The 415458-nt window shown below is 38.4% G+C and overlaps 8 protein-coding genes across 17 annotated transcripts; 3 read left to right on the forward strand and 5 right to left on the reverse strand.

Moving 5' to 3' along the window:
- Positions 1–5354: 5354 nt before the first annotated feature.
- FAM81A (family with sequence similarity 81 member A) lies at positions 5355–17993 on the reverse strand. Its single transcript, XM_068410824.1, has 8 exons — positions 17947–17993; positions 16430–16703; positions 15532–15650; positions 9097–9226; positions 7774–7880; positions 6488–6623; positions 5906–6101; positions 5355–5494 (listed from the first exon to the last, which is right to left on the reverse strand). Exons 1-8 carry the CDS (start codon positions 17991–17993, stop codon positions 5355–5357), a joined length of 1149 nt encoding a protein of 382 aa, XP_068266925.1.
- A 10570-nt stretch (positions 17994–28563) lies between these two features.
- Positions 28564–119342, forward strand: MYO1E (myosin IE). Of its 2 annotated transcripts, none has more exons than XR_011048953.1 (28): positions 28564–28652; positions 62544–62687; positions 65602–65691; positions 66607–66701; positions 73451–73538; positions 75196–75285; positions 76259–76390; positions 77827–77961; positions 79173–79305; positions 82819–83015; positions 84067–84147; positions 84521–84607; positions 85885–85971; positions 87131–87298; positions 88068–88153; positions 88738–88819; positions 89665–89771; positions 93682–93780; positions 97596–97740; positions 101684–101798; positions 102504–102673; positions 103135–103280; positions 107006–107152; positions 108751–108908; positions 109751–109843; positions 112723–112927; positions 117100–117309; positions 117556–117637. XR_011048953.1 is itself a non-coding variant. In XM_068410155.1 (28 exons), exons 1-28 carry the CDS (start codon positions 28650–28652, stop codon positions 118325–118327), a joined length of 3330 nt encoding a protein of 1109 aa, XP_068266256.1. In that variant the 5' UTR covers positions 28564–28649; the 3' UTR covers positions 118328–119342. The 2 variants fall into 2 exon arrangements, 1 of the variants encoding a protein (XP_068266256.1); XM_068410155.1 differs by lacking the exon at positions 117100–117309 and adding an exon at positions 118251–119342 and having other exon boundaries at positions 117556–117725.
- A 1566-nt stretch (positions 119343–120908) lies between these two features.
- CCNB2 (cyclin B2) lies at positions 120909–126137 on the reverse strand. Its single transcript, XM_068410574.1, has 9 exons — positions 126083–126137; positions 124773–124901; positions 124566–124691; positions 123996–124166; positions 123764–123922; positions 123188–123424; positions 122196–122336; positions 121486–121596; positions 120909–121163 (listed from the first exon to the last, which is right to left on the reverse strand). The coding sequence occupies exons 1-9, from the start codon at positions 126110–126112 to the stop codon at positions 121062–121064; spliced, it is 1206 nt and encodes a 401-aa protein (XP_068266675.1). The 5' UTR covers positions 126113–126137; the 3' UTR covers positions 120909–121061.
- A 1192-nt stretch (positions 126138–127329) lies between these two features.
- RNF111 (ring finger protein 111) lies at positions 127330–194038 on the reverse strand. 5 transcript variants are annotated; one of them, XM_068410424.1, is made up of 15 exons: positions 184454–184543; positions 183918–184194; positions 171799–172694; positions 161554–161680; positions 155337–155500; positions 152382–152579; positions 151187–151506; positions 150113–150368; positions 149075–149432; positions 147043–147168; positions 146168–146294; positions 133422–133514; positions 132387–132482; positions 131387–131514; positions 127330–130825 (listed from the first exon to the last, which is right to left on the reverse strand). In XM_068410424.1, exons 3-15 carry the CDS (start codon positions 172673–172675, stop codon positions 130708–130710), a joined length of 2988 nt encoding a protein of 995 aa, XP_068266525.1. In that variant the 5' UTR covers positions 172676–172694; positions 183918–184194; positions 184454–184543; the 3' UTR covers positions 127330–130707. The 5 variants fall into 5 exon arrangements, with proteins under 5 accessions (XP_068266525.1, XP_068266526.1, XP_068266524.1 ...); XM_068410425.1 differs by lacking the exons at positions 183918–184194; positions 184454–184543 and adding an exon at positions 193933–194038 and having other exon boundaries at positions 131387–131490; XM_068410423.1 differs by lacking the exons at positions 183918–184194; positions 184454–184543 and adding an exon at positions 193933–194038.
- A 123-nt stretch (positions 194039–194161) lies between these two features.
- SLTM (SAFB like transcription modulator) lies at positions 194162–220394 on the forward strand. 5 transcript variants are annotated; one of them, XM_068410418.1, is made up of 21 exons: positions 194162–194427; positions 195176–195263; positions 203805–203878; positions 204174–204359; positions 204796–204843; positions 205857–205884; positions 207246–207714; positions 208284–208333; positions 210303–210421; positions 212051–212200; positions 212291–212400; positions 212486–212646; positions 212974–213065; positions 213289–213452; positions 214512–214686; positions 215294–215418; positions 216513–216683; positions 217550–217864; positions 218314–218464; positions 219219–219376; positions 219749–220394. In XM_068410418.1, the coding sequence occupies exons 1-21, from the start codon at positions 194233–194235 to the stop codon at positions 219855–219857; spliced, it is 3138 nt and encodes a 1045-aa protein (XP_068266519.1). In that variant the 5' UTR covers positions 194162–194232; the 3' UTR covers positions 219858–220394. The 5 variants fall into 5 exon arrangements, with proteins under 5 accessions (XP_068266519.1, XP_068266521.1, XP_068266523.1 ...); XM_068410420.1 differs by having other exon boundaries at positions 194163–194427; positions 218326–218464; XM_068410422.1 differs by having other exon boundaries at positions 194163–194427; positions 212486–212565.
- Positions 220395–228627: 8233 nt separating this feature from the next.
- On the reverse strand, positions 228628–258908 carry MINDY2 (MINDY lysine 48 deubiquitinase 2). The gene is made up of 9 exons (XM_068410429.1): positions 257825–258908; positions 251051–251108; positions 249315–249379; positions 244904–245062; positions 243902–244004; positions 243165–243307; positions 234490–234663; positions 231192–231365; positions 228628–229777 (listed from the first exon to the last, which is right to left on the reverse strand). The coding sequence occupies exons 1-9, from the start codon at positions 258497–258499 to the stop codon at positions 229658–229660; spliced, it is 1671 nt and encodes a 556-aa protein (XP_068266530.1). The 5' UTR covers positions 258500–258908; the 3' UTR covers positions 228628–229657.
- A 1415-nt stretch (positions 258909–260323) lies between these two features.
- ADAM10 (ADAM metallopeptidase domain 10) lies at positions 260324–307266 on the forward strand. The gene is given in 17 exon segments (XM_068410117.1): positions 260324–260583; positions 271666–271816; positions 277825–277943; positions 279923–280081; positions 289924–290027; positions 291464–291613; positions 292769–292861; positions 293476–293659; positions 295830–295993; positions 297197–297380; positions 298348–298498; positions 300874–301057; positions 302219–302327; positions 302622–302842; positions 304398–304524; positions 305006–305089; positions 305092–307266. Coding segments are annotated over 17 exon segments (2277 nt in total). The 5' UTR covers positions 260324–260528; the 3' UTR covers positions 305130–307266.
- Positions 307267–311789: 4523 nt separating this feature from the next.
- LIPC (lipase C, hepatic type) lies at positions 311790–395947 on the reverse strand. Its single transcript, XM_068410746.1, has 10 exons — positions 395935–395947; positions 367554–367676; positions 327309–327496; positions 325512–325691; positions 322955–323072; positions 321301–321534; positions 319638–319880; positions 315942–316062; positions 315006–315224; positions 311790–311987 (listed from the first exon to the last, which is right to left on the reverse strand). The coding sequence occupies exons 1-10, from the start codon at positions 395945–395947 to the stop codon at positions 311882–311884; spliced, it is 1545 nt and encodes a 514-aa protein (XP_068266847.1). The 3' UTR covers positions 311790–311881.
- Between the last annotated feature and the right edge of the window lie 19511 nt (positions 395948–415458).

Raw genomic sequence — 415458 nt, forward strand, 5'->3', positions numbered from 1 at the left:
AAGAAGAGGTTCACAGTCGTCCTTAAATGTTTGAGGTTCTTTGGTCTCTGCTTGGGCTTAGATCTTGTGTGTCAGACAACTATCTCCTTATTTATTTTTTTCCTACTTTATTATGCTTTACTGGGAACCAAGCTGTAGCAGTTCAGGTGGAGGAGCGCTTTTTCCCCTGATGTGGTGTTTGGCACATGGAGTTCCTGCTGGTTTGTGTGCACGCAGGGGTCAGGCAGCCCCAGCCTATCCCCCACAGACCCCAAGGAGACTCACACTTAACTGAATTGCTATTTTTTCCTTGGTTAATGGATTTGTCATAATGACTGCTGTCCATAAGGCATGATCTTTTCACTTATCGCAATAACTTCTATGACTTCCCTATGTGCTTCTTACCTGCCGAAATCCTTTCCAGAGCTGTCAGTTCTTGCAGACACACAGCCTGACTGCCTGCCTTTACCTGACAAGAACAGTGACATCAGATGGCAGTGGGGCCTCAGGGACAGAATAATACTCAATTCCTTCCTCATTTCTTCCTCATTGTTTTTTCAATTTAATGTGGTGTGAGACTTCCTACAGCCAGGGCAACCTAATGAATGTAAATAATCAATTTACTGCTAGATAAGTTAGTGAAATAAAGGGCATAAAGCTATAGACAACGGCCCCCAACTAGCCCAAAATGAACCAGGAGATCTAGTATCTTACCACTGTGCTGTCTCCTGGTATCAGTATTATTTGGATTGTCCTAGTCTCCCCTCATTCTGGATAATGGAGATACAGTACTACAAATAAACAGTGATAATATTACATTATTCATTTTTTGTCTCATTAGTCCACAACTGGAAACCCAAAATGTTAAGTAATGCTTGAGATTTTGCTATTAATGTGGCAAGATACCAGGAGATGATACCAGAGACCAGCAATCCCTTTTGTTTTTCAACATAAAACATCTTACATGCAAAGAGGTAAGCAAGCAGTTTACTATGCGCTGTGAGCTGCCACGTTCATTTTAGGGAGATTAGTCTTGCAAAGGCAAACATATGTGGAATTGGGTCACAGCGCTTCACATACTCAAACTTGTGTAAGATACAGTGATCCATCCCTGTAAGATCTTCGTAAAGTAAATAAGGTTTATTATTTACAGTAGTAAACAGGCTAGCATTTGTCTTTTCAAAGCATGGCAGTAGCATATGTTTTAATTTCTATTGTTTTCAGTTATTTGCATTTTAAAAGCTTTACTTTGAGTTGTTATACCTTCCTAGAATTTCATGGGTGATACAATATAAGATACTTGCAATGTACTGAAATTACAGTTCTCAAAGCTAGTGAAAAAGAAAAGAGCATGGCACAACATGGAAATTCAGTCATATATACAGATGTATACGTATTCTCATATGCAATTATTGAACTCTTTAAGTTATTCCTAAGGGAGATAGCAAGATCACAAAGACCACCTAGCAAAGGGGGTGCCTACCTCGCAGTCCTGATATCATCAGGAAATGGTAGCACAAGAATGAGACAGCAAAGTCAGCAAAATTCATCTTCATTTATAGTCTGTTTCAACTTGAGTTGCATAGAACAGAAGCCTGCTTACTGCAATGGCATTTGAAAATAACCCTTAGCAGAAACTGAAGTCAGGTTTAATGAGAGTAACTGTTTGGGGTATGTGCAGCAGTGCATGGTGGATGTTATTTTCCTTCCTGTTGCTCTACAAGAAGCAAATCTCCTTTCTTCTCTTTCACCAGCAATTCCTACTCATCCTCTCACACAGTTCAGGCTTTTTGTATTATGACAATTACTACTTCAGTTTTCTTCTTAAACTAGATCCTGGTTTGGTACGCATCACTGATGCTCTGCTGAGCTCAAAACATTTTTGCACTGATATATGCCAGCAAAAGTTATGGCTCTCCCACATATTTTGCAATGTTTTAGGCTATTCCACTGTATTATTTATCGAGATAATCCTTGCATGGATTGAGAGCAGCTTTTTGTGCTAGGCCCAGAGCTTCATCTGGTAGTAACTGTTCATATTACCCTGTGGTCTTTCAGCCAAAGTTAGTCTTGGAGGGGAGGCAGTGCTGGGAGAGGATCCTCTTTGGCGTGTCTGCAGCAGCTCCTGCAACAGCCCGTGTGTGAGATGCATGTTGCTCTTTGAGCTTTACTTGATTTAAGATCTTCTGCTTTAGAAGATCTGCCTCTGAATTTTTTCTGGGTTTGGGAGTTTGTTTTTTTTTTATGCTTTGTATCGACAAAAGTTCTGCTGACAGAAAAGGTAGCGGAGAGCTTTGGTCTCCACTCAGCATTCCTTGCACATTGTCTAAAGGACCATCACAATCGCACTCGGAGAATTTTGCTTAACTAAACATCTGCCTTTATTGAGATTTTATAGACTGATGTCTTTAGAATGTTCTTTTTATTTTTTTCTTTTGTCAAAATGCATAATAATAATACTAATAGTTAAATACTTCCAGACCCGCCTCAGTGGTATTGCAGCATTTCTGGATCACACAGCTATACTGAGCATCTTCCCTTCCTTGCCAAGAGCAGCAGTGACACCCTGTGGCTAATTTCCAGTGGTGTTACTCGCCTCTGAATTTCGTACACCGCGAGGAGCATCACGGAGGAATCCCCCCTCTAGACACAGGAGGGCTTCATCGATTTGTCATGTGTCTCTCATTGGAATACACGTCGAGTAGGCACTTTAATTCTGAGACACGAAGAACACTCTCTGACCCTGATGGCTAAATACTTGATAAGGTAGAGCAGGAAACATTGAAATTGAGAAAACATTACATTTCAGTTTAAATTGCTGTTACAGGAGTGTACTGCTGTTCATTATCTCTCATACTGTTTTTCTCTAACGTGGAAACTGTCTGCTGAACTATATTGGTATATAATGATAAAATATCCACAATATAAAACTGTGCTACATAAACAACTAGATGTTGAAGTTAGGATCATCCTTTTAACTTCTTACTTGCATCATTACTTTGGTTTGCTTAATGACATAATTCTGTTTGTGCATATTCAGTATTATACTTTCTGAAATACACTGAGTGTTTTATGGGATCTCTGCAGGTCAGTTTTCAGGATCAGTTTCTGCTTTGCAAAATCAAGCTTTCATAGACCATCGTGTCTGTAATACTGTCCTCCTGGCTTCATATTTATTCCTCTGGGGGCATGCTGTTTCTGAGGAGAGGATTTTGCCATACAACTTTAAGATGATTGAAAGATACAGGGACTCTAATTGTCCCTTGAAGAACTCAGCTGTTCCTTATTGGAGATGAGCACTCCCTGACAGACTATGCAGACAAGACATTGTTGACCTATTCTGTGCAGAAAACTTTTTTTTTTTTTTTAAAAAAAAAGAAAACAAAACAAAAACCAACAAAAAACAAAACCAACAAAACAAACCCCCAAAACAAAAATTGTTGGGCTTTTGTTCAGTCTCCTTTTCCTTCTTTCTTTGTTCTTTTATTTTTTTTTTTGTAAAACACCAGTGATAAATCTTTAGCCATGTGCAATGGAAAAGCTAAGAATAGGTAAGAATACAGACATGAATAAAGAATGAATTTTTAACACGATTCTTAAGAAATATCTGCAAGCATTTCGCTATCTTCCTTTAGTGAACTGGGCTTTCCCCTTAGCTGCCATTGTAAATATATTTCACAGCACATGGATGATACAGAACAGGAGTAACAGAGGCAGTTTTTTTTATCAGAGAGCATTGGAAGCCAGAGTTGCAAAAAACTTCATCAATCTTTGATACTTTAAATTACTTTCAACTATATAGGAAGTGAATATAAACTTAGGTGCTAATCTGGTAAAGATGTATGGATTTCCTTGATTTTTACACACTACACTGTCCTACTGAAGTTAATGAGTTTAAGGTTTTGGAGTAATTTTTTTTTTTTTTTTAATATGGTGACTCTGTGGGCCAAACCTTCTTTCATGAAAATGATGAGATATTGGCTACTGATCTTCCAAATAGGAATGTGGTTTTGCAATACTGTCCGAAAGAAAGGTCCATTAAAGACAGTGGAGAGACATCCTATTAATTTATTTATGTTAACAGTAATGCTTGTGTAAATTAATAGTATTTTTGTATATGAATTACTATTAGTAGTATAAATTAATAGGATACTGAAGTAATTTATTCTTCATGAGTGCTTAATCCTGCATGATTTACAAACATGAGGGGCAATATCAGGCTATGAATGAAGAGACAAAATCAACATACATATGTGTGGGGTTTTTTTACCTGTCTAAATTAATGTGCCATATGGGTGCTGATTTTCATTACATAATCTGTTCTGGGAATGGAAATAAGCACCATTATTATTTGGAAATACTGTGAATGCAGTTAACAATTTGAATCTACTAAATTGTTAAAGTCTACTTAAATTTGAAGAATCACTTGTTTTTCTTCAATAAAAATTTCTGAGCAGATCATAAACTGCATTTTATTTTACATTATATTCTCCAGACTATGTTAGATTATCACCTTCTCTTTTGTTTTCGAACCTTTCAAAGTTTTTACCGACATAATGAAACACATCATAGGAACACATGCCCAGTTATAAAATACTTTATATACATCTTTTACCTTGTCTCAGCTCCACTTGGTTATTAATTTAAAAAGGTCACAATACTTAAGACCACATGAGTTAAGTTTCTTACATTGTTCATGAATCATCTTAGTCTACAACTACATTATATAACACTACTTAGTTTACACACACACACACAGAGGATATTTGCAAAACTAAAGGAAGATTTTCTGATGGTATCGAGGTTTTGAAAATTGGTCTGTTTAGTTTCAATTCTGTCTGCCCAGGAAGTCAGTAGTAGAGAAAGTCACTGTAAAAATGTCCATTGACTTCAATTATTGAAGTAATTTGTATCAAGGTGGAGAACCTTGCCAAACTGCTATTAAACAAATGATATCAACTTGGTGTGTTTTTTTTTAAAAAAAAAGGAGGGTGTGTGCAGGTGCTTATCTTTTTATATATATATATATAAAAGGATATACCTGCCTGATCAAGGCTATGAAACTGGGGAGCACTGAAATGCCTTTAGCAAATTAGGTGCCAGCTTCACCAATATATTACTCCAGTTTTACGCAGTGGTTAATCTCCTGAGAGCAACTAGAGTAGTGCAGTGGCAAATAAGCACCTCAGCCCATAAAAGCTTGTCATCAGTTGATCTATGAAGCGCTTGCATTTACCGCTTTAAGTGAACATACAGACCTCTGCAACAGAGGTCTGTCACTTGGTACATGCATTTAATTTGGAGTACAGACTGGAACAAGATTATAGTCTGCCTACTTAGCCAGGTAAACATTAATCTCAGACAAAATCTTACAGTCATGGTCCGGCCTCTCCCCATGTTGGAACCTCCTGCTTCATTTGGTGGATCTGCTTCTGTAGTTCATCTCTGTCCAGCTTCATTTTCGCTTCTAGAACTTGACGTAGAGACCCAATGCTCTCATAGATAGCTGCAAATCCTAATTGTAGGTGAAAATTAAATTAGTTCATAATCAAAAGCAAGAGTATCGCATAATTGCTATCGGAATGTGCTTCCTACCATAATGCTCTGCTTTACGCTAAGAAGATAGCAAAAGTTCTGAAAAAAACTACTGTAATTTTGTGCTGATGGCAAGAATGCCCCCGATCACAGCCAAGCTATGCCTGTGTATACTCTGGGAGAGCACTTCTAAGCTAATAAGATATCACCTCTTGTTGCTATGAATTTCACACTTAGTGAAAATCCTTTTTAATGCCACAGGTGCAGCCATGACATCTGGCCCAGAAGTCTTTAAACTACTTCAATACAAGCAAAGGCATTTTGCGTATTATCACAGGTCAATCATTGTTACTGCAATTCGGAATAAAGAACTTGATAACTATGGTCCTACCAGCATTAACTTCAGCTTTCATTTCTTTTATATCTTCATTAATCTCATTCTGAAGTTTGCCAATGCGAATAGTTATCTTTTCTTCAGTCTCTTTTGCTTCCTGTGCTTCCATGGTTATCTTCTGTATTTCTTCTATTTTATCAATTTTCTCTGCCATTTGGTTGAATTTCACCTCTGTAGCTCTTCCACTCATTTCCTGGAGCCAGGAAAAAGAATTTTAATGATTTACTCTGCATATGAAATTACAGTGGTCTTTCCCAAATATGCAATAGATATTGATTAATCATCTTTTATGTGGAATTCAAAGGTGTAAGAAATTATAATTTCTTTTTATAAAATGGTTTAAACTGACTGGATTACTGTAGGCTAAAATACTGATCTATTTAGAAGCGATCAGATTTATTTGAAGACTCTCAGGCTTTGAGGATGTTATACTTTACATCAATGAAAACAGTTATACAAATATTGAGGAGATCTGAAAAATCTCACTCAAATAATATCTCAATCACATCATCTTAGTTATTAATAATGCTTTCGAATACTTCCTGAGAAGTATTATTAGGACATTTTAATGAAACTTACAGTGTTTTCCTTAAAAGTCAATGAGAGTTGGTCAATTTTTTGCACAAGTTCTTTTTCAATCCTTTCATGTTCCTGTTCCAACCAGCTACGTGCAGACAAAATCTGGCTGCTGAGTTCCTCAATAGCATTTTTTAATCTAAAAGCATAATGGAAATTAGCAGATACAAAAGAGCAGAACTTTTGTTATTCAGCAGTGACTTTTTTATGGTCATGTTCATAAAGAAATTAATGACAATTTAATACATTCTTCACACCATATTAAGGTGAATCTTTGAACTTTAAATCTACTAAACTGGATAAGGTAATGTTGTTTTAGAAAGTAAAGATGAAAGAGCACAACAAAATAGCAGTTATTTATACGAAACATCACATTTTGAGGCATAGTCAATGCAAGTTCTTTGCAGCATTGAAAACAGAATATGGTCATCCTTCACATTATAATCCTCATGTCCATAGGTCTTATATCTGAACAAAGACTTGGTACCCATTTATTTTAGTGGCAATTCCAGTTCATATATCCCCACTTACGTTGCCTATACCCACCTCAAGTTTACATCAACCAATTGTGGCAGTGATACTGTTTCTTTAGACAGTCTTTTTTTTCCAGTGAATATTTGAAATCTGGATCTATTCTTTCATCTGATTTGCAAATAGTTTTACTGACATAACTAATGGGGTTGCATGAGGATGGCAATACGCAGTAGGGATGTGGATGGCTTAAGCCAGGACTGCCACTGAGTGAAATGCCTGGAGAGGAGTTAATATCTGAATTGAATATATCCCTATATAATGTCTAGTAGTAGCACAGTAGCTTATCATTAATAAATTTTGTATTTGAGTTATATGTTCATATTTGAAGCCAATTTAAAGCAATAACACTTCGTGAATGCTGTGCCTTGCTTCCTGGTTGCTTGAGTTGAACTTTTTGCCCCATTCTTGACAGCCACCTTCAGCATTCATTGCTTCCTACATTTCTTGCAAAAATGTAGCAGGCCACTCTTACAAAAATCCTTAGTTATGTTCTTTAATACAAGTTCTGCCTGAATACTTAACTAGGGACTTAATGGGCTTTTCAAAATTGCCTAACCACATTAGGGGAAGAATAATTGTTGAAAGCGAGTCCCACTTGACAGACCATTGTGCTTTCATAATATCTGTTGAGCACACATACATATTTAAACGGGTTCGTGTTTTTGTAGACCTGAAGATTACAACAGTCAAACTTGGGAACCTGAGGCCCTGTCTCCCAAGCCACATGCCAGCAGTAGGGTTTTCTGGGCACTCACTTCATATCCAGGAGGTGGAGCTGTTGGTTGCTATCTTTGTAGGCAATCTTCAGCTTTGCTTCTTGTTGCATTATTGATTGCTCTACTCTGCTCAGAAGATGAGAAATCTGAAATAAAACTCAGAATTTACTATTTTTCAACAGCATTTCATCACAGTCTCATCTGGGACATTTTCATAACAGTAGATGAGATCTTAAAGAAGGGCCATTTTTGCTGACATTTCAAAAACTACTGAATTTACACATTTTTACTTTGTAAAGAAAAATATACTGTCTCACAAGATGAAAGTGTCAACATTGTGAAAACTGTAATTTTTCAGCCATAAATAATTTGAACAGTCTTGCCTTGAAAGCGTCTGTCTGCTCCCCCCCCTTGAGACAGCTGAATTTACAGGATCCATGTGTCTCCATGTTGTCACATAAGCAGACTAAATGAATGGCAAAGCACTCCACCAATACTGAGTGATATTCTTCATCACTTCATGTATAATGGCTACTGCAGTGACAAAAGTGCTGGATTTAACTGGGGATAGGTCATTACTAACATAATCATCCCAGTTTTACAAAACATACTGTTCTGTTTTACACGATTCATGACAATATGCTCCTAGCATGCTGGCATGCTAATATACTATACTGAATCTTCTGAGAAAAGGTAAAGTGGATTTTAACCATTTACCTACCACAAAATGAAGATGTAAAATACTTCTGTTGCCCAAGAAAATGTGAAGGCCTTGAGATGGAGATAGATAGGAAGAATCCTTTTCCTTAATCTCATGTCTCTGCTTGTATCTAGTGCTCACTTCCATTCTCATACCCAATGGAAGAGAAACCTGACGGACAGATTAATGGATTCACAGAACCCAAAACCAGTTTTGTTTTGCAGACCTTCAAAAATTGTGTTCAAATATATAAAAAATCATCCTGGGAAGACCAAAACATACAGAGAGAGACACTGATGCTTGCATTGTTGTGGTAGTTTTGTAGAGCATCCGTGTCATGTTCACATTCCAACCCCAAGAAGCCCTTCAGGCCAGTAATCACTGACTTTTGTTCATTCCTGGAGTCTTTTCAGGTGCCGTTAAGTACTAGCCCCTTCTACGCAGAATGCTGAAGGCAGCAAACTAAGGACCTTTTTTCAGTTAGACCAGTGCAGTAATGCAGCTAGGTACCAATATTCAATCTAATAAGGACTGTGAGAAGATACACCTCTCCATCTGTAAATCTGTGACCTCCCAGGATAGTAATTAACAGTAGTGGAGTCTGTGTGAATTAGACTATAACTCTTACCCATACATGGATCACTTTGGTCCAGATACCATACCTGTATTTCTGCCTCTTTGATTTTAGATTCTAAGATCAGCTTGGAGGTGTGTTGGTCTTTACTTAGGCTCTGAAGTCTTTCATATGTAATTTTATGCTCTGCAGACAGTCTGGCTAACCCAGCATCACACCTGTTTAAATAAATACCAAAGCAACAGCTGAATAGAATATAAGGTCCAAGCATTTTAAACTACCCATTTTAGACTGGGCATTTCTGTGAAATTGCTGGCTATCTAGTGAAACAATGTCTTATGAGGCTGTAAAAATGGTGATACATCTCATAGTATTCGGCAAACTGCTCCCAAATGGGACTAGAAGTCAAGTAGTCTGACACATGCATTCCTGTTTTCTTGGCACTGACATAATAGTTGTAGACTGTGTTGTTATCAGTCAGGGAAATCTCATTAGAAATGCAAAGATGCAGAATTTCCATACCTCGTATTTTTGTCATACTCCAAAAGACATCTGTTACGGTGTATATGATTTTGCCTACGTGATTAGAAGCCTAAATAGTTGAGGACTATTTTTTCGTTATTGTAGCTGTGTTCCTCTGAGTTTTATGTACTTATTTTTATTTATGAAATAGTAGTATACAATTAATATGCATAGTAAACAACATAGGGCAAATTTTACAGGTATTAATCTTTATTTAGGTAAAACTGTCATTGAAAGCAATGACAATTTTGTCTTACAAAAGACTATGAAATGCAGTTCTGGAACATAATAATTATTGTTTCCTTTCTTCACATTGGAACATTTCTTGATGCTGTAGGATAAATGTGCTACAGAATATGTGCATTTTTCCACCACATTTCAAAAATACTTTGGTCAGGTGGATTTCATCTACAGGAATACAATAAGGATGTTAACTGAGCTGTAAAAATATAAGTACTGTAATTTCAGGAGTAAGACCTCTGTGAAGTATGAGTCATGTATATTTTTTTGCTAAGGGAAATATGTACTCAGCAATGTTACCAGATTTGATCTACGAAACTGACAGCAAACAGATAGCAGTTACCATTTGAGGGAGAAAAAAGCAGTAAAATGGAACAAGCTAAGGCACGCTAAGTCATTACCTAAAGCAATGACACATTTTACCCTCTTTTAGTCACATTTCAGCTGGAAGGCTTTCATTTCAATGTGCATTTTCATCACCTCGGTTACTGTAACTACCATTATCATTAAACGTGAAGGGAAAGTAACAGCTAAAATGACAAAGAGCATCTGCTTAGTATTACAGTACAATTTCAATATGAAATAATCAGTAATGCAAAATAACACATAGAAATTATAAAACTTGTGGAAATTAATTTATAGTTCATCAGCTCGGCATTGTGAGACCAATTAGTAATATCTGTAGGAAGACCAGCTAAGGTTTACACAGCAGTGAACTGTACTTGTAAGTCTTACAATCAGGCAGTTTCTTTAGAAAGGTGAGAGAAGCCAAATCTCTCCACGTTGTTATGATCGGGGAGAATCGGAGGAATGAAATCATCTTGCATCTAGTCACCAAAAGCCTATGGGCTCAAAAAAATGGTTAGTTTTGTTTCTCTGAGGCATGACAGAAAATATAAAAAGCAACAGCTTTGAAACTACTGTAGCAAATGTAAACAGCAGGCATCCATAATTGTTTTTAAGGCAACTTAGTGTTTTGGGTTTAATCACAGTGCACCTCTCTTCTTTGTGGAACTTGGTTACATGATCAAAGAGGTCATATAGTTGCACAGTAACTGAAGCATTGAAATTCCGACTATGTTAACTTAGTGTCAGCCCGGTATGTAGTAATCAGATTTTGTTTTTCTACAGGTATACTGTAATTGGCACCCTTTTAAACAAAGCTGGAATAAAGTTTAAATTCCATTGTCTGTAGTTATGGAATGTTTATCCTCCTATGTTGTTTTTTTTTTAAAAAACAACTATTTGGTATATTGAAGTAGTCAAAGAGAAGTCTCTTTGCTATATATATTGTACACACTTACAAACACCTGATTAGTTTTGACCTGGAAGAAAATGTTAGTGTGTTGCAGACAAAGAATGAGATTCTGGTATTAGTTATGTGAATATACATTTTGAGTTAAAAACTTACAATAATAAGATAACTTTAGTCTATGCTTCCACTAGCTTTCAGATGGGGGGGAGGCAATAATAAGATGAACATATGGAGAACCATGGGCTTTCTAACACTTTTGAATCAGGTTTCTACTGCATGATGAGTCGGAAGAAAATCAGCAATCTAAATGAAAGGGCACATTATAGTTTGGAATTTTCCTGTTTTTTTAAAAAAAAAAAAGAATAAGAGGGAAAAAAAAGGCACACTACAATCCCCTCTGAATTTCCCATACCTCTGAAAGTTCTGCTGTGATACTTCTTTATAGATTCATGTTAAAATGACAATAGAATTCTTCTTAAAAATAGAACTAAATGTTTGTGAACACTGAATTTAAGTTCCTGGGTAATTTATTCAGACTGTCTATATAAATGAAGCTAGCAGACTACGGATATAAAGACAGAAGTTGAAAACAACTTTTGAGGTTTGGTCATCTTAAAAGCACAAGGAAAAAAATGAGAAGTAGATTAAGGTTTCTAGGAAGAATGATAGTTTAAAAATGTAAGAGCTGTATATAAAACCATTTTGTACAAAGAAATGCGCAATAAATAATTCTGTCTTCACCTCTGAAGTGCTGAAGCTGGCCATACAAACAATCCAGTGCGGTTTTTTGTGTGCAGTTGCACACATGCACTGCTGAAATTTGGGCCAAAGATGCACTCAAATGTGTTTGTTTTACTACTGTTTGATTTTGGAGGACATCTTCTGAAAGTTCTGATTGCCAAGCTGTGTACTTATGTGGAATTAGTAAACGAAGAATAAATGGAGAAATTTCATAATGCTAAGTATTATTCTCAGTTTCAGAATACAGTATAATTTTAGAAGCCAGTAATGTTTAATATAAACAGTGAAATTATCAAACAACTGCCTTCCAAGTAAGCAAAAGCAGTAGTTATTTTTCTGGCACACTGAAGAGTATTTTTGTTGTCTTCGATCTCTAAGAAATTGAAACACAATGGTTGCTCTATTCACTATCACCAAGGACCACATAAAGCTGAGAACTACACCGATACTCTGCAACAGGATGCTATACAAACATGCTATGATGGTACACACAGATTTTTAATTTTCCTGTTTTGTTATAATAGGAGATGTTTCAATTAAAATACCAGTGTTTTAGTGAAAAGTAGCTGATGAACAAGTAGTAAAAAGCAATTTGATACATCCAGGAGATCCACTAGGCAAGAACAGCAGAGTTGGTAGATTCTGACCAGCCTGGGTCAGGGAGCCCAGATCAGTCCTCATGGGGGCATCTCATAAGCAGCGAGCAGCTGGAGTGCAGCAGCTTTATCTGCTGCATCCCAGATGAATCCCAGATGCATCAGACTCATTTTCTGTGCAGTGTAGGAAAATCTGCCTACATGTAATGAGTCCAGGGTGTCTGAAATGAATCAGATCTATAATGTATATAAAAAATCATCTATATATGCAAAGTAGGCCCAATTTGAACATGCATAGTTGCCATTTCTCTGGATGTTTCAGCTATCAGGAAGCTTCTAGAGACAGCTACTGCTATGGTTCTGACCAGGCTGCTGCATTTAAACTTTCCAGACAAATGATCATAGTCCATAAATTATTATGTAAATAAATTATAAGGCACTACTCATGAGTTTTATGATCTAATATCACTAGAAATAGAATTAGTAAATCTGTGTTATATAAAATCGCCAACATCAGGGACAGGAGGCTGGAGTAATGGATCTATTGGCATCTATCTAACTTTCTGCAGAACATTTCAAGGACTTTAATAGAGGTAATATTTTTCTTAAAGTTCATGCTGAGTCTTAGGAAAATGTACAGCATCATTCATGGTGAACACTGCTTTACAAATTCATCAATAAATTATGCTTAATGAGAAATGGCCCAGAGACATGAGCTGTACTGAGTATTCAGTTGTCTTCTGCTAGGGATATTAGTTGATTCTGTGGTGCAGGTGAGGTCAACTGTGAGGTCTGCCTGAATTTCACTCCTCCAGAGCTGTGCGTAGCGTGGTTTTGGAGCTGTGCTTCAGAACTGTATGTGCATGTAGGGATCCCTGTTCTCACCATTAAAAGCAGCACCCCTCAAGAAATGAGACAGTTGTTTGATGATATATTGACATGTTACAGAACAGTTTGTGTTAGGAAATAAACACCACTTTCTCCAATATTGAAGTTGAATAGGATGTTCAGTATGCCTGTAATTACTGGAACTGAAATTGGGCCAGAATCCTGGGACTGACACTAAAATTATTACAGGACCAAAAGGCTCAGAACTAGGTGATTTACTATTACACAGCATATATAAACTGATTCACACTGATGGTCCCTCTGCACACTTCTAGCCTAGAGCAAATGTGATGTACTTGGAGATAGATTAGCCACTGTCACTACAGCCTGAGCCATACATAGGGCCTAGACTGTGGCTGAGAGCTATTGCGCAGTGAGTTGGTAACCCACAGTAACTTGATCATGTTTCTAAGGTTTCACTCTTTGAACTCACCTGAAGCTAGCAGGACTAGACGTACAAGTAAAATTACATTAGGCGAGTTCAGCTTATTTTGTACAAGGAGCATTGGCTAGAGTAATCAGAAAGTGTTTATCACAGGGCAAGTCTCTGCTAAGTATCTGTATAGTGCCAACAGCATAACAAACTGCCATCTTGACCACGATCTCCAGATATTATTAGAATTATTATTCACAGAACACTAATTTTCAAAGTAGAATAAGTCTGTAAATAAAGGCAAATAGCTTTCTCCCATGGAACACTGCTTTAACTTGATGTCTAATAAAGGGAGGCCTATTTTCTTCCCTTTTCAGGGAAAATTTTTATGTAGAGACCATAATGATGAATAGAAGGTAACAGTTAAAAGGCAATACACTGATTCTCTTATAGTGATGAATACAAATATCCAACATTCATTGCACAGTCTGACATAAGGCAGATTGGTATAATCTCATACAATTACCAGATAAATTGCAACCCAGGCGCAGTGCAAGGGCGTTGCCCTAAGTAAATAAAGGAAGAAATCCTGGTACCGGCTGTGCTAGTCCACCACCGATCCCCACGCCAAGTACTCGGGACAGGCTGGGCCCCGTTGTGAAGTTCATGCTGACATGTGTTTATTCACTTGAGTTCTGTTATTGAAAGCAAAGGCACTGTATTTTGCTTCACAAGGTGTCAGTAACTGTGTTGCTCCAAATACGTACCTCTCTCAGGATGTAGTGTGATCTCAAAGTGGACTTTTATATAAAGAAGCAAGAAGATCTAAGTATGTAAATTTTTCAGGGATTTCTTGGTGAGATAGAAATATATCTGTGTATATATATCTCTCTTTCTGTTTCAATCAATTTTCTCATTTGACAAAATAAACTTGTCTAGTTCATTCCTGTTTACTAAAGGATAGTGCATAACTTTAAAAAAAATCAAAAATGAGTATGTAAAACCTCCCTAAAGTATTCTTTACAAAATAGGCTATGAAAGTTACAGTGGGAGATTCAAACAATCAAATAATTTATGAGAAAACTTTAGTTCAAGGAAAATCCCTCCCTGATTATTTTTGTAGGCAGTTGAAGGTTATCACTAAATCAGTCAGAGTACAAAAAAGAAAAATTATCTGTACAATACAGACAGTAGGTCAAATTCAGGACAAGTATAATTCCATGGAAGTTATTAGCCAAGCTACTTTTAGGCAAGATTTGATCCTTTTTCTATAGCTGTACGTATCCTCCGTCTTTTGTGTTCAACTTTACAGACACTTAAGCAAATGTTGTTGTACTGGGGTTTGTAAATGTGTCATTGATGACACAACCTGAAGTCTGTGTAGTTGCACAATTGTAACCTGGAGTTTCAAGTAGCCTGTAAAACCTCTATTATTTTATAGTTTTCTGTTCCTTATGTGTCAGGTAGCCTACGTAGTTTTTAATATGGCTAACCAATAACTGAATCCACAGATTTTTACTTCTAAAATATATGCAAAAATGTGCAACTATTCTGTTCTTTACAAGTGCAGATTGTTCCATGCTGCCTTTATAATTGTGCTAATTAATTTGTTTCAAAGACAGACCAGTCTAACCATAGTACTTTTTAAAGCTGAACCAAATCCAAATTCCTAAGAAATTTGTGGTAATTTATTAAAAACTAATTTCAGGAATTAAGGGTGATGTTTTTAAATTTAATATGTAATACTGGAACGCAAAGAATTATTACTCATTTTCTTGAAAACGCAGAGCAAAATTATTCTGGGAATTTTGCCAAAGTTGAATTCAGCCCATTATCATTAACATTCATACTTCAAGATTAAAACAACATTAGCTAGTTCCCAAAATATACTTCCGTGTTGACTTTTACCTTGCAACTCTTCCCCGAAGATCTCCTAAACCAGAAAGCTGCCGCATTTCCAGACTCTTCAGGGTAGAATTTGTTCCATAGCTGAGATTGTCTCTGACACGTATCTGTTCCTGCAGCATCTACAAAGCATTCATATGCAAATACAAACTCAGTATGTCCCATTTAATGTACACTTAAAATGTCACTCATTATTTTTCAGTATTTCAGTAACATCAGATACTATTTCATTATTACTTTATTAAAAGCTTTGTCTTGTATCGTACTAAACCAGATACCTTTTAGGTCATTTATTATTTCTTATTCTTAGTGTCCAATCTGGACATAAATACCATAATATGTATAAAATATAACTTGACAATGGAATGTAGACTTAAGTATTAATTTTTATCCTTTCATTTTCCCCACCACACCCCTGTTGCTCATTGCAGCAGAGGTCAGACATGAAGTCACGTGTCTGTGTATGATTAGGTCATAAAAATGAGCAGTTGGGTTTGGCTACTTGGTGTCATCAGTAAGTCAGAAGTGAAAGTAAGTTTATTACAGAGCTAAGGCATTTCCTAGTGTTTATACAGCACAGCCTTTGGACTGAAGTTGAGCTGGGTATTAGTGTCGCATTAATTCATTTTTTCAGGGTTTTCCAGTGCAGCTTTTGAAAGCAAGCTTATTAGTACCACAAAGGTTTCTGTGTTTATATGCTAATATCCTGTGGTATTTTCATAGGCACTGAAAGAATTATGTAATTTGCAAACAGTTTTTCAAGTTATAAAAACAATTTATAAGCTTACAGGATCTTCAGACCTTGTCTGACCTTTACTTATCCTGTGGAAAACTTTCTTATTAAATTAGAAGGAATAAGTAGCTGAGACGGCATTAGTCCTGTGAAGAATTCTTAACATACCTCGATGTCCCGATTAAGCTGCCTCACTATTGCCGTTATGTTTCGGATATGTTCTTCCAAGAGTTGCCTAGCCAACCGGTCACCCCCCCCTTTGTTGTGCATTCTGTGCAGAGTGGAAACAATGTCCTCCTTAATGCGAAAAGCGTGTTCCACAAGAGCTGCCGTTGTTTTCTCATGGCTTAGGATTCTGTCTTCCAGCTGATCCACCAAGCTCGCAGATGCCAATGGGACCGCTGTCAACGCCTGGCTATGCAGCGCTATGTTTCGAACCCGTCTAGTGAAGAAGAATATCCAGATATTAAGTTCTCACACAAAACTCTGCAGTGTCTTTCCACTGGAGATAGTGTGATACTATCTTAGTAGCAATACTGGGGAGAAGCACCAAAATACTCGCAGAGAGCGGGCCTACTGCTACAAATAAGTGGGTACTGTGTTGGCTACTGTGCATATCTTGTACACAGGCAGGTCAGGCTCTTTTTCCTACTCTTTAAGGAAGCTTACAAAAGCATAGGATCTTAAGAACACGACATTAGCATTATAAAAGTAGTTACAATTCAGAACTAGAATTTGATTAAGAATCCAAATTCAAAACCCTTTTATTGAGTTTCAAAAGTAATGCTATTTGTCTCTACAGTTTTCAGGCTTAATCGAAGCAGTAACTGTGGAAGGTAGATATTGCAAATTAAATGGAAACAAGCCAAGACTGAAAAGGAGTAGCTTGCGTCCGTTCCTTTTTTCAGTCTCTGTGGCTATCCTGTAATACCATACAGAAGCTTGTTCCCCCATGAGCTGGACAAGAGCATAGAAACTGAGGACAGACCAAAATTATGACAAGCTTCTCATAGTCTTAGAAGTCAAATTTTCCGCCAAAATAGCTTACATTTGGGTACCTTGTATAATTGTCTAGGCTTTTCAAGAGAGCTCTGCACTGCATAGCTTCCATGGAAAGCAATGGAGCTCACAGGTGCTCCAAGTAAAAAAATTAGGCTGCTAATGCATGCAATCTTTTCCTGCTGCTATATTCTGTAAAAAATAAAAAAAACTTTCAGAAGCATAAGTGGAAGATGCAAGTTCAACCCCACTTTGATAGAGATCTTTTCATGGAACTGTTATTTGCTGTGTATTCTCCATGTTGTTTCCTGTTAATAAGCCAAATTAACAGTTTAGTTTCACCGTGATGATATTGATAGAGATATATGAGGACTCCAACAAAGGTCAGTTCTAGCTCTGAGTTTTCACACTTACTCCATGCTATTAGAAGACTGGCTAAAGTATAGTATTTGAGGACTTCTACTCAGTTACAGTTTAAGCTATTTCATTTCTTTGGGAAAGGGTTAAGTAAAAGCTGAGTAAGGAATTGTGATTTGGGCCATGATTTGGATAAGTCTACAGTATTTCACTTTGCTTTGTATACTAATGCCGAAGTCCCAAGTCACAGCATTACTATATAGAGAGAATTGACAGACACATAATACTCTGCAATAGGAAGATTGTATTTTTTACATTCCAAACTGTACCTTTCAGAAGGGGCAAGAGTTGGGAAGATTGGGCTTCGCTGGGCCATTTTCTGGTCAATAATTTATGTCTGTTGAAAAAGTATACACTGAATTATTTAATAGTTTATATCTGGCACTGAAATGACTTATGCTTCTGCTTTAAGTGAACCTTTAAGTAAAGTTTAAGATTGTGCTGACAGCTCTGATCTTGGAGTTCAAATATTGCTTATGGAATAAATGCAAATACAAATTGATACAAAAGAACAAAAGAATGAAAACTGGAAACTGCTGAAAAGCTTTTTATAGTGAAAACAATACTCTTGAAAAAGGCAAGGTTGACAGCCTTGAGACTGAAATCTGCTGTTGACCCACAGAACTGGTTTGGCAGGACAGAGGCAAACAAATTTCTTGTCCCCAATCTGTCTGCTGGTCTCAGGCATCATTAATCAATGAATAAAAAAGTAAGATCTACAGCATTTTCATAAAGCTTAAGAAAGTATTGGCTAGAGAATGAAATAAAAATATTTCATCACAGCAGATTACTAGGGGTAAGGTGTTTTTCAGGTAAAAGCATTGGCAGTCAGAAACCTAAATAAAAGGTGTTAGACATCAGCATAGTTTAGCAAAACCAAGTCTTTTATTAATTTGTCTTCAAATCTAAATGCCCACACTTTACGTTGTAAGTAAATTCTTCTGTGGTAAGAATATAGATTCTGTTTTTAATTTTTAGACATAGCCAGCCAGACTGTGACAGACGTTGTGGCAGGGGAGGTCTGTTAAATAGCTTCAGAAAGACATTTTAAATATCTTACTGTAAGTGAGACCAGTACCTGGCTCAGTAGCTTTGTTCACTGACAGAAATTATATTAATGAAAAAGATGGTAGCCTCAATCAAATCCAACTATTCCACTCTATATAAAACAAATAAACATTTTTAACTATAAAGATAATGAGCATGGCCCTAGGAACCTAAAATCCTCACTGAAAGCTAAAGCCTGATTATGAACAGAATTTTGCAATTGCTGATGAAATCTGATGCAAAACGCTGTACAAACAGAAAGAGAAAAATGGGGTTATTGAAACAAAATAGGCAAATATCGATTGTAAAAAAGTGACAGGACTATCCTCTGAGATCTCAAAATGCAAAGCATGTTTGTGCTTTAGAAATGTATGAAAGCATTGCCTAAAAGCAGAGAGCAAACATTGCCACAGTATGTGTGTTCTATTTATAGCATGGTGCTTCAGAAACTACAAATTAGAAAAAAAAAAAGTTTTAAGAGAAGCTGGGTTGCTGAGCAGCAAGGACATTAGACTGGAATTCAGAAGGTCTGATTTTAATTCGTTGCTCAATCTTTGATCGTGATGACTTTGGACAAGTTATTTCCATGTTAATGACTCAGATTCCCTATGTGGAAGACAGAGAATGATACCTACCTCCTTGTTTAAGTTCTTACATGCCTATAAGTAAAAAGCGCAGTGTAAGAACTGGGTATCATTATGATGACTTTGCATTCAAAATCCTGCGCAGACACCGAATGTCCAGTTCTGCAATGTGTTCCTCACACTCGTAGTTTCCCAGTTGTTTTTTTAAACAATGCCACTGCTCTGCGGGGCGTCCCTCGTAGCTGCACCGCGAGGTTATACAGTAACCGGGCACCCAGTTCTCAGGAGATCCAAGCTCGTTTACTCTTAGTCCTCTGGGCCATAACACTTTTTAATGATCTTGATGCAGTGAAGCATTTAAACACAATTTAACTATAAACACAGGAATATCCCACCAATTTAAGAAGAGCTATGCGTATCACAGCAGCAAAGCACTGGATGCTACCTAGAAAAATGAAGAACGAGTATTAAAGTCTGTACATCTAGCAATATCTTAGTGATATACACCTTATAAAAACCAGCCAAACAGAAAAATCCTCAACTTGAGTGTTTTAATCTTACAGCCTTCAGTATCCATTTATTATCGATCGAAAAAAATGTTTGCAGCAGGGTAAGCATAGGATTGCCTGAAGTTTTTACTTTTTCTGCCAGACTACCATTAGACATGCAGCTAAATGCAAATGTCAGGATAAATTGTGTGCACAAAACAAAAGTTACACAGATGGACTTCTCAATCGTTTGTTATTGCTAACTTCAATATTCAGCACAGTGAAATATCTCATCAATTATCAGATATCTTGATTTGATCCAACATCCAGAAATGATATGTTAAGATCTTGTTCAGCAGTTGTACAAAACTTTTCTGCAGTTTGGAGGTATTTGCAGTAAACAATAACAGGTGTCAGAACTAATGACAAATTTCCTCTCTATGAGTGTGTATAATACCAATTTAGACTAATAAATATAAAATAAAAGAAAAAATAAGATGTTCTGATGCCTAGATTCAGAGGAGTGTAATTTCACATAGCTCCAGTTTTAATGGCAGTAAACGGGGATCAGCTTAGATACCAGTTGAAATACTGGCTTCAGGTGCTTTTTTTTTTTTTTTTTTTAATGATGTTGTCTTCTGCTTGATACTGCTATAGCAATTTAAATAATGATATATTAACCCAGTAAATTCTGGTTGATTGATTTAATTTACTGAATATTCCTATTCCAAATATACTTGTCACATGGACAAGAGATTTTTCCCAGTTGTAAACGGTATGCCTGATTGCCAAAAATAACAGTTCACTTGATATGTGAGGTAGCTTCTCCATGCAAACATGGGATACTTGTTTATCATTATTAAGTCACTGACATCAGACATGTAAAAGCTTGGAAAAAAATCATACATGTGACAGGCTGAAGAAACACTTTTAGCAATGCAAAGTTCACTCCTTGCTGTTTGTACTGTGGCATCCCTTCCCCCCTTCAGCAGACTGCCTTGCATGATTATTTTCTGCGGGTTCTTCATTTCTCCTGTTTTGAAGGATAATCACATCTGTAGTGTTCAGTTTTCCATCTTCCATTATAACCTATGTCTAACACTTTCTGTAACGTCTGTGCACCTCAGGGTGTTTTTCACATTCATTCTCGCAATATGCCTGTGGGGTAGGAAAGCATTATTATCCCTGAAAACGTTATTTTCCTTATGTTGCTGGTAGGGAAGTGGAGCATGGGGCAGGCTCTGTGACTTGCCACAAGTCACACAGGAATGAAAGCAGGCTGAAATACCTGCCTAGGCAAACACTTTAATCACTCCTTTCTTCTTAAAATAGAAACCGCTTTGGTTGCTATACAGGGAGCATATGACAGCAGCACCCCAGAAGCCGCACGATCCTGGTGTCACTCTGAAGCACTTAGGGGCAACGTTTTGGAGTAAGTGAAAAAGTCCCTGTGTCGCAACTCAGTGAAAAGATAGGTCAAAACCTCACTCTATCAGTGAGTCGCATGAAACTAACCCTCGCAACCCCCCTCTGCACTGCTGTGACATTTTGTGAACACGTAGGCGGTGTGCGATGCAGGGACAGAGGTAACCGTGCCGGCGGGGCTCTGAGCGCAGGCCGAGGGTCCTCTGGAGAAATAGTCTGTCAGCTCCGGTGCTTGATCGTGCTGATGCAGCTATGCAGCGTTTGGGCTCCGAGCTGGGATCCGTGCCTGTGCCGTGCCGTGCCGTGCCGTGGGGGTGCGCGGACTCAGCCTGCGCCCTCCCTGGCCTGCGGCTCCGCCGCGCAGGCGGGCCCTGGAGCCCGAGGGGCCGCCGCACTCCTCGGCGGAAGGGTCATCGGTAAATGGGTGTGGAAACACGGCGTATGCAACAGCTGACAGGACATCACAGCGCAGACACCACTCTACGGCCATGCAACACGGAGGGACGGAGCTGGGACAGCCTGTCCGGCGGGCGCCGGGCGCCGCGCTCACTCACCAGTGCTGGACCGGGGCAGGACAGGGCTGCCCGCCGCTCCCCGGCGTCCCCGCGGCCGCCTGAGCCCCGCTCCCTCAGCGCTGCCACCGCTACAGCAGCCCTTTGCGAAGCGTCGTGACTGCCTCCGCGCCGCCGGGCCGTCCGTGCGTGGCGTGGGGCCCTGCGCCCGCCCGTTGCGCGGAGCGGAGCGGGGCCGCCCGCGGGCCGGGAGCGGAGCGGTTGCCAGGACGCCGTCGCCATGGGAACGCGCTCACGGGGAGCAGCGCCGCGCCGGCAGCGCTGGGCTGGGGGGGCTGTTATTTCGTAGGGTTTGCATCGCATTGCGCTGCTGTTCCATAGCAGTGGCCGCTCCTCGGGAAGGAGGGAGGGGAAGGACCCCGCAAGGAGCCGCTGCGTTCCCTGCGGCACAGGGGATGAGCGGTGGAGACGCGGAGCAGGGGGCCATGCCTGCGGCTCCCGCACCAGCAAATGTCGGCCTCCAGAAAGTTTGGTGATAGCGAAACAGCAGTTTCTCTGAATTTCTAATGGTGCAAAAGAGCTGAGAATGTGACTGAAAGTACGGATTTTTCCAGAGCATATAACAAATCCTGGCAGAATACAAGCTTCTTAAAATCAATGGCGAATAATTGTTTTGTTCATAAGATTTCCAGGTTATATTTTCAAATGAGATCAAACATGTAGCTTCAGTGAAATTTCATATGTTCTGTCTGCACAGCAGAGGTGTGTGAGCTAAGAGAAAGTATTACTGGAAAAACAAAGTCCATAAAGGGTGTGTCTGTCTTCACTTTTGTTTCCTGCTTTTGTCATTCTTTGGACTTTGGTACAACCACCTTGGGTAAACAAAGGGTAAGTGAAATCGGAGACTAACTTACTGCATCAGTTCACTCTGAAATAGCAGATTTGGATTAAAATATATACAACAGATCCCATACTGTTGTATAGGCAAACCATTGCAGGACTGGGTATCTGGCAGATGCAAAGGATTAAAGTGCTGTAGGGTGCACGTGACATTGTAAAAAGCAAGGCGGGGTCTGAATCCACACTCTGATTGACCTATCTATTTTAAAGTAATTCCCACATCAAAGGATCGGGCCAGAAACACAATGTGCCATAGGTGCTTTCAAAATGGGATAGTAACCAAGTGGGAGTCATAGGATTGTGGGATAATTCAGGTTAGAATGGACCTCAGGAGGACACTTGGCCAACCTCCTGCTCCAAGTGAGGTCATTGATGAGGCCAAATGCAGTTGTTCAGAGTTTTACCCAGCCTGCTCATGGAAACTTCCAAGGAGGGAGACTGCCCAGCCTCTCTGGGCAGCCTGCTCCCATGCTTGATTGGCTGCTGGGGGAAGAACATTTTCCTTATACCTAGTCTGAACCTCTCTTGTTTGCATTTATGTTGTTGTCTTCCCACCAGGCGCCACTGTGAAGAGTCCGGCTTTGCCGTCTTGATGACTTCCTCATAGGTACTAGGGGCTCCTGTTAGGTCCCCCAAAGTCTGCTTTCATCAGGCTGAGCAAGCCCTGCTCCCCCAGCCTCTCCTCAGAGGCCTGGGCTCCAGCCCCCAACCATCTCACCAGCCTCTGCTGAACTTTCTCTAGTCTATTGATGTATACAGCTGTATTCTCTGACCTGGCAAATATCTAGATGAACTTCATGCGCCTGTGTAGTTTTTGTGCACCTGTCTCGTGATTTTTCTTGCTACAGGACTGCTCGGATACTCAGTGTTTTCTTGAGTATATTTGTCTACAGGAGTGGGGCTTGAAAGCAAATTGTTATTTGAAGCAAATTGATTAAAGTTATTTTAATTTAAAAACATGTCAACATTTGTACCTCCTACTGCGGTCTTAACATTAGCATTAAAAGGTACCTCCATACTAGCTCTCAGTCTGCTTTCTCCCTCTAGCCCTTGTCTGGCAACAGCGTTCAGCATGGTGGGGGCCGAGGGATGGGGAGGTGACATGTAAATGCTTCTCTGTTCTTACGCTCTTCCCTAGGCATCCATACTGGCCACAGTCCGACACCGGGTATTGCGGTGAATGATCTTTGGTTTGACCCACACAGATATTCCTTTCATCCTGTGTTATCAGAGATTATTATTTTTGTACTTATATCACTTCCTTGAGGTTTTTAACTAAAGCAGTACTAAACTGTTGTATTTTATATAATTACATCGTCAGTGTAATCAATAACGAACAGGTAGATTTCTTTTCTTAAAGGCAAAGTCAGATCACTTTCCTTATCAAGGCACAACATCAACAATGATAGTTTATTCTGGAGCGTTCAACTGTCTCACTCATGAATGGAGCCCCATTTTAAAATATCGTAGAATTACAGAGTGGAACAATTTAGGCTGGAAGGGAGCTCAGAAGGGAATCTGGTCCAACTCCCCACACAAAGCAGGGCTACTGTTGATGTTAGATCAGGATGCTCATCATAACATAAACTTTTGATCTTAAAAGCTTGTGTAATATTTTAAAAAAATCTCCATCTGAGGAAAAAAAATACAATCCTTGTACTTTTGTGGATGTGAACCTACATAGCCTAGCAGAAGTCAGTCACAGGAACTCAGGAGGCAAAACTCCTCGGTTACCAAGTCCTTGTGGACTGCTTCCAGATTTATACCAGCTTTGCAAATAACAACATTATTCATACGTTTGCAGTTGGAGAAAAAATCAGCTCCATGAATTCTGAGTATCTCTTGCATCTGAGGCTTCTCTTAATCAGATCCAGAGTAAAAAAGCCACATGCTATTTTTCCTCAAAAAAACCAACAGTGGGTGAAAAAGGGCTGTTGCCTTTGTTACTGTACTTTTTACTCTACTGGTATTTTAGCTGGACATGTTGAACATGTTAATAAGCATGTTTTCTGAACAGGTATGCTTCTCTAATTCAAGGCCAATAAAAGAGAGGAAAGGGGGAAGATACTGTGTTAGGTACAGGGAAAGGGAGTGAAAGCGAGCTAAAATTATTATACTGTTTTCTAACATGGAAATGTGTCCTAATCATTGAAGTGATTTCATGACATTTTAGGTTACAAACTTCTGCCCTTGTTTTATACATGTCGTTTTGTTTCTGCCTACATTTCACAAGAAGAAATTCCTGAATCCATTTTTTATTTTCTGTAAGTAGAATTCTACATTCGCCGAGTGTAACTGAAGGCAGAATGTAACCATCTGCATTTTAGCAGAAAATGTTAAGATTATAAAGTGTCTGTTTGTTCTTTGGAAAGCAGATACAGGAAAAATTGCATTGAATTTTTAAAGTTTCCTTAATTTGATACAATTTGTTTTTCTATGACACAAATCCTTCATTTTTCTAAGAAATACCGGATTGTGTGGCTTTCTAACTAAAACTATGATGTCTTATTAAGGGTATTAAGCCTTATTTTAGTGGCTTTCAGGCATTAATTAAATTATTACTGAAATGATTCTGATCAACAGAAGACAAATATGGGGCTCATAAAACATATTCTAAATATATTTTGTAAGTAAGAGAAAAGCAGTAATGACTTTTTTTTCTTTGCTGTCAGTTTTAACCAATTAGAAAGCAGTCAGGGCAGTGCCTATTGCATTAAAATTTCTCATCGTTTCCAGATTCACTGACTTCTCGTAAGAGTTATTTCTTTTTGAAGCCACAATAATGTTTTCAGAATGGAGGGCAGGGGAAAGCTGTATTGTGTGGCATTTCCAGAGGTAAGGACCATGTTCTTTTTTCAGTTTAGTCGTTTTACATTTCAGCATCAGACTGGTTCCTGTTCGGTGCTGGCACACGGTGTCACTCGGGCAGCGGGTATGTGGACACACACATGTGAGTTACCAGCCCCACTATGGAGGCAACAACTTCTCTCTTGTGGCACTGCCCGGTGTGGTGTGGGATGCAAATCGGGTGATGGCAAAGAGTCTGTAGTCACTCCTGTCAGCACGGAGCCTGTGCCCACCCCTGAAATGAGTCCCAAATGTTAAGTCAATAAACCTCCTCAGGCACTGAAGTGAAGCTTGTCAAATGTTTTCCTGAAGCTTAGCACTAGTGATCAATATCAGGAGGATCAAGTGCTGCAACTGCTTGCAGCCAGAAAATATCCTCAAAATAATTCTTGATGTTAGCACTTCTGTGCATGAGCTGGTAGGTGTTACTGACCAAACACAACACTGTCAGACAATACACACACTGAAAAAACTGCTGAAAGTTCTTGATGCAGGGAATTTTTCTTAAATCTTTTCAAGCTAGGTCTTTCAAAGGTAACCTGTCCATATGAATTTTATAACAGAAATGCCACCACTTCTAAGTGCATCATTTAAAAGTACAGAGATTCCTTTTTACTCTGCTGGAGCTCCTCAAGACAAAAACAGGGGTTCTGCCTTTCTCAGAGATGACTATTACACGTTATTGGCTGGAGGAGCCCGGGCATGCAGATGGTTCAGGCACACCACCGCTGACATTTGAAGGGAAATGCCTTCCCCTGCTTCTGAGCATGGGTGTTGAATAAGTATTATTCACTTCATATAGTCAGCTTGGGAATTAGATGCTTATCATTAAAATAAGCAGAATTAAATGACTATGTTTTAAAGCATGAAAAGAGTTCATTGTGAATTAGACTGTGCTTCGTACACAGTGCTTAGCAAAGGTCTGTGCAGATGCAAAGCACTGATGCCTTTGGCCCTAAAATTTTCGTTGAAAGTCATCTTCTAGTCCATCTAGAGTAGATGGACCCCAGTAGCACACGTAAAAAGCAGTGACCTCGGGACTAGTTTCTCAATTAGCTATCCGGTGTGGATGCACTTCTTTACTCTTCTTCCACAGCCTAGTTTCTCTACTTTTTTCAAAACTTGTTATAAAGATGTTTGTACGTATGTAAACACACATAAGTACAAATACATATGTTTTAAGAAAGTGAACCTAGACATTAAAAAAGCAAATAGAAAAACCTACAAAACCTATATAGCTTCTCTTTCTTTTGTCAGCCCTATATACACTCTCAGGATTCTTACAAGTTTTTTTTCACCGCTTATCATCACAGTCTCATAACTTTATGTAACATTTCCCCGTTCAAATGAAATACTAGGCAAACTATTCTTGTCCTATTTCCATAAAACTGCTGTTGCCTTCTGTTGGGAATCGAAGCATGAAACTCATCTCTTGTGAAGTTCTGCTCACTTTTAGCACTATCAGATATGGTTTTGCTTTAATAGCTATTGGAGCTCATATTTATGACCCAGCTACTTTCTCAATGAAAATATTTCCTACCCCTCGTATCGATGTCCGTTAACATCCCAGCAGCCCGCTATGGAAATCCCAAGCTTCACGTGATCAGTAATCATACAGTGTAAACCCAGCTGAGCTGAGGAAGTGTTTTGGTATTCTTCAAAACCAAGGATGAAACGTGCCCAAGCAGCTGCTGTGTTTCATCCAAACCACCAAAGTTTGTGGCACCTAAGAGGGGGCCAGATAAATAGTTTGTTTTGTCCCATTTGTGTATTGAGCGCGTCAGGGTGGTTTGAATTTGTAAGGTTTTGTCAGCCATGTTTAATGTTTGCAAACCAGGGCGCTGATCCTGCAGTCAGGTCCATGAGGACAAGCTCCTGTGCCTGTGCTGAGCGGCACAGCTCTTCCTCTGCACAGACAGATGTGGCTGCAGAACCAGCACCTGCCTTGGAGCAGCCAGAGCAGCGCTCTCCTCCGAACAGCTGGCAGTGGATCCGCTTATGCCTAATCTCTAAATTAGCGTGGAAGCGACTCTTTATTTTGTTTATAAAAACAAACAATAGAAATTGAATAGATATATTCTGTATAAACTACTCCCTATTTTTTCCAATGACCGCGCTTCTTTTTAATCAGAGATAAACTAAAAACCAGTAATGTCTAGTGATGAAAAGCAGGAACTGTACCTATTGAGAGTGCTTTTCAAGGCAGTTTGGAAGCAGTATTAACATGTGACTCAGGGTCTGGCTGTTGTGATGATTGTTAGATTATGTTGTTTCCATTTTATTTATATTCTATTTTAGAAATCTGTTAACGGTAACAACAGGGCTTCAAGCCTGAGGAGAAGCATTTGTTAGCAGGACTACAGTCCTCAACTGTGGATGGCTTTACTTATTTTGGTCCCTTAGAAAACACAGTCCCTAGAAGCTATATTGGTTGTATTCTGGTCAAAATGGCTTGAGCAACACAGAGCAGATGCCAACTGCCAGGCAAACACCTGGTTTTTGTTTTTGCATATGTGGGCTACACCTAGGGCTTGTTTCAGTGTCCATTTGGTATCAAGATGCTTTGTACTTTCCAGTATTTCCAGGGATTAGAAGCATCTTAGTTCTGTGGGTACTTTACACGGGAGGAGGGAAGGGCTGGGACCGTGTGAAGCACCAGCGCGCTGGCCGGGGGTGGGACTGTTTTGCTTAAAACACGCAAACCCCCGCGGCCCCAAGGCCGGGCTTGGTGCTGGGGCGCCTGTCCCTGCCCGGAGCGCGCGCCAGAGGTGCTGGCGGCAGGTGGGGGCCGTCGGTGAACGCCGCCCGCACCAGCGGCAGCCCCGAAGCGCTTGGCCGCGCAGGCCGCGCGCGCCGGGATTCCCTCAGGGAATGACGTCCCGGCGGCGCGCGGCGATTGGCTGCGCCGCGGCGAGTTCTCCATTTATGGACACATCGCCCGCACGGCCGGCACGGGGCAGCCGTTCCCGCCGCCGCGTTCCTTTATCCTGCCCCCCGCCGCCCCGAGCCCCAGCGCTCGCGGGGCCGCCCCGCCCGCTCGGGGCCGCCGCCCCGCCCCGGCGGCGTGCTGCGCGCGCGGGGAGGGCGGGCTCCCTCGCTCCCTCCCTCCGTCCCGGGGCGCCGGCGTGTCTGGGCAGAGCCGCGGGCAGCGGAGCGCGGAGGAGCCGCGATGGTAGGCGCGGGGCTCGGCGCGGCCGTGGGAGGCTCTCGGGGGGCTGAGCTGGGGGCACCGGAGGCGGGGGGGAGCTGCCCGGCGGCGGCTTGCGGCGAGGAGAGCGTGGCTGCCTCGGCGCCTCAGTTGTGTTTCCTCATGCTCTGTCGGGACGGGGCTGCGGGCAGCGCTCTCCGCCCCGGGCAGCGCTCCCGGGGCCGCGGCGAGGCGGCGGGTGTGTTGCCGGTGCCGGCGTATGGGAAGCGGGGACGTGCCAGGCACTTGCTGGGCGCAGCCGGCCGGGAGGTGGGGGCTGCTGGCCCCGCGGACCCCGGGTAGGTGCCGCCGCCGGGTCGCGGCCCGGGGCCCTCCGTTCGGGCAGGGCCTGCGCCCCGTCTGCGGAGCACAAGCCTCGTCTCCCGTCGTCTCTCGCCGTTCGGGAGCTAAAGAGGTTTTGACGTCGGTGTCTTCACGCAGGAAAAATCCTGTGGGGAGGTGACGCGATGGCGTTGTTGAACAACAGGTGACGCGTCTCCGCTTCGGGGGGTGGGTGCTGCTTGAGGGGCTTCTGCGTGGGGACCGCTGCCCCGAGCTGGGGTCTTCTGGCACCCGTGTCCGAGTATCAGCATCTGCTCCGGTCCGCTTGCGAGCGGATGGCCTGGAGACGGGCAGCAAGGAAACCTCGTGTGTGCGGCAAATGCAACTCCCGGAGCCACGATATTTGGGCACTGCAACTGCTGGGTCTGTTAGATGTCAGGGGTGATAAGGGGATGGGGTATCAGTAAAACACCTCAGTGCTAGGCTGAGGAAAAACTGAGGCTCAGCAGCTGAACCTGGTTTATCTTTAGTAATTGACTCCTGATGATTGATAATAGCTTTCATGCTGAAGTAATCCAAATAATGATTACACCTACCTGTTACACAAGAGCTGAGAGTAAGTAGTGAAAAGTCCTATGTGGTAATAAACTAGGCTAAAATCCATAACCTTTAAACAAGTAATTTATTAAAAACTGTTCTAAAGTGGAATACTGAAGATCTGAGAGTTAAGATACTTGGAAAACTTTTGCATTAATCCTGCTAAAGCTTGGCTACGGTTAAGTTTTACAGACTGAGCAACCTAGTCCTTGTGCATTCAGAGCTTTACTGACTTATGTGGAGTGTTAGCTTGGGCCCTTTGCTCCCGATATCTTTTAAAGGATGTCTCTCTTATTATTAGTGCCTGTGCTTTGACTTCCTGAGGCAAGTACAGTTGTGCCTGCTTACACCTATGTTGAGCACAAGTCTCTGCTTTAAATAAAGCATTGCAGAGGTTAGGAAGCTAAAATTTCTGTCACAGTCAGGGATAGTGATACCACCAGCTCTTACTGTCCTATTATTGGTAAGGAGCTTTCAATAAGATAGGTACATGTGTTCCCTGTGAGTTGATTGTTTAGCCAGGTGGTTCAAATTGACTCTTTAACCATAACCTTTGCTTCTTAGTACTTACTAGGTCACAGACACCTGTGGCACTTACGGACTTCCTGGTGGAGATTCTGTATCATTGCCCAGGCTGCTGACATGTTAAATAGGGTTGGAAGTCCTTGGTGCAGGTCCTTCAGAGGTGTCTACTTGTTAACAATAATACTTTGAGATCCGTGAGTCTGTTAGTTGACCTGCAGTTGACTCCATTAATTCCTTTTTAATGAAAGATTTTAATCAAAATGTAGTTCTTGTAAATACATGTAACTATTTGGTAACATACTGGATGAGCTTTACTTTATCAAAGTGAGAGAACTAGTTTCTTTTACAAGATATCCTTTTCAAGGAAGTATTCAGGCAGTTATTCTCCAGTTTTTAATTTGATGCTGAAGTCTTGAATTAATCTTTTCACTGTGAGATCTCAAGCTAATGTGAACTGCTTTTTTTAAGATTGTCCATAAGTAACGATTACAACAAAACCAGAAAAGATTGTTTTTAAAAGTACTGCTTTTTCTGAGAATTATGCCCAAATAATTGTTTGATAATCATTAGAGGGTAGTACTTTGTAACTTAGCTGGCAGGATTGCCTGGCCGGACTTACAATGGCTGCTTACGAACATGAATCACGCTAATATCCTGAAACTTTATACTCATCCTCTGTGCTGTATAGAAAATTCACATTATTTCCCTTGGTTTTGTCTTGACAATTCTGATTTCTGTGGAGAGGGCAAAAAGCAGAATGTCAAAGGAGTGCTTTGTGTTCTCTAAATTAAGTATTTTCTGCCATATTGTCTCTCTAGACCTTAGGGTGAACTTTTCCTGTTCTGACAGGGTCTGCAGTGCAGGGTGCTGAGTTACCACTGACATCAGCTGTAGTTGGTTCATGCTTCTAAGGCAGTCCAGTACAGCAGAGCATGCAAAGGTGACACTGGTGTAAGTGTGCCACCTTCTCCAGCCCCTGTGCCATGGTGCGTTGCCCTGCGCGGGTCTGCTGGCAAGATTGTGTGGCACTGTGCAACTTAGCAATACGTATGCACTTTTTTACTGGTTTATTTTTAATCCAGATCAGTATCTATATGCAGTTAACATTGTGGTTTCAGGAGGAGATTGGCAGACATGGAATGGGTGAGCTGTTGCATGGCTGTACGCTGCAATACAAGATGGGAATGAGCAACAGTGGGGCAAAACTGCATTAAAGCTAATAGTTTTAAGGAACATGTGGCAACTGTTGAAATTTTTCTCTTGTAATGCATCCAGTTTGTTAACTTTGTGTTTTGAATTTTTAAATTCAAAATAAACTATAGCCTCTAACAGTTTAGCTGCAACTTGTAAGTCTTAAAAAAATGTGTATTATGTAAGTGTAAAGTAGTCCCACTCCAGTGAAGGACTGGATCCTTAACATTCAGGAAGCCTCTCAGCAAAACTAAGCTGAAACTTGCTTGAAGTGAAACATAAGATCAGGTGAACTGTATGCAACTTTGGCTTTTATATTGTGAGTTTGGGCCTTCATAGTGTCATTAGGTAGTTCATGGAGATGCATTGGAGGATCTTATCTTGGAGTTGGACAGGGAATCTATCATGTTACAAAACTAATCTTGTCACATTAATGTGACAGTGTGATCTTGAACCTTTCATTTAAAGTAGCTCTGTAGTCTTCAGGGAAGGATTGTTCCCCTGAGTACTGTCAGCTGGCTTTGACTCTCTTAAGGATATACCATTGAATGTTAATCAGCAAACATAATGTTTCTAAGGCATAAACTGCACCATATTTATAAAAAAAAAAAAACAACCCACACAAAACCAACTAAACACCCCAACAACAACCCATCAGTGATCAACTTTGCCTGCCTTTGCATAATCTCTGTTCTAGATTACTTCTGCTGAAGTTTTATACCACTTTGGGAGAGTGAGAAGGGAAGGCTCCAAGAGAAAGCAAGTTTAGCAGTATCTGAAGTAACTCACTAGTTGTCAAGGAAGCCAGGGTTGTCTAATTCACTTATTTAAAAAAAAAAAGTGTTCATTAAAAAAAAAAAAGTGTTCATATGTTGCCTTTAAGAAGCATTTCAATGCTAAGCATTTTTATGTAGCACTGCAGTCAGTATGTGCATTTTATCTGGGCATATTTGGTGTCTTCCTGTTTACACCTCTTCAACAAAGATGGAATGTTGTTGATTCTTAAAAAGCAACCTTTTTTTATAGGAGTTCAATATAGCTTGACATCAGTAGAGGTCAGATATTTATAACCCAGTCCAGCAAGATGCTGGGGATGTCTTGATTACATGTAGTACCTATGAAGGTCTGCAGAAATGGAGATGATTCAATTAGTCTGAAAGAACTTGCTAGTTTTTAGGATTTGGTCCTAAAATAGCTAATGTGTGATGTGAGCTGGGACTTATACTATCTTAAGTCAAAGAAAGTCACAAGCGAGACACTGATGCTTCTGTATTTGAAGGGTGCTTTTCTGTTTGGTGTTGCAGACAGTAGCATAAGCTCAAACCTTGCTCTCTGGCAAATGTGGAATAGTAGAGAGGGTAACAGCATGTGCTTTGCATTATGTCTAGAGGTGCATTAATGGAAAAATCTTCCAGCTATATGGTGTTTCTGTCTGGCCGGTGTATAAAAAATAATAAAACACAATAGTGTGTTCAGTAGCAAAGCTAGTGAATCATACTTATGTTTTGTTTAGGTTTACGTTGTGTGCATGCTTGTCTTTTGTTTGTTTCTAGTTCAGACCTCTAGAATGGTTTACAGATATATTGTGTATGTTAGAGCATTTTTTCAGAAAACACTAATGTGTGCAGAATGTTACTCAAATGCAGCTTGTGCAGATGAATACTGAACATGTGATTGTGTATGTGTGTACATCTTAGGCATTTTTCTCATAATTTCTTTTGCCTACCAGAATTGCTTTTTTCCCCCCTCCATATGTAACTGGCTTGTTGTGAAGGGAATGGGGTGATGATGCTGTTAGTAGTTTAACTAAACTATTTGCAGCCACTTTTACCTCAGTTGAAGGGATGACTTGCCCCGGTCTTACTGCTTAGTCTTAAAGCATTGCTGCATATGTGCCTTGGGGGAAGTTAAAACAAGCGTTTTAGAACCTTTGTGGTAGCTAGCCAGTGAAATGTTGTCAAGCTTTTACTGAGTTCTCAGTAAAATCTTAGTAATATTCTCATCTTAACATGAAAAGTATGTTTCCTCGCTTGAAACACTAAGAAGTTGCCCATCTTTTTAGAGAAGTCTTCTCGGCTCCTTTTGTAATAATTTTAAATATTTTTCCTTCATAATTACCAGTTTAATCTCTTCCCAGTTTTAGGAGTTAGTGTAGAAGTGACATTGATCTAAATGGTTACACACTGCTCTGTCCAAGAATAAAGGCTTTTGTACTTTTCCCAATTCCAGCATAAGGAATCGGAAATGCCTGCATGTTTAGATTTGTCTTCTAATATAGTATGCATGTATTAGTAATGTATAGATAGAGAACATGTAAGCAACTATCTTCAGAGCTGCAGAAAAATCGTTTATATCAATAAAACCTAATTAGTTTTAGTTGCTGCATCTGATGAGGAAGAGAGCAAAAAGGTAAGAGGTAATCTTTCCTCCTAGGCTCCTAGCTCTTGCGCTTACTTTGCCAGGGACCCTGGGCCACCCTAGGAGTGAGCTTACTGTTGTTATATGAAGAGTTTTGCCACAGATTGTTGTAGTTCTGCTGATAAAAACTAGCCTGGGATCTGGCTTCCTGTTTTGGCCTGGAAGATGTCAGGTTTTTGCTTACCATTTGGTTCTGGTTGTTGCCACAATACATGGCTTATAAATGACAAATTGATCTGCTTTCCTTTTCAGTTACCTGAAATGCTATTGTAATGCAATACTTCAGTCTGCTTTTTTTAGGAAGCTGGATTCCAGATCTAGATGGTGTGTGGCTACTGGAAAGCATTAAGAGCTGTGTTAGAAAGGGATTTTGCACCTAATTAAAACAGGTTTTGTTCTGGAAGACTAAAAGGAGTAAAATCAAAGAAGCAGTTCTCAGAACTGGGGAAGAGTGTGTGTGTGTGTGTATGTGTTTGTTTTACAAAAGTAAGGATTTGGAAAATAGTTCGGTCCCTCTGCAAACACGGAAATCACCAGGCATAGGCTTTGGCAAGAAAGGGTTGGCTTGCACTATTGTGAACTTTTTGAATGAAGCCACTTTGTAATATCTGAAGTCTCGCCTTGAATATGAGCAACAAAGGTTTACATCAGGGTAAAAGGCTAAACCTTTTGGGGAAGACCATATAAAGGTTCTCTTACACATTTTCTTATCTGTTGGAGGTCATTCATTTCCTTACTATCCTGTTTTCTGCCAAGGAGCTTTTCTGGTTGATGCTGCTCACTAGCAAATGACCAGCATTCCCGTTACTCCTGTGGAAGTGCCTTTTTTTTACTGCTTGTGTATGGAGAAGTACGACAGGTGTATGGGCTGCTTCCTAATTTGTGAAACTGCTGTAGCCAAAGGACTCAGCTGTTGTACGTTGTTTAGCTTTTATTATTTCTACTACGTGGATGTAAAAGTATTTACAAGTACCAGAGAAACATGGCAGATAGTAAAGAAGAATTTTCTCCATACCCGAACATCAGAACTGAGAGCTGTCTTTTACTCTGACAAGTTGTTTAGACATTCACCTCACCTAGTCTTTAGGCCTCTTGTGCAGTCAGCCTTCTGTCGTGCTCCTGGGTGTGAGGAGCTGTATTTCAGTCAGACCTTCCTGGGCTCAGTTCAGTCTTTCCCATCTTCTGCTCCCTTCCCCCACGTTCCTGAGATGCCGATCACTGTCCTGCCCAGGAAGTATGGCTATCGCTCATCTCCTGACTCATCTTCACCTTCTATCTTTCCTGTCCTCCACCTACTGATTTCCTCCCCTTCTCCTACCCTCACCTCTTTAAAAATGCAAATACCCCTTGGGGAGACTGGGTGTGCAGTCATGTCCTGGCAGTGCATGGGATCTGTTCTCTCTGCTTGACTAAGTCATTACTGTGGTAGGAAAAGGTATATTAGTCTAAAGCATTTCCACACACTGAACCTTATAGGTGTCTTCTGCCTATTTTATTAAATATTCTTCATACAAATGTGTAAATGGCTTTGTTTGCTTCATGTAGAACAGCAAGTACATCTAAGTTCAAGATTATTTAATATGAATAGCCTAGGAAGGGAATGTGGTCAAGGATCTTTTTCCAAAGATATAGCGGCATTTAATTGGCAATGAAACCATTGGTGGATTGTGTTAATAAACTGTAAAGTGTATTCCTAAAAAAAATTTCTGAATTGAAATTTTATTAATTGAAACTGAAAATGCTTTTTTAAATGAAGCCGACGGGAAAGCCGACAAGGAAAGCAGTATTGGTAATTGGAGCAGAGTCAGAGTTATTATCAGAAGTGATGCTTATTGGGAAGCATACTTCAGAGGTGCTTTTAAGTACAAAGAATTACCCACTAACATAACTTACTAAATTCAACAACTAAATGTGAACTTTAAAGTTCAAGCCAGACATTAGCAGATCTTGAGCATGCTTCACGATCAACACCATTCTGGAAGTGTAAAAAGGACTATAAAACAGGTCTGGTGCTCTCCTCTCCTATCATCTGGGTGATTCTCCAGCTGCCAGAAGTGTCTGTGGTGAAAGCTGCTTCTGGCTGTCAGGGGAACAATGTGAAAGGCAACAGCTTTTCACAACTCGTGGGGTGGGATGGTGATAGATCTCTTTCTTTAGCCTACTTCATCAAAAAAAGAAACAAATGGTTTATGCAAAAGCATGTGCTTCTAGAAGCTATTTTGATGCTTTGTTCAGCAATCCAAGGTCTAAATGAGAGGGTTTTGTTGGCATCCTTCAAACAGGACTAGCAGTCTTGTAGGGACTAGCTGCACTTGTCCCTGTACAGGAAGTGTGAGGGGTTTTTTTCCTTGCCAGCTCAGAACCGCTCACTGAATCACCTTTGTCAGCTGAGCCTGAGTCTGTAACCGGTTCTTGGTCAGCCTTGTCTAATTTAAGTGTTGAAGTCATATTCAAGTCTGAACAAATGCAGCCTGATATCCGTTATAAAACATGTCAAATGTTCTTAATGCTAAGGATTTTAGATCTTTCATAGTTGTGTCCTATGAAATTGTATGCTGCCAGATGTTTGCTCTGCGCATAGGAAAGTCTTCTGTTTTCAATCTGACATTCCACAACATTTGTGAGGCTTTATGTTCTAGGCAGTTTACCAGTGCATGCTGTTGGCTTTTGCAGTGATTTATGTTGTATGTTGCTAATAGCAGTAATAGAGAAAGATGGAAGTTGGGACCTCTTGTCAGAAATATATTTGCAGTGCCAAGCAGTAGTCAGGAATTTGTCTCATCTTGTTTTGCTGTGTTTTTTGTTTTTTTTTTTTTTCCTGCTTTGAAGGATACAAGTCTGCACAAATACCTAAGTGATTCCAAATTTGCTTTTGCAGTAACTCTTAACCCTATGTTATTCCCAACTTTGTAAAGAAGTATGCTGATACAAAGTGTATTTGAATTTCTTTTAACAAATGCTGCCAACACATTTAAAGTTGTTTGGGTTGTGACCCCTGTACACTCTGATACCTCATTTGGTATGAAAGTACTACTGGTCTGGGCGGTTAGTAGGGAGATTCCAAGGACAAAAGTTTACCTAGGTATTGTAAACATGTATATGTATGGCATTAGCATTCTGTTAGATGTTGGGCTTTGAGCTGTTGTGTTTCTTCTGGCATGTACTGAACACCTTTTGATCGCTCAGGTTTTGGACTATTTTATTGCAGATGTTTTGGTATATGAATTGGAAGATAACTTCATTTGCTAAGTGAAAGCAGTGTTCTTGAGGCATATTGAAGGAGTGCTTTCATTAAACCTAATCTTAGAGGCCATTTCATGGTACTCAAAAGCAAGTGCATACTTCTGAGTTTGAGTATTTGTTTTTTCTTTAAGTGTTTGAGAAGAATTTGATTTTTCTATCAGTCATGAAAGAATTTGTTTTCCTATACTGCATCTCTGACTGTAACCAGTGCATACCTAAAGAAAGGGAAATGTGCAAAAGTATTTATAACAGTAATTGAAAACAGTCATACTTGTAGTACAGATATACTTCACTTAAATGGGGGATTTCAAATTTGGTGAGATTCATTCGAGAAAGGATATAAAGCTATAAAACCACCCATCCTTGCTTTCTGAGCACAGAGGTACTAGCTGTCTACATAGTCTGAATTAATAATTCATTCTACAGTATCTTCTGGTAAGGCCAATGAAACATGGATTTTTCATAATTATTTCTGTTGTCTTGGTATTGGCACTTATAAATTGCTATCTAAATATAGGTCATGTTTTTGAAGGAACTAGTGATAGGATATGATCATCTAGGGGGGAAAAAACTAATTAGTCACAGGAATCCATCTTTGTATTAGATTCTTGTATCATATTTAGTTCTGTAATTTTTGTTGATTCTTGATAGTACAGTTTTTATGGAAGCAAGTTAGACTGACACAGTACTCCTGTCAGGAAACTTCTGATATCTTTCCTACCATAATTTGAATTAAAAATTTGGATACTGTGGAAACCGATGTATTACAAAGCATGATTTTACTACATATAGCTTCTATACCATATAATATCCTCCTGACACTGTTCTTGTGTAAACTTGATTAGTTCCTGAATTGCTTTAATCCATGAAAACAAGTATTTGACTTTACCAATTAACATACAGTAGTCCCACTAAGAACAGAATTACTTCAGCTACGTGGTTTTTTTTTTCCTCCAGTTAAAAACTGTGCTTTATGCACAGTCATGTTTCTAGGACTTGATGCTGTATTGCTGGTAGTCTCCAAAGCCTTTTTCAGTGCTTCCCCTCAACTTTAAATATATGCTGGGAACTACTATATTGGTCAATAATTGCTAGATTCGGCAAACCAATGATTCCTACAAAAACATTCTGGTCTTTGCAGTGGAAAAGTCAAAATAACTTCTTAGGGTAGGGCAATTCGGATGTTTTCAGTTTTTGAGGGTATCGTGGCAGTTCTTTGTAACCTGCAAGACTTGAATAGACTGGAGTAAGGTGATGGTTTGGGATTGATTGCCCCTGGTGGAAGGGGAGGTATAAGCCTACTGCTACAGGGTAGCAGCTTAAACCTGCTGAGATGTCTGTGACAAAAGAGCTAAAAATGCATAAGTCTGTCCTGAACTGTATCCAGACTGTTAGCCATTTAATTGCTCTGCAGTGGCCGTTGGCTTTGCAAAGCATCTCTCCCCGCTCTCTCCTGGGGTAGCCAAGAGTTCTTAATTACAGATGCTTAAAGCCCACATTTGCTGGTTGCACTAGTAAGGGATGGCATTAGCACACTGTGCTTGTGTGGGGAGAAACATTTTCCTTCCAGCTAGAGTGACAGGACTCAGAAGGCCCCTCAGGGTTTGTATTCGATGGCCAGTGTCACATTCTACTTACCAACAGTTGAAGGCAAGGTCCCTGCAGGAACAATGCTTCAGAGCCCTGTAAGGACCCAAGTCCCATTCTGTAGGTGAATCCTAGGTTGTAGGAATAGACTATCAGCAAATAGACTTTGCTCTTAAAGTTGGAGTTGCAGTAACTCCTGCAGACTATGCTATTTGTTGTGGGTTTTTAAGACTAATTAGGCTTGAAAGAGGGGGAGAAAGTGAACTCGAATGTTGTTTGTAACAAATGGAGGTCCTGTTATGACACTGCTTATGTCTATGGAGGTCTGATTTGAGATGTGGCCTTTAATGAGCAAAAACTTGAGTTCCATTTAAAGTAGAGTTGTGTGAGGCCAAGAGAGAATGACCTCATTGTAGGAGAGGCCACTGCTTTTGCTGTTTTGCTGTTTCATTTGTTTTTTGTTTCAGTGTTGGGTTGCAACCACAGAGTTCAAGGCATAGTCATTTTCAGATGAGAGGGTAGGGATAGGTCTTCAGCAGAGCAAGTCAGATCAGAAGTATACCTAACCAAGTGAAAGAGGACTTGACAGTGCCTGAGTATTCAGTGTGTGGAACTTGACATATATGTTGAGTACCTGTTTCTAGCAAATGAGTCTAGTTTCTTAAGCAGCTTAAGATATTTGTCTATAACTGTCACTCTTGTCTTACAGCACTATGTAATAATGTATATCTGCATGGCAGTAAAGGACTAGATCCAATGTACTAGACAAAACAATTTGTCTGGTTTGATACTTGCTTTAAATAACAATTAAATCAGTATATATGATGCTATGTGGTCAACAAAACTTACATTTGATACAACTGAAATGGGTTCTGTTGTGGTTTAAAAAAGTACATACAGTAATGGAGATTAATCTGTTCTAGCTTAAAGCTGTCTTCAAACAAGCAGAACATGTATTCTGTACAGAACTTACTACAGTCTCCACTGCCCTTGGCCTCAGTCTCAGGAATATGTTTAACAAAGTGTGTGAGCCTCTTGCGAGGCTACAAAGTGGTTAAACTTTACTAGCACACAGTAGTAGAGGATGGATTATTTCATGTAGATGGTACTATTGTTAACTGACAGTTTTAATATTGAAAGGATTGCTTAGTCAGTTACCAGCTGACTTCTCCAGAAGTCTTAAAGCTGGTCCATGAGTACTACTCTTCAAAGCTGTTCTAGTGGGAAATAAGAATTCTGGTTCCAGGGCTCTTAATGCCTGAAATACCAGCACACCCAGTCCACAGAGACCTGATCTCAATATGCAGAATAAGTTCATGACCAGCAGTGGTTTCTTCCTGTAGTTTGTGTTTTTATTCTTGGTTCATTCTAGGAACACTTGAGAGGAAACAGAAGAACAGTGGCTACTTATTCCCATATTTGGTATTGTTCTAGACAAAATGACCATCCTTCTTCACTGAAAGAGAGTAGTGATACAGTATTTCTGGACAATCTAACCCTCCTCAAACTATGGGTTAATCTTGGCAGGGTCATATTGGGTCTGTTTTCTTTGTAGCTGTGTACAGTGTAGTTTTCTACATGGAGTTCTAGTGATGTTAAGCAGTTAGGTGGCACTAGTGGGAGGATGAATTAAGATAAGTGGGCCTGCATCTTCACAACACTAAAAGCTTTTCTTTACATAGCTACAAGTCCTTGTTCCACAGCAGAGCTTCCATTGGTCTGTACATTAGTAGTGGTGTATTTAAAATTACAAAGAATTGGAATTAGTGGAGGTTGCAAAGTACTTTTAGTGAAATCAGCACTCAGCCTTTATTTGCTGATAGTGGAAGAGGAAAGAATAATTAGAATGTCAATGTCAGTTGCACCTTCTAACTTGCTCCTTGTTTTTTTTGTTTTTTTTTTTTGTTTTTTTTCTTGAGACCTGTACTTGGATGGGCTCATGTTGTATTCTGTATTCCCAGTATAGATCTGGGGGGGGAACCCCAAGACCTAAACCTGGTTTCTTAAACAGTCACTAATAAAGCCATATTGAGAAAGAAGCAAATACAATATACTTCAGCAAAGCATTGTAATCCCTAGAAATGTACTCCCTGCTTCCTGCTGAAATAGCTAGCTGCCTTACCTGCTCCCACGCAACTCACCAGTAAAAATACAAATGAATTCTGTGACAGCAGATTTTGATCTTTAGTTTAGGAGTCCTGAGCTTGACCTCTTCTTGTTCTTAAGTATTACAATCTGTACTTAAACTCAGACTAAATAATGTTCAACTGCATGTGTCAGACTGCCCAAAATTAAGCTATTCTGGGTGCAGTCCTGACAGAACTAAAAACTTCCAATTCTGGATAAGAAAGGAATGTCTGAAACCCACCCGGAAGAGCAGAACACAATACAAAATTCTAAATCCCTGTTTCAATGACATAGGATAAGTTTATAGACTTAAACAACATTTTTTCCAGTCCTGAAAGTTTTTTTTGTGGAAAGAAATTTAAGAGCTTTTTATTCTGAAAACGGTCTTAGCTGTGTGAAAGACTAAAAGTGCTGAAGCAAGTATATTTGGGCTGTATTGACAGTCCAGCCTGTACTCTTAGCGTATAGGCAGATACTTCATAAACCTTTTGCCATCACTGAGGATGTTCTGATGAATCTGTTCTGAAGGTAGTAGTTTGAATGTAATGGAGAAACATGTTGTTACTACAATTAATGCATTAGTCATGAACAGCTATTTAGTCTGACACACCTCGAGAGTGTTCACCTACTGAAATCAGGTTTTCTTTTGTTCAGATAATTTCTTAAAGATACAGGTGTTTTTGCACCTGAGGCCATTAGGCAACTTTTTCACTTGACTTGTCCAGTACATGGGTCTGTTCTCAGACCAGAATACATTTAAAATTGAACAAGCAGTTAGCAGGCTTATCCTGCTGCTGTATGGTAGGATTTTTCTTTGTGCTGAGTGTGGCTAGAGTCCAGCCTGGGACTGCAAGGGACAAAGCAAGCTGAATTGTTCCCATCAGTTTGATTGTAAACTGCCTGTTGTGGTTTATACTGGATCTCTGATACTCAAGAACAGTTAAATAGCTCATAACTTAGTATAGGGAAAAGATACTTCAATCAAAAATACCAGTGGTAACTTTCTAGTGTTCTAGAATGCACTTAAGACTTACGGATGTTCTTTGTAGTCTGCACTTCAAAATATGTAGCTGGAGAGTCAGTAATTGGGATGTTAACTACCTGTTGTGAGGTAGCTGCGGTTGTGAATTTTACATCTGAAGCAGACAGTATTTTGGAAGAATATCCATTTTTATTTCAAAATTACTTTACCTGGGGACTACAATTACATCTTAAAGTTAGAAGTCAAGGTTATTGTTCTTTTTTCCCCAGGGCTTTGAAAGTATTTTGTCATTCTGCTCTTTACAGATGTAGAGTAGTAGGTTAACTATAAAATACTAATCCTGTTGCTGTTTGCTCATTGAGTGTGCAGGTGTACAAACAGGAAAAGAAAAAACAAAGGGGAAGTTAATATCATCTGATTGCCAAAACAAAAAAAGCACTAATTCAGTAGCTAAAATTATGTTTAAGCTGGTAACAGGATACAGTGAACAATAAAGAATGATTTTTACGTTCTGTAGCTAAATGTGTCCTTTTAGGGCTTGTTTTGCAATTACTCTTGATCAATTGAAACTCTTGAGGCGGGTAGAAGTCTACCGCATTTAAATGAACCCACTTGTTTTGGCATGATATCTCAATGAGATGCCTAGTCACTTATTTTTCATTCTTGGTATTTTTTAAGACTTGAGGGTATACTCAAGAACTAAAAAAAACTACTCAGTTTTTTAAAGGTTTTTTTTAAGTTAGTTATGGCAGGTCAGGACATCTAAGTATTAGAACTGGCAGGTGGGGGAGTACTTTCTGTTGTTCTATCCATTTGCTACTGTAGCTGTAATAAAACTTACTGTTTTCCCATTTATTCCTGTTCCTGTCTTCCAGTCTCTAATGTGACAGTGTGTGAGAACCTCACTGAAGTATCAAAGCTGTGCAGAGCCTCTGTGATCACTCTGGTGTTGTTTTGTTCTGGTGCTATTTTAATAAGGAAATACTGGGGAATATATGTAAGGGGCATATTCCTAGCAGCTGCCATGGTATTTGTGTTGTGGAGCTGTCCTAGGAGCCTTAATAATCTATAGTGTGTAAGAGGGCTGGAGTCCTCTGCTGGTTTTGACAAACTGTATCCAAGCCACATTGTGCCCTCTGTGATGGAAGTATGACTTGGACTGCAATAGGCTGAGTGACAGATCCTACTTTCTCAAGTAGGAAAGAGAATAAGGGGAATAAATCTAAGACTGAATGGTGGAATGGTCTGGGTTGGTGAGATGGTGGGAGCCTAGTCTGATCCAGGCAAGCTGCTTCCAATTTCGCTGTGAAGTTCTGCTCCTTCAGTTCCACCTTAGTACTCTTTCCATCTGTTTTTAAGCCTTCAATATTGCTGATGAAACCGGTTCAGTCTAACATGCTAAAGGGAAACCTGCAGTGACACACTTTGTATAAAGGCAAGGAAGTTCTAGTTTGTGCTTTGCAATAAGGTGATGGAGATGAAAGTGGATGTACAAATGTTATCTCCGTTCATGAACCTGGTTATATGAATAAGTCATGTTATTACTTAAGTGCCTGTATATGAAACATGTGACTTTAACAGTTAATTTTTAATCAATTTTTATCTTTGTAGTATTCCTTACAGTTACTGCTACAGGGTGTTGGAGAATTTCTAAGAGTGTAATAAAATATATACACTACTCCACTGGTGCATTAGCACTAAATTGGCAAAACGCCACTGGGGATAAATGTCTAATAGGAATCTATGGAATAGTTGGTGTTAGATACTGCCTGTATACCACAGACCATGATACAGGAAAGCCCTTCCGTCATGCTAGTTATTACTGTACGATTTAATATGCAGAGTATTTTTTTGAAGCTGCTGTCAACGCTACCTGAAAGCAATACAACTACTCTAGAACTGGACTCCAGAGTAAAATAAAGCTATTCTTGCAAAATGTTCCATGGCTCCTTTAATCGCTACAAATAACTGCAACCTCTTTGACACTTTATTTGAAAGGTTCTGTCCCTTTTGATAGCCCTTATGCTGAACTAGTGGGCCATTGCTGACTCATCGACAACTAAATTACTAGTGTTGCTCTCTTTAGAAACTTGGGCTTTACCTGATGCTCTCCCAGGCAAATACTATGTAAATCAATCCTTGCTGCATATTGAGATTTGACAGGAGCAAACTCCAAAGCAAGATAGCTGCAGGCTGCCTCCTGTTCTTTCTTTTTGTGTTAGGGTGGAAACAAAATGATTCTGGCAGTCAGACATTGCACAAGGAATATGCAGAAGCACATCTGCTTATCTAATGGTCTGATTCTTTAATCTGCAGATTTTAAGAGGTGCTTTCATTAACTGCATGAGGCATACTTAGCTGCACAACATGGTTTTTCATACAGTTGTTCAGACTAACATTTTGTAGGGGAAAGAAAAAGGCACAGGCAGAGGGCTGGGATGGTTAAAGATCACATGCCTGATGTGTGATGTATTTTTCCACTATTGCTTCACTAGATGATACATAAAACTGTGCCTGTTAAAGCAACCTTGTAGAAAACAAGCTTTTCTCAGTTACCGTATTTCAAATAAACCACAGCATGTAACGGCATCAGTGGGGGTTTTGAGAGTGGGAGTGTGAATCCCAAATCTACATCGCTAAATGATCAACCTTATAACTTCCCATCCCACCTCATTTGCTGAAATGGTTAAAGCATTCCATGCCTTGTGCCTTTGTCCCTTTTTCCATCACATGCTTTAAGTCGATGGGGGTGAACGGCCCTTATGCTACTGGGTATAGTACTGGTGTTCATTAGAAGTAGTAGGAGATGACATGGCTGTGAACTGCGTACTCTCACCTAACTTCTCTCCTGGTCTACAGCTACTTCTAAATGCTACAGTAATGTGAGGAAATGTTGCATGTTAAAACAGTTTTTCACTAAATTAAATTGAAGTGAAATCAAGAGACATCTGAAATGATAGAATGAGATTTTATGGGACTGCATATAAAACTTAAAGATTTAATAGGAAACTACAAAGTGGGTTATTCATATTTAAAAGCTTAACTGGATGAGGCATTCTAGTGAGCACAGGCTTTTACATGCATGTTTCTGCATTTAAGTGCAATGCAACCTAGAGGAGAGGCATTTTGTATTGCTTATATTATAAACAATTTACAAATTTTACTGAAGCACAGTTTCTACTAGTGTTCTTTTTATTTTGAAAAACCTAAAGAAAAAACCCTGAGGCTTTCCTTAATTAACATAGGTGATTGTAATAGCTTTCATTAACTGGATGTATTAACAACAGAGTGAGTCTGAAATACTAAAAATTGTGTTCTCAATAGCAAAATAGCAAAGACTTGCAGATTTGTTCAGGTGCTGGCAGACTTTATACCTTGCTCGTTTAAAAAAAAAAAATCTGTGTAATGAATTACTATGGTCTTGTTGAGTTTGGTCTTATTGGACTTAGTTTTGTTGATATTCTTTTGTGTGTGTTTGTGAAAGGTTACTTTGGAGGATGTTTGAAGCTCCAATTCCATAAGCAATGAAACAAATGTCCTTCATTTCAGTGTGGCAGATCAGGTGGCATCTGTAACTTAAGGTTTCATCTAGTCTTCTGAAATCTGAAGTGTGCTGACAAGGTGAAAAACTTAAGATGTGTGGGTTATGTCCTCTTTTTTTTTAAAATTTAAAGAAAGGATGCTATTTATAAAAAGGGATAGGCTACCTCAGAACTGTCTTTCCTTGCAGTCCTGCAGGGACAAACATAATTGGCCTGGATACGTTCTTCAGAAGCAAGGGGAGAATGGTTTTCTTTTCAACAAAACCTAACTAGGCATAAATAAAACTGGCAGAATAGGTTGGCAAGTTATTACAAATACCTAGATATTTTATGGTTCTTTGTTCTTGTTTAATTATGTGTTCATAATTAGAAGAATTTTGTTTTTGAAAGCCTCAATGAATTTCAGTAAGCTTCGTTTACACGTTGTTTATGGCACCAAAGAACCTCAAGCAACTGATTAAAAAGAATACCACATTCCTTTATTCACAATTATCCTCTGGTTAATAAAAACATTTAGACACAACTATCTTGGCAAAATCTTAGCTATATTTACATAAAGACCGGTACTATGCCGAGCCTCAGCATTGCATTATAAGGGCTGCCCAAATATTTTTCCATTCCTGTATTTTTTTTTTAATTCCATGGAAAACTGCTCCAACACAATTTGTTTCCAGTTTGGCTTTTTCTTTTTTGTAAGGACCTTTTTCTTTATTTTCAGGTTTGTGTGGATGCTATGGCCAAGTACCAGCAGCTTGACTACAAAATGAACTGTGCTGGAGTGCTTTATTAGGTTTATTAATAGAGATTAACATGATGCTTGTCTTTGTCCTTAAGAAACTTTCTGAGCACTGACTTCTTCAGACTGTGCTGGAGTGATGGTTCGTGGTAGTATCAAGGAATAGCTCTTTTCTGTAAATAGTTATCAAATCTGGTAACTGACAGTAGTCACAAGGAATTGTCTGGGATCACATTGAGAAAAAAAGCTTACCTGAAATCACTTGGAAGAACTTGCCTGTAAGTTCATATCTAAATCTTTTTTTCAAAGGAAGAAAATACATTTTTGTGAAAATAGTCTCATAAATGTAGAAACATGAACTGCATCAGTGCGTTGGCATAATCTCATGTGTATTCAAACATTATAGGTCAATGCTTCAAAAGTTTATGGCATTGACTTAAATTCGTGGTCGTGTAAGAATCTCACGTAATCATATTGTCATGAAATTTAGGGAAAACACCAAATATGCAGTAGTAAAGAAAGGACAGTAGTTGTGTTCTGCAGACAATGGCACTGTCTTTATTGCTGCATGGATCTGTCTTTCTGAAGTAGCACAAGGTTGAGAGTCTGGCCTGCTGCTTAGCCAGGACTTGGAGCTGCCTGTTCTGAACCATTCTCAAGAACCAGCTTGAGCCATGGACATCTGCTGCTTCAGAAACCAAAGGTCAGCTGAGACAGGAATGGGTATTGCTCACAGGAAAAAGGGACAAAACCAGGCAGCTGTGTAGTAGCAGAATTAGAGATTGATTTCAAACAGTGTGAAAATGGAATAAAGCTCTTTGACCCTTCCAGCAACTGCAGTGAAAGCCCTAAACATTGACCTGCAGGTTTAGGATTATCCAAAGGCTGATACAGCATGTTGAACCCTTAGTTGCCACCAGGGAAGTCTGTAGAAAGTGTCAATATTTCTTTCCTAAGGAGCTGTTTTTTGGTATTGCTCCTGGAATGCTCCTGACAATTTTTTTCCTTCTTGTTCTCAATCTTAACTTACAGGTGCCTTAGTGTTTCTAGGTCAGGTGTGAGGAGGGCCAAAGCAACTGGTCTGGAAGGAGAAATATACTGGAAGGGTTGGTCAAAGTTCATGACAGCCCTGTGTGGAGTAATTGGAAATAATGCTAAGTTGAACTCTTAATGGGTACCTGTTCACCAAATATGCCTGTCCATCTGCATGCCTCACTTGTGATGCTGGTGCATAGCAAAGGGGTGTGTGGCAGAATGCACTCTTACTGACCTGGTACAGGCTAAAGGTATAGCTACTGGTATTGCATTTGGGTCGCATTTTTAGCACTCCACTTTAAATTGTGTGTGTTTTCAGAGGCAAAGGCAGCATTTATAGCACATCTGAAAGACCTTGAGCTGCTCCTGTGGTCCTCATGGGGTCATAAGAATATGTTGCTTAGCAAGCTGATGTGTAAGCTTAGAGGAAAGCTACTTGAGTGCAAGTTGGGTTTTGAGCCAGAACTTTTATTTTTAGAGGACCACAAATCTTGGCTTTGATGTGGAGTGTAGAAGAAGGTAAAGCTACCTCTAAGGGCTTCAACAGTGTAATGAACTGCAGCAGCTAAAAGTTGAAGGATATTGATAATCTGAGCATCTGGTTTGTATCCAGGTTGTTCAGGGGTGGAGGGAAAGAAACAGTATTCACCTAACAGCTGTCTTTTCTGCATCAGAATTGTATGCTTAGATGAAAAGTCATTCAGCTGGTTTTAGTTTACATTTAAAATTACTTTTTTTTAATTCATGTGTGTTTGACTCAGCTCAGAGTTTGAATGAACCCAGAAGTTGAAAGCACGGTACATCACAAGCATTTAAGTTTAATGTGGTTTTGTGTTGAAGCCCTGCAAGCCAGAGTCTTCAGCCATAGTTTAATATCTGAGACCTAAGTTGTTTTCTTGATTTCCAACTCCCCAATTTTGAAACATTGTGATTTAGCTTAAATTCCACCTGTTCTGAGTGTTCATTATGAAGTTTAGCATTTTGCTTAAGATGGTGAAAGCTAGCTAGCCTTCTGTTTTGGAGGTAAGATGCCAAACTGTTTTACTGTTAGAGAACATAAACAAGTAGCTGGATTAATTGTGTTTAAAGTTATCTAACAGAAGTTCTTTGAAGACTTAAATGAGATCTGCAAGTTGGTAGGGATACAGAAGATGGTGATGAAAGGAACCTAATGTAGAAGGTAAAATCATGCATCAGTACAAACGGAGAGAATAACACTTACTTGGATTGGGCTTCTATTTTTGGATGCTTTGCATCTCTTCACTGTACTTGAGTGTTCAAATGAAAAAGACCTTTAGTTAAATGAGGTGTCTTCAACTGAGAAAATGTTAATAATTTTCTGACAGGAAGCCAGGGTCAGACACAGAAATGGATAATTAAAAAAGAAAGAAAATGCAGCATCACACTGCACCACCGCAGAGATTCTTTTAAATAAAATTAGGGTGACTTATCTGCAGTGATATACAGCAGTTTTTCTACAAAGCTGATAACTTAGCTTTTCACTTGGTTTCCCTTTAACAGAAGTAGTTTGAAACCTATGTATATTTATGATGCTGATACTGAATTACAGGGTGTAACAGACATTTAAATTTGTTCTTTTGCATAATTCTGCAAAATCAGTGATAAGAGTTATGGGTTGTATGAAACAGCAGCAATAAGCCTACTGGAGTAGATTCTGAGCATCCTTGGCTGGCATATCTTCTCAAAGCATAATTATGCCAATACAACATCTGTGAGACTGAATCTAATATATATCCTGATAGTATCAGTTTCTTATAGCAAATGTATGAAGAATGCTAGTTTGCAGATGACCTCACTTGTTCACGCATCTGGTAAAAGCTTACAGTTATGAAGATAGCTAGATATCTAAATCAGTTTTCAGTTAGCTTTCTTGTTCCAGTAATAATTTGAATGGTAGATATTAACATTAAACATTCTAACATATTTTTAAAAAATGGGGGCAAAAATAGCTGTTTCTGTGCTAAAACCTGTCTTTTGTAGACCAATAGGAACTATCATTTCATCTATTAGTGAACTATTGCCCGTAGTTTATAAAACAAAGATACTGCAGATGCAGGGATCATACACATGCATTGGTGCAGCCTATATAACAACCATAAAGGCCCAGTCTCCTGGCTGTTGAAGGTTGTATGAAAAATGTTGGGCCAGACACTTCCCTTACATAATTCAACTAATACCCATGGTGGTGTGCTAGAGTAGAATGAACTCTTCATATTCCCAGTGCATTTCTATGCTTCCATCTTTTTGGGGCATCAGCTTCATTGGCAGAATGCGGTGAGCTACTTAGCCAGTGGAGATCACGTATATTAATTTTTAGTTTTATTTTGTTGAGTGTCTTATGAATTATTATGGAAATATCAAAGTCTACAGAGCCAGGATAGAAGCTTAATACAAATTAGAGTAAATAATTTGAAGCATGGGATCTGACATGAAGATATGACAGCCTTATGAAATCTTAAGCAGGTTGGGTTATTCAGAAAAACGTTCAAAGAATAGCATTCTCATCATATTGACTGGGAAGATACTGTAACAAAAGCCAGTGAAGTAAAACTAACATCTTCATTAAATGAAAATAAGCCAGTTAATTCTATACAACCAAAGTATTACGTGCTGTATTTTTAATGTATTTTTCTTCTCAAAGCTGCCCTGGACTGAATAATCAAAACTGTGTAAGGAAATTAGTGCAATGGTAAATGTTAACTTTATTCGTAATGTGCATATGGAGGATAATCTGCTTATGAGAATATCTCTGTTATGGACACTCGATGGGACCTGCTTGCCCTGGTGTAGTGTAATTATGGGTTAAAGTAAAAATCAAACACTGATGAAGAATGAACAAACTTGTGCATGAAATTGTTCCCTGTTAAGCACTTTCATTATCCATTCACTGAGTTCCCACTTTTGAATGTTTACTTTGAGTAGCTTGACTTTTTCTGCTGTCACTGTGTACTTTGCAGAAGAAAGATGTCTTTGCCCCAGGATGTTTAGGTTTGGTCCTTACATGCATAACTGAAAACCTGGAGTGATCTGCAAAGTTTTGTGTATTGGATCTTAACATCCTTGCTGTAGGGTGAGGGGAGGAATCGGACTGTCAAGAGTGGCAGCGGAATGTGCTTTCCCATGGGCCTCCTCTGAGCTCTAGAAGCATGTGCTCCTCAGCTACAGTGTAGTTGTGTAGCCATCCTCAACCCTTACGCTGGAAGCAGATAGTAAGCACTTAGCCCATCAGGCCAGAGACCAATGTACAGCTGAGAAAGTGAAACAGTATCTGTTTGAGTCTCCTGCACAGTGCATGAGATTTGTCGGGTCTGATGTGTACTGCTTTTCCCAAGATTTTGCTTCCTGTTGCTTTTTGATTAATAGCAGCCTTTTGGGGGCTGATGCAAACTTGCAGATTTGGTCTGTTGGAAAGATGTGTAAATAATTCCTGAGGTGGAATGCTCAAAGCAATTCTTGTTTGTGTTTATGTAATAATTAAACAAGGAAGCATTTGTATCTGCATGCACTGAAATAAATATTAAGGTTGGATTCTTTTAAAGAGTGAAATTAAAGGTTGAATCAATGTATCGAATAGTCTATCTACCACAATGTCTGAAGTAAAATCTGATTTCTTGCATGAATAGCAAAACATGAAATCTAATAAAAAAGAATTTGTGGGTTGAGCCACATGCGTCTTACCACCTGGGTGTCAGCTCTGCCCTAGCTGAGTGATCACTCCTCCCTGAGCCTTTCCCCATTGCTCTGCGTCAGCACTGCTGAGGTAAACAGGAAGCTGCTGTAGTCCTGCAGCTTTTACTCTGTTTACTCAGCACTCTGTGAAATTAAAATAAACATAGAAAGCAATTTTTACATTAGAACCTCCCCCACTGTGGAGCTCCTCTTGGCGCCCCCAAACGAGCTCCTCCAGTCACTGTCACCAGTGAGAGGAGGTGACAGCTCACATGTGAAATGGGGATGTTGGTGTGGGGGGAGCACTCCTGCTTCTCCCTGAGTGAGCAAGAAAAGCTGTTCAGCTCTTCACTGCATATCCCACCTCCCGAGGCCACACAGCTGTCCAGCACCATGGGACAGCAGTTCCTAGGGCTCTCCTTGTTCAGGTGGTCTTCCCAATACAGTGACCTTTGTAGAAATCAAGTCACCTGAGCTCTACATCTGAACACAGTCCAAGGACAGATTATGCAGCTCTTTAATTGAACATGAAAGTAGATGTTCTTGAAGCCACATATTTGGGAAAATCCCAGATAAACCTGACAGTATACCTTGAAATTCTGCAAGCAGGACTTTGGCAAACGAACTCTCTATCGTGGGGCACCGCACTTGTACAACACAGCAGTGACTATCTTGTACTACCCTCCTCGTCCCAGTTGAAGCAACACGACGCGTACAGGAGGGCAGGTCCTAGTTATAACGGTTGGGAAGATCAAAGCAAATGTCTCAAAAATAGGTTAATTTGAAACCAGTGACCCTTCCAGTGCCCATGCTAAGAAAGGAGCAGTTGACTGAATGTCTTGTTTTTGGCATCTGAGCAGTTAAATGTTATAATTCTGAGCAGTGCATTACACTAATAAAGTTTTGTGGTGTCAGCACAAAGGTGCTTTTTGGTACATACTGTTGAAAAACTAATCTTGGCCACAGTTATCTGCTGTGTTGCAGCTTTTGCTGCTTTATTATGCCTATTACAATAAAGAGTGTTTTTCTTCAGTCTGAACTGCCACAGGCATGTGACTACATGACAATCTCCACTTAAAAAAGTTTATATTCCCTCTGGTTTGTAATAAGTTTAGAAAATGGCTGCATTTATACCTAAAAGGGGAAAAAAGAAAAGAAACCAAAGACACTCAACTGTGGTTTTTCAAAATTATTTTAAATTCAGATGTGATTCAGGGGGATGGTTTAGCTAATGTGCTTATTTTAGAAATCAGTCTTTCAATTTTTGTGGAAATTGCTGCATACTTTTACTCAACTAGATGAAGCTGTTGGCATAAAAACCTCTAGTTTTATATTCTTAAAAACAAGAGTAATAAAACAAGGTCCATGCCAATTTCTATAATCTGCCCAACCTGTTGTATTCTTACAATCCATTAGCAATTGATGAGATGAGGACAAATACACCCAACAAAACTATAGTTGTTCAATAATTTATTGAGAAGAAAACAATATAGTTTCATGTGTAAAATATATTCCTTATTGTTGCTGGAGTGTGTTGGTGCATGACATTAGAATTAAATTGGTTTGTATCCAGAGGTCTTGTGAATATGTGCTAAGCAAATGAAAAAGAAAAAAAAAAAGTAGGTTTGGGGTGATAGGCAAGTAAGAGTGTCTCCATAGGTAGTGTATTATTAAGTTAATGAAATGGGTATGTTGGGGCATAGATGTTTTTATTCTTTAATTAAATCTCTAAGCCAACCAAAAATAATCCCTTTGTTGAGATTGTTTCAGTTTCTTTACACATTTGGGAACGATAGTTTAGCTCTTTTAAAAATAATACCATTTTAAAATATTCATTCTGCCATCTGTGTCTGAGAGCTGGTACGTTGTATTAAAACTGTATTTTTAAAGAGCTTTCTGTACTGGACTGTTCAGGCAGTAAAAATGGTGTTTGCAGATCATCGTTCAATACCCAAGAACCTTAGAAAAGGCATATTGAGGTAAAATTTTAGAATGCATAAAAAGGATAAAAAACACTGAAGTTGTTATGCTGCAGTTACGGTTCATCCTTCTCTAGGACATACACTGGGCATGGTCTTAAAAGCAGGATAGACAGAAGCAAGCTCGGGCTAAGCAGTGAAGGTCATCGCAGGGTTAGAGAGGCTGTCATAAATAGTTATTTGGTGGCATTTGGGAGTGTTACTCATGCAGACCTCCTCCCCAGCTGAGAAAAACTGAATTGCAGCCGCCGAGCTGCCGGTGCAGCTTGTGCGGCGGGGCCAGGAGCCCTCCCCGGGCTCCGGCCGCTCCGGAGTCTGCATGAGCCGCTCTGCTGTTAATTAGCCAGGTAACAGAAAATTACTTTTCTTCATCTTCTAAAAGTAGCAGACTACAGGTTGAAAACAAATTACTAGATTTTGATTATTCTGATTTCATTAAGCTTTTTCAGTGATTTAATATTTTGAATGGAAAAAACAGCACTATCTTGTGTGTGTACTGATGCAGAATAGAAAAAAAAAACCCTGAAAGCCTTAGCAGTCTGGGAAAATAGGTTATGACCCAAGTTTAACACATCTAGTTTATTAAAATGTGTAGAAAGATATTATAGTCTTAATGAAAAAATCAAAGCAAAAGTCTTACTGGTAGACATATAGTTCTTAATCCAAATAATACTTCTGTGCAGTACAATACACTATTTAAGATGTTTACTATCATTTTGTTATGTAAAAGTTTCCAGTAGCAATGTTATTTCAACAAAAGCAGTTGCTGAAAAGTAAATATTTTATGGCAAGAGGATAATGTTACAGTTAACTGTTTTGTAGTAAATTCAAGGAAAGAGTCAAAACTGTAATAGTTTGGCATCTCCTCTCTTTTTGTCATGCTTCATGATTACTGGTGGTATTGCTATTGAGCATGTTTTTCAAAGATAAGTCACAGCTTATTGGGGTGTAACTAAAAATATGAGCCGTAAGTATTTTCTTTTAGAGTATAGTGTCTTCCTGCTTATAATTAAAACATTGAACCGATGATGTAAACATTTGTTGTTGGAAGGAGATCTTTTCAGTCATTCGAAGGCGCTAGTGACGCACTTGGAAGTTGATTTGGTAGATGCAGACAGAGCGGATTTGTTGTAACTGATACTCTTCCATTACAGTGGAGTAGTAACTAAACAGTGTTTTAACAGGAGCGGTTTTATTCCCTGGAAATTCTACAAATACTGTAATGATTTCTACATCTTTAATACTTAAAAAAATGTATTGATTTATCCTTTCATCCTTCAGTGTTGTCTTGTTGACTTATCAATGTAAATACTAAGTTAATGAATTCAGAAATATTGCAATCCTCTTCATTTTCTATTCTGCATAGATAAAAAGAAGCAAAACCTGCAGCTAAAAATAAGATTATAATAATTATTTTTCTTCTCTTGATATTTTCTGGTACACCTGAATCTGGTAGTAATTTGTGGGAGGGCTGCGTGTCTACAGAAAGGGAAACCATGACAGAAGGAACAGGTAGCATTAAAATCCAGTCAAAGACCAGATCTTCCAGAAGGCATAGTACCAAGTATTTGGTCCTTTCGTGTAGATAACAAACAAAATTGTATAATTCAGTTTAAGACTACTGAGCTTTCCCCCAGATCCCTACCCTCCGCAGCAATTTTGTATACATTAGTGAAATAGCAAAGGCAGATCCTCAGGTGCCCAAACGAGTGAGTGACAGCAGTTATCTGCTGCTTGTGCTACTAAATGCACACTTGTATGCCAAGTGGTTAGATCTGAGGAGATGCTGTAGCCATCCTCTCATTAAGACCACTGTCTCTTTGTGGAAAATAGAGTGGTGTGATACAGGGAGGTGATACGTGGAGAGTCTGGGCTAACCAGCCATTAAACTGCTTTCACCAGCTAACTGGTGAATCGATGTGCCCTTAGTCTGCTGATGGGAACAGCCACCCTTGAATTGTTGTTGTAAAAGGGTAATGGGAGGCTCCAAGAGTAGGCAGGCTGCACAGAGGAATAGTTTTCTAATACAACCCTCTGTCACAAAGTCATCAGCCAGGGGTACTGCTGGGGACAGACTTTGGCCTTAAACCCTGAGGTTAATGTCTTAGCAGTATCAGTCTGATGAGGGAACAAATACCTTAATTTTACCATGAAACAAAAGGGTCAGTAGAAGCGGGGGCAAGGAAGAGCCACTTCCGACTGCTGTTCATGTGCAGCCACACAAAGAGGGCAGTGACTGAGCAGAAAGGAATTCACTGGGGTGATGGTGGCCTGCGAGCATGGTTTGGTGCTAAAGCCTGAGATTCCAAAAGCTGGGAGACGGGCAGGGTAGTGGGCACTGACATCAGCAGGAACAGGACATGGCTGGATGGCATTATTGTAATACGCCACTGTTTTTTCTCCAAAAACTTCAACTGGCACCAATATAACGTGTACCATGCGGCATCAAAATGCTGTCCTCTAGCAGTGCGTATGTGAGACACTGGTCCATGCGTAGAGCTTCTGAGTCATGCTGTTCTGAGATTCCTCTCTCTGGAAACCAGATGGTAAGCTCCCAGTTGACTTCAATTTCTTATTTAGTTTCAGGATGATGAAGGAAAAACATTTTCAGTCTGGTGCTATAGGAGAGGCAGTGACATTTTGTCTGAATTTACTGATTGAGTTTTCAAACTACATCTTTCAATTAAAGACCATAATAATATACTTTGTAAACATGACACACAGGAAGACTCAGAGTAAATTCATCATAGGCAAATTGTTTTCAAACAAACCAAGCAAACAAAAAAAAATAAAGAAAAAAAAAAATATAATGTTCTTGTTCCCAAAGGGGTGGCGGAGACTTTGGGGGCATAGCAGCTGTGGAAAATCTTGTGATCTTTGGCCTTGAAGATCCCAGTTGCTATGTAGCATTTTGGCAGAGGTGGTATGCAAATAATATCAGAGCATCCCTTTTTCAGGGAGATATCAGGAGGAGGAACCAGCACCCATATTTTTTTTGTACTGACGATGAAGGAGGGAAGAAAAAGTTCACATACACATATATGCCCCTATATTGTACAGGTGCCAAGATGAATTTTAATACTCTATGGAACTGTGGTAGTAAGTTTGGGTTAAAATGTACAGTATTTTGTAGTATTACGTGTAAGATGTATAATTGCACAAACCCCTTGGAAACCTGTTTTTAATGGCAAGAGTGACAGATATAAAAGCTTTATTATGCATTAAGGATTGATACAGCCAAGGTAAAACTTGTTTGTTTTAATTGCCCTCTTGCGTTTCCTTAACTTGCACAGTGAGTATATACAGATGCAAACTGCATATACAATTGACAGATCTAGAGTTAGTGTGCATAGATGCTACTCAGTGAAATGATTGGAAGGGGCGGGGGGGGGAGGTGTATATGTATGTACGTGCTATTTGACTGAATATTGCTATTGCAAGGCCTATCCTTAATCCACCACAGTCACAGGAAATTTTGCTACTCATGCTGCGAGGAACAAGTCAAACTTAGAACAGCTCTGGAGACTGCTTAGTAAGTCAAGTAAGGCAGTTAATGTCTAAGAGCAAGTCAACCATATTAAGTAGTTGACAGCATTGCATTTCCTTGAGAAGATTATTTCTTGGAACATAAAGCCACAGCCACCCAAAAAGCTGTGGGGTAAGCAAACATGAATTTACAGTTCATTAACTACTTTCTGGTATCTGCCCACTGTCTCCATAAATTGTGTCAAAGACTTACGCACGTTAGCATGATTTGCTCTTAAGGTCATTCCCATCCTTATTTTGTTCTGTCGAGTAGCTGTGCCTTTTTAAAAATAGACTTTTAAAAATATTAGTGAAAATTAATACTGATGCAATACATGATCCTCAGAGTCAAACACTGACATAACTTTTATTTTGCCAATGTTCTGTTATTTATTTTACAAGAATGCTGCTGTCTTTCCTGACTCCTGAAAATGAGCATAATGTGTCTACCCTGTAGACATCTCACCTTCCCATAGCTTGTATTGTGTTACCAGCATGCGTTTGCTATGCAGGTAAGCAGACTCTGGTTCCTGTCCCTTCTCCTCCTCTCCCTGGCTCCAGAGCTCAGAGCGGGAGGTGATGATGGGGAGCTGCCCCGGGGCCAGGCCCTGCTGCGGCAGGCAGCACCCGCACAGGAGCTAGTGGGAGCAACTGGGATGTACCACAGCCTGTGTCCAGCTCTGGAGTCAGTCCTTCTAGTCACACTGGGCTGAATCCACTCCGGTCTGAGAGCAAACAGTGAGAACTGGTGACTTTTCCCCACAGAAATCTTTTTCTCAGTATTTTATTTCCCTAGCTGTGGTTTTTGGGATATTAACCTGCTAGTAGTTTCCATTCCTTAATGCATTTTTGGTATTTTTAGTTCTCTGTATAAAATGCCTATCCTGCTGCTAGATGCTCAATATTTTTGCTTTGCTATTTCCTCAAATCTTAAAGCACTGCTTTTTGTCTCCCTTAATATTTCCCTCATGTTAAATTTAAATAATTTGCCTTTTATCTTTGTCCATCTAGCTGCTTCTGCTGTCTTCCTTTAATTTCCTTTCTGAAACATGGTCACATCATTGCTGCCAGTATCTCTATTTTTTCTAACATTAGCTATACAAGAGCTATTTTGGAGCACTTTTGTCTGCTATGGCTTTTCAGTTTTGATTATCCCAGTTGAGGACCAAAATTCACATTAAGTATTTCTGCAGTATTCTCTACTGAGAACAGCAGACTCTTTCCCTTTATAGAGATATGTGAAAGATTCCTGTAAGTGGATTATAAAAGTTTGTTATTTTGATGGATGCTAGCACTGCAAAAAGTTGTGTTTCTTTTTTTTTTCTTATTAGATGGAAAAACTGTACAAATTATGCATGTATGAGACTAGTGATATGCCTCCATTGGTAGAGGCATTGATGTCAGGTGTAGAGTAAATGGTGTGCAGCTTTTTCAGTTCTGTGACGTCTTTGGGTAAGATGATGATGGCTGTGTATCATTTAGTATTGTATGCGTAACGCTCATCTGAGTAGACAGACACGTGCCTCCAAAACTACAAGGTTTTTATGCAATAGTACTCTGTCATAGCTGAAAAGGGAAAGAAAAGGTCGTGCTTGTGATCTTTTGACGCTTACTCCCTCGTGGAGGCTGAGAAACCCTTCTGCACTGTGATGGAGGATGGATGTTTGCTACTGAGACAAGCTGTCAGAGATTCAGGATGGCAATTTTTCCCTTTGCGGGAACCAAGAATGATTATTTATGACATGTAGATTGTTGTAGATTAGACAGAGTTCTGATGGAGAGAGAGAAATGAGGCTCTTTCTCAGGGGCAGAATATATAGTCTCTTCTGATCCCTTGTTTTTAGTGCTTTATTTTTAGACGTACTATTTTTAAACAGCTTGAAATTCAAAAATATTTGCTTTTTTTTCCAGTTAAAAGACAACCCTGTTGTAACACAGCATGACTCAATCTTTTTATAGCCACATCAAACAACGTGTTGCTTAGGATAATGTAAAAATACACAAACAATAATAAAAGCAAAAATAAGAAACCAGCAGTTGCTATTGTAACACAAGGTGGAGGACAGCAAAAAAAATGTTCTGTAAATAAATCTCATCAATATTTATTTTGCATTCCAAACAAAACAATAATATGCTTTAACCATATCATACCAAAAGTAGTACAGAAAGTACAGACAGTATTTAGTACATAGAAAGTATTTTACATCTTCTCTCTTGGTATTTATGGAGCAATTGTCTTAATCTGTTAATGAGCGGGTGTTAAGGGAGATGTACAAAGTGAGAGTAGAGTTAATTTTTTAAGTTCTTTAGAGTCTTGATTGTTTTGCTGCTGAGGATAATGGAGTTGTTGGGGTGGAGAGGGCAGTGCTGCCTAGTCTCTAGCCAGGTGGTAACTGTACGCACTCCTGAAGCGGTATGGCTTGGAAGCAGTAGGCTCCTAGCTTACAGGGTCATCTTCTGACTCATAAATATTATTCTTGTCAGTGCTAAACAGATCTGATTTGGAGCCTAAAACAGCAACCAAGTGAATAATAACAGCTGACAGCAATGCAGTACATGCCTTTAATTCCAGCTTTGCCAGCCCAGCTCCATTCCCTGCGTAGCGCCAGGTGCTGGGTTTGAAGCTCGGGGAGAGCCTGACGCAGGCCTGGCAGCCGGGTGGTTCAGCACTCGTGTTTCCACTTCTGCGGCTTTTAGCAGGCTGTTGATGTGTTTTGGGTTTTTTGTGTATTTTTTGTAATCTGCCAAGCTCATCTTTTTTCAGCTGCTTAGGCGTTGTTAGTGCTGACAAAAGACTTTCATTTCCTTATTTATTGTACAGTTAGATCACATCTTTCGCTGAGAAAACCTAAGAGAAGCCAAGTTGCTATTTGCTGACATCTGAACTGCACGGCCAGGCTCAGGGATGGACCGCAAGCTCTGAGCCTCTCTGTTCACTCAGATCTGGCCATGCCACAAGGGAGCTCTGTTCGGGTTCCTGAGTCCTGACTGTGGCTAGGGCTGACACAGGGGTGTGGGGCATCTCTGCCGGCCCTTGTTCTGCTGGCTCTGAAGTTCCTGGTCAGTCCCGGGAGACCCAGCCGGTCCCTGGAGCAGGTGGAGAGGGGTGAAGGACAACAGAGGACAATTAGCAGCTGAGTGAATTAGTCAGAGTCCTCCCTGCAAAGCAGGTTCAAGTTAAGGTGGACACCAGGTAACTAGCTCAGGTGTGAATTTTCTCCAGATTAAGAGTACTACATTTTTATGTGGATAGTAGAAAGCTCTAGCTAAAATAAAGGTTAAATTCTCAAGAAATATGCAATAAGAACAAATCCTTAGTGTTTGCAATGTGGGCAATTGAAAAGTGTTGTAATTTTTAAGTGTATATCCTTGACCTTTAGGAGGTACGCAGCCTGGTGAAATATAGAGTTGCTTTGGCAACTGATATGATGTGGAATTTTTTTTCAGAAGATTTATGAAAGATTTTTTTTTTTAATTTCAAAACTATATAAAAACCAGTTAACTGTTAGCTGAACATGGTTATAGTACCAGTTGGAAGTGACTGAAGTTGATAAATTCAGGTTAGACTCTGTAGTCGTCACTTATGCTTGGAAGAGCAAGAACTTGGGGGTAGGTGGTGTCCTATAGGAACAGCACTCCCTGTGTTGTTGCCCAGACCGAGAAGGTGCTAGCCACTGCACATGGCCATTCTGCTGGTGTTAGGGTCCTGGAGAAGGGAGAGTGAGACCAAAACTTAACCACAGATGTGGTTAGGCACTACTGAAGCTTGGGTTTATTTCTAGATCCTAGGGAGAAGTCTGAATATAATCTGGTGATGATCTACTGCTTCTCTGTATATTTGCATGTAAGGCCATGCTTTTCGGGAAAAAAAGCAGTCCCAAACTACTGATAGAAACTGCCATTTAAAATGTGATACAAGATTGATGTGAACTACTTAGGGCTACCACTCTCAGCTGTCTTCCATGCTATCGCGTTCTTGGGTATTTAGGCTGCTGCCTTTTTATTAAGTCTCTCTGCATCCTTTTCCATTTGACTGTGATACTGTAGTGCTCAGATCTGATTGATTACAGCTGCACGTTAAAGCAGTGTGTAAGTGCTGGGGAGCTGCTCTCAGGGCAAGCTGAGCCTTCCTGGTGCTGCCCCTATTGCTTGCGTTCGCGTTGCTTTTGGGAAGGAGCCCTTTGGCCTGGTAGTGTGTGTGGCTTAATCACAGTCAACAACAGTCGCTGGCTTTTTTAAAGCCTGCTGTTTTGCAGACTGTGTGCACATTTTCCATGTATCCCGTGGCTTTGTGAGCTTTGTCCTCGTCTCATTGAATTTACTGGCTCTGGTACCATAGCTTCCAATGGGAAGCTTGATTGTTTTCCCACTCTAATTTCTTACACATTTTCTGTAGCTTACTCTGTTATCTGATACTAAACCACATTCTGTATAGCTTTGTTAAGAATGTAATTCTCTGTATTTATTTTGATACCGTACCTTTTTGTCTGTCCTGCCAGTTCCTTTTTCCAAGTGTAATATCACAGATAGCTAATGAGTACACTGAAGGAAATTATGCTTCTCTGTTGGACTTCTGTTTTCTCCAATAACCCAACCTTCGACTGATTTTTTTTCAGTCACATGTTTTATAACAATTTCCAGGAATTAATTGGTTCCTTCATTTTCTCAGTGCTTCCAGGTTGCTGCTTCCATTGTGCAAATATAAAATTGACAAGGTTCATGCAAACTAAGCTAGTTTAAGATTATTATTTTATTGAAGCTTGTGTAAGGCTGTAGATGTTCAAGAAAATTGCCGAGATTGTGTGTTTTCAGACATATTTACCTCTGCTGTACTGTATTTAAAAGCATTCTTTGGATTCAAGTTTGCAGCTATTCTTCAGTGTTGTTAGCAGTGGTGGAGCTGCATCAGTGGTAGCCATGGCTGGACACTTAATGGAAAACACACATAAAGCCCACAAGTTCTGTGCTGTCTGCAGTAGTAAAATGGGTCTGTTTTTAGTTCAAGTTAATTTAGCTTGAGATAAAAATCCAGTTGGTCCTTGGTTTTTACATCAGTCAAGTTGAGATGAGGCTAACCTATAGGCCTGACTCCATTTGCTAATATACATTATGCATTAAATCTGTGTCTTTTTTAGTTTTTTTTTGGGTTTTCTCCCTAATAGATGCAGTGAAGTTTGTGGAAAAACGTGGTCTGAGACTAGTTTAATGAACACTTTTAGCCAACCCAGCTTAAAATAAGAACCTTGGCTCCTCTGTCTCCATTTGTAGTTCCCACTCCTGGGCCTGGTGTTAGTACAAGTGCTTGACTATTGACATGAGGAAGCAAATCGGCCAGTGCAGTTCTGTGTTAGTACAGTTGCATAGGTCATTTGCTAGTGTGTGTACACAAAAATTACACCTCTGTAAATTGCTAATAGACAGAATTGCCATTTTGTTGGCCACACCTTCCTGGACAGCATACCCAGTAACTTCCGAGTGTAAAATGTGTTAATTCCAGCATCACTGATTTCAGTATTGTGTAAGCAAAAATTAAACTATAAAGGCAAGAGGGCAGAAGTCCATTAGCATTATCTGCCAGGCTGCAGAAAATAGGTTTGGATTTGGAGAGTGGATTTATAGCTGAACTAATAGCATTGCTCTAGTATGGATTTAAATTTGTCTGTGGGTGTATCCATAGAACCTAACTGCTGTTCAAATCAGCTGGAAAAAAAACAGATTTTGATTTCAAGTGGCACAGCTTGAAATGTCACAAGTTTTCGGTAGCATCCTGAAATAGTAGTCTCTAAGTGTGGGGAGAGAATATCTATTTAGATGTCAGTTAAGCATGGTGACTAACAGATCAAAAGGGACTGTTAAGACACGCAGCCAACAAGCCACGTAACATCATCTGCAGAACATCACTGCATACTTACTGCGTTGGGCTCACAGCTTCCATTTGAGTAACGGCATATGTGCAGGTTTGACTTAAAAGACTGTAAAGGATGGGGAATCCACCCTACCCAATTTAATAGTTCAGGTGGTAATTATCCTCACTACTAATAGTTGCACTGTAGGAGCGTAATTTCTGCGTCCAGTAACTGCATCTCAGTTGGAATAATTGGTTTTTTTTCTGCTAGGTTTAGACATGTCTGCCATCTGAAATCCCTTCTGTGTGTAGACATTCACAAAACCCCATGGAATTGCCTTCTAATTTTTGAGGGCAGTGCAATTAAAGAATTGCACTGAGGCAAGTTCAGAGGCAAGTTCAATAGTTCAGAGGCAAGTCAGTTGGACTCCGTTTATGTATGCTTTATATAATGCCTGGATCAAGGAAGGAAAAATATTTTGGAAGCTGGAATTGGAATAGATTGGTTTTGGTTGTTTAACGCTAATAAGAAACAAGGTAACCTTTTTGATGCTTATTGTGCTTTTCTGCAGGGCAGCAAAGGACACTACAGATACCACTGGCAGAGCCACAATGTCAAGCAGAGTGGAGTGGATGATATGGTCCTTCTTTCCAAAATCACAGAGGATTCCATAGTGGAGAACCTAAAGAAACGATACATGGATGATTATATTTTTGTATCCTTTATAGTGTTGTTTTTAGCAGGGCCCTGTGGACTTGCTGAGCCAATGTGAAACTAATTATATGTATGTATTCTGTTTAAGTAGATTACTCAAAGATGCTGAGCATTTTACGTGACAGTTCACCTGAGATTACACAAAATGCTTTCTAAACTGAGCTAGTTATGAGGGTTGAAATTAAGATCTGAAAAATTATTTTAAGGTATTTTTTTTGATATTTTGAATTGTTCTTGTAATTGCTGAAGATAGGCCTGTAGCTCCATATATTTATATATGCACGTGACCCCTAAAGCTACTGCAGTAATGCTACTTCTAAGAGCAAGAATTAGTAAGTTTAAGATGTATATACGTGTCTTGATACTGTGTTATCTTCTATATCTCCTGAATTCTAATGCTTTAAAAATAGCATTTTTGCTGTGACATAATCCCATTTGCAACTTATTCTGGAACCGTTAATACTGTGAACCGTGGGCTGATGGGAACAGGTGAACATGTGAACATCTGTAAATCTACAGTGTTCACACTTGAAAATTTTTTTCCTATGATTAATGAAAACATGGAAGATTTAAATACCTGAACATATAACCTGACAAGAAAAAGATTTCAGCACCAAAGGTTTGCTTTTTGTTTGAAATTTAATATGAAAGGAATTCCTTGAAATAAGAATAGTCACTGTTCCATTTTTAGCTTTCACAATGTAACATAAGCTGCAATAATGAATTTGGTGAACACTAGTCAATATAATTATGTGCTAGAAAGTGATATTGTTTATCACAGAATATCACAGAATGTTAGGGATTGGAAGGGACCTCGAAAGATCATCTAGTCCAATCCCCCTGCCGGGGCAGGATTGCCTAGACCATATCACACAGGAACGCGTCCAGGCGGGTTTTGAATGTCTCCAGAGAAGGAGACTCCACAACCTCTCTGGGCAGCCTGTTCCAGTGTTCAGTCACCCTTACAGTTTCTTTCTTCTTCTACTGTAGCCAGTTTTTCATACTTTGTATCTGGAGAATAGTTTCCTTGAAGAGTTTAACTTTTTTTAGCAGAAAGGGAAGGAAATATAACATCTCCTGGCTCTTTCCATATGTTCAGATTTTAAGAGCTAAGTAGCAGCTCACAAGGACTGATAGAGGAAAATTGATGTTGCAGTTGTGCTGACATTTCCATCCCAAACTGCAGAGGTTTTTAATATGTGTATGCACATGGGTTTGGATCCTCTGTTCAATGAAGTACTACACCATTATTAAACTTGCCTTATAGAAACGTGATAAAGTTGCACAATATTTGTCAAACTATAGTATTGGAGCAAACTATAGCGCTCTTCCTATTAGTATAATGAGTGCTTTTGTCCCTGTGGAACACTGCGTCTTCCATGCAGGACATTCACAAAGTCTTCACTGCTCAGTGCTGAAGAAACGGTTTTATGCTTTTTTTTTTTCCTTATAAAAATAAGTGAGATTAACATGGAGATGGTCCTTCTACTGAAGCAGGAATAAGTATGTTTTCCAAGGGGACTTGTGGTCACATGAGGGATCAGAGGCTTCTTTTAAAGCATTGTAATTCCTTTGTGTAGGGAGAAAAGACTCTTTTTGCAGTTCTGCGAAGGCTTTTCATTCTAAAATGGAGATCATATCTGAATCTTTCAATTGTTTGTATGTCCACCCCTGAATGAACATTTCTCTGTGCTACGTTGCATAGAGATTACCAAATCATCCCAGAAAATGCTGGTATTGTTTACCAACAGAAAACTGCCACTTCAGATGTTTATACTGACACAATGAATGCTTGATTTATTACATTCAAGACCCAGATGTTGTCAGTCTTCTCTGAATTGAATTTAAAAATGTATGAAGAAAGCATTGCAAATCAACAATACAGAAATTATGTTCGCTGAGTTATACTTCTCCTCTAACATGTTACCATTTTGTGCTGTGAAGCCTCAATAATAGATTCTTACATGGGATAATCCAGCAGGATAAATCTGTTAATTTTCCTACTTTGTACAGAAAGCTTAGATAGTAAGTTTGCCTATGAACAATTCCAGATTGTTAAATAAAACCTGCAGGACAACACTTTGGACTCATTGACACGGGTACACTGCTAACTCCCAGCTCAATGAACCAGTCCTGCCTGTAAGTAGTAGTATCAGTTGCTTCATGTATGTATACTGCAATTCTAATTCCAAAGGTTTCTGAAGTATTTTGTAAATATACGTGCACGTGCAGCTGAATGCAGAACAGTGAAATACTAACATTCAAAATGTTGCAAAAAAGCTTTCTGGGACTAATAATAGCTTCAAACTGAGTGTCTTATAGGGCAGCCTGCAGGATGAGACTTCTAGGGACTGTTAATAGTTACACTCATAAAATAACACCACATACTGAATTACCTAATTCCCTTAGCTCCCCTGCTAGTACATGCAGCTGAGTAATTGTCCGATTTAGCTCAGTTAGTGGCTGTTTCCATCCGACTGTGCATGCTCAGCGCTATCTCTGTGAGATCAGAATGTGTCACTGTACTGTATTCTGCAAAGGTCAAACCAATCTTTTCTAATACTGACAATACAACCTCCTCAGTTACAAAGGAGTAAAACGGTTTAAATGTTTTTTTTTTTCTGTATTTGTATTCAAGGTGCGTCATGTTTGGGCCCCTAATACATGTTTCTGTACTTAGCTTGTCCTAAAATAAATATCTTGATAATATGAAAGTATCCCATTGAATGATATGTTTATATTCTTGTAAGCCTGCTAATTTCATTTTTATTAACAATTGTTGTAAGCTGTGGGTTTTTTACTATTATTTGAAGCTGTGGTTTGTTATGTAATAGATGGAAAAGTTATTTGGCAGTCACTAGTGGTAAGACAATACTTTATGAAATTCTGGTTACCTTAACTTCTTTTGAATACAGACATATATTGGCTCTGTATTAATCTCTGTGAATCCTTTCAAGCAAATGCCATACTTTGGGGAAAAGGAAATTGAAATGTACCAAGGAGCAGTAAGTAAAGCAGTGTAAAATGTACTGCAGTATTCAAGGGCATGTAAATATTATTCTACGTGGTTGAACTCTTGGCAGCATTTGTTTCTGGGTTTTGGTAGCGTTTTACTATCCTGGGAGATCTTAGTTGATATCCTTTACCATCTATTGAGTCTTCACATTGAATTCCCTGGAACGTAGGTTTAGTATTTCAGTAAAATACTGGTATTGATTAACTCTATTCTGTATCAGCAAGGACATGTCCTTCCTTCTGCAAAGGCAGTTTTTAAGCTATTGTGTGCTTAAAGTGTGGTGCACAATACAAAATGGCTGTTAGTGGATTTGGAGACTATGACTTGAGAACTCTCAAACTGGACAAGAAAATAAAAAAATTGAGATGCCAAAATTAGATGCCACTTGTGAAAACATAGCTTGAAGAGTGAGTCAGTACAAGGACATTAGGGACTGAAAATTCAGTTTCCCAGTCTGCTCGAGTTGGGCATGTCCATAGATTCGGGAAATCATTTGGTTTGGATGGATTCAGCGGATGAAAATGAGACATACAGCAGCAGGCTCTGTGTAGCGGTTTAGGTAGTTTATTGTTAGCATATGACCATTGGTGGAATAGGCTTAAATTATGTGAGTTTCTCTTGGACAAGTAATATATTTCAAGCACAGACCATTTTTAGAACAGGGTGTTTACAACAGTTTAGGAGAAAATTATGGATGAGAGAAAGATCGGTAACAAAACCCAGAGACTTTGGTTTGTTTTTATTAAATGAACAAAAAAATTCCTGGGGAAAATTCAGTATAAAGTGGGATTCAGGATTGTTTTTCCAGGAAAATAATTCTTCCAATTTAAATAAAAAATGTATATTGCTCTTTCTGTGTTGTTTGATGCTGTGTTGAAAAATTATTCTCTATTTCCCCTCCTAGGCACAATATGAAAACCCGCCACATATTTATGCTCTTGCAGACAGCATGTACAGAAATATGATTATTGACAGAGAAAATCAGTGTGTCATTATTAGGTAAGAAAAAGATCTGTAAAAAAGTATTTTATCATCATCTTTTGGTGTTTTAATTTCAAGAAGCAGAAAAGTTTATTTTTTATTGTATCAATTAAAATCTTCTGTGTCCTTGACCATGGAACATTTTGGGGTTTTCTAGGACAGCTCAGTACTTTCTGACCCTCCCTTTTGTTTTCCAGTGAAATCCTGTTGATAGCTTAACCCCAAGAAATCTCCTTCTCACATAGCCAGCTTCATGCCCAATACCAAAACTACAGTAGCTTGAATGACTACATGAGAGAGATGGGTTAACAGCTATAGCAGCCACGGATACTGTTAAATCCAACATTCTCACATTGACTGCATTTGCCATACTCTGGTTTTAGTACTATTTCTTTTTTTTTTCCCCTGTTAAAAATAAATGTACTTTTGTTCCTTTTGGAATTTTGCTTGCATTCAATCAGAAACAGAAGGAGGAGAGAGATACTGGAAAATTAATTTTGTCTTCACTATTAATCTGTTTTAATTATTAGGCTGAGGGAATTCACTGTAGAATTATTACTGGACTTTTGGTAAAAGAAAGTGTGCAGACAGCAAGAACTGCAGGATATTTGAGCTGGTACGCTATACCTCTTCTGACTTTCCTTCTTACGTAGAAAACTTCAGAGGTTCATTGTGGTGCACCTGGAACTGCAGTTTACCTGTGGAAGGGGTCTCCAAAGTGGGGTGCATGCATCAGGCTGTGCAGTGAAATCCGCTGGGATGCGGGAAGAAAATATTAGACCTTCGGTAGTAGATGTATGCCAATAGATAAATTATTACATACATTGCGAGTGTGTGCTCAGACATTTTTTTAATGACAGTGTGTATGATCAAAAGCGTTTGGAGACCACTGGCCTATGAGACTTTCCCAAGAACTAGGGAAAAGAAAGAGGAAAAAAAGAAAAAATAATTTGAAAGGAAACTGACATTATTTTCTTAATAACAGCTTTTTGTAAGCTTTCTGTTATTTCTCTGTGGAACATGCTGAGAGGCAGCACTACGAATTCAACTGCTGTTGAATTTAACAAAAGAGAGATTTCAGGAGTGAATGTTTTTTTGTCCAGGGGCCCCTCTCTGGCCTTCTCCCTGGGGTGGCTGTGTGCCCTGCAATGTCACAGCTCCAAGGGGGCAGATGTCAGTGGTGACCAGATCAGATGTCGAGTAACTTAGTGCGCTCAATCCCTTAGGCTGGAACCTGCCAGGAAATGGTGGAAGGTCACTCATGTTTAAGCTTAAATGCCCTTGCTCCAGCCACTTACTAATTTACTGTTGTCACAGGAGTATTATAAAGGACTGGGCTTAGTATGTGGCTCTTATGTGTGGAGATGCTCTATGTGCAAGTGTTCCTGTACCCTACTGAATGATCCAGTGTGAAAACAGATCTCATATTAATATATCTCACTGATGAGCTCCGTGAAAGCTTGTGAGGAATAATTGTTTGAAAGTTATATTCACTGTTTTATTTCTTTGAATCTATGCGTGGGGGTCATCCAGGCAGAGCTTTCCTGGGTGACATGTTACAGTGGAAAAGTGCACAGGTGTGTCCCTCTTAGTATCAGCTAAGTGTATATAGGTCTGTGGAAACTGTTGATTTTACATGTAGGAAGGTCAGCCAGGGATTAACAGTTTGCTACACTGAGCTGTACTCCTATAAGGGCCTGCCTGTTCTTGGGCCCCTGGCTACAGCATGTTGCCGTATGAAACAAAATGCCCAGAGCTCATATTCCTGTCTCTCCTGTATCTGAATTGTTCCCTAAGCTCGCTCAGTCTTCCTTTTTGGAAAACTGATGCATGTTGCCATGCTGAAGTTACAAGTCCCACTTAGTCAAATTCAGACCTGTTAGGAATGGGTAAGGTTGGGATTTATTTTGCTTTTTGACCAAAGTAACATCCCAGAGCCTGGGATGTTTCACATAAAGCTAAATTTATACTGAAAACCTTTAAACTGTGGTGAACTGTGATTAAAAAGCATATTTTTTGATCCATTGTTAATGCCCCAAAGTGCAATGCATTCAGAGGGTCACGTTTTCAGAGAGCTGAGATTCAGACTTACCGGTTTAAATTCACGTGAGAATAATTCTTGTGCTTGAATGATGGATGACACACTCTTTGGAGTGTCTGCATTTTGTATGTGCAGAGTGAATGTTCTCTCAGTGTGTGCATGGCCTATTCAAAATCTGCTGGAGTTAACTGAAATCACCGCAAAACTGAAACAAGAAAAAACACGTTCGCCAAGGACGTTTCAGAGTGTTCCCCTTCCTTTCTACACATTTATTTTTCCTATGATTATTCTTATTACAGGCACTGTAAAAACTGCGGACTAGACTTACGGATAGTTTTCATGATGGTATTTGATTTTTTTGGGACACTTAGAAATTATTTTTATGAAATCGAGTAACTCACCCATTCACAAAATTGATTTTGTTTGGTTGATATTTTAATCCTTTTGACCACATTTCATTTAAACTATTTAGATACATCCTGTATTTTCTGATTTTAATGTCATCACTATTTCTAATGACTAGAGCTGGCTTAAGAATGAAGTTTCTTGAAGTTTGGAATTTGTTTGCTTAGATTTTATTTCATAGACTAGAAGGCACCAAAATTGCTGGCAGACTAGAAGCTCTCAAAATGCTGCATCTCTTGAGTGAAATGAATGTTCTAGCTAGTTTCATGTCTACTACCATCGATTTCACTTAGTAGCTGCCAAGGACTTTACCATTTCTGCCCCTAAACTGGTGATTCTCAAAAAATTGAGATACAATTCTGTCTGTCTGTCTTCAGTTCCACAGAGGTCTGCCAAACCTAAGCAGTTTCAAATGAACCTTAGTGTTTCAGTGAACCTTAGTTTTTGCCATAAAAATTTGTCCTGTGGGAAATGAGTGATGATAACAATATGGTTATTATGAGGTGGCTGTTTGCTTCTCTACTTCACAACTAGACTGAATTTGGATGGCTTCACTGAAAATCCCTGGTGGAACAGAAGGAACAGAGCGAGCTAGTACAGAAAAAAAACCAGGTTTTTCCTTCTTCCCCCCCTCCCCCCAAGATGGCAGATTTCCCCCCTAAAGAAAGTTTTACAAAGAGAAGGTGAGAAACAAGATGTGGACTGGGCTGATTCACAGTCAGATCAAAAAGGCTACATCTGGCTTATGGTGCACATGGAGTTTCAGGAATGGAGACACAAGGATGATGGGGAAGGGGTTGGTGCACACCTGTGTTCCTACAGCATGTAGTTCGGGCACCTGTGGCATCTACCTCTGGACCTGGGAGGGGACATGCATTCCTAGAGACTAGACATAGATTTCCAGGCAGATGAAGGAAGGTCCCTGCAGCGTCCTGCTGTAGTCAGGGCCCTGTGTGTGTGTTTTACCAGGACATTTAATTCCAGATTTCCAAATAATGCATTTAGGCACTGATAGAAAAAACTCATCCTCTTCAAAAAGTCAGTGAGTGAACTAGGAAGGCAGATCCAAAAGAAAATACAGTTCTCTGCAAGGCTGAGGAGATAGCAACCAAAAATAATCTTTTTATGTGATAACACTAATTTAAAAAGAGAAACTGTTACCAAACAACCTTTCCAGGGCCAAGGAAGCCTGTTTCATAAAGAGTAGTTGCAGCATATATGTGTATGTATTAAGAAAATTACATGTACGCATGTCTAATTGTAGCTGAGGAGCCATGAGCTATTTTGAATGGCTGTTAACAGGGTAAACAATGAGGTTATTCATGGGCTGGATTCTGGCTGGGCTGAATGCAGGTGCAGAGTGTGTGCTTGGGTGGGCAGAGGGAGCAGTACCCGCAGTCATCTGCAGTCCTCTTCACTCGTTTTGTATGCACCGGTCAGAATTACAAAGGAAGTTTACTCATATGAGTAATGCAGTTATGCTGGAGTTTGATTTCTCATTAAGTTAATGTTTTACTGAAGCATGATATTTAACTTAAACCTCTCTTGAACCAAGCTCATAAATGTCTCCTACAGGAGACTGTTTGCATTTCTTCCTCGCTTGGGATGGCAGCCCTTCCAAACTATCAACAAGGAGTTGTCCAATCAAGATTTTAATTACTTAGGATTGTCTGTTGTGGCTTTTGTGATGTAGATAAGTATTACTTGTGTTGTTCTACAGCCAGGGATACTATATTAAATGTCACTCAGAAAGTTAATTTTAGAGAGAAGGATGAGGCTGTGTATCAGATCTTGCTTCTCTAATCACTGATTATAATTCTTCTGGGAATGAAGGAAGAAGCAAAAAATTTTCCCTCTGCGTTTGTAATCTTATTCTGATTTCAGCTAAGCATTAATTGACTTTGCTGAACAAAATGTCACTTTTCTGAAGTAGCAAATAGTACTAGAAGAAACAATACATCTTTCAAAGCGTTCTTTTTTGTTAGTGATTAAGACTATGTAATGTTTTTATTTTTAGTAAGAAAAGTCTCTGAGAAAATTGCCAGTACCACCATCTACTTACTTGAAGCCATTATAATAATTTTTTCAACCTTTAAAAACCTTCATACTTCCAACATGCTTAAAACTGCCAAGCTAGAAAATGATTCTTACATCTTAAAATAGTTTTAATAGCAGCAGAGCAGTAAGATATATGTGAAAAAGCTTCTGTATGAGAATCGTTTGGCAGGAATGCCACAATTTCCCTGTTACAGTTGGCTACCTGAGCTTTACTGGGGGCAAGATACTATTCCATCAGATAAAGTTACTTTAGTTCATAAATAATGCATCATCCTGTTTTATTCTAGTTTAATTGGAGCAATTTACTGATCTCTGATCAATAAAAGCATAAAACTGAAAAAAAAAGTGTATGCATACATAAATCTAAAGCAAACTCTGAAAGGCAATCTTTCAGACAAATTAATTTAATATAAAGGACCATGGATATAGAAACAGAGACTAACAATAAAATGGAACTATATTCCTCCAGGTCAATTTCCATGGCAGACACTATGGAATGAAAAATATAAGCCACACTTAATTTGAACGAAGAGGAGAAGGATAATTTATGCATCAAAGAAAATCTTACAAAAATGTGCTACATATTTACTGCATGATAAATAATACCTGATCAAATTCATTCACTGTTTGGCCTCGGATCCTCCTGTGTGCAGTTGAAAACTGCATCTATAAACTCAAGAGCATCATTTGGTTTAGATTGGTTTGTCTGTCTTGTTTTACAACAGGATGAGCAAATTTACTGCGAGCAAATTTTGAAGAAATGTTATTTTAATTATCGAACTATTGCTGATTTGAACTTCTAAATACAGTTTGCCACCCAGCAAACTCTGTGCGTCCCTGTGAATGTAGTAGATAGCAATAATACAGGCTTTCTTCTTGATGATCAAGGAAAGGATGACTTGGAATAATAAAAATCATGGTCCGCATTTCACAGATGAGGTGATCAAGGAGTATTTTTTCACCTTTTCAAGTTTCCTGTTTGATCTGAAAAACTGCAGTCAGGAGAAGACAAAAGCATGAAAACATTTCTGGGGAAAAAAAAAATCCTTTCAGTAGTTCTGTACTGTTTGGAAGCTTTAAAGTTGTAAAATGATATTTGCAGCTTGGCAGTTTGGGGAGCTTTTTCAGAATTAAACCTTTGGAAATATCTCCATTATTCATGCTGATAAGGAGCTATGAGTTGACATTCTCAGCAAGTCCTTTTCCTGTGCAGGACATGCTGATGTTTCTCTGGCAGACGCAGCTAAATGTTGTGCAGAAGACGTGCATTTGATCCATATCCAGGAACAAGTAGGCACAGGATAGAAGAGTCGACAACATTCACTGAAATTATTCAGGAGCTTAAAGATAGCAGATTTTCACACAAGAAAAAAAGTGTTTCAGATATATTTATGACGTTGAACCAACATCTGTGTGTTATTTTTTTGTATTAGTATAGTTGTCCAGGTCAGGGTAAATTCATTAAGGTCAAAGCTGACTTGCACCAAGATTTATATAAGTCTGGAGGAAATCTGTTGAAATGAAGTTAGCTTTAAGGTATGAAATAAAGCATGAGGTCGGATTGTCTGGCATGCCAATCTGCTTTCCCTCTTGAGAAGCTTACTAATCGCGAGAAGGCAAATCTACTGACGTTGTAAACATTATTCACCATTGAAGTGAAATATTGTAACAGAAGGAAGGAATTGTGAAAGCTAGCATGGAATATTAAGACTTCTTGTACCCTGTGTCAAGAGGCATAGGAAGAGGAAGGTAGTTCTTCCGTCATTCAGGATGTGATTAATAATGTCTCATTATTTCATTCAGGAACACCTAAAACAAAAGACTGCTGAAATGGAGTAGGTATCTGGCATGGCATTCAAAGCTTGGATTTTCGAATGAGTTTATGTGTTAAGATCTGAAATCCCACTAAATTTAGATGGGAACTGAGTTCTTAACACACTTGTTCTCTTTTGGGCATCTTAGTTTAAGTATATTTATTTCTCAATTTACATAATTTTCTGACTTTGAAGTCCCATAGAGATTCTGGTGTCATGCAAGATGATGTATTTGAAATTATTTATTCACAAACATATCCAAGTACGATGCTACAATATTATCTCACAGTCTATATATTACCATCTTACCCAATGTAAATATGGTGTATATTTATTATTATTCATTGTTAAGGTACCTAGTCTTGGTTGAACAAGATAAACCTCAAATTACTGCATTCTAGAGTTATTTAAAAACTAACAGGTACATTTTTGTGTTCCTTTTTTTGTAGCGGGGAAAGTGGTGCTGGAAAGACCGTTGCTGCTAAATATATCATGAGTTACATCTCCAAAATTTCAGGAGGTGGCCCTAAAGTACAGGTGAGTTGATATAGAGTAATACTGAAGCATAAGCGTAGTCTTAAGATTTACTTCAGAGGTAGAATGCAAAGCTCTGTCTTGGCTGACACTGGCAGCCAAGAGGCACTCTGCCAAAGAAGCTTGTGGGTGAGCAGGTAGAAATACGTACAGGCCCTCAACAGCAGAGAGACAACAGAAGCGGGTAGTGAACTGCTTGCTTGCAGATTGCTGGGCTGCCTGTGTGATGGGAGCCATGTGAGGGAAATCCACAGACCCAGAATCATCTCTGCTAGAAGTTTTGTAGCTCTCATGCTGAATTATGTCTACAAGTATTTTTTTTTAGTTAAGGGGTAAAAGGTACTTTAATTATTGTTCTTAACCAGATTAAGAACAACAACCAATCTCCTTTTCTTAGATGTGGATTTTTTTGCTCTCCTGCGTTGGCATTCTGCTGAAAACTGAACTGGCTTTTTTGGGTTTTTATTACTTCCATTAAATCTCTGATTTGTATCTATATGTCAGAGAGCCAACGGCAGGAACATCATCTTGTTTTGTGAGGTTATCTGGTCAAAATTAGAGTATCTGAAAGCTAGCTGAAACAACAAATAGTTGCTTTTGTTAATAACTATACTATCAATGTCTGCTCTGTCTATCAAAACCTATTAACCAAAGCTAATTGAGTGAATTAGCCGTAAAAATTCCCTTAATGATGTTACAATGTCATTCATTGACTGATAGGCAGTGGTAGGTAGGTAGTAGCTGCTTTTACCAGTCCACTCTTTTTGAGCGCTTACTGTTATTTTTTGCTTTATTGCAGTCTTTGATGTTGAGTATGTTCTTTCTGCTTAGTTTTGCGCAACAGTGATGCTGGGAACACAGCAGAGAATAATTCAGTAACCAAGAGAATGATCCAGAGAAAGTATACATTGTGTTATTTTTGGAATAAATATAATCATACTGTAGAAGTAGTTTTATTTAAAAGATTCCAGCTTTTTGTACAAAACTAAAAAATATTCTTAGTGATTACAGAGTAACAGCTGATGAAGTTGGTAAGTTGCTGTGAGCATTTCTTTTGAAATAAAATTCAATCTTCTCTTCACAACCCAGCATGCATTGGGTTTGTTTCAAAGCTAGTATCTTGTCCATACTTCCAACTCCTAGGATCAGATAAAGAGACAATAGTAGTACACTGTATTGCTTTCTAAGACAGCTAGAGAGTAGCATCATTGATCCTGAAACAGATTGCTGGAGCACTTGCAGATTCCTAAATTTCATGCTGCTCTGACTTCATTGGTTGTGGTTCCAGACCCCGAAAAAGATTTAAATGCTTCTGTGCAGGAAGGAAATTGTTTAAAATCAAGATGGTGAAAAAAACAGATCAGTTTATTGGCTGTGTTGCTCGGCAGAACAGTGAACAGAGGGACCAGTTTTTAGCCTCAGGCATTTTGTTCAATTTTGTAAGATTTTCTTCAAAAAATAGGACCTAGAAGCTCTGAAAAAAAAAAAGACGACTGTAAGATTCTGTTCCTTATCTGATCAAGAGGATTTCTTACAGATGCAGGCTTTCTTGCTTTTTTTAATATATAATTTAGAAGTCATGGTTTTCTAGAAAAATCTGTAAGAGCTTTAAAAATGTCTATTTCTGAATCTCTGTTTCTTTTGTTTCCTAAAACTGTAGCACGTTAAAGATATTATTCTACAGTCCAACCCTTTACTGGAGGCCTTTGGGAATGCAAAAACCGTACGGAACAACAACTCCAGCAGATTTGTAAGTCCCTGTGCCTTAGAGATTACTTTATTCTTCCAACTTCTGTGCTGTTACAGAGACAGTATTCAGGAGTTTAATATAAATTGACTACAAATGAGGTAAATCTAAAAAAAAAAATATAAAGTGTGTTTTAAAACATAAAGTATATGTTGAGAGGCCTCTATTTCATTCTGTATAGGTTGCACATTTGTTTCTCTTAAAATATGTACTGATCACAATTTATCTATAAAATGTTCAGTCTGCAAGCAAATAACTTATCAGCAGCAAAGTGGCCAGTTTTCCAGATCAGTAAAATAAACACAGCAATATATATTTAAAAAAAAATAAAAATTAATAGCCTTTTTAAAAATAGATGAAACCATCCTTAGAGTTGTTTGATGGGAAGTGCCTTTACTAATATATACAGAAGGTAGGCAGGAAATATTTTCCGTCTGTCATTATAAAATACTTAATATTGTGAAATGGCTGTTTGGTAGATAACATACTGTAGGTTCCATTTTTTAAAGTTACACATAGGCTTTACAAATTTGAGATTTGTTCCTTGGCCAATGTGAGTGTTAATGCGATTAATGTCTCCCTGAAAGAAAAAGATAATTGCTTTACCTTGCTTCCAAGCAGAACGCAATGTTTGCTGTTGGTTGTAAATCTGTTAAATTTACTTCCTCTATAGGTGAGCCTTATGGTTTCCTTTACACTAAGCAAGAGTCTCAGCAGTGAAAAGAAGCCACTGACTTCCTCTCTGCATTTGCATTAACACATGACATTATCCCGCGTCTAGCACTGTGTAAATGCAGGAAGAAAAATAGATATGTGATAGTTCAAGAATCTAAGCTTAGGTTATACCTTGAGGCACCTGTGTTACTGCATCCGTAAAGATTAAATATCCTAGTAACCTTCCTTGAGGTACGGTACAAGTGGATGATTTCAGTTTTGTATTTACTAGTCATTCAACAGCTTTAATTATTTTTTTCAGGGGAAATACTTTGAGATCCAGTTTAGCCCTGGTGGAGAACCAGATGGAGGGAAAATCTCCAACTTCCTACTGGAAAAATCTCGAGTTGTAATGAGGAATCCTGGAGAGAGGAGTTTTCACATTTTTTACCAGGTCAGAAGTGTATAGGTCCTTTCTGAGTTATTTAAAATAACTAGGACCAGTTTTTCCTTTTGATTGAAAAGTCGTTCTCAACACAGTGAGATCACTGAATGCGTACTCAAGAAGGTAATGTGGCTGTCACTGGGAAGCTTGATAGCATGTTAAGACACCGTCTAACATAGACCTCCCTAGCTGCCTTTCAGCTCCAGAGCAAAAGTACTTCAGTATTAAGGTCTTGCTTGGAAATTCACTGTGAACTCCCATATGGAAAAGCCCAGTAGAATATAATAGAAAATGAGAACTTTCCAACAGGGTTCTTTTTAAACTGTCCTGTATAATTATACCTTCTGCTCTGGAATTCCATAGCACAGCTGTGATTCTCAGTTAAGTTTTATAGGACACTTAGGATAATATCTATTTGTTGAATCCTCCAAGCATCCTCACTTGTATTGTGTTTCAAAAGGCTTTTCTGGCCTTCCCTGGTCTTTGACATGCGAGTTCCTTATCTGCTGAAGTGCCATGGATCAAGCTCTACAAAACTAGAGTAAAGACAGTGCATTGTAAGTGACTGTAAGCAGTTTCACATAGAGTTGAAGTGCCATTGCCAGGACGGAAAGCTGAGTTGGAGCTGGAGTTGCTCCAGGAGCTGTGCATTCTCCTCTTCCGAGGTATATGAACAATTTGCACTGTCCTGCTGATTTTCCTCTGTGGCTTGGAGAGGCTTTTTGACACAGGAGTTAAAAGGCTGTGGGGTTTTGACTATTCTCTTCTGAGGTTAGTTTGTTCATTCCTTCCTATTTCAGCCATGTCTGTGCACAACGACGTAGACTTTACATAGGTCTGAGGAGCCTCTGCTCTGGCATCACAGAGAGTACAGCAACCCTTTTTAATTACTCTGTTATTTCTTCTTGCCCCTGTTGGTTTAAATGATGCAAAGAGGTGTGACTTGAGCCATGCTTCAAATCAACATAGTATTGGAGCAGTTCAGAACTTGCTTAACGTATATGCTATAGTGGGCATACAGGATACTTGGCCTCACAATTAGAGTCACAAATAATGCTTTCTTAGTATGTTCTTTCAACTCTGCCTACCTTTCAGTAGGCATCGGAAATGCATCGCTCCTGAGGATTTAGATAATACATTGCAGACTGGAAAATCCGCTTTGCCTTATCTTTGTGACGTGAGGATAATGGAAGACATTCAAGTCAGTCACAGTTTTTGCTTTTTATTAGATGTGGAAGTTAGAACTAAACCATTCATGGGAATGGGAATGAGAATCTTGGTCTTTTGGTTTAAACAAGTAACAAAAACATAGGAAGGATACATACCTGGCACAGCACTAGCCATATCTCTCCCAGTAATTTCAGGCTCAGTCACCTGTTTCCAACTGCCTCATCTCTGCACAAGGTCATTGTATGATACCTCATCTGGGGATTTTTATTCTGCAGCTAATTGAAGGGGCCTCCTCGGAACAAAAAAGCAGTCTTGGCATTACCAGTATGGACTACTATTACTATCTCAGTCTCTCTGGGTCCTACAAAGTCGATGACATCAATGACAAATCAGATTTCCAAGAAACACTGGTGAGTTTTTTATGCCATGATTTGCATGGTGGTGGGTGTATGTTCATTTTACTGTCCATTTGTAGCAAAGACATTGATGTATTAATGTGGGAATGAGAAATTAATGTAGATGTAATTTATTTTAATTATATTTTACCCTGAGGATGTTACCCTGAAGAGGTTCTATGTTACAGCTTAACAATCCTGAGAAGATAGATGCTTTTTATAGAAAGGCGTTTTGTTTTCTGTGTGTTCTTTTTCAGAAGGGTACAAATTTAATGAAATTTAATTGAGTGCAGATAATCTGCAGTATGAAAAATGTGAAAATGCAAACAGTGAGGAACTTCTGTTAGAGAAAATGTAAAAGAGTGCCCTGTTTTAGCTGAATTCTTAGTGGTGGTTGATCTTCCATGTCTGTTTAAAACAGTGCAACTGAAAGGCTGGAGAAAGGGACTTGGAAAGCCTGGGTCAGGGATCTTTATCCAGTGCTGTTGCGAATTCATTGTGTAACATTTATGCAAGTCATGTCAACTTGCTGGTCTCCTGTTATTAGAAATTTACCATTTAAAATAACCATATTAACACATCATCTTTTTTATATATGTAGCATCTTTAAAGGCCTAAAAAAACTTGTTACTGTTCTATTCTAGCTAATTTGGTATTTTAGAAAAATAGTCAGTTGAGAAGACATTCTGTAAGTTACCATGTACTCTAGACTCCAAAACTCAATGTTGTTGTGGATTATTTTCTAGTAAGTGGCTGAAATTCACAGCCTAAGCCAGACAGGCTGTGCTGCTTTTTAGAGTAATTCAGTATAGCTTCACAGTTCTTATTCTCAGTGGATAAACTGTCTGTGTAGAAGGAATAAAATAATTGTCTCTCAAGTTCATTGTTTCCCATTTTGCAATGAAACTATTTATTTTTAGGATGACACTTAAGAGCAGGTGCTTGGTTTTTAGTAACTTGAAGGTTTCCAGAATTTATTTCGCTAACACATCTTCTAAATTGTGTAGATGCTTCTGTATTTAATTTTAAAAAATTAAAAAATGCTGAAGTAGGACATCTGGTACCTTTTGAAACTTCAGTGCAGGCTGTAATGAAATTTGGTTGCCTTAGGTATTTGAACTGTTTTGAAAACCTCAAATTTTTAACATCAAAATTTTAAAATGACTTCTATGACAAGAGTCATTGAACAGATTCTTTGAGTGATTCAATTTTTTTTTTCTTCTCAGCATGCAATGAATGTGATTGGGATCTTTGCAGAGGAACAGGCATTGGTGCTGCAGATAGTGGCAGGAATACTGCATTTGGGAAACATCAGCTTCAAAGAAGTTGGCAACTATGCAGGAGTGGAGAGTGAGGAGTGTAAGTACCTCTGAAAACTGTTATAGAATTAGCAATGGGCTGAAACCCAGATGGCATAAGGTGAACTGCAATCTTGGAACTGCTTATCCAAACACAGTGCATCATTTCATATAGTGCAAGGCTGCTAATTTAGATTCTCTTCCAAAACCAATGGTACTGAGGCCCCTCTTTTGTCTTGTACAATGACTTAATAGGAGTGCAGTTTTGCACTTTGAATTTCAGAAATCCTTTTCCAGCCTGAATTAAATAATAGAAATTGTGAGAAGTGCTTTCAGGCAAACGTGAACTCTGCTCCTTTTGATGCATCAGCATGCATTCATAAACACACCTGTTTCTTACGTGGTTTGTCTGACCTCGTTGCCCTGTGAAAGCAGCGACCACCTTGTGGAGTATCCCCAGTCTCAGGTACACACTCAGCGCTCAGGCAGAGAGATATATATGTACTTGCATCCAGAAGAGCTGCCTGGAAAATAGAAATTCAGAATTGAATTGAAATGCAGAATTTACATACTGTAGTTGTGTTCCCTGTCTTGGATTTCTCCACCCGTACCTCATTATTAGGTACATCTACTGTGTAACTATTTCCTTATTATTTCCTTATCCACAATGCACTGTCCTTCCGTTCTTCACCTCTTGCTGCTGTTTTATATCAGCTAGGCCCACATCAGCAAGATACTGAAAGATAAATGGATCTTGAGTTTTAAACATTTTTGTCATGATTTATACCTTGCATCTAATGTTGATTTTATACTACCTTGATAGTTTAAGGACAGAATGGATAAGCACAACATATGTTATAAGCACATATAAGCACAACATAGCTTATACGTATCTATCTGTTCTCTTATTTCAGAATGGTCCTTATGTTTAGGAAAACTGCATTTGTTTAGTTTTATGTAAGTTAAATATGAATGAAGTGTCTTGTGCAGTCAGCTTCCCCTCAACTATATTAATAGTCTCCTGCTATTTATTTTAAGAAATTGGGAAATAAAAATTGCTAATTTGTAACCTTAATTTCTTCATTTGATAGAATAGTAGGTGAACACAAAGAAAAACATTTTGTGGCATTTTATACATCCAAAGAAAAGGGTAGGATTTTTTATACAACTTATGATTCTGAATGAGCTACTGTGCTTCTATTTAAATCACAGTATTAAATCTTTCAAGGAAATAAAGACATTTAATAGCCAGACGAGATAGATACAGGGTGTGTTGCATCAAAAACTAACGAACGGAAAAGATAGGAGTTGAAAATAAGTTGGTAAATGTGAATGTGTTTCTGTGATGAGCCATGTACACCATGTTTCTCTTCCTCACTGGGATATAAATGCAGAAGTTGTGTATGAATAATACATTGAAAAAATTAGCAGATAGAATGAATACAAAACTTATTCATAAACATACTGCATTTTAAAGAAGCCAAAGAAGAAATAGCAATGTCTAGTGCAATTTCTGCATTATGAAGTTGAAAGTTGGGTTCATTTCTCTTTCTGTTAATCTTCCCCCCAGTTTACTGTTTGTCCTAGCCAACTAAATCGTAAAGCCTGGATAGCCACAAAAGATAAAGCACAATGAAAGACCACTGATAAGTCATGCTTTGCGTGGCTGAAGTAATAAAAAGTTTAAGAATTTGGTCAGTAGTGCTCTTTTTTTTATATAGCAAATTGCAGAAGAACATGCAAAGGCCGTTCTTCAAGACACCAAAAATTCTAGTCTTACTCTGAGTCAGAATCAAATCTATACAGACCATTCTTGACAGCATTTAGACAAATACTTCTTTACAACTGCCAGTGATTACTATGTTACAGTGCTTAATTATATTAATAGTTGAAAAAAAAATTATCATTATTTATTCTAAATCTTCCATGTTGCAAATCATGCCAAATACTACTTATTCTCTCCTTCATGCAGAAAACTATTTAAACCATCCCTCTTTACACTTGCATTGTATTGAAAGACTTGGTTTACACTTTCTGAAAACCGATGAAGTGAACCTCGTCCTTTTCAGCTTTTCTTCACAGATTGTGTTTAAAACTATTCCACAGAATGCTATTGATTACTCTTTGAGGATAATTTTTTCAGTTACATGCATATCCTGCTTTATAGTAATTTCTAGGCAGTAACTCTATGGTCCCTAACTAGGGAAAATAATCAGGTATCTTAAGAATGTGAAGTTATATCAAGTCATGTCCAGCTGTTCTTCCTTTGCAGTAAAACATTAGCACTCTGAAGGAAGAGCTTCTGAGGTATGCATGGTGGTTCTTACCATTTTACTATCTTCATAAATTCTTTACAGTAGTATTGGCTAAATACTTATTCTGGCATCTTTACAGTATGCGTGAGCATATTTGGTCTATAATTACTTGCATTCTTTCCCATTTTAAAGCATATGATGTTTGACCTTTACATGTGCTCTTCAACCTGAGTTATCAGTGAGTTACCAGAGATGTTGCCAGTGACTCAGTTTGGTTAGCTGTGTGGTTCCTTGTACTCTAGGGTAAATTTAATCAGCTTGCTGATGGTAATAAATCAGATTTCAGAAAGCTGGCGGTTATTTGCAGTTTTAAAAATAATTTTGGATTAACATACTGAAGGGTTTAGTGAAATCATGCTGTGATGTTACAGATGTGTAAAGCACAAGTGGCTGCTGCCTTAGACATTATTTTACATCCTTATCACACCAGTAAAGTAGCTCTGAAAGCAATGGAACATGGAGGAAACACTGTTAGAGGATTATGTGGTTTAGTGGAGGTGCAATACCAACTCCAAGAGCTGCCCTTGGGAGCTATTTCCATATGCTTTCAAGCCGTTTCTCTTTTTCCATTCCTTAAGGTGTGTGGCACCTGCAGCTAACATGTGCACCATGTGCTAAGAATGCAAAGAATACTAGATTTGTGGCTGCCTATTGCACAGATGGGTTTTTCTGCTATACTTTTACACAAGGGAAACCAGAATTTGCACAGTACTTCCAGAATAAGGGATTAAAAAACCAAGACCAAATAAATGGCAAGGCAATTGAAAACTTTTTGCAATATCCTAACTTAGAAGAAGAAAGGGAGAGACTATTAAGAAGCAGATAGCATATTCTTTATTATGTTTTAAACATTTTGTGTTTTTACAAAGACTTTTCAATGGTGTCAATTTTATTTAATCTGTGAGCTCTGTTTTATTTCCATCTGCTCCAAGAGTGATTTGTTTGAACCACATAGTTCAAAACTATGACCTAAGCCATCTTACATGTTTGAAGGACTGAAGGTACAGAAATTGCTGACTATTTTACATCAAGGTGGTTTATCTTAATTGAAATTCATGTAAGTAAAGAGTTGAAAATGTCCTTGGGGAGTTTAGGGAAATTTTAAAGACATAAATCCTTCCTCTTTTTCTTTTTAAGCTGCATGCCCCTTGAGGTTTATTACTGCTGATTGTTATTAGAGAATCAGCTTTTTTTTTTCCTTCATTCTGTATTGCTTTAGTCTGTAAGTCATAATCCAGCAACCCTGATCTTTCTTGCAGTTTTGGCTTTCCCTGCTTTTCTCCTGGGAATTAACCAGGACCGCCTGAAGGAAAAACTAACCAGCAGACAGATGGACAGCAAGTGGGGAGGCAAATCTGAGTCCATTAATGTAACACTAAATGTGGAACAAGCCTGCTACACCAGGGATGCGCTGGCCAAGGCCCTTCATTCCCGTGTTTTTGATTACCTGGTGGATGTAAGTTGGATTTGCTTGATTCTACTGAAGTATCAAAACAAGTACAAGTACACTAGGAATGTTCCTTGCAGTGCTTTTCTTGTCTGTCATTTCTCTCACCCAGTATGTTTCTTTGCCTAAATCCTAGCAGCAGCACTGAGCAGTGCAGTGGGAGCATGACCACAGATACTAAATACCAGGTGCTGGTTATATGACAAATGCTACACTTTCTTCGAAGCAAACAAGCTGTGTTTTCAGCACTGTATTTGCTCAGTCTCCTGCCACAACTGTCCTATATGATATTCTGATATCTCCTTCCTCTCAGCATCCGTACTTCTCTTGAGTCTTACTTTCTGCTACGTAGTTGAGCATTTTCAGATGAGCAGAATTAGTGGGTTATGGTCCCCTGCTCTCTTACCCCACTCTTCTGCAAAGAACCCCTTCAGCATCCTGATGTCGTGGCATTTGAGCAAATGGTCAAATTCCATTCTCCATGCTGAAGTACCCTCTTGTTCAGAATGAGACCCTGGGCTGTACGGGTGGGGGAGAAGCCTTACCTTTGGCCACAGATGCTGGCTAGATGAAACAGAAGTCTCCTCTGTGGTGGCACTGCTAGTGTCTCAGTGGAAATTACAGAGCTGTCATGATGGGGAGGCTCCTATGTGCCTGTACCAGCACTGACGCTGCAAAGTAGGGTCATACAGAAATAGGTGAAAAGATTCATAGTACAATCTGCAAAATGCATCAAATATCAGACTTAAAGCTGTTCTTTTTGTGTTGGCTCCTTTCCTTTAACTGAGCCAGTTAGGCCAAAGGGGAAAGATTTTTACAAGCAGTAGATGCAAAGGCTCACTAACCTGCAGAAGAGGATAGTATACTCTTCATTTCCTAGCTGTCAATAACACTTCATTAAACTGTGAAAGTAAAATACCCTGTTGCGTATATTTGTATTGCATTCAAGTATGTTCTTTTTGAAGAAACCCAATATTTTTATATAAAGATTTAAGGTTATGCATATATCTTTAAATATATAAACTACAATTTGTTTTACATTTTGTTTCTGTTTTATTAGTCTATTAATAAGGCTATGGAGAAGGACCATGAAGAATATAACATTGGTGTCCTTGATATTTATGGCTTTGAAATATTCCAGGTAAGCCAATGCAATACTCGGGGTTTGAGCTGATCTGACCTGGGAGAGTTTTTTGTTATTTGGAGGGGAGAAAATCCAAAACAAAAAAAACCCCAACAAATCCTGGGGCCAGAATAAAAGAAAAAAAAAACCCAGCCCAGCTTCCTGGATATTGAGTTCTCACTGGTAATGTCTCACTTAATAAACACAAAGTATTGAAGAAACTTCAAAGAAACTAGGTCATTGATCTTAAAAGAAAGATCTGAGATTACACAGACTGTCTATAAAGTCAGCAACCCATCCATCATTGACAGTGTTTCTTTGAAGCTAATTGCCAGTGTAAGAACTAAGAATTATTTAGAGACTAATTTTTAAATTGTTTCCTTTTCTATAGAAAAATGGTTTTGAACAGTTCTGCATCAACTTCGTTAATGAAAAACTGCAGCAGATTTTTATTGAACTGACACTGAAGGCAGAACAGGTAACAAGACATTATTTTTGAATTCATAAATCATAAGAGTCATGAGCTATTGCTTTTTCAATTGGTGGAAAAATTGAGGTTTCGTCGTCTGCTAACAATAAAATTTGCCTTGTTAAGCAAGACAAAAAAAAACCCCTTTGTTGTTGGCTAACCCTAAAACTGTAAACCACATCAGCTACAGACATTTATTCTCTTAATACTGTGGTACAGAAGTGAGTCCATCATACGGTGTACGAATACAGTCATATGACTCTGCCCAGACTGGCTGCATACTCTGACTCACTGACAGGAATGGAAAACTGCAGCTTGGTTCCATTCCTGTGCTTTCGTTGGACGTGACACACAGTTAAATGGGAATACTTTTCTTAATTTCCTCCACACCCTTTCTTTTTTTTAATATATATATATATGTGAATGAAATAAACTACTGAGACAAATGCAAAAATACTTCTGAAAGTATTTGCAGTTCTCTGCTCAGTGTCTTACTGCAAAATCTCACTTTACATGAATGTGAGCTTCTGCATGGGAGGGCAGACAGAATGCAGCTGAGACAGAAGCATTGTGTGCTGTATGAGCTCAGGCCTGGCACGGACTTTAGGACAGTGTTTTCAAGAATGCACATACACAATTGCCTTTGTATAAAAGTAACTGATCATTGCAGTTGAGCACACAAATGACCTGCTAAGTGTCTAGCTGAACTCATATGTGTGCAACTGAGTGGGTTAATTTAATCAAATTTTAGTATGAATTTTTCCCCACTCAGTCTCTAGCTGTCTTTATGGTTACAGTAATTGCGTACAGAAATAAAAAGTAGAGCTGTGTCTCCATTTCATATGGATTTCTAAATGTGGTGTTTTGGGGATCTGATCCTTGATATGCCTGTCACAATCTTAATTTTAAAAATAGATTAGATTAGGATATGCATGCTTAGGTGCACTGTCAAGATACTGAAAAACTCACTTTGTTACTATTTGCAAGGTGCTTTAACAATAAATGCACTAATGAAATATTCCTGCTCTTCTCAGTGACTACTCAAGGTCTGTGAATGACAAAAAAATGTGTGGGGAGAACAGAGGATTCAGATTCATCTCTTAGTTAAATCCAGCTCTCTGCTGCCTGTCATTAGGGTCATTTCTCCCACCTCCCCCCAGTCATACATTTGGCAAGTCTTCCTGAACATGAGTAGCGCAGAGTTTGTGTATATGTAGTGTATTGTAAATCCTAGTGCTACATCCATGGTGCAAAGGAATATTTGCATCTTTCTTTTTACTTAACAGGAAGAATATGTGCAAGAAGGAATTAGATGGACACCAATAGATTACTTTAACAACAAAATAGTGTGTGATCTTATAGAGAACAAAGTGGTAAGTATTTAGAACAAACAGATGGAAAAAACAAGATTTTACTCTAAAATATTTGGGCAACTGCTTTGCTCTCAAGAACATTCATAGGAAAAATGTAAATACTGTTGTTCAGTTACTGAGTCATACTAAGCCTATATATAAATCTTACATAAGATGTCTCTAAGATATGTCATCTAAGATATATGTTATCTAAGATTGACCAAAAAGAGAACCATAAGATAGCATGATTGATGTGTGACTAAAAAATGTAATGATGGAAAATAAAATTTTATCCACCTAAATTTATCATGACCTTCATGACATATTCTGCTGTACATCAGATAAGGCTGTCTGTGTCCCTGGGAGAAGTTTCAGTTTGGGGAAGCTACAATACCAGCTTCCTTTGAGGTACTGTTGCAAATTAAGCAGAAACAAGTGAAGAGGAAGTATTAGGAAGTGTTGTAGATAAACGAAATTTTGTGTCTTTGATCCACAGAATGTTTTGCAGTTTAAAGTCTTTATGTTCTGATTTGGAGCGACAACAAATGTTGAGTCATCCTTTAGGACAGAAGTAGGTTGTTTTTCAGCTAATTCTTTGTCCTCATGTAAGCCAGATAATTTTAACAGTAGTTCAGGTACTATAGTGACTTGCACTTAAATGCACATCAGATTTTGCCCATCTCCTATGTGTATAACTAGGAAGAGGATGGGATTTCTGTCACAGTCTTAAGATATTTAGCTCTAAGTTTGTCAAACTACAGCATGTGAGTTTAAACACCTTTCCTCAGACATGGGTTTATTTTCTTGCTGGAATGAGAAAGAAGATTGCTTTGTGAAGGAATTAAAAACTAAAACAAATGTTGGGTGCTTTGGGGTTTTTGTTTTGTTGTGTGTTTTTTTTGTTTTTAACAGCAATCTTTGTTTTCCCCATCATTTCCCCCTGTCACTATCATTACACAAAGTGGCATCTTTCCTTAAACTACTTGCATGCTTATGTACAAACTCATCCCTACTGTGAACTCTACTGACTGGGGGGGAATTCTTCCTGCTGTGACTTTGTTCTAGTGTTTTTGTAGCAAAGATAATTTTCTGTTGGGGGGGTGGAGGGAGGAAACTGGTGTTGTAATTTTTTTTTCCTCACTTCTTTTACTGTTTTTGTTATTCTTCTCCAATGCATTAGAATCCCCCAGGGATTATGAGCATTTTAGATGATGTGTGTGCCACAATGCATGCAGTGGGAGAAGGAGCTGACCAAACACTGCTTCAAAAGCTCCAGATGCAGATTGGGACTCATGAACATTTCAACAGCTGGAACCAGGGATTTATCATTCATCATTATGCTGGAAAGGTAGTGTGGAAAGTCATCACTGAATTCTGTGTAATGTATTTATAAAGAAAAAGGACAGTAATGAAGGGAGGGGAAAGCCCTGTAGAGGGCTGTTTTGATTTTGAATAGCCAGATTATCTCAGGAGACAGTGTCCTTCTTTCACAATGCAGGGAGCTTAGAACAGATATGCCCCTAAAATATGTCCCTTACTTAGGGGAGATGAGCCTGAGCCTTGCTGCTATCAAACATACTAACCAGAACTTAATATTAAATGTAATAAATAAATACCCCATGTCTGTTATTAATTATAGTCTTCATTGTTGGCTATAATAGCAGTAAATTTAAAGAATTCCGCTATAAAAACGATCTTTGGGTGATGATATACCAATAAAACTGGGAATACAATGTACAGTTCTGTCTTCTTTGGGTATATTTCTCAGACTATTCATGATTTCCTGCAGTTATAGTTAATAACAGTAAACCCTTATTATGCAAAAAATTTTCTTCAATAAAATTCATTATTAAATTGACTTGTGTTGTATTCCATTCACTAGCTCCATAACAGTCTTTTTCACTGAATTTAAATATATGGATCAAATTCCTTTTTGTTTATTGTGAAAGAGTTAACTAATAACATGTGCAAGGATTTAGTGATCATTGTAGTATCTTTAAGTTAAACCAGACTAACCAAAAAGTTCAGAACAGCTACTGATGAGGATAGAATTTAAATTTTCTTTAATTATTGGGTTCTCAACTTACCACATACAATCAATTTCCACCTTGGCCCAGGTATCTTATGATATGGATGGATTCTGCGAGAGAAATCGGGATGTTCTTTTCATGGACTTGATTGAACTCATGCAGAGCAGTGATTTGTACGTAAGCAAAACTTACTTAAAGCTAGGAATAACATGTTAGTTCAGATGGATGCAGAGGGCCTGACTTCTCTACTTCACAACTTGTGAACTACTTTGTGTAAAAGTGGAAATGAAACATCACTGCAGTAGAACAGTATCACTTGCATTATATTGACCTTCATTTTTTGCAAATCTGAGTAAGGAAGATACTGCAGTGTCAGAATCAAATGGTGTAATGACAGCCATTTGTTTTGGCCTCAAACAAGGCCATCAGTGGCATTCTCTCAGAACAGGCACTGTTCTAACATATAAAGTAATTTTCTTTTGTTATGTATTTTAATTAATTGATGCTTAGTTTTTAAGAAGTGCGCGTTTCTTTGAGTCTGGAAGTCTCGTATAGTGTCACTAAAATAGCAAGGGATCTCTATGAGGAATGAAGCTCATGGAAAATACTAATCTTAAAATAGATTTGATATAACTCCAGATTAATAGAAATAGCTATTTATATTCTGCTCAACTATCAACTTTTACAGCATGTTCCTTGACATTCCTGCATTGAATTGTCTTTCTCTGCCAACACTATTTTATTCATTCTTTCCTAGGCCTTTTATAAAGGCTCTGTTTCCTGAAAATCTTCAAGTGGACAAGAAGGGCCGTCCTACCACTGCAGGGAGTAAAATCAAAGTATGTCTAGTTTTGCTGTGTTAGGATGTGCATATATGGGTGTGTGTTTGTGTAAGGATACCTAAATTTTTAAAAAAAAAAAAAGTAGTCTCTGCTGGTTTTTACTGTCCAGACATTTTTAGAGATAGACATCAGGAGTATCTTGACTGCAAAGTGATGCATTGTTTCAGCTGTTAGAATCATGTTTTGCCCAGCGTCACTGTTCATTAAACGGTTTGTTCAGCTGCATTCTACAGCAGTGAATTTTCCAAACGAGCAGTTGATGGTAGCGATAATAGTACTTGCATGTGCATAATGAATGAGCCCCTTCACTCAGCCACTTGATGTCCTACAATTAACTACAGATAACTGGTCTCTTTATAGTGCAGAAATGCAGCGGGGCCTGATCCAAGCCCACTGAACTCAAAAGAAGTATTCTACTGACCATAATGTGTATTGAATAAGACAGCAAGTGTTAGAAGGCAAGCATCTTTTTGGAGACTGCTTGTAAAATATATGTTTAGATTACATGCTTGCAGACTTTGGAAGTCAATATTTTATCAACCTCCTTCCTCGTATTTCACCATGACAATCTAAGTTCACCTGATGCATTTCTTGTCACTCTATATTTTTGTATAATAGCTTAAATATATTACATAGCTGGAGATAATGGTGCCTTCTGTTTACTGATAAATTTTTCATGAGGTGCATATTATCCCAAGAGACTTTGGTTGTTCTGGAGAAAGACCAAAGTCAATTGGATCCAGTCAACTGAATCATCAGCAGATGGTTGATAATTTTTAGAGTTCTCTCACAGGATTTACCCTGTTCAGCTCAGATCCTGTCGTTTTCCCTCAATTTTACAGAAACAAGCAAATGACCTTGTTGGCACCCTGATGAAGTGTACACCCCATTACATTCGCTGCATCAAACCAAATGAAACAAAGAAGTCTCGAGACTGGGAGGAAAGCAGGTATGGATAAGCAGAGTATGTGATGAGAAACAGTGCTAATAGTCAAAAAAAGGCCACAAAAATTTATAATTTGTAATCATACAGCCTACAGACAAACAGAACCAGATACTCTAAAACCTTCAGAAATGAAATCTGGCATGACCTCTCCTAAACTTTGAAGATAAGCTGTGGTCATTTGGTCTAAATCAGCAGTTAGTATATGCAGTTCTTAGCTTTTCTCATATCAGTTATGAATAATCGACATTTGCATAACAGTAACACAGTTGGGATATTAAAGACTCAGTTTTCCACATAGAATTTGCACACCAAATGCATCATACATCAATTCTAACTTCTGCTTTATGCTTTGAAAACAGCTTGTATTAGGTAGCTAAAAAGCCAGCAGGATGTCTGTATCTGCTTTTATGTCTCAAACTTACCAAAAAGTCTCTATAGCCAAGAATGCAGAAGGTTCCTTTTTTACTTCTTGACTTTTAAGTTTCATTAGCCACCTCTTTAAAGAGAAGTCACTAGAATATCATGTTGGGTGGTTATATAGACATTAAATAGATGTGTAAATCATCAGTTTGGTTTATTGCATCTGTTTTAAGGCATCTTTAACTATATGATGCTTTATAGCATCTTCCTATCCTCTGAAAAAAGATACTCTTCTTTTTTGCACTGAGGTAGGTGAGCAGTATGATATGTATACTATGTGAGCTCCTAATATAGATAACATTTATTGCTATATTATACCAAGTACTTTTGGTATTGGTAAAAGTGCTGATAAAGCAAGTGGTTATTTTTATCACAGTGAAACAAATGGCAAAGTCTGATAAAAAGTATTCTTGACCATATTGACAACACACCAGAATTCACTCCCTGTCCTTTGGCATGCAGACTAGCACAATTGCATGCAGATGTAGAGGACTTACAGAAGCCACAGTTGGGACTGCACTTGAAAGTGTCATTTAGGTCTTGGCAGTAAATGCAGACCCTCTTTCTCTAGCTTTTCCACCCCTGAACATCCTACTATGCAGCACCTAATTTTCCACTGACACTGGAGACCAAAGGAGGAAAGTAAGTGATCCTGGGAAAAGTATGTCTAAAACTTTGAACTGTAAGTTGAGGGGCTTTTAAAATCAATCATTTACATATTGGAAAACAGGCCTGTTATTGTGGAAGGTGTTGCTAGGAAACCAGTGAAACAAACAAAAAAAAAAAAACCTCCTCCTGAGAAAAGGCCAGCTTTCAGGAAACCCCTTTTGGAGCAAAAATGGGCAGGATTTCTTCTTCTTTTCCCATAATGAGGATGATACTTGGCAAATGCAGCAGCTACTGATAACAAATGAAATACAAAGGATTGTGTACTATCAAACTTGAACATAAATGGAAGTGGTTCTTATAATGGTAATCCTTCATCCCTGTTTAAAAATCCTAACATTCTTTCCCATTTCAAACTACGATTTCCCATATATTATACTAGGACCTCACATAGGATACATGTGCTGTAGCAGTTAGTGGCATGTCTGGGGAAGAGAAATTTATACGCATGACAACTCAAGTTTAATGTTGTGGTTCCATGATTTTACTGTGAGAAGGTTCTGTGTTGAGGGAAATACAAAACATAACTGGGTTTATGTGATATTTTGCTGAATGTTGGCTTAGTGTGTTTTTTTTTTATTTTCTTCCGTGTTCACATAATGGTGTATCATACACATGCTTCACAGTCAGTGTGATGGGAGTAGTATATCTAATCTGCTTATTAGTAGTGTGGTACTAGATGGTGAAAATGTTACTGAAAAAGGAAAAAAAACCTTCGCAAAGCCTGTCTTACTTCATGCTTGCTGAAGCCATGTCACTCCAGCTTTGTACTGCTGTTGAATAATTCCAGAATATTTAGCACTGAAACATAGACCTCGTGTAATATCTGAACCTTGTATAATACCTTAGTTATTTAAAAAAACTGGTGTGTTCTTGAAATGTGTTTTTGTTCAGGTCCTGGCACAGCCACTTGGACTTGTATTCAAAATTGCTGCATTAGCTGAATTCCCAGACCCTGACCTGCTTGAGGTTGATGCCTGGAAGAAGATTTTCAATGTGCCTTTTCTCAGAAAGAAAAGGAAAAACAAAAATGTCTCAGATCCTCTGTTGCTGGACACTAATACTGGCAGGACAGTAAGAAAATGAGAGTAATACAGTGCATTATTCCAGATGTGAACAGGAGGGAAAGCTATAAACAGGAAAATGTATTTTTGTCCACGAACTTTCTACTGTACCAGAATTCTTGGAGTGGGTACAAAATATACTTTATTCCTTGAACACAGCAGGATTAAAATGTGCAGTGTTCTTTATTACAAGCTAAAAGAGCAGTATCACTCATCATTTAGTAAAATACTTCTCATAAGTGTTCTTTAAAAAGAAGAAATAACTGAAGGGCTTTTGCCATTTGTAGCATGAGATTTCAAAAGTTTTTTCCCTTTATACTATGAGTCATGTGAAAAGAATGTCTCAACCAAAAAAAGGAAAAAAATCAATGGGCAATACACTTTATGTTGAAAATTAACATTTCAAAATAGCTAGAGAAATAGCATTGAATTAACCAAGAGGTTTTCAGGATTTGAAAAATCTTTTGTAAAATCAGAGAAATAGTAAGCAGAACAAAATTACATGGCTCCTTATAGGCTTACTTTTTTTGATTATATGTAAAGAAGTGCTCTTTTATATACTGTTTGTTAAACTTGCAGGACTAAAATCTTAACAACTTGTATATTTCTGACTGAAAGCTAAAGCTTCTAGAATTTACCCTATAAAAGAACAGCAACAGAAGCCCCTGAACACCACATTTCAGAGTTGAAAACTGACATTGCCTCTTCCAGCCACATGACTTAGGTGAGGAAATTTAAGGAAATGCGAAGGAAAACTGCAAGAGTTATACATTGTTAAGGAAGCTAACTGGAATTCTTTAAATCAAATCTCCAAGCATTAAATAATAGAATAGCAGGGTATGTAAGGAGGATCATAAAATAATGTAGCACAGCTCCAGAAAGAGGAAAAGGTGCCAAAAGGAAGCTTTCTTTTCTTTTGCTGTTTTTCTGCTTTGAGATTCACAGGGGCATATTTGTTCTGTGTTTAGAACCTAAATGAATGTGTTTTGCATGAGGGAACTGCAGTGGTGTTGGGATAATGATGTTTCAGTTCACATGTGCAGCAGAGTCCCTCCACAGCCATTAACAGTTTCTGTGGGACTGGTACCAGATGAATTGTTGTTTGTAATTAAAGTATGCCATGAACCAGCCTGCCAGGCATGCTTTGGCCAGTCTTGTGCCTATCCTCAAATCCTTCCTTTGCAGCATGGTAAAACTGGGAGGAATGCTAGCTTTTCATTAATGTGCTGGCCTGGCTTTCTTCTTTCTCGTTCTTTGTGTAATTAAAGTGTGGCATCTGGTGCTTTCTCCAGCCATCAGATTTTGGTCCTTTCTCCAGAACAACCAAAAAAGAGCTACTGTGTGCTACTGTTGATGTTTGAGCTATGTAAAACATAGGTGAAACCTACAATAAAGAACACAAAACAATTTCCCACTCTCTTGAATACCAGCTATGTAGTTGTATAGGTAGTTACCTGGCCTTTTATGGGTAGTAATATTAGTTAAGAAATTTATACATAAATTAGGAGATGGAAAGTTAAACTCAAAAAAAAAATGCTAAGGTAAACTTGCTACACGTATTTCAGTAATGTAGTCTACCTGCCTTGAATATTCTTTCTACCATGCAGTGTGCATGGTAATGTGCAAAAATAGATTCATATGCCTGTGCATGAATTTTAGAAGTCAATAGTCTTTAAACATGATACAGACTTTTAAGAATACCTCAATCCACAAATATGCTGAAATAAAATGGATTGTAAGTCTTGCATTGTTTTTATCCACAGGGTAAAACATCAGGTGGAATACCTAGGTCTGAAAGAAAATATTCGAGTAAGAAGAGCTGGCTATGCCTACAGGCGGGTTTTCAAGAAGTTTTTGCAGAGGTAGAGTAATATTCATTTTGAAGTATTACAGCACAGTTGTTTACATGGTGAGGAGGAAAAAAAGAAGTTGCAAGTTTTGAAAGCTTCTCATTTCCCACTTACCCTTTCCTATTTCCCCATTTACCTTGCTCATGATCTAGGTTACACAGAGATTTGAAAGTGTCTTAAAGACTGGCTTTGTGTCTTTGAAAGTCTTTTCATTTCTCTGTAAACTTGCCTAAGACCTCACTTCTTTTTGTAGTGCTATGAGAAGGTTCCTCAAAGCTAAAAAGAGTTAAGGGAACTTAGAGTTACGAGCTGCAGAGCCTGCAATCTGAGTGTCTAGCCGCTAGCCTTTAAAATGTTACTGCTCTAGCTCTATCCAACTCTTCTTTCCCAATGACAGAAGATATACAGAGAAATACATGCCTGCCATTCCAGTGTGAAGAGTAAGCTTAGCTTAAATTGCTCCTTATATCCTTCCACTGGTGCTCAAACAGCTGGGAATGGTTACAACTCAAACCACTGCAGCTGCTCACTGAATGAAAGCAAGTCAGAGCTCTGTTAAGACCAGCCCTTTTTTCAGTGTCTTAGGACCAGCTGTTAAGATGATTAACTACCTCCACTAGCTAATGAAATCCTCTTAAAAGCAATTTCAAGATTTATAACATTTAGCTTCTGTTTTTTAGAAAATTGAGACATACAGCTAATAAATGCCCAAACTTGGGCATTACATGACAGATCAGCTTTTGTTGGAAGTCTTTGTGTTACATTTGAGAATATAAAACAAAAAACCCAATCAGTTGTTGCAACGAATGCAGTATAATTAATAAGATGGCACAGAACAAAGCCACTGATAATATTTCATGATAATACAGAAAATGTTCTAATCATCTAGTAAGAGACAGACCTAACATATCTTAAAGTATGGACTCAATTTTCATTATGGAACAATTTTAAATCCTCTTTTTTTTTCTTCCCGATCTTCAAACTCCAACATACAAACATTAGTATGTTTCAGGTTGCATTAGTTAACACAGACTGTCGCTGAGATAGAATAACAGATTAATAACGTGTATTAAATCTATCCTCCACAGTTGTTGAACACTGTGATTGTGAGGGCTGTGCAGGTCTAGAAATCTGCCTGAGAGGTCTGCACAAAAGAAAGCTACGTGGTACTTCTAGAAGGTGAATAGATTTCTGTACTTCACTTGATAGGTAGGGACCCACAGGCAACTGAAACCATTCTTTATGGAATTCGTCCATTCGTTTCAAATTTAACATTTTGTTATGAGTAAAACTCTTCCTGCAACCTTTCCATTCACAGTTCCCTAGCATCCAGAACAAGCTCTGTTCTGACACCCTGAGTCAGTGTGAGTAAATGTGGGCTGAGGCATGGGATGGACAGGAAATGCATGCTTGTACACTTGTTTTCACTGGGAGTTCCTTGGCAGCTCCATAGAAGTGGAGATTTCTGGGCTGAATAGACTTTTATGTACAAAATTTACATTTGCATGCAAAGAGCCACAGTCACTGAAAAGGCCTATGTGTTTCAAAGCATAACCAATCTGAAAGCTGAGCTCCGTACTCCTGTGTTTAGACATAAGACCTAACTGCTTACTGTGAATTTATAACAGATAATTTTTTGGGGGGCAGTTGTAATTTGAAATTGTTTCAGACGCATTTTAAGAACACACTTAGTACTTGTACCAAAACCCCCTGTGTAAGATCAAGTTACACAAGCTTGAAAAACTTAGATACATGGATAGTGACAGGACCGGCTAATGGGAGGCATGCACAAGTACGTTAGAGGAAAGCGTTATTTCTGAACAGCAGTGAACAACGATAGAATTGTCACGTTATAAAATTCTGAAATGCTTAATTGGTGCATGTTATAGAATAATCTGTTTCTTCTGCCCTGTAGGCTTGTCACACCAGTAAAATGTATGAAGTTAAACTGAGTTTATGAAAAAGGAGAATTTCAAATGTATTCTTATTTTGTACCCGAGAGCTTTACTGCTATTAAAAGATCTTAAGTCATGTTTTTCCCTGTGCCCTCCTTTACAGCTCCAAAGGTGTAGGAAAGAATTTGTAACATGCTGAAATGTAGTGTCATATTCTGTTGTGTGGAAGGTAGCAGTTTCAAATGCCTTTATTAACACCAGCACCTTTAAATTCAGACTTGCTTAGACCCACCTATACAACTATACTGTTGGCAGAACGTGATGAACCTGCAAAAGAGTCTGTTAATTAAATAAGCAGGGAGTTACTGTAACTTACAACTCACTAGGTTGCATCTGTTTATCCCCTAATACTGATCATTACATAAATATATAAGTGTACACATAAGACGGTACAAGAGCTACTTTGCTACACCATCATGCAGAGTACCTGAGCATTTGTTAACTAAGAATAGGTTTGAACATGATAACATCAGTAGACCCTTTTGAATCCTACTGAATTATTCATTAAGTTAGCTTTCTCTTTTCATATGCTTGCTATTCAGGTGTTTGGTTTTTGTCATACATTCCTTTTTAACTGTTTGCTATTTTTCTTTGTGTGGTATTATTATTTAAATTGCATGACACTTCCTGCCTGGATAACATTTTGGATATGACAAGAATGAGTAACGAACATTCACTTAATGAATTTTCTAACGATTCCTTGTGTGATTTTTTGAGAACATTTTATTAGGAGATGCCTAAATCTTCTTAAGAAACAAGAACTTCAGAATTACAACAAACTGAACTCCATACTTTATCACTTTTTTCATTAGTTGAATAGTTTTACTAATAAGCATGATTTAGTTTATGTAGCTCAAGTACACTTAAGGCATTAAAAAAAATTGTCAAGGGTAAAGAACAGAAAAGATTTGGGGGAGAAATTTGTCACAACCTATTTAGCTGTTTTCCAGTCTCATTGTCAAAGGAGTCTAAACTGCTGCTGCTAGAGAAGTTACTTATCCATAGACATGCTGAGGCAGCTAAAGCCCATCAGTGCTCCTTGATGGGCAGTGGAACAAGGCAGCTTTGTAACTCCAGCCTGGCAGTTCCAAAAGCCCAAATTAAGCCTGGAAAATGTGGGCAGTTTAAAAGGGGCTGCAACCTGGCATCCACCTCATTTTCAAGGCTTAAAGAGAATACGATGAGACAGAAGACTACTCACCTCTTCCTAGGAAAGACATGGTATTACAGTACTTCCCTGCCTCCTTCCCTAGCCCTTGTGTGGTCAGTTCCCAGTGTTCCCTCCAGGTAGCACCAGCATCACTATATCTTCCTTCTTGTACCAGAGGCCAAGCCAAAGGCTTTCTGGGATAAAGCCAAGAATGGCTCCTTGCTGAATGCAGACCAGCTGTTGAACAGGTGGGTTAGGAGCATGAGCTGGCCACTTGCTTAGAACCACAAAAGGCCTTTGTAAGACGAGAGACAGAGAAGGCTTGAGTGGGAAATTGGCCACATGCTTGGGAATGAATCTAGAATACCAAGGGTGTAGGTACTTAAATCCGGACCATAACTCATTGCTTATATAAATAACCTTGCCCTGGACTTAAGGCCATCACAGCAGAACTTTCTGTAATTAACTACTGCAGTTACCAAATAGGCACTTAGCGTCTGGAAATAGGAGACTCCTGGACACCGTTGCCCTTCTCATTGCAGTTGTTTGGTCTTGCTAAACAAGTTGCATCTTAATGCTGTGCATCTTCCCACACTCCAGGCTTCTGTAGGTCCTGCCAAAATTGTCAACCCTCCCTCCAGGGTGATATTGACTAAGAGTCAGTGGTACTCTGCTGCTGCTGTTTGATGTCAGGTTTTAATCTCTCCTCCTTGGTGGTTAAGGTACGCCATTCTGACCAAAGCAACCTGGCCTTCCTGGAAAGGAGAAGAGAAACAAGGAGTTCTCCACCTGCTTCAGTCAGTCAACATGGATCCTGACCAATACCAGCTTGGGAAATCCAAAGTCTTCATCAAAGCTCCAGAGTCCGTAAGTGTGGCAGAACATGAGTCTTGAAATATTGAAACTGTTTTGCTGAAATAAAAGGCCTGCCCACTCAGAAGTTAACCATGATATCTGCTCAAGGCGTGAGAAGCATAAGAATGTAAGTCGAGCTGGGCAGATCTATCACAGGTGCCTCAAGGCTGTACAGGGATTCTAGGCACTTTTGTAATGGGCACAGTACATAAGGACCCTGCGTGATTTTGACACTGATACAAGGAGCAATAAATGCATCAAGAAGAGATGGGATACAAAGATGCTTTGGTGTCAGGTTGCACATGGTGACATTCCATCAGAGAATCTGTCATAGGAAGGAATATCATGGCATGAAAACATATCTATGACCATTAGCCCAAGAAAATAGGTCCTCTTCTCAGTACAAGACCTACTGTTGGAAGTGGAATAGCCTCCAGTTATAGTAAGGATATGTTACACAACATTGAGTAAATCAATGTTCCAGAATGTCTGCAACTTGAAATCCCATTCAAAGAGGCATCATAAGGCTGTTTTTGTCCTGTGGCTGCTGAATTGCACAAAATCTGTTGGAAAAAAGTTTTCTTACATTGCTATTCAGGAAAGTTGTCAAGGAAAAAACTCACCATCATGTATTCCTTATTTATCAGAAACAATTGTGCCTAGTTTGCATAGCATACCTTGCAGTTGAGCAAGTTGTGTTGGTGGTTTCTTGGTGCTTTACCTGAAGTTACATGTCAAAACAAAAGCAGAACGCATCTATTGATGTCATTTTCTTGTCCAGAAACATATTTTTTTTGCTCTGTAGAGCAACAGTAATTCAGGCAATGACACTGCTGTGCCCAGTCACATGGGAAGATCTCTGTTAAAGGGAAAAAGATAGTACTTCTCCAAGTTGTAATAGAAATTGTGGTGTTTCTACCATAAATAGGGTGAGATAGTGTCATCTCTGCTCAGGAATAATGGGACTTTACATTCCTGCCATCTGACACATGTTTATATAGTAAAGCATATAGCATTCAAGATGTAGGTTATTAGAATACTTAGGTGCCTGTTGGCAGAGCAGGAAGTTCTAGTATAGGATTAATCCTCCTTAGTCATTGCAAGCAACGCCTTCGCCAGTTATGAGGAAGTGGGAGCTTTATCTGCCTTCCTCTGTAGCACAGACCATGATTCATTTCCCAAGATTATTAGGGAGTTTTGTCTTACAAAGTCGGTGCGATAGCCTTGGACTTTAGTGGATGTCTTTGATATCTCTTCTTGTGACATTACAGTTGTGACTTTTAGTCCTTCACTGATGACCTCAAGCTTATTATAGGGTAGTGGCGAGTACACATGCTGGTCAAGTATCTGTCTGAATTAATACAGACAACTTAGTTGCTTGTAATTACAAGGGACCAGAATTAGTAATTTAAGCAACATCTTCCAGTCCTGTGTTCATCATCTTAACACTGTAGCAAACCAGATTTTCTTGTTTTTACTGTGAAATTATTTTGCATCCATGCCATTCATTGCAGTTAGTTACAAACCAAATACAGTCTCAGTTTGGGAGATAAACAATTAAGGGAAGAAACCAAAATAATTTTTGCGTGATGGCTGTTTTCTCAACATTATGCTATTTCATGGATAAATCAATCCAAAATTTAGAAGTATTTTTGTTTTCAGTTTTATGTAATAAATCACATAAGGAACTATCTTCCTTTCCTGGCTGCAGAAACACCCTAAGCTTGGTATGTTTGCCCCTGTAAGAGCACAGATTTTCAGCAGCCATATCTTCACAAATGGGGTGGGTCTTATTCCTATTTTTTTCAAAGAAAGAAATGAAATCATTTGCTGATGTCTGTCTTCTGTTTCATAGCCAAGTGGCAAGTGCTCACATGGGATTGATGGATCTAGTTCCCCTTCACTCTGAAGCGGCCAAAACATTAATACTCTGTACCCCAACATCATATGCTATTAGGTTGTTTCCAAGAGGAAGAAATTGTTTTCCAGTGGATGCATCTTCCCATTGTAATGCATTTTTGTAATATTAAGTCCTGATTGGATGTATATGCCTTTTAATGGCATAACTTGAGTTTTACTGAAGGGCAGTTCTGCAGGTTAAGACATGAGGTTGACTGAGAATAGCAGAACTTTTTTGTGTTGCATTTTGATTTTAATTTAAATGAATGCTTTCAATTACTGTATACATTTTCTTTAAAAATTTATTTTTGAAAAGCCATGAAATCCATTTTTAAACAAGTACTAAAAATAGGCTGTGCCTTTTTCATTTTAAGTTGAAAAATTTTCTATGAGGTGAATATTCTAAAGCTTGATTTATATCTTTCAGTATCAAAGACAATCATCTCTCATCTTACATTACTGAAGTATTGGCTAGGGTTATTTTACTTTGGAGAAAAATAATCTTTTAGATGGTAAACTAAAATTTTTCTTTCTACCACCAAAGAGAGCACATGTTGTGGTTAATCAGATGAAAAATACGTGATTTGCTCAGGAGTGTGAGGGGAGGCTTTTAGGAAAGAATTTATGCAGTATTTTTATTTTATAACTTACGAACCATATTTTAACTCAGTGTTTCATTGAACAACTTTAAGTGTGACCTTCAACTGCAGGTGACAGACTATTTTGCAATTAGCATTATTGTTAGAGAAATAAAGTGTTCATGAGAGAGTACATCAGTATTGTTACTGTAACCTGAATTGCACAAGGGCTTGACCATGCCCCTGCTGAAGCTGAAGTTTTTGCGTCAGGAGCACTCATGCCTGTGTGCTGAAACCCTATCTAGTGCTTGTGTGTTTTGTTTTTTTTTAAGTTTGCTGTAGATGGAGAGTCGCCAACTGTGAAATAAGGTTTTATGGGTGGCAGAAAGGAGGCTTCATATTTACATTTCCATCAAACACCTGAATAAATAACCGTACAAAAGCAAGTCAGGTTCTGCAGAAATAGTTTGCACTAGATCAAGTTTCCTTTTTAAGATCAATATGGACAACAGTATTTTTCTAGATTTGCATGGCTTAGGGCAGCAAATTAAAAAAAAAAAGATCCTAAACCCATGTTTGTTTCTTGAGATGCCTGTTTTTACTAATTTTATCTCTTTTGAAAGCTAGAAGAGAAGTCCTTGTGAATCTTTAACACACAGCAGAGGGAAACAATAAGCAACAGTCATGTCAGTAGACTGATTTAGTACTGTAATTGTTAGCCAAATGCTTGTGCTTCTGATGAGACAAGAAAACATTTAACTAAACTTAAAGTATGTAAAAGGCTATAGTGAAATATGCTGTATCCTACAATAATTATGAGGTTTTTCTAATGCATTAAATTTACACATAGCTTAGTGGGACCTGGGAAATTCTGAAAAAAAAAGGGATGCACCTTCCATTTGTTGATAAATCGGCATCTCTTCTTGAATTCTGACATTTTAGACCCAAAAATCTTATTATGTCATGCTGAAATACAAGATCAATAGTTGTAAATCATGCAGCCAGCCAACACACTGCTGGGAAAGAATGGAGCCAATGGCCTGAGAGTATGAAATTCAGACAGGGAAGAAAGTTGCATGTGAATACAGTGCGTTATGTTACACATTGCACCGATCCCCATAGACATGGTAACTTTCTGACAAGAGAAACATGCATTTTGGAGAATGTGAAGATGGAGGCTGGATGGATGGTCAGTGGAGAACCTTCAGTTGCACCAGTAGAATATTTCAGGGAGAATCCGTATTCCTCTTCCTTCCTCATTGGGTATCAAGATTAATGGGTAGACTGGTAGAGCCAGAACTACTCAAGCATCAGAGATTTCTTCCAGAAAAGGTTACCTTAACATTCTGATCTCAGATCCCATAGTTGTAGAGGCACCAGCTTGGATCTAGAGTGAAATGCACTGGAAGTTGTTGAAAGTAAAATATGGCTTTTTCTCAAACTTTTCATGTAAAATGTTTGACTATCTCTTTGTACAGCTATTTTTGTTAGAAGAGATGAGAGAGAGGAAGTATGATGGGTATGCCAGGGCCATCCAGAAGGCATGGAGGAAGTATGTGGCCCGGAAAAAATACGTGCAGATGAGAGAAGAAGGTAGGTCATAACTTCTGATGACAGATATTTCACACATGGTTCTAGGAACAGAAAGAGTGCCACAAGAGATTAAGGAAATATCTCCCTCTCTATAGAGCAAACCATTGCATTGCAAATGACTGTGTAGGAATGACTGCAAATTGTTAGACCCCTTAAATACTGCTGATGAGGTTGGCTGCTGTGTGTGCATGGATTTCTTGGACTACCTAGTGTTTAGCTCTCAAAAGAAAGCCAGACTGAGTAGGACAGAGTTCAGGGATGTTGCAGAGGAAGTGAAAAAGGAAAAGCTTCCCACAGTTATACAGGACTTAGATGGTCTGTAGATGATAAAAATCAGTTGAAGGACTGTAATGCTTAGTTGCATGTGTGACCTGGGTTATGTGAATGAACAACATTCTGGGTTTGAAAGAGTTTATCTTTAATTTCCAGCAGTGAGTGAGAAATTCCTTAGTTCCGTAAGTGCTCCTGATTCATCAGAACTGCTGAGCTTGCCAACGGTGTATTTCATTAGGAATGGATTTAATAATCACATGGATCCTTACATAAAGGATTAGTAGCAGTGCTTCACTATTTTTTCTGTATTATAAACAATTCGGTTATCACTTCTTCCCAAAAATTTCTGCTTGAAACAGTTAGCTCTTTCAGATAATGAGTTTAGAAAATTTAGTAAATTCTCTTAATCAATGTTTATTTTTGGTATTTAAGCGTCAGATCTATTGCTGAACAAGAAGGAGAGAAGACGGAACAGCATTAACAGGAATTTTGTGGGAGATTATATAGGCATGGAGGACCATCCAGAGCTACGCCAGTTCGTGGGCAAACGGGAGAAGATTGATTTTGCAGACACTGTAACTAAATACGATAGACGGTTTAAGGTAGGTGTTTAAGAGCAACATCCACTAATGATTAGTTCTTCTAGGGACTTACAGATGTCTTTACCATCCTTTAACAAAACTGCACCAAGTTAGTGTCATACCATCTAGGATACCAGCTTGAAAAAAGTGTCTTTGACCAAAAAGACACATAGGGAAGCAGTTACACCCTTGTGATAGGAACATTGCTGTTGTCAAACCTGTTGTCCCAGGGTGAAGGCTGTATGAGACTTGCTGGGCAGAAAGCTCCATTAGTTAGGAAGTGGGGAACAAAGCTACTTTTCTGTCCTGTGCAATCTGACTGAGGTCATGTGATCAATCACATCAGTATTTTTTCCCTTGAACCGAAGACTAACAGTATTGCCCCAAATCATAGTACATTATATATCTTTGGAACAGCATCACAACATTAGAGCATTGGTCTCTGCATAACTATGTGTTTTCAAAACAATTTTGTGTTTCAGAGCGTGAAGCGAGATCTTGTCCTCACTCCAAAGTGCATATACCTGATTGGGCGTGAAAAGATAAAGCAGGGTCCAGAGAAAGGCCAAGTGAAGGAAGTCTTAAAGCGAAGGATGGAAGTGGAGAGAATTCTTTCTGTTTCTCTAAGGTCAGTACCTTGAAAATACCTTTCCGTTGACAGAGAAATTTGTGTAGGACAGGGGGAAGTAAGTTGATTGATGGAGGGTGAATTGCGTAAGCTGTATTAATTGAATCTTTTAAACAAAGAAAGCTGAAGCCTGATGTTCACTCCCAGCCCTAGTAAGTGTGTTATAGCAATAGATGTTTATGCTTATAGCCAACACACAAACATTTTCTGACTAGTTGTTAAAACGGTTCACTTACACTGGGTCTCACCTATCTGGTGTATCCCCCCAAAGTGTATTCTGTGAAGGACGTATTCACAATGCACAAGCAGGTTCTAGTAAGTTTTGGCTCAAGCTTGGATCTCAGAAAGAATTCTTACTTTTAGAAATACACCTTGTACATGTCCACTGCTTCCTAAAGGGGTTCTCTCTCTGGTGAGCTACTAAAACCTTTATTTCTAGTTGGATTTCACATTACTTCTGTTGACTGAATGTGAAGCCAATCCCAGATTGCAGGAAATATCTGAGGTGTCCACACAGAATGAGAAACCCAGTTAGGTGAGCAAAAACAGGAGGAAACTGCCTATGAGACCAGCGGACTTGTGCCTATATCATTTCATCCCTTTGAAGATGAGCAAACAAAGTCTCTGGATTTGTTATTGCAGCTTATCAGAGCTGGTAGACAAGTGTAATTTAAAACAAAAGAATACTGATCCAGGGCAACAAGTGTACTTTGAATATTAAAATAAAATCACTATTTTAATGGAATTCAGGTCTACACTTGAGTACTGTGTATTGATAGCTACTGCAAAGGTTTTTTAGTATATGCTTATAAAACGTTCCCATTAGATAGCCAGAAATCTTCTCACAGACATTATCCAGTACTTAAAATCAGCAGATTTCACATTCTTGCAGAATTTTTCACAGCTATTTCAAGATTAGGGAAAGGTCTGCAAGATGGGTCTGCTCACAGTACCGTTTCCAAAACCTGTGGTTTATCATACATCTTTATAACGAAAGTTGAACAAAGTAACTGTAGCAGATCTAGGTTAAAGATGAGAGTGGAACCTGTCTTTTTAGTGCTCCAAGTTTGGACTGTGTGCGGGGCAAACCTTGAACAGATTGCAGCCAGACGCTTGAACTGGGCCTGTAGCATTCTGAAGGCACAGGCACATTGAGTCAGCTGCAAGGACAGCTGCCTGCCAAGTTACTGAAAGCTGTTACGCTCCTCTCACATGTAAATAACAGTTCCACAGAACCTTCTGAAGCAAAACCAAACGTGCTTAGTTCAGAGGAAATATGTATGTTACATTATGTCTAATAATGTTTTGAACTTAGCTTATTTATTTAATTTTGTTGTAAAAAAACATTGGGGCTTATATATGCTAAAAGTAGATTCAGAATTACAAGCTGTCAAACTGTCCAGGTATTCCTCCAAAACCAAACCCTTAAAAACCTATGGGGGCAAGAGGGCTTTTCCCTGTTATCACATTAGTATGGCCCGAGTTCAAAATGGGTCTTAATCAAAGGATCTCTTAACTCGGTATTGAAGTGGCTTAGTAGTAATACAATGCTCTGGCTGCAGAGGCTGTGAAAGTTACTGCTTTTCTTAAATCTCAGATAATCTTGTCTCAGTGACAAGAGTTAGTGCTATAATGTTTAAGTCTCCAATTAGTAAAACTAGAGTGAAACCTTTATTTAGTACATGTATTATCTACTATGTATATTTTGGAAAAAAAAACCCCACCAAACAAAACCCCCCCCAAAACAGTTTTTCAGACATCAGGCTTGAAGCAAAAATTGTGTTAGCTCTAACTTGCATTCTCTCACATGTTTTCAGAACTCCAGTTTGTTGTCCCTATAGTTGACATTTTCTACACTCTTAAGGTAATTGATTTCTGACTGGTTTAGAAGTGAATCTCAAACCTCTGTGCTGGAAGAGAATAGCAATAACATTCTTCATGAGCTTATCCAGAATGGATTTAGCTCTATTCTGTATTGTAGCCTCCAAGTTTTATAAGCTTCAATTCTTATTTGTCCTATTTTTCATGCAATATTAAATTTTAACTAAATCAATACAAAATGAAATGTGTTTTAAATGGAAGGGGGAGAGAGGCTAACTGGACTCTTGCATTGCTATCTAAACAATATCTCTCAAGAAATCTATGCCCAATATATTGATGTAAGCTCGTATCAATACACTTATACACAATAAAGGCGGAATAATCAGCACTATTGACATGTATTAAGAGCAATTAACATTACATAACAATTTAAATTACTAAAGGAGTTGCAGTTTAAAGTGCAAATGCCCAACTTGGAATTTGTTAAGGGTACTGAGAATGACAACCCATACTCTCATGGAAACGTTCTTGTATTTTTAGTAACAATAAATAAATAAGCTTTATAATTCACATGATAAGGAGTAACACAGGACATCCTAACAGTATTGTGAAGCCAGACTCTGCCAAATCAAAAATAGGACCACTGGCTGGATAATGTAACATTTACTGTAGGTCTTGGGCTTTTCTTACATGTCTTGTTCAGAACCTTGTTGAGGCTCTAGATTTGCTTGATGATAGGAAAGGAAGTCGTGCTCTTACTCTATAGATTACTTATTGCTCTTTTGAATACTAATTAGGTAAGTTTGTAGTTTCATACACCCTTTTCCAAACTATGGGGAAGATTTCAGAATTTGAAAGGAGATTAGGGCATGCACAGGTGGCAGGTAGATTTTTAGAAAAACAGGCAATGATACAAGTCATCCTTTACTTAATGTCTCAGGAGGGTTAGAATTATATTTTCATATCTGACAGTCAAGAGCACCGCTAGCAGCACTATGAAGCTATTTTTAATTCTGCATAAAAAAGTACTCACAGTCTGTAGGAGGGAGTCATAGTCCTCGGTAACCAGATGAAGAGTGAGGGTCAGAAAGCTATGCCTGCTACCCCCTTTCAGTTTTATAGTCAGCAATCAGGCAAGCCAGCTGGCAGAGGAAAAGGGAGGAGCATGCTCAAAGTGGAAAGCTGTTGATTGCTAGGTAATTAGCATCAGAAAACAGTGATGAGGGCAAATAGACCTGATTTTGTCTCTGATTGATAGAAGGTGGAGGCTTTTTCTTTCTGAGCTGAATGTTCTTTGAGTTCCCTATGTGCTGTAATTAAATTTACTTTTGGAGTTACTCTGAAATGTTGAAGCAATACATATGTAGATTTAGGCAAGATATCAGCACCTTCTTTCTGTGATTTATTACTCTGCAAACAATTGAAAGAAGCTGTGGCAATGGAACCCAGCATGGGTGGGTTTTATACTGTGCTAAACCAGTCCAAGCTAAAGCCAGTGGCAAGTTGAAAGCTTTCATTCCAAATTTGCTTGCTTTGGGTTTGTCTTACATTAGTAACCTTCAAGTTTCCAACTCACCTCTAATCACAAGTTTGGTCATTATTGAAGAGATGGACTTTAACTGTAATTTTAATAGCATGTGTTCTTTTGATAAAGTAATTACTGTAAAATGACTAAGTAGTATTCCTGTTTCTCAAAAAGAATGGTTTCAGGTATACTATTACCAACTCCTGAAAAAAAAAACTAAACCTGTTCTCAGAAAGCAAAGCTCTATAATTAATGCTGGTTGGACTTTCTTATGTTTTTAAAAATTTAAGATGAGTACTCTGCAAATGTCGTTGTAATGCTGGCTATATTTGCTGATGAAATTTTCATCTGAGTGATATATGCTCTGATTTCTTTTCAGCACAATGCAGGATGACATTTTCATTCTACATGAGCAAGAATATGATAGTTTGCTCGAATCGGTCTTCAAAACGGAGTTTTTAAGCCTCTTATCAAAACGATACGAAGAGAAAACACAAAGAAAACTACCTCTGAAATTTAGCAATACGTGAGTTGTGTTTTTTCAATGGGCTTTTAAGAATAAATGATCTTTGTTCTTGCTGCCAAGGCAAATGAGTGAGTGCTAGTTGTTGAGCTCCTGACACTATGCTTTGTTTTAAAACAAGAGGCAGCACAGTATAAAAATCTATATGTGCAAGGAGACCAGACTTTCTAATTAGCTTGTCAGAGTAATAGGTTTCTACCTGGGCCCACTTTCCAGTGCCTGTGTGCACAGAAGAGATGCCTTCATTCTACTGAACATCAGGCTCAAGGGTCTGCATCTTTGTGTGCTACAGGGCAGCTTTGTGCCAGTAGAGCTGTGGCCCTACAGCAAGGGCCGGGCCAGTCACTGCACAATTACTGTGCAGCCATAGCGCAAGCTCTCCATCTCTGTGCTGGCTGCTGTTTCCTATCATGAGAAGGGAGCACCCTCTTCCGACTCCTTAACCTTGACCTAGGAGTGGAAACATTATGATGAAGAGTTTGAAGAACAATTCCAGAGACAGAATGTAACAATCTGAAATTCTGAAGTTTGTTGTGGGGACAGAGCACTGCAGGGTGAGAGGATAATTCTCAAGGAGCTTCATTGAGTAAGTGATAGAGGGAACATTTTTAAGAAACAAGGCTGAAAAACTACAGAATGTTTGATGTGTATTTTAGCTGTAAGGACATGCTGGAAATAATCCCAGCAAACATGTGCTTTTGTTCATACTCCTACTCGTTAGGCAGATTAGCAACAGGAGGCCTTGCATTTGTATGTTTATTTTATTTCCTTCAAAAAAGTAGAAGAATTCTAAAAGGTAACAGGAGATTATTATTTTAATTTGAAAAGGTGTAGGAGGACAATTGGAAGTGTGGAATTTTCCTGTAGTGTACACTCTACACTTTGGGAATCCAAAGCCAGTACCAGGAGTAAATTTTTTTATTCGTGTAAGATGTAATGTATTGTACTTCTGGGGTCTTGCCCAAAACCAAACCATAACTTCCTTAGCTCATATCTCATTACAGTTCAGAGCAGATGGATAGTGGGGAAATGCTTGGAAAGAATATGTGTGTGTGTGTGTGTGCATGTATAAAAAAAAATAAACTGGAAAGACTGAAGTGTATGAGTGCAAAAATGTTTACTCCTAGAACATGCACAAGGTCCACTCTTAAAGCGTATATTGGCATATACATGCCAGTATATATATACATATATATATACACATCTAATGGTATACACAGAAGAATGTTTAGCAATGGAGCACTCTAGCTTGTTTCAGTAGAGTCTGCTGCAGAGGCAGTGATGTTTGATGGCAGATATATCTCTTACAAAGACCTTTGCACATTTTTCCTCAAAGCTCCCTGTACTCTCCATGCTCTCCAGGGCATCCTAAACTTCCTTTGAGTAGCTCTACCAGGAAAGTTAAAAAATCAATTAAGAAGAACATTTTAAAAAAAGCATGAACAAGAGATGTAATTAGGTGGTTTATTATCCCTAAGGCACTCAGGGAATACAGATTCTCAGTCTAAGCTTTTTATATTTCTAAGTTATCTGCTGCCAAGTGATTGTCATGATTTGACATAGAAATTGTTTGGTTTTTTTCATTCATGTGCTTGTATTAGACTTGAAGTGAAGCTGAAAAAGGAGAGTTGGGGGCCGTGGAGCAGTGGTGGTTCTCGACAAGTGCAATTTATGCAAGGCCAAGGAGATATAGCTATTCTCAAGCCAAGTAATAAAGTGCTGCAGATCAGCATTGGACCAGGGCTACCAAAGAATTCCCGTAAGTATGAATTTCATTTAGAAATTAGTTGAATGGTTTAGAAATTTAGAGAATTGGTCCACTCTTTCTCTCCTTGCTTGCCTCTAGCCTCAGCATGTTCTTTATTACTTCTCTGTAACACTTAAAAGATCCAAGTTACAGATCCTAATGATGCAGCAGAATTCCCTGCTGCTCTACAGTTGTGCTGCAGTTTTGTTACTTTCACTATATACCAGTTGTTTCTGAAATGTCTGAAATTCTTTGCCCTGCAGAAAAAGAAATGAAGGCATTTAATCATGTGGCATAGTACAAATGGCACAATTAGCCAGACATTTTGGGGAAGAAGTCTTTCACTCTGTGCTGAGCTCCTGCAGGTCCTACAGTCTTGCTGATGAAAGGTCTGCATCAGGACAGGTTGTGATAAGAGGAAAGGTAACCTCTGTACATCACCAAAGAGTGAGCTGCAAATATACCAGCCTCTCAGGTTTCCTGTCCTACCTTTTCCTCATACTAATTGCTGATCAGAAACAGTATAGTCAAAAGTACTGCTGTGCCAGCTATCCATGGTTTATAAACAAGTTCATAAAGCTAACAGTCTTTTGGGCCTCATTTACTCTAGCCTTGAGGCAACTTTATCTCCTGTGGCTGAACTGGATCACAAAAGGGAGAATATGCCTAAATTGTCATCCTTGTTGCACCTAAAGCTTTAGCACAACACAACCTGGCCAACACTGCATGAGTCAGATTCATTATTCCTGAAGATCAGCTCTTTCTGATCACAGAGTAGGGGTCTGGCAGCCAGAAGGACTTACCTAATTAATGTAATTGTGAAAGGGTAACAAAATGTTTCTGGTTTCTTTTAGGTCCTACTAGACAGAACCTTACCCAAAATAGAGGGTATTCCAACAGGTCTCAAAGTCAGACTTATCCTATGAGAGCCGCACCACCTCCTCCTGGTAAGTCCTCAGCCTCAGGCAAAACCAAAATTCCAAATTCAGGCTTTCGCTTTACTCTTGTCATTAAAAATCATAGTAAATGTTTAAAATCCTCTTTAAAAGATCCGGTCTGGAAAACATACATTGTAGGCATTTTATGAAGTGTATTGTTGGAGTCTGCAGACAATCAAACTGGTATTCCACCAGAGATACCCCGGTTGTCGTGGACACTGCACATTCAGCCACTTAGTATAAGACACCGAATCTAAAACTAACCCCGTAGCCTTCTCTGCTTTCCTGTCTAGGGTAAAAGCTATACACTTACCAAGCCATAGACAATGCTTTGCAATGAAACTGCTTTCAGTGCCAACAAACAATAGAATGCAATTTATGTCTCTTTGTCCTGCCCTGTTACGTAACAACTCTTGTGTGCGCTGAATGCTGAGGCGCAGCAGGTGTGCCAGTAAGCAGCACGGCTTTTTCTGCATGGCATTGATGTCATTAGGGCGTTTCGCATCTGCGCTTGAGAGATAGGATTAATTTAGCCTGTGAACTCAGAGGAGAGAACAATATTCCATTGACCCAACATTTCCCAAGTGGTTTGTTTGGTTTTTTTTTTTTACTTACCCTCCCAGAGTATTTTTTTTTAACAAAGGGTTCTCTTTCAGTCAGCTGCTGTTTATTGAGAAGCACAATGATAATGGTGGAAGCTGGGCATGCAACCAGCCTTGGTCACCAAATTAACTAGACAATTCCAAATCCTAGTAAAAAAAAAAAAAAACCACCTCATAGCCGTATGAATCAAACTAAGACTGCATGATCTACTTGTAGTAAAGTGGGAGATTACTGTAGTTAGTTAAAGGAGTTACCCTGTCTGCAAACACAGATAGTAAATATTCATACAGGATGAGTTAAAGCAAGGAAAGTCTGCTTTTAATATTTCCAAAAACTCTTTCAGCAGTTTTTTTAGCTATATGAGAAAGACAAAAAAAATTGGTTGAAGCAGCCTTGTGCCTGCAGACCAAGCCCAAACTTGCCTCATGTAGGTAAGGTAGTTTGGATGTAGATTTGCACACAAGTCCAAGGCACCAGCGGATGCCCATTCCTGCAGTGTGGCCTTTTGAAATCATATATCCCACTGCTTCTAACAGCTCCTGAACAGACAGGGCAGCAGAGTCCTAATTAGAAGACCCTGCCTCTGTGTGCAGCAAGACAGTGGGCTAACTTTCTGCATGGGATTGATATCATCAGGGTGTTTCACCTCTGCCTGAGAGAGAAAAAAATTAATTTATCTGATGAACTCCAAGGATAGAACAATGTTCTACTGACCCACCATTTCCCATGTGTTCAACTGTGGAATTGAACTAGATGTTCATGGACCAGTGAAACCACACTGTAGTGTCCAGGCAGCATAAAGCATAACTGCTGAAATTAAATGCGGTGTTGACCCTTATGCCTTAGGATATCATCATGTTTAAAGGGGGAGTAGAAGTCTTTTGTACAGACCTCAAATAATTGTTGTAACATTTTTGGGGTTTTTTGTTTTGTTTTGTTGTTTTTTGGGTTTTTTTTTAAACTCTTTTGTAAAGTAGCCACTTATAGCTGGAAAAATAAGATTGAAGACAGCTGTTACAAAAGAGTTCCCATTAGATTGTCCAGACTTTGAAGGCATCCGAGGCAATTGCATCCTTTGGGCACATTCCTCCTTGAAAGTCACAAACAATTCCCTCCCTCCTGTGCTCAACAATGTGGGCAAGTAACACAGTGGGCCATCATCTTTCACCATTTGAAATGTGTTCTCCTCATTTCACATCTGTTTTGAAATTAATGGTCAAGTAGCTGAGCACCATTATGTATATGTTCAGAATAAACCAAACCTTTATTTATATAACCATAAAATATGTGCCATCCTAGCTTGTGTCCCAGAGTGAGTTTTATGTATGAGTTGATGACTGCTTAAGCTCTGCCATAGTATCAAGAGAATATCAGAAGCGGAGACCAGCTGTTGAATGCAATAAGGTTTTTCCAAGCATCATGATTATGAATTCTCCCCTCTGCACAGCTCTTAATTCTGCTAATTTTCAACAGGCATAATCACAAGGGAAAAAGGAGAGGATCACCCACAGCATTAACCAATCTGAATTTTAATATAAGTATAGCTCCCATTTTATTCAGTGGGGGTTTTAAGAATGTAAAGCATGCAGAATTGAGCTCCTTAGGTCCTGATCATGCAAGTAGCTCAGACATGGGTGGGTTTAAATTCAAGTTAGAGGCATAATTATTTAAAGGCATTTACCCTTGTCATCACCTAGAGAATTCGAACTACTTTGGAGCTATCAAAGTAGCAGCAAGGCTTTAACTAAAAAAAAAAAAAAATAAACCCACACAAAAAAACCCCCTTGCTCGTTAAAATAGACAAATATTTATAGCAACTTAAAAACCAGTCTGCCGCGTATTCAGGGAGTTGGATGGAGTTTGAACTTTAAAAGAAAGAGACCCCCAGCAATTCTAGCTAGCTTTAGATCAACCTGTACCTGGATAAAATTTTATGCAGTGTTTTAAATAGAGGTGTGGTGGTTACATGCTAGCTAACATTAATGAGGTTGAATTCAGCTGAGAGCTAATACTCTTGCTTGCTTGTAACATTCAAGGCACATGTCTCAAACTTGAGCACAAGTCCATGAAGACACGAACCCAAAAGAGATTGCCAGCAGACCTGAAACTGTGTATAAATCACACTTTAGGATTTCAACATTATTTTGCTTTCAAGGTCCTTATAGCCGAGTCTTGCTGACAGCTGAATCTAACTTACTGACAGCTGAGCCGTTGACACAAGGAAAAGGTTACCTTTATTGAGCTGTAGCTTGGACTGGATGTGTTCACACTTTATTTACTTCTAGGTCAGCAGCAAAATGGAGTAATAAATCCTGCACAGTTTGTACCACTTCCACATGTCTCAGGAAATCAACGGGCCAATCAGAAAAACCTTTATACAAATATGACACGACCAACTTTACCACGGCAGCTGTCAGGAGGATCAGGCAAGGTTTCACAGCAACCAGAAAGCTTGGATTTCCTGAAAGTACCTGACCAAGGAGCAGCCGGGTAAGATTTTACATTAAATCTGAGAAAAAAAAAGTGTCAATTTTTGTAAATAGCTTCACACACTGAAACTGTTCATGACTGATAAACTTACATTGCGTACATAGATGACCAGATTGCGCTATTGAGCTGTACTCAAAGGTATCATTGTATTCCATCGTAGGCCTTTAGGAATGAAGGTGAACCAGTTCTAGTTTAATAACTTAAATTTTCATGGTACTTTCCACTTAAGGATATTAAGACACTTGGCAGAGTTTAGAGTAGGCCACCCTTCCCTTCTGGTTTACAGATCATAAACAGTAGATGGGGTATTCTATGGTAATTGTCATGCCCAGAAGTGCTGGCAAGTCCTTTTGTTTCAGCTTTGACTCCCAACTAGTATACCAGACTTTTTAGGAGGAAGGCTTGGCAGCATGACATTCAAGATTTATTTCAGCATCATTTGGACTTCTAAGGTGTAGCCTTCTAGAATATGTTACTATGACAATCCTAGAAGATTTGGGAGTGGGCAGGTCTTATAGTTGTAACTGGGTGTTTCCCAATAGCCAAAAGCATCAAAACAATCACCAGCAGTAGCAGAAAGACAGAACCAAGAAATCAGGGGCTTAGTAGAGGGAAGCAGAACAATTTGTTCTCAACTCTGAAACCAGCTGCTCCAGATCTTGACTGAAAATCCAGAAGCAGGCAAAACCTCTGATTTTCTGGAAATCATGAAGACAGAAGTCTTCTGTCAAATATTTATGGGACCTTAGTGCTCCAGAATGTTAAAGGCTCTACAAAATTTTAAGTTTTTCAGTGACTGAACAGTTTCTACTTTAACTCAACCCTTACATTCCACTCCCTTGTAGAACATTAGCAGAGCTTTACTATAGTGGGAATTTGAGTGCCACTTAATTGTCAGAGACTGCTGCCTATTCAGCTATTCTAGCAAAAAAAAAAAAAAAAAATCTGGTTTTGAATAAGCAGTTTGTGTTTCTCCTTGCTGATGACTTCCTATTTATGTGATTTAATTCTGATGTATAGCCAAGTCTAAGAGAAATTACTGTAAGTAACAGCTGGTTGTCCAAAAGCATATTAAATCAACAAGGAAAGCAGATTACATTAGCAGATAGAATAAAAATCCACTGTGGTAAGGTGTAATAACTTTGCATAGTAATGGTTAGTGCAGACACAATTCTATAGGTCACAGCTCTTCGAGTAAATGTACATTAAATACCTCCTTGTTTAGTAGTAAAGCCCTGTGTATGTTGAACAAGCCATCATTCTCACATCTCTGTCCAAATATTGAGAGGAAAAACAAGAGGAAATTTGGCCTTTTCCTGCTGAGCTCTGTATTTGCAAGTTCTTAGTAAATTACAGTTCAACGTCCTCCTCAGCCTCTCTTCCTCCAAATGGCCTCTTTCCCTCTCTTCCAACAGATTTTTAGCTCCCTCTGTAGTGAGATAGCCTCTATAGCCCAGCCTCCAACAGACAGCTGGCTGACAGCAGTTAGCTTTATGTTGCACCAGTGCCCTGACTGACTCATTGCGGAGTTTGAGCCTTTGCTTACCACAACAGCTAGAGCACCATATATCCCCTGCAGGTGATGTAAAAGTTTGAAGTAAAACCAGAGACACTGCTGTAGTAAGAATTTTGCCAAAGTGCTCAAGTATAATCTCCCATGATCGCATTCTAATATTGCATTCTTTCACCCTTATTGTATGTTGTCCACTGTAGTAATGTAGCAGTGACATGCCACATTCAAGGATTTTTGTTGTTGCTCACTAACAATTAAGCAGTCATGATGTTATTACTCTGAGCTGTCAGTTGTGACCCAGGCTCCTAGCCCTGACAGCAAATCATTTTACCGAATATGGAAGAGCTTGCACTTGGGGTAATCTACAAGAAATCAAGTTCAACTTTCACCAAGTTCCCAACTGACCTTCTGCAGCCTCTTAACGCATTTGCCCTCAGCACCAGAATATTCTGAGGGATTAGACAGAACAGCTCAGTCCCCTTCTCCGGTGATACACATGAATGGCGGTTCTTAGAGCCAGCAGAAAATTATTTTTAAGCATATCAAGAGCAACTTTTTGTACCAACAGACCCTTCTCAGCTCCTTAGCTGAAGTTCTGCACTAAATTCTCCTGTTGGCTTAAGCATTCTTTTTGTGTGTGATCCAACTGGCTACAGTACTGATTTAGCATATTACTTAAAATGTTGCTTCTAGTGAGCATTAGACACCTCAGAGAAAACAAATAAATAGTAAGTATACACAGAATTGATAGATTTTCAGTACCAAATGAAGTGCACAGGTTTCCTAAGTAGGGGCTTTCCAGTTCCTAGACACAGAGTAGAGGTGGTCAGCCCTCCAGCAAAATGAGGCATGTACAGAGTGTCTTTTCAGTTGTACTAATGGCAGTCATTTTTCCCCACTATGCACCGTTAGCCATAAGATATTGTAAGCATATTTAGAGCATTTTTCTGTTTGAGATTGGTCTTCAAATAAGAAGGAAATAAGAAACAAGTGGCCACTACTACTTAAACAAAACTGTCAGCACATGCTAACACTTCCAGACACATTTCTATCTTTGTAAACTAGTAACTTCCGTGCCTTTAAGTGGTGGAATTTTCTCATCGCATGTCAGGAGTGATTTCTGTCAGACAACTGTGACTGACACAATGCATTACTGTAAAATGTAGCAGCCACCAGGTACATAAAGAGATAGGAACTATCATGTTGGATTAAAAAGATCAGCGGCATCATACCACAGTTCCTAAAGCCATGGGTACACACCAACAACCCCATCTGTTTCAATCTTATTGAGTTCACAAGGCTAATTAGCACATATTAAAGCTTCTGTTAATTAGTTACCATTTTCAATGGCAATTATGATCTGTGTAGTCCAAGGGGAGAAAAAAAAAAACCCAAAAAACCCAACAAAACACTGTGTTAGAATGACATCTTCACTGTCTGCCCCAGTTTTCACTGATAACACTGTATGCTCAAGAGTGGTAGAAAAAAAAAACCCACCACAGCCACAGCAGTAACTGCAACCAGAACTAGTAGGGAACAGGCATCCATCGCTCCCCTCTGACCATAGGTCAGGCTTTAATTTGCGTAGTATTAGTATTTAGTATTAATACTTCACCATGCAGTACCACCAGCAAAGCAAGTCGTGTTCCTTTTCATTACCTTACTTGTCACTACCTGCAAACTGTTGTCACCCTTAGCCACCGCAAGTATTAGGGACCCAAGTGGACCAAACACTAATCTAGCCAAGTTAACAGATCATTCTTCAATTAGATCAGTTCCCAAAGCCAGTCCAGAACAGAGTCAGGCTCACAAAGGAGCCGAGGAGGCAGGTATGTCATAGACCTGAGGGGTTCTGCCTGTTCTTCCTTCTCATTTTTGCCATTTAGTACTATTCCCAGCATTGCTAGCTACAAGTTTCTACCACACATTCACCGCTATGAAAAAAATAAACATCCTCAAGGAGTTTTACAGCAGTAACAGACTAAAGGAAATATACAAAAGTGGTATTTGCAAAACTGTCTTCCTGAGCATTATGAGCACCTTTAATAACCCACTAAAAAAAAGAAACAATATTACTACATCCAGCAGTAGGTTTCAGGTAAGTTTTTCTCTGTTCAAAAGGGAAAGCTCTAGCGTTCCCTGTACACCAGGAATGAGCTAGAAGAGTTGTGAATTTAGTATTTCAAACCCACAGCCATTATAGATACAGCAAAAAGTCTCATTTAAGATGTTCTTGTTCTACTGTGGTTGCAGAAAAGCTGAGCTGCTTTTCTAAGACTTGCTCTGAATTCTTTTATTTCCCATACCTAGGTCTAGGGTTCACAACATATAGTATCCCAAGCAAAGCCAATACATGCTGAACAAAAGAAAATCCTCTCCTAACAGATAAATTTAGAACTGAAATGCTGTTAACCCATACTTCAAAGCTCATTTTCAGGTGCAGTTCGCTACACAAACTTAGAACTAGAAATGTACTGACAAAAATTAATTTTAGGACTTCGTGTAAGTAACTATAAACCTTTTCTGCAAGAACTGTGTAATGTTAATCATGGCATCACATGACATGACCACAGTTCAGTCTCCTTCACATCACTGCAACATTTATTTATCATTTATTTTAAGCTGACATTTTGCATCTAATACCTGTTCTCTCTTCCAGCCTTTATTAGCTGATGAGCTGGCAAAATGCATTTCTTCCCTCTTTCCCCTTCCTAATCTTTGGAGTGGTCACAGCTGTGACAAAGAGTTTGTGCAGCATCTCCCCTGCTGCTTCAGAGTTGACTATAACAGACCAAGTCCATAGACGGCCCTGGAATCTGAGGCAACTTAAAAGAGATGCAGTCTCTCTTACAGCTTAGTCACCAGAATGGTAAAGTAGCAAGCCTGTGAGCTTTGTTTTTAATAACAGAAACTAAATCCCTGGTGAAGTTGGGGCATGGGAAGAGTCAGACTAAGCTGTGTAGATGCAAAGATATGCATGAACTGCATGTGCACATTTATTTACATTCCAGCCTGAGCACTAAAATGTCTTCTATCATTAGGACGGGGGGGGTTGATAAAAGTTTAGGCTAAAGTCGTAAGCTTTGAAGCATGTTAACATTTTTTCTCCCATTAGTGTTCGCAGGCAGACAACAAACCGACCCCCACCAGCTGGAGGAAGGCCTAAACCACAGCCAAAACCTAAACCTCAGGTACCACAGTGCAGGGCACTGTATGCATATGATGCTCAGGACACAGATGAACTTAGCTTTAATGCCAACGACGTGATTGATATAATTAAAGAAGGTACGTAGAGGTCAAAGGTTTTGTTACTTAAGTACTAATCTTCAAGGTACACTGTCATAAGTAATTAAGACATGACTTTTTGAGCCATGTCTTCCCTCATCAGGCTTGCAGATTTCTATGATAGCTCAGGGAACAGAAGTCTCCACACCTACACCAATCAAACCTGTTCAATTAAAAGCATGTCAGACAGATGAATGATGTATGCATTATTTAGTACTGCAAATCTGTAGATTTATTTAGAGACTAATTCTGTCACAGGGTCTGGCAGAAAATTAGCCTAAACCACAGCTATAGCACAAGAACTAGGAAGTAATAAAGCAGTTCCAGCTCTTTGGGGCTCCAAAGCAACCTCATAAGGCATAGTGATGAGGCCAAAGGATTAGCAAGCTCAGGTTCTCCAAATCATTTCTCCTCAGTCCTTCACAAGGCAGCTTTCACTATGTGGAATAGCTTTGCAAGGCTGCCTCAAAAAGAATACAAAAAGGTTTACAGAACCTCGCTACTTACTTGCTTTCTTTGTCGTAGATCCTTCTGGCTGGTGGACAGGAAGACTACGAGGGAAACAAGGTCTGTTTCCCAACAATTATGTCACCAAGATATAAAAGACTGTCAGACAAAAAATTGGCATGAAGTTACCCGTGCTTGAAGATGCTTTCCCTTCCCTTCAGGACACTGTTCTTCTGAGATCCGCCCTTCTCAGCAGTATTTTCACCAGTACAGTTGTATATGAGCAGGAAGAAAAATCACCTACATCACAGACTTTTGTCTCAGAAGCATACAGCAATGGACATACTGAACAATTATTTATTGATATTTAAAACCTGGTTTTAACACCTAGTAAGTGAAGAATGCTCAAACCTACCATCTTCCTGAAACAGAAAGGTGCTTTGCAGTCTGGGACCCAGGGACTTCAAAATGGGTGTATTTAATAAGTGCCTTCAGCTAAATATCAGTAACCTTTTAAATTATCTACTGAAGATGATGTTAAATGAACATTTCCTGTAACGCAGATAATTCTGGAGAACATGTTAAGTATGCTGCTACATGTCACGAGGATTTAGGCTCATTTGGGATACTACCATCTAAAAACCTACCGTGATGGTGTATTTAAGTAATTCTGTACAGAGTTGTAATGGAACTGGTTTGTGTTTGCTGATGTGTTTAGGGACTCCAACAGGCACTATAAGGAGTTAAGACAGAAAACCATATAGTACTGTATGCTAAACAATGTTGCCTTCTTCAAGATTTATATTATAATATGGCTGGCCCATGTTGGATTTATGTTTAATGCTGTACCTGTTATAAGAAGTGTCTTTATGCAGAGCTGTACATTTATAGAAACAGATCATATACTGTATATAAAAACTGAATATGATAGAAACATGTATGAATGTATAATGTAGTATTTCACTGTTCTTATTCATGAACTAGTTCTTCTAGAGTTTTTATGCCAGGTACTTACAGATATGCACTACTCCTTTTAAATGGCAAAAGCAGAAGTGTTACTGCTTGTCTGATTGCCTCCCACACCAGAGTGGCTGTTGCTTGCCATACAGTTATCAGCATTCATGCTTTGCCTTCTGAACCTCCATAAAATAAAAGAAGCAGTTAGCTGAACAGGTCTGTTCTCTGCGTAGTTTGTTTTCAGTTACGTATACAAATGGATCCCTTCACAATGTCTGTTGGATTTTACTGCACTGATTTCTAAAGAAAAAAAATCCCTTTCCTTTGCTCCGAAGCAAACCATTTTCACTATGCTCAGCTTAATTGCTGCACATTACATTTCTTCTTTTTTTAAAAGCAGTTTAAAAAAAACCTGCATACGTTGATAAGTTGCATAAGCTTTAAGATACAGCTAAATCTCTTTAATCCCCTCCCTCCTAAACCTTTGCCTAAGCCTAATTCAGGCACACTTAAAACTCCATCTCTATTAAGAAATGAGTGACTGTAGAAACTGTTTCTGGAAACTAGGGCCTTAGTCCAGAGGGGAATCATATACACACAAGGGATCAAGCACATTTTTCAAAAGACCGTTTGCAGTAAGTGCTAGGCTTACTTTGATGGCAGAGAGAGGTCTCCTGCTTGAGAAGATTAAAAACCAGTAGCTTCAACATCCTTCCCACAGGGGGAGCACTGAGGTCTACACCTGTTTTGTAGTATTGGGTTCTTGCCTTCTACATCAGAGCCAGCACACTTCTCATGAAGAGGAGACACGGGGAGAAGGGAGGTAATGAGTTCAGTATAACCAAGACAATACCTAAGGGTCTGTAATTTAAAACTACTTATATAGGACTAAGTTAACAAATAGGCTTAAATGAGGTATTGAGGCAGAAAAGTTGCATTACTTACATGCTTGTATTCCTTGACCGTACAGATACTGATGTTTATTAGAAACAAAGACAAGCAAAATATTAAGTGATAAGGAAGAATCTGCTTAGGGTGGGTTTGACTGTATTCTCCCAGTATAGAGGTTTATTGGGGAGGGGGTGGAAATAGGTGGGGGGGGTGGTGGTGGTGGTGAGTGTACAGGCAATGAAAAGCTGTGGGGGTGGGGGAGCAGGGGGGCATTTGTCCAAGTGGAGCAGGTATTAAGAGCTGAACTGGTTCAAAAGGTCTCATCCCTACAGTTCCACACCTACAGCCCCTGCACACAGTGATTAGCATCACAGGAGACATACTTTCCTTCCTCAGCTCCCTTGGTTTAGGTACAAAGATAGAGAACAAGTGGTCTTATGTTCACCTAAACACTAAGATTTACAAGGCTAGTATCTGTTACAGACAGCCTATTTCTTTCCCCAAACTTGAAGGCAACAAACTACAAAAAAAAATAAATTCCTGTATACGTCGTCTTTGGGACGAGGCACTGAAATAAAGTACATATTTAGTATCCTTTAAGGTACACCAAGAAAAGGTGAACTGTCTGCCTGCTCTTTCTTACCTTAAGAGTGAAAACAACAAGTTACTAAATATAACCCACTATAAAGCCTGGAGATTCTCACTGAAGACAACCACTGAGAATAATCATCCACATCTAACAGCGAGTTTTATCAAGGACCTATTTAGTCAAACATCCTCCTCGGACATTAGATTGCAGACATGTCTAGTTAGTGCCTTAAAGACTCACAGTCATAATAATTTTTTTTTTTTTTAAAAGAGAGGAGCTTTATTTCTAGGTAGAGAGTTGTATTACAAAGCAAGTTTAAAATTTCACCCTCCAAGTGAGTCTGAAATGTCTGTGGTAAGGCTGGAATGCTATGTACAAAGAACAGTAGTTTTGCCTCAACAGGCAAGTAAGAACAAAGTGCATTACCATCAGGACTTGGGTGCCTAGGCTTATCATAAGAGTGACAAAGCCAGATCCTTGATCATCTTGCTGCTCAGTTGAGGGATTGTGCTGATCGTCAGTAGTTTGCTACTTGCATACTTGTTCTTTATAGCCTGCAGAGGTAGAACAACAGTATTACAAAAGATTTACACATACAGTACTTCTGTTCAGGCAAATAATTTTGGGTTAATTACCCTAACTGCTTAGAAAACAAACAAACAAACAAGGTTAGAAGTGAACTAGCTTGCGAAGCAGCAAGAGCACTGTTTGTCTAAAATGTTTTGAAGTTAGCAATCACGCAACATCATCTCACAGGCTTGTCAGAATAGCATATGCTTTAAGCTAACATACAGAACATCTACCTAAGGAGCCACAATATGCAGCAAAGTTATTTCTAAAACATTAAAAAAAGAAGATTTAAGTAGTTATACTTACAGAGTATTTTGTTAACTTCTCATTTACTTTGACCACATTCTTGGCCATATGTTTCATAGTCATCACAAGACTGTCTTCTGTATACCCAGTGTAGTACTGCTGCTTTGTACCCTGCAGCGTAACAGTAAGAAATTTGAGTTATGAAGTGGGGATTGCTGCTCAAGGCACGATCACTTCAGGCAGCAAATACCCTAAGCTTCACATGCTAGCCTTGAGTGCTAGGAACGGTAGTACTGGCAGTTTAGGCGACAGAACCAGAATAACTTCTGGTGTGCAGGAGAAGTCTGGACACACCAATGCCAAGAACCACATTTCTACACTGCACAGAGGATAAAAAGCAGCAACCCTTGCAATCACTAGCTGAATTACAGTTCACTATTCATGGTCTGTGATTTCGTTATTCTACATGTACTGAGAGAATTATTAAAATCTACCTTTATTTACAGTGTGACCTTCTGTAACTCAGTACTTTGAAGAGAAAAATCCTTTCATACCACAGTGTTCTCATAGAAAAAGATAGCCATTTTTTAGTGGTATATTCCTTTTTCTACCTGCAACTACGCGTCAGGCTCTCCAACCGTTATTTAATCACGAGCATTATTACTGACCTAAATGCAATTTTTCTGAAGTAGTTGTTTTAATGGTTCAATTCAATCAACTGAAGAAAAAAAACCAAACCTCCTAACAACGAGTTTGGTTGAAATACTTACCCATTTGTTATGTCCCAGAAGCTTTTGGGACAAGCATAACGCAGCAGCTGCAATCTCTGAAGGGCGATAGTGAACCATGTCATAGTCTATCAGTGTCAGCTCCATAAGGTATTTTGCTAGAGTATGTTGCTTTGCATCAGCCTACAAGATTGAGAGCTTGTTAATCCACAAAGTTTCACTTCACCTTAGCATAATAATTCAAGACCGTTTATTGTATTCATTAACTGACAAAACAAAAATAGTCAACAAAATCTTTATTAAGGTCTAGGGACCATATTCTCTTAATTGGCCATCATCTCAAAATTGAGACCGGAGTCTAGCAGCCATTTAGAATTTAGACATAAAGTCAAGTGAGGAATTTTAACAGAAAACTGCAGTATCGGGCACTGCTGTGCCCAACCAAGGATACAAGTGCTCCCTAAGTAACATGCTAAGGGCTGGGGGAGGAAGTATAAAATGACTTAAGGAAAACCTTATTAAAGCAGGTAACTTCAAGAGTTACCTACTAGTCTCTTGAGGTAATTGAAGCCCACTTCAAGTGTGGGCAGTTCACTTGAGTGTAACAGGTGGGAAAAAAGGGTCAGGTCAAACAGAAAGCTTATCTTTTGATTCTTAAATAATACAATATTTGCATCCAAAAATTATGAAGAACTGCAATGCTGTTCCCCTTTTACTAGTGAATACCCTGATCACTAGACAAAAGATTACTCTAAAAGCCAGGGTTCTGCTCTAGGTATGTTTGGTTTACTCTTAACAGTAAAATTACTGCCACTACAACTGAACACAGGCCCCAGTAAATACAAATGTGAACCGCTACTGGCTGCAACAGTGGTGTTCTCATGTTACTCCACATGGTGGAGTTTCATAGCTGAGTATTTCTTGTTCCAGCGTGTAAGCAGAAAGCAAATAAGATCACAATAAAAATACTAGAAGCAATCCTCATAGACTTTACACATATAGGAAAGTTCTAGATAATGAGGACAAGTACCCACCTCCCCAGCTTTTGATGCTCTTCTTAAGAAGTGAATTGGAAGAGGTCGTCCCAAATCAAAGTTTAACTCTTTAAGAATCACAATCTCCATTTCTCTAACTTCATTACTGGTGTAGGCATTATCAGTAATGTAAACAAAGTCTGCTATGTCAGGAGATAACATCTCTTCATACTTTGAGGCTAGAAGCAGTGCTGTTACACCCACCAGCTGAAGCCTCTTACGAGCTACTGGATGACTCTGCAATATAGGAATTTAAAAAGCAGGCCCCAAAATGTCAAACTAGACAAACAGATTCTAATTTATCAGTTTAAAACAGCAGTATGACAGTGCTCATTCTTAGAACGTAAATGAGATTTTCTCATTTCTCATCTGTGAGTCAGAAGCGTCCCTATAATGACAGGCTCAAACAGGACTGCTGCCTCAGAGTTAAGATGCTATGTTATACCAAGCTCTTACACAACGAGCGGATTTCGTAGGTTCTTAGACTTATAAAAGATAAATCCTGAACTCCTTTAAAAGCACAGACATTGAACAAGCCTCCTAATCCAAACATGAGTTGAAAAATATCTTTCTTACCTGTAAGAAGCGATCCATAACTGCAACACACATATACAGTGTTTCCTGCAAAAGCTGGAATCTTGAGTGGACCTGGACAAGCCAGTCAACTAAAATTGCACGCATACGCCCATTGATCGTCTTCCCGTCAAGGTATTGCGGGCGGATCGATTGCTGCAGCTGTTGGAGAAAGAGCTGTGTGAGCAACAAGATTAACAATATGCTGCAGAAGCGCAGACTCGGTATGTCATACCTCAAGCTCTCTCATATACAGATAGATATCTTTTACGTAGTCACTACACAGCTGGGGATTCTCACAGTCCTCAGCATCAATGTCTTCTATGTTGTGGAGCAACGCATCAGAGAAGGCTTGGCACAGATTCTCCTCTTGCGTAGATACATCCATAGGGACAGGAGACAGAACCTAAGGAACAGATGATAGTGCTTAGGTATCTGCTGTTTAAGCTGCAACGTTCCTTCGTTTCCATATTTTTCCAGTTACTAATACAATTTCTTAAGACAAAAGAAGTTGAACTAAGCTTGCATTTTAACATGGCAAGCTTTCACCAAGATGCTGTACAGACACAATCAGAAGACCTAGTAATTGCCAGTCAAAGCAAAAATATCATCCTGTACTTCAACAGCTACTTCTGCCACTTTTATGTTAGCCTTGAAGCACAACATGCATTAAACCAAAACCTCAGTACAGAGACTTTGCTTTTTCAGCAGGGAAATGAGATACATCTACAGATAGAGCTCTGACTTCAGAATAGTTTAAGTTGCAAATCAGATTAAGAATCAGAACAGTATCATTACTTCCTACCTTTGGAACGACAGTTTCTTTCAATGCTCGATTCACAGCAGCTGGAGGTTTAGGCAGTACAGTTACATTTGTGATCTTACTAGGCCCTTCCGTAGGCTTTATGGATGCTTTGGAGCATTCTGTTTTCTGTAGTGAAAACAATTACTATTAGTACAGAGCTAGTAACTCATCTTTTCCTTATAGATAAGATTTCAAACGTTTCTTTACCTTAGCTATATGTGATCCTCTTGTTGCAACTTTATTTCCTATTTCTTCCAAAGCAGCCCTTCTGCCAGTAACGTTAGTTTTGGCTTTACTTTTAAGTTCAGACACAGCATTCTCCTCCTCTCTAGTGACCTAAAACAATAAAATTGCAGCTTAAGAGTCACAGATCAACTTTATTTAATTTTCAGATGCTTAACTCCATTATATACTTACCACCACTGTACCAGTGTACCTCTGTACATGCCATCCATTACTCAACCGGTTTTATTTCCTACCCATTCACACATGCTCAGAGGAAGAAGTCTCCTCTGTATAGGTTTCAGAGAGTACTGTACTCTCTGAAACCGTGTTGCCAGATTAAAGCAATGCACCCTACATGATTATTCCTCACAGACAACATTAAGAGTGCTTACCTGCTACTTAGCTATTCATTGTATTTACACATGTGGTACCTACAGCAGTATTGCCATGAAGATGAACAAAGCAATTTCTTTGTTCCATACATACCACATAAATTAAGAAGTTATGTTATCATACAAAAATAAACATCCTTTGTTACACACAGCAAAGAAACTAACAGGTTTCAAGAGTTCCTCGTGGAGTTTAGTTTAAACCATTAGAAAGTCACCATAGAAAAGAGGTTCTTATATTCCCTCCCTGCACCTTCCCATGAAGTAGGTTTAATTTTCTTCCTTTGTCCCACGCACCCTCCCCTCACCCGGAGGGGGAGGAGCAGGCGGCCAAGGCCAGGTGCCAGCCGAGAGCAGCACCAGGCGAAGCGCCCGTGTCCTCCAGGCCAGGGGGAGGCGGGCAGCGCGCGCCCCCCACAGCTGAGCCTGCCTTCAGGCTCCTTCCCCCGCCCCCGCAGCCCGGCCGCAGCCCCCGCTCCGCTGCGGCCGCTGCCCGGACCCGCAAAAGCACAGGGGCCTCCCGGCCACACAAAGCGCTGAGAGCCATCGCCCCCCGCCCCCCGCGCAGGGCAGAGCCCTCTCCGGCCCGCACGCGCCGCGGCCCCGGCGTCCGGCTGCCTGAGGGGAAAGAGCGGCAGGGCCGGCGGGCGGCTCGGGCCCCCCTCGCCCGCTCCCCCCTACCCTCGGCCCCTCGCTCGCCCTTCCCTTCCCCGCCTCGGCCCCTCGCCTCCCGCCGCCTCGCCTCCTCACTCGCCCGCTCCCTCCATCGCCCCCTCGCTCGCCCGCTCCCTCCCTTCCCCCCTCCATCGCCCCCTCGTTCGTTCGCTCGCCCGCCCGCTCTCCCCCTCGCCCCTTCCGCCGGACCGACTCCCGTCCCCGACCCGCGGCTCAGGCAGTACTCACAGCAGCGCGGCGCGACGCTGGCAGCGCCATGGGCACGGAGATAACGGGAGGCCGCGGTCACTGGCGCCTCTTCTCAGGTGGGCTTCGGTCTTCAGTGCAACCAGTAACTGCCGCTTCGCTCTGCCGCGGCTCCCGTTTAAACACCCTTCCGCTCTCCTATTGGAGAGCTTCGTACAATGCACGTACTCGATTGGTCCACCTTCTCAGGCCCCTCCCAAACAGGAAACGGCTTGAACAACTTCCGGCAAGCCAGGCCCTGTGAGAGGGGCGGCGCGTGCCCTCGAGGGAGGAGGGGCCGCGGCGCAGCAGCTTCATCTCGTGTTTAGAGAGACACAAGGTCACAAACAGGGGATTTTACCTTGAAAAGTGCCTACAGCTGTGACTCTGTCGCGAAAAACACTTGATGGCGAGCGCCTGGGCTGGCGCCGTTCTGCAGCTGGCACGGCGCTCGCAGCTGTTGTGAGGCGATGAGCAAAGGAGGCACCTGGGGGGGGGGGGCGCGGCAGGCGCCCACCTCCTCACCGCGTTCCCTGATGGCAGCTGGCTGGAAGCGTGGCCGCCTCCAGCAGCCGCTGTGCTCCGTGAACCAAACCTCAGCAACGCTGGCTTAAATACTACAGAACCCGTCAAACAGTACCTGGGGAGGTGGCTCACCTCATGCGAAAGAGCAACCCGCTACTCTGGGGAACTAATCCAAACAGATGCATGTTACAGCTTGTCTTTAAATGTCACGTAGGACTTGAGGAAGGCATGTCAGTCAGCTAGTAACAAGCTAGTAACGGTCAGTTTAATAACTGGTCCTGAGATTCAGGCACTTCAACTCTACAGCAGTTGCCTAAACTGACATAAAAGTCTAATTACAACTATTCTGCAATCTCAAAAAATTGGCGTTATATGTTTACTCACATATGCACAAGTTCATATTTTTATATCCTTCATAAGGGCAGTTCTCCTGAATTCCTAGTTCCAGATGGTTCCGTTTATCAACATACTTAACTGTGGCTAAATGTGACCCTTCACTGAGAGAATTTTTTCTTAGGCAGTACCGGTAAGAACACATGTATGCAAAAGTTTTTACAGATAGAGACTTACAAAGGCAAAACAACGCAAAAGGGAAAAAAACCCCACACTTGCGTAAGAAACAGATTTTGAATTATATCAGTCTAACATTTTATTTATTGCGTACAAAAGGATTCCTTTTGACAATGGAATTTTATATGAAAAGTAATTTGATGCATACGGTTGAGAATCTTCAAAGTCAAAGATGCTGCAGAAACTTAAGGCAATGCATCTAAGCATATAAAGCACAGTAAGTGGTGGAAATTTTCAGAATCAAAAGCCTATTCTTTTTCCTTCCCTTAAATTATGGTTAAGTCACAACTGTCTGGAATAGAAGTAGGCTGCAGCTTTACTACCCCCTGCAATAGCATGTAAGATCAGAACACTGTGATTCCTGGCAAATACCTAAGTGTTCAACATCACATTACAATATTATGCATACATTTAAAAGCAAGACAATATCAGTAGCAGTTATAAAACAAGTCAGTTCATGGACCACTAAAATACCTCTAGTACCAGGCACCCAAATCAGGTGCATAAAAGATTTTCTAAGAAAAAAAAATATCCCCCAAACCTGTGCTTCTTTGTCCTGTCAGGAAGCAAAAAAAGATTCTATCACATACCTGGGGTCTCAATTGTTTTCAGAGGCCCCATTTTTTTTTTTTGTCCTATGTCTCTCAAGCACCTTCTTGGAAACTTTTAAAAGTGAGTATCATCAGACTTGAAGCATCAATGGTCAACTAACTTCCCTCCTTTTCAACAGTCACTGAAGAACAGAAAGCATCTGTTCAGATCTTCCAGTTACTTCTACTCATTTTTACCAATGCAGCTCCAACTCATACTCACTTTCAGTTTCCTACAGCCATACATGTTCAAGAAGCTTTAGCATAAAACCATGTCAGGTTTTGAAACAGTCAAATCATGTGTTGCCTCTTTCCCATATCCCCCATTGTACAAGCATAAAGTTTTTAGCTCAGTTTTTAGCAATGCAATTAAGCTTGAAAATGTCCATTTACCACACATGCTGGAATAAAATTTCTCTCCACTTAAAGCCTCAGTGCCAGAGATGTTAAGTTTGTTGCCAGCAATAGACACTGCGCTGGCAAATGCTACTCCAAACAGATTAATAAAATAATAATAAAAGGGAAGCAGCTTTAACCAGACAAAAACAGGCATCAAATTAGATACGGTAATATTTATAAGTGGATCACTTTTTTTTAGTGTAAACATAACAGTTCATCTTCTAGGTTTACTGTAAACCATTTTACACTTAATCTGATTATGAAAGACAAAGACAAGAGAAACTGAAGGTATTTATTATTCAATCCACTTACAAAGCAGGTGGTTTAATGCAAGCTTATTGACATGTTCATATATGATCCCCAAGGAACATCTTTTCCAAAGTGACAGTAATACTGTCTCAATGTTTTTGCGCATTTGCATTTTGCAATGTTGAGCACATTTAAATAAACTATAATCTATCATATGTGAAAGAATGTTGATGAGCAACTTGAATCCTGATGTGGATTAAAACCTCCTCCAAAGGCAAAATGTTAGTACATAATAACTTAGTTCTATATACTATATTATGCAGCAAATCTTAACTATAGAAAATAGTTCAGTGATGGACTGTTGGTAATTTATAAAGAAGGAATCCATGATCAAGGCAAAAACTAGGCAAACACATAATTTGTGTCTCAGTTTCTACAGAAATTTACAGGCTTTCAATTTACTAATTAAAAATAAAACAAGAGACAAGTGGATTTAGCTAACTTTATTAACTTTAAAACTAATAAAAATCCCAAAACAAGCCTGGAATCATAGAATCATAGAAGTGTTAAGGTTGGAAAAGACCTAAAAGATCATTAAGTCCAACCATCGACCCAATGCCACCAGGCCCGCCAAACTATGTCCTGAAGCGCCACATCTAGACGTTTTTTGAACACCTCCAGGGATGGTGACTCCACCACCTCCCTGGGCAGCCTGTTCCAATGCCTAATGACTCTTTCAGTGAAGAAATTCGTCCTAAGATCCAACCTGAACCTCCCCTGGCATAACTTGAGGCCATTTCCTCTTGTCCTATCGCTTACCTGGGAAAAGAGACTGACCCCCACCTCACCACAACCTCCTATCAGGTAGTTGTAGAGGGTGATAAGGTCTCCCCTCAGCCTCCTTTTCTGCAAACTAAAATACCCCAGTTCCCTCAGCTGATCCTCATAAGACTTGTGTTCCAGACCTTCACCAGCTTTGTTGCCCTTCTTTGGACTCACTCCAGCAGCTCAATGTCCTTCTTGCAGTGAGGGACCCAGAACTGGACACAGTATTCGAGGTGCGGCCTCACCAGTGCTGAGTACAGGGGAACAATCACTTCCCTCGTCCTGCTGGCCACACTATTTCTGATACAAGCCAGGATGCCGTCGGCCTTCTTGGCCGCCTGGGCACACTGCTGGCTCATACTGAGCCAGCTAATCCTTAGAAGTTCTATGAATGCATGTATATCTGCTGGAAAAAAACAAAACAAAACACCAAAAAAACCAAAACCCCTGCAGCTCTAAGTCCTTGTTGAATGGTTTTATATTTAAAAAAAACACCAAACAAAAAATAAACCAAAAAACCCCCTCAATGTGCGCAGATACTTCAACTTAAGTTAGCAGAAGACCAAACAGATTCTAAGCCATTTTTCCATTTCCCTCATAATTCTTTCAATCTGCAAGTATCTACAATCCAGCTAACTGAAATCAACATTTAGTGTTCACTAGAGCTGTTTCACAGCAGCAAATATTTAAGTTAGGGATTCAAATTTCTAGACACAGGAAGAAAACGATAAATACAATCTGAACAGCAGTCTAAATGTTTAATATTGACATTCAAATATATCTGCATTGTGCTGAAATTATAAAAACCAACACAAAAATCTGATCAGACAAAAACTCGGGTGATGAGTATGCTATATGTATCAGTCAAACTGAATATAGTTCATATTCTGTTCCCAGTATTAAAGATGTTGTTTGACTCAGAACTGATATCGTAAATATACAGCAGCCATTTTTTCCTAATTAAGGAATGTCTCAATACATAATATTATCCTTTTCTAGATGATCTTTATACATTTAAACTAAAATACATGATCGATTAAATTAAGGAATCCGAGGTTAGTAATGAGTGAAATCATACTTTCAAAGCTTGATACTATGTAAAACAAACCAAAAAAAAAAAAGAGACCACACAATTCTACTTACTCAAGCAGCTAATCTTGCCTGCAAGTTTGGGGTCACAAAGCCCATAATATGTGCAAACAAATGCAATACAAGGAACCATGCAAAAATACAGTAATGAATTAAAAGAAAAAATGTAAAACCTAAAAAAAAATTTATAAATACACTGAAAATCAACTGTCTTCTACATAAACTGTAGGTCTAGCATTAGTTGTACCATATAGCAGAGCCAGCACTCTAGGTTCAATGCTTCCAAATCTGTGCAGGTAAGTCATGCCATCTTTGGTTGACTGCAGTACCAGGAAGGATGAGAGGGAGTGAGAAGGAGGACAAGAGTTCTGGAAAGCAGTGTCAACTTTCACTAGGCAGTTGAGCCTCAATGTCCACTCTGCAAATGGGGCACTTCTTGTTAGTAATCAACCACTGATCTACACATACTTGGTGGAAAAGGTGCATACATGGAAGGCGCCTTTCATGAAAACAGAAAAACATTAGTGTTAATAAAGCATTTCCATATCAACATATCCACTGGAAAAACGGCAATGTGGGTTTTGCTATTGAGGTGTCTATTCTTGTGCATGTGTGTGTTTTTCCAGAAGTTTCACTAGCCTTTCCAGTTAAACCTGCATTTTGTCTAGTTCCAAGAAGAAATGGATATGGGCAATAAAGTCAAGCACCAGCTAGCTTCTGCTGTATTACACTGACTTAAACCTGTTATAGCTTAAGTAGCATTACTCCAGAAAAACTAAAATTGACAGTCCTGATTCATTCAGGGTATCAGCTTGGGCTCATGTTGTAAGACAGACAGTCAGCTTATGGAAGACCATAAGAAAATATCCTATGTTCTACCCAAAGACAATACAGACTAACAATGTGTGTTTTCAATTGCAACTTGTCTTTTTTATTGGTTCAATGTCTTTAATTGTAACTGCCAACCTAGGGAGTATTGCAGAGTAATGTACCATATTCAAGTATGGTCTCAAAGCCAGAACATTAACATTATATTCTGATATTCAGTGGTACTATTTACCTGACATCTTCACCTTCCTCCAATATAGACAAACAGATGGTACACTTTTCCTCTGTGTCTTCTTCTGTTCCTTCCTCCCCATCTTGTTTACAGTGTAGTTTCCTCTGTGAGAACCAATCAGTTGTTACCTTGTTAGTAGAGATGACATTATTGACAAACTGAGTAAAATTTGTTTTTAATACACATTCAACACATACTTCTTTGAAAACATTTCATAATTTTTATTCAAATGTATTTGAACCAAAATGAACCAAGAACTAGCACTTGGAGCAAAATCACAGGACATTTCAGATTTATTTAACTATTGTTAATTACAAAAGTCTACTGGACTGTGAATATATGAATTTCTTATTGTTGCAACTAGTCCTTTTACTTGTGATCTATCTATAAATGTCTTCAGTTCATTCATGAAGAGGCAAAAAGAAAATTCTTTCAAACCTAGTATCTTAAGTCACTATTCATCAAGTGTTAAAGAACACTATGTAAAATGAGGATGGGATTCTATATTATGGTATAATAAACTGCAACTGAGAGACAAGTTGCCAAAATTCTGTACCAGATTCAAAACTTCCTAGTATCCCAGAGTCTTCCTAAGGTGATCAGAGTAAAGGTTAAAATGATTCATACCGGGGAGGTAAGCACCATGAACAATTTATTGCAAAAATGAAGTCTTACTTTATTTGATATGTTCTCACCAGTCTGCTGACAATTTAGCTACTACCAATAGTTATTTCATTGTTCACAAGGTTATTCATAATTGTTGGACAAGTTATGAAATCATATCAGAACACTTTTGTTTATCACATTACAGTAGCTCTTTAGGGACCAAATTTTTCATCTTCTTTGTGAAAGAAGTGGCATTGTGAGCTTTGCTTACAATCCTTGAAATTGCAAGATACAGAAAACACACACTCTTTGAAGCCAACATTTTTGCAGATTTAAGCGAAACATAAATGTCAAAGAAATATTACAGACAGGCCACAATTTGAGAAATCCTCACCTTTTTGTATTTATGTGGATATGTGCATCTTTCTATAGTTCCCTGTGTTGCTCCACGATTAACATTGCCTAATCGTTCCTCCAAGTGAATCAGCTCCTAAAAAAATATCAAGGAACGAACAGTGTAAGAACTGTTATTTCAACTACCTTGAGTAAATATTAATTTTATTCTAACCCATTTGCAGAATGACAAACTCTCAATTCCCAATTTATTCCAATACAGGTAAAGCAAAAAAAAAAAAAAAGAGTATGTTGTGTGGGAAAAGGATGGGTTTCTGTAGAAAAACCCACACAACACTGCCCAGTATTTTAAGTTATAGGGAAACACTTTTACTACTAAAAACATCAGAAATTGTTTGTCAGCTAGGAATGGTTATCAGTATGTTCACACGTATTTGAGCGTCTAATGAGGAAAATGCCATTAAAATGCACTATGTAAACATTTGCTAACAGTTAAGGCTTAGAAGGAAAAAAAAAGTTGCTTACGTTGAAATACAACGACTGATTTATTTTTCTCCAGCAATGAGTTTATTAGAACCATGAGATGTCACTGAAGATGTTTTCAGTGGACTAGGTCATTAACTCTCTGCATCTGATACCTTTTATTTTCTCTTTTTTTTTTTTTTTTCCCCTTCCCTCAGTTTTAGTTCCTGCACTACATAAACAGGACAGCACTGTTAGAGTTGCCAAGTTTCACCCTCGCTGGGAGGATCCTGGCACTATTATTCAGACACACCACTACCTTCTACCAACATATCATGTGAATACTACATCCTTCTAACTGGGCTGGTGGGCAGAGCAAAATGTACTGTCAGTTAATAACCACCTAAGCCTACATTGCCCAGGAGACCTTTTATCAACTGATGTTTCAATATGCTTTTATCCCAGTTCACAATAGTGAGGCCATTCTGTAAATAAAGGGTATTTTCTTTATAATTCTTTTACATCTATATATAGAACTAGCCCTACCATACACCCTCCCCATATTCCCTCATGACACATTTTGACATATATCTAGTTTTATTCTATTACAAACCTCAAAATTGCCCCTGAAAGGGCCTCTGAATGATGTTCCATCCAATCCCGATGAAATGTAACGGATGTGAGGGTAGCCCGCCATGTCTGGTACCTATTCAAACAGCAGACGTTAAGTTAAACCTATTCAGAACAGTTTCTGCATTTTACTGTTCACTTTTTTTGTAAAATTTAAGATCCTTTTGCTTTTATTGAATCACTTATTATTTCTACTCCTCAGTGTGAGCATACAATTCCAACTGACACCACCACTTTGAGCTCTCTAAATATAACCAGAAGCAAAACAGAAGTGAGACTAGATCCTCTGTTATAATCTCTCCGCATCTGCACTATATATTGCTTTGTCTCACTTCCCAAGTCGCAAAATCTCAACTTACTTTGCATAAACTGTGGTAAGTATCTACCTGTTTTTGTAAGCAAAACACCTAAAAGCTACGCATGAAGTTACAAAAAGGACTGGCTATAGATTCTCAAATGTAAGTTTTTGGTACCACAGAAGAAACAAGACTAATACTCAGTCTGGAAAAAACAGCCAATATCCTTATCTTACCCAAAACAACTGAACATCTTCAGACACTTCAAATTTAGAGGCAGATAGAAAAAGTAAAACTCAAAACTCGCATCTAAAGTCCCAGGCAACTCTGCATACACTCCATATTCACGCATCCACTGACTTCCTTGCTTATTAAAAGATACAAGCAGTGAACAAAATACCAGTGTCCAGTGATATACCCTACAGGCACTTCAAGCACCAGCGCTTTTCATACAGGAAAGCAGAAAGGTCATTAATACACCAAGGACCACCTTCACAGCAGGGCTTCTGTGTTCCATTTTTACCGCCACAAGATGAGTGAACAATGGTAGTGACTTTTTGTGAGAAACACACCAGCAGCAATTTTTAGTGAACAGGAAAAAAAAAACAAATCACACGATCAGCAGATTCAGTTTACTTAATCATGTAGAGTGCACTGGTACAAGGACTGTAAGCAGCAGTTCATCTGGAAATAACGTTAAGTACTTAAGTACTATCTTCCTTTCTGTGCTATTGGCTGGTATTATTCATGAAGTCAGGTATTCATGTGTGACTTTTTTTATTTCCAGCAGACACTTCTAAGCTTAGCATATGTAAAGGTGTAAAACTGAATTAATGCATTGTGAGAAAGCACAGGCCTAGACAAAGTTACTCGCATAAAGTAACAGACCAATAAGCTACCTTTCTATATTTTTCAAATCCAATCTGGTAACTAAAAGCTGACAGGAATAGAAAATATTTCTCTGCCTTAAATAATTTTTTTCACAGAAGAAATCCAGAATCTGATCATTTAAAAGCAATTTACATGGTGCTTGTTAAATGATGACCACGTAGTGCCAATATAAGCCACAAATACAGCCACAATATTAGTATTATATTTTTACAAACCAAGTAATAGAAATGGAAGATTTTACTTTAAGAACATTTCCAGAATCCTAATATGGACGGTGCCTCTCTCATAAGCAGCCTAAATATCTGTTAGCCTGGTACTAATTACAGCTGGGGATGGGAAACAAGCAGGATAGGATGACTGCTGCAAACTCCAACAGTGTATCAATTTAAAGATCTAAGTTGTTACGCAATACACAGTGTATTTACAGACATTATATACTAATGCATGAATTCAATATGATTGCAAACATAGATTATCACAAGATATGTATATTCATCTGCATACCTAAACATTTCACATAAGTAGCATCTGTTGGTGTCACAGGTCTTACTGTTTGACAATATAAACTGTGGCTATAACAAAGGAATTTTGGGAGAGTGCATTAAAAATACGACAATTTCTAAAAACTACGTTGTTAAGAAATCTGTCTCAGATAATCGGTGATTTATGATCCATTCTCCATTTAAGCGTGTAATTCTGCTTTGTCTTCCAATTACAGAAAACACATTTAAAGAACTAGGTCTCTCATCCACGCTATGAACATATTTGTTGTCCCAGGTTTTTACTAGGTGTCCTGGTTTGGCCTAAACCAGGCCGATTTTCCTTTCAGTGATTTTTTGCTTTCAGCTAAGTCTCCTCTAAGTAACTGCACTTTCTGAAACTAACTGCATGTTTGCAGACAGTGTCTGCCTCTAGGACTGATAACGCCCAAAGTTTGTAGTTATCGCTGAGGCACCGGTAGGGATGTTGTGCAGTAAGGCTCTTGCTGTACTTATTCTTAGAGAAACCAAGGTCACTGCTGAATTCCTCACTGCTTACGAGTGAAGAGCCGAAGGGGGGTTGCAGCTGCAGCGGGGAGCAGACAGGGCAGGTGACCCAAAATTGACCAACGAGGGTATTCCATCCCACACACGTCATTCTCGGTATAAAGGGGGGGGATCACGAGGGTCTCGCTCTCTTTCTGCTATGGCCAGTGTCCAAGGAGGACTCCGTCTGTTTTCCTGCTGCCCCCGATCCCGATCCGTGCATCCCTGAATCCAGCTCTCGACCGTCGCTAGGCCCAGCCTGGGCCTTCCCGGAGCCTGCCCTGCAGTGCCGGTGGTGACGTGGCTGACTTCAGGGGAGCTCAATCTTGGTTTTGTATATATATTTGTATATATTTGATTATTTCTATTATTATTATTATACTCTTTTTCATTATTATAGTTTATTAAAACTGTTTTAACTTTCCAACCCGGAAGTCTCTCTCCCTTTTCCCTTTCCCTTTGGGGGGAGGGGGGGGATAACAGAGGGCATCTGCCACAGGTTTAATAGCTGGCCCAGCTTTAAACCGTGACACTAGGCATAGACCTGGTCAGCATCACTTGGAAGTTTCCATTGCCTGTTACTACATACATTGCGAATTGATTGCCTCCACTCAGAGGAAAGTGAACTCCTGACAAAACCTAACCCAAGTCACAGGAGTGACTTTCACTGCTTGTTTTTCTGATTCACCAGGATTTGAAAAGAGTCTGTTGGAAAACAATGCATCTGATGGTGCAGATACTGCATCATTACAGGAGCTGTAAAGTCACAGGTGTATTGCTGTAATGCAATAATTACAGTTCCAATTCCCTCAAAGGTCAGAGTTTACCAACTGCAGTGACATGCACCTGGACAGGTCTCCCATTTGGAACAAATTCTGCTACTGGAGACTATCTATTTAAGAAACCTACTAAATTTAAATTTTAACGCTACAAAACCAACGAAGAATTTCTCAGAGTACATACCACAATGAACTACTTAAGACAACAGCAATATTGGGTGGGACAGTACATGTTCATGATAATAAACGGGCCTTTGTATTATCCTGATGGGGAATGGCATCACACCTCTGCAAAATTATCTGAACACATATTATGTACAGGCTCTTTTATAAAATATTGTGAGAGCACAGCTTACATTTCTGGCCAAGTAAAACACTGCATTGTGAAAAACTGTCTCTCTAAGAAAAAAATAGCTCTTTTACGCCTGCAGAATAAGCAGTCTAACATCACCAGATTTTAACTAATTACATTTGTGACTACAAGCTGCAGGAAAGATGGGCAAGGGAGAACTATCAACAATGCCCAACTAAGAACAGTCTAACCAAAATCCCTTTGACAGTTACCTTCAAGCTTCAAATGCAAAGAGAAGATTTCAGCTGTCTTGAAACAGCTTCACACACAAAGCGAAGTGTGTTTCCAGTAAGTTTTCATATTGAACACAAGAAAAAAGGAAAAGCTTAAAGCTAATGAAGAAAGTAAAGAGTTAAAGGTAATGCCAGTCTGCACTAAGTGCTTGTATATATTCTTTTGGATACAGTCAGATTATAATATACACTTTAAAGCAATATACTCTGGACCTGCAAATTCCAGTACAAGTTTGCCAAGAACTGTTTGTTTCCTGTACAAGTATCATCTGATTCTGGTTTTGCACTTTCTATTAACGCTTCCCACTACCACAAAAATTTGCAGCAATTAAAAAATTCAATGCTAAGTCTGAACCATTTACAACACAAACATTCTGAGATAGTTTGAAATGGCTAACCTGCAGGAAAGATTTTCTTCCTTGTTACCTTCCTTTTAACACCTTCCATCTTTCCAGGATCTTTTTGCCTTTCAGTTGCCACAGTCAATGAAGAGATTATTCCATTGTATGGTACTACTTATCTTGTCCATCCCAACCTTTTATTCAATGATTCACACTACGTATGATCTTCATACAGATTAAAACAAATCCAAACAATAAGCTTATCCAGGTAACCACTTAGGCCCATATCAATACTCGAAAAGAAGTAAAGCTGATTATTAATAACTTAATAAACCAAATTCAAACAAGGAAAAGTTGCAGTTTTCATAGAGAGACATTATGCAAAGGAACAAGTAATGCATGCTGCATAGCTAAAACCTAACTGTATCTGTGTCTGAGTGGAACGTAAGATGAGCGCTCTTCAATAGCCTATATTCTACAAAAAACTGAAGAAGTAATTCATGTTTATATTAAGAAAAAAATAGCAGCTGCATTACAAAAGTCCATTTTCTTATTTGAAAAATGCAGTTAAGTTTGATGCAGCTAATCAAGGCTATTTAAAACCTAAAGTTCACCTTGAACTACTATAGCTACATTAAGTTACAGCTAAGCGTTCAGATATTTTACAGGAAGTTTGTTAGGTTTTTTTTTTGTACAGAACAGTTGCATCTCCTAGAGCTGTGATACCTGTATGACTACACTCTGAATAATATTATTCTGACTAGCACACATATACCATAATGTACTGGGACCTACTGGCCTATACCTCCAAATCCCTCCCAATTTTTGCAACTAAGTGTAAAGATGGCCTCAACCACTCTGAGTCATTCAACAGTTAAAGGAACAAAACAGTAAGGCTCTGAAATAGAAAAAAAAAAGTGGGGACAGCATATGAAAGCTGGATGCATAACACCTGAGAGAGGTTAAGTTACCATAAGTTCTGGGTTTTTTGTTTGTTTGTTTGTTTTAAATTATGATACAGAGATCTCCCTCTAACTGGCAAGCTGCAGTCTGGGTTCACAGATGAATTAAGGAGATGAATCTAGAGATTTATTACACCATAGCTAGTAAACAGCAAAGTCCAGATAATTCCGCCCCCCCCGAAATTCACTATCAACAAGGCACTATTCAAAAAGGCAGAAAAGCTGGAGTCGAGACTGGAACAGCATATCCCAGGAACTTCTTTGATTAACAGGCAGATGAAACAATTTGAGAGGCATGTAGATAGCCTCCATCATTTAAGATGTATTTTATAAAATAGAAACAAAAAAAAACCCCAACCAAAAAAACCCATAAAAAACCACCCATCACCAAATCTCACTACTATGAATAATATGATCTGAAAATTGTATCTATGACAGCTTTGCGTGTTGTAAAAACAACAAGCTGAATAGAATACTCTATCAGTGGCAGGTTTATTGCTAAAGTTTTAAATAGTCAAAATCCCAGATGAGTAGTAGTTACTTATTCAACTAAAACAAGAGTAAAGGTATACTAAGTTAAAAGGCACAAAGGGAACACTTCTCACTTCAGGTCTATATTCCATTTAAAATTTAGTTATCAGTGTAGAGCTGAAGAGATTTTGGTTTTCTTCTTTGATTATTAAGAGGAGAAGATGGAAGGGGGAAGAAACAAGACCTTCCAGTTTTAACCTTCCACCCCACCCTCCATTAAATGACAAAAAGGAACCAGTCCAGTTCATAAAAATAACTTTTTCTTTAACAGAGCAGATTTTAAATATCAAGCATTGATTTTTTTTTTTTGTGTCCTAGTAACAAACTCATTTACAGCAAGTTCCTGTTTCAAAACTGAACTAAATTACAGTTTCTAAATGAATGTCTGCAGACTTTTGGAACTTTATAGCAAATAATGCATTATTCTCCATTCTTCTAATACTTTCTTATTTTTTGAAGCCTGAAAAATGTTAGAAATATTCTCATCTCAACTACTTTTACAGCTAAACATAACATTCTGGTCATTCAGGTAAATCGATAACATCTGGAAAACATGAGACACAGGAGAGCCAGCAGTATAGAGAAGGGGACCATTTCAGGGTATCCTCAGGCCAAATTCAGAAACAACTCCTGGAGATTTCTTTTTGGACTTTTCCCCTTCCAGATTTCACTACAAACTAGGATGCCTTTTCTTTCCTGAAGCAACAGAAGAACAGGAGTTCTGCTTGGATATGCATTAAAGCCCTAAGTATGGTTTGCCTATTCAGAATTATGGCTGGTACACAGTTCATTATGAAAAAGTCACGTTCCTTTTAACATCCATCTCAGCCTATTAAATTATGGAAATTCCCATCCTGTCCAACCAGATGTGATAACTGGTGTTGGGCACTCTGAGTCAGAGACTTTCATGAACAGTGCCAGAAGAGCAGCCAAAGTCACTCGGAGTAAACAGAAACTGAAGTGGCATCTAACAACAAGCACCGGCATCAGACAACAGAGGAACAGATAAAGCCTCTGCCTCCTGTGTCTTTCTTGTCTGATGTTTCATTAGTTTTGCCATGCACTGATCTTTAGTTGATTCTTCCTAAAAATGTTGTTCAGGTTCGCAGAATGGATATTTGTCCAGAACGGCATTCATCGTAAAAATCACTTTGACAGAAGATCATTCCTCAGCACATACATGGCATTAAAGCAGTACCGATGGGAACACAAACTACTCTAAGCAGGATCACACTTAACAAAGTAATTGTGTTAAATCAAGGAGGGAAGTAGCTTAATCCTTGTCTACATAGATATGAAGAAAGCTCTTTTTAAGTACTTCTAGTCTAGGATTCCTCCTGAAGCAACATTTAAACAGGCAAAAGTTTCTTCAACCAAGCTAACAGAAAAGGAGATTTTGTTTCCTCCACCCTCTATTTGGACTGTCAAAGTGTTGAACACTAATTATCTTCCCCAACACATCTTTATTATTGTATCTCCCTGATGATTAAAACTGCAATCTACATTCCAGCACTGACTAGATGAAGATCAGGTTATCTGCATCCAATTAAAACCTGAAATTGACATATCAGAGTACTAGTGTCATTAAAGCCCAAATAATCCATTATGCCCTTTATGGTCTGGCAGTTGTTAGATGTTTTAGTACTCCAGAACACACAGGAAAAATGCACACTGCCTGTTGGGCAGCATGCTATTTCAGAAAGGGGATTCAACACAAATGAATTTTTTAGTTCAGCTACTGCATGAGTTACTTTAAAAGACCTCCCCACCCCCCAAATTAAAGAACATCAACATTTGATGACATCTGCATCAAGAATACAACTAATGAGCCTTGTAAATTTCTATTTAGTACCCTCTGTACTTACTGAAAGAAGAAAGCACTCCTCGTAACATTAACCATTTAGCAGAGGGACTCTAAACACAGTTCAGCCTCTCCCTCCCTGCCCCTATTCCTAAAGTTACAATGAAAAAACCCAGGTGACAGCTGCAATTAATCTGTTGCTCTAAGAAAAACTAAAATGGCACTTTTGTTTAATATCCAGTTAAGTTTGTTAGAAGAAAAACTTCACTGAGTACTTGCTCTATATTCAAAGTCAATATTGCTGACAGATCTGCTGTACTCTCACATACATGCAAATAAAGAAAACTTTGGCTTTCATTAGAGTAGAATCATCAAAAGGCATTTGTAATGCTTTGAAGTCATTGCATATGCACATATGCACAACTTCTAGTAGTGCTCTAACCTGCCTTTATGTTCTTCTAGTGCACTTCAAATTAGTTAGAGACTCAGAACACAACTTCAAAGCCATAAGACTTGATCTGATCACAGCAAGGTTCAAAACAGATCCCAAACATTTAAGTACTGCTTACAGCAGTCTATACACTGTAAAACATGCTGTCAGTACAGTGTGTACAAAAACTCAAAATACAAACAACTTCAATTCCATTTCATCCAGAGATTCATGAATTACTGTTATGAGGATTAGATATCCCTACACAAACACATGCACAAGTTTCTGTAGAGTTAAAGAACCCGATTTCATCTGACACTTTTATCAACTAGTAACAGCAGTTACTGAGCAGAAGGGCAAGACTCCCTGAAGTATTTTGTCACAAATTCAGGAAATTTTTATCACAAATTCAGGTCCCTCCTCAGAGAGGCAAGAGAAAACCTTCTCGGCCCCCCTCACCTTCCCAGTTGCCATTGTACAATAGGTATGGGGCTTTGGGACTTGACGGCCAGGGGAATGAAGATGGAGATAAGGATCCATCCAGTGAGTTGCCCATGGCTTGTCATCATCCCCACATCTTATGACTTCTTCAATTAAGAAGAAAAGGAGGGTAATTGTAGTAGGCGACTCTCTTCTGAGGGGAACAGAGGGGCCCATTTGTCGACCAGACCCATCCCACAGGGAAGTCTGCTGCCTCCCTGGGGCTCGGGTTAAGGATGTTAAAAGGAAGCTCACTGCTCTGGTGCAGCCCTCTGATTATTACTCTTTGTTAGTTATCCAGGTTGGTAATGATGAGGTTGTAGAGAGAAGTCTAAAGGCAATCAAAAAGGACTTCAAGGCACTGGGGCAACTAGTTGAAAGTTCAGGTGCGCAGGTGGTGTTTTCATCAATACCTCAAGTGGTAGGGAAAAACACTGAAAGAGGGTGGAAAACACACCTGATTAAAACATGGCTCAGAGACTGGTGCCACCGTCGGAATTTTGGGTTCTTTGATCATGAGGAAGTTTATATGGCACCTGGTCTGCTGGCGACAGATGGAGTACATCTGTCTCATAGGGGAAAAAGGATCCTCGCACAGGAGTTGGCGAGGTTCATTGAAAGGGCTTTAAACTAGGCTTGAAGGGGGAAGGGGATAAAACCAGACTCACTAGAGATGAGCCTAAGGACAGCCTTCAGACTAGTGTCCTACTCAAGGTGGATAATGGTGGTACATGGGGCAATAACAACACAGGGCTCACTAATAAGTTAGCAACCACAGAAGTGGCCAGGAATGGTCAGATAGCAAGAGTGAAAACTGGTGGCTTAAATCCCTCTCTGAAATGCTTATACACCAATGCACGGAGTATGGGAAATTAGCAGGAAGAGTTGGAGATCTGCCTTAGATTGCATGACTATGATATGGTTGCGATCACTGAAACATGGTGGGACAGCTCCCATGACTGGAATGTTGTCATGGATGGCTACGTACTATTTAGGAAAGACAGACCAACAAGGCGAGGCAGTGGTGTTGCTCTTTATGTCCAAGAGCAACTGAAATGTATTGAGTTCTATCCAGGGGGGGGAGGTAAAACAGGTTGAAAGCTTGTGGGTAAGAATTAAGGGACAGGCAAAGGGGAGTGAAACTGTTGTGGGGGTCTACTATAGACCACCAAACCAAGAAGAAGATGTTGATGAGGCCTTCTACATACAACTGGAGGTAGCCTCTAGAACACGCTCCTTGGTACTCATGGGTGACTTCAATCACCCTGATATTTGTTGGGAAGCCCACAGAGCTGGACATGTTCAGTCAAAAAGGCTCTTGCAGTGCATTGATGATAACTTCTTAATGCAGGTAGTGGAGGAACCAACAAGAAGAGGTGCACTGCTGGACCTTGCATTAACGAATAAAGAAGGACTAGTTGGGGACATTAAGGTTGGGAACAGACTTGGCAACAGTGATCACGACATGGTGGAGTTTAGTATTTTACAAGGTAGAAGTAGGGCAATAAGTAGGATTACAACCCTGGACACTTCTGCAGGGCCAACTTTGTACTCTTCAAAGATCTACTTGCAGGAATCCCATGGGCTAAGACTCTGGAGGGCAAAGGAGCCCAAGAAAGTCGGTCAATTTTTAAATACCACTTCCTCCAAGCCCAAGATAGATGTGTTCCCTTGAGTAAAAAATCGTGTAGATGTGCTAAGAGACCTGCAGGGATGAGCACGGAGCTTCTGAAGGAAATCTCGTGGAAGAAAGAAATTTACAGTTTGTGCAAGAAGGGTCTTGTCACTTGGGAGAACTATAGGGAAGTTGTCAGGACATGTACGAAGGCAACAAGAAAGGCCAAAGCCCTCTTAGAACTAAAACTGACAAAGGAAGTAAAAGAGAACAAAAAGGGCTTCTTCAAATATATCAATAGCAAAAGGAAGAACAGGGAAAGTGTGGGCCCTCTGCTGAATGAGGTGGCAGCCCTGATAACCGAGGATGCAGAGAAGGCAGAGATGCTGAATACCTTCTTTGCTTCGGTCTTTAATCCTAAGACTAGCCCTTGTGATCTCCAGACCCTGGATGTAGTAGAGGAAGCCTAGAGAAGGGAAGACTCTCCACTAGTCAGTGAAGACTGGGTTAGTGATCAGTTACGAAAATTGAATACACGCAAGTCCATGGGCCCTGATGAGATGCACCCAAGAGTGTTGAGACAACTGGCTGATGTTGTTGCTCTACCACTCTCCATCATTTTTGCAAGATCATGCAAACAGGAGAGGTGCCTGAGGACTGGAGGAAAGCCAATGTCACTCCAGTCTTCAAAAAAGGCAAGAAGGAAGATCCAGCAAACTACAGACCAGTCAGCCTCACCTCCATGCCTGGAAAAATGATGGAGCAGCTCATTCTGGAGGTCATCTCTCATCACATGGAAGAGAAGAAGGTTATTAGGAGTAGTCAGCATGGATTTACCAAGGGGAAATCATGCTTGACTAGCCTGATAGCATTCTATGATGTCGTGACTGAATGGGTAGATGCAGGGAGACCAGTGGATGTAGTCTACCTTGACCTTAGCAAGGCGTTTGACAGTTTCCTATAACATCCTCGTAAGCAAGCTCAGGAAGTGTGAGGTAGAAGAACAGACAGTGAGATGGATTAAGAACTGGCTACACAATAGAGCCCAAAGAGTGGTAATCAATGGTGCCAAGTGCAGCTGGAGACCTGTAACTAGTGGAGTCCCCCAAAGATCAGTGCTAGAGCACAGGAAGTTCAACCTCAACATGAGGAAGAACTTCTTTACTGTAAGGGTTACAGAGCACTGGAACAGGCTCCCCAGAGAGGTTGTGGAGTCTCCTCCTCTGGAGACTTTCAAGACCCATCTGGATGCGTTCCTGTGTGACCTGCCCTAGATTGGTCCTGCTCTGGCAGGGGGGTTGGACTCGATCTCCAGAGGTCCCTTCCAACCCCTAACATTCTATGATTCTATGAAATACTTACGAAGATTCTCTATCACAGCTTTCTTCCATTCTACTGCTAAAAAGATGATAAACAGTGGGGTCCCAACTACTTGCTTGTGTAACATTTTAGTTGTAGAAAAGTTAAAATACAGTTAAAAGTTTCTCATCACACTGTAATATAAGGATCAGCTGAACTCTGAAGTTTCTAGAAACTTCACAGCAATAGTGGAAATAAATGCCATAATTGGTTTCTTAGCCCTGATAGAAAATGAGATAAAATAGGCATACGTTTAACTTGCTGCCTCCTAACTGCAATCGCAGTTCCCTGAACTAATATTAGAAGGGCCCTTTCTCTTCGAGAATCTAAAGCAACTGATGTTATCCGATACAGTACAACACATGCAATAAACATGAGAGAGGCAAGCCATTTTTCATCCACTTGAAAAAACCAGACACCTATCTGAAGAAAAATGCAGAAAATCTTCATTTGAATAGATGATACACAAGAGAGAAGGTTATGCAGAAAGAATCTTGTTGGCTATGCTAAAATACCAAATTCTACAGACTGCTCTAGAAAGTCTGTGGTAAGTATGCAAGCTGTACATCAATGAATTACCAACCCTGATGTATCAGGGAAGTACTTGAGGATTATCATCATGTTTGTTGGTCAAATAGCAAGGAACAAGCAATGTAAGATCGGACTGTGAAGAGACAGCTATTACAGTATTGGTTGTAAATTTACAGTTCAATCCCTAGATGTCAATTCTGGCTATTAACAGAGGAATTTTGGATGGACAAGACTTGCAGGTTGATTTTTAATTACAATTTTAGCATTTGTTTACAGATGAGCCCACAATTTTGATTAGATTATCTAGCTTTAAGAGGGTTAAATAACATGGGTTAGCCACACAGAATACCACATAGAAATACTAAACATACTCCATTAAACTAAATTTGTCTCTATGAATTTTCATTAAACAAAATTAAGAATATTTTAAATAAACCTACAAACATTCTTCCAAAATAATACTCTGTAAAAGTTAGAGAATTATGCTGATTTTCCTTGGTTTTCTATTGTAGATTTAAAATAGTTATGTGTAACAAGGGCCTAGTTTACCCTCACACTTCCTGTTGCTTGTAACACTTCACACTACAAAATTATATACTTTATCACACAGAATTAGGTTGATGAACACCAAATATTATTTGAAAACAACCAAATCTCTAGATGGAATTCTAGCTGTGCTGTATACACATCTTAAAAATAAAGCACCAGTGCTAGTCCTCATGCACTGGGTGGAAAGTTGGTACTTTTAACAAGCCAAAACTCATTAAAGAAGAATCTGAACTTTAAAAATCAGATGCAGAGGGTCAATGCATTGCAATGCAAGTGACAATTTAATTCAAATATATTTCATTTTGCAAGAGCTGAAGTTAGAAATGTTAGTGTCCTAAACTGTTTTCTCTTATTAGACACGAGCCTGCTCTAGCTCCCCATCTGGGAGCAACACACAGAAACACTGGAGTATTTTCTTCTTCAGCTGAACCACTAACTTTTGCAGCAATGTACACGTGTCCAATTAAATACAGTAAACCTTAAAATAATTCCCCTGACAAACAAAATAATTACAATGAGCAACAATCATCATTTTTCATAAGCTATCCCCTTACCATTAGAGGAAGGGCCCCTATTTGCAAGTGATGAAGTCGAGGAGGTGCGTGGTAGTGGGCCAAGTGAGGATGCAAGGGCCCTGGAGGGTAAGTAGCTGCAGTCACACCAGCTTCAATTCCCAGTTCCCTGTCACATGAAAGAAAGTGGCATTACAGTAAAGGTACATCCTGACTCCTAGACACAATTCCACTGCTTTGGAAAGCATACAACACAGCACAGCTACCACAACAGTTTTATGTAAGAATTTTTTTTAAACTTATTTAAACTTTGCTAAAGAATCATCTTAATCCTACCACAACCAGAAGTTGTTTTTAAATAAGCTGTGAAGATTAGTATGATAAATCAGTAGAGACAAGTCCACATTTATTGTGCCCAGGAATATTATCAGTGTGGAGTCTTCTCTGTAGCTCATGCTGTGTGAACAGCAGCTGTCACACATGCACCTCTTCCCTAATGGTCAAAAGTATCTTTTTTAAATAATAAATGTATTGTGGAACTTAAATGTAACCTTCATGAGTGGGCCTGATGCAATTTTAAATAAGTTCAGACAAACAAGGAGAGAGAGAAATTAGTTTGTAACTCAAATACAAACCTCTATTCTACAAAGAACATAAATACAAGAATAGTCTTCAGCAACATTTTATTTGCCTATTTTAAAATCAATTCTTGAAATAACTACCTAGAGTCAGTAACACTTAATTCCATTTTAAAAGCAATGGATAAAACCCCCTAGAAATATCAACATCTACGAATTTTAAACTACAGGCGCATGCAGCACTTTTTGAAATCACTGCCAGCCTTATCAGCACTGTGATCAGCACATTACGGTCTTCTGTCCTGAGTCCCAAAGATTAAATAGTATCTGATTACTAACCAGGCAGATCTCTCTGGAGCTTGTCGAGGATGGGAAGACATTGTCTGAGGCACATGAATGTGATGCCCGTGACCATAATTGGGATGCATTCTGTGAGGATGCGGAGGAGGCCGTTCATGAGCACGTCTAAACAACATAAAACAGCAACAGTTAATTTCACATACTTGTTAGTATCAAGAAAGCAACATCCATAGTCAAAACGTTACAGACTGAATTACTGGAATGCATTTAAAATAAAAAAATAAAACTCCACATACAGTATTTTAATTTCAACTTTAGATATAAATTGGAAATTAATTATAATACAGATTTCATATTCAAAGACAAAGCCAGCTTCAGCTACTGTGATCTGCCCTTCACTTGGCAGAGGTGACTACAGAAGGACTGACAGTGTTTAATCCTAACCTCAACCTGCAAGTAGGAAAGCAAAGGCAACGATGGTCATGTTGAGATTCATAGTCTTACAGCTATGCTGCAGTTTATTTCTAGTAAAACTATACCAGCAAAAGTAATTAGGGGAAACTTAATACACTAATCAGAGGACATTTTCCTTGAAACATGTTTGCATCATAGCTCAAGTAATAAGAGCACATAGCTTTTTCCATGCCAGTTGGTATAGAACAACTACAGGTTTGGAAAAAATCTCCAAAAAGACCTGCTGGTTGACTTCTGTTACTTTACCACTTCACAGTTACAGAAACAAATTGATTGGTATTTTTCTTCCCATTGCTTTCAATGCAGAAAGTGTTTTGTTTTTTTAATTCAACCTAGAAACTTAGATTTTGCCAAAAGCAGTACACTGTCTTCAGATCCAGCACCACCTTGAACTACCTGACAAAGCAGACTATAGACATTTTGTAAATTTACATGTCTAGAGAAGTAAAAAGTTACTTAACAAGAAACTATTCTAATCACTGTAAATTGACACTTCTCCAGAGAAATCTGTCAACCTTGTATAAATTATGTTAGAAGTATTAGTTTTCTGTAATGGTACAGACCAACTTGGGAACTGACCTATCAGCAGAACCTACTCCTAATCTCATCTACCTTCAGTTTATCAAATAACTATGGGGAAAAATCTGGAAGAATGTATTTTCATTAAAAAAACATAGCAAAACTACCTCCATAGTTCCATAAAAAATTGAATGGCATGTAGGCCCATTTTTCCTAAAATTAGTCTTAATTTAAAAGAAACACATTTGAAATAATTTGCATGAAAGTAAAACTCCTAGGCTGTCTATCCCACAATCTTAGTATAAAGTGGGTGATCAGATTTAAAATAAACAGAAAATCCATATGTTATACAAATGCAGTGCACCCTCATACACTGCCTTTTGCACATTTTGTGGCCGATTACAAGATCCTAAGGAAGTTATAGCTGTTGTACCCACACTCAAGACATGACAGCGAGAAGAGGACTCTAACCATTCTCTACTTCCAATCCTGGACAAGCTACATCTCAACATCGGTCACATTCTTGTACAGATATTATTCAGTCTCTTCCTTTTCTTCTAAAGACATAAAGGCACAGTAAGCATAAAGGCTAGGTCAGCATCTAAGGTTAAATCTGAATTAAACCTGGTAAACTGTCTCTTATAATAAATTGTTCATTTTATTTTAAAGCATTAGTTCGATAAAAAGAATCTTAATGGCATCAACAAGGCAAAACACACTGTCAAGGAACACATTTGGAAGGAGCTTATGATGTACTTTCTAGGCTGTCCAGCTTGAAAAGAAATTCCTGCCTGTTATCTGGAGAATGAGCAATGGGCAAGAGAAACATAAGCTTCCCTTCTCTTCCATGCCCCATCTGTGCCTTACCTGGAGACACTGTTGAGAGATGTAATGGAACAGGTTCAGTCTTAATGCTCACTCGACTGTGACAGTATGTAAAGACACTTCTTACCGTGGTTTAATACTAAGAGTTCCTAACCATGCAATTAACAGTTTGAGATTCACGTGCAACATTTTACAAACCTGAGGGAAATGAATTATATGTTTAGATATTGTTCTGAGTACATTTGTGACATACGTTGGGTGTTGCATCATTCTTCTTCTCTGGACCTCCATCCTCTGGATCACTTCATGAGGATGTAGCCTCTGTGCTGGAGGTGCTGTTGCAGGAATGTGATGAGATATAGGCTGGTGTGTTGCAGGAAGATGCTGTGGTATTGGAGCAGCTGCACTGGCTAAAGGATGAGTTGGTGGTGGAGGTGGAGGTGGAACAGGATGAGAAGATGCATGAGAGGAGATAGAAGGATGGAAGGGATGCACTGGATGAGGGATAACATAATCTACTTGAGGTGGAGGTTGTGGCTGTGGAGGAGGATTTCCATGAGAGTGAGGACATGCAGAAGCTTGATGGTGAAGAGGTCTTGTCAAAGAAGCATCTGCAATGTAAACATCAGGTGCTTTTAATTTGGTCAGTAGCAGGTTTTAACTTAAATTTATTTTTAAAATTATCTTCACACAGGTGCTTCAGTATTATTATACCAGTGTAAAGAGTGGCAACATGGGAATACATGTTTATGCAGTTTTTAAATAAAAGAAAAAAAAAATCTGAGAGATGCATGCTGAAAAAGGTATATATGGTGAGAAATTTTACTTCAAGTCTGTTGTTTTAATTTTTTAAAAATTCAATCCCCCCCGGCCAAGTAGAGACAATAAAATCCAAAAGAAGAAATCACAATCAAACAAATGAGCTGACTCTCAGCTTGCTCAAGCAGAACTCACTGGGGGGATGGGACAGGGGACGAACCAAGGAAAAAGAAATAAAAAGGCATTGCTAAAATACAAAGGAGATGAAAAATATTTTCACAGTAAACACAGTTTTTGAAGTCTGAATGTTATTAAAGTCACCCAAAAGAAAATATTTTAACTTCACCTTGATCTGTTCAAATCCTCTACACAAGCTGAACTGTTTCAATACATTTGTTAATATGTGTTTTGCTCGGTCAGTTCTCAGCTCAAAGCAAGCAGATAGTAAGAGTTTTCATATATCATCAGGGAAGCTGTTTTCTTGTTTGTTGGTTTTGCCTCCCCCAGGTACCCAGTACTTATTAGTACTTACAAGGAGAATGCATATAATGCCGACAGGAAGAGAGCGATGCCTGAGGAGGAGGCTGTGGCTGTGGCTGCGCAACCATACTTGATCCATATCCGTCTATTGTTATTGATTGGCTTGGGCCAGCACCAGCCTGATGGCCATAAATTGCAGTTCGAGATGAAGAACCAGGACAGCAGGGGTCAAAAGCAGATGTCCCATGAAAAGCACCACTTCCATGACTTCTTATACCACTGCTGCTTAAGTCTACTGGCAATGCCTGCTGCATAAACAAACCATCTCTTTTCAAGCAATTCTTTAGACATTGAAAACAAAGTTACCCACAAACATAATGTGATAAAAAATAAATACTATCACAAACAACTGGGATCCAAATTTTTAACTTTTAAGGCTTGACTCTGTAACAGTCTTTAGATACAGTTAATATTTCTTATTCCTAAGTTCTTGAATCTGGTGAGAGAGACTAAATTCATTACACCAGATTGTGTAAAAAAACCAAAAACTCTTTGATGGATAAATCAGGGAATATATGGCAGCTCCATGCATAGTGTTCAGTTGTGCTGAATGTATTACACTTAAAACAGAAACCAGATTGATAGCTCTGCATGTTTGCACAGTATTGTTCTTACGTATAACGGTATTTAGAGCTGTGATTTTAATTACTTAAAAAGTCTTAAAAAACAATGCTTTTAGAAGAGCAACTCTTTTATACCTTTTATAAATGGAACATTAGACTCGATTTTTTCTTCCCTTAAAGCAGCTCTATTATTTGCATTGCAAAACTGCTATGATCAGCAGAGTTTATTTCAAGGTATTTATGTTTGGTTTGCTTAAACAGCCACTATCATCTTACAGTCATCAAGAGGATGTCAGCTGTCAATGATTACTTGTTGGATTATGACTCTGTAAAATTCCAATTTTTTGTGTCCATATATTATAGCTCAAATTTTCCTTTTAGTTCCCTTCTATAATGCCTGCTACAGAACAAAAGAATAATCCACAATTCAGCATCCTATTCTATTCTCTCATTTCTCTAACAACTTGAAATCGCAAAGGGAGAGTCACAAGAAGTAAACATGCCTGGTCATGGTAACTGGTGCCAGAACTGCTGCTTGCTCCACAAGGTGCAGGCACTGGAGGAGGCCTTTCAACAGGGCAGCTGGAGTCACTGAATGAAGGAGATAGCGGAACAGCTGGGTGAGGGTTGTGGTGGTGGTGGTGGTGATGTTGAAAGTGGTGGCCATGCTGCTGAAAGCAGCTTGTATGCGGGTGCCCCAATGCATGATGAGTCTGTGAAGGTCCTCCACAAGGAGAATGCTGAGGGCAGCATGATGGCAACCTTGGCATGGCTGGAGGGTCAGTTTCCAGTGTCGTATTAGATGCAGTTCTTCTTATATCATCTTGAAGATAAAGTTAATATTGAAGTGAAAAAAATAGTAAAGCTTATCACTGTAAAGCAGTGTCTCAAATAGAAAAAAAATACTTCACAATTAAATAATTAACCAATTGAAAAACAGATCTAGACTAAAACAAAACAAACTGGTACAAAAAAGATTTAACTATGCCTGCCAAATGAACCAAAACTGAACGATTCAGGTGGGTGTACTCATGGGAACCACTAGAGGACATGAACTGACACTTGCCTTATTCCACTAATTTAAGACATGTTACCAGTAGGGAAAGGAGGAAAGATTGTCCCTGTGGTTAGTGTAGAGACTTCAAATTCTTATGCAACTGTGGTCAGCTCAGGTTTTTTGTACCTCACCTGACTTGCAGATAGGGGCAGAGCACCCATGTTTCAGGGACATTATGAGCGTGCTACCTGTACATACAGCTCTATTACAGGTCAGTATCTATACAGATCTGTATAAATGTGCTTCCAGTGAAGTGATATACAGGGGGAGGTTCAAGGAATCTATATGCATCCCTCGCTTCCTTACAATACACATTAAAAACCCACCCCTGTAACACATTGCAATGAAAGACTTAATTCCCTGTGAACTACATTCTACCTCCTCAAAAAGCAAGGACGTGGTTCATTAGGCATAACCAAGTCATTCCAATAGGCAAAAGTAGAAGGCTTCAGCACAACTTCGTTCATATTTGGGGAAAAATCAATGATCTTTTTCAGATTCCTGTCCTCTCAAATTATTACTGTTATGTTCAGTACTAAAAGTTCACATGCCATTTAATCTAGGGAATGGCGATTAACTTCCTCTACCTCCTTTGTACTAGGAGGCAACACAACAGTTTAGAAAGCTCTCTTATTCTGTACCTCCAGCTGAAGTACCAGCAGTGCTGCCACTGGGAAGACTAGAAGTCGTCTCTGGTGCTGCAGAGGGCTGGCTGTTGGAGACGTTTGGAGCTGCATCAGAGGCCTGCTCTGAGGTAGACGTACTAGAACTGTTACCGGAAGCAGAATTCACGACCTGCGGCTCCACTCTAGCTGACGTGGTTGGCACAACTGTCGGCTCTAGCAAATCAAAAAAGCTTTCATGTTCTTTAAGCTTTAAAAGCTGCTGGGGTTTTTTATAGTTGTTACTGTTTTTTAATTATTTTACAAGAGATTCTGGTCTTGGCAGATGCTGAGAAAGTCAAAACACAAAAGCCTGACAGGTACAAAATACAAAAGTTAATTCTGTTTCACTGGTGTGTGGGAAAAAAAATTATCTTTTTTTTTAAAATCAACTCAAATTAAGAATTAATATAGAATCAATTCCCAACCAAATCTTACACATCAAGCTTTGTTTACTGAATAAAATACTACTAGAAAGGAAATTAAATTACTTTGTTACTTTATGATGAAAACACTCACTGAAATCTTTCGTAAATCCACAGGCAAACTACTGTATGATTAAGTACCATTTTTTTAATGCCCACAAATCACAGAAAAACTTTTAGGCAACTAACCAAGAATAGCATAACATCTAAACTAGCAGAACTACTTTACAAATTTCAATCATTCTAGATGCATAGTACTAAAGGCTGTAGCAAGATGAACTTGGTTTCTAGTCTCAATACACATTAAATCAGTATTTGAGACTTCTGTTAAAAGTACATACATGTTCTTTTTGCATATTGTAAAGATAATAGTCAGGAAAATATTTAATTAGATCCAGGGAAATACACCAAACACCTGACAAATCTTGTTCTTTACTACACAACTGTAAACAGGTTAAAATTTAAAAAAGATACTTGGTGGCATAATTCAAATTCAGTTTTGAAAAAGTCTGCCTTTGACTGCAAGTTTGAAATTTCTCTCTAATTACTGACAAGGCAATGACATGACTGGGAATATGAGATACCATAAAAGGGAATATAATCAGAAACAGCTCAGTTTTTTTTAGTAAAAATGCCTGCATGGATATCAGGAAAAAAAAAAAGCATCAAGACACCTCAAATACTTCTCTTACACAAAGTCTCAAAATAAAATATGACTAGTTTTCAAGATTTCTGTCTGTATCTAGAGTAGGTATATCAGCAACTCAGTGAGCAAGGGAATAAACGTTTCTCTTGCAAGTCTTCCAACTCATTACGTTAAAAGAAATGACCTGATACCTATATTTAAATTCCTTTGGACTTTAATGTGGCATTCCAATGTACTAATTTTATTTACAGGAAAACATTTTGGAAGAAATGTATTAATGTTTAACTTCAGAAAAAAATAGCAAGTATATAGGACATGTATAGCCTAACATTGATGTGTGATCACACAGTGCTCAAGACTGGATGCTAATACATTCTGAAAGCAATCCTGCAGTCAGACAATTCTCAATTCTATCAGCCTCAATCACCCTGCTAGTCTGTTACTGTTTTGACTCATCATCAGCAACACAGACAGTTCTGTTTCTCCCCCCCAAAACCAGTAAAAGGCAGCGGGCTTAGTCAATCTCAAACCACTAGCTAAGAGAAACTTAATTTCAACATGCTTCACAGACATTAATCCAGGAAGATAGATGGAGATATGATCCTCATGCTCATGGAAGTAGCTAGCAAAGTTTTAAGACCAGTATCTTTGAAGACATCAGTAAAGTCATGACAAAGTACATAGCTGCCTTGTAGCAGTGTTAATTCAGAATTTTTATCATTTTACTTTAGTTCACGTGTGAAATTTGATGCCTAAACCCAAAAATAATATCCCTGAAATCCTGGAAGACTCATCTTAGAAAGGTATTTCCTTGGGGTGGGGGAGAAACACCTAGTCTTAAATATATACATTACAGAAGTAGAAGTTCATTCAGCCATAATATTTTTTTAAATAATTTGGTTCCTGAATTTAAGACTAAACTCTGTAATTTGAGTTTAAAGAGTAAATTAAAGCAATAGATGCCTATTCCCTTTCAATGATAGAGCTGTTGGGATATTTCACAGTAAATCCATAAAGAAAAGAATCTGTAAATCAACCCATCCTCTTCCTTAAAAACCATCAAACAACCAAAACCATTTCCAAACCCTTCCAACTCTCCAACCCATCCCAAAAATCAAAACAACTTGAAGAATAAGATATCACAAGATACTAGCTTGTGATGCACTCAGGGACAGAACCACAACAGGACAAAATTTCTGTCAAACATTAAAAGTAACATGCACCCAAGAAATCCTCAAAACCACCACCAAAAAAATAAACCTGCAAAAATGTACATGAGCTTTAGTTTTTCTTTCTCTCAACTTCTGACAATACTTGAAAGTTGCTCTTATGATTTTCATCAGGAATAGACTTATTAAGTGCCAGTAGGTTTCAATGTTAGGAAAAAATGAAAGGTTACAGCTTCAGAAACCTAACATACTTTACCAGTTTGGGAGTTGCTTGTTTTTTTTTTTTCTTTTTTAAAATTCTTTTTACTCCAAGGTCTGAAGGAACAGTAACTATTCCAAAGCATAGGCAGTGATAGATTTTCCTTTTATAGTGTTTCATTGAAGTAAGTGCATATTTTTAAAGAAGTAGTTCCAACCTGTTCTGTAATTTCTGCCTCGTGAGTCAGCCCTCGGACACACACCCAAGTCAGCTGTGGAAGAAAAATTACATCTTGGAGACCCACTGGGAATGGCTAAACTTTTAATTTTAAAAGGAAGGCAGCAAGAGGATTTTCTCACAGGCTTGGAAATTAGTTTGTTTAGAATGGAGACATTTTCACAGAATGGTATAACTGATGCTATTAATTCCACTCCCCTTACACTGATCATCCTGCTTCTGAAAAAGGAAGAGATTTCTCAGATCAATGCAACTTACCATCTTCATCTACTGTAAGGTCCACTACTTCCGCTGCATTCTGTCTCAGTGGCTGTATAACTGTGGAAATCCTATTGCGATTCCGCTGTTCCTGAGGTCGTGCGGCATGAGAACTAGAGCTTTGTCCCCAGTGTGATCTTGTGTGTCCAAGTGTTGAACGAGACCTTAAAAAAAGGTAACACCTTAAGTATTGACCTAAATTTTGCCATTATTAAATTTTTCTCCTCACTGTTTGAGAAGCTATTTGAAGTATTTTTTTTTATTATTAGAAAAGCATTTTGTTATGCTGAAATACCCCACTACTCTACATTCACTAGATGTGTACCTACAAACATTACTTCAGCCTTTACTAGATAACATAATGGCAAATAACCAACAGGTCAAGTTTAAAGGTCTTTAAACCACGTTCCTATGAAATACATACACGTAACTTATAAAAAAAATCACTGTGAAACCCTACAACCACAGTCAGGCAGCAATTACATATGATGTTATGTATTAACTTTGTTAATAGTAAATGAAGAGTCTCCAAATCCTGTACTATTCCTACGCAGTCTGAAACAGCAGATCTATGAATGATAGCAGAACTGTAAAGACAATAAAAATTTGTAAACATTAAGTCCTTGTGCACATTAACTTGTGACAGAATATTTTCAGAGGATAATTTCTATACTTTAATTTAAATTTCCAAAATGTCCTAAAAGTGCAAAATCTCTGGACTTTTTCTCTTGAATATCCCCCACCCCACTCCCCTGCCGCGCTAAGAATGAACACAGCTTTGTGTAACACTCAATTAAACTTAAATGAAATGTGGCTTGAGGAGAGGAAATAGTAAGCCTGTAACCATACCTAACGAAAGGGATGGTTTTATCTCTGTGTTATAACACTTAGCACCTATTCTACTCAATGTAGCCATACAAACCCAAACACTCAAATCAATGATGCTTTGGAGTTTAAGTTAAGAGGATACTGTCTTTAATTAAGAGAAGAATATTTTTACAGTATTGTATTTACCAGTTCACTCAAAAACCTTTGACTATCCAGTATTTACATAAATCAAGTGGCTCTTATTTTCCAATTTGGAAAAACAATGTACTCAGACTTCAGAAATTCAGAAGAGGAAAATGTGAAAAGGGAATGACTTCACTAAAACCAAACAAAACCCACTGCACAAATCACCATGGAGCTCAGTCTACATTTCTGTCCTGCCTGTACTCCCTTCACCCCTATCTGTGTAACACAGTAACAAAGATCAGTGTATTTTCCTGCAGTGCAAAAAGCATGCTTGCTGCAATTTTCTCAGCTGGCTTACATTTCAATTCGACTTCAGCAGTCACTGTAATATAACAATCAGGTTGTTTCAAACTGGCACATTTTCTTTAAAGTCTGGATTTACATAATGTCCAAATTGATTTGTGTGTGTCCTACTAACACTCCAGAATGAAATATACCTCCCAAGCCCCTTTAAAAACTTTATTATTACTCTCTGGCAACCCAAGGTGCACTTTGGTAATACAAGGAGAGGTTAAGGTCTCACCTCCTACTTCATCTTCCCCTCCCCTTCAGTCAACTAAGAGTTAAGGTTCATGGGAGCACCTCGGGTTTGGTAAGAAAGGAGAGGAGAAATTAGGTGTGGAAGGGTATGCAGGATTGTCAGTGTCTCTTACAGGAAATTCCAGCTTCATATCAAAAGCAGTGCAGTACCTACTACACCCACATATTTTGTTTTTCAACGCAAGCTGTAAATTCAACAACGAGAAATTTCTTGGGATTTCTTCTTGCACAAAAGAACAAGCAGACAACATGCTAAAGCATCAAACTAGAGACAAAGAGAAATAAGACCTAGCATACAACTGTACAGTGAGCTAATAATCTTCAAGAGCTTTTGAATCAAGTATGAATTCAAGCGAAGACTGAGGTGGAAACAAAGGACTACTGAATTGAAACAGTCTTAAAGTTAGAGGTCTGGGTCTTTATTTCCTTGTTATGATTAAATAGGACATTATTCTGAATGACTAATGAACGTTAGCTATATGGTGCCGTGTATATTCAGACTGTGGCTGAGTCCATGTAATTTCAAAATTACTAGGTTAGTCCACCTCTGAAGTATGTATGACCAAATGGTTTAGTCCGTTTAATGCTAAGATGACTCTCAACCAGATCTTAATAGCATTTTCTTAATCAGAAAAGGACTGTCAACGAAGTCTTCACAGCATTTGGTAGATACGGTCTATCTCAGCCTCCTAGCTATGATTCCAGCTGCTGCACTGCTGCTTGAGACTGCAGTTTATTTTACACCAAAGATTTACTTTCTCTATGCTTTGAAAGTGGCCCTATCTTGATGAAGAAGGGAGGAGGAGGGAATAATCATCAGTATATAACAATTCCTTGATGGAATATGGCACACTGGGCAAAATGAAGGACATAGAGGAAGAAACTAACACGTGGATTTCTGTATGTAGCTTTCTCAAACCTGAGACTGTGTGCAACACAAGAAAAAGTGACAAATTTCTATACGCATGTGACCAAGTGAGGATTCAACATGCTACCAACTGCATCTCACCAGCAACCACTCAGAAAACAAGCAGAAGAGCGTTAGCATCTTGATCTTTTCCAGAGTCCACTGCCAGTTTTATCAGATCTCCTTACTTTTAGGAAAACAGCAATCATCAGAGCAGGATTTCACAAACAGAGTGGAGGAGGATGACAAGAAATAAATGCCATAAGGGAGGAGAGCACGGGAAAGAAAAAAAAAAAAAGAATTCTTAAAGCTCATACAATATTACACTTAAGAGACAGCAAAGCTTAAAAGCAAGCACAAAATTGTACTATTTGCTGTCATGACAAGCAAGGCAGAACCTGTGGAGTTACCAAAAAAGTCTGGTTGAAGGCACTGCAGAAAGAAACCCTTTCTCTTGCACAGCTCTGGCTCTCTAGAGCTTTATCTTCTCCCTATTCAGCATTACTACCTTTTGCTGTGAGAGGTTTTTCCTTCTTGGAACATTCCATTTCTATGTTCTTTATCTATCCTGCCTGCAACACATTGATAATAGTGCTCCCAGTTCTATATCACAACAGATGCTTTGCCTCAACATTTTCAACACAAAACTATTTTTTTTTGTCTCTAGCTTTTCCAAGTCTAAACACAAATTTTGAGTTTCTAAGGGATCCAGGTGTTTTGTCTGAAGAACACTGGCTTCCTTATTTCTTCCAGTAGTTTTCTTCTCTCCTACAAAAATATTTGATATGACTGAAAGGAGGATTCAGGAAGAGACAGATTAAACACTTCATGAATTTTCTTTCCTTCTTTCTGATCTTTAGTAGAAAAATGCCCAGTAAGCTTGTACGCACACTCAACCATCAACTGACCTTCAGGTATTAGCAATTTCATTCATACAAAAAGTCCCTGTGTTCAAGTGTATCAATTCCTTTCAAAGTAAGTTTCACCTGCCAATTGTTAATAAATTAAAATATTCCTATTATCTATAGATGGCCAGTTGTTTAAAAGTATTTTTAAAAAAATCATGCTTTTTATCTTCCATTTAGGAAGGCAGAGAAACCAGCTTTAACATGCTTAAATATCCCAACCATAGATTCTTACCACAGCTTAAATTTAGACCCTACTGTTAGATTCATCTTTTATTTACTAAGGTCAAGATTAACACTTCAGAATTTTAAGTTTTTTGAAATTCAGGTGTAAAGTTGCAACTTCCCTGCAGAATGCTTTGTATGAAGACAAACATCGAAAAGACAGCCTCCAGAATTTAAGTAAACTTTTTCAAATCTACCATCTTTTTCACTACTATTAATTTGCATTCTGTAAGTCCATATATTACTATGGGGATATACACTGCTACTCAACTAATAATTGAGTTTTGAAAAAAATATGAGTGTTAGTTCTAGAATATTCAATGTATGTAACAAGCATTAAAGAGCTTAGCCTCAGATTTCACAGAAAAAAGCTAGAAGTACTATGAAGTGTCAAAAGAGGTATCTTCATTTCTGCATTTCTGATTTGACTTGCTTTTTTTTTTTACTTCCATCCAAAAATACACTTTTGCCTTTTAAAAAAAATACAGTAACTTCTCTTATCTATACACAAGTTATAAAGAATAAAAGTAACCATTTAATTTGCTCTGAACAGTATTCTAAGTTTGGTAAATAACCTTCATAATGTTCATTTTGCTTACAGCATTTGTATTTATAATTTTATACTGAACTATCATTTAGATGTCTCAGAGCTGCCTTTGTTCCTTACATTGTGGTTGGCAAAATTAATATTCTTGAAAAACAGGAAAACCTGCATAGGAAATACTCTATGTTTAAAGTATAAAAGGCTAGTTTAGAAGTTCCTGATGTTTCAGGCTCAAGATTTGAATTTAAGACTCTTCATTCTCATAGCGAACTTCCTGGAATTGTTTTCTTACTGTACCTTTTTTTTTTTTTTTAGATATTGAATCATGTGTTTTTCCAATACAAAATAAAACTCAATTATTTCTTTAATCTTCTCAAAAAGTTTTCAGCTGAACATTTTCAGTGATGTCTTTTTCTCAACAGTTGAGAGCAAGTACAGTAAACAAAGAGCAAAACTTAATTTGACCATTCTGTTATTATTTTAATAAAGATAAATAATCAAATGCCTTTGAGAAATCTGCATGTTAGAAGGTCTAACAAAACAAACAGGCCAAAAATTTAAATTCACCAGAAAGTGCCCTTAGTTCAATCTCCTTCTCACTTAAGTCACCAGTAAAGACACCACTGACATCAATAAAAATGAGGGGGGGGGCAGGGTTTGCTGCTGCCATTTTGGCTGTAGCATGGCAGAATGGGAAGTAAGGGAAAAAAGTAGTAATTTTTTCAAGTCTTTTATGGCTACTACACAAAATATTTCTTACTGATGCTAGGAAGAGAGAAAGATGTTTATTTTTCAAAAGCATCTTATCTGTCTTTTTAATCAGGTTTGAATTAATGTTCTCTAAGCACAATCACTTTAATCTTGCCTACTTTTTTACCCTTTAAAGCTTTACATGCAAGTTGTAAGAGGCTAAAGCATTAACTTGATCTAGCTCAAGTCTTTTCAAGCATACGTGTTATTTCATAAGTTTTAATGACTCTTCTCAACAAATATTCATGTGGATAAATCAACTATTTCTAGAAATATGTTTCTAATCATCTCAAGACAGAGCATCTGTTGAATCTGCAGCTTGTTTTCTTTTAAACAGAAGGAAAAATAAACAAACATATTGCTGAAGAAATGAATTTTTAAAAAGTTGATTTCTCTTATCTATCCCCACTTCCTCTCTGCTCTAGATTTGGTCTGCATATTTTTGTGAGTATGACATCCTTTGCATGTCAGTTTAACAAAAATATTTGGTTAGTTCCAAGTGTTCATGAAATCTACATTATACACGCATTTGTCTTAAACATAAAATTGATTTGTTCCAATAAAAGGGATTTTTGCAGGAAATTTGACTGTTATTTTAAATTTAAAATTGCATTAGTGAAAGCACTATCTGATGACAAACAGATGGAATGTTTTCATAATTTACTGCCTATTATTCCTTTGTCATTATTTTATAAAAAATGGATAGTCATTCTTCATATTCTACAATTTTGTCTTCATGTTCACAAATATGAGAACCTACGTAATAGGCAGGCATTTCCAATAGTCGCATGCACATGACAATTTCGAGTTTTCTTCAAGGAACTCCACTTTAATAGATTTTGCAAAATCTGATGAATATGGTACAAAACTTCCAAAGAGGCATGGAAGAACAGGAAAGCATACACAGCAGTAGCTTCAAAAAAGTACGATGCTTTCCTGAGAAATGCTCAGTTAATGCCTAGATAGTCAACTGATCCTAAACTTGCTCTCTCTAGGATCTCACTGTACAGCTTTGCTTCCCCAAAATCCTGCCCATCAGTCACACTAACTACAACCACCTCAACAATTCCAGATTACTTGAATTGTCAAGCTTTGGCAAAGCTGTGGTTTGGTTTTTTTTGTTTGTTTGTTTGTGGCTTTGGTTTGGGGGGGGGGTGTTGTTGTTTGGGTTTTGTTTGGTTGTTGGTTTTTTTTTTTAAATCAAAAATGCATACTATGCAACCTGATTAGAATTTCTGTGACATTACCTTATGGGCTTTTAAAGATACAGAGCCTTGTGACAAACTTGGGGTCAAGCAAAATTGTATTAATACAAAGAGATGCAAGTCTCACCTGTAGCTTTCACCAACTGTGACAATCTCCACTTCACTGTCTGTTGAGGTAACATTTATTTCTTCATTAGCAGTGACCTGGGGAGTGGAGGATGCTTCAATCACCACAACATCTTCATCAATACTTCCTGATGAGGAAAAAGGAAGAAGAAAGTTTGTATACTTCATCTATCTTGGTTGTAATAGGAAACAATTTCTACTTCAGGAAGAATGATTAAAGTTCCAGCCTAATACTCAGACACATGGAAACACTTCTCTATACCTGTAATACTGACAGTGACAAGTCTGAGCTATCTAGAATACTTAAATTGAGCTATGGATTATTCACTACAGTAATATCACTGAGCACAAAAGAACTTCCCAAATAAATGAGCCAGATAGCTTAGAAATAGCAAACTACCATTTTGAGATGTGCAAATTTCTTCAAGAAAGTGCTTGAAGAATTTGGTCTCATTCAAGTCAATACTTACATCCTGTAGGGACTGACTGTTCTCAGCTGCTCTACCCAGTGACAAGGCGGGGCAGATTACTTCCCACCCCCCACCCCCAAGTATCAACACTTTTATATTTTGAAAAAATAAACTGCATTACTTATTTTCCAGTGCCCTTTGTTTGTTTCTAGTCATACTTATCCCAGAAAGACTGGTGCCTAAAGATGGAAAGATGCTTGTAAACACCAGTATTCACCAAACTCTCACGACTGGAAGTAATATGTGACAAAATCAATTCTCAGAACTTGCATTAAAATTTTGGGAAAAACTGAAAACGTTACAGTGTCTAAAAAACAAAGTCACATGCTAAAATTGAAAATGCAGAGAGGCCAGTTACTCAAAGAGAAAGGAAGGCAGCTAAAGTTGTGGTCACATTCAGAAGAAATGTAAACATCATGCTTTTCACATCTTGCAAATCATGAGCAAATAAGCAACAGCTTCCTGACACAAAACTGTCTTAAGCTGCTTCTCAGACAAAACCAGCTAGCCAAGCAGCTGGTGAAAGGTCAGTTAGAAAAAAAAAAACACAACTATTTTCCCCCTATCTCTGTGCTTCTAATGCACTTCTCTGAATTACCAGAAGTTTGAGAGAATTCCTGGGAGTCTACATGTCCTCAGGCTCACTATTTATTGAAATTTATAACAGGTGCAAAAGCAGGAAGATTTAGGCTTAAGTATGATCCCATTAATTCTGAAAATAAACAGCACCTCCTTGAGGACAGAATCATATGCCATGTAAGTCCAGTGTGCATCTCTACCTAAATTCTGACACAAGCTTATCTCATGAAAACCAAAGGGAATTCTCAACTGAATAACTACACAATTTAGATATTCACCTTTGTCATGGTTTGAGAGTTCATTTTACTTAATCCTTTTTTTAAGCAAATCTTTAGTCAAGATGTGATTTTACAGACTACACATGAGTCAGACTGTAGAAACCATCAGGACTGTTACTAGACAAACAGGTTTTATGACTTCTAAAATAATAAGAAAATCTTTAGGAAAATAGTCAAAGTTGCTCTAAGTAGGATATAGCATAGACATAGTTCAACTGTATGCTATTTCCTACTGCTTATGCTTTCTAAGAGCACCCTCCCAAGTCAAAAGCACGAACTGATTGGGTTTTCATCCCATGAAGTGCTTTCCTATACATGGAGCCAATAATACACACTTTCTTCAAAACGAAGCAGAAAAATAGCTCCTCTAAACTACATAAATATTTACGGGACATTTAGTAAGCTTATATTACCAGGAAAAAACTATGAATATAAATTATGATCATACACAACTTTGTACCCCCTTTTAAATAAAAAGAGCTTTCAATGAGTTCTATTAGAAGCACATCAAGGGGAAAAGTATATGTATGAGAACTTCGCTTACTTTAAGAGCATTGCAGTAGCTTGGAGAACAGAATATACAAATTAGACAATCGGCCAATACAAACCGGTTTCACCACATTTATCTGAACAATAAAAAAAAAAAAAATCAGCTGAATAGCAAAACTTCAGTAACATAAGCACCACTGAAGTAATGTTCACAATCCTCATCAAGTAGCTCTTCCATAGTCAGACACTAGTCATAGAGCTGGTAGTACTGTGGTATGAAAACCTGGTCTTTCATTGTCAACGGGATTTATTGTTTCTTCCTTGACTCTCCTCATACATTACTACAAGGAAGAGAACACAGTTTTTGAAACATCACAAACAAAAACACATCAGTTTATTCTGATTTAGACAAGCTCCTACAAAGCAGAGCAAAGGGCAGTATTAAAACAAAGAAAAGTCTCTGAAATAATCTGTCAAAGTGAGGTCTATGAGGGCAGCCTCCTTGACAAGCTGACAGGAATACAGGGTGCCTTCAGCACATGAGCAGCAACACAGCTATCAAGGAGTCAGCAAGCCCATATATAAGGGATTTATCCTAGCATTAGAGCATTTGGTTTACAAGGCAATTAAGAATTGAAACTGTATCAATACTAAAGAACTAGCAAAATTTGACTTTCTGAATGTTCTGTAGTATCAAAGCTGAAAAAAACCCCTGTAAGTTCTCTGCCAAATGCACTTAAAATTCAAGTCTGCTGGTTTAAACTACTCCAAGTCTAATCCTAGCAAAGCCATGATGTTTGCAGTTCCACATAACATAACTTCGCAGGTTAAGTTAGTGTCTGAAGATGAACTTTACTGGTATGTCAGTCGGAGTAGTTCAAGATGGTCGACTTGAATTTTAAGAGTGCACAACCCTGTAAAGCAGAAGGAAACTCTCTTTAGTGAGATGACTGACATTTAGACATAAATGGATTTTCAGAGGTTTTGCTATATTATTTCTAAAAATATTTGCTCAAGGGAATTTTGAAGCACTTGCATGCCTCAAATATTTACCACATATGTAACTCTTAGGAGCCATCTGGTGAATCCAAGGCTACACGTTAGCAGTAAACAGCTGAACCTATCTTTAAGGTGTCTACATCTTTAGATCTACATGGGAATATACTTGGTATATATATACACCTGTAAAGTCAATTTCTTAGGAAGGGCATAAAGCCAACAGAATTTGATATTTCAGTAAATCCCAGTTCTAATGTACTGCACAATTTACAAAACATACCAACAGCCAAGCAAAAAACCCACAACAAAACAAACAAAAAATCCAAATCCAGACATATACCAGATGACAAAACACTTGCACATCTTTCTCAGTATTACTTTTCACCCTGCGGTCCACTACATAGGATGTTTTTATATAGTCCACCATGACAAGGTAGACTTCATTTATTTGCTTTTATGCACGTACCCGTCACTGACCAGTCATCTGCTGTCTGGAATGAACTTCAAGCAAATTTGGTCTTACTTAAAGTATAAATATGAATACCTTACTCATCAATGTATCATCTAAATGATTGACCCTGTAGGAGAACAGCTAAATCTGTATAATGAGTGTTACTATATTAATTCTATACTCCTTGAAGGTAATCTCCCTTCCAGGAGAAGAGTCACGGGACTGTCGGCAGCAAAATAGTTATGCAGATCTATGAGAGGTATTTTGAACTACTTGCAGCATAACACCTATGGCTATAAAACAAACAGAAAATTATCCTCCTGCAGGTATACACTACTTCTCTCTGTCATCTCCTGAATAACAAAACGCAGCAAGCAAATTATACTGTAGTTGTTTGTGACTAAATTAGCCTTTGGGCTACCACTGAAAGACTCATTCTACATTTCAAATGAGCTGGTTAAAACCAAAACTTCTACTGAAAATTGCAGCAAGGATTTTATTACTTTCCATTGAATTTTGCTTTTTTCCTACTCACATCAATGAATAGTATTTCATTGTGCATGCAACACACCAATTTTAGTTCGCAAGTTTTGCATATCCCAACAGTTCAGACTCATCAACAGCAGTTAGTAATTAGGTTTTATACATGACTAATAATCAGTAACTTCTTACAGAAGCTTCTCCCTTCTCTTTTAAAAGCCTGGTTTATGATAGAAACCTAGTGCTCAGCCAGACTAGGAGAAGGGATAAATTACATCAGCTGGAATACAAATTTGAACATGCTCAAAATTATAATAATCCCTTAAAAAACAAAGCACTCCCTCCTCCAGGCCCTACCTCACAAAGACAGTAAATCTGCCAGATTAAAGTACTTTATTAAGCAGAATATAACTTTTCAAATAATATAATACCATGTAGTCCAATATTTAGATCAGTAAATGGGGATATTTTTTGCCCAGAAAGTTGTAAGATTATTTCAGAACTATAACTCCTAGGTGCATAGACTCCATGCAGTTCTGGGAAGCAAGTTATAGAATAAATACTTTAATAATCCAGAAGTTATAAGCAAGAGAGTAAGCTTTGCACCGTGTAACATGTATAATATATACAATTATACTCTGTGTATAATATATATAATTATACTATTACTTAACTCTGAAAGATCATGGCATAACTCAGAGATTAATCCATCATCACCAACACAAGTACCCCTCCAAGGACATAAATAACACTGCTATAGTATCCAAGTTTATGTTTGGCTGGTGGTTGCCCTTTCTGGAGGGTATTTTACATCTATTTTGCAATTAACATGGGGTTTATCTAGTTCTCTCTTCCAGCTGCAGCAGGCAAAACTATGCGGTCAGAGTAGAAAATCCAGGCTACAACCTTTACCTGAAACCTCTCACACCACCCAGCATCCGCAGCAATGTTACAGATGTCAGAGAGCACTTTCTTGTCTATTCATTGCTCATTGTCAGCTGTCAGTAAGTGTGACTAACCCCTCTTTGAACTTGCTGATACTACGTGCCTCTACAGCACCTTGTGCTGGTGAGTTCAAGATAATTACCTGGACAGTAATTCAGCTTGAAATGGATAAAATAATAATATCCTACTAGTGTTAATGAGTACTCCCTTCTTCAACTTCGAAACTTCTTGAACTAGGTGTGACCGGTACCCCCTGGTCCTGACCCCTGGTAACACAGTTAGCGTAACTGACGCCATTTTATGAGGCAAGCAGCCATTCTCTGTGACCAAGCAGGTCATGTATTTATTCCCTTTCCCCTCGTTCTCAGGCTTGAAGGTCCTGTGAACCAAGTAGACAAACCAAACACATTTTTTTCCCCCTCCCTATCAGCCTCATGATTCCTGGGCACCAGGATGATTACTCCCTCCCTTGCTGGCCTTGAAGGTCCCAGGCACCCGGCCAACCAGGTGTTGTTGATGACCCCGTCACAGAACAGGGAAGCACAACAGCACATAGAGCACTGTCTATAAAATCAAGCAGTTACAAGTCCTAAGTGGGAACCTGGACCAGAACTGCTGCTGGACAGTGAGACTGTGACCCCCCCCAGGTAGCCAGGGACACCCCCACCATCGTCTGCTTCCTCTGAGAACTGAGTGAGTAACTCTTATCCTTTTTTATACTTTTTGAATCTAGATAACAATTGTTATATTGATACAGCAAACCACACGTTAAGATTTGACCTGATCTGCAGAGGGTTCAGGTGATAAGAAATTGTAAGTTAAGTTGTATTATAAATTCTGTATTACACTACGTATAGATTGTACTATGTTGATTCTGCTTGTAGAAATCCTGTGCCATTCTAATAATAAATTCTGTGCTATACTAATCATAATATCCTGCTAAGAAAATAAAGCTTTAACTATGATTTAGTGCCATCACTATCCTGCTAAGGATCCCTAAAAGAACCTGCCTGTCCCCTTAGCATTGGGTGACACTAGGTTAGAAGATGACAGTTTCCCTGTACCTGAGACTTCTGAAGTATCCTTTCCAATAGCTGTGCATGATGGGAGAAATTTTCAAAAACATACAAATTGCTTAGGAGTCTGCACCCTGGTGGAAAAGACAGTCAACAACCATAATTTAGGGGATCTTGTCCCACTGTGAGCCATGCTCATATGGGCTAATCCAAAACTCTACTGACTGTTCTTAACTAAGAACCTAAATCTTAGTCCTATCAGCAAAGCTACAGCAAGCCAGTTCTAGAAGTAGCATCTTTTCAGCACAGAAAGCTGCAGCAGCTACAGGGAAGTGCTGAAGTGAATTCCACACTTTTTTATTACTGTAGCGATTTAAAGCTCCAATTTGCAAGAGAGCGCTATAGCGACAATGGTTAATGTCCACTGCTCACAAAGCCAGGTGCTTCTTTCCTCACCACGTCCCAGTTCTTCCCCAACCCCCCTCTACTAAGAGGCACAGTAGAAAGGATATGTATTCGCTTCCTTGTCCACTAATGCTATTGAGATAAAAGCTCTGAATTATGAGCTGTGTCAGTTACTGTGAGAAAAGGAGCACATGCTCTAGTTTTAGGAGGGATTAAGTAACTGAAAAATAATCAACTCTAACAACAGGCAGCTCATTTCCACTTAATACCTCTTTACCTTGAACCTGTTAAAATAATCTGAACATGAAGTGGTATATGTTTAACACTTTCACCAGCCTCTGGCTTTTAAAATATTGGATATCTATATTCAACATTTTTGGGAGACACACAACAAATGTTAGAGGAATCAAGACGACAGTAGTGAATAAACTCAGTCTTATCATTCTAAGCAGCTTTGAACAAAAACTCGAGCAGCTTCTCATCAGCATTACAGTCTAAGGAAAAAGGCAAGGCCTGTCTAGCACTACCTGCTCAAAAATATAAAGTAACATGTCAGACCCTGAAGGAATTTTACGTGCTATTATGTGAACAACTTATAACAATGCAAAATTCTACCCAGCTTTTTTTATAACAACACTTTCCCATTTCCCAGGGTTCAGCTTTATTGCCAAATCAGAGTATGTGAGGCTAAAAACTTGTTCCAATTTTAGCTTTTGCTAGAGTTCCAAAGATTGGCTGTCTCCAAATGGCACCCCCAACCCTTTAAATCCAAGCTGAAAATCAAATACCTGTACAAGCATATCAGAAAATTTGCATTACAACATTACAGAGATACAATTATAGTAAAAGTTGAAATTCTGCCACCTTTGACAAGGAAAGTCAGAAGAGGATTATCTCTATAGGTGTGTACACAGGTCCTCCAAGGGTTAGAGGAAAGTTTCTGAGCTACCTAAACAAAACACAGAATCAAAATTTGTGTTTCACAGCAAAAATGTTGCTGCTTGCAGTTGTTTTAACTGTGAGCCCAGTATTTCAATTAAAACCAACTGACCAACATTCAGATTAGAATATATACCCCTGAAAGCACTCGCAGCTTCAACTGTAACTGTATTGTTAAACTACACAATAGTTATTTTTACATTGTCCTTATGCCTCCAACTCTCCTCCATCTCCTGAATGAGCTTCATCTGGTCATCCCAGATTTAATGAGGACAACTGCCTTTTAAGGCAAACAATTGCTAAAACAATATAATCTATTCCCAGGTGTCAGGATTTCATACTTGTTCAACACTCTCCCTCTCCCAAAGCACAAAGTTCCATGAGAAGAATAGCTGAAGCCCTGATAGAAAAGGAAAACGAGGAAAAACCCTATAGAGTGTTGTTTGGGTTTTTTTTTGGTAAAGGTTTTGTAAAAGGTTTTGTTAAATAAACAAAAAACCCACACGCATCTCCATTCATATAATTTTCCAAAAATAGCTAAGTTAGTTTTATAACTACAAGAACTAACCTCCTAAACACTTATTTGGTTAAAAAGATCTGTTACTTTAATTCCATGCAATAATCAGAAAGAAACGTTTTCCAGAACAGTTATTACCATATCTTTTTAAACTGTATTTTCTTTTCTGATTATTATTATTCTCCTCCTTTCTTAAGTCTACTCTCTAGTACTTCTACAGATATGTTGCAGGCCTCATATTCTTAGCAGAAGTTCTTTGTCCTTCAGTATATTCTGTAATTTCAGCAGATGCATACATAACCTTCACATGCCAATCTAGAGCAAAAAAATTCTTCCCTAACATTAACAGGCTAGTGTAGAACTACTAGCAATACAACCCTTTCCTCATATAGAAACACCATCATGCTTGCTCACTAAACAGAGGAGTTGCATAGCTATTTTTCCAGCTGGCCCCATTTCTGTCCCAATTAACTCAATAACTAGAAATGCCTTACATAACAGCAGAAAGCTACAGAAAGTGTTAATCACACTTTTATCTTACTAAAAATAAGACATTTTTATACAGGAAGTCTGCTCAACTTCCCATTTTATCTGCAATGCAAATGAAATGCTCAAAACCTTCTCATCAACACATATTTCCACTGGAAAAAACCCCATAGTATTCACATACTCTAAGCCAGAATTACTTCTCAGCTCATTGCAAGTGTTAGTCCTGAAGTACAACCACCACAATACACATTCTTTAAAGCATACCTTATTTCAGTTACAACTGATGTCAGTACTTTAATCTAAAATTAACTGGTGCAGAGCTAATTGATTTTTCATTCATGACATGAGAATAAACACAATGTCATAAATGAATTAAGTGTGCTTTTCAAGTAGTATAAAAATTAAGCCATTGGACAACACACTTTCCCACATAACTAGATGAAGCAAATTGCAAGTTCCATTCTTCTTACCATCAAAACAACATCACACTGAATCATTGAATTTTTAGAAGTTACCTGAACAGCTTGAATATTCACTGATCATTACATCAGTTTTTAAAGAGATCTCTCTCCAAAAAGATTCTTCTGAAAACCCTATGGAAAGCCTCACTAGGGAAATCCTTGTTCTGCACTTCAAGGGAAATAAAAGCACAGAACTGGTACTAATTGAATTTGTGTTAAAAAAAGGGCAGTAGGTTTTAACAGTTCAAGCAGACCAAAAAAAATTAATTTTAAATTCTCTCTTTAAATATGTTTATCATGGTTAGAAATAGATTGTTGGCTAAGAAGCCATAACCTACATTTTCTTGTCCATATACTAGTTTCACCGTTGCATAGTGCTCTGTGTGGAAAGAGAGTTGTTAATGGTCCTACATCATTTTACAGTTACATGAAACTCCATCCTCTCTGAAAATGAGAAGAAACTATTAACTTGGAAACAAAAGTGTTAACACAGTAGTTTCCCAAATTGTTTTTTAATATGAATGTATGCATATCCCCACACGTTAATTATTTACAAATCATACCCTTCAATATGCTTGAACATGCATATCAAATGTAACTTTCTTAGGCTTAAAAAAATTACATTTCTGTCCCCGCAACTACGCATGAATATAATTAAGGCTGTGCAATAATTCTTCTGCTTCAGAATTATTTATGCAGCCCTAGCACTGCATAAGTAAGATTTTTGCCTTACAAATTTTACTTCTTGTATTTAAACAGTACATTAAAGAACAACACATAAATTATTTCTTGCTACAATGGATAACAACCAATAATTAGTCTTTAGTACTCTCGCTCTGTTCAAGCACAAATCCTGCCCTAACATGAACATACACACCTTTTTTTTTTTTTTAAAAACCTGTCCTTGTATTTTCAGTCATTTTTTCTTAGAGCAATGATCAGCACAGTCTGAGATATGGTTTCACTTTTTAAAATCACATTTGTCACTAGGCAAAACACATGGTTGCACAGATTAACACTATGCTGTGTTCTATGTATATACTTTGCCCTGCTCTCTAAAAAGCTGAAAGGATAAACAGAAGGCACAACTACAACATTGTGAATGCTGCTGGTCCCAGTCTTGGGACAGCTTTTCACTTGGCAAATTTAAGATGAAAGAAAGTCCAAAAAAATTGGTAGATGGCAAAAAAAACCCCTAACATACTCCCCAAAAAACCCCCAGTCCAAACATTCAAAGCATGCCCTCAAATACTGTGTCAAGACATACTAGAGAAACATCTATGTAAAACAACTGCAAGATTATTGCATTGAGTTTATCTAGGTAAAACATTTGGTATATATACAACAATTTGCTTTCCAGAACTTCAGGCCTTAGAATTTTCTCTTATTATTGCAATACTAAAGCTACCTTCAACTGAATCCCATTTCAGGCTCTTATCACAATATCAGATTCAGCAACCTTCCAGTACATTGTTTAGAAACCATTAACTTTACCTTTTACATTAAAGTTAAAGATTCTAGATTTGTTGTAATTTTACTGGAAGCTCTGAATGTACTTTTCCATCAAGAATTTATGGTTTCATGTTCATATTACTTACACTAAGCTATTTGTAGTATACCTTCTACAAAAACAGAGAAACAACTGCTCCAAAGCACTTATAAAAAAAAAAGCGTACTGTACATGATGAAAGCTCATTAATAAAAAGTGCCTCAGGAATTTAGTTTTACCTGAAGGAACAGTGGTACTGTTCTGATGGTTTTCACCAGGCGACACAAATAAGTCTTCCTCGCCTTCAGTAGATGAACTGGAAGAAGATTCACTACTGAGATCATTCTCACTGGAACTGCTAGAGCTGGGTAGTAAAGCATACTTTCTTCGAGCTAACACTTCCCGCTTTTTCCTCTGCATTAAAATTCGTTCTTTTTGGTTCTGTGTCCGCTGTGATGAACTTGTTTTCACAAATCTCTTCCTATATGGAAGTCTTCTTAAAGAACTGCTGTGAAAACAGGGCCTTTTCATTAATAACCCAGGTACAGAGTCTGCCTCAGTCCGAGACCACTTTTGCGACCTTGCGCTATGAGTTCTACTTGTAGTATTCAACGCTGCCTGAGGGTGTCTTACAGGAGTGTCTTTTTCTTCATCAGATGTTACTGTGTCAGAGTCTCCAAAATGTAAGCTAGATGAAGGCGAAGAGATACAGTCACTAAAAGAAGAATCATTGTCTTCACTCTGTGTTTCCAGATGCTGTCTTAATCCCAAGATTCCTTGGTTTTCTTTATCAGGACAATCTTGAGTATATGAAGGACCAGCCTGCTGGCTCTTGCGTTTTTTTCGTACCCCAATACTTTTTTCTTGGTCTGTACGGTTGCCATTCATGTCCTTCTGCTTTTGAGAATCACCACATAAGTGAGAGAAGTCATTCCCTACTTTACTGGCAATCATCTCAACTTCTGCAGTGAAGCTTTTGGCTGCCCCAATAGGCTCAGGGTTCAAGAGGATCCCCTTCAGACTCTCCTGTCTCTTTGGTGCATCAGAAGGAACTTCACTCTTCATATCCGCTTTTAGAGTATAAACTATATTACATTCAGGAGTCCATTTAGACATGGAAAGTTTTAAGAAAGGCCTAGAAATAAAAATAGATATACATGAAGAAAAAGAAGCATCAGATTTTTCGAGAGCAAAACTAATAGAGAAAAGCCATTTACTGCTAAGACTAACGCCCCAGTGGAAAAGCAAAACAGCAGTAACTGGAATACAACTGTTTCGTTATATTAAGTATACTGCTTGACAATGTCATTTTGAATTAAGACTGAACTCTTATAACTTGCATTGAAGGGAAGTTCTTATAGTCAAGTGAAAACATTATCACTTTCACAGAGCAAATATCTATGTATGTCACCTGCAAAATGTATGGTCAATGTCTCTTTTACGGATGCTTAAGCATGACGGTTTTACAGGCTACTGCTTATAGAAGTTACATAAGTTTCAGTAAATAACAACAACAGCCACCAACTAAACTGCACGCTTAAATAAGGCCTACATCTTCCCCCGTAGCTGTATATATGGATAGTAAATACCTTGAACAGAATACATGCTACAGTATGGTGACAACTAAGCTATAAAAACCAGTTACTTAGAATTCATGGTTCTTTTCTGACATGAAAAGGAACAGAACAGGAGATTTTGGAGTAAGGTAACAGAAATCCATTTATTACCTAAATTTTCTTTTAAAAAACACCACACATCAATTGTGTAGAGTAGTGTGCAAAGCTATTTTCAGTCCATGTACTTTTGACTCTATCCTGCGACAGAAATTGAGCGTATCATCACATGTACCCTTAACAGTTGGTACCAGGCAGGTTCCCCTCCCTGTCAAAATATTAGGCTGTCAACATACAACAATGCAACATTTGCCTCAAAGACTATTTCAAAGAAATACTTTTGTACTGGAAGACTACTGAGAGACAAGCAACAGTAACCTCAGTAATATATTCACCTTCAACCTGCTTCATCTGACTTCTCTGCCTTCTGTTTCAATTCCCAAAGGAAAGTGCCAAAAGAATTTGGTTCCCACTGTAGCACTCTTTACTATAACTAATATCACTTTTTTGTGCCTCAGATGAATAAGGGTATAGTAGACATTTGACACTTTTACTACTTAAGCAGTTAAGTGCTCCCTCTTTTCTCCCTCCCTCACCACTTGTTTGAAGGAACATCCCCTATGCTTACATGTTTCTGCACTGAACCAGAATGTAGAGCTGACCAGTCTGAAAAATAAATTTCTCAACCAGATCAGACACCAATCCAATTCATCACATAAGCACACAAACAGCTATACCCGGCTTACAGCAGGTTGTGCTGAACTACCAGAAGGCTGCTTAAGAAAGATAAGTGCAACTATACTTTATGTGGAAATGAGGCTCCTTAAGCAGCACAGCTGGAATATGCATGAAGCCACAAAAAAAGTCTAAGGTTGCAACAGCAAGATCTACGGCAGGTTAAGTAGCATTGCCTACTCAGGTCCATAATCTTCTGCCTGAACCTCCAAATCCTTCAAAACACTAAGGCATTCCTCCACCTGGTGCTAATATTTAAAGCTCATCTTTATTTGTCATAAAACAAATTGATACAAGATTGAGACTACAGAACAGAGTCAAATCAACATTTCTTAGACTGATTCACAGGCTGATGCTTTCAGAAGCAGTTGTGAGCTAGTTATTCCTAACAGGCCCTGAAGAATGACTTATCTCAGTTTGCAATGGGTATAAACTGATGCACTATCCCAGGCAGCCTGTGTTCTCTTCATAGCCATACACAACTAATCTAATTCTTCAAGAGATGTAAACAGGAATAAAAATTTTGCACAAGGCATATATGCTGCAGTACTAACATCTAAAGAAGCCATAAATTCACTGGATCTTTCTGGAGATCAAGAATCTTGTGGATCCTAGAACCCCAGCTGAAAAGATCCATTTCACAGATTCACAGGATCTTAGAATTGTTAAGGTTGGAAAAGACCTAAAAGATCATTAAGTCCAACCATTGACTCAATGCCACCATGCCCGCTAAACCATGTCCTGAAGCGCCACATCTAGACATTTTTTTGAACACCTCCAGGGATGGTGACTCCACCACCTCCCTGGGCAACCTGTTCCAATGTTATTTCCTCTTGTCCCATCGCTGGTTACCCAGAAGAGACCAACCCCTACCTCACCACAACCTCCTATCAGGTAGTTGTAGAGGGTGATAAGGTCTCCCCTCAGCCTCTTCTTCTGCAAACTAAAATACCCCAGCTCCCTCAGCTGCTCCTCATAAGACTTGTGTTCCAGACCCTTCACCAGCTTTTTTGCCCTTCTTTGGACTCGCTCCAGCAGCTCAATGTCCTTCTTGTAGTAAGGGGCCCAGAACTGGACACAGTATTTGAGGTGCGGCCTCACCAGTGCTGAGTACAGGGGAACAATCACTTCCCTCGTCCTGCTGGCCACACTATTTCTGATACAAGCCAGGATGCCGTCGGCCTTCTTGGCCGCCTGGACACACTGCTGGCTCATATTCAGCTGGCTGTCCACCAGCACCCCTAGGTCTTTTACTGCCAAGCAGCCTTCCAGCCACTCTGCCCCAAGCTTGTAGCGTTGCATGGGGTTGTTGTGACCAAAGTGCAGGACCCGGCACTTGGCCTTGTTGAACTTCATATAGTTAGCTTTGGCCCATCGATCCAGACTGTCCAGATCTCTCTGCAGAGCCTTCCTACCCTCAGGCAGATCAACACTCCCACCCAGCTTGGTGTCGTCTGCAAACTTACTGAGGGTGCGCTCAATCCCCTCGTCCAGATCATCAATAAAGATATTAAACAGTATTGGTCCCAAGACGGAGCCCTGGGGGACACCACTGGTCACCGGCCACCAACTAGACTTAACTCCATTCACTACCACTCTCTCGGCTCAGCTGTCCAGCCAGTTTTTTACCCAGCAAACAGTACTCTTGTCCAAGCCACGAGCTGCCAGCTTCTCCAGGAGAATGCTGTGGGATACCATGTCAAAGGCTTTACTGAAGTCTAAGCAGACCACATCCACATTCTTTCCCTCATCCACTAGGCAGGTCACCTGGTCATAGAAGGAGATCAGGTTGCTCAGGCAGGACCTGCCCTTCATGAACCCATGCTAGCTGGGCCCAATCCCATGGTTGTCCTGGACATGCCGTGTGATCACGCTCAGGATGATCTGCTCCATCACTTTCCCTGGCACCGAGGTCAGGCTGACAGGCCTGTAGTTCCTGGGATCCTCCTTCCGGCCCTTCTTGTAGATGGGCATCACACTGGCCAGCCTCCAGTCATCTGGGACCTCCCTGGTTAGCCAGGGCTGCTGGTAAGTGATGGAGAGCAGCTTGGCGAGCTCACCCGCCAGCTCCCTCAGTACCCTTGGGTAGATCCCATCCGGCCCCATAGACTTGTTCGTGTCTAGGTGGAGCGGCAGGTCGCTAACTGCTTCCTCCTGGATGATGGGGGGATTATTCTGTTCCCCATTCCTGTCATCCAGCTCAGGGGGCTTGGTGCCCTGAGGATAACTGGTCTGACTGTTAAAGACTGAGGTAAAGAAGGCATTAAGTATCTCTGCCTTTTCCTCATCCTTGGTGACAATGTTTCCCCCCACATCCAGTAAAGGGTGGAGATTCTCCTTGGTCCTCCTTTTGTTGTTAATGTATTTGTAAAAACATTTTTTGTTATCTTCTACGACAGTGGCCAGAGTGAGTTCTAGCTGGGCTTTCGCCTTTCTAATCTTCTCTCTGCATGCCCTGACAGCATCCTTGTACTCTTCCCAAGTTGCCTGTCCCTTTTTCCAAAGGTGGTAAACTCTCTTCTTATTCCTGAGTTCTAGCCAAAGCTCTCTGTTCAGCCAGGCTGGTCTTCTTCCCTGCCAGCTCGTCTTACGGCACATTGGGACAGCCTGCTCCTGTGCCTTTAAGATTACCTCCTTGAAGAATGTCCAGCCTTCCTGGACCCCTTTGCCCTTCAGGACTGTCTCCCAAGGGACCCTCCCAACCAGTGTCCTGAACAGGCCAAAGTCCGCCCTCTGGAAAGCCAAGGTAGCGGTTTTGCTGACCCCTTTCATTACCTCACCAAGAATCGAAAACTCTATGATAATTTCATGATCGCTATGCCCGAGACGGCCTCCGACCTCCACATCTCCCACCAGTCCTTCTCTGTTTGTAAACAGCAGGTCTAGGGGGGCACCTCCCCTGGTAGGCTCACTTACCAGCTGCATCAGGAAGTTATCTTCCACACACTCCAGGAACCTCCTGGACTGTTTTCTCTCTGCTGTGTTGTATTCCCAGCAGACATCTGGTAAGTTGAAGTCGCCCACGAGGACAAGTGCTAGCGATCACGAAACTTCTCCCAGGCGCTTACAGAATGCTTCATCTGCCTCTTCTTCCTGGTTGGGTGGTCTATACCAGACTCCCACCAGGATATCTCCCTTGTTAGCTTTCCCCCAATCTTTACCCATAAGCACTCGCCCTTATCATCCCCATCATTGAGCTCTATACAATCAAGTTCCAGAGCCTCGTACCTATTGTGTATGGGCACCTGGGAAGGCGAGGGAGGCCGGTAGGGGATTCGCCTGCCTCTCCGAGCAGGGACCCGTTTTTACTAGCTTGGTTTTATTCCAACAAGCAGCCTAGATACAATAGCCAGTTAACTCAGATTCAAATGTTTTGTATATTTGCACTCTTATAACCATGGAAAAGTCAGCAGTAACTCAACTAAGTAATCAAGAACTCTTCATTTTTGCTAACCGATACAGAGCCTGAAGGACTGCATACTCATGGGAGAGCTGCTGGCTTCCAATTAAAAATTACACAACAGCTTAAACCTGAGGATATTTTTGAAGTGAACAGCAGCAATCAACAATGACAAATAATCTGTTCCTTCACTATTTAGCAATGCTATTACAAACTTTCGAACAAAAGATTTGACCAAAAAAAGATAAAAGCTGGAAAAAGAGCTTACCATTTAACTAGATTCCAATCCTTTTTAAGTGTTTTCAGTGGTTAGGCATAAGAAATACCCATACTACATGTAAGTCCAGTGCTTTCACACAGAAGACAAAGTTTAAAAGAGGGACTACAAAAATATTATACAAATAATTAAGACTCATTAGAATGAGATCATCTACTGTTAAACATTTAGAAGATCCTACAAAATCTCCCTCTAATTAAAAGTAGTCCTCAGCAGCTTTTTCAAAAAGGAGCAAGACGCAGTAAGCTCCATCAGCATTAGTGTTTCTCCTTCCTAATCAAAACATTTGCCTATTAGCTTACAGAATCAAGACTTCCAGAGGAAAAATGGGGTAGTATCTTCTTTTAAGCCATTTTAAGTAAAGACTCAATGAAGAGCTGTCGAGAAAGCTACCTGAAAACTATAAATATTCTAAGTTCCCCTCTAAAGTGCATGACTCTATTCAGAATCATGAAGCGTACATTACTTTTACCCATTCATGTCACAAATTAAAGACATTTGATGTTAATCACGCCAAGACATACAGCACTGCAAGAAAATCAAGGCACTATAAAACAGTGGAATTGTTCATTACACAACATTAACTCAGATTTTTGGTGTAAACTTGGTTGATGAATACATGTAATCTAATATATCATTACTTTAAAAATGTATTTTCAGTTACATTTTAAAATATAGTCAACTCCCTTCACCATCAAGAAACAATCTCCTTTTTAGGTGTCAAAAAGCAGCACGATCAATTCTCTCAAGCTTGGCTACAGTAAATACACAGTGCTTTAACACATGACCAGCCAACCACTTTGCAGAAAATGCCCATCCTAAACACATGCTTCTTACAGAACCCCAAATTACTGGTGTCTGTCCTGTTAGTGTAACACACACCCTTAAACCCAGCTAGCCAAACAGTTTATTCAGCAAATATCTAGACTTCTAGCCAATAGTCTATTTCCTCATTTTCCCCATCTTCAATTTCCTGCTCCTCTTTCATTACACACACAGTAATTTCCCTTTGACTGATGTACTCTCCACTACTTAGACCCCCTAAACACACTTGGGTACCCAGGCAACTCAGGTACCCAGGAGGGCCGAGCCTAGAGGCCAGTGCAGACAAAAATTCTTCCCAACACAACAGCTCTCAAGACTACCAAGAGCTTGCGGAACATATTGTTGTCATAATCTCTGAAAGAACACAGCAATTCCACTTCCATAAAAATTCTGTGCTATCATAGACCATTTACGTACCCAACCCAAGTGCCCACATATAGAATGATATCAGGCAAGAGAATATTTAAGATTGTCTCAGAAAGGAAGTTTCTATCAGTTTCCTTTGTAGTTCCTTTATTCAGTCCTAACTCTTATTTTCTTTCCATATGTTCACTGAACTCACAAATAACTTTTAAAATTATTTCCTTTCCCTCATATGTGGCTTTCATCAGATTTTACTTTTAACATTATTTTTACTCTGACAAGCTAATACCAGTACTGTTATCTTGATGAGAAAGCCTCACTGTTGAGGTCTGGTATGCACAAAGAAATCTTATGTTGTGTATACCCTTCCTACCACAGTACTTTTTTTGAACTGGCAAACATGGCTACCAAAAGCTCAAAGAACGGACCAGTGAAGTATCACACAAGCTGTATTTTGGAACACCAACAGTCATTTCTTTCCTCTTATTGTAAAGATATATTTTTATTCTTTTGGCAAGGCTCTGCCATCAGATGCATCAAGACACCAAGAAACACGATAATGAAAAGGCTTATAAAATTCTTACAAGACCTTCAGCAAAAGTGAGATACCCTGAACACTACTACTTCCCTTTCTCAAGGTCAGAGAGCCAAACAAGACTGATTCATGCATGACCCTGATGCAATGGAGGTTGACAGAGGACCTGGAGCCATTTGAGAAGCTGAACCCCCAACACAATCCCATGAAGATCAAATCTCAGTGCTATCATGCCCTGAACCAACAAAAATAAAGAACTCACTGCGCAGTTCAAGAAAAAAACCCCCACTTTTTAGCCTAGAAGGGCAGTCAAGCCCATTTCATTTCTATCAAGCAGGAACAACCTGTACAATGCAGAGTAAGTAGCAAGAACACAAATATCCAATATTCAGTTCCACTATCAGCAAAACAAGTGCAATCAGATTTGAAACTTCATTGCACTGTTCTTCACTTTTGGTTGTTCATTTTCACCACTTCATGATACAAACAGTGCTCTTTTAAAGCTTGTTTTAATTACTAAATTTTAGCATACTATATATTGGTCTTCTAATCTTTGCTGGAAAATAAAGCAATTGATAGTTAAAGATCTATGCATCTTTATAAAACAGCAACCATCAGAAGGTAATCTGAAACTATATTTGCTTTGATATTATGTAGCATCAAACATCTTTATTCACAGGACAATATGAAATATCATTAGAAACCACTCTTAATTTCCTTTGCTTGCTTTAATGCAGCCACAGTGATGACAGATACTCTGATTTTTGAATGACCAAATGACCCAAGAATTCTCCGAGCAGAATACTTATATTTTGCTCTACAGAAAGGTACAGTATTTCAGAACAACATGCATAGTATTAGTTACTAACTGCATAATAATGTTCTAGAGACAGGTTCTTGCCTATGGTCTCCCAAAGACACTCCGTTACATCCAGCCCAGACAGAAGAGTTTGCCTGTGCTTTGCAGAGTGGTGCTACAGTTACACGAGCCACAGCAATGCAGGCAGGCTTACTCACTCCTTACAGCCAACTCTAGGAACCATCACTGGCTTGGAAAGTCTACTCTTAAAGTGAAACAATGTTATTTCAACTACAGTACTACTCTTACTAAACCTTTGCAAAGCCATCTCAAAGATAAGCCAGACCACAGTAACTGTACTGTAAAGTACTGTAACCAACAGTATCCATCATCTGGGCCAGCAAAATCTCCTTTATTTTTTATCTGAAAAAAATTCCTGAGACCTTCAAAGGTTTGTTTCCTCATGCATACATCAACTCAGATCAGTAAAGCAATTATCTCGCAACAGAAATGTCAGGCCACCCACAGAATAACCAGAGAATGCCTCTGTTACGCCATGTTATCATTCACCTCTGAGTCTTACCACCACTGTATTCTTACGGAGAGACTACTGAAAGTGTCTGTCTCTCACATCTTCTAACAGAATCCAGCACAGGACAGCTACAAACAGAAGAGCTCTTCCCTAAGACTGTATCTATGGCCTGGCTCCAGCTGGAATAGACAGAACATATGGAGCATGCGCAGCTGGAAGCACCTCAGCTAGATGAGTTGGCAGGCTAAGAGCAATTCTGCATAGAGTCCTACAAACAAGTTAGTTCTCCTGCAATACACTATGAATCCGTCCAAGACCATAAGGCACCCACAGGAATCCTTGCATCAATCAAGCATCAGTGAAGCATTGGCATGCACATACCCACCTGGGCAAGGAATCTGTTTAGCTTTGCACAATGGATGCAGGCAGGTGGATTTGACAAACAAGGTGTTCGCAAGCACATTCTTCAGTCTAGACATTTCTTTGCTCTGTCCTAGTCTTAAACTCAGTTAGCTACATTAACACTATGTAAATCATGGTTTTAAGACATAAGCATTATGATTTGGCAATCAGGAATGTTTTGGCTTCAGTGAACTCCAAGACAAACATAACAGCAATGAACTTGGGAATAAGGAGTTGTAGCTTTATAAAGGAATGACAAAACACACTTTTTAATTGGAGCTTAGGATCTTAACTAGGAATTCTGCTTCAACCAACTTTATGAGTATTGTTTCCAGAGACAGCTAAGGAAGTTCTCAGTTATATAGTCATCAAAAACAATTAAAAATTTTATTTCTTAGTCCCCCTGGCAGTTTTGACCTTTGAGGAATGTGTAACTGTTCGCAATGCAGTGTGATTTTGCAAACACTTCTTGATAAAGCTTTGACGAGCAAAGTAAGACATGATCTTTGCCACAACTGCTAACAAGAATCTTGCAAGCGAGAACTACGAAATTAACCATTAGGACAGTTTTATGCTGTTCTTCAGGAAACCTGTGAGAAGTAGGGGATTTTTCGGATACCAAACCAAGTAGATCTACCAGTTTAAGAGGGAAGGACAGTGCAGCAGACTTCTCCACTCTTCACCCAGTAAAGCCAAGTGGCAGTGGGTAAAAGTAAACATTTTACTTGACAGTAGCCAAGTATTAGGACTGCCTTTTATTGGAAAAAAAAATACAGAAGGAAGTCTCTTGCTAGTAAAGTCATGAACCTGCCTTCTCAGATTTTACTTGGTAAACACTTAATAATGAACACAACACTTTAATTCACAAGAGTTACTTTTCCAAATAGCATAAACTATATAAAACAGCAAAATAATCTTGTTAGCAAAATTTTGAGTTAGCGAAAGAAATGTTTTCCTTTCTTCCTTCCCCTCTACTTCATTAGGGAACTGTTAGGCCTGACATCAGCCCACCAAGAAAAACACTAACCTAAACTTAAGCCTGAAGGAAGTTCACTAGTGTAACACCGGCTGCACATACGTTTTGTGTTTCTTTTAAGAGCGCTGTAGACTTTGGAAGCAGCTGATCACTGTCACTTACACTGGCAAAACTTAAAGAGACTATGACTGGGAGTAAATATTCTATCCCTATGTTTTACATGTCCCATACGACATGACTCAAATACGTTTCTAAATCTCTTCTCAACCTCACTGACATGCAAACAACTAAAGCACTACAGATCTGGTGCTAAAACAGACCTAAATGAGGCTGCATATTAGTAAAGCTGTGGGGAAATCTTTATACAACATCTGCCTATGACAAACCCATCTCTCTATATTATCTCCATTGTTTGAATGTGAATTAAATCATTCCATTCCCCCCAGCAATTTTTTCCCCATTTATTCAACTGCCTGACATCTAAGCCTCCATAGTCCATCAGCTAGGGAGGGGGGCACTAATATCTGTATCTTCTCAAAAGACTGTCCTCACCTTTAGAGGAAATATAAACAACTGAAATGAAAGATTCTTCATCTTGGAAAAAAAAGGCAGTAACTGCTGTAAGCTAACTGTTACTGCAACATGGTCACTTCCACTGAAAGACAAAACTGTTGCAACTGATCGGTTACACAGGTCTACAAAGTTATTAATTTGAAGATAAGTGCAAGTCACAGATACATTAAGATACAATCTTACAAAAGCCATTCCTTCATAAAAAGACATATTTCTGAAAGGTCAGAATCATCCCATACAGATTTTGAAAAGACACGTGAAATATGCATGAATACTAAGAGCTGTTTTCGCCCCTGGGCTCCTAATACTAGACATTACCACAGCTGTGGCTGCCAGGGCTTCAACCATCAATAAACAGATGTTTAAATACGCGAGACTTCAAGAGTTTTAAAACAAGAAGCTTGGTGTCTTATACACTTTTATTTAACTAAAGTGAAATGCAAAACGTGCACACAGCCTCTCCTGTCTTATGAATTCAATAGGTCACTTTATACTGTGGATGACAGCATGAGACAGGTGACCAGATGTTCCCTTTATCAAATGAACCAAGATCACATCTTTCCCTATCAACCTTTGCAGATCAGCAAGGGTGCAAATCTGAATCAGTGATAATATTGGCTAACAAGTTTTTTTTGTTGTTGTTGTTGGGGTTTTTTTTCTGCCTCAGGTAGTCCCTCTATCCAACAAAACGATGAGTGAAAACATTTAAATTGGTGGAAAACTACCTGGATAGCAAGGACTAAAGGTATGTGAACTATAAAAAGCTTTAATTTCTGTTTTTAAGAGTGACAAAATATTCCAATTCTTCAAATACTAGTTTTCCTCAAAAATGTTTCTACTAAGTATCCAGAATTAATCTATCTTTGGAATTTTCTACTGGTTACAACAAAGACAATGTGTAAGGCCTTATTTCACCAACTGAAAACCTAGTTTTCCTTTATTAGTTTATAATACAGATATTCCACCACGGTAAATGCTACCTAGGTCTCCATGCCGAGCAGTCAATTCTTACCTTTCTTTGTCAAATATCTGTTTCTGAAGTAATTGCACTAAAATCAAATAAAGTTAGGCTATTACAGCAAAATCATACCACCTGCATTACATCATCTTTTGGAGAAGTACTTTAGTATCAGGAATTAAGGGTATCATTTAATCAGCTAAAGCAATCAGGACTTGCTTATGATTTCACAAAACTGTTTCAAGCCGTGGAAGAGTCGACTCAAACAAAACAAAAATTCCATGAATATATGCTCAGCCCTAATCACTTAAAAAAAGTACACAGATCCTTAACACCTGTCCATTTCAGTAAGAGTTATAAACCTACGTACCTCTGAAGATCACGGCCTACATTTCTGAATGAACGTTGCTTCCTTGTTTATCAGGCAAAACACATCTGACAATGATTTTTTTTTTTTAATACGGGTTAAGAAACAGAATACCAACTTCGCAAACAAAACAAATGACGTTATAACAAACCCTATGACACACACAAATAAAACTCATTTCCGTAAGGAAAAATTTGTGACAAATTTTCAAGGAGACAAAAGCCTAAAGAGTGCTGTGGCTTCCCGCAGTGAAGATACTGCTTTGTGCGTCAACGAGGCACTGAAAAAAAAAAAATAAAATAAAAACCAGCGTGAAGTTCCCACCCGCGTAACAGCCCCCGCGCCCCCGGCCAGCTCCGCCGGGCGCGGCGACCCGCCCCCCGCCAGCCGGCCACCGTTGCGGGGCAGGGTGGGGCGGGGCTGGGGAGAGGAGGGGAGCCCACTGTCCCCCTCCCGGCCCCGGCGGGCCCCACCCGCCACGAGATAATGACCCGCAGGCTGCGGAGCAACACCGCGGCCCCGCGCCGCACCCCCCGTACCTGAGACAGTAAGGCCAAGGGGAAGAGGCGGGTGCCGCCGGCGCCCTGCTCAGGGCCGGAGGGACCTCGCGTCGCTGCCTGGCGCGGCCCGGGAGGCCGCAGCCTCCTCCTCGCCGGCCCCGCTGCCCCCCGGCCTGTCCGCAGCCGCCCGGGCCCCGGTGACAAGCCGCGAGGCGGGCGACGTTTTGTTGTTGCGCAGCCCCCGCCGCCGCTCCCTCCTCAGACGCAGCGCGACACTCGGCGCTGCTTTACAGCAGTCCGCAAAGCGCAGTCGCGCCGGCCCGCGCCCCTCCTCCCGTCAGGCGCCGCTCGCGGGGCCGGGCCGCGCCCCCTGCTGGGCGGAAGCGGTGGCGCACGGCGGGGCCGCCCTCACCCTCCGGGGCCGCCTTCACCCTCTGCGGTCCGGGCCGTGCGCCCCCTCGGCACGGAAACGCCTTCGGCGCCTGCTTGCCCGGGAGAGGCCAGCGAAGCTCTGAGCAGACGTCGGGGAAGGCAGCTCAGGCGGTCCGGCAGCAGGCAGCCGCCACGGCCCTGGCCCCGGCCAGCCTTGCTCGGGGGCAGCGGCGCTGCTGCTGCATTTCTCCTAGATCTTGTACAAAAGCATTAGCTTTCTACCCCGAGATGCCTTTTCCTTTTCCATCGCGGTGTCTCACGGCTGCCCAGCTGTAGTTAAGCCGTGGGAGTTGAACCGTGAGCTACCCGGCCTCTGCGGCGCTGCCGGGGCTGCCATGGCCCCCGCGTTACCCCACTGCGCCGGCCCTTCACCGTCGCCAAGCCTGGTGCCCCCAGAACCGCACGAGTACTGTACCGTGCTGCCCTGCTCGGAGCCGAGCAATAGGAGATGCTGACAAATCGCATTTACTCTCTTTACAGTGCCTTCTGTACCGTGCCCAAGTCTCACACCTGCCTAACAGCACAGTAAACATCGCAACTGTGTGAAGTCTCTCATTTAGCAGAAAGCCCAAGTGTTTGTTAACTTCCTAACTGCCCAAGTATGCCAAAGGCCATGATACCTTTCTGCCAGAGACAACCTTTCATCAAAACACTTCCAGCTTAAAACACTGGTTAGAAAAGGGCTGTATACTGTCAGTAACCAACAGACACATAAATCCCAGATTTTGGAGCAGAAAGGTGCAATCTGACCTACCAGTAGTTAAAGACCTTACTCAGAAGGCACTGCCACCAGAGAGTCATCAGTATACAAGAGTTCTTGCATGTTTTGGAGGAGCTAAACTACCTTCATGCATCACTACAAAAGAAATTGTCATTGGGAAAAAAATGCATTTTGAGTCTACTAATTGAATGAGTTTCTGAATGGAATTTCCTTAAAGCAAAAGTGGATAAAACAACATTGAAGCGATTTCTCAAACAAGGACAAAAGGCTTTAAGGAAAGACTCTACTTCAATAAATGCCTACCTCCAAAGAAGACGTATTTCTAGGGTCAGGAAAAAAGATTACTAAGCAAAGGAATATCTGAGTATGTCAAAAAGTGTAGAAACAAAGTGCAAAAGGCATTAGATAACACAAATGATATGAAAATAAGTTTTTCAGCTTCATGGATAATGTGAGAGCACAGGAAAAAGTGACACCCACATACAGTGAAGGCAGGAAAAAAACAATCACAGGTGATTTCAGGTGGTTATGAAACCACATAAGAACTCATTTCAGTTTTCAATAAAGACAAAAATACAGGTCATCCAGCATTAACTTGCTACCTTTTTCTACATAGGTTTTTTTTTGATGCCAGGTTGTTTTTTATTTTTTAAATCAAGGAAATACAGTATGTCACATCCAGCCAGACTTCAGTAAACAATGACATGGGGCCACATATGAAATAACCACTGAAACTGGGGAGAATGGGGAGCAGCATAAAAATTAGAAACATGACTAAAATGCTCAACAGGAGATAGCAACAGACAGTGGAAAGAAGGTCGTACCATATTTGATGGATATGATATCAATGGCTTGATTAATGAAAAATATTAAAATTGCTTACACAATGACTAGAACCAAAGTTGAAATACATTAATAAAAATCTGCTGGGGGGGGAGGGATGTCAAGACGATACATGGGAAGAACTGAATGACCTTGAAGACCAGACTAACAGAAGCAAGGTGAAAAAAAGTAGAGTAAAATATAAAGAACGTGCACTTGAATATTAATGACTAAAAGTTTTGGTATCTATTTGTCAGGTAGAAGGCAGTGGGATGAGAACTTCAATAAACTATGTAATTAAGAAAATGACCAACAGCCAACAACATGATTAGACAAGAAATAAGCAAACATGTCTGTACAATATTTGAGTCTAAATATTTTTCAGAGAGGTTTCAATGCTATTGTAAAAATTATTCCTGATGTAGTCTTACAACTACTTTATCCAGCTTCTTTTAATATGTATTCAGGGAAGATAAACTCCAATCTTAACAGGACACTTGAGGGAACAGCATATATAATATGAGAGGAAGCTAATGAAATTTGGCTGGATTACCTTAAGAAATGACACAGAGGAGCATTCTCTATGAGCTGATTAGAGGCTAACACAAATAAAAAAAAATACACCAACTAGTTCTGTATTTACCTATTTACTTAGTAATGGATTTGAACACTCATGCCAAAGATGACAGAAAGGTAGTTCTTGGCAGAGAAAATGTATAGTCAGTCTATGCTCACCAATTGAAAGACATACAAAGATCATTTCAAAAACAAAACACAAGAGGCTATAGAGTGGCGAGAAATTTCAGTTCACAAATTAAAAAGCAATGCAGGGTAAGTGTAGATAGTCTTGATTTTCTCCCAATGCAAAGTCAGAGTGGCCAGATGATCTGTAAATGCTTTAACTTATATGATTTGGTAGACCTTTCCTCCTTGGGTAAATTAAAATAAAGGCAGAATTCCTAGGATCTCTATTAGCTATGACCTCCTAATCCCTGTTTCACTATGGGCTACCAGCTGACAATCTAGTAAACTGTGGGCCAGCCCACCCTTAAATGAAGACTTGATAGAAATTAGCTTGTCAATTATTGACTGGTCATTAACATAATTTTTAAAGAAAAGTGATGGAGAAAATGCACTTCAATGCCCAGAATTACTCACAATTATTTATTTTTTTTTTTAATTTTTGAACTTCTATCTATGCCCTTTGATACACTTATTAAAGTGACTTCTGCCATTATTTTAGGATCTCACAGAGACAGACAGGTGTCTTGAAAATATTTTATTGATTCCTTGGACAAAACCAAAAGATTCTCCTTTTCACACTTCTTTGCTACAGGAAAACAAAAGATTAAATTGATTCCTTCTAAATCAACAATGCAAATTTCAGAATAGATTTCAGGCTACAGTGTCATCAATTCATACTGAACTCCAACTTCCTCTAACTAGAGCTAAACAAAACCATTTATATGCACACTCCAGGGCCTGGCAGAACTAAAGACAGAGAGAAGAAACTATCTTATCTAAGATCAAAACATGCCAACCAGCGGGAGATTGCACTTTACATTCTGGGCAAAAAGACAAAAATCAAAGCAAACCTCTATCCTGAGGTACTTTCAGCAGCTCTGCTTCATAGTCGGACACAGTTCTGTGCAGGAGCGCTGCTTCAGTTTGCTCACTCACCAACGAAAGCTAGGCACAGCTGTTTCCAGCTTCTGGAACACAGTCCCCCTGAGCACATGGACGAGATGCAAGCTGCACATTTGCAGAAAGAGATGTCTTTGCTTAGAGCTCCGTTAACTGCAAGCCTGGTAGCATCCAGAACAGTATGAATAGTATACACTTATAAATCTCCTGCCTATACACAGGAGTATGCATCTCCTGTCACAAATACTGCTTCTGGAAGAGCTCAAAATCACTTGCAGGCAGGGTATTGATTCAGATGAAAGAGCCCATCCCTGACATTTACATCACATGTAGCTGTGTAGACTTAAAGTGGACCATACTTAAGCATATATTTAAATGTTTGTGTTAAGTCAGTTCACAATTACTACTAATATTAATAAACTGTAAAGCCTCTTGTGGTAGTATGTTGTGAGGATAATACAGGAAAAAAAAAAAAAAAATCACAAAAAATGTGGGATTGATATTCAGATGATACAAATTGTCACAGCTCCAATCAGTCCAGATGAAGATCTTGCCAGTGAAAACTGGAGAAACAGGGAAGACAAAACAATGCTGCAAGATTTGTATTATGAAAAATTGCTAGTAGGAAACAAGACAAGACTGATGCATTTGCACAGTCAAAAAGAAAACTTGACAGCTGTCTGTGCTATATATTTTATGATGATAAATACAGGAAATTTTCTAATGTGATTGATTTAAGAGCTTTCAAAAGCTCTGGAAAAATAACACGCACCACTCAGGTAACTGCATATTTTTAAGATATATGGAAGAACAAAATACCTTACATTACAATAAAACATAGATATAGAAATGACCCACTAGTCACTCATTTAATTTCATATTGTACAGCCTGATAAGGTTTTGAAAGGTTAGAAACAGCATTTTCACAACACATTACTTCAGAAATTATGCAGATTCCTACTAAGGTCTCAAGCAGTTAGATATTCTAAGAAAGATATTTTAAGTATTTAAATTATCCTATAATTAAGAAGGTGTGGTATATATAATTACTTAGAAATAGCTACTTTGTCGATGGTATTTTTAATGGGTCTTTTTCTTATCAAAAAACAAATACGCCACCAACCTGTTAATAGAAAGATCACATGAGATTTTGCTTTATACTCTTTCAGTGTTTGCACAATAATAGGCTCAAATATATTTTTGCATTTTAATGATGAATCAGCATCTATTTTTAGGGCAACTAGGTTTAAAACAAACAAAAGCATCCTGCATTTAATGATCTGATTTTACACTAAGAAATTCAATAGCCATTTCCTAGCATGTGCATATACTTTCAGTAGTAAAATAAAGGAAAATATTTGTGCTTGCTTTACAAGTAGATTATGTTCTTCTCCTTGCTGTTCTGTAGAAGAATTATAATGAGAGCTACTTAGATATCAGAAACTCATTTCTACAACCTTCTGACTGCTCATCATACAGTATATCAATAATACATCAAAAAGAAAACTATACATTTGGAATGGAAAAAGCTATTTTTTGTAGCAATGATGCATATTAAATTAGCAGTGATTCTTAATCTCAAAACGTATCTATTGTCAGGCATTCACTGAAAATGTCTCAAATGGTATTATTCATTCTTGCTTTGTCTGCAGAGGAGAGAAACAGTGCAGCCAACATACCAGCTATAATATTTAAACATAATCTTGGTCAGAGGTTTGACTACAGTCAGACTGATATCAGGAATTACTAAAAGTAAAGTTTGAAATTGTAGTAACCAGGCAATGTAACATGAGAACTGGGACAAGACTCAGTGCCTTTCAAAGCAAAAGGACTCTTCCTGTTGACTTCAGTTAATCTAGCACCAGCCCAGTGTCTCATTCCTTTTAAAAAAGGGTTAGGTCCAAAAAGGAACTGAGTCGTTGCATCATTTACTGCTGTAATAACTAGCTTTGATGTAGTCAGCACCCAAAGTAGACTCCAGAATACTAAATTAGAAATATGGATTTCTGAAGCAAACAAAAAGCCTAAGGTTAGAGTAAAAACATACATTGCAAAAATCAGTTTTTGAACAACCAGCATGTTAAGCAGAGAACTGCATACAGCTTTGCTGATAAAAAGACATGGAAGAGCAATGTGTCTCAAATGAGACAGGATCCTGTTTAGTTGTAGGTACTTTATTTGGAGGTGACCTTCCAGCATCCCCAAGCCCCTCCCCTTCCCTTAAACCAACATCTCTTCTTTTTAGAAGGCTTTTTGGAAGGGGATATGGACAAACAGGTGGCTGTGTGAAGAGGAGAAAACTGGGACAGCCTGTTCAACTCTAGGTGAATGCTCTAGCCAGGAGGCTTCCTTACAAAAAAAAGGCAAGAACTACTTCTCTATGTTTTAAAAAGATTGAATCACTGCATTTTTACAGAGCCCAATCATGTTAAAACTGCAGAGAGTATACCAACTGCATTAAGCCATAAAAGAAGATGAAATAGCTAGTGTTTGGTCCTCCATTATGCTTCAGTGTGAGGTTGGCAATAGATTGGTCAGCATTGTTGAAACTGGGATAATCTTCCATGCAGAAAAAAGCAAAATTACAGAGCCCAGGGAAAAACATTAAAGATCTAAGTACATTCACAACTGTCAGGTGTCTCACATGCAAGACAGACAAAAAAGAATGTGCAGGAGCACAGTTTTGGACTTCTGTCTTTGTTGTCATTTAGATATGAATATCTGGGCTAAACATTTCTCCTCTTTGAAAGTTTATTACCATTTCCTAATCAAACTTTACCACAAATTTCAGAACCTAATGGTATAAAACAATCTTCTCTTTGCAAACTAGTAGCTGTTTCAAAAGACTACAAAAAGACAAATAGAGTATTTTTATTTAAAAAAACTCCAACAATCAAACAAACAGAAAATTAGAAACCAGCCAACTTAATTAAAATTCCTGGACAAATTCAATATATTTGTAGATACCTGGAAAATAACAAAGTGATAAATAACAACCAACATGATTTGTTCATGACAATCTATCAAACCAACCTAATTTCCATTTACGGTTCCACAGACATGAATAAACTGAAGATCTTCACTTCAGTGAGGCTTTTGACATTCTGTTCCATTGACATTTTCGTAAGGAAGATAAGGAAATTTGATCTGGACTGAAACTACATAGATCTGGTGCAAAACTGGTTGCACTCAGAGGATCACTATTAGTAGTTTACTACCAAATTGTAAGTTTTTATCAAATAAAATTCCTCATACACTTCAGTATTGTAATATCTTTGGGTAAAGGCTTAGAGACTATGCTTATGAACCCACAGCTGACACCAGGTTGAGAGGTATTACAAAGAGCAGAAGTCAAGACTAGAGTTTGAAATCATTGCAGAGGTGGGGGGGAATTCTATAAACACAAGTGTGAAGTTCTGCACTTAGCAAGAAATAATCAACTGCACAGAAAAGAGATATTGTAATAAACTTGCAGAAAAGAAACCAACAGGTAGAAAGAATCACAAGCAGAACATGTCAACAAGTTCATGACATTAAAAAAAGGCATACATTCTACCGAGATGCATAATCAGAAGCGTTGTCACCAAGACAACTTCAAGAAGTTGTGGAAAGATTGGATATGAGCTTGGGGTGCAACAATAAAAGGTCATGTGTTTCAGAACACTGATTAAAAAAGGAAATAATCCATGCTTTTAATGAAAAATAAAAGACAACAAAAACATGGTAACAGTCTTAGTTCATGTAAAAGGATGCTGCAAAAAGAAATGGAACACTGTCCTTTATGTTCACTTTGAATAAGAAGGCTAAATCGCAGCAAATGGGATTTAATCTAGACATTCGAAAAGAGATCATTAAGGACTACACTAGACTGCCTGAGGAATGAGTGGAATCATGTTTAAAGCTTTAAGAACAGGTTAGGCAAATATCCATCAAGGTTGTTTTCATAATAGCTTATTGTGCCTTGAGGCAGGAGGATGACTGAGGAGTCTTAAGGTCACTTTTAGCTCTGTTGGTTGTTTTTTATTTGGGGGGTGGGTTAGGTGTACAGCTGTGACATCTTCATGATATCAACCAACAAACAATGAGGTTTAGGTAAGTCAAGCAAGCCCTATAAAACAGTGCAAGTGTCGTACTTGTTAGCTTTCCTCATCTTCTTTCCTCAAATTGGACACAGTAAACTTGTCTTCACCAATACTAGAGCCTAACCAGCAGGTTTTATGTGTATTTGTGCAACAGTTTACCACAGTAAAACTGACAGCCCTGATGAAGACTTTGTTGCACTGCTGAATTCAAAATAATATGCAAATAAAATACATTTAGGACTTTTTCATGCACTGTTTAAGTGTTACACAAACACTCAAATAAATCTGTTTCTATAGTCTAACGTTAAGCTAAAGAGTTCATTTATTAACCTCAAAGTCAATCCTAACGTATTTGATGTTAATACAAATGTTATCGCAGAAGATAACATAAGCAAGAATATATACTAATTTCTTATTTAAGATTGTTCTTTTTATAAACTCTTGGTACCAAGTGCAACAGCAGCATTATATATCTAAAACATACATGCAATTATCAGTCCAAAGTGTACTTTCTCTTGGACTTCTCTGCATGCTTAACTTTTAAATACATGGATATTAGTCTTTGTTAACTGAAAACTAGTTAAGCAAAGTATTATCTAAATACTTCAAGTGCATTTTGAAAAGAAAGCAGAGGATATTGTTACAAATGTTTGTAGGATTCAGGACTTAATTTGCACAAAAGGTTATTTAACCAAGATTTATTAAATAAAATGAACCCTCATTCATTTTTTCATTTTTATCAATACACAATTTCTGAATGAAAAGACAGAACAAGAGGATTGTTGTGACTTAAACTGGTTTAGATGTACTTAAATTCAGATTCTGCTTCATTTGAAGATTTAATAGCAGCTGTAACACCTAATATTGACAAAATAACTTCAAGTGTTCCCTACAGAAAGTGAACGAAATAGTAACTAAGAGGTAACACCTTCCACTACCTGGTACAAATACAGCCTAATAAATCATAATAAAAGGTGCTTTATTTGTTAGCAATTTAAAACACTTGCATTGTACTTCTAGAATACTTCCAATAAAATACTGTTATACAAATAGCTTTACTCCTCACTAGACTGTTCTTCCTCTAATCTTTACAGTCATTTTAACTACTGATTAAAGGAACTACTATTTCACCTGAGTAAAACTGGTAAAATCGGCATAAATTATTTAAGCATATTTCCCACACCCTGAGAAATCAGCGGCCAGAGCATGCAAGAAGGTACAACCGAACTTGTTAATGCGAACGGAAAAGCACCAATAATATGTAAATAAATATTTTGCTTTTATTTAGGGAAAAAATAATCAAAGAATTGTTCTGACACTAATCCAATGAACGCTTCATTACAAGAGCTAACAAACGGAAACAGCAGATAAATAGATGTGCCGTGGCAAAGCTTTCGAAAGCCCACAAGAGAAATCCTGCAGCAGACTCCCGCCCTGCGCGGCCCCCACCCGCCCGTGAGCGCGGCCAGGGGCGCCGAGCGGCCGGTCCCAGCTCCGTAAGGCCCCGCTGGAACCGTACGCTGTTCGCACTCGATCAAACTGCCCACACGCTTGCGCTAGCACACGCACGCGATCACTGCACACTTATTAAACGTTATTTTTTCCTCAACGGGCCCACAGCTGCATAAAGTCTTCGAACACAAGCTCTCAAGAGAAACCAGCGAAACCCAAGCCCACACAATCACGGTTAACGTGGTGCTTCCTCGGGCCCGTCCCAGCCCAGGAGCCTGCGACACCTCCCCGCCTCAGCGCAGGCCCGCGGACCCACGCCTCCCGCCAGGCCCGTCCCCGCCGCCGCCCGCACCGCCCCAGGGCACCTCATGGCTCTCGGCGCCGCTCCCTGCAGAAGCAAGAGCCCAGCCCCGAGCCGTGCCAAGCCGAGCCCCGGCTCGTCCTTCCTGGGCGGGCTCCGCGGGGCCGAAGCGCAGCCCAGTACCCCCCTCCCGCCCGGCCCGCCCGCCGCCAACCTCTCGCGGGGAGGTCCCGGGGCCAGGTGAGCCGCAGCGCGCCTGCGCCGCGCCTCCAGGTCGGCTGCGGCCTCCATCCGGGTACTGGGCGGCCCGGCCGGGCGGGGGGGTTTCATTGTGCGTGCAGCTGCCGCGCTCAGTCGCTCTAAAATGGCCGCCGCCGCCTCGTCTCCTGCCGCCGCGGGGGCTCCCGCGGCACCCAGCGCCTCGGCGGCGGTGGCGCTGCCCCCCACTGAGAGCAGGAAGATCACGGACCTGCGGGTCATCGACCTCAAGTCGGAACTAAAGCGGCGCAACCTGGACATCACCGGGGTGAAGACCGTGCTCATCTCCCGGCTCAAGCAGGTGAGAGGCCGGCGCAGGCCGCGGGGGCCGGCCCTGCCCGACCCGACCTGCCGGGGGGCCCGGCCAGCCGCCGCTGGCTGCCAGGCTGCGGGGGCGGGGCGGTCGCGGCCCCGCCGGCTGCCCCCGGTGTGGGGGGCGGGACCTCTCTGTGTGCCGCCGCTGGTGTCGGTGGAGGGGCGAGGGTCTGCCGTGAGCGGGCAGCCCTGGCGGCGGCGGGCAGGGGGGCACGCCCCTCTCGGCCGCCGGGCTGGGGGGCGGTGGCCGGGCCGGGCCGGGCTCGGTGTCCCGGCCGGCGGAGCCAGGGCCGGCTGGCGGAGCTCGCCCCGCGGCCTTGCGGCCCGCCCGCCGCCCCGGGCGCTGGAGCTTGTCGGGCGGCCGCCGTGGTGAGCCCTGGGGCTGGTTGTTGCTGCAGGGTTTCCGTGCTTCTTTCCTCCTGTTCCTGTGCTGCCCTTAATGTCATCGCGGGTGTCGTAGTGGCCTTCTAGTGTTATGTTTCCAAAGAGAAATGTGCTGATCCTTGATAAGCTGTCCTTTGAAAATGCCATTTTAACAGTCTAAACCCTTGCCATTATCGTTAGCGTTTCCTTCTTCTCCTTCAGCTTTAAGTGAAAGGTTTAGCACAAAGTGTTTTACAAAATACTCTTGAGATGGAAAAAAATAATAGTTTGGCTCACTGACTTCTGCTGAAGTCACATTGTCTAGCTTCCCACTGAAATCCATTAAAAATTTTATTTTTTGTCTTATTTAGGCTATTGAAGAGGAAGGAGGTGATCCAGATAATATTGAAATAACTGTTTCTGCTGACACACCCACCAAGAAACCAACTAAAGGCAAAGGTTAGGATCTGTTGATGTACATTACATTCTCAAGTAGTTTTTGTTGCACGTATCACCTTCGAGAAAGAGCATGGTACTGTGGCCTGTAGTTTGGATACAGTTGTCACTTTACTGTTTATGACTTGTGTCATGTAAGACATCTTTTGCCTTACTGATCTGTTTTCAGTCACTGTGTATAGGCAACGTACAGGAGTGCTGGATATCTATGGAAAACGGGTGGGTTAAGAGATGTGTTATGAGGTAGTGGCTGTACTGCCTGCAGATCCTGGAGACTTGTGCTGTGTGTGCTGAGGCTGTGTAGATGAACTGTGAGATTTTTGGAATATACTGTGTTAACAGAGATCCTGAACATGGAGTGTTAGAGGTGCAGAGCGGGTGTAGGAACTGCTGTGTGGCTCTGATGCTGGGGATGGATATCTCTGTAGTGTCAGAGAGTATCTGTGCAATAGCGAAGGAAGAACTAAGAGGTTGTTTAGCCATGAGAAGGTGCTGGACCTAGGCTAGTGATGACTGTATGAGAATATGTGGTAGGGGGTCACTGCCTGAGGAGGACTGTGTTGTGTGGGTTTATCAGCATACTTTTTACTGAAGACAGGATTTATAAATATGAATTTCCTGAATGGGCTCTGAAGGCTCACTGTGAAATGTCTAATTAAGAGATTGTAGTTTTTCTGTTCTGAAAAATCATTACTTAGATTCTAAACCAATCTGTTTGGCAGTGATTGTGTTGTCTCTGTTTTCTTTTTCATAAGTATTTAAGTATTGTTTTGTGAGTTTGGGTTCTGGGGGATTTTTGTTTGGGTTTTTGTTTTCTGTTCTGGGAGCATCCATAATCAAGTAATACTGGGAAAGGAAATGTCTCTTTCATGCATAGCATTCTTCATTGAACATACATGCTAAGAATGTTCATACGTGTGCTGTAGGTACCTCTTTTGGAAATGATCAGTCTTACACTGCTGTCACTTGTCTTAGGCTGAATTTTGTGGTGGAAATGATTATTCACTCTTTGTCAGGTGCTGTGAATGGGGAATTTAGTAAGAAAATCTATCTGCTTAGAAAGTTTGAATAACTTATCTGTACTTTTGACACACTAGAAAAGTGAAAGGAAATAAACTGTTTCACAATGTGGTTTCATTTTCTTCTGTGGCTTTACTTTATTCCCTACTCTGGAAAGGTAACTGATGCTTAAAACTACATGGAAGCTAAATAAGGAAACGCTTCTCCAATTTTTCATATAGAGATCTAAATGGCTACTTGTTCTGATGTGATGAACACTTATCTGCTGCTTTTTGTCCTCCTATTCTCCAAACTAATATCATGATATGCATAATGTTCTTGAACTGGTTTCTTGTTTAGTTATACTATTTTGCTTCTGCAAAGGTAGTTTGCCTAGTAGGGGTGCGGCTGCCTGAGGCAGGGTTTCAGTAGCTGTTCCTTGCCACCTCTTTGGTGGAATTTAATCGTAAGGCATACGTATGACATGCATGTTCTTGGTAAACCTCAAAGTAAAATACGACCTTCATGAAGTTCTTATCTGCTCACTTTGCAGGCTCAAGAGTTTTTCCTCATTACTTTTTGGATTACAAATCTTATGAGCAAATTTTGTTCCCAAAGTATGAGAGGTTCGTGCTGTATTAATCTTCAAGTGTGGAACAAGAAAAACTCACTAATTTGTGTAGGGAAAATCTTTTTTGATCTTATTAGTTTATGTCTAACTGTAAGAAAGAATATATACTTTCTTTTTAACTATTCCTTGTGTGTGTTAGCTGCTGATTCTGATGTTATCCCCCTTTCTGGTGCTTTCTGCTGAAATACTTCCCTAGTAACCAGAAAATATCCCTCAAAACTTGGAAATCTAGCACTTAAAAAAACCCATTCCCTAACATCTCACTAAGAAACTTTCAAAGACATGTGGGAGATGCATGCCCATCGACTGAATTCAGTAGGACTGAGCTTTCGTTTAAAATTAACTGTCTTGATCCTCCCTGTGCTTGCACACCCTCTTCCTATGAGTAGTGTTGCCTCCTTCACTGATTTTGCCAACAGATTGCTCTAGGCCTTTTGCTAATGCTTGCTTCCCCTCCTTCCTGCAGCTTCAGACTAATACTAATGGGTCTTTAATTATTTTGCTGCTGTCCAGCGGTAAAATTAACACTAGCACTACTAGTCCTACAGTATTTTTTCCCATGCTGTTATTGCTGTACAAAGGAGGGTAGGAATATTAGATATTTGTTGGAGTTACGAAGGAAGTACAGCTGCAGAAAAGGCCAGGGAATGCGAGTAATGGATAAAGCTCCTCACATCACCCAGAGAGAGGTGAATGGGAGGGAGGAAGGAGGTTTCCCTTCTGAAAAATCACAAACTGTTAGATGGCTATCAGTTTTAGATCTGAATGTCTTTTGTAGCCAGTTTTACTGCAGCTCTTAAGGTCTGTGGAAAAAGTGAGATGTCTAGTTCCCTAGCACTGTCTGTTAGAAAAACTTGATCTGGAATACTGATGCAGGCTGAATTAGAGGGAGAATAGTGTGTGTGTGGGAGTGATATATTTGTTCTCCCTCTCATTTTTTTTGTGTGTATGTTGACAAAAATTGAGAAGAATAGTAATGAGGTTAAGGGTAGGGCTTACTCTCATAGAACAGGATTTTGTAATGGCCTGATAAATTGATTTATCAATTGAGTATATACTGTGGATTTTTACTGGACTGTGACAAACTTTTGACAATCATGATACAAAGCCAGCTTGCTATTAGACAGGGGAAAAAACATCTGTAAAACACTATGAGTGGAAGAATGAGGCCTTGACTAAACTGTTTTAAATGTAGACTGTGATTCTGTAGACCTTCTTTCTCTCTTAAAACAAACAGCACCTTGCCAGTGTCCCATATCAAGTTCTGCAGCAAACGATATTGTATGAGAAAGGAGTCATATTTAAAATAGGGCATTTACTGTCTTGCCCAAAAGGGAGATAACGCAGAGGGAGCCATGTGGATCTTCATTGGGAAAGTGTATAAATGGAGGGTTCTGCATCGCGACTTAAAGAATGCTTGCAGAAGGATTCTGTAATCCAACCAGAATCCTTGATCGATCCTGTATGTAAAGTTAGTAAAAATCTAACACTTTTTCCAGAAGCTAATTTAATTCAATATTTGGGGTAAAGAAGAACTGCAGAACAGTTAATCAGAAGAGCTATGCAGGTGAGATCAGTTGGTTTTGCCAATTAAAGTTTGAAAGCTTAAAGATGGAACAAATACCAAGTGGTCCATCTTTAATTGCCTCAGCTGTGCCTCTCCACCCTGGAATTTAGTAGCTATGGACAAATTTTTTCTTTTTTTTACAAAGTTGCCAGTTTTGGAAAAAGCTGTTCTTTTCAAGTCTGGACATTCTGCTGCTTATTCTGATATCTAGAGGAGGTTACTTCACTGCTGGTATGAAATATTTTTCAAACGTTTCTGATGTGAACATTCCTTTCAATTATCTGCAGTCAAAAATATTGTAGCACATTGATACATCACAACTTGGTGATTGAAAGTTAATTTTCTGCCAAGTTTTGGAACTAGTGTGGATGAAGAACAGATTTTTAGGCTAATCAATTTTAACCTCAGAGAATTAATGTGAGTAAAGATGTTTATTTGCTGCTCTTCCAAGGCTAGTTAGACACCTATTACTTTGTGTCGTAAGTACCCCTCTAGTTTCTAACTGAATTTCCAATTTGACAGTACTGTTTCTTAGATCAAATGCTGACAACTGACAGTGGCTGGCTTATACTATTGCCCGAACAATTTTGACTTCTTTGTTTAGTTACTTTAAAAAAAAAACAAACAAACCAAAAACCACTAAGTTGGACACTGTTGGCCTTCAAAAGGAGAGTGGAGTCGGGGAAATAAGCTGTCATGATGTCATCTGTCCTTCAGGAATATTAAAATATCTATTTTTAACAAACTGTCAGTTCGTTATTTCTTCTTCTGAGTTAACATCTTGATTTTAATCTTGAATAACCTGAGTTTTCAATTTTTTCTAAATAAATATTTTTCAGAATACATTTTCAAAATGAATCTTATTCCTGAGCTTTGTTGACCTTTTTAAAATTCTTCTATTTTTTTAAGGCAAGCAGGTAGCTGCTTTGTTGCTTCCTCTCAGTGGCTGGTTCTGTTGATCTGCTTTGCAGTTGCTGAATAAAATAGTAAAGATTGAAAAGTGACTTCTCCAGATGTTCTTGGTGGAGGTGTGGTGTGCCCTTGCACACAGTGCTGTTGCACTGCTAATTAGGCCTCTTAATATTGCAAGGCATTAATTGACTCACAAAGTAGGTTTGTTAATTTATTATTATTTCTAGATATCTGGCCAGTGGTGTTCAATCACTCTATATATCCCTGCAAACTTTTAAGTATTTCTGTCAAGATTAAACCAACTATTGAGACCCTACTCTTTCTCAAGTGTTTTATTCAAGATAGAGTACGTTATAAGGAAATACATTCATTCTCCTCTTTTGAGGAAAGATGCATGTAAATTATTTGTAAAGAGAACATTCCTTTTAAACTAGACTTTGTTCTTGCATGTTAATGAGTAGATGATGTGTAGAAAAGAATCTTTCTCTGCATGCAGGGAATTAGTAAGCTAAAATATCTAAACTCAGTATTGATGGTAAATTTAAGATACTGTAAGTTGTAATCAACACTTGAAAAATAACATGCAGACTGAACCTTGGAAACGCTTTGCATAGGTGGTTTCAATATGGGGAAAGTTGTTTTCATTGTTTAAGTTACAATATATCATGCCTTATTGAAGCGAGATATAAACGGTGTACAACAAACCGTAGGTAAGGCTTCCACGTGCCCTCAGATAGGAAGAAGTAATCTTGCCAAATACTTCTGAAGTAATTTCATTAAGGTGGGGGTGAGTGATATCTCTAATGAGCCGCACTGGAAAGTGTTATGAATGTTTAATCATATGATTACAAATACTGGGAAATCTTATGAGCAAGTCAGTGATTCTCTAGAGAGTACCTGACTTTGTGAAGTACATCCTTTGTAAAAACCATAAATGACTAGGAGCATTATCTTGCAGACACTGTAGAAGACTTAAATATCTTGTTACCCTTTGATACCATTTAAGAATACAGAAATGGAACAGGATAATTTACTTTTTGTTAATATTGTGGCAAATGATACTGTTCAAATTGCAGCAGACTCGTTAACTAAATAACGCTATAAAGACTTTATTCCTTTGTAAAGATGTTCTTTCCCCTTCCTCCTTTTTACCTCCTGTCCCATGTTTTTGATGAATCTTTAGCATCAGGTACAACAGAACCTTGTTGGGGGTTTCAGCAGGAATACCAGAAGAAATGCAAACACTAACTCTTCCAAAATTTTATGATGAGTGTGTTACTCTACTTCTGCATGAGATGCAGATATCTAGTTTGTTTAAGACTTGTCTAAAATAACACTCTTCTATAATTCTGTGTATGCTTAGGTAGCCTGAATTCCTCATGTAGAGGACCATGAATAGGTAGAAAAAGCTTATACTACTGTAAGGTGTGTAAATGAGATGAAAGCTAAACCTGCATAATGTTAAACCAACATTTTAAAGATGTTCTAAATCTTCTGCTTACTTCTAAGAAGAATATTCATCCTCTATGCAAATAGTCTGTTGCAATTTTATGGTGTGTAGCAATTGCCATTGCCAGAAAGGGATTGAGTGTGGTTTATAAAGGAGTGCCATCATTCCAAGGTAAATTAGTATTTGTGGTGTTAGGCACCCAGATTTGTGGTGCGTGCTGCTTACACCACTGCGTGGATAAACCTGTACATAAATTTTATCCTATGTTGACAGCTTGTATGACTTGAGACCTGCTATGTCTGTTGACTGCAGAAGGTCCAGCTGTTCCGATTGTAATTGTTAACATACCTTTTAATCCGGGTTATTTTCTTCAAAGTGATACCAGTCTTGAATAAGTTCACAGAAACAGTTTCTGAAAGGTGTTTGTTGCAATCTGACTTTAGTTATGTGAAATTATGAGCCAAGTGTGCCTTTCAGTAGCCAGTTATGGATGAGTATCAGTGTGGAAAAGTTTTGAATTTTTGTGGATGCTTTTTGGCAAGTTACTGTACCAACATCTGAAAACTATCTGTATCAGAACCTTGCAGTGCCACTTCTGAGCAATGTGACTCTAACCAGAGCAAAGTAACCTGAAACACAGAACTGAGAGGGACAGCAACTTCCTAGCACTTTCTGGCTTGAAGTGGGAAAGTGAAGGTCATTGTTCATGCCTCCTTATGCTTTGGAATACCTCTGGTACTGAAAGTAAATGGGACTTATTGCAAAGAAAAACGCACAGACTAAAGAAAGGCTGATGAATACATATATTCCTGTCTAGTTTAATCTAGCAGCAAACAAAACATATGGACAGCTTCATTACTGAAAGGTATAACTTCCTCTTGATGAAGACATGTCAAATAAAATATAGCCCTTCAGCTGCCATTACAGAATGATGGGACTAACTTGAGGTAGCTTTTGTAATTTTTTTTTTTTTTTCTGTTCTCTATAAAGTCTGGGTTGTAGTTCACCTGCCAGATGTCCTTGGACAAAATGAGTGAATTTAAATAGCTTTCTTGACAGTACATGCTAGGTAGTTGCTAAATATGTCTAGCATCTTCTGTGGATGTTTGCCTGTCTGTGTGTATGCTTAGCTGGATATGGAGTGCAAGAAAAACTCGGACTTTCAGGTTTAACAAACTGAAGAAGTGAAATGTGAGAGGGGTAAAACAGAAAACAGTTGAACGTGCGTAGAAATCCTTGCTGTCTCACTGCTTTTTACATATATTGAAAATATCTGTGGCTGTAGATTCTATCACAGGATGCTAAATAGTAATAGAAAATTTGGATGTCTTCCTTTTAGACCTCAGCTGTGATGCATATCAAAAACTATCCTTTCCAGTGTAAGTGCGCTCCTCTTTCTGAGGAAAGCAAGCTTCCCTAACTGTACCTGTGCTGCTGGCTTTTGCACCAAAATCTCACAAATCTATTGCATTACAAATATAAAACAGGAATGTTTTGTTTGTTTTAAATGAAGTAAAATCAGTGGCAAGATCTCTTTATGTATTTAGATCTGAAAGTTTAGATCTCATGTTTTGCAGTCGTAGAAATAACTTCTGCCATGTGTCTTTTCCTGGAGACTAGTGTGCGTCTGAACTCAAAACAACAATATGCTGTGTATAGTAGTACTGTCAGAGAGCTGCCTTTCAGTGAGCTGAGTGAAACCAATTGGAATCTAAGTAAAACTGAAACAATAGTTTTTCTTCTTGCCATGTAGCTGAGCAGTTTCCAGCTTTGAAATGCAGTTTAAGAACTGTGTATGAAAGACTATGGGAATTAATTGCTGACAAAAATTGACTATTCCAGTAGCAGAAATGTCTGTACTGTATCAAACTTCAGCTTATGTTTATCTTTCCTATTCTTTTTGAATATCGATAGAATTGATTTAGGCATTCATTAGAGGATGAAGGGATGAGGGAAGATGTGATGTCAAAAAAATAAAGCATTAAGTGCTGATCACGACTGCCATCTCATTTGCAGCTTGAATTAGGACACTGAGTTTCAGTAGAAGATAGTAAAGCCGCTTCCTAACAGAACTGCTTTTGTACCTTGAGCTACTGAAAACCACCACATAGGCTAATCTTTGATAGAATGAATCAGAGAGACAGAATGCTCTACAAAGGGTGTGTTTGTGTGGAGATATTTATATCTAGTGTTCTTTGGTCTTGTTTTTGCAGAAGATTAAGGAAATACAATGGGTTCCAAAGGGGAACTGTGTCTAGCCTTCATCTGCACAGAGCCATCTTTATTAGAGAAAAGTGTGTGTGTGCTGGAAGAAGAGAGTTCTTCAATGGAACATGTCTTTAGTACAGTAAAGAATATGTAGAAAACCCAAGTGCTTCACCTGACTCAATTTTTATGCTGATTGGTCCCTCTAGTGATGGAAAGCACTGAAAAAGGTGGCTTGGAGAGGCTGTGCAATTGCCATACTTGTAGATACTCAAAAACACTGCTAGATAAAACCCTGAGCAATGTAATCATACTTGGAACTTAGCTCTGCTTTTGAGCAGGAGGTTGAGTGGACTAGATGACCTTTAGAGGTCCCTTCTAACCTAAATTATTCACTGATGCTAGTTATCCAATAAAGTAAGGGCTTTCCAAAGTCTTAAGTTATAAAGTCTAATTAACTCCAGTAATTCTAGAAACGTACGCTTTAATGTTCTCCTGAATTCCATTATCACTCAAAGTAGAAGGATTGGTATTAAAATCACTGACTTGGATGTAACTGCTTGTTTATGCAAGTGTTGATTGTTCTTGCTCATTCAGCTGTCATTTTTTTTCTCCTCACCTTAAAAATCCTCAATTTTGGGAGGGTTATGTTGGAGTGAACAGTTCAGATAAACTAGAGCATATAGAGAATAATAAACTAAGGCCCAACATGTAATCAGTATTGAAAGAAAGTCTGCTCTGTGTAGCAGCTCTAGTCATTAGCACATCCTATCTTTTCAGGTAAAAAGCAAGAAGCTGATGAATTAACTGGTGATGCTTCAGTTGAAGATGATTCCTTTGTCAAGGTAATAAAAGTATGTAATTTTTTTTCCTAGTTTATATTTAAGTTCAATGTTTTGCTTTATTTACCAAAAAAAGCTTCCATTTTCATTGCACTAATTTATGTGGAAATTTGGAGCATTGTTTTTACTGCATTCACAGCTGTGATGCCTAAGGGTGTTAAGGTGTGGGTTTTTTTTTAAACATGCTATGTATTTTTATTATGGATGTGATACAGTATTTTGCAGAAACAATGATTCTAGCAGTGAATTTTTCAGAATGTAGCTAATACCCTTAGTTATGCCAAATATTTGTTGTTCACACCAAAAGGAAAGTGAATTGGAGACTCAAGATGCAAGTGATCAAGATGGAAATGATGAATTAAAGGACTTTAAAGAATCTGTTGAATATGAGAACTTGAATTCTAAAGAACTACCATCTGCAGAAAAGAAAAGATACCACAACCTGGAGCCAGCAGAGACAACAGAAGATACAGAAAAGGATTCTGAAAGTCAGGTACTTTATTGTATTTTACATGCATTTTTATCAGCAAAATGTACATTTTTCTTAGTATGCCTGTATTACCAGGCAGTCAGAACTAGTTCGTCTTGCTTGCTTATCTCAAAAAGATAATTTGGTACTTTTTTCTTTCTGTTCTCCTTGACTTGTTTTTGAATAGTCCTGAAACAAACATGTCATTGATTGATAAAATTCTACCACAGTCCATACAGAGTTCCCAAGTGGTCCTTTGCCCTGGTACTAGTAGTGACATATGTAATCTGAACACTGAACTGAAAGATGCAAGTAATGAGAACTGCTCATTAATGTTCACCTTATTGAGTATGTATCTCCTTAATGAAAATGTTTTCTGAGTTAACTGAATCTCTTGACTCTGAATGTTGAAGTGTCTTACAAATAGTTTGCTGAGCAAGTCCCTTTTATGTTCTCATAGGAAAATGAAGGTCAAGACATAGAAGATTACACTTTTCCAACTGTCCATGTAAGTTCCAAATCAGTTCTGTTAAGCTGATTTTCATGTCTATTTAGTTGGAAAAGATTGCTTTAGACTGGCTTTTTGTTCCAGCATGTATCTTAGAGAGTCAGATGATGTAATACAGTAAAGGTAAACAGTATGGGAAACTTTCATTCATGTTTTTTTATAATCACGATAATTGTGATTTCCAGATAAGGTGTCCTATTTAAATGCAAATTCCTGTCTACAACTTGGGAGTATTCAGTGCATAGACTTAGCAAGGAATATTTTTCAAACCCTCTTAAAACTTCAGAGGGCTATACCAAATGCTAACATAGTATATACAGCCTATACAGGAGTTTAGAACTCCTGTTTTAATGTAGAATTTGCCTTTGGAGAATGACGGGAGAGGGGGAGGTGTTGGTGGTTTGGGGTTTTTTGGTGGTTGTGGTTTTTTGTTAATACTAACATCTGTAACATCTGTAGGTTCAGAAATTCATTCTGAGTTACATGGAATTGGTGTCTGAAAAGGGACATCTCATACAGCATGTCTTGCTCAGTGAGGTTAATGATAAATAAGTAAATACCTCTTAAAATCACAGTTTCATTTGTAAGTACTTAGCGGAGGAAGCCTACCTAGTTTCTGACTTCTGTCCTAAGCTTTTAAAGCTAATGACAGATTGCTTGCATTTCATTGAAAGTAGTAATCAGCAGTGTGATATCCATTCTGAAGGCTTTAGCAAGACATGGGACAGTTTAGAAATGTCCTGTTGAGTTAAGGGGTTGGAACACACAGCTATTTTCTTCCCCCAGTTGCAAACTGCAAGTGTTGCAGATACGTACCGGTGAAATTTCATACAAATTTTCAGTGATTTGACAAGGGAGGTGTGCAGGCTTGGTTTTTATATCATCTTTTCTTTGGGAACAGTTTCAGTTCATTAATTTGCTTTCATACGATAGAAATTCTGTGGAAAATATGAACTGTTCTGCTTAAAGTTTTAAAATAGGAGACGTTTAGTCTTGCCTTCCTTTTCTTGCAGGATGGTGAAGATGAAGAAAATGAGAAAGGTATGTTTAAAGTTTAATAGAGTTCAGAGGTCTTTAGTCTGGTAGAGCAGGCAACTTTCTCTTCTAATATTCAGTCTCTTTACTAATATTAGGCTTGTCTCCAGTACGGAGAATCAGTTGTCTCCTTATTAAGCTCAGCACCTGGAATCATTGTAGTCAGTGCGTTTATTTCACTCCTAAGAGTTACTTTACTCTTGAGAGTTGATTACAGTACTTATCAGTTACTGTGGTGGATGTATAATATCGTTGTAATACTATGATTCTTAATTAAAAAAACATAGTATTCAAGGACTCTGATTTTAATATACGGTAAGTCTTGATGCAAAAGCTTCCAACTTGCACTGCAGTAACTGATGTTTAATTGAGTGAAATGATACACTCTTACACTGAATTTGAGCAGCCAAAAAATGTATGGACCATCATATGCTTGGCTTACTGTCACTTAGAAATACCAGTTGTATATAGGATGGTAAAACAAGTGTTTGGAAACCTGTGGAGTGGCGACTTTTTTTTTAAGCTGTGCTCATTAGTGAAACTATAGAAGGAATGTAATGCATTTGGGCAAACAGACTTCCTGGACAGAAGTCTTAAGGATTCTACGTATTGTGGACTAGAAGGGACATGGAACACCATCACTTTACACAGGATGGAATAAACACATTACTGAAGTTACAGGATAAAACTCCAGACTCCATGTTTACGAGGGACCCTATGGCTGAAGCGACTCATCTGCGCAAATCCAAGAATACGGTTGGAGATGCCTGTGTGGGACTGAGATGGAAAATCTGTCCAGTGGATGAAGACTGAGAACCGTTTGTCTACGAACTCTGGATTAAAGCTCACTCCTCCATTTTCTGCAGCAGCCTTGTACAGCTAACTTGACTGCCAAACAACTGCTTAGAAAGGAAAAGCAAAAGAGAGCATCAGCGTGGAAGACTGACTGGAATTCTCCAAGACTGTAATTCTTTCGGATTTGGGAAGGTTAGAAGCCCTAGAACCAGGAAGATTCAAAGACAGATTAAATCAAACTGTGAGCGTCCAAAGCAACTATTTTCTCTGGAACGCTAAATCCTAAACTGGAAAATGGATACTTCTTATGAAGAACGGGTAACTCCAGGATGGAATCATATTCTCCCTCCTAATGTTTTGGTATTTGTCTCTAGAAAATGTGTTTTGCCATGAAGAATAAGTGATCCTGGGTAAAGGATTTATATTTGTGTTAATACACCTTGTGTTTTTTTCTAACCTTCCATCAGTGCTAATAACTGGCTTTGTATTTTCTAGGTCCTATTCTAGCTTATGCATATGAAATTGTTTAAACTTCTTCTTTTGCCATATTTATTCCTGTTAAATCCTCTTAGATAAAGCAGGTTCTGGTGATGGTACACAAGAAGTATCTAAACCTCTTCCTTCAGAAGAAAGCCTAGCTGAGGCTGATCACACGGCTCACGAAGAGATGGAAGCTAACACCTCTGTGAAAGAAGCTGAGGATGATAACATATCGGTTACAATCCAGGCTGAAGATGCCATCACTCTGGATTTTGATGGTGATGACCTCCTAGAAACAGGTAAAAATGTGAAAATTACAGATTCTGAAGCAAGTAAGCCAAAGGATGGGCAGGATACCATTTCACAGAGCCTGGAGAAGGAAAGCAAGGACTATGAGATGACTGAGAACCATAAAGATGGTAAGAAGGAAGACTGCGTGAAGGGTGATCCTGTCAAGAAGGAAGCCAGAGAAAGTTCAAAGAAAGCAGAATCTGGAGACAAAGAAAAGGATACTTTGAAGAAAGGTCCCTCGTCTACTGGGGCCTCTGGTCAAGCAAAGAGGTTTGTTTTTCTATGTCAGTTCTTTACGATACTGAGTACCAGCATTCAATAAGATCACTCTACATTAAGGGGGTAGCAGCAAGAATCTTATAATTAATATCCTATGCTCCTGCCTATAGATTTTTTTTTTTTTGACCGCCATAAGTTACTTTTTAAAATTCAAGATCTTCGTATAGACACTATGTCCTACTGATTGCATTGTCGAATTGTCAGCATTTATTTATTTTTTTCAAATTGACGATTTTTTTAAATGTCCTTGTGATGATGGTAATGAACAGCTATCAGTTCTAAGAACACAAAATGAAGTCAAGTCCCCGTCCTGAAATCTGGAGAAGATTGCCATATATCCACTGAATAGAGTTGTCAGAAAATCTAGATCTTCAGGCATCTTGGGGAAAATCAGTGCAAGAATCCATAAGGGAATCATTTGTTCAAATACACAGTCTAGCCCTTTTTTGTTTTTATTTTTTGAAATGTTAACTTGTCTATTAGTATTAGCAGTATAAAATGCAACACTTAGAAAATTCTGTATTTTCAATTTTCTTCTGATTTTTAATTTGCTTCTCTAGCTCTACTAAGGAATCTAAAGAAAGCAAGACAACATCAAAGGATGATAAAGGTAACTATTACAAATCAGGGTAGTATTATCTTGAACTAAATGCTTTCCTATTTGAAAAGTTGCTTGCCATGTACTAAATGATTTTATATAATTGAACTCATCCACCTGTGATAAATTATGCAAGAGGTACAACAGTCATTAGCTATATGTATGTGTCTGTGTATCTTTTTTTTCTCCTTACGCTGGTTCCTTGTATGATCAAAAATACTTATTCTAAAGACTCAATGAAAATGTATTCTCCTATTCCAAAACGCTTGGGAGCAAATTCCACTTAACGTTTCCCAAATCTTTGTTTTGGTGACAAGGTGTGATTTTCAGATATGTGTACTGTAACTTAGAATGGCTTGGGTTGGTGTTATATGCAGAACAAGCAAAAAATAATTGCAAGTACTTAAACATAATGCCAATGAAATTTTTTGTCTTAGTTCTAGCTCATTTTTAAATAAAGTGAACTCTCAACTAAGTATCACAGCTGAGATGCCAGCTAGCAAAATTGCACTTGTGGCTCTTTAGTGCATTAAAGTTGGACCTATTTGTCTACCTTGGAGTTTTTCTGTTACTATAAAACCCTGTATTATGATTACAAATTCACAGAGTGGAGCTCAAGAGCACGTTAATGTCACGTGTTATACTGATGCCTAATAGTTTAACAAATGCATTAGTATAAGCTCCCGTGTCTCCTTATTTTGCCTACTAGCTCTGCCAAAAACCTTTGTAGCAGAATCTCTTGCATATCATTAATGCTGGATGGAACTCTACCTGGTAAATTAATTTCCAAGGAGAAATTTTTGTGACAGACGTAATTCAGTCTTCTGTAGATGCATGTCTGTTCATGTTGGTTATATGTTTACAATGAAATTAAATGAAGATACAGCAAATCTGCTTTCATGTAGTGTATAACTGTAATAGTAACTATCGTAAGCCTGTCTTAAAATACATAGCTAAAGCCAATATAGTGGCTCTTTAATGCTATTCTAAGCGTATCACGGTTTATCAAGACATCTAGGATTATTAAGTTAATCCTAGTTTGACAATAACTGAGATTTGTTGCCTTTTGCTCTTAGTTCATCTTGATGCATTGAAGAAGGAAAACCACCCTTTTTCCTCAAGGTGGTTAAATTACCTTTTAAAACTGCTTACCACCAGATTTTTCCAACTGTTTAGCTGGAGATACAGTTCTGGTCTTGCCTGCATGACTGGCTACATTTTAACATACTCAAGCAGTTTGTACATTTAGCAGCAAACAACAACAAGCTGAACTAAATAATATAAGACTAAAAGATGTTGGGAATAATATTACATGAATCTCTCTGAGTTCTTAGTTCTATGTTGTGGCAAGAATGGCCAATCTATTGGGGATGGGTGGGTGTTGGTCTTTAAGGCACATAATTTTTTTCTTTAGTGTGATTGCAGGAAATCATTTTGGTGGGTTGCATCCAGTTCTACATCCAGCAGTATTTTTAAAAAGCTGCTCTGGATGGAGGGCAGATACTTCAAGAAATTGTGGAAATTGACCACGTTATTCTGGAGGCTAGGATTAACTAAGTCTCCTCTATTTACCTTTCTGCCATCTCTTTGGTACTGTGAGTAGTGTAAAGACATGATGACGAAGAACACATGTTGGGTGCTAAAAAAATTTTTCTTGAATGGAAGTTACTGATAAGAACCAGAAGTTGAAGCTAAATGTACATACCCAAATGAGGGGTAAAGCACGCCTTTAACAAAGAATTGGATGATTTTTCTAGCTCTGTCGTTTGGGTATGAGTTAGCCAAGCTGTTGGTCTCAATAAATGGGTAAATGAATGAAATCTTATGGCATATATTTTTTTTATATAGAAGTCTTTTCAAGAAAGGTAACCGGATAAACAGTTACTTAAAGGTAACAGGCTAAGTTTCTCTTTTCAGCAACAGTTTAGTTCAGTATTCATGATGCGTTTGTCTCCTTAATTTTTTGTGAAACTTGTTTCAGGAAGTGCAAGCAGTGTTAGTGGTAGCAGTGGAAGTTCAACTAGAAACCTGTGGGTTAGCGGACTGTCTTCCAACACAAAAGCTGCTGACTTGAAAAATCTCTTTGGCAAATATGGAAAGGTATTTAATGGGGTGTGATACCATGTGTGTTGTGTGTGTCTCTTCCCCCTTTTCTATTTCCAGTTACAGAAATTGAGTAATACTTGATTTAAATAAAAATCTGAGATGAAATGTCTAACCAGTATAATCTAAAAAACCTCAATGCTTTCAGCATCTAAAGTAAGAGTACATGCTTACAGGAAGAACCATATGTTAATTTTATAAGAAAATTTTCTCTCTGTTGAGGTAAGATATATGCAAAAGAAATATCACAAATATGACTGGTCAGGACTGGCTTTAAGAAATTTTTTTAAAGTTAAATAACAATGGCTATGTTCTTTTGCAGCAACTGTATTTAACTGCGAGTGTAAGATAATGTGCTAACTGGTAAAATTGTAATATAAACAGTCCTTATAGAACCTGCTGCTTTGGGAGACTGGTTTTAAAATGTGTTCTGAGGCTTATGAATGGGAAAAATAGGTTAAAAAAAGTGACAGTTAATGTCTTCTTTTAGGGACTCTTTTAATGACTTAATGATTTTTTTTACAGGCTGCTTAAACTAAGTCTGCTTTCCTGGCTTATGGTTTAATTTAACATACAAATTCCATAGGACAGTGCAGAATCCGTATAAGCTAAGCAGTCTTCTGAAAACAGTTTTTGTTGCAGTTGTTCTCATTTTCTCAAAAAGAGTTGCTAATAACTGTGAATTCATAGTGTTTGTATGAGCCTCTGCAGTTACGACATTATTGCATCTTGGGAACTAGTTAGAACCTTAGCACTGTGAATATCAAGTATGTGTACTGATTATTGGATATCTGATTTTTCTAATGAATTTAGTAGGCGATTTCATTTAATACCTTCATAGGTGTTGAAACCTGAGAGTATATTTTGTTAAAACTCACAATTCTTTGGCTGTTTGTGCTGTAAAGATGCTTGGTACCTGTATTTGTTTATCTTCCCAGTTTTAAAATAATTGGGAAATATTTAATTTCTAAATGACTGTACTGTTACAGGCTGCTAGAAAGATAAAATTGTTGCATTAGAGCATGATTACATCACGAAGACTGGCTCAAGTAGTTACAGAAATTCTAGCAAGGAGCAGGAACACGAAGCTTAATGCTTTCTCAAGAAGCAGGTGTCAAAGAGCTGGTTGTTAAAATTGCTTAATCGACACATTTACTAGATGCTTTTGAAGAATTTGCTCCCTTATTATGTTAGTACATAATACTGCTTATACCTTCCTGCCATTAATTGGCAGCTGCTGACTTTTTTGTGGTGGTTCATATGTCAGAGATGAACCATCAAAATCAGATCAGTTGTGTTCCTGTGATTGAATTTTGACAGTAACTGTCAAAAGAAGCATTTAGATAATGTGCTTGAGGTTGTGACTGGCCAAAACGGGACGTAAGCATTAATATGCCTTGATGTGAAAGTAGGGATAAAGTTCTCAAAGCTGCAACGTCCTGTGGAATTATATGCTTTTGAAAACTTGGAGTGTCAGTCTTTCTAGTGCGGTGGGTTTTTTGTTGTTGTTGAGGTGGTTTGGGTTTTTTTGGTTTTTATATGCTAGGGTAAAAATAGTACTGGAATACCATCGCTTCCTTACTAGAAATGTCTCTCCCAAAACCTAAATTTTACCTGTTTATGTAGGTGCTTGGTGCAAAGGTGGTCACAAATGCACGAAGCCCAGGGGCAAAATGTTACGGCATAGTAACAATGTCTTCTAGTACAGAAGTGGCTAGATGTATTGCACACCTTCATCGAACAGAGCTGCATGGACAACAAATTTCTGTTGAGAAAGTAGGTTTCATAAGATGAAAACTTTTCCCAAAATAGACCATTGTATGCAAAAATCTGTATTAACTTATTTGCTTTTGGGAAAAAATACAGGTGAAAGGCGATCCCTCCAAAAAGGAGCTGAAGAAGGAAAGTGATGAGAAATCTGGTTCGAGTAGAAGCACGGGAGATAAGAAGACTGCATCAAGTGATAAAGCCAGCAAGTAAGAAATTTCACTGTCTTCTGAAGATGTGAAAATCCTTTAAGTTGAATTTTCGTCATTGCATTTTTGTTTCTTTCCTAACAAGAACTCCATCAGCCAAAAAAGAAGAAAAGAAATCTGAGAAATCCGAAAAAAAAGAAAGTAAAGAAGCCAAGAAAACAGAAGGTAAAGATGAGAAGAGTGATAATGGAGCAAGTGGCCCTAATCAAGAATCCACTAAAAAAACTGAAGAAAAGAAAAGAATAAGTATGCAATATAGCCATGTTTCCTCCTGTTGAATCTGTGTCTGACTTGTTTTGGGGGCATGTTCTTGCTCTTACCTGAAACCAGACAATTAAACACCTGTTCTTATTTAGACTCCAGTAACATGTATTACTTTGGAGCTGATGTTAAAGCTTCCATATTTAATACTACTACTTAATTACAGACATGTGCTGGTATGCTTCTCCTACCAGCAACAGTTCAACTTAGAGATTTAGAAATGTCACCAAGGAAAATCTGTAATAGGCAAATAGGGATGTCTGTGTGTTTTAAACATTTATCTTTTTTTTTTTTTCCCCCCCCCTTCACTAGGTGGTAAAAGCCCAGGTCAAGTTGTAGTTTTAGACCAAACAAAAGGAGACCAAGGCCACACTAGGACAGTTAGAAGGGGAAGGTTTGATAAAGTAAGTATCTATAGATTTGATGCAATCCTTGTCTGATTTGATACTACCTTACGGTTGATATTTTCACTGAAGAGTCAATAAACTATCACAAACTGTTAAGCTTAGATAGATGCTTCGTATGCTTTGGGATAGCTGAGTAGTTAATAATACTTGAACATAGCATCCAGAAATCTCCCTAAATGAATGAGACTTCTGAAATAACCATTGTAATCTCTATCTATAGCCACAGATATTGAGGAACAAAGAGCGTATTATTCAAGATAAAGTGAAATTCAGGGAATACAGGGGTAGAAAGGATATCTTGCCTTTTGAAAAGATGAAGGAACAGAGATTGCGAGAACACATGGTTCGATTGGAAAGAATACGACGAGCTGTTGAACTCCGAAGGTAGTAATTCAACTTTTTGCTAAAGGCTATTTTATACATTAATTGATTGGATACTATATTTAGAACTCTGACTAGAATGCATTCTGTCAGGCCTTTTACTCAGATGTTAAAGTCTGGGACTCTACCTAACAGTATCTTTATATGAATTAACAGACTCTAAAATTTTTGTTTCATCTTTTACTAGCCATATATGTACACACATAGCTTAGTGTTTGTTATGGGGGGAGTGTATCTCCTAAGTGTTAACTGCACGCCAGTTTTCTTTTTGAAAAGATGAGAAGCTGGCTGGGAGAAGTGGCCAGAACTAGTGTTTGGGGTTTTTTTATTTGTTTTTAAAGAGAGAACTGTTGTATATCTAAATGACAAATAAAGCATAATACAATCTTGTCCCTTCAAATAAAAGGACTAAATGGCTACACCATTCTATTATACTCCTTTCATATGTCCAAAAGTTTGCAAAGGATAGTTAAATGACTTGTGTTGTTAGCTGGATTTCCCTAAACAAAGGAATTCCCAGCAAATATAGAACTTAAAAGGAGAAAAATACCTTTCCTGCTTCTTGTAAACTGCACTATAGGAGGTGGGAAGAAGAAAGCAAAATGAAGCTGTTGAACAAGTATACCTAACCTGTGCAAGTCAGAGTGATCATGTTATTCTGTCTTATTTTGGGGCAGAAAACAATAATTAAATTTTTTGTTAGCTTGAAGAGGGCAAGAGCTGAAATAGCAAGTATTTTTAAGATCCAAATCATATTCTTTGCTAAGCTGTTGTTATTGTCTGCAACATGAAATATGAATCCAGCATAAAATACATCAAGAATGATGATTCTTGATATAACTTTTCCTAGTATCTGTTGTCTGCTTAAATGGTTCTATAGAATACACTAAAACCAGTTTGGCTACTTGGGGCTTAAAGTAGACTTCTGATACCAGGACTTCTGTCAAGAGTTTACTCTCAAATAGTTTTTTTTAATGTCTGTGCCTAAGGTGATGTTAGTTTTGGATCAGAAAATTTTTCAGATTAGTTGTTAGTTACCTCTTTTTTTTTTTTTTTCTTTAGGCGAAGAGAAATTGCTGAGAGGGAGCGTCGTGAGAGAGAACGCATACGAATAATGCATGAACGAGAAGAATGCTTGCAGAGAGAAAGGGAACGATTAGAAATTGAAAGGCAAAAACTAGAGAGGGAAAGGATGGAACGGGAGCGTTTGGAAAGAGAGCGTGTTCGTATTGAACAGGTGCGTACGTTATATTTTGAACTGTAGTGCAATATCATTTTGGAGTATAACCCAGTTCACACTTGCAGTGAATTTTTCTCTTCGCCGTTCCACCCAGGCCATAAAAGAACCAAGCAAACATTACATAATCCACAATGTACAACAACAGTAATCTTTATCTTGTTTGCTTGACTTGTAATTTGATGGCAAATTCTTGCTGCTGGTTTATGCAGTGGCTATACATATCTGTCTCTAAAACTGAAGTACAGCAGGTCATATTGCCCATACTAGTCTTCCATAATTTTACCAGATTTTTCCTAGAAAGTGTCACTGCAAACTTAATGAGATGTGTTTCTGGGCAACAAATACAGCAGCAAAACAAGTCATTACCTGGAGATATTTCTACCTAACAGCCAATAGGTCCTCCAGATCTGTTGTCTACTTTTTTAGAGAAGTATTCCTTATGCTCCTTTATCTTAGATGCTATCCAAAGATGAATTGTATCAGATAGCCTTTAATAAAAAACTATCAAGTATTAATTCCAAATACTTGTTAACTGTTCTATAGGTATCTCTAATAAAGAGCTATTTTATTTGTTGTGTTTATTCACCCTTGCTTTTCATGGTAGGAACGTCGAAAAGAAGCAGAGCGTATTGCTCGTGAAAGGGAGGAACTTCGTCGACAACAGCAGCAACTTCGTTATGAACAGGAAAAGAGGAATTCTTTGAAACGTCCACGTGATGTAGATCACAGGTAAGCTAATTCTCAAACCATTGTTTTACAGCGCTTCGTAAAAAGAGACAGCTACCAGCCTTGTGTCAGACTTGAAAATGCATTTGTACCTGAAACAAGTCTTCACAGAAGAACTGAATTTCTGGTATTTGTTTGTTTATCGACATCAGTTTATGCTAAGCGTGAAACATACCTTATCTCTAGGAGAGAGTTTTGAAATAAGAGAAGCATCCTGTGAATTAGTTCTTATTGTATGAAAAGAGCATAACGCAATTCAGTGCATTTGCTGAGAAAAGCTGTTCTTCTGCCTTAATGGTTGAAATTTCTAGCTTCTACTTTAAGATTTCACATTTTTGGTAAATGGATGATTCGGGAAGTCAATGTGATGGCTTTTAATTTTTACTGAAGCTGATGGTATTTATCATTTGCTGTTTGAGCCACATGAATTGAACTGGCTTTGATCTTTATTTCATTGTAAGAGTAGGACTGAGAACTTAGCCATAAAATTGATGTATCAGTGGTACAATGGAAGGTAAGTGTAAGTTGTCATGGTAGATACAGTAGCAGAACGCTAATATTTCTTCACCAGAGGCATAAAGACAGGTTCATTTTTCAAGGCTACTGATTATACACTTTAGTTCTCACATTCTTATCATAGAGACTCTGTACCTGAATGTTTCTAGTGAGCAAGGCTGTGACACTTCCTACACTATTCTTTCCTGAGAAAGCTGTTCTGATTTGTGGTTTGGGTGGTGGGTTTTTTTTCCCTAGAAGGCAATATTTTTTTCCCTAGAAGGCTATTTTCAAGACAAAATTTTGCTACAGCAATGTTTTTGTTGGGATTTCATTTTGGTTTTGTTTTTTTAAACTTTATTACGTATTTTATTGATACTTTGTCTCTCTTAATTTGCACTTCAAACAGAGGGGTGCTTGGGGTTTTTTTTTTCTTCAGTGATTTTGTTCACTACTATTTAAAGAGTCTGCCTTTGTTAGTGTCTTTCCAAAGGTCAAATCAGTGTCTTTAAAACAGACAACTGACTCTTACCCATTTTCTGCATGTTAGGCTTTGATTTGGATACGTGTAACTGATGAGGGTTCCTTTCTTTTGCTTAAAGGAGAGATGACCCTTACTGGAATGAGAATAAGAAGATGGCTCTTGATACAGATGCACGTTTTAGTCATGGTTCAGATTACAGTCGCCAGCAGAACAGGTTTAATGATTTTGATCACAGAGAACGGGGACGATATCCAGAAGGTTCTTCTGTTCCATCATCTTCTTTTGATAGGTAAGTTTAGATAATAGGACAGGTATTTGCCTGTCAACATCTCTGCGGATTCCACTCGTAACTGTTCAAAATTTAAAATGGTGCTAAAGGCTTTATACTGTTCTGATGCAGTAGAATTGCAATAGCGTCCTGAAATTTCTTGTGTCTTCAGGACTGGCTGTTTATATCATGGAATCTAGTCCGCTTGTCTCTGAGGACTTGAAATTAGCTGCCTGGTGGTCTTTTTTTGGGTGACACTTTGAAAGAATTTTTGTGATTATTCCTCTTTCACATCTAGTCATAAATGGGTTCCAATGGATTAGATCTGTCTTGCTGGGTAACTCATCTCCTTAAGAAGCAAGGCTAAAAGCAACTGATTTCATGAGTTAAGAGCATTGCTTGCATGAGTCACATTTCATCAGGGTCCATGCAACTGTGCAGTAAATACTGGTTGCAGATCCCACTCATGTTTCCATTAAACATCTCCAATAACCATTAAGACCACATAATTGTAGCTTCTGGACTTCTACTTTTATGCTGCAACAAACTAGAATTATATTTTCTAACTGACTGGCGAAATCTAGTATTCCCTCTGCTTGATACCAGGCAAAAACGAGGCCCTACAGTTGTTTAAATTATACTGACCAAAATGTGAACAGATAAATGCATAAAGAAATGTTAAACAGGCTGTAAGAACTCGGGTTCAAAATTACTTGTAGAAATAAATATAATTTGGGGTGGGAAGGATCTTTGAAATATATACCACATATATAGTGAAAATATAAAGATGAATCATATTTTTATATCCTAACACATGTGCTTACATGTGCAGAGAAATGGCAAAATGGGAGACAACCAAATAACTTTTTCCTATTTTAATAACTTAGGCGAGAACGTTTTGTAAATCAAGGTGAAGCAAAAAAGACTCGCCCAACAGCACGAAGAGAAGAGCCAGGGTTTGAGAGATATCCCAAGAACTTCAGTGAGTCCAGAAGAAATGAACCACCACAACCAAGAAGTGAGCTTCGAGATACGGACAGACGAGAAGTGCGAGGAGACAGAGATGAAAGAAGAACAGTCATAATTCATGACAGACCTGAAATACCACATGGTCGACATCCAAGAGAGACTGGTTCAAATCCACCTAGGCAAACAAATTGGAAGAGTGAGGGAAGCATAAGCGCAGACAAACGGGATGGCAGGTAAATTTGCTGGCTAACCAACAAACTAGCAAAGGTACTGATTCTTGTAGAATTTATCCATAGTAGCAATTCATCAAGAACTGATGTGTAAAGAGAGAACAGACCCCCTACTAAAGAATGGCAAAGTCACTTTCCAAAAGCGTTAGAAAAAAATTGTGTGTAGGTCACCACATAACGCTAAACCTCACCTGTAAACTTGATGCTGACTTCCAGCAGTCTATTCTTAATCACGTGTAGCAACAAAGGAGGTTTTTGTGCAAGAATGCAGATGTAAACAAATAACATGTAAGCATTAATTATTTAGAGAGCCACATAGATCTAAAAGAGTGTTTCTAAGAAGCCAACTGCAAGTTGCTATGAACTGAAAAACAAAAAGGAATCTTTGAAGTCTCTGTGTTCTGTGATTTGGTACCAATTCTATTATACTGAAACCAAAATTTTGATAAAAGCAATTTTTACAGAGGCGAGAGGCCAGATCGATCAGGAAGAGAAGTGTCTGGACACGTGAGAGGTGCACCTCCTGGTAGCCGTAGCAGTGCTTCTGGGTATGGAAGCAGGGAAGGAGAACGAGGCGTGATGGGAGAAAGAGGTGGAGGACAAGTGAGTCATCTTTTTGTGTTTGTGTGCATGACTGAGACTGGAAAATGCAAAATCCCACTGGAAAAATGACCATATAGCATCACATAAATCATTTGCAAGCATTCTGGCTGTTTTCAAGTTACTTTTCTTTAGTTTAAAGGTTCTTTTTTGTTGGGTTTTTTTAATAAGCCAAGAAATTGCAGAAAACATACCCAATTGAAGAATGGTCTATGATGGTGAAAGATGGTGAAAGATGCTAGGTCTAGCATCTTTCGGGTAGATCTGAACAATACCTGAATGAGTCGCTTACACTGCCTGCTACTTCCAGTGCAGTTTGTCACTGTAATCTGTAATGTGCTACAGAGAGAAAAACCTCCTCTAAGACTTGTCTTTAAAGTCTACAGACTAAATGCTCCATGCTACTAGATCCTGTAGCGTTTTAAAAAAAAGTGTTTCTGTAGCTATATGGAACATGCTTGTCAGAGATATCATGAGATCAGGGCAGAAATGGGAGTAAAGTATGAGTTCATAGAACTTCACTTCCTGCATACCCACACAGTCATTATTGCAAATTAGTTCCTTTTTGTTACCCCAAGTTATTTTTAACAGGACTCTTGCAAGCATGCGTTAGCTGCCTCTGGACTGCAATCTTAAAAGATGCTTGACTTTTATATATTATATATAAGCTGTAAGCTTAACTTTCTCGAAAAGCTCGTTTCCTGTCGGTAACAAAATATGCCTTTCATTCTGAAAATGACTACCATTTTCTTACTAGCACTATAATGAGGACAGACACGTTGTTGAACGCCATAGTCGTGAAACTGGACCAAGAAAAGAATGGCATGGACCTAGTTCTCAAGGAAGTGGGTATCATGACACAAGGAGAATGGGAGATGGCCGTGGAGGAGGTGGCATGATGTCTCCACATACAAGGTACAAAAACTACTCCTTTCTCTCAGTTCCATACTGAGCTCTCAAAGCTTTGGTTATGCTTAGGAAGTATAATAGTCTCAGTGCACGCAGCATTACTGTCTGTGGATGGGTTGCTGCTCCACAACATACAAACCATCTTTCCATGCCACCACGTGGCTCCACAATTGTCCTGTTGCTAGGGGCAGTATTGTTCAGCTGCATAGAAGAGAGTGGCTTCTTGCAAAGTCTCTTTTCTTACATGGTTTCAAGTCTCTTTTGAGATTTACAGTTTAACAGTTGAGTAATATGAGAAGTAACAATGTTCTTACCTGTACACCAAGAGTGTAGATGCTTACCATAACTTAACACTTTTTTAAAAACCTTTGTTTCCAGTAACTCTTCACCAATTAATAGAGTTGTACAGATCACAGGCAATTCCATGCAGAGGGGAAGTGGCTCAGGATTTAAGCCATTTAAAGGTGGACCTCCACGAAGATTCTAAGATCTACAGCTGCTTGGTTTCAAGATAACTTATTGAAATCTCTTGTAAACTTTCTCTGATTAATAACAGGAAATCTTGTCTGGAAGTCCTGGTTAAATTTTTTTAATTTAACATGATTACTTTCCTCTCAATTTTGGAGGTATTTTAATAGTTACGTTGTAATTTTGGATAGTTTTTGTGTATCTTTGATAAGCATTTTCCCTGAGGCACTAGAGCTGTGTAAAACCAAATTGGAACCAAAATATTTGTTAATCCTGTATAAAAGAATAGTTTGCAGCTGTGTGCTAGTAGTTTGATTTACCAGCATTAGCTCTGTGGTGTCATATGTTAGCTACTTATCACAACATACACAACTCTAACCTCCATTTTGAAGGTTGTCCAGGCTATAATCTCTGCTTTCTAATTTGTAGAGAAATAAGATTGTTCTTTCATTACTGGGTATTATGTAACCTATTTTTGCAGAAGGTACTGTTACATTGAGTGCATTTATGTGTATTCTTGCAAATGTATTCTTTTGAAATAAACCTTCATATTCTATATAGCTTCTAGTAAGTCTTTGAAACAGTCTTTGGGGAAGGAAGACAGAATTAAGTAGACATGTTGGTATAGCAAATCAAAACATGGGTGCCATTAGCTTCCAGCTAAAGCTTCCTTAATTGTTTCCTTCACTATTACTGAATTGAAAATCTAGAAGCATGTTTGTAGCACGAGAAAGATTAGTACCAACAAATACAGGAACACTCATGGGAGGCCTCAAGAAATAATTTTACACAGTTTGCTCTTTATGTATAGCAAAGCTCTGGTAGAACTTTGCTATCACTTACTTTAAACCAGACTACCACAAGTGAACTTTGCTTACAGTGGTTGGGGAATCCTATATATGCAGTCTTGTTCAGGTACACCTACAGCCATTCCTTGATGTTGTCTCAAGCAAAAGGGATGCATCTTTTTAAACCTTTTCGTTTAACATTGAATGGCCTATGTTAAATCTTTCTTGACCAGACCCAATCAGAAATGTTAGGTAGCCAGTCCAAGGCTCATCTATCACCCAGTCAGCGTAAGTATATAGTTGCTGAAAAACAGTTTTGTAAGTGGGGGGGAAGGCAACTCTAATCCACTACAGAATAGTTACAGAAATGAACGAAGGACCTTGCTACTAGAACGTAAGAGCAGCTTGTAAAGTAGCATTTGAGTAAGAGCTGGAAGTTTTTACTGGTCTGGTTTGCCTTCTAAAGAATGATTTAAGTTAGAAATTCTAAGGCAAGAGCCACTAAGAATGTGCTAGTGTTGCACATGGATCTTTGCCACCCTCAGTTACCCCTGGTCTGTTTGCTGTGTGGAAGAACTGCTAGGTATCTACAGTGTTCCAGAGGAATTAAGTAGCAGAAAATGAATTAAACTAAATTGTTTTTGAGTGGGTGGCCTTTCAGGAAAGACAGGAGGAGAGAGAAACCTGGTATGACAGCATTTTCTATAATTAATCCTTTGTGAATATTCACAGATGACAAATATTTAAATCTAAGTAGTTAAATTTACTGAGGCTTTTTTTGGCAGGAATTTCCAAGAGAACGTACAAGTTAGCAGAGTGCATTTTTAAAAGTACATATCCGTTTCGCTGCAGTCTGTGCTTCATTAGGTGTGACAACACATACAAAATAAATATTTGCTATAAGATGACTTTGTAGTGGCTAATGGATCAAATGGGAAATGTGAAAGTTTATAACCTTAAAAGACAAAACTATAGAGAGGTACAAAAATAAAACTTGTGACTTGATATATTGCCTATAGTAAACAGGTCTAGATGCACATTCCAACTGGTAAAGGTATAAATATTTCCTAACCTTTTTTTGCTTAATTAAATGAAAATGTGATTGTGCATATGTAGATATTTCACTTAAAATATTGAAACAAACTAGGATAATGGGGGAAAAAAATCTGATTGAAAACAAACTGCCAAAAACTTCTGAATTTATAAAATATTTAGATCAACAGAAGTCTATCCTTTTATTTTCTAAAGCAAGATTTTTTCTTTTTTTTTTTTTAGGATTTCATAAAACCTTTACTATTAGGAAAGAACTTAAATAAACATTTCATTTAGGTATTTAAGTTTGCTCACTTAAATTTATTTATATACAATGAATTTCAGAAGACTGTTAACCAAAATAAATCTCAATAGGGTGAAAATCTTAAACTATAGAGAGGCTGATAACTGGAAACATTTTTAAAAAGATAACAGAATGTAACAGTTTTTCCTTTTGTGGTACACAAACAAAAAGGGGTATTAAAATACAGAACTGGACTTTGAAAATTATTGAAGTGTTCAAACTTATTTCAACAATGTACAAGGAAAATTTCCTTAGAGTCTTTAAAAACACATTAATACAATATAAACAATTAAGGCTTTTAAAATGCAAAACATTCAGTAGTTGAACATGCCATTACAATGTTGGATAATGGTGTAACGTGACGCAAAGGATTTCAATCACATACATTGGTACAAACGATAATGCATGACTAGATTTAATCATGTCATGCACTTTTAAAATACAGTTCTTAAAAATTTAACTTGTCCCCTCACTTGGTAAGTCTACAGTAGCTTGCATTAGCTTTTATTTTTGCATTTCCTTTTAAAAGCTAGCAAATCTGAAGACACAGTTAAATTCAAAACAGCTTGTTTTTTTCTCTAAAAATACACAGGATAATCTAACACTAGCTTTCCTCTTAAAAAGAAAAAGGTAGAAATAGCATAGATTAATCTTTCTTACTTGGTCTGAGATTTTTCAGAACTAGTATTGGTCATCAGCTTCCTCTACACCCTTTGGAAGTTCCAGCTAACGTTGGAAGTACAGGCTTTTATTTCAGTTGTTCTCCCAGCTCTCTGCTTGCAGAGCTGATACATGTTGGTAAATAACTGAAAAATTTTCACAAATTATGAAATTGGCGTGTGTAAGTCTACACTGAAATGTCGTGTTCCTCCTTATGACTGTATCTGGTAGTGCGAAGCTGGACTGGATAGACATTTAATAAAAAAAAGGATTTAAGACAAGTGTTAAGCATTGCAATACTGCTCCGGAAGTTTAAAAGGATCCTAAGAGGCATTCAGCCACTGCTAATTATTGTGACTCTCAGATACCCCTCAACTGTTACGTATTGCAATTCACAGGAGATTATAGTAAAAAACAAAAATGTTGCATTATTTTGTTTAGAAATAATTATTTTCCTAATATTTATTAAATCCTTTCAGTGAAATTTCTACAGCATAGGTTTGCTACTGATGAAGTAGTTTGTTAGCTCTAAAAGGTGACTGCAGCATATATAGCTAAATACAACATTCTCTTAAAAATCAAATGCTAAGCTGGGTTTGTTTTTTTTTTTTTTATAATATTATGTTCCATATAGACGTACAAGACAAGAAAAACATTGTGTCAAATCATTACAGTTCTTCAGAAACTTTCATGCATTCTTTAATTTCCTAAGGCTGAAAAAGACAGTATTCCAAAGAACATTTCAAGGTAGTTTCAAAGTCTGTTAGGAAAGCAGTCATTGAATTTTCTTTATTTCTTTCACAGAAAGTATGTGCATTTATAGAATGGGCAGAAATAATCACGCTAGCTTTATTATAGCTGGCACATATAATAAATTATAATATGGATTTAATGACAATATGTACTTGGAATTCATACATTACATGGAGAAGTGCATATTGTCATGTCCTCAGTATTAAAACTGTTAGCATTAGCTAGATAAAGATGGCATGGTTATGTCTAGTTAATCTACATCGTGTCTTCGTGAGCTGCATGATTTACAGTAAAGGAATTGGGGCACCAAATCCGACTGCCTTTCAACAGTAGCTGGGTAACACAGCCAGTCTTGTAAAACTCCTGCCTATTCAGTAGTCATTGAAATGCAACATATAACAGCACTAATATTCTCTTATATCTGATTTTATAATTTCCATTAAATTTTGTAATTTACCATTGCCAAAAAGAATATTTTGGCAATGGTAAAAAGCTTTATTTAGAGTCTTCCTTTAACTGTTCTACAGCTCTTGTATTTAAAAGCATTAGACTTGATAAGTGTAAATACTGATTTTGTCGGTGTTATTTCTGTGTCTGAAGGCAGAAATGTTACTATCTGAATGCTCGGCAGTGTTTACTAGATTACAAGCATAAACATTAACTCATCAGTTTCACAGACTGGGCCACATAAGCAAGCCTTAAGAAAAAATAGTCAATGCAAATACTAATGACTAGGTAGGGCCAGTTCATATGAAGGGGAAAAAACTGTTTTCATATTGTTATTTTGGGGTTCCCCAAAACAAGACATGATGAAACCCAAGGATGTACCCATTACTCAGCTGATTTAAGTTTACTGACACACTCATGTTTCTTCTAATTGCAATTTTGACCCTTTCCTTGGCATGTACCAGTGCACCAGAACAAGAGTCAACAGAAGGTTTCAGACAGTTATCCCAGCTTTTTCTGAAACACATTTAGAAGAAATCTAAAAAATGCTAAACTATTGCAGGTGAAATTTTCAAGACTGCTTAGCATAATCTTAACTTTGAAAAATTACAGTTTAAGTCTTACCTCAAAAAGCCTGTGCAAGTTTTACAGGCTTCCACAAGAAAAGAGAACATGAACTTCATGTTGAGACAGACTAAATATCACATTACTTCATCCAGCTCTGATGGAGAATCTAAGTTTGTATGAGCTAAAGGCATCATCTCATGAGACACTGGTAGATCACTTCCCTTATTTATCAGTCTCACAATAGATACCACCTAAGCTGGATGGGACCTAAACTGAAATTGGGTTAGCACTGAAGGACAGTTCTCAAGAGATTAATTAAAGAAATACAAAACTTACATGAGTTTTTGTCCCTGTCCATCCCCGAGATCTATATACATTTGGCTTAGTGTTTGACTATATCTTTCTCATTTCATTCACTTTTGGCCCCAGCAAGACTGTTAGCCACACCACCACCACCTGCTTCCTTAAACACGTGACTCAACTAGTGCTGAAAGCACTTGCAGTGCCTTATTTCATGTTTCATCAACAGATGCCTTCATTTTCATCATATTGTTGCAATAAATTATTTTGTAAGCATACTGTTTATACTAAGCTAGCAAACTTTTCAGCTGAGTACTGAAATTTACCTGAATTGTTCCCTGTGAATTTCCCAAACCTAACAACATTTTGCTGAAAATTTTTCTATGCTGTCAAGTAGAGCTAAACATGGGATCTCGACTCTAAAAATAATTAACTAGTTAAAGTTCTTAACCTCAAAAACCAAGGAAATGCTCATTTCAACACATGAAGCTTCTCTATGAGCACAGGTAATCATACAAACCAGAAAAGGAACTGTAAAGGCAGTAAAGAACTTTCAGGTTTCAGCAAGTTGTCTAGAGCTAACTCTCCAGGTAAAGAGAGCTTGTAGGGATAGAGCTGACATAACGACCAAAGTTGAACAGCAGACAACTGACATTTAATAAAAATATTTTGAGTTATTAGAGGGTCAGGACTTCTAGTCTTGACCTAGAAGCGTTAAGAGAGTGAAGAACAGTGTGTACAGGGATAGACACTGCCAGTCCCCTATGAAATAAGCATGCTGGTCATTACCTGGGTGAGAAGATTTGGGCACTACATGCTGTGCTACAGCATGTCTAAAATTTATGTCTAAAATAACAGCAACATTAAGGACAAATTCCTAAACAAGCTCCAGAGGTGGTGTAGAGACCTTTATGTTCCAGCCTGTCTTTTCTCCTCAGCATTTCCCTACAGCACTTCTTCCCCATCAGAGCAGATGACAGTTGAGCTTAAACACACTGCTTTTCTACTGGACAACTATAAGAACAAGCTGAGAATAAGAAGGAGATATATGGAAACACAATGGAAATTTATATCAAATAGACTTCTGTGTAAATGATTTTGTATGAGAAAGTGTCATTTATCTCACTAAATTTTCCTAATCAAAACAACACTTTTAACAGTCTATTGCTAGTTATCCTTAAAAAAAAAACTAACTGCACTGAATCACATGATAAAATGCATATGTTTAAGTTCTTACATGTGACATTTGCTGTAATTGGACTATACGAATATTTGTCAGTGTCGGATTTTTCTTGTTACCAAGGTCTTATCATCATAGCATAGATATGTGTACCCTTCCGCCAGAACATGAGCTTCAAAAAAGACGCAAATGAAGTAAATAGTCAGAAATAGACATCGTCTCTTTGGTACTCCATGAATATTTTGTAATATTGTTTTCCAAGCTCACTATTACAGATAAAACCTGTACTTCACAACCCTGGACTTCAGGAGGGCCAACTTTGGCCTTTTCAAGCAATTGCTAGGGGAAATCCCATGGGACAGGGTACTAGAAGGTAAGGGGGCCCAAGATAGTTGGTTAGCATTCAAGGACTGCTTCTTCCGAGCTCAAGATCAGAGCATCCCAGCAGGTAGGAAGTCAAGGAAGGGTACCAGGAGACCTGCATGGTTAAACAGAGAACTGCTGGGCAAACTCAAGGGGAAGAAGAAGGTGTACAGGTCATGGAGGGAGGGGCTGGCCACTTGGGAGGAATATAAGTCTGTTGTCAGAGGATGTAGGGAGGCAACTAGGAAAGCTAAGGCCTCCTTGGAATTAAACCTTGCAAGAGAGGTCAAGGACAACAGAAAGGGCTTCTTCAAATACATTGCAGGTAAAGCCAACACTAGAGGCAATGTAGGCCCACTGATGAATGAGGTGGGGGTCCTGGAGACAGAGGATAAAAAGAAGTCGGAGTTACTGAATGCCTTCTTTGCCTCTGTCTATACTGCTGGAGGCTGTCCTGAGGAGCCCTGGACCCCTGAGGCCCCAGAAGAAGTCAGGATAGAGGAGGAATCTGTCTTGGTAGATGAGGGCTGGGTCAGGGACCAATTAAGCAATCTGGACGTCCATAAATCCATGGGCCCTGATGGGATGCACCCGCGGGTGCTGAGGGAGCTGGCGGAAGTCATTGCTAGGCCACTCTCCATCATCTTTGCTAAGTGGTGGGCAACGGGAGAGGTGCCTGAGGACTGGAGGAAAGCGAATGTCACTCCAGTCTTCAAAAAGGGCAAGAAGGAGGACCCGGGTAACTATAGACCGGTCAGCCCCACCTCCATCCCCGGAAAGGTGATGGAACAACTTGTCCTTGGTGCTGTCTCTAGGCACATCAAGGATAGGGGGATCATTAGGGGCACTCAGCATGGATTCACCAAGGGGAAGTCATGCTTAACCAACTTGATAGCCTTTTATGAGGACGTAACCCAGTGGATAGATGATGGTAAAGCTGTGGATGTGGTCTATCTCGATTTCAGTAAAGCGTTTGACACGGTCTCCCACAGCATCCTCGCAGCTAAACTGAGGAAGTGTGGTCTGGATGATCGGGTAGTGAGGTGGATTGTGAACTGGCTGAAGGAAAGAAGCCAGAGAGTGGTGGTCAATGGGACAGAGTCCAGTTGGAGCCCTGTGTCTAGCGGAGTCCCTCAAGGGTCAGTACTGGGACCAGTACTATTCAATATATTCATTAATGACTTGGATGAGGGAATAGAGTGCACTGTCAGCAAGTTCGCTGATGACACAAAACTGGGAGGAGTGGCTGACACACCAGAAGGCTGCGCAGCCATTCAGAGAGACCTGGACAGGCTGGAGAGTTGGGCGGGGAGAAATTTAATGAAATATAACAAGGGCAAGTGTAGAGTCCTGCATCTGGGCAAGAACAACCAGTACAAGTTGGGGGCAGACCTGTTGGAGACCAGCATAGGGGAAAGGGACCTGGGGGTCCTAGTGGACAACAGGATGACCATGAGCCAGCAGTGTGCCCTTGTGGCCAAGAAGGCCAATGGCATCCTGGGGTGTATTAGAAGGGGTGTGGTTAGCAGGTCGAGAGACGTTCTCCTCCCCCTCTACTCTGCCCTGGTGAGGCCGCATCTGGAATATTGTGTCCAGTTCTGGGCCCCTCAGTTCAAGAAGGACAGGGAACTGCTAGAGAGAGTCCAGCGCAGAGCCACAAAGATGATTAAGGGAGTGGAACATCTCCCTTATGAGGAGAGGCTGAGGGAGCTGGGTCTCTTTAGCTTAGAGAAGAGGAGACTGAGGGGTGACCTCATTAATGTTTATAAATATGTAAAGGGCAAGTGTCATGAGGATGGAGCCAGGCTCTTCTCAGTGACATCCCTTGACAGGACAAGGGGCAATGGGTGCAAGCTGGAACACAGGAGGTTCCACATAAATATGAGGAAAAACTTCTTTACGGTGAGGGTGACCGAACACTGGAACAGGCTGCCCAGAGAGGCTGTGGAGTCTCCTCCTCTGGAGACATTCAAAACCCGCCTGGACGCGTTCCTGTGTGATATGGTCTAGGCAATCCTGCTCCGGCAGGGGGACTGGACTAGATGATCTTTCGAGGTCCCTTCCAATCCCTAACATTCTGTGATTCTGTGATAAAAGCAGTTCTGTTCAGTTTTTTTGATGATCAGATACTGTCACAGATACCAACTGTGATAGTTGCTTTTGGAATGGTTAGTCACAGTAGGGTATAAATTAAGCTTCCAGATATATTTCTTTTTGGATATTAACAGGCTCATCTGCTTATAACTTTTGCCACTAACAAGCTCAACTCATGCAGAACAATGCCCTAGACTTCAGGAATTCTTTACCTTTTTTTCCAAAGCTTCAAGACCTGTAAAGAAAAAAGGATATTAACAGAAAACTGAATAGCACGCCTGCCATCTCAAATAACCTGAAACCCTTTTACTCCTTTATTGAAAGAAAAACTGAATTATCTGGGAGTTCAGACTTCATGATGAGCATTGACATTTAACTCTTCTTCCTTTGTGACCAAAGGACACTATTACTGTAACTACAGTATATTAGGTTTCAGGAACATCTGTCTGAAACAGGAAATGTTACATGAATTCTTCTAATATAAGCAAGTATCTTAGGCAAAAAGATATACTGAATAGCCACAATTCCTGCTCCAGGTAAATTTGTTCAAAAAGGAATTTAAAGTGGCAATACTGTCACTGAAAATAATAAGATAACAAACACTTAGCTCGACATATTTATTTTTCAAGGTCAATAAATAAATGTAAATACACAAATTTGGAAAGATCTTAGTAACAGAATGTTTTTAAACAACATTCTGGCTTAAAGTCTTTGTTATTGACACTACTGGAATATTTTCTGATCTGCTTAAAGTAGGTAAGTCATGTTGGTGATCCTCCCATCACATTAATTTGTTTGAAGAAGTTAGGCTGCTGTAAAGGAAAAGGGACAGCAACCTTTGCTTCATCATAGAAAACTATCTGAGCTGCATACATTAAGTATTAAAATTACTTTTCTGGGCATGACTTTTCTAGAGAATAGAGAAATTTACAGTTTGCATATTAGAGACCTCCTACCATTCATTACTTCACTACTATAAAAGGGACATTGTAACAAAAATGGAGGAAAAAAAAAGAGAAGGCATGGAAGAAAAAAGTGATACAAACTGGCCCTTTAGTTAATAAGACATTCTTCCTTTATCCGTCTAATTTTCATTCTAGGTTCGTAACAGGTTTATGTGATGACTGGTTCCCACCACTGCAGCAAGTCTGCTTGAAATAATTTTAAAGCAGCTTTTTGGGTAACAAAAGTCACCCATCCTCTCTTGAAACATGAACAAAATCCATGGGGTAATCAGGCACAGGCGGCATGTAACGGGTTTGTCTTCCTTTTTACTCCTTGTTTTTGCTTCTGAGGACATGCACTTGGCTCTGGACTAAATCCATTTTCTATTACAAGAGAATACAGATATTTTTCTCTTTTTCTCTCTCTTTCTCTCGAGGCTCTTTACGTTTGCGTTCATTACTCCCAGATTGTCTTCCACTTGCTGGAGAAGCAGCACCTTGCACCTCCTATGTAGAAAAAAATAAAATCTTGAATAAAACAAACATTACTTTAGATGCAGTCTGAAGTATTACTCTATGTTCAAGTTCACAAACAAAAGCTTAACTATTATGCAAACAGCAGACTTCAAGAAGCATCTTTCTGTATAAATACTCCAGAACTGCCACAAAACTTCTTACGTCTAAGAAACAAAGTCAGCTGAAAATACATTTCAAGTCCCGTGTGTCCCCATATTCAGATCAATTGCTTCAATAATAAAATTTGGCTTCAAGCATCTTCTGGCATTTCTGTATTACTGTACTGGAATTTTTTCCTAGTTTCTTTTGTAAGAACACAATCCACGTTTCAGAAGTTGCAGAGTGGAAGTGTTGCTTTTGACATCTGATGTCGCAAAGCAGCAGCTTTCTGTGACTCGAAACTAGTTAAGAACTTGGCAGGGGAGCTGGTATACAAAGGCAACGTAAGTTTTGTTAATTCATCATCTATTCCAGCTGTTATCCATTCATAGCTGCAAATGAGCATGCTGTTAAGTCCTGTTAAGCAGGTTCTTCAGTTCATTCTACCTTTTTGCAGCCAGCAGTAGTGAAGCTTTGTCTTAGAAGTAGCTACCGATGATTCTATTAAAGCAATAAGCAGTGGAAATAACACAACTTTTCATTGCCAAAATTGTTTCACGCTTACAAGCACATCAGTTAATGATTCTGAATTGCTTCAGGCCAAAGATTCAGCCTTCATGCAGATTAACAGATTTGTAAATAAAAGCAGTTTTAAAAGTCTTCAGCAGTTAAGAGCTCCCTGAATCCAGAACCCCAACTTAAACATCGCCTCTTGCACACAAGATTCAGTTATACGGCAATTTTGTGTATACGTGTGCATGGATCACATTTTACATGCATTTTGAATGCAACTGCTTATGGGGATGGGGAGGGGACAGAAAGGTGTACTAGGAAAAACTGGTAATTTTCTAATTTGAAACACGATTGAATAGATTCACATGATATCATAGACTGAATCACTAAAAATGTAAAGCAACAAACTTCTGCAAGACAAAATAAAGACAAAACTTCAACTACTATCAAAAAGCTCTTACTTGAATGCTATTTTGCAAGTAATGTAAAATATTAGCTAATACAATCTTTGTAACCTTACGTTATTAACTCATGCCATCATTGCAACTTAAATAGTATGAATGAAACCCTAATGTAGAAAGTTAGGCCTGCTTTAAGTATTTAAGTGCATACTCTAACAATTAAAGCATTTATGTCTTAAGATTCCTATATTCATCTTGTCACTTGCTGTATAGAATGTAAATGGCAGTCTTATCAGTCTGAAACAGTAACAAACATAGATGTGTCTATGTAACTATTAAAAGTTAATACTCTCTAAAACCCATGATCATATTCTGTAATGATGCTTTCTTACCTGGACCTGAGCAGCTGCTTGTTCTTGTTCCTGATAGTACTGAGAAGCTCTCCTGTCCTCCTCTTCCTGGAGCTTCTTTGCTAGCTCTAGATCACTGATTCCTTCTGGGATCTGTTCCCAGTTAATCTCTTGATTTTGCTGCTCTTGTTGTAGAGACAATGCCATCAGATAGTCCTAGAGAGTAAACTTGTTTATTAATGCTCTTTCACGCAGAAAAAAGCCAAGTCATATCAAGTGAGTTTTTCAGCATGTGCAGCTACACAGTGCCATTGCTTTTCCCCCAGCCTCAACTTCAAATACATTTACCTCATGGAAACAGGAATTTGTTTCAGAACCTGTTCATAACCTGAACTGCAGAAAGGCTGAAAACAGCTACTTCACATTTCTCCTTTCGCAGTGCCTATGTCACAGTATACAAAACACAAAAGCTAATTTTAAAAAATTGCTTTCAGGTTTAAATTCCATTACCTGGGCAGCAGCAAAAGAAAGTGTCAGCTCACACCAGTTCTAGGTAGAAGTAAAGATTTTGAAGCTGTCTGTTTGTAATTTGCTATTTCTAATTAACACTCTGATTTATGCTTGATAGAGTATCTGTCCCCACTGTACTGAACAGTGTGGAGAGTACATCAGTAAGGAAAACTAACTCCTAAACAGATGAGGAAATAATCAAAAGGTAGTTTTGGATATATCCAGAGAGCAACTCAAGATTATTACTAACCCTGTAATCTCTGCCAGATTCTTTATTCTACAAGAAAGAGATGAAGTGCTTGAATTAAAAAGCATCTGCTTATTCATTTTTTTCCCCCAGTATTTAAAAACACCAATGATGATTATTATAAAGATAAACTTCTTTTGCTTGTTCAGAATGTAAGATTTCCAAGGAGCTCGATCTTGCTATGTGCTTATGCATTAACTGGTATAACTACGTCCCTGCTCAGACATGACTTCTGGAAACTATTACATATAGTTAAGAATAACGAATAACCACCATCACACACAATCTGCTATGGCTTTTGTCCTACATTCAGCAAAGTGGGCATCAGAAGGCAAAGTTCAGTTATGACAATGTTAATGAGCTGACATGAATTTGTTATAGGGGCAGAAGTTTTGCAGTGCTGTTTCTGTTTCCATGTACAAGGAAGATGTGACGTTTCACCTGAATAAATTCTTTGCAGAAGGGGATTCTGAGAGATTAAAATCGGATTTTTCCAAACTATTTATGGTTGGTCCTACTCTCCTCTCTTAAAGCGCTAATACTTCAAAGTAGCACTTTTTAGAACCCCAACCTAAGTATCAGTTAGAGCTCGATTTGTCTGCTACAGTCAAAGACAACAAAAAAAGCTTTTACAAATACATCAACAGCAAAAGGAGGGTCAAGGAGAGCCTCCACCACTTGCTGAATGAGGAGGGTAGTGTAGTGTCAGGGGATGAGGAAAAGGCAGAGGTGCTCAATGCCTTCTTTGCCTCGGTCTTTAATGTCAAGACCGGTTGTCCTCAGGAGACTCGGCCCCCAGAGCCTGAAGTTAGGGACGGGGGGCTGTATGAACCTCCCATGATCCAGGAGAAGACGGTTAGTGACCTGCTGTGCCAGTTGGACACCCACAAGGCTATGGGCCCAGATGGGATTCACCCCAGAGTAATGAAGGAACTGGCAAATGAACTTGCCAGACCACTCTCTACTATCTACCAGCAGTCCTGGTTAACTGGAGAAGTTCCAGCTGACTGGAAATTAGCAAATGTAATGTCCATCTACAAGAAGGGTCGGAAGGACGATCCAGGGAACTATAGGCCTGTCAGCCTGACCTCGGTGCCAAGCAAGGTGATGGAACAGATCATCCTGAGTGCCATTACACGGCACATGCAGGACAATCGGGGCATCGGGGCCAGCCAACATGGATTCATGAAAGGCAGGTCCTGCTTGACCAACCTGATCTCCTTCTATGACAAAGTGACCCGCTTAGTAGATGAGGGCAGGGCTGTGGATGTAGTCTATCTAGACTTCAGTAAGGCATTCGACACTGTCTCCCACAGCATCCTCCTGGACAAACTGGCTGCCCGGGGCTTGGATGGGTGGACTCTTAAATGGGTTAAAAACTGGCTGGATGGCCGAGCCCAGAGAGTGGTGGTGAATGGGGCAAAGTCCAGCTGGCGGCCGGTCACTAGCAGTGTTCCTCAGGGCTCAGTTCTGGGGCCGGTGCTGTTCAGTATCTTTAGAGATGATCTAGACGTAGGGATGGAGTGCACCCTCAGCAAATTTGCAGATGACACCAAGCTGGGTGGGAGTGTCGATCTGCTGGAGGGTAGGAAGGCCCTACAGAGGGATTTGGACAGGTTAGATAGATGGGCCGAGACCAACGGCATGAGGTTCAACAAGAACAAGTGCCGGGTCTTACACTTCGGCCACAACAACTCCATGCAGTGCTACAGGCTGGGGGAAGAGTGGTTAGAAAGCGGCCCGGTGGAAAGAGACCTGGGGGTGCTGATCGACAGCCGGCTAAACATGAGCCAGCAGTGTGCCCAGGTGGCCAAGAAGGCCAATGGCATCCTGGCCTCTATTAAGAATAGCGTAGCCAGCCGGTCTAGGGAAGTGATCGTCCCTCTCTACTCGGCACTGGTGAGGCCGCATCTTGAGTACTGTGTCCAGTTCTGGGCCCCGCACTTCAAGAAAGATGTTGAGGTGTTGGAGCGAGTCCAGAGGAGGGCGACCAAGCTGGTGAAGGGTCTGGAGGGTCTGACCTATGAGGAACGGCTGAGGGAGCTGGGGTTGTTTAGCCTGGAGAAGAGGAGGCTCCGAGGTGACCTTATTGCAGTCTACAACTACGTGAAGGGAGGTTGTAGTGAAGTGGGAGTTGGCCTCTTCTCCCGGGCAACTAGCGATAGGACAAGAGGGCACAGCGTCAAGCTTTGCCAGGGGAGGTTCAGGTTGGATATCAGGAAGAATTTCTTTACAGAAAGGGTTATTAGACATTGGAATGGGCTGCCCAGGGAGGTGGTAGAGTCACCATCTCTGGATGTGTTTAAGAAAAGCCTGGACATGGCACTTAGTGCCATGGTCTAGTTGACAGGGTGGTGTAAGGGCAACGGTTGGACTCGATGATCCCTGAGGTCTCTTCCAACCTGGTTGATTCTGTGATTCTGTGATCTAAAGATTTTTTTTTTTATAGTCCTATATATGCATGAGTACACATACATACACATCTGTGTAAGTACACATATATATGACTAAAAATAAGTAGTAATTGTTATATATAGTCACAAGCAAACAGAAAAATACAATAGAAAGGCAGAAATCCAGTACTTGATCTATTTGATCCTGCTGCCCTCTGTAGACAGTTTCAGGGTCTGATGGAGGCCGTAGGTGGAATTCAGAATCACAGAAATTTCCATCACCAACCACATTGTGTAAGCTTTCCCAAACAACTTTCTCTTCTGTAAGAAAGCCCTGGTCTGTCACTAGCAGGTAAAGCTGACCCTATGCAGAAAAATAAAGAAAACCTGTAAAACTAAAAAAATAATTTTTTACACTCTGATATAATTAGCAGAAATGATTGGCTAATACAACTGTTGCTTTCCAGTAAAATATTCGTTTAGATTTTTTTAGCAAGTTTAAAATTTAAATGAATCAGTATACAGCATTAAAACACCAGACACTAGTGTTCATTGCTAAAGTAACAGCCACATTTAATTTCTGTATTCCATCTTGTAATTTTTCATTATTAATGAAAGTTCATATTGGCTAAAAAGTAATATAAAACATTAATATATACCTTGATAACTCCTTGGAAACACATCTAAGAAGTATACCTCAAGACTGACAATGTAAATTTCAAATCTCAGGACAAATCACATTAAATTCCAAAGGCAAGATCTGGAGACAAAGATGATCTTTCCAAATAATACAAGAGGCATTACCTCAAAACAACCATATCTCAGACTTCATGTTTTATAACATGTTTTACAATGTTTTTTGATAGAATTTGACGTTTGTTTCAATTGAAAAAAACTAAATTTAAGACTCTTGCTATCACTTGACACCAATAACTGCTTTTGTTGGATTTTAGCCTCTTTACAGTTCCACAAGGCCACATTTCTCGATTTCAAACTCTGAAATTATAAAATGGGCTGGTCTAGGAGTGAAAGATACAATACTAACAAGTCCAGAAGCCAAGGTACAGGAGGATGAAATGCAAGTTTAGTTTGAAGGGATGGGAGCAGAGCTGAAATCAAAGGGAAATTATAAACACAGGTCTCGGGTAAAAGGTGATGGTGCTGCATGTTTGAGGGACAGCAAAGCAGCACAAAATTCCATGTCTAAATTTCAATTTAAATTAGATTTTAATCTTATCCTACCCTTTTTATAATGTTTTTAGAATTATACTCCAAAGCAAGAATGACCACACAGCAATACAACACATGAAGACTGAAGCTTCCATTAGTATTACTGAATGTACCAGATCAATGTATTTAATGCAAAACTTGTTGCAGTGTTTTAGCTGTAAAAATCAAAGCACTTTTTTGTGACATCCACAAAAATTTGCCATTTGTATTACAGCAGCATACAAAAGGTTCTCGAAGATCACCGTGCTAAAGATGTGCCAAACCGCCAAAACACAAGAGGCAGTTCGTGCTCTAATGATTTCATAGGCTGAACAGGCAAAAAATGAACACATCGCCCCTACTCAACAAGTACAGAACTAGTTCACTGATTTCTCTCAAGTCATTAAAAGACTGTCTATAAGAGATGATGAAATTAAAATTAGATCTCTTCAATCCTACTAAGTTTACAGCCATCCTTTCTGCGGCTGGTAGGTCATATGACACAACAAAAACATTATTTGAAGATTCACATGCAGCAATTGTTCTAATATTACCTAATACCACAAGATGCGCTTATACAAAAGGCCAAACAGAACAGATGAAAAACCCACAAAGCACACTACTATATGTTCAAGCTTTGGAATGGCACTTACCCCAGCACAGGTGGGCTTACAGACACAAATACAATCATCAGCAACAAGTATGATCACATAACATGATCTAAGAAATCATCTTTTTCTCAGAAACCTACCTAAAAACTGAATGCTACTTCTGATGCTTAAAAAAATCACCCAAAGAAAATAAAAGGAGATAATTTCATAACATTTCCAATTTGCACAGAATGCCTATTTCAAGCATCTTTTATATAAAAGTCTCTTAAAAAAATGTAAAAAAAAAAAAAAAAAAAAAAAATTCACAGAACCTTTAAGGTGAGTGTATTTGAACCTTTTAAGTTTTATTTTGACCAGTACATTGATTCAAACAAAGCCTAAAAAGGAAAAAAAGGTGGGGTAATGTTTTCCTCTATTATGCCATACATTTTGAATTACATGTTGAATTACATTTTGAATTACTTTTTAAACAGCTCATGAACAGTGTAGCTTAGTAATAATACTGAAATAGTAAAATGTTAATGCTTTCATAATCTCCCAACTATTGTAAGCTGAACTTTTCACACACAAATGTTAAAGTATATAGTTACCTTTATGGGATTAGAATCTAGTATCTGTCATTCAAAAACATTTTAAAGCTAACACTTGTTTGAAATAGAGAACTGTTTCGATCTTAAATAAAATTAATATTCTTACTTTAAGACTTCCTCTGTTGAACTATACCTGAACACTCATTTTAAAAATGTCATCTTAGAGTAAATAAAATTTTAATACAGCTCCATGATGAAAGGCAATAAACTGCATTACGTATCACCACATTACCTAAACAATACCATTCCAATTCCAATACTAACTGCATAGTTTAAAAACATGCTGCTTCACTTTAGCAAACCTAGCAAACCAACAAACACAGGCTCTCTAGCACTTGTGAAGATTCGGAGTTCCTTTTCACTTCATTGGAATGAAAGAACAATGGAAAATCACAGATCAGAGATCCAAAGTCACCTTTCCCTTTTGTTTATCAAGTGCTCTGATCTCTACTTCATATTAGTATAATTTAATAGAACTTCACAAAGCACCAAATATATTCCCAAGGACTCCCATAACATTGCTAATACTCATGTAACTTTTGGTAGTAATTGGACAGCTTTCAGTTTCATATACAAAATAAGAGGAGTCAGCTCTTTCTGTGTTAGGTGTAATGTAGCTACTCATCTCTACACAATATCAATCTTTAAGAACTTCAGTGTTTTTGTTCCTTCTACTTGCAACAAGCAAATAGAGGCTGTATCTACAAACTGGTTTTATAGGCCCTGTTTTAATGCTATGCATGTTCTCTTTCCAATCTTAAAGGCTCACAGGCCAACTCCATTGGCCACCATTCTGTAGCACTTACCAGATTGTGAGACCAGTCTAGCTGCTAAGAGATAGTGACGTACAACCAGTGTAACACTGGGATTTCTGACTTCATGTGTCCAGTAGTTTTACACCACATTTGTAGCCTACCAGAGTTTCTGCACTTCAGCTCCACTCAGTGCAACACACAAGGAGGGAAAGGGAAAGAGGGAGCACAGTGACAGAGTCAGTAACAAGTACTAAGTGTAGAAACATTTATTTACACTGAACTAAAAAAATCAGGAAGGAGGCTTTAAAAAAAGGTGGAAACCAGAATGTGTTTTCTACTTAATAGATCATGGTCCTGATTCTGCATTTGCTTTCTAGTCAGGGTTAAAACTAAAACAGGATGATCAGCAGACTAAGGTCATGCAATTCAGCTACCAAATGTACAAAAATATGCTTTTCAAGTACACCTTGCCAAGAACAATATCATACTTTACAAAATAAATGTGTTTCTACCTTCATAAAATTCTAACTGGCCATTTCTAAAGTATGACCAGCTTATTTTTGGGGTTTATTTTTAAATGTGGAGTTTTTTAATAAATACACAGTCTCATGGGTTAACACTGCCCCCAAAAATGCTAGCACATAAAATACAGCAATAATATTTACTAATAACTTGTAAATAGGGAATAAAACAATAAAAGAAAGTCTCAAGTGCATAACTGTTAATGTAAACCGTGCCTACAATAAAGTTATGAATAATTATTTATCCTAAGAATTAATATCTAGATAATGTAGACCAATGCCCAGATTTTATAGTTTCACATATAAAAAGCTTGAAATAAAGCTAACAATAAAAGCAAGATTGTTCTCCTTAAGTAAGTGCCTTGTTACTTTTCAGTAAAGAACAAAGGTTGTATTACAGTCACGTCAATGGGAAAAACGTTCCAACTGAACTAAGATGTTCTTACCAAACTGATCCCCTCTTTACAGTCCTGTTTTTCGTTGACCTAGGGAATTATCATTTGATGTATTTATAATATGTGTAATGAAAAGCAAAAGCAAAAAAAATCATATCTTTAACTGCTGAAAATGATTACTGTAAAGTCACATGAGCCAAGACTATTAATATGCAATTAAAGGCACAGGAAGTAGAATAAATGGCTACTCGGGCAAATGGACAAATAATAGTGAAAGATTAAGAATCTGATAACTGAACCGCCATTATTAACTAATACCATACCTCGACAGATGTCTAATATTGCCATATTTGCTTTTCTTTTATATGCAATAAAGATGTTTCATAAGTTTTCTATAAACATGATCCTAATACTCAAACTTTTTTCAAATCAGAAATGACAACATATGTATTATGCTAATTTCATTCAATTTTCAGAAAAGGAATAGTAAAATACGAAGTATTTAAGACTATACTAAATAATACAAACTGAGTAAACAAATTGTAATTGAACTGATGGTCTATTCTGAAATGAAGTCTGTGAATCTTCACAATTACATTGTGGTATCAACTCAGCAGCTTTAAATAAAAAAACACTGATGTCTTCAGAGGAAGATTACTTCAAAACTTTTCATAGCAATTTCTGAAAAAACTCACTGCCATCATTCTTCAACTAGTTACTTCACTCCTCAGCTTCCGTGATTTTACAGTGAATGCTGTATCTAAAATGGAAAAATTATTATTGAATGAGCCCTTTCCATTTAACTCTTACTTCTAGAGGCAGGAATTTGGAAGATAGGGAAAAATGGCACAACAGTTACCTTCCTGAAGATTAACCTTTTAGAAGTGTCCATATATTGAATTGAACTGGAATATTTCAAAACAGTAACAATTTTTTTCAAATACAGTGACAGTGAATTAAAAGTTTTCCCCCTTTGCTTTTTCTCTTGTTCATAAGTCAAATACTCTTTTAAAAATAATAAATATTTTTAAAGTGTTCTAATACAAGTTCTCACCTATTCTTGTCCAGCTCAAAGCCCAAAATATTCTCTTCATCCCCATAACTAGTGAAGAAATGCCTTTTAAATATCTGCTAGCAGAGACTGTTAATAAGCTTTTGCCTACAGTATATAACAGCATTGATACCTCCCTAATCTACACCAGGTATTAGTAATGTTGCTGTACGTTCATAACCATAACCTATTTCTGATCTTGCAAGAAGCACTTAAGAGTGAAAAACCACACCTATTTTATTATTGTTAATTTAGTAACAATTAAAAAATAGTATTAAAAAGAAAGCCAGGTTTGCAAGGAGTCACTCCAGTTCCCTTCCTTACAAATTCCTTTACTAGCCATGCAAAAAAAAAAAAAAAAAAAATCTTGGCGTTAATAGACACACTGGACACAAAGAAAGCATGAGTAGGTTAACCAGCCTAATAAACTAGTTGGGCACTAGTATGCCCAGTGTTTCCAAAGTGTTCTTGCCACTATGCAACATCCTGTAACAGCAGCCTATGAAAAAATTTTCAAAGCAAAGACATAGGAATTCCGAATACTGCACTGTTTATTCACACTTTCACGTTAACACTCATTTCAGTAAAACAGCCCTCTAAAATAAGCAATCCAAAACCAAGGTAAAGATCCTTTGATCTGACAGCAGAAAGCCACTCTAAACTTAGTATAATTGGGTAAAGTCCTGCCAGTGTTAGTAAATCTTCTATTTTTAAACTGATACTGTGTGTCAAATAATAAATACTGCAAACTCTTTTTAATAAAGCCTTAAAACCCATGAAGTTTAAATTATCTGCACAAAGGATGCTGCCAGTCTCTACCTCTCCCATTTCTGCTCTACAATATCCACAAGATTATCCCTTATTAAGGAATGACACATAAATGCATATATAATATATTTTAAAACAGAATATATCAATTATCTCTAAAACAAGCTCACCAGATGGGATGTAGAAAGAACTCTAATACAAATTAAAAAAATAAATCTTTTCAACCAAGCACCACAAATATTAAAAATGGCTCAATCACAATCATGTAATTGTTATGTGGCACCAATATAGAGCAGAATTAAGGCTATTTGGGTTCATCTGTTTCATTAGAAAAACTAGTATGTTGAACTTTAAAGTGTCCCCAATTTAGGAATTTTGCACTTTGAATTATTTCAATATCACCAAGTATTTTTTTTTCTTAAATTACTCACATTTGCTCCTCAATTCTAAAGCTAATTCTAGAAAAGATAAGCATAAGAGAACTTGGAACAAGTTTCTGCATTTCCTTTGAAAAAGCTTAGCGATCAGGTTTTTTTTCTTTCCTCCAGTAAGTGCAGTTAAGATCAACCTACATTTGACTTTCTTTGAAACATAACATACTGAAATCCAAGTCCTTTCACTAAAATATCAGCCTCAAAAAACCCCACTGAACTTAAATATCGCCAGCATACAGGTCATTGTATCAGCCATACCTGAAAGCTTCCAAATAAAAGTTTAAGTATTAGCTTCGTTAGAATAATACTTAAACAGCCTAATGTACCTAAGGGATTTTCATTATAAATTCTTGCTAATTATTCAAAGTGTAAATGTTCCTAAAAATAGACAAGTTTTATTATATGTACATAACTTTTATTATATGTATCATTCCCTTTTATTTAACTTCATAACTGTTTTGTTTGTATGTTTCCATATATTGGTTGGGAGGGGGAAGAAGGAAGGGCAATATTAGAAACAGAGAAACAAATTGCATAGTTCTTGCCCTAGAAGTTCTACATCTTCATTTTCCCTGGCATATGTTGTGCTTTCAGTTTTCCTAATTGATGGACTTTTCTCCATAATCCAGCTACTGCTCAAACCGTGAAGTAAAAGAAAGTCCAGTAAAAATCTGCAGAGCTAGCATTAAGCCTAATAAAACAAAAGAGTAAAGCAGTTGAAAAATCTCAGCTCTGAGACAGCAATGCATTTGGCACTCTGCATTCTACAAACAAAACTCTGTATTGGTAATTCACAAGGTCAAAGTGATACTCATTGACTGTATTTAATACAAAGAATGTTTTAAATTTTTAAAAGCTTTAATTATAGCACAAAAATGAATTGTTTCCAGGAAGATTTAAGCATTTTATCTGGAATATCCTTTAAACAAAGTAAAAAAGGTTTCCTGCACCTCTAGGTACCATTTGTACCCAGAAAGTACATCTGTACTTCTGCTTAGTATTTTCTTTTTAAAACCAAATTGTTTTGAGGTTGGGGGGTTTTTTCCATAATGAAAGCAACCATAAAACAATGTACAGGCTTACATGACAAACTACTACCAACTATTGCAAGAGCTAAATTTAGAAAAATGGAGAGAAGCAAAACTATACATCTTAAAATTGTGACGTAAATGAGCTTCATCAGGAAATATAGTAATTATAGTTTTGACCATAAACAAATATATTCTATAGCTTTTTTTTTTTTTTTTTTTAAACAGAGGAAGGGAGGAGAAAGGTCCTTTTACCTGTCCTACTGCTTTAAGAGAGTATCATTGTACATAAAATCTTAGAAGTGCTCTAAGAAGCTATTAGATTACAAACAGGTAACAGGTTAAGTTAATCATTATTTATCGGGACTATTCAGAGCTTTAGCTTAGCTTATGAGTAGTTATTCAAAATGCCAAAAGATAAGCACTGACAGTCAAGATTAACAGATAGAGGGAGAAAAAAGGACTAGTACTGCCAAATGGAAAAGTTACTGTCATTTACATGAGGTATATGACATTACCATAAAATAGATGGCAAAAACAGTGGTTCCTTAATGCTTTTCTACGTTACCCTCTTTTTTGCATTTACTACCATTATTCATAAATGCAAGTGTACATGAAATTAAAGTCTTATTAAATAACAGATAACCAAAATATAATTAAGAGTTCTATACAAAGGTAAAAACTCATATACATGCTTCAGAGAAATGTCTAACTCTAAGTATGATTTGACATTGCAAGCCAATGAAAAGTTTACTTCAAAATATTCACATTTATCACTGAAGAGAATGATTAAATCTTAGGAGACAATTCGACCATGCCCCTTTCTACCCAAGTCAGATACATAAAAATACACTATCATCTTAGTAAAAGCAAAGTTGTGTTAGAATGAAGATGCTCCATAAATGATTGCAAACTTGCCAATCCAGATTCTCCATTCCACAGAGGAAGGAGTCCCGGAAGTATCAACCAAGGTGTCACTTGCTTTTCGTACCTTTGAATACTCCTTTCACAATTCTCACCATTTTGCTTCCCCAGCTTCAGATTCAGAAAAATAATCTCTTCCCTAACAAAGGGAACCAATGTTGTAGCTCATCTCAACTTCTCCAAGTATTTGGTATTTTGAACACTATGATGGAGCTACTCATCTACCGGCCCAAATGTAAAGCAAAGTTTTATATCCTCAGAAACAAGAAATTAAATAAATTCATCAACCTTATCATTGCCAATCACAAACTGCAAGTAAATTTAAGCCATGTAAGAAATGTATGTCATTATACATAACTACAAAGGGAGTTAGGGAGCAAACTGAACATGAAGGGAAGAGCTACAAGAAGATTTAAAGTTATAATGGATCCTGATATCTAAAACACTGTAATCAATAATTCACAAGTAACATTTGCTACAGATCTTATATTCACCATAAGCCAAGACAGGGGAAAAACAAGTTTTGCTTCGAAATGAGAATGCAAGCCACAACAGTAAAGACAAAAATGTTGACTATACCTTGTATTTGGTCATGGTGCTAAAATGGTTGTTCCTGAAGAACACACAAAGCTCTCCCTCCTGGACAGCTGAAGTCAACTCACACAGTCCATGGTATGTCAACTGTGTAGCTGTGTTATTTAGAAATTGCTCAGCTACAAAACCTACAAAAGCAATACACACTGTTATGTGTATCTATTACATACTTTCTAATATATAAAACCCGGTTATAACTGTAATATTTTTCCCATCTTCTCCCTACTAAGATGCCCCCTTATTACCACAAATCTAAGGGAACACATTCAGAGAGGGGAAAACAAGTTGAACATTCTAAAACCTGAGCATTGTAGATAACCCTCTCATGCTCAGAAATGCTATAGCCACTTCTAATATGAATGATTTTTTCCTTGTCATCATGTAGTATATAGTTCCTGTTCTAATTATAGGAGATAATATACAGCCACGTTGAAATCTGAATGCTGCCCGTAATACCTTTTCATAAAAGAAGTTATCTCCAGCCTTTTAAAAAGTATATTTAACAGATCAAGAGAATAAGGCTGATCCTTGGTTTGGAAATTGCATCAGAGAGGTTTAGAAGACAAGCACAGTGCTGTCTGCCTGCCCGGGGAAAGAAGTTCAGCAGCCAGAATGCAGCTCTTCACACTTGTATCTTTACATACTGAGACCCACGTACAAAATATGTAACTAAGATTTGACAGGGTAGATACTTTGATAAAGCATAGAAAAAAGTTACCCACCTTCACTAACCAGTTCACTGTTGTCCGACTGTTTACAAGAAATTATCTTCTCCACTAGCTGATTGTAACTGCAGTTACCAACTGCTTTTACTATGTCAGCAACCTGGAGCAGGAAGAAAGAGCATACAAAACAGAACTTACCTTTGTGAAGAACAGAACACAACTGTAAGCCTATGGCCATTATTCATAAGAAAATAAGAAGAGTTTCAACAAAGAGAGGACGTTATCCCCCTAAAAATACTAGGCCAAAAAGTTTTAGCCCAGACTGTTACACATTTTGTGGTCTCACATCCCATTTTAAATGCTTAAATTAATGCTTAACCGCAAAAGCTGTTGATAAAGCAGATGGAAGAGAGAACGAGTTGGCTCAGTTGGGCGGGGGTAGAAGTCCAAGGGCATAAGAGAACAGCAACTTTCATGAACAAGATATGAAAAGAAGATAAAAAAAAAAAGAAGTGAAGCAGATTATTCCAGCCAAAGTCACCAGTTTCCCCCTAAGTAAACAGTACCAGTTTACTGTTTATTAAATAATATCATTAAAAAATAAATTATACGTTTGTTAAAGATGCAGTTCTCTCTCATTGGTTCTAACATCCTCAGTTCTCAAAAGCAGTGACTAGTAAATCAGAATTAAAGAAAGGAGGAAAGTAACGTTCCATTCCTTCCAAGTATCCTCTAATGACCTTTCAAAAACAATATGGGACACTGTATTTGGCAACTTCCTACCTCCCTCAGAACAATTTTCATTTACATGGTCATGAATTCAGCATAGAAGGCTTTGAAAGTTACCTTGATTATAGAGCTAGTCTCTGCAAAGCTACCACACTAAAAAACACATAAAGTCTGTATTCACTCCTCTGAAGAAAATCCAATTTTTCTGACTAGATTTAAAAAATCCATTACCATAATTGACTGCAGTTAAAATTCTGAAACATCTCCCCTCTGCCAATAAAATTCAGAATAACTTACATTCTGTTTAAACTATTGAAAAAAATAAGTTACCTGAGGGTCCACTAACCATCCATGGTACAAGGGGATATCAAGAAGATCAAACACTATGCATTCAGGTGTGTATTCAAATACTCGTACACCTGTAAACTTCACATTGACATCCAGACCCGTCTGCAACTTATGTAGAATCGCCATTGCATCACTCATATTCTGACAGCAGAAAGAGAAAAAAAAAAACAGATGACCAAATAGAGCTTAGTACACTTGGTGGTTACTCTTGTAACCCTTTATCATTTAGTACTCATCAATTCAATATTTCAAAAAAAAATTTACAAAAGGGGAAAGTAGCTAAACAACTGTTTCAATGCATATTCACATTATTCATTCTCATTGTGCCAAAAGAGATCTGCAAAATAAGAACTCTCCCTCCAGTCAGCTGCATCTGATTGTTTCTTCTTCTACCATCATAAGCTAGTTTTAGGCAGCTCCTATTTCTTTTAGTTCTATTTCCCATAGCCACAAGCCAGATGTTTGCAAGAAGAACTGGATTATAAGGGAATCTCTAAGAGACTCTCTTGAGGTTTCTTCTCCCGTTTTAAGTCCTGCCTTATGAGTCAGGCTGAAGTACTTGCCACCACATAATGCATGAACAAAGCAAACAGATCTAGACAGTTCTACTTGCCAACTCTACCATGGGGGTTCAGGACTTGAAGTGGTGAACAGCAATGAAGAATCTGATTTTTTTTTGTTTCATAAAAAAAGTTTTGCTATCTTATTGTGGCCATACCTTTAAATGGCCTGTAGATTCTACTGTGGAAACAAGTTATGAAAGTAGCACTTATTATAGTAGTGATCCCGATGGAATTCTAAGGGGAATTATCAAGTCATGAAGATCCAATCACACAAAGCAAAGATGAGCCAAAGAAAAAGTGCTTTGTGAGACAGTTGTCTTGAACCAACAGACAAAGCAGGTAAGTTTCCTGGCATGCATGAAAACGAGTTTTCCACCAAGTGAGAAGAGTCCACAAAGAGTATCATCAGAAAGTATTTGCAAAAGATTCAGGGAAACTGAGGCGCTTTTTTGTTTGTTTGGTTGGTTGGTTTTTTTTTTGTTGGGTGGTTGGTGGGGTTTCTTGCTTAAGTTTTGCAATATTCTGTTGCTTAAGAGGAATTCAGGATTGCAGCAATGACAAAAACAAGCATGACAAAAAACAAAAATACAGATTGGAAAGGAGATGGAGACAGAAGAGATTCACAGACTAAAACCACTGATTAATCAGAGACAGTTGCCTCTGTGTTGTCTTCTTTTAATGATAAGACAGTTAATGGCAAGAACCACAATTACTGGAATCAGTAAGGGAAGACAAAAAAAATGAGAATAAGGATGACTGACTGTAAAGGATGAATAACAAGAAAACTATTAAAAAGCTTGGTAAGCTAACAAGGCATAGGTGGAGTACATAGTGATGAGTTATTTTATCAAATTAAAAGCAACTTGCTGAAATGCAGGAAAAATACAAATAAATGGATCCATTAAACAATAACATAATCAATACATTAACACACATTAGTAGAGAGAGCAGAATGCCAACCCGTGTACTGTTCTATGGCAGACTTTAATGTTTTTAAGAAGTAAGTTTAAGAAATCAGTCTATGCATCTTGGTATTGCAAAGAATGTACCAATTAAAACATAAAAAACTCACTAAGTAAACATGCTAAGTGAAGTAGCTACATCATTCAATACTTCATGGTCCAATTCTAAGCACAGTTTTGCATCTGTTGGAAAGATGAATGTTACGTAGATCTTGGAAGAAGTTTCAAATATCTCTCAGCATGCAACAGAATTCTAAAGCAAAACTTATGTAAAAATTGTGTAACCAGACATATATATGTAAAATAGTCTCACCTACAGACCTTTTGCACAACACTTTACATATGCAACAGCATGGTTTCATTAAGGCACGTAGCAAAAATTTCATGTTCACCAACTTCAGCATTTTAGCTGAAGGAATTAAGCTACTCCTCTTACTGGTATGCAAGTTTAAATGTACTTTTTTTCTTAATAAAATGACAGGAGAACAATAAGCTTGTTCCTACTTTTGAGTAATTTCAATTTAGATGCAACTTCTGAAAACTCCTAAACGGACATACTTCCTTGTTACTAAGCAGATTTAAACCTGGAAAGCTCTCAGAAGAGTTGAAGCTTATAGGGAAAAACTTACAAACTACTTGATAAAGCGTAGCTATAAAACACTGTCATGGCCGTTATCCAGTATCTGCACTTGAGAGTGGTTGCTATGAATGAGAGCGTTTTATTGCTTGTAGCCTGTTAACTACAGTCTTGCATAAAGTTTCTATTACCAGGAAGGTAACAGCTCCCACTGCTTTACTATGTGTTGCTTCATCTTTTTGACAATTTTGCTATGTCACAAGATTTAGACATTAGCAAGATTTGTCAGTAATTCTCCATATCTGGCTCAGATATTTTTTTTTAAGTTTTTGTCATTATAATAGCAAACCAAGCCATCTTACTTAAGAAGTGCATTTCATTAGTAGGGACCAGATATCAAGTATAAAAACCTGTCAGAGGTGTTTTGGAAGAAATAATGCTATACTCTCTGCTAAATGAAGAGGAAGAAAGTCTATAGCAATTCAGCACTAGCCATCCACAAATTCAGATCATACATCTACAGATATGAGTTGCATTTATTTTGTAATGTTTACTTTGTAAACAAATCAGGAATACATGAAACTGTCCAAAATAGTGCAGAAGTTTCTCACTACTTGAACAGTATCATTTCCATTTTAGCTATTTCTGCACCTTCAAAGCAACAAGCTTCTAAAAAAATAAATGCAAATAAGCCAACATATAAATATACAGAATGGTTGAGCTTGGAAGGGACCTCTGGAAGTCCTCTGGTCCACCTCCCCTTCTCAAGCAGGCCCACCTAGAGCCAGTTGCCCAGTGCCATGTCCAGACAGCTTTTGAATATCTCCAAGGATGGAGACTCCACAGTCTCCCTGGGCAACCTGTTCTTAAGTTTGTGCATTAGAACTTGTGGGGTTTTTTTTTAATCCAACTTTCATTCAAATACTTAATTAAATTCCTCAAGTAGTAAAAAAGAAAGTCGCAGCTGAAATTAGTATCTTGTCATGATGTTGAAATTATACTAAAACCAAGCATTACAAATCCAGCTGTCACAAAAATTTACTTGAATTTCTTGTATAAAGAAAAAAAATATTGTTTTAGGCAAAGAGTATTAACTATGTGACAACATAAACACAAAATTATGATTAACATCAAGACTTAGTTCCAATGCTTCTGAAATGTAATCATTTTGTAAGACTCAGTTGCCTAATTAGTTTCTTTTTCCCCGCTCTCATGTGGTATCACTCATGCATCTCCAAGTGCATTTAGAACATTCCTAGAACAGGAGGTTTCTTTAAAATTGTACAGTTAAATATTTAAGGAAAAGGTTTGTGACATTTACATAGTAAACCCATATATTTGAGCACAAGAAAGCCATAGAGGTTGTACTTTAACCGGGTATATAGTTTTCATCACCCTCCTGTAAGTTGAGTATAGCTATAATATTCTACAGCACAGAATTATCTGGAAAAAATATAGCTAATTTTGTTATTACAAAAATAATTTGTATAATCTGATACAAGTTGTATTTTGGATTATTAAAAGAATCCACATTCAATCTTCACTCTAATTTCAACTATCTCAAGATACTTGATTTGGTTTTCAGCACTGAATGAGAGCAAGAAAAGACGACCTCATAATAAATAGAACTAGCTTGAAAACTAACACCTAAAATAAATTCAAATTGCTTTTCCATGAGTAATCAAAAAAAAGCTGTTACCACAGACAGAGCTTGAAAAATTTGCTCCAAGATAATATATACTACATCAATATTTTTTTTAACTAATAGCATTATCTTTAGCATAAAAAGACTTCTGTGATGACACAAAAACAGTGGTCAGTGGAAATAACATTGCCTTTCATATGGAATCAGCCTCTTTTTGTCCATCATGATTTAGAACAGAGATCTCTTTCTTGCTCAGTTTACATCCTCAGAGAAAGTCTAGCAGGGATCACAGAACAGAGCACACTGAAGGATGCATAATAGAAGACTTCAAAGAGAAACCACCCTGTTATATACTTCCATCTGTACTTCCGTGTTATAATTCCTCAATAAAAACAAAATTCTTTCGTTATACTCATTGCAGGCAAAAAAAAAAAGTCATTTCTTGTGCTAATAGATACTGAGTTTTTCTTCACTAACGAAATACTTATAAATAATACTCTACATCAAGCCTAGAGAAAAAGCAAAGACTAAATACAAACAATGGTTTGTATGCTTCTGGTTTTTACAAGATGATAAACCTTAGATGAGAAAAAAAGTTTTAGTTCCTTTAGACATAAGCAGTTGTATTTTAGGAGCAGCTCCTCACCTGCTCATAATTTAGACGCTGAATTTCAGATATCTCTTTAGGTTTTGCATCAAGAATATAGTCTCCTAAAAAAAGCAAAAATAAAATTAAATGTATTCCACACTCAAAGCTTCAACATTTCTATGAACATTTCTGACTGAACCTGACTGATCATAAATACCACTATTGACATTTTCTATCAAATTAATGAGTGCATTGTTTTATAACCCGAATTATAATTATGGAGTAAAATAAGAGTACAAAAAACATAGTAAGATCATATTAAGAAATAAAATTCAAGTGGCTAATGTTGTTGCTAAAGCAGCATTTCATAATCTCTTGGGGCATCATACCAATCTCTTAATTATTCAGAAATTTACCTCCCTCTGTGCCTCAACTTAAAAATATAAAAAGGTCAAACTGTTCACAATAAGATACGTAATCGCAGAACACAATTTAAAAATGCAACCACTTATCCTGATACTATGAATATTTTGGCATATGTTTCCATACACCAGTAATTCTGAAAGGCTTGTATTCCATCCTTGTCTACAACACAAAGGTAATTATCAGTTAATCAGCACACTGGGGTTCAAGATTTATAACATTTTTAGTGACTAGTATCCATAGGCTGCCTCTCCCAAATTTTTCAGATTTTATTTCAGTGCTTTTCATATTTATTTCTTTCCTCCATTCCTAAAAAAAATGTTTCTACTCAAAGAAAAATATCATTACAGGTTTCCTAATTTCTAATCTTTTAAGTTAAGATTGTTCAGAGTGGTTGAATGAACCATTTGGTAACTGTTGACTGAGTAGAAACCTAAATAATCTGAGAAGGTAATTGTTATTCAATTTAATTAGATAATTCCAGAAACTAAATATATGCCTTCAAGAAAATACAGACATTTAGCCAACTGTGATTATGCAGTGACTTCAGACAGTATTCTTCTATCAATACAATTAGAAGAAATGTTTAGACATAGGCAGATTTCTTAAGACTTTTTTTTTTAAATTCTGTAATTAACTTTTTACTTCCACTGAAAGATTCAGCAATATGCTTTTGAAAAGAAAAAGCTACATTCTTTACAAGCAAAAAGAAAGAAAGAAAATATAGTAAGTTTTTTTTTCGCCTGCTGCAGAAAAATCAAACTTAGTCTATTAGGCGTAAATGTTTTGTATTTGTTAGGCTACAAAGGGGAAGAACTGTGGTACATGTAGCTTAAGTACTATCGCAACTGCACTTTTAACACTTGTATCATTCTGGGCTATTGAAGTTACAAACTTGTTAGATGGAAACAGCTGCAATTTTGCTGAACACTAAATCTCATCATGGAATAATGCCTGCAAACAAGGCCCCAATCACTGTGATGACTAAATTAATTTTTCCTGTTATTTTAGTTGGGTTATACTACCAAGTATCAGAATCACTGCAGACAATTAATGGCACAGTTGACTTACTACATTCTGTCAACTATAACAAAATAACATTGTAAGAGACATGAATAAGTTTAAATCTACCAATGTGTTGGTGTACTAAGCCATACCGACTGCATCACTAGACTAACCACTTAGGAAAGCAGTACAGAAAACTTCTAAAAGCAGTTAAGGAAAAACATGAGTAACTGAATACCATAAGTAGTTTTCTTGAAGCATGTGTTCAAGTAAAGGTGAATAAAATAGTAAATAAATAAAACAGTCCTCCTATACTACTACTCACTAGTAAGTACAATTTAAAACCATTTATTGTAATTACTAACCTAAGTATTCCATCAGCTGTTCAGCCGTTATGATTTCCATCATTGGTGGCAGCTTAATCTGTGAAAGTAAAAACATATTCTCTTTAAAATGTCAAACCAATACAATTTTAGAAGTATCAATAAGGTATTTCTAGATGGAAGTCTTCTGATCAATTTGCCTCACCAATTTATAAGAGCATTAGTGTATCGGGACCAAGAACCTTCCCAGGAGGACCTCTACTAAATAACAGCTACAAGAAGAGATTAAAAAAAAGCATTTTGGTTTTCAGAGAAACCACATGCACACAGTACTTTCTCTCACTTGCAGCTCTCTGCATTGTGCTCCCTACTCCCACCAAAACATTTCACCAGCTTTTCATTATTTATGTAAAACTACTCACATCAGCTCAGCCAGCACTGCTTGGGGGTTTCTGCTCTGCACCACATTTAGGAATCTAGAAGTATGCCTACATGACAAACAGCAGTTGTAAAGCATAATTACATGGGTTACCTATATTTGAGCTCTACATACTCATGGCATAAACATATTAATGTTTCAGACTTTATGGATGGAAGGAGGTATTATTTGTATCATTGGTTAATAATCTGAATTTTCCCTCACAACTGCAACACTAAGCAATTTTTTTTTTTTACTGCAGAACCAAACCAAAGTAGTTTTACTTATATCTACAGAATCTCTTATAGTCACATACTTTAACAAGCTAAATCTCAAAATTAACTGCTTCATTAAATGTGAAACAAAGTTAATGGATTACTTCACAGCATAATTTTAGGGCTGGCATGTTTTGTGGGACCTTGATCACACCTTTAAAGTGAGCAAATGGGGTTCCAACAGAGTCATAAGTACTTCTGAACAGAGCTGATTTAAGGATATAAAGAGAACATGACATTTCCTAACTGTTCAGAGCTTCATTGCAAGCACTTAAGCTACAGGAAACATACAACAAAGAGGAAATGGGAAAGAAAAAAAAACTTTAGAGAGAGAGAAAAATAATACAGAACCAGACATTCTCCACATAAATCAACAGAAGAAAACAATGTAAGCAATAGTAGTGAAAGCTGTTGTTGTCCATAACAATCTATTATTTTGAGTGACAAGTTTTCTCAATAGGTTTCAATGCTTAGTTGCTAGATTTTACATTAATTTTACATTTTAGGAAAAACACACTTCCTCAACTCACACCCATTTCCTGTACCCCTCTATGGCAGTTTCCTGGTCTTTCTCCCTGATCTCTCTTCCTAACTCTAGATACTTTTCATTTCCCACATTCAGCAGTGGGAAACTAAATCTTTCTTACCCAACTACAATGTGAGGTACAGTTAAGCCACCTTTGAGACAAGGTTGGTAAACAAATTTTCATATTGAACAGTTTGTCTAGTACAACTTACACAGTTTCTATGCATTAGACTACGAACTGGAAAACTATATAATACTAATTTTAAATATTTTCCGCTGTATTCTCCCATTCTTCATGAGGGCTTAAAAAAAAAAAAAAAAAAAAATCGAGTCATATAGTCCTGCACAGAAGTTATCGCTTCTGAAAATACTACGCATATAGAAAGGGACCATGCAAATTTCTAATGGCTTATTATTTATAGTCTCAAAACATGTTTCTCTAAAATATGCAACTCCCCTGAATTCAGTGTTTCAGAAGAGGTAAGGGTAGCTTCAACCTGCCTTGACAAAAAACAATTAACACTGCCTGCAAATACATACATACCTCTTGCCTTGCGGGAACAGCTTCATAAACTTATCACACGATAGCCTGATGGTACGTGCTGCTACCCCATAACCTTAACATGTGCCCCCTCAACCAGGTCTCCTTCTGTCCCTCAGAGCAGGCATCCTGTCCTGGGAACCGCACAGCTACAGGCCTACTGATCTGTAAGCTCAACCCACTCCACAGATGCAGGGAGGAGAGCTGCCAAGGCCTCTGCTGAGCGTTCATCAGAAGCTCACCAGCAACCCACCTTCGGAGGCTGAGCGAGTTCATCTGAGCAATCTGTGCAAATTCTGGCCATAAGGAGGTTTAGCTCAGTAACAAGACAAAGCAGATGACATGTAAAGAGCCAATGCCAGATATCAGACCAGGCAGTACCACTCCGACAAATCAAATGGATGTCAGCGGGAGCATACTGCACTCAGCTCCTCTGAAAAAGGCCATTTTGGCGAGAACCTAAAACTAGAAATTTTTTATGCTACGTCTTTTCTGCACCTCAGTTTGGATACATCTAAGCATAAATCATTACATAACACTTACTTAATTGTTACAATCACCTAAATAACTTTTAGAACTGTGTGAATTACCTAACAAGATTTTAGTAGAACTAGGCATGTAGGAAACACAGCTCCCAAAACCTTCCATTTATTGAGAGGGCTGTGACAGAAAAAACTTTTAAAGACACTGTCAAATACACTACTGGGATTATTCTCCTACATAAAAAGCTGTAAGGACAAGATATTCCATATGCACTCATTTCTCAAGATAATATTAATGTTATTTACATTTGTATTACATTATGTTTTCCCTTAGGCTTATTTTATGTTCCAAAACAATTTGCTTCTCTGTTCCCTCGATATTTCAGACATGTAATTTCTGTGCAATGCGTTAATGTTTACAGAATTCCTCAGCTACATGACACCACATTCTAAGAAACACAGAGCAGAATTACATGGCACCCTTATTAAGCTTTCAGCATCTGATGATTGCCACGGAGTACATCCTGAGAAGGGCTACCCCCACATAAAATTACAGTGTAATGCAATGCCATAAGTTATCAGAAGGTGATGCATGAACTACACGTAACAAAGATTACAAAAAGTACTTAGATAAGCAAGCTTTGCATTGCTAAGCTTAACTACATAGGAGCCACGGGTCCGAGTTAAAACTGAGCAGTCTTCAGATTTAAACAAGCTGAAACAGTTCCTATGCTACTCTACATCAGAAGAGACAACCCATGCTTGTACATGCATTTTTTAATGTTTGTTTCAATACCCCTGCTTTCATTTCCATCACAGAGCCTAAACAGTTAGCACACTCTTTTGCAACAGTTACTTTTTCAAGTTGGTATCATACTGCTTTTGTTTTCTTTTTACTTAGAAGAAAATTTCTGTAGCACTTCTGTAAGCAGAACTCCTCGGCTCTCTCTTCTAAAGGCTAAACTGCAAGTTAAGCTTATACAGGCAGTCTGCAAAAAAAACTTCAAAAGAAAAGTGAATTCATAATTGTAACATTTAAAAGTACAGCCTCTACAATCTGCCATCTCAAAGTTGTATGTCCAGACTCCTTTGAAAGCAGTGGATAAAAGAAAGGTGGCAGTTTTATTGCAAATTTAGTTCCAAAACTTGGTACTATCAAAAAGGAATTTGAGCAGTCGCAATGGGTGCTACTATTTCAGAATTTCCAAAAACTCAAGCGTTGCCAAACCAGTATCTCACAGATAAGAACATACAGATGTAGCACTCTCAAGGAATCGATTATTTTTAAGTAGTCTTTATACCTGTATGCCTAAATAAAATCTTAACTCTAATATCAAAAATACCTCCAAAAGGCATAATAAAAACTGAGTAATGACTAGGAACAGAGAAGAATCTTGCTCCGTTAATGAACAAGAGCTTCATAACCACTAGGAAGAAATATTTTGAGTATATGGCACACTTACCTAAGGTACAGTACATCATAAGTCTTCCTGTTACTGCAATCCTTTAAGCAAATTAACAAACTACCTACAGTCTCTCTTTACTCAGTGAGGGCTATCTCAGAAAAACAGTTTTGGATGAGGGCAACTGGGACACAAAAACAGAAGGTTACAAAACTGTTAGTATATTTAAAACAATACCCTAGTGTGAGGGCAAGAAGCTTGCGTTTTGAGGAGCTGAAATACCCAAAAAGGTGAGTTCTCCTTAACATATACAAATGTTAATCTGAGTTTTTAGGCATAAATGTTTCTGTGATTATGGCCTACATACCCTCTGAAGGCTTCCCACTTATTACTAAGCAGTAAATAAAGATTTTGGTTCTAAGCAAATCGATTATGTGCCACTTGTCACAAACAATTATGTGAATTCAACTTTCACTGCTGCACAAGCACAGCTGATACATAGTGCTGGATCTCAAGGTTATTACTCCCATTCTGGAATACAGGAAGCATATAACTGGCCATGCAAAGGGAAGTGTTCATGAAAACCTGAAAACCAGTATTGCAACCATTGTTTCTCAACTTTGAACACCTGCATGTGTTATCTGAAGTTATTTGAGGCCATACCTACCTACAGGATGACCAAAACTCTCAACCTTGTCAGGATGGGTTATGAGGAGGAAAGTCGGTGGCTGATACAGAGAAGAGAGCCCAGAGCTTAACTGTTTACCTTCTTATTCTGTGTTGTAATTTTATTTCCCCTCCTCATCTCTTTCTTACTCCATGTTTCCCCGCCCCCAGCTTCTTTTCACCTAACACATACTATGGTATTGTCAATCTGCTTTTGCCTGTTTTTATCTCTTGGTCTGCTTGCTTGTTCCCAAATTATAATCACCTGACCCAATCTAGCGTCCATCTGGGTTCAGGAGAAGTGAGAAGAATGTGGATGTCCATCCTCAGCCTGGGTATGTAGCTAGCTACTGTCAGTAATGTACAGATGAGTTGCCAATAAGATTGCCACTCCAAACAATGCCAACATGGTTCTCGACTATGAACTGGGGAAAAGAAAGGCCAATTTGGAAAGGCACTAATTAGGAAAATCAATTATAAGCAGGGGCAATATACAACCAACTAACAGGAAAACCCTCAAGCACATAAATAAGCCACGTGATGGCCGGTTCACCAATTTAGCTGCCTGTCTGCAACTCATGTAAGTTCTGCTGAGGTTTTATATACACAGAGAGAATTATAGAAAATACTTCCTGTAATCCTAGCAATAAGAAATGGTAGGGCACTCCCAAGAGGCATTTTGATTTTCACCTATTTATAAAATTGGATATTACCTTAATTCTCACTATGTAATATTTGATCAAAGCAGAATGTCACTTAAAATTCTAAATGGAGGACAGCAGAAGAAAGCAATCCTATATTTAAGGAGGCAAAGGAAAAATGCTAAGGAAGAAAAGCTCCAAAAACTTGAATGCAAACAACAAGAACAGTGCTGTCCCCACTTACATGCTTTCATTAAATTAAAGGTTAAAAGGGAAAATCCTGTAAGTAGCTGTTTCTTTTAAAACACCACCACACAGAATGTTAAGGAATGATAAGTTCTCCAAGGCCCTCCACTCACCCCTAGGTGTTAAAGAGGGAGCATAGGAAGCGAGTGTTAAATACTGAAGTCTAAGACTTCATGCTCTCTGGAAGATGGCAGAACCTACATAAGGCAATACCTTAAAGTCACACACAACTTCCCTGTACTGCTTTCACAGATGGCTAAATATAGAATCACAGAATCAATGAGGTTGGAAGAGACCTCTGGGATCATCGAGTCCAACCATTGCCCTGACACCACCACGTCAACTAGACCACGGCACGAAGTGCCATGTCCAGTCTTTTCTTAAACACATCCAGAGATGGTGACTCCACCACCTCCCTGGGCAGCCCATTCCAATGTCTAATAACCCTTTCTGTGAAATATCTACATCACTGTGCCCACAGCTTTCCTCCTGATGTATGAGCTATTCTGCTCCAGACAGTGTACAGAAACTGTAACTCAAAGAAATCATTACTCTTCTAGAAAGTTACCTTCCTCTAAACAAATCTCTTCTTACAATATTATTTCCATTTTGACCTTATGCTATGTCACCTGTTACACTTGTGAATAACCTTCTACTCCTCCAATACCAAATTTCTTCCCCTTGGTACTACAACATAAAAATTATTCTCATAAAGCTTTTCTGTTCTATGACTCCATTCTATCAGCTCATCAATGTTTTGGGGTTGAATTGCCAGCATTTCTTGAGAAGTACCCCCTCCTCCTTGTTCTGCAATGCACACAACCTCATAGGTCTTCTGCAACACATAGTCCTTTCACATATAAATTTTAATAATTACATTACGCCTTACATTTTAATTGCTTAAAAGTTAAAAAGAATTATTTTAAGACTACAGGAAGTCTATATCCATAATGGCTATTAGAACATGAGAACTTCCACATCTCAAAGCTGCACCCGATCACAACCTGATTTACTCATTAATTTAAATACAATCTATGCTGTGTAACTGTACGAATGTATCCCTATTACTCAGGCAGTTACTTGTACTAGTCTGTGTTTTGTACAATTCTGTGTTTTGTACAATTCTGCATGCGCTTCATTATACAAAACTAACCTATTTTCCCAGAATACCACCTACGTTTTCAGTACTATAAATAGCAATGTTTACTTACTAGAAACCTGCACACACGTAAAAACCATATATTCCTCAGTTTAGGAAAGCATCACCTAGATTTTTATTTCTATTTTAAGGCGACAACAAAGTAAGCCTATCTATGAGAGCAGCACCTAAGCTGCAACAGACTGCAAACCATTATTTATCTTCCAAGTTCTCTACAACAGATACGCGTTTAACAGCAGAAATAAGTCTACGTCTCGATCTGCGCAAACCTCCCGCGGCGCGTTAGCGCGGTTTCGGCACAGGTGCCCCCCGAGCGCTTTCAGCACTACACGAAACGCCTCGTTAGCCCCGACGGTGCCGGCGTTTCCAGGTCACGGCGCTGCCCCAGCAGCATCGCCCGCCCGGGCCGCCCCCGCCATAGCGGCGGCAGGCGCCCCGCCGCGCCCGCACACGCCGTACCTTCCAAGCCAGGAGCAGCACGTTCATGATGGCCAGCAACGGGCAGGGTCCGTTCTCGTTCTGGGTGATGACGGGCGTGTTCTCCTCCTTCCAGCGGACCCACTTGATGTGATAGACCGACTGGCCCGGGAAGCGCTCCTTGGAGGCGGAGAGGAGCTGGGAGCCCGCCGCGGGCCTATCCCCCTCAGGCTCCGGGGCCGGGCCCCCCGAGGCGGCCGCCGCCACCACCGCCTCCTCCGCGTCGCTGTTGAGCTCGGAGCTGCTCGGGCAGCATGAGTGCAGGTTGGAGAAGGACTCCAGCGAGTCCATGCTCCGGGACTCCTCCCCCGGGGGGGTGGGAGCCCCGCTGCTCCCGGAGCCGGCCCCCGCGGCACCGTTTTCCGAGGTAGGCGCCGCTTCGAGGCTCTCCGGCACCGCCAGCCCCGCACCGTCCTCCGCCGGCGGGCTGCCCTCCGCGGCCCATGAGGGAGACACCGTCCGAGGGGCCTTGGCGGGAACGGGGGCCGGCTCGGGGGAAGGGCTGCGCCGCCCGCCGTCCTCCTCAGCCGCCGCGGGCCCGTCCGTGCAGCCGCCCTCACCTTCCGCCGCCTCTTCCAGGAGGAGCTGGCTGGCAGCGCCCCCGCCGCCCCTCTTCAGCGAGCCCGGAGGCGGCGGGGGCTGCCCCGGGCTCTCCATGGCCGGCCCGCCGGCCGCCCGGCTCCTTCGCTCTCTATTGGCACCGCAGCGGCTGATTCTTCGCCAACAGCGCCCAAGACGCCCTCACAGCAGCGACGGCTCCGCCCCGCCGGGGACGTGTGGGCGGGAGGGGGAAGCAGCCGCGGGTCACAGCGGGGCCCGGGGCGAGGCCAGAGCCCGAGGACGATTGGGGAAGGGGCGGGGGGGAAACAGGTGAGGAGCGCGCGCGCCCGTGGGCCGGGGGGAGCGTGCGAACCTCGGCGCGAGCCCGGAAGGGGCGGCAGGAGGTGCCGCAGCCGCGGGGCAGGGCAGGGCCGTGCCTGCGTGCCGGGGCCCGCTGGCAGCGCAGGGCGGCTGCTGGCCGCCTCAGGGCGCCCCTCTGAAGCGGTGCAGGGGCCGGGGGTGCCCACTCCCCCCTCCCAGGCGGGACATCCCTTCCCCGCCCCCCCCCCCCGGCCCGGTGCTCCAGGATACCGCGAACGGGAGGCAGAGCAGAGGCCCCGGCGCTGCCCCGCCAGCTCAGGGAGCTGGCGGGGGCGGGGCCGCGCCTGCGCGGGAAGGGCGGCGGGCAGCGCCCCGCCCCGGCAATTGGCCGCCCGCCCGCAGAGGCTGAGGTGAGGTGGGAGCACGCAGAGCCCGCGTTACGAGGGGTTCACTTTCTCACCAGCGAATTCAGCTTTTCTAAAGGTTTTTCAGTGCTTTTTGTTGCGGTTTGTTAGAGATCTGTATTATAAAAATATGATTGTGGCGAGTGTAATAGGTAATTTAAGAACTAACGTAGTTAGTTTAAGAACTTACTCGGGCTTCACACTATTTCCTTCTCCCACTGGAGAAGCCTTCAGCTTTTAATCACAAATTTTAAATACAGTTTTGGGAAGAATCTTCTCTTTTCTGTTCTCAGCTCATCTGAGCTCTTCGGAAACAGCTACATCAACTTCAGCAGACTTATCTGAAGTACATTCAGTGTAATTGTACTTCCTACGTACGTCTTTGCATAACAACTTTTCTCATCTGTAACTGTTAGCGGGGAAAGATTTTTTTTTTTATTCTGAAAGGAAGAAATCCCTCTTCAGTGGAGACAACTGCAATGCTTCACCTGTAGAGTATCAAGAGAAATAGGTGACCTAGAATAAAACTCGAAAAGTGAGTAAGTAAATTAGTTTCTGCAAGGAAAAATGTGTACTTAATAAGGGGCTAAAGGGAGCTAGCTAGCCCTAAGGGCTGTTTACGCAAAGGTTCAGCGAGCCGGAGGGAAGCCTGCTCAATGAGGACGAGTAAAGTTTATGTCCCGGCTCGTTCTTCCCCTCCCAGGACGTAGCTCCTTCTCACCAACGCAAGTACCGGCGCCCCTTGGCCCCGGCGGAGCCCTTCGAGGGTCCGGGAGGCGGTAGCTGCTCCGCGCCCCGCGGGCAGCCCTAGGGCGGTGGCAGGCGCTGCCCCGGCCTGCCTCAGCCGGGAAGCGGACAGCCCCGGGAAAACCCCGCTCCCGGAGGTGGGCCTGGGCGGTCCTCCCGCCGTGCCTCGGGCGGGACCCGTGGCCGGGGCCTGCCCCGATTTGCCGCCCAGGAAACACGATTGCCCCCGGCCCGGCCAGGCCTAGCGGCAGCCGCCGCAAAAGCCCCGCCCGCCGGGCCCTGGGGTGGCAGCCAATGGGCGTCAGCCCTGACGCCCGCCAGGCGGGCGGAGAGCTCGCTTGCGTCGGGCCCCGCCCCCTGCGCGCGGCGTGGGGAGGCGGGGCGGGGCGGCTCGCGCGTTCTGGGCGTGCCCTGCGGCCCCGCCCCGCCAGTGGCGTCGCGTGGGCGGGCCGGGCGGCCGGAGGAAGTCGTGGCGCGGGAGCGGAGAGGAGCGCTGCCGGGCGGGGGGCGCCGGGGCGAGCTGCCGATCCCGGCCGATCCGTGGGCGGAAACGGTCCTCCAGAGCGGTGGGGGACAAAGCGGAGGGAGGCGCGGAGCTCGCCCCTCCCCATCCCGGCGCCGACTGGGGCGGATGTGCTGTGGGTAGGCGGTGGCGGGGCCTGGGCCCGGTGAAGATGGATCTGGCGGGGACGATAATCCTGCTGTGCTCCTGTGCGGCGGGCGCCGGAGGTGAGGAGCGGCCGGGCCCGCCCGGCCCCGTGGGGCTCTGGCCTGCGGCCCTGGCTCGGGGCTGCCGGCCTTCCTCCCTTCCCCATCTCCGCCGCGCCGCGGCTCGGGGCTGGGGGCGTCGGGCCCCGGTCCCTGGGGCGCCGCGCCTCGGCGGCAGGCCTTGGCTGGGCCGCCGGCCGAGGCTCTCCTTTCCGTCGCTCGCTCCCGGGTACGGTCCCTACCGTTCTGCGTGGACCCTTTCCCCCCACCGCCTGGGGCCGGCCTGACGCCCCCAACCCTTTCTCGGGACTTTTCTCCGCCGAGGACCGAGTCAGCTGTTGTCCCCTCCTTTCTTCATCGGCCTCTCTCCCCCACCGCCCCCGGCCGTGCCTTTCCTCTGCCCAGCTCTCGGCTCCGCCTCAGTCGCTCGGGACTTTCCTCACGGTCCCAGGAACCGCTTCCCGGTTACCTTCCTCCGCCCGCGGACGGGGCTAGCCGGCGGTGGCTCCGGGGAGCGGGTGTCTGGGGAGAGCCGCCGGGCGGGCCGGGGGGCTGCGCGCCCAGTGCGCGGGGGCGGCGCGGCGCGGCTGCCCGCGCAGGTGTCCCGCTGCCCGCGGAGCGGGGCGCGCCCCCGATCCTCGCCTTCCGTGCGGCCGCTTCCCTGTCCCCGAAACCAGGAAGCACGGGTAGGCGCAAAGTTCAGCTTAAGGAAATAAAAGACGAGCCCCGGGTGTTTTTCTGAAGTGTGACCGTAGCTTCCAGGAGGGTCTCGCTCTCTCTTAGGCCAGAGAAAAACAGGCTTATGTTTATGGGGGACGTGTAACTTTGTAACGGCTCCCGGTATGAATTGTTTTTTCAGCATTAGGAAACTATTAGGGTAGTTACTTTACTGCGACTGGTAATGTTTAATCGGTCAAGTCATGGTAGGGAAATAGTTTCAAATTTTTCCAAGAATAGACGTTGGAAAAGGTGGACTTCTGAGGGTGTTTCTAGAGAAGGACGGGTGGAGCAGCTGATAAGGGCTTACTTCCTCTGTTTCGGTCGGCACCTCTCCTGTTTGTCTGGGCTCCGCGTCTGTGTGCGTCAATACGTAGGTTTATTAACAAAGAATCTAGCTCTAAACCCTGTTACCCTCAAAAAGTAACATCAAAGTATGTGAAAACTTCAGTAGTTTGTAATTGTGGCTAAGATGTGAGATAAAACACAAGGTGATTTGCATGGTCAGAAGTCATCCCGTTATTTATATGATTTGGAGTTGTATACAGAAAAGACTTCGGTGACTTTGCCCTCATAAATTCTTGTGAGCTATCAAGATATTTCAGACTTAATTATTGGCATACTTTTCAAGGCCTCTTAGTTTTCTGAACTAAACTGTGCTGGCACAGAATTCATTCGAAGTGATTCATTAACCAGTTGTGAGGGTTGTTTCCACTGTTTATTCTAGGCAGGCAAATATGCCTTAAAGTTAAAATCACAGTAAACATGTAAAGTACAGTTCTGTGAATATACAGAAGCAAGTTCATGAAATGTATTTTATTTTAGACATTCACATTAATTTTTTTCTTTGAGAGAAGAATGGGCACTTCTAACATTTCTGGCACCAGGAAGCACACCTCACTAGCAGGTAGCAGACGCACGTGTCTTTCAGTGTCTAGCAGTACAGGTAAATCTTTAAAGAAAGCTTAATAGTGCTGGATAGAAATCTAGAAATGATGTCCGATACACATCTCCAAAATATCCTGTGAACCTTTTTTGGTAAAACTCTCAATTATCAAAGATTTATCATAACTGTTGAATTAAAATTACTTTTTAATATTACAATTTTCTATTTTAATAGTGTTCATATTTCTAGAGTTTCTTAAGTATTGTAAATGTTTTTATTTACTGAAAAATAGTTTTCATTTGCTTGCTTCTCTTTTAGGTAGGCATTAATATCTGTGTGAAAAAGGGCAAGTTCATGATTCTTAATGATATTACTGTGAGAGCAGTGCAAACTGGAAACAACTGAAAAAAACCCAGCAATTTACCTGTGTTTCATTTCTGTACAGTGCATCTTGTGCTCATTGATTTAACACAAATCTTGGAGCTAAGTTATACTTATCTGTAAAGTTGTCTAGTTTTAAGCCATAGAGGTATTAAATAGTAATAATTTTGAAAATTCCATTAATCTGCGCTTTAAAAAAAAATGCTCTTCTGTGTGTTGAGTCTAAGATTGGGATATTTTTGCAGGATACCTGAGTCTGTTGAACTTTTCTTTCAGAATTACGCAAGGCTTTGTGCCCATGTACTGTATTTATACTCTATTGTGATAGTCTTTAGATATAAAGGTATATTATAGATTTACAGAACCAGTTGTAACTTTACTTCACAGTTAAGTATGAATCACAAAATCAATGTTTTAAAATATTAAGGTACAATATAACTTAGATGGTTTATTGAAGAAGGATGAATGACTTAATGCCTCATGAAATCTCTTGTTCCAATTGAAAATTTTATTTTCTTTTGTAGTTTATATTGTTCTTAAAATTATGTAAAAGGAATGCAATCAAAAGCGATCGCTAGTGTTGCTGCGCTAATGAAGTGTACTGCAATGTCGGTATTATGCTGCTTTATAGCCATCTGTATGGTTTATGGTTAAAACAGACAAGTTATCAGCAATTTGGTCTAATAGGCCCTGAAACACGTGCTTGATCAGGTTTTGGTGTTAGATTGCTTTTAGGGCTCTCTTAGAAGGTCGTCTTTCTTTGCTACCACTGAATAAGTATGACCTTCATAAAACAAGTGGTCCAGGGGGTCGGTTTGAATACAGTTTCAATAGTGTGAGAAGAAAAAGCCATGCCAATTTTTTTCTTTTTATTTTGTAATTGGGGAAAGGTAGAATTTATTCAAGTAGATACATATATCTTGGCTTCTAGTATATAGTACCTTGAATTTTAAGAATTTTTTTTTTTTTTTTAAAAAAAAAGGTGAATCTTAGCATTTCCCCCAATACCCTCAGAATTGTTTTGCTGAAGGGATCTATTCACTGGCTGGTGCTGTGAATAATTTTGACATGCATAAAGTGGAACTTAGTTTGGGCAATATTATTTGCAGCTTTTAGTAGCATGCTTTGTTGCATATGAAGTTGCATGCAGGTATATTAAACAGTACTTATTTATCTATACATAATGATGTTCTTTGAGGAATGGCAATAACTGACAGACGCTTTACTTCTACCTGAAGGTCATTTTAAAAAAAAAAGAAAAAAAGGAAAGGGGAATAGAAAATATGGAAGAGATCTAATGAGATCCCCAAAAAACTTGAATTTAACAAGAGTGATCATGCTTTGGCTAGGCTTATCAAATGCTGAACATCATTGCAGATCTATGGTAAATTGTTTGTTTGCACTGGTACAGCACACTATTTGATGTCACTAGGACATCTAAGTTGAATTTTAGTGTCTTGTGCTGCTGAATATTGAACTACCTGTTTCCCAGTAAGCATGGGAGAAATTCTGTTTTTTTCTGGACACATGGGGGAGTTGTGGGAAGGCATTTATGAGCCATCAGCATCTGAGTGATTTAGTTTGCATCCTTGCTATAAATTGAGAAGAGAATACTAGCCTTCATTAACATGATACTCAGCCTCCAGCATTTATCTGGGGTTTAAAATAAAAACATTATAAATTTTATATGGCTGAGTGAGACAGTGTCTGGTTAAGACAGCTGTCAGATGATTGTTTCAGAAATGCTGGTGGTAATTAAAAGTAAATTAAATTAGGTGTGTAGATAGTAACTTTGAAATACCATTGCCCAAAAGCCTGAGATTGTTTGTTTTTGCTTTTAAAAGGATCTAAAGGTTCAGTTGTACAGTATGGCAGAGCCATTGTATTGAATTACTGCTGTCTGGTGGTCCTGCCCTGGACATGCATTCCCACCTCTCCTCCTTTACTGCTTCTTGTGTTTGATGGCATGAGGAGCCAATTCGACCTGCTAATTTAAACAAAAGAAATTAATCATTTCCTGCCAGATGTGTAACTTCCCTTGGTTTATTGTGCAGACCCAAACCCAGTGGGGAGAAGAGCTGGGACTTGCATGGGGTGGGGAGAAGAGGGTAAAAAAAAAAAAAAAAAACAAAAAAAAACCCTACCAAAACAAAAGGACATCTGTGTACTGCTTACACTGGTGGTGCTGTAGTGTCTAACTGTGCCCTAAATGTGAGTTTTCAGTGAAGCGAAATGATCCCTACTTGACTTTTTGGTTACACATTTTTCTTTCACCAAAAACTAACTTGAGCAGAAGAGAAAGTATATATTTCAGCTGAATCAGTTTTAGTGCCGGGACAAGGGGGAAATAGAAATGGAGTGGATGAAAAAGGGGCAGCAGGACCTACCCTTCTGCTGGCAGTTATGAAACTGCAGCCTGAATAAATTCTTCAGTGAAATTCAAGTCAGGAGGTACATGGTAGGATTACTGGCTTTCAATATACTTAATCACAGAAGTGCTAAATCTGAATGCTATGTACACTCTTTAAAGTCCCATGTAAAGGGAACGTTTTTAAAGAGAAATAAATTCTACATTGAAAACAGCTTGAAGTCGTACATCTTGCTTTGATTATCTTAATTAAAAATATAATAATACTTATCTTAAAGATATTTATCATATGCTGGCATTTCAAATCTGCAGATCAGTGATGTCACTTGCAGTAAAAAAAGTTGTCCAGTAAATTAGCTTGGCTGCTGAACAATTTCTGATAGTCTATCAAGTCGTATTCTGTGGGGTTTTTTCCACTAACAAACTTGATTTGTATTTTGAACTATTTGCCTTTGTCATGCAAGTCTTAATCTGAGTAGTTTAATATAAACTTCACCTTTTAGAACGATGCATGCTTGATTTATTCTCTTATGGGAAGTTAAATGTTGTCATCCTTTACTACGATGTATATAAACTTAGTACATATTTATGTTTATATTGGTAAACTTTCAGTACTGTTTATTACCAGTCTTCCTTATGTGCATGAAGCTAGCTTCTATAAGGATTTCCTCCATAATCTTCCCAGATTCTGAGGTTAGTCTAACCAGCCTGTAGATCTCCAGGCTCTGTTCCTTGAAGGTAGGAATGACATTTGTCTTCCAGTTGTCAGGAACCCCCCTCCATCACCATAACCTTTCAAAAAGGTGATAGAAAGCCTGAAAATGGCATTAGCCAGCTCCCTCAGCACTCATGAATGCATCCCATCTGAGCTCATGGACTTCTGTATATCCAATTGGCTTATGTGTTCCCTAGCTCATTTCTTCTGTTGTGGGTACTGCTTCATTCCCACAGACTGGGAAGGGTTTGTCTAGGGGGTGGAAAAAAAGTCTTGATAGTCTTCTCTGGGAAAATAACCATGATGAATGAACTGAACAACAAGTCATTTAGCATAGACCACCAAACAATTGTTATATATAGGTGCTCAAGGTGTGCCAGGAGGCTTATAGCTAAAATCCCATGGGTGATACGTTTTACCCTTTGCATAACTTGAGTTAGAAGGTGAGAATGTGTGCCTCAGGCTCCCTACCTGTCCAGTGGGATTTGTGTCTGTTCAGAACAACTGTAGATACCTTCTTTACAACTCTCTAGGGATGCTGAACAGCTGTAGACCCTTGCACACAATAAGCTTTCACATGGACTGACACTTTGAGACATTTGCCTAAATGCTCTGCCTAATTCTGTTTAAAGTCCTTCCTTGTATTTAGTTCTAAGCCCACAAGCATAAGGATTCATTTCTGGAGGATTTTTGTCATAGGAAATGCCATATCTAGTTTAGCAAGCCTTTAGAAGACTATCCTGTCAGGTTCAAAAGCCATCCTGCTGTCACTATGAGATCTGTATACTAAAGGGTTTCTGTCCGCTAGCTTAGCGTTTAGATGAAGTATAATGTTGGCTTATTCCACTAGGTTGCCTGGAAGGGCATCATGCTGTCTTTTGTCTTTGATGTTTGGTTGATGGTAACATGATACATGAAATTTGTAGAGCAGCTCCCTTAAACTATATCTAGATGCTCATGGTTTGGCGTTCCCTACTGCAGGCTTCCTGATTGTATCCTTATTTGAAAAGATCTTTGTCTTGCAGTCTCTATTAAAAAAAAAAAAAAATACTAGTTTTTCAATGACAACAAAATAACGACATTAGTTTGTCACAAGAGTTGAGACCTCTGTGCATGCTATCGTAACGATTTCTTGGGGTGCGCTACTCTCAGATTCTGTGATAGACTTCTTCCTTTTTGATGCAGAATCTTATCGTTATGAAAACTGGAGCTAGCAGTTGTACCTGCCTCATGCACCTCAGTGAAGTCTTCTTTCCAGTTTAACGAACTTTTGCCACAGAATCCTATAAATTCTTGTGTTACCAAGGTTGAGTTACTTACTAAGCTACCTTTGTGAAGAAGATAATCACTTCTGATATGTAGCTGGTTTTATTAGAAGGAGATTGTGTATCAGTTGCAGGCTTTGAATGCTATAGCAATGTTAATGTTACACATGCTTCTGGAAGTGAAAGCAAACGTTCATTTTGAAGCCTGGATTTCAACCCTGTCTGAAGACCCTTTTTAGAAAAGCTATGAAATAGCATATTCTCTAGGTGATAAGCAGCTGCTTTGGTTTAGGAAGAGGAGAGCAGCAAGAGTGTTTATGTTAAGTGTTCACTATCCGAGTACTTAAAACATAAGGAGTTCCTTAAGTTTTGGAGAAAGGGAAAAGAAATAGCATTGTTTCCCTGTGTGATCACCGAAAGAATATACATTTTGGTTAAGAAAAAGGGGTTTTGCTTAAAACCTTCTCTGCTTTTGCTTAGCAGAGAGAACAGTTATAAGGTTTTTTTAATGTCAATAGTCTTTTGCTGTCTTGTCACGGTAGCTACGCTTAAAAACTATTCTTTGTGACTCAGTTGAGTGCAGTCTCTCAGCTTTCCACGTGGTACTGAGACCTGGATCAGGTGCAAAGTATTATTGGATCTTCAGTAAGTTGTCGTGCTTTAAAACTATTTTCTAGGTGAGTGAAGCTGTTCAAAGAGTACCTTGCAATACTGAGGAAAAAAAATGGCATTTAACAATTTAAGGAATATATTATTAGAAGTCTCCTACCACAGAAAAGTTGAAGATAATTTAACTTGTTACATAGTCTTGGGATTATGGAGCACAGAAGTTTACACATTCTGCAGTGTACTAACTCCTTAGTTTTGATAAAGTTTTTAATGTGAGCTATTAGTATCATATTCTAGATTTAGGTTCATTTTAAAATTTCAGCTAACTTTTAGCTTATATCGGTTAATTTTGAAGCTTGTTTTCTTTAATGTTGACACTTTTGCGTCATATACCTGGAATTGGAAAGCATGTACCTGTAGTCAGGCTAGTGTATATTGTGCATCAGTTTGATATAACAGGTGGACCCAGGCTAGTCTTGTTTCCTTTATAGAAGTTCTTGGGCCATAGGAGGTATTTCTCCTTCATTTTGTGTGTTTATGTTGGAAGTGATTAGAGAAACATCAGACAGGGACAACATCCTTCATCCTCAGAATTCCTCATGCTGGTTGCTGAAGCTTTAGTTTCGTCCTGTGTCTGATTTGGATTAGACTTCATGTAGACTTGCTTAAATCACACATTTTATAAATGCTTAAGACACCTAAGAGGCTTCTGGAAAGCTGGATGAGTATGGACTTGTATTTTGAGACTAAGAGTGAGAGGAAATCTCATTCTTCTGAGAATGAAGTTTCGTTATCGGACTGTATTTGCAGTCAACGATGAGTCATTTGCAGAAGTGTACGGTACTGTGAGGAAATTTGAATGTGGTTTATCTGCAGTATATAATTACTTGAATTTTAAAAAGAGATGACAGTATCATCTTGTGCACCTGGCTGCTAAATGCAAGCAATGCATTTGGAAGTATTAATTTACTTAGTCATCTTTTGTGTTGCTCATTGAGCACATTGGTGATCAGACATTCTAATCCCTTGAAAATGAACAAAGGCACTGACAAATTTGTGATATTATTTTAAAGAAGACCTCGTGACAATAAATACAGGGAAAGGTAAATTTGTATGTTTGCTTACAAAATTGTATTCTTAGTACAAGGACAGATTTTTTTTTTTCTTTCTTTGTAAAAAGCTTTGGGATACAGTTGTCTCATGGGGCCTCCCTGAACCTTGTCAATAAAGCTATCTAAAGAAAAATATTGCATGAAATCTCTGAGAATTCTCACATTTAGGTTGGTCTTGAGGTTAAACTGATTATGAGAGGTCCCGCTTTTTCTTGCAGAATTAACAATTCTGGAGAAAATTGGAGATCTGACTTTCTATTTGGTCTCTCAAATGCTGCACTTTGATGTTTCTTCAGAAAAAAAGGGTGATAGGCCAAGTCAGGTTCTTGAAAAATAAAGCATAAACTGAATAATTTGTTCCCTTCCTTAAGGAGGATGTCAAGGAAGGAGGGCTTTGAAGCTAGATGAAGAGCCAGGAACAATGGGGCAAACACTTGCATACACACAATTAAGTAAGAACAACATCCGGTGAAAAAATTGCAATTGTCCAACCTTCAGAATGTAGTAATAAGTACTATGAAATGCAGTTCCTGTGATATCGAAACAAATCTTACACTCTTCATGACGGTATGTTTGAAGATTACCGATTCAACCTGGAACTGGAAAACCAGCAGCTTGCATGTTCTGTATTCTAATTTCATATTCTTAGTGTAGGTAAGATTGTGTTTGTATACCACAGCTTTCAATAGACAATTCAGGTTTTAAGTCAGGTCTATCTCTTCATAAATGAAGTGGTTGACAGTTGAATTTCTGTGTCCTTTTTGTGAAAGATGATGTGTTACAGCTAGTGAAAATAATGATACATTTACTGCACTCAGTTTGCCTTTGTATCATCACATTGCATCTCAGGGAACTAAAAAGATAGGGCCGACTTGTTTCAATAAAAAACATATAGTTCACTGAAGCACCTTCTAAAGTTTTGGCATGTGCTTTATCAAAGGGGTCATGTAGGGAAGAACTTGTATGGAAATTTTTACTGAACATTGACAGTGCTGAAACATTCCTTCTACAACATATTTGGCAATATATTGCTGTCACAGGCTGCTTAAAAGAAAACTTGACTTTTTGCATAATAACACTGCAAGAGATGGTGCTTACCTTTGAGTGATTTGATACACAAAGTAGTTTCTGTAATGAATAGTTGATTTGTTCTTCAGAAACAGTTGCTTCTATGAAGTTACAAGAGAAAAGAATTGATTGTATGTTGTATAAAGCGTATAGAGGAATACTGCAAGGCTTTGTTTCAAACAGGGTGAATGTTTGCATGCTAGCTACTGATAAAAGTTATATATCAAAACATGCAATTACTCCTTGGAGTTCTGAAACATTATACATCATTTAATATCTTTAAATCTTTGCTGGCTTTAATGTTTAGTACATCCAGAAACATGGCATAATTTTGGTCATATATAATCTGGCTTTCAAACCAGAACCACTGAAATTCTCACTCTTGACTGCAGAGTATAGATATAGCTATGTAAATTAATTCCTTATGATTGGATATTTTAAATAGAAACTGTTTAAAAACTGTTTTTCACTATGCATGTAAAACATAGTGTGCACTACCTTCATTGCAAAGACAGCAGTTTGTTCCACAAGTTATGGGTTTTTTTCTGCTTCTCCACTTTATTTTCTACTGTTGGAACTTATATCTTTTTTGGTCTCTGATCACAGTTACTGAATCACTTCATCTTAATAATTCCTTCCACAACATCTGTGTTTACTTTTGGCAGGTAGATGAAATATTTTTCATGCGTAGTGTTCTAGTGCTGCTGTTTGATAGAAAAGTGTGGTAAGACTTGCGAAGAGTATCAGTGCTGAAAGGTGCAGAGGCAGGGGGTGGAGACCTTGGTGGTGGTCAGAATATGAAAAAATACATGCTGTACTGTCAGTTTATTGTGCATTCATTTCTATGATTGCTTGGGATATATTAACTAATAAGGTGAATCCTGGCTGGGAACTGTGTACTTATTCAGAAGTGACCAAATTCGGAATTAACCAAAGGTCTATAATACATATAGTGAGTGGCTTCTTGTCAGGAGGAAAATAATGCGATGTTAACTTCTTCACGGTTTCAGTTCTTATGATTACCAGCCTGTTGGCTGTCTGGTAGGCAAAAGTACATCTCAGCAGTATATCTGACATCTGGGCAGCACAAGGAGTTTTCTAGCCTATTGTTCACCTGCTAATGCTAACCTTGGAGTGAAAAATACTGTGTTATGGTAAGATGCCTCATGTCTAGTGTAAATACAGGGCTGATATGGTGGTCCTCTGTATGCATGTTATTGATCTATGAAGAGCTCTCAAATACTAGTGCTGCTGGTCAGTTCTACATGTCCCTTCCTCCATTGGGATGGGAGGACCAAAATTTTTGCCCGTTTTCTGTCATACACTCTTAATGTGACTTAGAAATATTACCTTAGAAGGAAGTGTCCAAAATAGACGGAACTGAATCTACGTCTTCAGAGATACATCTGTCACATTTTTAATGTGGTAGAACATTCCTTGTGATGCAAAATGTTGTGTTGCTACGTGGCGTGATTTGCTCTTAATTTTTCTGGATATTTGGCCTGTGGAATATTAACATTCTGAGCAGGTACTTTGGTGTCATGAGTGCAGACTGAAGCTTGAAATGCAGTTCTACTAGGGAACCAGAAGAAAAATGTTCAGCTGTTGCACTTTTTGTGTTTGGATCAAAGTGTGTTTCTGAAACATCTCTTGAGCATTCCTGTCTACAATTATGTAGTTTGTATTGTGGAGTAGTTTTGGAGTAAATAAACTATACTTGTTTTGATTGAAATCAAAGTGGAAGATGCCTTCCAAGGTCCACCTAATGTATTCTAACTGCAAGTGTGCATTCAGTGTGCGGGACCAGAGTAGAATTAATCTGAAGTGTACAAGGGAGAAAAAGAAAGCTAAAATGCATATAATGTGGAAGTTGGGTTCTCATCACTGACTGTTTTGTACCACAGATCTGCCATACCTGGTAGTCTGGTTGTAACCTTGGTAATTTCTCAGACATGCTAAACCTTACTTTTTTCTCTTTTCAGGCCAGTATGGAAATCCTCTAAATAAGTACATTAGACATTATGAAGGATTGTCTTACGATGTGGATTTGTTACACCAAAAACACCAGCGTGCCAAAAGAGCAGCATCGCATGAAGATCAGTTCTTGCACCTAGATTTTCATGCTCATGGAAGGTTAGTGATATTTTTAAAGGTATTTGTTTTAAATATTTTATTCATATGTGTTTTAATTATACAGTGAAATGTAAATGGTGAAATACAGTCATCAGACTAATGTTAGTTAGAATACACTAAAATGCAGTGCTTACAGTTTCTATGAAGTATTTGCTCTGACGTCCAGTATGAGTGTGAAATTGTTACTTGTAATCACTCATTTGAAGTTCTGGTAGTAACTAATAATGCACTTTGAAGCTTAAACAATTTTTTTACAAAAATTATGCCAAACTGCCTGAGGAGATTTAATTGAGGAAAAGTAAAATTTCAAATTGCTTTTGAAACTACAAAATAGGCCAAAAAAGTGTTCTGTTTCATGTGTAATGGTGTCATCTGTTTTCTGGGCTATTGTGGAATTTAGCAATTATTTGACATGGGGAAAGCATAATTGCTGTTAGAAGACTTGCTTTGCCTTGTATTTAACATGTGATTGTAAGATCCAGTACAAAAGTTAGATATTCAGTGTGAGCAACTGAAGTATAATTTGTAGGTTTCACTTAGGAAGATATTTTTCTACTTCAGAATTGCCTGCTTTTTGTATTACCAAGGAGAAACAGGAAGAACGTTAAAATATTTGTGTCTGTATCTTTGTTTCTCTGCCTCCTTTGTGGCACCACTGTCTTAATATATTTTAGGAACATGTAATGCCCTTGCTTTTCTAATAACTTCAGTTACATTTATGTAATTAGAACTTGATAAATAATTGCTAGCCATGTGTAGAAACATAGGAAGTTTGACAGAGCAAAGGTAAAACCAGATCTTCTGAACGTATGTTTGGAATATCGTTTTATGGGTAAGCACTCTGCTTCTGTGAATTCAGCTTGTAATTTCTTCAGGGAATGAGCTGTTGCTACTGGAGGTATATGGTGTAATGACTGAATTTCAGTGCCTGTTCCCAAAAGCTTACCATTAGTTGTATTTTAACTGCTGTAGAACTGCAACTCAAATCCTGAGTTTGCAGTCCTGTCCTTAAAATCACATTTTTGGGTGTGATTTTTAGTCCAGGGAATTTTGTTATTTAAAGAAGAGTCATATTGCTGCTGTCTCTGCTGTAGCTTCAGCAGAGAGAAAATCTTTGGTTTCACTATTAAATTGTTCTAATAAACAAGACTGCAGAGTGGAATGTTTCAGAGGCTCCTCATATTGTAAACCTCTCCACTTCTAAATTAAGTCTCCAGGAAGGTTGCAAGACAGTGAAGTTTTGTTTCAGTTGAATGCTGCCACTCTTAAGCTGCAGGCTGATGGTTAATTTAGGCTTACCAAAGTGTGTACTACTGCAGAGAGGAACAGGCCTGATCGCATTCCCAGCATCATCTTTGTCCTAGCACTAGTAGTCTTAAAACCATGCAAGGAATAGGATCTGGGAACTGATCCAGCTGAAAATTATTTGGCAGAAAAAAATCAGTATGTCTTGAAGTGGTGACAGAGGGAGGATGAGACCATTCTGTCTGGGAGCAGTCCACATTTCAGTCCACTTGAGCAGGTTCATCTTGTTGTTGGTAAAGATCCCGTAATACTCTTCTGTAAAATAGAGCTCTTTGCTTAGCCTGGTTATTCTGTGTTAATAAGTTGGGCTGAAAATCCTTATCATATAAAAATGTTAACCGTACTTACGATAATGAGGTCTAAAAAAGATTTCCTCTCTTACTTCATGGATCTTAGTCACACCAGACCTTAGACAACCAGGTTTATGAAGATTTTTATAACAAAATCTTTCTGCCTGGTGTGTAGCTAGGCTAGGGAATAGCTTAGTTAACGTTGATATAGGTGCTGGCACAGAGAATTCGATGCATGCTGTAGAAATGGTAATTACCAAAAGGCTTATTTGAAGCTTCTTATTTTTTGCATTGTGGCTAGTTTTAGAAACCATATTCAGGAATATAGAAAAATTTGTTGAACTTCCCTGGAGTGTCCTGTCTTTAGAAGAATTAATGAAGTTACTGGATTTAAGCAAGGAAAGAAAACTGAGATGCATTCTTGTCATAGAATCATAGAATGATTTGGATTGGAAGGGACCTTAAGGATCATCTAGTTCCAACCCCCCTGCTGTGGGCAGGGACACCTTTCCACTAGACTACGTTGTTCAAAGCCCCATCCAACCTGGCCTTGAACACTCCACATCATTTTGAGAAGGGTAGTGATTAGTTTATATTCCTGTCAAGAAAGGGGAAGAAATACTAGATTTGAAGAAATTTAGAGTAAATGTTAGGAAAACGTCTATGTTGGGTGAGATACTGAAATGGATTTTGTAGGGTCTGTGGAAGTTTTACTGAGAAATTAGGGTGTTGAACTGGATTTTTTTGGGAGCTATCCATTTATTTGAATCAGTCATGACTTGGAGTCCTCCCACCTATAAGCTGGCATCTTGTCAGTGCAGTTGATTTCAGTGACACTTGTAAGTAGTACATTAAGATGTCTCTGCATAGCCATAAAAATGGAATCTACTTTCCCTACTGTATGTTTCATGTAATATGTGGGGTTTTATGATTAGCATTGTTTGAAGTTTGGTGATTTGTTAAAGTTGTTAATTCTTGGAAGTAAAGACTAATAGATGCTTGTTTCCCACACCCCCCAAGTTGCCTCTCTTTCCCTCTCCCTTTTTTTGGTGGGGGAGAACTAAAGGAAGATTTGTCAGTTCATTTTTCACTATTAAAATGGTGAACAGTCCAGACAGATAATCCTGCTTCCACCAAGCATGTTTAAATGACCAAGAAAAGACCTGTTTAAAAATAGCTCTTAGATGATCAGGTTATCTAATAGTTTAACTAAATTAAGAAATCAAATGGTTGGAGAACTGTTATTGTGAAACACAGCTGCATTATTTTGTATTTGAAATAGTTCTCTCATCCTGAAAATAGAGCTAATTTTATTTACAAATAGATAATTGACAGCACGCGTTAGAATTTGTAGCATTAGTCATGTACCAATGTGGAAAGTAAGAAGAGGGGGGGAAATTAAAGGAGAATAAATAGAGGCTTCTTAATTTTAAAACCAGTGAAACTTTTTATTTGGTACATATAACTTCTAACGGTCCATTTTGAAGTGACAGATAGGGTAGTATTGATGGAAGAGTATCCCTCCCAGAACAAAGAATCATGCCCAGCTTCAATAGACTCTGCTGAGCTTCCCCTTACCCCTCCAAAAGCACAGTCCTGTAGTGCAGGCCATCTAAGCAAAACTCAAAACTGACCCTAAAGCACGATTAGATGATAGTCAACAATGGTAGTCCAGAAGCACGATGCTGAATGTCATGCTAATTTGTAAGGATGAGAACATAGATGACTTGGCAGCTGAGGAAAGGATAACCTGGATGGCTTCACAGTTGGGGCCTAGGGCTAGTTCATCTATCTGCTTGGTGTTATTTTAGGCTAAACTTGGTAAATTACTCACTTTCATTCTGAGAGAAAGACCATTTTTTTTCCCCATTCTGCTGACATATGTGGGAATTAGTAGATGAGAAGTCCTGCATTGTCTTACATAGTATACTTCAAAATGTTAAAGAAATTGCTGATGCAGTTGAGTGTCAGAGATAATTGCTTCTCAATTTTATTTGAAACTCACATGAATACAACCAGAAATATCTAATTTTAAAGTAACTTTTCTGCACTTCTGAGAGAAGTGCTATATAGATTGAGTTGTTTTTTCAAAGAAACTATTTTTTTTTCACCAGGAAAAAGAAATTCTATCCATAATAGGTGTTCTTGCTGGGATTAGTAGGTACTTCCGTTTGTCACACAGAAAGAATTACAGAATTACAGACTTCTTATGGTAAGAAGTCTTCTATTAAATACTAGGAAAGGGCAGAAAGCTATTCTGAAGTATCCAGGATCTCTTGTCATTTAACGTCAGTTCAGATGCACTTGAAGAGTCAAAAACTCTGGAGAACTCAGTCACAGGGAAAACTCAAACTAAAATGGAGTTCAAATCTCTATAACACCTTGAGCAGTATATTACAACCAAAGTGAGTAGAACTTCTTGAATTACTTGAATGAAAGTTTTCAAATTCTTACCAGTGCTGGTCTTAATTTTTTCTGCCTGTTAATTTCTAACTTCTGCCCAGAAGAACCACACAAGATGGCTTAAAGTATTTTTTTTCCCCCCTAGAAAAATGTATTGCGTACTCTTGTACTGTTCTGCCCTATGATGTTTTTCTGGGTTGCTCATTCTTGTTATCTCCTCATCCTCATGAACCTCTATGTTGCCAAAAGACAGTTTTACAGAGCTGGTAAAGAGACTAACTTAAAGAGGAATAATTCTTATTTTTTGTCTCTATGTGATGATATAAATACTAGCTGTCTATCATAAAACATGCCTTTATCTGGGTGTGGATAGCTACTAACTGTTAGCTGATATGTGTTCATCAGTGACTCCAATACTCAAGCGCATCTGTAGTGAACTGTTTCTACCTTCTTAACAGGATAATCTGCCCTCATAAAAGGCATCCATACTGAAACTATAATACAAGCACTGGTTGGCTTGGCTCTAAGCCCAAGAGTCACAGGGAATTGCTGAAGTTTAATCTTCCCCATCTACCAGCCACATCTGAGAATTTCATAACCTTGTAGTAGATATCTCTAATGCATCACCAGAGGAGAATACTTGCTTTGAACCTTTATTAACACTGCAGCAATAATAATAAATAAAAATAGTTTGATGGTGAAATAGTTTGCATTACAGAATAGTCAACATGAGACACTAGAGCCCTTACCAGGTTTTAAGTGTAAGCATGGCTTTTTTCTTTGATCTTGAATTTTGCGTCTTAATGTACAGTTGTTTCAAAATACTTATAACTGTAGTATCGTATTATTTAATGTGCAAGTGAAGACTGAAGCTATATTTTGCATATGCTTCAGCTATACTGAAAAGTAATTAGATTTAATCGTTTACACTGTGGCGCTTAACTGTTTTGGTTATTTTTCTGTTAGCACAAATGGAAACTAGCTTTCACTATGGAAAGTCAGCTCTATCATTAGTATACGGTGTATACTGAGAGACTGGTCACTTTTTTTTAGATGAAGACTGACACAGATGCAGTCAATGTATCAGAGTTACTTTTTGTGTGACAAATTGGTTACATAACTATAATATTCCTTCAATTTCGTGATTGTGCAGAAAGAGAAAAATATAGGAAAAAAATCAAGAGTAAAATTGGAATGACTGAAGTTTCACAAATTCACTGATTTGTATTTGCACAATGTCTTTGTACAAAATTTAAGAGAATACCAAATGAAATTCTGAAGTAAGCTAACATTTGTCACATGTATTAATTCATGTAATGTCAGGCATTTTACAACACTTGGCTTAACTGAACCAAACTTTTGTTTTTGTACAAAGAAAATGTGGTATGTTTTATACAAAGATTAGCAGTAGGATTTACATCAAAGAATGCAGTGCTGTAATTTGAACAGGATCATTCAATGAGTTGTTTACACAGTTGTGCAGATAACTCTACCAGTTTAAGCATTTGTTATTAAATGTTGCGCTCTGGGTTTGTTTTTTGAGTTTCGGTTAAAACAGTAATTAAGTCACCTACATTTCATTTACATTACTTTAAATGTTGGCAGTGCAAGTAAAATAAGCTGACAGTTGTTCTTATCTCTTCTGCTTCACAGTGCTGTGAAGTAAAATAGTTGCTTTTTCCCTTAAGCTACATTTGTGTTTCCTGGAGGAATGGGAACAAGTGCATAGTCAAAGTCAGCATTTCAGATTTATGCATTTAAGTCTAACCCTGTTTTCTGGCTTAAATCCTGTAAATTTAGCTACTTGTATCAAAAGCATCTAAATAATCTTTCTCAAGAAAATCCTTCTAAGCTATGGTCTAATTCTTGTACAGTATAAACATTTTCTATAGATAAATTTTACAGGGTCTCCAAATTATTTGCACAAAAATGTTGATTAGAAGTAGTTTGCTTAGTGCTTTTGTAATTGAAGCTCAAAGCCAATTTACCATCTTATTTTATTCACTTCAGACACTTCAACCTTCGAATGAAGAGAGATACATCTCTTTTTAGTGATGACTTTAAAGTAGAAATATCAAACAAAGTAATTGATTATGATACCTCCCATGTTTACACTGGACACATTTATGGTAAGTACAACACCTCAAAGTGGATTAAAGTGCAGTCATTTTAAACAGGAGATTTTTTTTTAATATACATGCAGAAAATTAATATCTGTATGATTAGGTTATCTTCATTAGTAAGCTTCATTGATGCATCTAAATGCGTTTAAACTCCATCTGCTTTTATTTTCATATAACAGTCACACTTAACAAATGAGTATTTTACCTAATAATTTTCATATCCATAGAACTTGAAGTTCAACTGTTTATGAACATACTCTTCATAGAAGTCTGATGCATTAAAAAAAAAAGGAAAAAGCTGTCTGCATCTAAAAAAATCAGGTACTGTTCTTAGCTTAAATGAATTTAAGGAATATAGAGCTACCATCATTAGGGGTAATATACCTGATTTCAGTAAATACAAAAGATAATTGATTAAAAATGAAGGAGAATAAGGAATTAAAAGCAGATGGAAAGAAGAGAAGGATTAAGACTTACTCTGTCCCTCTTTATACAGTCTGCTTGGTTCTGAAAGGAATCTAACTGCTTCCTGAAGATCTCTTAGTAATGTCCTATAGTCTTGAAGTGACTGTTTTAAACTCTGAAAAGAAGTATGCATGCTTAGCACTTCATATGCATCGAGGTAGACCAATTTATCCATTGACTTAAGTAGGTCAGAGGGCATTTAAGGTGTGTGGGGTCTTTTGTTGTGTTTTTTTTCTTATTTTGTAAAATCATTTCAGAAGAGCTTTTGGTTCTTATTGCTGAAGGATGAGATTAAAGAATCCACATGAGCCTACTCACTGCGCTTACTCTACGTTTTCTTTTAATCCTCTTTATTATCTTTCTTATTCAACCCAACTTTGTAGTTGTCATGAAGATCATGAACAAAGAGTTGAGTAAATAAACCATTTTGCTGTTGGTTCTTGATTTCCATTCAGTTCAAGAGTCTTCCTTCTGAGTACTCAGAAATTTCCAAAGATACATGGCTTATAAGTTCAGGATGTTAATGCGTGTGCTAATAGAATATAGTCTGAAGTAAATCTGGGATCACTTAGGAATGTCTTAAAATTAGTGTTCTACAGAGACTATTTCTGCTTTTTAGTGTTCTCTCGAGAGTTGTATGGTGTGTCTTCAAGATACTTTTTCTAAATTTCAGTACTTGAGTATGAACTTTATAAAATTCTTGATAATTGTTAATTAGAAATTAGTGCTGGTTAATTATAAGAATGAGTGCAGTTCTGATAATTTGATAGTGTGATTCTGAACCCTCCTCAATGGAGGAGTATATAAACATTTTTTTTAGTAATCTTTCATCCTTTTTATGGAAAAGGCTTGTTGGGGATGCTGAATATTGTAGCTGTTGATTAAACTTTGACAGTTGTACTTTTCCAGATTGTGACTGTTTCAAATAGAAATTCACCCTATCCCACATTTAAACTCAGGTACAGTTTTAAGAGGCTTGAAGAGAAAAATGCTTGAAGAGAAAAATGGATGTCTTGAATACAGGGAAATCTTTCTTTGAAAGCTTTCAAAGTTCAGTATACGTTTTTTTTTTTAATAATTGTATGATCAGATGTATAAGGACAGGACTTGGATATAGGATGACATGCTGTATATGTGACAGCTTTAAAGAACGGAGTTGAATTCTTCATTTTATGCTTTTTAAACATGTAATTTATACACCTGATTAGGAAGCTGTTGAACTTAGTAACTATGATTTTGGGATAACTGTATGTCTACTGTTGAATAATCTTAGTTTTAAAAACTCAGACACAAACTTTCTGCAAGAATGTCTTACTGCTGTTATCCAGAATCTTAGTACTGTATAATTCATATAGGTTTTTAGCAGTTGGGAACTGGTGCACTATCAGAATAATTATGCAAGTATCATAATTTAGCATTGTCTGCTTAACACCTTGGCTAGAGTGTATGCTTGAAGATTGCACAGGACTGAAAGCTTTTAGAAAAGTATAAAAAACCTAATGCACTTTTTCCCTTAACAGGTGAGCAGGGAAGTCTTAGCCATGGATCTGTTATTGATGGAAAATTTGAAGGATTCATTCAAACTCACAGTGGGACCTTTTATATTGAGCCAGCAGAGAGATATATTAAGGACAAAACTCTACCGTTCCACTCTGTCATTTATCATGAAGATGATATCAGTGAGTACTTCCATTTTGTGCTACAGATGAAATAATTTTTTTATTAAACGTCAAAAACTAAGCCATTTGTAAGCATCAAATGAAACTTCAGCGTGTGTATGACACTGTGAATTCTGCTGTCCTGAAGTGATTTATATACAAGTATGGTGTGAAAGAAATTTATGGCAAACCAAAGTGAGTGTTCCTTATTCCGCCATTTTAAGAAATCCTTAGCAGTCAGGTTTATGTGTATAAGCAGTGTATTTTCTACTCAGTGAATACCTGTTTCTTTTGGAAAAGTGCATTCTTAAAATGCTCTATACTGGTTGTTCTTCTCTGTGATATGCAAAATAAAGGACAACTGAAGTTCAAGTCACTATCCATTTACCTACAGCTAGTGAAGGTGGTACTTGTGGGAAATAAAAGCTTCTCCTGCATGCATAGGTCATGGATGCCTTCAGAGAGCTCTTTAGAAGATGTGGTGGCACCCAGTATGTCCCACTTTACACAGTAGCTGACGGAAGTGTACAGGGAATACTACTTGAATTTGAAGAGTGTAGCCCCAGCAGTCTAGCTTTAGTTGTAAATGCCCAGAAGGACAAGAAAGTACCATGGAATACTTTTACATCTTCAGAACTGATGCATCAGAGTTCTCCTGCACTCTACCTGCCTTTTTATGTATGATCAGTCTTCGGCTGATCATAAAATAATCAATTTTATTTGATGCTTAAGTAACTCTGCTGAACCCAAAAATACTGCAATAAAGTTGTGATTCCAACTTTCAATCCTTCCAAGTAGGTGTTGGCAGAAAATCACTTTAAGATTACGTTTTGATTAATGAAGCTAACAAGTTGTGTGTTGCTAGCTAACTTTATGTAGGACTTCAGTCTTGCTTAAAGATCAATTTAAACTATCACTTAAATTAAAAACTTGTCCCATCAGACCATTGTGCAAATCCTAGAAGACTTGAATTTGAAATCTCATTTGGAATTAGATGAAGAGTCTTGGGTTAGATCACTAGAAATGACTTGAACCACTCTCATGATGATATATGTATAAATCATTTTCAAAGTACATCATAATGGGACTATATTGTGAAAAGAAATAACAAAAAAAAGGAATACAGATGAGGAAAATATCTAGTTGTCATTTGGCTTTATGTATTATCATTTTCTCTGTGCTGTAAGCCAGTGAAAAACACAGGGTTATTGCATAATATTCTCTGGTTACTTCTTTTGCATGAATACAGTGAAGAGAAATGATCTTTCTATGCTAAAATCTCAGCAAATACTTTTATTTTTTCTAATTTAATAAAACTTCTGGAATATGGCTGTATCTTACATTCAGTGGCAGTATGTGTGCTGTCGTTTGTTCTCTGCTAGCTCACAGCAATTTTATGTTTGTCCTTCCTGTTACCCCATTCTGTAAATATTACTAACCCAAAATCAAATAGAAGTTGCATAATCTTAAAGAGCTTCTGAATGAATGCAGTTATTGAATTTCATGTACATTGTGAGCTACACTTTTTTCTGACTAAGTGCTAAGATCTTCCTGGTGCTTACAAGACCGTATTTGAGAATAAAGTAACTTTATATGATAGCATTCCATATACTGCTTTTGATTCTCAAAGAGAAGTTGCAGCATGCGTTTAATTTCACAGAATCACAGAATCAACCAGGTTGGAAGAGACCTCAGGGATCATCGAGTCCAACCGTTGCCCTGACATCACCGTGTCAACTAGACCATGGCACTAAGTGCCATGTCCAGTCTTTTCTTAAACACATCCAGAGATGATGACTCCACCACCTCCCTGGGCAGCCCATTCCAATGTCTAATAACCCTTTCTGTAAAGAAATTCTTCCTGATGTCCAACCTGAACCTCCCCTGGCGAAGCTTGAGGCTGTGTCCTCTTGTCCTATCGCTAGTTGCCCAGGAGAAGAGGCCAACTCCCACTTCACTACAACCTCCCTTCAGGTAGTTGTAGACTGCAATAAGGTCACCTTGGAGCCTCCTCTTCTCCAGGCTAAACAACCCCAGCTCCCTCAGCCGTTCCTCGTAGGTCAGACCCTCCAGAGCCTTCACCAGCTTGGTCGCCCTCCTCTGGACTCGCTCCAACACCTCAACATCTTTCTTGAAGTGCGGGGCCCAGAACTGGACACAGTATTCAAGATGCGGCCTCACCAGTGCTGAGTACAGAGGGACGATCACTTCCCTAGACCGGCTGGCTACACTATTCCTAATAGAGGCCAGGATGCCATTGGCCTTCTTGGCCACCTGGGCACACTGCTGGCTCATGTTTAGCCGGCTGTCGATCAGCACCCCTAGGTCTCTTTCTGCTGGGCCGCTTTCTAGCCACTCTTCCCCCAGCCTGTAGAGCTGCATGGGGTTGTTGTGGCCGAAGTGTAAGACCCAGCACTTGTTGAACCTCATGCCGTTGGTCTCGGCCCATCTATCTAACATGTGCAAATCCCTCTGTAGGGCCTTCCTACCCTCCAGCAGATCGACACTCCCACCCAGCTTGGTGTCATCTGCAAATTTACTGAGGGTGCACTCCATCCCTACGTCTAGATCATCTATAAAGATATTGGACAGCACCGGCCCCAGAACTGAGCCCTGAGGAACACCGCTAGTGACCGGCCGCCAGCTGGACTTTGCCCCATTCACCACCACTCTCTGGGCTCAGCCATCCAGCCAGTTTTTAACCCATTTAAGAGTCCACCCATCCAAGCCCCGGGCAGCCAGTTTGTCCAGGAGGATGCTGTGGGAGACAGTGTCGAATGCCTTACTGAAGTCTAGATAGACTACATCCACAGCCCTGCCCTCATCTACTAAGCGGGTCACTTTGTCATAGAAGGAGACCAGGTTGGTCGAGCAGGACCTGCCTTTCATGAATCCATGTTGGCTGGCCCCGATGCCCCGATTGTCCTGCATGTGCCATGTAATGGCACTCAGGATGATCTGTTCCATCACCTTGCTTGGCACCGAGGTCAGGCTGACAGGCCTATAGTTCCCTGGATTGTCTTTCCGACCCTTCTTGTAGATAGCTGTGCAGAGCATTGCAGGTGAAAGTCTGAGCAGGCAGTTTGCCTTGCTAGCTGCTGTTGGAGTATTACAGGGTTTGCTGCTGTAACAGAAGAGTAGTGGGGGAAGTAATAAAAAAATTACAAAATCCTGATGTGAAACTGTAAGATATGTCTTCTGTAACATTTCTGTGAATAACTTGCGCATAATTCTGAGTTCTTCAATGTGTTTTATGGGTCTTGCCAAACAGCTCAATTCACTGCTTGATAGTGGGAATACTGGACTACCACTTACACAGCACTTTCTGTAAATAAGTCACTGCCTGCTTTACGAAGCGTTTTATTAAGCCTGTTGTAGAAAAGAGGGGGAGGAGGAAAGTAAAGGGACATAGGGCAGTAAAGTGATTGGCCCAGTTTCCAAGGGGCGAGACAAGCAGGAAGATTGTCTCGTGTCCCAGTTCCTTATGCTGTAAATAGTAGGTGACTAAAAATACCCTCTTCACTGTTATCAACTAATGACAGAAATAGAACTGTGCCTTAAAGAAGCAGATGATTTGCTTTTATGAAAGTTAGTATTGCTGTTTTGTAGAAGTGATCTTGTTGGAGGAGTAAATGGATTGCTTGAGATCTGGAAAAAGCTGATGATGAAACTGGTTCATATTAATGTCTTATCCTGCTCCTGTTCACTTTAATATGTTTGTTTTTTTTTTTTAATTATTCCGATGATGGTATGTTGGCTTACACTGTTTTTCCTCTTGAATCTAGTGCATCAAAACCATCAGTTAGAAACAGAATCAGATTATCAGAGGGGATTGTCTAAATCTATTCCAGAGAGTCCCATTAAAGCAGCAGTACAATATGGCTTCCCAGTCGCCAAGTGAGTGAACATTGCTGCTTGCTCAGCACGGTTGAAAATAGCCCATCCTGGAGCTAAGTCTAAGCAGCACTGTTTAAAAATGTGCCACGCCTGTTGGTTCTTGTCAATGCAGAGTCTGATGTACATGCATTCTGATTGTATAGTTTAACTTTTTTCATTGGTATCCTAGATGCCTCTAGGATTCTGTGGTCTGAAATATCTGAAGTATACAACTGATTCTGTCACTTTCTGAATACTGCTTTTGAGACTAAAATTTTTTTGCCTTCCATGAGAGCTATTTTTGCATTGAACTGCAGCTCCAAAAAAAACCCAACAACAACTAAAAAAAGCTAAGCTTTACAGTAGCTTTAAAAATAAAAACAAACATGTAAATCTGTTGTTATTGCTCTAACCTAAAGCTAACTCTTGTGAAATAGTCAAACCACTAGTATCTTACACAGGACAAAAGCAACAAAAATGCTCACATTTCTAACTCAGGAGAGACTGAGGAAGAAGTCATCTGTGCTTTAATTTGCGATGTTTTTTGGTCACCCATGTTTCAGCCTTTTGAGACTACATGCTTTTCGCGCTTTTCAGAAATCACAATGCAACATATGATTAGCATCTCAATGAGTTCTTATTCAGTAGTTAAACGAAAGATTTTTTTATAAATGGTATTATATTGTCAACTTTATAAGGCAGCTTTTGTCTGTTACAGTGGATATGGTGGCCAGTGGAAGCCAGATTTCTATTCATGACTCGAAAGACATTTTGAATGATTTTATTTTCTAAACTTCAATCTTGATGAAACTGTTTCATAATTTAGTGCTAGAAAGATGCAAATTGCTATTTTCATTAAAATATTTTGGCAACTTTTATTTAAGGATTAGGATTTCATTGGAACTATGTTTACTTTATTTAAATCATATATGCTTCAAATGTATCCTTGAGTTCATAGTGTAAAATAGAAAATTGATACCGCCTCAGATCAACAGTAGACAGGAAAATCCTGTTCAGACCTTCAGGAAAATTAATGTGGTCATTTAATTGTCTTTATGGTCTTGGAAGAACTATACAACTGAGAACAGAAAGTAAGGTAGTTTGTAATTTTGCAAAGCCCTATCGGCTGAACTAACTGACCGTTGCAAACTACGTATTATTAGTGAACTATGTATTATTAGTAAACTATTGTTAGTGAACTATTCACTATTATTAGTGAACTATGTATTATTATGTACTATTAGTAATATTATAAACTATGTATTATTAGTGAGAACTTGGGTTTTTTTTCATATTGTGGTTGTCGATTTAATAATGAAGGTCTACTTGGCAGTTGTCATGGGAGCACAGTGCTTAGAATGAAATCTGTAATAAGGCTTTTTTTATATCTGCTTAAATTTGAATTTTGCTCTGACACTATTGCTTTTGCTAGTATTGGGCAAATCTCTATGGCTGTTGAAGAACTGAATTTTCATCATGTTTAATGGAAGTTTGATGTCATATCCTTGCCCCAGATGCCTAAATCCAGTATCCACTAAGTAGTTAACCGAAATGCTTAACAGATGATACTATTTATTGATAAGTAGAAGAAAAGTTCATGTGATCAGGAATCTCTTTGTGGTGGTAGTGCCTTTTTAAAAAGGATAAAAATTATTTTTTTGAGCATCTGTGGTTGCATAGATCATTAATAACGATCTGCTGCCTAGCTAGAATAAGGTATCATTGTCAGAAAGTATAAAATTACAAGATTTTTTTTTTTACGTTTATTGTTATTACTACTGTTATTGCTTACTGTTTTTTAACATTCTGTCAGGATGTACAAAAATTGAAAGTGGAAAATGGGAAACTGGACAATACAGGAAAAGAAAAATAAAGGCTTTGTTTTGCCTGAGGATTTTCTCTACTTAGAGAATTGATCCTGTAATTAAAACCTTTTATAGATCTGATGGAAAGTAGGCTTCCAGTTTTTCCTCAACTTGGCATTCACTGTAAGCAATCATTTCATGGTAAAGGCGTGTGCTTTCTCTTGATCCATTCACAGGGTTGTGGTAGGGATAGGCTAAGAAGCCTTTGACCCCAAAGAGCTGGCAGAAGGCTGTCCCTCTCAAAGCATTTAAAAGCATCACAAGAGCACGGACCAGACTTCTGTGATGTGGGTCAAAACTGTCCAAGTCATCTGACACCATGTAGTTCTTGCTTAGCTCCAGAAATGGAACTGTTGCAGGGGGTGGTGGAAATAGGAAGTCTCAAAACATGAAGAAGGAACAGTGCCTTCATGGTTTGGGGATAATGCAGCATTTATCAAAAGCAAGCTTTGTATGCAACTTTCTCTGGAAGCTAGACATGGTTCCAAAGTGAACTGTCCTTATATTACCTGCCTCCTGTGTTCAGCAGGGTAGATTCAAATCTGTCTATGGGAGATTTGTCTTTTCTAGCACGTGTAAAACCTTGGCAATTGCTGTTGCAGACTGTTTCATGTTCAATTCTTTATAATTTTAACTGTCATGCTTTTAAAGTGTTTCTTACTAGATTATTACTTTTGAAGTGAGAAATATTTGTTTGAATTGCAGGCAGTCAGTATTAAAATGTATTAAGGTATTTCCTAACCTCTTTGGGAAACAAGCTACAGAGAAAGACTGCTTATTTTGTGTAATGTACTGAGAGCATTTATTTCTAGTACTGTTCTGTCAGTGTCATAATGCCACAGAGTATGAATAGAAGTATGGTGATAGCAGAAAATGGCATTTTGTTCTGGTGCAAAATATGCTATGCAGTCATGTTTCCAGTTAATTTCTGTGGATTCCTGCAGTTACCACCTGCAGGAGTTGCTTTAAAGTTACGATGGTTTTATGTAGAAGTGTGCTGATGGTGAAGCAGTATTGTCTGTTACTCCTGCCCTAGTGTAATGTGCTTTTGTCGCAGAGATAAGCGGTCGGCAATGTGAAATCGGTTAGTGGATAATGAGAATTTTAGTTAGATTAAATACAGTAGAATTTTTTTTAATACTATGGTGGGAGGAAAAAAGGTGGTGGAGGTAGAGAAGGGAAGGATCATATCTATAATCCTTTGCTCTTAACTCCAATCTAGTGATAGTAAACAGGATCCCAAAAAGTACAGATGACCTCAGCTGTGAGTGAGTGGTGCTTTTTGTTTAATATTGGTGATAGCAAAGCCAGTGTTCCACTATATTGCTCATCGCATTGGGTGAGGTGGCTTTCAAGCAGGAGCACTTTTTTTTCCCCTCTCTTTCTCTCTTCATTCTTCTGGCACTGTGCTAGAGCTAACCATACTGGGACGAATGTGATGAGAGAGCATTTCAAAAATGGTATTTGTGTGGTGTTAGAAATTGAAATGTGGGAAACTAATACACAGAAAATCATTAAACAAACTTATAAGGTTCTAATAACAGTAATTCATGAACATTTCTGTAAAATAGCGAAGGGAAAATACTAGTTTCCTTCAGAAGGCTAGGATTTTTTCAAAAACCTAAGTGCTGCACATTCACTGTAGTTAGCTCTCAAAAGGCTTTTTTCTTTTTAATTTAAAGAAACAACCTTATTAGAATCCAAACAAGTTACCTCCCCCACAGTATCAAGATTTTGCTAACAATCTCATTGGCAAACATTACTCAAAACAGAGTAGGCATAAAGTTGACCAAAGAAAAAGTTTTGTTGTATGTTGGAGCAACTTCTCTAAAATTCATACTGGAAATGTATTTTGAAATACAATGCTGTATTTGGATACATTTACAGTAGATAAAATTAATTTGCCAGTGAGATAATAACTGTTTACACCCAGCTATAATCTTTCGATTACTCTTAGACTGAAACTTTCTTTGTCAAGAAGTATGTCTATTAAATCTGGTTCTTTCCCACTAAGTAAAGTTTACCATTGCAGTAAAATACTTTGTACCTGGAAAAGGACCCAATTTGAAAAAGATTAACTATGTTTAAATTAGCTTCATTTGTCATTCACTAGTTTTAAAAAACTGGTGATAAACATGACCTCTTTAAATACTTGTAAATATGTGTGGTTGAGAGGAGTGAAGGTTGGAAGACTCCTTTGATTTCTTGATTAGTCCTTTTAAGCTTATCAGTGGGTCCACTGAATCCGGTCTTTGGCTATTTTGGAGCATAAACTCATATTAAATGGTTTGTTTTTTTCAGAACTCAACTTCAGCGGTATGCCAAGGATATGATTTTTGCAATTCCTGTTTGCTATTTAATTTTCCTCTTGCCTTTAATGATTGAAACATGAAGTTTAGAGCTTAATGATATAGGGAGAAAATTTGAAGTAAGCTGGGCTTGTGTATTGAAATAGTTTAGCAGTATCATACAGTATGACTGCAGGAAACAGGTATAAGAATCAAAAATAAACGCAACTGTCAGATGAAACTGTACAAGAGCGCATACTCTGAGTGCATCTACTGTGCTCCAACTGCTAGCACGCTTTGACTCCATAGAACCAGACTACAGCTAGTCCAAGGTAAAATCCTCCGAAATGCATATAATATGGACGTCAGGTCCTCAATGCCAGCTCTTAGATTTTATGAATCTACTACTATGTGTCTGTTCCATTTACTCTGTGATTCTGGATCTTCACACTTTCTTTAAAAAAAACAAACAAACAAACAAACCAAACCAACCAAACAAACAAAAAACAAAAACCCCAAACAAACACAAAAAAAACACAAACAAACAAAAAACCCCAAACAAACACAAAAAAACAACCCACCAACAACTCCCAAAAAAACAACAAACCTTGGTAAAATTTACACATTTCTGACAAAACCTGCACCCTGTTGAGATGATGGTAAAACTGTGGTTTGCCTTACAGAAGCTGATTCCTTAAGTATTTACATATGTGGCTCCCATAATCTGTACTCCATTATCTCTTACTGGGGCACCAATTTATGATGAGATCCAACCTGCAGAGAAATTGAAGGGGCAAGTCCTCTTCCCTTCAGTACTTCTCATCTCCAGAGGAAGCTTCTGCAAGTACAGGTTGCTTACAAATCTCCAATAGGTACTAACAGTCAAAACCTAACCATATGTGTCTGAAGCACATTCACATGTGCTGCATTGACGAGTATTGAAAAAATTATCCTTGGTAAGCAGCTAATTGTATGACATTCTCACTGAGCTAGTTTGGATATCCAGCATGTTTAACTGATGTGTACCCGGATAGCACTACAATTTTGTTTTTAAAATTTAAACAGTCAGCTATAGTAAGGATGTGGTGAAAATGTTTCTTTTCAGTCTTGTTTTACTTTACCCATAAGTTTTAAATATATCTGTAAATTTTGTAATCTGTATTTCTGTAAGTTTTTTAAATCTACACACACTCATCTCATACACTTAATTGTATTGTTTACTTTCCCGAATGAAAATCCTGCATTTCAGCTTGTCAATGAAATTGCGAGCAAACTCAGGGATCGTTAGTTTCAGTTCTTATGCATTGGTAGTTAAGTTGCATAATGTAAAAATTTTCAAAAATTCCATGGAAAGTAAATAAAGTAATAGAATCCTCTAAGAATCTTAGCAAGGTTTCTTACTTTTAGTTTATCAAGTAGGATGAAAAACCTTTCTCTTACCCAAGCAGTCTTTAGTATACATGATCTCTAATAATTTTCCATTGTGAGTTCATTTTTTTTAAGACTGCTGTTAGTTCAAGCTAATAGGTACAGATGTGTAAATAATAGCTCTCGTTCTTATGTTAGATGTTGCTCATCATATTTTCTTTTGCTATCTATAAGAAAACAATGTTAAGAAGCAATTGTCAGTTTTGTTCTGCTTGTAAAACTAAGAATGTATCTTAGTAGAAACATTTAACAAAAAAAGACAGCTGCATAAAGCTTGAATCTTAGAATGCTTCCCTCAAACCACATGAGCAATATTGGACAGAAACTGAATAAGTTGCAGTGATACAGCTATATTTTTCACTTATACGTGGAATTTGAAAACTCAACCTGGCCTTCCTCTTTTTAGAATATCCACATAAATATGGACCACAAGGAGGTTGTGCAGATCATTCAGTATTTGAAAGAATGCAGAAGTACCAGATGACTGGTATAGAAGAGCCAACAACAGAGGTATAACACAAGATAATGGATTATGTTGATTAGAAATCAGTGTAGTAACTTCCTATTTCTTGTGTGTTGTCTCTTTTGCTCTTGGTCAATCATCTCTCCGCATTGTGAGGTACTTAAATTATTGCTAGAGGTTTCTTATTAACATGATTTTTCTAAATTCCTTTTCTCATTGCTTCTATAGCATAGATGTGCTAGCTCATAGTCTTAATGAATCCTACATGAGCTCAGCTTTTTCAACAATTGGAATCTTAGATGGGTGTGGAAATCAAGCCTGAGATGAGGAATATACTTTCCTGCAGTTGAGAACAAAGAGTTTCAAGATCCCTTGATCTCTAAGTAATATATTGGTCCTTGAAGAGTAATAACTTCTAGATTTTTGAGTTATGTTAATGTAATACACTTGTAATATCTGAGTGCTTTCAGTGGTAAATGAAGCAATATGAGCAGGAGGGTCTTGCTAGCAAGACTGGAAGATTGAAGGGGTTACAGCATGCTACAGATTGCCTGTAATAGGAGGCAAGTGGTCTATGGAAGGGACTTGTGTACCTATTTAGAGTCCTGCAGTTTGTTTGCCTTCAAGCTTGCACCACTTGTCATGAAATTGGATTTTTTTTTTCCAACACTTTTCAACAGTCAATTATTGAGTTCCTCTTAGCATAAGCTGTGTTCTGAGCTGTTTCATGTTTTGGCATCGTTTTGTGGTGTCAGTTAAGTATATGTCAACAAAACTACACAATATGGCTTGTTAAATAGCATCAGCAACTTCAACTTTATTTACATTGTGACTCCAGAAATTATCAACAGTATTAAACAATTTGGTGTTGGTAACAATAACATACTTTCCCAAAAATTTACTTGTAAAACTTCATGGAGAGAGTGGGCAATCAACGAGTGAATACCATAAGGCAAATGTGTTAGCAGATACTGCTCTGACTAATGAGCATTACTTTAACTTCATGTTTAGTATACCATTTGTTCCATGCTGAAGTGCTTAAGTATTTCTGCTTGCTGAGACAGCTAAGGTAATCACAATGTGAAATAAGCTGTGTTAGGGAGGGTGCATTTAAGTCCCACCGCACTGGTTTTTTTCTAATCTACAAACTGTTTGTTCATCTTAGAAAATAATTATGAAAAAGAAAAATTCCAAAGGTCACATGAATGAAGAAAATCTATTTCACATTGACTGCCTTTTGTAATATAAAATGAAACACACAGAAGGGTTTGACTGAGTTATCATTAAAAATAGATGGCATACTTGAAAACTGGCTATAACATCTTAGTTTAATTCAAGATTCATGGAACTTTGTGGGTTAAAGAAAAAGAATGAAAATCTATTTGTATTAGTAGAGTATGTTTAGAAAAATCCATCGCTATTTTTAGGCAATTGGTGCAGCATGTAGATCTACAAAATTAATATATTTCCTGTGCATATGTAGAAGCCTTTTGAAGAGCCTAAGAACAATGGTCCACAGCTTTTAAGAAAAAAGCGTGCCACTCAGGCTGAAAAAAATACATGTCAGCTGTATATTCAGACTGATCATCTGTTCTACAAGCACTATGGAACAAGGGAAGCTGTAATTGCACAGGTATTTCCATTCCCTTTGTTTTAAGTGATCTGCTTTTAATTTATTTGTGTATTTCTGATAAATTTCATGTAATTTATTTCTGTATATTATTGCTTATTTATTCTAGAATGTAGTTTCATTTGTTACAGTGATCTTAACACTATTGAACCAGCCTTTTTTATTTCACTAAAAATATGCTATGTATCTGTGACAGAAGTCCTGGGCACTTGTGCTTCTTTTAGTTGTTAATGGCAGCTGTGGTTTGTTTAGCACCTCTGAGCAAGATTTGCAGTCTGACTTTTTGCAATTCTTATGCAGAAAAATAATACTTCCTGAAGAGTTCTGTTCTGTTTGTCAGTCTGCCAAGCCTCTGTGTTAACACTTGCATAGCCTTCCATTTGAAATTTTAGTTCAAAACACTGAGCTAATGATGGAGAACTGTTCCTGTAGTGTCTGATATAGTGGAAGGTTAAAAATGCAGTGGCAACTAAAGGCAGGTGCTTTTCATTTGTCAATATACAATTAACTGGAAATGTTTTTTGTGGTTTTTTTTTTCTGATCATTTGCTAAAAATATAACTAATCTGTTAACATACTTCTCTCTTGAAGTCTGAAGTTTCACTGCCACTTGCAAATCTGTCAAAAGGCTTTTACTATTTATTCATCACACTGTACACATGCAATTCAATTTGAGTAATGTTTTCGAAAGCTCTGAAGTCACCTTCAAAGTCAGGTTTTCAATGTTTTAACATTTCTGTGTGCTTTTGGTAAAGGTGATCAATTTTTCCCTGCCGAAAATGAAAGAATAATACTGTAACAAGTAATTTTTTTCTCAAAAAAAAAAGTAATACAGTGCTTTGAATAGAATTTTTACTGCAGTGCTAGCTTATCATAGCAATGAAACGAATCTGAATAGTTGATAGAATTGCGTTAAAAAAAACCCAGCACACAGCAAAATACTTCGCTGTTATCTGGCATGGTGGCAATACAGATACTAGGTTATGTAGTGATTTATTTCCATTATTTGCCATTAGCATTTGATTAAAAAGGCCTGTTAGAGTTCATATGGTACCGTATCTTCTATGTAAAAGTATAGGCCTTGCAGTTATTGCTATTTAGGATTAGCTATAGCATAGTGCATAGATCTTTGAATTGTAGATTCTTTCGTTTTTGACAGATATCCAGCCATGTTAAAGCGATTGACACCATTTACCAGTCAACAGACTTCTCAGGAATCCGTAACATCAGCTTCATGGTGAAACGAATAAGAGTAAGTTGTATTGGAAATACTTTTGGCTTCACTCATATTACTTGGAGGCTGTATTTTTCAAAAGTCCTGTTGCTGCTCACTTGTAACCATTTATTGTTAGTAATTTCATAACACAAGTGTCTCTGTAGTAAGTGGTTCCCTAACCCATTTCTTTGGTTTTAGTGTTTATTGTCAACAGCTTGCTACTTCTGTTATTAAGCTGTAGTCAGTTTTTATAGGAATCAACTTGTTACGTTTCAGCAGTGTTGACAGTGTGGTGAACAGACTGTATTGCTCTCCAAAAACTTTAATACTAAAATAGATAATGGCTATCCAGGTTGAAAGTTCTTTCTAAAAATGATGATTTAAGAGGATAAACATAAACTTTTGGGTACTAATGGAAAGGAAAGAGAAAGAAATAAGAGAGTGGGGATTTACTACACAAATGCAATTATTTATTGTAGAACTTGGTTTTCCAAATATTGGGGTGGTAATTTGTCAGGGCCTATGAATCTTTAACAGCATCTTCAACTATTTAACATAAGTTATTGACAACAGTAAGCTCTTAGCTGGTATCTACAAGTTAAGTTTCGTAAATGAATCATGTCTTACAGTTTGTTTCAATTTACTTTTAGATTAACACAACTGTAGATGAAAAGGACTCTTCCAATCCCTTCAGATTTCCTAACATTGGTGTGGAAAAGTTTCTGGAACTGAACTCAGAACAGAATCATGATGATTATTGCTTGGCCTATGTGTTTACAGACCGTGATTTTGATGATGGAGTTCTTGGTCTGGCTTGGGTTGGAGCCCCTTCAGGTAATTATATGCAAACCTTCAGTGCTATGAGTTAAAGTATTGTAGGTAGGTTCAAAGAAGAAAAATAGAAGCTGTCATTTAAATTGACAGCAAATAGACAAAAATCTCATAACCAACTTTTCACAATTTTGGTTAGGTATGATTTTGGTTTTTTTAAATATAAGCAGCATATCCTGTGGCACTTCAATTAGTCTTGCTGTCTTTCTGATGAGTAAGATGTGAACAATGAAGAAAAACTTATTTCTTTTGTTAAACAAAGGTGGTGTTACTTGGATGGCTTTTTATTTTTGACATGTGTGAGTTACCAGTAAAGTGACAGCAGAAACATGTATTTCCGCTGTATATAAACAGAGCTTACAACTACATAGTTTGAATTTTGTAGTAGAACTATACTGCAGAATCCTTAGGTTTTCTAGGTAGTAGTGGAAGTTTGTTTGTTTGTTTGTTTGTTTGTTTTTAAAATAAAGTAAAATCAGTGAGATCTTGTTCCGGGAGATACCAGAATAATTATTGTGTGACTCTTCTTGAACTGCTTCTCATTAGTTTCAATCTAATTTTGGGTCTGAAGTATGTCTCTCTGTAAAAAAATCAAACAATGGTCTTCATGTGTGCAGCATCTCAAGATGTTTGTCCTGGATGTATTAGTTTTATAGGACGTATTAGTTTTATAACGTGATATATTTGAAAGTTGTTAGTCTTTAAATTTGAGTAAATACAAATTCTTTAATCATAGCTCAGCACAAATGCCAAATTGTGGAAACTTTCACAGAAATAAAAATCAGAAATCAGAAGGAACAGTCTTCCCTTGTTTCTACCCTCGAGTGATTTCTGTATAATAAGGAATTAGGCTGAAGAACAACAGGTTCTATGAGTTTTTGCAAGAGACTGGATACTTCTATGAGAGCATTATCAAGAGCTTTAACAGAATTTGAGTAATTGTGGAAGAAACATCAAACCACTCGTGAGATGTAGCTATATGTTATAACCTCACTTTGTTTACTGCTGTACTTTCCTCTAAAGCATGTGTTGGTTGTAGAGTACTGGAGCTATCTGGAAAACTGTTGTGGTATGACAGTCTCTCAGACTTTGATTTTAGGAGATTAAAATGTTCGAATAAGTACTAGTAGAGTATTTAGAGGGGTAACAGATCAGTGGACCCATGAGTGTAGTATGTATTTTGGAGACACCTGTGTGGACTAACCTTAGTGACTGTGGAAGAACCATAGGAAAAATAATACACAAGTGGCCTATGTAAATAAGAAACTGGGTCTGTGGTGACTAGTCTAGTGTATAGACTGAGCAAGTATAGGATGAATTGGAATGTGCATTCCATAAAGGCTGCTTCCAAAACTAAATTTAAAGGAGAAAAAATAAGTTGCTTTGAGAGATTTTCATCCTTAACACACATACTGACATAGGTTAAATGGGATATTTTACTAAAATGAAATTTTACTTCAGAAAGCAAGGAAATTTCTTTAGGGTGTTTTTTAGACACTATTTGTGTTAACAATAGCTGAATTTTAGAACATTGATGTACTGAGGAGTACAAACTCAAGTTATAGAAAAATTCAGTGAAATTAAAGTCACAATTTCAAGACTTTTCCAAACAGTTAAGTGTGATGCACTTGATTGTTGACCTTCTAGATACGTGTCCAATTAACCCACACGTCAAAAGCATTTTCAACTTTAGATTGTGCAGTGGAAAAATGAGTCACTTTTGCTGACAAGGATATGTAGCTAATCTTAGGCAATTTATATAAATGCTCTTGCTATGAGAGAGGATCTCCTGTGATTTTACTGTGGGGTTTTTTCACTTAGTGAAATCCAAATGGGATGTAGATTGATGCTACCTGTATTGGACATTGCACCCTACTAGTCTTGTACTACAGGTATGATGAAATCAGGGCTTGTCTGTGCAGTGACAGCCCAAAATAGCTCTTACTTAACAGCTATTCTAAAACAGCTGACTTCTTGTGTGAATGTATCCATTCTGTGCTGAGAGCATTAGCGTGGATAAATCTAATCTACTTTCAAAGTTGGGTGAATATTAATTAAACAGAAGAACTTTTAGTCCACTGAGGCAAGCTGTTTCTTGTTCTAAATGTTACTAGAAAAGTAACACAGTACTACTACTTAAATGGCTAACTGTTGTACTTTTGTCTAAATGCAGGGAGCTCTGGTGGAATATGTGAAAAGAGCAAACTGTATTCTGATGGTAAGAAGAAGTCTTTGAACACTGGAATCATCACTGTTCAGAACTATGGCTCTCATGTTCCTCCCAAGGTTTCTCACATCACTTTTGCTCATGAGGTTGGGCATAACTTTGGTTCACCTGTGAGTATTACTAGCGACCTCTTAACTCACTTTCAACCATTTTGAAGTGTGTGATTTGCGAATGGAGTTTTTACTTCTTAGAAACAAGGCAAATATGATCATGACTGTATGTGCATGCACATTGTATACAAACAAAAAACAGATTGCAGAACTAAGCCCCTTTTATGAGTATTTGACAACACTGGTGCAACAGTGTATTTTGTGAATTGTTTATTTCTACTAGTGCAATCTCTTATAAAGGGACTATATTATTATTCCCTAAAACCTTCCCTGTTTTTTTTTTTTTATTGAAAACTAGGGTCATACACATCTTAGTATCCTTGAGAGGAGGAAGAATCAATGCAAAATCAATTAAGACGACACTTCATTCAACAAGTGCAGATAGAACTGGCTCTTTATGTTCAATTATTTATACTTACAAGTTTAAGAAAATTGTGGAGAGGATTAAGATGCCAAGAACAATATTTTAGAGCAGAATTGTCTCCCAGACATTTAGGGACACGATTTGTTTGTGGCAAGCTGAAAGCATGAGGTTTTTGGTTTTGCTGGAGATGAGAAAAAGTTTTCTGGTTTGGGTTTTTTATTTTTAAACTTGCGTATATAGGCTTTCTACTGTTGGAAGTAAAGTGAAATCAAGATATGACAGGAATGATGAGTTCTTCAAAAACAGATGTTCACATGTGAATGCTTTCTTCATGTGCCTTGAGAAAAACCCTAATACCACTGCTCTGAGTGGGAACAAGCCTTCCAAGTATAACAGAAAATACGAGCACATGAAACTGAAAAACCAGTCCTATTGAGTGAAACATCTTTTGTATCAGCCTGGAAGGTGGTTCTTTTAATTTTCTTCTTAAGTTGCATTTGATCCAGGGAAATACATGAAAGTACGTCTTTGGTTCATTACCAAGAATGCAAATAAGCTAAAACTTAAAGAAATGAGATACTTGCTACTGTTGTCTAAAAAAAAAAAAAAGCAAAACGCAAAAAAACCCAACCAAACAAAAAAACAAAACAAACTGTTCTGTATACTTTTTGTATTCCAAGAAACCTTAGAGTATAAGATGGTGTTTTGTTTTTATGAACCTTTTGTTCTCACTGTGCTAAGGTTACTAAATCAGGTTACTTTTGCACATGTATAAAAAGATAGCAAGAAATTAGAGAAGCTGTCTTGATAGAAGTAGTTCTAAAATATTTGTTTTGCAGCATGATTCTGGAATGGAGTGCACTCCAGGAGAGTCCAAGAACTTGGGACAGAAAGAAAATGGCAATTATATCATGTATGCAAGAGCTACATCTGGGGACAAACTTAACAACAACAAGTTCTCTGTCTGTAGTATTCGAAATATCAGCCAAGTTCTTGAGAAAAAGAGAAATAATTGTTTTGTTGGTATGTATTTAGTCATCCTGAAAGCAGAATGGCTGAACTATTACTATTATGCTTAATTAGAAATTTATTAATTTTTATTTTACTTTTTTATCTTACTCTTTTTTTTTTTTTTAGTTTACTGAAAGATTCTGTAAGTAAAGAATTGAATTTGAGATCTGGAGTACTGTGTCAAGTTCTGGGCTCCCCAGTACAGGAAAGACATGGGCATACTGGAGTGAGTCTAGCAAGGGGTCACAAAGATTATTAAGGGATTGGAGCATCTGACATATGAGGAGAGGCTGCAAGAGCTGAGACACTTTAGTCTGGAGAAAAGGCTGGGGGTGGGGGCTGTCTGTCTTTATAAATGCCTGGTGGGTGGGAGTGAAGAAAACAGGGCCAGACTGTTCTCAGTCATGCCCAATGAAAGGATAAGAGGTAAGAAACACAAATTAAAATACAGGAAATCCTATTTAAACATTAAAAAAAAAATAAAAATTAAAAAAAAAAAAAAGATTTTGCAGGAATTTTTGTTCTGGAGTCTGTGATGTGTGAGCTCTCACAAATTTTGTGAGATTGTGCAGCGAGTAGGTTTGGGTTTTGGAGCAGCAGTAGCTCACCCCAGTAGTATTAGCTTTTGCCATAAGGTCCTCAGATTCTGTTAAAGGAGGAGGAGTGCAAGAAAGGATGCTGCTCCATTGGAAGCTTAGCAGAAAACTTCCTCTTATCACTGTTGATTTCCTGTCCACGCAAGAAACTCGTGCTGTTATCAGGAGAAACCTTTTACTCAGAGGCTTAAAACTGTATGAATTGTAGGGATGACTAAGCTGGGTGGCAAGCAAATAATGCAAGTTGACTTGAGCCCTAGTCCAAAGTCCATCTTGACCAGGCATTTTCAGTCACAATTAGCTGGATGCTGTTGCAAGTCAATGTTAACATTTATAAGTCTATTTGCATATTCTTTGTACATAAATATACTGGTATTTTTCAGAGTCCGGTCAACCCATCTGTGGCAATGGACTGGTTGAACAAGGAGAACAGTGTGATTGTGGATACAGTGACCAGTGTAAAGATGAATGCTGTTATGATGCAAACCAATCAGAAGATAAAAAATGCAAGTTAAAACCAGGCAAATACTGCAGGTATTGTGCATGTCTGTTACAGTATGCTTTTTAATTTTGGGGGTTTATTGGTAGCTATAATTGCTATTTTAGAATCTGAATATGTTTACATGCATTATTCTTGAAGTATTTATTTTGTTTAAAATGCCTTATACAGTGAGTGAGAAGTTCATAAGTACAGTTATGCTATGCAATTCTTGGTGCTAATTGTAGCTTGCTTTCCCTTAGATGACTTTTCTCTAGCTTTTGAAAAAACATAGTATGGCACTGCATTGTATCAGTGCTAACATATCATAATACTCAGTGCAAACAAATATGCATTGAAATTCTGTTATCTTTATCGGAAATGTGTTGTGCAGAAGTCTTGCAAAAACTGTATGATGAAGAAAAACACGACCACGGTGCTATTTGTACAATAGGTATAGGAAAGTATTAATTGCCCAAAGGATAATGGAGGATATTATGAAATTGGATCCTATCCTAGTGCCATTTCTACAGCATTGCCGAACTGGAAGATATAGTTGACTGAATTATTTTTTTTTAAATGCTTGTTTTATAAATTAAACTATGTTTTTAAGTCACCGTGTATCTTGGCAGTGTTGTGTACACAGTGATTTATAAGAGGAACTTTTAAAGATCATAAGACTAATAATGAAGTAAGTCAACTTCTATCTTTTAGTTCTGTGACTTAAGATACATGTTAAATTTTTACCTCATCTGAAAACTTAAGTGGATTTTTTTCACATGAAAGGTGTGAGTTTTTGTTCCTTTCTAGAGACAGACATAAATCTAACGTCTGGTTAGACTCTTAGCCAAAGATGAAGAGAAAATTACCATTATTTTTAAGTCTAAACCAGCTCAACTTTTTAATACAACATACACAATTTTGTTCTAATTTAAACTTTCCTGCCCTAAAAATGATCTTTGTCATCCTGGGAGTGAAAGTAAAGGTAGCATCTACTGTTAAAATGTATTTGACAGTGTAGATGTGGTAGAAGGACAGTCTCCTGTGAATTCATAGTTACAATAATTTTGCATGTCTTCCCCACCCCAAATTCTTATTATTTCTGCCAAAATAAAGGCCTTACATTGTCTTGTTTTATAACTGGTTTCTGAGGGTTTATGTTGCACCTATGGTGGGGAGCTGTTCCTTCTGAGTACACAAGGTGCCACGGCCACCTCCTTTCTTTGCTCTCTTGTGTTCAACTAACTGTAGTCTAGCTTTATGCCCTGCTGGAACAGTCTTAAATATGAATTGCTGCATCATTTTTGGTTTAGCCTTTTTTCCAGGTCTATTCAGATTAAAAATTTTGCTGTACAAAGAGGTTTCCAAAGACATGTAAAGCAAATCCAAGTGTAAGAAGGGATCACATAAATAACATGTTAAAATACATTTTAAGAAAACGATGGTGTCTGTCCAGCTGATTTATATGTCTTTTATTGATGTGTGACGTAAGAGTGATTTTTTTTCTTACCATGCAATAGTTTTAAAATAGAGAGATCCCGACTTGCAGGAGGTCTGTGCTATCTTCTGATGTCCACTGAATGCCAGTGAGCACACTGTGAATAGTGTTGAGATAGAGTAATTTGAGATGAGAACTCGAGACGTAGCTTTAGTCAAGTAGTTACGTACATTTTATAACCTTCACTCTTTTGCTGCTGTAGTGGCATATGTACTAAAACACAGATTCAGAAAGAGAAATGATTGTTTCCTGCTGTTTCACCAGATATACTGGTTTAATATACTGGTGTACATAGCACAAGGAGCTCAGATGCTTTGATGCCTGTGACAGAAAGGAGCCCAAGTGTTTTAGGGGAACCAGTGAAGCTATATGGCTTCTTTTACAAATCTTTCCCTGCCCCAAAATGTGTTTGTACGCTGACTATGTTTTCTGATATAAGATCTGACCTGTCTCCTTCCCTTTTCTTGTTTATTTAAACAATATAAGTGGTATGGCTGCAGAAAGAAGAAAAAAAAATTCTTATGAATGTTAATTGGTGACAGATAAATCTTGACTTATTTATTACATTGAAACTGATACTATAAAACTAATCAGTTGTTCCTGAATTAATTTTGCCAACTTGCTAATTCAATGTTTTATATATACAAATTTTGAAATGCTATTATTTTCTATATATTTTAATTTAAAATTGGCTTGTACTGTTTTTCTAATATAATGCAAATAGTTTAATTGGTTACTACAATGACTAAGAAATCTGCATTCAGTGCAGTAACCTTTTGTTACCTTAAGGGACTGAAAAAACTGTTTTCAATTCACATTTTACTTAGCACAAATCAGAAATATGTTGAGTGTTTGAGTAGGTTTCAGGATGAATAGTTCTTCTGGAATCATTCATCCTTTCTCTTTACATCCATATTTTCCGTTTCTTTCTAGCCCTAGTCAAGGCCCCTGCTGTACTGCACAGTGTAATTTCAAACTGAAGACTGATAAGTGTCGAAATGATTCTGACTGTGCAAGAGAAGGAATGTGTAACGGTGTCAGCGCTCTCTGTCCAGCATCTGAGCCTAAACCAAACTTCACAGATTGCAACAGGAACACACAAGTTTGCATAAATGGGGTATGTTCTTTTACAATCATGTGCAACTGTAGTTGTTTATTGCAAGGCACCGTATTGTGAAGTGATGTGGTTTCAATTCTTAATGGACAAGAGTGTAAGATTAATCTTTTTCAGTAAAAATGGTTGATTTATTGGTTTCAATCAAAATAACTGTGAAGTCACACCAAATATTAAGAAGCAGGTAACAAATATCAAGCTAGCTTTACTATTTCAGAAAGTTCCATTTAAAGTTTTCTATAAAAATCAGGAATATGAGCGTTTTACTTCCTAGTTCCATCTTTTCATTTTTCTTCAGTATTGGTCAAGTAATTTTGTTCCCATAGAAAATTAGATGCGCTATCAATACATGTTGAATTTGGTTTAGTGAAAATATACAGTTCTTCCACCCATGTGCATGTAACACTGATATGCAAGCATAGAGAATTGCTCTGAACTGCCATTAGTTTCCTGGCTTAAAGAGTCTGTGGCAGTGTCTATGAAATATTGATGGGAAATCTCTTATAAATTGATCTATGTTTGCTTGGAAGCAGAAACAAGCAAAAGTCATCCTCTTAAAGAGCTGTAACTTGTGTTGCTATAAGTCTGTTTTCCGCAGTGCAGGTTTGTAATCAAATGATACTGCTTGTAATAATTTTCAGCTAATTTAGAGTCATCTTAAAGATAGAGGAATTGTCTTTATATAGTAACTTGATTTTGAAACAAGATTTTAAATACACTGAATTTTTCTTAATTTGGATTTGAAGGGTCCTTCCACAGTGGAATTAAATACAGAATCTTTCCTGCCATTAATTTTTATTATTATTTTCTGAGAGAAGATATTTTTGAAGACATGCTTTTGATTTATTTTCCTAACCATGATATTAGTAATCATGTTTCAGTGTGAATTGCATTGCTGTGAGTGTTTTGCAGGGTACTCTGAAGCCCTAAAAGTAGGTACAGTGTTAAAAAATAAAATAGGTAGGGTAAATCACCTTTAAAAGATTATCAAGTAAGGCTAAGTTTTATAAACTTTAGAAGAGATTCAAGCTATTATTTCTATTGATAAGCATCTTTAGACCTACGATTATACTTTCAGCTATTAAAAATTAATATCTTTCCTAATGTCAATGTGCTTAAAAGTGAAATTGATTTTTTGTGTTCTCATGCTTTTGTCTCAAACAGCAATGTGCTGGCTCTATCTGTGAGAGGTATGGCTTGGAGGAATGTACATGTGCTAGTTCAGATGGCAAGGACGACAGAGAATTGTGTCATGTCTGCTGCATGAGAAAAAGTAAGATTTGTCTGAATTGTAAGCATAAATATAGCTGTAGGTATCTGAAGAATCTTCTCACAGTGTTTACATTTTAGTTTTTGTTAACTTGAGAGCATACTGTGGTTTTCTTCATACTTTGTTTCAGATATTGCACTGTATTTTGTAGGAAATAATATATTTTGGTTTTTTACAGATTAATAGAAACTTGAAATTTTTCAAAAGCATTTTGAACAATTGAACAGCAAGGTAATCATGCGCGTATGTTTTAATACAGTAATGGTTTGATTGTTCTAATTTGTATTCTCTTTTCAGTGGACCCAGCTACTTGTGCAAGTACAGGTTCTAAGCAGTGGGAGAAACACTTTCGTCGTAAAACTATTACTTTGCAACCTGGATCTCCTTGTAACGATTTCAAAGGCTACTGTGATGTGTTTATGAGGTGTCGGCTAGTAGATGCTGATGGCCCTCTAGCTAGATTAAAGAAAGCAATTTTTAATCCAGAGCTATATGAAAATATTGCAGAATGGATTGTAGTAAGTATTTTTTTCTTACCAGTCTAATACAAAGTTTTCTTGTTAATCAGTATTCACAGTTGATAAGTGTTCCTGTGTATATACAGTACTTCAGCATTCTTCAAAGTATAATCAGTGCTTCTTTTACTAGATTTTTCTATAAGCACCTTGAGTGCAGCAAAATAAGTTTGACAGATTGAAGGGAATGGAAACAACAACCTGGACAGGCTGGAGAGTTGGGCGGGGAGAAATTTAATGAAATATAACAAGGGCAAGTGTAGAGTCCTGCATCTGGGCAAGAACAACCCCATGTACCAGTACAAGTTGGGGGCAGACCTGTTGGAGACCAGCGTAGGGGAAAGGGAGCTGGGGGTCCTAGTGGACAGCAGGATGACCATGAGCCAGCAGTGTGCCCTTGTGGCCAAGAAGGCCAATGGCATCCTGGGGTGTATTAGAAGGGGTGTGGTCAGCAGGTCGAGAGAGGTTCTCTTCCCCCTCTACTCTGCCCTGGTGAGGCCGCATCTGGAGTATTGTGTCCAGTTCTGGGCCCCTCAGTTCAAGAAGGACAGGGAACTGCTAGAGAGAGTCCAGCGCAGAGCCACGAAGATGATTAAGGGAGTGGAACATCTCCCTTATGAGGAGAGGCTGAGGGAGCTGGGTCTCTTCAGCTTGGAGAAGAGGAGACTGAGGGGTGACCTCATTAATGTTTATAAATATGTAAAGGGCAAGTGTCATGAGGATGGAGCCAGGCTCTTCTCAGTGACATCCCTTGACAGGACAAGGGGCAATGGGTGCAAGCTGGAACACAGGAGGTTCCACATAAATAGGAGGAAAAACTTCTTTACGGTGAGGGTGACCGAACACTGGAACAGGCTGCCCAGAGAGGTTGTGGAGTCTCCTTCTCTGGAGACATGCAAAACCCGCCTGGACGCGTTCCTGTGTGATATGGTCTAGGCAATCCTGCCCCGGCAGGGGGATTGGACTAGATGATCTTTCGAGGTCCCTTCCAATCCCTAACATTCTGTGATTCTGTGAAATAACAAATAAACAAGTAAATATTTTGTGTTCATACCTCTATTCACTCCACTGTCTGTTTGGTGTTAATGTTCATCTTTTTAATTTGCTGGGTTTTCCCATTTTAACTCTTCATATTTGAATGCTCTGATTTCTTTTAAGGAACTAAATATATTGATCTCTAGCATTTCTTATTTTTATTGCACTAGATGACACTTTACTAATAACAGACTGGGAGGGGAGCTAGAATGAAACACCATTATAGAGCTGCATAGTCAGTTTTGTGTAAGCTGTTGACTGTTTTAGGCTTATAGCTCTGTTGTAGTGCATCTTATGTGAAATACTCTTCTAATAATAGAATGAATCTGAAGTATTTGGGGTTTTTTGTGTAAGAACTTTGGGGACGTTTTTCTTTAAAATGTTATGGTCTTTTAAGTGGTGTTTCAGAACAGCTTTTTTTGATGACTTCTTTTAAAACGCAAAGGAAAGTCATATTCAACGACCCCTGTCTCTTGTGTATGTGTGCCAGCCCCCCAAAAAAACTTTTTTTCAATGTTTTTAGGCTTATTGGTGGGCAGTGTTACTTATGGGGATCGCCTTGATCATGTTAATGGCTGGTTTCATTAAGATATGCAGTGTTCATACTCCAAGCAGTAATCCAAAGTTGCCTCCTCATAAACCACTTCCAGGTGAGTACACCAGGTAATTAAATTTATAGGGAAATGTTTTATCCTCAACTATTTTGTTCTAAAGGGAAGTTTCAGGTGTCCCAACCTACAGTTCTTGGTCTGGCACTGTGAAACTACAAATGGAATTCATCCAGTGAAAATTCATAAAAATGTAACTCTTGCCTTATTTTCCTATAACATAATATGCATATCAAAAAAAAAAAAAACTTTGAAGACTTTTTCTAAGTCAGAGTTCCTTCTGTTTTCTATTCCATGCTATATTTTGTAAGAATCAACCTGTTTAAGGAACTACTGTTGGGACAATAAAATGTATTCTGTAAATACTCCATGCAGTTAATCATCTATTTAAAACCTTGCAGGTCTAAATCTGAAGGCTTTCAGAAAAATAGTTATATTTAATTTGCATGGCAAGGGCAACTTTTCTGGAAATCATTTCTTTTTTAAAATTCATTTTAATAATGCATACCTTTCTTTTAAACAGGCACTTTAAAAAGGAGGAGACCACCACAAACCACTCAGCCACCACAGCGGCAAAGGCCCCGAGAGAGTTATCAGATGGGACATATGAGACGTTGACTGCAGCTTTTTGCCTTGGTTCTTCCTAGTGCCTACAATGGGAAAACTCACTCCAAAGAAAACCTAATAAGTCATTGTCCCCGGTCTAACTCTCAAAAAAATGAAGAGGGGAAAAAAAAAAAAAGCAGCATGATATGCCCTCAAAACAAGTGGAAATGGTTAATTTTTAATGAGTGAATCTTCCAGCTCAAAAAAAAGAAGAAAAGTGTTTTTCTTGCATATTTTTAATTTAGTGGCACAAAGTCCTAGATTACCATGATACTTTCCCCTTTCTGTGCTCTTCATCGCTGCATTTTCTTCACTTGCAGGCAAATATGGCTGTAGTAAAGCTTTTACTCAAGAATTGAAAAAAATATATATTTTTCAGCTGCCAGCAAGGCTAGGAAGCTAGACCACCTCAGCATTGGAGACATTACTTGTCAATGTATATACATTGTTATATGCAGACATGTATTTCTAACGTACACCCGTACTTGTGTGCAATTGTAAACAAGAGAATTGCAATATGGCTGTTTCTTTGTATTATAAAACTTTTCCGCTCTTAATGAAGACATTACTGTTTAATTGACATACTCAGGATAACAGAGGATGATGGTGTGTAATGGTCAAGGATCCTGTGATGCTTTACACAGCGATTTTGAATCAAATCAAACTTTTTTTTATCATGATCAAGTTGTTTCAAGCACTCATTTCATCTTTATCAAACAGCTGCTAAAGACATAGCATACAAGATTGAATGGTCTTTTAGAGGTATAACAGGTGTTCTGCAGAATTTGCAAATGACAGAATATTTCAAAAATGTTTTATACAAGTGTCTGATTTCTTGTAGCTCAGCATAAATGTTTTTAATTTGTCTGATTATTCAGTTAAATAATGAATAGTTAGATGAAATATTTCCATGCTTTATTAGAAAATTCTGCCTGTTACTCAATTTGTTTTAAAAATTGCAACCATTTTTTTGGGCTGTTCAGATATTCTTACAGTATGATAATGAAGTTCGTGTTCTGAGGGATGTGGAAAGAAAGAAAAGCTGTAGTTTTTTTATTTTCTTTAATTTATCAGATATGTGGATAACTTTTCAGCATGATAGTATTGATACCACTAAAGTAGAGGGATTTGCCCAGCTGCTATGGCAGAGTTAAAATTGTAGTTAGGACTACCAATTTTCCCACATTTTATAATAGTAGTAAAGTTCAACAGCACAATGTCCCATTCCAAAGTTTTTATTACGAATGTAAATAATTGGCATTTTTGAAAGAGGAAACAAAAGGTGCTTACTGCTATGCAGGAGATGAAAGGGGGCATTACAAAATGTTTAAGCTTGTGATATATTTATTGCTTGTTTTCCAAAAGCACCAAGCTAATTAGAGATGCAAATGGCTATAATTTTCCTGGCTTTGCTTAGGAGAAAATTTACTAAGGGTTGGACAGGCTTCCTTTGTTTTTTTGGTTTTGTTTTGTGTTTTAAGAGTATAAGGTTTACACTGTCATTCTCATAATGTGACGCAAGCCAGCAAGGCCAAAAATGTTACAGAATCTAATGGGATCTCTTCCTTGTAAACTTGTACAGTATGTGGTAACTTTTTCAAAATACAACTTTTTGTACATGGTTTAGAGACAAATTTTGTACATGAAACCCCAAGTCCAATAGACTATATAAATAATTCTAAATGATCTTAACTAGTTAGAAGTATATGTAGTTGCTTTTAAGTCATTTTAAATACATTTGTTTTAAGACTGTGCAAAGATTGGAAGTGGGTTTGCATTTCTAAAATGGTGACTTTTATTCAGCAAGAGTTCTTAGTAACTTCTTGAGTGTGGTAGACTTTGGAACATGTAAATTTTTTGCCTGTGATGTTATCCTGTGGTAGGATTTTGGCAGACAAATGCTGCCCTATTATTTTGAGTCTAAGTTAAATGTTTTCTGAAAACAGAAATGTGCACTGAACTCTCCACTGCAAGTCAAGATGTGGTAAAACTGAAAGAAAGTTCAAGACAATGAAATGGAATACTACTGTCGATTTCATGTCCACTGTGTTTTATACAGTATCTTTTTTGTTCACTTTGGAAATTTTTACTAAAAATGCAAAAAATAAAGTATTGTGCAAAGATATGTAAGGTTTTTTGAAACTTGAAATGCATTAATAAATAGACTTGATGAAATCATCTTCTGAAGATCCATTTACTTTTTGAACCCTGAAAGCAAAAAGGAATACACAAATTCTACTTCATTTTTGACTTTTGCTGGATGGGGCTGTCATGCCAAAAAGTAGTTCTTCTATCTTTACACTATCAAAGTGCAACTCCCAATTTTAACATCATACACTTAAATGTAAAGTGCAAATGTTTTTGTGTAACCTGTTTAAGGAAAAGTCCTAGAATTAACTTTGAGTTACTTGTATGATCACAGGAATAAAGCTTTCTCTGTTCTTATTTTCAAAATGGAAAACAGTTACTGGTGGGGTTTTCAAGCCTGGCACCATAGCTACTGAATGCTACCTTCTGAAATCTATTTTTGAAGAGGAGTACTGCAATTAACATGTAATACTTTGAAGGCACAACTGACGGATTAGACTTCTAGAAGGAGCAAATTTGCTTTTTGCAAGGTGTTTTGAAACAGCTAAGCTGGGTCTCTGTTTTCCTCTGTGTTGTATAGTTGATTTAAGTGATAAGACTGCTTTTAAAAGCCAAGTCCTGCCAGCTAGCCTTTCATTCTTAGGGCTGTTTGTTGAGAATGGCCTGCTTAGACATCTGTTTCCCTAAGTGAGCAGCATATGTTTTGATGTAATCAAAGCATATTCAGAGTTCCTTCCTCGTGGTACTTCTTTTTATTTTTTTTCCCCATTACTTTTTTAATAGAAGTGCTTCCCCTTGTAACTAAATAGCACTGTCGGGGCAAAAGGTGTTAAAAGAAGATCAGTTGGAGTAGAGCCCTTCTGCAAATCAGCATCATAGGTGCCTAATAGATTTGGTGGTGGTTGCATTTAAATTTCTGCCTAGGAATGCAAACCAGAGGGGTAGAAATAATACCCAAGCACCTAAAATACAAATTCTGTGTATGTTTTAAAACGTGTTTGGGGGAAACGAATGAGTACATAAATAGCTGTAGTTTTTCTAACTAATATTTGACCTAATAATCCCTAGTTGTAGCTATTCATTTATTCATCTTGTATTTCTTAATGTTTTAGTCATTAAATGTATACATTCACCTCTGGTCTAGAAGCATGTACAGTCAGAATGGTGTGAATGTGAGAAGGGCATCAAATTCCTCTTAAGCTATGAAACCTTATACCATACAGACTGTAAGTTAATTAAAAGGCAAACTATATAATCAATGTTCCAATATTTCTTTCAGGAAAAAACACATAAAAAGGAAGGAAGAGATTTTTACTTCTGAATATTGGAGATTCATTATTACAGAGAGGTGATTAGAAGGACAGCAGTCATTACGTTGTTCTAAGCTGTGCTTGCTCTGACAGGAGTAGCTTCTGATGGCTTTCAAGGTCTTGATTCAGTTGTTTGGAGTGAGACAGGAATAATTCCAGTGAGCACAAAGGCACCACTATAGGCACTTGCAATTGTAGGTCTGACTTCAGTATTATGTTCAGGCATTGTAAGGCTTTGAGTATGCTGCAACTTGGGCTTTATTTCATTTTTATATCAGAAATTAGTCTAACGGCTATCGAAACACAGCGACAGGATTTATTTGGACATAATCATTTGTGAAATGACATCAGAATAAATATCTTCATATCTGCAAGAGTTCGAATACTGAATGTGCTTTTCATTTTTTTTTAAGTTTTCGGATTGTGTTATCTGAGGATATACTAGCTTGTTTCAGTTGAACTGAAGAATGTTGTTTTTTTTTTCCCCCCCAGAAGTCCTCAAACTGCAGTATCCCCATTACATGAGTTTCAGCACACTGTAGACATCTCTGACCATTTTTTCCACCTGCTTTTCCTGAACTAATGCTTTCAAGCTTGTTTCTCCTAACGTTTAGATCCCTTTATCAGCCTTCTTACCAAGTAAGTGACAGTAATGTGAAAGAAATTCCAATTTTAATGTCTAAAATGTTTCTAAGCGTGTTAAGATATGTAACTACAGGAAAATCATGACTTGAACCATGAATATGTATGTTTTACACCATACAAATCTCATTAAAAGCTGTCTCACCAACTCTCTAGTGCTTTTTTTTAGGTATAGCAAAACACTAACATTGTAGTTTCTGCACTGGAGAAGCAGCACAGTCTAGCTCTTTCTAGCCTTTGTCTCTTGCTCTGTCATCCTTCAACATCTTCTGAACAAAGCCTTTTTTGAGGGGCAGGAGTAGGATTTGGTTCAGGAAGCTTACAATGTTCATAGCTTAGAAAGTTGGTAATAACCAATGTTGTAGATACAATTCCAATGACAGTATTTCAATTCTTCTATAAATAGACAAGCATTTTATAAACAAAACAACACTAAACGTAAAAGTAAGTGGCAGATCTTTAGTTTTTTTCCAGAAGCAAAAACTGAATTCGAGAAACAATCTAGGGAGATGCATAATTTGAGTTAGCCACACACACGTACTTCTGTCTGTCTCATTTTTCATTGTGTTTTGGAAAACTAAAATGGCCACATTGTCATTCGTTCCTTGTCTGTCAATCTTCAGGACACAGTCCATTTTAACTTTGTGCCCCTAAAAAATGCTGTCAGTGGGTCTCTAGCAACTGATTCTCTCCAGTGGATTTGTAACTACTACAAATGTGAAAAAGCCCAACCATCATCTAAAAAACTCTGGTGCTTACCTAACTCTTTCAGGGATACTTACTGCTGAAATTTCCTTCTTCTGTGTGTGCTCCTGATTTGACTCTTGGCTATTATATTTCGGTGAGTGATTGTAATGTGTTCTGTGTTTTATTATATAAAAGAGCTTTAATAAAATAATTATGTTAGGAAATTTAAGTATTGAGGACAGCAACCTGAAGCATGGAATTACTCAAGTTGTAATTTTTGACACAGAAGGTGGAAATACTTCTTGTGTTTGAAAAAACAATTTGCTTCATTGCGCAAAATCTTTTAAAGCACAAACCTTGGTTTTCAGTGAAGATCTAAAGATTCTTTTACATGGAGTCTGTACCTAAATCGATAAATATTTCTCCTAATCAAGATGCTACTCCATGGCCATGTTAAATATCAGATCAGCTTCTGAAATTTACACCTCAGGAAAAACAACCATTCTCATTTGAGAAAGTAAGTATGCTTCAGTTCCATCATATTTAGTCAGCCTTTCTGTTTCTGTATTGAATATTCCTGTTTGTCTAAAGGAAAGGTAGTTATTGAAAACAGCTTTTAAAATTTAGAAGTTAATATTCTGAATGGTCAGCAAAGATAACTGCATTCAACATTTGATCACTGTTCATTGCTTGCAGAATTGCTAGTTCTGCTCAGCTTGTTCATTTGTCATGCATTTTAAATGAATCTCACTTTAATCCTGGTAGCATCTGTATATTTTGATACAAAATGCCCTGCAATACCTTGGTATGGAAAATATGCTTTGCTCCAGGTCTTAGGACTGTCTTGCACATTTTTTTCCATTTAGAGAACACTTAAAACAAATTACATTCAGAATCCAGAGTTGTAGAAACATAGTGTTTAATGAATCTTGTTCTTAGCATCACAAAGTGACAAATGAAATACTCTGACATACATACTGATTTCTGTTTCAGTATGCACTAACCATAAAATAAAAATAAACTGAGACAATGTTTCTTTGTGTAGCTTATATCGATATGGGAAACAAGGGAACTGTACATGTTTGAATTTATAAAGTTTGTTTATATGCAATGAAGATGTTTGAGAGTTTTACCACTTTCATTTATTCACGCAGGTTTCAAATCATGCTAAAATCTGCTATACAGTGATTTAAAAATCTAAAAATCTCAGGCCTTACATGAACAGGTAAATATGATTTTAACGCAAAAGTTAACTGAACTTAGTTGTGCTAGAATTGTGTGTAGTATACTAAGCATCATTAAAATAATCAAATTACTAGTAATTTAAACCAGTACTTTAGTTAAAAATAGGTAAAAGCATTAGGTAAAAAAAAGGTAATTAAGTAATTAGGTAAAAATAGGTAAATAGCAAAGCATTTTCTAATAGGACAAAGTTTAGTATAGCATTTTTAGGTGACAGTTATTTGGCTTGTCTTATGGTTATGACAGATAGCTCAAGCATTCTGTATGTTGAGATATTTTTTATTTTTTGAATGTTATAAAGTAAAAAGTTCAAACTCTTTGTTAACAATGTTATCTATGGGAATATCTTCCTCTATGAATTACTTAACTTCCCCTTCATTAGGAAATAATTTAGGAAAGGTGTAACTGAAAGTAGTCACTATTAATACTTCAAAGTATTTAATGGAAAATGAGGCTTCTTTTTTCCCGTAAATCTAACAAAATTAAATTTTTCAAAGGCTTACGGCAATGATTCTTTCAAATGGTAATCTTTTTATTTTTAGTGAGCAGGTGTTTTTTAAAACTTTAAACAATTTAAAATTGACAGTTGCTGTTGATGAAATTGCTCATTTATCACTTTGAGAGTAGGCTCCTAGATGAGTAAAGCACATATTTCAGCTTACTGTTGCATCACAAAATCTAAATTCTTTTAATGTATTTTCTTCACCACCTATGAAAATATCAGGATATTTAAATTTAATGTAGCTGTGTATTCTTAAAATATTTTACTACATGTGTAGTATTTTTAATGTATTTTGGTGAGTAGTTGTTTTTTGTGGTCATTCTCATTTTCTGTTTTGTCTCCGAAAGCGATCTTCACACCTCACAAATGTTTTCTCTTGGGCTGGATGAAGGTGAAGGTTGTCGATGCTTTGAGAACAAAATGTCATTCTAGAAAGAAAACACAGCATGTAAGCATAACGTTGCTTTTTAGGGCTACTATCTGTATAAAAGTGTGCCTTCTAGATACACTGAATCTGACTTTCTTTATCCTGTCTTTTACAGGAAGGTATCTGAATGTTTTTATAGGCTTGTGAGGAAGGAGATGTATCTGGCTGACAGATAGTAGGTCCAGAGTAAAAGGAGTAGGCAACTCCTGTGTACAGAGTGCATTATGGCTACGTCTCTTTCTGGTATCGTACACAGCATGCTGTTCTCCATAACATACCCTCACAGTGATTTGGTCCTTGTGTTCTCAGCAGCCATTGTCATTGTTTCAACTCTTACTGTTACGACGAGGATTGTACTATTTGGCTTGCTAGTACTTAGTTGGACTGCTAGTATTTAGTTGTGAGTTTGCTAAAAATCAGTTATGTAGGATGCTAACATCATCAGCAACTACATATGCTACAGAAATGTTTTCCATATTTGGAACTCAAATATGCTGGAATTTGGTATTTCATTGCTCATAATAGCCTGTTTAATAACTACTTTTTAAGTTTATGCTGTTATGTTGTGTCTAAGTGTTTGTCATTAGATAATCTAACAAAGGAAAATTTATCATGTATATAAATATCACAAATATTGTGAGGTAAAGGTACATGGAGATAAAATATTATCAACAGTTGGTTCAAATGCTCAAGAAAGCACAAGACAACTCAAAACACATCTTGTGTTTACTAACCTTTTTTTAATATTGAATTTCCAAAATTGCTGATTCTTAGATTCATGATGTTTCATCTTTCCAAGAAGATCAAAATCCACACATTCTTTTCTTTGAAGAAAATACTTTTCCTTGAGTATCCTTTGCTACTCCTTTTAGAATCACCTATTAATCTTCCATTCCCCCCTCACGCATTAATATTTCAACAGTAACATATCATTTCCAAGCCCAGATTGAACAGAAAAAAATCTAGCACTTAATCAGTATCCATTAAAATCTTGACACAAACTCCCACTGCTGCTTGCAGCCAAAAAAATTCTAAGGAGCGTTAGGTACCTGAAGATACCAGCATCATTTTTTGTTAGTGTAATAACTACCCACCTTACTTACTGATTTCTTAGGTAGTACATCAGTAGTAATTGGCTTGTGCCAGGTTATTGACACAGCTGTACTGGACAGGAGCTTTCTGGTTAGAAAAATGAGTATACCTGACATAGTCCTTCCACAGCCTTCATACTTTTTTTCTCAAGGTACAAAAATCTGTGTTTAAACAGAACTCTCTAATTTGCAGTGTATGCTATGCTTTAATTTACTTTGGCAGCTAGGTCAGTACTGATTTGGGATCATCGATTTTTAAAACAGCAGGAAATGTTATAAAATGATTTTCTTTTTAATGGCAGGAGCGTGTGTCAAGTGCTGGGTTAGGAGAGGAAAATACCTACAAAACATATTTTCAGGGGGACAAAACCCAAGAAAATATGATTAGTCCTCTGCCCTCCAGCACACAGATTTTCTTATGAAAATGTTTATTTAAATTGTCTAATTTGTCTTTTGTGTCAGTATCAAGGAGATGCAGCTCTGCCAGTAAGTAGTGTTCCATAAAAAGTCTGCAGTAGTTGTAACTGGTGCTGGTAAGAAAGAGACTGTAGCAAGGAAAAATCACCTTCTAAGACTGAACCACAGTTACAAGGTAAGACATGCTTTTCTCATTAATCTTAATTAAAGTGCTCAGTTAAAATTTCTCGAAGGATTAAAGCAGTGGGAATCATTACAAGTTTTGTTATTCTGTCTTTTGGTGGAAATTCCTCTGTGTGAATAAGCAGTTTCAAAAGTGTTATTAGCATTGCTGTATGTAGAGAACAAGGCCACTCAGACTTGGTGGTCCAGTTTCAAAGCAATCAGCAGGGGAAAAAGGAAAAAAGAACACTCAACCCCCCCCAAAAAAAACCCAAAACAAACAAACAGAAAAACCCAAAACAAAACAAAAACCACAGACTTCAGTTTGTGTTCAGAATTTTTTTTTTCTCCAGAAAACTGCTCTGATGCTACCTCAGAATTCAGCTGACAAAATTCACATCACTGAATTCATACTATAGGAAAAAGCGCAACCAGAGTGCAAAAATTACTGTCAAATACCAGTGGAAGTGTGGTATGTAGAAGTATAGATAGTCTCTTTGTTTTCCAGGACTGCTCACATTCTGTTTGCCTGCTACAGAAATTTCAAGATGTCTATAATTTTTGCTTCCACAGTTTATCATTCCAGGAACCTCTTATACAGCCTGCACAGTGTAGTAATTCATTATCAACTATCAGACACTGGACTGGGTCTTAATGAGACAAAAATAAGGGAATTTTATGATAAAACCCTTAACTTCAATGAATAATCAGATGACTATACTTCTGCATGTGATCCTTCTAATGAGGACTTTCAAGAATGGTGATGCTGAGTTTCTCTATGAAGTAGGTATTGAAAGTCAAATAATTAACATTTGGCATATATTTGTAAGTAGGAATTTGAGTTTTTCATAGCCTTAATGTTGGAGTCAATATTTATCTTAGTATTTTGTTTCTTTGAAATTTCATATGGTCCTTATGGAGTAAGATAATCACATTCTAAAACTAAGTAAGAAATTGTCATCAATTATTGTTATTAACTGGGTAGAAAAATTGCACTGCAGAACTTCTTCTTTGGATCTGTGTGCTAACTCCTTCCCTGTCCTCTATTCCTAGTATCAACAAAATAGTCAGCAAAGGTAATTGTGCCTTAAACTCAGATTAGCGGGGGTAGCGAGCCAGAACATTTCCTACTATTCATTTCTGACCTGAGAACAAAGAAATTATTTAAGTTACTTAAAAATCATGGAGTCTGATCTGAGGGGGAGGGGAGAAAGCCAGAAGTTGTACGTGCATAAATTCACCATTGGTGTGAGTGCTGGCACTCAGATGCTTGTATTTGAACTAGGATAACCTGTGTGCCAAACATCTGTGGCGTTATTACAGAAAAATAGTGTTTCTGTTACACTTACTTTTGCTGTGTTTCCCCTGCTTTCACTCTTATTGTCTTCACTATAAGTCCTGGTCGACGGGTGCCTTTTGTCCATGGTATTATGGTTTGAACTGTGTCCCAGATATTTTCCCAAACTGCAGTTCCTTCCCATTTGAACTTGATCATTATCAGCTCACCAATATCAGTGTCCAGGGTGATGAGAAAAGAGTAGGTTTTATTCCCATTAATAGCTTCAACTCTGCAGAAAACAAAATCAGAATAATGCTGTCTTAATTATTATGGATTGAAGTGAAAAAAAATAGTTCCTCTTCTCTTTAAAACCAAAGAACTATGTTTCCTCCTCCTTCCAGGGGGAACATTACTGTCTGTAGGATACTCTTCCTCCAGGTGCATAAAGTAGTGAAATATGATAACATGCTAGAAAAGAAGCAGAAGTGGGAGAAGCTTGAACAGCTGGTGAAGCAGTAGTGGCTTCTGACAGCAAAAGAAAAGGTGTCCCATAATAGCATTTACATTAGGTCTTTTGTCTGCTAGAGCAAAGGCTGACCCACACTGTTGCCTTTGCTTTTGTTCATACAGGTAGTGTCCATCATGAGAAATATCCAAAATTCTTTACCTTAATTACAGCTGTTTATTTATTTGTGTTTTAATTGATTAGACCTCCCTTTGTTAGCCATGGGATGGACCGAACATAAGTGCACAGGATACTTAACGTTCAGGGAAACTTTCAAGATTAAAAAATTTGTTTTGTTGAGATTTTTCGTGCAAAAACTGTATAAACATTGTAAGTTTGTGACTTTTAGGGTGTATGGATGAAGAGAGGACAATTTCCAGTTCATCTTCACTTAACTGTACTAAACCATTTCACTCATAACATGATTATGTATGTGATATGGTATTATAAATTGGCACCTTGTTTCTCTCTTGTACAATGACACGTGGTATCAGTACTCACAGTGTGATGGGCAGGTTTTTAGCATCCTCCTTAGTGCCTGTCAGAGAGATGGTGAAAGTTGGGTCTATCTGCTTGCCTTGGATTTCATTGATGAAGTGGATCTTGAACTGATAATGATAGACTGTAGAAAGGAAGAATTTGCAAAGTGACAAAATTAATGGTCAAAGAAGCAATAGACTTCTCAGGCAAAGAATTTTGCCTTTCAGAGCAGAAACCTGATTGATATTTTTATTTTATTTTTTAAACGAATTTGTTGCAATTAAAACAACATAATTTTTTCTGATTGTTGCTGTGCTGTGTAATCCCTTAGGGTTTGGGGCCCTGTTGCTCTATTTCAAAGGATGGAGAAAAAAGGTAACCTGGGCTGGGTTCCCTTTGTAGGATAAAACATTCTTCCATGGGAAATATTTCAGCTTTTCTGAAGTTTAACTGTTAGAATTTCTGGCAAGCCCTCTATTTAATCAGCAGACAAATCCTTATGACTGGACATGGCTAGAGATGTATGATACAGATTGAAGACCTCATGCAATTTGGTCAGGCTTTTTCTCTGATCGGCTAGAAAATTGCCCTGCAAAACAGATGACGCACAAACTTTCCTTGACTGCATAATGATACATTGTGCTTAACGTGCATCTGTTAACAATATGGCTTTGTTGAAGCACATTACTATAAGAAAGACTTCATTAATACTTTGAGATTTGGTGGGTTTCTGGAAGAACAGTGTTTAGGAAAGTCTTTGAACTGAATATTGTCAGAATGAAGAATGCCTAAGAAATCATCAGTGTACTGATTACAAGCAGTCTGACATTTAGTAAATTATGAAAAAAAACCTCCAACATACAGTTAGCGGCCACATGCACACAGATATTGTCAAAGAGATTTGAATGTCCAAAACTCTTCTGTCTGGTGATTCTACCAGCCACCTTCTTGACAAAACTGATAGATTTAGGTGTTAAGGAAGAAAACCTGAAGTAATTTCTATTAAAAAGACCACAGAGTATTTGGAAGAATTAGGGGTGTTGTATTTATCCTTGCAATCTGGTCAAATTGCACATGGGAGACTGTTCTGGTAAATGTTATGGCACACTACATCTGAGAATGGCTCCACCATCCTGCTAAGGGAGTCACCTTTTTATGTATAAATGCAGATAGATTTTTTTTTTGTGCAGCTGTGTTCACAATGGAAGGTATTTGCTAGAAAGTCTGTATCTTTTTGTTGTTGCACAATTATTGTATATTAGTGAACAATGTATTTTCTTTTGAAAAAGTGTTACTCAGTAGAAGACAAAATGGCTGATTCTTTCCTGCAAGCCTGATGAGCACAAAGTAGGCTTGTTTACAGATCACTTTTATTAGTGTTTTGTCTTGCTCTGAGTTTTTTCTCCAGGTAAAAATGTATTGTTCTAGTGTATGTTCTGATAAAGCCTAGGCTTTTGCTATGGTCATGATGCTCAGTTTAAGGAAAAAGGTGAGCATATTCATATAAAAACTCTGACTCAAGGTCCTATCACAGCTTGATTATAAGTGTTAACTTCTTTGTAACAACTATTTTTTGTTTGAACTGGATTAACCTATGGTCCAGAATATAATGCCATTAACCTGAAAAATGAAAGTCAGGTTTTGTGAAGACGCAGAGGATTGTGAAGTGTAATACTGAGTTTCTCAGATTTCTTCTGTTTGGGCTTCTCACATGATGTTCAAACATTTTTTTAAAAGTGTTACAAGGATGACTTTGTATGCACCCTCCCACAGCTGCCGCCTTGTTTGGGAGCTTTTGTGAAAGGAAACCATTGTCTGGGGCACCGATATCTGCGTATGCGCCAAGGATGTTTTTTTGAAGCAAAACCGATTCCAAGCATAAAAATGCAATGTGTTCAAAATGGAAATCAAAGCCAACAGGACACAGTTATTTTACCACAAGCTGAAACTGTCTCTGTGTCCAGAGAAGAACTGCAGCACAGGGATCGCGTTTCTGTGCCCAGGCGTGGTGGTAGTGGACACCACGTCCTCGGAGCAATTAGCTTTCCTGATTCTGATGGTGACCTGACTGTGCTGCAGCCAAATAACATCGGGAACTAGACACGGCCTCTGGAATTTTTACATCTACTTCAGGTCGCTTCCTGAGGCATTTTAAAAAGTCTAAGAAGAGATGCAGCAGATTTGGCTACTCTGAGTACCAGTCAGGGCTGAGGAGACCCCTCTGGAGTCATCACTGTGTACTTCACAGCTGTGTTAATGGAAGACTTCCAAAATTCTTTTAAAAGTACCTGAATTTTTGTATTTTTTTTAAAGCCTGTGATACTGCTGTTGAGTACCAGGCACTGTGGGGAAACAAGATGTGTAATGCAAGCAGCACTTTTAAGCGTTTCTCCTCAGGACTGGAAAGTCCTTGAGTGCCCATGCTAGGGGCACGCTGTCGACATTCACAGTGCGTCCCCAACCCCAAAGCCTTGGGCGCGGGACAAGCGGGCTGACCCCTCCAGCAGGAGGGAGGCACCACCTCTCCGGCTGTGCCAGGCCGAGCGGGCCGGCCGCGGCAGCTGGTGGCGTGCTGAGGGACCCCCAGGGCCGCGGGGCTGTGCTGGGGGAGCCCGCGGCGGGCGGGGCCCTGGCACCGCCTCAGGGCTGAGGAGAAGGGCGGGGCGGCGCTGAGGGGGCTGCGGGAAGGGCGCGGGTTGCTCGGCGGGGAGCTGGGCGCCCCTCGCAGGTCTCCTCCGTGCGTGGTGGCCTGCGGCTACGGGCGGGAGCCCTGCCTGGGCTGCGCTGCGCTGTTGCTCACCACATACCTCATCGATAGCCGGGGAAGGAGGTAGCGGGGAGGAACAGCACACGCCAAACGTCCCTGCACTGGAAGTCCCCTGGAAGAAGCGTGTCCCTGCCGCTCATCCCACGTAGTCCTGCTTGTTCTCGCTTTAAAATGTATGTAAACCTTCCCGCTGGCAGGTGAACGTCTGCTCAGCAGCAGCAGTCGCCTCATGGGCTCTGTGGCAGCCGAGTCGTAACCAGGCTACAGCCAGGCCCAGGCCATTTTGTAATGGAGGCTGGCAGATAGGCCCCGCTTCCCTGTCAGACTTCTTCCCCTCTGTCTGGTAAAACGTGCAAGGAACCACATTGATTGTCTCTCTGAGCTTAGAAAATTGTTACTTTATGCTCTCAATAAAGTAATTTAATGGAGATAAAGCTAGAGTACCAGTCACTTTATTTTAGTGCTACAGTTCTGCCCTGTAACAGTCCTTGCTATTCTGTTGTCTATCCATTGTTTGAAAAGTAGTAATTTGCATGTCATCTTGTAGCCTAATTGCAGATAAAATTTGGACAAACTTGGAACAGGAGGTGTTACAGGCCTCTCAGAGCAATTATGCTGCTTTTTTGGCTTGGCTGTATGCCTGCATATGTTATAACAAACTCGCACAGGCCAGTGGTAGGCAGATCCTGTAGATCAGGACCCAAAGCATCTCTGAGGCCTCAGATCCACAGTTAGCCTGTGGCAAGCATGCAGCATGCTTTTTCCAACAGAAATATTGAGAGTCAGGATCTTAATGAAAGGGCGTCAAGATGGCCTACCGGGATTCTCAGTTGTCTCAGCAAATTGATTATTCCCATAGATTTTATAAGCTTTAATAAATGAGTAAACAGGATCACAAAGCTTAGGCTTGTTCTCTCAATCTGGAGACTGTAACAAGTATTCCCACAAACCTTTGAAAGGCATATGTGCTCTTGTTTTCAAAAAGAGTTGTCTACTTTTTGGGAGCCTTTCCTCCCTGATGTTGTAGCCCAGTGTGTTGCACCGGTTCTTTCTACAGTTGAGGCACATTCCTTTGTTGAAAGTGTTGATGTCGTTGCACCAGTATGCTGTGCTTTGCTTATCGTTGTGAAGTAGAGAGTCGATGAACAAATGAACTGACCTCTCATGGGCACATTTCACAGTTTGAGTGATGCCTGAAAAAATGCAAACAACAAAATTTTGCATGCCCTTGTTCCTCTTTACCACTTCAACTGCAGAGGTGTACAGTAACCAACTATAAACCTGTCATTTTTTCCCCCCACCCCTTTTACTACTAGAACATCATGATTTTGCCTCGGAAATCATATGTTGTAGCAACTTTACTTTTTAGGATTATCCAAAAATAGTTTGGCTGAACCCACATGATAATAAAATTGAACAATTTCCTGCTTAAGCTTCTCTAGCCTGACTGTTAATAAAGACTAGACTTTTAAGACTGTAAATATGAACCTTGATTTCATTGTCCTGGCTGTTTTGGTCAATATGAAATACAATATGAGGCTATATGCAGTCTTTCAGATCATGCCACATTAAAGACAGCAGTCTCATTCTGAATGGTTGAACACTGTTGTCCTTTGGATGCTTACGCAGTAATGTCTTATTTTGTCCCTATCAGAGTGACAAACTCTCATGTTGAATTGAATTTTGCTTGCAGCTACTACTGGGGAAAAAGGAGCAAAAAATGTATTAAATACATCAAAAAATTATTAAATACATAGATCTGCTTTTACCAGAACTAAGTATCTTAAGTGTCATCAAATTACGAAAGTTGTTTTCTTCTGTGTAATCGGGATATATCACAATGGACTGTTTTTATGTCTTCACTGATAAGCTTTCTAGCTGATGCTTGGTGTCACATTTGTCATGAATTATCCGCTAACAAGTAGGGCCTACTTTTAGATAGTGTGATGATAATTGATAAATATTTTTGCAGTACAGTATGCTGGGTGAACAGTACTTTTTGGGGGGTTTTCAGTGAGCAGTTCTGGTTGTCACTGTGCATCAGTACCTTATCTTTTTTCAGTATGTTGCATCAGTTTCTCTGTATGTTTATGTTTAGGTACATTGGAAATAAACTTCTATATATAAAACCTAGCCGGGAACACTGGCAGTCAGGTCCTGGAGAGAGCATCATCTGCGCAGCTGAAGGATGGGGAGTTGGGAAAAGGTGAACTAAGGAGGTGAGTAGTACAGCTCTGTATTTTATTTGATTTGAAATAATTAATTGCACACTAGATGAATCTGGCTTAATTAGAATAAGTTTTCTCATTTCCTCTACTGCTAAAACAAATACCTTTGAAATTATTCAGAAGTGCTTGACAGCAGGATGCTCATGGCCTCATTTACAGAAGTGCTAGGCAGCCAGATTCCTTACTGGAGTCAGTCAGAACAGCTTGAACTAAATACATGTAAAAACCAGATAACCAGTTTCTAGAAAAGAAATTTCCGTGCATATAAGGGGAGATAATCCTCCCATTAGATACTCTTTAAGACCATAGAGATATATAAAATTTCCCAGAGATACTGTCCATGCAGCTGCAGTGCTGCTTTGCGTTTTGTGCCATTGGTTCTTACCAGTGATTCCATATTGTGCAATGTGGTTATATACATGCATGATGTGACAGCCAGGCTGAAAGGTGCCTCCATTGGGATAAAAGTCGAAGTGAGCCACAGGCTGCTTGATGCCAACACTGAGACCCATGTGCTGTTTAGTGAATGTATGAATTGCGTCTACGAAGTTTGCATCATCTGGAGATAAACGGTCTGTTGGTGACATTCCTTCAAACAAGGGACCGGCAGGGTCAAGGCCTGCAATGAATGCAAATAATCCCATTGTGATATAGTGCAGATGGACTGTTCTTTTACTGTTATGAGAAAAGTCTGTTATAAATATTTAAAAACACCACTGGTACTTTACAAGGTCTTTCACTGATAGAAACAATGCTAGGAACACTCGTCCTGCAGAGGGTACATGGATACACCAAAAGGTAAAGTAAACACAGGCGCTGTAATAAACAGTAACTGCTACATGCACAAGGACACAGGCCCCGAGATAGATGTGTTTGTTATAGACAAACCATGCTCACTACTGCTTTGTCACATGAGGGATGTTTACTTAATTTTGTTCTTTCATACTCTAGAGGTCATGCATTTCGGAGGCCCTTCTGAAGACACCAGTCCCACAACAAGGTTGACTTCTAGCCTACATTTGGGACCTAAAACTTTTTATAAAGTTTCACTTTTTGCTTAAAAGAGCTGTATGTCTGCTAGATGTTGTTTATAATAATTTTTCAACTTTAAAAGTCTTCAAGGCAAATTATTACAGTATTCAGAAAAAATAATATTCCACTTAGGGAGTCTTGCTGATTTTTAGTTTGCTAGATATTTTTGTATGCTGGTCTTTTCAGTTGGGAACTGATTTATGGAAAAGGATTGCCTGCATAGTTTAAAGCTGCCTTAAGTTTTGAGGACAAGCTTCTAAATTTGAGATTCTTTAGTTGGTACTAAGGACTAACGCAGAGTAGTCCTTAGATAGATTGCATAGATGTAACTGGACAAGACTAATAGCACAGGCTACAAGTAGGGATGTCATCCTGAAGGCATACATTTCCTTTTATTTTAATAGCTTTTATCACTATGAATTTTTGAAGCTTATTGTTACAAGTCTGAATAGTTTTTGCTGAAGAATGCATATAGCTGTTACAATAAATAATGTCTTCATTCACTTCAATTCACTGTATGAGCAATGTACCACAACTGAAAGCTCAAGCACAATTAGACAATTTCCTTAATGTAATCTTCTTTTAAAAATGAGTTGCTAAAAATGAACAGTGTATTTGAATGGCTTTGGGTCAAGATAGTGACCAAAGATCCAAGGTTAGTGGCTAACATTTAGTTTAAGGTGTTATTGGGAATGGATAAAAGATAAATTCATGCGACTTGAATCTTTGGTTTATGGTTTGTAGTCCCCACACCTGTATATTCTGTATGTCATAATTTGGACTGAGGTAGGAAAGACCAAAGCTAGAAATACTATTGATGCTTCATTTTGAAAAGTGTTTTTATTAATTTTTCTAAATCTAATTTCTAAACCAATGGGATTAAACTTCTAAGCTATCACAAGTATTGCTATTGAACAGCTAAATATTGATATGACATTGATATGTCAAATATCTATGTAACTTAAATCAGTTGAGTGTTACATTTCTTGAAGTTACAAGTCTTTTACCTGTAATTCTTCCAATCTTGTCTGTACCGCTGATATAACTTCCAGCAAATCCTGAAACATGAGCTCCTAGGCTGTACCCAATGAGGTGAGCATTGCTTCTGGAAAATTGAATGGATTCCTGGAAGATAGTGGCAGCTTGATTTAGATGCAGAAAATGTGAAAAGTAAACAGTGAAATACTTACTACAAGCTAGGAGTGCCATGAATTACAACACAAGAGATTTGTACGTTGATTATGGAGGCCAAATGAGGTGAATGGATCATGCACTAAATTTCTTCGCTGGCTGAATGTTATCCCTTGCCTCCTTTTCACACAGCAGGAAAATGCCACTCATTTGGGCACTGCTACTTATGCGCTATGCTCAGTAAAACCATTGACACAGTAGGATTTTTGTTGCTGTTTGTTGCAAGTGATGCAAATGTGCGTTGCCTTTTGTCTGCAGCATTTGACTTTCCTATGACTATAAAATTGCTATCTGTCCTTTAACTTCAGTGTAAAACAATCCTTTCTATAAAATGCCTTGGTTTTTTTTGCCTGAGATACTAGCACAAGACAAATTAGAAACCAAAGTATCAAAACATTGATCAGACATGCTAAGTGATACGGCAACAACATTTCTTGGACTTATTTGTACAAAACTGGGTATCTGATCTGAAACAAACCTATTGAAGCAGAACTGGCATCAGGCCCTTCTTTCTACCTAATGAATACTGACTAGATCTTAAGCATTTCACCTGAGCCGCGAGGCTCAAAGTTTTTCTGACTTGTAAAGAAAAATGTAGCATGTTTTTCTTGCAGGAAAGGCAAACCTCTGTTTTAATTTCATTGTGGATATTGCCTGTCACAGTGGAGTGGCTTTGCACTCTCTTTTAAAGATGAGGTGAAACTTGGCAACCTTCTTTTGAGAGGCAGCTCTTAAAAATCGCAAGATCTGACCAATTTTCTTGGCAGGTGTTCTTGAGATGGATGCTATTGAGATTGTTACTGATCATGCCCTATTAACTCTTGACTAAGAGCGCTAAGATTTACTTTATTTTTATTCTTTATTAAAATGTTGCACAGCACTGCAGTTTTTGTTACAGCCATTGAGTATATTTGAAATACTCACCTGCCTTTAAGCAGACAGAAGTGTAGTGGAAAGATAGTTATGGGAGCTGGAATGAAGGGTTTTTAACTATTAAACTCAGGAGGGGCGCTTCTCAACAGAAGGAAGGTTTACTGCTTGAACACGCTCAATTGAATGCTGTGAAAATTTATGGTATACTTAAATCCTGGAACATATCATGGTACAAGAAAAGCTACCTACAATGCTGGAGCAAGGAGTCATTTATTCAATCCTTGATTTGTTTGCTGACACTGGAGAAATCACAGACTCTCTTTATTGTTGACAATGTGGTGTGTCCTCCTGGGAACTGAACAAAGTCCACTGTTTGATTCATTCAATAATTAAACAGCTTCAAAATATTACTTCAGGCTCCAGCAACTTAAACTGCATTTGTTTAACCAATCAAGAGCTAAGGTTTCTTGTAATGTCACAATGAAAAATAGTGACTCTGTCTCTTCTGCCTTCTCTTTTGTGCCTGTTGTTCCTAACTGGGCATGGTATCTGACAACTTCTAGTCCTGCTGTTCCTGTTGAAAGCAGCTTAGCCCTTCAATGGTGTTTGCTACAAATCTTTCAGTTTTGCAGTGTATTTCCCTTCCACCTTAAGCCTTGCTGTATTTAAATTAATGTATTCAAAAATTCATTGTGAGATACAGAAGTATAATTTCATTTCAAATTAGGTAGCTTAGATTAGTACTAGAGAGAGACGAAATAAGAGTTGCTTAGGGTGCCTGGTTTGTATGAGTGATTCTTCTTCCAGTGTTTGTTTTCTGCCTTTTCTTAAACAGTGCTGGAGACCAGTGATCCCTTGCAGACTTGTCTGCAGCCTTTTCAATCCAGCCATGGCCACTGGTCCCTATGTAGCAGGAGTTTTGATAAGTAGTCACTACATTAGCATGGCTCTGTACTCACTACTGCCTCCGTGTCATCTGCTTTGTGAGGCATGCCTGTCCTCTTAAAAGGTCTCCCTTTACATTCTGGATATCTAAGCCATTATTTTAGAATAATCTTTGGGGAACAGAGGCAAAAATCAGACACAATGTCATGCTTGAATTCTGCATTAAAAGCAGAAATTAAGCACAGATAACATAAACCCATTTTACTGAACAAACCACTTGTAAATGATAATGTGTGCCTGCTTTCAAAGTGTGGGACTCCGTCAGCTGTCTGCACACATGCTAATTGAAAAGCTAAAGTAGCATGAAATTATCTCACCTCTAAAGATATATCAAAATGTTTTAATAAACAGGACCACTTGCTTTTTTCTCTTGCATGATGAAAGTTTTATGAAATCATATGAAAGTTTATGGAAGAAAAATTTGCAATGTGTTAAAGAAGTGTGATTGAAATGAACAGCATTAACCAGCACAGTATTTCAGAAAGGTGGTAGAAGCGTAAGAATAGGTAAATAGGTCTATTCCAGAGAAACATGTGTTGATCCAGGGGCTCTTACCTCCAGCCATTCCAGGAAGTCTGCTATCTCCTGTCCTATGTAACGTGTATTCTGTACAGCAATGGGATAGTGCTGGTGAGCAAATGTAAGCCAGTCTGCAATGATCACATTAATTTGTTTATGCTGAGACTTCAGAGCTGCTGCCATTTTCCAAATCCAACCTTCTAAAATCCCATCCACCTGTTTTATTAAAAAAAAAAAAAAAAAAAAAAAAGAAAAAGACAGTCTTAAGGGAAAGCAGTCTCCGCCAAATATTTCTTGTGAAAAGCTTAAGGAAACAAAAAACATAATATAAACAAGGAGGGCTTAATGCTGATGACTAGATTTTAGGGGCTTCAGCATGCTTCAGTGCTGAGAATCTTTGGATTTTGGTGGACAAAAAAATGAAAAATCAATATAAGAGCTGTATAATAATTTATGTCTTGTAATATGAACTCTTATAGGTGAAATGATGTCCCTAAATATTTTCACTCATTCTGAGATAATTGGTATTACCGATTAAAAAGAAAGACAGAAATGCTCAGAAAATTTCTGATTTCATTCAAGAGCAGCTGTCCCTGTAAATTTAAGCTAAAAGGATTGGAGAGGGAGGGAAGCTGGAGGATTGCAGACCATAGAGCATTTACCTTCTACAGCCCTTCCATTTTGAGATCCACCTTTTTTTTTTTTTGAGTCATTCTTTTTTTAAGGACCTGATCACAATTGCCTTGCTAGCATAAAAGACTACTTCTGATTTGATGGACCAGAAGTATTATTTAATCTATCAGATTTAATTGTTGCTCTAGTTGCACGTATTTTCTCAATTGATAGAACATCCTTATCTGTTCTGGTGTTTTAACAGAATTTGGGAGGCTCAGTTCTGGGTTTCCATACATATTTCTCTAAGAGCCCAACACCTCTGCAAATTACGTTAATATGAATGATGAATTTTGATGGCAGCAGCTTCAGGTCCATGATTTGTCTTTGAGGAGGGTATATTTTTTGAACAAATTCTTATTTGGAAGGCTTGGCTAAAGTAATCTGGGGCAATATTTCATCCAAAGTCAGCTCTGCTGTTATTTGTTAAGAGAGTTATATGCATCAAGGGTGTTGTTCAAAGTCTCTCTGCATATTTGCAGATATGCAAGAAAGATCTGTTTTGCCACATTATGTGATGACATTGGTTCTATGAGAATCAAGGATCTGTTAAAATGACATTATTTCTTATCCTGCCTTTTGTTTCTTTTTCAACAGAGAAGCTGACCAAAAGTCACTCTTAGTACTGCCGTGCTTTTGAGAAAGGTTTTCATGGTGGAATTTTTTTTTACACAGTTTAACTGGAAGCAGTTCAGTGATAATTCATTGATGTTGAAGGCTTCATTTTCAGGTGAAGGGGCTTATAGAGAAGTTCTCTTTAAAGGTGTATCTGTGAGAAAGATGTGTGGAGATTGTGTGCACTTCCTTTCAGTAAGTCTGTAAATATCTGGCAGTGAACATATCAGAGAAATGAAACTTGTATTCAGTCCTCCAGAGGCATAGCACATTAATTCAGCTAGTTGTTTGAACTCTGCTGGGTTTAAACCAAGGCTGAAGCTAATCCTTGGCATGGAACTCCCATATGAAAAATTGCTTGTACACTGTTCCTTCAGTATCTCAGTGGAGAATGTATTATTTCTAGCCATGATTGCTACCAGGGAAATCCACCGTCTTTCTAATCACAACCTTTCTTCTGTAGTTACTTTTGGCACTAGTATAATGAGAAGGAAAGTATATCAAATCAGATGTAGTTTGAATTACAAATAAAATGTGAGTTCATACCGACCAGCCATGGACTATCATCACCAGAGGAAGAGAGGCATTGAAACTGCATTTGTCAAGAGTCTCCAACTGATTTAAAAAAATCTGACAGTCGTCTTCAGTTGTATCTGTATAGAGTCGAAATTTGGTTTCTAAGTTTTGCTGATCTTTCTTTGTCCTAATGTGCTGACTCTGTGATCCCAGTGCCTCTGAAATGAAATTCGTAACAGTCATAATAGGATGGAACCTAAAACCTGAAGAAGTTACTAGTGAAACACAGTTTGTAAGACAAAGTTAACTAGTAAGGTTGAAACTCTAGCTATGTATAATTGCTGCCTACTACAGGTGGGCCTAAGCTATACATTTGGGGTCAAAAAAGTGATCTCTTTCAAAGTTTGAGATGGTCTAGATGTGCCTCTGAATCCACCTATTTGAACAGTAACGATTACACAGGAAATACTGATCTTCTTGCTACGGGCCCTTATAGAATGCATAAGTATTTTAAAGACGCAGTACCAGTGTTGTGACTCTACAGTGTTAGTGCGTGCACAGGCAAGCACATTCATGGGCTATTAACTCTGCAGGGCATATTTTACTAATGTACATTTGCTAGTAATTGCTGAGCAGCCATCATTACACTAAAATAACCATTTCGTTTGGACTTGTAACTCTGCTTAGAGACTTAGGTGACTGCTTAAAACTATTAGACCGCATTTTAAATTATTCTTTTTCTCTAAAAAGGCAAGATGAAGTGTTCTTGTTCTAGTTATAATAATTTTGGTGGTTTTGTTTTTAGATAAAATAGCTTAGTACAGATAGGACAGCATTTTCAGAAATGTCTATTAAGTACCTGGGATGGTGTCTGTATTGAAGAAAGTGAGGGCAAGGTGACCTCTGGTCTTATCAACATTGTGAGCTTAGAAGGAAAAACATGAATATAGAGAAACTGCTGAAAAATAGAGTAAAATAAAGCAGAAGCTTACAAAGAGCACATTGTGAGATGCAAGCCTGGTGTTTCCTTCTAATAAGACTTCAGATTGTTTATTTTATTTATCTGAAAATAATCCATATAATAAATTATTATTTAAACTAGAAAAAATGGGGATTAGTAGAAAATAAATTAGGGTGTGATGAACCTAGCCAAATAAGAGGTTACAGTTCTTTGTGTTGGAAAGGAAACTTCTAGAGCGGAGAGAGTTTCCTAATGGAGTTCCTTGGGGACTGTTTTTCGGCTAATCTTGTTTTAATATTTTAATTAAAGAAGCAGGCAGGAAAGGTACAAGACTGAAAAAATTTAGAAGGCATTTGCTAATACTGAGGAGACCAAAACATTAAACACGAAGAGCTAGATGACCTTGAAAATACAGCAACAGAAACAGGTAGAAATCTCATACTATGAAGTGCAAGGTCATACAGGAATTTCTCTATAAATGGAGCTCATAAATTGGAAGTGACACAAGGGTAAAAAGACTTGGCTGTAGTAATCAATAAGAAAACGGACTATAAGTCACCACTGTGATTTGGCTGTGAGAAAGGAAAATATAATTCCAAGATGCATCAAAGAAGATGTTTTTGGTAGGAAGAGAGAATGTTAGTGCCAGTAAGTTAAGGGACTTATTAACCACATACGGAACTGTACGTAGCTGTCATTACCAAGTTCAGGTAATACCAATTCAAGCTGCAACAGCTGCTCAGCAGCACCACTAAAATGGTCAGGGAGGAGGCTTTTGTTTTAATTAGACCTAACAAATCGTGAAATAGTCTCAGAGGTGAAAATGAAGTATTTTATTCACTGAGAAGTTAAAATTATCTGTGTTGGAATAGAACTCACATTAGTTAAATTTTAGTTCTTTATATTTTTCTTGCATAAAAGTTGCTTAATATAACATTAATATTAGAAATATTGTACTGTATTTTATCTTCTAAGTTCCTTTAATTTTTTTTTTTGTACCTTATAACTCTTATGTCTGTAGATGTTTTCAGAAAACATCTAAAATCATAGCATATTCATTTCTGTATTGTATCTGCAAATGTATCCTGAGGTTCTATGACGTTGTTGTCGTGATAAGATTTTGATAATTTATAAGGTACTTTTGATACATTTACAGGTGAGCTTTTATCCTGCAAGCGTATTTAGTGATGGGAAACTCCCATATTTATTTATTTGCAGTAGCAGCATCTTATAATGGGCAGTACAAAGAACTCTAATGTGAAAGCATGCTGGTTTTAGATCAGACTGTTTTTGCCACATGTCAGTCACATTACAAACTTTATTCAGGGTTTATTTTAGTATAATGATAAGACATATGATACATGATCATATTTAGTTTGGTTAAGTGAATAGCAATTCTGGCAAGAAAACTCCCAAACTGAACTGCACTGGATGTGCACTGTTTTCTATTTGTTGCTAATTATTGTACATTCCAAGTAACTCCAGGCAATGTTATGTTTCATAGCTAGGAAACATTATTGTAGAAAGTTGTTCAGCCTTTTACAAGAACTGGAATTTAAAAAGCTTCAAAGTTAGTGAAGGTTTCATTGTCAAAATTCCTAGCTTCAGTGTCTCACATTTTTCATTAATGGCACTTTTAACTGTGGTAGCTAGCTAGGACTACATCTGATCATTTCTCTGTTATAATGTCTACTTCAGAGCATTTCTGTTGGATTTTTTTGCTGGGAGAGGACTCAGTTTCTGAAGAAAGTAATATTAGGAGAAAGTGAATCTAGATAAAGAACTGAAAATTGGAAAGAGTTTTAATCATGTCGATATTCTTAACCTCCGGTTTATTCAGTCTTTGGTGAGTAGTCTCTACACAAAGATAAGCATTGTGTTCTATTTTTAGCAAAAAAAGACAAACAAAAAAAGTAACTTGTGCCTGTTCCATTGTACACATCCTTTCTTTGTTTTATGCCTTATTTTCATTTTCTTTTTGCTCTCTCAGTGTTTGTGCAGTGCAAAGGCACTTTGTCACTCTCCATGTTGTTTGTACATACTACAGAAAACAAGACTAATAAATAGCTGCTTTCTTTATACATTGACCGTGAAAGTGCTTGTGGTGCTTTAATGGGTGAGCTTTTGGCTTGCCAGTAAGTCTGAGAGGGGGAATTAAAAATACAGTTTGAACTTCTTCATGGCTGTCAAAAGTTAAAAGTTCCAGTAGAAGCTGTGTTATTAGACAAAGAACTGCTTCAATCCATTAATCCACGTAATGACTCGGAGAAGGAACTAAGAGTCTGAAGAGCTTGGCTTCTACAACAGGCTCTTGCTAAAAATGTCGTACCGGTGACAGAATCTAAGGGAGCTGCAAAGTTTCATAGGTCAGTTCACAAAAACAACAAAATAAAACTGCTAAAATTTTTCCTGTGCTAGTTGCAGCTAAGAGTGCCAAGATCTTTCTGAAACTCCAAAAGAGTTTCTCTTTGGAAAATTAGCCCTTACCTAGGAGAGTGAGTTGCTGAATTAATTTTCTTTTTCTCTGAAGATCCTACTCTAAATGAATTCTTTCAGGAAAGGCAATGCAACATGGCCACACTGATCCATGTGCTATCATAAATTACCTTCACGCAGAGCAGCATGGTAATCATGAGCAAGAAATGTTGTTGTGACTTCTTGATACCCTGGAGGAGATTCAGTCCTTTACCTTTCCTTACTTTTGTGTTAATGATGTTTCTATGAGGCGCAGTAAAGACTAACTTGAAGGCTGGGTTTGTAAATACCGCTTAACTGGAATATAGCAAAGTTTCTTGTAAAATGTTTTGAGGTTAGTTTTGGCAGACAAACCAGAACATTTTTAGATTTGACCTGAGATAATCATGTTTTCTTACTGAAAAGTAAAATCAGAAGAGTGTTTCCCAGTTGAACAAAATGAAACTTTTTTAAAATTGGTATTTTTTAGAAAAAAAAAAAAGAGACACCTACATACCTGGTAGTAGGTCTAGTAACCATCTGAATGCAATGCACAGTGGGATGTGCAAGATAAGAGTTCAGTTATTGTTTCTCACTATTAGCATTTAATTATTATTCACATTATTAGTGTTTATTGCTTTAGGTGATGCCCGTCCTGCTTCTAATAATGCGAGCTGCAAACTAAGGTGAAAGGAGCTTATGAAGAATAATGAGAAAGCTAGTAAATATGAAGAAATATTTTTTACTGTAAAAAGAGGTCTTGCAAATAGTAATAATAATGATAATTCCATATGGACCCAACTTAGATTATTTGAACTAAATCTTCTCTTTACTTGTAGAATCAGGTTAATCCAGGAGACTGACTTGGGTTGAATCACCCCAAAAGATGAGAAGGCATATGGTTTTCTTAACTATGGAATTTTTGGAGTCTCTTCTGAAATTTACAGATGTGATAGTAATGCGTTAAGACTTGTAAATGAAAACTTCACTGGAAACTAGACAAAGGTCTGGATACTGGCCAGGGTTTGAAACCATGAAATATCATATGATTTTTTTCTGGGAGAGATCCAGAATCTAAATATATTTCTTTCTGTATCATGTCTGATTGGGCATAAAAATACAACTACCAAATATCTGCTTCACACCACAAAATTTGCCTAAAGATGTGTCAGGAGTGAGGAGAAAGTATGGTAGGACTATGTAATGTTAAGAGCAAAATTTTAATATTTGCCAAGTCATACATTTTAAATTCATCTTACAGTACAGCATAAAAAACTTTGATTAAAATTGGCATTCCCAATTAAGGAAAGTAGCTTTTCTGGCTAAGAAAAATAATGTTCAACATCCTTCTTCCTGTCATGGAACCCTACAAGAAGAGCTTCTCAATAAGGTCTCACTGAAGAGGGTTGAACATTTCAATGAATGTTTCAATGGTACTCAACTAATCCATAGGCAATTGAAAAAATAATTAAGTAAACCTGAACGGAAGCTGGATTTGGGCTGCTGGTATGTTAAGGATACTTAAAAATCATACATGTAAGCATGCATACACACCCCACTGCCTAGACACAACGTATTTTTTCTGATTGCCTTCTGGCCCTTACTGCAGCCTCCCTTCATGTTCATAAGTGGATTTTTCTGAGCCTCGCTAAATCTTCTGTGTCTTTTGGATGGCTTTGGCTGCTTTTCATACATGGAAATGTTTCCAAAAGAATGCTTATGTATTGTGATGTTATTTTAGTGTGACCAGTATCCAAGACATTTAAGAAACAAGTGATACAGCTATTGTGGTCCTTAGAATTAGAGAATTCTGTTGTGAAATTGAGCAAAGGCAGTGACAAGGTAATGATTTTTGTTTGGGCCCTGGGAAGTGGAATATATCACAGATCCCCTCATGTCCAATACCTAGATTTTTTTTATCACTTAAGAGCTAATGACATGGAAGCGTTCTGGTCTGTCAATTTGACAAATTCTTCCCTTAGAGCTATTCTCGCTAGAAGCGTAGTTGTCAGTGGTCCTGTTGGATACAGAAAATCCTCTTCACTAACCCCTTTTACTTTGTTTAGCAGTGCCTGTCATAACCTCCAGACTGCATGCTTTCTAGGGAAAGCCATTTGCTGCGACTGACACAAAATGACACAAAGAAATAGTGGACATGCATGGTAAAGGACTCCTAAATCTGAAAATCCTGCAAAATGTAAGCAATAATGTGTAAAATGTAAACAAATGGTATGTTTCAGTTGCTCTATGCTTATGTAAGCATTTTATATCTTTTGGGGCAAATTTTCTTGTACAATAGCTGACACAAAATCAGGACTAGACTTCTGCTATTTAAAAATGTATCCAATCAAAAAGATGATGGGAATAGATTGGAAATATTAGGCTAGCATTTGTTTGCTTTTATATCACTGATTTACAGCAGTATCTTGAAGCAGGGTGTAGTCCATTCTCTATTTTGTTGAGATTAGTGGTCAAGGTAGTTTCATATAAGCTTATTTTTATTTTTTCTGTCAGTTCAAGGCTTTTGGATGCCTTTGACTAACCGTTGAAAGTTCCATCTCATGTAGTTCCTAGGTGAGAACTCTAAAACATGGAGTGTTTTTTTGGGAAGTCTAGGTCTCTGGTTGCTCAAGAGTCCCAGGCAAGATAAGGCGGTCAAAACTCAGGTCTGTTGATTTCTTGGTATATTATCATTGTGCTTAATTTTTTTATATCCTCATGCAGTTCCTCTGTGCTTTCACTCTCCTTAACTTGCTCACCTTGCCAAATGAATAGTAGGTATCACTTACAAAAGAATTAATGAAAAAATAGCAAGCAAGCAAAATCTATAGCGTTTGGATTAAAAATTTTGAGGTCTGTTTAGAAAGACTTTTTGGTAAAAGCTTCCCTTTTTGTTCAATTTTAAATGAAGAAAGAGTTGGTGATATTTTTCTCAGCATCAGATGCTCTGTCTGAAAAATATCATAGTTTTCTGAGCTGTCATTTCTTATTTCTCCTGTCTTACATTCATGCACACGTGCCAAAGATAAGTCACAAAACTCACCATGACTGTAGTTTGTACCCAGACAGCCCTAAAAGGAGAGGAGAGGCTGTTAACTACCCATTGTTAATCCTCTGTTAACGTACTTTTAACCCTCTGTTGAAAAATCCATGAAGATGAGAGCATATAAAACCATGCCATTCATACTGACTGTCTTCCCTGTGTGTTTCACGGCTTTCAGATCATCCAGATAATGCTACTAGCGGGTGGCATTAGTGACTCTTGGAACTGGAAGAAAGATGTGTTTAGAAAGAGGCTAATATCAGAATTCACTGGAGCTGGTACCCTGTTTTCATTAGTGAGGCAATGATACTGTCAGTGGAAGGTGTGTGTATGAGTGCCTGTTCAAAAATTGCCTCCTTAGTTAGTGGGGATGATTCTGTCTGTGATTCTTTACCATTAAAGTGCAGAGGATACATTGTTTTTTCTTTGAAAATCAGACCCATCCAATGTCTACCAAAAGCCAAATTTCTATTCTTTACTAAAACATGATTAACATTGGCAAATCTCTTTTTTTCTGGTGTCTAAATGCAGCTGACCTTTCCTGAACTCATTATTATCAGACACTGCTATCATGCTTTGAAGCACTGTGGGAGACACAGTGGTCTGAGATAATCCATAGAAACTCATCCCACAGTTTAACAAAGGGAAGGTTGTTCTGTTCCGCTCTCCCTGGACCTCCTAGGTCTGTGTTCTTTATTTACCTGGGTTATTTGCAGAAGGGGTGAGGAACCTGGAAATTTGTTTGCAGATGTGATTAGCAACTACAATGGTAGAACTGTCAGCAGAGATCCATATCCCTATCATTTTCTGGTTACTTCTATTCAGAATTAATTTCTGGGTGCAGAGAATTGGAGAAAGCAGAGAATGTAATGTCTTGTTCAGTAATAGCAGAATCACGATTTTTAAAATGTTATTAACATGTTAGTAAGGAGTTTAGATGATATTTCTCCCTCTTTTTTAAGATTAGAACGCTTTCCAAAGGAAAAGTAATTTGAAAAAATACCCAGCATTGAATTCATGGCATATAGAAGAACCATAAAATATATTCAGAGTATTCAGTACAGATCATTGTTTAGTACAATTTGTTTGCTTGGTGGTCTAAGACATAAAGGAGTGCAACCTACTCTCAGAAGTTGCTTATATTAAAATAATTGATAAAAGACCCTTGTCAGTTCATTTTAAATTCTCTACTTATGTATCTCCTGCTGCTGCTTATTTGAAATTGGCTCTCTTGAAAGCATTTGGGCAGGTGGTAGAGACAGATATAAACAGTTTCAGTTCCTCAGAATGCCTTAAATGGGAGTAGTCCTGCTAAAAAACCTTGGAAAAGATGATGAAACAGGTTAAATATCATGTTTTAGTTTCCTCTTGCTGTTATATGTCTCAGCTGTTCAGAGACACATGTCCTAAGTCACTTGTGAATCAAATAATGAATTTATATTTAATAGTTTCAAAAGAGAGAAAAATAAATGCAGAGTAACCTGTCCTTTAAGAGACAAAAATTAGTAGGTTATCCTTTTTCTTTCCTCTAAATTATCTGTTTATTATTTACATGTATTAGAGTATGTATTTTTATTCCTCCTCTTGCTAAATTTGTGTTTCTGTCATTGGTTTTGAACACTGGGTTGCCTCAAAATTCTCCAAAGGATCACCTCTTTTTCATTCTTGTGCCTTCCTCTTTCTCTTCCCTGTAAAACACTTCTTTTCTATGTGAAACTTCAAAACTTATTTTTCACATCTCCTTTATTTAGAATCAAATATTGAAGTGATGGTTAGAACAGAAGGCAAAGAAATAACACCCACCCTCCAAACTGTTAACTTTCTTTTGTCTTTTTATATCAGGTAAAAACTTCATGGAAGAATGCTGATTCTCAAAAGCTTGATAGCTCTTTTATTGTCTGATTAAGTTGGGTAAATAACTTTTTCCTCTTTTCTATCCTTCATTGTGACATAATTTTAAAATATTAGTTAGTTTTCCATTTAAAATGTGAGTTTAAGTACGATAATCAATAACCTTGTGAGACCGTTGTTGCAAAGAACAGGGAAACCAGTGCACAAAGAAACCAGCACTACCTCTTTGTTTAGAGCTCAGCTGCTGGGTTCTCAGCTGATGCCCCAGGCAGAACAATACATCCAAATCTCCTCTCTCCCGTCTTGAAAAAGGTGCAGAAGGAGGCACCAACCACACAACTGTTGAACAGCTTGCATTATTTATGGGGTAGCAAATATGCTATCCTCCTTGTTCCCTCATCTAAAGTAAAATACTTCTAAATATGAACATTTAAGTGTTACTTGTGCAATGCATAATTGCTAAATTGAATTTAGTACCTCAGTGGTTTAATCTAGCCTAATCTGAATTTTATGAACAAAAATACTGGAAAGCCATTACAGTATGTCTTTCCAGTGATGCTTTCAACTAGCAAATAATATAGATCTGAAATTGTTACTGTAAATTAATGTTAACAAATAATTGTCTCTCCTCCATCTGTTACCTAACCAAAACTTTCATAGTTTCAAGTAAGATTTAAAAGCAGGTAAATGTTGGAAAATATATTTTCACCATTAATGAAAATGCTTACTTTCAAATATATGCATGGCTAAATTTTTTTGGCCAGGGTTTCTGCCACAGTATTCAGATGCCTGATTTTGAGCTTAAATTTCCTTTTTCTTGATATTAAAAGCAAAAAGAAGAAATAGTCACAAACTGCCTGGATGAAGTGTATTTGTTTGTATGATGTTATCAGATAGAGGAAGGGGCAATGAATAATGACAAACGTGAGCTAAGTAGATTAGGACTCTTCATCTGGGAGACAGGACATCTAAGAGTGATACGGTATAGAGATCTATAAAATCATTAATGGCATGGAGAAAATAGAGGGAGGATCACTTCTCCAGTACAAAATGTAAGGATTATTTTGATAACAAAATATTTTGATAGCAAAAGATGAGGTAACGGTTCTCCTGGAGACATGTAGTTAACCTATGGAATCCCTTGCTGGGCGTGATGTGGGTATTAAGCATTTGTGTAAGGTTAGTTAGAAACTGGAATTGTCTAAGAGAAATCCAGTGAGGATTACTAAACACATAGACACCGCCACTTACTCAGGAGATCCGTGAACTGAAAATGGTTGATGACTGTGGGAGAGTGCATGGGGAAAGTGCTATATGTATATGTAAACTTCCCCTGCAGAGTATGCATCTGCTTTTGGCCACTACTGCAGGTGGCTGAACTAGATGGACCTTGGGTTTCATCCACTACAGGCACTGTTACGTTTGATGTAGAGCTAACCGGCATTACTTTTGACTGAGATTTTGGCTGTTTTTTGAAACACAGACAACCTGTGAAAAATAACAGGTTTTGGAAAATATTTCAGTTGAAAACTATTTTCATTCCCTCTTTACATTCAAGTTATCAGTGTTAATATTTGCTGTTGTTCAAAATTATTTATTGTCTGGAAATTTTTGTTAATTTTTAGTAATTAAAAAAAAATTTTGAAATCAGAATTGATCAACAGCATATGTAGGATAATTTATGTTGAAACGTTTGGACATTTGATTTGTAATTTTGTTGCTGTTGAGATTTTGGCTTTTTATCTAGTTTGGGCTGGAAAATGTTCTTGGTATATGAAAATATTTTCTTGTTCAGCTCTAGTAAAAAGTCAAGTCAGCTCTTACCCTGGAAGAAATGAAGGAGAGCTGAACAGGAAATACAGATCAAAGGATTCAAAACTGTACATGTACTTGCTTATAACATCATGATTCAGAGCATTGTTTTCTTCAATTTTATTTCTAAGGGACCAGGAGAAAACCTCTATTACCTATGTGCATATCCCTTGGAACCATTTCACATATGCTGACACTATTGTGACAAGTGTAAATTTTGATTAAAAAAAAAAAAGACAGTCTTGCAAAAGGTAAGACATTTTTGGAGTTGTATTTTAGGATAGCTATGCTGGAAGTGGGAGTTCATTTTCTTCCTATGGCCTTACTTTTTTTTTGCTCTGTGATCCTGCAGTGAAATCACTTGTCTGGTGCCAACCTGCTATGTCAGAAATTGAGCATAACTTCTGGATCACAGCATTCTGTACGACGAGGAGAAATGAAATATATGCAGCAAGAACGTGTGTTTGAGGGTCAGAAAAAAAATAACAGGGAACTTACAAGAATGAGAAGATAGAAACATTAGAATCTTTAGAATATTAGCACAGGAAGGCATTACTGAGTGAAACTCACTCGCTGGGCCATGGGACAACCCTCCAGGCCAGACTGCTGCATAATAGCTATATTCCCTGGAAGGCAGAGCCGATCTGGTAGGTGGTGGGTGTAGGCACAGGCACAGTATTCGTATGCACAGCCAGCCTTGTCTGCACAGGGAAGTTAGTGAATTGTAGGTTTACTTATGAATTTTTGGTATTAGCTATTCTCACAGACTCCCCTTGTGAATATTTATGCTTGGCACCATTCTGATGCTTGGAAAACAAATGTCTGTCTCAGAGTTTGCAGAAAGGCAGTGGGAAATGAAGAGGTCAGTGGTGCATGGAAGATGACTGAGTGTTGCAGTGGAAAGGAGAAAAAAAAAATATGGTCCTGTTTTTTTCCATTCTGTCCTTTGATTTTTTTTTAATAGAGTTGTTTTATTTTTACTGGTTTTGTCTGAAAGCCTTAGTTAAGCCAAAATAGCTGAGGGGAAATCCTGTTTTTGCAGCACATAGGAACTGTTTGCTTTGACAATCTCTAGGTGTGTTCATCTAAGCAAGGGTTTGATGGTTTCACTGATATGGTGTCAAAAGTCTTCAATCAATTTAAGTGCACCCTGAATTTTCTCCAAACTCATCTTTTACAGTGGATGCCTGTAGTTGTTTCTTCTAAAATCTCTGCAGTGCACACTGTTTACAAAAGTTATCTCCCTGCAATTATGTCTAGAAATGAGACTTCTTATGAAACACTGAATTGAATTTTTTTTAAAATTAGACTCCTTAAGAGGAAGCAAAATTTACTGTGGACATATTTTAAAGTAGATTCTGCATACTGAAACAGTGTTAATAGTTTTTATTGTTGCTGTCATACAATTTTTGTTACGATTTTCCTTGAACTGAGTCCAGATTATAACAATTGCTATTGCTTGGGCCATAGTTCACATAAATTTCTCACGTACTTTTGTCTAGTACTCTGGTACAACTCTCTCTTGTAGTAAAAGTGGTCACACAATGGTGTCCTACAACGATTTGTTAGCATGAGTCTGGCGTGAGCCATTATCAAAGTTGGCAAAGCTGTTGCTGAGCTCTGCAGGCCTTTCCAGGAGTCCTGTGAAAACTATTATGCAAGATATTATTTTGTGGAATACTTAATACTATATGCATCATACAATGCAAAAAGTCATTAAAAAGATTAACAGCATATAAAACTTTTATTAGGAGTTTTATTCCTTTTACCTGTAAGGCCAGACACCTTTGCACACTGTGATTCCAATCATAGAGACAAGATATATAAAATTACTAGAAATGTATTTGAAAAGTCATGGTGCTAAGGTCCAGTAAGTTAGACGGCTAGGCAGCTGATTTGTGTCCCGTTCAAAGCCTTAAATCTCAATTTCAAGCAAGATAAAGCTGCCTCTCGGCAGCACTGCAAGGGCAGGCAGTGCTGGAATTTTAACCTGCTACTACAATGACAATGAGAATTCTGTTTCTGGGCCTCTGGCAGTATTTGGGTTTTGGGTGTAAAATTCCAAATTTGGGATGGGGAGAGAAAGAAAGACTTGGTTTGTTTCCTGGTGACTTAAAAAAGTTGTAGGTTTTGAAGTTGTTCCAAGTCCAAAGGAAACCAGTAGCAGTAAATATGTGTTAGAGGAGTGTAAAGTAGTACCTAATGATATGTCAGAGTATAATTTGGTTCATAATTATCCATTATAGCTATGTAATTTGTATAATTATCTTATGTAGTGTTGTGTAAAGCGCATACACCTACAGAAACATACCTATATATATTCATAAAAATCTATACACAGTTGTTAAATGCTATGTATAAATACTACAATGCTTATATGTACTTGATAAAGTATATGACATTCCCCTCATTATATTAATAATATTACTTTATACATTTGTATTAGAAGGTTCAAGTGTTTGATATTCAGAGACCATATACATAAAAAGTCCATGAATGTTTCTAAATCTTCATTGTGCATCCATGCATTGCTGAACACTTTTTACAGGCCCAGAGCATGGTTCTTAGTGCAGGTGAAGGACATGGTAACAGAACAGCTGCAGTAGTTTGGATAACCTTGAAAATGCTTGTACCTACAGGGTGATTAAGCTAGTTTCTTTCTGAATCTTTCTCACAGTATAAGCAGTGATGACTGCTGATTTGAGCTGCAAAAGTGTCTATTCAGCATATGCAGCAAAAGAATCTTTAATTATTTGGAGTAATGTAATCTGCCCATGAGTCAGGATCTACCATTTAAGAATCTCCCTCTTGCTCTTTCCTGAGTATCTGTAGCTTGCTTTTTGTTATGACCTAATATCTGTATCTGTATAAAGCATTTTACTGTTTAAGAGACATCGCCTACTTAAAAAGTGTGTTTTGTTAATGTAGACATTGTTCTGGAGACACAAGTGAATGCATGCCCCGCTTAATTGACACCCTTTAACCCAGTGCTGAAACATAGGGAGGAAAAAAGGTGTCTTTTAGCACTGTGGTATCTTGAGCATCCAGTAAAAAAAGAGTGGTGAGAGCTGTGCTTTGAATAGCCCTTGCTAGCTTCTGCCTCTTAGCACCATAATGGTTTGGATCTCTGGAGGAAAGGGACATGCTGGCTTCACAGGGGCAGAGGAGGAGGAAGGCATAGGAGATGCTAGGACTGGAAGAATCCTCTGGGTCTTCTGGAATCTTCCCCAGCTCATCTCAGTAAGGCTAATCTGAATAAAGCTGGAGGATGTGATTGGTCCATAGACATAATTTGTTGATCATCTTTCTTTAGTTATTTTGAATGCATTAGTATATGGAAAGACAAATATAAAAATTCAGATGCCCATAGAAGGGCAAGCACAAAAAGCAAGAGAGAAACATGTAGGCTTTTTGTTGTTTGGTTTGGGTTTGTTTTTTTGGTTTTGTGTTTTGTTTTGTTTTTTTTTAAAAAAAAAAGGGTGTCTAGACAGATAAAAAGTTTGTTGACCAAGCGGTGACTAAAATGATGGACCCTTTCCCGTGTGTATCCATCATAGAAAGGCAGAGACTGTTCCTTTGGACCTGATTTCAGGAAATCATTTACATTTGTCAACTACCTTTCACTTTAATGGGTCTTGCAAGTACTCAGCACCTTATAGGACTGGGCTATTTGTTTTCTTTCGATTTCTGTGTTTATTGCTAGCCTATTCTTTAACCCTTTCATCTAGCTCTTCTGAAATCTGTTCTCCTCTTTTCCTCCTCATTCTGAGCCAGAAGATTTAAAGTGTTGTCTGCTCACTTGAAACCTTGGTTAAGATAAAGCAAGAATTGGTAAGATGACTCTTCCTGAAAATTCTGTGATCAGACTTTATGCTGTGTCTATTTTTTTGCCCAGTTTTACAGGTCATCTGAAAACTACTCACTGAAGGCAGCTGGGAGGAAGGAGAAAATCTAGATTTAAACTAGGGGATAAAAGTATATGAGGTGTACAAAGCCTCATTTTCAGGACACAAGTCAACCACTAATTTCCTGGATACATTTTTTTTCCTGGATTAATCAGTATTGATTTCTCTCTGACCAGATTTTTAGAGTGTCTCTGGTTTGATCTGTTATTTCTGTTCCTGTAGTCCTAGGTGTTTGGGCTGTGGGAACAGTATGTCAGATTGAAGGAAATTGTAACATTCACTATCAGTTGGATTATTTTTTATTTACATGTTTGTTGTTTATCAGATGCAGAATGATATGAACCAAACTGTGAAGAATGAAGTTGCTTTCCATATTTTGAATACATAAAAACTGATGAACAAAATCACTATGTTCCAAAGTGAATTATAAGATGGTTGTTATGTATTTGTTTTCTAGGACAGCTGAAAGCACACACAATTTTTTCAGTTAGTATGTCTTAATTATAGAATGCTAAACCAATTGTGAAACAATTGGGAAAATGAATAAATGTATGAACTGCAAGTATTATTTGAAAGTTTGGAATTCTAGATCCAAAAAGTGTCTCCCAGTAATTTACACTAAGTAGGAGTTGTCACCAGAACAAACTGAAAGCCAGGGACAGTCAGACAAAGGCTTCTGCAGGGAGAGAACAACTCAGGGATGCTTATGTTGGCGATGACGGTTTTGATCTGTGAACAGAGTTTCAGTCTCCCAGTCAGCCTTTTTGGGAACAACATGTTCCCGATGATAAAAACTACTTTGAGCAAAAATACTTGTTTTCCTACTCAGGATGGGGTTTTATTTTATAACTGTTTTCCATGTTGGAAGTGCAAACTGTCTTAATTCATCAGCTGCTCTTGCTCATTCTCTCTAGACTCCTTCCAGCTTCACAAATGTATGAATACAAGAAGAGAAATCATTCTCTGGAGCTTCTTTGATCTCTGCTTGTGATATCTCATTGGGGAGAAATTTATCATAAATTAACTGAACCATGAATAAGCTGTTGAAATTCTTCACATTATTAGATTTGCTGTGGATAGTTAATGAAACAGCCTTATGTTCTGTCACCAGGAGCTGTTCAACAGAATCCATCAGGGCAGCAGAGTGAAAGTGTGCTGAAGCCAAGTGTGCTTTGCAAAACAAACTGGATCTGCTTTAGTGGAGAAAACGCAACAAACATGGACAGTATTAAATTTCGCTATAAATTTGTGGGGTTTGGAAGTTGGAAGTACGAAATCTTTCCAAAAGGACTGTCCGTTTTGCTAAATGAGGTCTCATCTTCCAGGAGTAGAAATGTAGGGATTTTGATTGTGATATTTGCTGGGATTAGAACAGAAAAATCCGCCGTAAACTTAAAGGTGAGGATGGGATCATTAAGAAATGGATATGTTAAATCTGACAGCCTGGAAAGCACAAAGAAAGAATCAAGAGTTCAGTTGCCAGATGGTGAAAAGGACGTTGTTCAGAGTTGATCACACAACAGCAAGGGTAACAAAAGGCCTGCAAATTTCCTTTTAAATTAGTGTGAGATGGGAGTACTTAGTAGCCTTCGTGGGTGCTGACCAGTTTGTGGGCTTTCACCTCAAGAGTTTTCTCTGCTGTTGTAGTGCTTAGTGCACTAGAAACATTAGTCCACTTAAGAGCTTTGCTTGCTGATCAGTGACATAGCTTATGACTACTATACTGTTGTCAGATTTTAGTTTTTCTAGTTTCTTTCATGGCCAGAGAGTGGGAACTGTACAATATATGTATATATGATATTACTGAATTACAACTGCTTTGGTGAAAAGGAGGTGACAATCAGCTGACTAGATAGTGGACCTCAGTGCATGGATGCTTTCCTTCAAGATTCACGTGAGAAGTTCATAGCAGGCTTGTCCCTTCTGTGATAAAGGTTGAATTTGATCACGTTGAATTTGGTTCCCTAATAAGTAGGCTGATTTGCCAAGTTTCCAAGTAGTCCGGTTGTAGCTTAGAAGAAAAAGAACAGATAGATGAGTGATAATAGCCTTCAAATCTCAGTAAATCAGCATCTGAGTAGAGTTAGCACACAGAGCCTTGAGAAAGGATATCTCATGAGATGCTATCACTAAAAGCACTGTATGCTGACTGTCTCTGAACCTGGATACTTTGCACGTAAGTAATAAATAATACTTCTTGGAAAGTAAGCAGTGGGGTATGCTTTGTGGGTAAGGTATTAGGTGATCAGTGAAGTTGTTCAGTTCATTTCCCTGTCTGTCACAGACATGCACAGTAGCCTCTCCAAAGTCAAGGTTGACCTCTCTGTAGCCTCTGCATTGCCCTTTGCCACTTCAGTGTTACAAACTAGTCACCTTTGGGAACAGCTCAGGTAACATGAAGGTAAAATTAATTCTAACATATTAGAAAAATTCTGATAGTGGTGATAGCTACTTACTCAGTTTAATTGATATGGTGGCAAGGAATAAATCTGCTGACAAAAGACATAGGCTTATAGAAGATTTTTGGCTTTGAAAAAATGCGTTGTTTTTGAGACTTTATAACCTGAGAAGGAAAGCTTGTGTCTAATGTCCAAATTCTGTAGCCTTCAGTGCTTCTGAGTGATTCCATCAATTTGTTTTTCTTATGCAGAAATAGTCACCTACCCACTAATGGGTAGAACATTTTAGCTAACTGGTAAAAAGGAGGAGCAGTATCACTGATGAAATCACTGATAGCGTTGTACAACTGTTTCACAGTGGTTTAGGAAGAACAGAATGTGAAAAGGAAGGAGATTATTTTAATTTAAAATATTGCAATCAGTGTAAAACAAACTGATGTGTTTATGCTGTGTTCTTCTTTCTAAATGTAAATGATTAGATTGAGCCTATCTACATTCTACTTGCACTTTAAGATGTTCATTTAACAAGTCTTCTTGGACTCTTCTATAAATAATACATGTAATGTACACATTAGTACAGCAATTTCCCTGAATGTAATAAATCTGAGAATTATTATTTGCATTCTAGTCATACTCAGAGGCCTATTCAGGGTAGGAGCCCCATTGTGGCAAATGCTACCAACCATCCAAGAAGATTAGGGGAACAGGCTTTTGTTCCCCTTGAGAACCATATTGATTTAGCAGAATTTTTAATGAGCTTGGTTCATGTCCTTTTCATGTCCTTAAGCCTCACTTCTGGGGTCTTTAGGTATGTGTCCCTGTAAATCAATTTTATATGGCCTTAAGATAGTCTTATGTGTTCAGCTGGCACATTGGAGCTAATTTTAAAAAAGATACAAGACTGGATGTACCAAAAAGCAATGGGAGAAGGCATACATCACTGGGAGTGGAGACATTCAGAATTAGAAATTATTGCTCCTAGAGCGTACTAGGTGGTGTTGGCCCTAATGCTGGTGAGGATCCCTGCCTGAGGTTTACTGGGCAGGGATGGTGTGCTGCCTGTTGTAGTGTGTCGTGATGCCAAGCTTGGTGCCAGAATGTGCCCTGTCATACTTTGCTCTGTAGGGAAATGAGGCTCACAAAGATTTTACTGAGACATATACAGTATTGGTGAGGGTGGAACCCCCTGCTCCCGAGGCAGGGCTCAGGCCTGGTCCTAGGAGTTGTACATCTGTGGAGGTGATAATGGAGATCTCAAAGGTCCCATTCCTGAGCAGTGCAGCCATGACTCTTGCACTCATCTGATTCAGTTCACTCAGCCAACATGTGAAAATTCAGGGTTTTTTTCTACTGGGTTAGTTTGCTGTTGGCTTAGCAAGCTAAAAAGACTCTTGCAGAAATCAGATAAGTCAGTATAAGGAGTAAAAAAGAAATGAGATCACAGAACTTATTAGGGAAGTGCTCCCCAAAACTCCATGTGAAAATCAAAACGGAGGCAGGACACATCTAAAGACTTAAGCAAAAAGTTTGTTACCCAAAAGCAGTGATTGTAGAAAAATTTACATTTTAATTTGCTCAAGATTATTCTGTGAAAAATGTCAGCATAGCCTGCTCAAATCTTCCCTTATTTTTCTATTAGCATAAGAAAAAGTATCTTTGAAAGTGCCTAGAAAGCTGATTTTATAATCTCTGTGTTCATTTGACTGGCACAAAATACGTAGGCTCAGAAGTTAAAAATTCTCCAAATAGTTACAGACCAATTGTATTTTGGCAACAATGTGAAACTTCATAGAAGTTGCTGGGAAAACCTAATGAGACTCAGAGGACAGCTGGAAGCACATTCCTCTTTAATGCCTGAGGGGGGACATAGCAGAGCCAAAAAGTCTCATGAATGCAACGTGAGGGAAAGGAACAGTTTGTTATCAATCCAGAAATTGCCATCTCTTACATTTACAAGCCCAGAAGAGAGATCAGTGACTCAGCTGAACAGCCAGATAGCCATTTCTGCTGCTTAGTGAACAGCTGCCCTTGCTGAACATGGCAAGCCTACAAAAAGCACTAGAACAATGTCAGATGACAGATTTTTCCAGCCCTTCTGTGTAAAGTATAGATGTGACAAAGGCATCAGAAGATGTGCAATCAGAATTATCAAGCAATCATTTATGAGAACAGCTGTGTGAGTAAAATCCTAATGGTCTTCCTCTTGACACTCGTGCCCACGTAGCTGTGTTAGGGCATGCAACAGAAAGGGGGGAGGCTGAACCATGGGCTTGAGCCTGTAAAACTCTGGGCAGGGGCACTCCACAGGGTACAGCAACAGCTGAGTGCCGCTGCAGTTCAGAATCTTGTAAATATGATTCTCTGTGAATGTGAGGAGACAACAGTATCTGGAGAGAAGGAAACCTGAGTGTGCAAATATGGAGATCACCTTTCTGTGCAGAATTTAATTTCTGCCTAGGAATTCAGTTCCGCATTGTCCTCTTAACTACTTTAGTTTGTTAAAAGCTGCTTTCCCATATTGTGCATAGGTGGTGCATGTAACACTATAACTCATGCTTCTGACTTTGGTTGGCATGTTTTATCTAGAATCTGTCATGTTTCATAGGGCAAAGAAAGTGGGACTGCTATTCATACGTAAAGCATTGCAGACCCAAAATGGGAGGAAATCTTGTATAAAACAGTAGTTAAAAGTCCTTTCAGAAGTCGTCTTTCTTCTCTCTATATATAAATTCACTTTGCAGTTTAAAAACATTTTTTTCTTTTTTTTTAGCTTTTTGTAACAATAGAAACAAAACTATTTGGATGCAGTTTCCTTTGTCTCTTCCAATCCCTAACGTTCTGTGATTCTGTATATAAGAACCTGAACGTACTTAAGAGTGTAACACTCTGTGCTGCAAAAAAACAGTACTTTAACACTCATTACAAAGGAGCATATTACAGCAGTGGACAGGCATCCTTGTCTGCATCCATCTGTACCAGCAAAGAGGTTACCACCTCCAGCTTTTTATCACTTCCCACCAGCCAGAGATTACAACCCTTACTGTTCTGTTGCCAATGCTCCAGTGTTGGACCATTGCCTATTTGCTGCAAGGAAAATCAGCGAGGCTACCTCAGATCACCTATTTTAACTGTTTAAACTAACCTAATTTATATTGCTTGAAACAAATCAGGGCATGCTTAGGTGAACTGATCTACTGCACGAGTGGGATGAAAATGGTAGCTTTCAGGAAATGATGAAACCTGGGGGAGTGCTACAGGCAGTTACCCTTGATTAGAAAAAGGATGTTTGTTCATGGCCTGAGACACACACATGCAATGATTCAGTAACTTTCTGAAGACTACCTTACTGAATTTTTCTTCATGCCTTAGGATTTTGAAATGGAGGTCAGGTATTTTGGCTTGTGTGTAACGGTCACTCAGTCCTACTGTGGACATTATAATCTTTTCACTGTAGTACAGAGATACAGAAATTAGCTATAAAGTGACAGAACCTATGCATTTTATTGTCATCTTCTCAACAAGCAGTAATATCAATTTATCAAATTTCTGTAACCAGAAATAATATCAAATTGTTCCCTCTTATTAAACTACAGGAAGCTCTACAATGATCCCAATGCCCTCTTTTGTCTCTGTAAACCATCATTTAGTTCATCACTAGTGATGGACTTGGGAGCATAGTCAGAAGGTTACACAGATAAACAGAACTATTTGCCTCTCAGTGTCATGCCTGGAACACCAAGTAGGTGAATTTATCCACTTTGTTATTTGGCACTACATTTAAGTTCAACCTAGAATCCTCAGAACTGAAGTTTTACTAAAAAAAAATAAAGTTATAATATATCATAGTTTATGTGGCTGAGTCCCAGAAGGTGATGATATAATATACACTGCCAGAACATTTTGTTTTCAGTGTCTCCTCTCTCCAATTCAGTGCATAATTTCCTTTTCCCCTGGTCCATCTCCTCAGAGCTATGATAATATCCAGTAAAAATTCGTATCTGTTTCCTCATTTTTAAAAAACACATTGCTTTTAATATTTGCTTTAGGAAATGTTGTAGCCTCCTGTTGTACTGTGCTGTTTTACATGGACTGAGCAAATCCACATGTCCAAATATGCAATTCAAATCTTCCCTGTCATATACCAAAGCAACCAAACACAGCACAGTGACATGTGTTTTACCAAAAAAGATGCTGTGCATACTGCTGCACATAGGAAATTCATCCTGTCATTGGAGCAAGTTCTAGAGCTGAGGACTCTCCAGTCTCCCTGAATGTCTCCATGTATTGACACTCAAAAAAAAAAAACCGCAAAAAACCCAAACAAACAAAAAAAAAACCACAACAAAAAAACCCCCAAACAAACAAAAAAACTCTGTGTCATCATCACTTCTGCTAGCTTGACCATTATAATTGTGCATGATAAGAGAAGTCATCTCAGAGTGGAGACTGCTTTTTAGGCTGGAATAATGTGAATGTTTCAATGCCAGCTGCCAGCACTGCCTTTGTGCACTGCAGAGTCAGCTTCAGCCAAGTTTGTTCTCATTCATGTGTGCATCTTGGCTGAAGAATGGCATTTCTGATCTGGTAAAAAACAGAAAATAAGCTGAGCATCACCAGCATACTAATGGAACCCAAATTTCCTCATGGCTGGTGGTAGACCAGTGAATGCTGCTGAATGAACCCCACAGTACTGCAACAAGGGGGCACCTACTGAGACCTATTCACCATCCAGTTCTCAGATTCTCCTTGGAGACCTCCATTGAAAAACACAGAAAAAATTCTGTAGGAAAAAACAGATCTATTCCAATAGTGTGACAGTTGTCTTGGGTTTATCAAAGGCTCATAAATTTAATGAAATCAGCATGGACACTTGGACACATAATTTTTAGCTAAGGAAATCTGCAAAGACTGTATTGTGCCCTTTACTGACAGTGAATAATGATAGCAGAAACATTCTGTAACAGTCATTCACTGTTCTAGTGATCTTCATATTGCCATGAGGAGAGGAATAGGTATGAAGTGCATTCGTACTGGTATCTGGGACAGTGTCGGAATTAATGTTGTAGTACCAGAGAAGCAAAGGTTTAAGCATCTGCCTTCCCTAGGTCAGCACGTCGGACTCTTCTCTGCGCTGCTGGATTTTTTTTTTCTCTCTACAGTACACATCATGCATCTCAGTTGTAATAACCATTTTCTTTCTATTCTCTAATGAGAGAAGAAATGAACAGAGGATGTTTTTTAGCCAGGGAGTTGAGAGTGCTGTTTTGTTTTCTTTAAAAGCTAATGGAACAGGTTTGATTTAAGAAATTCTAGAATTAATAGAAAAACTGTTGTTCAAGATTGGTAAAATGCTATTAAAAAAAAAGGGCAAAAAATGTCACTAGCAATAATTTTTGTAACTGCATGACCAGGCACTTGAAAAATTTATTTTTCTCTGTACAGAGTCTGGGGGAAAAAAAAAAAGATATATTTGAACCTAATTCATCACAGAAATAGTTCTTACTAGACCGAAAATATTGGGCAATAGACTTGGAGGATTCTAGGGGGAAATCTTGGTCAGTGAGTCATTTTGTATTAAATGAGCAGGTTTTGGCCATGGTTCACAGCAGACATAAGATCTAGCTTCTGAAGGTTACTGCTGTGTTCTCTTTTTTTCTAAGTACTAACTTGCAATTTCAGTTTTAACTAAGCACATTTTTGTGAAAGTTCTCAGTGATGGTGTTCACAAGGAAGAATTCTTTAGTGGCATGCCATGCCTCTGGTTTTGGAAACTAAAAAAACCAAACCAAAACCAAACAAACCAACACCCCCCCCCCAAAACACAAACAAACAACCAAACAACCCCTCTCAACTTTGTGATAATAGGGAGGGTATTCTGATAGCTACAGCCATAGTAAACTTTAGCAGAAGCTGAGTGTCATGTGTACTCATAACCATGGTGATTTTGATAGAATAAGTACATGAAGAAAACAAGGAAGATGAGCCTGATTTAAACAGTAAGGACATATAATTATCTAGATAGACACCTAGATAGTAACTCTCACTGTTGATGCTGACATTTTGTAATAAGAGCTGTTACTTCCCAGCAAGAAGATCAGGTTAATAAAAAGCTATGAATTGATTTGAGTTGATGTATTTAAGAAATGTAAATTTTACAAGAAAATATGAAGTGAGTGAAGTCATTGTGCAGTAGGTTCTATTATTTTCTTCTGGTTTTACAATTATGAATTTTCTAGGAATGTTATGTGTAAGTATTTCTCAACAGGATTTGAGAAGTTACATTTATTTTCCTGTGTATGAAAATGCTGACTGTATTTCTGCTCCAACCTGCTGGGGAGGTACTAAACCAGCTATTTCTGTAATTATTTATTCTGTAAAGTCTTAGTAATTTAAGTGACTTTACCTTAACCTAAAGAAATAAAGAAAAAAAAAATCACTTCCATCAAGAATTGAGAGTGTGACAAGCCAGTGGAGTGACAGAAGATGGTTTATGATAATTTAATTGGGGGGGGACGGGACGGGACACAACCAACTTATACAGAGTTAATTGAAGAAAAGAAAACCAAAGAAAACTTTAAAGAAAAAACCCAGCACTCCCCTGCCCCCCAATTTTAGATCAGTGCTGTGATTGTTGTCCTGCATATTTTGAGTGTTCCTAGTGCAATCTGTACAACACAGGCAATATGAGAATTTATGATCAAATTGGATGTGGAGAACACATTGGCTGCTGTCAGTGATAGCAATGGGCAGCTACCTCTGTTCTGTACTTTATAGGTATTTCCTATTGATCCATTTTTTGCACTGTGTCTGATATTGCAGATGGTACATTGTTGTGATCGCATTTAACGATTAAATCAACATTTCAGGCTTGGCCGTTTGACAGATTTCTTTTTGGGTTTGTGGTGGTGGGTTTTTGTTTTTTTGTGGGTTTGGTTTTGGTTTTTTTTTTTGAAAAGTGTGTAACTGATAATAGATAGTCCATATGTAACTGTGTTGAGTGCTGGTGGATAGCTTGCTTCTCAGGCTCCTGTAGCTATCAGCTGGGGAAACATTGCATGTTTTCTATGGGGGCTGGGTCAGTTAGGACAAATAGCTTCACTTTCATTTCTCTTTCTTTCTCATTTCGTTTTGCAGCAGCATCATGGATTTTGTTCAGATTTATGGGAAACTGCCTAAACTAAACAACTGGCATTGCAAGCAGCAAAAGTCACTCTCTACTCAGTTCATTTTGAATTAGAACCATCTATTACCCCTCTACAGTGAGTTTATTAACTCCCATAATTTTCTGCTATGGATTCACATAAAAGGCATGTTATTTTTTAAAACGAGAAATACATTTTCTTCTACCTGGACCTGACAAATCTATTAGCAAAACCTTCCATTAGCTGAAGGAAGAGTTTCCTTTATTTTGCACAAGTTCTTTCCTAACCTTTCAAGTAATTAACTGTAATTATGCTGCTATGTAATAATAGTGTTTATATTCTAAGTATTCTGAATTCTAACTTTATGCAGCAGTTATTATAACTTTTCAGTATGTGACTCTTCTGTGGTGCTGTGCAGTCCTGAGGTCGTGCTCTGTGTTGTAGCCACCTTTTGGGGCACATTTGTTGAAATGTAGGGAGAATTATTCCTTAAAATGAATGTTCATTTTGTCCTAAGCATACTTACTTCACAATCTTTCAGCTTTATTGCTTCTTTTATTAACTGCTTTGCAATTAACTTAGTCCTGGACCAGGGCTTTTGGGGACTGGAGGTAGGGATTATTTTGGTTTTTATTAACAAACCTAATGCTATTACTCTTACACAGGTACAGGCTTATTTATGGGGACAGGCTCTGCCCCCCATGCATTTTGTAGCTGCCACCCTATCTGGACAGGCCTGTTCTGGACAATTAAAATAATTGGTTAACATAAGAGCTTTGCAATTGGTTATACAACCTCTGTCATAATAGTTCATTTCCTAAAGCTGTCCCGGGAGATGCTCACCCACCCTTGCCAGCTCAACTTTCCTAGTCTGCCACACTGAACTGACCTGGAATTTTCACATCGACATATTTTTGTGCGTGTTTCCTCGCGTATCAGACTGTGAACTTCAGAACACAATGGAAGCTTCCCAGAAATCACAAGAGAGAGAGCACAGGCAGGGCAGCATTTCTTGTAGTGCTTCAGTATGTTTGCAGTTCCAACTAGAATCAAGTGGAAACGAAATAACAAATTTGTCCAAACTTCTTAACCTTCCAATTTAATTTTAACGGCTTTTTATCTGTTAGATTTTCTGTCATCTGCAGGATGGTCCCTGCTGGAACTGATGCATCTGTTTCCTTCAGGTATGCAGAGTAATTCGTATGTCCCTAATATAGTTCTCCCAGCTCAGCTTTTACTGGTGCATTTCAGATAACAAAATGTTATTTATATGAAATATATGCAGGGGGGTTGGAACTAGATGATCTTTAAGGTCCCTTCCAACACAAACCATTCTATGATTCTATGCCTGAAATATTTGTGGAAGTGAAAGAATATCATTTAGATATTTTCTTCCAAATTCTAGATAGAATTAAAATATTCTTTCTTATTATATGAGAAGTGGAGAATAGAAGGAGTATAAACATACCATTAGAAAATGAAATTCTAGTCCACATTCACCCATCTCTTTTGTCCCTGGCACAAAGGTGAAAGAAGACAGCCTTGTATGAGGCCAGAAGTTCTCAGCTGAGATCTGATGTGTGATAACCTATTTGTGTTTCTCCTATCTGAAGTCCAGGTGGAAACAGAGTAGTCCATGGCTGATTCATAATCCTTTAAAGGGATACTACTGTCTGCTGTAATGAGGAAGAGTTCCCAGGCCAGTCTGTGTTGGGTCTGGAATTAATGTAAAATGGAGAAAACAATGCAAAAATCTTCACAGATTTCCCATTCTCTTTCTCCAATAGGTTATTAATAAAACATAAAACCTCTATAAGTCATAATCTTGCTATAGTCATTTCTGTTTGGACCATATATTCCTTTTGACAGGAACCATGTCACATAGTGTGTCTGCAGCACAAAATCATCCCAAAGGGCAGAGGCTGCCTGGGGCTAGATGTGGGACAGACATACAGAGTGAGCAGCAGCCACAGCCCAGACGAGCTTCTGCTAATTCAATTCCTTTATTCCTTCAATCAAATAGCTGTTATATTCTGTTGGATGTAGTTTGGCAGTAAAACATATAAACAAGTTTATTGTAGCATTTCAGCCTAGGGTAGAGAGCTGTTTGCTGGCACTGAAGTGTCCTAAACCTCCCAGGCAACAGAGTACAGTTGAGTCAGTTTTACTAATCTTGTCCTTGGCTCTGCAAGGTGTGAATGTGTCAGCAAGTAAAGAGTTTGGCCAGCATGCAGGCAACATGCCTGGACAATCTGGCACAGTTACATATGTGATATATGTGGTGTAGGTGTGAAAACATGGTATTCGCATCATTACAGCAGCAATCCCGGGCCACCTCCTTTCTTCCCACGCCTACGAGGCTTTTGACTTAACTGCTGTTGTGCTTTCTTCTGTGCCCCTTTGAAAGATAACACTATCTGGAGGCATAAATTAAAAGTCAGTATAGCCTTGAGATATGCGTAAGATCTTTTATGAGTTTAAATCTTGTTGTTGCTGTATTAGTTTTGGACTAGACATGCCTAGGGCATGTTCACTGAACATCATTCATTTGAACAAAATGCTGTAGTGGTTATGCATGTGATACTGGAAGTGAGTATTTAAGGAAGATGTTGCTGACTCATAGACCTGTCAGATAAAAGCAGTATTCAGAGAGGACACTATAGCTGACCTGTTTGCCAGTTTGAATACAAAGGTAACTTTCAGTAGGACTGTGCAGACTGAATGTATTTACTGAAGAGGAAGACAAGAGTATCTTGTGTAGAAAGAAATACGGAGCTTCGAAGTCTGGGGACACAGACAAGCTTCAAGTTCTTTATGGGATCTCTGATAAAACTATTGCTCAGCAAAATAAGGAGTTTGTTTGGAGGACTTTCTATTTGTATTTTTATGTTTGTCATTTAATCTAATTGTAAACTCTACAAATTCTAAGTAAAACATATTAGTACATGGGACAATTTGACATGCATCACAGGAACTGTTAGCTGAGGCCAGTCATCTCTGAGGTGTGTTGAAGAAAACAGCACCTTGGCCAAAGAAACGAGAACTGGAATCTGAGCCAGTGGTATAGCTGAAATGAGAGAATAAACGTCTCTTCAAACACTAAACCTTATGGAAGATGCCTAAAATTTGCCTAGGTGGTTGGGCCTTCCTCTAAAAGCTATCTTGAAATTGATTAATTAATGCAGACAAGCTTCTAGGTATCTATCTTCTTTTTACTATGGAGACAAATCAGTTTCTTTATAACAGCTTTTGATGTTTCAGACACTCAAAGATTATGACAGGATGAAATACTTCTCTGTATTTAATTATCATGTTTTTAATTTGAATTTATCAGGAGACTGGTTGAGTAGAGTCTGCAAAATCGTCAGGCAAAGGAATCATCTAAAAATAAAATGTTGCTAGCAAGATATTCAGCGTGCATAAGGTGAAGGAGTTTATAAATAGGTTTAGGAAGAATTGAGCTCACTATAAAATAAATCAAAGATGGATTTTTAGGGATACGGCCGTGTGTCAAAGTTATTTTAAATGAGCCTAAATCCTGACTGTGGAGACTTTGGCTCATTCTTTCTATGGTACCAGGTATTCTCCAGAGCCCCGCAATGAAAGGGAATGATATGAGAAAGCATGTGTGGTAGAAAGCAAGGGTAGTTTTTAGCTTCCCTTTTTTTTTTTTTTTTTTTTTTCAGTCAGAAGTGTCAAACATAGCCTTCCTAGAAAGAAAAGTGCATACTTCAGTGGGGGTGGGTCACAGGAATCAGCTGGCTGGGTGTGTGGTTCCGGGCACGAAGTTTTTGCAGTGCAAGTGGCAATGGGAGCCCTGCCTGGTCGAAGGACATTGTGGGAACGAGGAGTAGCTGGCAAAGAGATGGATTCAGTGTAAAACCATTCAGTTTTGAGACAGCTGTGTTTCTAAGGGAATGGGAAATATCCTCAAACAAAAATTTACTTTTGAGGAGGTGGAGATGATTCTGTATAAACATTTTTCTAGACATACCATCAAGGGAAAGAAAAATGGAGAGAGAAAATGTACATGTTGTTGTTACTAGAAAAAAATGTTTTTCTGATAATGATAATTTCTCAACAAAACCTCACAGTGCTAAAAAATTGTAAGGTGTTGTATCTGCTTTCTTGCCACTTGTTTTAAGTTTCAGCCACCAAAGTGTAAATTTTTTTTAGACATTGTAAATAACATTTTAAAAAGGAACAAAATTATATAGATTTGACGTAGCATAGTTTAAAAAATGGAAGTCCTGCTCAGACAAATGTCAGACAAATATCAGAGTATGCCAAAGCATTTTCTCATAGGGTCAGATTCCTCCTCTGAGCTACCAGCTGTTGTTCTGAAGTATGTTTAATGCCTTAAACATTTGAATTGATATATGCTAAAAAGTATGGAAAAAGTCAAAGATGTAACAGCAACATATGGTGCTCTTAATTCAGTGAAAATTATTTTGAGATAATGCAAATAATCCTTAATAAATAAACTCATGAGTGAAACACTTATCAATGCTCATACTCAACTTAGCTGAGTTTTGTTTTCTTATAAATATGCATTATGCATTTGATTATTTTCATTTTAAAGTTCAGTGAAGAGGGTAGCATGCATGCCTTCTAGTCTCGAGAAACCAGAATCATGATCTCTCATGTCACATAAACAAAAAAGAGAGATTTTGTATGTATTTTTGTTTTCCGTTCTCTAATTTTGCTCAATTTTTTTGTTGAAACGCAAGCTGGAAACCATATATAATGTCTCCTAAAATAAGCACCATCCTCATTCTTTGAATCTGTCCAGCTGCTATTTATTTGGTAAATGAAACCTCTATAAATGCACATCCAAGGCATCTCAGGGTCCTGTTATACTATCAGTGCTTGGCAACCTTTTCTTGACTTTGTAACCTTATAAATGACTTGTGGATCGTCACAATCAGAAAATTTTGTTCTTTTCCTTTCTGAAAGTTTATTATGAGTCAGCAATGCTTGTTCCTATAGATAGGTTTGTCTTATTGCATCCATGAAGGAAACTGTTCCTGATACATTTGACATTAATTTCTATCGTAGTGTTTCAAAGGCTTGATTTTAGTTAGATGTCTAGGGAATTAGTTCCAGAATTCCCATTAGTTTAGCAGAATGACACAACTCAAAGCACTTCCAGGCAATTATTTCACCCTTCAGCTGGTGGCATGATACTAAAGTAAATAGATCATGTAATTTTTGCGTTCCCAGAAATATACCTTGTAGCTGTGCCCTGGTGTCAGAAAATTAGGTGTCTAAATAATGAAAACGCTACAAATGCGCATTGTTGCAAATTACGGAAAAGGACAGACTCCATTGGCAGCTAGTGTCACATCTCAGTTTGTGGCAGTTCCTTTTCAAAAAGGGGATATCGCAAACAAAAAAGCAGTGACCTTGATTCATCTTCCTAATGGTACTATTACTGAGGGAGTGAAGGACAGAATTTTCAGGCTGCTTGTATATTAGAGGAACTACATTGCTGTCTGCAGTGTAACTAAGAAAATGGCTTCAAGAATGGGACCAGGAGGCTGAAGGTATGGATTCCAGTCCTGGCACTGAATACTGGCTAATAGTACCTAGAAGCTTGGGGTTTTTTGGTGTCTAATTTAAAGCGGAGGTAATAATACTGATCATGCTAAATTTGTCACCATTAATATTACTAGTGCTTCGGAGTCATGGAGGTGTTCTTCAAAATTTTGAGTGGTACTTTAAGGATTGCATAAAGTCAAAAGGGGCTGACTGACCATTGCAGCCACAAAGCGTGATGTGTTGGATCACCTGGAAGGGACTGATATATATCCTAGGGTCCTTGTTCCCAGCTCGGTGATTTGACATTCGGCTGTATGAAAATGCACGCGGGAGTGCATTGCCAAGTGGAGCGTGTGGTGAAGTTGCAGCCTCTCAGTGACAGACACAAACTTGAATGGAGCTCAGAGTGCCCCCCAGTCAGATGCTAGCCGTTGTTAGCTTTCAGCTGGTGGGTTGCACGCCCGGCTAATGAAGAGCTGCCACTTGTCTCGCTGCACTGAACTGGGCCTTGAATTTTTGCAAACATAGCAGTGTTTGTTCTGTGTTTCTCACTCTCAGCTTTTCACTTTTGCAAGGAATGGTAGTTGGAGACATGTCTTGCCTGTATCTTTTAAGACTTTTCATTGTTTCCAACTTCTTGCCGTAGAGGATAGTGGCTTGTTTTTAGACGTGAATCCTTTAGGTGCCAGGTTCCTACATATTAGCTTCTACAATAAATACTTTACTAGTTTTACTTTTCATAATATGTTACTCTTCGACTCCTGTTGTAATTTTGCTTACTTTTTGTAGCAAATTTATCTCTAGACTAAAGGTCATATTGTGGATTATCTTGTAGACCCAAAATATCTGATTTTAACACCTTTTCTTTCTTCCCTCTTTCAAATAAATCCTTCTACTGCTCTGTAGCAGTGCTTTTTACTAATGAGAGCTATCGCTAGGCTTCCTTGCTATGGCACTTTGTTAGAAGTGTGCCTAACATAACAGTGATGGCTTACTGGGCTTTCATCAGTTCTTAGCCAATTTCACAATTAGGATCAGTATTTTATGTGGAGCTCTGTGACTCAGTTCAGATCTCTAATTTTCAAGGGAGGGCTGCTCACACGGGGGAAAAATCAGTTTTCATACAGACTCGACTTCAAATTCCTACATAAAACACTAACTTAAAAGAACAATATTGTAACTGATATGGGGTGTGAATTATTTGTCTGTAACCTGCTAGAAAGTTTAAAATATAGCACCACTATAATACGTCAGGCCAGATATCTTCCTTTTCTCATTAAGAATCTGTTTAGACATTTGTAGAATTCCTTTGTTTTGGAACAGTTTCATCATATCTCTGTTTCTATACATCATTTGGTATGTGGATCAGGCATAATTTTACCAAAAGCCTATTCACATGCAATAGAGCTGTGTTTCTAAAGAGGAGCTATTTCTCTGATTCTTTCAAAGATGTTAGCAAATTCTGCACCATATTGAGTGCCCTTTGGCTGCAGGTAAAGGATTCAACAGCTTGTGGGAGTGCTAATTAGAGCTAATAATAACTTCAGTGACCTGCCTTGGCTTTAAAATGCCTGTCAGAAATTACTCTGTCCTTGAAGGATGAAGATTTTGTTTCTGTGCACGTGTCTGATTAGGGACGCTCATGCCTTCATGTTTCTGTGTTTAGTGACCATATACAATTAACTAAGTGGGTGCTTGTGTGAGAATGAAAGAGAAGTGGGTGGTGTTGGGGAATCAAGAGGAAAAAAGGCAAAGAGATCTTTCAAAAATACGCCAGAACTCCATTATTAGAGGGGTTTCTCTTGTAGGCTAAATAGCCTTGTTAAAACCAGAAATAATAATAGAAAAGCAATTAGAGTAGGAATTGGATTATTCATAATTAAACCTTTTCTCTCTAATGTTGGTACTTTTTCCATGGTTAGTTTGCTGAAATATGTAGAGGGTCTGAGGGGAATGAAAGCTTTAATTTGAGCAAGAACCCAAACAGCTCCAAGGTACCACATTTTTATTTTATCTGGCTAATAGGTTGCTGATGGTGCAGAAAACAATTGTATTTTCAAGGAGATTGTCCTAGACCTTTCCAATTTAAATATTATTAACACTAGCCGGAAAAAAAGAATTACAATCTCTTATGAGCTGTTATTGGAATGATAAATTTGGGGGTTCTCTGACTTCTCTTTCTTTTGCTAAAGTGACTTTTGGAAATCAATTAAATTAGAGGGGGGAAAGGGTCTTTAAAATTCTAATAGAGACAGTAATTATAAATAAAATCACTGTAGTCATGCACAGAAAAGCAAAGGTTAAATTCTGTTTTCTGCTACACAAGAATCAGTGGAGAATGCTTCACAGAAACTACTGGGATTACCCCAAAGTTTTAATGACGTAAATGACATCAGAATCTGGTCACTGTATTATTTAGGATTTGAGAGGAATTTTTAGAAAAATCAATAAATTAATATGCCTGGGCTGAATGTAAGAAGTGTCTTCCACTGTTTTGTCAGCTCCAATAATGCTTATTTCTTTGTAAACTGTATGTTTTAGGTTTTTTTCAAATGCTATTATTCCTGGAATAGATGATGGGAAGCCTGATAAGGTAGACTGCATTTTTTTTTTTAATTGAGGATAAAAACTTACATTTACAAAAAAAAAAAAGAGGGACTCAAGGGTTAAGATCTTTAGTTCCTAACTAAACATTTGGCTTCAGCGCTGCCTGAGCAACTCTAAGCAGACTTCTTCCCCATCTTGCTGCCACCCACTCATTCCTGACCTCCTGTAGTCCTCGTCATTGCCCCAGCACAACTGGTTGCTTAGTTGCACAGTGAACAAGATCAGGGAGCTGATCCAGCTAAAAAGTAGGAGCACCAGGAAAAAATGGGATTATTTTTCAGCTGGATCAGTTTCCAAGCTGTTTTGCTACAAGCAGCTGTAGGGGCACTGTAGAGGCTTATGAAGTACCTGCAACAGTGGCCTGAGGCAAGGGCTGCTTAAGTTGTTAATGCCACTAAGTGTGTAATGAACGACAACCTTGCTCTTTGACTTTAAAACATCTGCCATCACTGAACACTGGTTAAGTGCAAAACACAAAAATCAAGTGTTTGAGGCCTTGATTTTCTGCAGAGCTGGACAGATGTGGAACATCACTCATTCTCTTCTATTAATAAAAATACTTGATTTTCTGTTAGATTCTTAATTTGGCACAATTCATGTCTATAGTCTCATTTTGGTTATGCTGTTAAAGGGCATTCTAAAAATCAAAGAGCAAAGAATATTCACATTTGATTGCCTTATTCTGGTCAATTAAGCTTGCTCAGGAGCACAGTTATGGACTGAGGGACTAACTTGCTGCACACAAGAGGGAAAATGTTGGTTTACTGCATTTTCCAACTACCCACATCATTGAAGAGCGTACAGTATACAGTTTTAAATAGTGTCCGTCATTCTTACAAGTGATTAAACTTTTTAAAAAAATTTCCTTGGAAGGTTACAATTCCCCCTTAAAAATAAGATCTGAGCTTCTCCCATGTCCCTTCCCTTCCTATTGTCAGCCCCTAAAAAGGAAACCTAGAAGGCATTGGCACTGTCATCTCTAGTTAAAAGGTACAAGTGACATGAATGTGAAAACTAGCAATTCTACTTCACCACAACAGAAAATAATCAACTGGAAATACAACTAATCAAAATATTACCATCTTAAATCATAAATATAACTTCTTAACATGTTTTTTGTCTGAAAGCCTGTAAAATTTAATTATTAGTATTTTTATAATAACTCTCAGAATTCCAATCAGAGGTCAGTTCTAGACAGGTTTTGGGCTGAAGTCATGACAATTAATTGCTTGGGCAATAAATTAATTAGACAATGACTTGCCTGGTAAATAAATCAGAATGTATTTTGATAGTTTTTCAGTATAGTTTTTTTGTTAGTATAACTAAGGAACACACACACCCCTCCCACCCCAATTTGACAGAATCCCTAATTTGAGTGGCCCTTGGAAGTGCAGATTGGCAAACATGGAATTAAACCTTAACTGATGTCCTCCAGCATACCTTATCACCCATTGTTGCTGAAAGGGAGAAGAGTGGTGCTTGAAAGACTGAAGAAAATCCTTCAGTCAGGTACTACAGATTATTTTCAGACTGAGGTGCATAAAGTAGAGCCACAAGTGATTTAATATATCCAAGATTTTAAAATGAAAAATTTAATCTCAGCAGTGTTTCTATATATTTGTTTACAAAGTTAGCATTAAGATATGGGAAAACATGCCAGTGTATCAGAATTTTATGGGAGTTTGTAAACTCCAGAGGCAAAGCAAGATCAAATGTGTGTGTTTTTCTTTTTGTCCTTGGACCTGTTCTGTCATCCTCTCCCCCATGGCTCAGTACCTTCCTCTGTAAGTAGTCTCCATTAGTTTCACTTACAGAGTAAAGCAATATGCAAAATTAGAAAATGGTGTTTGGATCAAATATTTCAAAATAGCAGCAATTTTGAGGGTTTCTCTAATCAAAATTGATCTTTCAGATGAGACATGCTAGTTTTATTCCAGAGAGCAATATGTGTTTAAACACCTTTTCCACTCATATTCAATATTTCTACATTTCTTCTTTGTTATTTCCTTTCTGTTATTTACCTGATAGCTATTTGTTGCACTTGGAGCAACACCATGAAGTCTGGAGGCCAAGTAGGAGCCCAGATATACACAGTATTGTTGGTAAAAGATTCAAATGAATTTACTGGACTGGGCAAGCAAACTGGAGAGGGCAGGAGAATGTCTGTGCGTTATTTTTAGGTAACAACTCCCACTTCCACAACCATGAAGCAACCATATTATATTAGAAGCATTTCAGCACCAGCAAAAGCTTTGCTGATCATAATGTGTATGTGTAAGGGTGTGCAATCCTGTGCAGTTAATGCTTGCTGGGAACATTAGCAATTGTAACAATGTTTTAAAAATTAAAAGGAACAAGCAAGAAAGATGTTGTAGTAATATAACTTAAAAAACAGTACAGTTTTCTAGAAGAAAGGCTACGAAGTGTGAAAGTGGTAATTTTTTAACTTAGAACATAGACACTAACATTTTTTTTTTTCAAGAATTATAATTGGCATTTGGCATATTGCCAAAGCAGTGAACTTTATCACCCAGTCTTGGCATGTGCAGATAGATGGCCCCTTCTGTCTCTTTTGCCAGTTATTGCTTATGTTGCCAGGAAATGTTAATCATGCTGCTTGGAAGTGGCTGCTGGCCCATCCACCTGCTCCCAAGCTATTCCACTGTGTAAGGAGTCCGACTTAGCTTCAGCAAACAGTCTCTTAGCTCTAGCTAACATATAGGAAAAAAGGTCAATGTGCTAAGGCCACCCTAGGGGACCATATGGTGTTATGAGCTACATCATCAATATTGCAATGCTGTTGATGCAACCCTATTACTAACCCTGAAGCTCCACGTGGATTGGGCATAACTATGTTTTTAAAAATGAAATGTGCAATACAAACCTAGAGTGAACCACAAAATAAGCAGAAAAGAAAAATATTGTCTTTAATAATGAATGTTTTTATTCATAGTATGTTCCATTAAAACTACATATATATTTAAAAACCAACTATAACTTTCTCTAGTTTGAGAGAAAAAGGAAAAAATGAGTTAAGCAATTAGTTTGCTCTGCCACATTATCAAGAAAAGTTCTGTATGTTCAAGTTTCTCAAGTGTCATATGAGTTCAACCACTATTCATACAGTAGTAATCAGAAGAATGTAATGCCTAAGTCAAGTGAATTACAGTCCTCTGGTGAATTTAAGCTCCTCATTAAGATGTTCAGTCATTTGCATTAGTAGAAATATTAAAACTTGTTTCATGCGTGGATAGTTCCTTTGTCAATTGAGTTCCCATTGTTGTCTCTTTTCATGGTAAAAAGCAAAGGGTCTTAAATTAGTTAGACTACAGATATATTTTGGACCCTGTGGTGAAGATTTATATCTGAAATTATATTTGTAGGTTTTTCCAGGTGCCAAAAGGAAGAATAACTGTTTTAGGTGATTTTGGTAGAATTCTAAGACTCCTGAGAGCATTGCAAATGCTGTGTACACATATAGCGTTTCTGAAACACAGCCACTCAGAAAATGGCAGCAAATACATTTGTAGAACTTTTCCTAATAATAGCATAACATAGATGATTAGTGTAACTGGTTAATACCCTAACATCTGAACTTTCAACTTCCAGGACTACTTGGACCAGTATTTCGGTACGTCATAAAATTTAGCTCCTGAATCCCTGTTTAAATGATCTAACTAGAAGTGACCTGAATTTCAAGGTCAGTGGTGGTGCACAAACTCCATTGAAGTAAATTAGAAATATTAACATTTTTCAGTCTTGTTTCCATAGGCTGTAATCATGGTATATTTGTGCATAAGAAGAAGAGGGAGAAAGAGAATCATTCTCTTCAGTAATTTTTTCAGCCAATATAAACCCAACTTTATAGAGAAAAAGGGGTATCAAATATCAAATTCCTACATGTTTTCTAAGAATCAACAGCTGGACAAAGATTGTAGCAACACAATTGCTATTGTATTAACATAAGCTTCAGGTAAACATTTAATTCTAGCACCTGGCTTATCCATAAAGCTTAGCTGTTACCTTGCACTCTGGCTGTCATTTGGAGACAACCAACTGCTCACCAGACAAGGAAACTTAGAGAGGACTGGCTTATGCCTGAGTTTGACTCATGCAGGCGTTGTGGATGCAATTAGCTCAAACCATTTTGTCCCTGGAATTTGTTCTTTTTTGAGCACTGATACCAAACACAGGAGAGCAGTAACTTCCCATTTGGTGCAGTGAGTAGCCCTGAGCCAGGTACTACCTGATCCATGAGCCTGTCTGTGCTATCTAGTCAATGGACACAAGCATACCCCTGGAACAGTCACAGCATGTATGCAGAGCAAGGCAAAAAAGGCTAGGTAGCAGAGATGAGGAGGAGGTGACTGTAGTGCAGGGCTGGGGACAGAGGAGACCATGGAATGGATCTCAATCTGAGGAGGGTCCTAGCAAGGGTTGTGCAAGGTACATGAGGAAGCTAGAGTGTGCTGGGATATCCATGGGTACCATGGAGGGCACTAAGTCATGGGATAATTCAGGAATATAGACATGCTGTAGAGATGGAGAGAAGGAACGGAGAACCTTGGGACAGGAGTGTCACGGAAACACAGCTGGAGTTTAGGACATGAGGATTTTATGATACGTAGGAACTAAATGACTGGAAACCAAATTTAGTTAGTTCTGCTGCTCATGGAAGTGCTCATCTTAAATTCAGCCACCCATCAAACCATGGTTTGTAAGAAGCACACAACTTATGAGGTACTTAATTTGTCTACCTGAGGAGAGTGGAAGGCTGAGCACATTCCAGTTGAGTTTGAACTTGTAGTTGGACATTTTAGCCAAAGAGTTTCAATCGGAGGAACAGATTACTGTGCCATTCTGTCCCATGAAAGGAATTTAGTTTGCTATGTTAGCTTTCTGTCTCTGCTGGAAAATTATAATTTTCTCTCAAACTAGAAGTAAGACTGGATTACTAGTATCCCGTGAGCTTGTTGGCTTTAGTCTGTGTTCTTCTGTCGTTTAGTATAAACCCAAATCGCACAGAATTAATGGAAAATTAAGGCACAGATTATTATTACACTGAATATGCTTCAAGGAATTAAAAGGAAGGTCTTCTCTATGTTTTTAGTATTTATTGCAGACTTTAAAGAAATGTTAGATATTAAAAGTGATATTCACCTTCAATGTCAAAGGTAACCATCTCATCGTCTTAGCAGACTTGAGTTTTCTATCTCTGCATTTTAAATGGCTTCTGAATCTTCTATGTTTCTTGCATTTCTGATAGTTTTTCAGCTTCAGGTATAAATTATTATTTTGGTAGTTTTTCAGCTCTGATATGGTATACTCCATGTACACTGCACTTTACTGAGGAATTTTATCTAGGCTTTGGAGGATTTGATATACCCAATGCATCTTTTATGTCTCCATAATACGATTGGGGCATAAAGAAAACATAATAGCTATTCAGATTTCTGTGTAATCCCTTCCCATGGTCTATGTTGTAATCTTAAGGTGTTAGCACTGTAATATTTAAAACATAGCAGAATTGGATGACAACCATGTTACCTTCTCTTTTGGGCAAAAAAAGTCCAGCTCAACTGCCAGCTGTGAGACTGTCAAGTTAAAAGTGCTAGCTCAACATCATGCATTTTCATGTCAGCTACTGAGTAATTCTGCTCTACACAATAAGTAGAATAATGGAATATATTCCCACCTAGTTTTATGTTTCCAGGAGAAGAATCAAAATAAATAAGTGTGTATGTTGAAATATTTTTCGTATGCTTTTAGAAAGAATCATCTTGGCATAACTTCAGGGATGTTATTTTTTAGTGCTTATTTCTGAGCTTTTTCTGGGATGCTGCTTTTAGACAGTGAACTTTTGCCAAAAAATGCCAAACTTACTTCCTGCTGTATAAATATACAAGAAAACCATGGCATTTCAGAAATGCTCTGTGACTTTTTAAGAATAACCTCTGTGTTTTAAATGTGATGTTGTGTTTGCTTGGTAATGCAGTCCATCTTATTCTACATAATTAAGTATAAAATAAGAACCTATAATATGTATTTGTGTACGTAACTTGAACAAAAGGATTTACATACACCTATCTACAGTGATTTACCTGCTGCAGTCTAATTCCTAGAAATTATTTTTTTTGTAATGTAATTTCTTTTACTGTGTAGGTGGATAGAATGATACAGAGAAAATTGAAGCAGACAGTTGTTTGTTTGCTGGGTACGAATAGATGAAAGGGACTTCGACACAGTGATTGCTTTTTGAGAGGAATGTTCCCTTATAGGCAATTGGTTGTGCTACAATTACGTGCCAGACGCTCACCTTTGAGAAGGCTTTGTAGCTCCTTATAGTTACACTGTTCATTGCTGCAGTTCCTGCTAAAGCAAGAACAAGCAAGCTCCAAGGTGGAAGGATATTCAGGTGAAATATATACTATGCTCACTGAAAGCTGTCTCCACTTGTCAGTGTTAAAAGGCCGCTCATGTAGGGCTAAAAGCCTCACTGCCCTCCCTTAGTGAGGATTAATGCTTTATTGCCGTTTGCATACGCCCTTGTGGCAAGTGAAAGTGAAATGAGGAAAAAGACTCCTTGAGGTTACTAGGTGTGGCCGACACACTGGAGATGATTTGGGGAAAGACAGAACTAGCTGAGATATACTGACGAATCAAGTGCTAACAGAAATAAGGCAAAGTTTCTAGAACAGGGAATTACATTATCTTCTGGACAAAGCTGGTGTGACTGGGGAAAGAGAACAAGGGAGTGAAAGGTACAGAAATATACAGTAATGTAAATGGATAGTTAGAATTAGAGTTGCACAGATTTAAAACTGACAGGAGATAAGGGTCTGAGTTCAACATAATGGAATATCAGGGCCTTTAACCCTGTAACTACTCTCTGTAGCAGATCTAGTTAGGCTGTGGATAGCTTCTAGAAGGAAACACAGTAGATTTTTTTGCATTTTTATAAATGTACCTGCTCTTCTTCTTAAATCGGTCTGTCGCTTCAACATACTATGAACTAGGTGTAGCTGTTAGTGCTAATATGACATGTGACCCGTCTTTTGTGGCCCACAAGCAAGGTTTTAAGCTGCAGAAGCAATGAGCAAACAAGTGAAGTCCGTTGACATAGGAGTACTAGGTCATGAGGGGAAAGGGGGATGGAGAGAGTGAAGTGACTGACCTTGCTATAAGTGGTGCCCCAGGTAGTGGGGGTAGGAGAATGTGAGCTGGCGTAAGGCAAGACCTGTGACTGTAAAAGAACGGGGGTGCAGTGACTTCCTCTCTCTGCCTCATGTTCCTATGTAAGGTGAACAAAACTTAAAGCACACAGTGGAGCCTGAATAGATCTGGGCAAAGATGATGTGAGAAGCCTCAAACTAAAGTTAGTGTTCTGATTTTTGGTTCTCTCAAAAATACAGAGTTTGATCAAGGTTTCTAAATAGCTTGCTAAGGTTCAGTGACTGTTAAGGATGTGCAGGCCTTGCTACCTGGTAAGCCAGGCCAAGTTATGGCATTAATTGAAATTTACAGTTCACATTGTGTTTTAATTCAAGGATTGTATATTGTTCAAAATTTAACACAAGGGGAAGTTTAATGTGCAGAATCAAAGAAAGGTGGTCCTCCCTCCTGTAGATTGACGTCACTGTGCCTATTACATATAAAGCATTTTTATAGCAAATGGTTTCTAAAACTGTTAATACAAATTAACATAAATGCAAAACACAGCTACTGAAAGAGGCCATACTTCTGTGAATGTGCATGACTTGCTTTATTTCCAGCTAAGGATAAAGCTACATTTATCCCCTCCAGACTTAGAGTATTAGAAATGCAGTTAGATAAGAAGGAAAACTAATGCATGGTATGTATGGCTCAACGATGAAGGCAAACATGGAATTGTCTTTGTCAGTCACATTACAGAGGTTTTAAGAAATGCAGTTGTGTGATGCACTGTCATACACAAGTCACACAGATACTGACATAACGTGCAGTGTCACAAATGCATAGAAAATGGTTGTACAACCATGTAAATGATAAAGATCCTCCACAGTACTTCTCTACAAAACATACTGCAGATATCTCTCTCTCACTCAAAGGTATTCATCACACTTGAGGTGAAAGGAAGCCTACATTAGGCAACTCAGAAAATGAAAGCTTAAACACTGTCAGATAGCTAGAAATTTTTATTCATAGTGGGAGACTGAATCTATTTTATAGAATATTTCCAGCCCAAGAAGATGATAACTGCTATCAGTTCGGTGTATATTTTCAAACTAATACATTTTAAAATTAGCTTCAGCAGAAGTTTTGTTAAAGATCAGATTACCTTAAGTCTATAGTCTCAGAATGTATAGATTTCCACTGAGAAATGTTTGTTGTAATTACGAACTACTGCATTTTCCAATAAACACAGACAGTTATAAATGCCATATTTTAAGGGAACATAACATTAAAAAAAAACCCAAACCCCAACATGTTGATGACCAGACAGTCAATGCTACTTAATTTTTACAGCATAAACATTTCAAAAAAAGTTCACGATCACTATTTATGTTTGATAGGATATTACCTTTTTTCTTTCCTCCATATGTATTTGCTGGGGTGATGATGCAAGAAAGCAACAAAAATGAGAGAAGTTGCAAACTTTTCATTTCTTTCTCTGAATGAGAGCTGGGGAATGCACTGCTAAATCCTGCCAAGAGATGGGAAAAGGAGAGAATTTTCAATGCTTTGCAATAAATTCTTTGCCCATTAATCATTAACCTTGAATTCTCCTGTCCACTGCCCCAGTCTTTCCTTTTATGGAAGTGAAAACAGAATTTGCCTGTTTCCAACCTCTTCTTTTTTATTTTATGCCACTTGTGGCAGAAATAATTTGGAACTGGATCCTCCTACCTTGCTCAACAGTGCTCAGCTCTGAACACAGCGGACTTGAGGGCGTTTGTTCTCTGAAATACTGCTAAAGGCCATGGGTAGCCAGCTCGAATTTAGTTGGTCAACAGCTCAGTCTGAACACATTGCAAAATAACTGTAAGAGCTGAAGGTTAATCTAAATATTTCATTAACATGGACAAATCCCAGTAAGGGAAACATCAAAATTCTATAGATAATAAACGCTTCTCTTATCTCAGTGATAAAATTGGTACCAGTTTTTGGATAATTGCAGAATGTTTCCTTTCAAATTAAGTGAACAATTTTGATTGCATAAGAAATTTACTAATGAAGCATGATTAACCTACATCTCTCTCCACTTCCGGTAGAACAGTCATAAGGAATTGTGTGTAGTAAATGTAGGAGTCATTTCAGAGAAAAGTTACTACTAATATGGTATGTTTTATATTGGAAATCAAAGCAGAATCTTAATTACAGCTGTGTGTGTAAATGCCACAATGAATAGGTGCGTACTGCAAAGTGTGATAGGGCAAAAGATACCCTTGGATAGGCAGCAAGTATTACTACTAAGTGGGATCTCACACACGCATGAGCAGGACAAAATGCTGTCCTCTGGGCCTTGTTAGCATGAGTCTGGAGCATCATAGTTTTCCCACATCAGTGTTCTTGAGACATACTCTAGCTCATTTTAAAAGAACTAAGTGCCAATTATGATGTAGCCATGGCAGCACAGGCCTTAGCATGGGCTGCAAATCGACTTGCATTTCCACTAATCATTGGATTGCCAGCTTATGTGGGTTAATGTTGCCAACCTCCATCGCTACCTGCATACCTGCGCTAGTGTATAATTAGCCAGATAGGTCTATACTATACCTCACTTGTGTGTTTTGACAGCATTGTGGAATTTTCACTAGAAATAGGTCTCTGGCACAAAAAACTTTCTCACGGGTTCTGAATGATTAGGAAGCCCTCATTGTGATCAAGAGGGTTAAGATAGTGTAAATTCTTTGCTAAACTTAGATTGTTAAGGATTTACTGTTAGTAACAGCAAATAGAGACAATATTTTAAGAACTCTAGTACTGTTTGTGTCAGACTAAACAACTGAAACAGAACTTGTAAACTTGAAAAAGTATATTTTGAGTATTCAGTGACCCCCAGATTTTTTATGAAGCCTCTTATCATAATTACTAACTCTAGAATGTATGAAATGATAGCCATGCCATCCCAGCCTGAGGAATTTTTCATTGTTCTATTGTTTTTATAATTAAGAACCATTTTAAAGTGTCCCAGCTAAAAGATTTTTCTCTCTTTTAGAAGACAGTAAGTCTCATAGGACCCATATGCCATAGCAGAACTGGTATGTTAGACTACAAAAAAAAATGTATTCTCAGGAGGGAAGCTCTGCTGTCATGTTAGATGCACTGTTTTGGCATACAAGAGCATGCTTCATGGAGAGTAACCCATGGTGCTGGATTTTGCATGAATAAAGAAGAAAAATACAGATCACTTGCTTTCCCTGCTCACTCCAAAGGAGTTCGAGTCTAGGATACAGCAGACAGCTAGAAAACTCTACAAGCAATCTCTAAGGTCATACCAGTCTCCACAGTTGGCAGTGGTCTTGGCACACCAACATCTAAAGAGTTGTCAAGACTGATCAGTGTGTGTGTGAAAGTATATTAATAAAGGGGGAATACAGAAACTGAGGTGATGTGATCAAAATGACTGGCTGATAAATACTCTTTGCAGCAGTATTTTCAGTGGATGTGAGCAAGGAAAGGATTGCAGTAATTGAGACAGGAGATAGAACTTGGACAGGAATTTAGGCTGTGATGATGGACAGGAAATGCTGTATTTTGGTGAAGTTAATGCTAGTGGAAATTACTGGTGTGATTTAGCACAGCCTTGCAGTGAACTTAGAAAAATGTAAGCTGAAGATGATGTGAAGAGTACAGAACTGACTGACAGGTTGAATGGTGATACTGGCCACAATAACCAAGAAAGCAGAGAGCATTTAGCAGAGAAAGACTATAAACTCTATTTTCTGCAGACAGAAATTGTTCTGGAAAGGGGTGGTAGATCTGTCAGGTACAGAACAGGCTGTTGGATCTTTGTGAGGACATTGCCTGGAAATAAAAGACTACAGGGATCAGTCTTTGGATTTACTTCTCACTAGGGAACCCATGTAGGAAACCAGAATGGCATTATGGGTGTCTTATGAGGGATTGCTTAAAGTGCTAAGAGGAAAACTGGGAAAAGAAGGAGCTGCAAAAGGAGAAGGAACCTGCCTTCCTCCCTGCTATCTGCATCACTTCATTTGGCAATCCTGCATCAGTCATTGCTAGTATTAATTTGTCTTTTCAGTGTTGACAGAATATCAGCAATAATGGTGAGAGAGTAAAGCAGCGTTGTGGCAATAATTGCACAGTATTTGAACGAGAGATTCCACAATGCATATTCAAGATGAGTTTATGTAGCACAAAATTGCATGCTATGGCACATTAGTCCACAGAGAGCAGATGCGATTGTGTTCTGGAAGAAGGAGCTACTCCCAATGGCCTCTGTAGCATTGTCACACAATGTGTTTTTAGAGTGTGGATTTGTGTTTTTTTTTTTTCCCTAGGTCTCTTCTCCATTTGATTTACATGAGTAGTTCCAATTACCTTTATTATCTACTCATAAAGAAAAGAATGGCTCTCCTGCAATGTAATGAACGTTAGAGGCAGAAGACTTCTGGTAAGTAATTCTGCTGTGAATCCAAATATTGAAATCATAACCTTTGCCATCTTCAATGTGTTTATCTGGTCACTTGATGGAGTTACCCACTTTGCTTAAGCTGCTCTCTCTCAGCTTGGTTAGTTGTTATGTTTGTATAGCATATATAATATTCTATGAATATATAACCTAAATTGTTTTAGGAATTAGTTCCTTATATAAAAAGTATAACTTGAAAGAGTCTTTGGTACATTATGAGAACAGAAAAAAAGGGAGACAGGTATTTGTCAGAAGGGACCATGCAATAGCTACTCAGAGTTACTTGCTGCATGTTGCATCACATACTGAAATGGCTTTTTTCAGCCACTTCTGAATCTGTATGAGGTGCAGTGAGTGGGAGCTGCAACATTCTGGATGAAAATCATTGTGGAAGAAGGAAAATCCTCTGGAAAAGAGAGGATATTCTGGGTCTTCATATTAGGCCACTGGTCAATCATAGAGGATGCTGTCTGAATTAAACTGGATACTTCTGAGACACTAATAGTTGTCTGCTGTTCTGCCAGGGCAATATGAACTGTAAGACTGCTCTGCTACAGTTCTGTACCACTGGCAATAACAAAATTTCCAACAGCTGAATACAACACAGGTACTAGAAAATCAGGGAACAGAAATCGCAGGGACTATAAAGAAAGCTGGGAGGTTGATGTAGGAAAATGATACCTGGAATATGCAAGATACACTGTGTCCTGATGTGACTTTCAAGAGTGAGAGGAAGGTTTATTCCTTAGAGTTGGATATGTTTGTTACTCGTGCTCTGGGTTAGGCAAGTGGATAGTTTGGTACTTGCAAAAACCTTGATTCTTAAAAAAATGTCTGAAATTAAGTTCTTAAATTTAAGGTTTAAATATGTTAACCATAACATTTAAAGGGTCCATTAAAAAATAGTATTTATTTTTTACTAAGTGAGTAGCTCTGATCTCTCTTTTCCATTACACCCAGCATTTGCATATTACTTCATTTTCTGCATTGAAATCACTCATACCTACTGTAGAGATTTGGATTTTATTTTTTTCAATACTAAATTTAAAAATAGATAATCCCAGCTGCTCCTCTGTGGAACAGATAGAACATATTTTGTACTGCATGGAGGCTAGTGCTTTGCCTACTTTACATAGATCCTTTTCTTAAACACACAGCATCCAAAACCAAATTTCTGCCTTTATATTGCTGTATTTATATCTAGTTTGCATATACTGTAAAAGGGCTTGATAACCTTCTCTCTTCTGCTAGAGATGCTGCTTGTACAACATATACCCAGGAGGTATACTCTTCATCAGAATCCCCATCTGCTTCTTGGCTAATGTTCCGATTATAGTTAGACCTCTTGCACATATTCACCTCTATAATAAAATAGATGGTTTCACTATTGAGAAGCAGCAGGTGACTAATGGTGCATTGTACCACGCAAGCTTTTGCTTAAATATATTGTTCTAATCAAGTTAAATAAGGAACACAGAGCAGAAATTTGTCAGGCATACCCTCCTCTTTTTTTTCCTGAGACCACACTGTTCATCAAGATGGTTTTCAATCACCTGAAGACCAATAACACTGTAGTACAAGATGTTCTTTCAGGTTTAGAAGAGATTTTATGGGCCAGAACTTCAGCTAGCATAAACTGGCTTCTGTGCAGCTATAATGATTTTCACCAGCTGAGGATCCACCCTGTGTTCCTATAATTACCCACTGGCATCTGAAAAAAGATTCATGTGATGGATATGCTAATACATTTGAGGTTATAGAGCAAGAAAATTTTTATGTGGTTGAATTTTTAATGCAATTTTTAAATCCAGAATTTATTCTGCTTGTTTCATCTTTCCTAGGATTTTTTAATATCAAATAACTCTAGGATTTTTTAATATCAAATAACTGTGAAAAGACATTTTTAGATGGACTTTTGTGTGTGGATTCATGGCTTATGTCAAGCATACAGCACCTGCGCATGGGTCTGAAAGTTCCTTTACAGCAATAGCTATTGAGCCATCAGACTTTTCAGTATTAAATTCACAATTAAATAATTGATCAGCAAACTTTGTTTTCTGATTTGAAAGAAAACCATTCATTTGTGTAAGTATAGTCTTGTGAAATATGAGTTTATTCTGCAAGAGGCATTTCATACTCTGTAGCCCCTGATAAGGTAGTCTTCTTCCAGGACTCATCACCTGGAATATTGTCTGACTTTCCTTGGATGCACAGCTGGGACTTAGGTATTGTGTTCTTGCAATTTAAAGTTTTCTTGCAAGTTTAATGCATTCTGTATATGTGTGCTTTTTAATAATTTTTAAAATACGCTCCACTGAATAGTTTGTATTATAAAAAGCTGTAAACAAAGAGAACCCAAATACAACTGCCAAGCATAAGTATAATTGTACTGTAAGTGGGTCATCCACTCCTACTTCCAACTTTTTAAAAAAAGGCATTTTTTAGTTTGTTTCCTTTGCTGTTAGCCTAGTGCTTTTTGTAACAATGCATTACTTGTTTAGTTGCCTTTGAGGAATGCTGTTTCTTGGCTTATGTGTCTGTCTTCCTCATGGGCACACTGTGTTCACTTGGGGTATGTCTCTGAAAGCTTAACAAATCAGAAAAGCACAGATTAGATGAACCAAATAAAAGGGGAGAACAAATCCCAATAAATCTGGGCTGCCCATGCTCTTGCATTACGTGTAGAATATTGTGTGTTTGCATATTACTCCTGCCTTAAAATAGGTAAGGAGCTGGCCTACTCCCTGACTTTCATTACGATTAGTTCTATTCTTCAGTAAACTGGGCTAAATTTCTGCATGGTTATACACTAGTGGAAAAGGTGGTACAGCTGCAGATTTTTTTTTTCCACCTGCATTCTGTCTTATTTTGGATTTTCACTGTTGTCAGTGCCCTATTTCAGGGATGATTGTATGGCCTATAAAATTTTGCATTGAATTTATCATTGTTAAAGCAGATTTTTCATAGAGCTGTGATCTGTAGCATGTAGGAAAGCTTCCATGAATCAGCAGTGCAGCGTCAATACTGCCTGCTGAGGACATTTCCCTTCGTTGGCCTGTGTAAGAAACAGCTGAACATGTGCAAAAAACCTCATTGGAAGACTGAGACCCAACCCAACTTTTTTCCTCCCCTTGGGATTGAGCTTCATGGTTTTAAGCAAAAGCAACACAAGTGCAATGCCTTTTGAAGCTGCCTTGCTTGTTCACCTCCCTCACATCAAAGAGAAGCACATCTGAAAGAGATGAATACATGGTAAAACCAACAATGTTTTCTTCCTTCTCTTTCTAGCTACTGTACTTAGGAGGGAGACTTGTTAACAACAAATAGAAAGCAGACTGGTTTCAGAAATTGATTGGTGGTTCTTACAAATAAAGAAGACAGCAAGAACAAGACAACTAGGGCTTATTGTAGGCAATGTATTTGAAGAGGATACACTTGAAAGCACATAAAACAAAAGGCAGAGAACCACGTCAAAATAAAGGAACCTGAAAGACATTAAACATTCAAGTGCTGATTGATGATGACTCAGGAGCTAACACATTCATGAGAGCAAAACCTGCTCTCTGGATCTCTGTGGAGCTGCTGTCACAGGAATTGAGTCTTTATGAAAAGGGAAGAACAAACAGACAAGAAAGCTGAAAGAAGAATAGAGTTAAAATACACAGAGTAGATACAAACAAATAGATCTGAACAATGAAACAAAAATTTCTTTGACAATAAGGAAAAACAATGAGAAACACAAATCTGTTATCTGAATAGATAAAAGTCTTCACAGCATAGCCAGACTAATCAGTAGAAAAAAATCTATCCAGGCAGTCATTTCTTCTGTATGCGCTGACTTAAATGATTTCAACACCTGTGTCTGAAACAAGTGTTGGTAGTTCTGGCCACCAGAGCCAGGAGGCACTTTCAGGGCCAATACTGAAGGTTTAGGTTAGAGGGGGGAAAAAAAGAAAAAAAGAGGATAGGGGAAGGGGGGTACCTTTCCTTGCAACATCCTTTGTTCCTTTCTCACCTCCCCACACCCTAGTGCCTCCTTGCTCTGACTCGGGAGCTAGCATGTTTTGGCTTTCTGCATTGCAATATCGTAGTCGTTATTAGCGAGTGTAAAGAATGGGAGGATGAGGAAGTATGATGGGGAAAGCAGACTGTTTGAGGCGGTTAATTATCGATGCCAAATGTTTTGTTTGTTCCAGGGCCTGAAACAGCTCTTGCTAGTCTTAGCAAAACTACTGGATTGGTAGACCCTTAGATCTGATATATTGTGGCAGTTCCTACATTTCTACAAGATTAGAGAAGATTACAGGATAGAAAATTGGCTTACTTGAGTTTTGAAGAAGCCTTAAATACTTTGAGCATCAGTTAGGATAAACATACATTTAAAATCTTCTCCAAACTTTCTGAAAATCCAGACTGAAAAACTGCCTGAAAATATTTTCAGGAGCTTTGCCTTCCAAAAATGTCTGGAGCTAGGCAGAAGAAAGGAGCAGTAAAACAATATTGCATGTATTTAACCTTTTTGAACCTTAACATTTCAACTTAGATTCATGTTCCATTTGGCATTTAGATTTGAATCAGTTTGACCAGTCTTAATTGATGTGGGACAAGCAATGTGATCTTTTTAATGGGATTTATATTAGCAGATTTTGTAATCAGCTGCCTGCTTTTATTTCTTGGCAATTCTGCAGGTGTAACAAGGGCATTTGAAAGTTCAGTGTGGCTTCTCAGTCTGCTTACTGCTGAGGTGATTTCATCAGGGTTATGCTGGTTGCAAGCTTTCCTGGGAAATGCACGAGCTTATGCTTATTTCCTATGCTAGGATGAGCGTATCTAAAATTTCCTGGTTTCTTTCTAAAGGTAGGGCTATAAGACTAACATGGAATTACTTTTTATCCCAAGTGACCGGAAGTGTTCTGCAAATCAACACCATTAAAGAATGTGGCTGTCAGATTGTAGCTTGTAATAAAGAGTGTATTATCCGCAGATTATGTTTTAGGCCCCTGAGGGAATGTGTAGGAAAAGCTTTTGCCAGGTTTAAGCTATGGATCATTTGTCATTCTCTGACACTGAAGAATCTCGGACTCCTTCATGAGCACCAAATTTATTTGAAATTGAAAACCGTATACACCCCAGCCACTTAGAATATAAGTTGATATCTTAAAATAAAAAGACCAAGTGTGCCTCTAGGTAGGAATGGTTAACTACATTTTTGCATGGCTGGCTGAGTAATACATATGCTCAATATCCAATAGTGAGTAAAATGTCACAGATTAAGCTGGAGGAGGATGCCCTGGCAGTATCTTCCTGCATGTGCCCTGTCAGGGTGGTCCCAGTGCAATTCACAAGAGAACAGCTAAAAAGGCAGAGAAGTTCTTAGACAAAGACTTTGGCAGAACCCTTCAGACAATGGAAGATGCTTCTAGCTAGTTTCTAGCTAGTCTGTGCAGTCAGGTTGCCTTCTGCATTCCCGTCCCCTCGCTCCTGGCTTCTGGGTGGGAGGATGCTGTTGTTCCCTTCAGTCCCGCAACAGTTTTCTTTATTACTGGAACCAGATTTCATCTAACAAAAGAAAGGACTACGTACAGAAAATGCATGCCTCATTCTTCTTGACAGGACAGAAGAAGGTAGGAAGGGGTTATTTGGAGAGGTATGGTAGATATTTTACTGAGGTCATTTGAGAAACAAGTTTCCTAGAGAAGCTATTCCTCTCTGAAGATTTCCCCCCGTACGTTGTGCTATATAAAATTCAGTGCTGAATGATCCACTGTTTATTTCAGTGACAATTACATGTTGGAAATTAGCTTGCTCAGGAGATAATGCAAGCAATGGGGAAGTTCAACTGTGGTGCTACAGAATGGTAAAAGAATTGTTGACTTTCTTCTGATAAATAGAAATGAATGTAGCCTATTAGAAAGAATTTAAATACTTATTTCTCTGTTACTTTGACTCTTTGACTTCTGGATTAACTATAGGATAATTCATTAAGTACATTGGCATTCTGAAGTCCATAGCTGTTGAAATGATTCACAGCAACATATCAGTATTAGACTTGAAGTGACTGTGGCCGTGAATTCAAACAATTTCTTGGTAGTGTCCTATAAATGCTGGTGTTCCACAACTGAAATGACAAATGGGAAGAGCTGTTAAACACTGAATTTAGCACAGATGTTTCCTGTTATAACAGATTAGTAAAATTTCAGTATTCAATGGGCCTTTAACACCCACTCTCCATCTGTGGCACTCACTTTTAGCATTGTGGAATAGGCGAAAAGAGCAGGCAAGTAACTGAAAAGAAACCCCACCAGGGTGTTTTCTCTAGCTCAGCTTTCTTTTTTTCTGACTCTTCCTTCATTTGTAAGTGGAAACATTTTGTGGGGGGCAACATGGATAAGACAAAGCTAGTTCTCCATCTGGGAGTCACACGTATTGCAGCCAAATGCACTGCAAACAAGCCCTTGAGCATATGCTACATACATAAGTGCTAATTGAGAAAGTCTGATTATCTCAGTTGCGTAACAATAAAATTCTTTGTCAAATGACCAGTTTGTGCTTTTGACTTTTAAGTAGCTCTGGTTCAACAAAGTGCTTGGGAAGTGCCTTTGCTTTGAAGAAGCAGCTGAGCAAAGGGCTGAAGGCAAGCTGTGCTGAGTGACTGAATGAGCACTGGGGGAGTAATAAGGTCAATAACCAAGACAGTTGCCACAGACCCACTCAAATAAAATGGTGGTAAAGCTCATCTTTCAGTAACTTGGTTGGGAGATAAAAGAGGAGAAGGAAGCAAGGATAACAGTGGCTCTGCCCATAACATGCATTGCAAACACATACACAATTTACTGTGTAAACCAACTTCTCAAGTTTCTTTCATGCATATTTATTCAGGGTTGAATGTCAGCCTTCATTTCTCACCCACATACATACAGGTGTTGGATATATGACATTAAAGACCTGGGATTTGGGGATTACTTAATTTTTTTTTTTTTTGTTCTGTTTTCTTCTGTACTTCAGTGTGAGTTCGCACCAGAAAAGGAAATTCAGTTTTCAGAAGTCCATAATGCCTCCTGAGACAGAACAATGATAGCCAGTACAATATTAAATGATAGGTATATGGTATACTGTAAAAGTGACTTGAGAGTTCAGAAACTTTCTTTAAAGTACTTAAAAACTTTGGCCCACATAGTTATTGAAAATAAGTTTAAAGCTCCGATCAAGAATTACAAGTACCAAGCTAAGAAGCAGATTTCTGATGCTACAATTGCACATTTTTACAGTGAGAGGAATACCAGGATTCTGTCATCAGCTGGGGGAACAACCTTGTTTACCCCTAAGTACCTCTGCTTTGGCTCAAGTGCTAAGACTATACGGGAGTCAGAGTAGGCTGTAATAATGGTTCCTCTTATCCTGAGCAATTCAACCATATTTCAGAGACAGACCAGGACGTAGTCACATAACGTATCCCTAATGTAAGCTGCAGTTCATTTATCTTTCCATTCTTCAAGTGTTAAAGTGCATAAATACAACATATTTTCTATTCTTCAAGGCTGAGAGTTACTTAAAAGCTCTAGGACATGATTTAATTGGAAAATTACCATTTCATTTTGATTTTGGAGGTTTTGTTTTTCTACTAGAGTGTCATTTAGATATTTCTCTTCCAAACACTAAGAAGGCCTCCCTGGGTATGACCATGGCCATATCACAGTGGCTGATGCTAGAAAAAGAATAAAGTTAGAGACAGTTAGTTTTCAGTCCTTTTTTGGTCTTCAGGGATTAGATTCATCCAAATACTCTAATTATTGAGTGATTTCTAAAAAGTTGAATTAAATTTTTTCCTTAAGAGTGGGTACATGCTTAAAAACTGCTGGTTTGGGATTTCTAAGTAAAGGTCCATTTTTGAGATACAGATTCTGCTGTCAGGTACACTAGTGTAATTCAGAGTTGTTTCACCATGGCAAATGGATTTGTATTCACAATGCTGACAGCAGAGATTGTCCTAGATTTTGATCTAATACCAAGAAGATTCCCTTCATCTTCCTCTGTCTAGTCACTTTGCACAATGTTGTCATAAAGCTGTTGTGGCTAGCAATGGATATACTTTCCTGGTATGAGATGACTGTGCTGGTGCAGAGCCATTGGTACAAGGTGCATAAGTTCCTGCTTGCATTACCTTTCTTGTACATAGTAAGGAGAAAGAGGAATCTGACCTGTTCTTCAGAAACATGGTTTAAAGATTCAGCCCAGCTACAGCAGATCATCAAGGAGTGTTGCTATGCATTAAAAAAAAAAATTTAATGACCAAATCTAATAGCATGACAGTAAGTATAGTAGTTTCCAGCTGTTTTGTCTTTGCTTTTGTTCTCTCTCCAATACTTCATGCTGCTGAGAATTAATTCTGTCTTTCTGCATCTTTATCTATTGGCAGTTCTCTCCGTTATTCTTTATTTCCTCCCTGACACTGGTGAGCCATGGTACAAACTCACCTGACTATGAGGTTTTCAAGCAATTTATATATGTCTCCCACTGTCTGTAGTATTGTTTACTGTTAAAAGAAGTTTTCTTGGAAATATAATATACCATGTCCTGTGCAGCATCAGGCAAAGCTGGTAAAAAAAATACCCCCAAAGCAAGTGTATTTAATGCCACTGTTGATATTGTTTACAGATTGGAAAGTGAAAAAGTGAGGAAAAGTAGCCTTTTGCTTTCTCAAGCTGTTTTTTCTGAACAGTTTTGTTGTCTTTTAAGAAACGTCTTTAAACAATTCCACAACATTCGTCTTTAAACAATTCCACAACATTCCGCTTAAAAACATAAGCAGTAACATTGTATCTAGTGTTTAAAATATGACATTAGGAACCAGGTGTTTGGATCTGGTTTCTTTCTGTGTCCCTAATTTCCTGTTAGCTCATTGGTAATTCACTCAACTTTCCCCTGGCTCAGATGTCCCATTTGCTAAAGGGAGTTTAATAGTACGTACTTTTCTGGAGTGTGGTGAGGCTGAATGAATCCTCTGTAAATTACATTGTATTTTCTGACAGAAAGGTGCTATATAAGTCAAAGTAATAGTTTTGTATCTAATTGAATACTTCAATCCAACAGATGGGAGCAGAGCTTAAGAAAAATGTTGAACTTTTTTTTTCCCTTGCATATTTCTGCTATTTTTATATCTCAGAACTCACTTTGAAATGAATGCCTGTTAAACGAACATAAATGTTAACAGAATACATTTTCCCACACACAGTTATATGTTCCCACATCAAAAACTTTAACTTCAAATTTATTGTTTTTGGACCACACACATTACCAGGATAGACTGTAAACGCAGGGAGGCAAACAGCCATTCTGTGTGCCGTTTGGCTGTAGCTCAGCTTTGCTCCTTTGCAGTGGGGCACTGCTTCCTCCCACCGCCTACCCGCATCTATTGGGATCTGGCACATTCAGCAGGGCAGATGTTTTCTTTCTAATGAAAATAATAGCTCCAAAAAGTTGTTGACTGTCTTTCTTTTACAATCCTGTGGGCTGATCAGCTTTCTGTGGGTTTTGAGTAAATATTGGTTGTTGTCAGCAAAGGGTGAGGTGTGCGTGGATCCATTCACAGAAAAACAATGACACCCACCAAGGAGGGTTGTGTCCCCATCACCTGCTGCAGTAGGTACGTTCAGGCTTTTTGCTGTTACAGCCAACAACAAACTCAGATTTCTTTGCACACAGGCTCCCTGCTTCTGCTCTGGTTCCTGCATTTGCTGGAGTTCATGCCTCTGCCCTGGCCTTGATTGCAGTTTCAATATGTGCTTCTTTTTCTAGGGCTTCTGACTGGGGAGCCTGATAGTTGTCTTTCCCAAAACCTTGAGAAGTGACATGTTATGTGTTGAATAACTTGGGGAGCAAAGCACAGGTGTCGATCTTGTGAATTTTCACGCTAAATAGGGTTATGGTGATCAGAGAATAGGTAAGCAGTCTAAAATGCATTTACTGTGGAGAACAACCACCCCATTGCAAAGACCTTATCCATGGGATGCAAACCTTTCTCAGCCCATACTCGCTGTGGCACTGTGGACCTGTCTGTATCTCCATTTCCGTGTGTTTCTTCACTCTACACTGTGGCATGAAACCCAGAGCAGCCACTGCTGGCCTGTGGTGCCCTCCCGCCACCCTTGGGAAGAGCACAGAACCAGGCGTCTAGCCTTTCCCCTGGAGATTTTATTAGCTTAGTTCAGGCAGGGCTCTGTGCCCTGCTATGTATTCCTTTCTTTTCTGTGTTCTAATTATAACTTCAAAAAAAATTTTTTTTTATTTCCAAACTCCATTTGGCATCTTGTACCAAAATTTCCCGCAGAGAAAGAATTCAGGCTATTGGATAGAAACCTTTCTTGTCACATTCCCTCACAGATGCTCCAATCTGCTCTGCAGTTCATGCCTGACAGCTAGTTAATCTGGCAGTGCAGGAACACAGATTTAAAAATGCAAGTTCTGGATCAGCCTCAGGTAAGCACCTCAACTATGTCCTGTACCCCAAAATTGTAGGTATGCAATGGCACACAAATCACATGTAAAGAGAATGATCCTGCTACTATCACTTACATGTGCTTTTGGAGAGGGATCCATATTTGGTACATATTCAAAGACACGTGAGAAGTGTCTGCCTTTGCAAATTAAGGTATCTGGGAAGTTTGGCCATGGTAGTACAAATTAAGATAGCCATATACCATTCTCTTCTAACCACAGTGGATACAGAAAATATATTAGTCAGTGTTTTGGTTTATCTTATTACTTCAAATCAACAGAGAAGATTTCATTTCCTTTGCTTGTCATAGAGGAACACTAATGAGTGATGGTCTACACAGAAATAGAGAGGTACCTAGATGCACCTCATCTAGCATTAAGGTAAAATGCCACAATCAACTGTCTATCTATCTGCAGTAGCCGTGGGCTACGGCTGTGGCACTGGAGGGCCCTATAGAATTAGCTGTACGGTTCAGGTGTGCCTTTGCAGTCTAACCACACCACCTGGCTCTAGGGAGATGTTCTCCAAACAGGCCAGATGACTGAAGAGAGACAACCTTGCCACTGAGTATGTGGAACCTCAGCTACGTCTCACCTTCCTCCATCTCAGCAGAAAAGCAGTGAGCAGGATAAAAGGGCTGCAGTACTAAGCTTTCACAGAGTACTCCTGTACATTCATGGCATATCCCACTGCAGATGCTAGCCTCAGGTAAGAGGCTTTGGGGACTGGAGGGAAATATGCAGAGTTCAGTCACATTTATTTAGTTCTGTGAAATTTTTGGCAATGTTGTTGCTCATTGTTTAATCCAGGAAGCCAGCTTGGACTGAGGCCTGCAGTGTTGGCAGTTTTGTGTCAGAACCCATATCCAAATCAGCTGAAAAGGCGACTAAAAGTCTTATGGTCCTGAGCTGATCTTTCATGGTGACCCTTTAAAGATACAGTTTAGAAGATTGCCTTATAGCTTACTATTAACTAAAAACATTTTTGAACAAAAGGAGCATTTTCAAAACACGTTTGTGTAGTGTCTAGCATGGTGGTTCAGACCCTCTAAGAATCACCTATACATGAGCTAAAATATCACCGAATTACATGTATACGTTTCTTGTAATGAACTCTGGAAAGTCTCATCGTGAAAAGCAGAGTAAGAATGCAAAATATGTTGTGGGGTTTTGTATTACTGGTGCATTACACAAATGCATAATTCATTATAATTATAGTAATTTCACTTTGATACAAAGATCTAATAAAGATGCACCTTTGCTTAGTACTACAAATCTTATATCTGAAACATATTTAAAATGCAATTTATAACTAAAAATTTGGGTTTTTTTTCCTTATAGAAATACAGGACCATTTTAATCCTCTTAATTTTTTTAGAAAAAGAGGTTATTGTGTTTCTGACAACCACATGCCATATTGATTCTTAAAAAATTGTGTCTTCCTGTCTGTTTGTTCCAGATTATTGAAATTACCATGTGAAATTCTGCAAAAGTTATTGCACTTTAAATACATCAGTTTTTGTTAATGTAAAAGAGATAAAGCTGAATTCCATTTGCTCTGAAATGACACTCTCCAAATGGCAGCAAACAAATTCCTCAAAATGCTACCTCTATTTTTGCCTGTCCATTCTGTATGGTATTAGTCAAGAGATAAGTTAACACGAAAATTCAAATGAGTCATTTACTCAAACTTTAAGGCTGAGTATTGAGAAGAACATTTAATGTCACATTTTCCCACTCCTTTTTGCTGCAGAAATAAGAAATTCAAATCAAGAAATCAAGATGCCATTATGCTTTTATGGAGCATATATCAATGTAAATTTTGAGATGGGCGCAGAATTTTTCCATAATTCTTTTTAGTGGGAAAAAAGAAAAAGTCTGCATAAAAGCTTTTAGAAGTGTCCCTAGGGATCCCAGTGGGATGATGGTAATTTTTGTTATGAATTAATCTTAGAAAATTTCACAGTAGCAAAAATCCTGAACTAGCATAACCCTGGGTCTGATGTTCAAAGGAGCTGAATATTCCTGATTTTAATTGACTTCCAGTTCCTTTCCTCTGAAAATAATCAATTTCAAAATAAGTGGGGGTGTGGCAATAGGGTGTTTAAGGTTATGTGTGAACATAGATCTTTAACATATAGTTTCATTTTTCGGTTTAGACTTGGGCAGAGTTGGTCTAACTTGAAGAACTGGTGTAGTTTCCAGATTCTTTTTGATTTAGCTATAGGTTCTTGATATCCTTTTTCCCTTCTTCAAGGCTTTGTTTCATGCATTCTAATACTTGTTCCCTTTGAGAGGAACAAAATACATAATGAAATGAAGTTCTACTTGGAATTAGAGGATGTGTGTATCATGTTGTAGATTTCATAGCAAAGGCTATCTAGGCTGTATCACTGGCAGATGGCTACAGCTGTAGTCCTTAGAGAGCCATTAGGACTGATATGGAGCGTATCACATATAGCCAGTCTTCATTAGGAATTTTGACAGCCTAAGGAAGGCAGGTTTGGACATACAGTGTTTTCCTTGTATTTGCTTACATTTTGAGCCGTCTATCCCTGTATTTTGCTGATACATTGTCAGGGGAGCTATTAGTCTGGATTACATGCGGATGATTTCATTTCATAAAATAAAACAAAAAAAAAGAAAGCAAAAGGAATTGCTTTTGGGAGAAGATGATCCCATTACTTAGAAGAAAAAATCACCTAATGTTAAATTAAGTGTTATCAAAATGAATACCACAGAATATGACAACAAAGAATTTAGACAATAACTTGAAAATAAGGATTTAGACAGTATTTCCTCATTCATTCAGTCAAAGCTGTGTAAGCAATTTTATGTTAGATACTTGGCTTTGTAGTGACAGCTACTAGTAATGAATTACATGGCCCAGTTACTACGGACATGATAATAGCTGACATTGTACAATGTTGGCGGTTTCCTAATGTACCAAATAAGGAAAATTCAAGTGTAAAATGTCCACGTATACCAGCATTTCTGAAAGAAAGTGCTTCCCTACAAGGCTGCTTAGTTTCACTGGTGCTTATGAACAGGAATGGTGCTCTTCTGTTAAGGAGGTTGTTTCTGTATTTTGCCCAGGCAAACTGGGTGCATTGAGACTAGTGGGTGCAGAGAAGGAAACCCCCTGATAATCTGACTTTTAGAGAGTTGGCCTTGTATCACAAGGAATGCACCCAACATGGAGCTGGAGAATTGTGCTAGAATGCGGTACAGCCAGGTGCAGCAATGCTTCGGTGCTTACTGCTGCTGGGCTGGTGGTGCCTCCGGGGCAGGCCCTGGGGGTGCAGCTCACAGCACGGCTGATCCCTGACTTTCCAAGTTAGTCGGGACTGTGAAGCTCTGGTCACCTCCTTTCCAAGGAACAGCAAAATGCCATTATGATCCTTTTCTGTAACAGACTGGTTCATGAGGAGGATAACTTTCAGTCCCAGAGGAAAGTGAATAAAATTCCATTAAGATTTGGGCTGCCAAAGGAGGAACTACTACAATATATATAAGCTGTAAATACATTAAAAGTGCATGAGCTGCAGTGGTTAGTATGATGCCTTCTGGGAAATAGGTTTCATTTTTCCATTTCTTTCAAGATTTGTTGTACTGTTTTGAATGACAGAAACTCAGATCTATAGAAAACGGAACTTTTCAAAAATTAGTACGTTCTTTTCCCTGGGCAGGCACTCTGGTCACCTGAAGGAATACTGATCCTCCTCCTTTGGTGATGACAAATCAGATGGCCTTTTAAAAATACCCCCAAATAATATTTTTATTGCACAAGTATTAGGGGAATTTTTATGGTGAACTTTCTGGATTACTATGGTATAACAATTTTAAGTAAAGGCAACATAAGCATCACATCTTTAAACTTCAATGCTAACTTGAAACCAAAAAAGCATCCTCTGACTGCAGTTCTTGGACTTCATTCAGTCAACCTTTGAAGAAACAGAATGTGTTTTTTGTATAAATCAGAACCAGACTGAAACACATGGGGCAATTTGCATGCTGAATTTGAAGTTAAGGTTCGACATAACAACGGATATTACAAGAAACTATGGTGAAGTTTAAAAAAATCAGTACAAAGCTAAAGTTTATTGCCAGTATTGTTCTTGCAGATCAAAGCTGTGCTAATGTGGTCTAGCGTTACTTCAATATTTTGCAGCCTCTCATTCCCTCAGTGTGTGTTTTAAGCATGCATATCACTCACTCACTTTTATAATAGAATAACTTGAAAAAGCCTTCTGCTTTGTATTGGCCTCCTGAGGTAGAAAGTCACAGAGATGATAAGTCTCACATTGCTTGCTCCAACTTCATTATGTTTGATGAAAGAAGTATCTTGATCATATCTTGTAACATGCAGTACTTCCTCAATAACTGGATTGCTGTAAGGAAGGACATTTTTTACCTGGATCATGAAATTTTATCCTAGTTATTTCCCTGGTCTTCTTTGTATGATGCATATAGAAGGCTGGCAACGTATTAACAAGTACTGCACAGCATGATGGAAAGCTTTGAAAAGGAATTTTGTCTTTAGGGATGGATGAGTGGAATCTTTGCGGTCTTCCTGAAAGATGTACTGTGCAGCCTTTTATTCCCTGTGCAGAAAGAGGAGTGTATATATTCTAAATATAATAATGGGTCAGAGTGTAAATGCTAGGCTCTGTGAACTCCATGACTAAAACCAGGCCTATCAATTATGTCAGTGGGAGGTTACTGCCAAGATCAAAAATAGATTATAGGCCTGGCTAAGTCTGCTGGTCATGCGGCTTTGCTGGTGCAGCAATCTTGATGTACTACCGTAGCAAAGAGCACGTTACTAATGTGGCTGCATCATATTCCAGATTGCTGTGAAAGATGCTCCCTCAAAAAAAAATGTTGTCCATTTAACTGTCTCTGCACTATGGCTTTTGCTTGTGCAAATAGTCATGTGTCAGTTTTGTCCATGTTCATGTCAAGAGTATTTACCAGCTCTGATTCACGGTCATAGAAGACTGGCCTTCAGTAAATGAACTAACAGGGCCAAGCTCAGTGTTTTGTCTCTGCCCTGGTGAAGGGGTTGAGCTTCCATAAGATTCTCTGTGCCACGTGGGGCAGGGATAGAAACAATTACTCACCTGAGACAATCCCAAATAATCCTAGGGCATCCAAATCCCCAGTCAGTCATCAAATTAAAATTGCAAAGGTCACTTTTCTTTCTGATCTTTGTTTTGGTAAGGAGGTAGAAAAAGCAGGAAAAGCAACTCCTAGCAGAAACCTAATTTGCCCTAAAACCATTGGATGGAAAGTTCTTGGAGTTCCTCACGGGTATAAGACAAAGTTATTAGTTTAAGAAAAAAATTAAGGCTTTTCAGTGTACACACTACAATCTAATTACTCCAGTTTCTTCATTTTTGCCATGCTAGAGTATGAGGTTTGTAACTAAGGGTTTGCAAGGCATTGAATGTAGGATTGAGAGATGATGAATGCAGAATTTTTGTTACACAAAGAAGTAGAAAGTATTGCTCAAAAAATGCTCTGAGGAAAACCAATTAGGGACCCATTGACAGAAAAATGACCTGCTCATCCATCTTTCAAATGAAATGTAAAACTTAGGTCTACATCATTTGTGGCCATTTTAAACACTTGAAGATTTTTACTGAAGTCTGAATGCTGTCAATTTTGGTCTTCTGGCCAAACTCCAAACTGAATAATTATTCTGCTTACTCCTTTCCTAAACTACAGCAACAGCTTAATTGGGAACAAATGCATTCATAGTTTGCTGACCTAAACTGCTCTTATATTGCTATGTGCTATTAACTGTTGCTGCATTTCAAACCATGGCTGGCTGCATTTCCATCATGGATTAAATGACCTCTGGACAAAGCATGTATATCTTTAGCTTTTTTAAAAGGCTTTGGGACAAAAGGTGCTGTATGTATAAATGCTATCATAGAAATAATTTTAGACCTAGAATGTGCAGGCGTTGAAGTGTGGTCTCTGAACAGGGGAAACTGCTGACATTTGGTGATGTAGCTGTGTGAGGGACAGAGACTATTTGGGAACAGAGGGTGTATGCTCATGGGCTGGGAAGCTGGTGGCCACTGATTATCATGAAAAAGGTACTTTCACTGAGAAGCATTGCAAAACTACAGAGCAAAATGGGAAGCAAAGGGAGAGTGGAGATTTGCTAGAAACGAGAGGCTCAGTGCTTTGTGGATACCTGTTTCTGTATAATGAGGCTAGCTAGAAGGATGCACTTTGTTTTTTTTTTTCAAAAGTAAAGGAGAGAAAATTGTTGAGAACTCTGATATACTATTCCAGAAATTCTATGCATGGTTCCTTAAGGTTTTATATTTTGTTCTAATTATGTTATGGCTTCTTTTAAATAGGTCCATGTTCTGTCTGAAAGGTGAGGTCCATATTCTGCCTGAAACAACACAAGATATGAGCAAGATGTTTTTACAGGCTTTATCCTCCCACTGTGCTGTTTAGCTACAGCATCATCCTTGGTTTCCAGTGCTTTGGTCATTGTATAGTACCTGAACCACTGGCCTGCAGTGTTTTTAAGCTTAGATGCTCAACTGCACAGCTGTTTCTAAAAAAACAGACTAGTGTGAACACAAAAAGTGAAATGAACAAGTTATTTATGTGAACTTGTTCTAATTATGAGAGCCACGTGGCAAGAAAGCACTCTTATCTAATCCACAGAATGGTTACAGTGGCAGCAAGGAACAGATTTTAACCCAACGGCCTTGGCTTTCATTAACCTTTGTCTCTGTGTTGTGAGTAAAAGCACTACACTGTAGAGCTGAAGAATTTTTTTTCTAAAGATAACTTGAGTTTTGCAAGTACAAAGCGGAGCTGTGCTCCCATTCTCCTAAGTGTAAGCACTTCTTCCTTCACCGGTTAGCAGATTTATAGTCAGGAAAAATCAGAAATTTATTTCCAGCACCAAAGCTATTACTAAAATATATTTTTTTAAGTGCTTAGAAGTCAGATCAGTGTGTAGCAAAACTGAGAAGATAGAACCTTCTACAGAGAGCTTGTGAGGTCTTAGCCAGTGGCACAGACAGTCCAGGCTCCTGTGCAGCTCCCCACCATCTCTGAGCGAGTGGCTGTATCACTTCTGTGCTGAGGAGTACCGCTGACTTGTTCAGGACCCAAAAGGGAGACTGTCTGTGTGCAAATGTTTATCAGCAGTAATACTGTGGTGGTTTGAGCTCCCCAGTTTCTTTCTACCTCAGTGAATGGGGCTGCCATCTCCAAACTGCAGGTAATGGTTTGAGCAATAGCCTTAGCCTGCAGTATTCAGAGAACAACAGAAATATATATGGATTTTAAAGTATTATATGCTTTGGAATAAAGGTGCTATATTCAGTGTGCTATATTCATGTGTTCAGGGTGAAGCTGGATATGACTATTCAGTATCTGTCAGTTGTTGTGTGACTGGTACCAGAACTCTAAATCCCTACAGTTTTGCTTTCCTAACACTGAAGCATTTATACCAGAAGTGTTCAGTTCATTAGTAGTTGCCTTAAATTGTTATCATGCTTCTATACATTGTTAGGATCTGTTCTTAGTGCTGTTAGGATGTATTGGTGCTCTTTCTTTTTTATTTTCTCTCTTATGAAACTGTACTGAAAGTACAGTGTTCTTTACAAATAAGGAAGTATCAATTCGCTCCAAAATGTCAAAAGTTTTTGATCAAGGGAAAGAACAAAAAAAATCGTGTTGTGCACATTACCAGTCAAAGGGACTGGTGACCATTGTGGATGGTCTCCTAATCCCTACCAGACAAGAAAAATGCATTTAGAGAAACTGAAGTATCTTTGAACAGTCTGCTATGAGTAAAATGGGTTCATTTTGCAACAGACTGTATTTGCTGTGGATAATTTGAAGAGCTTTATTTAACTGGCAGACACAACAATAACCAATCATATCATATTTCCCACAGGCTCTGAATCACGTTAGAGCCCTTTTGCACTGTTAAATGGTTACTAGTTTTCCTCTTTCGACATCTGTTTTAGTCAGTCTTGCCAAGTATCCTTTCATTGATGTTGTAACATGATGTTAAATATTTAAAATTACAAAACAGCTTTAGGATAGTGTCTTAACAGCATTTAGCTCTCTCTCACTTTGGACTGTTTAACTTTGTATATCATGTACAGAACTTTAAAAGAAAACACAGAAATCTATTAATAAAAGAAAAAGGGAAACGCAATGAGTATATCATTAACAATTTCAACAGAATGACAGATTCTCATTTGGATTTCAGTAGAATAGAGACATCTAAATCACTTAGGAAAATCAGCATTTTTTTATCCAGAAACAATCCACAGCCTTTTCCTTCCTTTCAATAATAGTCCAACTCACTGATGTTAAGTTATATTGGAAAAACTATTAAAACCTAAGTAAAATTTACATGTCAGCAATTCTCGTTCTGATGTAGTAGATAATGGAGACTCAACGCTGCAATATTTAGGTCCCAGGATGAGTCAATTCTTTTTGACTTGAAGGATCAGCCCTGGATATTAAGAGTAACAGCAGATGCCTAAACCTCTCGTATGAACCAATTAATCTTTTCACTAATATTCTCATTCATAAGCGACAAGGGATCTTATGCTAATTTTAAACGCTCATTCTAACCTTCCTGTAAGAGCAGCTTAGTAAAACAACTTCAGTCTGAACAGAATTCGGACCACAATGTACTTCTTTTTATATACAAAAAGCATGTGCTTACCCAGCTTCGCCTTACTTGATGATACGTTCCAGTCTGGCATAAACTTTTTTTATAAAATGAAAATTGAAAAAAGATGTTAATGAAGATTCCCTCCTTAGAAACAGTGAATAGATATCGCAAGCAAACATTTCTCAATTTTATATCCTCTTCAACAGAAGGCACAACTCTGTCACATATTTGAATGGTTGGTTTTTCAAAATTGGCATGTTCTTCAAAATATTGCTAAATAAGATCAGTGTGTACCACATTCTTGTGCCAAAATACACTATATAAGTAAGTCACATATGCATTTAGGCATCCAGGACAGGATCTCAGAGTTGGCTATTTTTAACTGTAAAATAACAAGCCTCTATTACGGCCTAAATGCTATTCTCTCTGTGAGACAAACATAACATTTTTCTACCCAAACACAGCAGAACCACTTCTCTCAAATTATAGCAAACTACCGGAGACAGAAGAGAAAGACAGAAAAGATTTAGGCCCAGATCCTGGCCATTTTTAAGATCTGTCGTTCCCTTAAGAGAGACCAGTATTTTGCCTATAATGAACAGTTACTCTGAAGCTGGCTTTATGGCCGAACGAAAGAATAAGGAATTGTGCATGAGGGAGATCAGGTTTCCTGTTATGACCAAGGATGCATAAGCTGGTGTGCAGATATGCGCAGTAGTCTTCTACATGCTGCGTCTCATATAGGAAAACAGGTCCATGTAATAAGATATGAATTTTGAAGGAAATACTAGAAATAAAAGTGAAGCCCTAACGTGGGATTTAATTGATCAGATACAGGGGCAAATACAAAACTGCTGTTCAAGGAAAGGTTTATATGATATACAGAAACAGTTAGTGGGCTTGTTATTTCACCATTAGTTGTGACTGAGAATATTATAAGTCTATTTTGCAGGATATCTTGAAGGAATACCCTGAAAAGTATGATTTTGTGGAAGCCAATCAACCTGGGTTTCAGGCAGAAAGGTTCTACCTCATTGATTTTCTTGCTTTCTTCAAGGGTACAGTGTCACAGCTGTGGCTGACATGGATGATACAGGGAATGTAATGCAGTGCATGTTGAAACAGAAGAAGATGATTCTGTGCTTTAGTGAGAATTGCACAGCAGGAGAAAAAGCATGGAGTGGATAAAAATCCATCTTTGAACAGGATACTGAGTGTGATTATTAGAAAATGGTATGTTTCCTTAAGGATCTAGGGGAGACCTTTTTTGTTTGTCACTGCATCTAACTACATGGGATGGCAATATCAATTTAAAAATAATCAATTGCTTATGAAACCAAAAGTGAAGCTAAAGAAATTGCAGAATAGTCCAACTATGTCCTAGTACACTTATCTATTTAAGATTATAATGGAGCTAAATGATCAGTCAAGTACAATGCAGACAAACCTAAATTAATACTCTCAAGTTTATAAGTACATACTGCATGTATTAAGAGCATGTTCACAGTAAAACTGAGCTGGAGGATTTTAAGAATTCTGGCTGCTTTCATCTTGAAAAAACCACTTGAACAGCTGTCCCAGTGAGTTAGAGGAATGAACCCTGCAGAGGGGAAAGGGGCTTAGCTAAGAGTTTCTGAAGAATATATTTCCTAGCCTAGGACAATAATATGAAGGTGATGCTTGGCTAAGACAAGGACACTGCTCTTGTTTGCTTTCCCAGGGGAATTTGCCTTTTGGTCTAGATGAGGGAATCCATGGGCATTTAACCAGACTTCTGGAGACTTTGCTCCAGCACAAAATGTTCACCTCTCCTAACTGCAGACCTGGCATATCACTTTCTGTATCTCTTACAGTTTCCCTCTGTTAGGAGCCCAGTCACTGTATGTTTGCAGAGCAAAGTGCACTGAAGTCTCAATCTCTGAAGCACTTTAGAGCCACAACTCTCTAGTGAAGAGAATATTCATAACAGGTGAGAAGGAAATAAAATGTGAGGAGGGAGAAAAGAGAAAAAAAGAGGAGGCTGAACAAAAATCTCTAGTTTGTGGGATAAATGCAGGCCGCTCTACTCAGTAGACACAGCTCTATCTCTCCAGATTTCATGAAGAGGCAGGAAACTCAGAATTATACTTTCATTCATATCCCTGAATTTTACTCCCCCCCCTACACTGCCCTCTTGTGGTCTTAGTTCCAGCACAAAAAAATGTTTTGGAAGCACAGAAAATGTCACTTGAGGTTTTGGAGTAGAGTGAAGCCAGTCGCATCAGTTTTTGGACCTGATTAAGGTGCTTAATTCAGGATATTTTAACCAATCCTACTGTTCTGGGATAAAATCTCACACTGAAGATTAGAATCTGTTGTTATCTGATCAGAATGGTGGTCCTTAATCTGTCAGCCCCTGTGCTCTGAACGGGCCTTACTGTGATCTAAATGACAGTTTCTTGCCCTATTTTAGCCTGTAGCTTTATGTCTCCTGGTTGCTGTTGTGTGGCTTGTGTGAAATGAGTTGGTGGTTCTAGTCCTATGCATAGGAGATGGGTGGTTATAAAATGAAAATTGGCATCTCCAAGCAAATGGCATGATAAGCACAATCAGATCCCTGAAACAGAGAGGTGAAGGCTTTGGGGATAGTGGGACTGCACCACTTTCTCTCAGACATGACTCCTACGTCTGAGTCATTAGTTAATGGAGTTTAAAATCCCCCTAACTGTAGAATGTGCTGAGTATGTTTCACAGATCTATAGAAGAGTTTTGGTCTCTAACACTTGTGTTCTTTCACAGCTCTAAACTGTCTAGAAGAGTAAAGGAAATTCCATGAGACTGGCAGGAGGCAACTGTTTGTTGTGGCGTTGCCCATCAGTCACTATAGGGTGATTTTGTGCTCCCCCACACCCACAGCAATGTCTGAACAAGATCTGACCACTGCCAGTTGGAGCCAACCGGTTGTGGCTGTGTGTAGTCTTGCAGGCTATTTTCCTCTCTTAAAAAGATAGGATTGCCTGACTCTCAAAGTCACCTCTTCTTCTTGCCTTGTGCACTTTACTGTATTGCATCCAACTGCTGCCGAAGCAAGGACCACGCTTCCCAAGGATCGAGGGCTCACATTGTCTGCAGTATAGGCAAATGTAACTCTGATAAAGCCAGTGGCAATGAGCTGGCTTACGCTGAATTGTGGCCTATAAATATTTCTACACCAGTGATTTGCTGGGCAGTGTTTTACTTTAAGTGCTGCCTTAACTAATACTAAAATGCAGTATGGAGAGGGCATTCAGCCAGAGCTCCGGGTTCTCTTCCTGTCTCTGCCACAGTCATGCTCCATCTGTTTTGCTGTCTGTCACATGGGAATAGTGATACTGAAATTCCCTTGTAAAGTGCTTATATAGCTACAATGCACTATGTAAGAATTAACTGTTATTACTGCAGTCTTTGGGAGCCAAATTTTGACCTTTCCACGCACTCATATGTCATCAAATTGCCATAAGCCTGTCTGAAGAAATAATTTAACCAGCAGGCTGTAGCAGAGTGAGGACTGCAAACACCACTCACATCACAGGTCTAGTTGAAGGCTGTTGTCCCACTGTCAGAACAGAACAGGAGAGAACAGATCTAGACAACAGCAGGTCTGAGCAACCATTTCACACCAACCTCTCCTAGGAGAGGTGAACTGATGGAAGTTGTGTGTGATTTGAAGAAAAATCTCAAGAGAAGCAACAGATAAACAAGAGTTGTGAAACTGAATATGATGAGGCCTGGTGGGCCATGTGACCTTGTCTGTCACCTTGAGTCCTTTTCTGCTTGTTAGTGAATGCCCCTTTCCTTCAGTTCAGGCACTCTTCTGTTTAGGCAAACACAGATAACAGCTATGTACTTTTGGTCTAAGGGAGACAACAAAGAAAGCAGAGAGAACAAAAGTAACTTTTCCGTGAGAAACCCCAGTCCAATCTTTAACAGGCTGTAGCGACTCTGAGAACTAAATGGCTAATGGCTCCGCTGACAGGCAGAGTTCTTACAGCTTTACAAGAGGGAAAAGGCACAGTGATTTTGTGGCCACACACCCCGTGCTCTGACTTCCACATTTAAGAAAAGGCAAAGGGTGCTGGTAGAATATATGAGAGCAATACCCTTAGAAATTAGTAACAGAATGTGAAAAAAATTCCTTTTCAGTTATGAGTCATGATTTCTCAATAGTGCATCCATTATAGAATAAAACACTAGCCAACATACCCTGATTGTCAGTGTGTAGGGCCTAATTTATCACTGAGGAAACATTTTAACAGCCATAAAAATGAAGGTACACTTATTTGAAGATGATCTGATAACAACTGGTTTGTGGAAATAAGGTTGGATTTTGGCAACTCCCTCGAAAGAGAATTACAACCTGGAGAGAATATGATTTGCAAATAGCAATGATCTGTACTTCCCAGTTGTGGGATGGCTGAATTCAGCCCACTGCTTTACAACTGTGTTATTAAAAGAGTCAGTCTTCTGGCTGCAAAGAATAATATAAAAAAAATTAAAATTCACGTATCTTGGGATGTGCACTGGATAGCGTAACAGGATAGAATATCAGACTTACTCTTGTTTCATACTACACTGCTGACAACATATGTGTGGCAGCACTGGAGAAAAAAGGAGCTGCCTCATTATTCTCAGTGCATTTTGCAACACACCAAGGCATCTGGGCAAGGAGACTCTCAGAACCATGGCAGGGCTGGAAAAAAATTGCCTGAAATGAGGTGTAAAGATGAATGAAGAATGATTTCCTTGTTTTAGCTTGAAGAAGAAAGTGGGTTTTTTTTTTCAAAAAGCAGGAAGATAAATTAGAAAGATTTGCATCTACTGTGAGCGGTTCCATGTATCTCCAATTAACAGAAAAAATACATCAAAATTTATGATAAATGATACATCTGCTCGGTCCTATTCTCATTATACATACATCTGAAGTGGAACCAATGCCATTTATGAATAATTTAATTAAAATAATGACAAGTATTATTTTTGTAGCATACAAAACTGTAAACATTAATTTAATAAGGCTGAGAATCATGAAATGCAATCTTAATTACTAGAAACTAGAATAATCAGCTGAACTGAGGCAGACAAGACAATTAACTCTTTAGAAAGGAGTTTACAGCTGCTAGGGTGGAACTAACATCCTAAGAGAGTTAGCACAGTCATTGCTTTGAAGTGCACGATGTTTTGGAATAAACCATAAAAGCAACATAAGATCTCTTCATTCTGCATGTCTTTTGAATATTCTACTGCCCTCAGAATTTCTCCCAATATTTTATATTGCTATTGTCTGCCAGTCCCAGGGCTTAGTAATGAATGTCCATGCCAGCTCTCCTTCATAGTGGTGGCTAAGATGTCATCAGGTGCAAGTACAGACTAGATGATACCCCTGGATCATTGCAGGCATTCGTGTCCTGCTACCCCTCTCCTACCTGTAACTATCATGGTCTGCTTAATAATGGGTAAAGTTTCTTGCATCTTGTACTCTCCTGGGAGGAACTTCACTGGCCTGCCAGGTAGAAACCTTCTGATTTCCCAACTCTCCCCTACTTTTAGTTGGGGACATTTTTTATAGCTGCTTCTCTGCTCAGGTTTTTACCTCTCACCCTGATGTACTTAAAGAAAACAAGCATACTCTTTGTACTATCAGGATAAGCAAAGAAGTTAGAGCCTCCTCTTGTAAAATGGACTCATCTTTCCCCTGATTATTATTTCTAGTTTGATTTCAGCTTTCTTTAATATTGGTACCAAAATTGTGCAAAGCTTTCTGTCTGGCTTTAGGGGAGAACGCTTTTCAAACTGGGTCACCCTTTGCAAGGGTGAACTTCTAGTCCAAGTTCAAAGTCAAAAGCATCAGAAAGACGTGAATTATCACCCTGAGGATAAAATATATTGAGCTTTTAAACTATAAACATTGTGCTTGACAGCATTTCTGTTACTTATAGCAGGCTGAAATGACACCGTCTGCTCTGCAAGTGGTACTGCTTTTTCTCTCAGTGTGTTCATTTCTCTGCTTTTCCTTCTCCAGTGCCTCATTTCTTACTCATCGTATGAGATGAGCAAAAGAAGAAAGGGAACTGGTAGCTGAGGCTTCATGTTTTTCTTCCAAAGTTACCACATACTCACTTTCATTGGCCATGCTGCCCGTGCACATCGAGGGCCAAGCGTTTCCCAGGTCTGTAATTCCATAATTTGCAACAGAATTACAAAACAAGCAAAAGTGTGATTTTGTGGAGCTAAAATTCTGTCCCCAAATTAGAGATGTGATAGACAAATTTAGATGACATTTAGACTTTCTGAATAAAGGGGGTGATTTAACCTTTGCCACAGTGTTTTAAAAGCTCAGATTTTGGAATAGGGACTAATCATGATCATTAAATTAGGTAAAATATTTATCAGCATCACCAGTTCTCATTTAAAACGATTTAAAATGGGAACAAAATTAAGTTATCTACTAGCTAATAAAACCCACAGACCACGGGAAAAAAATCTTTAAAAAGTGACATCTAGTGGCTGCACAGCGCCATGACTGGAGCTCCCAGAGAAGGTGCCCCCAGAGCAGACTGCACAGCCTGGGAAGTTCAAGCCCATACAGGTGCGGCAATAAAAGCAAATGCTATGTAATTTTCAAGGGAAAATACCTGAAAATGGCTTTTTAAAAACTCTGCTGTTAGCTGGCACTTGTCTCTCGGAGAACAGTGCATCCTTGGAACACAAGGCAAGTCATGTTCTAACATGAGAAGTGGCTCCCACTGCAGTCTGTGAAATATGAAATTTGCTTCAATGGGCAAGGACTTCTGACCCTAAATTTTAATTCCAGATTTAACACTGACCAAGTCTGTGAACCTAATTCCTCTTGGCTTGAGCTTCTCTGTCTGTAAACTAGGGACAACACAGGGAAAATTTTTGTTTCAGCATGGCTTTCCAGCAGCGTTTTATTAAGTCAGTTCTTACAAAATGTTTGCCATTTTCAGACGGAAAAATGCTACTAAGGAGCTTGATGTTGTCAGGCATTTTAAAAACCATCTTCTAATGACAGGTAATTGACTGGATCATGCACAGGAGATGGAGAAGCTGGTATGGTGCTCAGACTAAAGGGAAAGAAAGTGAAGACAAGTATTGTTAAAACAGTTAAATTTAGTCTTTCTCTCTCAGAAGTGATGCATTTGGAAGACTTTGGAGAGGACAATTCTGATTTCACCACTGTCCCATATGCACAATTTGTATTTGTTAGCCAATGTGTTTCACCTTTTAAAGGCTGACATGGTTATGCTGTGTAGCCTTTTTTCTAAATCGGCATAACCAGACATCTTTCTCCGTAGCTTCACTAAGAGCACCAGCATGCAGAAGTGAAAACATTTAATGCACTGTGTACCAGTACAATAGAGCTGTCCTGTGTTTCGGACAGTAACTATGGCCAAAGTCCAGTTTACTCATGTAAACTGGAGGGGCATCAACCAGCAGAGCTGATCAGTCAAGATCACGTCAACTTACACAGCCATTCTGATAGACACCTGGAATGATAGTGCTTCTTCTCTCACCAATGCACAGAGCAGTATGATGTTGTCATGAATGGGAAGGCTTCCCATCTTTGTGTTCTGCTGAAAACTTTTTCTCCTAGGTTTATTAAAAATTAGTGTTTAATTTTTCATTTGTAATTGTTAGCACAAATTTTGCTGCTCTTGATGTTTTCTTTGTGTATCCAAGTCTCCTCTTTTTATTTGGAGTTTTATATTTTCCTGAAAGTTAATACATTTTTTTAATACAATTCCAGCTTGAGGGAATATAAGGAGAGTAGAATTTGGTGGTATGAAGTGCTGAAATAGTACAGCATTATCTGAAATGTCTGTTGCCCTGTAGTTTGAATATATAGTATCTTTATTAGGTTTTATTTTATTGCATGTGCATTCATCAGCTTTGAGTCTCTTCAACAATGGCAACTTAATAAGTCACATTTGCCAGGAGCACCGAAGTTTGTATGTTGCCAAGAGCAGTTTTACACAGAAGATGGGTATTCCAGGGCTCTTAAATATAATAAACTAAAAATATGACTATAGCTTACTAAATTTGCTGTTCTTATTTAACAGAACTATGTCTTGGAAATAGTTTCTATAAGAAAATACATGTATTTTTTCCTAGAAAGCAAAACATTGTTAAACAATATTGCACACTAAGGACTGGATCACAGTTTCTGATGATTCACATGGTACATCTCTTATTTTAAATAATTATTATTTCCATAGTAATTATCAATGATAATCAGTAAGGTTCTACAGCAAGTAAGTTTTAATGACAGAAAATAGAATTGTGCCTTTATATGGACAGACAAGAGATTTCCTGATAGGCAAAAAATATCTGATGACACTTCAGAACTGACTGATGGGGTTGTGTTTGTACAGAATTAATCTATGTTGAACCACACACTTAAATTCAGACTTTGACTGAGGTTGAAGTGTTCTGTGCAACTGTGAATCCATGGGGTTTTAGAGGTAAGACTGCAGGGCTGTAAGAGCTGGAAACACTCACTTCACAGAAATGAGAATCCAAACTGTGTGGAGTTTTATCTTCAAGTGTGAGTCCAAGAGAGACATTGGTTTCCATCTCCCCCACCCCTCCTCAGCTCCTCCTCTCTTCATCCAGTATCAGATTATAAATGGAAGCAAAGGCTTCATGCTGGGTCTGAGCAAATGCCCCCGTTTCTTGTTCAAAAAAAGGAAGAAACGAGAATTTCTAAATTGCTGAATATTTCTTATGAGGTAAATCCAAACATAAAATGCCTCATTGCTGATCACAGTGGTGTAAGTGCTATTGTGGAGAAGTTAATTTTAGATTTTGTTTTAATTAACAAAGTCCATTTTGTTTAACTTTTCGAGGCTTTATAACCAGCAGAGGCTCAAGTGCATTTCAGGGAGGTAATTTTTTCACTTGTACTTTTGTTCTGTGAAGTGCAGATCAGAGCCTGCTCTGTAAAGTGGAATAGGCTGAAGCCACACTGCCAGCTATGGTCTTGTCTCAACTCCTTTTTACAAAGTGCTTTTTGAACACTTTTTTACCTCATCTTTTCAGCACACATGGTACACCCTTTCTCTGAAATACAGGGCATGTATTTCCCATTCTGGTGAGCAGTGTTGTCTCTTTGAGACTGCCTCTGAAGACTGTCTATGTGAGCTTTGGAGCTATAACTCTGCCTTGCAAAATTTGAAAAAATAAGTACTATGGTGTTTCTATTTTTTAAATCAGTACCTGATGCTCCATATAATTTAGGTTCTACATAAGATCCTTTTTTGCTAATTAATAATGAACTGTGAGATTTCCTAGCTGGCTGTTAAGAAATCCATTTATTAAAGTAAAACGGTTACACCATTGTCTTAAAAGGTAGGGACAGCAGAATGCATTTCAGTAGGCAGAATTTCAAATAATTAATTCTGTAAAAGAAAAAAAGGCAAGCCAGAGGGTATAGTCATTCCTTTAAACTAACCTCTCCTGGAAAGTTCGTTACATCACCATTCAGCTGATTAATACTGTGTGGGAGGAAGGGTTTTATTTAGAAAGGTGCAGCTGAAGGCTCAGTTTGTGTGCTGTTAGGCGTGTGCAATTTTATTGAAGTGAATGGAGTCCCATGCAGGGAGCAAGCTCTCAGACCACTGCAGCTCATGTTATTTCCCAATGCCTACAGAAACCCCTCCATCTTCCATCCTCTATGTGCATTACAGAACAAACAGGGAGAGCAAACAAAAAGTACCTTTGACTCTTCAAATACGGGCAGTGCTTGTTTGCAATAGGAGACGGCCAGCTCCATGTCACCTAGGGAGAAGTAAGTAGCACCCAGTTCTTCACAGGTCTGCCACTGGCTGCACTGATAATCTACAGAGGCCACACTGTATCAGATTTTCTTACTCCATCTCTGTAATTCAAATGGAAACATTGCATTTGTAATGAATATGAATGTTTCCGTTGATTTCAATGGTCTTTAAATCAAGAGCTTGTTGTGCAATCAAACATGGAGAGAGGATGAGAAGATACAAGTTAAACAGAATGGTTTTGGCTATAACACAGACTGAATTATATTTTAAAAGAAAATCTGTTGGCAGTTATGTAAGACTATTTTATAATGTTTGTTTCTGACTTGGGAAAGGAGGAGAGCTTGGCAAGGAAACGTTTTATTCTAAATCCTAGCAAGCATGTTCATACGCCAAAAATGCTGTTTTGTCTACTTTTCATTTTTCTGAATTCTGAATTTCTGAAACAGAAAATACCCACGTGTGTGTTTGTGGACATTTATTCTGTTGTGAGAATGTAGATTGATCATGTGAATATGAAATCAGAGGATTAAAAAATTAGGTGTCACAGCTATTTCACACATACATGTCAGAAACTTAAAGTTTTCTCAGTATGCATTCTGAAGAGAAAAATACCCAGTTCAGTAAAAATATTGACTTTATTTTCCATTCACTTATACGAGTTTTACATTAGTGCAACCTTAATGCTTTCATTGGGCTTACTCCTGATTTACCACATTGCAAATGAAAACAGAATCAGGTCTATATGCTTTCACAGACTTTCACTAATTTTTGGTAGGTTGCTGATTTAGCTGGAGAGCCATAATCTCAGAAGAATACTAATCAAATTATAATTATCAAAAACATCTCGATTTCCTGAAGGCATTTTTCATAACTTATTTGGCACCTTGGCTGATTTCTGCTCTGGGTTTCTGTCTGCTGTAGACTAATAAAAATGATCTATAAAGAGCTGGAAATGAGGTTTTATTAGAAATTTGATATTGTATCACCAGAGCCTGGTGGTAGTAAAACTGAGCCATGCCATAGTTTTCTAGATGGCCATAAGCATATGCTGAATTGAAAGCATTTTGTCTCAGATTTTTTTCTCTCCTAGAGCACCTGTAGCAAAGAGTAGTGTGAATGACTCATAAGCCATATCTACATAAACAGTTTTAAACACCTTCCCATACACTGTATGAACAACTGTCTCCAAGAATATAGTGTTAAAATTGTTAGAACAGGTATTTTTAAAGTATCGGTACCTTACACATATTACATTTTCATTTTTATGATCTTATATGTATGACATACCCTGAAGAGAAACTCCAAATTCATATTATATTGGAGGTTGAAAGAAATAACTTACAGTTCCTTTACAATCAGTGCAAAACTTCAGAAAAAATCCTTCATTAGAACGTTTATGTTTCCCATCTTAACATTGTTTGGGGGACCTCAGATGTAGGTTAGATGGTTCACAGAGTCTGAGATCTAAAGAAGCTGACAAGTATCCTTTTAAGATGGATTTAGTGCATAACGTGTCTCAACTAACCTGGCTGAGGGGAACAGTAAATTTATGGAGTCACAGTTTCTGCTTCACCATTTGAGTTGCAAGAGCAATTGCAGTATATTTCATACCAAGGGACAGTGAATGATTCTGTCCTCCATGGTAGAATTCTGTCTCTACCTTACTTTTGTAGTAATTTTGTAATAAGGAGTGTCCAACCTTTAGTATCCAACACAGAGCAATGAAAATTACATCCGCAAGTATTTCAACAGCTTGTGTAGCAGCTGGCAAATGATGTGTAGGAAGAATTGTTCTCTTGTCTGTGTACGTGCTAAATACTTACTAGTCCCCACCTTTTAAATACGAAATACTAAATAATGAAATTTAAAGTAGTAGAAGCTCTCAGGAAAAATGTGCTTTTATGTAATATGTGTCTCATATTTCATTATGCAATGAGGATACACCTAAAATGTCAAGACAGGGCTTCAAATTTAATCTTCACTCCCACACTAGGTATTAACTTGGACTTTGTGTGAATCCAAGGGCTTTCAAATGTATTTTGGAAAACGTTGGTTGGCCAGCTCTCTATAATTAGCAAAGGAACTGAATAACACATCAGTAGTAATGAAAACCTTATCAAATACTTGTACTAACCAACTTTAAACCTCAGTAAGTATAAGAATCCTGTAGTGGAACCTTTAACAGTTATTTTCTACCATATGGACTAAACGGGAATGATGAAAATAAGTTGTAGTGCCTGGTTTAAATGTTGTAGGACCAGTAAGATATGTAGGTAACGTACTAAACAGAAGAAATCACAATCCGAGAAACCATATCTTGAAATTAAGTTTATGATTAAATATTTTTGTATCAGAATAACTTCTCACACGTTTCCCGAGAGGAGAAGAAACACTTTGCCTACCTCCCATTACTAAATAAATTCTGTAATAGATTATAAATGGAAAATTCTGAAATTAACATTTTGAAATTTCTCATGTTAAAAATCTATAGCAATTAATCATTTGATAGGGAATACAGAGATTCTAATCAGGTTATTTTACAAAACATTGAATGTAGAAATTATTCAATGAGAGTACTTTCTCATCCTATAAACGTGCCTGCGTGAGCTACACTGAGTAGGTATGCCTGTTTCAAAACCTGTTCCTTGCTGTTCCACTCATTTGGATTTCCTGGACTGCCTTCAGACATGACTTGCTACCTTGCATTTGTCTGACCATAGCTGGGGTGTTGGTGGAACCAGCCGCTGCCCCAGCTATGCTCTGCTTACCCCAGCCAGGTGCCGTGGGTTGTGGTCCTGTCTGTGCTGTGGTTGCTCACAGCTCCTCTCACCAAGCAGCCCTTCTCTTCCTGCTCCCTGACAGTATGTTCAAGAAAGGATGGAAAGAGTCCTATAAAGGAACAGGGGAGTTTCTAGAAAGCTGCAAAAAAAATTCATAGAAAGTAAAGGGAGAAGTACTAGAAAGTATCAGGAACATCCCCAGAAAGCAGCAGAAAGTGAATTCCTAGAACACACTGTGAAAGTTCAAAGAAAGTAGAAAAAAATCCTAGAAAACAGTGAATGAATTGCTAGAAAGCAGAAGGTGAATTCCTAGAAAGCATCAGGAATATTGCTAAAAGGGACTGGTGTAATTCCTAGAAAGCACTAGAAATCTAAGAGAGCTCCTGAAAATTTCCAGAGTAAGGATTTCCCAGCAAGCTGCAGAAACAGTCCTTGGAAGAGTCAGAAAATACCAGCATTGGTTAAAGATCCGGTTATCTTTATAAATCAGAAAATATAATTTTTATTTTAAGCACAATATCTTGTTTTTGAAAACTTGATGCTTCATTCTGGACTTCGACATTCTTCTTTTAAATTGTTTTATTGCAAGTGTTCTCTCATTCATCACGAGGAGTTGCGATTTCACAGTCAGCAGCTTGTGATTTCAGATGAAGGAGAAGGAATTGAAACTAATGAACTTCAAGGGAAAAAAACTTGCTGTCATGCAAATCTTCTTAAATGAAAAACAGGGAAGCAAGAAAAAAGAATATCAGCTCTCAGCAGACTCAGTGCGATTGTTTTCCATGAGAAGTTACTGGTTCTTAATTAATTACATGAATATTAAAATATACTGTCCCCTTTTCAGTGTATAATATCCCAACTTTCTGTGCAAAATACATGACTAGTCTGGTTTGAAATGATTTAGGGGGGTGCCAAAATAGTAATCACATACAGAGATATGTGAAAGGAAAGATGAAATCTCCAAAGTAGTGCTTGCCTAGACCCAGCCATTTGCACGTATTTGTATGAAAATTCATCCCTACCTTTGCCCTCCGAAGTCGTGTTGACTGAAATGTTTTTCCCTTTGTTCTTGTGCGATAGCATGACCCAGCAGATGTGGCCCCCGACAGCAGGCCCTGCTCTTGCTCACGCCCTTCCAAGCATGAATTTCACCAGCTCAGTTTACTTCTGCGTCTGCTTTCCCACTTAACCAGAGCTGCCCAACCACTGTGCAGCACTGCAAGATTTGTGAGCAAAAAGCACTATCTGAGTACTTGGTGGCTAACTAAATAGGATGATACCTTCTTCGGGAAGAATTCTGAGCAGGCCCTGCAGGTTATGCTGATATGGACAGTTAATAAATACGTATTCCTTGGGCAACCTAATAACCAGATTTTCGTACCATTGACTGATGAATGCACCATAGGGCTTGACTTGGCTAAAGGCATTTAAAATATTGGCCATGTTGAATAGTTACAAGCTGACATATGAATCTCTTGGGGCATATTCCTTCTAGATACGAAGTTCCCCATTGTAAATGGTTTCCCTGCTTTAAGGCACCAGACTTTTAATTCCGCCTTTATTGCAAATGTGTCTGGTTAATGTTAAATTAAAACACTCCAGGAAATCTGTACTTTTCACTGTATTTGTTATTTATGTAAATCTTTGGACAGTATCCATTGCTCCAGAATCAAGTTAATTGGAAACATAGAGCAACAGGCGTGAACACAGTCCCAGCAGAGCATTCTATGCCTGATGCTGAACTGTTAATCTTTATTATTCTTCTAAGACATTCTCCAGATTTCCACACTGTGAAGGCTTCAGATGCCAGGTGAAGGCACGATCTTTTATACTGAATCTAGTCTTTTTTTTTCTGAAGACTGTTCCTATACAACAAATCATTTTTGGTAAACATTGTAAATCAGGTTGACGTAAAGCTAAATCTGTGCTCTATTGACTTGGGGCTTTGGCCTGCATTTGCAAGGTTTGGGTAGATTCAGAGGTCGCAGTCCATGTCTAAGGGCACAGATGCTATGCTGATTCACACACCTGTGGCCTGTGATTCTCTGAATGAATGTCAGCTCACCATGCAGATCTGCTGCCTCTCTGTGATGTTTCAGTGACATTTTATACTGACATAAGGCTTTGTAGACTGCTCACAAGTTTTATAATAGGACAGCTCTCTGTTGCATGAGACCATTTTCCCCACTGCAGATTTGTGTAGCTTTGACAAAACATTTTTCTGCTTGGCTGAAACACTTACTTTCAGTGTAATGCAGCCCAACATGTTTGCCTAGAAAACAACACAGCAGCATCAGCAGTTAACCATAGCTAAGGATACAGAGAATTTAGGAACTATCACTTAGCTATGTATTTTCCTCCTATGATGAGTCTGTCTGGGTGAAGTAGCTGCTTCTGCATTGAAATGCTTTTGCCAGCCTGGTTATATTGATTTTAAGTTTAGCAAATCACACGTTACCTGCCAGCATAGCCAGAGCAGCAAAAGCTCTAATGTATGCGCACCTTAACCACAAAGCTGACCAACTGTCCGTGGGCTGAGACTCTGATAGCTAGCATGATATTTTGGTCAAGTGAAATTCAGGCAGAAAAGGCCACTGCAAGCGGCTTTTTGGGACTGAGCTCCCCCCTACACGTTTAACGGCCCACTCAACTAGCAGAATGGTTTGAGACTCACAAGATTCTCTGAGACAAACAAAACTGAGTTCTAAAGTTAGCGTTTGTATCATAAAATTTCAATTAGGTAGGCCATGGTGATGACAGCAAGGGAGGAAGTTTGTTCTTTGATTGCAGGCATTGCCATGGCAGTTTGCAGATGTTAGTTTTCAGGAAAAGAAGCTTTCACAGAAATTAGATGTATTTGCGGAAAGGGGTTTTTTACTCTGTGATACTGGTTACAATTATAAATAGTAGCAACAAGTAACAGCATGTTTTTACTTTGTGAAGTGAACACAAAAGTTACCACAGGACAGCCCAGCCCCCAAACTGGGGCATAATAATGGTGTCAGCAGGGTGTTCCTTGGCCAATTAACTTCAGGAACAGCTGAGGCTGATTAGCCCCAGCTGAAGCCTTATTGATATGTCTATATAACTCCTGGGACCCAAGCTACTATCTTCAGCCAGACATGCAAAAAGTGTGGTATTGTCTTTGGAGAATTGCAGCTTCTTTAGGTAACAAATCCTGCTCAGCTGCCCCAGGACACAGGTATGTGCATTCAGTCAGACTTTAGCACTTCCACTTTTGAGAATTTTTGCTCCAAGTCATATAGCCGCCTCCCTCCCTCCCTCCCTTTTGGCCATAGCTGCATCTTGTTTTCTTTGTCTTTTGGCAAATATGGCTGGTCAGCGTAAAAAAGCAGAGAGGAGGTCTCCTGTATTCATAAAGCAATTGCCGAGTTTGATGAGGGTATCTGCTTTGTGTTTCCCTGGGTTTGTATGCTCTAATAGCTCTTCCAAAGTACTTGACAGCTTTTGAGCTTTATTTCATCATAAGCAATCATAATTTTAGGGATCACTGTCTTTCTCCACAGGTGTCATGGACTTTATCAAGCACCTGGCTCCTTTTTGTGACTTGCCTTCTGCAATATAGGCAGCCCCAACATCGAGGAGACATATCTGTGTTTTCTTCTCAGATGTGCTCTCAGATAAAAGGCATGCCTTTTTAAAAGTACTCAGTGCCTGGGGTACTTCATTGTTATTTAAAAACTTAGTCCCAGCTTTTGTTAAATTTTTCATTTCATGGAGAACAGACAGTGATTGTTTTGTGGCCTGGACTTTGGAGGAATTTGAGAGTAAACTACAGACTAGTTTTAAAAAATCAAATTCAGACTGTGAAAGGAAATAAAAATTTATATCACTTATATTTCAAAACTTAATTGACTAGATTTTCTAATATATGTGCATTTTTTGGTTTTGCACTCATAACTACAACGAAATCATACTCCTGAGAGTACTGGTTATTTTTTTCCAGATGGGGAAGATGAATATGATATTTGAAAGTGTCTTGAAGGAGGTCAAATATGGTTTACCTATATAAGAGGGGTTAAGTAATCTGTGTCAAGATTTTTTTGCAACATGTTTCACTGAGACTAAATACAACGTGTGGTCAGGTCTTTACGGGCTAACATTTATAGAAAGTATAAATTACTCTCAAATGAGAGCTATCTGCTGAGGGTTAGCTGTTAAAAATGTTTACCTCTCTGTTTATAGTTTTCTAAATCTGGGTTGTTAACAGAAGTGCAGGCAACTCCTTTAAATATTACACATTTCTAAGTTTGTCTGAAGCACACTGTTCTAATGGATTATTTACTGGCTGTCTATTATCGTGAGATAAACAGGTTAAATATTGACTACATAATTTTAGTTCCTATGATTGTAAATGGGTAACTACTAAAATATGCAAGTATGTCTTGTAAGTCTAGATCAAACCAATCTAGTATGAAAGGAATGATTAATTATCCATGAAATGTGTGAATCCCTCAGAAAACACAGTTTTATCCTAGAAAGTAGTGAGACAGAGAAAGTAGATATTTTGTGTGTGCCCATGCAGAACCTGATTCAAAACTCGCTAAAACCGGTGGGCTTACTTTCAGTGGGAATAAAGTCTTAAATTAATGCACTGCATTAATTCCTATAGCAAATATGGACCTAATCAATTAATCATGACTGTAGTTCAAAACCATGACCCTCCAGCAGGCTCCAAATGGTCAGGGAGATTTTTTGGAAACCTAAAAATTCTAATGCATGTCTTGGAGATATGCTTAGTCCATTTGGTATGACTCATGTTTTATAGCGTTTTGAAGTATGTTTTCATTTTCTTATGCGAACTTCAAACCATGGATAAGTTTATTTTTAGTCATTTACAGAATTTAGAGAATTTTGGATACTAGAGAATTTTCATACTCTTATGCATGCTTCAAACCATGAATAAGTTTGCTTTTAATCACTGTTGTTAAAGCTGAGGCAAATTTGTAAGAACATGATTTGATTTGAGTTTTAAGTCTTTCTCTGAACTTTATGCAAAACAAAAAGAACTTCTGGAACACAAATATGCAGGTTGTATTGTAGTGTTATTTTCAGCTGTCCTGGGAACTCATTAGTTTCTGATGATATGTTTGGTCTAAATGTAATTTTCTACTAAGTAATTAAGCAATTAACTTGTTATCCTCTTTCTCATAGTAATATGCTTAAGTATATATAAATTTCTGTTGGTAAATGGTACTGTGGAAACATTGCTCTAATTAAAAATCATTAGTTGATAAGAAATTACAGTGACAAGAAATTTGTGATCCCACAAGATCAAATGCCATTGTGTAGCAACATTGGGCAATGTACTAAGACTATATATTACATAGAGCTTTCAATATTAGTCTACACAATTAGCCTATCTTTTCTTGTAGTATAATCAAATCTTTCGATAGCATTTCGCTTTCATAGTGCTGCTAATATGACATGGGTAGAGAACATACAACCCAAGTGATCTCTTTATTATTGCTTGGTTTACATCACTTTTCTTCTGTTTGGTCTCTGCAAGATATTTTCTGGCCATGTGTTATTGTTTAATCCAGTGACTTTTGTTTGGACTAGATTTTCAGTTCGTGGGCTCCCGAATTTGCTTATTGAAACATCTATATATAAACTGCCTGGAAACTAGAAAATGTCAATACATTGACATCTTTTAAACTTTTTGTCCTCAGTGATGTAGTGTTCATGTTTTCTTTCTCCATCCTTTTGCAGAGAGCTTACTTTTGTGGTGTTCAGGACATGGAAGTCATTTTAAGGGGCTGTTCTGTTTTTCATGGGCAAATCTGTCTCTGTAGTTTTTGGCCCTTCAACACTGCAACAGGAAAAGGTAGTTATCCCTTAGGAAAATCTCAGATATCGACTAAGGAGTAAACCATTAGATCAGAACGTTGCTGACATTAGATATTCCGATGTGCTATTTCAAGAATGAGTACTCGCTTTGCTTTAAAGATTTTATTAAGGTTCCCAGGAGGCCAAAACAACCAATTGGCTTAATGACGAGTTCTCCAGCTCACTCCGGAGCATTTAGCTCACGTTACTGTATGGGTCACTTTACCACATTCTGGCTCCTTCCCTGCAGCTCCATTAGCTGGTAGCTAGTGGTATAACGGGAGCAGCCCATTCCCCCAACAGCCTCTTGCATACAAAGGTAGCTGTTCTTTTCTATCTTTAAAAATGCTTCAAAAGTGATTACGCTCTTTTTTTTATTTAAGTACAACAAGTAACCTAAAAATAGAACTGTAGCTGGAATGTGAGCTACTTAGCATGGATTAATGTGTTTATTAAAAATCTAGGGATTTTGGATAGTCTTGTGAGATACACATGACCTTTTCATGATACTCCCCAGAGATACTACTCATACTGTCCAAAAGCAGCACAAAGTAGTTCAGTCTCATACAAACAATATAATTAAGGGCACTTTGAGCATGGTAATGGGATGTGAACATGGTAGTCCTGCTCAAATCATCTTTCCAAGTACACCACAGTTGTGAAATATTGCAATTATTGGTGCAATTAGTGCAAGGGTTCTATATCTCTGAATATAAAAGTTTTGTGCTCTCATTGCTGAATATAAAGAATCAATTTCTTCTCTTAGTAAGCTTATGTTAAATGATACTCTGTGTAATAAGGAATGGGAATCTGCCTCTGAAACTCTATGCATGGAATATGGTGATGTCAAAAAACCAGCCATCACTCTCGGCATTCATTTGAAACTATATTATTAGCAGTCTTAGCAGAGAAGTCAAGGACTGTACAAATGGTGTAGGCTAATATATCTCCCCTACAATAGAGAGCTAAGTTTGTGGTCAAGGATTATTGTGGGGCAGCACAGAGAAGCTGCATATCATATTATCATCCCAAATACTATGAGGCCTCATCATTGTGCTTAGAATCATACAAATATGTAACAAAAAAATGTGCACTCAGACCTTAAAGTCTAATCATTGTCCTCCCCATCTGGGCACAGAGGACCTGAGTGACTTAAGTGTGGCATCTCCTATTTGCATTACATGTGGTCACTTCATTTCATGCTTACACTGCTGCTGACTTCAGAAGCCACCTCTGTAAAAACAGTAGGATAAATAGACTTTGCTCTTACAAATTAATTTTTAACAAGCTGTTAGCATTTGAAAAATGGTCTAATTAAGACGTTCATGTAAGCAATCAGCTTAATAAAGTACAGACATAGTCCATGTATTTCAAGACTGAGACAGATAAAATTTTTTGAATTAATGTGATCATGCCATACTCATCACATTTACTATGTATATTTTACATCAAAGTAATATGTTTCTGTAGCATATGAACTGTGTCACAGTCTTCAAAAACTAATATAGTAAGTAATGGTGATAAACAGCATCCTGTCCAAATCAAACTTTTAAAAACAGCCTTTGTTTAAAAAAAAAAAGTCTACTGGTGAGTATGGGACTGATTATTAAAACTTACAAGTGCTGTGGCTTTTGACACTTAACTGTCTGAAAGTATTCTAGGTGGTGTTGCAGAACTGATGTTCGGAAAATAAAATGGGTTCTTTAAAGTGCTGCCTTCTGCCCAGGAACTGCTCTTTGCTGGGTAAATGCTTATGGCAGCAGCCTCAGCAACTTATATTCACCTCTTCTGTATGTATCTGTAGCACCCCTTGGTCAGAGGTGCCCAGCAGGAGAATCACATGCCTGAAGTACCTCCTTCATGCTACATTTGCTACTATATATATTTTTTTTTTTTTTTTTTTCTTTCTAAGCTTTTATTTGACCCTTATTGCAGAACAGCTGGACACGTTTAGTCAGCACTGCACCGCTCCTAGGTAGGCTGGCCATCCTCTTCCTCTCGTAACAGTGAAGCTGAGGTACCACCACTACAGCCTTCGTGCTAGATGCTGCCTTTGGTAAAGCTGTCCTACAGAATAAAGGAATGTTCCGAGAGTGAAAATCTTCCCAAAGCCACTGTAGGAGGAAGGTTTGTGGGATGAAGCCATCTAGGACTGACCGAGCAGATACAGTTTTTTGGAAGCCTGGTGTGTAACGCATTGCTCTTCCAGTCAGACACACCACGTTCATGGAGTCAGGGAGCTTCACTGTGTATACCAAAGCTGAGGAGTGAGATGATCATGAAGGAGGATGTGTTTATTATCCATAGTTTGTTCAGCCAGCATATTTTCTTGGATCAGAAGCCTCTGAAGTGCTAGTGGTGTTTGCAAATGGCCTGTGTCTTTGAAGCACTCTTCTGTGAAGACTATTCATAGGTGTGAAGACTATGTTTCTGAGTCAAGGTTTGTCTGTTGTTGCTTTCCTCTCCCAAGACTTGCTGGAGCAGCCTTTGCGCTTGCTTTGTCCCCTGGGATTCCATGGTAATCTGGCAGCTGGATTCATGTCACTCTTTTATTTGTGTTTCTGATAGCTGTTCTTAAGTCCTAGCATCTTCAAAAACATGTGTTGTTTCTACAGCCTGAAAAACATGAACCCACTGGGGATTACACGTGGATGAGACGAAACTTTGTCTTCACTGAAGCCTAACAGGCTTTCTTCCCTAGATGACAGAATGGTTATGTAGCAGAAGTTTTCTGCAGTTGCCGATGTCTTGAACGTCTGAGATGGAAATTAAGATAAAACAATTCTGGTCTTGGTATTGTGCAGTTTTAATGGAAAGGTCCTTACTGCCTCTTGTGAGGGGCTGCAGCAGGGTTCATTGGGCTGGAAATTAATTCAACATTACTACTGTGCTTTCCTTCTTCCCACTGAGATTTGCGTTCTTTTTTTCCTTTTTTTTTTTTTTTTTTTTACTTTGTTTCAATAATCTGAAAATGTAAAATCCTCAAATTTTGCTCCTTTTCTGTGGAAAACACCACCACCACCAAAATATAATTTATTTTGTAAGTCTATTTAAAAAGCACTGACAAAACACCCAACTCTTTAATTTAGCAATGTTTGTTGCCAAGCCTGTGGTGCTTCTTTGGCTTCATATTTGTTATTTGATGCCTCGGTCATGCTGCAGAAAGTCTTGCATCTGTTCAACTCTGGTTGAGGTTGTTCATTTCCTTCTATTCAGATGCTGACTTTTCAAGTCTTAACATTGTTTGCTTTGTTGCTTTTTCATTCACAGCCCTGTTAATAACTGGAAGGGCAGGCAAGGTTTCCTGAGAAGGGTTGTGCAGTGAAACAAAGTACTGTTCTTTCTGAGGGTGTGGAAAGTACTCTTCACATATTAGACTATTATGTGCCTAATGCTGAGGAAATAATAGTATTAATGTGCTCAAACTGGTCTTCTTGGTGATACTGAGAATGTTTGTATTTGCATCCAAGACAGACGTGAGTTTTTTGATAGACCATTAGAAGATTGTCTTTCTGTTCACCTTACTGTTGTCTCTTTATTTCCATGTTCCCCAGTAAAATGTACACTATTTTCTGAAGTAACCAAGCATTTATCAATCAGCCTTTTGGCTGACCTCTGAAGGGCTTGATTTGTTTTACTAGATTTTTGAAGTTTTCTCTCCTCTTTATTATTGCTTTATTTGTCAGCGTAGCACATAGCAGGATCCTTACTCTCAACTTCTGGATGGTTGGAGCAATGTTTGGAGCATGAAAGGAAAGCTTGATGTCTAGTAATTTAAAGCAGACTGCTCAGTCCCTAGGCAGGTCAGAGAGGGACCATATTAGTCTGTCCTCCCCTGTCATGGAAAAGGAGATAACTGGGTCATCTAGCCAGAAAGCGTGATCATCGCTGAGTTAAGATGCTATAATATTTGTATTCCCTATCTTAGTAACACCTTTTGGAGGAAGTTGTGGTCAGCAAAGAGAGAAAAATGACATGTGTTGTGTCTAGCTTCACACTATATGGATTTCTTTAATATTTGATTCAAATATATCAAGAAACACCAATGGCTAAAAATACTTACCTACTAGTTTCTCCTCTGAGACTATGCCATTAGAGAGTGCAAATAAGCAGAAAGACAATAAACTCACAGTACAATAAATATAAGTGTTTTTTTAACAAGTTATAATTGCAAAATAGAAGATAAAAATCCAAACTACTAACTGTATGCACAGAATATTTTTTTCTGGATGATCTTGTGCTATTTTTAATAGTGGTTTGAAAAAGTAAGGCTTTAAAAATTAGACATGTTTGGAAGAAGTAATCTGTTATGCGATAACAATTGTACTACACAGAAAAAGAGCAGCTGTTACTGGAAGTTACAGTTAATTGTTGTGTTTTCCAGCACAAGGTTGTTTTGTGGGAACAGTGGGGGAAAAATGCAAGCAACTGCCAAAAAAACAAGCGTGTGAGGTGAAACTTGAATTTGCTCTCATGAGAACTTTCTAAGATTCATAAGTAACTGAGAAAAGCATGCTGTATTTAAATCTCTGGAGATGCATTGTACTGTATAGAGACAGAGCACAGCACACGGTGTTGGCAGGAGAAAGGAGAACAGAAAATCAGAAAGAATGATGAGTGGGTAAGGGTCATTAGGATGGAGGGAGGATAAAATGCCTACTGCCACTTTAGATTGTGTGGTTGTTCTTTTCTTTTGTGCCTTCCTGAGTAAATTTGAAGCTCCTAAACTTTCCCTATTCCCCTGCCCCCACAGAACAGGTTTTCAAGTGCTTTTTAAATGAAACAAGCAAAGCATGTGCCTGTCACAAAGTTTGAGTAAAAGATAGATAAATTAGCTTGGGGCATTTTGTAAGCGCTGTAGGCCAAATCTGATGTGATATATTCATGCCTTAAAAGCAATCTCTGAAGAGGGACTTAAGCAAAATGTCCCACCTAGGTTCTGGCTATCGTTAGACCAGTGGGAAAGCTGTGGCAGAAAGTGTCCCTAGGCAGGCTGCAGACAGGAATAGGAGAAGGTCCAGAGGCGAGGGGCCTGGCCCTCTTGTTGCACGATGCCTCCTGGCCCGGCAGTGGCCATTACTCATATGTGAGCGTTCCTCCGCTTTGGCACTGCTGCGGACCCACAAAATCTGCCACAGGGTCTGCGCTCTGGGAATACAGCTTGTTAGGCAATGTGTTCTTCCAGCACCAGGCTATAAAACACTGTAGGTCATAATAGGCAGCTATTTATTTCTTAATAAGTCCTTAGGTGCTGGAGGGGAGACTTTTTTTATAAAAATAAAAATAGTACTGGAATGCATTTATTAGGGATTGACTGTATTTATTTTGAACCACAACACATTCATCCAGATCCACAATCAAAACTACAAGAAAGTACAGTTTCCACTATACTCTGAGCTCAATTCTCTGAGCACTTACCCTTGCCTGCATTGTCTCCCATTGTGAATAATTCCACTGGCCTCTATGAAACAACATGCAGTAGCCAACCTTTAATCCAGTACTATTTGCAGGATCACACTCCAAATTACTTCAGTACTAAGTTTAGCTCTAAAGAACAAACACATTGCCCAAAAAAAGAAAAAGAACAAACCCAGACTGAAAGTTGAGCAATGCTCTGAAAATGAATTTTTTTCAACATTAAAATGATCAAGACTGATTACTATTAATTCATTAACCAGAAAGTCTTACAGCTGGAAAAATTTATTTCTTGTGCCAACTGTATTATATTAATTCAACATGAGTGTGACCACTGAATATCAGTTGATATTAGAAAATTGCATAGTTTATACAAAGTCAAAATACTTTTTTTTTGTTTTGCACAAAAAAACAGATCATGGTGTCTGCAGAAGCTTATGGCGTGAGATGATTATTATTGTTCCCATTGTATTATGGAGATACAAGTCATGACTCTGTAGTTAAGACTCAACTGAGTTTTGTCCCTAAAGCAGGAATTCATTCTTATAAAAGTAAATTATGTCAGATCTGAGACAGGGCTATAACACCTTGTTCCTGAATGAAATTCTGGGGTTTGTGAAGTCAGTACAAATTGTGGTATTAGTACTATGCATCTTCAAAGAATGTAGAAACATATTCAATGACTAGTTAAAGTTTAAAAATAAGTTCTTTAACCAAACACAGAACTGACAACAACTTGTTGAGAGTGTATTTTAGATATTGCTGTGCTATCACGCTAGTGTGCCACTGCTTATGATTTGCATGTTGATAACTTCGGATAAAGTAAATATCAATTCTACAGAAATTCAGTGCATAGGAATGGCATAAATAGGAGAAACAGATTTCATGTTGATTTACAGGCAGAACCTGTTGTGAACAGGAGGATTTTGGGAAAACACAACTTTATGTACCTTGGCCAATGCACAGATGCACAGCAAGTGTGGGCTGGTCACTCAGTAGGTTGTATAAATAAATTGTCCCTTTCTCATTCTTAACCTGTATTCTGCTTTTCCCTGTTTCTTCCATGGTGTGTTAAAGAAAGCAGTATTGTGAGGCATATGAAGCCCATGGACTATGCAAAATTCTAGCACAATAAGTGATAATCTGCCTCTACCATTTTGGACAAAATCAGTTACTGTCTTTTTTTATTTTCTGCACAGATATTTCATGTTAGATGTTGGCATCAGTAGAAGAGTAAGTGCCTTTCAGACCTTAGGGCAGCCCTCTGACTGTTCCTACCTATGTAATCCCTCTCCAGACACAGATGACTGGTAGCCACCTAGGAACGCTCCTGCCAGGTATCACCAAGGGGCAAGAGACAGTGCTCATTACAAGGGGAGCCAAAAAGAGTCTCAGTCTGCAATTGCTTTTACACACCATCTTGTTTTATCTAGTGCAATTTATCAATATACAGGACAGATGAACTAGCTTGTCTGTCCTGCCAGTGTAGGGCCTACAGTTGGCCTGTATAATTTCCACATTGTACTCTTGATTCTCCTGTATTTGCCTCTGCTCAGGTTGAGGACTGATTCTGTAAACCTCCCCTTCTTGTTATTGCGGCTCTCCAGATAATGATACAATGCAGTCAAATGTGGATAGGAATAGCTATATCAGTTTTTAACCCACGGCAGAGAAATGCTGAATCAAATGAGCATTTTGCACAGGGTTGATACGGTCTCTGGGCAACCTGAGTTCATTACAGTTCTGTAAGTTTTCTTCAAAAACATAATTAAAATTGGAATTATACTCCCTCAAGTATACAG

This window comes from Nyctibius grandis, chromosome 11, assembly GCF_013368605.1.
Source record: "Nyctibius grandis isolate bNycGra1 chromosome 11, bNycGra1.pri, whole genome shotgun sequence".
Lineage (NCBI taxonomy): Eukaryota > Metazoa > Chordata > Aves > Nyctibiiformes > Nyctibiidae > Nyctibius > Nyctibius grandis.

Coding starts and splice junctions, on each gene's coding strand:
- FAM81A (XM_068410824.1), bottom strand. CDS start 17,993: ATGGCCCAGCGAAGCCCAATCTTCCCAACTCTTGCCCCTTCTGAAAG. Junction 16,704..17,946: donor ACTCTTGCCCCTTCTGAAAG/GTACAGTTTGGA, acceptor CTTCTTCACTAG/ACGGGTTCGAAACATAGCGC. Junction 9,227..15,531: donor CTTCGGGGAAGAGTTGCAAG/GTAAAAGTCAAC, acceptor TTATTTAAACAG/GTGTGATGCTGGGTTAGCCA.
- MYO1E (XM_068410155.1), top strand. Junction 62,688..65,601: donor ACATGGATGATTATATTTTT/GTATCCTTTATA, acceptor TTTTGAATACAG/ACATATATTGGCTCTGTATT. Junction 85,972..87,130: donor ATCTTATAGAGAACAAAGTG/GTAAGTATTTAG, acceptor CCAATGCATTAG/AATCCCCCAGGGATTATGAG.
- CCNB2 (XM_068410574.1), bottom strand. CDS start 126,112: ATGGCGCTGCCAGCGTCGCGCCGCGCTGCT. Junction 123,425..123,763: donor TTATGGATCGCTTCTTACAG/GTAAGAAAGATA, acceptor CCTATATTGCAG/AGTCATCCAGTAGCTCGTAA. Junction 121,164..121,485: donor AGAAGTTAACAAAATACTCT/GTAAGTATAACT, acceptor CTACCTCTGCAG/GCTATAAAGAACAAGTATGC.
- RNF111 (XM_068410423.1), bottom strand. Junction 152,580..155,336: donor CCTTACAGTAGATGAAGATG/GTAAGTTGCATT, acceptor TTGATTTGCTAG/AGCCGACAGTTGTGCCAACC. Junction 130,826..131,386: donor GAGGAAGGTGAAGATGTCAG/GTAAATAGTACC, acceptor TTTTCATGAAAG/GCGCCTTCCATGTATGCACC.
- SLTM (XM_068410418.1), top strand. CDS start 194,233: ATGGCCGCCGCCGCCTCGTCTCCTGCCGCCGCGGGGGCTCCCGCGGCA. Junction 213,453..214,511: donor CGAGCTGTTGAACTCCGAAG/GTAGTAATTCAA, acceptor TTTTTTCTTTAG/GCGAAGAGAAATTGCTGAGA. Junction 218,465..219,218: donor GAGAAAGAGGTGGAGGACAA/GTGAGTCATCTT, acceptor TTTTCTTACTAG/CACTATAATGAGGACAGACA.
- MINDY2 (XM_068410429.1), bottom strand. CDS start 258,499: ATGGAGAGCCCGGGGCAGCCCCCGCCGCCTCCGGGCTCGCTGAAGAGG. Junction 245,063..249,314: donor AGCGTCTAAATTATGAGCAG/GTGAGGAGCTGC, acceptor TTCTGCTGTCAG/AATATGAGTGATGCAATGGC. Junction 243,308..243,901: donor CAGTGAACTGGTTAGTGAAG/GTGGGTAACTTT, acceptor TTGCTTTTGTAG/GTTTTGTAGCTGAGCAATTT.
- LIPC (XM_068410746.1), bottom strand. Junction 321,535..322,954: donor CAAGATTGGAAGAATTACAG/GTAAAAGACTTG, acceptor CATTCATTGCAG/GCCTTGACCCTGCCGGTCCC. Junction 311,988..315,005: donor GCAGGGGAAACACAGCAAAA/GTAAGTGTAACA, acceptor TTTTCTTTCTAG/AATGACATTTTGTTCTCAAA.